At 49.5% G+C, this 524,686-nt stretch overlaps 11 protein-coding genes, 4 long non-coding RNA genes, 9 other non-coding genes and 2 pseudogenes across 47 annotated transcripts; 19 read left to right on the plus strand and 7 right to left on the minus strand.

Moving 5' to 3' along the window:
* Positions 1 to 11,271: 11,271 nt before the first annotated feature.
* Positions 11,272 to 11,343, plus strand: TRNAE-UUC (transfer RNA glutamic acid (anticodon UUC)). The gene has a single exon. It is a non-coding gene; the product is annotated as a tRNA-Glu (tRNA).
* Positions 11,344 to 20,799: 9,456 nt separating this feature from the next.
* On the plus strand, positions 20,800 to 20,873 carry TRNAN-GUU (transfer RNA asparagine (anticodon GUU)). The gene has a single exon. It is a non-coding gene; the product is annotated as a tRNA-Asn (tRNA).
* A 6,294-nt stretch (positions 20,874 to 27,167) lies between these two features.
* Positions 27,168 to 27,331, plus strand: LOC129022575 (U1 spliceosomal RNA). The gene has a single exon (XR_008496475.1). It is a non-coding gene; the product is annotated as a U1 spliceosomal RNA (small nuclear RNA).
* Positions 27,332 to 32,508: 5,177 nt separating this feature from the next.
* LOC129022586 (U1 spliceosomal RNA) lies at positions 32,509 to 32,672 on the plus strand. Its single transcript, XR_008496478.1, has one exon. It is a non-coding gene; the product is annotated as a U1 spliceosomal RNA (small nuclear RNA).
* Positions 32,673 to 43,422: 10,750 nt separating this feature from the next.
* On the plus strand, positions 43,423 to 56,080 carry LOC129006613 (uncharacterized). Of its 2 annotated transcripts, none has more exons than XM_063659116.1 (2): positions 43,423 to 46,784; positions 55,729 to 56,080. In XM_063659116.1, exon 1 carries the CDS (start codon positions 45,813 to 45,815, stop codon positions 46,614 to 46,616), a length of 804 nt encoding a protein of 267 aa, XP_063515186.1. In that variant the 5' UTR covers positions 43,423 to 45,812; the 3' UTR covers positions 46,617 to 46,784; positions 55,729 to 56,080. The 2 variants fall into 2 exon arrangements, with proteins under 2 accessions (XP_063515186.1, XP_063515187.1); XM_063659117.1 differs by lacking the exon at positions 55,729 to 56,080 and adding an exon at positions 52,471 to 52,746 and having other exon boundaries at positions 43,423 to 47,136.
* On the plus strand, positions 46,225 to 46,296 carry TRNAE-UUC (transfer RNA glutamic acid (anticodon UUC)). Its single transcript has one exon. It is a non-coding gene; the product is annotated as a tRNA-Glu (tRNA).
* Positions 56,081 to 57,878: 1,798 nt separating the features above from the next.
* LOC134738902 (uncharacterized) lies at positions 57,879 to 63,683 on the minus strand. The gene is made up of 3 exons (XR_010125158.1): positions 63,332 to 63,683; positions 58,891 to 58,946; positions 57,879 to 58,116 (listed from the first exon to the last, which is right to left on the minus strand). It is a non-coding gene; the product is annotated as an uncharacterized LOC134738902 (long non-coding RNA).
* On the plus strand, positions 59,020 to 59,093 carry TRNAN-GUU (transfer RNA asparagine (anticodon GUU)). The gene has a single exon. It is a non-coding gene; the product is annotated as a tRNA-Asn (tRNA).
* A 1,690-nt stretch (positions 63,684 to 65,373) lies between the features above and the next one.
* Positions 65,374 to 65,537, plus strand: LOC129022645 (U1 spliceosomal RNA). Its single transcript, XR_008496504.1, has one exon. It is a non-coding gene; the product is annotated as a U1 spliceosomal RNA (small nuclear RNA).
* Positions 65,538 to 70,283: 4,746 nt separating this feature from the next.
* On the minus strand, positions 70,284 to 76,219 carry LOC129006693 (uncharacterized). Its single transcript, XR_010125159.1, has 3 exons — positions 75,763 to 76,219; positions 71,296 to 71,351; positions 70,284 to 70,522 (listed from the first exon to the last, which is right to left on the minus strand). It is a non-coding gene; the product is annotated as an uncharacterized LOC129006693 (long non-coding RNA).
* Positions 71,425 to 71,498, plus strand: TRNAN-GUU (transfer RNA asparagine (anticodon GUU)). Its single transcript has one exon. It is a non-coding gene; the product is annotated as a tRNA-Asn (tRNA).
* Positions 76,220 to 81,409: 5,190 nt separating the features above from the next.
* LOC129022614 (U1 spliceosomal RNA) lies at positions 81,410 to 81,573 on the plus strand. The gene has a single exon (XR_008496491.1). It is a non-coding gene; the product is annotated as a U1 spliceosomal RNA (small nuclear RNA).
* Positions 81,574 to 89,729: 8,156 nt separating this feature from the next.
* LOC134737573 (rootletin-like) lies at positions 89,730 to 102,742 on the plus strand (the record flags this gene model as incomplete). The annotated part of the gene is made up of 5 exons (XM_063649445.1): positions 89,730 to 89,804; positions 98,154 to 98,237; positions 98,315 to 98,376; positions 98,458 to 98,551; positions 102,574 to 102,742. Coding segments are annotated over 5 exons (474 nt in total), but the record flags the coding sequence as incomplete, so codon positions are not given.
* Positions 102,735 to 120,532, plus strand: LOC129006682 (rootletin-like). Of its 2 annotated transcripts, XM_063659110.1 has the most exons (10): positions 102,791 to 103,351; positions 103,552 to 103,648; positions 104,310 to 104,393; positions 104,758 to 104,991; positions 105,734 to 105,933; positions 110,796 to 110,978; positions 112,151 to 112,295; positions 112,941 to 113,087; positions 113,431 to 113,661; positions 119,813 to 120,532. In XM_063659110.1, exons 1-9 carry the CDS (start codon positions 103,335 to 103,337, stop codon positions 113,455 to 113,457), a joined length of 1,134 nt encoding a protein of 377 aa, XP_063515180.1. In that variant the 5' UTR covers positions 102,791 to 103,334; the 3' UTR covers positions 113,458 to 113,661; positions 119,813 to 120,532. The 2 variants fall into 2 exon arrangements, with proteins under 2 accessions (XP_063515182.1, XP_063515180.1); XM_063659112.1 differs by lacking the exon at positions 104,310 to 104,393 and having other exon boundaries at positions 102,735 to 102,837.
* An 8,804-nt stretch (positions 120,533 to 129,336) lies between these two features.
* NECAP2 (NECAP endocytosis associated 2) lies at positions 129,337 to 148,603 on the minus strand. Of its 3 annotated transcripts, XM_054436494.2 has the most exons (8): positions 148,472 to 148,603; positions 145,592 to 145,692; positions 141,352 to 141,456; positions 141,184 to 141,265; positions 140,124 to 140,232; positions 137,364 to 137,541; positions 133,496 to 133,571; positions 129,337 to 130,560 (listed from the first exon to the last, which is right to left on the minus strand). In XM_054436494.2, exons 1-8 carry the CDS (start codon positions 148,561 to 148,563, stop codon positions 130,512 to 130,514), a joined length of 792 nt encoding a protein of 263 aa, XP_054292469.1. In that variant the 5' UTR covers positions 148,564 to 148,603; the 3' UTR covers positions 129,337 to 130,511. The 3 variants fall into 3 exon arrangements, with proteins under 3 accessions (XP_054292469.1, XP_054292480.1, XP_054292496.1); XM_054436505.2 differs by lacking the exon at positions 137,364 to 137,541; XM_054436521.2 differs by lacking the exon at positions 133,496 to 133,571.
* A 4-nt stretch (positions 148,604 to 148,607) lies between these two features.
* Positions 148,608 to 197,514, plus strand: SPATA21 (spermatogenesis associated 21). Of its 10 annotated transcripts, XM_054436340.1 has the most exons (16): positions 151,848 to 152,160; positions 156,349 to 156,482; positions 157,858 to 158,037; positions 161,244 to 161,395; positions 163,521 to 163,728; positions 164,042 to 164,134; positions 167,224 to 167,507; positions 167,864 to 167,912; positions 178,436 to 178,878; positions 179,276 to 179,361; positions 183,401 to 183,538; positions 184,460 to 184,531; positions 184,655 to 184,772; positions 195,270 to 195,445; positions 196,640 to 196,817; positions 197,336 to 197,514. In XM_054436340.1, the coding sequence occupies exons 3-16, from the start codon at positions 157,909 to 157,911 to the stop codon at positions 197,391 to 197,393; spliced, it is 2,184 nt and encodes a 727-aa protein (XP_054292315.1). In that variant the 5' UTR covers positions 151,848 to 152,160; positions 156,349 to 156,482; positions 157,858 to 157,908; the 3' UTR covers positions 197,394 to 197,514. The 10 variants fall into 10 exon arrangements, with proteins under 10 accessions (XP_054292358.1, XP_063515172.1, XP_054292329.1 ...); XM_054436354.1 differs by lacking the exon at positions 164,042 to 164,134 and having other exon boundaries at positions 151,840 to 152,160; XM_054436347.2 differs by lacking the exon at positions 156,349 to 156,482 and having other exon boundaries at positions 151,874 to 152,160.
* Positions 197,515 to 198,011: 497 nt separating this feature from the next.
* Positions 198,012 to 243,545, minus strand: SZRD1 (SUZ RNA binding domain containing 1). 9 transcript variants are annotated; one of them, XM_063659141.1, is made up of 6 exons: positions 243,277 to 243,545; positions 242,955 to 243,154; positions 242,675 to 242,798; positions 204,735 to 204,784; positions 202,675 to 202,929; positions 198,012 to 201,121 (listed from the first exon to the last, which is right to left on the minus strand). In XM_063659141.1, the coding sequence occupies exons 3-6, from the start codon at positions 242,732 to 242,734 to the stop codon at positions 201,019 to 201,021; spliced, it is 468 nt and encodes a 155-aa protein (XP_063515211.1). In that variant the 5' UTR covers positions 242,735 to 242,798; positions 242,955 to 243,154; positions 243,277 to 243,545; the 3' UTR covers positions 198,012 to 201,018. The 9 variants fall into 9 exon arrangements, with proteins under 9 accessions (XP_063515211.1, XP_063515201.1, XP_063515204.1 ...); XM_063659131.1 differs by lacking the exons at positions 242,675 to 242,798; positions 242,955 to 243,154; positions 243,277 to 243,545 and adding exons at positions 210,303 to 210,399; positions 228,818 to 228,907; XM_063659134.1 differs by lacking the exons at positions 242,675 to 242,798; positions 242,955 to 243,154; positions 243,277 to 243,545 and adding exons at positions 210,303 to 210,399; positions 228,818 to 228,901 and having other exon boundaries at positions 202,675 to 202,926.
* LOC129006672 (large ribosomal subunit protein eL22-like) lies at positions 226,599 to 226,979 on the plus strand (annotated as a pseudogene).
* A 20-nt stretch (positions 243,546 to 243,565) lies between the features above and the next one.
* FBXO42 (F-box protein 42) lies at positions 243,566 to 351,440 on the plus strand. The gene is made up of 10 exons (XM_054436448.2): positions 243,566 to 243,837; positions 281,533 to 281,799; positions 291,247 to 291,363; positions 302,234 to 302,368; positions 341,565 to 341,718; positions 342,502 to 342,612; positions 344,573 to 344,669; positions 345,152 to 345,208; positions 345,903 to 346,019; positions 346,524 to 351,440. The coding sequence occupies exons 2-10, from the start codon at positions 281,550 to 281,552 to the stop codon at positions 347,637 to 347,639; spliced, it is 2,154 nt and encodes a 717-aa protein (XP_054292423.1). The 5' UTR covers positions 243,566 to 243,837; positions 281,533 to 281,549; the 3' UTR covers positions 347,640 to 351,440.
* A 653-nt stretch (positions 351,441 to 352,093) lies between these two features.
* LOC129006687 (uncharacterized) lies at positions 352,094 to 371,178 on the minus strand. Its single transcript, XR_008492053.1, has 3 exons — positions 371,130 to 371,178; positions 353,233 to 353,410; positions 352,094 to 352,271 (listed from the first exon to the last, which is right to left on the minus strand). It is a non-coding gene; the product is annotated as an uncharacterized LOC129006687 (long non-coding RNA).
* LOC129006675 (metallothionein-1X-like) lies at positions 356,906 to 357,146 on the plus strand (annotated as a pseudogene).
* CPLANE2 (ciliogenesis and planar polarity effector complex subunit 2) lies at positions 361,102 to 366,638 on the plus strand. The gene is made up of 5 exons (XM_054436535.2): positions 361,102 to 361,677; positions 364,562 to 364,714; positions 365,311 to 365,435; positions 365,692 to 365,828; positions 366,041 to 366,638. Exons 1-5 carry the CDS (start codon positions 361,566 to 361,568, stop codon positions 366,288 to 366,290), a joined length of 777 nt encoding a protein of 258 aa, XP_054292510.1. The 5' UTR covers positions 361,102 to 361,565; the 3' UTR covers positions 366,291 to 366,638.
* A 9,621-nt stretch (positions 371,179 to 380,799) lies between the features above and the next one.
* Positions 380,800 to 399,986, plus strand: ARHGEF19 (Rho guanine nucleotide exchange factor 19). 2 transcript variants are annotated; one of them, XM_063659177.1, is made up of 17 exons: positions 380,800 to 381,104; positions 381,619 to 385,669; positions 389,091 to 389,531; positions 389,950 to 390,231; positions 390,406 to 390,514; positions 390,591 to 390,667; positions 390,975 to 391,237; positions 391,833 to 391,993; positions 392,090 to 392,242; positions 392,506 to 392,635; positions 392,750 to 392,824; positions 392,998 to 393,087; positions 393,255 to 393,415; positions 395,590 to 395,748; positions 396,250 to 396,329; positions 398,836 to 398,940; positions 399,346 to 399,986. In XM_063659177.1, exons 3-17 carry the CDS (start codon positions 389,120 to 389,122, stop codon positions 399,501 to 399,503), a joined length of 2,415 nt encoding a protein of 804 aa, XP_063515247.1. In that variant the 5' UTR covers positions 380,800 to 381,104; positions 381,619 to 385,669; positions 389,091 to 389,119; the 3' UTR covers positions 399,504 to 399,986. The 2 variants fall into 2 exon arrangements, with proteins under 2 accessions (XP_063515247.1, XP_054306506.1); XM_054450531.2 differs by lacking the exon at positions 381,619 to 385,669 and having other exon boundaries at positions 380,822 to 381,104.
* Positions 399,987 to 438,322: 38,336 nt separating this feature from the next.
* LOC134738903 (uncharacterized) lies at positions 438,323 to 442,978 on the minus strand. The gene is made up of 3 exons (XR_010125160.1): positions 442,351 to 442,978; positions 440,833 to 441,041; positions 438,323 to 438,789 (listed from the first exon to the last, which is right to left on the minus strand). It is a non-coding gene; the product is annotated as an uncharacterized LOC134738903 (long non-coding RNA).
* Positions 441,987 to 474,028, plus strand: EPHA2 (EPH receptor A2). Of its 2 annotated transcripts, none has more exons than XM_054436648.2 (17): positions 441,987 to 442,257; positions 447,125 to 447,192; positions 449,033 to 449,702; positions 459,678 to 459,833; positions 459,923 to 460,255; positions 462,223 to 462,338; positions 462,805 to 462,958; positions 463,427 to 463,526; positions 464,033 to 464,088; positions 464,343 to 464,468; positions 464,581 to 464,769; positions 465,933 to 465,994; positions 466,099 to 466,308; positions 466,503 to 466,652; positions 467,959 to 468,152; positions 468,773 to 468,928; positions 473,043 to 474,028. In XM_054436648.2, the coding sequence occupies exons 1-17, from the start codon at positions 442,002 to 442,004 to the stop codon at positions 473,146 to 473,148; spliced, it is 3,102 nt and encodes a 1,033-aa protein (XP_054292623.2). In that variant the 5' UTR covers positions 441,987 to 442,001; the 3' UTR covers positions 473,149 to 474,028. The 2 variants fall into 2 exon arrangements, with proteins under 2 accessions (XP_054292623.2, XP_063515253.1); XM_063659183.1 differs by having other exon boundaries at positions 442,032 to 442,257; positions 472,900 to 474,028.
* A 10,322-nt stretch (positions 474,029 to 484,350) lies between these two features.
* On the minus strand, positions 484,351 to 484,740 carry LOC129006754 (small nuclear ribonucleoprotein G-like). Its single transcript, XM_054436801.1, has one exon. It carries the CDS (start codon positions 484,718 to 484,720, stop codon positions 484,532 to 484,534), a length of 189 nt encoding a protein of 62 aa, XP_054292776.1. The 5' UTR covers positions 484,721 to 484,740; the 3' UTR covers positions 484,351 to 484,531.
* Positions 484,741 to 524,686: the final 39,946 nt, after the last annotated feature.

A 524,686-nucleotide genomic window follows, 5' to 3' on the forward strand; every position in this document is an offset into this window, starting at 1 on the left:
ATATGTATGGCTCTGAAGAAACCCAACGTTGGGCGAGTTCCCTCAAATTTTTCACTAGGCATGACCACTGCTCTATTTTAGATAGAGATTCTGTGGGGGCAAAACCTGAGAATTATGTGCCTGGCTATCAAGAAGATAGCTCCTTGCATTTTTTGGGGGAGAACACTTTTGCTTCAAGGGAGTGTTTCCCCCCGGGATTAGAAATCTTTCTGTAACCTCAGGAAACATTGCTGATGAAAACCAGGCATGGTGTGCTGCACAACTTGTAGTAATAAGGCAGAAGTTAAAAGGAAAAGACAAGTTTTCCTGTACTTGGCTGACTCCAAGACCTGCAATAGATAGAGCCCTAGCAGATTCTTAATTACACTATCTGAAAAGTCAGAGCCCCAAGGAATGAGTTCTGGAGACTCTCTCAACACAGTCCACCCCTAACAAGGATAAGAGGTAAAAACGACAAATCCCTTCACTACCTTCTCTTTCCCCCTTTCCATTTCTAATTATACAAGTTTTGTTAAGTTCCTGATTTCCCTTCAGTGCAGCTGCAAGGTCACCAGCTATACTTGCATTGCAAGACTTGTCACAGTTTGATTAGCTGCCTTTCTTCTGCTTCTGTAAGCCCTCTTGCCTGCCCCACGAGTTTCGTGCCATCAAATTTCTGCCGTGCCATTCAAACTAGCTGACACCCTTTCAGAAGTGTGTATAAAGTCAAGCCCTGTCTTTGTTCAGGGCTCAGCCTTTGGATTTTAATCTGCTGTGCCTGAGTGCAGTCAATAAATCCTCCTGTTCTACTTATTGGTCTCTCCGTTCTCCTGATTCCCACAACAGTAGTAGGGGACTGCGTTCACATTTTCCCCTGGTCTTTCATGGTATGAATAACAGATGGATTTTTTTTTTTTTTTTTTTTTTTTTTTTGCCTATAGTCGCAGGCGCCATCTCAGTGATTGTATGGTGTGGTCAGCTGTTTTTGTTTTTGTGAGACCTTGTTTTCTTGTTTCCTGTCCTGGGACAGATGTCTGTAGTCACTTGTTTCCTCAGGAGACAAATTTCAGTCTCTGTGGGGGAGTTCTCTCCTGTTATCTGTGGTGGTACTAGGCAGGCGGCGCTCAGGGATCTAGGCTTCCTTGCTTTGTAGATTGCTCAATGGTCCCCAAGGCCTAGTGGCTTTTAACAGCACTTGAAAACCTTAGTGTTTTTCCACTGTCCCCAGGGTCACCTCTTACACGGCCTCTTTTTTTGTTTGTTTGACTTTTTCTCTGAGAGACAGTCTTACTGTATCTCGTGGCATCTTGGTTGACGCGATCCTCCCACCTCAGCCTCTGGAGTAGCAGAGGCATGCGTCACCACAGCCAGCTAATTTCTGTTCTTGTTTTTGCTGTTGTGGTGGTTGTTTTGTTTTTTTAAGAGTTGAAGTTTCGCCATGTTCCCCAGGCAACGTGCTCCCCGCGAAGGAGGCCGCCCGCCTGGGGGAGGGCTGGAGCCACGTCCCCGGGCTAGGGGTGCTGTGGGCACTGCGGGTACCGTACCCACCGCTGCCCGGCGCTGGAGGCCAAGAGAGCATTCCCGACGGGTTCCGCGGATGCCCCGCCGAGTCCTGCGTCCCATCCTGCCCGGATTGTCGCGGGCCGGGGCATGACATGAGGCCGGGGCCTGCGCGGCCGCAGCGGCCTGCAGGGCGCAGCCGTCCCTCCGCCGGTCGGGGTCCCCTCGCTCAGTCTATGAGACAAATAAATAAATAAAGAAAGAAATAAAAGATGGAGTCTTGCTCTGTCGCCCGGGGTGGAGTGCAGTGGAGCGATCTCGGCTGACTTCAACCTCTGCCTCCCAAGTTCAAGAGATTCTCCTGCCTCAGCCTCTGGAGTAACTGGGATTACAGGGGCATGCCACCACACCCGGCTGATTTTTGGATTTTTATTTGAGATGGGATTTCATCATGTTGGCCAGGCTGGTCTCGAACCCCTGACTTCAAGTGATCCACCTGACTTGACCTCCCAAAGTGCTGGGATTACAGGCATGAGCCACTGCACCAGCCAGAAGGGGGCATTAATATGCAAGCACTGTATAGGGCAACATCTGTGTTCACCTCTTACAAATCTTAATGCCGTGCATATGAGTGGGTTCCTTCATGTTCCCCTGGGGATGTTTGAGGTTGCCTGTATGTGTTATGTGTGTGCATATCTTTAAGCTCAGATATGCATAGGTGGATTGACACCTCTGTTTGAATGTATTCCCATGAGCTCATGCCATTAATTCACCATGGCAAGAAATATTTACTGAGCGTGAGCCATGCCATTCCACAGCCACCATTCTAGTGCTAAGGCACAATGAGGAAGAAAAAATCGAGGCTTTCTGAGCTCACATTGGGATGGGGGCATGGTGGGGAGACCCAGGCATCAGTGTAATAAACAGAAACCATGGCAGGGCTAACTGTTCTGGAGGAGAGGTACATGGTGTACTGAGGACCCTGAGGTTGACCCAGGTGCACGTTTGAGCTTTGCCTGCATGGTTTGGGTTTTGTGGGCTCACCTGCATGTGTCCACACAGGCCCCATCTGCATGTCTGTGCATGGCTGCATCGCCTCATGCACACGTGCACTGCCCCTGGGCTTGCCCACATGTGCCTGCTCCCCAGGGTGCCAGGCTATCAGCCTACAAGGCATTGTGGGTCTGGGCCCAGCCTGCCACCCCCTACAGAGGCCTGAGCCTGCCTTCCCAGGAGGCCCAGGACTCTCACCCATGACCCTTCCCTGCAGCTGGAGCAGACTCTGTGGCTGGAATCTGGGGAGCTGGAGACGCAAGAGCGCAGGGGGCTGGTCCTGCAGAGCGTGGAATTGTGGAGGCAGCTACAGGAGGAGCAGGCCTCCTACCGGCGCAAGCTGCAGGCCTACCAGGAGGGCCAGCAGCGGCAGGCCCAGCTTGTGCAGCAGCTGCAGGGCAAGTTCAAGGCCACCCATTCCTGCTCTTTCCCTACCACGTGTTGACTTTGCCCTGCCCCCACCCCTGGGGCTCACCATCAGCTCCCAATCCCCAGATTCTCCAGTACGAGAAGAGGTTCTCGGAGCTGTAGCAGCTGTTGGAGAGATCCGGAGAGCTGGAGCAGCAGCGGCTGAGGGTGGGTGCCAGGGTGGGGTAGGGGCAGACCCTGTCCTCCACCTGCCCAGCCTGGTGCTTTAGCCTCCCTCCCACCCAGGACACAGAGCACAGCCAAGACATGGGGAGTGCCCTCATCTGGCTGGAGGAGGAACAGCAGGGAGGGCCAGGGCTGGCAGGATGGCCCGCTGGGCGAGCGCCTACTGATCCCCTGTGCCCCACTCAGGAGTGCCAGCCTGGTCCAGGTGAATGCCATGCTCCGAGAACAGCTGGACCAGGCAGGTTTGGCCAACCAGGCTCTGAGTGAGGAGATACGAAAGGTGACCAGTGACTGGACACGCAGCCGCAAGGAGCTGGAGCAGTGGGAGGCGGCATGGAGGTGCGAGGAGGAGGTGGGCATGGGGGTGCAGGGAGGCCAGCTGGACTCAAGAGGAAGTGGCACTGCAGAGGAGGGAGGACTCAGAAGCCTGGAGAGGGAGAGGGAGCACTGTCTAAGGGAGCATGTTAGCAGAAGTAAATAGACGTCATCACAATAGTTGGTCTTTATCAATGTGTAGCATGTACCATGTGTACCGTGTGAATTGACCTTTATTCCTCGTGATAACTGCGTGTGGTATGTGCTATCACCCTCCTCATTTTAAAGAGAGGTTAAGGCCGGTCACGGTGGCTCATGCCTGTAATCCCAGCACTTTGGGAGGCTGAGGCAGGCAGATCACCTGAGGTCAGGAGTTCGAGAGCAGTGTGGCCAACATGGTGAAACCTCATCTCTACTACAAATACAAAAATTAGCCTGGCGTGGTGGCACACACCTGTCGTCCTAGCTATTCGAGAGGCTGAGAGATCATGCCACTGCACTCCATCCTGGACAACAAAGCAAGACTCTGTCTTGAAATGAATAAATACATAAAGAGTGGTTGAGTAACCTTCCCACAGTCACGCAACTGGCTGCTGGGATGCAAAGCTAGGTCCCTTGCATTTTTGCCCTTCCTTGCTGCCTCTTGCAGCCAAAAGAGGACTTGAAACCCAGGTCCCTGTGCAGGAGGGAGCCATGAGGCTTGGGAAGCTGAGCGTGGCCGCTGCGACACAGCTCCATGTACAGGCCCACAGGAAGACCCACTCTCTGAACGACGGTGCCTCCTGGGATGGTCGGAGATGAGGGAAGCAGGGGGAGGGAGTAAACCCGCTCTCACACCAACCCTTCCCTCGGCATGTCTTCCCTCCAGTCCTTCAATGCCTACTTCAGCAACGAGCACAGTCACCTGCTCCTCCTCTGGAGGCAGGTGGTGGGGTTCTGGCGGTTGATCAGTGAGGTGAAGATGTTCACTGAGAGGTGAGGCCTGGCCGGGGATGGGGCAGCAGCTGAGAGACAGCCCTGCTCTTTCCATCCAGCTCAATTCAGTTGAATTTCAGTTCACCTCAATACACCTACTGTGTACAAGGGCCTGTGAGGACACAGAGGCCACTTGTAATAACCATTACCACAGTCGTGGCAGTCAGCATTTATTAGATGTTTACTCTGGGCTAGGCTCTTTGTATATTTCGTTTCAACTAATATTCATAGCTTCCCTGTGAGGTAGGAACTGTGTTCATTCCCATTTTATAGATGAGGACATTGAGGTGCAGAGAGGTTGAGTGATCTTCCTGAGGTCACTCAGTAATACATAAGTGGCTGAGTCGGAGTTTCAAGTTCCTGACTTTTTTTTTTTTTTTTTGACATGGAGTCTTGCTGTGTCACCAGGCTGGAATGCAGTGACACAATCGTGGATCACTGCAACCTCCACCTCCTGGGTTCAAGCAATTCTCCTGGCTCAGCCTCCCGAGTTGCTGGGATAACAGGTGCATGCTGCCATGCCTGGATAATTTTTTTTTGTATTTTAGTAGAGTCGGGGTTTCACCATGTTGCCCAGGCTGGTCTCGAACCCCTGAGCTCAGGCGGAGCCTTAGCCTCCCAAAGTGCTGGGATTATAGGCATGAGCCACCATGCCATGCCAAAGTTCCTGATTTTAATCCACTAGAATATTCAGCTTTGCTACCAAGGACCTCACAGCCTCTAGTGATGAAAAGATGTAGATCCCCAAAATTCTAGACTGAGGAAGTGAGTGGTTAGTGATATGTACGTGGGACAGAGGAAATGTCCTCGAGGCTCAGAAGGATGGGAGGGGTGGGGAGGTCAGAAAAACCGATTTGTGGAGATGGAATTTGCACTGAGCATCAAGGGATGGGTACGGTTGAAGCAGAGCAGCAGGCACTCCAAGCAGGAGCAAGGCATGAGCAAAGGCATGGAGATAGGAGCCCATGGCAGCCAGGGGTTTGCAACAAAAAGCTGGTACAGGGAAAGGAGAGCCTGCCTCAGCGGGGGAGCTTGGGCCTGCCTGATCTTTGAGCAGGGGTGTCTGATCGGTGTGAGCAGTCAGCTCAACAGTAGTGTTGGGGAGGCCGTGGAGACAGCCCCAAGGCAGGAGGCCAAGGTGTTTCATTCAGTGTGTTAAAAACATTTTAGCTAGTAATCTTTTCTTTTCCTTATGTCTCACTACAGCCTCAGCCTCCTGGTCTGAAGCAATCCTCCTACCTCAGGTCCTGTGCAGCTGGGACCACAGATGCATGCCACCAGGCTTGCCGATTTTTTTATTTCTTGTAGAGTCGAGGTCTCACTTTGTTGCCCAAGTTGGTCTTGAACTTCTGTGCCCAAGTGATCCTCCTGCCTTGGCCTCCCAAGGTGCTGGGATTACAGGCATGAGAAACTACACCTGGTTTAATAATCTTTTCTTAATATCATCAAATAGCCAGTGTCTACATTTTCCGTATGTCTCATAAATGTCACAGATAGGCAAGGTGCGGTGGCTCACGGCTATAATCCCAGTACTTCAGGAGGCCAAGGAGGGCAGATCATCTGAGGTCTAGAGTTCGAGACCAGCCTGGCCAACATGGTGAAACCCCCATCTCTACTAAAAATACAAAAATTATCCATGTGTGGTGACACACGCCTGTAATCCCAGCTACTGGGGAGGCTGAGGCACCAGACTCGCTTGAACCCAGGAGGCGGAGGTTTCAGTGAGTCGAGATCACACCACTGCACTCCAGCCTGGGTGACAGAGTGAAACTCTGTCTCTAAATAAATAAATGAATAAAAAGTCACAGATAGTCTTGCCTTAGTTTTTTCTTTACAATTTGTTTGAATCCGGATCCATAGACATTCACAAAATGTGAATGGTTGCTTTGTTTTTTGTTGTTGTTGTTGTTGTTGTTGTTTTGAGATGGAGTCTCACTTTGTTGCCCAGGCTGGAGTGCAGTGGCAGGATCTTGGCTCACTACAACCTCTGCCTCCTGGGTTCAGCAATTTATGGCTTCAGCCTCTTGAGTAGCTGGGATTACAGGAGTGCGCCACCACGCCCAGCTAACTTCTGTAGTTTTAGTAGAGATGGGGGCTTCACCATGTTGGCCAGGCTGGTCTTGACCTCAGGTGATCCACCTACCTTGGTCTCCCAAAGTGCTGGGATTAGAAGACTGAGCCACTGTGCCCAGACCATGTTTTGTCTTTTACGTCCCTTTTAACTTATTTGTTCAGGAAACTGGGCTAGTTGTCCTTGGAGATTCTCATGGTCTGGATTTTGCTGGTTGCATCTTTATGGTGTCAATTAACATGTTTCTTTATCCCATGTATTTCCTGTAAATTGGATGTTGGATCTAAAGCTAGGTCAGATTCAGGTTCTTCCAGTTGCTTTTTTTTTTTTTTTATCAAGAAACCATAAGTAGAATGTGTTCTAGCAGAATGCCCCTATGCCTGGTGTCTCTCTTTTCAAGATCCAACCCACTCATCAGAGGCTGCAAAAGTGAGCTTCTCATTTAGTCACTCCTGTGTATATTAATTAGATTTCTACAATGAGGTACTTTCCCTCCTTACTATTTGATAACCAGTGGTACATTTCCTTCAGGAAAGGAAAGGAAAGGATTTAACCTGTATTATGGACTTAAAATACGTTTTTTTTTTTTAGAAAGTCTCTCTCCGTCACCCAGGCTGGAGTGCAGTGGCACAATCACAACTCATGTTAGGCTTGATCTTCCAGGCTCAAGTGATCCTCCAACCTCAGCCTCCCAAGTAGCTGGGACTATAAGTGTTCACCACTATACCCATGTAATTTTTTTTTTTTTTTTTTTTGAGACAGGGTCTTGCTATGTCTCAAGAAATGGGCCACCACGCCTGGCCTTAAAATACATTAGAAATGTATTTTAAGGCCAGGCGTCATGGCTCATGCCTGTAATCCCAGCACTTTTGGAGGCTGAGGCGGGTGGATCACCTGAGGTCAGGAGTTCAAGACCAACGTGGCCAGCAGGGTGAAACCCCATCTCTTCTAAAAATACAAAAATTAGCTGGCTGTCGTGACGTGCATCTGTAATTCCAGCTACTTGGGAGGCTGAGGCAGGAGAATCGCTTGAACTGGAGAGGCGGAGGTTGCAGAGAGCTGAGATTGCACCAGTGCACTCCAGCCTGGGCAACAGAGCCAGACTCCATCTGAAAAACAAACAAACAAACAAAAAATTTTGTAAGTAGCATTTAAATTTTTATATTTTACTTTAGATTAAGTCACACGTTCACATTTCAAAAGGGTACACAGTAAAATGGCTCCCTCTCACCTCTGACCCCAGATATTCCCATTCCGTCCTTGGAGGCAAGCAACATTATCAGCTTCTTTTTCTTTTTATATATACAATGTTTTTCTTTCTTTTCTTTTTTTTTTTTTTTTTTTTTTTTTTTTTTTGTTGGCCACCAAGTTACCACGAGAAGCATTGTCAGTTTCTTTTTCTTTTTTCTTTACTTTTTTTTTTTTTTTGGAGATGGAGTCTCGCTCTGTCTCCCAGGCTGGAGGGCAGTGGCACGATCTTGGCTCACTGCAACCTCCGCCTCCTGGGTTCAAGCAATTCTCCCACCTCCGCCTCCCAAGTAGCTGTGATGACAGGCATGAGCCTCCACAGAAAATACTCCAGCAGGAACTGGGTGCAGCGTACCAGACCACTATAATTCTAATTACAGGGTGTGGAGGTCAGATACGTTTTGTGACTATTTTGTCTCTGTCGGTGGCTTGCTTGCCTTTTCACTTTCTTAGTGGTATCTTTTGATGAGAAGGTGTGGCTAATGTTGATGAAGTCTCATTTATCATGTCTTTCTTATACCTATATTTTTTCTGTGTCCTGCTTGTTGGTAGGGTAATCTTTGCCTACCAACAAGTCACAAAGTATCCTTGAAATGCTTTATATCTTTACCTTTTAAGTTTTGGTGTATAATGCACCTGAAAGTACTTTTGTGTGTAGTGTAAGGGAGAATAACATTGTTGGTCTCCCCACATCCATATACAAATCCATTAATTAAAATGATTTATTTTCTTTTATTGAACTGCTTTTATTGAAACCCCATTTATTGACCGTATAGCTGTGGTTCAGTTTCAAGTCTCTTAACTCAGTCTGTTTATCTATTTGTCACTCCTGATGCCTTGTCTATAATAGCTTATAGTAAGCCTTAAAGTCAGATAATACAAGTCCTTGTTATTTTTTACACATTGCAATAAATTTTGAAATAGGTAATCACTCATAAAACCATCACACACATCAGGATATGCTGTCACTTCATCTGTTTCTGATATGGTTTGGCCGTGCCCTCACCCAAATCTCAACTTGAATTGTACCTCCCAGAATTCCCATGTGTTGTGGGAGGGACCTAGGAGGAGGTCATTGAATCATAGGGGTGGGTCTTTCCTGTGCTATTCTCCTGATAGTGAATAAGTCTCACTATCTGATGGGTTTATCAGGGGTTTCTGCTTTTGCTTCTTCCTCATTTTCTCTTGCTGCTGCCATGTAAGAAGTGCCTTTTACCTCCCGCCATGATTCTGAGGCCTCCCCAGTCATATGGAAATGGAAGTCCAATTAAACCTCTTTTTCGTCCCGAACTCTGTTATGTATTTGGCAGCAGCGTGAATACGGACTAATATACTCTCATTTCTGAGTGGGACACATGCTCTCGCTCACATATGCTGGTTGCTGACTTGTGACTGAAGATTCTCTATTGTACCCTCTAGGGACAATACATCTCCAGTTGTCTGCGGAGAGGATGAACATGCAAAAAATCCACACCACTCAGTACAGAGTCTCGATTTAGTCCCATTAGTCTGAATGGGACTAATGCCCTTATAAAAGGGACCCCGGGGAGCTCTCTCGCGCTCTTTCAGCCCCCTGAGGGTACAATGAGAAGGTGGCAGTCTACAACCAGGACAAAATGCCCTCACCATAACCCTACCATGTCGGCACCGTGATCTCGGACTTCCAACCTCCAGAACTGTGAGAAATCAATTTCTGTTGTGAATCAGCCACCCAGTTGATGGTACAGTGTTACAGAAACCCGAACTAAGACAGAGATGGAATCCTATGGAGAGTCCCTAATTTGCTAAGCTGGTCATGAGGCGGGATGTTGCCAGTTAGAAACAGGAAGAGCTGACATTTTGTGTATATGAAAGAAGACAGTGGACAGGCCCATTGTGTCGGCTTTGTCCGCCTTGGCAAACTGGAGACGGAAACTCGATTCACCATCGCCAGCCACGGGAGGACCGGGAGGAACTCCAGAGGAGGTTAGGTCGACTTCATGGTAACTTTAGATCCTGAAACCTCCCAGGATTTTTCTTGTCTTCCCTTTGCTCTCTCTTCTGCCTACCCAACAGGACAGGACTCGCCGCCTTTCTTTCCCGGCAGAAAGCGGTCCGTTGTGGACAGGACCAAAGTGAGCAGCCGGTTTCCCCTACGTGTCCTTCCCGGCCTGGGCGTCTCGGGAGCTCAGGCTGACCCGAGACCTAACTCCCGGCGAGTGGAACCAGCAGGAGCCTGGAAGAGCGCGCGCACCGGGGTGGAGGTTGGGCGCCGGGGTAGAGAACCGCAGTCAAACCCTCTTCTTCCCGGGGCACTGCGCACCTGCCCCCGGGGATGCCAAAGGAAGTGGCCCATAAAGCTTCTCTGCAACCGAAAGAGGCCTGAAGCTCCAGGAGGGCCGAGAGGAGCCTCGTTGAGCGAACCCAGCCTCTGCCTGGCTGGCCCTGGTCAACAGGCTCGGAAGAGGCCGATTTGGAGGATAGAACGGAAGAAAACACCTAAAGGTTTCGAATCTCATGATGTAGAGATGTTAAAAGCCTCCAATCCTAAGGTCCGACTGTGCGGGGGAGCGAGGGGGTCTGAAGCTGGATCGACCCCTGAGCCTTCATCTGGAGAGTCTTCTGCACAAGCTCAGAGCACGACAAGGCGCATCAGTGGTTATCAAGAGGGGGCAACTTCACCCTTGCACGCCTCTCCCATCCCCGCTGGGACACTAGGTCACGACTAGGGGAAGCCGGGAGGGAGAATGTTAACCCCCTGGCATCTATCTAGTCAGCGGAGGCGACGGATGCTGCTAAACACCTTACAATCCACCGGAGGGCCCCTCCCCTACCCCGAAGTAGCCATTCCGCAGAGGTGGAGAGACTCGCGTGAAGCTCAATGCCCACGCACTTAGCAGACGGGAAATCATGAATTGATGACCCGTTGGCTCTTGGATCGGAGGAAAAAACTCCAGCGTCAGAGGGAACTCTGGAAGTTTTGTCCGGAGCAAACGGAAGGGTGGTGTTGCCATCGCCTAAGGTGGGAAAATGGCAGGTGTCACAGGTTGCAGGGGAAGGTCCGAGACCAGCTGAGGGCCCTGGAGCCTTCCTGGAAAGAGTTTCCCATCCAGCCCGTCTCGGTTCCGCATCCGTCTGATTCCTTATGATGTTGAGGGTGCTGGCGTCTGGGTCCTTTATGATGCAGCGGGTGCCCCCGTCTCACCCCGGGCGCCTCCCGTCTCCCGCCTCCTCCTGGCAACCTGGTGCGCGGCTCCGGACCTGGCGACCCACGACCGGCTGGTCACTTGCTGACGCCTCGCAAAGGCTCATCTCTAGTTCAGTGGTGAGCTGCGGCCGGGTCGCTGCAACTCGCTCCAGGACTCGGGATTCGGTGTCCCTCGCGGAGCCCTCGGTGTGTCGCCTGCAGGCTCTTTTATTGAAGGAAGCAGGGAGGGAACGGCCTTGTGAGAGACTCCAGGAGCAAAGAGCGACCCTCAAAAGGCCCAAGTCCTTCCAGAGCTCAGGGAAAGTGTCGCTTCTGGCCGAAGAAAGGAGAGAAAGCTCCTTCCCGTGTGTCCCTGGTGGTCTAGTGGCTAGGATTCGGCGCTTTCACCGCCGCGGCCCGGGTTCGATTCCCGGTCAGGGAATTGTTTTGCACTGGCCGCCCTCCCGCAGGAATCTTCCTTCACTAGGCTGTCAGCGGGCCTGCTCCAAGGGCCAGAGGCAGAACAGTCTCCACAGCGAGGGGCAAAGCCGGGCGAAGGAGGGCAAGTCCTGGTGGACCACCTCTCACCACACACCGCTCCTGTTTATCTCCGTGTCCCTCATCCGCGGAAGCGGCTTTAGAGAGCGAATGAGCGTCTCGCTCAGGTGTACACAGCCGTGCAGAGATGCCAGCCCCCGTGGAGCCGCACCCGATAAGCTCACCCTCTTTCCGTCGCCACTTCGGAGGAGCCTATCGGGCTGAGCTGCGAATAACTAAGAGAGAGGCCAAGTCGTGGCGTTTGTGCCAGCCCCGGACACGGGCACCGGCCAGTCAGCGGAGCCTCCTCACCTCCGTTGGCAGCTAACGCGCTCGTTAGGCCTTCGGAAGAGGCGACCGGAGGCGATGCCAGCGAATTTGTTAGGGGGTGAGCGGCGGGTGAGGTCCTCGAGGGCGGTCCCGTTTGCTGATTGAGCGGTAGAGGGAGGCGATGTTCGCTGACGCAACAAGGACAGCAGGTGGAGGAGGCACAGACGGAAAACTACTGCCGTGCCCTAAGCAGAAGGCAGGTGTAAAAATCAGCACTAAGACGTCAAAGCGATGGTACCACAGTGAAATCCCACGATGTCTACACTCAACCGAGCACTTGAGCACGCTCCCCCTTTTCCATTCAGTACTCCCAGGAGGGGTTCGGAAGAACCCCGAGTCCACTGTAAACTCAGGGGACAGCGGGAGCCAGGGAGGTGAAGTGCACAGAGGCAGCGGGCAGAACCGCGGGGGTGAGAGGGCGCGGTGGCTGCGGGGCGGGAGCCGCTGCTGAGAGGCGGCCTGGGTTGTCTTGTGGGGTGACCGTCGGTGGAATCTTTGGTGGAGAGTGGTTTGGAAGAATGGCGAGGGGCGGCAGTGGGGAGGGTGGTGACCCTGAGCGAGCGGCCAGGGCGAGGAGGCTGTGCTGTCCCTGCAGGCCATGTGCTCCTTTCCACTTACCTGGCAGGGGGAGACCGTGGTCACGAAGGGGGTTCTCCCAGAGTGAAGCTTCTTCATCGCACTCTAGAGTTGCTGATCCCTGTGATTTCCTCAATGTGGGAAATGGTGTTTGTGCTAGAAGAGGCTGTGCTCTTTACCTGACATAAGGGGGTTCAAGACTGACATCCCCTCACGCCCACCCGAAAACGTTTACATGGCTTCCTCGTCTCTTTTTTTTCTGTCCTAAAGTCGCCTCATCTTCACATCCCCTCATTTTTTCTTCCACACTCGAGAGTGTCTCTCTCTCTCATTAAAAGCTCCATCAAATATTTGAAATATCTCAACCAGAAAGACTGCAATAAATACATTATTTCATTCGTGGAAGCTACAGACCAGCTAGGTTGAGAGATGCTTGATATTTTCTGCTAAACGGTGAGGCATAGAGCACTTGGAAGGTTTCTCTTTGGGCCGTTGTTTGTGTACTCTTGGGTTTCCTTCTTTTCCCCAGACAGTATGGCGCTATGGGGCCAGCGGTAAACCCTGCTTTCCGGCTTTCTGGCTGCAGATAAAGGCTGCATCTGGTGCAGGAATGAAAAGCAAACCAAAAGACACGTGGGTTCGCCCCAGTGGGTCCAAGATAGAGTCTGACTGTACCAGGATTCGGATTAGAACAGGGATTGCTGCAGGCACAACGCAGACTACTAACCAGTACAGAATCCCAAGGCGCCCCACACCTACTGCCCATCGTTGTGCTTCCCCACCCCTCTTTTATTTATTTATATATATTTTTGAGAGACAGAATTTCGCTTTGTCGCCCAGGCTGGAGGGCAGTGGCACGATCTGGGCTCACTGCTACCTCCGCCTCTCAGGTTCAAGCGATCCTCCTGCCTCAGCCTCCTGAGTAGCTGAGACTACAAGCGTGCGCCACCAAGCCCAGCTAATTTTTGTATTTGTAGTAGAGACGGGCTTTCACCATGTTGGCCCGGCTGGTCTCGAACTCCTGACTTCAAGTGAGTGATCCACCCACCCCGGCCTCCCAAAGTGCTGGGATTACAGGCATGAGCCATCGCCCCTGGTCCCCCGATTTTTTTTATTAATGTAAAAACATTATGCGATTTTTACTTCTTTATTCTTGGGCGGCTACAGGTTCTTGTGATTTTCTCTCACATCTTCTCCCCGTTTCCCCCTCTCCATTCTGATACATGTCCCATCTTCTCTGCATCCAGCCGGTGCCCTCTGCACGGGCATCCTGGGCTGTCCCATTGTGTCGTCCTGGTCTCCCCTGCTTCTCCCTCCTCCTTTTCACGTTTTTCCTTTTGACTCCCCTGCCTCTTTCCCGCTCCCGCCCCACCGACCCCGTCTACTGAAGCCCAGTTGATTGGGGAGTTCGGCTTCCCTTGGGCCCTACTTGGCTCAGGCTGGGGTCGCAGATCCAGGCATTTCCAGGGGCAATGGCTTCTGAAGCAGGCGAGGGTCAACACAGGGTGAAGGCCGCCCTTCTGGCTTCAGAGTCACGCAATGCACGCGTTTCTAACGTGCAACAACACGATTAGTCGACTCCGCGTCTCCGGTTTTCTGAAGCTTTGTAGTCTGCACAGTTGTCCTGCAGAAAGCGAATGGCAACCCCTAGGGTTTAGTGATTGCTTAATCTATACAGAGATGAAAGCAAGCAATTGAGCTTCTCTCTATGGCGCAATCGGTTAGCGCGTTCTGCTGTTAACCGGAAGGTTGGTGGTTCCAGCCCACCCAGGGACGTGATTTTAAATGTTGATGGTTGTGGCCAGGTGCAGTGCCTCACGCCTGTTAATCCCAACACTTTGATAGGCCGACGTAGGGGAAGCCTCCACTGAGCTCAGAAGTTCAAGACCAGTGAGAATCCCATCTCATTAAAAACAAAAATTGCAGTTGTATCTCCTCAGACCTATCACTGTATTGAAAAGTGAAAATCTCTTCCCTTGTGTCTTGTGCATCCCATGAGGACAGAGAGAAGAAGGTCCTCCTCCAAGCTTCCTAGAAAATAAGATCTTTGCAGAACAAACTAGCTTGTATGTATGGGAAACTGAAAGTATTTGAAGAAACAAACTTCAAAAATTCTGCCTTGCTTTCCACAAAAATTAACCCATCACAGTCTGCCTTCAAGTGGCATCATACCTCTTCACATGACTCCTCTCCCTGCCTTTATGCTATTGTCATGCATTCTACTTTACACCTGTTATAAACCTTACAATCCATCTCTATTACTTTTGTTTCAAGAGTCAGGTGTGTTTTTGTTTGTTTGTTTGTTTTTGTGTTTTTTTTGTTGGTGGTGGTGTTTTTAAGATGAGTCTTACTCTATCAGACAGACTGGAGTGCAGTGGCACATTCTTGGCTCACTGCAACCTCTGGTTTCCGGGTTCGAGCGATTCTGCTGACTCAGACCCCTGAGTAGCAGAGATTACAGGCTTGGGCCACCACATCTGACTAATTTTTGAATTTTTAGTAGAGAGGAAGGTTCACCATATTGGCCAGGCTGGTCTCGAACCCCTGACCTCAAATGATCCGCCTTCCTTGGCCTCCCAAAGTGCCGGGATTACAAGCGTGAGCAATCATGCCCGGCTAAACAGTCAGAGGTTAAAATTATATATTTGTCTATGTAGATGTCATTTCTAGTGTCTTTTTCTTTTTCATCCAGATTTTCATCCGGTGTCAGTTTCCTTCTGCCTGGGGGACTCCTTTAACTTTTCTATTAGGTGTCTTAAACTTGCACTATCATTCACTGATGCTCTGTTCATTTAAAAAAAAAAAAAAATTGTTGGCCGGGTGCGGTGGCTCACGCCTGTAATCCCAGCACATTGGGAGGCCGAGGCGGGCAGATCAGGAGGTCAGGAGATCAAGACCGTCCTGGCTAACACGGTGAAACCCCATCTCTACTAAAAATACAAAAAATTAGCTGGCCGTGGTGGCGGGCGCCTGTAATCCCAGCGACTCAGCACGCTGAGACGGGAGAATGGTGTGAACCCAGGAGGTGGAGCTTGGAACCTGTCAAAAGGCATTCCTAGCCTTAAAAGAAAAGCCAGGGACATCCCTTGCCTCCAGACACTCGAACTTAGAAAAACCTTTCACCCTCTATGTGGATGAATAACAAGGGACAGCTTTGGATGTTCTAACTCAAAGGCTGAGGAATTACTTTGGACCAGTGGCTTATTTCTCTAAACAGCTAGACCAGGTGGCAGCTGGGTGACCAGGAAGCTTGAGATCAGTGGCTACGGTCACTCTATTGTTAGAAGAAACAAGTAAGTTTACCTTGGGACAACAATTAGATGTCATACCACCACACTCCCACCCCTGCCACCCCATAAAGTACAGTACAGAGGGTCCTAGAGGCAAAAGCACACCAAAGGCTAACAGGGGACCAGTTACTTAAATATCAGACCATTCTGCTTGACACCCCAGATGTTACCCTGAAAGTATGCTGATTTTTAAACCCTGCTACTCTGTTGCTGGACCTCGCGTCTCAAGAAACACATCCCCAACTCATTGACTCCTGTGTGGAAACCACGGAAGAGCTTTACTCTAGAAGGCCCAACCTTGAAGACAAGCTCTTGTCTAACCCCAATGTTGAGAGGTTTAGAGATGGAAATAGCTATATTCATGAGGGAGGAAGAAAGGAAGGTTAGCCAACAAGAAGTCATTGAGGCCAAGGGTTTACCTTCTCAGACTTCTTCTCAAAAAGCAGAATTAGCTGCTCTAATTACAGCCTTCCAACTAAGAAAAGAGTTAAGCTGGGCACGGTGGCTCACGCCTGTGATCCTAGCACTTTGGGAGGCCGAGGTGGGTGGATCACCTGAGGTTGGGAGTGCGAGACCGGCCTAGCCAACATGGCGAAAGCCCGTCTCTACCAAAAATACAAAAATTAGCCAAGTGTGGTGGTGGGTGCCTGTAATCCCAGCTACTCCAGAGGCTGGGGCATGAGAATCCCTTGAACCTGAGAGGCAGTGTTTGCAGTGAGCTGAGATCATGCCACTGCACTCCAGCCTGGGCGACAGAGCAAGACTCCGTTTCAAAAAAAGAAGAAAAAAAACCAAAAACCTCAAGAGTCAATGTGTTGACTGACTGTAAATATGGGTTCCTGGTGCTCCATGCTCATGCAGCCGTAGGGAAGGAAAGGGGACTATCAAGAGCCAAGGGATCCCCCATACAACTTTACTCAGATCTTGGAACTTTTAGATGCTGTCCAACTCCCAAAGAAATAACAATTATTCACTGCAGGGGACACCAGAAGGGAGACACTTTTATTATTAGAGGAAATTCCCTGGTGGAAAGAGCAGCTAAGGCCACAGCTAAGGAAACCCTGGTATTTCAAGCTGCTGTGCTACTACCAGGTACTCCATCCATGTCAGTGACACCATACTACACCCGTAAGGAAATTAAAGGAACTGAGTAAAAGGCTTCCAGTGAGACCCCGCTGGATGGTTGCTAGAAAAGAACAAACTCTATTCCTGAGGCTGACAAACGGGAAATTATTAAACATTTTCATGATTCCTCACATTTGGTACAGGATTTTCCATTCAAATTAGTTTCCTAAATATTCTTGGGGAAGGGACTGTTCCAAACTATAAAAAGGGTTACCACTCAGGAAGCCACCCCATATCCCAATCCCTGCTTAAACCTGTAAAACACCAAGGAACATACCGTGGCAAAGACTGGCAGACAGACTTAACCCACATGCCACCTTACAGGGGACTACAAGATTTGCTAGTATTTATAGACACTTCACCAGGTGGATAGAAGCTTTCCCCATGAGGACAGGAAAAGTATTGGAAGTGTCTAAATTCTCAAAGAAATCATTCCAAGATTTGGATTACCAAAAGGTTTACAAGGTGACAACTGACTTCCCTTCAATGCTAAGGCGACCCAGTGAGGTCATGCCTCAGCCTTACCTATCTTCACTCCTCATGGATATCTCAGTCTTCGAATAACATAGAAAGCCAATCACGACATTAGCAAAACTCTTTCAGGTTTGGGGCTTGCCTGCCCTGCGTCACAATCATTGTTTCCTCGGGTTTCCCAGGAATGTACATGTGTGAGACTGCCACCCGCTTATAGATCTGTTTCCCTGCAAGGATGCAGGAATATCTTGCCTGTGGCTTCCAGAGTTGGAGATACATGTTGTTGCACCACTGAGTGCTAACATTTGATTTTGGAATCAAGTGATGCATTCAGACTGGTTGCTTTCATTCTGTGGGATACATGTAGTGAACACATTCATGATTGAGTTTCCTGCTTTTAGCTGGAGCAAGAAAGATTTATAATTGTGATTTGTATGAAAAAATCATGGGCAAGGGAATGGGTGTAAAATAAACTTTATTGTCAGAGGTTTCTAAAGGCTCATGCTTCAAGGAAAACAGACATATGCTGAAGAGCTGATAAACTGTCTACAGCAGTGTTATTCTAACTTAATCTTGATTTCAAGTTCTTTCCATTTTCCTCCAGCTGCTGTTGACTCCAGTTATATATAGGATGGGGGAAAGGGGATTATCTATGAATCTAGGCATCACTGTCTCTTGGGCAGTTATCACATTCGCAGGCTGAAGGGATGTGATTTCTACAATCAAACTATACATTTGGAGTGCAAATCTGGAGTGGCTGTGAATCAGGAGTGCAAATCAGGAGTGCAAATCAGGAGTGGCCTGGCCAGGCCTGTCTTCAAGGCCCAGGGACAGGGCCAGGTCATCCCGACGCTTCTTGAAGCTTCTCCCGCCAGGTCGGCAGCCACCCTCCCCTTCCCTCTGACCTGCAGAGAAGCTTCAGGGGGCATTTATTCAATTTGCTAGGAGCCCACGGGCACAGGTGCGCGTGACTCTGTGGTTCCCACCGCACCCACAGCCCTCCTTGGTCCTCTCGCTGTCTGAAGCAGGCAGTAATGTTCTGGGTGAGTTTGGGTTCTGAAGACACCTAGTGAAGGAGGGACCGGTAGGGAAGGGCACTGGCCCCTTAGGTCCTTCGCAGCCAGGGATCCGAAAAAGGTCTTGAAGAAATAGAAAGGGAGAGTTGGAAGTAGATCAAAGGGAAAGAAAATCCTAGATTTCCTATCCGAAGGCACCATGAAGAGAAAGTCCGCCTCCTCTGGGCCGCGTCCTCACATCGCTGGTGAACCGAGTTCCGTTCTCCATTGGAGACCAAATCAGTTGACTTTGGCTTGACTCCTAGTGAAGAAGCCACGCTTGTCCTCCCCCGTTTAGCTCTTGATCCTGAAGCACTTGATGGTCTCTCCTGGGCTTTCGATGGATTTCAGGGATGCAACTGAGAAATTTGTTTTCAATGCACTTAATTGAAGTCAGAATATTTTAAAGTATTTTTGCAAAGAAAAACGTTTCCTTTTGTAATGAAGACATTCAGATGTGAGGAAAATCACTAGGCTCTCACAAACACAAATTCTACGTCAGCAGGTAGGTTTGACCCACAGGTTGGGCACATTTTTAGTGCACTGTTGGAACTTAAGATGAATCCAGGACATTCATGATTCATATTTTTAGTTTTTTAGTACAATTTAATATTTTAAATTTAAATACGCATTCTGAAAATTGTATAACCAGCACAAGAAACCGGCTTTATGCCATATTTACAAACATATGAAAGAAAGATGATACTTTAAATGACAATGCTTCATAAATGGCAACATTTATAAAGTACCTAGAGAAAAAAAGTTAGCCTAGAATTCTATGTAAAAATAAAATTTCAAAACTGTGAGTGAAATAAGGACATTGAAAAACATACAAAAGCTAAAAGAATTCACCAACCCACGCTACAAGAAATCTTAAGAGTCCTCCAGGCAGAAGCAAAAGGATACCAGATAAAAATGTGGACCTACACAGAGAAACGAATATTGGAAATGGCATTTAGAAATCATGTACTACACGTTTTCTTATAATTTAAATCTTTCAAAAAATATTTGACGTAATAAATAAAAGTAAGAATGAATCACAAAGCTTACAGTGCATAAAGTAAAAATACATAACACTAGGTTAAAGGCCAGAAAGGGGGGCATAATGACACTAGAAAGCAGAGTATGATAAATTAAAGATGTATCCCAGAAACCCTAAAGCAGCCTCTGAAATAAGAAAAGGGTTATAGCTAATAAAGCAACAAAGGAAAGAAAACGGAATGAAATAAAAGCTATGGAAACACTATGCTGGAACAACTACCCTCCAGGCTTCCACCCTATAGAAATACACCAGTGGCCAATGAGAGTGTACAAGAATGATGACTGCAGCATTATTTATACTCATAAAATAATAAAACCAACGTAATTTTGAAGGTATATGAAAAGGGTTTTATTTATTTAACAGACAAGACAATTGAACAAACAAACAATGGAGGCAAGTCCTTTGCCAAAAGGAACAGAGAAGGTCATGATGATGCTACTCCTGCAAGGATTTCAGGGTTCCCAGACGCCTAGTTTTCTGTCTGGTTCTTCTGGAAGATGTTATTCTTGGGAAGCAATAGGTCCTCGAGTTTGGGGCTCTTTCAGGTTCTCTCTCCATTTCCCCATTCTGCTACAATAAAAAAACAAACAAAAACAATTCCCACTTCCAGAAGATCCCGCCTGTGCCTCTGCATGCACATTTCAGGATGTCTGGATGTCTGGTCCACCGCTCCCCGTCTTCTTTCCCAGCTTTTGCTTTTCCCTTTACCTGCTCTCGCCCTACAGCCCCATGGCCGGACCACCGCCCAGCTGAGCCCCCGCGGCTCCACCGCGCACAAGGTGCGCCGGAGGCCCTGCCAGTTGCCCGCCCTGCGGGGTGCTGAGAAATCAACGCTTTGTAAAAGGAACTTCCCCATGGAAAAAAATCTGTTGATTTCCGCTCTCAGGGCTCTTCAAAGGACTAAAAGCTAAAGGCCACGATCAATTCATTCGACAAGTCCTAGTCGTGAGCCCTGGTGAGTACCAGACCCTGCTCCCCCCAGGGGACCCACGAGCGACCCTCACCACCATCCCTGCCCTGGTGGAGCCCCTGTGAGGAACACAAGATCAGAAGGTGGCAGCGGAAGCTCCTCAGCGGCCCCCACAGCGACTGGGCAGGGTGGGCACAGGCTCCTTCAATGGGTGAAGGCGGCGCAAAGAACGGGAAGAACCATCCCCGGAGCCCGCAGGGCGTTCAGCTTCCCTTGGGCCCCCAGGCGGCTCTGGCTGGGTCGCCCACATGGGAGTTTCTGGAAGCTTCTGAAGCAGGGGAGGGGCAGGGCGGGAGAAGGCAATTCGGCTGTTCTTCTGGCTCCAGAATCTCCTAACGCGCAGGTGTCCAACGTGACCGGCGCGACTCACCGCTCTAATCTCTCTGGTTTTCCAAGGCCTTGCTCAGTGGTCCTGCTGGGCGGGCCCTGAGAATAGACGGAACGGAGGAAGTTCAGTGAGTGCGCCCTTCCTATATGCCCAGTAGAGTCGGAAGCGCTTGTCTCTGTGGCGCAATCGGTTAGCGCGTTCGGCTGTTAACCGAAAGGTTGGTGGTTCAAGCCCACCCAGGGACGCTTATTGGAACTTCTGAAGCATTCACGCATTGTCAATCACTAGATAAATGGGGAAGATTTTATCTTCTCGAAGTCCCAAGCCACTAATTTCTGACAGATGCATGTCAAGAGCCCCCACCTTCCCGACCAGATTCTTAACCGGGTATCTCCTGAAATGCCGGGTTTACACCTGTGTAACTAAGGAATCCTGAAACAGAGACCTAGAAACCCACTTCTGGTGTAATAAAATTCTAATTCAGTCCCTTATACGCTTAAACGAGTAATTTACAAACCTCCATTTTTTCATATTTTAGTAGTAGGGGTCCACTATTACCTCCAGGATGAGCCTGGGTTTCCTGATTGCTCTATCAATAATGTGACCAGTGGAATCATTCATCACGATAGTGATCTTCTCCATCATTTTTGAAAACAGTATTTTTCCTCAGTTTATGCATGATTTATTTAACCCTTTTCAAAATGTTTTTGTTAGCCAGGTGTGGTGGCATGCACCTATAATCCCAGCTACTTGGGAGGCTGAGACAGGGGAATCGTATGAACTTGGCAGGTGGAGGCTGCAATGAGCTGAGATGGCACCACTACACTCCAGCCTGGGCATTACAGTGAGACTCCATCTCAAAAAAAAAAAAATGTTTTTGAGATGACGTTAGTTTCATGGTTTTAGGATCACAAAGAATGCTGCAGTCACCATTCTTGTACACATATCTTTGGTCATTGTGGAAATGTTTACACTGCAGACATTTCTGTATTGTAGAAAGCTGGATGCGCCATTGCTACATTATATTGCTTACATAATGCTTCTAATTTGAGTCCATTCTGCAAATGTATCTTTCATGGGAGCAGCACCAAATAATATTCCAATATAAATGTTTATAAGAGGAAAATGTGCAGATGTGCAGTTGAGCTGCGTGCCTCTCCATGGGGCCCATGTGCATAAAATGGTGGCATTAGCAATCATCTGAGAGTGGAGTTTGTGGCCCTCTGATGTCAAAAGCTGAGACAGAGGACATGAAAACCCTCGCTGTACGTCCTGTGTAGTCTGGCCAGAATTATTCCTAGGTCGGTGGTCTCTTATCAGGAGGGAATGCTGCTTGCTTGTTTTGTCAAAACCACAAAGGGAGGGAAAGCATCAGGCTGTTGGTTGATAACAGTAGTGAAGCAAATCTTTCCAAAGGCTAGGTTTGTTAACCCTTAGGAAAAACAATCCTAACTCTTACAAGATGGTGCCGTGCATTTCCAGGCTCTTGGTGTCCCAAAGAACTGTACATGACACACAAAGCAGCAAAGCAAAGCAAAAATTTATTAAGCACAGTAACACTCTCGGAGTGGGGAGAGTGGGCTGACCTCTGGGATGTGAGATCAGTATTAGTTTGGTGTACTTTGGGTCTTTCTATGTGTGGCTTTTTTTCTTCCCTTCACAAGGATGTCTAATCATTAGCCAGTGTTTGCCTTTTGATTGATAGGTGGGTTGTTTAGCTACTTTGGCCCTTGTGTGCTTGCACATTGCCTCCATCCCATAATTTTAAGTACATGCATGATATGCAGTCCATATGCATGAGTTTTAATGAGCTGATTATGATATGGAGTCATGTTAAGGATACTTTTTTTCTCTAATGCACATGCGTATCTCTGAGGAGCTGCCACTTTACTCGTTTGGATCTCGCTGGCCATGGCATCCTTGCTTGCTTTTTTTTTTTTTTTTTTTTGAGACAGAGTCTCATTATGTTGCCCAGGCTGGAGTGCAGTGGTGCAATCTCGGCTCACTGCAACCACTGCCTCCTGGGTTCAAGTGATGCTACTGTCTCAGCCTCCCAATTAGCTGGGAATACAGGAGTGCACCACCATGCCCAGCTAATTTTTTGTATTTTTAGTAGAGAAGGGGTTTCACCATGTTGGCCAGGCTGGTCTCAAATTCCTGACCTCAAGTTATCTGCCTGCCTTGGCCTCCCACAGTGCTGGGATTACAGGCATGAGCCACCATGCCCAGCCTTGCTTGCTTTTTTAAATCTTACCTTTTGTTTTGGCTGCTGAACTTCTGCCTTTTATCTTGCTTCTTGCTCTCTCACACCATCACCTTGCTTTTGTTTCTACTTTCACTCTCTCTGCCTTTTATCCAACTTCCAATTCCCTCTGCTGTTCTCCTGCCTTATAATGGCAGTTAGTGAGAGGAAGTTTTAAGGTGGCATGTCTAACCTCCTAGCCTGCCACATCCAGAAACCACTTTCGAGGTTTCTCTGCAGTCCTGTCAGCCAAGAGAGAGTCCATTCAGTTGGTTGTAGGGCCTAGGGCTTATTTTTATTTCTCAATCCTGACAAGATAAGGCTGGATTAATGCAGATTCTCTGCAGGTGTAAATTTCCCCTACAAAAGACAGTTTTGCAGAGTTACTTCTGTTTGCTGGCTCTCTGACAGCATCTTAAAATATGCCAAAGGAATATATTCTGGGGTAAAATATTTTTATTTCCTTCATCTATCCAGAGCTTCACCATGCTGACAGCCTCCAATCCAAGCATACCTGAAGCTTTTCTTTGTTTGTTTGTTTGTTTTTTTGAGACACAGTCTCACTCTGTCACCCAGGCTGGAGTGCAGTGGCATGATCTCGACTCACTGCAAGCTTCACCTCTCAGGTTCATGCCATTCTCCTGCCTCAGCCTCTGGAGTAGCTGGGACTCTAGGTGACTGCCACCATGCCTGGCTAATTGTTTGTAAATTTTTTAGAAGAGGTGGGGTTTCACCATGTTAGTCAGGATGGTCTTGATCTCCTGACCTTGTGACCACCCACCTGGGCCTCCCAAAGTGCTGAGATTACATGCGTGAGCCACTGTGCCCGGCCCCTGAAGCCTTTCTTTTTACAAAGCTTTCCCACCCTTGTGACTGCCTTCAAGTCTCTGCCAAAATGCAATTAACAGTGACTGACTCCCTGCTATAGCAAGCTCAGAATAAATAGCCTTTGCTTTTTTTCATTTGGTTGGTCTTTGTTTATTTGCAGAAGCTCCAATGTAGAGTTGACAAGGACTCCAATCTTTGACCAAACCTTAGTAGTTTCCTCTGAGCCCTTTTCTCTGTTACTTCTTCGCCTGCCAAGTCCAATTTTAGGAAACAATACTGTTGAGTCTAGTTTAGCAAGAGTCTTCGCAATCACCTTTGATAGCTAATCAAGTTCCTCTTAGTAATTTTCCATACACCGACTTTCTTATCTTGCCAATTGGCTATAATCTTCAACAACTCCTGCTGTATTTGAGGTTCAGCACAGTTCTCTGCTGGTCTCTCCTGCCTACTGTAGTACATACAATAAAATCTGTCTCATGTTTTTAACAAGTGTCCAGTGTAGTCACTCAGAAACTACCTTTGCAAAATTATGACAATAAGAGAAAGCTGACATGGCTGACTCCATCTTGGTTCTAGCCTCACTGGCTAGCTGTCTTTGCTCATTCCTATGCAATTACCTCCAAGCTAATTTTGGGAAAAATCGAGTTTATACTTTAAATCAGGGGTCCCCAACCTCCAGGGCCACAAGACAGGTACTGGCCCATGGCCGGTTAGGAACCCAGCCGAACAGCAGGAGGTGAGCTGCAGGCTTTCAAGCATTACCACCTGAGCTCTGCCTCTTGTCAGATCAGCATGAGCATTAGATGCTCATCAGAGCTCGTGCCCTATAGGCAACTGCTCATGTGAGTGATCCAGATTGTGCACTCCTTATGAGACTGTAACTAATGCCTGATGACCTGAGGTGGAAGAGTTTCATCTGGAAACCATCCACCACCCCCTTCCATGGAAAAAGTATCTTCCAAGAAACCAATCCCTGGTGACAAAATGGTTGGGGACAGCCAAAAAGGCTGGTTTCAATGATAACCTTCCCCAAAACTAAATTACCCCTGTAAAACTGATGAAAAATCACCAAGTTAGAAGGATGAAAGGGGCCTGATTCCTGCTAAGATGTATGCCTCGTTAAATAATTACCAGCCATTATTCCAGAAGTCACAAGATTCGCAACTTCCCCAATTACTGCTGTGAAGAACGTCACTATTGTAGAACCCAAGACTGGCCTCTTGACATGTCTTTTCAGGCTTTTGCATTTCTGACTATTGGATGGCACCATCTGGCCCGAAAATCAACCAGTCCCTTAGCCCCCACCCAGAAGCTGACTCCATGCAGAAGGGCGATTTTCCACACCCCTGTGATTTCATCCCCAACCATCAGCACCGCGCAAGCCCTAGCCCCCTCCCCAACAAACTATCTTTGAAAAACCCCTTACCTCCAAGCCTTCAGTGAGATTGGTTTGAGTAATAACTCTGTCTCCCACATGTCGTGGCTGGCCTGTGTCAATGAAACTGTTTCCTGCAGTGCCATGGTCTCCTTGAATTGATATTGTGTGTACATTGGGCAGGAAGAACCCATCAGGCAGTTACATCTGCAGGACGGTGCCAGTTCTTTCCACAAAGGCTAGTCAGATACCCAGAAAGTATTTCTCCACTACCACCTGGACAATGTGTCTCCCTGTCAATCTCCAGGGAATGGGGCCTGGATCAAGTATTTAGTATTCAGCAGTTACTACCCTGTCACCTAATCCCTCATTTTCAATATTTTGCCAAGCTTCCAGTGGCCTAACTGGCCACCACACCGCAGAATCTTCACTTTATGGTCTCCAAGGAGAACTCTCCACTCGATGTTTTGTGATTTGAGCAATGGAATAGAATCTGATACTGGTGGGCTGGGGGGGGTCCCCGGACACTGGTGGGATCTCGACCCCAGCAGTGGTGTCCAGGCTCTTGACACCATCTCGAGAACAAAGTCAAAGATGAGTCAGCAAATAGTGAAAGAAGAGATTTATTGCAAAGCAAAAAGTACACACTCAAGAAAGGGGAGCTCGGGCATACTCGAGAGAGAACAATGGGTTCTGGGGTTTCATCTTGATGGGTTTCTTTAACCAAGGAGTGGAATATTCATGAAAATTCCTGGGTAAAGGTGGAGATTTCTCGGAACCGTGGTGCCATCCATTTTTACAGCAAATATTGGTCTCAGAACTGTCATGGCACCGGTGGGTGTATGATTTAGTATGTTAATGAGCATATAATGAGGGCCTAGGTAAAACCTCCATCAAATCCAGCACCACATCGGGTCCACTCAGTCTTAGCCAGCTTGGTCCACACCCTGGATTTTCAGCGTCTTAACAGCCCATAGCCTCAAGTCATGTAAATCTGCTGCCTAGAATTTGTTATCCTGTGACCACCCGGTAGTATTCCTGTCTCAAATCTACTTGTAAATATTCAAATGGTCATTGACTTGGGCATTCCAACTTTGCTTACTTCACAGGGTTTCCTGCGTAATATATAAGAAAGGATGATCCAGACATTTGTTAAACTTCTCAAATAAGATGTATCCCAGGTATTTGTGTCAAATTTGGATGATTTTGGTTTTGTCTTTGCAGAATATAAAAAACTAACATGAGGTAAGCACTAAGGTGTGGAGATGGCTGTGCAAGAGATGACAAATTCCAACACCATGCTTGAGAGTGTCCAATCATCTCTTCTGGGGCAGCATATTTTTCTACAATACTGAATTTGGAAAAAAAAAAAAACCAACAACATCAAAAAAAAAAACAAACCTACAAGATTCATGAAACTGGACAACTGTCTTTATAAGATTACCAGTGATAAAACCAGTAAGGAAGGCTGGTTTGCAGTCATCTGAGCAGCCTCTTCACTTTCATAAATATGGTTTCTCTCTGATATTAAACGGCTTCCAATTGCAAGTGGAATGCTACATCACAAGGATAAGGATGCGAAGAGAACCGGTTTCTTCTGTAATCTGAAACACTCTAGTTTGAGAATTAATAAGCCATTCTTTGAAGAAGGGTGCCCCCCAGCTCCATGTGGCCTCCGAAAGGTTGCTTCTCAACACATGCTAAAGACCAGCTTCTTTGGGAGAGAGCAGATGCGGGGGAGAAAGAGAAAAAGGGAGAGGCAGACGTCATTTCCCCCTTGCCGGCTCTGGCAGCGGATTGGTCGGTTGAGTGGCAAAAAGGCAGACGGGGACTGGGCAAAGCACTGTCGGTGACATCACGGATAGGGCGACTTCTATGTAGATGAGGCAGCGCAGGGGCTGCTGCTTCGCCACTTGCTGCTTCGCCACGAAGGAGTTCCCGTGCCGTGGGAACGGGTTTAGGACCGCTGATCAGAACTGAGAATCCCAGCTATGTCTGAGGGCTGGCAAGGGCTCGGGAGTGCGCAGGGGAAGTGACCGTGTGTGTAAAGAGCGAGGCGTATGAGGCTGTGGCGGGGCAGAGGCAGAAGATCTCATACTTACCTGGCAGGGGAGATACCATGATCACGAAGGTGGTTTTCCCAGGGCGAGGCTTATCCATTGCACTCCGGATGTGCTGACCCCTGCGATTTCCCCAAATGTGGGAAACTCGACTGCATAATTTGTGGTAGTGGGGGACTGCGTTCGCGCTTTCCCCTGACTTTATATAGTTTGAAAAACAGACTGTACGTTCAGAGTGATTTTTTCTTTTGTTTGTACCTTGGTTAGCGTTTTAGACTTAAGCGTTAATCCTACAGTGGAAAGCAGGGGGATAGAAAGTAACAGGTATCCTATCCGCGATAGGATAAAAAGCTATCATCAGCCTTATTGGCGTTGTAACATAAGCTAACTAGGGTGAAGATCTCTCAGCTCTTCGCTTTCTTACCGGGGCTGCTTTTTGCGGGGATTGGTCCGCGTTCTCCAGTCTCTTCGTTTCTCACGCTCTGTGAAAATCTTCGTGTTTTTTCCTACCCCCCAAGTCACCTCTTACACAGCTTCTGCTTCCAAGTGCAGCCCCCACAGGGGATTGGTCCGCGTTCTCCAGTCTCTTGCTTTCTCACGCTCTGTGACAATCTTCGTGTTTTTTCCTACCCCCCAAGTCACCTCTTACACAGCTTCTGCTTCCAAGCACAGCCCCCACAGGAGATTGTAGGATTTCTGTGCTAGCGGGGAATGTGTTCTCACCTCTTAGAGCCAGGTAGAAACTATTCAGTAGGGCGCTGTTCTCTGGGAAGAAAGCAGGGCCTTTGGGGCTCTCAGTGTCCCCGTTGGGTTGTAGACATAACAGGTTTACTTTGCGTAGGGAAAAGGCTCTACCCGCCCCCAGGTGCCCTAGCGCATATTCCTCGAGGCCCGCACGTCAGAACCGCCGTCTGACCTGTCTTGGCCGAAATGCGCTGCGATCCTCCTTCAGATAGAAGGAGGGAAGTTTTATGAGGAGCCAGGTCCAGTTTCCCTACTTACTATCTCCTGCCGTTTACGTATCTAGTCTTTTTTCAGACTTTATTTAAGCGACAGCATCATGTTTGATGGCTCTCTCCCACATCCTACATCCATTACCAGGCAACTTTCTAGATAGCACCCCGACCCATCCTTCCCACCCCCAAGCAGCCCTTTCCTATTTCTGGGGCCAGTGTCCTCCCCCGTCCCTCTTTCTTCAGGCCCTCGCTTATCACCTTCATGGACAGAAAATACTCAGCTCTCTCATAACCTGTGGTTTATGCCTGACGCGCGTCAGTGCCCTGGCAAATTCCTTAATACCCCTTCTCAAATAGCACTGTAAATGCATCTCTTTTTAACTCCCAGAATTATCTAATTGGTTTTGTCCCTGAACTACATGAATACTAGTATTCCACTACAGAAGAAAACCCCAGGCCTAGCGATGGCGGTTCTGGGCGTTGTGCCAGCCTCTCCCAGGGTATGTTTTCTGACCTCACATACTTTTGATCAACTGAGGTCAGGAGTTCGAGACCAGCCTGACCAACATGGTGAAACTCTGTCTCTACTAAAAATACAAAAAAAAAAAAAAAAAAAAAAGAAAGAAATTGCGGGGCGCGGTGATGAGTGTCTGTAATCCCAACTACTCGGGAGGCTGAGGCAGGAGAATGGCTTGAACCCAGGAGCCGGAGGTTACAGTGAGCCGAGATCACGCCATTGCACCCCAGCCCGGGCAACAGAGCGAGACTCTGTCTCAAAAAAGGAAAAAAAATTAGTCCATCTGAGACATATTTTGGAGACAGTAGAATCCTGCGTCCAACAGGCACTTGGTGCAGATCTGCAGCCATTGAGCTATTGCCTCATGTTCCCTATGTTCTATTAAGTATCATGAGCAGAAATTGAGCTCTTTGGCTTTTACCCACTGAGTATGGCTATAGGACAGGTCGCTCTCTGTCTCTCTTTCTCTCTCATTATTTGCATGGTTATTTTTTGCCATCAGTGTGGGTTTTTGGTTTTGAGGTTATGAAGTGAATTTCTGGGGACAATCTCTGTTGGGTCGTGTTGACAAGGATCCAGTCCCTGTTTGGTGATACATGACAACTAATCTGGTCTGTGAGTCTTCTTTATTGTCTATTTATTGTCCTGAGATAATGGTATTTCGTGATATTTGAGACTGCAGCAATGATAGGTTGTTCAGATCTTGTCTTTCCAATGTTTGGTAAAAATTTTATGGCCCCAATAGTTGTCAATATCTGCAAGAGTGGCATCTCTATTACAAGAGTGATCTTACTACTCAATGTCCCCCCTCCCACCAAACTTCCTTCCATAGGAGCTCTTGGCTTTAACAAACTTAATATATCTAAAAGACATCTTAGTACAGGAAGAAAACTAAATCTGTAGCATGTAAGGAGCAGTTTTCTTTGACTGGTATATTCGGGTTTCTAACCAGCTGAAAAATTCAAATACATGTCCTTTAAGGATTAAGTTTAAACCACACTACAGAAAGGAGAGAAAAGATTTATATGATCACATATAAGCGATATCACCATCCATGGTCCTATAAATGTCTAACAGCATGGAATGATGAAGGGCAGTGTCTTTTAGGATTTTTGGTTATATCTATATGTATGGCTCTGAAGAAACCCAACGTTGGGCGAGTTCCCTCAAACTTTTCACTAGGCATGACCACTGCTCTATTTTAGCTCATTACCACCTGAGCTCTGCCTCTTGTCAGATCAGCACGAGCATTAGATGCTCATCAGAGCTCAGGCCCTATTGGGAACTGCTCACGTGAGTGATCCAGATTGTGCACTCCTTATGAGACTGTAACTAATGCCTGATGACCTGAGGTGGAACAGTTTCATCTGGAAACCATCCACCACCCCCTTCCATGGAAAAAGTATCTTCCACGAAACCAATCCCTGGTGACAAAATGGTTGGGGACAGCCAAAAAGGCTGGTTTAAATAATAACCTTCCCCAAAACTAAATTACCCCTGTAAAACTAATGAAAGATCACCAGGTTAGGACGATGAAAGGGGCCTGATTTCTGCTAAGATGTATGCCTCGTTAAATAATTACCAGCCATTATTCCAGAAGTCACAAGATTCACAGCTTCCCCAATTACTGCTGTGAAGAACATCACTATTGTAGAACCCAAGATTGGCCTCTTGAGATGGCTTTTCAGGCTTTTGCATTTCTGACTATTGGATGGCACCATCTGGCCCGAAAATCAACCAGTCCCTTAGCCCCCACCCAGAAGCTGACTCCATGCAGAAGGGCCATTTTCCACACACCTGTGATTTCATCCCCAACAATCAGCACCGCGCAAGCCCTAGCCCCCTCCCCAACAAACTATCTTTGAAAAACCCCTTACCTCCAAGCCTTCAGTGAGATTGGTTTGAGTAATAACTCTGTCTCCCACATGTCGTGGCTGGCCTGTGTCAATGAAACTGTTTCCTGCAGCGCCATGGTCTCCTTGAATTGATTTTGTGTGTACATTGGGCAGGAAGAGCCCATCAGGCAGTTACATCTGCATTACGGTGCCAGTTCTTTCCACAAAGGCTGGTCAGATACCCAGAAAGTATTTCTCCACTACCACCTGGACAATGTGTCTCCCTGTCAATCTCCAGGGAATGGGGCCTGGATCAAGTATTTAGTATTCAGCAGTTACTACCCTGTCACCTAATCCCTCATTTTCAATATTTTGCCAAGCTTCCAGTGGCCTAACTGGCCACCACACCGCAGAATCTTTACTTTATGGTCTCCAAGGAGAACTCTCCACTCGATGTTTTGTGATTTGAACAATGGAATAGAACGTGACACTGGTTGGCTGGGGGAGGTCCCCGGACACTGGTGGGATCTCGACCCCAGCAGTGGTGTCCAGGCTCTTGACACCATCTCGAGAACAAAGTCAAAGATGAGTCAGCAAATAGTGAAAGAAGAGATTTATTGCAAAGCAAAAAGTACACACTCAAGAAAGGGGAGCTCGGGCATACTCGAGAGAGAACAATGGGTTCTGGGGTTTCATCTTGATGGGTTTCTTTAACCAAGGAGTGGAATATTCATGAAAATTCCTGGGTAAAGGTGGAGATTTCTCGGAACCGTGGTGCCATCCATTTTTACAGCAAATATTGGTCTCAGAACTGTCATGGCACCGGTGGGTGTATGATTTAGTATGTTAATGAGCATATAATGAGGGCCTAGGTAAAACCTCCATCAAATCCAGCACCACATCGGGTCCACTCAGTCTTAGCCAGCTTGGTCCACACCCTGGTTTTTCAGCATCTTAACAGCCCATAGCCTCAAGTCATGTAAATCTGCTGCCTAGAATTAGTTATCCTGTGACCACCCGGTAGTATTCCTGTCTCAAATCTACTTGTAAATATTCAAATGGTCATTGACTTGAGCATTCCAACTTTGCTTACTTCACAGGGTTTTCTGCGTAATATATAAGAAAAGATGATCCAGACATTTGTTAAACTTCTCAAATAAGATGTATCCCAGGTATTTGTGTCAAATTTGGATGATTTTGGTTTTGTCTTTGCAGAATATAAAAAACTAACATGAGGTAAGCACTAAGGTGTGGAGATGGCTGTGCAAGAGATGACAAAGTCCAACACCATGCTTGAGAGTGTCCAATCATCTCTTCTGGGGCAGCATATTTTTCTACAATACTGAATTTGGAAAAAAAAAAAACCAACAACATCAAAAAAAAAAAACAAACCTACAAGATTGATGAAACTGGACAACTGTCTTTATAAGATTACCAGTGATAAAACCAGTAAGGAAGGCTGGTTTGCAGTCATCTGAGCAGCCTCTTTACTTTCATAAATATGGTTTGTCTCTGATATTAAACGGCTTCCAATTGCAAGTGGAATGCTACATCACAAGGATAAGGATGCGAAGAGAACCAGTTTCTTCTGTAATCTGAAACACTCTAGTTTGAGAATTAAAAGCCATTCTTTGAAGAAGGGTTCCCCCCAGCTCCATCTGTCCTCCAAAAAGTTGCTTCTCAACACATGCTAAAGACCAGCTTCTTTGGGAGAGAGCAGATGCAGGGGAGGGAGAGAAAAAGGGAGAGGCAGACGTCATTTCCCCTTGCCGGCTCTGGCAGCGGATTGGTCGGTTGAGTGGCAGAAAGGCAGACGGGGACTTGGCAAAGCACTGTCGGTGACATCACGGATAGGGCGACTTCTATGTAGATGAGGCAGCGCAGGGGCTGCTGCTTCGCCACGAAGGAGTTCCCGTGCCGTGGGAGCGGGTTTAGGACCGCCGATCAGAACTGAAAATCCCAGCTGTATGTGAGGGCTGGAAAGGGCTCGAGAGTGCGCAGGGAAGTGACCGTGTGTGTAAAGAGTGAGGCGTATGAGGCTGTGGCGGGGCAGAGGCAGAAGATCTCATACTTACCTGGCAGGGGAGATACCATGATCACGAAGGTGGTTTTCCCAGGGCGAGGCTTATCCATTGCACTCCGGATGTGCTGACCCCTGCGATTTCCCCAAATGTGGGAAACTCGACTGCATAATTTGTGGTAGTGGGGGACTGCGTTCGCGCTTTCCCCTGACTTTATATAGTTTGAAGAACAGACTGTACGTTCAGGGTAATTTTTTTTTTCTGTTTGTTTGTACCTTGGTTAGTGTTTTAGACTTAAGCGTTAATCCTACAGTGGAAAGCAGGGGAATGGAAAGTAACAGGTATCCTGTCCGCGGTAGGAGAAAAACTGAGCATCAACCTTATTGGCGTTGTAACACAAGCTAACAAGGGTGAAAATCGCTCAGCTCTTCCCTTTCTACCGGGGCTGCTTTTTGCGGGGATTGGTCCGCGTTCTCCAGTCTCTTGGTTTCTCACGCTCTCTGAAAATCTTCGTGTTTTTTCCTACCCCCCAAGTCACCTCCTACACAGCTTCTGCTTCCAAGCTCAGCCCCCACAGGAGATTGTAGGATTTCTGTGCTAGCGGGGAATGTGTTCTCACCTCTTAGAGCCAGGTAGAAACTACTCAGTAGGGCGCTGTTCTCTGGGAAGAAAGCAGGGCCTTTGGGGCTCTCAGTGTCCCCGTTGGGTTGTAGACATAACAGGCTTACTTTGGGTAGGGAAAAGGCTCTACGCGCCGCCAGGTGCCCTAGCGCATATTCCTCGAGGCCCGCACGTCAGAACCGCAGTCTAACCTGTCTTGGCCGAAATGCGCTGCGATCCTCCTTCAGATAGAAGGAGGGAAGTTTTATGAGGAGCCAGGTCCAGTTTCCCTACTTACTATCTCCTGCCGTTTACGTATCTAGTCTTTTTTCAGACTTTATTTAAGCGACAGCTTCATGTTTGATGTCTCGCTCCCACATCCTACATCCATTACCAGGCAACTTTCTAGATAGCACCCCGACCCATCCTTCCCACCCCCAAGCAGCCCTTTCCTATTTCTGGGGCCAGTGTCCTCCCCCGTCCCTCTTTCTTCAGGCCCTCGCTTATCACCTTCATGGACAGAAAATACTGAGCTCTCTCTTATCCTGTGGTTTATGCCTGACACGCGTCAGTGCCCTGGCAAATTCCTTAATACCCCTTCTCAAATAGCACTGTAAATGCATCTCTTTTTAAATCCCAGAATTATCTAATTGGTTTTGTCCCTGAACTACATGAATACTAGTATTCCACTACAGAAGAAAACCCGAGGCCTAGCGATGGCGGTTCTGGGCATTGTGCCAGCCTCTCCCAGGGTATGTTTTCTGACCTCACCTACTTTTGATCAACTGAGGTCAGGAGTTCGAGACCAGCCTGATCAACATGGTGAAACTCTGTCTCTACTAAAAATACAAAAAAAAAAAAAAGAAAGAAAGAAAGAAAGAAATTGCGGGGCGCGGTGATGAGTGTCTGTAATCCCAACTACTCGGGAGGCTGAGGCAGGAGAATCGCTTGAACCCGGGAGGCGGAGTTTACAGTGAGCCGAGATCGCGCCATTGCACCCCAGCCTGGGCAACAGAGCGAGACTCTGTCTCAAAAAAAGAAAAAAAATTAGTCCATCTGAGACATATTATTGGAGACAGTAGAATCCTGCGTCCAACAGGCACTTGGTGCAGATCTGCAGCCATTGAGCTATTGCCTCATGTTCCCTATGTTCTATTAAGTATCATGAGCAGAAATTGAGCTCTTTGGCTTTTACCCACTGAGTATGGCTATAGGACAGGTCGCTCTCTGTCTCTCTTTCTCTCTCATTATTTGCATGGTTATTTTTTGCCATCAGTGTGGGTTTTTGGTTTTGAGGTTATGAAGTGAATTTCTGGGGACAATCTCTGTTGGGTCGTGTTGACAAGGATCCAGTCCCTGTTTGGTGATACATGACAACTAATCTGGTCTGTGAGTCTTCTTTATTGTCTATTTATTGTCCTGAGATAATGGTATTTCGTGATATTTGAGACTGCAGCAATGATAGGTTGTTCAGATCTTGTCTTTCCAATGTTTGGTAAAAATTTTATGGCCCCAATAGTTGTCAATATCTGCAAGAGTGGCATCTCTATTACAAGAGTGATCTTACTACTCAATGTCCCCCCTCCCACCAAACTTCGTTCCATAGGAGCTCTTGGCTTTAACAAACTTACTATATCTAAAAGACATCTTAGTACAGGAAGAAAACTAAATCTGTAGCCTGTACGGAGCAGTTTTCTTTGACTGGTATATTCGGGTTTCTAACCAGCTGAAAAATTCAAATACATGTCCTTTAAGGATTAAGTTTAAACCACACTACAGAAAGGAGAGAAAATATTTATATGATCACATATAAGCGATATCACCATCCATGGTCCTATAAATGTCTAACAGCATGGAATGATGAAGGGCAGTGTCTTTTAGGATTTTTGGTTATATCTATATGTATGGCTCTGAAGAAACCCAACGTTGGGCGAGTTCCCTCAAATTTTTCACTAGGCATGACCACTGCTCTATTTTAGATAGAGATTCTGTGGGGCAAAACCTGAGAATTATGTGCCTGGCTATCAAGAAGATAGCTCCTTGCATTTTTTGGGGGAGAACACTTTTGCTTCAAGGGAGTGTTTCCCCCCGGGATTAGAAATCTTTCTGTAACCTCAGGAAACATTGCTGATGAAAACCAGGCATGGTGTGCTGCACAACTTGTAGTAATAAGGCAGAAGTTAAAAGGAAAAGACAAGTTTTCCTGTACTTGGCTGACTCCAAGACCTGCAATAGATAGAGCCCTAGCAGATTCTTAATTACACTATCTGAAAAGTCAGAGCCCCAAGGAATGAGTTCTGGAGACTCTCTCAACACAGTCCACCCCTAACAAGGATAAGAGGTAAAAACGACAAATCCCTTCACTACCTTCTCTTTCCCCCTTTCCATTTCTAATTATACAAGTTTTGTTAAGTTCCTGATTTCCCTTCAGTGCAGCTGCAAGGTCACCAGCTATACTTGCATTGCAAGACTTGTCACAGTTTGATTAGCTGCCTTTCTTCTGCTTCTGTAAGCCCTCTTGCCTGCCCCATGAGTTTCGTGCCATCAAATTTCTGCCGTGCCATTCAAACTAGCTGACCCCCTTTCAGAAGTGTGTATAAAGTCAAGCCCTGTCTTTGTTCAGGGCTCAGCCTTTGGATTTTAATCTGCTGTGCCTGAGTGCAGTCAATAAATCCTCCTGTTCTACTTATTGGTCTCTCCGTTCTCCTGATTCCCACAACAGTAGTAGGGGACTGCGTTCACATTTTCCCCTGGTCTTTCATGGTATGAATAACAGATGGATTTTTTTTTTTTTTTTTTTTTTTTTTTTGCCTATAGTCGCAGGCGCCGTCTCAGTGATTGTATGGTGTGGTCAGCTGTTTTTGTTTTTGTGAGACCTTGTTTTCTTGTTTCCTGTCCTGGGACAGATGTCTGTAGTCACTTGTTTCCTCAGGAGACAAATTTCAGTCTCTGTGGGGGAGGTCTCTCATGTTATCTGTGGTGGTACTAGGCAGGCGGCGCTCAGGGATCTAGGCTTCCTTGCTTTGTAGATTGCTCAATGGTCCCCAAGGCCTAGTGGCTTTTAACAGCACTTGAAAACCTTAGTGTTTTTCCACTGTCCCCAGGGTCACCTCTTACACGGCCTCTTTTTTTGTTTGTTTGACTTTTTCTCTGAGAGACAGTCTTACTGTATCTCGTGGCATCTTGGTTGACGCGATCCTCCCACCTCAGCCTCTGGAGTAGCAGAGGCATGCGTCACCACAGCCAGCTAATTTCTGTTCTTGTTTTTGCTGTTGTGGTGGTTGTTTTGTTTTTTTAAGAGTTGAAGTTTCGCCATGTTCCCCAGGCAACGTGCTCCCCGCGAAGGAGGCCGCCCGCCTGGGGGAGGGCTGGAGCCACGTCCCCGGGCTAGGGGTGCTGTGGGCACTGCGGGTACCGTACCCACCGCTGCCCGGCGCTGGAGGCCAAGAGAGCATTCCCGACGGGTTCCGCGGATGCCCCGCCGAGTCCTGCGTCCCATCCTGCCCGGATTGTCGCGGGCCGGGGCATGACATGAGGCCGGGGCCTGCACGGCCGCAGCGGCCTGCAGGGCGCAGCCGTCCCTCCGCCGGTCGGGGTCCCCTCGCTCAGTCTATGAGACAAATAAATAAATAAAAGATGGAGTCTTGCTCTGTCGCCCGGGGTGGAGTGCAATGGAGCGATCTCGGCTGACTTCAACCTCTGCCTCCCAAGTTCAAGAGATTCTCCTGCCTCAGCCTCCTGAGTAACTGGGATTACAGGTGCATGCCACCACACCCGGCTAATTTTTGGATTTTTAGTTGAGACGGGATTTCATCATGTTGGCCAGGCTTGTCTCGAACCCCTACTTCAAGTGATCCACCTGCCTTGACCTCCCAAAGTGCTGGGATTACAGGCATGAGCCACTGCACCAGCCAGAAGGGGGCATTAATATGCAAGCACTGTATAGGGCAACATCTGTGTTCACCTCTTACAAATCTTAATGCCGTGCATATGAGTGGGTTCCTTCCTGTTCCCCTGGGGATGTTTGAGGTTGCCTGTATGTGTTATGTGTGTGCATATCTTTAAGCTCATATATGCATAGGCGGATTGACATCTCTGTTTGAATGTATTCCCATGAGCTCATGCCATTAATTCACCATGGCAAGAATTATTTACTGAGCGTGAGCCATGCCATTCCACAGCCACCATTCTAGTGCTAAGGTACAATGAGGAAGAAAAAATCGAGGCTTTCTGAGCTCACATTGGGATGGGGGCATGGTGGGGAGACCCAGGCATCAGTGTAATAAAGAAACCATGACAGGGCTAAGTGTTCTGGAGGAGAGGTACATGGTGTACTGAGGACCCTGAGGTTGACCCAGGTGCACGTTTGAGCTTTGCCTGCATGGTTTGGGTTTTGTGGGCTCACCTGCATGTGTCCACACAGGCCCCATCTGCATGTCTGTGCATGGCTGCATCGCCTCATGCACACGTGCACTGCCCCTGGGCTTGCCCACATGTGCCTGCTCCCCAGGGTGCCAGGCTATCAGCCTACAAGGCATTGTGGGTCTGGGCCCAGCCTGCCACCCCCTACAGAGGCCTGAGCCTGCCTTCCCAGGAGGCCCAGGACTCTCACCCATGACCCTTCCCTGCAGCTGGAGCAGGCTCTGTGGCTGGAATCTGGGGAGCTGGAGACGCAAGAGCCCAGGGGGCTGGTCCTGCAGAGTGTGGAATTGCGGAGGCAGCTGCAGGAGGAGCAGGCCTCCTACCGGCGCAAGCTGCAGGCCTACCAGGAGGGCGAGCAGCGGCAGGCCCAGCTTGTACAGCAGCTGCAGGGCAAGTTCAGGGCCACCCATTCCTGCTCTTTCCCTACCACGTGTTGACTTTGCCCTGCCCCCACCCCTGGGGCTCACCATCAGCTCCCAATCCCCAGATTCTCCAGTACGAGAAGAGGTGCTCGGAGCTGTAGCAGCTGTTGGAGAGATCCGGAGAGCTGGAGCAGCAGCGGCTGAGGGTGGGTGCCAGGGTGGGGTAGGGGCAGACCCTGTCCTCCACCTGCCCAGCCTGGTGCTTTAACCTCCCTCCCACCCAGGACACAGAGCACAGCCAAGACATGGGGAGTGCCCTCATCTGGCTGGAGGAGGAGCAGCAGGGAGGGCCAGGGCTGGCAGGATGGCCCGCTGGGCGAGCGCCTACTGATCCCCTGTGCCCCACTCAGGAGTGCCAGCCTGGTCCAGGTGAATGCCATGCTCCGAGAACAGCTGGACCAGGCAGGTTTGGCCAACCAGGCTCTGAGTGAGGAGATACGAAAGGTGACCAGTGACTGGACACGCAGCCGCAAGGAGCTGGAGCAGTGGGAGGCGGCATGGAGGTGCGAGGAGGAGGTGGGCATGGGGGTGCAGGGAGGCCAGCTGGACTCAAGAGGAAGTGGCACTGCAGAGGAGGGAGGACTCAGAAGCCTGGAGAGGGAGAGGGAGCACTGTCTAAGGGAGCATGTTAGCAGAAGTAAATAGACGTCATCACAATAGCTGGTCTTTATCAATGTGTAGCATGTACCATGTGTACCGTGTGAATTGACCTTTATTCCTCGTGATAACTGCGTGTGGTATGTGCTATCACCCTCCTCATTTTAAAGAGAGGTTAAGGCCGGTCGCGGTGGCTCATGCCTGTAATCCCAGCACTTTGGGAGGCTGAGGCAGGCAGATCACCTGAGGTCAGGAGTTCGAGAGCAGTCTGGCCAACATGGTGAAAACTCATCTCTACTACAAACACAAAAATTAGCCTGGCGTGGTGGCACACACCTGTCGTCCTAGCTATTCGAGAGGCTGAGAGATCATGCCACTGCACTCCATCCTGGGCAACAAAGCAAGACTCTGTCTTGAAATGAATAAATACATAAAGAGTGGTTGAGTAACCTGCCCACAGTCATGCAACTGGCAGCTGGGATGCAAAGCTAGGTCCCTTGCATTTTTGCCCTTCCTTGCTGCCTCTTGCAGCCAAAAGAGGACTTGAAACCCAGGTCCCTGTGCAGGAGGGAGCCATGAGGCTTGGGAAGCTGAGCGTGGCCGCTGCGACACAGCTCCGTGTACAGGCCCACAGGAAGACCCACTCTCTGAATGACGGTGCCTCCTGGGATGGTCGGAGATGAGGGAAGCAGGGGGAGGGAGTAAACCCGCTCTCACACCAACCCTTCCCTCAGCATGTCTTCCCTCCAGTCCTTCAATGCCTACTTCAGCAACGAGCACAGTCACCTGCTCCTCCTCTGGAGGCAGGTGGTGGGGTTCTGGCGGTTGATCAGTGAGGTGAAGATGTTCACTGAGAGGTGAGGCCTGGCCGGGGATGGGGCAGCAGCTGAGAGACAGCCCTGCTCTTTCCATCCAGCTCAATTCAGTTGAATTTCAGTTCAACTCAATACACCTACTGTGTACAAGGGCCTGTGAGGACACAGAGGCCACTTGTAATAACCATTACCACAGTCGTGGCAGTCAGCATTTATTAGATGTTTACTCTGGGCTAGGCTCTTTGTATATTTCATTTCAACTAATATTCATAGCTTCCCTGTGAGGTAGGAACTGTGTTCATTCCCATTTTATAGATGAGGACATTGAGGTGCAGAGAGGTTGAGTGATCTTCCTGAGGTCACACGGTAGTACATAAGTGGCTGAGTCGGAGTTTCAAGTTCCTGACTTTTTTTTTTTTTTTTTTTTTGACATGGAGTCTTGCTCTGTCACCAGGCTGGAATGCAGTGACACAATCTTGAATCACTGCAACCACCACCTCCTGGGTTCAAGCAATTCTCCTGGCTCAGCCTCCCGAGTTGCTGGGATAACAGGCGCATGCTGCCATGCCTGGCTAATTTTTTTTTGTATTTTAGTAGAGACAGGATTTCACCATGTTGCCCAGGCTGGTCTCAAACCCCTGAGCTCAGGCGGAGCCTTAGCCTCCCAAAGTGCTGGGATTATAGGCATGAGCCACCATGCCATGCCAAAGTTCCTGATTTTAATCCACTAGAATATTCAGCTTTGCTACCAAGGACCTCACAGCCTCTAGTGATGAAAAGATGTAGATCCCCAAAATTCTAGACTGAGGAAGTGAGTGGTTAGTGATATGTACGTGGGACAGAGGAAATGTCCTCCAGGCACAGAAGGATGGGAGGGGTGGGGAGGTCAGAAAAACCGATTTGTGGAGATGGAATTTGCACTGAGCATCAAGGGATGGGTACGGTTGAAGCAGAGCAGCAGGCACTCCAAGCAGGAGCAAGGCATGAGCAAAAGCATGGAGATGGGAGCCCATGGCAGCCAGGGGTTTGCAACAAAAAGCTGGTACAGGGAAAGGAGAGCCTGCCTCAGCGGGGGAGCTTGGGCCTGCCTGATCTTTGAGCAGGGGTGTCTGATCGGTGTGAGCAGTCAGCTCAACAGTAGTGTTGGGGAGGCCGTGGAGACAGCCCCAAGGCAGGAGGCCAAGGTGTTTCATTCAGTGTGTTAAAAACATTTTAGCTAGTAATCTTTTCTTTTCCTTATGTCTCACTACAGCCTCAGCCTCCTGGTCTGAAGCAATCCTCCTACCTCAGGTCCTGTGCAGCTGGGACCACAGGTGCATGCCACCAGGCTTGCTGATTTTTTTATTTCTTGTAGAGTCGAGGTCTCACTTTGTTGCCCAGGCTGGTCTTGAACTTCTGTGCTCAAGTGATCCTCCTGCCTTGGCCTCCCAAGGTGCTGGGATTACAGGCATGAGAAACTACACCTGGTTTAATAATCTTTTCTTAATATCATCAAATAGCCAGTGTCTACATTTTCCATATGTCTCATAAATGTCACAGATAGGCAAGGTGCGGTGGCTCATGGCTATAATCCCAGTACTTCGGGAGGCCAAGGAGGGCAGATCATCTGAGGTCTAGAGTTCGAGACCAGCCTGGCCAACATGGTGAAACCCCCATCTCTACTAAAAATACAAAAATTATCCATGTGTGGTGACACACGCCTGTAATCCCAGCTACTGGGGAGGCTGAGGCACCAGACTCGTTTGAACCCAGGAGGCGGAGGTTTCAGTGAGTCGAGATCACACCACTGCACTCCAGCCTGGGTGACAGAGTGAAACTCTGTCTCTAAATAAATAAATGAATAAAAAGTCACAGATAGTCTTGCCTTAGTTTTTTCTTTACAATTTGTTTGAATCCAGATCCATAGACATTCACAAAATGTGAATGGTTGCTTTGTTTTTTGTTGTTGTTGTTGTTGTTGTTGTTGTTGTTGTTTTGAGATGGAGTCTCACTTTGTTGCCCAGGCTGGAGTGCAGTGGCAGGATCTTGGCTCACTACAACCTCTGCCTCCTGGGTTCAGCAATTCTATGGCTTCAGCCTCTTGAGTAGCTGGGATTACAGGAGTGCGCCACCACGCCCAGCTAACTTCTGTAGTTTTAGTAGAGATGGGGGCTTCACCATGTTGGCCAGGCTGGTCTTGACCTCAGGTGATCCACCTACCTTGGTCTCCCAAAGTGCTGAGATTAGAAGACTGAGCCACTGTGCCCAGACCATGTTTTGTCTTTTACGTCCCTTTTAACTTATTTGTTCAGGAAACTGGGCTAGTTGTCCTTGGAGATTCTCATGGTCTGGATTTTGCTGGTTGCATCTTTATGGTGTCAATTAACATCTTTCTTTATTCCATGTATTTCCTGTAAATTGGATGTTGGATCTAAAGCTAGGTCAGATTCAGGTTCTTCCACTTGCTTTTTTTTTTTTTATCAAGAAACCGTAAGTAGAATGTGTTCTAGCCGAATGCCCCTATGCCTGGTGTCTCTCTTTTCAAGATCCAACCCACTCATCAGAGGCTGCAAAAGTGAGCTTCTCATTTAGTCACTCCTGTGTATATTAATTAGAATTCTACAATGAGGTACTTTCCCTCCTTACTATTTGATAACCAGTGGTACATTTCCTTCAGGAAAGGAAAGGAAAGGATTTAACCTGTATTATGGACTTAAAATACGTTTTTTTTTTTTTTAGAAAGTCTCTCTCTGTCACCCAGGCTGGAGTGCAGTGGCACAATCACAACGCATGCTAGGCTTGATCTTCCAGGCTCAAGTGATCCTCCCACCTCAGCCTCCCCAGTAGCTGGGACTATAAGTGTTCATCACTATACACATATAATTTTTTTTTTTTTTTTGAGACAGGGTCTTGCTATGTCTCAAGAAATGGGCCACCACGCCTGGCCTTAAAATACATTAGAAATGTATTTTAAGGCCAGGCGTCATGGCTCATGCCTGTAATCCCAGCACGTTTGGAGGCTGAGGCGGGTGGATCACCTGAGGTCAGGAGTTCAAGACCAACGTGGCCAGCATGGTGAAACCCCATCTCTTCTAAAAATACAAAAATTAGCTGGGTGTCGTGACGTGCATCTGTAATTCCAGCTACTTGGGAGGCTGAGGCAGGAGAATCGCTTGAACTGGAGAGGCGGAGGTTGCAGAGAGCTGAGATTGCACCAGTGCACTCCAGCCTAGGCAACAGAGCCAGACTCCATCTGAAAAACAAACAAACAAACAAAAAATTTTGTAAGTAGCATTTAAATTTTTATATTTTACTTTTGATTAAGCCACACGTTCACATTTCAAAAGGGTACACTGTAAAATGGCTCCCTCTCACCTCTGACCCCAGATATTCCCATTCCATCCTTGGAGGCAAGCAACATTATCGGCTTATTTTTCTTTTTATATATACAATTTTTTTCTTTCTTTTCTTTTTTTTTTTTTTTTTTTTTTTTTTTTGTTGGCCACCAAGTTACCACGAGAAGCATTGTCAGTTTCTTTTTCTTTTTTCTTTACTTTTTTTTTTTTTTTTGGAGATGGAGTCTCGCTCTGTCTCCCAGGCTGGAGGGCAGTGGCACGATCTTGGCTCACTGCAACCTCTGCCTCCTGGGTTCAAGCAATTCTCCCACCTCCGCCTCCCAAGTAGCTGTGATGACAGGCATGAGCCTCCACAGGAAATACTCCAGCAGGAACTGGGTGCAGTGTACCAGACCACTATAATTCTAATTACAGGGTGTGGAGGTCAGATACGTTTTGTGACTATTTTGTCTCTGTCTGTGGCTTGCTTGCCTTTTCACTTTCTTAGTGGTATCTTTTGATGAGAAGGTGTGGCTAATGTTGATGAAGTCTCATTTATCATGTCTTTCTTATACCTATATTTTTTCTGTGTCCTGCTTGTTGGTAGGGTAATCTTTGCCTACCAACAAGTCACAAAGTATGCTTGAAATGCTTTATATCTTTACCTTTTAAGTTTTGGTGTATAATGCACCTGAAAGTACTTTTGTGTGTAGCGTGAGGGAGAATAACATTGTTGGTCTCCCCACATCCATATACAAATCCATTAATTGAAATGATTTATTTTCTCTTATTGAACTGCTTTTATTGAAAACCCATTTATTGACCATATAGCTGTGGTTCAGTTTCAAGTCTCTTAACTCAGTCTGTTTATCTATTTGTCACTCCTGATGCCTTGTCTATAATAGCTTATAGTAAGCCTTAAAGTCAGATAATACAAGTCCTTGTTCTTTTTTACACATTGCAATAAATTTTGAAATAGGTAATCACTCATAAAACCATCACACACATCAGGATATGCTGTCCCTTCATCCGTTTCTGATATGGTTTGGCCGTGCCCTCACCCAAATCTCAACTTGAATTGTACCTCCCACAATTCCCATGTGTTGTGGGAGGGACCTAGGAGAAGGTCATTGAATCATAGGGGTGGGTCTTTCCTGTGCTATTCTCCTGATAGTGAATAAGTCTCACTATCTGATGGGTTTATGAGGGATTTCTGCTTTTGCTTCTTCCTCATTTTCTCTTGCTGCTGCCATGTAAGAAGTGCCTTTTACCTCCCGCCATGATTCTGAGGCCTCCCCAGTCATACAGAAATGTAAGTCCAATTAAACCTCTTTTTCGTCCCGAACTCTGTTATGTATTTGGCAGCAGTGTGAAAATGGACTAATACACTCTCATTTCTGAGTGGGACACATCCTCTCACTCACATATGCTGGTTGCTGACTTGTGACTGAAGATTCCCTATTGTACCCTCTAGGGACAATACATCTCCAGTTGTCTGTGGGGAGGATGAACATGCAAAAAATCCACACCACTCAGTACAGAGTCTCGATTTAGTCCCATTAGTCTGAATGGGACTAATGCCCTTATAAATGGACCCCGGGGAGCTCTCTCACCCTCTTTCTACCCCCTGAGGGTACAATGAGAAGGTGGCAGTCTACAACCAGGACAAAAGGCCCTCACCATAACCCTACCATGTCAGCACCTTGATCTCGGACTTCCAACCTCCAGAACTGTGAGAAATCAATTTCTGTTGGGAATCAGCCACCCAGTTGATGGTACAGTGTTACAGAAGCCCAACTAAGACAGAGATGAAGTCCCATGGAGGGTCTCTAATTTGCTAAGCTGGTCATCAGGCATGATGTTCCCAGTTAGAAACAGGAAGAGCTGACATTTTGTGTATATGAAAGAAGACAGTGGACAGGCCCATTGTGTCGGCTTTGTCTGCCTTGGCAAACTGGAGAGGGAAACTCCATTCACCATCGCCAACCACGGGAGGACCAGGAGGAACTCCAGAGGAGGTTAGGTCGACTTCATGGTAACTTTAGATCCTGAAACCTCCCAGGATTTTTCTTGTCTTCCCTTTGCTCTCTCTTCTGCCTACCCAACAGGACAGGACTCGCCGCCTTTCTTTCCCGGCAGAAAGGGGTCCGTTGTGGACAGGACCAAAGTGAGCAGCCGGTTTCCCCTACGTGTCCTTCCGGGACTCGGCGTCTGGGGAGCTCAGGCTGACCCGAGACCTAACTCCCGGCGAGTGGGACCAGCAGGAGCCTGGAAGAGCGCGCGCACCGGGGTGGAGGTTGGGCGCCGGGGGGCGAGAACCGCAGTCAAACCGTCTTCTTCCCGGGGCACTGCGCACCTGCCCCCGGGGATGCCGAAGGAAGTGGCCCATAAAGCTTCTCTGCAACCGAAAGAGGCCTGAAGCTCCAGGAGGGCCGAGAGGAGCCCCCTTGAGCGAACCCAGCCTCTGCCTGGCTGGCCCTGGTCAACAGGCTCGGAAGAGTCCGATTTGGAGGACAGAGCGGAAGAAAAGACCTAAAGGTTTCCAATCTCATGATGTGGAGATGTTAAAAACCTCCAATCCTAAGGTCCGACTGTGCGGAGGAGCGAGGGGGTCTCAAGCTGGATCGACCCCTGAGCCTTCATCTGGAGAGTCCTCTCCACAAGCTCAGAGAGCAGGACAACGCGCATCAGTGGTTCTCAAAAGGGGGCAACTTCGCCCTTACACTCCTCTCCCATCCTTGCTGGGACACTAGGTCACGACTAGGGGAAGCGGGGAGGGAGAATGTTAACCCCCTGGCATCTATCTAGTCAGCGGAGGCGACGGATGCTGCTAAACGCCTTACAATCCACCGGAGGGCCCCTCCCCTACCCCGAAGTAGCCATTCCGCAGAGGTGGAGAGACTCGCGTGAAGCTCAATGCCCACGCACTTAGCAGACGGGAAATCACGAATTGATGACCAGTTGGCTCTTGGATCGGAGGAAAACACTCCAGCGTCAGACGGAACTCTGGAAGTTTTGCCCGGAGCAAACAGAAGGGTGGTGTTGCCATCGCCTAAGATGGGAAAATGGCAGGTGTCACAGGTGGCAGGGGAAGGTCAGAGACCAGCTGAGGGCCCCGGAGCCTTCCTGGAAAGAGTTTCCCATCCAGCCCGTCTCGGTTCCGCATCCGTCTGATTCCTTATGATGTTGAGGGTGCTGGCGTCTGGGTCCCTTGTGATGCAGAGGGTGCCCCCGTCTCACCCCGGGCGCCTCCCGTCTCCCGCCTCCTCCTGGCAACCTGGTGCGCGGCTCCGGACCTGGCGACCCACGACCGGCTGGTCACTTGCTGCCGCCTCGCAAAGGCGCATCTCTAGTTCAGTGGTGAGCTGCGGCCGGGTCGCTGCAACTCGCTCCAGGACTCGGGATTCGGTGTCCCTCACGGAGCCCTCGGTGTGTCGCCTGCAGGCTCTTTTTTTGAAGAAAGCAGGGAGGGAATGGCCTTGTGAGAGACTCCAGGAGCAAAGAGCGACCCTCAAAAGGCCCAAGTCCTTCCAGAGCTCAGGGAAAGTGTCGCTTCTGGCCGAAGAAAGGAGAGAAAGCTCCCTCCCGTGTGTCCCTGGTGGTCTAGTGGCTAGGATTCGGCGCTTTCACCGCCGCGGCCCGGGTTCGATTCCCGGTCAGGGAATTGTTTTGCACTGGCCGCCCTCCCGCAGGAATCTTCCTTCACTAGGCTGTCAGCCGGCCTGCTCCAAGGGCCAGAGGCAGAACAGTCTCCGCAGCGAGGGGCAAAGCCGGGCGAAGGAGGGCAAGTCCTGGTGGACCACCTCTCAGGACACACCGCTCCTGTTTATCTCCGTGTCCCTCATCCGCGGAAGCGGCTTTAGAGAACGACTGAGCGTCTCGCTCAGGTGTACACAGCCGTGCAGAGATGCCAGCCCCCGTGGAGCTGCACCCAAAAAGTTCACCCTCTTTCCGTCGCCACTTCGGAGGCGCCTATCGGGCTGAGCTGCGAATAACTAAGAGAGAGGCCAAGCCAAGTCATGGCGTTTGTGCCAGCCCCGGACACGGGCACCGGCTAGTCAGCGGAGCCTCCTCACCTCCGTTGGCAGCTAACGCGCTCGTTAGCCCTTCGGAAGAGGCGACCGGAGGCGATGCCAGCGAATTTGTTAGGGGGTGAGCGGCGGGTGAGGTCCTCGAGGGCGGTCCCGTTTGCTGATTGAGCGGTAGAGGGAGGCGATGTTCGCTGACACAACAAGGACAGCAGGTGGAGGAGGCACAGACGGAAAACTACTGCCGTGCCCTAAGCAGAAGGCAGGTGTAAAAATCAGCACTAAGACGTCAAAGCGATGGTACCACAGTGAAATCCCACGATGTCTACACTCAACCGAGCACTTGAGCACGCTCCCCCTTTTCCATTCAGTACTCCCAGGAGGGGTTCGGAAGAACCCCGAGTCCACTGTAAGCTCAGGGGACAGCGGGAGCCAGGGAGGTGAAGTGCACAGAGGCAGCGGGCAGAACCGCGGGGGTGAGAGGGCGCGGTGGCTGCGGGGCGGGAGCCGCTGCTGAGAGGCGGCCTGGGTTGTCTTGTGGGGTGACCGTCGGTGGAATCTTTGGTGGAGAGTGGTTTGGAAGAATGGCGTGGGGCGGCAGTGGGGAGGGTGGTGACCCTGAGCGACCTGCCAGGGCGAGGAGGCTGTGCTGTCCCTGCAGGCCATGTGCTCCTTTCCACTTACCTGGCAGGGGAGAGACCGTGGTCACGAAGGGGGTTCTCCCAGAGTGAAGCTTCTTCATCTCACTCTAGAGTTGCTGATCCCTGTGATTTCCTCAGTGTGGGAAACGGTGTTTGTGCTGGAAGAGGCTGCGCTCTTTACCTGACATAAGGGGGTTCAAGACTGACATCGCCTCACGCCCACCTGAAAACGTTTACATGGCTGCCTTGTCTCTTTTTTTTTTCTGTCCTAAAGTCGCCTCATCTTCACATCCCCTCATTTTTTCTTCCACACTCGAGAGTGTCTCTCTCTCATTAAAAGCTCCATCAAATATTTGAAATATCTCAACCAGAAAGACTGCAATAAATGCATTATTTCACTCGTGGAAGCTACAGGCCAGCTAGGTTGAGAGTTGCTTGATATTTTCTGCTAAACGGTGAGGCATAGAGCACTTGGAAAGTTTCTCTTTGGGACATTATTTGTGTTCTCTTGGGTTTCCTTGTTTTCCCCAGACAGTATGGCGCTGTGGGGCCAGTGGTAAACCCTGCTTTCCGGCTTTCTGGCTGCAGATAAAGGCCGCAACTGGTGCAGGAATGAAAAGCAAACCAAAAGACACGTGGGTTCGCCCCCCTTGGGTCCAAGATAGAGTCTGACTGTACCAGGATTCAGATTAGAACAGAGGTTGCTGCAGGCACAACGCAGACTACTAACCAGTATAGAATCCCAAGGCGCCCCACACCTACTGCCCATCGTTTTGCTTCCCCACCCCTCTTTTATTTATTTATATATATTTTTTGAGAGACAGAATTTCGCTTTGTCGCCCAGAATGGAGGGCAGTGGCACGATCTGGGCTCACTGCTACCTCCACCTCTCAGGTTCAAGCGATTCTCCTGCCTCAGCCTCCTGAGTAGCCGAGACTACAAGCATGCGCCACCACACCCAGCTAGTTTTTGTATTTGTAGTAGAGACGGGCTTTCACCATGTTTGCCCGGCTGGTCTCGAACTCCTGATTTCAAGTGAGTGATCCACCCACCTCGGCCTCCCAAAGTGCTGGGATTACAGGAGTGAGCCACCGCGCCTGGTCCCCCTATTTTTTTTATTAATGTAAAGACATTATGCGATTTTTATTTCATTCTCGGGCAGCTACAGGTTCTTGTGATTTTCTCTCACATCTTCTCCCGGTTTCCCCCTCTCCATTCTGATACATGTCCCATCTTCTCTGCATCCAGCCGGTGCCCTCTGCACGGGCATCCTGGGCTGTCCCATTGTGTCATCCTGGTCTCCCCTGCTTCTCCCTCCTCCTTTTCACGTTTTTCCTTTTGACTCCCCTGCCTCTTTCCCGCTCCCGCCCCACCGACCCCGTCTACTGAAGCCGAGTTGAGTGAAGGGAGAGCAAGCGGAGCAGATGATTGTTTGAAGGCGGCGCAAAAAAACAGAATGAGCTACCATGAGAGCCGTCGGGGAGTTCGGCTTCCCTTGCGCCCTACTTGGCTCAGGCTGGGGTCGCAGATCCAGGCATTTCCAGAGGCACTGGCTTCTGAAGCAGGCGAGGGTCAACGCAGGGTGAAGGACATTCGGCCGCCCTTCTGACTTCAGAGTCACGCAATGCACGCGTTTCTAACGAGCAACAACACGATTAGTCGACTCAGCCTCTCCGGTTTTCCGAAGCTTTGTAGTCTGCACAGTTGTCCTGCAGAAAGCGAATGGCAACCCCTAGGGTTTAGTGATTGCTTAATCTATATAGAGATGAGAGCAAGCAGTTGATGTTGTCTCTGTGGCGCAATTGGTTAGCGCGTTCTGCTGTTAACCAGAAGGTTGGTGGTTCGGGCCCACCCAGGGACGTGACTTTAAATGTCGGTGGTTGTGACCAGGCGCAGTGCCTCACGCCTATTAATCCTAACACTTTCATAGGCCGACGTAGGGGAAGTCTCCACTGAGCTCAGAAGTTCAAGACCAGTGACAATCCCATCTCATTAAAAACAAAAATTGCAGGTTTATCTATCTCTTCAGACCTATCACTGTATTGAAAAGTGAAACACTGTTCCCTAGTGTCTTGTGCATCCCATGAAGACACAAAGCAGAAGGTCCCCCTCCAAGCCTCCTAGAAAATAAGATCTCTGCATAACAAACTAGGTTGTGTGTGTGGGAAACTGAAAGTATTTGAAGAAACAAACTTCAAAAATTCTGCCTTGCTTTCCACAAAAATTAACCCATCACGGTCTGTCTTCAAGTGGCATCATACCTCTTCACATAACTCCACTCCCTGCCTTTATGCTATTGTCATGCATTCTACTTTACACCTGTTATAAACCTTACAATCCATCTCTATTACTTTTGTTTCAAGAGTCAGATGTGTTTTTGTTTGTATTTGGTTTTTTTTGTTGGTGGTGGTGGTGGTAATTTTAAGACGAGTCTTATTCTATCAGACAGGCTGGAGTGCAGTGGCTTAGTCTTGGCTCACTGCAACCTCTGCTTTCTGGGTTTGAGCGATTCTCCTGACTCAGACCCCTGAGTAGCAGAGATTACAGGCTTGGGCCACCACATCTGACTAATTTTTGAATTTTTAGTAGAGAGGAAGGTTCACCATATTGGCCAGGCTGGTCTCGAACTCCTGACCTCAAGTGATCCGCCTGCCTCGTCCTCCCAAAGTGTCACAATTACAGGCGTGCGCCATCGTGCCCGGCTAAACAGTCAGATGTTAAAATTATATATTTGCCTATGTAGATGTCATTTCTAGTGTCTTTTCTTTTTCATCCAGATTTTCATCCGGTGTCAGTTTCCTTCTGCCTGGAGGACTCCTTTAACTTGTCTATTAGGTGTCTTAAACTTGCACTATCATTCACTGATGCTCTGTTCATTTTAAAAAAAGAATTGTTGGCCAGGTGCGGTGGCTCACGCCTGTAATCCCAGCACTTTGGGAGGCTGAGGCGGGCGGATCAGGAGGTCAGGAGATCGAGATCATCCTGTCTAACACGGTGAAACCCCGTCTCCACTAAAAGTACAACAAAAAAAAAAATTAGCTGGGCATGGTGGTGGGTGCCTGTAGTCCCAGCAACTCAGGACGCTAAGGCAGGGGAATGGTGTGAACCCAGGAGGGCGGAGCTTGCGGTGAGTTGAGATCATGCCAATGCACTCCAGCCTGGGCAACAGAGGAAGACTCCATCTCAAAAAAAAAAAAAAAAAAACAAAACTGATCACAAATAATTGTATATTTCTCACTGCATCTTGTGGTCAGAAAAGGTTGAGAAACTGCTCTACACAGGCAAATTACAGGTTCAATCTCTCCATCTACCTCTTTATCTCTTCTCTATTTTCCATGCTATGCAGACAAGACCATGGAGAGACGAAGGCAAATTCCATCAATGGGTGGTGTTAAGCCTTTTCTATGAGGTAGCTGCACATTTGGGGCACTTCAATACTGGTTACTTCAGATTCTAGTATAGATTGTCCTTTTCATTTCTAGTCACATGGTAAAATTACTTGGGAGCTTTTTAAGACTACTAGTGGCTTCCACCCACCTGGAAGCATTTCAATCAGAATCTCTATGTGTAGAGTCCAAGCACTTGTGTTAGTTAAAACCTCACCAGGCTTTATAATATGACAGAGTGGTTTGAAGCTACTGAGTAGACCTACCCTATTTCCTACCTTCCTCTTTGTTTCTCTTTCACCACAGGCTTCTTTCCCATGAGAAAGTAAAGATTTTTGTCTCTGTTTTCAGATTCTCAAGTAAATCACTCTCTTTCTCAACTGGACTTCCAAGGCAAAGATTTCTTTCTATTTATCTGTCTGCATTTTTACAAAGTTGGTCTCTGGTTTCCCTTTTCCTAAAGCTAATTCACCACAAAGGTGCCCCTCAGGTCAAGGAGCTGGGCTTTCATGCACCTGCACCTGGCAATCATGGGTCAATATTTTGCAGGCAGGGTTGCTGGGTGCTGTGGAATTGACATAAACTCCCAGGTATTGCCAGCTCTGAGCCTCAGGAAAGCTTGTGACTAAGTGACTCCAGTAGTATGAGGATAGTCCTTACTCAGAAGGGTCTTCAGAAGCAAAAGCAAACATAGGCATGAGAGGGTAAAAAAAAAAAATCTCATGTCATCTTGGCTTATACCTAACAGAACTTGTGCAAGAATGGATATTAAGGTGGGTATTGTACACAGCAGAACTTAGTAAATACCAAGTCTGGAGTTTAAGGGATAGGCTGAAGAGATTTTGCAGATTTGTAAACATTTTTGCCAACTTGAACACACTTTTGTTTGGGTTTGGTTTTTCTCCTCAGTGGTAAGAGCTATGCACAATAGGGTAGCTAAGATATTATAATTTGAATCAATACATTTGTATTTTGCCAAGGACCAAGATGAACTATGATGATTTCAATTTTTTAGTGCTTTATTGTCATCAGTTTGAAAATTAGGACTTTTGCTCCTTTTTAGGCTTATGGCACCTTTTTGGTTTTCACATTTTCTCAAAGGCCAGTAACTTAGAATCTAAATTATGATTGCTTATTCTTTCAGTACTCTAGGGGAAAGTTGATTTAATCTTGACAAAATGTATTCAATTAAAATATTTGTTCTCTTAAATCTTTTCTTTCTGTCTTTCTTTTTTCTTTCTTTTTTCTTTTTCTTTTTTTTTTTTTTTGAGATGGAGTTTTTCTCTGTCACCCAGACTAGTGTGCAGTGGCACAATCTTGGCTCACTGCAACCTCCACCTCCTGGGTTCAAATGACTCTCCTGCCTCAGCCTCCCGAGTAGCTGGGCCTATAGGCACATGCCATCATGCCTGGCTAATTTTTGTATTTTTAGTAGAGATGGGATTTCCCCATGTTGTTCTCTTAAATCTTTTCACCTTTTACGTTTGTGCTTCTTTTCTCCAATTTGCAATAGTGGAGTGTGGCTTGCAGCTAAATAGTATATTTCTCAGAGCTACTTATTCCTGGAGCCTAGCAGTCTGCGGGCCTGGAGGGGGAGCATCTAGAAAGCAGCCCTCTCTAAGTTGAGAATAACTATGAGAATTGTGGGTTATAAGGCTTTGAGCAGCTCTGGCCTCCCCGTCCTCTTTTGTTTCTGCTGTGTGGTGTGACAAGAGAAGGAACTCATCTGAGAGTGACTTCATATTGTGGCCTTTCACTGCTTACCTCTGGAATTTTGATTCAGGCAAGCTGAGGGGAGTCTCTAGTATTCTTCTCTGAGAAGAAGAATTCATTATACAGCTGGACAATGAAATCTATGATCTGCCTGTAGAAGTTAGAGGTGCATCCTGTTCCAGGAAATAATTACAATTTAGGCAAGTTATATATGTTTGCTTAAGAGAATGCTTTCTGCACATTTCATGTTCTTCCTTTCTATCTTAGCCTAGGGAGAAAACCGTGGGGACTCAGGGCTGGAACTTTACTGTGATGGGGCAGAAGCTTAATTTTCACATGATTCTCAACAAATGGCAGCTCATCACATGTATTATCATGTCCAATGGCTGCAATGTGAAGGAGGCTTTTCCAGAATAATTTCTGCTTTGATAAAATATTAACTAGATGGATTCAAAGTCAAATTTGAAGAAAGCTGAGCAGGCAGAAGAAACAATCAGTGAACCTTTAGATAAGGCAATGGAAATCATCCAGTCTGAGGAACAGAATTAAAAAAAGATTGAAGAAAAGTGAACAGAGCCTAAGTGACCATCAAGTGGACCAACATATGCATTGTGGAATTTCTTTGTTGTTGTTGTTGTTTTGGGGGGATGGGAGGGGGGATGGAGTTTCATTTTTGCTGCCCAGACTGGAATGCAATGGCATGATCGCAGCTCACCGCAACCTCTGCCTCCTGGTTTCAAGCAATTCTCCCACCTCAGCTTCCCGAGTAGCTGGGATTGCAGGCATGCACCACCATGCCTGGCTAATTTTGTATTTTTAGTAGAGATGGGGTTTCTCCATGTTGTTCAGGCAGGTCTCAAACTCCTGACCTCAGGTGATCCTCCCACTTCAGCCTCCCAAAATGCTGGGATTACAGGCATGAGTTACCGCTCCCAGCCTCGCATTGTGGAATTTCTAAAGAAGAGGGAGAGAAGAACAAAAGAGAATATTTGAAGAAATAATGGCTGAAAACTTCCCAAATTTGATGAAAGACAAGAATACAAACACAGTAGCCTAACAAACTCCAAGTAAGATACACTTAAAGAGACCTACACCAAAACACATTATAATCAAACTTTCAAAAGTCAAAGACAGAGAATCTTTAAATTGGTAAGAGAAAAGCAACTGGTCACATGCAAGAAAACTTTAATAAGATTATCAACAGATTTCTCATCAGAAACCTTGGAAGCTGGAAGGACAGGAAATCAAAAGCTGCCAACAACCAGGAGGGGTGGCTCATATCTATAATCCCAACACTTTGGGTGACTGACGCAGGCAGATCACTTGAGGTCAGGAGCTCAAGATCAGCCTGGCCAACATGGCAAAACCCTGTCTCTATTAAAAATACAAAAATTAGCCAGGCGTGGTGGTGGGTGACTGTAATCCCAGCTACTTGAGAGACCGAGGTGGGAGAATCACTTGAACCTGGGAGGCAGAGGTTGCAGTAAGCCAAGATCTCACCACTGCACTCCAGCCTGGGTGATAGAGTGAGACTCTGTCTTCATAAACAAACAAACAAAAGCTGCCTGTGAAAGGGAAAAGGATCAATAAATGGGTATTCCAAAAAGTCCAAAGTCACAGAAATATCAAGCCAAAATAAACTGGGTTCCTGACTGGAAATGGAGCCCAGGCTATGGCAGCAAACCACAGAAGTTCAGTACCGAACTGCAAGGTGGAGCAGACTTTACTGGGAATCCTGGAAGGGATCCAGAGCAGGCAGTTTGAGCTTATGAAGAATTTTAACTTTGTTTTGGATCAAATTTTGCTCTTTAATTTAGTCAAGAGAAATTTTTTCCCTACACAACACACATAGTATTGTCAAGAGAATTTTTCAGGGTAGCCATGACACTACTATGTGTGTTTGTTTTAATTTGATCTTCCTATCAACTGTCAAAATAAGAGATCTCTAAAATCTTTTTTTTTAAATTCACGTGTCTAATTTAAGGGATTCATCTTCAGGCCATTGGCAATTAGAATTTCCAATGGTGTAATTATTGCAATAGCAATTCAACCAAATAGCTCCTTTGTGGAAAGCCCAGGATGTCATTTTCCAGGTTAACTTCCTGGGAAGGGCATAGAAGAGGCAATCCCAAAGATTCCCCTGCAAGAAAAAAGTTCAATGCAAAGAGTAGACCACAGATGGGTAAGGATGATGTTTGCCTCCAGTAACCCACAAATTTGTGGGGGCTTCCAGTCACAGACCTTGAATCTATAATACCATGTAGGCCATCTTGGGATTGAGCTTTCCTAGAACGAACCAGGCAACAAGAGTTGAGATGACAAAAGCCTCAAAGGGATGGGACTTCTTAAGACAAACCCCAAGATCTTGACATGGTCAGAATAAAAAGGGTGCTGGGGTTCCCAGCCATTTTCAGACAGGCCTCCTAGTATGACCTGAAAGTTACCACCTCTTTCCAGATAGTGGAAACCGAGAGAAAGCGCTCCCACTTGGTCACAAGTCAAGCTCTCAAGCACATAAAATAAGATGAGAAGGAACCTCAACCGGTACCCCCTTTTATGACAGAATAACACATAGAGACAAAGACAAAGGAACAGACAATTTCAGGGAAGAAAGGGATTAAACAATAAGAATTGGTACACAAAGTACCAAAAAGCACACCAGAGTCACTACACCCAAGACTAGTCACACAAATCCTTTTCTCCAATTAATCAAGATTTTGGAGAGGGAAAAGAAAGAAACAGTGATTTTTACTGTCCACTTGATGAGATTCCACACAGAGAAGGAGGCCGGGAGCCTGGCTGGTAAAAAAAAACTCTTACCCTTATGACAGCTGATCAGATTCTGGGTTCTTCACTGCAGCTTCCAGAAGAGCAGAGCTTTCCTATCCTGCTTACAGCTCCAAAACTGTAGGGGCCAATGGAAACCCTCCCTCATAACCCTCTGAAGTTTCACTCAAAAATCAAGTCACAAAAGGCAGATTAATTGGGGAAAAGGCATAAAATGTACCAACATGTGCATAGGGAGAGTCACAGAGTGATTACCCTCCCCTACCCACAATGGGATGCAGAAGCTTATATACCATCTCGAGGTAACAGAATGAATGATGGCTCAAAGCATGGCCAAAACCAGGTGCAACCAGAGTCAGAGGTATATCCAATTATTGTGGGCAAGACAAGTGATGGGAGGGAGAGAAAATGAGGCTCGGCTAGCGAAGGTGGTCTTAATATGTAAATGAAACCTTACAGGTAGCAACTCTCAGAAAGAATAAACCCTAAAAGTTTCTTTCAGACCTTTACAGGTGTCAGACTTTCTGTTAATCTTTCCTAGATCTGCGCAAGGAAAGACATGGCTGTATCAATGCAGATTCCCTACAGATGCAAATCTCCTCGACAAAAGACAACTTTGCAAGGCTACCTCTGCAGCTGGCTTTCTGAAGAGGCATCTCAAAACATGTCCAAGAAGTGTATTTTGGGGTAAAATATTTTTAATTCCTTCACATCTACAGCCTGATGCACCTGCCGTTTCAATGCACCATTGTTGGTGGCAACTCCATTCTTCCCTACACTCAAGCCAAAACACCAGGTTCTCCTTGTGGCTAGTCTTTTTCTCACAGCACACATCCAATTTGTCAGAAAACTTATGTTTCCTGTTTGGTTAATTACAGATTTTGATCTGCCCAAACTTTCTCTTTCTTGGTGTCTGAATTTTGGCAATGGAGTCTCCTGATACAGGCAGGATCGATTCTACTGATGATTCTCAAAACCGTCAGACATTTAAGAGCCTTAATCTCGGGGTCAGGGTCTGGGCCACACTTGAACCTTTTCTTTGGGCCTACCCGTCAAAATCAGCCTGGCCAGGCCTGTCTTCAAGGCCCAGGGACAGGGCCAGGTCATCCCGACGCTTCTTGAAGCTTCTCCCGCCAGGTCGGCAGCCACCCTCCCCTTCCCTCTGACCTGCAGAGAAGCTTCTGGGGGCATTTATTCAATTTGCTAGGAACCCACGAGCGCAGGCGCACGTGACTCTGTGGTTCCCACCCCACCCACAGCCCTCCTTGGTCCTCTCGCTGTCTGAAGCGGGCAGTAATGTTCTGGGTGAGTTTGGGTTCTGAAGACACCTAGTGAAGGAGGGACTGGTAGGGAAGGGCACTGGCCCCTTAGGTCCTTCGCAGCCAGGGATCCGAAAAAGGTCTTGAAGAAATAGAAAGGGAGAGTTGGAAGTTGATCAAAGGGAAAGAAAATTCTAGATTTCCTATCTGAAGGCACCATGAAGAGAAAGTCCGCCTCCTCTGGGCCGCGTCCTCACATCGCTGGTGAACCGAGTTCTGTTCTCCATTGGAGACCAAATCAGTTGACTTTGGCTTGACACCTAGTGAAGAAGCCTCACTTTGTCCTCCCCCGCTTAGCTCTTGATCCTGAAGCACTTGATTTTCTCTCCCGGGCTTTCGATGGATTTCAGGGATGCAACTGAGAAATTTGTTTTTAATGCACTTAATTGAAGTCAGAATATTGTAAAGTATTTTTGCAAAGAAAAACGTTTCCTTTTGCAATGAAGACATTCAGATGTGAGGAAAATCACTAGGCTCTCACAAACACAAATTCCACGTCAGCAGGTAGGTTTGACCCTCAGGTTGGGCATATTTTCAGTGCACTGTTGGAACTTAAGATGAATCTAGGACATTGATGATTCATGTTTTCAGGTTTTTAGTACAATTTAATATTTTAAATTTAAATACGCATTCTGAAAATTGTATAACCAGCACAAGAAACCGGCTTTACACCATATTTACAAACATAGGAAAGAAAGATGATATTTTAAATGACAATGCTTCCTAAATGGCAACATTTTTAAAGTACCTAGAGAAAAAAAGTTAACCTAGAATTCTATGCAAAAATAAAATTTCAAAACTGTGAGTGAAATAAGGACATTGAAAACATACAAAAGCTAAAAGAATTCACCAATCCACACTACAAGAAATCTTAAGAGTCCTCCGGGCAGAAGCAAAAGGATACCAGATAAAAATGTGGACCTACACAGAGAAACGAATATTGGAAATGGCATTTAGAAAGCATGTACTACACGTTTTCTTATAATTTAAATCTTTCAAAAAATATTTGACGTAATAAATAAAAGTAAGAATGAATCGCTTTTTAAAGCTTACAGTGCATAAAGTAAAAATACATAACACTAAGATAAAGGCCAGAAAGGGAGGCATAGTGATACTAGAAAGCAGACTATGATAAATTAAAGATGTATCCCAGAAACCCTAAAGCAGCCTCTGAAATAAGAAAAGGGTTATAGCTAATAAAGCAACAAAGGAAAGAAAACGGAATGAAATAAAAGCTATGGAAACACTATGCTGGAACAACTACCCTCCAGGCTTCCACCCTACAGAAATACACCAGTGGCCAATGAGAGTGTACAAGAATGATGACTGCAGCATTATTTATAATCATAAAATAATAAAACCAACATAATTTCAAAGATATATGAAAAGGGTTTTATTTATTTAACAGACAATTGAACAAACAAAAAATGGAGGCAAGTCCTTTGCCACAAGGAACACAGAGGGTCATGATGATGCTACTCCTGCAAGGATTTCAGGGTTCCCAGACGCCTAGTTTTCTGTCTGGTTCTTCTGGAAGATGTTATTCTTGGGAAGCAATAGGTCCTCGAGTTTGGGGCTCTTTCAGGTTCTCTCTCCATTTCCCCATTCTGCTACAATAAACAAACAAACAAAAACAATTCTCACTTCCAGAAGATCCCGCCTGTGCCTCTGCATGCGCATTTCAGGAGGTCTGGATGTCTGGTCCACCGCTCCCCGTCTTCTTTCCCAGCTTTTGCTTTTCCCTTTCTTTACCTGCTCTCGCCCTACAGCCCCACGGCCGGACCACCGCCCAGCTGAGCCCCCGCGGCTCCACCGCGCAGAAGGTGCGACGGAGGCCCTGCCAGTTGACCGCCTTGCGGGGTGCTGAGAAATCAACCCTTTGTAAAAGGAACTTCCCCATGGAAAAAAGTCTGTTGATTTCCGCTCTCAGGGCTCTTCAAAGGACTAAAAGCTAAAGGCCACGATCAATTCATTCGACAAGTCCTAGTAGTGAGCCCTGGTGAGTACCAGACCCTGCTCCCCCCAGGGGACCCACGAGCGACCCTCACCACCATCCCTGCCCTGGTGGAGCCCCTGTGAGGAACACAAGATCTGAAGATGGCAGCGGAAGCTCCTCAGCGGCCCCCACAGCGACTGGGCAGGGTGGGCACAGGCTCCTTCAATGGGTGAAGGCGGCGCGAAGAAGGGGAAGAACCATCCCCGGAGCCCGCAGGGCGTTCAGCTTCCCTTGGGCCCCCAGGCGGCTCTGGCTGGGTCGCCGACCGGGGGATTTCTGGAAGCTTCTGAAGCAGGGGAGGGGCAGGGCGGGCGAAGGCAATTCGGCTGTTCTTCTGGCTCCAGAATCTCCTAACGCGCAGGTGTCCAACGTGACCGGCGCGACTCACCGCTCTAATCTCTCTGGTTTTCCAAGGCCTTGCTCAGTGGTCCTGCCGGGCGGGCCCTGAGAATAGACGGAACGGAGGAAGTTCAGTGAGTGCGCCCTTCCTATATGCCCAGTAGAGTCGGAAGCGCTTGTCTCTGTGGCGCAATCGGTTAGCGCGTTCGGCTGTTAACCGAAAGGTTGGTGGTTCGAGCCCACCCAGGGACGCCTATTGGACCTTCTGAAGCATTCACGCATTGTCAATCACTAGATAAATGGGGAAGATTTTATCTTCCCGAAGTCCCAAGCCACTAATTTATGATTGATCCATGTCAAGAGCCCCCACCTTCCCGACCAGATTCTTAACCGGGTATCTCCTGAAATGCCGGGTTTACACCTGTGTAACTAAGGAATCCTGAAACAGAGACCTAGGAACCCACTTCTGGTGTGATAAAATTATAATTCAGTCCCTTATACGCTTAAACGAGTAATTTACAAACCTCCATTTTTTCATATTTTAGTAGTCGGGGTCCACTATTACCTCCAGGATGAGCCTGGGTTTCCTGATTGCTCTATCAATAACGTGACCAGTGGAATCATTCATCACGATAGTGATCTTCTCCATCATTTTTGAAAACAGTATTTTTCCTCAGTTTATGCATGATTTAACCCTTTTCAAAATGTTTTTGTTAGCCAGGTGTGGTGGCATGCACCTATAATCCCAGCTACTTGGGAGGCTGAGGCAGGGGAATGGTATGAACTTGGGAGGTGGAGGCTGCAATGAGCTGAGATGGCACCACTACGCTCCAGCCTGGGCATTACAGTGAGACTCCATCTCAAAAAAAAAAAAAATGTTTTTGAGATGACGTTAGTTTCATGGTTTTAGGATCACAAAAAACGCTGCAGTCACCATTCTTGTACAGATATCTTTGGTCATTGTGGAAATGTTTACACTGCAGACATTTCTGTAGTGTAGAAAGCTGGATGCGCCATTGCTACATTATATTGCTTACATAATGCTTCTAATTAGCGTCCATTCTGCAAATGTATCTTTCATGGGAGCAGCACCAAATAATATTCCAATATAAATGTTTATAAGAGGAAAATGTGCAGGTGTGCAGTTGAGTCCATGGGGCCCATGTGCATAAAATGGTGGCATTAGTAATCATCTGAGAGTGGAGTTTGTGGCCCTCTGATGTCAAAAGCTGAGGCAGAGGACATGAAAACCCTTGCTGTACGTCCTCTGTAGTCTGGCCAGAATTATTCCTAGGTCGGTGGTCTCTTATCAGGAGGGAATGCTGCTTGCTTGTTTTGTCAAAACCACAAAGGGAGGGAAAGCATCAGGCTGTTGGTTGATAACAGTAGTGAAGCAAATCTTTCCAAAGGCTAGGTTTGTTAACCCTTAGGAAAAACAATCCTAATTCTTACAAGATGGTGCCATGCATTTCCAGGCTCTTGGTGTCCCAAAGAACTGTACATGACACACGAAGCGGCAAAGCAAAGCAAAAATTTATTAAGCACAGTAACACTCTCGGAGTGGGGAGAGTGGGCTGACCTCTGGGATGTGAGATCAGTATTAGTTTGGTGTACTTTGGGTCTTTCTATGTGTGGCTTTTTTTCTTCCCTTCACAAGGATGTCTAATCATTAGCCAGTGTTTGCCTTTTGATTGATAGGTGGGTTGTTTAGTTACTTTGGCCCTTGTGTGCTTGCACATTGCCTCCATCCCATAATTTTAAGTACATGCATGATATGCAGTCCATATGCATGAGTTTTAATGAGCTGATTATGATATGGAGTCATGTTAAGGATGCTATTTTTCTCTAATGCACATGCGTATCTCTGAGGAGCTGCCCCTTTACTGGTTTGGATCTCGCCGGCCATGGGGTCCTTGCTTGCTTTTCCTTTTTTTTTTTTTTTGAGACAGAGTCTCATTATGTTGCCCAGGCTGGAGTGCAGTGGTGCAATCTCGGGTCACTGCAACCACCGCCTCCTGGGTTCAAGTGATGCTCCTGTCTCAGCCTCTCAATTAGCTGGGAGTACAGGAGTGCACCACCATGCCCAGCTAATTTTTTGTATTTTTAGTAGAGAAGGGATTTCACCATGTTGGCCAGGCTGGTCTCAAACTCCTGACCTCAAGTTATCTGCCTGCCTTGGCCTCCCAAAGTGCTGGGATTACAGGCATGAGCCACCGTTCCCAGCCTTGCTTGCTTTTTAAAATCTTACCTTTTGTTTTGGCTGCTCAACTTCTGCCTTTTATCTTGCTTCTTGCTCTCCCACACCGTCACCTTGCTTTTCTTTCTGCTTTCACTCACTCTGCCTTTTATCCAACTTCCAATTCCCTCTGCTGTTCTCCTGCCTCATAATGGCAGTTAGTGAGAGGAGGTTTTAAGGTGGCATGTCTAACCTCCTAGCCTGCCACATCCAGAAACCACTTTCGAGGTTTCTCTGCAGTCCTGTCAGCCAAGAGGGAGTCCATTCAGTTGGTTGTAGGTCCTAGGGCTTATTTTTATTTCTCAATCCTGACAAGATAAGGCTGGATTAATGCAGATTCTTTGCAGGTGTAAATTTCCCCTACAAAAGACACTTTTGCAGAGTTACTTCTGTTTGCTGGCTCTCTGACAGCATCTTAAAATATGCCAAAGAAGTATATTCTGGGGTAAAATATTTTCATTTTCTTCATCTATCCAGAGCTTCACCATGCTGACAGCCTCCAATCCAAGCATACCTGAAGCTTTTCTTTGTTAGTTTGTTTGTTTGTTTGAGACACAGTCTCGCTCTGTCACCCAGGCTGGAGTGCAGTGGCGTGATCTCGACTCACTGCAAGCTTCACCTCCCAGGTTCATGCCATTCTCCTGCCTCAGCCTCTGGAGTAGCTGGGACTATAGGTGACTGCCACCATGCCTGGCTAATTGTTTGCAAATTTTTTAGAAGAGATGGGGTTTCACCATGTTAGTCAGGATGGTCTTGATCTCCTGACCTTGTGACCACCCACCTGGGCCTCCCAAAGTGCTGAGATTACATGCATGAGCTACCGTGCCCAGCCCCTGAAGCCTTTCTTTTTAAAAAGCTTTCCCACCCTTATGACTGCCTTCAAGTCTCTGCCAAAACGCAAATAACAGTGACTGACTCCCTGCTATAGCAAGCTCAGAATAAAGAGCCTTTGCTTTTTTTCATTTGGGTGGTCTTTGTTTATTTGCAGAAGCTTCAATGTAGAGTTGACAAGGACTCCAATCTTTGACCAAACCTTAGTAGTTTCCTCTGAGCCCTTTTCTCTGTTACTTCTTCGCCTGCCAAGTCCAATTTTAGGAAACAATACTGTTGAGTCTAGTTTATCAAGAGTCTTCGCAACCACCTTTCATAGCTAATCAAGTTCCTCTTAGTAATTTTCCATCCACTGACTTTCTTATCTTGCCAATTGGCTATAATCTTCAACTCCTCCTGCTGTATTTGAGGTTGAGCCCAGTTCTCTGCTGGTCTCTCTTGCCTACTGTAGTACATACAATAAAATCTGTCTCATGTTTTTAACAAGTGTCCAGTGTAGACCCTCAGAAACTACCTTTACAAAATTATGACAATAAGAGAAAGCTGACATGGCTGACTCCATCTTCGTTCCAGCCTCACAGGCTAGCTGTCTTTGCTCATTCCTATGCAATTTCTCCCAAGCTATTTTTGGGAAAAATCGAGTTTATAGTTTAAATCAGGGGTCCCCAAACTTCAGGGCCACAAGACAGGTACTAGTCCATGGCCTGTCAGGAACCCAGCCGAACAGCAGGAGGTGAGCTGCAGGCTTTCAAGCATTGCCACCTGAGCTCCACCTCTTGTCAGAACAGCATGAGCGTTAGATGCTCATCAGAGCTCGGGCCCTATTGGGAACTGCTCATGTGAGTGATCCAGATTGTGCACTCCTTATGAGACTGTAACTAATGCCTGATGACCTGAGGTGGAACAGTTTCATCTGGAAACCATCCACCACCCCCTTCCATGGAAAAAGTATCTTCCACGAAACCAGTCCCTGGTGACAAAAAGGTTGGGGACAGCCAAAAAGGCTGGTTTCAATGATAACCTTCCCCAAAACTAAATAACCCCTGTAAAACTAATGAAAGATCACCAAGTTAGGACGATGAAAGGGGCCTGATTCCTGATAAGATGTATGACTCGTTAAATAATTACCAGCCATTATTCCAGAAGTCACAAGATTCACAGCTTCCCCAATTACTGCTGTGAAGAACATCACTATTGTAGAAGCTAAGATTGGCCTCTTGAGATGTCTTTTCAGGCTTTTGCATTTCTGACCATTGGATGGCACCATCTGGCCCGAAAATCAACCAGTCCCTTAGCCCTCACCCAGCAGCTGACTCCATGCAGGAGGGCCATTTTCCATGCCCCTGTGATTTCATCCCGAACAATCAGCACAGCGCAAGCCCTAGCCCCCTCCCCAACAAACTATCTTTGAAAAACCCCTTACCTCCAAGCCTTCAGTGAGATTGGTTTGAGTAATAACTCTGTCTCCCACATGTCGTGGCTGGCCTGTGTCAATGAAACTGTTTCCTGCAGTGCCATGGTCTCCTTGAATTGATTTTGTGTGTACATTGGGCAGGAAGAACCCATCAGGCAGTTACATCTGCAGGACGATGCCAGTTCTTTCCACAAAGGCTGGTCAGATACCCAGAAAGTATTTCTCCACTACCACCTGGACAATGTGTCTCCCTGTCAATCTCCAGGGAATGGGGCCTGGATCAAGTATTTAGTATTCAGCAGTTACTACCCTGTCACCTAATCCCTCATTTTCAATATTTGGCAAGCTTCCAGTGGCCTAACTGGCCACCATACCACAGAATCTTCACTTTATGGTCTCCAAGGAGAACTCTCCACTCGATGTTTTGTGATTTGAACAACGGAATAGAATCTGATACTGGTGGGCTGGGGGAGGTCCCCGGACACTGGTGGGATCTCGACCCCAGCCATGGCGTCCAGGCTCTTGACACCATCTCGAGAACAAAGTCAAAGATGAGTCAGCAAATAGTGAAAGAAGAGATTTATTGCAAAGCAAAAAGTACACACTCAAGAAAGGGGAGTTCGGGCATACTCAAGAGAGAACAATGGGTTCTGGGGTTTCATCTTGATGGGTTTCTTTAACCAAGGAGTGGAATATTCATGAAAATTCCTGGGTAAAGGTGGAGATTTCTCGGAACCGCGGTGCCGTCCATTTTTACATCAAATATTGGTCTCAGAACTGTCATGGGACCGGTGGGTGTGTGATTTAGTATGTTAATGAGCATATAATGAGGGCCTAAGTAAAACCTCCATCAAATCCAGCACCACAGTGGGTCCATTCAGTCTTAGCCAGCTTGGTCCACACCCTGGTTTTTCAGCGTCTTAACAGCCCATAGCCTCAAGTCATGTAAATCTGCTGCCTAGAATTTGTTATCCTGTGACCACCCGGTAGTATTCCTGTCTCAAATCTACTTGTAAATATTCAAATGGTCATTGACTTGGGCATTCCAACTTTGCTTACTTCACAGTGTTTCCTGCATAATATATAAGAAAAGATGATCCAGACATTTGTTAAACTTCTCAAATAAGATGTGTCCCAGGTATTTGTGTCAAATTTGGGTGATTTTGGTTTTGTCTTTGCAGAATATAAAAAACTAACATGAGGTAAGCACTAAGGTGTGGAGATGGCTGTGCAAGAGATGACAAAGTCCAACACCATGCTTGAGAGTGTCCAATCATCTCTTCTGGGGCAGCATATTTTTCTACAATACTGAATTTGGAAAAAAAAAAAAACCAACAACATCAAAAAAAGAAAAACAAACCTACAAGATTCATGAAACTGGACAACTGTCTTTATAACATTACCAGTGATAAAACCAGTAAGGAAGGCTGGTTTGCAGTCATCTGAGCAGCCTCTTTACTTTCATAAATATGGTTTCTCTCTGATATTAAACGGCTTCCAATTGCAAGTGGAATGCTACATCACAAGGATAAGGACGCGAAGAGAACCGGTTTCTTCTGTAATCTGAAACACTCTAGTTTGAGAATTAAAAGCCATTCTTTGAAGAACGGTGCCCCCCAGCTCCATCTGGCCTCCGAAAGGTTGCTTCTCAACACAGGCTAAAGACCAGCTTCTTTGGGAGAGAGCAGATGCAGGGGAGGGAGAGAAAAAGGGAGAGACAGACGTCACTTCCCCTTGCCGGCTCTGGCAGCGGATTGGTCGGTTGAGTGGCAAAAAGGCAGACCGGGACTTGGCAAGGCACTGTCGGTGACATCACGGATAGGGCGACTTCTATGTAGATGAGGCAGCGCAGGGGCTGCTGCTTCGCCACTTGCTGCTTCGCCACGAAGGAGTTCCCGTGCCGTGGGAGCGGGTTTAGGACCGCCGATCAGAACTGAAAATCCCAGCTGTGTGTGAGGGCTGGCAAGGTCTCGGGAGTGCGCAGGGGAAGTGACCGTGTGTGTAAAGAGTGAGGCGTATGAGGCTGTGGCGGGGCAGAGGCAGAAGATCTCATACTTACCTGGCAGGGGAGATACCATGATCACGAAGGTGGTTTTCCCAGGGCGAGGCTTATCCATTGCAGTCCGGATGTGCTGACCCCTGCGATTTCCCCAAATGTGAGAAACTCGACTGCATAATTTGTGGTAGTGGGGGACTGCGTTCGCGCTTTCCCCTGACTTTATATAGTCGGAAGAATAGGCTGTACATTACGGTTGTTTTTTTTTCTTTGTTTATTTGTGTTTTAGCCTTAAGTGTTAATCCTACAGTGGGAAACTGGGGAATAGAAAGTAACATGTAGCCTATCCGCGGTGGGAGAAAAAGTGAGCATCAGCCTTATTAGCGTTGTAACACAAGCTAACAAGGGTGAAGTCCGCCCAGCTCTTCTCTTTCTATCCTGGCTGCTTTTTGCGGGGATTGGTCCGTGTTCCCCAGTTTCTTGGTTTCTCACCCTATGTGAAAATCTTCGTGTTTTTTCCTACCCCCCAGTCACCTCTTACACAGCCTCTGCTTCCAAGCGCAGCCCCCACAGGAGTTGGTAGGATTTCTGTGCTAGCGTAGAAACTACGCAGTCTGACGCTGTTCTCTGGGAACGCTGTTCTCTGGGAAGAAAGCAGGCCTTTGGGGCTCTCAATCCCCAGATTCTCCAGTACGAGAAGAGGTTCTCGGAGCTGTAGCAGCTGTTGGAGAGATCCGGAGAGCTGGAGCAGCAGCGGCTGAGGGTGGGTGCCAGGGTGGGGTAGGGGCAGGCCCTGTCCTCCACCTGCCCAGCCTGGTGCTTTAACCTCTCTCTCACCCAGGGCACAGAACACAGTCGAGGCCTGGAGAGTGCCCTCATCTGGCTGGAGGAGGAGCAGCACGGAGGGCCAGGGCTGGCAGGATGGCCCCCTGGGCGAGCGCCTACTGATCCCCTGTGCCCCATTCAGGAGTGCCAGCCTGGCCCAGGTGAATGCCATGCTCCGAGAACAGCTGGACCAGGCAGGTTTGGCCAACCAGGCTCTGAGTGAGGAGATACGAAAGGTGACCAGTGACTGGACACGCAGCCGCAAGGAGCTGGAGCAGTGGGAGGCGGCATGGAGGTGCGAGGAGGAGGTGGGCATGGGGGTGCAGGGAGGCCAGCTGGACTCAAAAGGAAGTGGCACTGCAGAGGAGGGAGGACTCAGAAGCCTGGAGAGGGAGAGGGAGCACTGTCTAAGGGAGCATGTTAGCAGAAGTAAACAGATGTCATCACAATAGCTGGTCTTTATCAATGTGTAGCATGTACCATGTGGACCATGTGAATTGACCTTTATTCCTCGTGATAACTGCGTGTGGTATGTGCTATCATCCTCCTCATTTTACAGAGGTTAAGGCCAGTCGCGGTGGCTCATGCCTGTAATCCCAGCACTTTGGGAGGCTGAGGCAGGCAGATCACCTGAGGTCAGGAGTTCGAGAGCAGTGTGGCCAACATGGTGAAACCCCATCTCTACTACAAATACAAAAATTAGCCTGGTGTGGTGGCACACACCTGTCCTCCTAGCTATTCGAGAGGCTGAGAGATCATGCCACTGCACTCCATCCTGGACAACAAAGCAAGACTCTGTCTTGAAATGAATAAATACATAAAGAGTGGTTAAGTAACCTGCCCACAGTCATGCAACTGGCAGCTGGGATGCAAAGCTAGGTCCCTTGCATTTTTGCCCTTCCTTGCTGCCTCTTGCAGCCAAAAGAGGACTTGAAACCCAGGTCCCTGTGCAGGAGGGAGCCATGAGGCTTGGGAAGCTGAGCGTGGCCGCTGCAACACAGCTCCGTGTACAGGCCCACAGGAAGACCCACTCTCTGAACGACGGTGCCTCCTGGGATGGTCGGAGATGAGGGAAGCAGGGGGAGGGAGTAAACCCGCTCTCACACCAACCCTTCCCTCGGCATGTCTTCCCTCCAGTCCTTCAATGCCTACTTCAGCAACGAGCACAGTCACCTGCTCCTCCTCTGGAGGCAGGTGGTGGGGTTCTGGCGGTTGATCAGTGAGGTGAAGATGTTCACTGAGAGGTGAGGCCTGGCCGGGGATGGGGCAGCAGCTGAGAGACAGCCCTGCTCTTTCCATCCAGCTCAATTCAGTTGAATTTCAGTTCAACTCAATACACCTACTGTGTACAAGGGCCTGTGAGGACACAGAGGCCACTTGTAATAACCATTACCACAGTCGTGGCAGTCAGCATTTATTAGATGTTTACTCTGGGCTAGGCTCTTTGTATATTTCATTTCAACTAATATTCATAGCTTCCCTGTGAGGTAGGAACTGTGTTCATTCCCATTTTATAGATGAGGACATTGAAGTGCAGAGAGGTTGAGTGATCTTCCTGAGGTCACACGGTAGTACATAAGTGGCTGAGTCGGAGTTTCAAGTTCCTGACTTTTTTTTTTTTTTTTTTTTGACATGGAGTCTTGCTCTGTCACCAGGCTGGAATGCAGTGACACAATCTTGAATCACTGCAACCACCACCTCCTGGGTTCAAGCAATTCTCCTGGCTTAGCCTCCCGAGTTGCTGGGATAACAGGCGCATGCTGCCATGCCTGGCTAATTTTTTTTTGTATTTTAGTAGAGACAGGTTTTCACCATGTTGCCCGACATTAGCAAAACTCTTTCAGTTTTGGGGCTTGCCTGCCCTGCGTCACAATCATTGTTTCCTTGGGTTTCCCAGGAATGTACATGTGTGAGACTGCCACCCGCTTATAGATCTGTTTCCCTGCAAGGAAGCAGGAATACCTTGCCTGTGGCTTCCAGAGTTGGAGATACATATTGTTGCACCACTGAGTGCTAACATTTGATTTTGGAATCAAGTGATGCATTCAGACTGGTTGCTTTCATTCTGTGGGATACATGTAGTGAACACATTCATGATTGAGTTTCCTGCTTTTAGCTGGAGGAAGAAAGATTTATAATTGTGATTTGTATGAAAAAATCATAGGCAAGGGAATGGGTGTAAAATAAACTTTATTGTCAGAGGTTTCTAAAGGCTCATGCTTCAAGGAAAACAGACATATGCTGAAGAGCTGATAAACTGTCTACAGCAGTGTTATTCTAACTTAATCTTGATTTCAAGTTCTTTCCATTTTCCTCCAGCTGCTGTTGACTCCAGTTATATATAGGATGGGGGAAAGGGGATTATCTATGAATCTAGGCATCACTGTCTCTTGGGCAGTTATCACATTTGCAGGCTGAAGGGATGTGATTTCTACAATCAAACTATACATTTGGAGTGCAAATCTGGAGTGGCTGTGAATCAGGAGTGCAAATCAGGAGTGCAAATCAGGAGTGGCCTGGCCAGGCCTGTCTTCAAGGCCCAGGGACAGGGCCAGGTCATCCCGACGCTTCTTGAAGCTTCTCCCGCCAGGTCGGCAGCCACCCTCCCCTTCCCTCTGACCTGCAGAGAAGCTTCAGGGGGCATTTATTCAATTTGCTAGGAGCCCACGGGCACAGGTGCGCGTGACTCTGTGGTTCCCACCGCACCCACAGCCCTCCTTGGTCCTCTCGCTGTCTGAAGCGGGCAGTAATGTTCCGGGTGAGTTTGGGTTCTGAAGACACCTAGTGAAGGAGGGACCGGTAGGGAAGGGCACTGGCCCCTTAGGTCCTTCGCAGCCAGGGATCCGAAAAAGGTCTTGAAGAAATAGAAAGGGAGAGTTGGAAGTAGATCAAAGGGAAAGAAAATCCTAGATTTCCTATCCGAAGGCACCATGAAGAGAAAGTCCGCCTCCTCTGGGCCGCGTCCTCACATCGCTGGTGAACCGAGTTCCGTTCTCCATTGGAGACCAAATCAGTTGACTTTGGCTTGACTCCTAGTGAAGAAGCCCCGCTTGTCCTCCCCCGTTTAGCTCTTGATCCTGAAGCACTTGATGGTCTCTCCCGGGCTTTCGATGGATTTCAGGGATGCAACTGAGAAATTTGTTTTTAATGCACTTAATTGAAGTCAGAATATTGTAAAGTATTTTTGCAAAGAAAAACGTTTCCTTTTGTAATGAAGACATTCAGATGTGAGGAAAATCACTAGGCTCTCACAAACACAAATTCTACATCAGCAGGTAGGTTTGACCCTCAGGTTGGGCACATTTTTAGTGCACTGTTGGAACTTAAGATGAATCCAGGACATTCATGATTCATATTTTTAGTTTTTTAGTACAATTTAATATTTTAAATTTAAATACGCATTCTGAAAATTGTATAACCAACACAAGAAACCGGCTTTACGCCATATTTACAAACATATGAAAGAAAGATGATACTTTAAATAACAATGCTTCATAAATGGCAACATTTTTAAAGTACCTAGAGAAAAAAAGTTAGCCTAGAATTCTATGTAAAAATAAAATTTCAAAACTGTGAGTGAAATAAGGACATTGAAAAACATACAAAAGCTAAAAGAATTCACCAACCCACGCTACAAGAAATCTTAAGAGTCCTCCAGGCAGAAGCAAAAGGATACCAGATAAAAATGTGGACCTACACAGAGAAACGAATATTGGAAATGGCATTTAGAAATCATGTACTACACATTTTCTTATAATTTAAATCTTTCAAAAAATATTTGACGTAATAAATAAAAGTAAGAATGAATCACAAAGCTTACAGTGCATAAAGTAAAAATACGTAACACTAGGATAAAGGCCAGAAAGGGGGGCATAATGACACTAGAAAGCAGACTATGATAAATTAAAGATGTATCCCAGAAACCCTAAAGCAGCCTCTGAAATAAGAAAAGGGTTATAGCTAATAAAGCAACAAAGGAAAGAAAACGGAATGAAATAAAAGCTATGGAAACACTATGCTGGAACAACTACCCTCCAGGCTTCCACCCTACAGAAATACACCAGTGGCCAATGAGAGTGTACAAGAATGATGACTGCAGCATTATTTATAATCATAAAATAATAAAACCAACGTAATTTTGAAGGTATATGAAAAGGGTTTTATTTATTTAACAGACAAGACAATTGAACAAACAAACAATGGAGGCAAGTCCTTTGCCAAAAGGAACACAGAGGGTCATGATGATGCTACTCCTGCAAGGATTTCAGGGTTCCCAGACGCCTAGTTTTCTGTCTGGTTCTTCTGGAAGATGTTATTCTTGGGAAGCAATAGGTCCTCGAGTTTGGGGCTCTTTCAGGTTCTCTCTCCATTTCCCCATTCTGCTACAATAAACAAACAAACAAAAACAATTCTCACTTCCAGAAGATCCCGCCTGTGCCTCTGCATGCGCATTTCAGGAGGTCTGGATGTCTGGTCCACCGCTCCCCGTCTTCTTTCCCAGCTTTTGCTTTTCCCTTTACCTGCTCTCGCCCTACAGCCCCACGGCGGGACAACCGCCCAGCTGGGCCCCCGCGGCTCCACCGCGCAGAAGGTGCGACGGAGGCCCTGCCAGTTGCCCGCCCTGCGGGGTGCTGAGAAATCAACGCTTTGTAAAAGGAACTTCCCCATGGAAAAAAATCTGTTGATTTCCGCTCTCAGGGCTCTTCAAAGGACTAAAAGCTAAAGGCCACGATGAATTCATTCGACAAGTCCTAGTCGTGAGCCCTGGTGAGTACCAGACCCTGCTCCCCCCAGGGGACCCACGAGCGACCCTCACCACCATCCCTGCCCTGGTGGAGCCCCTGTGAGGAACACAAGATCTGAAGATGGCAGCGGAAGCTCCTCAGCGGCCCCCACAGCGACTGGGCAGGGTGGGCACAGGCTCCTTCAATGGGTGAAGGCGGCGCAAAGAACGGGAAGAACCATCCCCGGAGCCCGCAGGGCGTTCAGCTTCCCTTGGGGCCCCATGCAGCTCGGGCTGGGTCGCCCACCGGGGAGTTTCTGGAAGCTTCTGAAGCAGGGGAGGGGCAGGGCGGGCGAAGGCAATTCGGCTGTTCTTCTGGCTCCAGAATCTCCTAACGCGCAGGTGTCCAACGTGACCGGCGCGACTCACCGCTCTAATCTCTCTGGTTTCCCAAGGCCTTGCTCAGTGGTCCTGCCGGGCGGGCCCTGAGAATAGACGGAACGGAGGAAGTTCAGTGAGTGCGTCCTTCCTATATGCCCAGTAGAGTCGGAAGCGCTTGTCTCTGTGGCGCAATCGGTTAGCGCGTTCGGTTGTTAACCGAAAGGTTGGTGGTTCAAGCCCACCCAGGGACGCTTATTGGAACTTTTGAAGCATTCACACATTGTCAATCACTGGATAAATGGGGAAGATTTTATCTTCCCGAAGTCCCAAGCCACTAATTTCTGACAGATGCATGTCAAGGACCCCCACCTTCCCCACCAGATTCTTAACCGGGCATCTCCTGAAATGCCGGGTTTACACCTGTGTAACTAAGGAATCCTGAAACGGAGACCTAGGAACCCACTTCTGGTGTGATAAAATTCTAATTCAGTCCCTTATACGCTTAAACGAGTAATTTACATACCTCCATTTTTTCATATTTTAGTAGTGGGAGTCCACTATTACCTCCAGGATGAGCCTGGGTTTCCTGATTGCTCTATCAATAATGTGACCAGTGGAATCATTCATCACGATAGTGATCTTCTCCATCATTTTTGAAAACAGTATTTTTCCTCAGTTTATGCGTGATTTATTTAACCTTTTTCAAAATATTTTTGTTAGCCAGGTGTGGTGGCATATGCACCTGTAATCCCAGCTACTTGGGAGGCTGAGGCAGGAGAATCGTTTGAACTTGGGAGGTGGAGGCTGCAGTGAGCTGAGATGGCACCACTACACTCCAGCCTGGGCATTACAGTGAGACTCCATCTCAAAAAAAAAAAATGTTTTTGAGATGACGTTAGTTTCATGGTTTTAGGATTACAAAGAATGCTGCAGTCACCATTCTTGTACACATATCTTTGGTCATTGTGGAAATGTTTACACTGCAGACATTTCTATAGTGTAGAGAGCTGGATGCGACATTGCTACATTATAGTGCTTACATAATGCTTCTAATTTGAGTCCATTCTGCAAATGTATCTTTCATGGGAGCAGTACCAAATAATATTCCAATATAAATGTTTATAAGAGGAAAATGTGCAGGTGTGCAGTTGAGCTGCATGCCTCTCCATGGGGCCCATGTGCATAAAATGGTGGCATTAGCAATCATCTGAGAGTGGAGTTTGTGGCCCTCTGATGTCAAAAGCTGAGGCAGAGGACATGAAAACCCTTGCTGTACGTCCTCTGTAGTCTGGCCAGAATCATTCCTAGGTCGGTGGTCTCTCATCAGGAGGGAATGCTTCTTGCTTGTTTTGTCAAAACCACAAAGGGAGGGAAAGCATCAGGCTGTTGGTTGATAACAGTAGTGAAGCAAATCTTCCAAAGGCTTGGTTTGTTAAACCTTAGGAAAAAAAATCCTAACTCTTACAAGATGGTGCCATGCATTTCCAGGCTCTTGGTGTCCCAAAGAACTGTACATGACACACAAAGCAGCAAAGCAAAGCAAAAATTTATTAAGCACAGTAACACTCTCGGAGTGGGGAGAGTGGGCTGACCTCTGGGATGTGAGATCAGTATTAGTTTGGTGTACTTTGGGTCTTTGTATGTGTGGCTTTTTATCTTCTCTTCACAAGGATGTCTAATTGTTAGCCAGTGTTTGCCTTTTGATTGATAGGTGGGTTGCTTAGTTACTTTGGCCCTTGTGTGCTTGCACATTGCCTCCATCCCATAATTTTAAGTACATGCATGATATGCAGTCCATATGCATGAGTTTTAATGAGCTGATTATGATATGGAGTCATGTTAAGGATATATTTTTTCTCTAATGCACATGCCTATCTCTGAGGAGCTGCCCCTTTACTGGTTTGGATCTCGCCGGCCATGGGGTCCTTGCTTGCTTTTCTTTTCATTTTTTATTTTTTATTTTTTTTGAGACAGAGTCTCATTCTGTTGCCCAGGCTGGAGTGCAGTGGTGCAATCTTGGCTCACAGCAACCTCCGCCTCCTGGGTTCAAGCGATGCTCCTGTCTCAGCCTCCCAAGTAGCTGGGAGAACAGGAGTGCACCACCACGCCCAGCTAATTTTTTGTATTTTTAGTAGAGACAGGGTTTCACCATGTTGGCGAAGCTGGTCTCAAACTCCTGACCTCAGGTGATCTGCCTGCCTTGGCCTTCCAAAGTGCTGGGATTACAGACATGAGCCACCGTGCCCAGCCTTGCTTGCTTTTTTAAATCTTACCTTTTGTTTTGGCTGCTGAACTTCTGCCTTTTATCTTGCTTCTTGCTCTCCCACCCCATCACCTTGCTTTTGTTTCTGCTTTCACTCACTCTGCCTTTTTTCCAACTTCCAATTCCCTCTGCTGTTCTCCTGCCTCATAATGGCAATTAGTGAGGGGAGGTTTTAAGGTGGCATGTCTAACCTCCTAGCCTGCCACACCCAGAAACCACTTTCGAGGTTTCTCTGCAGTCCTGTCAGCCAAGAGGGAGTCCATTCAGTTGGTTGTAGGGCCTAGGGCTTATTTTTATTTCTCAATCCTGACAAGATAAGGCTGGATTAATGCAGATTCTCTGCAGGTGTAAATTTCCCCTACAAAAGACAGTTTTGCAGAGTTACTTCTGTTTGCTGGCTCTCTGACAGCATCTTAAAATATGCCAAAGGAATATATTCTGGGGTAAAATATTTTGATTTTCTTCATCTATCCAGAGCTTCACCATGCTGACAGCCTCCAATCCAAGCATACCTGAAGCTTTTCTTTGTTTGTTTGTTTGTTTGTTTGAGACACAGTCTCGCTCTGTCACCCAGGCTGGAGTGCAGTGGCATGATCTCGACTCACTGCAAGCTTCGCCTCTCAGGTTCATGCCATTCTCCTGCCTCAGCCTCTGGAGTAGCTGGGACTATAGGTGACTGCCACCATGCCTGGCTAATTGTTTGTAAATTTTTTAGAAGAGTTGGGGTTTCACCATGTTAGTCAAGATGGTCTTGATCTCCTGACCTCATGACCACCCACCTGGGCCTCCCAAAGTGCTGAGATTATATGCATGAGCCACCGTGCCCGGCCACTGAAGCCTTTCTTTTTAAAAAGCTTTCCCACCCTTATGACTGCCTTCAAGTCTCTGCCAAAATGCAAATAACAGTGACTGACTCCCTGCTATAGCAAGCTCAGAATAAAGAGCCTTTGCTTTTTTTCATTTGGTTGGTCTTTGTTTATTTGCAGAAGCTTCAATGTAGAGTTGACAAGGACTCCAATCTTTGACCAAACCTTAGTAGTTTCCTCTGAGCCCTTTTCTCTGTAACTTCTTCACCTGCCAAGTCCAATTTTAGGAAACAATACAGTTGAGTCTAGTTTAGCAAGAGTCTTCGCAACCACCTTTGATAGCTAATCAAGTTCCTCTTAGTAATTTTCCATCCACCGACTTTCTTATCTTGCCAATTGGCTATAATCTTCAACTCCTCCTGCTGTATTTGAGGTTGAGCCCAGTTCTCTGCTGGTCTCTCTTGCCTACTGTAGTACATACAATAAAATCTGTCTCATGTTTTTAACAAGTGTCCAGTGTAGTCCTTCAGAAACTACCTTTGCAAAATTATGACAATAAGAGAAAGCTGACATGGCTGACTCCATCTTGGTTCTAGCCTCACCGGCTAGCTGTCTTTGCTCATTCCTATGCAATTACTCCCAAGCTAATTTTGGGAAAAATCGAGTTTATAGTTTAAATCAGGGGTCCCCAACCTCCAGGGCCACAAGACAGATACTGGCCCATGGCTTGTTAGGAACCCAGCTGAACAGCAGGAGGTGAGCTGCAGGCTTTCAATCATTACCACCTGAGCTCTGCCTCTTGTTAGATCAGCATGAGCATTAGATGCTCATCAGAGCTCAGGCCCTATTGGGAACTGCTCATGTGAGTGATCCAGATTGTGCACTCCTTATGAGACTGTAACTAATGCCTGATGACCTGAGGTGGAACAGTTTCATCTGGAAACCATCCACCACCCCCTTCCATGGAAAAAGTATCTTCCACGAAACCAATCCCTGGTGACAAAATGGTTGGGGACAGCCAAAAAGGCTGGTTTAAATGATAACCTTCCCCAAAACTAAATTACCCCTGTAAAACTAATGAAAGATCGCCAAGTTAGGACGATGAAAGGGGCCTGATTCCTGCTAAGATGTATGCCTCGTTAAATAATTACCAGCCATTATTCCAGAAGTCACAAGATTCGCAGCTTCCCCAATTACTTCTGTGAAGAACATCACTATTGTAGAAGCTAAAATTGGCCTCTTGAGATGTCTTTTCAGGCTTTTGCATTTCTGACTATTGGATGGCACCATCTGGCCCGAAAATCAACCAGTCCCTTAGCCCCCACCCAGAAGCTGACTCCATGCAGGAGGGCCATTTTCCACACACCTGTGATTTCATCCCCAACAATCAGCACCGCGCAAGCCCTAGCCCCCGCCCCAACAAACTATCTTTGAAAAACCCCTTACCTCCAAGCCTTCAGTGAGATTGGTTTGAGTAGTAACTCTGTCTCCCACATGTCGTGGCTGGCCTGTGTCAATGAAACTGTTTCCTGCAGCGCCATGGTCTCCTTGAATTGATTTTGTGTGTACATTGGGCAGGAAGAACCCATCAGGCAGTTACATCTGCATTACGGTGCCAGTTCTTTCCACAAAGGCTGGTCAGATACCCAGAAAGTATTTCTCCATTACCACCTGGACAATGTGTCTCCCTGTCAATCTCCAGGGAATGGGGCCTGAATCAAGTATTTAGTATTCAGCAGTTACTACCCTGTCACCTAATCCCTCATTTTCAATATTTTGCCAAGCTTCCAGTGGCCTAACTGGCCACCACACCGCAGAATCTTTACTTTATGGTCTCCAAGGAGAACTCTCCACTCGATGTTTTGTGATTTGAACAATGGAATAGAACGTGATACTGGTGGGCTGGGGGAGGTCCCTGGACACTGGTGGGATCTCGACCCCAGCAGTGGTGTCCAGGCTCTTGACACCATCTCGAGAACAAAGTCAAAGATGAGTCAGCAAATAGTGAAAGAAGAGATTTATTGCAAAGCAAAAAGTACACACTCAAGAAAGGGGAGTTCGGGCATACTCGAGAGAGAACAATGGATTCTGGGGTTTCATCTTGATGGGTTTCTTTAACCAAGGAGTGGAATATTCATGAAAATTCCTGGGTAAAGGTGGAGATTTCTCGGAACTGTGGTGCCATCCATTTTTACATCAAATATTGGTCTCAGAACTGTCATGGCACTGGGTGGTGTGTGATTTAGTATGTTAATGAGCATATAATGAGGGCCTAGGTAAAACCTCCATCAAATCCAGCACCACATCAGGTCCACTCAGTCTTAGCCAGCTTGGTCCACACCCTGGTTTTTCAGCGTCTTAACAGCCCATAGCCTCAAGTCATGTAAATCTGCTGCCTAGAATTAGTTATCTTGTGACCACCCGGTAGTATTCCTGTCTCAAATCTACTTGTAAATATTCAAATGGTCATTGACTTGGGCATTCCAACTTTACTTACTTCACAGTGTTTCCTGCGTAATATATAAGAAAAGATGATCCAGACATTTGTTAAACTTCTCAAATAAGATGTATCCCAGGTATTTGTGTCAAATTTGGATGATTTTGGTTTTGTCTTTGCAGAATATAAAAAACTAACATGAGGTAAGCACTAAGGTGTGGAGATGGCTGTGCAAGAGATGACAAAGTCCAACACCATGCTTGAGAGTGTCCAATCATCTCTTCTGGGGCAGCATATTTTTCTACAATACTGAATTTGGCAAAAAAAAAAAAACCAACAACATCAAAAAAAGAAAAACAAACCTACAAGATTCATGAAACTGGATAACTGTCTTTATAACATTACCAGTGATAAAACCAGTAAGGAAGGCTGGTTTGCAGCCATCTGAGCAGCCTCATTACTTTCATAAATATGGTTTCTCTCTGATATTAAACGGCTTCCAATTGCAAGTGGAATGCTGCATCACAAGGATAAGAATGTGAAGAGAACCGGTTTCTTCTGTAATTCGAAATACTCTAGTTTGAGAATTAAAAGCCATTATTTGAAGAAGGGTGCCCCCCTGCTCCATCTGGCCTCGGAAAGGTTGCTCCTCAACACAGGCTAAGGACCAGCTTCTTTTTTTTTTTTTTTTTTTTTTTTTTCGGTCAGCAAAACGAATTTATTTTTCCATGTTGAAAAAGATAGACTCATAAGATAAGATCACCTACCTAATGATTCCAAAATCTGATTTGCGCGTTAAAATCACATGGGGAACCTATCGATGTATAATCAAATGCTAGCTAATTTGCCGTTAGTCCAAATTTCATTTTAGGGACCAATGACTTCATTTTACAGGCAGGGAAGTTGAAGGTAACACAATTTGTGGCAGAGTTGGCCAAGAGACCCCAAATCTCCTCCCAGCTTACAGTCCTGTTTTCATTCTACTGAACCTTCCCTTACATGCAACAACTTCCAGGATTAAAGAGATAAATATCTGTAAATGAAATTTTAAATGGATTTTTGGACATATCTCTTCTATTTGTTTCCCCTGAATTTCTACTCTCTATGAGTACATTGGATGTCACGTTCCTTAATAGCAAGAACCTTTATGAAAAGTGACCAACAGCACAAAATCCTATACTAAGTACTGGTCGGAACAAATTTCGAAGACCCAGTTTCATCCATTAGGAGCTTATTTACCCAGCATTTACTGAAGGCTCACTCGGTGCATACTCTCTGCTAGGCTCTCTGGGGATATAAGAATTTTAAATAGATGTGCTTCAAAGGAACATGCAGTCTCATCGAACAGAGAGGACCCAAACATACAAAAAGGTAACTTAACCAATTTGTGCAATAATAGCTCTTGTCTCTGGGTGTTTTAGTTAAAGTAGCTGCTGTAACCCAAAAACTCCCAAATGTGTAGTAGAAATTCCTGATGGGTGGGTAGTTTTCCTCCAGAGGGTGACTCAAGGCTCCAGTCTCTTTCCATCTTTTAGCTCTCTCATCTTCAACACGTGGTTCCCGGGGCCATTGTGTTTTTTTGTATCAAGTTGATAGAAGGGACACAGCAGTGGGGAATCCCCTTCTTTGGGAGGTGAACCATCTTCTTTCTTTTCTTTCACACTCTATTGGCACTGTTTCACACTTAACTGCAAAGGAGGTGAGAGTGCAATGTGCTGTTCTCCTCCCAGACGGGGCGGCCGGGCAGAGGCACTCACTTCCCAGAGGGGGCGGCCGGGCAGAGGCGCTCCTCACTTCCCAGACCGGGCGGCCGGGCAGAGGCGCTCCTCACTTCCCAGACGGGGCGGCCGGGCAGAGACGCTCCTCACTTCCTCCCAGACGGGGTGGCAGCCGGGCAGAGGCGCTCCTCACCTCCCAGACAGGGCGGCCGGGCAGAGGCGCTCCTCACTTCCCAGACTGGGCGGCCGGGCAGAGGCGCTCCTCACTTCCCAGACTGGGCGGCCGGGCAGAGGCGCTCCTCACCTCCTAGACGGGGTGGCCAGGCAGAGGCGCTCCTCACTTCCCAGACGGTGTGGCGGCTGGGCAGAGGCGCTCCTCCCTTCCCAGATGGGGCAGCCAGGCAGAGGCGCTCCTCACTTCCCAGAGGGGGCGGCCGGGCAGAGGCGCTCCTCACTTCCTCCCAGACGGGGTGGCGGCTGGGCAGAGGCACTCCTCACCTCCCAGACGGGGCGGCCGGGCAGAGGTGCTCCTCATCTCCCAGACGGGGCGGCCGGGCAGAGGTGCTCCTCACTTCCCCCCAGACGGGGTGACGGCCGGGCAGAGGCACTCCTCACCTCCCAGACGGGGCGGCCGGACAGAGGCGCTCCTCACTTCCCATACGGGGTGGCAGCCGGGCAGAGGCGCTCCTCACTTCCCAGATGGGGCAGCCGGGCAGAGGCGCTCCTCACTTCTCCCAGACGGGGTGGCGGCCGGGCAGAGGCGCTCCTCACTTCCCAGACGGGGCGGCCGGGCAGAGGTGCTCCTCACTTCCTCCCAGACGGGGTGGCGGCCGGGCAGAGGCGCTCCTCACCTCCCAGACGGGGTGGCCGGGCAGAGGCGCTCCTCCCTTCCCAGACGGAGTGGCCAGGCAGAGGCACTCCTCACCTCCCAGAGTGGGCGGCCAGGCAGAGGCGCTCCTCACTTCCCAGAGTGGGCGGCCGGGCAGAGGCGCTCCTCACTTCCCATAGGGGGTGGCAGCCAGGCAGAGGCGCTCCTCACCTCCCAGATGGGGCAGCTGGGCAGAGGTGCTCCTCACTTCCTCCCAGACGGGGTGGCGGCCAGGCAGAGGCGCTCCTCACCTCCCAGACGGGGCGGCCGGGCAGAGGCGCTCCTCACCTCCCAGACGGGGCAGCTGGGCAGAGGCGCTCCTCACCTCCCAGAAGGGGCGGCTGGGCAAAGGCGCTCCTCACTTCCCATATGGGGTGGCAGCCGGGCAGAGGCGCTCCTCACTTCCCAGACGGGGTGGCGGCCAGGCAGAGGCGCTCCTCACCTCCCAGATGGGGCAACCGGGCAGAGGCGCTCCTCACTTCCTCCCAGACGGGGTGGCGGCCAGGCAGAGGCGCTCCTCACCTCCCAGACGGGGCGGCCGGGCAGAGGTGCTCCTCATCTCCCAGACGGGGCAGCCGGGCAGAGGTGCTCCTCACTTCCTCCCAGACGGGGTGGCGGCCGGGCAGAGGCACTCCTCACCTCCCAGACGGGGCGGCCGGGCAGAGGCGCTCCTCACTTCCTCCCAGACGGGGTGGCGGCCGGGCAGAGGCGCTCCTCACCTCCCAGAAGGGGTGGCCAGGCAGAGGCGCTCCTCACCTCCCAGACGGGGTGGCCGGGCAGAGGTGCTCCTCATCTCCCAGACGGGGTGGCCAGGCAGAGGCGCTCCTCACCTCCCAGACGGGGTGGCCGGGCAGAGGTGCTCCTCATCTCCCAGACGGGGCAGCCGGGCAGAGGCGCTCCTCACTTCCTCCCAGACGGGGTGGCAGCCGGGCAGAGGCGCTCCTCACCTCCCAGAAGGGGTGGCCAGGCAGAGGCGCTCCTCACCTCCCAGACGGGGCGGCCGGGCAGAGGTGCTCCTCATCTCCCAGACGGGGCAGCCGGGCAGAGGCGCTCCTCCCTTCCTCCCAGACGGGGTGGCAGCCGGGCAGAGGCGCTCCTCACATCCCAGACGATGGGCGGCCGGGCAGAGGCGCTCCTCACTTCCCAGATAGGGCGGCCGGGCAGAGGGGCTCCTCACATCCCAGACGATGGGCGGCCAGGCAGAGATGCTCCTCACTTTCTAGACGGGGTGGCGGCGGGGCAGAGGCTGTAATCTTAGCACTTTAAGAGGCCAAGGCAGGAGGCTGGTAGGTGGAGGTTGCAGCGAGCCGAGATCACACCACTGCACTCCAGCCTGAGCACCATTGAGCATTGAGTTAGCGAGACTCCGTCTGCAATCCCAGCACCTCGGGAGGCCGAGGCAGGCAGATCACTCGAGGCCAGGAGCTGGAGACCAGCCCGGTCAACACGGCGAAACCCCGTCTCCACCAAAAATACAAAAACCATTCAGGCGTGGCGGCGCGCGCCTGCAATCCCAGGCACTCGGCAGGCCGAGGCAGGAGAGTCACCGGAGCCCGAGGCAGGGAGGTTGCAGCGAGCCGGATCATGGCAGTACAGTCCAGCTTCGGTAACAGCGGGAGACCGAAAAAAGGAGAGGGAGACCGAAGAAAAGGGAGGGGGAGGGGGAGGGGGAAGGGGAGGGGGACCAGCTTCTTTGGAAGAGAACAGATGCAGGAGCGGGAAGGAAAAAGAGAGAGGGAGACGTCACTTCCCCTTGCCGGCTCTGGCAGCGGATTGGTCGGTTGAGTGGCAGAAAGGCAGACAGGGACTTGGCAAGGCACTGTCGGTGACATCACGGATAGGGCGACTTCTATGTAGATGAGGTAGTGCAGGGGCTGCTGCTTCGCCACTTGCTGCTTCGCCACGAAGGAGTTCCCGTGCCGTGGGAACGGGTTTAGGACCGCTGATCGGAACTGAGAATCCCAGCTGTGTGTGAGGGCTGGCAAGGTCTCGGGAGTGCGCAGGGGAAGTGACCGTGTGTGTAAAGAGTGAGGCGTATGAGGCTGTGGCGGGGCAGAGGCAGAAGATCTCATACTTACCTGGCAGGGGAGATACTATGATCACGAAGGTGGTTTTCCCAGGGCGAGGCTTATCCATTGCACTCCGGATGTGCTGACCCCTGCGATTTCCCCAAATGTGGGAAACTCGACTGCATAATTTGTGGTAGTGGGGGACTGCGTTCGCGCTTTCCCCTGACTTTATATAGTTGGAATAATAGGCTGTACATTAAGGGTCTTTTTTTTTTCTCTTTGTTTGTGTCTTGGTTGGCGTTTTAGACTTAAGCGTTAATCCTACAGTGGAAAGCAGTGGAATAGGAAGTAACATGTCTCCTGTCCGCGGTAGGAGAAAAAGCGAGCATCAGCCTTATTGGCGTTGTAACACAAGCTAACTAGGGTGAAGATCGCTCAGCTCTTCCCTTTCAACCCGGGCTGCTTTTTGCGGGGATTGGTCCGTGTTCTCCAGTCTCTTGGGTTCTCACGCTCTGTGAAAGTCTTCCTACCCCCCAGTCACCTCCTACACAGCTTCTGCTTCCAAGCGCAGCCCCCACAGGAGTTGGTAGGATTTCTGTGCTAGCGGGGAATGTGTTCTCACCTCATAGAGCCAGGTAGAAACTACCCAGTCCGGCGCTGTTCTCTGGGAAGAAAGCAGGGCCTTTGGGGCTCTCAGTGTCCCCGTTGGGTTGTAGACATAACAGGCTTACTTTGCGTAGGCGAAAGGCTCTGCCCGCCCCCAGCCGCCCTAGCGCATATTCCTGGAGGCCCGCACGTCAGAACCGCAGTCTCACCTGTCTTGGCCGAAATGCGCTGTGATCCTCCTTGAGATAGAAGGAGGGAAGTTTTATGAGGAGCCAGGTCCAGTTTCCCTACTATCTCCTGCCGTTTACATATCTAGTCTTTCTTGAGACTTTATTTAAGCGACAGCTTCATGTTTGATGTCTCGCTCCCACATCCTACATCCATTACCAGGCAACTTTCTAGATAGCACCCCGACCCATCCTTCCCACCCCCAAGCAGCCCTTTCCTATTTCTGGGGCCAGTGTCCTCCCCCGTCCCTCTTTCTTCAGGCCCTCGCTTATCACCTTCATGGACAGAAAATACTTAGCTCTCTCTTAACCTGTGGTTTATGCCTGACACGCGTCAGTGCCCTGGCAAATTCCTTAATACCCCTTCTCAAATAGCACTGTAAATGCATCTCTTTTTAACCCCCAGAAGTATCTAATTGGTTTTGTCCCTGAACTACATGAATACTAGTATTCCACTACAGAAGAAAACCCCAGGCCTAGCGATGGTGGTTTTGGGCATTGTGCCAGCCTCTCCCAGGGTACATTTTCTGACCTTACCTACTTTTGATCAACTGAGGTCAGGAGTTCGAGACCAGCCTGACCAACTTGGCGAAACTCCGTCTCTACTAAAAATACAAAAAAAATAAAAAACTTGCCAGGTGTGGTGGTGTGTGTCTGTAATCCCAACTACTCAGGAGAATCGCTTGAACCCGGGAGGCGGAGGTTACAGTGAGCTGAGATCGCGCCATTGTACCCCAGCCTGGGCAACAGATCGAGACTCTGTTTCAAAAAAAAAAAAAGAAAAAGAAAAAATTAGTCCACCTGAGACATAATTATTGGAGACAGTAGAATCCTGCATCCAACAGGCACTTGGTGCAGATCGGCACCCATTGAGCTATTGGCTCATGTTCCCTATGTTCCATTAAGTATCGTGAGCAGAAATTGAGCTCTTTGGCTTTTACCCACTGAGTATGGCTATAGGACAGGTCTCTCTCTCTTTCTCTCTCATTATTTGCATCGTTATTTTTTGCCATCAGTGTGGGTTTTTGGTTTTGAGGTTATGAAGTGAATTTCTCGGGACAATCTCTGTTGGGTCGTGTTGACAAGGATCCAGTCCCTGTTTGGGGATACATGACAACTAATCTGGTCTGTGAGTCTTCTTTATTGTCTATTTATTGTCCTGAGATAATGGTATTTCGTGATATTTGAGACTGCCCCAGGGTGTGGTGCCACATGCCTGTAGTCCCAGCTACTTGGGAGGATTAGTAAGGAGCTTTGCTTGAATTCGAGAGGTCAAAGCAGAAGTAAACCCTGATCATGCCACTGCACTCCAGCCTGGGTGACAGTGAGACCTTGTCTCAAAAACAAACAAACAAACAAAAACCCACAAAACCAAACAACAACAAATTGTCACCTCACTATGAAATGACAGTGGCAAACATCACTTTGCTATTGGAAAATTAAAAGAAAAACACTCCCTCTTGCTGTCAACCTGGCCTCTTGCTCTAACATGTCTGACCCATGGTTTAAAATGCCCAAAAGCTGATGTACTGAAATTATGATACACTTACCTGTTCTGCACCAGCGTTTATTTTTGTCTGGAGGAGATCACCATCCATGGTCCTATAAATGTCTAACTGCATGGAATGATGAAGGGCAGTGTCTTTTAGGATTTTTGGTTTTATATATGTATATGGCTCTGAAGAAACTCAACGTTGGGGAGTTCCCTCAAACTTTTCACTAGGCATGACCACTGCTCTATTTTAGATAGAGATTCTGTGGGGCAAAACATGAGAATTATGTGCCTGGCTATCAAGAAGATAGCTCCTTGCATTTTTTTGGGGAGAACACTTTTGCTTCAAGGGAGTGTTTCCTCCCAGGATTAGAAATCTTTCTGTAACCTCAGGAAACATTGCTGATGAAAACCACGCATGGTGTGCTGCACAACTTGTAGTAATAAGGCAGAAGTTAAAAGGAAAAGACAAGTTTTCCTGTACTTGGCTGACTCTAAGACCTGCAATAGATAGAGCCCTAGCAGATCCTTGGTAACACTATCTGAAAAGTCAGAGCCCCAAGGAATAAGTTCCAGAGACTCTCTCAACACAGTCAGCCCCTAGCAAGGATAAGAGGCAAAAACAACAAATGCCTTTACTACCTTCTCTTTCCCCCTTTCCATTTCTAATCATTCAAGTTTTGTTAAGTTCCTGATTTCCCTTCAGTGCAGCTGCAAGGTCACCAGCTATACTTGCATTGCAAGACCTGTCACAGTTTGATTAGCTGCCTTTCTTCTGCCCTCTTGCCTGCCCCATGAGTTTCATGCCATCAAATTCCCACCGTGCCATTCAAACTAGCTGACCCCCTTTCAGAAGTGTGTATAAAGTCAAGCCCTGTCTTTGTTCAGGGCTCAGCCTTTGGATTTTAATCTGCTGTGCGTGAGTGCAGTCAATAAATCCTCCTATTCCACCTATTGGTCTCTCCATTCTCCTGATTCCCACAACAGTAGTAGGGGACTGCATTCACACTTTCCCCTGGTCTGTCATGGTATGAATAATAGATGGCTTTTTTTTTTGCCTATAGTTACAGGCTCAGTCTTAGTGATTGTATGCTGTGGTCAGCTGTTTTTGTTTTTGTGAGACCTTGTTTTCTTGTTTACTGTCCTGGGACAGATGTCTGTAGTCACTTGTTTCCTCGGGAGACAAATTTCAGTCTCTGTGGGGGAGGTCTCTCATGTTATCTGTGGTGGTACTCAGCAGGCGGAGCTCAGGGATCTAGGCTTCCCTGCTTTGTAGATTGCTCAATGGTCCCCAAGGACTACTGGCTTTTAACACCACTTGAAAACCTTAGTGTTTTTCCGCTGTCCCCAGAATCACCTCTTACACAGCCTCTTTTTTTGTTTGTTTGTTTGACTTTTTCCCTGAGACACAGTCTCACTGTATCTGGTGGCATCTTGGTTCAAGTGATCCTCCTACCTCAGCCTCTGGAGTAGCAGAGGCACGAGTCACCACAGCTGGCTAATTTCTGTTTTTTTGTAGTGGTGGTGGTTGTTTTGTTTTTTTAAGAGTTGAAGTTTCTCCATGTTGCCCAGGTTGGTCTCCAACTCCTGGACTCAAATGATCCGCCCTACCTTGGCCTTCTAAAGCACTGGGATTACAGGTGTGATCCATCATACCTGGCCAGCCCCTGCTTTTCACTATAGCATTCATGAGTGTTTCTAGGATTTCCATGCTGGGGGGAACGTGCACTCAGCTCATAGAGCCAAGTAGTAATTGTACTTGGAACTGGTGCCATGCTTCAGGGGGTGTTTATTCAATTTGCTAGGAGTCCACGAGGCACAGGTACATGGTGACTCTGTAGTTCTCACTGCACCCACCACCCTCCTTGGTCCTCTCACTGTCTCTGGCAGGCAGTAACTTGCTGCGTGAGCGCCAGTGCTGAAGACACCCAGGCAGGAAGGGGAGGGAAAGGCACCAGTCCCTTAGGTCCTGCACATTAGGGATCCAAGAAACGTCTTGAAGAAACAGAAAGGGAGCATTGGGAGTAGATCAAAGTGAAAGAAAGAAATCCTAGGAGATTTCCTATCTGAAGGCACCATGAAGAGAAAGTCTGCCTCCTCTGGGCTGCATCCTCCCTTTGCAGGTGAACCGAGTTCTGGTCTCCATTGGAAACCAAAGCAGATAACTTTGCCCTGACTCCTAGTTAGGAAGTCACGCTTTGTCCTCCCCTGTTTAATGCTTGCTCCTGTAGCACTTGATTGTCTCTCCTGGGCTTTCTATGGATTCCAGGGATGCAACTGAGAAGTTTATTTTTAATGCACTTTTCCTTGAAGTAAGAGTATTTTCGGCCAGGCACGGTGGCTCACGCCTGTAATCCCAACACTTTGGGAGCAGAGGTGGGCAGATTACTTGAGGTCAGGAGTTCGAGACCAGCCTGGCCAACATGGTGAAACTCTGTCTCTACTAAAAATACAAAAATTAGCTGGGTGTGTTGGCGCAGGACTGTAGTCTCGGCTACTCATGAGGCTGAGGCAGGAGAATCCTGTGAACATGGGAAGTGGAAGTTGCAGTGAGCTGATGTCAAAAAAAATTTTTTTACTTTATTTTATTTATTTATTTATTTATTTTGAGACAGGGTCTCACTCTGTTGCCCAGGCTGGAGTGCAATGGCACCATCTCAGCTCACTGCAGGCTCTGCCTCCTGGGTTCACGCCATTCTCCCACCTCAGCCTCCAGAGTAGCTGGGACTACAGGCGCCCGCCACCACACCCAGCTAATTTTGTTTTTGTATTTTTAGTAGAGTCGGGGTTTCACCATGTTAGCCAGGATGGTCTCGATCTCCTGACCTCATGATCCATCCACCTTGGCCTCCCAAAGTGCTGGAATTACAGGTGTGAGCCACCGCACCTGGCCTAAAGAAAAAAAAAAAGTATTTTAGAATCTTTTGGCAAAGGAAATGATTTCTGACTGACAGGTTTTGCACTTAAGACACTCAGGTGTGAGGAAAACACAAAAAACACTATGCTAGGGAAAGGAAATGCTGTTGAGAATGTCTCACAAACACAAACTACATGTCAGCAGGTAGGTTTGACCCTCAGGTTGGGCACATTTTACTTTAAGTGCACTGTTGGTGGAACTTACGATGAATCTAAGACATTCATGATGTGTGTGTGTGTGTGTGTGTGTGTGTGTGTGTGTGTGTATGAGAGACAGAGAGACAGGGTCTTGCAATCTCGCCCATACTGGTCTCCAACTCTGGTCCTCAAGCGATCCTCCTGTCTCCTCCTCCCAAAGTGCTGGGACTACAGGTGTGCACCACCTGGTCCAGCCCATTTTAATGTTTTTAACTTAAATACACATTCCAAAAATTATATAACAAGTACAGGAAGCCCACTTTATGCCAGTTTTACAAAAACAAAGTGACAACATCCTAAAGTACTGAAAGAAATAAAGTTTTCCTAGAATTCTATGTCAAAATGAAAAATCTTTCAAGAATGTGACTGAAATAAGGACATTTAAAGACATACAAAAAGTGAAAGAATTCAGCAACCCACACTACAAGAAATGCAAAAGGAGTCCTCCAGACCTAAAGATAAGGATACCAGACAGAAATCTGGATCTACACAAAGAAATGGAGACTACTGCAAATCGGTATGTACATAGTTAAATATATATGTTCTTATTATTTAAATCTTTTTAAAATAATTTGTTTATTTTAAATAATTTATTTATGATTTAAATCTTTTAATAATTAAAAAAGCAATAATAATGGATTCTGGGATTTATAACATGTCTGAAATCAAATTACATGACAACACTAGCATAATGGCCAGAAGAGGAGGTATAATGTCACTAGATGGCACTGATAAAGGTGTATTCTGGAAACCCTGAAGCCCTCACTGAAAAGGCAAAAGCAGGGAAAGAAGTCGGGGAGCAGTGGACCAGAAGAAAGAAAGAGTTACAGCTAATAAGCCAACAAAGGAAAGAAAATGGAATGATATAAAAACCATGTAATCACTATGCTGGAACAACTGCTCTCCATGCACTCCAGCCTGGGCGACAGTGAAACCCTGTCTCAAAAAAAAAAGCCCACCCCTAGGGCTGGCTGTGGTTCACAGCCAGCGCAGGCTGCCCGCAGGGTGCAGGTACTGTCACCAAGGGAGACCCAAGGTGCCCTGAAGGGAGAGGCAAGGACACAGGCCTGAGCCCAGCCCTGGTGATATGAACACTGGAGTGGGCTTCACAGGGACGGGCAGCATCAGAACTGGACTGGTGAGGTCATGAGCCCACCAAGGCCTGGGTAGGGACATAGCAAGTCTGGGGACTCCAGACAGGGTCACACAGACCTGGGCCATGCTGGGCATCCAGGGGCCGGCTGTGCATACTGGCAGATGTCAGTCAGCCCTCCTGCAGTTGGGCCAGGGACACCTCAGGGAAACTGTGCCCTTCCTTCCAATCTCGGTAACATCACCCTTCCACCCAAAACCCTGGGGAATGGCCCGAATCTCTCCTGACCAACAGCTCTCAGCCCTGGTCCAGGCCACAGTCTTGCTTGCACTGGGCCGGGTTTCAGAGTCCGAAGGGCACACTGGCAGCCTTTAGTGCAGTGTTTCAGATGTCACAAACAGGTTCCTCTTTGACGAAGATGGAACTTCCACTGCTTCCCTCCTACCACGCAGGAAACACAGAAGCAACCATCAGCCGCCGGCCTGCTGGCCATTCTTTCTGGGTACTGTGTTTGGAAAAAACACAAAATAATTAAATTAAACATGCTTTTTCAAACCAAACACATCCCTCTTTTAGCCCTGGAGATTCAGAGCTGCCTCTCCCTTTGAAAATGAATGATCTCGGCTGGGTGCTGTGGCTCAAGCCTGTAATCCCAGTACTTTGGGAAGCCAAGCCGGGTGGATCACGAGGTCAGGAGTTCGAGACCAGCTTGGCCAATATGGTGAAACCCCGTCTATACTAAAAATACAAAAATTTGGCCGGGCGCGGTGGCTCACGCTTGTAATCCCAGCACTTTGGGAGGCCGAGGCGGGCGGATCATGAGGTCAGGAGATCGAGACCACGGTGAAACCCCGTCTCTACTAAAAATACAAAAAATTAGCCGGGCGTGGTGGCGGGCGCCTGTAGTCCCAGCTACTCAGAGAGGCTGAGGCAGGAGAATGGCGGGAACCGGGGAGTCGGAGCTTGCAGTGAGCCGAGATCGCGCCACTGCACTCCAGCCTGGGTGACTCCGTCTCAAAAAAAAAAAAAAAAAAAATCAGCCGGGGGTGGCGGCGGGCGCCTGTAGTCCCAGCTACTCAGGAGGCTGAGGCAGGAGAATTTCTTGAACCTGGGAGGTGGAGGCTGCATTTAGCCGAGATCACACCACTGCCTGGGCAATAGAGCGAGACTGCCTCAAAAAAACAAAAAACAAACAAAAAAAAACAATGATTTCATCCCATGCCTTCAATAACAGAAGGAGGTTGAAGCCCAGTGAGGGGGTGAAACGAACATATTGTTACAGTAGAAAGGACACGAGACAGGCGCGCCGCCGGGTTGAGTCTCGCGAACAAAATGACGCCAGAGTGCCTTCCCCAGGACTGCACGTCAGTCAGGAAAACAAAGGCATTCTCTCTGACCGGTCAAACCACCGAAGCTTCGGGATCGTCGCTGGGGGCTGTGACGGGGCTGGCATGAAACGTCCCCTCGGTCTGGCTGGGCGATGGGTCAGTGCTCATGAGTTTCAGGCCTTTAAGGCCTGGCCAGACCGCAGGGGGACTCTGCAGCCGGGTCGGAGTTTCGATCCTGCGCTGCGGTCTTGCAACTGCGAGGACTTGGGGGTCGTGGTTCGTTCCCCTGGAATCCTCTTTCGTGCGTGCAGGAGGAGCCTGGCTTGCCCGGCGGTGCGAGGCGGCAAAAGGGAAGGCGCACCAGGCGTTTCCGCCCAGGGCGGCCCCTGTAAGTGCCGCAGACCCGCGAACCCCGGCGCCCGGCCCCGCCCCTGCCTCCGCCCCGGCCCCGCCTCCGCCCCGGCCTGCCCCTCTCCCGCGCGGCGCAGGCTCCACCCCCGGTTCTCCCAGTCTAGTGGCGGGGACGCCCCGCCCCGCGCCACCTGGTGCAGCCCGCTCGGCCTCGGCGACCCCGGCTGCGGAGAAGGCGCGCGAAGGTAGGAGGCCAGGGATGCGCGCGTGCGCGGGGGCTGGACGGAGGCGCTCCCGGCGAAGGAGGCCGCTCGCCTGCGGGCGTGGAGCCCTGTCCCGGGGCTAGGGGCGCTATGGGCGCCGCGCCCGCCGCGGCCCGGCACCGGATGCCAAGAGAGCGTTCCCGACGGGCTCCGCAGATGCCCCGCCGCGTCCTGGCGCCCATCCTGCCTGGATTGTCGCAGGCAGGGGGCGCGACAGGAGGCCAGGCCTGCCCGGGCGCAGCGGCCTGCAGGGCGCAGCCGTCCCTCCGCCGGTCGGGGTCCCCTCGCTCCGCGGGCGGCCGTGGGAGGCCCTCGCGACGGCCTCTGCCCCCCGCAGATGCCCTCTGCAGCTCCTGCGTGCGGGCCCCGCCCTGCACTGCCCTCCTGTGGGACCCGGTTTCGTCTTCATTGCAGCCCTGCCGAGTCGTAAGCATCTCCATTGTGCGGATGCGGAAACTGAGGCCCAGAGCGCGCAGTTGGGCTGGCCACGGAGGCAGGGCCGCCGGATGCTGTGCGGGGATGAGGCCCTGCACCCCTTGCGCTTCTCACCATGCGGCCTCAGGCCCCTGTGCCCGGCAGCGTCTCTGGAGTGGGCATTTTGAACGAGCTCCCTCCTAATTTTCACACAGACTTAAGCCTAACGACCGTGCTGGGGCGGATGTCTGCCCCTCTGGTGACCAGGTCACAGCTCCCTCGGGAAGACGATTGACTGGGGAATGGGGACCTGGGGAGGAGGCCTTCAGGGTGCCATCTGTCTGTTTACTCCAGAAAACAGAATTTCTGTTTTCTTTCGCTGGGCTCACAGCAGGTGCTTAATAAACAGATCTTGTGGCGGGAGCAGAGGACAGCGAGGTTCAGGCAAGACTCCAGGAGTCAACCCCTGGATCTCCGAGGCTCCCCACCCGTGCACATTTCCCTGACTTAACCCTCCCCTCCCCAGTCTTTCAGCCCTTGGAGGGGAGGCCCCCTTTCCACCCAGGTGGCCCCTCTGGGGGTCACTCCCTGGTTTTCACCCTGAACTTCTGGGATGCGGCAGATGCTGGATATGTGTTCGCTGCTGTCCTTCCGTGATCCCCATCTATGGCTGACACCATCCGTGACACAACATGACCGCAGCCAGAGCTAAGGGGAATCATTTCTTTTTCCATTTAACATCCTATATTATTACTTGGCTCTTAGCATTCATTAATTCATTCAGCAGCTCTTCATGGAGCTTTGGCCTTAGCCCAGGCACTGTGGAAGTGGCAGTGAACTAAGTCAACCTGGCACTTTGGGAGGCTGAGGTGGGAGGACCGCTTGAGCCCAGGAGTTGGAGACTAGCCTGGGCAACATCTCATCTCTACAACAAGTAAAAAATTAGCTAGACATGGTGGCACGCACTTGTGGTCCCAGCTACTCAGGAGGCTGAGGTGGGAGGATCCCTTAAGCCCAGGAGGTCAAGGCTGCAATGAGCCATGATTTTGCCCCTGCACTCCAGCCTGGACAACAGAGCAAGACCCTGTCTCAAAGAAAAAAGGAAAAAAGGAGGAGACAGACAACATACATGTTGGAGAAAACGGAACAGCCACTGGAGGGGCCTCTTTAGCTGAGAGTCAGGGGTAGGTCCCTCAGAAGGTGATAATTTTGAGCCAAAATCTGGCCGACAAGCGGGAGTGAGCTGTGCAAAAGGGGGAAGTGCGTCCCAGGCAGAGGAAATGGCAGCGCAAACGCCCAGAGGTGGGAGCATGCCTGGTGTTTGAGGAATCAAGAAGGCCGTGAGCAGCCGGGTGTGGTGGCTCACGCCTGTAATCCCAGCACTTTGGGAGGCCAAGGTGGGTGGATCACTTGAGGTCAGGAGTTTAAAACCAGCCTGGCCAATATGGTGAAACCTCATCTCTACTAAAAATACAAAAATTAGCTGGGCGTGGTGGTGCACGCCTGTAATCCCAGCTACTCGGGAGGCTGAGGTAGGAGAATTGCTTGAACCCAGGAGGCGGAGGTTGCGGTGAGCTGAGATCGTGCACCACTGCACTCCAGCTCAGGCCTGGGCAACAGAGCAAGACTCTGCCTCAAAAAACAAAAAACAAAACAAAAAAAAAAAAAAAAAAGGAGATGAGGTGGGAGAAGTGAAGTGGGGCCAGATCTGGTGGGCCCTGTGGGCCATGGAAGGACTTTGAACTTCATTTTAGGTGCGGTAAGGGCTAGTAGAGGGCCTTGGGTAGGGGAGGGGTATGACCTTTACTGTGTGAAACTTGAGTGGGTGAGGGGATGAGCAGGGAAGCAGAGAGACCCTCGAGGAGCCATCTCAGCAGTCCAGGCAGTGGCTTATATAATACACATCGGCATCCTGGGGTGGTGCCAGGCACACAGCAGGCGCTGCAGGATGGCAGTCATTGCTGTTACTGTTTTTGCTTATTTGAGACAGGGTCTTGCTCTGTCACCCAGGCTAGAGGGTAGTGACACAACCACAGCTCATTGCAGCCTCAACTTTTGAGGCTCAAGCAATCCTCCTGCCTCAGCCTCTCAAGGAACTGGGACTACAGGAGGTGCATGCCACCATGCCAGGCCAATTTTTTGTATTTATTTGGCAGAGATGGAGTCTCACTGTGTTGCCAGGGCTGGTCTCAAACTCCTGGGCCCAAGCAATCCTCCTACCTTGGCCTCCCAAAGTGTTGGGATCACAGGTGTGAGTCACTGCACCCGGCTTGCTGTTATTATTTAAAACTCTGGGCTGGGTGCGGTGGCTCATGCCTATAATCCCAGCACTTTGATAGGCCGAGGCGGGTAGATCACTTGAGGTCAGGAGTTTGAGACCAGCCTGGCCAACATGGTGAAACCCTGTCTCTACTAAAAATACAAAAATTAGCTGGGCGCGGTGGCGCATACCTGTAATCCCAGCTACTCAGGAGGCTGAGGCAGGAGAATTGCTTGAGCCCAGGAGACGGAGGTTGCAGTGAGCCGAGATCGTGCCATTGCACTCCAGACTGGGTGACAGAGCGAGACTCCATCTCAAAAACAAAACAAAACAAAAAACAAAAACCCTTTGGAATCAGGCACACCTAGGTTGCAGCTGTGACTGGAGCTCTTTGTGGCTGGGTGCATTGGAACCAATTATTTAACTTTGCTGAGACTTCACACTGTCATCTGTAAAGTGAGCAGGGTGGTGCCGGGAGTGTTAAAGCAGGTAAGGGACAGATGTAACGTTTTGGGCACAGAGCCTGGCTCATGGTTGGTTCAATATTTTTGTCATAATTTCTAGTCAGCAGCAGGAGGATAACGAAGGGGTAAGCGGATAAGAGCAGCTGCTATGTTTGAAGCAAGTAATCTTTGAGGGGCCTTTTGGCTAGTTCCTGCCGCTAGCCCTGGCAAAAGGCAGGTTTGGAGGGTGGTAGTGGGGAGGGAAGGGTACAAAGGGTGTCTCCTCTGTATTTGGTCACCAAATAATGGCTCAGCATCTAGAACAAGGCACAGGGTTCTAGCTTGGGTGCTAGAAAGAGCCAATAATACTCCTGATAGTAATGATAACAGTAGTAATAGCCAACACTCACCCGCTGTTCAACTGCAGGTAGTAATTAAGGTAACACTAGCTAATGTGATAGTGAAACCCTGAATTCTCAGAGGCTTAGCACAATAGAAGTTTATTTCTCATTCATGAAAAGTCCTGTTGGGTGTTTGGCAGGTGGCTTTCTATGTGGTGACCCAGGGACCGAGATCCCTTCTGTCTTGTGGTTGCAGCATCCCCTAGGACCTTGGAGTTATTGCCTTCTAGCTGATGGACCAGGAAGGAGAGAAATAATTTTATGGGCCAAGCCTAAAGTGGCACGCTTTCTTTCTGTCTTAATTCTGTGGACCAGAACTTGACCACATGGCCATATCTGACTGCAAAGGAGTCTGGGAAATGGCTTTTAGCCATATTCCTAAGAGGTATTGGAAATGCTTTGTGGTGGGCACATTGCAGTTTCTGCCACACCATATCCAGGCATATAGCTTAGCATGGAGTATTTTATTTAATGCTCATGCTAGAAACAGGCACCATTATTATCCCATTTTGCAGATGAGGAAACTGAGGCTCAGAGAAGTGAAGACACTGGTGCAGGGTCACACAGCTGGTGAGGGGCTGGTGAGCCAAGGCTGGAGTCCAGGTGGCCAGATGCTGAAGCTGTTAGCATCCAGATTTCTAAGAGGAATTCAGTCATTTTTTTTTTTGGAGAATTGGGTGGAAGCAGTGGACACATACTCGGGGTTCAGATATGACTTCCTGGGACCCACAGAACCCAGCAGGACTCTGGGGGAGAACTTTGGGGATGGAGCCAAGGGTGGGTGTCACCTGGTGCCAGGGCTGACATCCTGTCTCCTTCCCCCAACCGTTAGGGCTGTGGTCAGGAGAAGGCACAGAATAATTCAGTTCAGTCCCCCAAGGACATCTGGGGCCCCCTCTGCTGAGCTGGGCTTGCAGGGCTGGACATGCTGGTCCAGGGGTATTTGCGGCTTCCCCCCTGCTCTGGTGGGCAGGTGTGCAGCCTGTAGAGGGGATTTCTGGAGGCTGCCTAGAGGTAGAAGAGTGGGCGTCCCTGGGATTTGTAGTGGCAGCTCTCTGCCGCTGGCTGGATTAGTTTTTTTTTTTGTTTTTTGTTTTTTGTTTTTTGTTTTTAGAGTCTCTCTCTGTCACTCAGGCTGGAGTGCAGTGGTGCGATCTCAGCTCACCACAATCTCTACCTCCCAGTTTCAAGTGATCCTTGTGCCTCAGCTTCCCGAGTAGCTGGGACTACAGGCACCCACCACCATGCCCAGCTGATTTCTGTATTTTTAGTAGAGATGGGGTTTCACCACGTTGGCCAGGCTGGTCTAGAATTCCTGACCTCAAGCGATCCACCTGCCTCGGCCTCCCTGTGTTGGGATTACAGGCATGAGCCACCGCACCCGGCCAGTGGCTGGTTTGGTTTTGCCCAAATCTGGCTTGCTTGCCATTGCAGCTTGGCAACATTTATCTTTTCGGCCCTGTTTCTTGGTTTTCCGTTTGCAGGGCAGGTTCCTTAGTTGGGCATGAGCGGTCCAACCTGGACTGATGAGCATTTATACAGCACCGTGGCATTCTGGGTCTGACCTGGATATAGAATTAGAGCCTCAAAGTGCAAATGCCTTGGCCTTGCCCTTCGGTCACTTATTGGGAGGCTGCTGGTCTAAGTGGAATGAGCTTTGGGCTCACCACTTCCCTGAAGCATGTCGCCTTGAATAGGTGAGAGCCCAATCTCTCTGAGCCTCAGTTTTCTCATCTGGAAATGGGTTGAAGTAAGGATTTAATGAGATAATGTGAATATGCCCCCTTTGGGGCACAGCATGGAGCAGCGGGCACCCAGGGGCGGAGGGCTGAGACATAGCAGTGTAGCAGGACGAGCCGCAGGCAAAACTCCTCAGACACCAGGTTAAAGAAGGAAGGAGCTTTATTCAGCCGGGAACTTCAGACTTGCGTCTTAAAAGCCGAGCTCCTCAAGTGAGCAATTTCTGTCCTTTTTCAGGGCTTACAACTCTAAGGGCAGGAGCCCAGACACGTGATGCTAATGATGATAGGAACAGTGGCTACCATTGGCTAATAGCTTACCACCTGCCAGGTGTGGTAGGTATTATCAGTCTCATTTTTTTGTTGTTTTTGGTAGGACAGAGTCTCGCTATGTTGTCCAGGCCAGTCTCAAACTCCTGGGCTCAAGCGATTCTCCCGTTTTGGCCTCCCAAAGTGCTGGGGTTACAGACCTGAACCACCACACCCAGTCTAGTATCATTTTATTTTATTTTTTTGAGACAGAGTCTTGCTCTGTAACCCAGGCTGGAGTGCTGTGGCACAATCTTGGCTCACTGCAACCTCCTCCTCCTGGGTTCAAGTGATTCCCCTGCCTCAGCCTCCTAAGTAGCTGGGATTATATGCACATGCCACCACTCCCCAGCTAATTTTTTTATTTTTATTTATTTATTTTTTTGAGACAGAGTCTTACTCTGTCGCCAGGCTGGAGTGCAGTGGTGTGATCACGGCTCACTGCAGTGTGGCCTCTTGGGGCCTCCTCCGTGCCTCTGCTCGGTAACCACAGCCATCCTTCAGGGAACTGTGGGCATGGGTTGGTGACACTCAAAATGCGAGTGACAGAGAGGTGAACAAGGTAGGCCCTCCCACTACCGGGCTGGTATTCTGGGAACAACAGACAAGCTCACTGATGTCTTTAATGCCACAGTCAGCTTCAAGGTTCAAGTGATTCTCCTGACTCAGCCTCACAAGTAGCTGGGACTACAGGCATGCACCAACATGCCCTGCTAATTTTTGTATTTTTAGTAGAGACGGGGTTTCACTGTGTTAGCCAGGTTGGTCTCGATCTCCTGACCTCATGATCCACCCACTTTGGCCTCCCAAAATGCTGGGATTACAGGCTAATTTTTGTATTTTTAGTAGAGACGGGGTTTCACTGTGTTAGCCAGGTTGGTCTCGATCTCCTGACCTCATGATCTGCCCACTTTGGCCTCCCAAAATGCTGGGATTACAGGCTAATTTTTGTATTTTTAGTAGAGATGGGGTTTCACCATGTTGGCCAGGATGGTCTCAATCTCTTGACCTTGTGATCTGCCCACTTTGGCCTCCCAAAGTGCTGGGATTACAGGCTAATTTTTGTATTTTTAGTAGAGATGGGGTTTCACTATGTTGGCCAGGCTGGTCTCGAACTCCTGACATCAAGTGATCTGCCCGCCTCAGCCTCCCAAAGTGCTGGAATTACAGGCTTGAGCCACTGCACCTGTCCTGGTCTAGTCTCCTTTTAGAGATGAGAAAACTGAAGCTCAGGGAGGTAACCTGTTCAAGGTCACACTGTCTTGAACACCATAGTTGCAAGTGACAGAGCTGTCTCACATGCAACCTCAGACCTGATACTGACTCCAGAGCTGTGCGCCTAACCACTAGAGCACATAGCCTCCTTGCCCCAGGGAAAGAACAATGGGAGGTGGTGGGTGACCTCTGGGTTTCAGTCAGGGCCCTGGGATATAGGGACTGTGCTTTTTTTTTCTTTTTTTTGAGACAAAGTTTCGCTCTTGTTGCCCAGGCTGGAGTGCAATGGCATGATCTCAGCTCACTGCAACCTCCGCCTCCCAGGTTCAATTGATTCTCCTGCCTCAGCCTCCCAAGTAGCTAGCATTACAGGCATGTGCCACCACACCCAGCTAATTTTTGTATTTTTGGTAGAGATGGGGTTTCACCATATTGGTCAGGCTGGTCTCGAACTCCTCACCTCAGGTGATCCGCCTGCCTTGGCCTCCCAAAATGCTGAGATTACAGGTGTGAGTGCCCACGCCTGGCAGGGAGGGACTGTGCCTTTTGCATTTTCAAATGAATTAAATGAGTATTTCTTGAGTGTTGACCGTGTGACCCCTGGCACCCTGCCATGTGCTGGTTATGCACACACGATATTCTGTTTCATCCCCGGACAGCTCCGTGAGGTGAGTACCAATATTATCACATCTTACGTAAGAGGACATTGAGTCTCAGAGAGGTAAAGTCAGTGTCCCTGGTGCACCCAGCTAGTGGGGGCTGGGGTGGGTGTGAAGGGGCCAGAAGCTTCCCAGTAAGTGCCTGAAGGGCAAGGCTGGGGCATTTGGAGTTTGAGGCTCTACCACTGTGTCTAGGTCAGACCTAGGAATGCCACAGGTGTTGCATAAATGCTCATCAGTCCAGGCTGGACTGCTCATGCCCAACTAAGTGCCAAGCCTGGTCTGGGTGATCTCACAGCCTGCATTCTTTGCCCTACACCTGTTGTGGGAAAACATAAATCCTCTCATTCTTAGCTAACACTGTGACCCCATTCTGGGCCAGCAAAGATGATCCCGAATACTTAGGACTCTGGTCTTTCCGGCTGCCTGGCTACTGACCCCACCCCCTGGGCTTGGAGGGCTCTAGGACCCAACAACCTGCGGAGGGTGAAGAGTGTGTAAGGTCCTGACCTCCAGGTGCCTCCCCTCTTTTCCTACCCCGATTCCCTCTTCTCTCTCCTTCTCCCTTTCTCTCCCTTCTCCTCTCCTCTCTTCATCCTTCCTCTTCCTTTGGCTCCCCGCCTCTGCTTCTCTCCTCTCCTGTCTTTTCCCATCCCCTCCCCTCACAGCCCCCATCCCAGAGCCTGGAGTTGCGGAGGCAGCTACAGGAGGAGCAGGCCTCCTACCGGTGCAAGCTGCAGGCCTACCTGGAGGGCCAGCAGCGGCAGGCCCAGCTTGTGTGCAGCGGCTGCAGGGCAAGGTCAGGGCCACCCAATCCTGCTCCTGCCCTCCCACATGTTCATTTTGCCCTGCCCCCACCCATGGGGGTCACCATCAGCTCCCCATCCCCAGATTCTCCAGTACAAGAAGAGGTGCTCGGAGCCGGAGCAGCAGCTGCTGGAGAGATCTGGAGAGCTGGAGCAGCAGCTGCTAAGGGTAGGTGCCAGGGTGGGGCAGGGGCAGGCCTGCCCTCCACCTGCCCTGCCTGATGCTTTAACCTCTCTCCCACCCAGGACACAGAGCACAACCAAGACCTGGAGAGCGCCCTCATCCGGCTGGAGGAGGAGCAGCAGAGGTGAGGGCGCAGCAGGGAGGGCCAGGGCTGGCAGGATGGCCCCCTGCGTGAGTGCCTACTGATCACCTCTGCCCCATTCAGGAGTGCCAGCCTGGCCCAGGTGAATGCCATGCTCCGAGAACAGCTGGACCAGGCAGGCTCGGCCAACCAGGCTCTGAGTGAGGACATACGAAAGGTGACCAGCAATTGGACACGCAGCTGCAAGGAGCTAGAGCAGTGGGAGGCGGCATGGAGGCGCAAGGAGGAGGTGGGCATGGGGGTGCAGGGAGGCCAGCTTGACCCAAGGGGAAGGGGCACTGCAGAGGAGGGAGGACTCAGAAGCCTGGAGAGGGAGAGGGAGCACTGTCCAAGGGAGCATGTTAGCAGAAGTAAATAGACGTCATCACAATAGCTGGTCTTTATCAATGTGTAGCATATACCATGTGCACGGTGTGCATTGACCTTTATTCCTCTTGATAACTGCGTGTGGTAGGTGCTATCATCCTCCTAATTTTAAAGAGAGGTTAAGGCCGGTCGCAGTGGCTCAGCCTGTAATCCCAGCACTTTGGGAGGCTGAGGCAGGTGATCACTTGAGGTCAGGAGTTCGAGACCAGTCTGGCCAACATGGTGAAACCCCGTCTCTACTAAAAATACAAAAATTAGCCTGGCGTGGTGGTGCACACCTGTAATCCTAGCTATTTGGGAGGCTGAGAGATCACGCCACTGCACTCCATCCTGGGCAACAGAGCAAGACTCTGTCTCAAAATAAGTAAATACATAAAGAGTGGTTAAGTAACCTGCCCACAGTCATGCAACTGGCAGCTGGGATGCAAAGCTAGGTCCCTTGCATTTTTGCCCTTCCTTGCTGCCTCTTGCAGCCAAAAGAGGACTTGAAACCCAGGTCCCTGTGCAGGAGGGAGCCATGAGGCTTGGGAGGCTGAGCGTGGCTGCTGGGACACAACTCTCTGCACAGGCCCACAGGAAGACCCACTCCCTGAATGACGGTGCCTCCCGGGATGGTCAGAGATGAGGGAAGCAGGGGGAGGGAGTAAACTCGCTCTCACACCAACGCTTCCCTCGGCATGTCTTCCCTCCAGTCCTTCAATACCTACTTCAGCAACGAGCACAGTCACCTGCTCCTCCTCTGGAGGCAGGTGGTGGGGTTCTGGTGGCTGGTCAGCAAGGTGAAGATGTTCACCGAGAGGTGAGGCCTGGCCAGGGATGGGCAGTAGCTGAGAGCCAGCCCTGCTCTTTACATCCAACTCAACTCAGTTGAATTTCAGTTCAACTCAATACACCTACTGTGTACAAGGGCCTGTGAGGACACAGAGGCAACTTGAAATAACCATTACCACAGTTGTGGCAGTCAGCATTTATTAGATGTTTACTCTGGGCTAGGCTCTTTGTATATTTCATTTCAACTAATATTCACAGCTTCCCTGTGAGGTAGGAACTGCGTTCATTCCCATTTCACAGATGAGGATATTGAGGCGCAGAGAGGTTGAGTGATCTTCCTGAGGTCACAGTAGTACATAAGTGGCTGAGTCAGAGTTTGAAGTTCCTGATTTATTTATTTATTTATTTATTTATTTATTTTGAGACGGAGTCTCACTCTGTCACCAGACTGGAGTACAGTGGCACGATCTTGGATCACTGCAACTTCCACCTCCTTGGTTCAAGCAGTTCTCCTGCCTCAGCCTCCCGAGTTGTTGGGATAACAGGCGCATGCCACCACGACTGGCCAACTTTTTTTTGTAGTTTAGTAGAGACGGGATTTCACCATGTTGCCCAGGCTGGTCTTGAACTCCTGAGCTCAGGCAATCCGCCAGCCTCAGCCTCCCAAAGTGCTGTGATTATAGGCATGAGCCACCACGCCCGGCCAAAGTTCCTGATTTTAATCCACTAGAATATCCAGCTTTGCTACCAAGGACCTCACAGCCTCTAGTGATGAAAAGATGTAGATCCCCAAAATTCTAGACTGAGGAAGCGAGTGGTCAGTGATATGTACGTGGGACAGAGGGAAGGTCCTAGAGGCTCAGAAGGATGGGAGGGATGGGGAGGTTAGAAAAACCGATTTGTGGAGATGGAATTTGCTCAGAGCTTCAAGGGATGGGTGGGGTTGAAACAGAGCAGCAGGCACTCCAAGCAGGAGCAAGGCATGAGCAAAGGCATGGAGGTGGGAGCCCATGACAGTCAGGGGGGTTGCAAGGAAGAGCTGGTACAGGGAAAGGAGAGCCTGCCTCAGCGGGGGAGCTTGATCCTGCCTGATCTTTGAGCAGGGAGGGGTGTCTGATCGGTGTGAGTAGTCAGCTCAACAGTAGTGTCGGGGAGGCTGTGGAGAGAGCCCCAAGGCAGGAGGCCAAGGTGTTTCATTCAGTGCATTAAAAACATTTTAGTTAGTAATCTTTTCTTTTCTTTATGGCTCACTACAGCCTCGGCCTCCTGGTCTGAAGCAATCCTCCTACCTCCTACCTACAAGTTGGGACCACAGGTGCATGCCACCAGGCTTGCTGATTTTTTTATTTCTTGTAGAGTCGAGGTCTCACTTTGTTGCCTAGGCTGGTCTTGAACTCCTGAGCCCAAGTGATCCTACTGCCTTGACCTCCCGAAGTGCTGGGATTACAGGCGTGAGCAACCACACCTGGTTTAATAATCTTTTCTTAATATCATCAAATAGCCAGTGTCTACATTTTCCATATGTCTCATAAATGTCACAGGCCAGGTGCGGTGGCTTAAGCCTATAATCCCAGTACTTCAGGAGGCCGAGGCGGGCGGATCACCTGAGGTCAGGAGTTCGAGACCAGCCTGGCCAACATGGTGAAACCCCCATCTTTACTAAAACTACAAAAATTATCCAGGTGTGGTGACACATGCCTGTAATCCCAGCTACTGGGGAGGCTGAGGCACCAGACTCACTTGAACCCAGGAGGCGGAGGTTTCAGTGAGTCGAGATCACACCACTGTACTCCAGCCTGAGTGACAGAGTGAAACTCTGTCTCAAAAAAAAAAAAGTCACAGATAGTCTTGCTTTAGTTTTTTCTTTACAATTTGTTTGATTCCGGATCCATAGACATTCACAAAACGTGAATGGTTGCTTTGTCTTTTTTTTTTTTTTTTTTTTTTTTTTTTGAGATGGAGTCTCGCTTTGTTGCCCAGGCTGGAGTGCAATGGCAGGATCTTGGCTCACTACAACCTCTGCCTCCTGGGTTCAGCAATTTATGGCTTCAGCCTCTTGAGTAGCTGGGATTACAGGAATGTGCCACCACGCCCAGCTAACTTTTGTAGTTTTAGTAGAGATGGGGGCTTCACCATGTTGGCCAGGCTGGTCTTGACCTCAGGTGATCCACCTACCTTGGTCTCCCAAAGTGCTGGGATTACAAGAGTGAGCCACTGTGCCTGGCCCCTGCTTTGTCTTTTAAGTCCCTTTTAAATTATTTGTTCAGGAAACTGGGCCAATTGTCCTTGGAGATTCTCATGGTCTGTATTTTGCTGGTTGCATCCTTATGGTGTCAATTAACATGTTTCTTTATCCCATGTATTTCCTGTCAATTGGATGTTGGGTCTAAAGCTAGGTCAGATTCAGGTTCTTCTGCTTGGTTTTTTTTTTTTTTTTTTTCCTCAAGACTCCATAAGTAGAATGTATTCTTCCATCAGGATGCCTCTATGCCTGCTGTCTCTCTTTTCAAGATCCAACCCACTCATCAGAGGCTACAAAACTGTGAGCTTCTCATTTAGTCACTCCTGTGTATATTAATTAGAATTCTACAATGAGGCACTTGCCCTCCTTACTATTGGATAACCAGTGGTACAGTTCATTCAGGAAAGGAAAGGAAAGGATTTAACCTGTATTATGGACTTAAAATACTTTTTTTTTTTTTTGAGACAGTCTCTCTCTGTCACCCAGGCTGGAGTGCAGTGGCACAGTCACAACTCATGTTAGGCTTGACCTCCCAGGCTCAAGTGAGCCTCCCACTTCAGCCTCCCAAGTATCTGGGAATACAGGAGTGCACCAGCACGCCTGGCTAACTTTTTGTATTTTTAGTAGAGACGGGGTTCCCAGGCTGGTCTCGAACTCCTGATCTCAGGTAATCTGCCCACCTCGGCCTCCCAAAATGCTGGGATTATAGGTGTGAACCACCACGCCTGGCCTCAGCGTAGTTTTAATTTGTAGTTGGGAGCGAGCCCCATCCCATCCCCATCCTGTGCTCTCTTCCCAAGGGACCTGCAGCGGCTGGAAGGGGAGCTGTCCAGGAGGTGGGCCTGGGACTTAGCATGGGCCTACGGCTGGCAGAGAGCCGGGTGGAGGCAGCCCTGGAGAAGCAGGCCCTGCTGCAGGCCCAGCTGGAGGAGCAGCTGCGGGACAAAGTGCTCCACTAGAAGGACCTGGCCCAGCAGCAGATGCAAATCGACCTGGACAAGGCTGACCTCAGTGCCAGGTGGTTACCTGGTGGGTGCCGCACGAGGCAGGCGTCCCTGCAGAAGGTAAAACTGGAGAGTTGGGGAGAAGGGAGCATCTGTTCACTAGGGGCAGGGCCTTCCTCTGTGAGCTCAGCCAGTCTTCTCAGGCACCCCACTGAGTTTCCGAGGCACTTGCCCAGTGTATATCATAAACAGCTTAGCCTCCAGTGACAGAACTTGTGGCTGGGTGCGGTGGCTCACACCTGTAATCCCAGCACTTTGGGAGGCCAAGGTGGGGTATTACCTGAGGTCAGGAGCTCAAGACCAGCCTGCCCAACAGGTGAAACCCTGTCTCTACTAAAAATACAAAAATTAGCCATGTGTGGTGGTGCGTGCCTGTAATCCCAGCTACGAGGGAGGCTGAGACAGGAGAATCGCTTGAACCCAGGATGTGGAGGTTGCAGTGAGCCAAGATCACATCAGTGTATTCCAGTCTGGATGACAGAGCGAAACTCCGTCTCAAAAGAAAACAACAAAGAAAGAACTTGTGCCCCTTACTCCTGCCACCTGGACAAGTCCTCATGTGCTTTCCCATGAGGTAAAGCTGGTGGCAACCTCATTCCCATTTCACAGATGAGAAGTGTGAGGTCTGGAGAGGAGCCGGGACTTGCCTAAGGTCAGGGAGGTGGATGTTAGGGTCCCTGCCTTGGGTTTGGAGAAGCATGGTGGACACAGAGCTAGTGGATTTGAGAGGCAGGGGTGGTCGTCTATTCACCTCTGTTGCTCCCCCAACTCCAGAGTGACAGAGCTGGCCCTGGCAGTGGAGCGTCTTCAGAAGCAGAATCTGGAGAAGGATCAGGTCAACAAGGACCTCACCGAGAAGCTTGAGGCCCTGGTGAGCTGCAGCTGCCCCTGAGATGGGGCAGGGTGGGATGGGGTACCGGCCAGATCCATGGATGCAGGCTTAGGGCTGGGCTGCCTGGGCCACCCCCAGCATTCCACTCACCCTCAGGTTCAGCCCTCACAGGTGTGCAGTCTTCGTGGTAGGCACACTCACCTCCTCCATCCCATTTCTTCCTCCCAGCAGCCCTGTAGCATAATCCTCATGACACAGATGGGAAAACTGAGGCCCAAGAGGGGAAATGCTTGTCCAGTCTCAGAGCCAGTAAGCGGGAGAGTCGGGACTTGAACTCCCATCCGTGCTCTCCAGGTCAGATGCTGCCTCTGGAATCCCAGCTGCCCACCCCCACCAGTGGGACACTCACTCCCCCAGGGTACAGCCTGGTTTGGTCATCCCTCTGTGTGGTGCCTGGCCTGGGTTCTAGGTCCGGCTCTCCTCCAAAGGACTGTGTGAACTGGGGCAGGACACAGATGTTCTCTGTGCCTGGTCTGTTCATTGACGGCCTCGGGCCTGCTGTGGGGTCTACCAGGTGGCTGGCCTATGGACATAGCTTCAGAGGCCACCTGGTCAGTGTTGGACCAGGGAGGGAGGGGAAGGGGAGGTTTCAGATAAGACAGAACCTGGACCACCCTTCGTCTCCCTAACTACACTCCAGGAATCCCTGTGGCTACAGGAGCAGGCGGCCCTGGAGACAGAGGACAGAGAGGGGCTACAGCAGAGCCTAAGGGACCTGGCACAGGTGTGAGCCCAAAGAGGTAGGAAGACAGGGCACTGCCAGGCAGTCCTGGGCTCCCCTGCCACGCCTTTCGGTGGCCTGGGACCGAACTGCAAATGGGTGGGGGCCTGGGACCCAGGCTGTAGCTGCTCAGCACCCCCGGCCTCTGCCCTGGGGAGCCCCCAGACTTAGAGGGGAGGCATGGACCTTTCGGAGCCCACCTGTGAGCAGAGAACTGAGCTAGTGGAGGAGGTGAAATCAGGAAGGCTTCTTATAAGAGGAAGCATTTGGGATGAGCCGGTCCCCAGCCTCGCCTGGGCGTCTTTGCCAGCTAACACCGCGGTTCCTAACTCTGAGGCCTCCTTCTGCCTGCCTCCCCTACCCTCAGTCCGTCCTGTCGGACACTGAGAGCAGCGTCCAGCTGAGCGGCTCCGAGCGCACCGCGGATGCGTCCGAGGGCAGCCTGCGGGGGCTCTCGGGCCAGCTGACCCCGTCCCCACCGCGGCGCTCCACGCCGGGCCGAGGCCGTTCACCCCGCCGAGGCCCCTCCCCGGCCTGCTCAGACTCCTCCACGCTCGCCCTGATCCACTCCGCCCTGCACAAGCGCCAGCTGCAGGTCCAGGTAGGAAGGGGCTTGAGCGTTCTGGGCGCAGCCAGAGGCCCGGGGGAGGGGCTCGCGCCCTCTGGGTGGGGGCGGGGTGGGGGCGGGTCCGGGGGAGGAGTCTGAGCGCCCTGGGGTGCAGCCAGAGCCCTGAGAAAGTGTCTAAGGGTGTCAGGACCCCCAAGGAGGTGGCCGAGAGCTCTGCGGTGAAGCCGAGCCCAGAAGTGGGGGTGCTTGGGTAGCTGGGGGTGGGCGCTTGGGCAGCTGGTGGAGGGAGGAGGCTGCGGCAGTGTTAGGGTCCTGGTAGAGAGGGAGACAGGTCCCTGGTCATACAGAGCCAGGACCCAGGGAAAAGGTCTAACAAGGGGAATCAGAGCCTGGGATGAGAGCTTGGGAACGAGGGCAGAGCCAGGGTAGGGAGGATTGTGAGTGGAACCGGGATGCAAGGGGGGGGAGCCTGGGAGCCCTGGGGGTGGGGTCAGAACCCGGGAGACGAGTGTGCCTGGGGGTTTGTCTGGCATCCGGGGGGCTTTGATAGTTGTCCGGGACCCCAGGGAGGTGAGGGCTCAGAGGGTGGTGAGAGCACATAGGAGGGGAGCGGAAGCCTGGCTCTTAGGCCTAGGCCCCTATCCTGCCCCAGGCCAGGTCCAGGCCCTGGACCCCGCCTAGCGTAGGCTAGTGTGTATCCCTGGAACCAGAAGAGAGTAGGTGGCTCTGGAGGCCTCAAAGGACCCCCCTAGACTCTGTGATCCCCGCGCCCCAGGACATGCGTGGGCGCTATGAGGCAAGCCAGGACCTGCTGGGTACCCTGCGGAAGCAGCTTAGCGACAGCGAGAGTGAGCGGCGGGCCCTAGAGGAACAGCTGCAGCGCCTGCGGGACAAGACCGACGGCACCATGCAGGCCCACGAGGACGCCCAGCGCGAGGTGCAGCGGCTGCGGAGCGCCAACAAGCTCCTGAGAAGGTGCCGGGGAGGTCTGAGCTGGAGGGTGCTGAAGAATAAGTCGGCGGCTGGGCATAACACCAGTGGAGCCTTATGCGTGTGGCTCTGCACTAATATGGTCGCCACTAGCTGCATGTGCCTATTAACGTTTATTTATTTATTTATTTTTAAGATGCAGTCTCGCTGTGTCACCCAGGATGAAGTGCAGTGGCACGATCTCGGCTCACTGCAAGCTCCGCCTCCCAGGTTCACGCCATTCTCCTGCCTCAGCCTCCCTAGTAGCTGGGACTATAGGCCCCTGCTACCACGACCGGCTAATTTTTTTTTTTTTTTTTTTGAGACGGAGTTTCACTCTGTCACCCGGGCTGGAGTACTGTGACGCGATCTCAGCTCACTGCAACCTCCGCCTCTGAGCTGTAAGCATTTCTCACCTCAACCTCCCAAGTAGCTGGGATTACAGGTGCCCACTGCCACTCCCGGCTAATTTTTTTTTTTGTATTTTTAGTAGAGACTGGGTTTCACCATCTTGGCCAGGCTGATCTTGAACTCCTGACCTCGTGATCCACCCCCCTCCGTCTCTCAAAGTGCTGGGATTACAGGCATGAGCCACCGCGCCCGCCCAACATTTATTTTTTAGTATTCAGTTTTGTTTTGTTTTGCTTTGTTTTGAGTCACGCTCTTGCTCTGTTTCCCAGGCTGGGGCACAATTTGTCCCTTACAGCTCACTGTAGCCCAGAACTCCCAGACTCAAGCGGTCCTCCCACCTCTACCTCCCAACTGCCCCTAGTTGGGGGCCAGGGCCTGGGCCTGGTCTGGGGAAGGATATGGGACCGAAGCCTGAGAGTTAGGTTTCCACTCCCTTCCTCTGTGCCCTCACCACCCTCTGAGCCCTCACCTCCCTGGATTCCTGGGTAACTCTGATCTCAGCCCCGAGGATACTAGGCAAGCCCCCAACATTTCTAAATTTTTTGTAGAGATGGGGGTCTCACTATGTTGCTCATGCTGGTCTTGAACTCCTAGCTTCAAACACTCCTCCCACCTCAGCCTCCCAACTTGCTGGGATTACAGGCACAAGCCACTATACCTGGCTCTGTTAAAATTTAATTAAAAATTTGAAAAAGTGGAAATTCAGTCTGGGTGTGGTGGCTCACACCCAGCTGGCTGGCCAACATGGTGAAACCCTGTTTCTACTAAAAATACAAAAATTAACCAGGCATGGTGGTATGCTCCTGTAATCCCAGCTACTTGGGAGGCTGAGGTGGGAGAATCACTTGAACCCCGGAGGCGGAGGTTGCAATGAGCCAGGATCACACCACTGCACTCCAGGCTGGAAGACGTAGTGAGACTCCGTCTCAAAAACAAACAAACAAACAAACAAGGCTGGGTGCAGTGGCTCACACCTGTAATCCCAGCACTTGGGGAGGCCGAGGTGGGCGGATCACGACGTCAGGAGATTGAGACCATCCTGGCTAACATGGTGAAACCCCGTCTCTACTAAAAATACAAAAACAAAATTAGCCGGGCGTGGTGGCAGGCGCCTGTAGTCCCAGCTACTCGGGAGGCTGAGGCGGGACAATGGTGTGAACCTGGGAGGCGAAGCTTGCAGTGAGCTTGCAGATCGTGCCACTGTACTCCCGCCTGGGTGACAGATCGAGACTCCATCTCAAAAAAAAAAAAGAAAAAGAAAAAGAAAATTCAGTTCTTTAGTTGCCCTAGCCACATTTCAAGCACTCGTCAACCATATATGGCCATAGAACATTTCTGTCATCTCAGAGAGTTCTATCGACAGCACTATTCTGGACTGTATTTCTTGGAGTTTTTGTTTTTTTTTTTTTTTTTCAGAGATGGGGTCTTGCTGTGTTGCTCAGGATGGTCTCAAACTCCTGGCCTCAAGCAATTCCCCTGCCTCGGCCTCCCAAAATGCTGAGATTACAGACATAAGCCACCATGCCTAGCCTTGAAGATTTTTTTTTCTTTTAATTTGAGAGAGGGTCTCATTCTGTCACCCAGGCTGGAGTGTAGTGGTGCAATCTCAGTTCACTGCAACCTCCATCTCCTAGGCTTAAGTGATCCTCCCACCTCAGCCTCCTGAGTAGCTGGGACTACAGGCACACACCACCACGCCTGGCTAATTTTTCTGTTTTTTGTAGAGATGGCGTTTTGCCATGTTGCCCAGGCTGATCTCTAACTCCTGAGCTCAAATGATCACCCATCTCGGCCTCCCAAAGTACTGGGATTATGGGTGTGAGCCATCACGCCAGGCACCTTGAAGATTTTTAAGACAAGAAATTATCCACTTCTTTTTTTTTTTTTTCTGCAGTCTTGTTGCCCATGGCACGATCTTGGCTCACTGCAACCTCCGCCTCCCGGGTTCAAGCAATTCTCTTGCCTCAGCCTCCCTGGTAGCTGTGATTGCAGATGCTCACCAGCATGCCTGGCTAATTTTTATATTTTTAGTAGAGATGGGGTTCCACCATGTTGGCTAGGCAGGTGTCAAACTCCTGACCTCAGGTGATTCACCCACCTCAGCCTCCCAAAGTGCTGGATTACAGGCATGAGCCACCGTTCTTGGCACCTTGAAGGTTTTTAAGACAAGAAATTATCCACTTAGCTGCGAGGTTGTTTTTGATATTTTGTTGTTTGGTTTTTCTCTTCATAAATGTAACCATCTAATGAAAAATTTGAAAAATAGAAATAAAAAGACAGCACCTTCTCACAGCCGCATCTGCCCATCCTAATTCATTTAGGGCACTGGTTTTCCTTCCCATTGTGTTTCCTGGCAGTGAGATAGCAAACGTTTCCTGCACACCTACTGTGTGCCAGGCTCTTGGCCGAGTGTTTTTTATGTAGTCTGTGATTTAGTCTTCCTGTCAAACTCATGCAATTCGGAACTCTGTTGTTGTAAGCTTGAGAGACTTGCTCAGTCTCATACAGCATGTGTGGCTGGGGGTGGCAGGGTGGGAATTGGAATTCAGGTCCATGTGAGAGTAAACCAAGGCTTTCCACGCCTGGAAAGGAGAAGGTCTTTTTAAGTAGTTGTGTTCACAGCAAACATCCCATTTCGCATTCTGCAAAATGTAGAGATGGGGGTCTCACTATGTTGCCCACGCTGGTCTTGAACTCCTAGCTTCAAACACTCCTCCCACCTCAGCCTCCCAAATTGCTGGGATTACAGGCATAAGCCACTGTGCCTGGCTCTATTAAAATTTAATTAAAAATTTTAAAAAATGAAAATTCAGGCTGGGTGTGTTTTACTTAACAGCATGTTGTCAACTGGGCACGGTGTCTCACGCCTGTAATCCCAGCACTTTGGGAGACCAAGGCGGGTGGGTCACTTGAGGTCAAGAGTTTGAGCCCAGCCTGGCCAACATGGCGAAACCCCATCTGTACTAAACATTTAAAAAATTGGCCGGGCACAGTGGCTCACACCTGTAATCCCAGCACTTTGGGAGGCCGAGGCAGGAGGTCCACCTGAGTTCGGGAGTTCGAGACCAGCCTGACCAACATGGAGAAACCCTGTCTCTACTAAAAATACAAAATTAGCCATCCGTGGTGGTGCATGCCTGTAATCCCAGCTACTTGGGAGGCTGAGAAAGGAGAATTGCTTGAACATGGGAGGCAGAGTTTGGGGTGAACCGAGATCACGCCATTGCACTCCAGCCTGGGCAACAAGAGTGTCAAAAAAATAAATGAATAAAAATAAAAGTACAAAATAAAAAAATAAAAATAAAAAAATTAGGGCCGGGTGTGGAGGCTCACGCCTGTATTCCTAGCACTTTGGGATGCCGAGGCAGGCAGATCACTTGAGGTCAGGAGTTTGAGACCAGCCTGGCCGATATGGTGAAACCCTGCTTCTAACTAAAAATGCAAAAATTAGCTGCGCGTGGTGATAGCTGCCTGTAATCCCAGCTACTCGGGAGGCTGAGGCAGGAGAATCGCTTGCACTCTGGAGATGGAGGTTGCAGCAAGCCAAGATTGTGTCACTGCACTCCAGCCTGGACGACAGAGTAAGACTCTGTCTAAAAAAAAAAAAAAAAAAAAAAAAAAAATTGCTGGATGCGATGGCTCACACCTTTAATCCCAGCACTTTGGGAGGCCGAGGCGGGCAGATCACGAGGTCAGGAGATCAAGACCATCCTGGCTAACATGGTGAAAACCTGTCTCTACTAATAACACAAAAAATTAGCCGGGCGTGGTGGCAGGCGCCTGTAGTCCCAGCTACTCAGGAGGCTGAGGCAGGAGAATGGCGTGAACCTGGGAGGCGGAGCTTGCAGTGAGCCGAGATCACGCCTGGGTGACAGAGTGAGACTCCGTCTCAAAAAAAAAAAAAAAGAAAAAGAAAATCACGTCGTGAAGTTTTTTGCACCTACTGCCAGTGGGGAAAGTGGCAGCTCATGGCAAGTCTTTGGGTTCCCAGTGGTTGCCTTCTCCTCCCTCCCCTGCTGTGGACACCATGTGCCTGTGTAGCAGGAAGCTGTGGGATCTGCAGACTCAGCTCTATCAGGCTTCCCAGAATTGAGGGGCATGGGGTGTTCTAGGGGGCATTTCCTGGTCACATGACCTAGCAGAGCTGGTGGCAGAATTGCCCATGTGTCCCAGGAGCCTAGCCTGGCCTCTTCTACCTGGTAGGGTGCTTAGAGATCATGCCAGCACCTCCATCCACTCCAAGTGGGCGGGCTGGGGAGAAGGAAAGCCAGGTTCTTCTGCTGGCGGGTGTGAGTGAAATGAGTCAGCCATGGACAGGGTGGTCAGGGAAGGCTTCCTGGAGGCAGGTGCCTTGGAAGACTGGAGGATGTAGCTCATGCCTAGAGGAGCAGCCAGCCACCTTCCCTGGAGAGAGCAGCCCCAGCATCCCCTCTGCTCCCCCTCCCCTTGTCCTGAAGGGAGAAGAGCAACCTGGCCCACAGCCTGCAGGTGGCCCAGCAGCAGGCCGAGGACCTGCAGCAGGAGCGGGAGAAGCTGCAGGCTGCCCAGGAGGAGCTGCGGTGCCAGCAGGACCAGCCAGAGGAAGAGCAGGAGGACGCAGTGCAGGATGGTGTGCGGGTGCGCTGGGAGCTTGAGCACAGGTGAGCAGCATCTCGCCACCCTTCCAGGGCCCTTCAAATGTGCCTCAGGTCCCCTGACAGTGCCCCTGGGGGTTAGGGAGCACCCACTGGGTCCTGGGCCTCCTACCTTCTGGACACCTCTGATGTCGGGTTTTTTAACCAGACCCATTTCAGGAAACTGGGGCTCAGGGAGGTGTCGTCACTTACCTGGGGTTAGAGAACTAGTTAAAAGGTAGAACTTGGATGATAATAACAAGAATAATTAAAATAACAGTAATATTGATAGTATTTTTAAAATTGTTATGATCATAATATCCTTACTAATTTCACTAAGTGCCAGATACCATTTTAAGCAATTCAGTTCTCTCATTTAACTCCATGATAACTCTGTGATGTAGAAGCTGTTATCTCCATTTTGTGGATGGTAAACTGAGGCACAGAGAAGCCGTGTCGCTTGCCCCAGGTCACACAACTAGTTAGCAGAACAGCCAGGATTTGAACCCAGACATTCTGCCTTCAGAGTTAACCTCTTCACCACTGCGCTGCTTACCTCTCTGGGAGGTGATCGATGATGTTTAGTAGACCGTGGTGGAGCATATTATTCTTGTTTCTGAAGACCCTTGGGGAGATGTGTCAGGCACTATTTTAAGCGCATATGAAGTTTGTATCCTTAAAACAGGCTGGGCGCGGTGGCTCATGCCTGTAATCCCAGCACTTTGGGAGGCCAAGGCAGGCAAATCGCCTGAGGTCAGGAGTTCGAGACCAGCCGGGTCAACATGGGGAAACCTCATCTGTACTAAAACTACAAAAATTAGCCAGGTGTGGTGGTGCATGCCTGTAATCCCAGCTACTCAAGAGGCTGAGGCAGGAGAATGGTTTGAACCCAGGAGGCGGAGGTTGCAGTGATCGGAGATCACACCACAGTACTCCAGCCTGAGCGACAGAGCGAGACTCTGTCTCAAAAAAACAAAGAAACAATGTGACAAGTTAGGTGTTACCTCATTTTGCAGATGTGAAAACGGAGGCCCAGGGTCATGGAGCTAAGCCGTAGTGGGCTTGGTTGCCCTGTGGCTCAGGCTCTTTCTCTCCAAACTCCTGCCTCAGGCCTGGTCCCCAGCCCAGCGTCTCGCTGGCTACAGGAGGTTCAGGGCAGGAAAGTGACATGGGCCACTCACCCGCCCTCTGTCCCGCAGCCATAGACAACTAGAGCAGCTGGAAAGGAAGCACTCAGTCCTGGCCAAGGAGCTGGTGGAGGTGAGGGAGGCGCTGAGCCGCGCCATGCTGCAACGGGACATGCTACAGGCCGAGAAGGCCGAGGTGTCCGAGGCGCTGACCAAGGTGGGTCCCTGTTTGCTGCACAACCACAAACCTACCTCTGACCCCCAGCCCCAAGCCTTCTCACTCTGGCAGGGACTGGTCCTAGTGTCAGGCAGACTTCTGAGCCTGGTCACAGACTGACCCCTTCTTTCTGGATACAGGCTGTTCTTTGTCACAGGCCACAGAACTCTGGACCTCTGGTCCCAGCCATAAGTGGATTGACCTCTTTATGGTCATATCCCTGATGTTCTGGATGCTCCTGGGGGCAGTGCCTGTAGCTCAGGATCATCCAGTGCCTGAAACTTAGCTTCTGGGGTCTGAGAGTTGGGGCCACAGCCCAGAGAGTCCTTGGCAGGGTCCTGCCCTGTCCGCTGCAGACTGGGCTCTGAGCAGTGCTGTCCCTAGACCCTACTCAGGGGATCCTCTGAACTATGGCTCTGCCCTGCAGCTTGAGCTATTTTTGCACAGCCCTGCGATGCGTGGCTTTTAAATGGCTCCATAAGCAGCAGGCTTTCTGCGGTGATTTTTTTTTCCATCTCACACTCTGTCCCCTCCTTGTCTCCCCTCCCGTCTCCGAGGGTCCATCTCTCTGAGTCTCTTCTTGTGCCTCCTCGCCTCCTCCTGACCTTTCTCCCTTTCCTCATCTCTCGGGGCCTGACCCTGCAGGCTGAGGCTGGCCGCGTGGAGCTCAAGCTCTCCATGACCAAGCTGAGGGCAGAGAAGGCCTCCCTGCAGGACTCCCTGTCCAAGCTGAGCGCCCTCAACGAGAGCCTTGCTCAGGACAAGTTGGATCTGAACCGCCTTGTCGCCCAGGTACACTGTGCACCTGCGGGCCCACCTGCCTTGCCCACCTGTCCTCCCCACTCAGTGAGGAACCCCGGGCCCAGCCCTGCACCTGTCTTGGCCCCTGCCTCCCTTTCTGTCTCTGGTTCTCTGTCTGTCTCCGTCTGTCTATCCTCTCTAGGCATCAAATCACAGAAGTTCCATGGGCCCTCCTCATTTACCCCTCCCCAGTGTCCCACACACCAAAGGACACTGTCCCTCATTCCCTGGGAGCCTCCCCTGGGCTATTGTGGCTGGTAGGTGGGTGGAGGAGGAGTCCTGGTCCTGGGAGGGATGCCCTGCTCATGAGGCCCCACTCCTACCCGGCCCCCAGCTGGAGGAAGAAAAGGCTGCCCTGTAGGGCTGGCAGCGGCAGGTGGAGCAGGAGGCCACAGTGGTGCGGGAAGAGCAGGAGCGGCTGGAGGAGCTGCGGTTGGAGCAGGAGGTGGCGCGGCAGAGCCTGGAGGGCTCCCTACAAGTGGCGGAGCAGGCCCAGGAGGCGCTGGAGCAGTAGCTCCCCATGCTGCGCTGTGAGCGCAGCCAGCTGCAGGAGCAGCTAGCGCAGGTGAGCCAAGCTGTGTGTGGGGTGGTGTGGAGAGCATGTGGGGCAGGCCGGGCTCCCAGCCCCCTGCATCCAGTACTGGGTTAAGTCACAGGCACTGGAGCCTGCTTCTGGGTTAAATCCAGCCCCGCTTCTGCTAGCTGGGGACCTTGGACAAGCTGCCCAACCTCCCCATACCTCAGTTGCCCCATTTATAACATGGGGCTAGCTGGGCGCAGTGGCTCACGCCTATAATCCCAGCACTTTGGGAAGCCGAGGCGGGTGGATCACCTGAGGTCCGGAGATCAAGACCATCCTGGCTAACACGGTGAAACCCTATCTCTACAAAAAATTAGCTGGGCGTGGTGGCACGTGCCTGTAGTCCTAGCTACTCAGGAGGCTGAGGCAGGAGAATCACTTGAACCCGGGAGGCAGAGGTTGCAGTGAGCCAAGATCGTGCCACTGCACTCCAGCCTGAGCAACAGAGCGAGACTCCATCTCAAAAAAAATAATACTAATGATAAAGATTAATAATAGGTCAAGACTTTTTAGAATTGAAATCTTAGACTTTTGGGAACATCACATCTGGAAGAGACCTTAGGGTTTCAGGGATCCAGGGAACTTCATGCAGTGTCTATCCTGGAGTGCCTGGGTTTCCGGGAGGGGCCTCTAGAGGATGGGGCAGGGGGTGCAGGAAGCAGGGTGCAGGTCTCCACCTTGAGGCCTGCTGAGCAGCTGCACTTGGGTCTGTTTTATATATTCAGCTTCTCTGCTTAGGGTAATACAAGGGTTCTGTTACTCCCAAAGCTGAGTGAGGGCCCTCTTTTTTGTTGTTTTTTGTTGTTGTTGTTGTTGTTGTTTTTGAGACAGAGTCTTGCTCTGTTGCCCAGGCTGGAATGCAGTGGCACGATCTTGGCTCACTGCAACCTCCGCCTCTGTGGTTTAAGCTGTTCGCCTGCCTCAGCGTCCCAAGTAGCAGGGACTACAGGCATGCATCACCATGCCCGGCTAATTTTGTATTTTTAGTAGAGACAGAGTTTCACCACCTTGGCCAGGCTGGTTTTGAACTCGTGACCTCAAGTGACCCACCTGCCAAAGTGCTGGGATTATAGGCGTGCACCACCGTGTCTGGCCGGGCCCTCATTTTTGTACACACATGCATTGCAGATCTAGAGAAGGTCATGACTTGCCCAAGTACATATAGCACATCAGGGCAGACCCTGGGCTCGAACCCAGGCCTTGTGCCAGGACTGGGTTATGCCCAGAGTTGGGGTGCTGCACGATTAACAAGCTGGGGGATGCTGGGAATGCTGCTCAGTCTCTGGGTGGGGGCCAGCTCTCCCAGCAGCTGAGCGGGCGAGAGCAGGAGCTGGAGCAGGCCCGACGGGAGGCCCAGTGGCAGGTGGAGGCGCTGGAGCGTGCGGCCCATGGGGTATCCGGTTCCAGAACTACGTGCCTGTGTGCGGGATTCACCTGGCTTACACTCTCCCGGTCCCAGAAGGTGCAGCAGCCAGCGGGTTTTGAGAGTCCCAGGCACCCTGCGCTGCGCAGCAGTGTGGACGCCACCCCTCCAGGGCTGTGACCCCGCCTCAGGGCCTTTTCCCTGGCGCCGGCCATCAGGGCTCTTGGCATTGACAGGCGATCCACCCTTTGGCTCCTCCCAGGAGCCATGGGACCCTCCCTGCCTGCCCTTCACCCAAGTCGAGGGGCCTGATTCGCAGGCTCTTTCCTCTCAGGCCCTCCACTCAGGGTGTCAACAGAGATGGGTCAGATGAGAAACCTGGATTTCTACACACACCTGGCTACAATGAGATGGCACCACTCCCCTTCCCCTGCAGAAGCAGACTCAGAAAAAGGTAGTTAAAACAGAAGGTTTCAACAAAATTGACAGTCTGATAACATAATACCCAAAAGTCCAAGTTTCCATTGAAAATCATTCATCATACCAAGAACCAGGAAAATCTCATACTGAATGAAAATAGGCAGCAAGTACACACTGGCAATAAGGTGAGAGAAGTGCTGGGATTGTCTGACAAAGATCTTAAAGTAAGCAAGCCTGATAAAAATGATTTAGCAAGTAATTATGCGCACACTTGAAATAAATGGACAAGTAGAAAGTCTTAGCAAATAAATATAAGACTTAAAGGAGAACCACATGAAGTGTTAAAAGTGGAAAAATACAACAACCAAAATAAAAAGTCCGGCACATAGGCTCAACAGCAGAATGGATGGTGCAGAGCAAAGAAATCCATCCACTGCAGATGAAAAAGTAGAAATTACACAATCTTAACGGAAAAAATAGACTCGGGGAGAAAGTGAATAGAACCTCAGGGACCTGTGAAACTACCTCAAAAGGTCTCACTTTCATGTTGTCATCTATGTCTGGAAGGGGAAGAGGAAGAGGACAAGGCTGAAAAAAACATAAAGAAGTAAATGGCTAAAAGCTTCCCAGAGTTGGCAAGAGACATAAACCTATAGGCTTAAGAAGCTGTGAGGACCCCAAATAGGATAAAATCCGAAGAGGTCTATGGCAAGACACGTGAAAAAATAAAATGTTGGAAACTAAAGACAAAATATATTGAAAGCAACAGAGAAAGGTGACACCTTACCTAGAAAGGAAAAACAATTCCGATGATGATGGATTTCTCATCAGAAACCACGGAGGCAGAAGGTTGTGCAGTGCTTTTCAAGCCGTGAAATAAAATTGTCAGCCCAGACTCCTCTCTCCAGCAGAAACATCTTTCAGGGATTAAGGGGAAGATCAAAACAGTTTCAGATTAAGAAAAGCTAAGGACATCTCTGACCAGCAGTTCTACCCTAAAAGAAAGGCTAAGGGGAGTTCTCTAGACATAAAGGAAATGATTAAAGAAGGAACCTTGGGACATCGGAAAGAAAGAAAGAAAACAGAAAAATAGGGCTTCCTTCTCGTCTTGGGTTTTCTAAACTATGCTTGACGGTTTCAGAAAAAAATCATAGCACCATTCGATGAGGTTCTAACTTTCCATAAAAAAAAGTTTGAAACGGTTATAAACTGGGAGGGTAAAGAGACCTACAAGGGAGGTAACTCGTCTGTCATTCACTCAAATTGGTAAAACAATGACACCAGTATACTGTGTGGTAAGATATAGATGCACAGATATACAAATGTCTGGAAAAACCAAGAGGGCTATAGAAACAGATATACTCAAAAGCACTATGGATAAGGCAAAACACCATTCTCAAAGATGCTCAAGTCATGACAGGAAGGTAAGAAAAAGAAAGCATATCCAGAAAATGAAACCAGGGAGAACAAACAGAAAAGGAAAAATAAAATGGCAGACTTAAGCCCTACCATGTCAATCATCACATTAAATATCAGTGGCCTAAGTACACCAGTTGCAAGACACAGACTGGCAGAGTAGGTTAATGGACATGAACCAACTACATACTGGCTACAAAGAGACTAACTTCAAATATGATGATACAGGCAAGTTGAAATCAAAAGGATGGGAAAAGATATATCATGCTAACCTTAGCCAAAGGAAAGCAAGATTGGCTATATTAATGCCAGATATAGTATATTTCAGAACAAAGAAACTAATCAGTGACAGAGAGGGAGGTTATATAATGTGGAAAGGACCAATCCACCAACTCCTCCCCCGACAAATTCATAAATGTCTATGCAAGAACAACTGAAAGTACTTAACAGAGAACTAGACAAATCCACAAAAAGAGCTGTGTGCTTCAATGTCCCCCCCTTTCTCAACAATTTATACAACAACCAGACAGAAAATCAAGAATATAGAAGAACCCAACAACACGATCAACCAGTGGGACTTAAACTGGCAATTTTAGAACACCCAACCACACCAGAATACACAATGTTATGGGCTGCATTGCCCAGCCCCCCCAAATTCATATGTTGAAATCAGAACATTCTTAGCCACTGGTGATTTAGTAATTAAAACAATGAGAAATTGCTACATACCTATCAGAATGGCCAAAATAAAAGTGTGACCACATCAAGTGCTGTCAAGGATTCAGAGAAAGCTGGATCACTCATACATTGCTGGTGGGGATGTAAAAGACTACAGCCCACTCTGGAGAATATCTGTATAGTTTTTACTTTTAAAACTCTATGTACAACTACCATACCACCTCGGAATTGCATTCCCTGCATTTAACACAGAGAAATAGAATCTTATGTTCACACAAAACCCACGTACTTCAAGTTTATAGCAGCCTTGTTTTTAATAGCCAAAACCGGGGAAACAATGTATACACGACTTTCATGAGGTGAATGGTTAAACAAACTGTGGTATAGATCCACAGCATCAAATAGTCTTCAATAATTTTTTTTAAAAAAACAACAAACTATTGATACCCACAATGACCTGGATGAATCTCCACAGAATTATGGTGAGTGGACAAAGGGTAATCCCAAAGGTTACATGTAGGATTCCATTTAAGTAACATTCTTGAAATGAATAAATTATAGGAATGGGGAATAGATTAGTAGTTGCCAGAGGTTAAGGAGGGAAGGAGGAGCAGCACTGAATAGAAGGGGTGGTGACTATAAAAAGGCAACATGATGAATCCCAGTGTTGATGGAAATGTTCTGTACCTTGCTTGTATCAATGTCAGTCTCCTGGTACTGTGGCATTTGCAATACATTTGCAATATTTGCAAATTTTATTTATTTATACATTCATTTTTTTGAGACGGAGTCTTCCTCTGTTACCCAGGCTGGAGTGCAGTGGCGCGATCTTGGCTCACTGCAACCTCCATCTCCCAGGTTTGCACCATTCTCCTGCCTCAGCCTCCTGAGTAGCTGGGACTAGAGGTGCCCGCCACCACGCCCGGCTAATTTTTTATATTTTTAGTAGACATGGGGTTTCACTGTGTTAGCCAGGATGGTCTCAATCTCCTGACCTCATGATCTGCCCACTTCGGCTTCCCAAAGTGCTGGGATTACAGGCGTGAGCCACCATGCCCAGCCACTATTTGAAAATATTACCATTTTGGAAATATTACCAAGATGTTACCATTGGAGGAAACAGAGTAAGGCGTACAAGGGACCTCTCTTTTTCTGAGTTCTTAAGATTGTATATGAATTATTAAAACGTAAAAATTAACTTTAAAAAAGCTAAGTATATTTCTCCTGGATTGATCATGCCTTTGCTTAGAAAACATTAAGGCAACAATAATTTTCCAACACCCTTTATTTTCTTGAAGATAGTTTTAACAAAAGCTGTGCTTAGGGGTTTTCCTAGAAGTTTAAAACTTCTACTAATCCTTACTGTTCTTCTTTGAGAACCCTCCAGGGTTTTGTTTTATTTATTTATTTTACACCTTTCAAAAGCATAGAGACAAAAACCGGCAACTGGCATATAATACTATATTAGTCTGAGTTCTCCAGAGGACAAGATACACACACACACACACAGAGACACACACAGAAGCAGAGAAGCCCAAGTTCTACTCTGAGTAAGCTCTATACCTAGGAGAGTCGAATATAGTTCAAGACCAAGTCCAAGGCTTAAGGCAGAAGACTGATGTCCCAGCTCAAAGACAGTGGAGCAGAAACCTTTCTTAACCCATCATCTTATTCAAGCCATCCATGGGTTGGATGAGGCCCACTCACACTCGGGAGGGCAATCTGCTTCACTCAGTTGACTGATTCAAATGTCAATCTCTTCCAGAAACACCCTCAAAGACAGTGAGAAATAATATCTAACCAAATGTCTGGGCACCCCCAACCCAGGCAAATTGACACAAAAATTAATTTTCACAAATACTCTCAGTAGAAGTGACTAATAAATGTAGCATCATATCCTGCCTGTTTATCCCATGACAATTAGTATAGTCGAGCGTAACATTGGCTTCCGTTCCCTTACAGTAGCAACATGTAGGAGTTTCATTTAAAACGAGAATAATTTTGACCTTACAGAGTTTCTCCCTACCCCTATCTACCGTTGCCACTTGTGGACTGTCATTTTGCCATGACTTTCTTTTACAAAATATCAATAAGCTCTATACTTTGGTAATGTAAGTTTGAATTTCATCCTGGCTGCATAAGTCACTTTCCATTTTGACAAAGCCTAGAAATATTTTTGTCTATCTCTTTGAATATGGGTAATGGATACCTATTGTGGGGCCCCCTCTCAATCTCATGGTTTTCTTTATTTTCATTTAGGTCTCAATAGATATGCCTCGGCTGCTTGAAAGGCATTGAAAATGGCCTGTGGCCTTGTCCATCTAACAGAGTCCAGTAAAATCCTGACAATGGAATGGGGAGAGAGAGTGAGAACCACCAAACTCAGCACACAACGACCGAGTTTAAACCTCTGTGCTAAGGGATGATCAGAATCTATCATGGCTTCTAGTAGCATAAGACCATGTCTCACGAATGACCCTAGGCTCCCATGACAATGCCTACCTAGGAAAGCTCAAGGCTGCCTGGGGAACTTACTTTAGTCCAGCCAATACTTGCTGATGATGGTAGTTTCAGGATCTTTCTTTCTTATGGCACTTACTAAGAAGGGAATCCTTCCTCCATCCCTTTGATATATGTGTGTATCTCCTAGGGACTTCAGTGTGTCTTTGCCCAGGATCTGAAAGCCATTACTTTGAGGTGTAGTCCTCAGGAAGGACTGAGCCTCTGTCTTCCAGTCTCTGTGGGAGGTTAGAATCCTAACTTCTAATATTGCCAGCTGGCAGACACAGCTGTCCTGATGAGGCAGACATTTAAAATGAGCAATCTTTTGTAATGTTTCCCTTGTGCCCTGCCCCCTGCCCTCTCCCCTACCTCACTCTCCGATTAGAATGCCATCACCTCCACACAAAGGCAAACGGAACTCAGCCCCTTCCTCTACGGTCAGTAGTTACTGAATAAAATTGGTTTTCATCGATTTGACTAATGTCTGATTTATCTTTGACAAAATAAGTGTGAATGATTGTTTTTAGCGACATGGCAGCTGCAAAGAGAGGCACAGACATGGCAAGAGAGGGAGGGATCACCTGATCCTTCTCATTTCATAGGCATCTATTCCTGCCTGGTGTTTATGAGCCTGAGACTTGGCAGGGCTGTCCTGGTGTATAACTCCATGGCTCTGTGGCAAGACTTGAATAGGCTGGTGGTGACACTTGGTGTGACCACTGCCACCTTCAAAGATGCCATTAAGCGTTCACAAGAAAATGAAGGGAAACATAGAAAAACTGATTATGAAAGTTGTTGCCTCTCCCGCTTCTTCATATTGCTGTGTGATGTTAGTTAGACTGCAACTTAGCACAACAGCTGTTCTAATAATTGGCAGTTTCTCATTGAGTTAAGCCTACCTGATAAAGAAGCACGCTTACATTTATTGACTACCCCTGTAAAATGAACAATACATCCAACAAGGCTTCTACCAAAAATGTTCTTCTTAACCTCCTTTTTATACTAAGGAAAAACTGGGTACAACACAAATCTTCATCAACAGAAGAATACCGACTGTTACAGAGTCATAAAACAATCCCAGAGGTTCACTCCATAATATCAAAACCAGGAACCCACACTGATGCCCAATGGCAGAAAATCATGATACAAAAATGAGAGAAACGAGTGAGAGAAAATGTACTATAGTCATAGTAGTGGGTAAAAGCCAAAGAGCTCAGTTTCTACTCATGATATTCATTAGAAGAACCAAAGGAATATGAACCAATAGCTGTAAGGGTCCAGGTCTGCACAAGGTGCCTGTTGGGTGCAGGGTTCTGTTGGCTCCAGTGATGTATCTCAGGTGGGCTAATTTTTACGGACATAGCCACTTAAAAATCTATCAAACAATAATAAAGGGATAGCTATTTGCATGCTAATTTACCATTGTATAGAAGGGAGAACAGACATCAGATTGTTTTCGTCAAATAAAAGCAAAACCAAGATTTACGAAGAAAAGAGGAAAGAGGAAAAGAAAAAAATCACCTGGGACCTTTGTGATTTTGCTCCCCTTGGATAAGAGACTTGACAGAAAGCTTTCAAAGAGGTCACTGTGGCCTGTCTTCTCCAGACCCATGACACTTGGTCACCACGAAAAACAATTACAGATGTTGGACTTTAAAATATGCTAGAAGTTTAGCAGCTCATCCTATGCCACATAATCTCTGTGTGACATCCACCATGTCCTTCTGTTGTACATCCCTTCAGTTAAGCCAGGAGGGTGCCTCTCCCCACAGTGGAATATCATACATCAATGTGTAGAACGTTTGTTGTGCTGGCAAGCAAATGACAAAAGGGACATTGATAGAATTAGGAAACAAATTGGAATATGATCTGTTACCATTCCCGTGGAAGATAAATTTGCAGAATGTACTCAAATTAGAAGCATTAAATAAATGCTGTAATTAAATATGGCACATCCCATTCTCTACACTACAGAAATATCTGCAGGAGTGACCAAAGATATGCGTACAACTATGGTAGAGACTGCAGCATCAGTTATAATCCTAAAACTGAAACCCACCTTATTTCAAAAACATCTTGAAAAGGGTTAAATAAATCATGCACAAACTGAGGAAGAAATGCTGTTTTCACAAACAATGGTGAGGATCACCATGAGGATGACTGATTCCACTGTTCACATTTGATAGAGCAATCAGTTCACCTCCCGAGTTCAAGCGCTCCTCCTACCTCAGCCTTTCAAAGAGCTGGAACTACAGGCGGATGTCAACATGTTCGGATAACTTTTGCATTTTTTTGGTAGAGATGGGGTTTTGCCATGTTGGCCAGGCTGGTCTTGAACCCCTGGGCTCAAGCAGTCTACCCACCCCAGCCTCCCAAAGTGCTGGAATCACAGGTGTGAGCCACTGCGCCCAGCCAGATTTTATTTTTCTCTGAAAAGATGGTATATTTACATGGTTCAAAATTCAAATAGGGCCAGGCGTGAGCCCTGGAGTTCGAGACCAGCCTGGGCAAAAGAGAGCCCCGTCTCTATTTAAAAAAAAAAAAAAATAGTACAGAAAATTGTAAAGTTAAAATAGGCATCTCTTCCATTTCTGTCTCCCAGTCTCACCCTGTAGGCAATCTGTGGGATGCTGCTTCCTGTGAATCCTTCCAGGGATGTTTTAGATCAAGTCTTCCTCTTGTCACCCAGGCTGGAGTGCAATGGCATGATCTTGGCTCACTGCAACCTCCACCTCTCAAGTTCAAGTGATTCTCCTGCCTCAGCCTCCCAAACAGCTGTGATTACAGGTGCCCACCATCATGCCTGGCTAATTTTTGTATTTTTAGTAGAGACAGGGTTTCACCATGTTGGCCAGACTGGTCTAGAACTCCTGACCTCAGGTGATCTGCCCGCCTCAGCCTCCCAAAGTGCTGGGATTACAGGTGTGACCTCCACACTCGGCCTTTTTATTTTTTGAGATGGAATCTTGCTCTGTCACCCTTGCGGGAGTGCAGTGGCACAATCTCAGCTCACTGCAACCTCGGCCTCCCAGGTTCAAGCGATTCTTCTGCCTCAGCCTCCCGAGTAGCTAGGACCACAGGCGTGTGCCACCACACCCGGCCTCCCTTCCCATTTTTTTAATGCGAAAGAGAACATATTATATATACACTTTCTTCTGTACCTTGCTACCTGTCCTTGATAGTTTAGGGACTATCCCTTATTCCTTATAAATATATAAAGAGCTTCTTTTTCACTGTTTTCCCCAGAGATCTAGTATTCCACCAGATGTGCCTAAATTTATATAATCCATCCCTTACTGATGGGCCTTGTAGCAGGTAGACGTAGTGGGTGAACTGTGTCTCCCAAAAAAGTATGTTCAAGTCCTAACCCCCAATACCTGTGAATGTGACCTTATTTGGAAATAGGGCATTTGCAGATAATATCCTCCTGGATTTAGGGTGGGGCCTAAATCCAATGATGAGCATCCTAATAAGGAAAGGAGAGGACACACATGGAAACACAGGGAAGAGGCAGAGATGGGCGTGATGCTGCCACACACCAAGGAATGCTCGGGGCCACCAGAAGCCGGAAGTGGCAAGGATTCTGGCCTAGACCCTCTGGAAGGAACATGGCCCTACAGGCATCTTGATTTCAGATGTCCAGCCTCTAGAACTGGGAGAGAATAAATACATTCAGGTGGCTTAAACCACCCAGTGTGTGGTCACTTGCTACAGCAGCCCTAGCAAGCTAATACACGGGTAGACTTGTTTTGTTTTGAGACAAAGTCTTGCTTTGTTGCCAGGCTGGAGTGCAGTAGCATGATCTCAGCTCACTGCAACCTCTGCCTCCTGGGTTCAAGTGATTCTCCTGCCTCAGCCTCCCAAGTAGCTGGGACTACAGGCGCATGCCACCATACCCAGCTAATTTTTAGAAGAGACGGGGTTTCACCTTGTTGGCCCGGATGGTCTCCATCTGTTGACCTCGTGATCGGCCCACCTCAGCCTCTCAGAGTGCTGGGATTACAGGCATGAGCCACCGCACCCGGCCAGGTAGACTTCTAAGATGGCTCTCAATGATCCTTGCCTCCTGGTATCCACACCCTCCACTTAGTGTGGACACGACTTGTGACTTTTACTCAGAAGACCCAGCCAAGGGATGGGATCGTTTCTGGAATTAAAACTATGACTGCTATCTTGCCACAATCACGTTTGCTGGCTTCGATGAAGCAACTGCAAAGACGTGAACTATGCAGAGGCCTATGTAGAAAGAAAATGAGTGACCTCTGTCCAACAGCCACGAGGAACAGAATCATGCCCGAAACCACGTGAGCGAGCTTGGAAGCAAACCCTTTCCCTGCTGGGCCTTAAGATGACAGTGCGGCCTCGGCTGACACTTTGACTGCAGACTGTGAGAGGCCTGTGACCCAGCTGAGCTGCACCAGATTCCTGACCACAGAAGCAGAGATGACAAATGCAGGTCATTTTGGTTGGGTGTGGTGGCTCATGCCTGTAATCCCAGCACTTTGGGAGGCTGAGGTAGGCGGATCACCTGAGGTCAGGAGTTTGAGACCAGCCTGGCCAACAGGATGAAACCCAGTCTCTACTAAAAATATAAAAATTAGCCAGGCATGGTGGCGGGAGCCTGTAATCCCAGCTACTTGGGAGGCTGAGGCAGGAGAATCGCTTAAACCTGGGAGGTGGAGGTTGCAGTGAGCTGAGATTGCACCATTGCACTCTAGCCTGGGCAACAAGAGTGAAAATCTGTCTCAAAAAAAAATAAAAATGCAAATAAATAAAGTACTTACTTACAGGCTTTGTATGGTTGGCTAAAAAAAAAAACAACAGTATCTGTCAACATTTAAGCTGCAGTGAAGAAAAATTGGTCTTTTCCCTACTCCAGTCCACTCAGTCCACAGAGCATGGTATCTTTCTCACTCCCAGCTCATAGAAATCAACAACTATTAAGTACCTACTGTGTGCCCATGGTGCATTTCAGTAGCTTTCAATCACCAGTGAAATAAAGCCCCACCCTTCGCCTGTCATTCCTATTTGCTACGGCTTTCATAAGCCATGCGGAGGGAATGGGACTTTTCATATATTAAGGGGGTCTTATGTGCCAGGCTTTGCAGGGAGCACTGCTCCAAAGAAGTAGCCACCCTGACTAAAAGCATGGATGCTGGAGCCAGACTGCCTGGGTTCAAATCCCAGCTCTGCCACTTACCAACCATGTGACTTTGAACAAATTATATAATTTCTCTGCATTTCTCATTTTCAAAACAGGAATGAGTACTGCTATAAACATTTGTGTCCACCCCCACCTCCAAATTCATACTGAAACCTAATCCCTAGTATGATGGTATTTGGAGGTGAGGTCTTTGGAAGGTAATTATGTCATAAGCGTAGAGCCCTCACAAACAGTATTGCCCTTATAAGGAAGCCCTGGCCAGGTGTGGTGGCTCACACCTATAATCCCAGCACTCTGGGAGGCTGAGGCAGGCGGATCACGAGGTCAGGAATTCGAGACCAGCCTGGCCAATATGGTGAAACACCATCCTGACTAAAAATACAAAAATTAGCTGGGCGTGGTGGCGTGTGCCTGTAGTCCTAGCTACTTGGGAGGCTAAGGCAGGAGAACTGCTTGAACCCAACAGGCGGAGGTTGTAGTGAGCCAAGATCACACCATTACACTCCAGCCTGGGCAATAAGAGCAAAATTTTCTTTAAAAAAAAAAAAAGGCAGCGCCATCCCCATGTGGGGGCTCACGCCCAGCATTTTGGGTGGCCAAAGCAGGAGGATCACTTGAGGCCAGGAGTTTGAGATCAGCCTGGTCAATATAGCAAGACTCCATCTCTTTAAAAAAAAAAAAAAAAAAAAGTCCCCAGAGTACTCTATTGCCCCTTCTACCATGTGAGATTACAGCAAAAAGACAGCCTTACCAGACACCAAATCTGCTGGTGCCTTGGACTTCCCAGCCTCCAGAACTGTGAGCAAAAAATTTCTTCTGTTTATAAACTACCCAGGCTATGTTATTCTGTCATAGTCCCAAATAGACTAAAACAAGTACTTACTGGCCAGGTGCGGTGGCTCACACCTGTAATCCCAGCACTTTAGGAGGCCAAGGCAGGCTGATCACTTGAGGTCAGGAATTTGAGACCAGCCTGGCCAACAAGATGAAACCCCGTCTCTACTAAAAATCCAAAGAATTAGCCAGAACTACTACTGGCACACGTCTGTAATCACAGCTACTCGGAGGCTGAGGCAGAAGAACTGCTTGAACGCAGGAGGCAGAGGTTGCAGTGAGCCGAGATCATGCCACTGCATTCCAGCCTGGGCCACAGAGCGAGACTGTCTCAAAACACAAAACAACAAGTCCTTACCTCATAGGGTTGTAGAGATGACGCAATGAGTTTTATAAGTGCATAGAAAAGTGCCTAGCAGAGAGTTAAGCATTACTTTAGCAATAAACAATAAACATTACTTAAAGGCAACAGGAATGCCCAAAGGAGCATCGTAAGGGACCTCCCAAGGCCCTACAGCTATTAAGTCTATCCAGATTCTCTCTTTTCCACACTGATTCCCACCTCAAACACCCTTTGCTCACCTTTGTATTGGTTATCTATTGCTGCATAACCTTACCACAAACTTAGCGACTTAATAAAATGTATTATTTACCATCTGTTCCTATGGGACAGTCTGGGCACAGCTTAGCTGGTCCTCTGCAAGGCTGCAGTCAGTGTTGGTCAGGCCTGGGGTCTCACCTGAAGGCTTACCTGGGAGTGATCAGCCTCCAAGCTTGTGTGGTTGCTGGCAGCATTTGCTTTCTTGCAGACTGCTGGACTGAGCTTCAGTTTCTTGTTGGCTGTCAGACAGAGGCTACCCTCAGTTCCTGGCCACCTGACCCTCTCCCAAGGGCAGCTCACACAACATGACAGCTTCCTTCTTCAAAGCCAGCAAGAGAATTTCTCAGCAAGGCGGATGTTGCAGTCTTACATAACGTAACCATGAAAATAACATATTGTCACCTTTGTGGCACTCTACTGGTTAGCAGTCACAGGTCTAGGCCATCTTAAGGGGCAGGGAGTACACAAGGCTGTGAACAGCAGGTGGAGATCACAGTGACCACCTGGGAGTCTATCTGCCACACCTCTCAGTGCATCCAAATTCTGTTGCGCAGACGGCAAGTGAGGTCTAGCATACCCCCCAGAAAAGCAGCCATCTTCTACCATCCACCCACCAGTTTGTAAACTCCAGTCAGGGGTGTAATTGAAGTGATGCCTGGTTTGGGATTGAGTTTTCCTGGAGATTCTGGTCCTGTAATGAGTTTTTTCCAGCTGGGATTCCAGTTGGTGATGGACAGCACCAAGCTGTCCCTTGCTCCTGCCCCAGACCCCACAAGGTGCTTTTCAGGCTAGATTCCTGAGGGCTGTGTCATCAACTGTGCCACCTCCTCCTCCCTACCACGATGACCTGTTCTGGGTACTTACCTGACTCCAGAAAAGGTCATTAAGGGCAAACAATGCAATGTGCATCTGCTAGTGCCTCATCTGAGTGATGCTCAGGTGAACAACAGTCTGTGGCCACACGTCTAACCAGGGGATAGCCTAGATCCTAAGGCCAGGTCTGTCTCCACAATCCAAGTGCTCATCTTCAATGGTACATACTTTTTTTTTTTTCCTTTTGAGACAGTCTTGCTCTGTTGCCCAGGCTGGAGTACAGTGGCATGATCTCCGGTCACTGCAACCCCCACTTCCTGGAGGCAATTCTCATGCCTCAGCTTCTCAAGTAGCTGGGATTACAGGCATGTGCCAACATGCCTGGCTAATTTTTGTATTTTTAGTAGACAGGGTTTCACCATGTTCACCAGGCTGGTCTCGAACTCCTGACCTCAAGTGAGCCGCCCACTTCGGCCTCCCAAATTGCTGGGATTGTGGGCATGAGCCACCACGCCCAGCCATGGTACATACTTCTAATAAAGTTTCCTCTACATCTAAGCTTTCTGATTTCCACCCTCCAAGTACTTAAAACTGACTTGATGGGAAGTAATGCTATGTGAAATTGACACAAAAAAGTTACTGCTCCTGAGGATCCTTTAATGCAATCTCCTTACCCTTATTCAATGGGCAAGAGAATCTTCAATTTCCATTTTCTTTCTTTCTACAGTTTCTTAATCAGAGTGGCTATTTCCATAACAATAAAAACTGCTTCTTACAGAATCCTCAGGGAAAAGAAGTGTTGTGGCTTTTTTTCATTTTTAATTCTTTTAGAGCATTCTCTAGGGTCTCACTGTGCTGCCCAGACTGGAGTGCGAGGCCGTGATCACAGCTCACTGCAGCCTCAAACTCCTGGGCTCAAGCAATTCTCCCACCTCAGCCTCGCAAGTAGTTAGGATTCCAAGCAGGCACCACCATCACACCCAGCTTTTTTTTGTTTGTTTTTTTTTTAAGAAATAGGGTCTAACAGCCAGGTGCCGTGGCTCACGCCTATAATCCCAGCACTTTGGGAGGCCAAGGCACGCAGATAACTTGAGGTCAGGAGTTCGAGACCAGCCTGGCCAGCATGGTGAAACCCCATCTCTACTGAAAAAATACAAAAATTAGCCGGGTGTGGTAGCAGGTGCCTGTAATCTCAGCTACTGGAAAGGTTGAGGTAGGAGAATCACTTTAACCTGGGAGGCGGAGGTTGCAGTAACCAAGATTGCTCCACTGCACTCCAGGCAGGGCAACAGACTGAGACTGTGCCTCAAAAAAAAAAAAAAAAAAAGAGAAAGGAAAGAAATGGGTCTTACTATGTTGCCCAGGCTGGTCCCAAACCCCCAGCCTCAAATGATCCTGCCGTCTTGGCCTCTCAAAGTGCTGGGATTACAGGCGTGAGCCACTGCCCCCGGCCTCTTAATTTTACTTTTGATCTCTGGGTATCTGTACCCCTTTACTACTTAGGGAGATGCTCTGCGGGTAAGGTTTGGTGGAAGACAGAAAGCAAGGGGCCAGGCTCTCTAGAACGGCCTGTATCATGAGACTCCACAAGAGAATTAAGCCCCACACGAAGTGATTCAAGCAACTACTTTCACATCAACCAAAGGATAATGAAAAGACCATACTATCCTAGAGAACACAGGAGAGAAGGTACCAATTGCCTTAGACAACAGGGTTGCATTTCCTCACTTTGGCCAGCCTCATACCCCAGCCCTGAACTTTCAATCTGGACACTTGGTCAGTGGTGAGACATGACCATGAGTCTAGCTATGGCACCCTGAAGAGTTTAGCAGCCACGCGGCCAGAAACACATTCATCTTTCACGTACAATGACAGAAGTAAAAATATTTATTTTTATCTTAAAAATCTGGTCCCACAAAAAGGCCAACACTTTTTTCAGTTCACGGTCTTGACCTTTCAAAGAAGAAATCTTTCAACTGAGAGGTGAGTTAATAAAAGGAATTTCAGAGGTGCTTTCAGATTTCTTATAAACCAGTAAACCAAGCAACCCTGGACTTCTAGTTTACTGAGCTCCTTCTAGCCATTCACAGTTCCTGAAGGAGAAAAGTTGTTTGCAGATAAGGCACTTTAGAAACCACCAAAGAGAAAACCCACATCTGCCAGGAGCTGCACTGTGAACCTGTGAGCCGAGAGGGCCACCAGCAGACAGAGTGCCAACTCCCACAGCTCCATGACAACAGCTTCCACCTTCCTGCCCCAACACTGTTCTGTCTGGCTTCCAGCACCCACCTTGGCTCTGTGTTGCCTACATGGCCTAGAATACATGGAAACCAGACAACTGGCCAGAGATGAACACTGCTGCCTGAAGCTCAGGGCAGCTGCCCACAGTGAGGAATCCCTTCAGAGGCCCCTGCTGGGGCACACGGAGGGAGCAGTCCTTTTGCAAAGATGAGTTAGTGCGGATCAGCACATTAGCAAAGCAAAATATTTAAACATTTTTAAAAGCTGCTAATCCTTCCAATTTCCCTCCTGATTGTAGCTCAAGCTGCAGCCTCTAAACCTGCTAAAAATCAGGAAGAAACCCCTCCTCTGGAGGTCAGATGGACTGAAGTGGCTACAGCCAGTGTGGGTACGGAAAGCCTCCCGCTGAACTGTGATCATGTGACACCTGTAGACCCTGGGAAGGGCTGATCTGAATCCAGGCAGCAAACTCAACCTATTCTTTTGCTCTGGGGGCTTGTGTTTAATATGGGTCATTGCGATGGAAGAAGTCTCAGTCTCTCTCATGTCAAGAGGACAGATGGGGACAGGGATCCTGGAGCTTTTCTTCTGTGTTCTGGTTGCATACTTGAATCCCAGGAAACTGTGACACAGTGCCAATTTACTGCCAAACATGCCCGGTTTGTCAACAGAGCCAGACAAGGAGGAGAGGAGAGATTCATGCTCCAAACACAGGCCAGCTGAGGAGGGCTTCGTCCTCCTTCCTTCGGCCCAGACGAGGGAGCGCCTTCCCAGAAGTCACATGAGGAAAAACTGTGCTCAGGTCAGAACTGGACCCAGCCTGTGCCTGGCTGGGTCTGGCTGGAAGTTGATCTGTAAAGAAGACAGGGAAGGGTGGGGGAGTTCAGATCTTTGAAAATACAAAGCAGATAAAAGTTGGTTTCTCTCTGGACAGAAAAAGCTCTAAGAAGCCAGTTCCTAAATGTTCTAGAGCAGCAGTCAGCAAACTTTGCCACAGAGACCAAATCCTGGCCCTCGATTTTTTTTTTTAATAGTTAATGTAACTGTATTTATCAAAGTTTTTTGTTTGTGGTTCTGTTTTTTTTTTTGAGACAGGGTCTCAGTGTCGCCCAGGCTGGAATGCAGTGGCACACTCAAGGCTAACTGCAGCCTCAACCTCTTGAGCTCAAGCGATCCTCCTACCTCAGCCTCCCTAGTAGTTGGAACTACATGACCAGTTAATTTTTGTATTTCTTTTAGTAGAGACAGCGTTTTGCCATGTTGCCCAGGCTGGTCTCAAACTCCTGGCCTCAAGTGATCTGCCTGCTTTGGCCTCCCAAAGTGCTGGGATTACAGGCGTGAGCCAACATGCCTGGCCGAAGAGTCTTAACCCCTTTCCCATCTAGAAAAAAAAGAGTGCAGCTCACTGCCAGCCCTCATTTAATTTTACATAAACATGCTCTTTGAGGCTGAAGCAAATCTGACTGATTTTCAATGTGAAAATATAAAAACTGTTCTTGGAGTTATTTCAGAATCATCTGAATAATCAGAACTGTCTATTTTGGAAAAATCAGACTCCTCAAATGAATCTTAGGCTAAAAACTGTTCAAGAACGATGTTAACATCACATGTAAGACTGCTGCGTTTTCTAGGATTTGACTTTTTCAGTAATCAATAATTACTATATTTTGGGCCGGGCATGGTAGTTCACGCCTGTAATCCCAGCACTCTGGGAGGCTGAGGTAGGCGGACTGCTGGATTCCAGGAGTTCCAGACCAGCCTGGGCAACATAGCAAAACCCCACCTCTACTAAAAATACAAAAAATTAGCTGGGTGTGCTGGCAATTGCCTGTAGTCCCAGCTACTCAGGAGGCTGAGGGATAATCACCTAAGCCTGGAAGGTCAAGGATGCAGTGAGCCGACATCACGCCACTGCACTCCAGTCTAGGCAACCAGAGTGAAACCTTGTCTCAGAAAAACAAACAAAAAAAACCAGAATTACTATATTTTGTAAATGGAAATACCACTATTAAAAACAGAATGCTATAAATAGAATGTTGTCTTTTGTTCCAAAGCTGATATACTAGAGCAATGCAAAAATAATATAAAAGCAATACATTTTGTGGCAAAGTTATCTCAGGGTCAGCGCTGCAGTCTGAAGTGCCACTGGCAAGTTTTCTTAGGGCAAACAGGAAAAGGGTTACAGTCCTCATTTCATGCCTCTGTTTTTTTGTTTGTTTTTTGAGATGGAGTCTTGCTCTTGTCGCCCAGGCTGGACTACAGTGGCATCATCTCAGCTCACTGCAATCTCCCGGGTTCAAGCAATTCTCGTGCCTCAACCTCCCAAGTAGCTGGGATTACAGGCGCCGCCCCACCATGCCCAACTAATTTCTGTATATTTAGTAGAGATGGGGTTTGACCATGTTGGCCAGGCTGGTCTTGAACTCCTGACCTCAGGTGATCCGCCTGCCTGAGAATCCCAAAGTGCTGGGATTACAGGCATGAGCCATCACGCCCCGCCCATGCCTCTATTTTTGTAAATAAAATTTTACTGGCACACAGCCATGCTGATTCGTTTACATATTGTCTGTGGCTGCTTTTGTGCAACAAGAGCAGAACTGAGTAGCTAGAACGAAGACCACACGGCCTGAATATTCTAAACTATTTGCTATCTAGTCCTTTACAGAAAATGTGGCTGGGCACACTGGCTCGTGCCTATAATCCCAGCACTCTGGGAGGCCGAGGCAGGCAGATCGCTTGAGCCCAGGAGTTCAAGACCAGCCTGTGCAACATGGCAAAACCCCGTATCTATGAAAAAATACAAAAAATAGCTGGCAGGTGATGTGCACCTGTAGAGCCAGCTACGTGAGATAATGTGGTTGCAGTAAGCCGTGACAGTGCCACTGCACTCCAGCCTGGGTGACAGAGAGAGACCCTGTCTCAAAACAAGAAACAAAAAAAAATGTGTGCTGACCCCTGTCCTAGAATCGGTCCATGTAAATAATAGTGCAGTAGGAATTTAGTATCTTTTCACCCCGGCCCCAAGTAAAGTCTTGAGATCTTATGGAGTCAGAAAAGACAAGCCACCTTGCCTCAGGTGTTCTATAAGGATGGGCTGAGGCTGGAGCCTGGGTCTGAACTCTCAGTCCACTATTTTGGGGAAGCTGGGGGTGGGGGATGGGGTATAGAAGAAGGAGGTACTGGGGACAAGCCAAAGCACTTAGGAAGGTGGTTTAAAGGCCCAGATTTGCAAAGGGTTGCCCCGGGCTACATAACAGTGGAAAGCAGCAAAACCTCCATGGAAAGAAGTGTTCCACCCAAAGCAGGCACGCTGGGGCTCTGTCCTCTGGCTGGCTTGAAAACATCCAAATCAGGCCAGGTGCGGTGGCTCATGCCTAGAATCCCAGTACTTTGGGAGGCTGAGGCAGGTGGATTGCCTGAGGTCAGGAGTTTGAGACAACCCTGACCAACATGGTGAAACCCCGTCTCTACTAAAAATACAAAAAATTAGCCGGGCGTGGTGGCAGGTGCCTGTAATCCCAGCTACTCAGGAGGCTGAGGCAGGAGAATAGCTTGAACCTGGGAGGCAGAGGTTGCAGTGAGCCAAGATCATGCCATTGCACTCCAGCCTGGGCAACAAGAGCAAAACTCCATCTCAAAAAAAAAAAGAAAAGAAAAGAAAACATCCAAATTAAAACTGTTACTCCTAATCCTAACACCAGAAGGCAGGCATGGGGAACAATACCAGATTTGTAGTGCAACGGCCCTGGCCCCAGCCCCCACCCCAACAGAAAATGGCCCTCCTTACCCTGTAGATTTGGTAAAGTCTCCCCAGATGTCAGCAGTGGCAGGATTGGGCTGTGGCCAGGGTACAGGAGCACCTCCTATTGATGTTCCCAAGTCCGACCCATAGGAAGAGAAGGGGGAACAGGGGAGTCAGAGACCTCTCTTTCTGGTTGTTTCCATGACCAAATCATGAGACTCAGTGATCAGTCTCATGACACCAGGTAGCTGGGAAAGCCACACCAGACATGCTTTTGGGCAACAAAACACCATTGAGTTGCCACACTTCCAGCATCTTCTCACCAGCCCTTGAGGGCTCTGGAGAAAATGCAGAAAGGCACATACAAGGTGGAAGGAAGGGTGCCCGCGGGGTGGGTGGTTAGTCTCACGTCATCTATCACGCATACCTGAAGCTGACTTTGTTATCAACGATTTATTTGAAATCTATTTAAAATTTACTATAACCCGTCTCAGCTTCTTGAACAGAGAATGTCCACCAAAACCGCAAGATCATCTTCATATCAAGCCTGCACTACCATGTCTAGATCAACTAGCTGAGAATACTATGTGCCAGCCACATGCCAAGACCCAGGCCCCAAACTGGTTAGGGGTCAGGAAGAGCGTTCCAAAGAGCTCACACAGAAGCTCAATCCTATCTCTCCACCAAGGTAGGCGACACAATGGGGCTGCAATGCCTGCTTTTGTGCTTTTCAGGCACCTCCCCCAGTGCTGCCAACTGCCCTTCTGAAGGGCCTGTGTTTGCCACCCTCCACCTTCGCACTAATTTGCTATTTCTAATCTGCTCTGGGCCAGGAGAACAGATACAACTAGGGCCCTCAATGGTTTAGAGTTTTTCAGTTCACCAAGGGCTCAAGGCACATTATCTTCCGTGAACCTCGCCCCAGCCCCTAGGGAAAGACAGATCAGGACGAGCCACGTGACTGTGCAGGTCATTTCAGTTTCCATTCTCCTACCTCTAAAATGCTGAAAATAACAGGAACTAGTCCATAGGACTGGTGTGAGGATTAAATATCCACGGAATGCTCAGAACAGGTCCAGCATATAGTGGCAATAACGATATTAACAAAATGAGAGCTAACATTCAGTGAGCACTTAGAATGTTCCAAAAATTGTTCTAAGTGCTATACATAGATCAGCTTATTTGATCCTCACAAGAAACCTATATTTTAAGTATCATTACTTCCCCTATCCTACAGATGAGAAAAATGAGGCATGGAGAAGTGATTTTCTAAAGATCACAAAACTGGGCTGGGCACAGTGGCTCAGCCTGTAATCCCAGCACTTTGGGTGGCCGAAGCGGGTGGATCACCTGAGGTCAGGAGTTCGAGACCAGCCTGGCCAACATGGTGAAACCTCCATCTCTACTAAAAATATAAAAATTAGCCAGGCATGGTGGTACACGCCTGTAATGCCAGCTACTTGGGAGGCTGAGGCAGGAGAATTGCTTGAACCCAGGAGGCGGAGGTTGCTGTAAGCTGAGATCATGCCACTGCACTCCAGCCTGGGAGACAGAGTGAGACTCCATCTTAAAAATAAATAAGTAGGCCAGGCGCAGTGGCTCATGCCTGTAATCCCAGCACTTTGGGAGGCCAAGGCGGGAGGATCACCTGAGGTCGGAAGTTCAAGACCAGCCTGACCAACATGGAGAAACCCCGTCTCTACTAAAAATACAAAATTAGCCAGGCAAGGTGGCGCATGCCTATAATCCTAGCACTCAGGAGGCTGAGGCAGGAGAATCGCTTGAACCCAGGAAGCAGAGGTTGTGGTAAGCTGAGATTGTGCCATCACACTCCAGCCTGGGCAACAAGAGCAAAAAAAACTCCGTCTCAAAAATAAAAAATAAAAATAAATAAATAAAGATCACAAAGCTAGTAAGCTGAAATTTGAACCCAACCATATTGTTCATATAGTAAGTGCTTCATAAATGTTGATATTCATGACTTATTATCTGACACCATTTTGTTTGTAGACATGCCAACTGCCTGTCTCAGACACCAGAACACAAGCCCTTGAGAGCTGAAACTGGATGCTATACCTACCGGTGCCTAGAACTCTACCTGGCACACAGCAAGCGCACCATATTAACATTAAAATGCTGTTAAAAATGCATCAGCAAGGCCAGGCACGGTGGCTCACGCCTGTAATCCCAGCACTTTGGGAGGCTGAGGTGGGCAGATCACGAGGTCAGATCGAGACCATCCTGGCCAACACAGTGAAACCGTGTCTCTATTAAAAATACAAAACTTAGCTGGGTGTGGTGGTGCGTGCCTGTAATCTCAGCTACTCGGGAGGCTGAAGCAGAAGAATCGCTTGAACCCAGGAGGCGGAGGTTGCGGTGAGCCGAGAACATGCCACTGCTCTCCAGCCTGGGTGACAGAGCAAGACTCCATCTTAAATAAATAAATATCCATCAGCAACCAAGGGAAGGCCTAAGGTAGTAGCTCTCAGACTTTAGTCAACACACAAACAAGAAGAGACATAAGGGCCGGGTGCAGTGGCTCATGCCTGTAATCCTAGCACTTTGGGAGGCTGAGGCGGGCGGATCACCTGAGGTCGGGAGTTCAAGACCAGCCTGACCAACATGGAGAAACCCCATCTCTACTAAAATTACAAAATTAGCTGGGTGTGGAGGCACATGCCTGTAATCCCAGCTACTCGGGAGGCTGAGGCAGGAGAATCGCTTGAACCCAGGAGGCAGAGGTTGCGGTGAGCCGAGATCATGTCATTGCATTCCAGCCTAGGCAACAAGAGCAAAAAAACTCCATCTCAAAAAAAAAAAAAAATAGACAAAAGAATGCAGATTCTTGCCCCCATCCCCCAGCGATGCCAAGGCAAGTGGTCCTATGACCCCACTCTGAGAAATAACGCTCAAAGAACAGTTCTTGGTACCGGGCAGGGGCTCTCTGACTGCCCCTCCTGCCACTCTCCAGGTTGGAGTATTCCCCACAGGGCTGAAGTCTGAAGCTTGACCTCCAGATAGGGCAGCCGATGTTGGGGAGGCTTAGGAATCAGGAAAGCAGGAAGGCTTCCTGCCTGCAAGCTGGGGAGAGCTGTGTGCAGAAGGCAGGCTGTGGTGACAATCGCCCAGCCCGAGGAAGGCCAGGAGCATCAAGCTGGGCTGGGCAGGGTGAGGAGGTAGAGGCAAAGGGCTGGCACCCCAGCGTGGTCAGAGGCTGAGACTAGACACTCGCTTCCGGAATCCCGGGGTCTCCTAAGGCTCCTAAGCCCAAGCTGCCGGGGCAAATGCTCTCAGCTTCCCACACCCGAGGTGCTCACTCCAAACGAAATCTCATTTCCCACCACTCACCTTGGCACACATTACGCTGTACCCATCTCCCTAAATACACCAGGTGTCTAAAAGTCTGGGCCTCATTCGTGTTCTTCTCTCTGCCTGGAATGCCAACCACTCCCACTCTATCTCCTTCCTTCAAGGTCCAGATCAACGTCACCTCTTTCATGAAACCTCCCCAGATCACACCAGCCGATGGTGGGGGTCTAGGCCCTACACATTTGGGTCTCTGTGCTGTGACTCATCTCTCTCACTACACGTGAGCAGAGACTGTCTCCATTACCCACTCACTCAGTACCCACTGAGCAGACACTGGGAACCAGGAACCGACATGTTCATGATTTCGCAGTAACAAACAAGTCGCAGCCCCAGCCTCTCAGGGGAGGGCAGATGCCCTAAAGGCCAAGTAGGAGGAGCCCCTTACCCAGCGTGTGCAGAATCAGCTTTGGGTGCCTGCCTTCTTCTTTGACACGGACGGGTACTACATGACGAATCCGTGTAATGGGAAAACCATGGGGCCTGGCTGCCAGTGAGAAGAGGAGCCCGCAGGTACTGATCCAGCAGTCGCCCACTGAGCACTAACCTGAACTGGGAGCAACTGCTGGCTGGACGAGGGATCCCCCTACAGCCAACTGCTCCCCAGGGGGAGGGATCAGGGTGGAGGTTTTCCCCCCTGGGGGAGGGGGAAGAAGACTCAGCCCTCCTGTGCTGGCAGGCCGGGCTCGGGGATTCCCAGCTGCTCCTTCCTTCTTCTTCATGTTCTAAAGAGGGAAGAGGAATGCAAATCAGCCCATTCTGCTGGAGTCCCAATGCTACCAGAAAACCCCACAAGGAGGGCCAAGGTGACCCCAGACCCCCAACATCTGTGTAAACAAAAGATGGTCCTACCTAGCACCTCCATTGCTATGAGCTATACTTAGTGCATCATCATTCTGAATCTATCACAAATAAGGTCCATTTTAAAACCCAGCACCCCCACTTCATTCATCAGGGAAATGCAGATCAAAGCTATAATGATACACCACTACACACTCACCAGAATGGCTAAAATGTAGATTATCAAGTATTCACTATGATATGAAGTAACCATTCACGCGCTGCTGGTTGAAATGTAAACTGGTAAAACTACTTTGAAAAATTATTTGAAAGGTTCTATAAAGCTCAACATAGGAACTTAAACTTATGACTCAGCAATTCCACTCCTAGATATAAACCAACAGAAATCATACATATATGCACCAAAAGACAAGAACTCAAACATCTACAGCAGCACTATTTCTAATCGCCCCAAACTGGAAACTACCCAAATGTCCATCATCAGTAAAACATAAATAAATCGGGTGAATTCTCACAATGGCACATGCCACAACAATGAGAATGAACAAACTACACGCAACACCATGGATGACTCTCACAAAAATTACATTGAGTAAAAGAAAGAAATCATTCCAAAACAAGATTAGGTGTATGAGTCAATTCATGAAAGTTAAGAACAACAAAACCTAGGGTATGTGAAGTCAGGATGGGGTTACTCAGGGTAGTTACTGGGAGGGGCCAGGAGAGGTGTTTCCAGAGTGCTGACAATCTTTTGTATCTGGAGCAAAGTGCAAGTTTATAAATTGGGTTTTTTGTTTTGTTTTGTTTTGTTTTTTGAGCCAGAGTTTCGCTCTTGTTGCCCAGGCTGGAGTACAATGGCTCGATCTCAGCTCACTGCAACCTCCGCCTCCCAGGTTCAAGCAATTCTCCTGCCTCAGCCTCCCGAGTAGCTGGGATTACAGCCATGGGCCACCATGCCAGGCTAATTTTGTATTTTTAGTAGAGACGGGGTTTCTCCATGTTGGTCAGGCTGGTCTCGGACTCCCGACCTCAGGTGATCCACCCACCTCGGCCTCCCAAAGTGCTGGGATTACAGGCGTGAGCCACCACTCCCAGCCTATAAATTAGATTTTTAAAATTTCATTGAGTTCTGCATTTATGATTTGTACACTTTTTTACATGCATATTATACTTCAAGAAAATGCTTTAAAAAAAAAAACTGAGCACCAAGCATGAGCCAGAAACCAGCACAAGTTACACAGATGAAGATAATGTGTTCCCTACTTGTAAGGAAAGCAGCAGCTTAACAAAATAGTAAGTCCAGCCCTGAAGTCAAAAGACCTCAAAGACCTCAGTGTGAGTGCAGCTGTGCCAGTTATTTCTAGCTCTGTGACCCTGGGCAAGTCCCCAACCCTCCCTAAGCCTCCATTTCCTCATCTCATGGAGGAAAGGGAGAGGATGTTTAATTCACATGAGAAATGCCTAAAAACACTACCTGGCCCACAGCTGATGCTCATTAAATGTTAGTTTCCTCCAAGCGAGAGAAGGAATCACATCCCAACCAGTCCACTGGATTGGACTTGCATTTCTCTCTTAAGGGCCAGCTGGCCAACTTCAAGGATCCCAAATCATCACCAGCACGAAGCAGAAGAGAGGAGAAAGAGATGGTAAGTAAAGAGGAAAAGCATTATTTTAGAGTTACAAAGCTTCTTCAGAAAAACAAATCCATCTCAACAGTATTCCTAGCAAAAACAAAAACCAATCCACTTGGTCCTTGGGTCCCCGCAATCATGACTGACCTCATCTCCCCTCTCCAACCTTGCAGCCAGGTAAAGGCCAACTTTAGGCAACCCAGCCCAACCTGTTCCTATGAACAGGAGCTGACGGGGGGAAGCCAGAGGCAGAGCAGCTCAGAATGAAGACACAGGAGCCAGGACAACACCATCAGCAGAAGCTGCCCAGGACTCCCAGTGCCCACCTCAACGCCTTCCTGCCAGAACTCTCCCAAATCTTCCTTATTCAAGACAGCCTGGGATGAGCACACAGGTCCCTCCTGATGCACTCTAATAGCTAGGACAGAAACACCACCTCTGGCAGCAAATGACTGATGCTCCTTCTCAGTTCAGAGGCTTTGCACCTGCTGTCCCTCTGTGTGAACCACTCTTTGATCACTCTTCCCTTGCCTACAGGTCCCTTCTTCCAGGAAGCCTTCCTTGGTTCTCACAACTATGGGCTGCTCACCCTTCCTCTAGGAGCCCACGGCACGCAGGGCATCCCTTAGTCATGGAACCTTTCCTGCCATGTTGTAATCACATTTTTACCTGCCTGTCTCAGCTCAACTCTGAGCTCCATGAGAACAGAGGTCTCTCATTCACCCCTGATGCAGGACCTGGCACAAGGCAGATGCTCACTAAACATCTGCTGAACTGAAGGAGCTGAACCGTAAGAAGAGCGATGGGCTCTGGGCTGGGTGGCCACAAGTATCACGTGACCACAGCCACTACAGCCACGCAAGGGTAGAACTCACTGCGATGTTAAGCTTGATGGTCTGGCCCTCCTTGAAGCCCAGGTCCAGTTTAGGGCCTTGGTCTGGGTTCTGGGCTTGTTTTGCAAATTCACACTGCTGTTTCACCCACCTGGGGAGAGAACATGAGGAAAAAGGTGAGGAAGGAAGAGACCCGCTGCCCTGCAATCACTGTCTCACTTCACTACTGCCTGCCATCAGTCCAGGCTGAGCCTCGTAGTGAGACGGGGTGGTGGAAAGAGTGCAGGCTTGGGAGTGAGGCCTGAATTCAAATCCCGCTGTGACACTTAAGTAGCGGCATGCACATTGGTTTCCTCATCAGCAAAATATGCCCATAATTCTATAGGTCTTCAAGATGGCTACGAATGCAGTAAGATCACTTACATAGAGGGTCCTAACACTGTCTCTAGGACACAGGAGAGCCTGCCCTTCCCTCCACAGCATATGACATGAGAACTAATATGCGGTCTCTACACACCCTCAAACACTCAGAAGGTAGACGGGGGGACAAGACAGATACCCAGAAGTAGAGGGCAACACAAAGGTCCCCCACCCTCCATACCACACCACCCAGCAGCACCGGTAAGGGAAGAGCCAGAGGCGCCCACATGAGAGGCCGGGCACAGCCCATCCACTGGCAGCCTGAGTTCGAGCCCTGCAGATGGTGGAGGAGGACTTCCTGCCCTGTCTCTTAGCTTCAGAAAAGGACATCAGGGCATCTGCTGGGTGCCCTGGGAATCCAAGCGCCATTGATTACATGGAGGAGCAGGCCCAGAAAGGCCACAGGAGCCTGATGAGGACTCTGGCTGCTCAGGGGACTGGTAAGGAAAGACAGGTGGCAGGCCCGAAGGCTGGGATGGTAGAGACGGGCCTCAGGTAAAAGAGAAGGCTTTACAGCAGAGATGAGCATTGGCAGAGCAGAGAGGTGGCTTGCCCTGGGTTCTCCTGAGTCTCTGCTGCCAGACAAATCACACACAAACACTTGGGTATCCTAACCTGGGAGATCATTCTGTCCAGGGAAAGAAGGGAGGGGCATGAGCATGTGTCTCCCAGAACCACTCACTTGAAATGGTCCTGCAATGCAACATTGAAGTCAAAGGCATCACCTCGGTCCCCGAAGCCAATTCCAATAAACGCCCGTCGCCCTGGGGGACAACGCATGATCAATCCCACCTTCCAAAGGCAGAGAAAACCTTTCCCAAGAGGAGGAGGCACCAGGACCCATGCCTACCATTTCCATCTTCGATGCGGATCACGAAGTACCTGCTGGAATCCGTCACACTCTCCACAGCTGTGCCAGGAAACTGATCCACCGGGGCCTGAGCAAAGAGCTCCCCTGAAAGCACAGGTTAGGCTGAGTGCTGAGCCCTGAGCCCCCTTCCAGCCAAGTGTTTCTACCACACTACTGGGCCTTTTGCCCGCAAGGCATCTCTAACCAGCTGAGACAGATTGGCAAACCTTACTGTGGGATTCAAATCAAATCCATTCTTGCTAAAGGGAAGACACAGAAAATATAACCAAGGAAAGGCTTAAGTCAGAGAGCTTACAGGTCAAATCCAGCTCACAGTTTAGTATTCTGCCTGGCCTCTCTTAAAATTAAGCTTTATTAATGCTGAGCCTCCAAGTCCACTTGAGAATAAGCTGGAGCTGCTAACCCATCCATTCCATCTGCTTTACCCACTTACATTACCTGAACCCTGAGTGTCCTAGAACAGGTGAGCCTTGGCCTAGGTAATCACACCTGCTGAAGAGAAGAGGCCTAGTACCTGAGGCAGGACTATAAGAGGGGTCAGTGAGCCCCGAGGAAAGAAGGGAGGAAGTTTTCACACGCACAGGGAATCTGAAGCAGGCTGATTTAATTCAATCTAGCTTTAAAAGAAGCCCTTGAGAAACACATCACCTTGTCAACTATAGCACTCGACAGGTGCGGCGCAACATAAAATTTCCACGAGCATTTATTAACTGGCATCAGTTTTTCGCATGTGTTGACGTCTGTTGTTGCTTTTAGTATTTTTTGTTTTGTTTTTTAGAAACAGGGTCACGGAGTGGGTGTGGTCCCAGCACTTTGGGAGGCTGAAGTGGGGTGCGTTGCTTGAGCCCAGGAATTTGATTTATACCTTTTTTTTTTTCCTGAGATGGAGTCTCCCTCTGTCACCCAGGCTGGAGGTGCAGCGGCGCAATCTCAGCTCACTGCAACCTCCGCCTCCCAGGTTCAAGTGATTCTCCTGCCTCAGCCTCCCAAGTAGCTGGGATTACAGGCATGCACCACCACGCCCCACTAATTTTTGTACTTTTAGTAGAGACAGTGTTTCATCATGTTGGCCAGGCTGGTCTTGAATGCCTGACCTCAGGTGATCTGCCTGCCTCAGCCTCCCAAAGTGCTGGGATTACAGGCGTGAGCCACTGCACCCAGCCCAGCCCAGGAATTTTGAGACTAGCATGAGCAAGATGGTGAAACCTGGTCTCTACAAAAAATACAAAAATAAGCCAGGCATGGTGGCAGGCACATTTAGTTCCAGCTCCCTGGGAGGCTGAGGCAGGAGGATCCCTGACCCCAGGAGTTGGAGGCTGCAGTGAGCTAAGATTGTGCCACTGCACTCCAGCCAACGTGACAAGAATTAAAAAAAAAAAGAAACAGGGTCATGCTCTGTTGCCCAGATTGAAGTGCAGTGTGCAGTGCACCATAGCTCACTGCAGCCTCGAACTCCTGGGCTCAAGTAATCTTCCTGCTTCAGCCTCTCACGTAGCTGGGAATACAGGCACATGCCACCATGCCCATTCAATTTCTTTTGTTAGAGATAGGGTCTTGATATGTTGCCCAGGCTGGTCTCTAACTCCTGGTCTCAAGCGATCCTCCCACCTTGGCCTCCCAAAGCCCTGGGATTATAAGTGTGAGTCACCACACCTGGCTGGTGCTTTAAGTATTTAACCAAATATCTTCTACTGAATCCTGTGGTTTAGAGATAACTTTGTTTTTTGGGTTTTTTTTTTTTCCAAGACAGTTTCAATCTTGTTGCCCAGGTTGGAGTGCAATGGCACGATCTCGGCTCACTGCAACCTCCACCTCCCAGGTTCAAGCGATTCTCCTGCCTCAACCTCCCGAATAGCTGGGTTTACAGGCATGCACCACCACGCCCGGCTAATTTTGTATTTTTAGTAGAGGCGAGGTTTCTCCGTGTTGGTCAGGCTGATCTCAAACTCCCGACCTCAGGTGATCTGCCCGCACTGGCCTCCCAAAGTGCTGGGATTACAGGCGGTGAGGCACCATGCCCGGCCTTTTTTTTTTCTTTTTGTTTTCTTTTTGAGACAGTCTTTCTCTGTCACCCAGGCTGGAGTACCATGGCGCAATCTCGGCTCACTGCAATCTCCACCTCCTTGGTTCAAGTGATTCTTGTGCCTCAGCCTCCCAAGTAGCTGGGATCACAGGTATGCACTACCAAGCCTGGCTAATTTTTGTATTTTTATTAGAGACAGGGTTTTGCCATATTGCCCAGGCTGCTCTGGAATTCCTGGGCTCAAGTGATCCACCCGTCTTGGCCTCCTAAAGTGCTAGGATTACAGGCATGAGCTACCACGCCCAGGCAAGAGGTAATTTTGTAATCAAGGCTGAACTGATTCAAAACCAACAGCCCTAGAGTCTGCAGTTTCTTGTCAATTTATCTGCCTTGTGTTCCAACCTCACCAAGATTCCTTCAGCCTACAGCAGTAGTTCTCAATCAGGGGTGATTTTGCTCCCCTGTCCCCAAGAGACATCTGGCAATGTCTAGAGATAATTTTGATTGTCACAACTTGGGGGGTGCTACTGGCATCTGCTAGACAGAGGCCAAGAATGCTGTGAAATGTCCTCACTGGGCTCCACAGCTCTCCAAAACAAAGACTCGTCTGGCCCCAGGTGTCAACAGTGCTGAAGCTGAGAAAGCCTGGCCTAGAGTGATATGCTCATTACCTCATGGGAAAGTAAGACTAACATGACCCAGGCACGACCTTGAGCTAACAGCACCTTGGGGTGGGTCCCACAGGGGAGGCTCAGCCCTAGGCAGTGGCTGTTACATTAGGGAGTCATGTTAAAGTCACAGCTGGCCGAGGCACAGTGGCTCACACCTGAATCCCAACACTTTGGGAGGCCGAGGTGGGTGGATCACGAGGTCAGGAGTTCAAGAACAGCCTGGCCAAGATGGTGAAACCCTGTCTCTACTAAAAATACAAAAAAAATTATCTGGGCGTGGTGGTGGGTGCCTGTAATCCCAGCTACTCGAGAGGCTGAGGCAGAGAATTGCTTGAACCTGTGAGGCAGAGGTTGCGGTGAGCCGAGATCGTGCCACTGCACTACAGCCTGAGTGACAGAGCAAGACTCCATCTAAAAAAAAATGATTTTTAAAAATAAATAAAGTCGCAGTTACCAAATTCCCCAGAGGACAAGAGGTGTTGCCATTCTCTCACGACACTACCTGGGGCGTCCCAGCAATTCTCCAGCTTAAAGTCTCTGGTCTGGCCATGGCAGCTGCCTCTTCAAACTCCTCTGCCGCCAGTACCCAAGTTCCCAAAGAACACATCAATGCTTTGGGTTGCCTCGCAGTCCATAAAGCATTAGAGAAATATCTGCTCACTTCATGTTCTCCAACAATCTTATGAAGGAGGAACTAATACGATCCCCATTTCAACAAGGAGGCGGCCAAGGCCCCAGCGGTCACGTGGCTCACCCCACATCCAGCAGCTCAGGCAGAACATAGTTCTGAGAAGAGGCAGCCAGTTCTGTCTCTCAACTTTTGCACTTTCTCTTCTGCTCTACAAAGGAAAATCTCTACATATTAGAAAAAATAAATGACCGAATACTGTGGGACCTGACTGAGCAGACACTGTGTCCGACCCCACTCGGGGTCTCAGCTGGGGGATTCCAGGTGCACTGCCCTCCACAGCTCACCCAGAGGCACAGGTGGCCCAGGACTTGTGAAGTTTCCCCCAAGACGATCTTTGCCAGCTGACCCCAACACAACCCAGTTCGGCTTGTCCTCTCACTACAGAAAGAGCTGAGTAGGACAGTTTCCAGCTTCTTCAGTTAATGGGTGTGGTCAGCTCTGGGAGTTACCACTGCACTGATAAACAATTCCTCAGTAGGAAGCAGAACCCAGCGGCAGAGGGCTGTGCATCCCCCGCCTGTCTTCAAGGCCACTTCCAGGGCTTCCTACTTCCTATCAAGACCAAGCTGCGGTCTCCTCTCCTTGGCCTTCACATTTTCCTGAGGACTCCTAAAAGGAACTGGTGTTTGACATGAAATACTCGTTTTTACACCTGGAGACAGTACTTTCTACAACTAAGGTGGGGGAATGGTACAGCTTAAAGGTACACACACGTCTCTGGTTTTTCAGGACAGGTTCCCATGACCCCTAAGCAGCCTGGCCAGACCAGGCCACCTCTCCCTTCATAAAGTGGGGTGCGGCCCCTCAGCTCAGTGCAGCCTCCCTTGCGGTTACCTGACGTCCTGTCCTCCAACTTGATGTAGGCCATCTGTCCCTTTGCAGTGATCCTCAGCCGGCCACTCCATGATGGCTGGTCCAGCTGCCACTCCGCGGCCCTAAGGGTACAAACACCACTGAACCTCTGCCAGAGGCGCCTGCTGTGTGACCCCAATGCTGGGAATGGAAAGGGCTGCTTATTCTAGCCCAAGAGTTGGCAAACATTTTCTGTGAAGAGTCAGACAGTAAATATCTTTGGCTCTGCAGGTCACACAGCCTGTCACAACAAGGCAGCTCTGCTGCTGTAGGGTAAAAGCAGTATAGAACATGCACGTGGTGATGCTTTAGGTATCTTAACTGAGTATTTTCTACTGAGCACAGCTGTATTTCAATCAAAGCGTAGACACTGAAATCTGAAATTCATATAATGTTCCCAGTATGAAATACTCTCCTTTAAAAATTTTCCAAACCATTTAAAAAATGTAAAAACTATTCTTAGGTGTGAACCATACAAAAACACAGTGGGTTGTCACTTGGTGACCCCCTCTCTAGACCACTGTGTCCTCCTCCACGTAGGACTTCCTTCCAGTTTCCTTTCTATAGAAGCAGCAGCTGCAGGGGCCTGATTCTGTTTCTGACACTGCTTGACTGCAGCGGTCAGGGCGACCATTTGAGACCAGTGAGACTATCTTGAAAGAAAAAGACAGCATGGAGCAATCACCAGAAGAGAAAAGGAGAACAACAGTACATGTGAGAAAAGTGAATGGGTGCTTAGGAAGAAACCCAGGAAACCATGAACCTACAGCAATGCCTCTTTTGGCTCTAATTTGTTTGAGACGGGGTCTCACTCTGTCACACAGGCTGAAGTGCAGTGGCGCAACCACAGCTCACTGAAGCCTCAACCTCCTGAGCTCAAGAGATCCTCCCACCTCAGCCTCCTGAGTAGCTGGGACTACAGGTGTGTACCAACACACCAGGCCAATTAAAAAAAAATTATAGAGATAGGGTCTCACTATGTTGCCCAGGCTGGTCCTGAAGCCTTGGGCTCAAGGGATCCTTCCACCGAGGCTTCCCAAAGTATTGGGATTGCAGGCGTGAGCCACCACAGCCAGCTGTTTTGACTCTTTTAAAGCATTAACTTCACATTTTAGTTCTAAGAAAAGGTCAGTTAAATCCCCAAATTGCAAGAACCACAGGTGTTTCCAGGAGGCTTTTCTTAGAAGTCCCTATGCCAGTTCTCAAGAACCCTGGACGCGGCTGTCTTGAGGGCTGCACAAATGCAGATTCGCAATTCACAAATCAGCAGACTCAGTTCCTGTTCCTCTTACCAGGCCTGAGATTCAGGCTAAGGAGAGCTCCAAGACTTAAGTGCAGGCACTGGTAGTTTCCTCTAAGCTAAACCAGCCAGCCCTGACAATTCATAACCCTCGCTCTCTGGGGCACCAAGAGGAACCAAATCCATCCTACTAAAGACCCAATAGGGGGCCAGGCGCAGTGGCTCATGCCTGTAATCCCAGCACTTTGGGAGGCCAAGGCGAGTGGATCACCTGAGGTCGGGAGTTCGAGACCAGCCTGACCAACATGGAGAAACCTCGTCTCTATTAAAAACACAAAATTAGTCGGGTGTGGTGGTGTATGACCGTAATCCCAGCTACTCGGGAGACTGAGGCAGGAGAATCGCTTGAATCCGGGAGGCGGAGGTTGCAGTGAACCGAGATCGCACCATTGCACTCTAGCCTGGACAACAAGAGGGAAACTGTCTCAAAAAAAAGACCCAACAGGGGATGGGGCTAGACGACCATCAATGGTTTGATGGTCCAACTACAGTTTGATGACAGAAAACAAATATATTTTGGTTCCTGTTGTTTTTGTTTTTATACTATTTTAAAATATGTCATGAATGTAATGTTCACTAACACATCTTTTCACCTTAAGATCAGCTATAAGCCCACGGTAACACAACTGGAAGGTAACAAGAGGATATATGGACGCTCCATCATTCTTGGGGTGCAGGCCAATCCTGTATTTCCGAAAAACTTGGACAACCATCGCCTTCAAGAGCCACCCAGGTCCCCGCAAATACGAGCACTTCCCACCAACACTCAGTGGCACAAAACAGCCATAGGCCAGGTTGTCTGTATGAAGTTTATCTTTTTTTCTTTTAATATTTTTCGTCGTCTTGATAGATAACGCATACAAAGGGTAGTAAAATGCAAACAGCACAAAAGGGAAAGGAAGTCTCCTTCCAAGGGCGGTTCCCCTCCCCTAGGGCAGTTTCCTGTGTTCCCTTGCAGAGATACTCTGCATGTTTACAAGCGTGTGTGTTCATTCGTCTCAGGTAGAGATCAGAGAAATATAGATGGGGTCCTCCCAACTGCTCCAGGCTGTGATCAAGGGAGAAATTCGTGCGAAGGGATCTGGGTAGGAAGGGGTCCCTGGGCTTCGACCGTCAGCTTAAAGCTCCTCGGGACCGGTCCTTTCAGCAGGCTCTGGGCTCCCTCCCCTCCTCTAGGGAATTTCCGTCTGTGATAGGGCACCTCCCCGCTTAAGGCTTTTCCAGGATCCCTTCAAGGCCACCGGTTAACGCTAAAAGAGAAGCGTCTGTGACATGACCACCCCCGACCAAGTTTAGGGTACCCGGCAGCCCACCGGGGTCCCTAAGCGCTAGATACGACTTTAACGCCCTCCCCGCCGCCAGGAGTCCCGTGAGTCGTACTAAGACGGGCGAAACTATGGGTCCGCCTCCCTGCTCGGGCCTGGAGCTGGAAGAAGCAGCAGCATTAGCTCCCCCTCGCCCCAAAACTGGCCAGGGCTCTCCTCGGTTCCCGCAGTGGGTGTGTCCGGGTGGCGGAGAAAGAGTTAAATTGGAGCTAGCCTGGTCTGGCGGCGGGGAATCACCTGTAGCCACGGTTGGTAGCTCGCGGAGGGATGCGGTAGACGTGGACATCAGGCTTGACACACAGCACCGACTCGTACCCGCTCTCCTCCATCGCGACGCCTGGAGCCCACCGGACTTCCGGCTCCTTCCACCGTTCCTCTGTCCGACGGACGGAAGCGGTGCGACTCTGTAACCAGGTTTCGGCTAGAGCGGCAGCTCGTGGGCCTCAGCACCGCCTCGTTTGTGCGCCCTCTGCTGGAAACCCGGCTCAAGACACGCGGCGGGCGACCTCCGGAGGCTTCTCCCTCCCTCCAAAGGTTTCTCCCTCTCTCCAGACACCCTCGGACGCGGAGACAGCGCCCTGCGCCCGCCATGGGCGGACCCCTCCGTAACCCGTGGTCTGGGTGTGGATCATCCCCATCGCTTCGGTTCTTAGGCCTGGGGCCCAGTTGGCCGAGAGGTAAAGCTATAGCCCATCCTGTAGCATCTCTGTCCTCCAGCCTTTGCCTCGGCCCCTCCTCTGCCTGAATATCCTTCCCTCTCCTGACTGTAAGTCTCAGCTGGCACCTGACCTACCAGACTAAGTAGATGCCATTACCCTATCACCCTCCATGCTTCTCCTAGGGGAACCCACTTATGTGCTCAGGGCCCCGTGTGGCCAAACCTCAACAACAAGTTGTATTCAAAGAAGTAAATTTAGTAACACAAGTAATTTAAGAATTCCAGGCCAGGCTTGGTGGCTGACGCCTGTAATCCCAGCACTTTGGGAGGCTGAGGCGGGCGGATCACCTGAGGTCAGGAGTTCGAGACCAGCCTGGCCAACATGGTGAAACCCCGTCTCTACTAAAAATACAAAAATTAGCCGGGCTTGGTGGCGTGTGTCTGTAGTCTTAGCTACTTGGGAGGCTGAGGCACTAGAATTGCTTGAACCCGGGATGCGGAAGTTGCGGTGAGCTGAAATTGTGCCACTGCACCTCAGCCTGGGTGACAGAGCGGGACTCTTGTCTCAAAAAAAAAAAAAGAATTCCAGTCTTAACTTCGATTTCTCCCAGAATATTCTGGGAGATACAATGTCTACCGTTGCCAAATTCTCAAAATCCCTCCTTCTCTACCATTCTCTCATTCATTCTGCTAGTTGAGTGCCTGCAATGTGCCAGCCCCTGTGTGGGGTGCAGCTGATCCCAAATCTCTGACTCACTGAATACCCCAAACTTTCCCCACACCTTCTTTCCTTTTCTGTCTCACTCTCCTTCTCCTTTTTACTCTTTTTTTTTTTTTCAGACAAAGTCTCACTCTGTCGCCCAGGCTGGAGTGCAGTGGTGCAATCTCAGCTCACTGCAACCTCCACCTCCCGGGTTCAAGTGATTCTTCTGCCTCAGCCTCCCAAGTAGCTGGGATTACAGGCGCCCACCACCACGCCTGGCTAGTTTTTGTATGTTTTTGGTAGAGATGGGGGTTTCACCAGATTGGCCAAGCTGATCTTGAACTCCTGACCTCAAGTGATCCGCCCACTTCGGCCTCCCAAGTGCTGGGATTACAGGCGTGAGCCTCCGCGCCGAGCCATTTCTACTCATTTTTTATAAGCTCTTTATTATAGGATTGATCTAACCACTTACATTTTTATTGTAAAATATATATAAGATAAAATTTACCATTTTAAGTGTGTGGTGCTGTGAAATTAAGTACATTCACAATATTGTGCAACTATACCATGCTTTCCAGAACTTTTCATCATCCCAAACAGAAACTCCACACCCATTAGCAATAACTTCCCATTTCCTTCTGCTCCATCCCTTAGTAAACTCTGTTTTACTTTCTGTCTCTATGAATTTGCCTTTTCCAGATACCTAAGTGGAATCATGCAATAGTGGGCTTTTGTGTTTCTTATTTCACTTAGCATCAAGTTTTCAAGGTTCATTCATGTAGCATGGATCAGAATTTCATTCCTTTTAATGGAGGGATAATATTCCATTGCATGTATTTACCATATTTTGTTTATCCATTCATCTGTCAACAATTGGGATGTTATCACCTTTTGGTATTGGGAATCAGGCTACTATGAGCACTTGTGTTCAAACACTTGTTCAAGTCCTGTTTTCCATTCTCTTGAGTGTATACGTGGGAGTGAAACTGCTGAGTTATACAATAATGCTATGTTTAGTGGTTTTGTTTTGTTTTGTTTGAAACAGCATCTCACTCTGTTGCCCAGGCTAGAATGCACTGGCATGATCACGGCTCACCGCAGCCTCAACCTCCCAGGCTCAAATGATCCTCCCAACTCAGCCTCCCAAGTAGCTGGGACTACAGGTGTGAACCACCATGTCCGGCCCTGTTCACCTTTTTGAGGAGCCTCCAAACTGTCTTCCACAGCAGCAGCACCATTTACGTTCACAAGGGTTTCAATTTCTTCACATTTTTGCAAATATTGATTATTTTTCTTTTATTTTCTTTTTCTTTTTTTTTTTAGACAGGGTCTCTCTCTTTCTCTCTCTCTCTGTCACCCCACACTGGAGTGCAATGGTGCGATCATCACTCACTGCAGCCTCAAACTCCCGAGCTCAAGGGATCCTCCTGCCTCAACCTTTTGAGTAGCTGAGCCTACAGGCACACACCACCCTACCCTGCTAATTTTCTTACTTTTTGTAGAGACGGGGGTCTTGCTATGTTGCCCAGGCTGGTCTTGAATTCCTGTCTTCAAGAGATCCTCCTGCCTCAGCCTTCCAAAGTGCTAGGATTACAGGCATGAGCCACAATACGTGGCCTTATTTTCCAATTTTTTTTTTTTGAGACTAAGTCTCACTCTACCACCCAGGCTGGAAGGCAGTGGCATGATCTCGGCTCACTGCAACTTCTGCCTCCCAGATTCAAGCAGTTCTCGTGCCTCAGCCTCCCGAGTAGCTGGGATTACAGGCGTGCGCCACCATGCCTGGCTAATTTTTGTATTTTTAGTAGAGACGGGGTTTCACCATGTTGGCCGGGCTGGTCTAGAACTCCTGACCTCAAGTGATCCACCCACCTCAGCCTCCCAAAGTGCTGGGATTACAGGTGTGAGCCACTGCACCCGGCCATTCAGAGCACTTTCAGTTCTGTTCAGTCTAACAAAGACAGGCATCGAGCACATACCCTATGCCAGGTGCTGAGTACTGGGGTCACTGAGATGCGGCCAATCCAGCTCCTACCATCCTGGAGCTCACAGACTGGAGGAGACAGAGAGAAAAGCAGTCATTAGCAACACTGAATGAAAGGTACTATAATGAAGCAAATTCACAGGGGGCTGTGGGAGCAAAGAAAAAGAAACCCCACACAGTCTGGGAACAGTCAGGGAAGGCTTTCTGGGAGAGAGTACCCTGGCACAATAATCACTGTGAGGTTGGCAAGGCAACGATTGTTATCCTCATTGTGTAATGGGGGCCACTGAACCAGTGACAAGCTGGGGAAATGACACTGTCCAGTAGTTGGAGGTCACACAGCCCCTTGCCTTATTCTCAAAACCTAACCATATGGCTGGACATTCCTGAAATGCATTCCTAAACCTCTGCTGCTGAGAATAATTGGAGCTGCCATCTGTTCCCAGTTTAACTGCCCTGTATACCAAACAAATCCAATTCAAGCCAACAGGCAAAGTATAGGCTCAGACAGAGTCCATCCTGTGTGCGAGGCGGTGAGCAGGGGTGGAAAATCTCACTGTGACTCATCCAGCTGATTTCTGGTAGGTGCAGGGCCAAGGTGGGGTGTGAGGTGAACAAGCTTTCCCTGACAGCCTCCAGACATATATATGATACGTACTTATCTTTCTCTGCTGTATTTTCCTGCCATCATAGATATTTCCAAGAGAAATTCTCCCATTTTTCAGATGAGGAAAGCACTTATAAAAGGGGCACTCAATACCCAAAGAATTTTGAGAAAGAACAAAGTTGGAGGACTCACACTTCCTGATTTCAAAACTTTTTGTTTAGTTATTTATTTATTTTTTGGGGTACAGGTGGTATTTGGCTACATGACTAAGGTTTTTTTGTTTTGTTTTGTTTTGTTTTTGGTTACATTAGTAAATTTTTTTTTGAGACAGAGTCTTGCTCTGTTGCCCAGGCTGGCATGTAGTGGTGCAATCTCTGCTCACTGCAACCTCCATCTCCCGGGTTCAAGCGATTCTCCTGCCTCAGCCTCCTGAGTACCTGGAATTACAGGCATGCACCACCATGCCCAGCTAATTTTTGTATTTTTAGTAGAAACAGGGTTTCACCACGTTAGCCAGGGTGATCTCAAACTCCTGACCTCAAGTGATCTGCCCCCTTTGGCATCCCAAAGTGCTGGGATTACAGGCATGAGCCACCTTGCCCTGCATGAGTACGTTCTTTAGTGGTGATTTGTAAGACTTTGGTCCACCCATCACCTGAGCAGTATACACTGCACCCTATCTGTAGTCTTTTTTTTTTTTTTTTTTGAGACAGAGTCTTACCCTGTCATCTAGGCTGGAGTGCAATGGTGCGATCTCAGCTCACTGCAACCCTCCACCTCCCAGGTTCAAGCAATTCTGCCTCAGCCTCCTGAGTAGCTGGGATTACAGGCCTGTGCCAACATGCCTGGCTAATTTTGTATTTTTAGTAGAGATGGGGTTTCTCCATGTTGGTCAGGCTGGTCTCAAACTCCTGACCTCAGGTGATCTGCCCACCTCGGCCTCCCAAAGTGCTGGGATTACAGGCATGCACCACCACACCCGGCTAATTTTTTGTATCTTTAGTAGAGATGGGGTTTCACCTTGTTGGCCAGGCTGGTCTCAAACCCCTGACCTCATGATCCGCCTGCCTCAGCCTCCCATAATGCTAAGATTACAGGTGTGAGCCACTGCACCCAGCCAATAAATGGGACTTTTACAAAAATTTAAAACTTTTGTGCTTCAAAAGACAAAAAGGTGAAAGTGTAATCCACATAATGGGAGAAAATTTTTGCAAATCATATATATGATTCGGGACATGTATCTAGAATTTATAAAGAACATTTACCATGCAGTAATAAAAAGACAACCCAATATAAATGGACAGAGGCAGGCTGGGTGCTGTGACTCATGCCTGTAATCCCAGCACTTTGGGAGGCTGAAGTGGGAGGATCACCTGAGCCCAGGAGGTCAAGGCTATGGTGAGCCACATTCATGCTACTGCAGTCCAGCCTGTGGGCAGAGTAAGACCCTGTCTGAAAAAAAAAAAAAAAAGGGAAGCCAGGCATGGTGGCTCACACCTGTAATCCCAGCACTTTGGGAGGCTGAGGTGGGCAGATCACCTGAGGTCTGGGGTTTGAGACCAGCCTGGTCAACATGGCAAAACCGCATCTCACTAGAAATACAAAAATTAGTCTGGTGTGATGGCACACACCTGTAATCCCAGCTACTAGGGAGGCTGAGGTAAAAGAATTGCTTGGACACGGGAGGTGGAGGTTGCAGTGAGCTGGAACTAGGCCACTGCACTCCAGCCTGGGCGACAGAGCGAGACTCCATCTCAAAAAAAAAAGGATGAAGGCTCTGAATAAACATTTTTCCAAAGAAGATAGACAAATGGCCAATAAGCACATGAAGATGTCCAGCATTATTGGCCATTAGGGAAATGCAAATCAAAATCAGAATGAGATAACACTTTACATTCATATCCACTAGGATAGCTATGATAAAAAAGACAAGTAAGGTCAGGTACAGTGGCTCACACCTGTAATCCCAAAACACTGGGAGGCTGAGGCAGTAGGATCCCTTGAGCCCAGGAGTTCAAGACCAGCCTGGACAACATAGTGAGATTCCTATCTACAAAATATTTAAAAATTAGCAAGGTGTGGTGGTGTGCACTTGTAGTCTCAGCTACTCAGGAGGCTAAGGTGGGAGGATCCCTTGAACCCCAGAGTCGGAGGTTGCAGTGAGCTATGATCATACCACTGCACTCCATCCTGGGTGATAAAGGAAGACCCTGTCTCAAAAAATAAAGAAAGAAAGAAACAAGACAGATAATAACAAGTGTTGGAGAGGATGCAGAAAAATTAGAGCAGTCATATGCTGCTGGTAAGAAGGTAAAATGATGCAGCCACTTTGAGAAAGTCTGGAAATTACTCAAAAGCTAAACATGAGTTGACATGTGATTCAGCAATTCCGCTCCGGTATACATACCCAAGAGAAATGCAAATGTATGTTCATATAAAAACTTGTACATGAATGTTCATAGCAGCGTTATTCATAATAGGTAAAATGTGGAAACAGGCCAGGCATGGTGGCTCACACCTGTAATCCCAGCACTTTGGGAAGCCAAGGTGGGAGGACCACTTAAGCTCAGGACTTTGAGCAGCCTGGGCAACCTAGTGAGACCTCGCCTCTATTTAAAATTTAAAAAATTTTAAGACGAGTCAGGCATGGTGGCATGCATCTGTAGTCCCAGCCAGCCACTCAGAGGCTGAGGTGAGAGGATCCCTTGAGCCCAGGAGTTTGAGGCTATAGTAAGCTATGATTGCACTGCTGCACTCCAGCCTGAGTGATAGAGCAAAACCCTGTCTCAAAAAAAAAAAAAAAAAAAAAAGAAACAACCCCAATTTCTATCTACTGATGAATGGATAAACAAAATGGGGTCTAGCCATACAGTGAAATATTACTCAGCCATAAAAAGGAATGAAATTCTGATATGTGCTACAACATGGATGAACCTTGAAAACATGACATTAAGTGAAAGAAGCTACTCACCAAGGACCATATATTATATGATTCCATTTATATGGAATGTTCGGAATAGACAAATCCACTAAGACGGAAAGTAGAGTAGTGGTTACCTAGGGCTGGGTTTGGGGTGGGAAGATTGGGGATGATGGCCAAGGGGTGTGGGGTTTCTTTTTGGGGTGATAAAAATGTTCTAGAATTAGGGCGAGGGTGGCACAACTCTGTGAATATCCTAAAAGCCGTTGAATTGTACACTTTAAATGGGTGAACTGTATGATATGTGAGTTAAATTTCAATAAAGCTGTAAATAAAAAAGGGTCCCAAGTGATCTGAAAGGGTGACATAGTCGATATTTGTCAACTTCTCTCCCAGTTCTGCCCTTGGATTCCAAGCCCCTCTGCTAGGGCTGGGGCTTCCCCTCCTTGTCTAGATTCTCACAGTTAGCAAGCTCCAGATGTGGACAGATGGGGGCTGGAGCCCCTCTGGGGCTTCTGCCTCCATAAAACTTCAGTTTGTGGAATACTGGGGCCTGACAATTCCAAGGCTGAGCCTGCACATTCTCAGGCAGAGACAGTGGACAATAGGGGGTGTGTTTGAGGGGCATAGGGGGAGATTTTCTCTAGATGGTTCATCCACCCGAGACAGGAAGACTCAGAGGAAGCGGGAATGGTTAGGGGAACCCTAATGAGAAAGAGGCTGGGGAGGGGCAAGGAACTCCAAGGCAAGAGAGAAGGACTTGGCCACAGCCCTGACTTTTCTGCTCCAGGTGACAGCCTGGTCCTTTATGAGGCCAGAGCTGCACCAGGGGTGGGAGGTCACCCCACCAAACCAGCTGAGGTCTGGTTTGCATGGTAGGGGTGCAGCTGTAACTTCAGGAAGGATCTGGAGGGCAGGAAAAGGAAGTGTGGACTTGGGTCAGCAGCTATTAAGTGCGCCTCCTCTGTGTCCCTGGTAAACTGTGGGAACCGTCAGGACACCCAGTGTATCCCCCAAGGCCTGATGTTGTCCCTAGCACGGGCACGTGTCATTAAACGGTTATTGATTGCACAAGGAAATGAATGAATGACTTGAGCTTCTTTGTAGGCAAAATGATATGGTGAGATGAGTGGCCCTGGGAGTCAGACAGGCCTGGGTTTGAATCCGGTTCCTCTGCAGACTGGCCATGTGGTATCGGACAAAACATTGCTCAGAGCCTTAATTTCTCTATCTTTAAAACAGGGCTGAACCCACTGACTTCACAGGGCTGTTAGGAGAATACTGTTTACAAAGGTTTCCAGCACATAGAAGGTTCCTCCATGGATGCTGGCGGGCCTGCCATGATTTAAAGTGGAAGAAGCACCATCAAGATCAAGGTCTTATGGTCTCACTATGGGAGGAAGGGGCGTGGGGGTTAGGATTTACTCCTGGAAACTAGTTAACAGTGAAAGGGGGTCCATGTACCCGTAGAAATGGCGCTGATGTTGCCTCAAAGGAATTCAGTGGCTGGAGAGAGAGCTGAGACGGTTGGAAACTTGCAGAAGAGGGAGGAGCTTGAAGGATGGGTTGGGGGCTATCGGAAAGACAGAAAAAATGGGAGGGGGGCACAGAGACTGGGGTCTGTGGGACTAGGATTGCAGGAGCCTGCCTGGATTAAAACAGAAAGTTTGTGTAGGGGGTGGTGGCACAGCCGAATATGAGGTTGGATGAAGGAGGTGGAGGAGAGACGAAAGGCTTTAGAAATGGCCAGGTGCGGTGGCTCACACCTGTAATCCCAGCACTTTGGGAGGCCGAGGTGGGTGGATCACTTAAGGTCAGGAGTTCAAGACCAGCGTGGCCAACCTGGTGAAACCCCATCTCTACTAAAAATACAAAAATTAGCCGGGCATGGTGGCGGCCGCCTATAATCCCAACTACTAGGGAGGCTGAGGCAGGAGAATTGCTTGAGCCCAGGAGGCAGAGGTTACAGTGAGCCAAGATTGTACCACTGCACTCCAGCCTGGGCAACAGAGCAAGACTCTGTCTCAAAACAAACAAACAAACAAAAAAAAAACAAGAAGAAGAAGAAAAAAAGAAAAAGAAAAAGAAAAAGAAAGGATGTGTCCAGGGCAGGGTGTGGGTGCTTTGGTGAACTGCAGATTGCCGCTGGAGACCTTGGGGCCCTGAGACAGATGGACAGACGTCCCTAGTTCCTGTTCCTTAGCCCCATCTAAGAACGTGGAATTTTCATCTATAGCAGGAGAAGCTGTGACATTCTTGGACTCTCTTTAAAAGGCACATTAGTATTTTAAAAGCTCTGAGAAGTTGTACAGGAAAGACCCTGTATCATTTCGCTTATCACAGCACTTTCCAAAGGCATTTAGCCTTGGAATCCCTTGGAGCATCTCAAGGGACTAGTATGCCAAAGAATACCCTTTAGGAAATGTTGCAGTTGGGGAAAGTGCCTGGGTTTTGGGATTCAACAGGCCATGGTTCAAATCCTTGTCTGCGACCTAGCAGGTGTTAGATCTTGGGCAAGTCTTGTGCCTTCCAGAGCCCCTTTACCTCAGGGTCATTGTGAGAACTAGGAAAAGCGTGTGGGTAAATGGCATGTGGCTAGCTCTCTGGTTTTGCTACGTGCCTCTCCTTGCGAGGCCTGGCCCCGCCTCTTCCCTCGAGCCAGGCTGTCTACATTATAGGCTCCAAGTGGGCTCCTGAAGCAGTGGTTAGGTGATGGGCTTGGTGGGACGCTTGATTGGATTTCTCCTGTAGGAGCACACTAGCTGATGCCCCTCACTTGGCACCCGTGTTGGCCCTGGCATCATGGACAATAGAAACACCCAGATGTACACAGAGGGTAGAACCAAGGCTCCAGGGACGCAGCCAAGTCCTGGCCTGAGGATCACCATCAAGAGGGCTGGTGTTGAGCCCATCATACTGGGAGTCAGCAAGGTAGGGACCTGCACCCCATGTTCTGATCCATTCACTCCTAGCTTGCACCTTTCCCTTCCCCTGCCCAGGCTTCCTCCCCAGCTGCTTTAATTAAGACTCTGTTAAAAATGGACACAAAACCCAATTCAAACTTGATTCAGCAGAAAAGAGAATATATCAGTTTGGGTAACTGACACATACGTTCATAGACTTCAGGTATGGCTAGATCAAGGTGCTAAATGAGTATCTCTTGGCTCTATGTTCCTCTGTGTTGGATTCATTCTCAGGCAAGCTCTCCCTGCAAGACAGCAGGGATTGCCCTGGCCACTCCAGGATTACATCTTCCCATCTTACACCCTCTGGTTTAGCATTCCAACAGGAAGTGAGCCTCTTTGCAAAAGTTGAAACAAGTCTCTAGCATCACTGTCATTGGCCCAGATTGTGGTCAGATGCTCATCCTTGAACCAGTCACTATGGCGTGGGGAGTGGTCTGGATCTCTTGATACAATGGAGACAGAGGTGATATAGGTGGCTCCACTGAGCCCCATGGGCTGAATGGAGAAGAGAAGCTTCCCAAAAACAATGCTGGCTTCTGTAACGGAAAGAGCTGCAGGGTGAGCAAACCCAGAATTGCCTACTTCCTCTTCTAGGTGCCTTGCATGGCCTCCAAACTCCCCTCACAGCCTCCAGCCCAGCTTTATTCTCCTGAGAGCTACTCAGGGCTTCCCTCCATGCCCCTCCCCAGCGCCCAGCCTGCATCCTAAGCTTCCATCACACCTCTCAGCCTCTTTCCATCAAATATGTTTATTAGTTTGTTTGTTTGTTTATTTTTGAGACAGACTCTCACTCTCTCACCCAGGCTGGAGTGCAGTGGTGCAATCACGACTCACTGCAGCCTCGAACTCCCAGGCTTAAGCGATCCTCTTGCCTCAGCCTCCTGAGTAGCTGGAACTATAGGCGTGGCTTGTGCCACCATACCCAACTATTTTTTTTATTTTTTGTAGAGACAAGGCTTTATCATGTTGCCCAGGCTGGTCTTGAACTCATGGGCTCAAGTGATCTGCCTGCCTCAGCCTCCCAAAGTGTTGGGATTATAGGCATAAGCCTCCATGCCTGGCATCTTCTTTTTTTTTGAGATAGAGTCTTGCTGTCACCCAGGCTGGAGTGCAATGGTGTGATCATGGCTCACTGCAACCTCTGCCTCCTGGGTTCAAATGATTTCCGTCTAATTTTTTTGTATTTTTAGAAGAGATGGGATTTCACCATGTTGGACAGGCTGGTCTTGAACTCCTGACCCCAAGTGATCCGCCCACCTTGGCCTCCCAAAATGCTAGGATTACAGGCGTAAGCCACTGTGCCCCGCTGGCCTCTTTTTGAATGTGCCAAGTAGCATGAACTGAAGAGCATAAGGAAGCCCCTCCTCACCATCCAGTTTCCTCAGGGCCAAAGATATCGCCATTTATAAAGTCAGCCAGCCAGGCGCGGTGGCTCATGCCTGTAATCCCAGCACTTTGGGAGGCCGAGGCAGGTGGATCACCTGAGGTCGGGAGTTCAAGACCAGCCTGACCAACATGGAGAAACCCAGTCTCTACTAAAAATACAAAATTAGCCTGGCATGGTGGTGCATGCCTGTAATCCCAGCAACTTGGGAGGCTGAGGCAGTAGAATCGCTTGAACCTGGGAGGTGGAGGTTGCGGTGAGCGGAGATTGCACCATTGCACTCCAGCCTGGGCAACAAGAGTGAAACTCCGTCTCAAAAATAAATAAATAAACAAACAAATAAATAAAATACAATAAAATAAAATAAAAAGTCAGCCAGGTGCCATGGCTCACACCTGCAATCCCAACACTTTGGGAGGCAGAGGTGGGTGGATTGCTTGATCCCAGGAGTTAAAGACCAGCCTGGGCAACATGGTGAGACCCCATCTCAAAAAAAAAAAAAAGCCAGGCACGGTGGCTCACGCCTATGATCCCAGCTTTTAGGGAGGCAGAGGCGGGAGGATAGCTTGAGTCCAGGAGTTCGAGACCTGCCTGGGCAATATAGTGAGACCCCGTTCTCCACAAAAAGGAAAAGAAAAAAAAAAGACAAAAAATAAAATAAAAAGTCAACATGCCCTTGGGTATGTTCCCTGTAGCCTCCGTTATAAATCCTCACTTCCCCTGGGGCAGGGAGAGGGCCTGGAGGGGAGGAGGCTAGGAGAGAGACTAGAGGTGAACATTCAGGGCTTCCTTCATCCACCCATTTATTTTTTCAACAAGCATCGTCATGGGGTCCCAGTCCCACCACTTACCCAACTGTATGACGTTGGGCATGTCACTGCACCCCTTGCAGCCTCATTTGTTTTACAGTGTTGACTAAGGCACCTGGCACAGGCCCTGTCTCATAGTAGGTGCCTGTTAGTATTAGCTCACATCAGAATCTTTTATTATATCAATGTCAATTAGTTAATTAAGTCCATTTGTTTGGAGTTTGCTGACTCCGGTGAAGCTTGGAGCTGGGTCTCAGTCACTGGCTCCAGGTCACCCAGTTGGAGAGTGACAGACCACGATAGTGATCAAAACCCAGTTCAGTCCAGGTGCGGCGGCTCATGCCTGTAATCCCAGCACTTTGGGAGGCTGAGGCAGATGGATCACTTGAGGTCAGAAGTTCGGACCAACCTGGCCTACAAAAAAAATAAAATAAAAAAATTAGTTGGGCGTGGTGGCGCACACCTGTAATCCCACCTACTCGGGAAGCTTAGGCACAAGAATCGCTTGAACCTAGCAGGTGGAAGTTGCAGTGAGCCGAGACTGTGCCCCTGCACTCCAGCCTGGGCAATGGAGTGAAACTCTCTCTCAAAAAATGAAATAAAAACAGTTCAAACTACAACCTGTGTTTTGAAGGCATGGAAATTGTTGAAGGCCTCTCTTGGACCTTGTGAGAGTCTTGGGGTCCCCCAGGATGCTCTTTCAAGCTGTCCTTAAGGCAATCCGCTTGTCTCGGGTACTAATCTGGACTCCAGTTCATACCAGAGCCTTACATGCTGAGCAACAGCAACAGCAGGGCCGGGCCCTGCATCCCTGCCTCTCAGCTCCTGCTCACGCCTCTCCAACAGCTTCCCCAGTCAGGCACGGGATCTCCCTGTCCTTGAGGCCAAGAGAGTGCCCAGGGAGGAGGGGGAGGGGTCACTCCAGAACGGGTACTCAATGCCAGCCCTCAAGCCACTGCCATGGATATCTCTGTCCAGGTCATGTTTCCGGATGCTTTGGAAGTGGGCAGCAGGAAGCACCTCTCATCACCTTCAGGAGGGCCAGAGAAGGGGCCCAGACACAGAGATGCATTCAAGAAGGGGCCTTCAGAGCTCAGAACCCAGGAGCAGAGGCCTCCAGCAAGACCAGGGTGAGCTGAGGGGCTTTCCAGAGAACAGGACAGAACCCCCTGTAGCCCACCTGCGGGGGAGAGAGAGAGAATGGAGAACTCCCAGGCCAAGGCAGCTCCACCCACCACCACAGCACCTTGTCCTTCTCTTTCATTGCACCAGTTGCACTAAGGAGTTCGTGTTAACCTTTTGTCTGAACTCCCCCAACGAGACCACAAACATCTTTTATGTGTCTTGTTTGAGGAGCATCATATACCTGGTTCAGCCTCAAAGCCCTCATGCCTAGTACTATGCCTGACACATAGTAAATGTTCGATAAATATTGATTCACTGAATTAATAGAATAATGAACAAAAAAAGGTTAGGAGACACAGGAACACATAAAGATGTACGTGTAATTGTTTTCTAAATTTTGTGTTTTTTAAAAACTTTTCTACAGCAAGAATGTATTCAAAAAGAGAAAATCAAGAGCGAGCCAGATAGAGGCAAAGTGAAAGGCGTGGATAATAGAAATAGTAAAGACTAGCTGGCTTCGTTGGATTTGACTATAACCAGAAGCTCCTAAATAGCCTCCTCTAGAAGAAAAGTTAGGAGAGACAACTCAAGCCAGATCCGAGGCCCACTGAGACAACTACTGCCTACCATGCTGGTGGAAATAGAAACCATTTAAGCACACCTGTTTCATCAACGTGGCAATTTGTTTAAACTGCCTTGAAACTCCCTTTATCCTCACCCATTTCTGGAAATAGGTCATGAGGAAGTAATTGGTGATTCAAGCAGTTTTATGCACAAAGACTTTCACTGTCACATTATCTTAAATACTAAAAAATGAGAAACCCTTTAAGTGCCCACACAATAGGGAAATGGTTAATGATGGTTATCTTTAAAATATGGAATTTTATACATTTAATGAACATAAAAAACATATAAAGCATGTTTCTGAAGGATTTTTAGCATGGGAAAAACATAGGCTGTGATGTTAATTGAAAAAAGTAGATTAGGCCAGGTGCAGTGGCTCACACCTGTAATCCCAGCACTTTGGGAGGCCAAGGCAGGTGGATTACCTGAGGTCAGGGGTTTAAAACCGGCCTGGCCAACATGGCAAAACCCCATCTCTACCAAAAATATAAAATTAGCTGGGCGTGGTGGCACATGCCTGTAATGCCAGCTACTTGGGAGGCTGAGGCAGGAGAATCACTTGAACCCAGGAGGCAGAGGTTGCAGTGAGCCAAGATCACGCCACTGCACTCCAGCCTGGGCAACAAAAGCGAAATTCTGTCTCAAAAAAAATAAATAAATAAAATATATATATATAGCCAGGCACCATGGTTCATGCCTGTAATCTCAACACTTTGGGAAGTTGAGGTTGGCAGATCACTTAAGCCCAGGAGTTCAAGACCAACCTGGACAACATGGTGAAACCTCATCTCTACAAAAAATATGAAGATTGGCCAGGCATGGTGGCATATGCCTGTAGTCCCAGCTACTTGGGAGGCTAAGGCGGGAGGATTGCTTGAGCCCAGGAAGTGGAGGTTGCAGTGAGCTGAGATCATGCCACTACACTCCAACCTGGGTGACAGAGCAAGACTGTGTCTCAAATAAATAAATAAATAAATAAATAAGTATACATATGCATAGGAAGAAGCTTGGAGGAAATACTCCAGAATACTAAAGTGAGATCGGATAGACACAGCTTCAAATTTTGAACAGTTATCTTTAGCTTTATGACCTTAGGCTCAAATCTCTTGTCTTCTCTGCATCCCAGTTCTGATTTTTGTTTCATTTTTTTCCGAAAAACAGTTAAAAAATACTATAAAACTTAAATTCTAGGCTGGATGCAATGGCGTGTACCTCTAATCCCAGCACTTTGGGAGGCCGAGGTCGAAGATTGCTTGAGCCCAGGAGTTCAAGACCAGCCTGGGCAACATAGCGAGACCTTGTCTCTACAAATAATTGTGAAAGTTTAAATTTTAACTCCCCCAAACATTGACATCAAAGTGTCTATGATTTGGGGAATTCCTGTGAGTCCTTCATTGGTCCTTCCAGGCATTAGCTATGCACCTATGGTATGCCTACGCCTATAAAAATATGTAAAACTGTGCCCCAGTCTGGGAGCTGAAGTGTCACTTTGTCTATTTTCCCCAGGAAGAAACAGTCCTCTTGGGTCCCCCAGGAAGGGTCCCAGGAGCTGCAAGCAGGCCAGGATCAGAGTGAGCTGGGGTTGCTGCCTTCCTGGGTTCCTGAAGTACCTGAAGGGCTGCAGCAGCTGGGCTCCAGAAAGGAGATCAAGGGCCAGCAGGGGAGGCAACGAAACCGGGGAACCGGGGAGGATCAGCCTCCTGAGAGCTGCCAGGTAACCTAGGAGATCTGGGAAGAAGGGTATGGAATGACCTACCACAGAGGAGGTGAAAGACCCCCGCTCCTACCATGCACCCCATTCTGGTGCATGTACCTGTAGTCCCAGCTGCTTGGGAGGCTGAGGCAGGGGTGATCCCTTGAGCCCAGGAGGTCAAGGCTGCAATAAGCTATGTTCAGGCCACTGCACTGCAGCCTGGGTGACAGAGTGTTTGCTCCCCTCTGTGCCCTGAAGATGTCAAGCACTCAGTCTGTGGGTCATTGGGCTATTCCCCTAGCCTACATCACAAGCATTTAAGTCTTGTTTCCAGGCCGGGCATGGTGGCTCACGCCTGTTAATCCCAGCACTTTTGGAGGCCGAAGCAGGCAGATCACCTGAGGTCAAGACCAGCCTGGCCAACATGGTAAAACCCTGTCTCTACTAAAAATATAAAATTAGCCGGGTGTGGTGGCACATGCCTGTAATCCTAGCTACTCAGGAGGCCGAGGCAGGAGAATAGCTTGAACGGGGGAGGTGGAGGTTGAAGTGAGCTGAGATCGCGCCATTGCATTCCAACCTGGGCGATGAGAGCAAAACTGCGTCTCAAAAAAATAAAAATAAAATAAAAATAAGTCTTGTTTCCAGAGTGGCCCCACAGTATGTGAATGGGTGCAGGGGGGAGGGAGGAGGTGCCAGGTTCTGTATAGAGATAATATTGGGACGTGCTGAGTTGAACAAAGCTGAAACAGGTTTCTGTATGCTGGGATGTCCTGGAAGCAGTTTACTGGCTGCTGAGCCTTTGTAAGATCTTGCAAGGTATGATTAGAGGCCAGGTGCCGTGGCTCGTGCCTGTAATCCCAGCACTTTGGGAGGCTGAGGCGGGAGGACTGCTTGAGCCCAGCAGTTTGAGATCAGGGCAACATGGTGAAACCCCGTCCCTACAAAAAATACAAAACTTAGCTGGATGTGGTGGCACATGTCTGTGGCCCCAGCTACTCCAGATACTGAGATGGGAGGATCCCCTGAGCCTGGGGTCAAGGCTGCAGTGAGCCAAAATGATACCACTGTGCTCCAGCCTGGGTGACAGAGTGAAACCCTGTCTCAAAAAAATAAATAAATAAAAATAAAAAATAAATAAAAAATTTTAAAAAGATACGGTTAGAGTATATTGCCTTTCCCAGATTTATTTGACCACAAGATCTTTTTTTATTTATCTGTAAGATTTTTTTTTTTTTTTTTTTTTGAGAGTCTTGCTCTGTCGCCCAGGCTGGAGTGCAGTGGTGCAATCTTGGCTCACTGCAAGCTCCGCCTCCCAGGTTCATGCCATTCTCCTGCCTCAGCCTCCCCAGTAGCTGGGACTACAGGCACCTGCCACCAGGCCTGGCTAATTTTTTTGTATTTTTAGTAGAGATGGGGTTTCACCATGTTAGCCAGGATGGTCTCAATCTCCTGACCTTGTGATCTGCCCGCCTCGGCCTCCCAAAGTGCTGGGATTACAGGTGTGAGCCACCGCGCCCAGCCTGGTAAGATTTATTTTTAACAGCTTCAGTGAGGTATAATTGGCGTACACTTGCACATACTTTAAGTGTACAATTTAATGTTTTGACATATGTACACACCCACAAAACCATCCCCACAATCAAGAAAGCAAACATAGCCATCACCCCAACCATTTCCTCATGCCCTTTCTCATCCAACCATTTCCTCATGCCCTTTCTCATCCCCCCTCCCACTAGTCTATCCCCAGGCAACCACCACTATCACTATAGATTTGTTTGTATTTCGTGGAATTTTACACAAATGAAATTGTACAGTGTACATTCTTTCTGTCTGGCTTCGTTCACTCCACATGACTATTTGAGATTCATCTAGGTCAGGCGTGGTAGCTCAGCCTGTAATCCCAGCACTTTGGGAGGCTGAGGCGGGTGAATCACCTGAGATCAGGAGTTCGAGACCAGCTTTGCCAACCTGGTGAAACCCCGTCTCTACTAAAAATATAAACATTAGCCAGGCTTAGTGGTACGCACCTGTAATCCCAGCTACTTGGGAGGCTGAGGCAGGAGAATCACTTGAACCTGGGAGGCGGAGGTTGCAGTGAGCTGAGATCATGCCATTGCACTCCAGCCTGGAGAACAGAGTGAGACTCTGTCTCCAAAAAAAAAAAAAAAAAGGAGAAAGAGAAAGAAATTCATATATTGTGTGTATCAACATGTTGTTTTTTTGGTTGCTCAAGTAATATTTCCATTCTATGGATATACCATAATATACCACTTTTTTTTTTTTTTGACGTGGAGTCTCGCCCTGTTGCCCAGGCTGGAGTGCAGGGGTGTGATCTTGGGTCACTGCAACCTCCGCCTCCTGGGTTCAAGTGATCCTCCCACCTCAGCCTCCTGAGTGGCTGGGATTACAGGCACGCGCCACCACACCCAGCTAATTTTTGTATTTTTAGTAGAGACAGGGTTTCACCATGTTGGCCAGGCTAGTCCTGAACTCCTAATCTCATGTGATCCACCCACTTAGGCCTTTATTATTTTTTTTCAAGAGACAGAGTCTCACTCTGTTGCCCAGGCTGGAGTGCAGTGGTGTGATCATGGCTTACTGCAACCTCCGCCTCCCGAGTTCAAGTGATTCTCATACCTCAACCTCCCAAATAGCTGGGATTACAAACATGAGCCACCATGCCTAGCTAATTTTGTATTTTTAGCAGAGACAGAATTTCGCCACGTTGGCCAGGCTGGTCATGAATTCCTGACTTCAAGTGATCCACCTGCCCCTCAGCCTCCCAAAATTCTGGGATTGCAGGTATGAACCACCACACCTGGCTAAAACCTCTTTTTAAGGAGGCTCATGAAGGATTCTTGTTCTTTGAAATATCCCTTGGAAAATCCCATTAAGGCTGGGCATGGTGACTGATGCCTGTAATCCCAGCACTTTGGGAGGCTGAGGCAGGAGGAATGCTTGAGCCCAGGAGTTCAAGACCAGCCTGAGCAACATAGTGAGACCTCATCTCTACCAAAAATTAAAAAATACCAGCCAGGCGTGGTGACAGGTATTTGTAGTCCCACCTACTCAGGAGGCTGAAGCAGAGGGATCCCTTGAGCCCATGAAGTCAAGGCTGCAATGAACTGTGTTCTTGCCACTGCACTCCAGCCTGGGTGACAGAGTGAGACTTGTCTCAAAAAAATAAAAAATAAAAAATACACACACACACAAAGGAAAATCCTATTTAAAGGGGATCTTCTCAATTTTCCAGGCTCTCATTCCACTCCCATAGGGAAGTGTGGTTCTTTGGGTAGGCCACGCCTTCTCTGGGCTTCAATTTCCTCACCCCTCAAAATGTGGGAGTACCTGTGCTACCTTCTAGGGGCACTAGGAGAATTAAGTAAGATGATGCCTGAAGTGCTGGGACCCTAGTAAGTGTGTAATAACTGGTCTCCAGTTCACCTGGAGCATTGAGGTTCACCTGGGAACCAGGATGGAGCTCCTCAGCCGTGGTGTCCTTGTCCTTGACAGGGCTCCGGATATCAATCCACCCTCGGTCACCAGGCAGACATGGTGCAGCCAGCAGAGCCTTGCTGCCGCTTGGCCAGCCGTGGCCAGCCACTGGGAGGCAGGCACCCCAAGGAGGCAGGTGTCCCACACATCAGGCCACAGGAGGCTCCGCCAGAGCCCAGCCCAGGAGGACATGGGGACAGCTCTCAGGAAGCAATGCCCCCAATGTCCATCGTGGCTCCAGAGGAAAAGACAGCCAACCCCTTCCTGCCATCCACGCCTGGACCTAAAAAACCAAAAGGAGGGTAAGTCATCCTCCAGTGCCATCATCCCCTGCCCCCAACAAGGATGCTCTTCTGCTGAGTTTCAGGTGAGGTGAATTCTAGTCCAGACTGCTCCTGACCTGGTAGAGGACCTTGGGCAAGTCATGCTCCCCTGGGTCTCAATTTCCCCATCTGTGTAATGGCTGAAATACCAGAATTCTTGGTTCTGTGAGCCTGTATACATGAGGATGTGGGGAAATAAGGAGTCCCCTGAGATGAGAAGGCCAAGGGGATGAGGCTGGGGTGGAACTGAGTGTCCTGGGGGCTGAGAGGGGAGGGCAGGGAGGCAAACCTTCAGCTGAGTGCTTCCCCCACCTGGGGGTTTCTCTTCTATTCAGGAGTGAGGCTGTGGAGACCCACCCAGCACCGGGGCCTCTTCCTCCACCAGTAAGTAGGGCCATAGTGGGAATGGGGATGGGCTGTATAGGGGAAGGGCAGGGGGGATGAGGAGGAGGAAGAGGGCAGAGACAGATATGGCACATCAAACCCCTATTTGGAGTCAAACCAAGGAAGGTGTGTGTGGCTGTGTGTTAAAGTGCACATGGATGTGCACACGTGTGTGTATGTGTGTGCCTGTGCCTGTGTGTATGCATGTGTGTGTATTCTGGGTGGGCGTCAAGAATGCTCTTACACTCTGGAGCCCTTGGGTTCATCCCAGGTGGTGGCCTGTTCCACATCAGCATGGATTTCTTCCACCCATTTGCCCTCGGCCACAGCCACACAATCCAAAGCATCCCTGAACACCTGGGAGGCTTCCCCGACCCCTCCCAGCCACCCTTCCCTCCCCCAGCTCTGCCACTTCCTAGTTCTTTGACCTGACCGGGCAACCTGCAAATACACAGTCACTAGCATGCATGCCCTGCCAGCACCTGCCCTGTCTCATCCTGCTCTGTTCATTGGCAAAACCCCACCCTGGCTAAACCCACCCAGCCTTCTACCCATGTTGAGCAGCTCAATGCAATTGGAGAACATCCTGTCTTATTGATGGGTTTCACTTTCAAGCATTAACCACTCATGTCAGATGCTGCCTGCAAGTCTCACTTTTCCTTGGCCACACCGCCCTCCCCTCCGCTCCAGGTCATCATTTCACAACAGCATCCCCCACACCCCTCATGTCACTCATGTGTCACTGACAAACAGAAGCATCAGATGAGAAGAAGCATCCCCAAACCCACCACCCTCCCTGCCTTGATTTGGCTGCAATGGGAGCTGTGAAGATGGGCCCCTGCTCCCATGGCTGTCTCCCCATTTATTCATTAGCTCTTGTCCCCTCCCCCCACCACATGATCCCTCTCTGCGTTACTACAGGACGATTCCATCAGCATACAAACACGGCTTAGCCTCCACAATATCAAAAGCTGCCTTTCTTTCTTTTTTTCCTTTTTTTGAGACAGAGTCTCTGTTGCCCAGGCTGGAGTGCAGTGGTGTGATCACGGCTCACTGCAACCTCCACCTCCCGGGTTCAAGCTAGTCTCAGCCTCCCGAGTAGCTGGGACTACAGGCGTGCACAACCATACATGGCATCAAAAGCCGTCTTTCTTTGCTCCTCTTTGCAGCCCCATCCCTCAATAATTGTCCCCCTCACCTCCTCCGCTTGTCTTTTCTCAACACATCCCCATATAAGAGCTTTTATCGGGATCTCCATAATCTCCATCTGGCTTATCAAATGGAAGAGCTCTGTCCTTACAGAGCCCACCTCAAAACAGCAGAAGACACAGTGGCTCCCTCTCTCCTTCTCAATGCTGCCTTCTCCAGGCTCCGTGACAGCCCTACCTTGGTTCTCCTCCCATGTCACTAGCAACTCCTTCCCAGTCTCCCTCCCTAGTTCCTCCTCATCTTCTCCACCCTCGGGGCTCCACCCTCTGCTCTCCCATCTCCATTCTCTCCCTGGATGATCTCATTCAGTCCCTCTGATGATTCCCAAATCCATATCTTCAGGCGAGACTTTGCCTTTTTTTTTTTTCTTTTAAATTGGCAGAGTCTCTGTTGCCCAGGCTGAAGTGCAGTGGTACAATCTCAGCTCACTGCAACCTGTCTCTGAGGTTCAAGCAATTCTCTTGCCTCAGCCTCCCGAGTAGGTGGGATTACAGGCATGCACCACCTCACCCGGCTAATTTTTGTATTTTTAGTAAAGACGTGGTTTCACCATATTGGCCAGGCTGCTCGCGAACTCCTTACCTCAGGTGATCCGCCTGCCTCGGCCTCCCAAAGTGCTGGGATTACAGGTGTGAGCCACCGCACCCAACCATAGACCTTGCCTTTAAATTCCATGTTCATATATCCGATGGCCTACTTGAATTTCCTCTGGCTGGCTAATTCACTTCTCAAACATGACCACAGCAGTCTTCTTCAGCCCAGCAAACGACACTGCCTTTCTCACCCAAGGGGCTCATGCAACCCGGCTCAAAATCACCTCTGATTCCTCCTTTCCCTCTATAATCCTTTCACATGGAGACAAGCCCTGTTTAGTGCTACCTACAAAATAAATCCTGAATCCGTCCCTTCCTTCCACCCCCTCTTTCATTACCCTAGTCCAAGCCTCATCTTCTTAGAAGAAGATCCAAAATCTTCACCAAGAGCCATAAAGCCCTATGCCTAGCCACTCTGGTCTAACCTCCAGCCCTTGAATATGCTAAGCCTAGTCTCACCCCAGGGCCTTTGAATGTGCCTGTGCCTGAACTCCTCCCCACAGACAGTCTTACGGCTCTCTTGAGTCATTCACTTTCAATTTCGACATCAGTTTTTCCTCAAGGCCTTCCCTGGCCAGCCGATCTCAAGGAGCCTGTCAGCCACACTCATCCTATCACATTGCCCTGTTTTATTGTCTTTGTAGTACTTTCTCCCTCCAACATTATCTTTAAGTTGTCAACCTATTTATCATCTAGAACGCAAGCTCCCTGAGGGCAGCCTCGCTAGTTGACTTAATTCTCTATGCTTTGTGCCTCAAACAATGCCCAGCACGTGGTGGTAGGTACTCAACAGGAATGTGTTGAATAAATGAATGATGGGAATAAGACGAGGTACCTCTCTGGACTAGTGAGAAGTCAGATGAAAAATAAGAACTAGGCTGGGCGCAGTGGCTTATGCCTGTAATCCCAGCACTTTGGGAGGCCGAGGTAAGTGGATCACCTGAGGTCAGGGGTTCAAGACCAGCCTGGCCAAAATACAAAAATTAGCAGGGCATGGTGGCATGCACCTGTAGTCCCAGCTACTTGGGAGGCTGAGGCAGGAGAATCACTTGAACCCGTGAGGCAGAGGATGCAGTGAGCCAAGATAGCGCCACTGCACTTCAGCCTGAGCAACAGAGCAAGACTCTGTCTTGGGAAAAAAAAAAAAAGAGAGAGGGTATGGTGGCTTACGTTTGTAATCCCAGCACTTTGGGAGGCTGAGGCGGGTGGATCACCAGGTCAGGAGATCAAGACCATCCTGGCTAACAAGATGAAACCGTGTCTCTACTAAAAATACAAAAAAAATAGCCAGGCATGGTGTCGGGCACCTGTAGTCCCAGCTACTTGGCTGGCTGAGGCAGGAGAATGGTGCGAACCCAGGAGGCGGAGCTTGCAGTGAGCCGAGACTGCGCCACTGCACTCCAGCCTGGATGACAGAGTGAGACTCCGTCTCAAAAAGAAAAAAAAAAAAAAAAAAGCAAAGAAAAGAAAGGGCAGCCAGGCAGCAGGCAGCAGACCCATCACAAGGAAAGTTACACAGATGGGAAGGAAGGTGAATGAAGAGTGACGATGGAGAGGGCCATCATCTGGGCCTCGTGGGACAAGCATATTGGATATGATGGACAGAGCGGCTGAAAAGCTAGGCTGGCTGTGATATGAAGCCTCCAGGATGTGAGAGAGGCTCACCGTGTACTGGTTACCAACTTGTCTTGAGTCCAATGAGGCAGAATACCCACGCATACATGTTATATAAAGCGAGTTTATTACTAAAGATGGGCAGCAAAGGACAACAGAAGCCTAGGATCCACTGTGAGCCTGGCCCCCAAGGCTCAGGAAAGCTGTCTGGGGCAGAGGGAGTCTTGTCTGTGTGTGCCACACTTGCTGAGGGACCCCAGAAAGCAGCCCACCCTGGGTTTTATATGTCAAGGTGACGTGATTTGCTGGGCTAAAGCCTTGAAGGCCATCCTATTTCTAGAGCTCAGGGAGTGGAACAGATCCTGGGGTGTTCCAGCCAGCCCCTCCCTATCTTAGGATATTGCATTCCCACCACGTTCCTTTTTTTTTTTTTTTTTTTTTTTTGAGATGGAGTCTCTCTCTGTCGCCCAGGCTGGAGTGCTGTAGTGGTGGGATCTCAGCTCACTGCAACCTCTGCCTCCCAGGTTCAAGCAATTCTCCTGCTTCAGCCTCCCGAGTAGCTGAGATTACAGGCATATACCACCAGGTGTGGCTAATTTTTGTATTTTTAATAGAGACAGAGTTTCACCATGTTGGCCAGGCTGGTCTTGAACTCCTGACTTCAAATGATCCACCCACCTCAGCCTCCCAAAGTGCTGGGATTACAGGCATGAGCCACCGCACCCGGCCCCCACCACATTCTTTAACTGTATAATCTTCAGAACTACAAGTAAGAAATGAGAGAGAACTGGGTGGGTCCAAGGCCCACCTGCACCCGGAGACTCGTCCTGCACAGTCGTGGAGTGAAGCATTTGGCCTTAGCACTCCAATGACTCTCTTAACACCTTGCAAAAAGCTGGGCCTAGGAAGAAATACTAGACTAGAGCACCCCGAGGCTGGACACTAGGCACCCCTGTACCCACGTGACTGCACGTGTGGCAAAGATGGATGAAGGGATGGGTGTGACAGTCACAGGGAGCCCCTGCAGGCTCAGGGGTGGCAGAGCAGGGACACAAGAGCTGCACAGAGGTCAATGCAGTAGCTGGTTCAGGACACGTGGTGCCAGGTGGAAGGGGCTCAGAGAAGGCAGAAGGAGGAATCCAGGTGTGCGATGGTTGGAGAAGCTGGAGGGAAAGATGTCAGGGCCTTGGCACCATCGTTCACCCATAGGCTGAGCGCCTGCTGGGAGCAAAACTTGGTGCTGGATCCTGAAATAATAGGAGACATTTGGCCGGGTGCGGTGGCTCACACCTGTAATCCCAGAACTTTGGGAGGCCAAGGTGGGCGGATCACGAGGAGATCGAGACCATCCTGGCTAACATGGTGAAACCCCATCTCTACTAAAAATACAAAAATTAGCCGGGCATGGTGGCAGGCGCCTGTAGTCCCAGCTACTGGAGAGGCCGAGGCAGGAGAATGGTGTGAACCCGGGAGGCGGAGCTTGCAGTGAGCCGAGATCACGCCACCACACTCCAGCCTGGGCGACAGAGCGAGACTCCGTCTCTAAAAAAGAATAATAATAATAATAATAATAATAGGAGACATTCTGGGACAGACTTCTACCCACCTTGGGGCTCAGAGTCTGTATCTGCGACAGGGGCAGAGGCCCCGGACTTTGGAAGCCCTGTAGTCCCCAGAGGGCCATGGGGAGTCCCCGGAGGGCCATGATGACAGTGAGGCTGGATTCATGGCCACCATCTTGGGCCCCCAATATCACAATGGAGCAGAAGCCCCAGAACTGCTTTTTTTTTTTTTTTTTTTTTTTTGAGACAGGGTCACATTCTGCCGCCCAGAGTGCTAGAGTGCAGTGGCACAATCTTGGCTCACTGCAACCTCCGCCTCCTGGGCTCAAGTGATCCTCCCACCTTAGCCCCTTCAAGTAGCTGATAGTACAGGCACGAGCCATCATGGCTGGCTAATTTTTGTATTTTTTGTAGAGACAGGGTTCCACCATGTTGCCCAGGCTGTTCTCCAACTCCTGAGCTCAAGCGATCCACCTGCCTCAGCATCCCGAAGTGTTAGGATTACAGGCATGAGCCACCACGCCCGGCCCAGAACTGCTTTTAATTGCTCGTTTGTTTTAGGCTTGACAGAAATAGAGCATTTGCCCTTAATTCAGGAAAACAATTAAAGGAGTCTTCGGCATGGGAAAATTGGGTCTCTTTTCTAGGCTGTCAGAATACTCAACTAGAATTTTTTTTTTTTTTTTTTTGAGATGGGGTTTCGCTCTTGTTGCCCAGGCTGAAGTGCAATGGTGTGATCTCGGCTCACCTCAACCTCCGCCTTCCAGGTTTAAGCGATTCTCCTGCCTCAGCCTTCCCGAGTAGCTGGGATTACAGGCATGCAAACAACGCCCAGCTAATTTTGTATTTTTAGCAGAGATGGGGTTTCTCCATGTTGGTCAGGTTGGTCTCGAACTCCCTACCTCAGGTGATCTGCCTGCCTCAGCCTCCCAAAGTGCTGGGATTACAGGCGTGAGCCATCACCGCACCCGTCCAGCTATAATTATTTTCAACCATACTGTTTGCTGAGCGTTTACTCTGTCCAAGTGCTTCATTTACATTATCTTGCTTCTCAGACGTCACTGAGAAAACTGAAATAATCAGTGTTTAGTTAACATACATATTGAGGACGACATACCAAACACAGTTGTAAAACTGGGGACTTCATGGTGAATGGAGCTTGTGACCTAGTTGGCGGAAAGTCTAGACCATTAACATGTAAATAAATAAATACAGTTTAGGCCGGGGGTGGTGGCTCATGCCTGTAATCCCAACACTTTGAGTGGCTGAGGTGGGCAGATCACTTGAGGCCAGGAATTCAAGATCAGCCTAGGCAACATGGCAAAACCCCGTCTCCACTAAAAATACAAAAAAATTAGCCAGGCTGTGGTGGCGCACGTCTGTGATCCCACCTACTCGGGAGGCTGAGGCACGAGAATCACTTGAACCCAAGAGGCGGAGGTTGCAGTGAGCCGAGATTGCACCACTGCACTCCAGCCTGGGCGACAGAGCAAGACTCTGTCTCAAAAAAAGAAAAAAAAAAAAAAGAACTCTAGGCTCACACTCATCAGGGTGACTGCTATAAACAAGAAAAAAACAGAAAATAACAAGTGTTGACAAGGATGTGGAGAAACTGGAACATCTGTGTACTGCTGGTGGGAATGTAAAATGGTACAGCTACTGTGGTAAACAGTATGATAGGCTGGGTGCGGTGGCTCACGCCTGTAATCCCAGCACTTTGGGAGGCCGAGGCAGGCGGATTGCTTGAGGTCAAGAGTTCAAGACCAGCCTGGCCAATATAGCAAAACCCTCTCTCTATTAAAAATACAAAAATTAGCCAGGCATAGTGGCAGGCATCTGTAGTCCCAGCTACTCCAGAGGCTGAGGCAGGAGAATCGCTTGAACCTGGGAGGTGGAGGTTGCGGTGAGCCAAAATCGCGCCATTGTACTCCAGCCTGGGCAACAAGAGTGAAACTCTGTCTCAAAAAAGAAAAGAAAAAGAAGAGAAGAGAAAGATTGTAGTTCCTCAGAAAATTAAAGATAGAATTACTATATGATGCTGAAACTCCATTTCTGGGTATATACCCCAGAGAACTGAAAGCAGGGTCTCAAGGAGATCTTTGTACACCCATGTTCATAGCAGTATTATTCACAATGGATAACAGATGAAAGAAACTCAAGTGTCCAAGATGAATGGATATGCCAAATGTGGTCTGTACGTACAATAGACTATTATTCAGCCTTAAAAAGGGAGGAAATTCTGACACATGCTGCCACATGGATGAGCTTTGAGGATGTTATGCTAAGTGAAATAAGCCAGTCACAAAAAGACAAAGCGATTCCGCTTATATGAGATTCTTAGTCAAATCTGTAAAGACAGAAGGTGGAAATGGTAGTTGCCAGGGCCCGGGGGAGTGGTGATGGGAGGTTATTATTTAATGGATATGGAGTTTCTGTTCTACAAGATGAAAAGACCAGCCTAGGCAACAGAGCGGGACCCTGTCTCTAAAAAAAGAAAATCGTTGGCCGGGCGTGGTGGCTCACACCTATAATCCCAGCACTTTGGGAGGCCAAGGCGGGTGGATCATGAGGTCAGGAGATCGAGGCCATCCTGGCCAACATGGTGAAACCCTGTCTCTACTAAAATACAAAAAACTAGCCGGGTATGGTAGCGCGCACCTGTAGTCCCAGCTACTCAGGAGGCTGAGGCAGGGGAATTGCTTGAACCCTGCCTCGATCACACCAAGATCTGAGCCAAGATCACGCCACCACACTCCAGCCTGGCGACAGAGCAAGACTTCATCAAAAAAAAAAAAAGAAAGAAAGAAAGAAAGAAAATCGTTAAGATGGTAAATGTGGCTGAGTATGGTGGCTCATGCCTGTAATCCCAGCACTTTGGGAGGCTGAGGCAGGCAGATCACCTGAGGTCAGGAGTTCGAGACCAGTTTGGCCAACATGGTAAAATGCTGTCTCTACTAAAAATACACACCTGTGGTACACACCTGTGATCCCAGCTACTTGGGAGGCTGAGGCAGGAGAATTGCTTGAACACGGGAGGCAGAGGTTGCAGTGAACCAAGATCGTGCCACTGCCCTCCAGCCTGGGCAACAGAGTGAGACTCTGTCTCCAAACAAACAAACAAAGGTGGTAAATGTTATGTGTATGTTATCACAGAAAAAAAAAAAAGTTGGAAAAGAATAAAAGGACTCTAGGTCTGGGGCCTGAGCCACTGGTGGTGTCATGAAGTGAGACACGAGCCTGGGTAGCAGCAGATGAGAGGAACCTGAGGTCTCTGCTTTGGTCCTGTTCTAGACACCCAAGAAGAGATGTCAAGGAGGACATCTGGTATTAGGAAGGACAAAGAAATGTGAGGAAAATGGAGTCATGGGCAGGAGGATGACTTTTAGGGAGGGAGGGAGTCCAGAGCAGGGGAAGGACTGAGGACAAATCCCTGGGTCTCCGCAACACTGAGAAATGGAGCACGAGTGAGGAGGAGCCAGCACTGGAGGCAGGGGCAGAGCAGCCAGTGAGGGGCAGGAGTCTAGAGAAGGGAGTATTTCCAGAAGGACAGAGTGAATGGGCATCTGTGTCTAATGCTGCCAAGGGGTCAACTCAGATGAGGGCAGAGATCTGACCGTGGCATGGCGAGAGCAGCTTTGGAGAGTGCTGGGCAGAGCCTGATTGGAGATGGAAGTGGGGAGTCAGGACAGCCAATGCTTTCAAGGAATTTTGCAATAGAAGGGGAGCAGAGAACTGGGATGATCAGGGGTGGGGGTGGTATCAGGAGACTTTGTTTTGTTCTTTTTTTTTTTTTTTTTTTTTTTGAGACAGAGTCTTGCTCTGTTGCCCAGGCTGGAGTGCAATGGGGCGGTCTCGGCTCACTGCAACCTCTGCCTCCTGGGTTCATGCCATTCTCCTGCCTCAGCCTCCTAAGTAGCTGGAACTACAGGCACCCGCCACCACACCTGGCTGATTTTTTATATTTTTAGTAGAGACAGGGTTTCACTGTGTTAGCCAAGATGGTCTCGATCTCCTGACCTTGTGATCCGCCTGCCTCGGCCTCCCAAAGTGCTGGGATTACAGGCGGGAGCCACCACGCCCGGCCTGTTTTGTTCTTAAAGAAGGAAGATTAGCCAGTTTTGGTGACACACATCTGTAATCCCAGCACTTTGGGAGGCTGAGGTAGGAGGATCATTTGGGCCAAGGGTTTTGAGACCAGCCTGGGCAAGACAAGACCCTGTCTCTACAAAAGATTAAAATATTAGCCGGGCCTGGTGGTGAGCACCTGTAGTCCCAGCTACTTGGGAGGCTGAAGTGGGATTATCTCTTGAGTCCAGGAATTCAAGGTGGCAGTGAGCTGAGATCGTGTCACCGCATTCCAGCCTGGGCAACAAAACGAGACCCTATTTCTTTCAAAATAAAAGAGGGAAGATGATAATATATTTACATGCTGATAGGAGTAATCTGGTGGGGAAAGCGAAGTTGATAACTTAGGAAGAGAGAGTGTGTGGTAAGCACAGTGTCTTTGATTGGGAGAAAAGCCTGGCCTGGCAAGAGGCAGAATGGGGATAGCCAGTCCCTCTGAGGGGAGGGAACAGGGGCAAGAGAGCCTGGGGTTGCTGAGTGAATGAGAAGTGGGTATACAGGAATAAAAGAGGCATCCAAGATCCTGCCCTCATAATGCTTACCTTCTGGTCAGGAGGGCAGACAACAGGCATGAACAAAGCCAAGTGGTGGGACCAGGAGTAACTCACTCAAGACCATGGCTCAGCCGGGCGCAGTGGATCACGCTTGTCATCCCAGCACTTTGGGAGGCCAAGGCGGAGGATCACTTGAGGTCAGGAGTTCCAGACCAGCCTGGGCAACATGGTGAAACCCTGTCTCTACAAAAAATACAAAGATTGGGCCGGGTGCAGTGGCTCATGCCTGTAATCCCAGCACTTTGGGAGGCCAAGGCAGGCAGATCACCTGAGGTCAGGAGTTGGAGATCAGCCTGGCCAACGTGGCAAAACCCCATCTCTGCTAAAAATATAAAAATTAGCTGGGCGTGGTGGTGCACACCTGCAGTCCCAGCCACTCAGGAGGCTGAGGCAGGAGAATCGTTTGAACCTGGGAGGTGGAGGTTGCCGTGAGCCAAGATCACACCACTGCACTCCAGCCTGGGCAACAGAGCAAGACTTCGTCTCACAAAAAAAAAAAAAAAAGATTAGCTGGGCATGGCAGTGCACAGCTATAGTCCCAGCTACTCTGGAGGCTGAGGTGGGAGCCTGGAAGGTCAAGGTTACAATGAGCTGAGATCACACCACTGCACTCCAGCCTGAGTGACAGAGTAAAACCCTGTCTCAAAAAAAAAAAAATACAGCTCACTTGGAGGTGGCAAGTCAAGTGTTGGGGAGGACGTGGGGCAGGAGCACAGTGGGGTGTGTGTGAGATTTGGGGTACATCCTCCAAAGGCTCAGAGAGTAAGGGGCAGTCTGAGGATCTCTGGAGAGGGGATGGCAGGGAGGAGCTTTATGGGACACTCTGGCCCACTAGAGGCCTCCTGGATCCCCTCCCCTATCCCCAGGAGGTGAGGGACATTGGAGAGAAGCCAGAGCCAGGCCGTGTGCAGCAGCAGCCTCAGAAGCCTGCGGTGGCTGCAGGGACACAGAGCCTCGGGAACTTCCGGCAGGGCTTCATGAAGTGCTTGCTGGAGGTGGAGAAAATGGAGGCCTCCCATCGGAGAGCCTCAAAGGCCCGGTCCCAGACAGCCCAGAAGTCCCCCAGGACCCTGACCCCGGTGCCCACCTCAGCCCCAAGCCTGCCTCAGACCCCTGCCTCGGTCTCTGCCAGTGTCCCATCGTGGGCCCAGCTGCCAGCTCCTGGGCCAGAGCCTGCCCCCATGGGAGCCCCGGTCCCCACCTCCATGCCTTGCCCTGTCCTGCTGGGCCCTGCCCTGGACCTGGGCTGGAGAAGGATGGAACTCTTGCACCAGAGCAGCGAGAGAACCCTGAGCTACGCCAAGGCACGGTAGGAGCCCCTGCTGCTCACCCGCCCGCTCCTGAAAGGCCCCAAGATCAGAGCCTTGTCCCGGATGCAGGTCCCTGTCCCTGCACCTGCCTGTTCCCTCGTGTGTCCCCCTCTCTCCATTTCTCCTCATGTGTCTCCTCTCCGCATCTCCCATGTCTCTGCCTCCTCTCCCACTTCTGACCCCTTTTCTAACTCCCCCAAAGGGGTCTCCCTCTAGTCCCCTCTCCTGTGTCCCACTTCTCCTCTGGGTCTCCTTTTTCCTGCCATTCTTGATCTCTCCGGGCTCCCCAAAGCCTCCCCCACGACCTCCTCCTGCAGGCTCCCCCAACCCCTCCCCTAGCTATCGGCAGGGTGGGCGGCCGGATGTTGCCCTGGGTCGGGGTTCTGTCCTCTGCAGGCAGGAGCCGGAAGAGCAGAGCCTCCAAAAGCTTTATGAAAACCGGGAGAAGTCCGAGGAGCAACTGACCCTGAAGCAAGAGGAAGGTGAGGGCAAGGAGGTCAGGGAGGTCCCAGCACAGGCAGGACCCTTGGTCCTTGGGGGTTTATAGGCGCAGGGCGGACTGGGGTGTTTTCCAGATCACATGGCTGCCGCCATGCCCACCAGAGCCCTGTGTAGCAGACCCAGCAGGGGTTTTCTGCACTTGGCCTATGGGACAGGGCTGGGTGGGGGATGGGCTCCAGCTCACAAAGCTGCTGGGTTGGGGTGGCCAGAACTCATGCTGGGTCTTTTTTTTTTTTTTTTTTTTTTTTGAGGCAGAGTCTCGCTCTGTTGCCCAGGCTGGAGTGCAGTGGTGCGATCTCAGCTCACTGCAACATTTGCCTCCAGGGTTCAAGCGATTCTCCTACCTCAGCCTCCTGAATAGCTGAGATTACAGATGTGTGACACCACGCCCGACTAATTTTTGTATTTTTAGTAGAGACGGAGTTTCACCATGTTGGCCAGGCTGGTCTCGAACTCCTGAACTCAAGTGATCCACCCGCCTCAGCTTCCCAAAGTCTGGAATTACAGGCGTGAGCCACCACGCCCGGCCTCGTGCTAGGTCTTCTGACTTGAGGTCCAGCCCTCTCCCTGTGCCAGAGCTGCCTCTCTGAGAGAATGACAGATGCCCTGCACAGTGCTTTAGGTTTTGGAATAGTTTCTGCTTCCTTTAACCCAAGCCTGCTCTATTGGTCCTCTTCAGAGCACCCTGGATGGGAGACAGGGCTCCAGGAGCCCTGCCCATCCTAGACAGTCCCTCACCATTAAACAAGGCCATCAGCCTAAACATGTACCCCATTCCCACCGCATCTCACCTTCACCAAAAAGTTAAAAAAGTTCTGAACACCTACCCTGCTCTCTATTGTCCTCAGGATGGGGCCCTGTGACCCCACTCCCCCATCACCCTGGCCCTAGAAGAATGGATGTACATCCTCCTTCCATCCCCTACTCCTCCCCAAAGCCTGCAACCCTCTTGGCCAGAGCGGCCCCTTCCTTTGTCTTCCCTGGATGCTCTCACTAGCTCCCTGTGACCCCATCCTTGAAGTTCACCCCTTTTAGTATTAAAACCCTCTACCGTGGCTGGGCACAGTGGCTCATGCCTACAATCCCAGCGCTTTGGGAGCCTGAAGCAGGAGGATCGCTTGAGGCCAGGAGTTCAAGACTAGCCTAAGCAGCATAGTAAGACCCCCCATATCTACAAAAAATTTAAAAATTAGCCAGACATGGTGGCATGAGCCTGTAGTCCCAGCTACCCAGGAGACTGAGGTGGGAGGATCACTTGAGCTCAGGAGTTTGAGGTTATGGTGGGCTATGATGATGCCACTACACTCCAGCCTGGGCGACAGAGCAAGACCCTGTCTCTTAAAAATAAAATAATATACAACTCCAACCGGGAGCAGTGGTTCACACCTGTAATCCCAGCACTTTGGGAGGCTTAGGCGGGTGGATCACAAGGTCAGGAGTTCGAGACCAGCCTGACCAACATGGTGAAACCCTGTCTCTACTAAAAATACAAAAATTAGCCGGGTGTGGTGGCGGGCACCTGTAATCCCAGCTACTCAGGAGGCTGAGGCACGAGAATCGCTTCAACCTGGGAAGCGGAGGTTGCAGTGAGCCGAGATCGCGCTACTGCACTCCAGCCTGGGTGACAGAGAGAGACTCCATCTCAAAAATAATAATAATAATAATAGTAATAATAATAATGATATACAACTCCCTAGCCACCTTCCTAAGTGCAGCTCTCCCTGCCCCACCTCCTTGAGCAGTTCATGAACAACGTGCCACTTTGACTCAGAGACTCAAGGTCCCACAGCTCCCAATCCCTGTCTGGCAATTAAAGGGCCAACTGCCCTGCTCCAGTGGCTCAAACCACCAGGCATTCTGAGCGATCACACCTGCTTCTGAGAGTTGCTCTGGTTTTTCCTTCTGTGGAGTGCCTGCGCACGACAGGTCACCATGTGCCCCAACACCAATCCTAGCCCCACCTCTTCCCTCCCATTCAGCACTGTTTGTCAGAGACTTCCAGGCTAACAGAGGCTATTGTGTGCCAGCACTGAGTTCATAGAATACCTCCAAGAGGGTGCACTGTTGTCATGGCCATCATACAGATATGGAAATAGAGGTTCACATGAGTGCAGCAACTTGCCCATGCCCCCGTCCCAGTCAGCACGGGCTACCTTAACAAAGGACCGCAGGCTGGATGGTTGAAACAGCAGACATTTCTTTTGTCACAGGCTGGAAGTCCAAGATCAGGTTGCTTTCTTCTGTGGCCTCTCTGCTTGGCCTGCAGACAGCTGTCTTCTCATTGTCCTCACATGGTCTTTCATCCGTGAATGGGCAACCCTGGTATCTCTGTGTGTGCCCAAATTTGCGTTTATTATTTATTTATTTATTTATTTGAGACAGGGCCTTGCTCTGTCACCCAGGCTGGAGTGCAGTGATGTGATGCTACCTCACTGCAGCCTCCACCTTCAGGGTTCAAGTAATCCTTCCACCTCAGCCTCCTGAGTAGCTGGGACTACAGGCATGTGCCACTGTGGCTGGCTAATTTCTAAAATTTTTTGTAGAGATGGATGGAGTCTCTTATGTTGCCCAGGCTGGTCTCAGACTCCCGGACTCAAGTGATTCCACTGCCTCAGCTTCCCAAAGTGCTGGGTGGATGGTGTAAGCCATCGCACCTAGCCCAGATTTTCTTTTTGTAAGAGGACTCCAGTTGGATTGGATTAGGGCCCACCCTAAAGGCCTCTTTTTAACTTAATCACCTCTTTAAAGGCCCTATCTTCAAACACAGGCACATTTGGAAGTACTGGGAGTTAGGGCTTCAACATAAGAGCAATCCGGCTCATTGAATGGCAGAGCCAGGCCAGGCGCAGTGGCTCATGCCTGTAACTCCAGCACTTTGGGAGGCTGAGGCATGAGAATCACTTGAACCCAAGAGGCGGAGGTTGCAGTGTGCCGAGATTGCACCACTGTACTCCAGCCTGGGTGACAGAGTGAGATTCCGTCTCACCAAAAAAAAAAAAAGAAAAGAAAAAAGCGCTGTGGTCCCCTTGACTCACTCTGCTGTCTATTCCAAATCCAGGCCAAGGGTTTGGTTTGGGTGCCAACAGCTCAGCTAATTAGTGGCCTCCACTCAGCGCCAGTAGCCCACCCACTTTAGGGCACCCTACTATGTGCCAGACACTGGACTAGGCTCTTTATAGCCATGTTCTCAAAAGAGTAGAATGCTTATTCCTGTTGTAACAATGGGGAAACTGAGGCTCAGAGGTTAGATGACTGGACAGTTTTTCTGACTAAGTCTGTGCCCTAGACCTTGGTCACCTATCTGGATGGACAAGGTCACAAGGATCGCTGCATTGTGTGGACCAGAGCAGAGGATGGGAAGGGTCTGAGAACGTCCCAGAGCAGCACTGATACAAAGGCCGTGTACTAGTCAGATTGTGTGGTGTCAGGTTTCTCAGCCCCATGGCAAAATCTGGGCTGGAGTCAACAGAGGGTCTTACTCTGTTGATCCAGCTGGAGTGCAGTGGTGTGATCATGGCTCACTGCTTCCTGGATCTCCTGGGCTCAAGGGATCCTACTATCTGAGCCTCCCCAGTAGCTGGGACTACAGATGCGCACCACCATGCCCAGCTTTTTTTTTTTTTTTTTTTTTCATTTTTATTTTTAGTAGAGATGGGGTCTCCCTGTGTTGCCGAGGCTGGTCTTGAAATCCTAGGCTCAAGCAATCTTCCTGTCTCAGCCTAGCTGAGTGTTGTAGCTGGGACAGCAGGCATGCACCACCACGCCCAGCTAAGTTTTGTATTTTTAGTAGAGACAGGGTTTCACCATGTTGGCCAGGCTGGTCTTGAACTCCTGGCCTCAGGTGATCTGCCTGCCTCGGCCTCCCAAAATGTTGGGATTACAGGCGTGAGCCAACGCACCCAGCTCTTTTATTTTCACTTTTGATGGTGGAGGAGGCTGGCAGGAGGGTGGTTGGGGTGATGGGATGAATGAGGGAAACAAGAAATGCCCCCACCCCACATAACCCTGCCCTCCCCACAGCCTTCCGCAACTACTTTGAGATCTTCAATGGCCCTGGTGAGGTAGATGCACAGAGCCTGAAGAATATCCTGCTCCTAATGGGCTTCTCTGTGACGCCGGCCCAGGTGGAGGACGCCCTGATGAGTGCTGATGTCAATGGTGAGCGGCAGAGGTCTCCACTCTGCATCCCAGGCAGGGCCTGCTTCACTGGCTTGAAACCTGTACAGTTGCATGAGGCTCTGCACCTAAAGGATCCTGTGCTTGGTTTAATGCTCTACTGTCACAGTCTAGAAATGCCTTTGTTGTTCTTGTTGTTTGAGACGAGGTCTGGTTCTGTTGCTCAGGCTGAGTATAATGCTGTGATCCCTGCTCACCACGGCCTCGACCTCCTAGGCTCAAGCAATCCTGCCACCTCAGCCTCCTGAGTAACTGGGACTATAGGCGCACTACCGTGCCCAGCTAACTTTTTATTTTTTGTAGAGATGGGGTCTTTGTTGCCCAGGCTGGTCTCAAACTCCTGGACTCAAGGAATCCGCCTGCCTCAGCCTCTCAAAGTGCTGGGATTATAGGCATGAGCCACCACACCCAACATCATAGAAATTCTTAACAATTTTTCTTTTTTTGCTTTTGTTTTTTTTTTTTGTTTGTTTTTGCAACAGAGTCTTGCTCTGTCACCCAGGCTGGAGTGCAGTGGCACGATCTTGGCTCACTGCAGCCTCCACCTCCCAGGTTCAAGCGATTCTCCTGCCTCAGCCTCCCAAGTAGCTGGGATTACAGGTGTGCCAACACTCCTAGCTAATTTTTGTATTTTTAGTAGAGACGGGGTTTCACCATGTTGGCCAGGTAGGTCTCGAACTCCTGACCTCAGGTGATCCATGCACCTCAGCCTCCCAAAGTCCTGGGATTACAGGTCTGAGCACTTTCAGCTTGTACTTTCCTGTGTGCCCCATGTTTTCTGCATTGAGTATGCACTGCTTGATAATCAGACCCAGACAGTCCCTTCTAATAACCATGCCTGGGCTGCAACGCATGGACCTGCTCTGAAGGTCCCTGCCCACCCTGCTCCTCTGGCCTCCACAGGAGATGGTCATGTGGACTTCAAAGACTTCTTGGCTGTGATGACAGACACCAGGCGCTTCTTCTGCTCTGTGGGTGAGCAGGGATGAGCCCAGTGTAGTCAGAACTGGAGGAGGGGCTGGGAGGTTGGTTGTGGGGAGAGGAGAGGGCATTCAGGACTGCCCAGTGGTAATGGCAGCCACTATCCCATGTCTCCAGAACAGAACGCCCTGTCGGACATGGCTCCCCACAACCCCCACACTCTACTCTTTGAGATCCTGTCCCTGCTGGTAGAGATGCTGGCCTTACCAGAGGCAGTCTTAGAGGAAATCACAAAGTGAGTGGGGCTGGTTGTTGGGGGTGAAGGGTTGTGGACACAGAGGTGGCATCTAGCATTTTGGCACTGAGAACTTTTGGTAGTTACGACTTTTAGTCACAAGTGAAAGAAACTGGAGGCTGAGGCACGAGAATTGCTTGAACCCAGGAGGTGGAGGTTGCAGTGAGCTGAGATTGAGCCACTGCACTCCAGCCTGGGTGACAGAGTGAGACTCTGTCTCAAAAAAAAAAAAAGTGAAAAAAAAACTAGAATAAAACTGGCTTAAGCAAAAGGGGAATGTATGGCTCAAATCACTGGTTGGGGCCTCAGGACTATCGGGATCCCAGAGACCAAATGATACCAGTAAGTCTTTCTCTCTCCACGTATCCATGTCTGTGCGCATTGGCTTTGAGCTCAGCTAGGCTCTCCCTACAGAGGGAGGGATGGTAGCTGGCGGCCCCCATGCTCACACCCTCCTAGTGCAGCAAGAGGAATTCCTTCCTGCAGCACCCACTGAGCAGTCCCAGGAAAGGAATTTGATGGACCCCATCTGGGTCAGAAGACACAAAAGCCTCCATGTGTCTCCAGGGCAGGTGGGTGGGTAGGTAGTGGTTCATCTAAGGAAGAGACAGCCATAGGTGAAACAACATGAACATCCAGGGCTAGAAGCAAAGGGTGAAGGCAGAACAGTCCAGTTGATCTTCAAATAGCAATTTCAGGCCCTCATGCCTCAGAGGAGCCCGAGCCTCCATTTCCTGTCTTTGAAATGAACATGTTTTAATACTTGTTGCTCAATAAATGCTAGCTTTCAGCAGAGGTGGCTGAGTCTCGCTCTGTCGCCCAGGCTGGAGTGTAGTGATACAATCACGACTCACTGCAGCCTCAACCTCCTGGGCTCAATCGATCCTCCCACCTCAGTTTCCCTAGTAGCTGGGACTACAGGCGTGTGCCACCATGCCCGGCTTCCCAAAGAGCTGGGATTACAGGCCACCACATCCAGCCAAAAGGCACTTTGTTGCTGGGCAAGATGTTGTGTGCCTGTAGTCTAGCTACTCAGGAGGCTAAAGGGGAAGGGCTGCTTGAGCCCGGAAGTTCGAGGCTGCAGTGAGCTATGATGGCACCACTGCACTCCAGCCTCGGTGACAGAATGAAAGTCTATCCCTTAAGAAAAAGAAAAGAAAAGCCAGGCATGGTGGCTCATGCCTGTAATCCCAGCACTTTGGGAGGCCACAGTGGGTGGATCACAAGGTCAGGAGATGGAGACCATCCTGGCTAACACGGTGAAACCTCGTCTCTACTAAAAATACAAAAAATTAGCTGGGCGTGGTGGCGGGCACCTGTAATCCCAGCTACTCGGGAGGCTGAGGCAGGAGAATGGCGTGAACCCAGGAGGCAGAGGTTGCAGTGAGCTGAGATGCCACCACTGCACTCCAGCCTGGGTGACAGAGTGAGATTCAGTCTCAAAAAAAAAAAAAAAAAAAAAAAAGAAAAGGAAAAGAAAGAAAGAATTTGGAGTTCTGTCTGTGCCTCTTACTAGTTCTGCAGCCTTGGGCAAGTTGCTTTCTCTCAACATTCTGTTTCTTCATCTGTAAAATGAGGGCATATTTCCTCAACTTCAATGTGAGTGATGGAAGGATATGAGGACGGGAGCGCATCTCACAGAATTGAGCTTGTAGGAACCAGGCTCTCAGCCTGCTCGGGTCTCCTCTCAGTGAGTCACACAAAGGCTTGTCCTTGCCAATCAGTAAGTTGGACTAATTTTTTTCCTACCACAAACTAGGCCTTTTCTATATGGGCCAGGGAAAGGTGAACGAGCGCAGCCTGTTCCAGCAAGATCAATTTAGCAACTCCAAAGACAAGAGATCTTTTTTTCCGGCCAGGCGTGGTGGCTCACGCCTGTAATTCCAGCACTTTGGGAGGCTGAGGTGGGTAGATCACCTGAGGTCAGGAGTTTGAAACCAGCCTAGCCAAAATGGTGACACCCCGTCTCTACTACTAATACAAAAATTAGCCGGGCGTGGCAGTGGGCGCCTGTAATCTCAGCTACTCAGGAGACTGAGGCAGGAGAGAATCACTTGAACCCAGGAGGAGGAGGTTACAGTGAGCTGAGATCGTGCCAGTGCACTCCATCCTGGGCAACAAAAGCGAAACTCCGCCTCAAAATAAAATAAAATAAAATAACTAAAAGAGTATAACTGGATTGTTTGTAACATAAAGGATAAATGCCTCAGGGGATGTTTAGCCCTGAAGTCTTGCTCTATTGCCTAAGCTGGAGTATCCACTGTATGTGTGTGTGTATAATATATATATATATATATATATATTTTTTTTTTTTTTTTTTTTTTTTTTGAGACAGTCTCGCTGTGTCGCCCATGCAGGAGTGCAATGGTGCAATCTCAGCTCACTGCAAGCTCTGCCTCCCAGGTTCAAGCAATTACCCTGCTTCAGCCTCCCAAGTAGCTGGGATTACAGGCACCCGCCACCATGCCTGGCTAATTTTTGTATTTTTAGTAGAGATGGTATTTCTCCATGTTGGCCAGGCTGGTCTTGAACTCCTGACCTCAGGTGATCCACATGCCTTGGCCTCCCATAGTGCTGTGATTACAGGTGTGAGCCACCATACCTGGCCTCTTTTAGTTACTTTTAAATATACAATTAAATTATTATTGACTATAGTCACCCTGTTGTGCTATCTAATAGTTGATCTTATTCATTCTTTCTATTTCTTTGGCACCCACTCAGCTTTATTTTATTTATTTTATTTTATTTTATTTATTTTTGAGACAGAGTTTTGCTCTTGTTGCCCAGGCTGGAGTGCAATACCACAATCTTGGCTCACTGCAACCTCCATCTCCTGGGTTCAAGTAATTCTCCTGCCTCAGCCTCCCAAGTAGCTGGGATTACAGGCACGTGCCACCATGCCCGGCTAATTTTGTGTTTTTAGTAGAGATGGGGTTTCACCATGTTAGTCAGGCTGGTCTCAAACTCCTGACCTCAGGTGATCCGCCTGCCTTGGCCTCCCAAAGTGCTGGGATTACAGGTATGAGCCAACATGCCTGGCTTTTTTTTCTTTCTTTTTTTTTTTTTTTTTTTTTTGAGACGGAGTCTCGCTCTATTGCCCAGGCTGGAGTGCAGTGGCATGATCTCAGCTCACTGCAACTTCTGTCTCCCGGGTTCAAGCAATTCTCCTGCCTCAGCCTCTGAGTAGCTGGGATTACACGTGCGCACTATAACGCCTAGCTAATTTTTGTATTTTTAGTAGAGATGGGGTTTCACCATGTTGGTCAGGCTGGTGTCGAACTCCTGACCTCATGATCCGCCCACCTTGTCCTCCCAAAGTGCTGGGATTACAGGTGTGAGCCACCACGCCCGGCCTCAGCATATTTTTTATATTCATCCATGTTCATTCTTTCTTGTTTCTGAGTAGTATTTTATCATCTGAATATACCACAGTTTGTTCATCCATTCTTTTATTGATGGACTTCTGGGTGGCTTGTAGTGTTTGGGTTTTCTTGGTTCTTTTGGCTATAATGAATAAAGCTGCTTTTAACACCAAAGTGAGTGGATTGCTTGAGCCCAGGAGTTTGAGACCAGCCTGGGCAACATGGCAAAACCCCATCTCTACAAAGATACAAAAAAAAAAAAAAAATTAGCCAGGCATGGTGGCACACACCTGTAGTGCCAGCTACTCAAGAGGCTGAAGTGGGAGGATTACTTGAACTTGGGAGGTTAAGGCTGCAATAAGCCACGATCGCACCACTGCACTCCAGCCTGGGTGACAGAGTGAGACCCTGGCTCAAAAAAAAAAAAAAAAAAAAATTTATGAAAGTGTTTTTTTGTAGACATTTTTGTTTCTCTAGGGTAAATACCCAGGAGTGGAACTGCTGGGTCACAGGGTAGCTGTGTTTAGTTTCAGCAAAATGCCAGAAGTTTTTCCAAATGGTTGAGCCATTTTACACTCCCACCAACAATGTATGAGTGTTCCAGTTACTCCACATCTTGCTGAGATTTGGTACTGTCAATCTTATGTAGTCATTTTGGTGGATGTGTGGTGGTATTTTTTTTTCACTCACATTTGTTTGTATTCCAGAATACTTTTTTTTTTTTTTTTTTTTTTGAGACAGAGTCTTGCTCTGTTGCCCAGGCTGGAGTGCAGTGGCACAATCTTGGCTCACTGCAACCTCTGCCTCCCGGGTTCAAGCAATTCTCCTGCCTCAGCCTCTGGAGTAGCTGGGATACAAGGGCGCACCACCACGCCCGGCTAATTTTTGTATTTTTAGTAGAGATGGGGTTTCACCATGTTGACCAGGCTGGTCTCAAATTCCTGACATCAATCGATCTGCCCACCTCAGCCTCCCAAAGTTCTGGGGTTCACTTTTCTTCAATTATTTATTACTATTTTTTGAGACGGAGTCTCGCTGTGTCACTCAGGCTGGAATGCAATGGCGCGATCTCAGCACACTGCAACCTCCACCTCCGGGTTCAAGGGATTCTCCTGCCTCAGCCTCCAGAGTAGCTGGGATTACAGGCACCCACCACCATGCCCGGCTAATTTTTCTATTTTTAGTAGAAACAAGGTTTCACCATGTTGGCCAGGCTGGTCTTTATTTCCTGACCTCAGGTGATCCGCCCACCTCAGCTTCCCAAAGTGCTGGAATCACAGACGTGAGTCACGGCGCCCGGCCTCTTCAATTATTTTTTCATTCTCTTCCTCAGACTTGATTATTCCATTGTCCCATCTTCAAGTTCACAGATTCTTCTGCCTGCTCAAATCTACCTTGAATCCCTGTAGTAAAATTTTCATTTCAATAATTGTACTTTTCAACTCCACAATCTTTTCGGTTTCTCGTTTGGATTTTTTTTATCTCTTTTGTATTTCCATCTTGTTTATACATTGTTTTCTTTTCTCCAAGTCTTCCTTTAGTTCTCCGAGCATCTTTAAGAGAGTTGTTTTATAAAGATTTTGTCTAGAAGATCTGCTGTCAGGTACTTTTCAGGGACTGTTTCTGTTGATTTTTTTCCTTTAAATGGCCATGCTTTCTTGTTTCTTTGAATGACTATGATTTTTTGCTGAAAACTGGACATTTGAATCTAATAACGTGGTTACTATGAAAATAAGATTCTCTCCCTTCCTCAGTTTGCTGTTGTTATTGTTTGCTTATTTGTTTTTGTTGTTGTTGTTGTAGGCTGTCTCTGTGCCAAAGAGCAGTGTAAGGTATACACTTAAGGTCTTCTCAGGTCTTTTCTGAGCCTGTGCCTTTCCCTAGGAACTGGGGTTACTTTTCTAACTTTCCCCCACATATGCGGTTGCTTCTGAATGTCTTAGTCTTTAATGTCTGCCTCCGAAAAGGGTGAAAAGAGAGAAATGAAGTGGGGAAAAGGGCACTGGCCCTTTAAATTTCCTGGAAGTCACTTCAACTGGAAGGGTGCATGGCTTACCAAAAACAAAAAACACAGGGACAAGGGCTTGCAACAATGTGGGGAGGTGCAACAGCCCCTCTTTGCACCTTTGCAAAGCCCACCTCTTTGCACCTTTGTTTTCAGAAGCAGCCATTAGTGATCAGAGCACAATTCCCAGTATTTTGGAGGACAGGGTTCTTTTTGCCTACCCTGGCTCCAGCAAGCCAAGCTGCTCCTGGAACACATACACATCTGCCTCCCAGAGGCTGGAAATGGAAGATAAATAGCTGATATTGTGCTAAAAGCTTAACTTGACCAAAATTAACTGCAATTCGCCATCCAAACCTTCCCCTGGATGGTGCAAGACTCCAGAGTTCCAAAATAGTATATGACAGATTCTGCCAGTGCAATTGTTGTGTAGGTTTGAAGGCAGATTCCTGGTGCTTCCCACTCCACCATCTTCCCCTAATCATCTTAAATCCATCCAGTGGGCGGAGCCTGCAGTGAGCCGAGATCGTGCCACTGCACTCCAGCCTGGGCGAAAGAGCGAGACTCCGTCTCAAAAAATAAAAAAATAAAAAAATCCATCCAGTGAATTTTTCACTTTGGGTATTGTTGTTTTTGTTTTTGTTTTTTTTTTGTTTGTTTTTTGTTTTTTGTTTTTTTGAGACAGAGTCTCGTTCTGTCGCCCAGGCTGGAGTGCAGTGGCACGATCTTGGCTCACTGCAACCTCCACCTCCCGGGTTCACGCAATTCGCCTGCCTCAGCCTCCTGAGTAGCTGGGATTACAGGCGCACACCACCACACCTGGCTAATTTTTTGTGTATTTTTAGTAGAGACAGGGTTTCACTATGTTGGCCAGACTGGTCTCGAACTCCTGACCTCACGATACGCCTGCCTTGGCCTCCCAAAGTGCTGGGATTACAGGTGTGAGCCACCGCGCCCAGCCTGTTCTTGTATTTTTTTGAAGATACAGGGTTTTGCCACGTTGCCCAGGCTGGTCTTGAACTGGGCTCAAGCAATCCTCCTGCCTCAGCCTCCCAAAGTGCTAGGCTGAGAAGACCTGAGAAGACCTTAAGTTTATACCTTAGGCTGATCTTTGGCACAGATCAACAACAACAACAAAAATAAATAAATAAATAAACTAACAAAAAACAGCAAACTCTGAGGAAGCGGGAGAATCTTATATTCATAGTTACCACATTATTAGATTCAAATGTCCAGTTTTCAGGAAGAAAATCACAGTCATTCAAAGAAACAGTGAGCTACTGCACCTGGCCAGGTATTGTATTTTTCATGTTTAGAAATTTTATTTGACCGGGAGTGGTTTATGGCATTTGCACTGCCATCGTGGGATCTCTCATCATCATCTTCCTTTTCCTTCACCTCTCTCCTGCATTATATCTCCTGCTTTCTTTTTCTTTTCAGACCGAGTTTCGCTCTTGTTGCCCAGGCTGGAGTGCAGTGGCGCCATCTCGGCTCACTGCCACCTCCGCCTCCCAGGTTCAAGCGATTCTCCTGCCTCAGTCTGCCGAGTAGCTGGGATTACAGGCATGTGCCACTGTGCCCTGCTAATTTTTGTATTTTTAGTAGAGACAGGGGTTTCACCATGTTGGCCAGCCTGGTCTCAAACTCCTAACCTCAGCTGATCCTCCTGTCTCAGCCTCCCAAAGTGCTGGGATTATAGGTGTGAGCCACTGCGCCTGGCCAGGATCTCCCGCTTTCTGTAATCACATCTTTCTCTTTTTTGGTTTATGTTCTCACTTTAGAAGAACATGTCCTCCAGTAGCTTCTTGGGAAAGGATGCATAGGAGGTAATATTATCTATGTCTACAAATGTGTTTATTCTATCCTCACACTTACAGGACAGTTTAGCTGAGTATAGAATTTTAGGCTGGTGTCTTAGTTAAGAAATAGACCCCAATATACTGTAGTTCAAAAAGATAGGAGTTTACTGTCTTATACTGACAGTTTGGAGGAAGCAGGCAGGAAGACAAAGTTACCAAGGCACCGAGTTTGTTTCCAATTTATTGTTCCACTACTCCCTAGTCAATCCTAAACCAACTTATCAGCAACACACCTGAATTCAAGCCCACAAGAAGGGGAAAAGAGGAAGCAGAGAGCAAGGAATTTCCTCTGAAATTGTGACTGAGAAAGTTGCACACACTCTACTGTGTCCTGTTGGCTCCTGAGGGGTGAAGTTATTTTCTAGTCCATCTATTTCACTCAGAGTGTTGCCTTTTGAAACTTTCAGTTTTATACAAGGGATCTAGATCCAACCTCGCACCACGTGAGGGTCCTGGAATTAGTTTTCTATCTTCTGTGCATGAGGCCCATTAAAACCGCAAATCCTAGGCCCCAAAGATAGGCAGAGGCCCTAGCAGAGCCATCAGCTTAAGCCCTAAGGCTTCCCAACACTCTGAGTAGCATGCCCACCCCACATCACTGCCTACAAAGCCCCAGATGCCGTGGCCCTGCCATCTCACTGCCCGTATCTCTTCCTCTCCACCACTTACACATCAGGCTCCAACCTCTCCAGTCTCCTTGCTGTCCCGAGCTCTTTCCTGCACCTCCCAGCCTTTTCACAGGCCACTCCTCTGCCTGAAGACTCTTCCTCCAGATACCCATTCAGTTTGTTTCCTCCCCCATCCTGTTCAAATGTCACCTCTGAAAACTTTGCTTACCACCTTGAGCAAAATAGCCCCTTATCGCTACCTCCTACCCGTCTACGTTTCCTCAGGGCACCCAGCACTCCTAACATGGCACTTTTCTTGAGACAGGGTCTCGCTCTGTCATCGCCCAGGCCGCAGTACAGTGGCATGATGACGGCTCGCTGCATCCTTGACCTCCCAGCTCAAGCAATCCTCTCGCATGAGCCTCTTGCGTAGCTGGGACTACAGGCACATGTCACCATGCCCAGCTAGTTTTACAGTTTCTTGTAGGGGTGTCTCACTATGTTGCCCAGGCTGGTCTCAAACTCCTGGGTTTAAGTGATCCTCCCACCTTGGTCTCCCAAAGTGTTGGGATTACAAGCATGAGCCCCACCATGCCCGGCCTGTATTTTTATTTATTTGTTTATGGTCTGACTCTGCCAGTAGGCCTGTGTCCAGGTGGTTGATGTGGGAAATGATCCCAGGAGGCAGGAGTAAGGGAAGGGGTGTCACAAAGGAGGAGGAGCCAATTCAAGGATGTGTTACTGAGTCAAGCACCTCCCAGGATCTTCTGAGGAGACTAAGAATGGCAGCTCAGGGCCGGGTGCGGTGACTCACATCTGTAATCCCAGCACTTTGGGAGGCCAAGGCGGGTGGATCACAAGGTCAAGGGTTTGAGACCAGCCTGATCAACATGGTAAAACCCCGTCTAAACTAAAGATACAAAAAATTAGCTGGGCGTGGTGGCGCGCACTTGTAATCCTAGCTACTCAGGAGGCTGGGGCAGGAGAATCGCTTGAACCTGGGAGGCGGAGGTTGCAGTGAGCTGAGATCATGCCATTGCACTCCAACCTGGGCAACAGGTCGAGACTCCGTCTCAAAAGAAAAGACCAGCCTGGCCAACCTGATGAAACCCCGTCTATACTAAAAATACAAAAAATTAGCCGGGCGTGGTGGTGGATGCCTGTAATTCCAGCTACTTGGGAGGTTGAGGCAGGAGAATCACTTGAACCCAGGAGGCGGAGGTTGCTGTGAGCTGAGATTGCACCACTGCACTCCAGCCTGGGCAACAAGAGCAAAACTCCATCTCAAAAAAAAAAAAAAAAAAGAATGGCAGCTCAGAACTGCCAGGAGAAGATAGGGAAAAGCCTGTATAGCTCATCTACTAACACCTTTGGCAAGGGTGCCCCACAGGTGCTTCACTCCCCGGCACTTCTGAGTTGCACGTGTGTCAGAGAATCCCTGGGGCAGGAAGCAAGAGGCTTAGCCTGAGGTGAGACCCGTAGGGTTGCCCCTGTGCAAAGCTAGTTGAAGCCTGTGTGAAAGTGGCCACTGCGGCACCCTTGGCCCACGGTGTTAGTAGACGGCTGGAGTAAGAGGTGGGACTGAGGCTGTGATATAGGGACCCTGTGTGGATGTCTCTTTCACCACTCTTTTCCAATCACTTAGGAGAGTGGCCAGGACACAGTGAACATTCAGTGAATACTAAATGAATGATGATGTAGTCTAGCAGGGGAAAAGGCAAGCAGTGAGTTAAGAAAATCAAGTGGGTTGTGGGCTATAATTGGGTAACTGCAGGTTGCAGGGGGCCTCCAGCAGGAGCCTAGCTACTCTGTAGGGTAGGGGTGGGGATAGGACAGAGAAGATTTTCTGGAGCAGAGAGTCCTTAACTTGAAATCTGGAAGATGAGCAGGAGTTAATTGCACAGATAAGTACTTGCACATCTAACTAAATGTATCAGTGATAAAATCATAGGTAATCACAGGTAATGCGGTGGCTCACGCCTGTAATCCCAACACTTTGGGAGGCCAAAGTGTAAGGATTGCTTGAGGCAAGGAGTTTGTGACCAGCTTGGGCAACACAGCGAGACCACGTCTCTACACAAAATAAAAAAATCAGCTGGGCGTGGTGGTTGGTGCCTATGGTCCCAACTACTCGAGAGGCTAGGGCAGGAGGATCAGTTGAGCCCAGGAGTTTGAGACTGTAGTGAGGCCACGTTCATGCCACTGCACTCCTGCCTGGGCAACAGAGTGAGACTCTGTCTCCCCGCCACGCCCCTCCCCAAAATAATAGATAACATATACAAAGCATTTTCTGTGTGCCAGACACCATGCTGTGTGCTTGATGGGCCTTGTTAATTCATCCTTGTTATTTAATCCTACGGCATGTGAATTGTCTGATCTGTTTTACCCAACGGAAACTTGAAGCTCAGAGAAGTCAAGTCACTTGCATTGACAGGGTAGAGAGAACCCCTTCCCTCTATTTTACACAGGGCGACTGAGGCCCAGAGCAGGGCAGTGACTTGCTCATGGTCACAGAAAGGTAAGGGCTGAGCTGGGACTAGAATCCAGGTTTCCTGACTCCTAGGCTTGCGTTCCTGCTCCAGAGCTGGCTAGAGAGACAGGGGCTGAGGAGAAGGGTGAATTAAACACTGCCAGGCTGAGATGGGTGGGCACTGCCTCCCCAGCTACTACCAGAAAAAGCTGAAGGAAGGCACCTGCAAGGCCCAGGAGATGGAAGCGGCCATAGGCCGGCTGCGGTTGCAGAAGAAGCTTCCCCACAACCCCCAGCAAGAAGAGAACTCAGAAGTCCCAGAACGAAAGGTCCTCAGTATCCTGAGCCGGCTGAAGCAGCAGAACTATGGTGAGGGCTCTGGGCAGGATGGGATGGGCTAGGGTTGGGGCTTTGATCTCTTGCTCATCTGGTCTCCTTTCCTTGGGCCCTCAGGCAGCCAGGCCAAGGGAGCTGAGAGGCCAGTTTCCCACTTCGGGCTTAACTGTGTACATCAGAAAACAGGCTGATAATCACTATTTTCCATCCAGGCCTATGACAATGGCCTTCTGCATTGGACTACTCCCCTCCTGCCTTAGCCTGAGCACAGGTTGGTCCCATGAGCCAGGACTGAGAAAGAACAGCTATAGAGATTAGCAATCCCAGCTCACTGTTCGAGTGCCCACTGTGCTAGGCCCTTTGCAGATGCTCTAGAATACAGTACTCATAATCAGGTATTTACCCCATTTTACAGATTAGAAAAATGAAACTGACCCGGGCGTGGTGGCTCACACCTGTAATCCCAGCACTTTGGGAGGCCGAGGTGGGCGGATCACCTGAGGTCAGAAGTTCGAGACCATCCTGGCCAACATGGTGAAACCCCACCTCTAAAAAATTAGCCGGGCATGGTGGTGAGCACCTGTAATCCCAGCTACTCTGGAGGCTGAGGCTGGAGAATCACTTGAACCCGGGAGATGGAGGGTGCAGTGAGCTGAGATCACGCCATTGCACTCCAGCCTGGGCGACAAGAGCAAAACTCTGTCTCAAAAGAAAAAGAAAAATGAAACTGATATAGTTCAGCAATTTGCCCAATGCCCCTAGCTAGTGTTTTGGAAAGGGGAGTTTATATCCAGGTCTGACCCCAAAACCTATGCTCTTTCCACAGGGCAAGCCTGCCTCCCTTCCCCCAGGTACCATTTATTAAACTCCTACTGTGTGCCAAGTAACAGGACAGGAGCTTTGCAGTCTTTCTAGAGCATGCCTACTAGACTTTGCCAGCACCCATCGCGAAGTCCTCTGCTCCTTGTTAAGCTGTTACCAGCTCTTATTCTGTGTGCAGCACTGAGCTGAGTGCTTTGCATATATTTCTCCTTTAATCCTCATCATCAACTTTTGTGAGGTGGGTACCACTATCACCTCCAGCTCAGAAGCTTAGAGAGGTTAAGTGACTTGCCCCAAACCACTCAGCTCATTATGTAGCAAAGCCAGGATTTCACTTGAATCTGCCTGCCTCCCAAGGCTGGGCACGCTCTGAAGCATTCCCCCTTCTGCCTCCTTCTTCACCAGCTCCCAACCTGCAGAGCCCCTATGCCCAGGTGCCCTGCATCCCGCTCTGCTCACGGCTGGACAAGAAGATGGTCCGTAGGAAGCCAAGCAACCACTATGCACTAGACCAGTGCACACCCCCTGGCCTGGATCCTGACATCCATAGCCCCTTCTTCCAGTCAGGATCTCAAGGAAACAGGTGGGTGCCCAGATAAAGGGCCCCAGCCCAGGCCCTTCCAGACTCTTCCTTAAGAGGCCCCCTGGCCTAATGCCTGGGAATCCATCTTTCTAAGAGATCATACCTGAGAGGCTGCTTGCTCCAGGGAGGAGAAAGGGTGAAAGGCGAAGAAGACAAACCTTTGTTGAGGGCCTGTGTACCCAGCAGATTGTTCCACTGAAGCCAGAGTGCTTCTGCTTTCCTGTGTCCAGGATTCAGTGGCACCTGAGTGCTCTGAGTTCCCTATGGTTCCATATTAGGACTAGCAGACTGTGCACCTGGGCAGAGGGGAGCGTCTCCTGCAGCAGTCCCCCTCCAGGCTGCTGGGGAACGGAACTCTGGACTTGGAATCAGGCCCCTAAGCCCAACTGCTGGTTCCACCATTTCTGAGGGGAGGCCTCCTCTCTCCCCTCACTTGGGCACGCACAGATGGCTCATATACTGGCAGACAGGGAAAGGGCCACATGTCTCCCACCCTTCTCCCCCACTCCTCTTCCCAGGGAACACAACTCTGACAGCAGAAAGTGGCTCAGCTCTGTGCCGGCTCGAACCCACTGACCCTCTGGAGGCCTGACTCTAGGCAGCTGCTCAAGGCCTGCAGACAGATGGGCCACCAGGCAGGAGCTGCTGCTGGGATTTGTTTTGTGGCCTGGTGAGCTAATAAACACCAATAACTTCAGCCTCTGTGCCTCTTGCCAAGGAAGGCCCTCAAGTTGTCACCCAGCCACCACTGGGTTCTCAGAGTGCAGGGTTCCACCTCAAAGCCCTGCCCACGGTTGGGGTTTCTGCTACAGGTGCCCCTGCGTGCAGTCTTGACCTTCTGTGCCTTCTCAAAGCACAGGGCTAGGTCTCTCCTCAGGTGAGCACTTCCCCCTCTAGACTGGGAGCCCCACAGAAGCAGCCGTTCTCTCTCTCCACTGGCTCTAAGACAGGCCCTGTGGAAGAGCAGGAGGTGGCCTCTGCACGCTCCCCCAACAGAGCCCCAGGACCCAGGGCTCTCATTCTCTGGGAGCCCCAAGAGGGGTGGGTCCTTTCCCCTCAACCCACATACCACCCGGCCTCATGTTTTCCCAAAGACAGTCTTTCCCTGGGACTAGGCAGAGGGAAACCCCCCAGGGTTAAATAAGCAGCCACAGCAAGAGGTAGAGGGCAGGGACTGAAATGAGGACAAAGATCTGACAAGTTTAAAACATGTATTTAAAATACAATTTATAAAATGCTTAATCTGCCGACTCAGGAGCCCACGGTGCAGGGTGGGGTGGGAGTGGGCAGCTGCCCGCTACACCAGCAGAGTGAGACTGCAGGGGTGCGGCCCTCCCTCCCATGCCCTTCTGTTCAGACACCCGAGGGGCCCATGTGCACCCCTGGGATCACACGACCAGAAAACAGGACCCCAGAGGTTTCTTGAGTCTCTGCTTACCAGGGAGGCTGGGTACAGCCCTGCCAGCCCATCCCTGAGCAGGGCACCCCCAGATGGGGTAGAGCAGGGTATGGCTGGGCAGGGCAGGGCTGGGCGGGGCAGATGGGCTCTGGAAGGGGCTGATGGTAGCAGATAGGGTGTTGCCTCCTGCCTGCAGGTGGGGAGCACCCTGATTGAGTGGGCTGAGAAAGGTTGGTCACCAGGCCTGGACCCCCCAGCTCCTTTGGTTATAGGCTGACATCAGAGTAGTGGCTCATGGGAAGCGGTTAGCTGGAAGGTCTGAGGCCTGGCCCATGGGGTCAGGGAGGAGCTGGGGGAAGGGGACAGTACCGTGAAGGCAGATAAAAAGGCAGCAGCCTCAGGTTTCTGCCCCCCATCCCCCTGGGGTTTTCCAAGCCAAAGCCTGCAACTTACTTTAAAAAAGAAAAGGAAAAAAAGCACTTAGGAAAGTTACAGACAACTACCCCCAAAAAAATACCCTCCCACACACAAAATCCAAACCGTTTCCTCATTTCCCTCCCGCCTCCCCCGACACAATACAGTTTCCTGTTTTCTTTCTTTTTAAAAACGTTGCCTGCTACCTCTCCATTTGGGAAGCCCAGGGCATGACTGCTGGTGGGTGGTGACAGGCACACAGCGGGCAAAGCCCATCTTTGGCCAGAGGGAGGTGGGAGGACCAGTCCCTGCCACATCCTCAATCCAGACACCCACCAGCCAGCCTTTACTTTGGCCTCCCACTAGAGAGTAGTATGGCAAGAACAGGTGGTCCCAATGGCTGGGCAACCAGCACTTCTGGCCTTCCCACCTGGACTACCTCTACAGCCTTCTCCAATTAAAAGGAAAGTCTCACTTTGGGCGGGAAACCACTATTACATGAGGGATGGACACTACACATTTAGAATGTGGACACTTGGTTAGGGCAGTGGAACTATAAAGATAGCAGCCAATTTTCTTCCTTGCCTTCTCCTGAAGGTAATCCTCCCTCTTACTGACTGAAGCTCTGGTTCCAGCTCTGCTCATGGGCAATGCCTGGCTTTACAGTTATAAGGCTGTGCTATGGACTAGCTGCTGACTCAGCTGGCAGCTGGCCCTTCCTCCGGAGGAGAGGACGTGGTGGGGCATGGCTTGCTGGGCCTGCCCTACCATTCCCACAGGGAACCAACGGTGGAGTGAGCCTGTGAGACTCAGCTTGCCACCTTGGCCACCACGTGCTGCCCTCATCACAAAAACCACACCAACCACTCCGAAACGTATCTGCTGGTCAGGAGCAGGGAGGCTGTCTGGCTGGCTGAGGGATAAGGCGCAGTGCAACGGAAGGGATCAGGAAGCCTGAGAGGAGCCAGGTACACACAGAGCCGCTCTGGGCAGCTGCTCTCTTAGTCTCTTCCACCTCAAGGAGCCAAAGCAAACCCCAGGCTCCAGGGACAGAGGATAAACTGCCTTCATTCCAGGCCCTCGCTCTGGAAAAAGGGGTGACGGGTAGCCTAGGCCTCTGAGGAACCAGTCTGTCATCAATCTTTGCAAAGCAAAGCTGTTCTTTTTCCAACTTTATTCAGAATGTTCTGCCTTCAAGGTACTGATTGCACACAGGAAATGTACCAGGTATAGTTACTGAGCTGGGGCCATCAATGGAGATGGAGCACTGCAGACCCCTAAGAGTTCAAGCCATGCTGGAGTGGGAAGACCTATCCACCTTCTGAACATACGAGGCAGAAGGCTCAGAGTCCTGGAGGCAGACTCTCTCCTGGTTTTCCTTGTGCTGATGGCAAAATACTAAACAAGTCTTCTCTCCGTCACTTCTAAGCCCAGGGATGCAATCTCACTCCCTGGCACTCTGCTCTCTTCTAGAAGTAGTAAGCCTGGCTGGTAGGGAACCACCCTGAGGGGTATGGGAAGGGGAAGTCGGTTCACTTTCCCTATCTCCCAAAATACTAGAGGTGGGGTTGGCACCCTCCCCAGGCTCTCCGAGCCTACAGAGCTAGCCCAGTCTCCAGGCAAGGCCCAGATGCCGTGGGACTTAGCTCGGGGAGGGAGGTATAGGCATGGGGTGCTCATCTGTCCTGGCGGCTGCAGAGCCCTGCCCCTTTTCCGGGCAGCAGTAGGAATACAGAAGCTAAGCTCACCAAAATCCTATTGGTTAATGTTTCTAGTGAATTTCCCAGAAACATTTTTAAGTAGACTACCAAACTACCCTTTCTTAATTAAAAATTCATTAAACCACTAAAACCCCTCCCATGCACTTTTTCTTGCAAATCAGATATTTGTATAAACAAACAAAAATAGGAAGAAAAAAAAAAAGAAAGGATATTTTCAAATGGAACTTACTTTTTAAGTGATGGAGACATGCACTTGGGGGTGGGTGGGTGTGAGTTTTCATTTGTGTTTTGAAATCCCAAATTAATGAGCATGATAAACTGTTATTGCTGGCACTGGCTTTACCCCAAGTGGCCAAGTGGCACTGTCTGACTCTCTGAGTCCTTGCTGGGTCCCCCCAACCTTCCCCTAACCCCCACCCTTTCCCTTTCCATTGACTTGGGACAGCCCTTGTCGATGTGCCAATCACAGTGGGAAGGGGGAGAAGGGGGGAGGTCACAGTGCATGGGGTTCAAGGTCACAGTGGGCGGAGCAAGGGGGATCACAGTGCAAGTAAGTCAGGTCGTTCCCTCTGCTCAAGTCCAGCTGTCTGCCACGGCAGTGCAACCCGTGGCAGACGACCCAGGAGGCGGTGACGGCAGCAACGGCGGCATCTTTTCTTGCCTGCATTTATCTGCGCTGTTTGAAGCCTTGTGACCCATCAGGACCCAAAGGCTGTCTGATCACATTATTGGGCTGCCTGCTGTCTTCGGGTTGGGAGATCCTGGTTGGCCTGAAAGGAAGAAGAGCAGAGGAAGACCTGAAGAAGGATATAATAGATGTCCCCCATCATTTCTTTATTTTTTATTTATTTTTGAGACGGAGTCTCATTCTGTCACCTAGATTGGAGTGCAGCGGCACGATCTCCGCTCACTGCAACTCCACCTCCTGAGTTCAAGTGATCCTCCTACCTCAGCCTACCGAGTAGCTGGGACTACAGGCATACGCCACCACACCCAGCTAATTTTTGTAATTTTAGTAGAGATGAGGTTTCACCATGTCGGCCAGGCTGGTCTTCAACTCCTGACCTCAAGTGATCTGTCCACCTCGGCCTCTCAAAGTGCTGGGATTACTGCACCTGGCCTAGGTGTCCCCCATCTTAAAATCAACTGTCCTTATAGCTGGGGGCCAAGTCACTCTGGCTCCACAAGCCTGCTTCTTTGGGAAGCTGACTCAGGGCACCTCCAAGTTGAGGCCCCTGTGAGCAGGTAGGGTCGGTGGTGCACGTTCACCTCTAGCAGCTACAGCATCCTTTCCCCCGCTCAGCTGCCATCATGCACTTGTAGGCAGGGGGAGTGCTTGAGGGCCCACTCTGCCCAGAGGCAGTGACCATGGATAGCACATGCTCCGCAGAACCATTTGGAATCTCCAGAGTGTTAGGCCAAAGTAAAGAACTGGAATCAAGAGCTCAGCAGAGGGACACATCCCCCGCCCCCCAATTCTTCCCTCCCACTCCTCTCCAAACTCTGCGGTTAACGGTTGACTCGTATTACTATTTTTCCACCCTGGAAAGGTGAAGACTTAGAGGAGAAACAACGAAAAGAACAGGTATCTCTTCAAAATTATGAAGAGCTAGAAAGAAGGTACGCAGATTTTTTCTTCAAGTCCCAGAATACCAAACCATAGCAGTCCCTCAAAGTTAGAAGGAGGCCATCTTAATGAATACTGTTTGATTAGAAAGTGATAAACTTATATGATGCAACCTCTAATACTGCAGAGAAAAAAATGATAAAAGTAAAAAGGAATTTAGAAAATTCACAAAAACATCACAGTGGGCATACTGGAGACCCAGAAAATATCATCAAAGCACTTATCTGGGTACCTTCCACTCTGCCAGCCCAGGTTCTCCACATCCTATGCTCATTTACTCACTGAATTGCACAACACCTTGATAAGGTTGGTACTATTATTATCCCATTTTTTCAGATGAGAAAACTAAGGCCCAGAGAGGTCAAGTCATTCTAAAGAAGAGGTTAAGAGGCAGATTTTGACACAAGCTCATCCATGCCTTCACTCTCTACGCAACAGTGCCCCCTGGTGACTACCAACCGCAGAGGCAGCATGCCAGCAAACTGCCACCTCCTCCCTGGCAAGGCTTTCAGAGCCCTCTCCAGCCAATGCGGCACAGTGAACTAGCGCCAGCCGGCTGGGGTCAGCAGCTGGAGCTGCATGGTTCCTACCCGGACTCTGCTTGCTTCTCACTACTCTACATGCAGCCAGGATGCTCTCCTCTTCCCGGGTGGACTGGGACAGCCATCACTGGCTGGCCCTGCCAGCCACACTCACCTGTCGAGGATGGGTTTCTCCTGCTCCTCCTCGGGGCTGGCGCTGCCCAGGATCCGCTTCCGGGCCTCAGCGTACTCGGCCTCTCGCTGTGCTAGGGACTTGACTGGAAGGGTGGGCCTGCTGGTGGAGTTGGGGCTGCTGACCACACCGTTGCTGGTGGGCCTCTTGAGGATGCGGATCTGTGGAGGGGGCCCCGCGGGAAGGCTATCGTCCTGAATCACAATGGGCACTTTGGGAGGAGATTTGGATTTCCTGCTGACAAAGAGCAAACACAGCTTCATAAATCATGCTCCTGACTAAGGAGGCCCTGTCCATGTCCCACACCCACCTCTCATCACTTTCCTCTCCCTCCCTACTAATTCTACCCATGATTCTCTGGCCTCTGACCAGACAGCAAAATTTCCACTCCTCAAGAAGGGTGTCCCAAAAAATCAAGCTTGCGACCAGCTCTGGCAGGCCACAGAACTGCTCCTCAGCCCTAACCCCTGGCCACGGGGGCTGGAACACCACCTCATTCTGGCACTTCTATCCCCATGTTCACCACAGCCACATCAACCACCATTTGGCCCTGCAGCAAAACAGTTTATATCCAGAATCGAATGACGTCAGTTAAGATCCCAGCTTCCCTACACAGATCAGAGTAAGACTGGCTGGTGGGGTGGGAGCCTTTGAACTTGGGGGTCAGCAGTGTTCACTCTCAGCCAAATCTTCCAACACATGCTCAAACCAGACAAACACTACAAAGGAGCCCACTATGCCATCCCTGCCTGGCATCAAGATTTACCAAGCCACCTTCTAGTGAGAGTGACCTGTGCCTCCCAGAGACAAGCTACACCAGACAATTGAATCCTCTTCAAAAAGCTTCTGAACACAGAAACCTCCCTTGCCAGGGCTTCCTGGTCTTTTGGACAGCGGCGGGGCTGGAGTGGAGGATGCTCCTAGAAACAGTGCTCGGCAATGCTCAAAAGAAAAGCATTGTCCAAGGCTGGTGGACGCGTACATCAAGGCGATGTGTCCACAAGGAGAGGTGGAATGACAAAAAACAAAGAGGGACAACAACACAGGAAGGGAAAGAAACAAAAGCCACAGGAGGAGACAGGAACCCAGACAGGAATGACCACCCGACAACAGCCACCAGGACCCTCCCCAGAGCAGTCAACCAGCTTCTCTTCAGAACCAAACAAGCCTGCTTTCAGAGCCTTGGCTGTCAGGAGGAGTCGGGATTGGAGGAACTGAGCCAGGGTGAATGGAAACAAGTCTCGGGTAGGACACAAATGGTATGGAACGGGGACTGTAACCCAGGGTTAGTGTGGTTGCTGAGATGAGCAGACAGACAAGGAGCCAGCAATCTGATCAAAGAGGCAGGGAGCCAGGAAAACTAGTGGTCGGGCAGAGCACCCCAGAGTTTCCTGGGGAATGACTGTGCAGCCCCGTAAGCAAATCCAGAGAGGTCCTATCCTCTTTCCTGTCCCTTGTACCTATGGAAAACCAACAGGTTCCCTAAGCCCAAAAGCAGAAAGCCTAAGTCAACTTTCACCTACTCTGGAAACACCCTCCTCTGTCGTCTAGGTGGAGAACAAAGCTATTTTTAAAAGTTTTTTTCAAGAATTTCCTAGAATGTTTTCTTCCAGGATACCCTCATAATACCCTAAACCACCAAGTCACTGGGGACCCAGAGAAATCATCTGCCCACACTCCTCATGCCACAGAGAAAGAAACTGATATCCAGAGCAGGGAAACGACTTGCCCCAGACCTCAGAGCAACTGGGGCACTGCCAGGCCTAAAACTCAAGTCTTCCAACTTGTCACTTCCTCACATCGCATCAGATGACCTCACACAGGGAGCCCACGAAGGTCAGAGGCAGATGCAACACCCCAGCCTCAACCCTAAAGCCTCAAGCCACCACGTCCTGGTCTCCAATTTGGAGGGAAGGATTTGCTGCCCCAGAGCCTGACCTGCTAGGACCTGCTAATCCTAATGGACAGCTGGAGAACACCACTGACTGCCCAGCTCTCAAACCACAGAGAGCATGAGCCCTCAGACCAGACAGCAGCCTTACCTCTCTTTTTGTGTGATCTTCAGTTTTTTTTCCAACCGTCTGTCTATTTCCTAGAGGAAAAAAATGTATATAAAAAGAGGAAAAAAATCTCTCTCAAATAAAAACTTAGTCTTTATTTTTGGAGCTAAGGGCAGTGTCCTTTCTCTAGCCAGGGACATGACTATGTCCTTCAACATAACAAATGTGGACTAGATTTTGGGGTTTGGGGACCTGATACCCTCTGCAGGTCCATCTCCCTTCTAGCCCCATGGCCACCATGACAGTTCTAAACCTCATTGTTCAGCTGGGTTCTTTGCATAGCCTCCAACCAGTTTTCTGACCTGTAATCTGTCTTTCACAGAGCCACTCATATCAACTTCTAAACCTAAACTTAGGAACACTTACTCTATTTTACGAAATAAAGAGTTGGAAAAAAAATTAAACATAAATCTGATCATGTCACTTCCCTACTTTAAACCCTTCAACTGCTTGCAGACCTAGTCAAAGCTTCTGAGCATGTCTCACCCATACCTTCTTTCACCTTCTGTCTCTATTTTGCTATCACTAGCCCCCAGAACTCAGCATGCTGTTCCACCTGCCTGCAATGTCCTCTCCCCTTGCAAAGTCCCACTGATCCTGCACAACCCAGCCTGGATGTCTACTTCTCTTTTGTAAAGTCTCCTCTGATCCCACCAGCATGGGGCATCACCTGGTCCTCAGAATAAACTCTCCCTTTTACATTCCTTTATGGTCATATCTATCTAATATTTTAATAATCTATTTTTTCCTGTTACGGACTTGAACTCTCTGTGACTGGCACCTACCGAAAGGCTTAGAGTAAAACCTATGCCTTATGTTTGTGGCTTTGGAGGTCCATGCTCTACAAGTGAACATGGGGAACCTGAGGAAGAGACAAGACACCTGAGAGTGCAGCAAGGATTTCTCTCACAACCAGAGCCTGGCAGGTCTTGATTAAAACACCACCACCATTTTAGAGAAAAGCGGAGAGAAGAAAGAGGCTGAGAAGGAGGAGCAGGCGGGACTGCCTTCCAACACGCCCTGGCCTCATCTCTTCAAGCCCTGAGCGGGACATTGGGCTCATGGCAGTCTGAGCCCTCAGCCCATCAGCACCAGCATGCCTGTGACACCTCCACACACAGGTGTGAGCATCTATATCCAGGACAGGGGTGTGGAGAGGCTGTGCACAGAACAAAGACCAAACCCCCAGGCTGCTTGGCTGCCCTACGGCCTTTCTTAGAAAAAGTCCCACTCCCTCTCAGCCATCCTCAGTGAGGACAAGATCAACTAGCTCTAATGGAGTGGGAAGAAACTGTATGCAAAATTCTGTGTTTTTCTAGAGACAAGATCTCTAATGGTGGTTCTCAACCAGATAAGATTCTGTCCCTCAGGGGACACTGGACAATGTCAAGCCATTTTTGGTTGCCACTATCGGGGAGATGCTAAATGTCCTACAGTGTACAGGACAGCCCTACACAAAGAACTATTTAACCCCAAAAGTCAACACTGCCGAGTTTGGGCAACCTTAATTTATTAGAATGGGATTTTCAAAGGAGTCCATCACTTGCAAAATGTAAAGAACCACAGCCGTAGTGAGGAGACTTTGAAATTTGGTGAGATCTGCCCCATGGCTCAGCGTGTAGGCCATTTTCATGAGTGCTCTGTATGTTCTGAAAATAACTATTCTCGGCCCGGCGCGGTGGCTCACACCTATAATCCCAGCACTTTGGGAGGCCAAGGCGGGCGGATCACAAGGTCAGGAGATCGAGACCATCCTGGCTAACATGGTGAAACCCCATCTCTAATAAAAATACAAAAAATTGGCCGGGCATGGTGGCTCACGCCTGCAATCCCAGCACTTTGGGAGGCCGAGGCGGGCGGATCACGAGGTCAGGAGATCGAGACCATCCTGGCTAACACAGTGGAAACCCCATCTCTACTAAACATACAAAAAAAAAAAAAAAATTAGCCGGGCGTTGTGGCGGGCGCCTGTAGTCCCAGCTACTCGGAAGGCTGAGGCTGGAGAATGGCGTGAACCTGGGACGCGAAGCTTGCAGTGAGCCAAGATCGCGCCACTGCACTCTAGCCTGGGCGACAGAGCAAGACTCTGCCCCCACCCCACTCAAAAAAAAAAATACAAAAAATTAGCCGGGCATGGTGGCAGGTGCCTGTAGTCCCAGCTACTAGGGAGGCTGAGGCAGGAGGATGGCGTGAACCCGGGAGGCGGAGCTTGCAGTGAGCTGAGATCATGCCACTGCACTCCAGCCTGGGCGACAGAGCGAGACTCTGTCTCAAAAAAAAAAAAAAAAAAAAGGAAATAACTATTCTCTAGTTGATGGGTGCAGTTCAAGCTGGTTAGCTTAGCTATATTGTCCTAATCTTGTAAATTCTTACTGACTCATTTGATCTACTGACCAGGTAAAGAATTAAGAATTATTGGCCAGACACAGTGACAGTGGCTTATGCCTGTAATCCCAACACTTTGGGAGGCTGAGGCAGGCGGATCACTTGGGGTCAGGAGTTTGAGACCAGTTTGGCCAACAGGGTGAAAACCTGTTTCTATTAAAAAATTCAACAATTATCCAGGCGTGGTGGTGCGCACATGTAATCCCAGCTACTACGGAGGCTGCAGTGAGTTGAGATCACGCCACTGTGCTCCAGCCTGGGCGACAGGGCAAGACTCCGTCCCGAAAAAAAAAAAAAAAAAAACGATTTATTCTTTCTAGTAAGTTAAACAGTGTATCATTATGATGTGATCTTTTTTGCCTTATAATGTATTGTTTAATATTAATAAAGTTGGCCAGCTTTCTTTTGGTATTTCCTAGAACATATTTTTTCTCACCTTTCCATGTCCTTATTTACATCTCTTGTAAACAATATGAACTAGATTAACCATATGAAACTAGATTTAAATCTAGTCTAACACTGACACATATCCTGATTGGTACTAACTTGTGTTCAAAATATATTTGGCTGGGCATGGTAGCTTATGCCTACAATCCTAGCACTTTGACTTTGGGAGGCCGAGGTGGGTGAATCACTTGAGGTCAGGAGTTCGAGACCAGCCTGGTCAACAAGGTGAAACACCGTCTCTACTAAAAATACAAAAATTAGCTGGGCGTGGTATCCCAGCTACTCAGGAGGCTGAGGCAGGAGAATCTCTTGAACCTGGGAGATGGAGGTTGCAGTGAGCCAAGATTATGCCACTGCACTCCTGCTTTGGCAACAGAGCAAGACTCTGTCTCAAAAAAAAAAAAAATATATATATATATATAGATATAAAACTTATTGTATTCTGAGGCACCATCAAGTCTCTGGAGGGGCCAGAAAGGCACTAAAATGGAAACCTCTCACTCCAGCTTGGAACATAGTTGGTGCCAAAGAATGCTGAATGACTGAATGGAAAAGGTACACCAATAATAAGAGAACGACCTGGATGTTTTCTGTGAACTGACAAACACAGACACTCACACAGAACCTATGTCCACTGCGTACTCTGTCCTGAAAATGACTGTATTGGTGGAATTATATTAATTCTATTAATACCAGTGTTATTACCTGAGTAAGTACTACATCTCATATTAGTCTATTGCCTATTACCTTTTAAGGGCTTCTCACAAGTAACTTCTTGTTTTAAAGTTTCATACTGTATCATTTCGCTCCACTCTAAATACAAGACTGCCTATTCGAGTTTCTCCATCATAAACACAGCCTTGACAGCTGTAGAATTTAGATGCCTTTGAGGGTTGAGACCAAATGCCTTCATAGACCAGGCAAGCAGCCAAACTCCACTCGCAGGGAGCATACCTGGGGAAGTGAAGGGGCTGCAGGGCACCAAAGAGCACTTGCCCTGCCTAATGACGGCCAACAAGCCTTGGCAGACAGGGCCAGACCTAGCGCAGAAGAAACCAAATCAGTATTTTTATGGCAATGCACTGAATTTTCTAACTTCACTATGTGAACTTTCACTTCCATATCACTGCGAGAGCCAAATAAGGCAGAGAGAGAAATGGGCCTCACACATTAGAGTGAATTTGAGAAGTCCCATCCAGGTCTCCTCTGAGGAAAGCAAACTGCTTCCTTCTTCCTCTAGGGTTTAAGGAAGATGGATCATCTGCCCAGTTCCAGCACAAGGAGCCTGGGTGGAAGAAAAGCCCTTCAAGAGGACATCGTAGGCCATGTCTGAGTAAATGCGCCTCTGTCCCCAAACTAGAACATGACTAACATACTTGGCATGTAATATAATACTAATGGCTTTTAAAATAATACCTTATATCAATATAATGTATTATGGCTGTCAATATTCTTCCCCAGACATTCATTTTCTGCTCACACCAGCCCTGTTTGGCAGACAAAGTAGCTTTTATCCTTCTGTCAGATGAGGGTTAGGGAACTTACCCAAGGTCACAAGGTAGTAAACCACAGAGACAGCCCTAGAATTCGCCTTCTGAGGCCCCTATGCTGACATACCACCCTCCCCCGACAACTGCTCAAATCCCCTGGAAATGCCGGTATAAACCATTAGATACGGTCATCTCCCCCGATTCCACACTGCCCCCTGGCATGCCAAGAACTACAACTCTCATCCAACTCCACTGTGAAAGGCAGAAGAGCTTTATCAGAGCTGGAGAGGGATTCTTCCGTAAGATTACAGAATGGGATGGAAACCCAAGCAGCTTTGGTGGAAAGTGGATCCTGGTCATCTTTAGATGGCCAGCTGGATGCTAGCATGCTCAGAGGCGCCCAAGCAGGAGAGGGAGTGCTCTGTCAGCAGCTGGAGAGGGCATCGCATCTCCCTCTGGAGTCTGTCCAGGTATCATGAGTCAGTCCATTCTCTTCTCAGACAAGGCCTTGCAATCAATCTGCTCTCAGACTCATGCTCTGAAAAGCTGGACCAAGTCAAAACTTTCCTACAGGGTGCATTACAAGGAAAATGCGCATCTCCCCCAGAGATGCAATAGCCCAACGGAATTAAACAGGCCTCAGAATTTGTTTGGGGAAGCATCTAGATGCAGGCCTGAAATAAGGAATCGTATTACCTAAGGGAACCCTCTCTTTTGACAAGGATGCAGAGTCCTGCCCAAGGTCTAGGCTCCTGTGTTAGAGGCCTGACCTCCATCACTAGTGAAAGAAAACCATAAGCTTTGTGACTGCTGTGAGTGGGCACAAGGCAAGTGCTAGGGCACAAGCATACCACACAGGGCGGTGGCCAGGAAAGTGATCTCCTATGGCTCCTGCTCCTGGAAAGGCTCTTCAGCCAAGTAGCACCAAGCAGCCCACAGAAGGTGACATTCTGTGTTCTGGGTCCAAATCCTAAGCAAAAGATCTACTGTTGCCAAACCTTGATTATCACTTGTCCTATGGGGCTACACATCTACAGAAATGGGACACAAGCTTCTCGGTCTCAGAGAACAAGCAAAGCCAGAAGGAAAGAGTGGAGGCAGGAAATCATGAAGAAGCAGTGGGGAGGAAGGTGGTTCTCGACAGGGCTGGTCCTTTATGGGAGGTAAAGGAGAGCCACAACCACAAGGTGAATGGGATCAGATGTCAACATTTGCAATTTTAACTCACCAGAGGAGGAAGCTCAGCTTCACTGGCTGCTGATGCCCTTAACCTTGCTATGAATGTGCTTGTGTGAGCCTCTGGCTGAAAAGTTGGGGTATGGGACCTAGGAGTATAATGGGGATAAGATCATTCCCAAGGAGGAGAGCAGGGAAGGGGTCACCTCAAACAACCCAGTTTGTTACTGTCACAAGCTACAAAAGGAACAAAGGTGACAAAAGATAGGGATGTGTCTGCAAGGTGAAGCAGATTACAGTGGTAGGTTTACTCCTGTAACGTTAAGAGGTCGATGACAAAGGAAAAAAGAAAGGTGAGAAGGGGAGAGGAGAGGAAGAAAGGCAGAGGAGAAAAAGAAATAGGCTATTCTGGGTCTTAGTGTAAAGCACAGCAAGTATAAGCACCATTACAGTTATACTTTCTCAGGTACGAATGTTTACAAAACAGCCTGGGGTGATGACGCCCTGGGGGACTGATTCGAACTAGCCAAGCTCACAAGAGACAAAGTGAACAAACTCACACCTGTTACACTACAAGGGTCAGAGGGGGTATCTCACCCTTTCTGGTGCCTGATCTGCTCCTACCCACTCCCCAAGGCCAGCAGGCCTCCCCACTCTGTGCCTCAGTATACAAGCCAAAAGACTGTACTGTCCTACTCCATCACAGCATCCCTCTCTCTGAGAACCGGAATCCTCTGGTCTCCAGTGTCACCAACATGACTCCCAAGAAATAGAGCAATCTTGTATTGAACAGAGATCTAAGAGGGACCCTTGCTTTGGACTTTGAATTAGAAAATACTCTCTTATTGGCAACAAGGTTACCATTTAAGTAACTTTTCCCAAATGATTTGCCTTTCTCTGTTAGTTTTCATTTCAGAAGATGACATTTCCAACGTTTCTCTCAAATTCAAAGAATAACAACTGGCCTTTGAGCTCCCTATGAATCGCTGCCCCACAGGGTCCTCTGGTCTCATCCTGAATCGGCGTGCACAAGTCTACAAGTGGACCCGGGGAGATCTGAAGAAGAGACAGGAACCTGGAGAGCACAACAGGATTTCTCCCAGAATCAGGGTCCCACAGGCCCTGAGTAACACAAAAAGCAAAGGGCAAAGAAAAAAGCAAAGAGAAGAAAGAAGGGATAGCAGGCGAGACTACCTTCCAACCTGTTCCGGCCCTGAACTCCCACACAGCCGGCCAGGGCCCATGCTGGCCTTATGTCTTCAGGCCTTGGGAGGGACACTGGCGCCCAGGTCCCTGGGCTACAAGGTCTCCTGGTGGACCAGTCTCCCCAGCAAGGGGTCTTGTTTTCCATACCACAAATATGGATGGGATTCTGACTCCTTGGGTGTAGGCCCCAATTTCACTTGGGAATACAGCCAAAGAATTCACAGGTAGAAGCAATCTACAACAGCAAAATCTGGTCTAAAACTATCAGATAAAAATGTGTCCCACATCATTAGCCATTTCTTTTTCCCTTTTTTTTTTTTTTTTTTTTGGTGGAGACAAGGTCTTGCTATGTTCTCCAGGCTGCTCTTGAACTGTGGGCTCAAGTGATCCTCCCACCTCACTCTCCCAAAGTACTGGGATTATGTGTGAGCCACTGTGCCTGGCCACTAGCCATTTCAAGTTAAGATGTACAATCCATGGACTTCTCCAAACAACCTCCATGTTGATTTAATTCTCTTTCGTCTCTGCTTTGTTTCCCTGTCAGTAGCATAGCAGTGACAGTGTCCTGGCCTGGTAGGACTAGGACTGGCCACCTCCAATGCTCCTGTAATTATTCTACTTCCCCTGACTAACCCCAGAGAGGGACACACCCCAAGTCCTATCACCCCAGGTTTGATTTTACAGGAATGCTTCACATATTTTTAAACAATTCACGTATTTAAAAATAATAATCATGTTACAATTATACTATTTTGGACATACTGAGTTAAATTAAAAATATTAAAACTGGCCAGCTGCGGTGGCTCACGCCTGTAATCCCAGTACTTGGAGAGGCCTAGGCAGGCAGATCACGAAGTCAGGAGTTCCAGACCAGCCTGGCCAACATGGTGAAACCCTATCTCTACTAAAAATACAAAAATTAGCCAGGCATGGTGGCGCATGCCTGTAATCCCAGCTACTCAGGAGGCTGAGGCAGAAGAGTCGCTTGAACCTAGGAGGCGGAGGTTGCAGTGAGCCAAGATTGCACCACTGCACTCCAGCCTGGGCGACAGAGCAAGACTCCATCTAAAAAAAAAAAAAAAAAAAAAAAAAGGAAAAAAAGAAAGAAAAGAAAAAATTAAAATTAATTTCATCTGTTTCTTTGTACTTTTAAAATGTTTCTTCTAGAAAATATAAAATTAAGGCTGAGGCAGTGGCTCACGCCTATAATCCCAACACTTCGGGAGGCTGAAAGAGAACTGCTTGAAACCAGGAGTTCAAGACCAGCCTGGACAAGAAAGTAAGACCTCAACTCTACAAAAAATAAAAAATTAGCTGGGCATGGTGGCACACGCTTGTAGTCCCAGCTACTTGGGAGGCTGCTGAAGTGGGAGGATTGCTTAAGTCCAAGAGTTTGAGGCAACAGTGAGCTATGATTGTGCCATTGCACTCCAGTTGCATGACAGAGTGGGGCCCCACCTCGAAAGAAAAGAAAAAAAAAAGGAAAGAAGCAAGCAGGAAGGAAGGAAGGAGAGAAAGAAAGAAAGAAAAGAAAAAGAAAATATAAAATTATCCACGTGTCTTTGGGAGGCCGAGGTGGGTGGATCACCTGAGGTCAGGAGTTCGAGACCAGCCTGAGCAATATGGTGAAACCCTGTCCCTTCTAAAAATGCAAAAATTAGCCGGACGTGGTGGCAGGCTCCTGTAATTCCAGCTACTCAGGAGGCGGAGGCAGGAGAATCGCTAGAACCTGGGAGGCGGAGGTTGCAGTGAGCTGAGATTGCACCATTGTACTCTAGCATGGGGGAGAGTGAGACTCCGTCCAAAAAAAAAAAAAAAAATTATCCATGTGGCTCACATTGTACCTTCTGTTGGACAACACTGCTTTAGAGTCTAACCTTAGAAGAAGATGGGTCCCGACTGGGCACAGTGGCTCACTTCTGTAATCCCAGAACTCTGGGAGTGCCAAGGCTGGCGGATCACCTGAGGTCAGGAGTTTAAGACCGGCATAGCCAACATGGTGAAACCCCGTCTCTATTAAAAGTGCAAAAATTAGCCAGGTGTGATGGCGCATGCCTGTAATACCAGCTGCTTGGGAGGCTGAGGCAGGAGAATCGCTTGAACCCGGGAGGGGTAGGTTGCAGTGAGCCGAGATTGTGCCACTGCACGCCAGCCTGGGCGACAGAGCGAGACTCCATAAAAAAAAAAAAACATGTGGCCAGGCGCAGTGGTTCACGCCTGTAATCCCAGCACTTTGGGAGGCCAAGGTGGGCGGATCACCTGAGGTCAGGAGTTCCAGACCAGCCTGGCCAACATGGTGAAACCCTATCTCTACTAAAAACATAAAAATTAGCTGGGCATAGTGGCGTGCATCTGTAGGCCCAGCTACTCAGGGGGCTGAGGCTGCAGTGAGCTGAGATCGGGCCACTGCACTCCAGCCTGGGCGACAGACGAGACTCCATCTCAAAAAAGAAAAAAAAAAAACCCACCCATGCTAGCCCCTGCTCAGCACCCTCTCCTGGTGCTATTTCAAGGTGATATCCATCTTGGCCTACTAGTCTCCACTAAATCTGGCTGTCCACTACCTCTGACCTCATCTCCTACCACTCTCCCCTATCAAGCATGGCCACTACATTGGCCCCATTGTCCCTCAGACAAAACAATCATGCTCCAGCCTCTGGGCCTTAGCATTTGCTGTTCCCTCTGCCTAGAACGCACTTCAACCAGCTTCTTTCTTTTTGGTTTTGTTTTGAGATGGAGTCTTGCTCTGTCGCCCAGGCTGGAGTGCAGTGGCACGATCTCAGCTCACTGCAACCTCCACTTCCTGGATTCAAGCCTGCCTCAGCCTTCTAAGTAGCTGGGATTACAGGCGCCTGCCACCACACCCAGCTAATTTTTGTATTTTTAGTAGAGACAGAGTTTCACCATGTTGCCCAGGCTGGTCTTGAACTCCTGACCTAAGGTGATCCGCCTGCTTCAGCCTCCCAAAGTGCTGAGATTACATGGGTGAGCCACCGCACTCGGCCTTCAACCAGCTTCTAAGCAGCTTGTTGCTGCACTTCTTTCAAGTCTCTTTGCCTATCTTTAAGAGACCTTCTCTGATCTCTTTTTTTTTTTTTTGAGATGAAGTCTCGCTGTCGCCCAGGCTGGAGTGCAATGGCACGATCTCAGCTCACTGCAACCTCCACCTCAGGGGTTCAAGCGATTCCCCTGTCTCAGCCTCCCAAGTAGCTGGGATTACAGGCGTGTGCCACCACGCCTGGCTAATTTTTTTGTATTTCTGCAGAGATGGGGTTTCACCATGCTGGCCAGGCTGTCAAACTCCTGAACTCAAGTGATCCACCCACCTCGGCCTCCCAAAGTGCTGGGATTACAGGTGTGAGCCACCATGCCCAACATTATTTTTTATTTTTTTAAGAAACAAGTTCTTGCTCTGCTGCTCAAACTACAGTGCAATGGTGCAATCACAGCTCACTGCAGCCTCACACTCCTGGACTCAAGTGATCCTTCTGCCTCAGCCTCCTGAGCAGCTGGGATTATAGGCATGTGCCACCACACCTGGCTAGTTTTTTGTTTTTTGTTTTTTTTTTAATGAGCCAGGGTCTTGCTCTGTTGCCCAGGCTGGAGTGCAGTGATGCAATCATAGCTCACTGTAGCCTTGATTTCCTGGACTCAAGTGGTCTGCCTCAGCCTCCTGAGCAGCTGGGATTACAGGCACATGCCACTATGCCCGGCTACTTTTTTCTTTAAGAAAAAAAAAAAAAAAAAAAGATGAGGGGCTGGGTGCAGTGGCTCACATCTGTAATCTCAGCACTTTGGAAGGCCAAGACAGGTGGATTGCTTGAGCTCAGGAGTTCGAGACCAGCCTAGCCAAAATGGTAAAATCCCATCTCTACAAATACAAAAAATTATCAGGTGGCCAGGCACGGTGGCTCAAGTCTGTAATCCCAGCACTTTGGGAGCCCGAGGCAGGAAGATCACCTGAGGTCAGGAGTTCGAGACCAGCCTGACCAACACGAGAAACTCCGTCTCTACGGAAAATACAAAACTAGCCAGGCGTGATGGCACGTGCCTGTAATTCCAGCTACTTGGGAGGCTGAGGCAGGAGAATCGCTTGAACCCGGGAGGTGGAGGTTGTGGTGAACTGCGATCACACCATTGCACTCCAGCAGCCTGGGCAGCAAGAGCGAAACTCCATCTCAAAAAAAAAAAAAAATAAGCCAGGCATGGTGGCACATGCTTGTAACTCCAGCTGCTTGGGAGGCTGAGGCAGGAGGATTGCTTGAACCTGGGAGGATCTCAGCAGTGAGTTGAGATCATGCCACTGCACTCCAGCCTGGGTGACAGAGTGAGACTCCAGCTCAAAAATAAATAAAAGAGACAAGCGTCTCTCTATGTTGCTCAGGCTGGTCTCAAACTCCTGCCCTCAAGCGATCCTCCTGCCTCAGCCTCCCGAGTAGATGGGAATACAGCCGCGCACCACCTTGCCTGCCTCTGAGCATTTTTTGTAAGATGGCAATTCCACCACAGTCACTTTCTAAGACCCTTAATCTGTTTTACTTTTCTTTATTGAGTGGTATATAAAACACTTGCTGTTTATTGTCCATCTTTCCCCAGTAGAAAGTAAGCCTTATGAGAGCAGAAACTTCATTCACTGCATTTGTCCAATGTCTAAAATAGTACCCAACACACGAATTAAAGAACAATCACCAGCCTGGCCAACATGGTGAAACCCTGTCTCTACTAAAAATACAAAAAATTAGCGGGGTGTGGTGGCTGGCGCCTGTAATCCCACCTACTTGGGAGGCTGAGGCAGGAGAACTGCTTGAACCCGAGAGGCAAAGGTTGTAGTGAGCCAAGACTGTGCCACTGCACTCCAGCCTGGGCAACAGAGTGAGACTTCGTCTTAAAAAAAAAAAAAAAATCCTAAATCAACAGGATTTTATAGATATATCTTTATTTTACAAATGAAGAGGAATCAATTCAGATAGGTTATATAATTTGACCATGGTTCCACAGCTAGTATGAAGTGGAGCCAGAATTTAAACTGGATCTATCTGGAACCAGTTGACAAATGACACTATCCATATTCAAAATAAGAGCTAAGGCTGCCTTAGGCATTTCTTGGCAAAAAAAAACAGGTATTATGTCCTCCCTTTACCACCTCTAATCTTCGCTACAACCTGTGGAGCATCCAGCAGCCTTGCTGCATACCCAGAAGTTAAGTGATTTGCCTGTGACTGCACAACTATGCACAACTAGTAAGTGACAGAACTGAACCCTAAGGCAGGGCGTGGTGGCTCACGCCTGTAATCCCAGCATTTTGGGAGGTCGAGGCGGGCGGATCATGAGGTCAGGAGATCGAGACCATCCTGGCTAACACGGTGAAACCCCGTCTCTACTAAAAACAAAAAATTAGCCGGCCGTGGTGGTAGGCACATGTAGTCCCAGCTACTCGGGAGGCTGAGGCAGGAGAATGGCGTGAACCCCAGAGGTGGAGCTTGCAGTGAGCCAAGATCGTGCCACTGCACTCCAGCCTGGGCGACAGAGCGAGACTCCGTCTCAAAAACAAAACAAAACAGAACTGAACCCTAAATCTCAAGAAGGGGAAGCAAAAATGTTCAGGAGAGTGGCAGGCAGGTGGCATCAGGAACTAATAAAGTAGGATATAAGGAGGTCGGGCACAGTGGCTCACGCCTGTAACCCCAGCACTTTGGGAGGCCTAGGTGGGTGGATCCCCTGAGGTCAGGAGCTCAAGACCAGCCTGCTCAAAATGGCAAAACCTCCTCTCTACCAAAAATACAAAAATTAGCCAGGCGTGGTGGCATGTGCCTGTAATCCCAGCTACTCGGGAGGCTCAGGCAGCAGAATCACTTGAACCCGGAGGGTGGAGGTTGTAATGAGCCGAGATTGCGCCACTGCACTCCAGCCTCCAAGACTCCGTCTCAAAATAAATAAATAAATAAATAAAGTAGGATAAGGGCTGACAGATAACAACATCCCAGCCTGCTGCTACACCTCAGGCCAGGTCAGTGCAAGCCCAGGTTTCCTAAGGCCTATAGCAGTAACAGACAAAAAACAGCTGACTCCCAAGGCCCCGATCTTAAAGCTATAAAGAAGTTGCCAAAAGCACGGTGGCTCAAACCTGTAATCCCAACACTTTGTGAGGCCGATGTGGATGGATCACCTGAGGTCAAGAGTTCAAGACGAGACTGGCCAACATGGTGAAACCCCGCCTCTAATAAAAATACAAAAATTAGCCAGGTGTCACGGTGGCGGGTGCCTGTAATTCAGCTACTCGGGAGGCTGAGGCAGGAGAATTTGCTCAAACCTGGGAGGCGGAGGTTGCAGTGAGCTGATCACACTACTGCACTACAGCCTGGGCGACAGAGCAAGACTCCATCTCAAAAAAAAAAAAAAAAAAAAAAAAAAAGGTTGCCAAACAGAAATAATTCTTCAGCAGCAACCAGGCCTAGCAGTTTAGATGTATCCCAGGCTAGAAAGCCTCAAAAACTTTGTAGATGCTATCTTGAGACAATGTATTATTTTGAGTGCCTCTTCAAAGGGTCTCCATGCCGGTGGGATACACTCAGCCCTATACCTGAAAGTAACGGGATAGGCAGATGTGATGGTGAAGAGTCTTGCCCTGGAAATAAAATGGGGTCGAATCTAATGGGGCTCCTGCTTTCTCTGTGTTTCTGTAAATGCTTTTCCCTGTTGGTTTTCGTACAACACTAAGCAATACAACTCTCAGAAGAGAGTATATTAGTCCTCAGGAGCAGCAAGAAAGTGACCCTTCAGCCAGTCTTAGGAATCCTGAACCCAAACCGGATAGAGGCTACACTGTGAGCGGCTGGAGAGCCGGGAACAATGCCTTCAGACTCAGAGCAATGGCACTCTCGGCTCCCACATCCACTTGTGAATGACGCTTTACTAAGTGTTTTAACTCTCACTACCAGGCAAGGCAAATTCTATTAATTAAGTTTTACAAATTAGGAGAATGATGTGGAAAGAAGGGTAGGTAGTGATTTGCCCAAAAATCAGACCAGGCATTTAAATCCCAGTCTTCTGACCTATTGCCATTAATGGAGAAAAGTAGGCCGTTAACTGGCAGAGGGAACCTATCCTTTCTTGCTACTTTATTTTTTTTTTTGAGACAGAGTCTCGCTCTGTCGTGATCTTGGCTAACTGCAACCTCCACCTGCCTAGTTCAAGCAATTCCCCTGCCTCAGCCTCCTGAGCAGCTGGGATTACAGGCGCACACCACCACGTCCCGCTAATTTTTTTGTATTTTTAGTAGTGATGGGGTTTCACCATGTTGGCCAGACTGGTCTCGAACTCCTGACCTCAGGCAATCCACCCGCCTTGGCTTCCCAAAGTGCTGGGATTACAGGTGTGAGCCACTCTTGCTACCTTTTATAATGACTGCAAGGCTCCTCTCCCAAAGGAAATATCAGGCGTTAATGACTTTGGAGGATGAAACAAAGACACTATTAACCCTCATCCACCAGATTTCACTTTAACACCCAAGGGTGCCCTCATCAAATCCCAGTTAGAATCGCCAGCACTCAGCAGGGGTGGCAAACACAATGCCTCCAAGCCCAAATGGCTAAAGCAGGCAGAATGGAACACAAGAGGTAACAACAGGTAAAGGAGGATTGCAGGGGAGAGCAGAGGAGAGGACAGCAGAGAGCAGCCAACACCCAGTAAAGGCATTCAAGTTCAATATTTAAAAATCCTGCCGGCTGGGTGCAGTGGCTCACGTACCTGTACTCCGAGCTACTCAGGAGGAGGCTGAGGTGGGAGGATCACTTGAAGCGATCTGAGTTCAGATCAGTCTGGGTAACAAGGCAAGACCACCGCCCCCTCCATCTAAAAATCCTGAGCAACGTTTTTTTTGTTTTTTTTTGAGACAGAGTCTCGCTCTGTCACCCAGGCTGGAGTGTAGTGACACAATCTCAGCTCATTGCAACCTCCGCCTCCCAGGTTCAAGCGATTCTCCTGCCTCAGCCTCCCAGGTAGCTGGGGTTACAGGCACCTGCCACCACGCCTGGCGAATTTTTGTATTTTCAGTAGAGACAGGGTTTCACCATGTTGGCCAGGCTGATCTGGAACTCCTGACCTCAAGTGATCCGCCTGCCTCGGCCTCCCAAAGTGCTGGGATTACAGGCGTGACCCAACGCGCCCAGCCTAATAATTATTTATGTTATCTTTTTCCACTTGGCCAAATGTTAAAAAGTTATTTATCATTTATGATCAATATTTCGACCAGCATCTCACTTGTAGTCACTGTTCTTAGTATTATAACTGCCAGCAGGATTATCGCTTGGCTCTTCAGCACTGAGTTCAAATTTCTCAGGTGCAGTTTATGAGCTCATGCAGGCTACAGAGGCAGGAGGTCAATCCCAGGTGAAAACAAATGAAATGCTTCAAAGGAGCTAGTAACTAAGCATCCTAAAGCACTTAACTAGTTAATTATCTGGTGAGAAGCAAATGTAAACAAATTGCTCGGAAAAAGGTCCCTAAGAGTGTGGGCTCAGGCCTAACAGCCAGGGGTGGACCGACCACATGATTTCCTCCCCCGGACCAGGAATAATAGCACCTACACCTCACAAGGTCACTGATAATGACTGCAAAAATGCACTCCCCCTGGGCTGTAGGCAGCCGTACAACATATATCTTAGAAGCTCTTCCAAAAAGGGCCCGAGGGACTTGGGAGCTTCCCACAGACTCCGCAGTCGTCAGTGAGATGAACAACTGGATAGCCGAAACACTACTGACATATGGAAGGTCACAAATGTTTTTATAAGCTAGGAAGGGCTGGGCTGGGAACTGTTCTCAAGGTCAATGAAGAGTGGTGACAGTCCTGACCTTTCCAGACTCAAGTTATACTTTCCTTCTATACAATCTCATCTAATCACCATGGCCCCTGAAGAATGCAATTTTAGCTGTACATATTTATTATTCCTTTTAGAAAGGAATGACTGTTATTTCCTGTGTTCCTTTTATAAGGGAACGAGTTTGTTGAGGGGAGGGGCTGCCTTACTGTGATGGGCATTTTGAAGTGTCTCACCGTCAGGGACAAGATTCTCTGTCTCGGACCGGGCACGGTGGCTCATGCCTGTAATCCTAACACTGGGAGGCCGATGTGGGCAGACTGCCTGAGCTCAGGAGTTCCGGACCAGCTTGGGCAACATGGTGAACACATCTCTACTAAAATACAAAACATGAGTCGGGCATGGTGATATGAGCCTGTAGTCCTAGCTACTTGGGAGGGTGAGGCATGAGAATTGCTTGAACCAGGAAGGCAGAGGTTCAGTGAGCAGAAATTGTGCCACTGCACTCTAGCCAGGGTGACAGAGAGAAACTCCTTCTCAAAAAAAAGAAAAAAAAATTATCTGTCTCCATACAGACTATTGGGGTTTGTTGCTAATTTCTGTGGGGCATGGTTTTACCTTAATATCCTGCACAGAGCTAGATGTTACAGAGAAGGATGCTTGGTAGGAGCAAATAGTTTTAAGAAAAACACTCAAAGGCCAGGCGTGGTGGCTCACGCTTGTAATCCCAGCATTTTGGGAGGCCGAGGCAGGTGGATCACGAGGTCACGAGTTTGAGACCAGCCTGGCCAACACAGTGAAACCCCATCTCTACTAAAAATACAAAAATTGGCTGGGTGTAGTGGTGGGCACCTGTAATCCCAGCTACTTGGGAGGCTGAGGCAGGAGAATCGCTCGAACCCGGGAGGCAGAGGTTGCAGTGAGCCGAGATCGCACCACTGCACTCCAGCCTCGGCGACAGAGCTAGACTCCGTCTCAAAAAAAAACAAAAACAAAACAAAAAACAACAACAACAACAAAAACACTCAAGAAGAGAAATCTCTATGGATACTATATTAAAAAATTTTTTATTTTATACTTTGGCCACAGATTTAAGTAGCTAAACTCAACCTTCTCCTAGGAAACCAACAGGTCAGTAGTTTTCCTGACAGAACACAACTTGTAGAGGCGAGCTACCTGATACAGCCAGAAACTGATGCTAGCTGTTGGGGGCCAACAGCAGTAGAGAGGTGGAAACTGGAAAGGGCTGGCCCCTGGAATGTTTTCAGTCATCAGACCTAGACAACCGTGACTTTTCTCTGCAGAACTGTACCAACAGTTTTAGAAAGACGTGCTAAACCCTCTCCTGTAAAAACAAGAAGGCCTGTGATTGCTGGAATTTCTAGCCCACAGCAACCATGGCAGCTTTCTTGATACCCAGAGCACGCTGGGAACAGGCCCTCCCATGCAGCCAATGAAAAAAGGGCTGAGAAGTTACTAGTGAAAAGCTCATTATCCTCCTTTCTTTGAAGCCACAGTGAAACCAACCTTTTTCCAGAGTCCCAGGGACAGACTGCTCAGCAGAATCATGCCTAAACTGCCCAATTGCTTCACAGAAAGCCCTTTCTGAGGACATCACAGTCCGGAAGGCTCAGCCTTTCCAAAAAGACTAGCACCAGCTGAGAGGTGGCTCCTTTAGGCATGGTATATCTGGAACTGTGCTTTCTGTGATACCACAAATCTTAAACGCCTTCTTTTTACTGAAGGGACAGACATAAAGAAATCCCCACCAGATAGCCCCAAACTAATTGATCTCTTTTTTTCCCACTACCCATAGCCTTTTTTTGTTGTTTTGTTGTACATGTTCCAAAATGACAGCAGCTACAGGAAGCACTGGGGACCCCAGAGTGAAGTGGCAGTCACACTTTGGGGAGAATGGCCTCTTCTCCAAAGAAAGAGAAGAAAATCAAAGTTCTGATCTCCTGAATTTAATCTAACTATGGGCCGGGTGTGGTGGCTCACGCCTGTAATCCCAGCACACTGGGAGGCTGAAACGGGAGGATCGCTTATGTCCAGGCATTTGAGACCAACACAGGCAACATGGTGAGACCCCGTCTCTACAAAAAATAAAAAATAGTCAGGTGTGGTGGTGCACGCCTGTAGTCCCAGCTACTCGGGAGGTTGAGGTTGAAGTGGGAGGATCACTTGAGCCTGGGAGGTTGAGACTGCAGTAAGCCATCATCGCACCACTGCGCTCAGCCTGGGTGACAGAGTGAGATGGAGTTTCGCTCTCGTTGCCCAGGCTAGAGTGCAATGGTGTGATCTCGGCTCACCGCAACCTCCACCTCCCAGGTTCAAGTGATGCTCCTGCCTTGGCCTCCTGAGTAGCTGGGATTACAGGCATGCACCACCACACCTGGCTAATTTTGTATTTTTAGTAGTGACAGGGTTTCTCCATGTTGGTCAAGCTGGTCTCAAACTCCCGACCTCAGGTGATCCACCCGCCTCAGCCTCCCAAAGTGCTGGGATTACAGGCGTGAGCCACGGTGCCCAGCAAAAAATTTTAAAAATACATACATAAATCTAGCTGTATCACTCTTCTGCTTAAAAAAAAAAAAAAAAAAAGTTCAAAGCTCCTTGCACTTTCAGGACAAAGTTCAAGCTTCCAGAACCAAGTACAAGGAAGCCTTTCCCAATCTGGCCCCTACATACCTCTGTGGTCTCATCTCTTTCCACTCAACCTTGCCAACCCTCTCCCCTTCAGCCAGAAGGAAATACTTGTAGCCCTCCCAATGCTGCATATTTGTCTCTCGGCCTCCTCATCCATGCCTGCTTTGGCCCTATACTCTACCTGCCACTCCCAGACTTTCCACCGCTTAATTCAACTGATCTTTCAAATCTTAACTTAGGCATCGTATTCTCTACAAGACCTTCTCTGATCCAGCCATGGTACCCCACTTATGCCTCTTCCTGAAGGTGCTGCCAGACCTGTCTGACTTCCCCACTAAACCAGGCCTTCATGCCTGGTATGCAATAGTTATTTAATGTTTAATGACACCTTCCTATGGACTCATACACCATCCAGCATCACTGATGGGGCAATGTTTGGGTAACTGACTCATGGGGGTAGAAAGTAAACATAAATTTCAATTCTTAATCCAGAAGACCAGTCATCCTTTAACTTACTCAAGATGCATTTTCTTCCCACTAGCTGCATGCCTTGACCTTGAGAAAAAGAATAAAAGGAAACTTGCAAGATACAGGGAAATAAGAGAGGTTGCCAGTGCTTTATAATAACCACTGGTCCAATTACATTTTTATATCATCTGCTGCCTTCCCCTAGCTGGGTTAGCTCATTACCAACACTATGAACTCTTTTTTTTTGAGACAGAGTCTCACTCTGACACCCAGGCTGGAATGCAGTGGTGCGATCTCTGCTCACTGCAACCTCCGCCTCCCAGGTTCAAGAGATTCTCCTGCCTCGGCGTCCGGAGTAGCTGGGATTACAGGCACCCGCCACCATGCCAAGCTCATTTTTGTGTTTTTAATAGAGACAGGGTTTCGCCATGTTGGCCAGGCTGGTCTTGAACTCCTGACCTCAGGTGATCTGCCCACCTCGGCCTCCCAAAGTGCTGGGATTACAGGCGTGAGCCACCACGCCTGGCATATTTTATTGATTGTCTTAAACAATTGGGGATATAGGATGAAACCCTATATCAAAAAAATAAAAAATAAAAAAGAAGAAAAAGAAAAAGAAAAAAGTGTTTGCCATACTAACTAAAAGCAAAAAGCCTATTTACAGAATATGTGAGGGACTTCTCAAAGTCAGTCTTTCTCTAAATGACACAATAGGACTTGATACTAAGAATTCGGAAGCTATACAGGAAACAATGACCTCAGATGACTCACACACACAAAAATTCTTCCAGTCTGGGCAACATGGCAAGACCCTGTCTCTACAAAAAAATTTTTTTTTTAAATTAGCCAAGCACATAGTGGTACACGCCTGTGGTCCCAGCTACTCAGGAGGCTAAGGCTGCAGTGAGCTGTATTCCGACCACTGCACTCCAACCTTGACAACAGAGCAAGACCCTCTTGTCTTAAGAAAGGGGCCAGGCGCAGTGGCTCACGCCTGTAATCCCAGCACTTTGGGAGGCCGAGGCGGGCGGATCACGAGGTCAGGAGATCGAGACCATCCTGGCTAACACAGTGAAACCCCATCTCTACTAAAAATACAAAAAATTAGCCGGGCGTGGTGGTGGGTGCCTGTAGTCCCAGCTACTCCGGAGGCTGAGGCAGTAGAATGGTGTGAACCCGGGAGGTGGAGGTGGAGCTTGCAGTGAGCTGAGATCATGCCACTGCACTCCAGCCTGGGCGACAGAGCGAGACTCTGTCTCGGAAAAAAAAAAAGAAAAGGAAAGGAAAGGAGAGAGGGGAGCAGAGGGACAGGAGCAGAGGAAGGGGAGAAATTCTACATGATGTCAAAAAATTTTTGGCTGGGCATGGTGGCTCATGCCTGTAATCCCAGCACCTTGGGAGGCTGAGGCGGGTGGAGATTGCTTGAGGCGGAAATTGCCTGAGACTTCAGTGAGTGTTCTCCACTGCACCCCAGCCTGGGCAACAGAGCAAGACCCTGTCTCAAAGAAAAAAGACAAAAATTTTCTTGTGGTGTTGGAGGGCAGAGATCTCCAAAATCCTTTACTCTCAAGGATTAGAACTGCCCCTGGATTTTTGTGTAGTTTCAATATTCACATTTAGGTTATTAGTCTTCACCCAGTTTTTGTTGTTTTGGAGTAGGGTATTCAAAGCTTATTACCAGTAGGAAGAGGGGATAACCTGAAGCCAAGACTTTTACATACACAATTGCCTATATATGAAAGACATGTATAGCCTGCAGTCCATTGGTTTCCCAGTGATGTGGACATATCATCTCCCTGGCTCCCCTCTTTCAAAAGTGCATATTTACAAGAACCTTTGTGAAATTTGAAAAGGGAATCAAATTCAAGACAGTGTTCAAATATAAGCCCAGAAAAAGTATTAAAAATGAAAGCTGGCTGAGGGCAGTGGCTCATGCCTGTAATCCCAGAACTCTGGGAGGCTGAGGCAGGAGGACTGCTAGAGCCCAAGAATTCAAGGTTGCAGTAAGCTATGATTATGCCACTGCACTTCAGCCTGGGAAACCAAATAAGACCCTGTATCTAAAATAAATAAATATTTTTTTTTTTTTTTTTTTTTTTAGTGAAAGCTGCCAGGCATAGTGGCACATGCCTATAATCTATTGGGAGGCCCAGCCTGGGCAACCTCATCTGAAAAAAACAAAAACAAAAACAAAAAAAAGGCCAGGCGCAGTGGCTCATGCCTATAATCCCAGCACTTTGGGAGCCCAAGGCAGGAGGATCACTTGAGGCCAGGAGTTCGAGACCAGTGTGGCCAACATGGCGAAACCCGGTCTCTACTAAAAATACAAAAATTAGCTGGGTGTGGTAGCATGCGCCTTGTAATCCCAGCTACTTGGGAGGCTGAGGCACGAGAATCGCTTGAACCTGGGAGGTGGAGGTTGCAGTGAGATGAGATTGAGCCACTGCACTCCAGCCTGGGCAACGGAGTAAGACCTTCTCTCTCAAAAAAAAAAAAAAAAAAGGAAAAGAAAGAAGAAAGAACACCCAATTCCCAAATTTTCCACATGTCCCCAGGTAGAGAGGTAGCAGCAAAATGCTAGAGAAAAAAGCCCAGCCATGAGGTCAGACACGCTTGGGATCAAATCCCAGCTTCCCCCACTTACTATCTGTGTGATCTTGCGCGAAACAGGTTACTCTCGAAACCTCCGTTTCCTTGTCTATAAAAGGAGGACAATGCCTCAACAGGTTGTTTCAAGGATTCAATTAAATAAAATATATTAGAGAACCTGCATTTTGGCGAAGTGTTCATGATGCCAATAAGGCAAGGTTTGTGTTCCACCTCTGTAGTTTTTTTTTTTTTTTTTTTTTTGAGATGGAGTTTCACTCTTGTTGCCCAGGCTGGAGTGCAATGGCATGATCTCAGCTCACTGCAACCTCCGCCTCCTAGGTTCAAGCATTTCTCCTGCCTCAGCCTCCCAAGTAGCTGGGATTACAGGTATGTGCCATCAAGTCCGGCTAATTTTTGTATTTTTAGTAGAGATGGGGTTTCACCATGTTGGCCAGGCTGGTCTCGAACTCCTAACCTCAGGTGATCCACCCACCTCAGCCTTCCACAGTGCTGGGATTACAGGTGTGAGCCACAGCACCTGGCCGCAGTACATTTTTAAAGGATATTACTAAAGTAAGGGATAGCAGAAAGAACTCTGGCTTTCTGCCTCCACTGCTGCCATGGCTTCTGTGAAAAAGCCTGTGGCGAAGGGGGGCAAAAAAAAGAAGCAGGTTCTGAAGTTCACTCTTGAATAAACTCACCCCGTAGAAGATGGAATCATGGATGCTGCCAATTTTGAGCAGTTTTTGCAAGAAAGGATCAAAGTGAACGGAAAAGCTGAGAACCTTGGTGGAGAGATGGCGACCATTGAAAGGAGTAAGAGCAAGATCAACGTGACATCCGAGGTGCCTTTCTCCAAAAGGTATTTCAAATATCTCACCAAAAAATATTTGAAGAAGAATAATTTACATGATTGGTTGCTCCTAGTTGCTAACAGCAAAGATAGCTATAAATTATGTTATTTCCAGATTAAACAGGACAAAGAGGAAGATGAGAATTAAATTTCATTTATCTGGAATATTTTGTATAAGTTTTTGAATAAAACTTGGGAACCAAAAGAAAAAAGAAAGAACACGGGACAAGCATCAGAAAGACCTAAGTCTCTAAATCTCACATCTCTAGGCTTATTCAGCTGTTAAATGGGGGACTGTACTAGCTAATTTCTAATTGACTTACCCATTCTGAAAAACTAAAGTAAGCCCCAATTTCTGCTGAATCCTATTCATTTTTGTTCATTTGCCTCCAACTTCTCTAAAATGAGGGACTTATGACCCTTTGAAACAGGTGAGGAAAACCAAAAAATGGCCAAGATGCCCAAGAAACCTATCATTTGCATGATATTAAAATTGTAAGCCAAGCTTTTTTATAGGGATGTCTGGATGATTCACTCAGATTAGTGGTAGGCAATAAACACCTGTACCGAAAATGTTGCATTTTCTGGCACAAAGTCACTGGTAAGCACACTGCCTAGCATATAGCAGACACTCAAAAATGCTGGTTGAATGAACAAGGAGCCAACTGACACCTGTTACTCCCTATAAAATCTTTAACTTTCTTAAGCCAAAACTCAAGAAAGATGGTTGTCACATTAAGAACTCTACTAAATATCCTCTGAACGAACTAATCCTTCAAATTCTCAATTATGCTAACTGGAAAAACATAAACAACCGTTGAGAGAAATGCTGAACCAGCGGAAAAAAGTTCAAAGCCAAGTTTCAACATTCCCGTAGAGCTAGATACACCCACTGACTGCTGCCAGGGTCAATTTCCCGGCCTCTTCCAGAGCTCATAAGCACCCTCAAAAAGCGCTTAGGAAAAAAAACCCAGCGCCTACTCTACCCTGGTACGCTCGACTCCTCGCACACGTAAACCTTTAAGGTGGATGTCAGTGGAGCCAGCATTGAACAGACACGAACACGGGGAAACGAAAAGAGCATCTCCCCATATTCACAAGGGTCACCACAGACAAACTCTGAAAAGACCAAATTATTCACAAATCTAAGAGAACTGACAGATCCTCTTCGAGATAAACTATTTTCCTACAGTTTCTGGAGGCAAACAAGAACTCCAAAAACAAGTCGAACGGTCCATCTCCCCACTCCTCTCCCAGGAATGTGGCTGTTTTACATATCACACCCTGGACTCCGACAAGCGCACTTCTAGACCTTCCCGGGGCCTCGGATCGCTGAGTGGCAGAGGGGCTGCCCCGCAGAGCTTTCGGTTGCTTTGGCAGAGTCCCCGTGAGACCTCCCTGCCTGCCCACAAACTCTTCTTGGAGTAAAAGTGAAAGAGAAAAAAACCCCTACTCGTCCACCGTGACGGACGGTGGGGGATTTTAGCAGAGTTGAGTAGCCCAAAGAGGACTCAATTTCCCCCCGCCCTCGGCTGCCTCCTCCTGCTTTCCTGCGAAGCCAGACATGCTTCCCCGGTCCGCGCAAGCCCTCCCACCACCCACATGGTGTGTCCCTCCCCGTCAGAGCACATGAACTTTAAAATGGTGCTTGGGGCCACAAGGCTCGTCGGAGTCACAGAGGCCCAGGGCCAGAGAGCGGGCGCGGGGGGTCAGGAAAGGAGGCCCCGGGTGGCGGGTGGGGCGCCCCGGGTGACGCGCGCGTTAGTGGGCGGAGGGAGGCGCACCAGGCAAAGGAAAGGAGAGAAATGGATCGCGGCCCCTTTAAGAGGCCTTCACAGCGCTCAGGAACTAGGGGCCTCTCTTCCACCCCCAGCCCGGCGTATGGGGCCCTTCCTTGGGGAGAACTATCTCCAGACCCGCTCCCCGGAGGCTCCCCTCACGCCAGGTCTCGCCCGGCCCTGCCATGGGGCGGCGGCTCCTCCTTACCCCGCTGTCTGCCGCCTCTTCCCAGCTCTCAGCGACCTCCTCATCTTCCATCTTACTCGCCGCTTTCCCTCCTCCCCCACCCCCTCCCCGCGCCTGCGCTTTGAAGCGGGCCTCCGTCGCGGGCGCAGGCACGCAAAGCTTTACTCAATGGACCCCGCCCGCTGCCAAGCCCGGAAGAGGCGCCAGGCGAGCTCCCAAGAGTACATTGGGGCAGCCATCTTGGAAGGGGGCAGAGAAGGCGGAAAGATGCCATCTTTCTTAAAGGCCAACGCGTTATCTGTCTTACAGAATGGGAGTTCAAGGGAAGTCATCGTCTGAAGTACCGGAAGTGTGTTCTTTAGAACCATCTTTTCTAAGGGCAGGCAATTAAAGAAAACTTTTTTTCTTTTAAAGTGAGTCGTAGTTTTCCTAAACTACAGATAATGGTATCTTCAGAATTCTGAAAACATTTTTAAACACCAACAAATGATGAAAAATATCTGCTGATGCAGAAAACATTTTATTATTTCTGATAGGGTGAAAATGATTACAGTATTTCCTGCTCATAAAGCAGTATTCTAATCATTTATTAACACTATATCCGCTACCGTAAGGTAAAGACGGTAAAGATAATAGTGCACCTCAGCTGGGACAACCAGTGGGATTCCCAGCTACTAAAGTTCTCCTGGGTCTTTAATGGTAGATAAATACGTTAGTATTACCTCTAAAAATTATTGGCCAGGCGCGGTGGCTCACGCCTGTAATACCAGCACTTTGGGAGGCCGAGACAGGCGGATTACCTGAGGTCAGGAGTTCAAGACCTCCTGGCTAACATGGTGAAACCCCGTCTCTACTACAAATACAAAAATTAGCTGGGCATGGTGGCACACGCCTATAATCCCAGCTATTCCGGAGGCTGAGGCAGGAGAACTGCTTGAGCCAGGGAGGTGGAGGTTGCAGTGAGCCGAGATCATGCCACTGCACTCCAGCCTGGCCGACAGAGTGAGGCTCTGTCTCAAAAAAAAAAAGAATTATTTATGTCAGAGCAGGCGTAGTGGCTCATGCCTGTAATCCCACTTTGGGAGGCCAAGGTGGGCAGATCACCTGAGGTCAAGAGTTCGAGACCAGCCTGACCAACATGGAGAAACCCCGTCTCTACTTAAAATGCAAAATTAGCCGGGCGTGGTGGCACATGCCTGTAATCCCAGCTACTCGGGAGGCTGAGGCAGGAAGATCGCTTGAGCCTGGGAGGCGGAGGTTGCAGTGAGCCGAGATTGCGCCATTGCACTCCAGCCTGGACAAGAGCAAAACTCCATCTCAAAAAGAAGTTATTTATGTGGCCGGGCGTGGTGGCTCACGCCTATAATCCCAGCACTTTGGAAGGGTGAGGCGGGTGGATCGCTTGAGCCCTGCAGTTTGAGACCAGCCTGGGCAACAAGGCAAAAGCCCATCTCTAATAAAAAAAAAAAAAAAGCTGTGTGATCTTATGCAAGTACATAAGGATTCTATGTCTCAGTTCCCCAAGTGTATACATTAGAGATAGCTACTTCAAAAGTAGATTGTAAGAATTTAACCAGTTACTATGCTGAAATGCCTAGAACAGTGCCTGACCTGTAGTAAGAGTCCTAAGGGTTAGCTATTATCATTATGGGAGTGTCTTGTCTGCCCGAGGAAGATTTATAATTGTCACTTCTGTAATCATCCTTTCTTTCTTAAAATACAAGGACAGGGAAATGCCAGGCGCGGTGGCTCATGCCTGTAATCCCAACACTTTGGGAGGCTGAGGTGGGCGGATCAGTTGAGGTCTGGAGTTCAAGACCAGCCTGGTCAACGCGATGAAACCCCATCTCTACTAAAGATACAAAAATTAGCCGGATGTGGTGGCAGGCACCTGTAATCCCAGCTACTTGGGAAGCTGAGGCAGGAGAGTTGCTTGAACCCAGGAGGCGGAGGTTGCAGTGAGCCAAGATTGCGCCATTGCACTCCAGCCTGGGCAACAGAGCGAGACTCCGTCTCAAAAAAAAAAAAAAAAAAGGCAGGGAGATAAGCAAACACCATGTGTTTATATTCTTACTGACATGTTCCTGTTTTTCTCTCAGTTTTAAATACATGTCATTCAGTAGTGTTGCATTTGGCTGCTATAACTAAGTTATCTGACTTGGAATGTGTTTTTTCTTGTATTTTTAGTATGCCATTAATCTTTCTGAAGTAAAACCTTCCTATTGTGAAATTTCGTAATTTGTATTTTTTTTTTTTTTTTTTTTAGACAGTCTCACTGTCACCCAGGCTGGAGTGCAGTGGCACAATCTTGGCTCACTGCAGCCTCTGCCTCCTGGGTTCATGCGACTCTCCTGCCTCAGCCTCCCGAGTAGCTGAGATTATAGGTGCTTGCCACTATGCCCAGCTAATTTTTGTATTTTTAGTAGAGGCCAGGTTTCACCATGTTGGCCGGACTGGTCTGGAACCCCTAACCTCAGATGATCTGCCTGCCTCAATCTCCCAAAGTTTTGGGATTACAGGTGTGAACCACCCTGCCCGTCCTGTTATTTGTATTCTTAATGATTATTATCATAAACTGCAACCATGTGTTCAATGTTACTGGTCTTTATTTAGAAGCTTAAGTGACATGCTTACTAATTGTCTGGTTTCACAACTTCCTGACTCTGAAATATTGTTCATTTCCAGGGTCTGTCCTCAGTCCACTGTTCTTACCTAGATGCTCATGGTATAAGCCACCCACTGTATGCTGGACTGCCAAAGTTGACTTCTAGCTGTGAACTGACCTGGTGTTTCTGATTCCGATTTTTACAGTTAGGCTTCTTATTGCCATCTCCACATGGATATTCCACTAGCAGCTTTAAGTCTCTAAGTCTAAAACTCAAGTAATTCTCGGCCGGGCGCAGTGGCTCACGCCTGTAATCCCTGCACTTTGGAAGGCCAAGGCAGGCGGATCACGAGATCAGGAGTTCATAGACCAGCCTGACCAACATGGTGAAACCCCATCTCTACTAAAAATACAAAAATTAGCCAGGCGTGGTGACACATGCCTGTAATCCCAGCTACTGAGGAGGCAGAGGCAGGAGAGTCGCTTGAACCCAGGAGGTGGAGGTTCCAGTGAGCCGAGATCGTGCCACTGCACTCCAGCCTGGGTGACAGTGAGATTCTATCTCAAAAAACAAACAAACAAAAAAAACACACAAAAACTCAGTAATTCTGTTGAGTTCACCAATTTCATAGATTTTTGTCTTGTTCACTCTCTGAGATTATATTTACTTGGAATACATTCTCCTGTGAACCCATTCGTTGAAGTAAATTATCCTAACTGAGTCTTGGCAACAGCAAAGTGGTTGAAATTGTCAGATGGGGCTGGGCACGGTGGGCTCACACCTGTAATCCCAGCACTTTGGGAGGCCGAGGCGGGCAGATCACGAGGTCAGGAGATCGAGACCATCCTGGCTAACACGGTGAAACCCCGTCTCTACTAAAAATACAAAAAAAAAAAAAAAAAAAATTAGCCGGGTGTGGTGGTGGGTGCCTGTAGTCCCAGCTACTCGGGAGGCTGAGGCAGGAGAATGGTGTGAACCTGGGAGGCAGAGCGTGCAGTGAGCCGAGATTGCACCACTGCACTCCAGCCTGGGCAACAGAGCAAGAGTCTGTCTCAAAAAAAAAAAAAAAGTATACAGAAACTGTCAGACGTAACCTCGTTCTGGAGCAATAGTTTTTCCTAAATGCAAGTGACTCCTATATTTAAGCTTTGTCGTTATGCCATATTACCAGCAGAGGGAGATAGTTTCTTACAATTTAGCATATTGGGCAACGACCCTTAACAAAGGCATTAGTTGTGCATTTCTGGGACTGAATTTTGAAGGAGATAAGAAAGATAGAGACCTTGGAAATCATCTGAGAATGCTGCAAATGAAATCGTTTTTGTTCCACAAAATGGGTAACCAGGAGGTCAGTCTTAGTTAATTACATAGACCCCTTGTGACCTTGGGCAAGTCTCTTCTCTCTCAGTCTGATTCCTCATCCGTAAAATCAGGGATGGAACCAAATTAGCTCTAAAATTGAAAAAGTAGTGGCAGTTTCTTCTCCCAGGGAGAAGCCCAAAAAGTTGAGGCAGTGGCGGCCCGGCACGGTGACTCACGCCTGTAATCCCAGCACTTTGGGAGGCCGAGGCAGGTGGAAGACGAGGTCAAAAGATCAAGACCATCCTGAACATGGTGAAACCCCTTCTCTACTAAAAATTCAAAAATTAGCTGGGCATGGTGGCACGTGCCTGTAGTACCAGCTACTCGGGAGGCTGAGGCAGGAGAATCACTTGAACCTGGGAGGCGGAGGTTGCAGTGAGCCGAGATGATGCCATTGCACTCCACCCTGACCGATAGGGCGAGACTTTGTCTCAAAAAAAAAAAAAAAAAAAAATTTGAGGCACACAATACACAGGTATTGTCAGAGGCCCTAAAGCATGAGTCTTTCTCTTTCTATCTCTCTCTCTCTCACGCTTTCTGCTCTCACTTGGTCACCAGGCTGGATTACAGTGGCACAATCATGGCTCACTGCAACCTCCACCTTCCAAGCACAAGCGATCCTCCTGCTTCAGCCTCCTGAGTACTGAGTAGCTGCGACTATAGGTGTGTGCCACCACACCCAGCTAAGTTTTTGTGTGTTTTTTTTTTTTTTGGAGATGGAGTTTCTCTCTTGTCACCCAGGTTGGAGTGCAATGGCGTGATCTTGGCTCACTGTATCCTACGGATTCAAGTGATTCTCCTGCCTCAGCCTTCTAAGTAGCTGAGATTAGAGGCCTAGGCCACCACACCCGGCTAATTTTTTTTTTTTTTTTTTTTTTTTTTGACAGAATCTTGCTCTGTTGCCCAGGCTGGAGTGCAATGGTGTGATCTCAGCTCACTGCAACCTCTGCCTCCCGGGTTCAAGCGATTCTCCTGCCTCAGCTTCCCAAGTAGCTGGGATTACAGGCGCCAAGCCTGGCTAATTTTTGTATTTTTGGTAGACACGGGGTATCACCATGCTGGCCAGGCTGGTCTCAAATTCCTAACCTCAGGCGATCCACCCGCCTCGGCCTCCCAAAGTGCTGGGATTACAGGTTTGAGCCACCGTGCCCAGCCCGGTGTATTGTATTATTAGTGGAGACAGTTTCTCCATGTTGGCCAGGCTGGTCTCAAACTCCTGACGTCAGATGACTTTTCTTTTTTTCCTGAGACAGAGTCCACTTTTTTTTTTTTTTTTTGAGTCGGTGTCTTGTCTTGCTCTGTTGCCCAGGCTGGAGTGCAATGGCGCGATCTCAGCTCACTGCAACCTCTGCCTCCCAGGTTCAAGCAATTCTTCTGCCTCAGCCTCCTGAGTAGCTGGGACTACAGGCACGTGCCACCACGCCTGGCTAATTTTTGTATTTTTAGTAGAGACGGGATTTCACCATATTGGCCAGGCTGGTCTCAAAGTCCTGGCCTCGTGATCTGCCCGCCTCAGCCTCCCAAAGTGCTAGGATTATAGCCATGAGCCACTGCGCCCAACTTTTTTTTTTTTTTTTTTTTTTTTTACAGATTTTCACTCTTGTTGCCCAGGCTGGAGTGCAATGGCATGATCTCGGCTCACTGCAACCTCCACCTCGTGGGTTCAAGCGATTCTCCTGCCTCAGCCTCCCGAGTAGCTGGGATTACAGGCATGCGCCACCACACCCAGCTAATTTTGTATTTTTGGTAGAAATGGAGTTTCTCCATGTTGGTCAGGCTGGTCTCAAACTCCCGACCTCCTCAGGTGATCTGCCCGCCTTGGCCTCCTAAAGTGCTGGGATTACAGGCGTGAGCCACCGTGCCCAGCCGAGATAACTTTGTATCTGACGCACAAGCTGAAGCTAGGTAGATAGTTGTGATAAGTAAATGGCAACTTACCAATATTGAAAATGTGCAGGCTGGGCGTGGTGGCTCACGCCTGTAATCCCGGCACTTTGGGAGGCCAAGGCAGGTGGATCACCTGAGGTCAAGAGTTTGAGACCAGCCTGGCCAACATGGTGAAATCCCACCCCTACTAAAAATACAAAAATTAGGTCTGGTGCAGTGGCTCATGACTGTAATCCCAGCACTTTGGGAGGCTGAGGCAGGCAGATCATGAGGTCAGGAGTTCAAGATCAGCCTGGCCAGCATGGTGAAACCTCGTCTCTACTAAAAATACAAAAATTAGCCAGGCATGGTGATGCGCATCTGTAATCCCAGCTACTCAGGAGGCTGAGGCAGGAGAACTGCTTGAACCTGGGAGGTGGAGGTTGCAGTGAGCTGAGATCAAGCCACTGCACTAGCCTGGGTGACAGACTCCATCTCAAAAAATAAAAATAAAAAAATAAAAAATAAAAATATAAAAATAAGGCCGGGCGCGGTGGCTCATGCCTGTAATCCCAGCACTTTGGGAGGCGGAGGCGGGTGGATCACCTGAGGTCAGGAGTTGGTGACCAGCCTGGCCAACATAGTGAAACCCTATCTCTACTAAAAATACAAAAAATTAGCTGGGCGTGGTAACAGGCGCCTGTAACCCCAGCTACTCGGGAGGCTGGGGCAGGAGAATTGCTTGAACCCTGGAGGTAGAGGTTGCAGTGAGCCAAGATGGTGCCATTGCACTCCAGCCTGGGCAACAAGAGTGAAACTCCATCTCAAAAATAAATAAATAAATAAAAATAAAAATACAAAAATTAGCTGGGCGTGGTGGCACGCACCTGTAATCCCAGCTACACAGGAGGCCGAGGCAGGAGAATCGCGTAAAGCCTGGAGACAGAGGTTGCAGTGAGCCGAGATCATGCCACTGAATTCCAGCCCGGGTGATAGGGCCAGACTCAGTCTCAAAACAAACAAACAAAAAGAAAATGTGCATACCTAAGGATATCCATTGCTATTTTGTTTATAATCACAAAAGACTGGAAACAAATTAAATTTTCATTGCTAGGGAATTTGTTTTAAAAGACTATGGTACATTCCTATAAAGGAATAGAATGCAACTGTTAATAACATTTATATTGTCCTAAATGCACCGATATTGAGTGATCTCACATGAGAACTAAAAATAAAATCCTAAACCTTCCAACGGACTAAATGGACACCCTTTTGGTACAGGGGACCCCAGAGAAGCCATGATGGAACAGGAAGTCGACACACTTGGTTATACCCTATCCCTTTCTCAGTTTAGACACAACAGTTGACCAGCATTAATGCTAAAATAGAGATCATAAGACTGACACAACAAATGCTTTGTGGTAATAAGATGCTTTTTTTTTTTTTTTTTTGAGACACAGTCTCTCTCTGTCGCCCAGGCTGGAGTGCAGTGGCTCGATCTTGGCTCACTGCAACCTCCACTTCCCAGGTTCAAGAGATTCTCCTGCCTCAGCCTCCTGAGTAGTTGGGATTACAGGTGGGCAACACCATGCCCGGCTAATTTTTGTATTTTGAGTAGAGATGGGGTTTCACCATGTTGGCCATGATGGTCTCAAACTCCTGAGCTAGTGATTCTCCTGCCTCAGCCTCCCAAAGTGCTGGGATTACAGGCGTGAGCCACCGCGTGCGACCAAGATGCCAATTATAAACAGGACATAAGGTCATACCAAGCAAGGGTTAAGTCATGCACCCCAACCCTTTAAGAATAAACTATGTTCTGGCCAGGTGTGGTGGCTCATGCCTTTAATCCCAGCACTCTGGGAGGCCGAGGCAGGCAGATCACCTGATGTCAAGAGTTCGAGAACAGCCTGGCCAATGCGGTGAAACCCTGTCTCTACTAAAAATACAAAAATTAGCCAGGCGTGGTGGCACATACCTGTAAATCCCAGCTACTCGGAGGCTGAGGTAGGAGAATGGCTGGAACCTGGGAGGCTGAGGTTGCAGTGAGCCGAAATCGCGCCACTGCACTCTAGCCTGAAAGACAGAGCGAGACTCTGTCTCAAAAAAATAATAAATTGGGCTGGGCGCGGTGGCTCACGCCTGTAATCCTAGCACTTTGAGAGGCTGAGGTGGGCGGATCACGAGGTCAGGAGATCGAGACCATCCTGGCTAACATGGTGAAACCCCATCTCTACTAAAAATACAAAAACAGCCAGGCGTGGTGGCGCACACCTGTAGTCCCTCAGGAGGCTGAGGCAGGAGAATGGCATGAACCCAGGAGGCGGAGCTTGCAGTGAGCCGAGATCGTGCCACTGCACTCCAGCCTTGGCAACAGAGCGAGACTCTGTCTCAAAAAAAAAAAAAAAAAAAAAGAATAAATTATGTTCTGGGCTGTGCGCAGTGGCTCACACCTGTAATCCCAGCACAATTTCAGCACCTTGGGAGGCCAAGGCAAGGTGGGCGGATCACCTGAGGTCAGGAGTTCAAGACCAGCCTGGCCAACATGGCGAAACCCTGTCTTTACTAAAAATACAGTAATTGGCTGGGCGCGGTGGCTCACGCCTGTAATCCCAGCACTTTGGGAGGCTGAGGCGGGTGGATCACCTGAGGTCAGAAGTTGGAGATCAGCCTGACCAATGTGGTGAAACCCTGTCTCTACTAAAGATACAAAAAATTAGCTGGGTATGGTGATGCGTGCCTGTAACCCCAGCTACTTGGGAGGCTAAGGCAGTAGAATTGCTTGAACCCAGGAGGCGGAGGTTGCAGTGAGCCGAGATCGTGCCATTGCACTCCAGCCTGGCCGATAGGGCAAGACTCTGTCTCAAATAAATAAATAAATAAATTAAATAAAAAAACAAAAAATACAAAAAATTAGCTGGGCGTGGTGGCACGCACCTGTAATCCCAGCTACTTGGGAGGCTGAGGCAGGAGAATCACTTGAACCCAGGAGGCGGAGGTTGCAGTGAGCCAAGATCACGCCATTGCACTCCAGCATGGCAACAGAGCAAGACTCTGTCTCGAGAAAAACAAAACAAAACATATAGATAGAAAAGGTACAGTAAAAATATGGTATCATAATCTTATGTGACCACCATTGTACATGTGGTTTGTCATTGACCACTGTTATGTGGTGCCTGACTGTGATTGATTATTGGGACAGACTCTGGAGCAAAGTACCTTATTTAAATGTATTAGAGAGACTCCAGCCACCCCTTTCATTCTAGCCTTATCTGCTGTCTTTAATCATGTCCCAATCAGCCTTCACACCGCAGAGACTATTCTGAAAAACCATTTTAATTATAGATTATAACCTCCCTGTTCCCAGTTCTTCATGACCTATAACGTAATCTCCAGTCTTCCCCCGATATTCCAGCCACTATGTAGCTCAGTTTCATCATCTTTAAAATAGGCACAATAATGACGCCTACTTAGCAGAGTTCGGTACATAACAAATGTATACAATAAATAGCAATTGTGATTATTATTAGAGTTTAATACTTTTGTCCTTATCACAATTTATATTTCTATCTTGTCTACAGTCTTTTTTTATTGGTTATCTCTCTCAGTAGATAGTAGGGCCCTCCACGAGGGCAGAGACCTTATGTTTCATTAAAAAATATATATGATCACGGCTGGGCACAGTGGCTCATGCCTGTAATCCCAGCACTTTGAGAGGCCGAAGTGGGCGGATCACCTGAGGTCAGGAGTTCAAGACCAGCCAGGGCAACATGGTAAAACCCCATCTCTACTAAAAATACAAAAATTAGCCGGGTATGGTGGCATGCACCAGTAATCCCAGCTACGCAAGAGGCTAAGGCACGAGAATCACTTGAACCCAGGAAGCAGAGGTTGCAGTAAGCAGAGATTGTGCCACTGCACTCTAGCCTAGGCAACAGAAGCAAGACTCTGCCTCAAAAAAAAAAAAAAAAAAATTTATGGCCAGGCCCAGTGGCTCACGCCTGTAATCCCAGCACTTTGGGAGGCCAAGGTGGGTGGATCATGAGGTCAGGAGATCGAGACCATCCTGGCTAACGCGGTTAAACCATGTCTCTACTAAAAATACAAAAAATTAGCTGGGCGTGGTGGCAGGTGCCTGTAGTCCCAGCTACTCAGGAGGCTGAGGCAGGAGAATGGCGTGAACCCGGGAGGCGGAGCTTGCAGTGAGCCGAGATCACGCCACTGCACTCCAGCCTGGGTGACACAGCGAGACTCCGTCTCAAAAAAAAATAATAATAAATTTATATATATTTATAAATATATATATTAATATCATATATATATATGACCATACGTATCACACGGTCTGGCACATAGTAGGTGCTCACTAGATATTTGTTTCCCAAATGCCCTCTTAGTTGCCAAATTCCAAGTTCATTAATTCAACAAATATTTAGTGAGTCCCTAGTATGTGCATCTCTATGTCAGGTGCTGGTGGAAAACAGACAAAAATCCCTGCTGTCCTTGAGTAAGAAGATTCAGGGTGAAGTGATTCTGTATTTGAACGTATTCTAACATGGTCCAGCAGTTCCAACCCTGACCGGTCAACAGAATCCCTGAGGAGCTTTCAGAAAAGTCTGAGACCATTGTTTGAGGTGGGCCCTGGAACCTGCATTTTAATTTATTTTTGTAGAGATGGGGTCTTGCTATGTTGCTCAGGTTGATCTCAACTCCTGGCCTCAAGTCAGCCTCCCATGTCACCCTCTGAAAAGATTGGGATTACCAGTGTGCAACACTGCAACTGGCCATGGAACCTGCATTTTTACTTTTACTTTTTTTTTTTTTTTTTTTGGAGACAGAGTCTCACTCTGTCACCCAGGCTGGAGTGCAGTGGCATGATCTCAGCTCACTGCAACCTCCACCTTCCAGTTTCAAGTGATTTTTGTGCCTCAGCCTCCCGAGTAGCTGGGATTACAGGCGCATGCCACCATTCCTGGCTAATTTTTGTATTTTTAGTAGAGACGGGGTCTTACCATGTTGGCCAGGCTGGTCTTGAACGCCTGACCTCAAGTGATCCACCTGTCTTGGCCTACGAAAGTGCTGAGATTTTTTTTTTTTTCTTTACTTTTACTTTTTTTTGAGACAGAGTCTCGCTCTGTCACACCAGGCTGGAGTGGTGTGATTATAGCTCACTGCAACCTCGAACACCCTGGCTCAATCAATCCTCCTACCTCAGCCTCCCAAGTATCTGGGACTAGGCAAGCTACTTTGGAGGCTGAGGTGGAAGAATTGATTGAGCCCGGTTAGAAACTTCCTTCCTCAAAAGAAAAAAAAAAAAAAGTAGCATTTAACAGCTGGTCCAGTGTTTCCAATATTGAGCTCTACAGGATATTTCGAGGGGGAAGAGTGGCGTTGGTCACAAGTTCTAGTAATTTTTTTTTTTTTTTTTTTTTTTTGAGACAGTCTCGCTCCGTGGCCCAGGCTGGAGTGCAGTGGCACAATCTCAGCTCACTGCAACCTTCACCTCCTGGGTTCAAGCAATTCTCCTGCCTCCACCTCCAGAGTAGCTGGGATTACAGGTGTGTACCACCAAGCCTGGCTAATTTTTTGTACTTTAGTAGAGACAGGGTTTCAGCATGTTGCTCCCATGGTGGTCTTGAACTCCTGAGCTCAGACAATCTGCCTGCCTCGGCCTCCCAAAGTGCTAAGATTACAGGTGTGAGCCACTGTACCCGGCTCAGTTCTAGTAATTTTTAAGCTTGAGGTTTTTAATGACATGATTTAAAAACTAGATTTAAAAAACAGATTTAAAAATATTTCTTTTACCAGTTATAATTGCCCAATTTCTCTTTTGCAGTAAAATTTCCTAGTTGAAAGACTTGATTTTATCTTTTCTTTTTTTTTTTTTTTGAGAGGGAGTATTGCTCTTGTTGCCCAGGCTGGAGTGCATGGCGCGATCTCAGCTCACCACAACCTCCACCTCCCAGGTTCAAGCAATTCTCCTGCCTCAGCCTCCCGAGTAGCTGGGATTACAGGAATGTGCCACCACGCCTGGTTAATTTTGTATTTTTTTTAGTAAGGATGGGGTTTCTCAATGTTGGTCAGGCTGGTCTCGAACTCCCGACCTCAGGTGATCCGCCTGCCTCGGCCTCCCAAAGTGCTGGGATTATAGGCGTGAGCCACCGCGCCTGGCCAAGACATGATTTTCTTAAATCAATGTTTCTCCCACTGGGATTCCCTGAGTGTATCCCTAGGGGAGTTTGCATTATTCAGGTTTGAAGAACATAAGAACATACTGCTTTCTATTTATTTATTTGAGATGGGTTCTCTCTATCACCCAGGCTGGCGTGCAGTGAGGTGATGATAGCTCGCTGCAACCTCCAACTCTTGAGCTCAAGCAACCCTCTGCCTCTGTCTCCCAAGCAGCTAGAACTACAGGTACACGTGCCACCATGTCCAGCTAATTTTTCAACTTTTTGTAGGGATGGGGTCTTGCTGTGGTGCCCAGGATGGTTTTGCATTCCTGAGCTCAAGCGATCCTCCCCTCTTGGCTTCCCAAAGTGCTGGGCTGACAAGTGTGCACCACTGCCTCTGGCCCATACAGCTCTCTATGGGTAAGGGTGACCCAAGTCTGCTCAAAGAGGCCTTGCCCTCCAACTTGAGGGGAAACTTGGCTTCTGGCCCAGCCCTATGCCCCATGAGATTTCCTAGGAGGAAACTTTGTAAAATATTTGAAGAGATTTATTCTGAGCCAAATATGAGTGACCATGGCCCATGACACAGCCTTTGGGAGATCTTGAGAACATGTGCCCAAGGTGGTTGGGGAGCAGCTTGGTTTTATACATTTTAGAGAGACATGAGACATCAATCAAATACATTTAAGATATATTAATATAAGGCCAGGTGCAGGGGCTTATGCCTGTAATCCCAGCACTTTGGGAGGCCGAGGCGGGTGGATCAGCTGAGGCAGGAGTTCGAGACCCGCCTGGCCAACATGGTGAAACCCCGTCTTTACTAAAAATACAAAAATTAGCTGGGTGTGGTGGCACATGTCTGTAATCCCAGCTACTCAGGCGCATGAGGCACAAGAATCGTTTGGACCCGGGAGGCAGAGGTTGCAGTGAGTGGAGATCACACCACTGCACTCCAGCCTGGGCGAAGAGTGAGACCCTGTCTCAATAAATACATAAAAAGGTCAGGCGCCATGGCTCACACCTGTAATCCCAGAACTTTGGAAGGCCGAGGTGGGTGGATCACGAGGTCAGGAGTTTGAGACCAGCCTGTCCAAGATGGTGAAACCCCGTATTTTCTACTGAATTTTGTATTTTCAAAATTAGCCGGGCACGGTGGCGGGCGCCTGTAATCCCAGCTACTCAGGAGGCCGAGGCAGGAGAATTGGTTGAACCCAGGAGGCGGAAGTTGCAGTGAGCGGAGATGGTGCCACTGCACTCTAGTCTGGGCGACAGAGCAAGACTCTGTCTCAAAAAAAAAAAAATAAATAAATAAATAAAAATAAGTAAATAAATAAATAAAAACTACATTGGTTCGGTGCAGAAAGACCGGAAACTTGAAGTGGGGGCTTCCACGTTATAGGCAGATTTAAACATTTTCTGATTGGCAATGAGTTGAAATAGTTATTATCAATAGGCCTGGTGCGGTGGCACACGCCTGTAATCCCAGCATTTTGGGAGGCCGAGGCAAGTGGATTACTTGAGCTCAGGAGTTTGAGATGAGAGTGGGCAACATGGCGAAACCCTGTGTCTACAAAAAAATGGAAAAATTAGCCAGGTGTGGTGGTGCCCGCCTGTAGTCCCAGTTACTCAGGAGGCTAAGGTAGGAGGATAGCTAGAGCCTGAAAGGCAGAGGTTGCAGCGAACCAAGAACTCATCACTGGACTCCAGCCTGGGCAACAGAGTTAGACCCTGTCTCAAAAAAAAAAAGTTATTATCAATAGAAATGAATGTCTGGGTTATGATAAGGGATTGTGGACACCAAAGTTTTATCATGCACGTGAAGCATCCAAGTGGCAGGTGGGCTCCAGAGAGAATAGATTATAAATGTTTCTTACCAGTCTTAAGGTCTGCTGTGTTGATGTCAATGCTGGAGGGTGTAATGAGGCATGTCTCATGTCCTGCTTCCTGTCATGGCCTGAACCAGTCTCTCAGGTTGGTTACATTTTAGACTGCCCTGGCCTAGGAGGAAGTCCATTCAGATGGTTTGGGGGGGCCTTAGATTTTATTTATTTCTTTATTTTTTTGGCTTACAGAGTTTAGACTGAAGCCTTTGACTCTGTATCTGGCATTTCCTTAGACCACATGCTGTAGGGCTGGGCTCATGAAGGTTCTCACCTACACACCAGGTTGCTCCCTTGAGAAGGGAGACTTTGCTGGATCCTGGATCCTATCCCCTAGCCAGTAGGAAGTAAAGGAGCTTGGGAACCAGACACGCCTGAGTTTAAATCCTCTTTCCCGCGCTGCCCCACCTCCACTGATTACGTGTGTGACTCGGGGCAAATAACTGATCGTTTTCTGTGCCTCAGTTTCCTCATCTGAAAAGTAGAGATAGTAAGAACTCACACAGTGGTTGCTACGAGGCTAGGGTTAAGGGAGACTTCTCTTGCACACCTAAAGTACAGTTTCCCTCCCCTTGGCGATATCCAAGGGCACTTACATCGGCCACAGCCCTCTCTGCTCATCGGGCCCTCGGGGTAGGAGTTAGTTAATTCCTGGCTAAATGTTAGTCTCAAACCACCGAGAAAACCACCCAGTTGCCCCAGATAGTGCAGCGGAGGGCGGGTGCGGCTATGAAGTCGATGCTAGATACGCGGCGAAGGCGGGTGCGGGAGCCTCGCTCCCCCGAGCGCATTCCACCCTCCACAGAACCTCGGCTTGTGACCACGGCCCTTCTCAATATTGCACCGCCCCCTGGCCGCCCCTCGCCAGCCGGCCGCGCTGACGTGAGTGCGCGCGCGTCCTCCGCGCCCGCCCCGGCGCATGCGGGCGCTGCGCTGTCTTCTCCCGGCCTGAGCAGCAGTAGCTGCGGCGGCGGCGGCGGCGTTTGAGTGGAGGAAGATGGCGGCTCCGGGCGGCTCGGGGTCCCGCCGGCTGTGAGGAGCCCCGACCACGGCTGTCGCGGCCTGAGGCAGAGCGCCTCTGCTCTGACCCTGTCCCTGGCTCCCTCGTTACCGTCGCCAGCGGAGCGAACCCGAGAGCGTGGAGCGGGCTGGGCCAGGTGAGGCCTCTCCTCCTCCCCGGGCCGCGGTGGGGAGCCGGCGCCTTCTGCCCTTTATGCCCGGGACTGGCAAGGGGCAGCGGGCGCCCGGGGTCTGACGCAGGCCCCGTATCCCACGCGGGGGTCGGTCCTGGTTGGGCAGGGTGCCTTGCTATCGCCGTCTTCGAGTGAGGCGAGGAGGAGGAAAGCTCCTTTCCAGCCAGCCCTTGGGTTGGGAGCGAACCCACCCCCTCTCCTCAGCAGGGTGGTTCTCGTCCCGTCACCCTAGCAGTGAAGGGGTGTGTGGCCCGAGCAAGGATGGCTTTAGGGTGTCAGGTAATCTTTCATCGCTTCTCCGAACATTTCACCCCTTTGCGAGAGAGGAGCCGGGGGTCGGGTGCCCATCAAAATTGGGGCTGCGGCTGGGGGCCAGCGTCTCTGAACCTGCAGCTGCAAAGGGATAATTTTGGAATTGGTTTACGTTAAATAAAACACAAAAGGCCTTTCCTATCCCCTAGCTTGTTGAGTGTTCCCCTAGAGAAATGGGAACTGCGGATCTCCTTGCTTGAGACAGCAATCCATGCTGTGACTGTGGAAGGCTTCTCTTGGCGAGAATTGTGTGTGCAAAGGGAACGGTGGAGGGTGGGAACGAATTTGTAAGCGAAGAGAAAACGATTGTGAGATCTTGATGGTCGCTGCAGAGTAACTTCAGCGCTGCGTTCGTTTGAAACCTTCGGATTGTTAAGATTTGGAATAACCAATTGCTTTGTCTTAAATCTCCTGATTTCTATTAGGAAAATAAAAGCCTCATTTCTTAATTGCCAGAGTCTGGATTTTTCTGTGGTGGGATTCTGATCGATCTAGATGAAGATTCTGACACATTACCAGTTCTTACTTGCTGGCAGTTGCTGGCCCCGACATTGAAACTATGTTGTTCCTTTTTGAGAACAACTTTTGTTGTTGTTTAAATGCTAATTGGGAGACTTCGATTGTGTTTCTGTCATGTAGGGAAGTCGGTTTGAAGCCTTGTGGTCTCTTTCTTGAAGAATGATGGCTTCATTGGACTTGTGCTATGGGGAATTGTTGAGGAAATTGCTTTTGCTTGGACACACCAAAATATCTTTTGTAACAAATTGGCTTTACTTGTGCTTAAGAATGATGACATCATGGATTTAAAGAGGCAAGGAAAATTTGGGGGAAGTACCATCATTTAGAATTGAATATTTAGAATTAAGTCTGTAGCTCTTATGGCCATTAGTGATGCTGTGTTAAATTGCTAACTTTGAGCGTATTCATGTGTGTAATCTGATTGGGTGTCTTTTCTATTGTGTGTTGTCATTTTATACCCAGTAACTGTTTGCTTTTGACAAGCTAGTATAAATAGATGATTCAATCTACATTGATCCATAGGCATGTTGTGTATCTTAAAAAGCTTTTCATTGTTAAAATGACAACTGTTTAGGTTATTATTTGACCATTTTCTTTCTTTCTTTCTTTCTTTCTTTTTCTTTTTTTTTTTTTGGCAGTCTCTCACTCTGTCTGTCATCCAGGCTGGAGTGCGGTAGCACAGTCTCGGCTCTCTGCAATCTCCATCCCCTGGGTTTAAGCGATTCTCCTGCCTCAGCTTCCTGAGTAGCTGGGATTACAGGTGTGCGCCACCACGCCCGGCTAATTTTTTTTTTTATTGTAATTTTAGTAGAGACGGGGTTTCACCATGTTGCCCAGGCTGATCTCAAACTCCTGGTCTCAAGCGATACCCTGCCCCACCCCAGGCTTGAGCCACCGCGCCCAGCCTCCTTTTCTATTTTTAAATCGAAGACTTTTCCATAGAAATTTGTCGATTTTCTTAGTGTCTTTGCTAAAGATGTAAATCTGAACCAGCAGCTTCTGTGTGGTAGAAAATTGGAGATCTACTTTGCATATCAATTTGCTAATAGTCATGAAATTAATGCAGTAAAACATCCTGGTGGCTCATCATTATGCTTCTTGGCATAATATGTTGCACTGTTATGCTAAATCATCATCAGGTATTGATGCAACTTCATGACATCATTTGCTCTCCAGATTTTGACCTTTGCAATTCCTTACTTTAGTTACAAAAAGAACAGGATCAGAAAAAAAATAGCTTAGGATGCTTCTTCTTGTCTGATTTCTAGAAGGGTCTTTAATAACAGCTTTATGTGGTTTAAACCCTTAGTAAGATTCAGAGCAGGGTGAGTCCTACCTATTATGGAGAGCAAGCAAAGAAAATGCTAACAAAACATCTGAGTTTTATGAGAACACTGAGGTCCCAGGGAGAAGCTATCTCAAAGATGAACAAATATGTAATTATCTTTGTGATTTCAGAATTGTTTTAGTCATTGAATTAACTCTTTTTTGTTTGTTTGTTTTTTGAGACATAGTTTCGCTCTTGTTTCCCAGGCTGGAGTGCAATGATCTCGGCTCACTGCAACCTCCACCTCTTGGGTTCAAGCGATTCTCCTGCCTCAGCTTCCTGAGTAGCTGGGATTACAGGTGCCTGCCATCATGCCCAGCTAATTTTTTGTATTTTTAGTAGAGACGAGGTTTCGCTACGTTGGCCAGGCTGGTCTTGAACTCCTGACTTCAGGCAATCCACCTGCCTTGGCCTCCCAAAGTGCTGGGATTACAGGCTTGAGCCACTGCGCCCGGCCCTGAATTAACTATAAAACCAGAAGCCATTTGATTAAATAAAGCCGTTCCCACGATTGTTAATGTGGCTCAAAAAAGATAGTGTTCATGAAAGTGCTTTGTAAAATGTAAAATAAAAGGTAAATATAAAATTGATTATTCCTATTTATGAACCACCTACTGAGGGCCCTTCATATGGCAGGTGTTTTGGGAAGTAGCTATTAATTTAAGACAGCTTTTGGTCTGAAGTTGTATATAGTATGGCTGGGGAACCAGACAAGGAAACCCGTTAAGTGCTATGTAGTGTAAGAAGTGCACTGAATCCAACCAAGAGAGTCAAGGAAGGCTTCTCAGAGCAGGGATGGCTTTTCCCCAACCTTTCCTATTATTCTGCACAGTCTGCCTTTAGTGAGTGACTTGCTTTTTATAAAAACTTAAAAAAAAAATTCTGTCATGGGTTCTTTTCCCCTTTTATTCATTCACTGTCATGACACTTCCCACACAGTATGCTCCAGTTATGGCTTCTACGTTCTCAAAAATCCAGCAGTCTTGGGAAAACCTTTCTATATGAGTCATATACACAGGCAACAAACACAAACATTGCAGCTGCAATTAAAATATCTCAGATTACTAAGTGGTGACAACTTTAGAGTGATGATGCTTTTTTGTTTTTATTTTGTAAACTAGTACAAGAGGCACTGTGTTTTTAATTTGATGACAATACAGTAAATATTTGTTATTCCTTACAATGTTGATTGTAAGTGGTTAGTACTGTCTCCTTTTTCCCAACAATAAATAAAATGAGAAGATCTTAATTCCTTTTTGATTGAAGCTGACCGCTTAAGTGAGAATTACACTAAACTTTCTTTCTCTTTTTTATTTTTTTGAGACCAAGTCTTGCTCTATCGCTTAGGCTGGAGTGCAGTGGCACAATCTCTGCTCACTGCAACCTCTACCTCCCGGGTTCACACCATTCTCCTGCCTCAGCCTCCCAAGTAGCTGGGAGTACAGGCGCCCACCCCACGCCCAGCTAATTTTTGTAGTTTTTTTTAGTAGAGATGGGATTTCACCATATTGGCCAGGCTGGTCTCGAACTCCTGACCATGTGATCCGCCCACCTCTGCCTCCCAAAGTGCTGGGATTACAGGCTTCAGCCACCACTCCGGCGAATTACACTAAACTTTTATGGAATCTATGTGGATTGGTGTTGCTAGTAGCTTTGATATTGAACTTCTGTATCCCAGTACAAGTTATTCACCTTAGTGCTGTAGTTGTTGTACAATTGTTGTACAATTACTTTAGCGTGTTGTTGCCTATATTGCAAAAACTTCGAATTTTTGGATTGAGTGGAATTTTTATGTGGCACTGTATTATTGAACATATACCATCTGTATCTTAACTGAAAATGAGTGCTCTAAAGTTGCGGTTGATGGAAAAGTGAAGGTGATGTGTTCATTTTTCTATAATGTGACAGCTTGCTACATGTACAAGGATATGACTTACAGACAAGTCATTTAAAAATTGTCCAGCATTAAGCTTATAATACAACTTATGACTTATAGGCAAGTCTTTCTTTTCTTTTTTTCTTTTTTTTTTTTTTTTTTTTTAGACGGAGTCTTGCTCTGTCACCAGGCTGGAGTGCAGTGGCACTATCTCGGCTCACTGCAAGCTCCGCCTCCCCAGTTCATACCATTCTCCTGCCTCGGCCTCCCAAGTAGCTGGGACTACAGGTGCCCGCCACCACGGCCGGCTAATTTTTTCTATTTTTAGTAGAGACAGGGTTTCACTGTGTTAGCCAGGATTGTGTCGATTTCCAGACCTCGTGATCTGCCCGCCTCGGCCTCCCAAAGTGCGGGGATTACAGGCGTGAGCCACTGTGCCTGCCTAATTTTTGTATTTTTAGTAAAGATGGGGTTTCAACATGTTGGCCAAGCTGGTCTGGAACTCCTGATCTCAGGTGATCCGCTGGCCTTGGCCTCCCAAAGTGCTGGGATTACAGGCGTGAGCCACCGTGCCCTGCGTGAAATTTCTACTTTTTAATTTGTAAAGTTGTTTGTTTGTTTGTTTTGAGAGGATGTCTCTCTCTGTTGCCTAGGCTGGAGGGCAGTGGCGCCATCTTGGCTCACTACAACCTTTGCTCCTGGGTTCAAGTGATTCTCCTGCCTCAGCCTCCTGAGTAACTGGTATTACAGGTGCACACCACCATGCCTGGCTAATTTTGTATTTTTAGTAGACACGGGGTTTCACCATGTTGGCCAGTCTACTCTCGAACTCCTGTCTTCAAGTGATCCACCTGCCTCAGCCTCCCAAAGTGCTAGGATTACAGGCATGAGCTACTGTGCTGGCCTGTAAGGTTTTTTTCTGAGTTTTTAATTTTTTCCAGTGTTTTGCTTCAAAGGTGGATATATCTTGTGATGCTTTGATGCGTGCACACACACACAGATAAGTGTATTTATATATGTATACTATATAAATCTGATAAATGTAGTTACTATATATGGCAATAGTCAATTTTAAAATTGTACTATTCTTACAGGCTGGGTGCGGTGGCTCATACCTATAATCCCAGCACTGTGGGAGGCTGAGGTGGCTGGATCGCTTGAGGTCAGGAGTTCAAGACCAGCTTGGCCAACATGATGAAACCCCATCTCTACTACTAAAAATACAAAAATTAGCTGGGTGAGGTGTGGTGTGTGCCTGTAATCCCAGTTACCTGGGAGGCTGAGCCAGGAGAATCACTTGAACCCAGGAGGCAGAGGTTGCAGTGAGTTGATGTCCCTCCACTGCCCTCCAGCCTGGGCGACAGAGTGAGACTGTCTCCAAAAAAAAAAAAAAATTGTACTGTTCTGGACAGTAACTTAGCTTAGTAACTTATTTTCTCTTGTTTTCTTTTTTTTTTTTTTTTTTTTTTTTATTTCTCGAGACGGCGTCTGGCTCTGTCGCCCAGGCTGGAGTGCAGTGGCACAATCTTGGCTCACTGCAAGCTCTGCTTACCGGGTTCACACCATTCTCCTGCCTCAGCCTCCTCAGTAGCTGAGACTACAGGCGCCCACCACCACGCCCAGCTAATTTTTTGTATTTTTAGTGGAGACGGGGTTTCACTGTGTTAGCCAGGATGGTCTCGATCTCCTGACCTCATGATCCGCCCGCCTCGGCCTCCCAAAGTGCTGGGATTACAGGTGTGAGCCACCACGCCTCGCCCTCTTGTTTTCTAGTAATAAATAGATTTGAAGTAGTTCATTTAATTTCTATAAAGGCAAGCATGTTTTGGTTTTAGTTGGTAATGTTCCCTTAGAATATTTTCTATTTAGCTTACTTTCATTTCAGTTGTTTTAAGGAATTCACTGGTATGGGGGTAAATGCTCTTTCAAATGTTTCCTTTATTGATCTCTAATAAGGTAGGGTGTTTTTTTTTTGCTTTTCATTATAAATTTCTTAGTAAAGAATTGGTGCAGTGGTCACCTCAGTGGTAGCAAATAAGTTTCCTTGCTACTTTCTGTATCACTATATTGTACATGGATTTTAATTTATTCATTATTTTACACTTCATTCTCACCATTAGTCGTTCTGACACTGAAATTTGGCCAGCATAAGCCTCCTTAAGTTGGTGTTGTGTCCTTCTGACATGTCACCTTTGGTCTTGGAGTGCTTCCTTATTTTTTGTCACAACAAGCTATCCCGGATTCACCTTGTACTCTACCTGTCATTGAAGTGAAATTAGTCGTTTTTCTAAGAAGACCTGGTGTCTTTTTTTTTTTTTTTTTTTTGAGACAGAGTCTCGCTCTGTCCCCCAGGCTGGAGTGCAGTGGCTTGATCTCGGCTCACTGCAAGCTCTGCCTCCCGGGTTCATGCCATTCTCCTGCCTCAGCCTCCCGAGTAGCTGGGACTGCAGGCGCCCGCCACCACGCCCAGCTAATTTTTATGTTTTTAGTAGAGACAGGGTTTCACCTTGTTAGCCAGGATGGTCTCGATCTCCTGACCTCGTGATCTGCCTGCCTCAGCCTCCCAAAGTGCTGGGATTACAGGCGTGAGCCACCACGCCCGGCGACCCAGTGTCTTTTACAGGGAATGCCAGTAGAAACCAGGATCTCTGTGCTAGGAATGCTCCTTGCTACAGGGTCTTCATTGTTTCTAGGTCCTTTCAGTAGTCACAACTAGAAAATTTTATTTTATTTTGTTTTATTTTATTTTATTTTATTTTTAAGACAGGGTCTCAGTCCATCACCCAGGCTGGAGTGCAGTGGTGGGATCTCGGCTCACTGCAACCTCCGCCTCCTGGGTTCAAGCAATTCTCCTGCCTCAGCCTCCCAAATAGCTGGGATTACAGGTGTCCTCCACCACGCCCAGCTAATTTTTTGTATTTTTAGTAGAGACAGAATATCACCACGTTGGCCAGGCTGGTCTCGAACTCCTGGCCTCATGATCCGCCTGCCTTGGTCTCCCAAAGTGCTGGGATTACAGGCGTGAGCCACCACGCCCGGCGACCCAGTGTCTTTTACAGGGAATGCCAGTAGAAACCAGGATCTCTGTGCTAGGGATGCTCCTTGCTACAGGGTCTTGATTGTTTCTAGGTCCTTTCAGTAGTCACAACTAGAAAATTTTATTTTATTTTATTTTATTTTAGTTATGTTATTTTTTATGTTATGTTATGTTATGTTATGTTATGTTTAAGACAGTCTCACTCCATCACCCAGGCTGGAGTGCAGTGGCGGGATCTCGGCTCACTGCAACCTCCGCCTCCTGGGTTCAAGCAATTCTCCTGCCTCAGCCTCCCAAATAGCTGGGATTACAGGTGTCCTCCACCACGCCCAGCTAATTTTTTGTATTTTTAGTAGAGACGGGGTATCACCACGTTGGCCAGGCTGGTCTCGAACTCCTGGCCTCGTGATCCGCCTGCCTTGGTCTCCCAAAGTGGTGGGATTACAGGCATGAGCTGCTGCACCTGGCTCAGAAAATATAGATTTTTGTTGTTGTTGTTGTCGTTTTTTTGAGATGGAGTCTCACTCTGTCTCTCAGGCTGGAGTGCAATGGCATAATCTCGGGTCACTGTAACCTCCGCCTCCCAGGTTCAAGTGATTCTCCTGCCTCAGCCTCCGGAGTAGCTGGGATTACAGGCGCCCGCCACCACGCCCAGCCAATTTTTGTATTTTTAGTAGAGATGGGGTTTCACCAGGTTGGCCAGGCTGGTCTCAAACTCCTGACCTCAGGTGATCCACCCACCTTGGCCTCCCAAAGTGTTGGGATTACAGGTGTGAGCCACCACGCCCGGCCCAGAAAATATTTTTATTAGAAATCAGAACTTTATATTGATATTTACAACTGAATTTAACACATTTATGGGATTTTTTTCTTTTGATTTTATATTTGTCTCATACTGAAATATTTGGTTTTAATATTAACATTTATTTGCTTTATCCTATGTATGTATAAGAAGGTTTAAAAATACAACAACTGGATGGGTGCTGTGGCTCACACCTGTAATCCCAGCACTTTGGGAGGCTAAGGCGGGCAGATCACCTGAGGTTGGGAGTTTGACACCAGCCTGGCCAACATGGGGAAACCCCGTCTCTACTAAAAAATAAAAAAATAAAAAAAAGTTAGCTGGGTGTGGTGGTATGTGCCTGTAATCTCAACTACTTGGGAAGCTGAGGTGGGAGAATCGCTTCTACCCGGGAGGCCGAGGTTGCAGTGAGCTGAGATCGAGCCACTGTACTCCAGCTTGGGCGGTAGAGTCTCTGTCTCAAAAAAAAAAAAAAATTATATATATTCTATATTACTATTAATAAAATACCTGAAGCTAACTTAAGTAATCCCAGCACTTTGGGAGGCTGAGACGGGTGGATCACCTGAGGTCAGGAGTTCGAGACCAGCCTGACCAACAATGGAGAAATCCCGTCTCTACTAAAAATACAAAATCAGCTGGGTGTGGTGGCACATGCCTGTAATTCCAGCTACTCGGGAGGCTGAGGCAGGAGAATCGCTTGAACCTGGGAGGTGGAGGTTGCGGTGAGCCAAGATCACGCCATTGCACTCCAGCCTTGGCAACATGAGTGAAACTCTGTCTCAAAAAAAAAAAAAAAAAAAGATCCCTTTGCACTTTTCTTTTTTTGTTTTATTTTTGTTTTTTTTTTTTTTTGCCATGCTAAAGTGTAGTGGTGTGATTATGGCTCAATGCAGCCCCGATCTCCTGGCTCAAGCGATCCTCCTGCCTCAGCCTCCCGAGTAGCTAGAACTACAGGTGGGCACCACTACACTTGGCCAATTTTTTTTTTTTTTTTTGAGACGTAGTCTCTGTCACCCAGGCTGAAGTACAATGGCACAATCTGGGCTCACTGCAACCTCCACCTCCTGGGTTCAAGCGATTCTCCTGCCTCAGCCTCCCAAGTAGCTGGGATTATAGGCACCCACCACCACGCCTGACTAATTTTTTGTATTTTTAGTAGAGATGGGGTTTCACCATCTTGGTGAGGCTGGTCTTGAACTCCTGACCTCATGATGTACCTGCCTCGGCCTCCCAAAGTGCTGGGAATTTTTTTAATTTTTATTTTTTTAGACACAGGGTCTGGCTCTGTCACCTGGGCTGGAGTGCAGTGGTGCGATCTCTGCTTACTACAACCTCTCCCTCCCAGGCTCAAGTTACTGTCCCATCTCAGCCTCCTGAGTAGCTGGGACTACAGTCACATGCCACCATGCCGGGCTAATTTTTTTGTGTTTTTTGTAGAGATGGAGTTTTGCCATGTTGCCCACGCTGGTCTGGAATTCGTGTCTTCAAGCAGTCCTCCACCTCCCTTGACCTAAAGTGTTGGCATTGCAGGCGTGAGCCACTGCGCCTAGCCTGCAGTTCTTCTAAATCCTTAGAATTTTTTATCCATCAGGATCCAGCCAAAAACTGGAAAATATACTAAATATTTCAAACAGGAAATTTAATATAGGGAATTGGTTACATATGTGTTATAACACCAGAAGGGCAAAAGATGGTAGAGTAGGTGTCTTAGTCCATTTTGTGTTTCTGTAAAGAATACCTGAGACTAAGTAATTTATTATATAAAGAAAAGAGGTTTATTTAGCTCATGGTTCTACAGGCTAGGAAGTTCAAGGTCATGGCCCTGGCTTCTGGCAGGGCTTTCCAGCTGTATCACAGTGTGGCAGGAAAGGTCAAAAGGGAAGTTGACACGTGAATAGGGGAAACCTTGGGGATGGCCTGATTTACAACAACCTACTCTCCCAGGAACTAATCTAGTTTCAGAGAGCCAGAAGTCACTCACTACCAGGAGAACAGCACCAAGTCACTCATGAGAGATCTGCCCCCATTACCTAAACACCACCCAGTAGGTCCCACCTCCTAACACCACCACATTGGGGATCAAATTTCCACATGAGTTTTGATGGGGACAAACCTTATCTAAACCATAGCAGTAGGTAACTTAGAAATTAATTACTGTAGGGTGAAACTATTAAGGGTCAGGGGAACAAAAGGGAGGAGATGGTATTACTATAACTTTTTTTTTTTTTTTTTTTTGAGACGGGATCTCAATCTGCCTGTCAGACTGGAGTGCAGTGGGCGATCACGGCTTACTCCAGCGTTGACCTCCCCAGGCTCAGGTGACCCTCCTACACCAGCCTCCCTAGTAGCTGGGACTACAGGCAGGTGCCACTGTGTCCATTGTTTCTGTAGAGTTAGTTTTTTGTTTTTTTTTTTTTTTTTTTTGAGACAGAGTTTCGCTCTTGTTGCCCAGGCTGGAGTGCAATGGTGTGATCTCGGCTCACCGCAACCTCCGCCTCCCAGGTTCAAGCAATTCTCCTGCCTCAGCCTCCTGAGTAGCTGGGATTACAGGCATGTGCCACCACACCCTGCTAATTTTGTATTTTTAGTAGAGATGGGGTTTCTCCATGTTGGTCAAGCTGGTCTCGAACTCCCAGCTTCAGGTGATCTGCCCGTCTTGGCCTCCCAAAGTGCTGGGATTACAGGCGTGAGCCACTGTGCCTGGCCTGTAGAGTTAGGGTTTTGCCATGTTGTCCAGGGTGGTCCTGAACTCCTGGGCTCAGGTGATCCACCCACCTCAGACTCCCAAAGTGCTGGGATTACAGACATGAGCCACTGCACCTGGCCCAGAACTTTTTTTTTGAGACAGAATTTCTCTCTTGTTGCCCAGGCTTGAGTGCAATGATGCGATCTTGGCTCATCGCGACCTCCGCCTCCCAGGTTCAAGGGATTCTCTTGCCTCAGCCTCCCGAGTAGCTGGGATTACAGGCACACGCCACCATGCCTGGCTAATTTTGTGTTTTTAGTAGAGACGGAGTTTTCTCCATGTTGGTCAGGCTGGTCTCGAACTCCTGACCTCAGGTGATCCGCCTGCCTCGGCCTCCCAAAGTGCTGGGATTACAGGCGTGAGCCACTGCACCTGGCCCAGAACTTTTAAGAATATCAGATAGTAGGGACCACCACTCAAACTTACTGCCACTTTCTTTTTTTTTTTTTTCTTTTTTTAAAGATGCAGTCTCGCTTGGTTGCCCAGGCTAGAGCGCAGGGGTGCAATCTCGGCTCACTGCAACCTTTGCCTCCCCACCTCCCGGGTTCAAGCGATTCTCCTGCCTCAGCCTTCTGAGTAGCTGGGATTATAGGCGTGCACCACCACTCCCAAATAATTTTTGTATTTTCAGTAGAGACGGTGTTTTACCATGTTGGTCAGGCTGGTCTCGAACTCCTGACCTCGTGATCTGCCCGCCTCGGCCTCCCAAAGTGTTGGGATTACAGGCTTGAGCCACCGCTTCCAGTCTACTACCACTTTTATAGCTGGGACTTTGAGGAGGAATTGCCAAGGGTTGTCTCATGGTTGGTGCTTGAACCATTCTAATATTTATTTGGTTTTGGTTTATCCTTTAAGTGTTGGATTTTGCAATAATAAGCAAATATCTGCATATATTCTTTTTTCCTGTTATGCAAAAGGTTTTCCTACTATATACGCTGCTCAGCCTCTTGGTCTTTTCACCTAATATATTTTGGAGATCTTTCCATATTGGAACAGAAGTAGCCCTTATTCATTTCCACAGCTACACAGTGAGGATGTACCAGAGTTTGTTCAACTGGTCTGTTTTTGATGGACATTAGTAAATAATGCTTTACTGCTGATCTTTTACAAATAAATTTTGGTATGGTGCAATAGAAGAAGTGCTGGGCTGAAAGACAAAAGATAGAGTTTCTATTTTTGCTACTCATTAGCTGTATGACCTTAAAGCCAGTTAGGTTTTCTGACCTCACTTTCCTCATTTGTGAAATAAGGGTTCAATTGCTCTATAATCTAAGATCTACTCCTGCTTATACTATTTTGTATTTTTCTGCAAGTTTTATTAACTGTATTTTAAGCCTGTTGCTCAGTAAAGTGTATAAAGCATTATAAGAAAATTATAAATGAGAACTTAAGGTTAAGTTTTAGAAGTACTGCTGAGGGTTGGCCGGGCGCGATGGCTCATGCCTGTAATCCCAGCACTTTGGGAGGCTGAGGTGGGTGGATCACTTGAGGTCAGGAGTTTGAGACCATCCTGGCCAACATGGCGAAACCCCGTCTCTACTAAAAATACAAAAAATTAGCTGGGCGGGGTGGGCGCCTGTAATTCCAGCTACTCGGGAGGCTGAGGCGGGAGAATTGCATGAACTTGGGAGAGGTGGAGGTTGCAGTGAGCCGAGATCGCACCATTGCATTCTAGCCTAGGCAACAAGAGTGAAACTCCGTCTCAAAAAAAAAAGTACTACCAAAGGTTTTCTGGATTTGGATCTGTGGTCCTTGTTGATAGAATTAAGATTTCTGCTTTCATGCCTATTTTTCTGAAACAGTCTCCAGGAAATCTACCTGCTAGGTGATTTTTAATTTTTTTAATTTACTTTTTTTTTTTTTTTGAGACTGGAGTCTTGCTCTGTCGCCCAGGCTGGAGTGCAGTGGCACGATCATGGCTCAGTGCAAGTTCCACCTCCCGGGTTCACGCCATTCTTCCGCCTCAGCCTCCCAAGTAGCTGGGACTATAGGCGCCTGCCACCACACCCTGCTAATTTTTTGTATTTTTAGTAGAGACGGGGTTTCACTGTGTTAGCCAGGATGGTAATTTACTTTTTAAATTTTTTCTTGAGACAGGGTCTTGCTTTGTCCCCAGGCTGGAGCGCAGTGGTACAATTATGGCTCACTGCAGCCTGGATTTCCCAGGCTAAGTGATCCTCCACCTCAGACTCACAAGTAGCTGGGACTACAGGTGTGTGCCACCGTGCTTGGCCAGGTGATTTTTATGATCAGGTGAAGCAAAGATTTACTTCATGTGCATATACACCACTGTCCTTTAGGTTTCCTGGGGATAAGATGTAATCAAGACATTATCTACCTTTCATAAATTTATAATCTGTTCCAGCTGTGCAGATATTAACCAAAAATGTATAATCCGGTTATTGAGAAAATTTGCATAAAAACATAACTGTGGCTGGGTATGGTGGCTCATGCCTGTAATCCCAGCACTTTGGATGGCTGAGGCGGGCTGATGATGAGGTCAAGAGATCAAGACCATCCTGGCCAACATGGTGAAACCCTGTCTCTACTGAAAATACAAAAATTAGCTGGGCGTGGTGGCACACACCCGTAGTCCCAGCTACTCAGGAGGCTGAGGCAGGAGAATCACTTGAACCCAGGAGGCGGAGGTTGCAAGTGAGCCAAGAACATGCCACTGCATTCCAGCCTGGCAACACAGTAAGACTTCATGTCAAAAAAACAAAAACAAAAAAACTATAACAATATGAAATAGTGTGACATTGTGTCAATAAGTAATGGTGTAGATGGACTTCTGGAAATGATTAATGTGGAATGGAGTAGGAAATGACTTGTGATGGAAGGAGGTCCTCTCCTCTGCTCTAGAGAAGTGAGTAGAAGGCAGAAGCAGGAAGGCATTCCTTTGCCTTGACCACCCCTAGAAAAAAGATAAATGACCGCTGGGCAGGGTGGCTTATGCCTGTAATCCCAGCACTTTGGTAGGCTGAGACGGGCAGATCGCTTGAGGTTGGGAGTTTGAGACCACCTGGCCAACATGGTGAAACCCCATCTCTACTAAAAATACAAAAATTAGCCGGAGGTGATGATGCACACCTGTAATCCCAGCTACTCAGGAGGCTGAGGCAGCAGAATTGCTTGAACTTGGGAGGCGGAGGTTGCAGTGAGCCGCGATTGTGCCACTGCCCTCCAGCCTGGGGAAAAGGGCGAAACACCGTCTCAAAAAAAAAACAAAAAAAAGACAAATGGAAATAAAATGTTCCATTCCATCACAGCATCTTGTTAAAATGTATTATGTTCTTTGCAGAATATTTTTATCAGTGGGGAAGCTAGGTTTATATGCCACCCAAGAGATTTGATAGGAGCATTGTGCGATTGTAAAGTACTTTGAATTCCTCTTGAAACACTATTTTTACCATGCTTATGGTCTGCTCACATTTAGTGAATTCCTGGAGACTGCAGAATAATCTCTAGATTGATGAGGCAAAAGGCTAGAGTCAGAACAGTGAGGTAGGTGTCTACTATTTTGGTTCAAGTATGGATGACAATGACCAGCATCAAAGCAGGGGGATAACAATAAAAGGTAGCACATTTTGAAGAAATAGGTAATAGAGGAAAGTGAAAGTCTGTATCCAAGACAAGATGTCATGCAACATTGTTATTCTTTTTTTTTTTTGGAGATAGGGCCATGCTGTCCACAGCAGCCTCAACCTCAGTGCTCAAGCGATACTCCCTCCTTTTTTTTTTTTTTTGAGTTGGAGTCTCACTCTGTTGCCCAGGCTGGAGTGCAGTGGAGCGTGATCTCGGCTCACTGCAAGCTCCGCCTCCCAGGTTCACACCATTCTCCTGCCTCAGCCTCCCGAGTAGCTGGGACTACAGGCGCCTGCCACCACGCCTGGCTAATTTTTTGTATTTTTAGTGGAGACGGGGTTTTACTGTGTTAGCCAGGATGGTCTTGATCTCCTGACCTCGTGATCCACCTGCCTCAGCCTCCCAAAGTGCTGGGATTACAAGTGTGAGCCACTGTGCCTGGCCGATCCTCCCTCCTTGGCCTCCCAAAGTGTAGGCATGAGCCACTGTGTTTGGCCTATTCTTTTTTTTTTTTTTTGAGATGGAGTCTCGCTCTTTCTCCCCCCGGCTGGAGTACAGTGGCGCAGTCTCCGCTCACTGCAACCTCTGCCTCCTGGGTTCAAGCGATTCTTCTGCCTCAGCCTCCCGAGTAGCTGAAATTACAGGTGCCTGCCACCGTGCCCAGCTAATTTTTGTATTTTTTGTAGAGACGGGGGGGTTTCACCATGTTGGGCAGGCTGGTCTTGAACTCCTGACCTCAGGTGATCCACCCACCTTGGCCTCCCAAAGTGCTAGGATTACAGGCGTGAGCCACTGTGCCTGGCTTGGCCTATTATTCTTTTGAGGATGGTTTGAAGTTAATTTCAATGACGGTTTATAGTATCTGTTAAAAAGAATAAATGGAGTCCGATGATTGGGTTGAAATCTGGTTCTGTGTAATCATGGTCAAGTTAATTTATCTGAGCCTCAATTATCCTCATCTTAAAAAACAGAATTGATAATATGTTCCTCACAGAGATGAAGTAAAGATTAAATGAGATAAGGCACCTGGCACATGTTCTCAATACCTGTTGATTCCATTTTCTCATCTAGTGTTGATACCAGCTACATTTTAATGGTTACTGAAGACCTTGATACTCAAGGTCCCCAAACTGGCAGTGCTGGCGTCATCAAGGTGAGAATGCAGAGTGTCAAGTTCCACCCAAGGCTTACTGAATCTGAATCTATAAACTAGATTCACATTAAAATTTGAGAAGCATTGGAACCTTAGGAGATATTGAATGAGATTTCCTCTGAGTACCTAATGATTTGGTTGTTCTTTTATCTTTGGACAGTTGTTTTTGCTGTGCACTCTTAGCTGAAGCTATTTTAGATAAAATATGTGCACTTATGTTTGGAAAGACAGTCCAATTGCAGAGATGTTTATATTATTATTTTCGAGACAGGGTTTTGCTCTTATTGCCCAGGCTAGAGTGCAATGGCGTGATCTCTGCTCTCACCACAACCTCTGCCTCCTGGGTTCAGATGATTCTCCTGCCTCAGCCTCCCAAGTAGCTAGAATTATAGGCGTTTGCCACCACACCCAGCTATTTTTTGTATTTTTTAGTAGAGACAGGGTTTCACCATGTTTGCCAGGCTGGTCTTGAACTCCTGACCTTAGGTGATTCACCTGCCTTGGCCTCCCAAAGTGTTGGGATTACAGGCGTGAGCCACCGCGCCCAGCCCAGACATCTTTCTTCTATGAATATGTCCAAATAAGCCTTGGCACAGCTAGGGACAGTGGCTCATGCCTGTAATCCCAGCACTTTGGGAGGCCGAGGCAGGTGGAGTGCTTGAGGTCAGGAGTTCGAGACCAGCCTGGCCAACATGATGAAACCCCTCTCTACTAAAAATACAAAACTTAGCCAGGTGTGGTGGTGTGTGCCTGTAATCCCAGCTACTCAGGAGGCTGAGGCAAAAGAACTGCTTTAACCCAGGAGGTGGAGGTTGCAATGAGCCAAGATCACACCACTGCTCCCCAGCCTGGGTGACAGAGCTAGACTACATCTCAAAAAAAAAAAAAAAAAAAAAGGCAGCAAGAACAAAAGATCATAGAGGTGGGAAGAGACAATATTACGATCGTTTGGCTGAAGGAGAGAGGAATAGATCAGAGTGAGGAGAGGCACACAAAAAGTAAGATTAGGCCAGATGTGGTGGCTCATGCCTGTAATCCCAACACTTTGGGAGGCTGAGGCAGGCAGGTCACCTGAGGTCAGGAGTTCAAGATCAGCCTGGCCAACATGGTGAAACCCCATTTCTACTAAAAACAGAAAAATTAGCCGGGCATGGTGGCGGGCACCTGTAATCCCAGCTACTTGGGAGGCTGAGGCAGGAGAATCGCTTGAACCCAGGAGGTGTTCAGTGAGGTTGCAATGAGCTGAGATCGCGCCATTTTACTCCAGCCTGGGCAACAAGAGCGAAACTCCATCTCAAAAACAAAACAAAATTTAAAAACCTTGAATTTGAAAGAATAGGCATTAAAACAGTCAAAAGGTTTTTTTTTTTTTTTTTTTTTTGGCGCGATGGAGTCTCGCACTGTCACCCGGGCTGGAATGCAATGGCGTGATCTCAGCTCACTGCAACCTCTGCCTCCCAGGTTCAAGCGATTCTCCTGCCTCAGCCTCCGGAGTAGCTGGGATTACAGGTGCCCACCACCACGCCCAGCTAATGTTTTGTATTTTTAGTAGAGATGGGGTTTCACCATGCTGGCCAGGCTGGTCTCGAACTCCTGACCTCTGGTGATCCACCCGCCTCGGTCTCCCAAAGTGGTAGGATTAGAGGCCCCAGCCTCCCAAAGTGGTAGGGTTACAGGTATGAGCCACTGTGCCTGGCCCAGTCAAAAGTTTTTGATCCAGATTTGCATCATGAAGTTTAATACTACAGCAAAATAAAGAATAGATTGAAGAGGGAAGAAGGAAGGAAGTGGGAAACAAGCTAATTCTCTCTATTGTGGCAGATTAGTTAGGAAGTGATATGAGCTGGGGGCATGGTGTCTCACACCTGTAATTCCAGCACTTTTGGACACCAAGACAGGAGGATCACTTGAGCCCAGGAGTTTGAGACCAGCCTGGGCGATGCGGTGAAATCCTGGTTCTACAAAATAAAAAAATTAGCTGGTCTTGGTGGTGTGCACCTGGAATCCCAGCTTCTTGGGAGGTTGAGGCAGGAGGATCACCATGTTGCCCCAGCTGGACTCCTGGCCTCAAACAGTCCTCCCACCTCAGACTCCTGAGTCGCTGGGATTACAGACACAAGCCACCATGTTGGTAATTTTATTTATTTTCTTTTCTCTTTTTTTTGAGACAGAGCCACCAAGCCTGGCTAATTTTTTTTTTTTTTTTTTTTTGTACAGATGAGATTTTGCTGTGTTGCCAGGGCTGGTGTTGAACTCTTGGGCTCAAGCTATTCGCCCACCTTGGCTTCCCACAGTGCTGGGATTATAGGTGTGAACCACTGTGCATGGCCATTATTAAAATAGTTTTTTCTTCCTGATACTAAGGATCACTGTTTACCCTTCTAGAACTCCATTTAATTCGTATTTGCTTTAAGGAATTTCAATATTTAAGAATAAGAGAACTTTGAATGTTTTTGCATACCTGTTTGTCTGTATGAGTCATCTTCATGTACTCTCTATTTAGCATTTCTCCTATTTGGGGTTCTGATTTGTAGTTTACAGCATTAAGGAAGTAACAGAGAACTAGATAACTCATAACAACCTTGGTATTATCTTTTGTATGATAACGTTGTTGTGTTGTTGGGAATTCTGTTAAGTGTATGTCAGTTTAATTTTAGTTTGTAAACTGATACAGAATAGTAAACATGAAGCAGTGAAATTATGTTGTTAGTTGTGGGTTATTTTAAACATTATTGAAAAGTGGACTGTTTAAAATAGACCATATCATTGGCCTTTTGCTCCAAGTGTCAGGGAGGTGTTCTCAGGTCATTAGTCTTATCTGTAGAATCAGTCTGTTTTTTTGTTTTTTTTTTGAGGCGGAGTCTCGCTCTGTCGCCCAGGCTTGATCTCCGCTCACTGCAAGCTCCGCCTCCAGGGTTCACGCCATTCTCCTGCCTCAGCCTCCCGAGTAGCTGGGACTACAGGTGCCCGCCACCACGCCCGGCTAATTTTTTGTATTTTTAGTAGAGACGGGGTTTCACCGTGTTAGCCAGGATGGTCTCGATCTCCTGACCTCGTGATCCACCCACCTCGGCCTCCCAAAGTGCTGGGACTACAGACGTGAGCCACCGGGCCCGTCCTAGAATCAGTCTTAAATGAAGTGAACGCTTTTGTCTTCCCCATATTTCTGTCTGGTAGCCGAATTTCATATTATAAGCTATCTTTGAATATATTTGTATTCTGCACAGTCATCACTTATTTTCGTAGAAATGGTACAGAATATAGCCTTTTGAAGTTTCTGATGGATTATTATTTTTACCATACAGTTGATATGGTATGCAAAATCAGTTTTCCTGAGATCATAGCAAATTTATAGAAGGTCAGAGACGGAAATTAGTTTTCTGGATTCCATCCCTTTAAATGCTGACTGTTAAAATTGAACTAGTATTAACAGTTTTCAGCCATAACACTACCCATCTGAAATACAGTATGATTCAACACACATAAAAAGACAATTGGTATTGGCAATTTTCACATTTCTGGACACCACATCTTAAGGCATATTTTCCTTAAAGCAAACTCGTGGCTGTGCATTTTTGCATCTTGATTGCTTTAGTGCTCTTGCCTTGTCTTGACTTTATTGGATACCATAGCAATGAGAAGTAAAACGTGGATTTTATTTTTTCATATTTTAATTAATTTTTTTTTTTAAGAGATGGTCTTGCACTGTCACAGGCTGGAGTGCAGTGGTGCAATCATCAAGTAATCTTCCCACCTCAGCCTCCCACATAGCTGGGACTACAGGTGCACACCAGCATACCTAGCATTTTTTTTTTTCTTCTTGGAGATGGGGGTCTCACTATTTGCCCAGGCTGATCTCGAACTCCTGGCCTCAAGCGATCCTCTGGTGTCAGTCTCCTGAGTTGCTGTGATTATAGGCATGAGCCACCACTCCTGGCTGTTAATGTGGGTTTTAATTAGGCAAGTGGTTAATAAGCAAAATTGTAACTTATGAAGTGGTGAAAAGTAGAAACTATCTGTAGTATTTATCTAATGTTGGCTTATGTCTTGTAGGCCACCTCACTCAACAAATATTTATATAACTTTGAGATAATGAAGATACTGTACAAAATGAATAGAAGGTCAGACGAATACTTAATTGGCTGGAGGGGATAGCACCTCAAGAAGAGGTAACTCTTACGTGGCAGAGTAGGAATTTGTCCTACTGGCAAGTAGGAGTACAGTATTTCTGCAAGAGGGGTTGGCCAGCAAGAGCAGAGACTAGAAATGAGAAAGGAGTTTAAGGTATTTCACAAACAAGTACTTCAGATGACTGAATTGAAATCTGTTGGAAAAAGCCACTACTCTTCTCGTTGTTAAATTCATGACATGCTTTGGTCACTATTGCCTGATAATTTTATTCATTTTATCAAAAATATTCATTAGTCGAGGCCAGGCGCAGTGGCTCACACTTGTAATCCTAGCACTTTGGGAGGCCGAAGCAGGCAGATGACTTGAGGTCAGGAGTTCAAGACCAGACTGACCAACATGGTGAAACTGTATCTCTACTAAAAATACAAAAATTAGCTGGGCATGGTGGCACATGTCTATAATCCCAGCTATTCAGCAGGTTGAGGCAGGAGAATCACTTGAACTGTGGAGACGGGGGTTGTAGTGAGCTGAGGTTGTGCCACTGCACTCCAGCCTGGGCGACAGAACAACTCCATCTCAAAAAAAAAAAAAAAAAGGAAAAGAAATTCATTAGTTGAAACATTGTTGACAGGAGTAGTTAAACCAAGTAAGATTTATTTTCCAAGGTCCAGGAGGATAACTTTATTTGCTTACTAAATCACAATATAGCAATGTCATTTATTAAATCTTTTAATCAATTCCATAAGCATTTTTTTTTGGAGAATAATAGGTATATTTAATCTTCCTTCATTCAACTATAGCAATGGTAATAATAACAAATGTGCCTCCCTTCTGTGTTGGAGCAATTTTAAAATTTTAACCTATAAATTTACTATCATTTTTAAGTACAAGCAAAGCTCTCAGTGTGTGATTAAATTTATCGAAGGTGGCAAAGAGGGGATTACATTTTTATTTCACTTGTTTTTCGCTGTCCTAAATCTGTTATCCCAGAATGAACAAAAAATATGCTGTATCAGAAGTGACTAAATATTAAAGCTAATGAGATGTAACCAGCAACTGATATTATATACTTTTTCTTTTTCTTTTTTTTTTTTTTTTTTTTTGGAGATGGAGTTTTGCTCTTGTTGCCCAGACTGGAGTGCAGTTGCACGATCTTGGCTCAACACAACCTCCACCTCGCAGGTTCAAGCGATTCTCCTGCCTCAGCTTCCCGAGTGCCTGGGATTACAGGCATGTACCACCATGCCTGGCTAATTTTGTATTTTTAGTAGAGACAGGGTTTCTCCATGTTGGTCCGGCTGGTCTCAAACTTCCGACCTCAGGTGATCTGCACGCCTCAGCCTCCCAAAGTGCTGGGATTACAGGCATGAGCCACCGCGCCTGGCTGCATTTATTTTTTTTTTTTTTGAGACTGAGTCTTGCTCTGTTACCCAGTAGTGCGATCTCGGCTCACTGAAACCTCCGCCTCCCCAGTTCAAATGAAAATCCTGCCTCAGCCTCCTGAGTAGCTGGGATTATAGGTGCCCACCACCAGGCTGGGCTAATTTTTGTATTTTTAGTAGAGACAGGGTTTCACCATGTTGGCCAGGCTGGTCTCGAACCCCTGAGCTCAGGTGATCCACCTGCCTCGGCCTCCCAAAGTGCCGGGATTACAGGCATGAGCCACCGCACCCGACCGGTTTTTACTTTTTAATTAAATTATTATTATTATTATTATTATTATTTTTGAGACAGAGTCTCGCTCTGTCGCCCAGGCTGGAGTGCAGTGATGCGATCTCGGCTCACTGCGAGCCCCGCATCCCCCGGGTTCACGCCATTCTCCTGCCTCAGCCTCCTGAGTAGCTGGGACTACAGGCGCCCGCCACCATGCCCGGCTAATTTTTTGTATTTTTAGTAGAGACGGGGTTTCACCGTGTTAACCAGGATGGTCTTGAACTCCTGACCTCGTGATCCTCCCACCTCGGCCTCCCAAAGTGCTGGGATTACAGGCGTGAGCCACCACGCCCAGCCTATTATTTTTGAGATGGAGTTTTACTCTGTCACTAGGCCAGAGTATAGTGGCGTTGTCTCGGCTCACTGCAACCTCCGCCCCCCGGTTCAAGCGATTCTCCTGCCTCAGCCTCCCAAGTAGCTAGGGACTACAGGCACGTGCCACCATGCCCAGCTAATTTTTGTATTTTTTATTTTATTTTATTTTTGAGACAGAGTCTTGCTCTTGTTGCTCAGGCTGGAGTGCAATGGCAGGATCTCAGCTCACTGCAGCCTCCGCCTCCTGAATTCAAGTGATTCTACTGCCTCAGCCTCCTGAGTAGCTGGGATTACAGGTGCCCACCACCATGCCCAGCTAATTTTTTGTATATTTAATAGAGACAGAGTTTCACAATGTTGGACGGGCTGGTCTCGAACTCCTGACCTCAGGTGATTCACCCTCCTCTGTCTCCCAAAGTGCTGAGATTACAGGCATGAGCTACCTACCGCAGCAGCCAATTTTTGTATTTTTAGTAGAGACAGAGTTTCACCTTGTTGGCCAGGGTGGTCTCAATCTCTTGACCTTGTGATCTGCCTGCCTCGACCTCCCAAAGTGCTGGGATTACAGGTGTGAGCCACCGTGCCTGGCCAAATAAATTAATTTTTGTGGGGTACAGGATCTCACTCTGTCACACAGGCTGGAGTGCAGTGGTAAGACCATAGCTCCCTGCAGCCTCCACCTCTTGGGCTCAAGCCATCCTTCCACCCCAGCCCCCCAGGTAGCTGCCACCACACCCAGCTAATTTTTAAAATTTTTTTTGTAGAAACAGGGCCAGTCTGTGTTATCCCAGCTGGTCTTGAACTCCTGGGCTCAATTGATCCTCCCATCTTGGCCTCTCAAAAAGTGCTGGGATTACAGGCATGAGCCCCTGCACCCTGCCTACTTTAAATTTTTTAATCTTCATTTCCCCATTATGAATTTCCTGGCATAGATACACAGAAAGTTTTATTTGCCCAAGGTATGCAGGAATGAAATTACTTTCTGTCCATTGTAAAACTAGCTTAGTGTCTAGCTACATTGTGTGATAATAATATAGTAACTTCACCTAGGTGGAGACAAGTTAGGAAGGTAGGGGAAATTATGCTCTACTACTGTGAGAGGAAAACGTACATACACGAATTATTTGGAAATCTGCATGGGAGATTTCCCCCGTTTTTTCCCTCCGCCCCGAGATGGTGTCTTGCTCTGTTTCCCAGGCTGGAGTGCAATGGCGAGATCTTAGCTTACTCCAACCTCTGCCTCCTTGGTTCAAGTAATTCTCCTGCCTCAGCCTCCCGAGTAGCTGGGCTTACAGGTGTGCACCACCACGCCCAGCTATTTTTTTGTATTTTTAGTAGAGATGGGGTTTCACCATGTTGGCCAGGCTGGTCTCAAACTCCTGACCTCGTGATCTGCCTGCCTCGGTCTCCCAAAATGCTGGGTTTACTGGCATAAGCCACCGCACCCAGCCTTTTTTTTTCTTAATCAGTTATATCAATATGAATTTGTGGATATTCATTTTGTACTTTGGGATTGATTGATTGATTGATTTAGAGATGGAGTCTCGCTCTGTCTCCCAGGCTGGAGTGCAGTGGTGCGATCTCGGCTTACTGCAACCTCCGCCTCTTTGGTTCTAGCAGTTCTCTTGCCTCAGCCTTCCGAGTAGCTGGGACTACAGGTGCACACCGCCACGCCTGGCTAATTTTTTTATTTTAGTAGAAACGGGGTTTCACCCTGTTGCCCAGGCTGGTCTCGAACTCCTGAGTTCAGGCACTCCACCCGCCTCAGTCTCCCAAAGTGCTAGAATTACAGGCATGAACCACAGCACCTGGCCTGTACTTTGGGTTTTAATCCAATACCAATTTATTTTATGGCCCAGTTGTTTCAGTTTTGACCATCAGGAGCTCTTTCATCTGTCTCCTTTGCCCGTTTTACACAATCCCATCAATTTTCTTTTTTTTTTTTTTTGAGACAGAGTCTCGCTCTGTTGCCCAGGCTGGAGTGCAGTGGCACGATCTCAGCTCACTGCAACCTCCGCCTCCTGGGTTCAAGCAATTCTCCTGCCTCAGCCTCCTGAGTAGCTGGGATTGCAGGCACCCGCCACCACAGCCAGCTAATTTTTGTATTTTTAGTAGAGACAGGGTTTCACCATGTTGGTCAGGCTTGTCTCGAACCCCTGACCTCATGATCCACCCGCCTCAGCCTCCCAAAGTGCTGGGATTACAGGCGTGAGCCACCGCGCCCTGCCAATCCCATCAATTTTGTTTCGTTTTTAGGGCACTTCATTACTTTGTGGCAGTACTGGATTCTCCAGGCTCATCTTATATATTTCCTGTCCTCCTAGATTCTGCCATTTCACCAAGGAGCCCTGGTTTCTTTTATTGGAGAATGGTATTAGAAAGAACATCTGGGTTCTAGATATGCTTATTACTTGTAGGCCCTTGCAGTTAACAGAACAAGGTGGTAGATGAGTGTATACTAACACATGTATATATGTGTGTGTGTATGTATTATACACCAGTTGTAAATATTTCTATATGTAACCATCTGTATCTATTTAAACACGAGTTCATCCTGTCTCCCACTGTAATCCATTGTCACAGGATCATTCTATCCTCCTTCCTTGACTATTGGTAAATTCCCACTCCAGTAAGAAAATTGGGTCTAGCCATCTGCCAGCTATTTACTTAATCGTTCAATGCCAATATACATGTACAGCTAAATTAGTATTGTTAGCCTCTACTTTTGTGAGAAACAACTTTATCAAGTAGAGACTAGTGCTTATATGCAGTTTCTTTTGCCTTTAGTCTTATAGATGCCCCTTATTTCCAAAGTTACTTAGGTTACACCTTTTCCTCCACCCAAGGTGGTCTCATATATTTGTAATATAGTTGGATTATTTTATCATAATCTGGGATCCCCCAGCCTCCTAAATAAGTGTTTTTTAAGAAAATTTACATGTATTAAATTTCACTCTTTGATGCTGTGGGTTTTGACAAATGTGGGTTGTTAGCTTTGAGTCTTACCAGTTTTATAGAAAACCTTGGAATTTCTCATAGTGGCAGTTGTCAGTATAAGCTACGTGGCTTGGATATGTCTATCATTTTGATTGTTTTTTTTTTTTTTTGAGACAGAGTCTTGCTCTGTTGCCCAGGCCAGAGTGTACTGGTGCAGTCTCAGCTCACTGCAACTTCTGCCTCCCGGGTTCACGCCATTCTCCTGCCTCAGCCTCCCGGGTAGTTGGGACTACAGGCACCCACCACCATGCCCAGCTAATTTTTTGTATTTTTAGTAGAGACAGGGTTTCACCGTGTTAGCCAGGATGGTCTCGATCTCCTGACCTTGTGATCTGCCTGCCTCGGCCTCCCAAAGTGCTGGGATTACAGGCGTGAGCCACCGTGCCCGGCTATTTTGATTGTTTAAAACTGTCCCGGCTGGGCAAAGTGGGTCACATATGTAATCCCAGCACTTTGGGAGACCAAGGTGGGCGGATCACTTGAGGTCAGGAGTTTGAGACCAGCCTGGCCAACATGGTGAAACGCAGTCTCTACTGAAATATAAAAATTAGCTGGGTGTGATGGTGTGTGCCTGTAGTCCCAGCTACTTGGGAGGCAGAGGTGAGAGAATCGCTTGAACCTGGAGGCAGAGGTTGCAGTGAGCTGAGATTGTGCCATTGCACTCCAGCCTGGGCGACAGAGCGAGACTCCGTCTTAAAAAACAAAACAAAAACTTTCCCATCTTAAAATAAATGAGATTGTGTTTACTTTGCAGTAATTCATCGAGCTCTACTCTTAGGATGGTCACTCTTCAGTGTTACTTGGATTTTAAAATGCTTTAAAGAATTGAATGGTTTGGGCAAAATACTTTAGGCTCTATCTTTAACTCTGAATCTATTTATCTTTCTAATTTTGAACTCCTTTTAATGTTTTTCTTCTGGGACTTATCACAATTAAAAGTTAGCATTTTTGTTTTGTTTTGCTTTTTGGTTTTTCAGCTGGGCTCCTGACAGTATTGCGCATTTACATAAAGGTGTAATTATGCGTTTGCTTAAGATTTATTTTTATTTCAGTAAATTCATCAGTGAAGAAAAATACATTTTATGCTCTACTCCCAACTAAGATGAACTGTCTTACAGATGGCTTTGTGCTTTTGGTCATAAGCAAGGCCATGTGAAAGTATGGTTCAGTGAAGTCTTTCAACACTGAACACCTCAAGAGTATACTTTGCAACCATAAGTGAGTCATTAACATCCTTCGTCAGTAAGGGACTTTATGATCTTCATTCATCAAAAAAGTACCAATATTGATAAGGTGTCTACTAATGTGCCAGATGTACAAAGATAAATATGGCTTAGACTCTGTTCTCAAGTAGTGTACAGTCTAATGGGGAAAAAAGGAAGTTAAAATGACGTTTAGAAGTGGGTCATAGAGAGAGATGGTGAGAGAGAGATGGTGCTGTGTAAGTGAGCAGGCTTCCTGGTTGATACCTTTTGGGATTAGGAAGATTAAATGGTTCATAGTAAACTAAGCGTTTTCAGAGCAGACCTATCTTGTTTAAGGGCCTTAGCCATTACTTAGATGACATTTGTGTAGCTCATCTCCATGTTTTATTAGTTGTTTGTTTAAATTATGTGAGTAATGAAAGGTGTAGTTGATTCTGGCCTACGTGTTTTAGATGACTTATAAATCCTAGAAAAAACATCACCTATCAGAATTAACTCAAGAATAATTTTTTTCTTTTCTTTTTTTTTTTTTTTGAGACAGGGTTTGGTTCTGTTGCCCAGGTTGCAATACAGTGGTGTGATCTTGGCTCACTGCAACCTCTACCTCCTGGGCTCAAGTGATCCTCCCACTTTGGCCTCCTGAGTAGCTGAGACTACAAGTGTGCACCACCACACCCCACTAATTTTTGTATTTTTTGTAGAGATGGAGTTTCACCATGTTGCCCAGGCTGGTCTTGAACTCCTGAACTCAAGTGATCCACTTGCCTTGGCCTCCCAAAGTGCTGGGATTACAGGCGTGAACTACTGCACCTGGCCTCAAGAAGAAATTTTAAAACTCGAGTAGTTGTATTAACAATAAAGAGGCTGGACACAGTGGCTCATGCCTGTAATCCCAGCACTTTGGGAGTCCCAGGCGGATAGATCCCCTGAGGTCGGGAGTTTGAGACCAGCCTGATCAACATGCAGAAACCCCGTCTCTACTAAAAAATACAAAATTAGCCGGGCGTGGTGGTGCATGCCTGTAATCTCAGCTACTTGGGAGGCTGAGGCAGGAAAATCGCTTCAACTCAGGAGGTGGAGGTTGCAGTGAGCCGAGATCGTGCCATTGCACTCCAGCCTGGGCAACAAGAGTGAAACTCTGTCTCAAAAAAAAAAAAAAAAAAAAAAAAAAAAGTTATATATATATATATATATTTAAAAAAATAAAAATTTGGGCATTAAAATTCCATTTTACCTTTCTACCAAATAAAGCATTTTGCTGAATTTAAAATGTATGGTTCTCCATATGAAATTTTCGGCCAGGTGTGGTGGCTCACGCCTGTAATCCCAGCACTCCAGGAGGCCGAGGTGGGCAGATCACCTGAGGTCAGGAGTTTGAGACCAGCCTGGTCAGCATGGTGAAACCCTGTCTCTACTAAAAATACAAAAATTAGTTGGGCGTGGTGACGTATGCCTATGGATATCCCAGCTACTCTGGAGGCTGAGGTAGGAGAATTGCTTGAGTGAGTTCACTGCACTCCAGCCTAGGTGACAAAGCCAGACTCTGTCTCAAAAACAAAACAACAACAAAAATAAAGTATATTGATGGATAGTTTGTGGGAATACTTTATTTTTCCATTTTTAAATTTTTCTGTTTTATTAAGGGAATCTTAATTGGGTAACACACTAATGAGTTCACCATTTTTAAAAACTGCAGCTGGTATCTGTTATGAAATTTGGTATGCTTTATAAAATAGCTTCCTGAATTTGCTTGTCATAATAGCTCACAGTTTGCTAATAGCAACAATGGTTATGCCAAATTATTCTATTTCTAGGCTTTTTTTTGTCAAAACATAGACTGTCAATAATAAGGAGTCTCTAGATTATACGCTTCGTTAATGTAGAATTTAAAATATTAAACTGTACTTAAAAACAATTGGGTAAAAAATGTGTTTTTTAGTTCAGTTTAGGTTTGTTTTTTTTTTTTTTTGCCTTAAAGGTAATTCTGTTTTGTTGTTGTTGTTTTGGGACAGAGTCTTGCTCTGTTGCCCAAGCTGGAGTGCAGTGGCATGATCTTGGCTCACTGCAGCCTCCACCTCTCGGGCTCAGAGATCCTCCCACCTCAGCCTCCCAAGTAGCTGGGACAACAGGTTTGCACTACCATGCCTGGCTAACTTTTGTATTTTTTATAGAGACAGGGTCTCACTTTGTTGCTTTGGCTGGTCACGAACTCCTGGGCTCAAGCAATCTGCCTGTCTTGGCCTCTCAAAGTGTTGGGTTTACCGGTGTGAGCCACTGCACCCAACTCTAAAGGTAATTCTGTAAGTGGCAAAGGATATCAGTTTAAGTGACAATAATTTGACAATGTTTAATCCCTTCACCTTCCCCAGTTTTATTCTCTGAAATTCTACCTCTTCTTTATTTTTGTGGTTGTTTTTTGATTTTTTGAAACAGAGTCTTGCTGTGTCACTCAGGCTGTAGTGTAGTTGCGCGACCTTGGCTCACTGCAGCATCAACCTCCTGGGCTCAAGCGATCCTCGCACCTCGACCCCCTGTAGCTGGGACTACAGGTGTGCGCCACCATGGCCAAATAATTTTTGTATTTTTTGTACAGAAGGGTTTTGTCATGTTGCCCAGGCTGGTCTCAAACTCCTGGACTCAAGTTTTCTGCCTGCTTTGGCTTCCCAAAGTGCTTGGATTACAGGCATGAGTCACCACACCTGGCTTCTACCTAGTCTTTAAAGCTCAGCTGAAATGCTTGTCTGTGAACCTTCCTTATACTAGTTAGAAGCCATCTCTTTCTTTCTTGAACTGTTAAGGCTTCTTGTTTTGTCTGATAGGTCATTTATTATACAATGTTCTGTGTTGGTATTATTAATTTATGTGTCCTTGGCCCTTAGTGGGTCAATCTGTTTGAGAGCAAATAGTGACATATCTTCTTTTTGTACCTTGTGTGGGATCTAAGCATAATATATTTTTTCTTTTTGTGTTTTTAATATTTGATAGCAGTCAAGCTTGCAATAAGCACAGTATTTTTACATACAGCAAATGTTTCATTGATATTTGTTGAATTCATGGAGTAAGGTAGAATTTTTTATTTTATCCTTTTTCTACTTTCTATAACTTTTTCATTTGAGTTGATACAATGATAACGGTGGTATATTCATAAGAATGCTTATTGTCTTAGATTGAATCATTTTATGATCTTCTGTAAATCTCTCATTCAACAGTGTTTTATGTTTTCAAGAGTAGCATTTAGTACTTAGTCTACATTAGTGCTGCTAAGGTGGTTCACTTTATGAGTTCATAATGACATCTGTTCAGGGTTGCTGCTTTGTCCCTAAAGCCTCAGAAGCCCTCATGCTGTGGGATGACTGTGGGTGCCTCCATTCAGTCCAGTCCCTTTTTTTTTTTTTTTTTTGAGATGGAGCCTTGCTTTGCCACCTCACCCACCTTGGAGTGCAGTGGTACGATCTCGGCTCACTGCAGTCTCCGCCTGCTGGGTTCAAGCGATTCTCCTGCCACAGCCTCCTGAGTAGCTGGGATTACAGGTGCACACCACCATGCCTGGCTAATTTTTGTTTTTAGTAGGGATCTCACCATATTGGCCAGGCTGGTCTCGAACTCCTGACCTCAAATGATCCGCACATCTCAGCCTCCCAAAGTGCTGGGATTACAGGCGTGAGCTACTGCGCCCAGCCCTGTCCCTTATTTTTTAGTTAGGTCTCAGTCCTTTATTTTATTATCTATCAGTAAGAAGTTCCCTTAATTACTTTTTTTGTTTGTTTGTTTTTGAGACGGAGTCTCGCACTGTCTCCTGGGCTGGAGTACAGTGGCACGATCTCGGCTCACTGCAACCTCTGCCTCCCGGGTTCACGCGATTCTCTGGCCTCAGCCTCCCAAGTAGCTGGGATTACAGGTGCCCACCACCATGTGCAGCTAATTTTTTGTATTTTTAGTAGAGATGGGTTTCACCATGTTGGCCAGGCTGGTCTCAAACTCCTGACCTTGTGATTCCCCCGCCTTGGCCTCCCAAAGTGCTGGGATTACAGGCGTGAGCCACCGTGCCTGGCCAATTACATTTTTTAACCTTTTGAATTTGTGACAAATATGTTTGATTGCATTTTAAATGTTCAGCTTCCTTTTAGGTAAATGAAGTGTATTCCAACTTTAATAAAGATGTGTTGGCCAGGCGTGGTGGCTCACGCCTGTAATCCCAGCACTTTGGGAGGCCGAGGCGGGTGGATCACAAGGTCAGGAGTTCGAGACCAGCCTGGCCAAGATGGTGAAACCCCGTCTCTACTAAAAATAAAAAATTAGCTGGGCGTGGTGGCAGGCGCCTGTAGTCCCAGCTACTCGGGAGGCTGAGGCAGGAGAATTCCTTGAACCTGGGAGGTGGAGGTTGCAGTGAGCCGAGATCGTGCCACTGCACTCTAGCCTGGGTGACAGAGCGAGACTCCATCTCAAAAAAAAAAAAAAAAAAAGATGTGTTTACCACAAGAGGATTGTCAGATGTCTAGTTGGATAGAACCCAAAGGCAAAATACTAATCAAATATTGCCCTCAAATCTGGCAATGGCTTTTAAATGCATAGCAGTTTCATTCCCATGTTGAAATTCTTTTGAGTTGATTCTTTCTAGGTTACGGATTTTCTCCAATGAATTCAGAGTAGTTTCTTGATATCTACTATCTTTACAAAATCTTCCTGAAGTAAGTGGGGAACTTTCATTACTTAAGGAGGTTTTTGTTTCTTACTCTGTGTGACTTATGCTAGGTTTCACAGCATTAAAGCTAGAAACAGTGGCCACATCTTCCAGTCTCAAAATCTTAACCTTAATTTATACCTCAGAAGGGTAAGGCACTCGGACTTTAGAAACTGATTTGTATTTAGTTGGATGTAGCATAGGGTTTTTTTTTTTAATTTTTAAAAATTTTTTTATTTTTTGAGACAAGAGTCTCGCTCTGTTGCCCAGGCTGGAGTACAGTGGTGCGATCTCAGCTCACTGCAACCTCTGCCTCCCAGGTTCAAGCAATTCTCCTGCCTCAGCCTCCTGCTGGGATTACAGGCATGCGCCCCCATGCCCGGCTAATTTTTGTATTTTTAGTAGAGATGGGGTTTCCCCATGTTGGTCAGGCTGGTCTTGAACTCTTGACCTCGTGATCCACCTACCTCGGCCTCCCAAAGTGCTGGGATTACAGGCGTGAGCCATTGCGCCTAGCCTAGTATAGTAGTTTTTCAGAAGAAAAAGATACTACTGGGCCAAATAAGTAGTTTCCTCTCTGGCAGCAGACTCAGGCCAGTATATACACCTTAAAAGGTACGAAATTCCATAAACCAGAGATTTGTATTAATTCTGACCAATAAAATTTTTTGACAACATCTAGTAACATATAAAAGTAGGATCTACCATTTTCTGGATATACTAATGATGTAATTTTTTTTACATGTCCCAAGTAGCTGGGATTACAGGCGCCTGCCACCACGCCTGACTAATTTTTTGTATTTTTAGTAGAGACGGGGTTTTGCCATGTTGGCTAGGCTGGTCTCGAGCTCCTGTCCTCAGGTGATCCACCCACCTCGGACTCCCAGATTGCTGGGATTACAGGCGTGAGCCACCACGCCTGGCCTAATGATGTAATTTTTATTATAAAATAACGACTGGGCACAGTGATTTATACCTGTATTCCCAGCACTTTGGAACATTGGGACAGGAGGATCACTTGAGCCTAGGAGTTCAAGGCTGCAGTGAACTATAATTGTGCCACTGTACTCCAGCCTGGGCGACAGAGCAGAACCCTATCTTTAAAAAAAAAAAAAAAAAAAAAAAACCCTTGCGAGCTCAGCACAAAGGTATTCTGAGTAGACATGTCAATAAACCTTACACTCATTTGAATTTCTAGTGCTAAGAAGACAAAGATGCCTAGGCCAATGGTCCTGCCCCCAAGGAGTTCAGATTCCAGTACATTCATTCAGTCACGTTGGGGAAGCTGAGAAGGTCTAACACAAATGTGGAGGGTGAGAAGGACTTCTTTTAAACAGTTTCATGAAAACTACATTCATTGAGTTAGTATGCTTACATGTGAAAAGTTTGTAGGGCTTCTTTTGGCATGAAAACAAGAAAAACTCAGAGTTTCAAAATGCCTCTATATCCTTGGGGGAATATGAGTGATGATTTTATTACCTAATCATGGAAGTGAAAAAGAAGGGCTATGCAAATTGGTGTTGGGCATGTAATTACAGAGGAATTGCATCTGAGCTCACCCATGTGTGTTATCCTTGGCATCTGTGCCTAGGGCCAGGTTAGCAAACATGCCCTCAAAGGTATGGGGTTTGATGTTTTTGTGGAGGGTGTAACAGTTGAGTGGTGGAAATTGCTTAACATTGGCTATTACAGCAGTATAAGTCTCTTTATGTTGGCTTGCTATTGTATTTTAAGACAATTTGGAAAGAGTGAGTTGTTTTATTGAATCAAATTTATTCTGATTGGGAAAAATAGTAATGTAAATAAACTTTTGCAGCCTCCATTGATTCATTTTGTTCTGCAACAGACCTTAGGCTTATAGTCTGTCAAAATGTTGTTCAAGGGAGCAACTATTTAATTTAAATATCAACCATGCAGCCAAACTCAAGGAATCCATTTCTTTGGGCTCTTTTCCTTGGTGAATTTTAGAGCTGAGTGGAGGTTAAAAATATAAGAAAGTTAGGCTGGGCATGGTAGATTACTTGAGGTCAGGAGTTTGAGACCAGCCTGGCTAACATGGTGAAACCCTGTTTCTACCAAAAATACAAAAATTTGATCATGCCACTGCACTCCAGCCTGGGGCACAGAGCGAGACTCCCATCTCAAAAAAAAAAAAAAAAAAAAAAATTAGCTGGGCATGGTGGCGCGCGCCAGCTACTTGGTAGGCTGAGGTGGGAGAATCACTTGAACCTGGGAGACAGAGGTTGCAGTGAGCTGAGATCACGCCACTTCACTCCAGCCTGGGTGACAGAGTGAGACCCTATCTCAAAAAAATAATAATAAAACAAAAAATATATATGAAAGTTAATAAATCAGGGAAGTTAGCCAGTAGGAAATGATAATATACAAGGGAACAAGTAAGAGGGACCATGGGAAGTGATATTTTTTCCAGTAATAAAAGGCATGGTTTGATTTTTTTTTTTTTTTTTTTTTTTTTTTTTTTGAGATGGAGTTTGCTCTTGTTGCCCAGGCTAGAGTGCGGTGGCATGATTTCGGCTTACTGCAACCTCCACCTCTCCAGTTCAAGCGATTCTCCTGCCTCAGCCTCCCGAGTAGCTGGGATTACAGGCATGTGCCACCACGCCCAGCTAGTTTTTTGGAGACGGGGTTTCACCATGTTAGCCAGGCTGGTCTTGAACTCCTGACCTCAGGTGATCTGCTCACCTTGGCCTCCCAGAGTGCTGGGATTACAGGCGTGAGCCATCATGCTCGGCGACTGTACATTTTAGGATAGGAATTTGGGCTGGAAATGGAGGTCTCTGTTGTTTGAAAGGCCTCCCTCTAGTGAGTCAGTCATGTTGAAAAACACCTTACCCACATGAGCATGGAAAGAGGCCTAACTATCTAGGATCCTTTTTCTTTTTCTTTTTCTTTTTTTTTTTAAGATGGAGTCTCACTCTGTCGCCCAGGCTGGAGGGCAGTGGTGCAATCTTGGCTCACTGCATCCTCTGCCTCCCAGGTTCAAGTGATTCTCCCGCCTTAGCCTCCCGAGTAGCTGGGACTACAGGTGCACGGCACCATGCCCGGCTAATTTTTGTATTTTTAGTAGAGACAGGGTTTCACCATATTGGCCAGGCTGGTCTCGAACTCCTGAGCTCGTGATCCACCTGCCTCAGCTTCCCGAAGTGCTGGGATTACAGGTGTGAGCCACCATACCTGGCCTAGGATCCTTTTTCTAATACAATTTTCAGGAAACCCATTATAATACTCTTCTCTGCTTTTGGGGAATGAAGGGAATTGCTTCTTTCTCACTGTCACTGCCTTTCCCCCACACCACCAGGTGGACTTAAGCCACTCCCAGTCCTTCCAAGTAGCCACCAATTTGCTGATTATCACTAAGATTCTAATAGCCACTTTGCTAGGACACATTTGCAGTATCATAAGCTTTCAGCCAGTTTGGTAGGTAAATTACCTTGGAAGCAATTTTATGAGTTCATGTTTTCATTTTCCTTAATGTGATTCTTCCAGTTTTAAAAGATGTTACCCATAATTAGTGCCTGAATTACTGCAGTGGTAGAGATGAGGTAGGAGGTTTCTGTTCTCTGCTGTCCCCTCTGTGTCTCTTTTTGGAACATTTCAGATCTTTCTCAAAGCCCCAAAGTATATTTCGAGATTACTCTTCATTTCCTTCCCCACTCCCCGCAAATCCAGCTTTTCCCAATTTTGGGAAGAACTGGGAAGAGAAGACCGTTCTTATTCTTCCTTTCATCAGTGCTAGAGGGAATGCTGGAAATTTGTAAAGTGGGGTGGCATAGTAAATGGTCTGGGTAGAGTGTGTTCAGTAAGGGAAATAAATGTATTAAAAAATAATAAAATTAGCCCTTCAAAAGGACTTACTGTCCGTCTGTAAGGAGGCCAGCTGAAGCTGTTAGCTCCTTTAGGGTCTGCCTCAGCTTTGGAGCCTTCTGCCAGTGGTTGAGCGAAGCAGTGATTTAGAGCCTTGCCCTTTCTGCCCAGTACTAGATTCCCCTGAGTGGCCGTCTTTGCTCCCGAGCTCTCTGGACAGGCTTTGTCAGGTCTGCGTTGTGGTCTGATGGCTCCTCTTGCTCAATCCTGCTGCTTCTGCACTTCTTCCAGAAGTTACTTCCCATTAAACTTTTTTCATTCTGAATTCTGTCTAGCATCTGCTACCTGGAGAATCTAATCTGCAATACAGTTCTTACATAAAACACCCTATTTCTTTCATTTTACTGGTTTTACCTCAGACTTTGTGTATAATGTCATAGGAGTATAAATGAGATGCCTGCCTCTGTGTGTATGTTTTCTTTGTAGAAAATTTAGGAAATACAGATAAGCAGAAGCAAGACATTTTTATAATTATTAATAATATTCCCACTAGAAGTAACTGCTGATAATGGCTTATTTTGGCAAACTTTATTTATTTATTTAAGATGGAGTCTTGTTCTGTCGCCCAGGCTGGAGTGCAGTGGAGCGACCTCGGCTCACTGCAACCTCTGCCTCCTGGGTTCAAGCGATTCTCCTGCCTCAGCCTCCCGAGTAGCTGGGATTACAGACATGTGCCACCACACCCAACTAATTTTTGTGTTTTTAGTAGAGACAGGGTTTCACCATGCTGGCCATGCTGGTCTCGAACTCCTAACCTCAGGTGATCCACCCGCCTCGGCCTCCCAAAGTTCTGGGATTACAGGCATGAGCCACTGCACCCAGCCAGTATTTTGACAAACTTTAGAGAAGTGTGTGAGTATTCAGCTCAGTAAATTTTTCACAAACAAAAAACATCTGTGTAACCAGTACCCAATCAGGAAACAGAACTTTACTAGTACCTCAGATACCTCACTTTTAACAGCATAAATTTTGCCTCGTTTTGAACTTGATATAATTGTAATCGTATAGTATATATTCTTCTTCTTCTTTTTTTTTTTTTCTTCGAGACACGGTCTAACTCGGTTGCCCAGGCTGGAGTCCAGTGGTGTGGTCATGGCTTCCTGTAGCCTCAAACTCTTGGGCTCAAGTGATTCTCCTGCTCAGCCTCCTGGGTAGCTGGGACCACAGATGTGTGCCACTACACCCGGTTAATTATTTTTTTGTAGAGATGGTGTCTCACTTTGTTGCCCAGGCTGGTCTCAAATTCCTGACCTCAAATGATCCTCCTGTTTTGGCTTACTAAAGTGTTGGGATTATAGGCATGAGCCACTGTGCCTGCCCATTCTTCTGTCTTCTGTTTGTTTGTTTGTTTGTTTGTTTGAGATGGAGTCTCGTTGTATTGTCTAGGCTGGAGTGCAGTGGCCCAGTCTTGGCTAACTGCAACCTCTGCCTCCCAGGTTCAAGTGATTCTCCTGCCTCATCCTCCCAAGTAACTGGTATTACAGGCATGTGCATCACCAAGCCTGGCTAAGTTTTGGATTTTTGTTTGTTTGTTTGTTGAGACGATCTCACTCTATTGCCCAGGCTGGAGTGCAGTGGAGTGATCTCGGCTCACTGCAACCTCCGCCTCCCGGGTTCAAGTGATTCTCAACCTTCCTAGTAGCTGGGACTACAGGCATATGCAACCACGCCCAGCTAATTTTTGCATTTTTAGTAGAGATGGAGTTTCACCATGTTGGCCAGGCTGGTTTTGAACTCCTGACCTCAGGTGATCTGCCTGCCTCAGCCTCCCAAAGTGTTGGGATTACAGGCATGAGCCACCGCATCCGGCCTTCTATCTTCTTTTGCTTAACCTTATGTTTGAGAGATTTATTTATATGTATGTAACCTGTGGTTCTTTGCTCTATAATATTTCATGGCGAATGTACCACAATTTATTTGTTCTTTTGTTGATAGACATTCATGTTCTTCTAGTTTTTTACTGCCTGGATCTCTTAATGATTCATATTTTCTATTGTAAATACTGCCTTGTATTTGGTATTTTAGCAAGTGAAGCCTATTCTTGGAACGTTTACTATCTTCTTTTTTTTTTTTTTTTTTTTTTTTGAGAGTCTTTCTCTGTGGCCCAGGCTGGAGTGCAGTGGCACAATCTTGGCTCACTGCAACCTCTGTCTCCCAGGTTCAAGCGATTTTCCTGCCTCAGCCTCCTGAGTAGCTGGGATTACAGGCATGCGCCACTACACCTGGCTGATTTTTGTATTTTAGTAGAGATGGGGTTCCACCATGTTGCCCACGCTGGTCTCGAACTCCTGACGTAAGGTGATCTGCCGGCCTCAGAATCCCAAAGTGCTGGGACTACAGGTGTCAGCCACTGCACCCAACCAAGAATTACTATATTTTGTAAATGGAAATAACCACTATTAAAAACAGAATGCTATAAATAGAATGATGTCTTTTGTTTCTAAAGTTGATGTACTAGAGCAATGTGAAAACAATAACAAAAGAGATACATTGTGGCAAAGTTATCTCAGGGTAAACACTGCAGTCGCAGGCACTGCTGGCAAGTATTCTCCGGGCAAACAGGAAAAAGGTTAAGTGAATCGTCTTGCGTAAAAGCTTAGAAAAACTGTTCTTTCTTTTCTTTCTTTTTTTTTTTTTTGAGTTGGAGGTTTGCTCTTGTTGCCCAGGCTGGAGTGCAGTGGCACGATCTCGGCTCACCGCAACTCTGCCTCCCAGGTTCAAGTGATTCTCCTGCCTCAGCCTCCCAAGTAGCTGGGATTACAGGCATGTGCCACCATGCCCGGCTAATTTTCAGTTTTTAGTAGAGACGGGGTTTCTCCATGTTGGTCAGGCTGGTCTCAAACTCCCAACTTCAGGTGATCCGCCCACCTTGGTCTCCCAAAGTGCTGGGATTACAGGTTTGAGCCACCGTGCCTGGTCAAAAAACTGTTATTTCTTAACCCATATTCTCAGAATGTTATTACTCTTTGCAGGACCCAGAGTTAGTTTTTCCTTCAAAGTTTGAGGTCTTAGATCATTGTTACTGGCCAAGGAGGCTAGTTGCTCTTCCCTTTGCTGTCGGTCAGTCAGATCCTTGAGTTAGAGGAATTGTTGGAGAACAAGTTTTCTGGTTTATGGTTATACCAGAACTTGGCTGCCACTCTGGTTTTCAGTGAAGAGAAAAAATGTAATCAAAAGCTTTTGGGGATGGGCTTGGTATTTGAGGGGTACCTGTCGAATTAAGGTGGCTCACAAATGGTGTTGGAAAGTGCTGAAGAGCAGATTTCACACTGAGGGTGGAAATGAAATTATGAAGAGCTTGGATGTGCATGCCCGAATTGTTTTTGAGCTGCTTTCAGTGGAATACTGATATTTGTGTTTTACCTATTACAGCTGTTGAGTGGAATGTCATGGCCAGCTCCTCGGACAGTGAAGATGACAGTTTCATGGCTGTGGACCAGGAAGAAACTGTGCTGGAAGGGACAATGGAGCAAGATGAGGAGCCCCACCCAGTATTGGAGGCCGAGGAGACTAGACATAATAGGTCCATGTCGGAGCTGCCAGAAGAGGTTTTGGAGTATATCCTGTCCTTTCTCTCACCGTATCAGGAACACAAAACTGCGGCCCTTGTCTGCAAACAGTGGTATCGACTTATCAAAGGTACTGTGGATAGGAGAAAGGTTTATTTATTGATTTCAAATTTCACTGATTTATTTTTAGACTCCAAATTTAGTTTTTTTCCTCCCTTAAATGTATTATGGTTATAAAATCTAGCATTAGACCATACTACCTGGTTTTCTTTCTTACCCTGGTTAGTTTAATGAACAGCTTGAATACTAAAGTATCTAATCCCATTTGCTTTTTAAAATGAGGATTCTTTTTAAAAGCTTCATATTCTTAGAGTTGATCTGGTTAATTGTATTGTTCTTTTCTTTTTTTTTTTTTTCAGACGGAGTCTCACTCTGTCACCCAGGCTGGAGTGCAGTGGCCTCATCTCGGCTCACTGCAAGCTCTGCCTCCCGGGTTCACGCTATTCACCTGCCTCAGCCTCCAGAGTAGCTGGGACTACAGGTGCCTGCCACCACGCCTGGCTGATTTTTTGTATTTTTAGTAGAGACGGGGTTTCACTGTGTTAGCCAGAATAGTCTCGATCTCCTGACCTCGTGATCCATCCGCCTCGGCCTCCCAAGTGGATTAATTGTATTGTTCTTGAAAGGGCAAAATAGAAATGGATATGGGATAATAGTAATAGCCAACGTGAACATAGCTTTTATCACATGTCAAGCACTATTGTAACTGCTCTGCATTCTCACAGCAAACCCTGACTAGAACATCCTGCATTTTATAGATGACAGAACTGAGTGAAGCACAGTTAACTTATTTACACGGATAGTAAATGCAGGATTAAAGATTCACATTCAGGCGATCTGGCTTTAAAGTCCATGCTCTTATTAAGGCTACAGATTGTCTCTGAGTAGCTACTTTTAGCAACTGTCCTTTCTTGAAAACATTTGTCACTTGATTTTATCTCTAAACAGCAAAGACCCTATATACATCTTTTACTTTTTAAAATATGTTTCTTGGCCGGGTGCAGTGGCTCACGCCAGTAATCCCAGCACTTTGCAAGGCCAAGGCAGGTGGATCACCTGAGGTCAAGTTCGAGACCAGCCTGGCCAACATGGTGAAACCCTATCTCTACTAAAAATACAAAAATTAACCGGGTGTGGTGGTGGGCGCCTATAATCGCAGCTACTCAGGAGGCTGAGGCAAGAGAATTGCTTGAACCCAGGAGGCAGAGGTTGCAGTGAGCCAAGATCACACCACTGGACTCCAGCCTGGGCGACAGAGCAAGACTCTGGTCCTTTTTTCATCCTTTTCCTAATCAAGATTTCAACTTTTTGCTAAATGTTTAGGTGGCTAGACATGCTGTATTTTTAATTAGCAGAAAGCAGGCAGTGGCTTCATTGCAACTTAAGTGGAAAGGGCCCATTGTTTGTTTGTAGATGATCAATCAAGTGGAGTAATTTTTTATCAAGCGAGGGTTGTCTCGATGTATTCTTTCCTGGGGGAACAAGGCAGCCAGAGATATAACAGAGAACAATCTTTAGATCAAAATCAATCCGTTTTAAAATGTTTTCCTTGCATCAAGGTGGTTCTCATGGGGAAGGGAGTCCTTGTCAACTCCCAAAGTCCACCTAGAGGGCTAAGAACCAGCTGTATTGAAACTGCTCTGTGGGCCCTGTGCTCATTTGATTATAACTGCTAATACTGGCACACACAGCCTGCTTCTATATTCTGAGTTGATGGGCTCTTCAGGAGAGATTGGCTCCCTGCAATGTGGAAATACAAGGTTTCACTTCTCAAATAAAGGGAGGAAAACCACAGGTAGGGGACTGTGATTTAATCAAATATATGAATTTATCCTTAGGTTTTCTTTGGCAGTCTTATTTTGGTTTTGTTTCTTTTCTCTCGCCTTTCTTTCTTTCCTTCTTTCTTTTTCTCTTTCTTTCTTTCTCTCTCCCTCCCTCTCTCTCTCTTTCTTCTTTTCTTTCTTTTTTTATTTTTATTTAGAGAAGAACCCTACCCTAGTACTCACAGTCTCAGATCGATCTTTCTGGCAGAAGTCACTAACGAGATAGTTTTGTTTGTTTGTTTTTAATTTTAATAGACTTTTTTTTAAAGAGCACTTTTAGGTTCACAGCAAAATTGAGCAGGAGAAACAAATTCCTCTGAGCGGACACAGTGGAACACACCTGTAATGCCAGCACATTGGGAGGCCGACGTGGGCGGATCGCTTGAGGTCAGGAGTTCAAGACCAGCCTGGTCAACATGGTGAAACCTCATCTCTACTGAAAATACAAAAATTAGCCAGGCATGGTGGTGGGTGCCTGTAGTCCTAGCTACTCGGGAGGCTGAGGCAGGAGAAACGTTCAAACCTGGGAGGCAGAGGTTGCAGTGCGCCAAGATCGAGCCACTGCACTCGAGTCTGGATGACAGAGCGAGATTCCGTCTCAAAAAAAAAAAACAAAACAAAACCGATTTCTCATATATCCCCTACCCTGACACATGTATAGCCTCTCCCATTATCAACATCCCCTATCAGAGTGGTACATGTGTTACAATTGATGAACCTGTACTGAAACATTGTTATTATCCCAAATTCCATAGTTTACATTAATATTCATGCTTGGTGTTGTGCATTCTATGGGTTTGGATGAATGTATAATGACACATATCCACTGTTATAATATCATAATAGCTTCACTGCCCTAAAAATCCTATATACTCTCTCTGTTTATCCTTTCCTTCCACCAACCACTGGCAATCACTGATTTTTTTACTGTCTCCATAGTTTTGCCTTTTCTAGACGGTCATATAATTGGAATCATACAGTATATAGCCTTTTCCGATTGGTTTCTTTCACTTAGTAATATTTGCATTTACGTTTCCTCCTTATTTTTTGAGACAGGGTCATGCTCTGTTGCCCAGGCTGGAGTGCATTGGTGCGACTTTGGCTCACTGCAACCTCCGCCCCCCGGGCTCAAGTGATCTTCCCACCTCAGCCACCAGAATAGCTGGGACCACAGGTGTGCACCCCCATGCCTGTGTAATTTTTTAAAAAAATGTTTATAGAGACAGGATCTTGCTGTTACCTAGACTGGTGTCAAACTCCTAAGCTCAAATGATTTTCCTGCCTCAGCTTCCAAAAGTGCTGGGATTATAGGTGTGAGCCACCGTGCCTGGCTTCCTCCTTTCTTTTCATGATTTCTTAGCTCTTTTTTTTGTTAGTGCTGAGTAATATTTCATTGTCTAGATGCACCACAGTTTGTTTACCCACTCACTTACTGAAAGGGCATCTTGATTGCTTCCAAGATTTTACAGTTATTAATAAAGCTGGTGTAAGCATCCATGTGCAGGTTTTTCTGTGGACAAAAGTTTTCAGCTCCTTTGGGTAAATAAATACCAAGGTGCACAATTGCTGGATCGTATGGTAAGAGCATCGTTAGTTTTGTAAAGAACTGTCAAAATGTTTTAAGTGGCTAAACCATTTTGTACTCCCACTAGCAGTGAATGAGAGTTCCTTTTGCTCCACATTCTCACCAGCATTTGTAGTAGAAGTTGGGATTTTCATAATTCTCACAGATGTGTAGTGGTATCTCATTTTAATTTGCATTTCCCTGATGACAAATGATATGGAGCATATTTTCATGCGCTTATGTGTTATCCACATACCTTCTTCGGTGAAGTGTCTGTTTCAGGTCTTTGACCCATTTTTTATTTTATATATACGTGTATATATGATTTATATATAAATATATATTTTTATATATGATATTTATCTACTTATATATAATATTTATATATTATGTATAGATAAAATATACATAAATATATTAAAAATATATATTTTTTTGAGACAAGATGTTGCTCTGTCACCCATGTTGGAGCACAGTGGTATGATCATAGCTCATTGCGGCCTCGACTTCCTGGGCTCAAGCAATCCTCTCGCCTCAGCCTTCCAAGTAGCTGGGACTACAGGTGTATACCACCACACCCAGCTAATTTTTGTATTTATTTATTTATTTTAGTAGAGATGGGGTCTCACTGTGTTGCTCAGGCTGGTCCTGAACTCTTGGGCTCAAGCGATCTTACCACCTGGGCCTGCTAAAGTCCTGGGATTATGAGCCACCATGCCAGGCCTTTGACCCTTTTTTTTTTTTTTTTTTTTTTTTTTGTGAGACGGAGTCTCTCTCTGTCGCCCAGGCTGGAGTGCAGGGGCGCGATCTCGGCTCACTGCAAGCTCCGCCTCCTGCGTTCACGCCATTCTCCTGCCTCAGCCTCCCAAGTAGCTGGGACTACAGGCGCCTGCCACCATGCCCGGCTAATTTTTTGTATTTTTAGTAGAGACAGGGTTTCACCTTGTTAGCCAGGATGGTCTCGATCTCCTGACCTCATGATTCGCCCGCCTTGGCCTCCCAAAGTGTTGGGATTACAGGCGTGAGCCACCGCTCCCGGCCTTGACCCATTTTTTAATTGGGTTGTTTGTTTATTAATGTTGAGTTTTTTTGTTTGTTTGTTTGTTTGTTTTGAGATGGAGGCCCGCTCTGTTGCCCAGGCTGGAGTGTAGTGGCACGATATTGGCTCACTGCAACCTCCACCTTCTGGGTTCAAGCGATTTCCGGGTAATTTTTGTATTTTTAGCAGATACAGGGTTTCACTGTGTTGGCCAGGCTGGTCTGAAACTCCTGACGTCAAGTGATCCACCTGCCTCATCCTCCCAAAGTGCTGGGATTACAGATGTGAGCCACTGTGCCTGGCCCTAATATTGTTGAGTTTTAAGAGTTCTTTGGATATTCTATTTAACTGTCTTTTACCAGATATGTCTTTTGCAAATATTTTCTCTCAGTCTGGCTTATCTTCTCATTTCCTTGACAGTATTTTTCACAGAGCAGAAACTTTTAGTTTTAATGACTTCTGGCTTATCAGTTATTTTGGGGAGGGGATAAGGTCTTGCTTTGTCACCCACGCTGGAGTCTAGTGGTGTGATCAGGGCTCACTGCAGCCTCGATCTCCCAGGCTCAAGCAATCCTCCGATTTCAGCTTCCCAAGTAGCTGGCACTACAAGCACATGCCACCATACCCAGCTAATTTTTTTTTCTTTTTTTTTCAGATGGAATCTCACTCCATCACCCATCACCCAGGCTGGAGTGCAGTGGCTCAATCTCGGCCCATTGCAACCTCCACCTCCTGGGTTCAAGGAATGCTGCTTCCACCTCCCAAGTAGCTGGGATTACAGGTGCATGCTACTACGCCCGGCTAATTTTCTTTTTTTTTTTTTTTTTTTTTTTTGAGATGGAGTCTTGCTCTGTTGCCCAGGCTGGAGTGCAGTGGTGTGATCTCGGCTCACTGCAAGCTCCTGTCCCAGGTTCACGCCATTCTCCTGCCTCAGCCTCCCGAGTAGCTGGGACTACAGGCCTCCGCCACCACACCCAGCTAATTTTTTGAATTTTTAGTAGAGACGGGGTTTCACCATGTTAACCAGGATGGTCTCGATCTCCTGACCTTGTGATCTGCCCGCCTCGGCCTCCCAAAATGCTGGGATTACAGGCGTGAACCACTGCGCCCGGCCAATTTTTGTTTTTAGTAGGGACAAAACCTTTTTTAGTAGAGTAGGTTTTACCATGTTGACCAGGCTGGTCTCAAACTCCTGACTTCAACTGATCACCCACCTCGGCCTCCCAAAATGCTGGGATTACAGGTGTGAGCCACTGCACCCGGCCACACCCGGCTAATGTTTTAAAAAATACTTTGTTGAGACAGGGTCTCCCTGTGTTGCCCAGGCTGGTCTTGAACTCCTGGGCTCAAGTTATCTTCCCATCTTGGCCTCCCAAAGTGTTGGGATTACAGGCGTGAGCTACCACGCCTGGCCATTCTTACTTTCATGGATCATGCCTTTGGTGTTGTGTATAAAAAGTCATCCCCAAAGTCAAGGTCATCTAGATTTTCTCCTGTTGCCTTCAAGGAGTTTTATGTTTTACATTTAGGATTGTGATTGATTTTTAGTTCGTTTTCGTAAAAGATGTCTAGATTCGTTTTCTTGCATGTAGATTTTAATTTATTTCAGCATCATTTTTGGAAAAGGTTTTTTTTCTTAAAGAGATGGGGTTGGCCAGGCGTGGTGGCTCATGCCTATAATCCCAGCACTTTGGGAGGCCAAGGCAGGTGGATCATGAGGTCAAGAGATTGAGACCATCCTGGCCAACATGGTGAAACCCCATCTCTACTAAAAATACAAAAAAAAAAAAAAAAATTAGCTGGGCATGGTGGCGCGTGCCTGTAATCTCAGCTACTTGGAAGGCTGAGGCAGGAGAATCGCTTGAACCCGGGAGTTGGAGGTTGCAGTAAGCCAAGATTGCGCCACAGCACTCCAGCCTAGGTGACAGAGTGACACCCCGTCTCAAAAAAAAAATTAAAAAAAAAAAAAAAAAGAGATGGGGTCTCCTGGCCAGGCATGGTGGCTCACGCCTGTAATCCCAGCATTTTGGGCGGCCAAGGTGGGCAGATCACTTGAGATCAGGAGTTTGAGACCAGCCTGGCCAACATGGTGAAACCCCATCTCTACTGAAAATGCAAAATTAGCTAGGCATGGTGGCACATGCCTGTAATCTCAGCTACTTGGGAACCTGAGGCAGGGGAGTCATTTGAACCTGGGAGGTGGAGGTTGCAGTCAGCTGACATTGCGCCACTGCACTCCAGCCTGGGCAACAAAGTGAGACTCCTCAAAAAAAAAAAAAAAAACCAAAAAAAAAACAACAGAGATGGGGTCTCCCAGCCTGAGAACATGGCCAACCCCCATCTCTATGAAAACAAACAAACAAAAAAACAGAAATTAGCTGAGTGCGGTGGTGTGTGCCTGTAGTCTCAGCTACTCGGAGGCTGAGGTGGAAGGATCCCTTGTGCTCAGGAGGCAGAGATTGCGGTGAACAGAGATCGTGCCACTGCACTCCATCCTAGGTGACAGAGTGAGACCCAGTCTCAAGAAAAAAAAAAAAGAGAGAGAGAGAGATGGGGTCTTACTGTGTTTCCCAGGCTGAAATTCAATGGCTGTTCACAAGTGGGATCATTGTGCACTACAGCCTCGAACTACAGCCTTGAACTCCTGGGCTCAAGCAATCCTCCTGCCTTGCTTCTCGTGTAGCTAGGACCACAGGCATACACCACTGAGCCTGGCAAAAGGCTGTCTTTTCTGCATTGCATTACTTTTGCTTCTTTGTCAAAGATCAGTGAAGTCTGGACACAGTGGCTCACGCCTGTAATTCCAACACTTTGAGAGGCTGAGATGGGAGGAATGCTTGAGCTCAGGAGTTTGAGACCAGTCTGGACAATATAATGAGACCGCACCTCTATTTAAAAAAAATGAATGGACTGTATTTGTATGGGTCTATTTCTTGGCTCTCTATTCTGTTCCATTGATTTATTTGTCTATTATTTGCAAATACCACACTGTCTTGATTACTGTAGCTTTTATAGTAAGTCTTGAAGTCAGGTGCTATCAGTCTTCTGACTTTGTTCTTCTCCTTCCATGTTTTCTTGGCTATTCTGGGTCTTGTGCTTCTCCACATAAACTATAGAAACAGTTTGTCGATATTCACAAAATAATTTGCTGGGGTTTTGACTAGGATTGCATTGAATCTATAGATCAAGTTGGGAAGAACTGACATGTTGACAATATTGAGTCTTCTTATCCTATCCATGAACATGGACTGTCTCTTTATTTAGTTCTTTGATTTCTTTCATCATAATTTTGTGGGTTTCCTCATATAGATTTTGTATGTATTTTGTTATATTTCATTTTTTGGTGCGAATGTATATGGATTGTGTGTTTTAATTTCAAATTCTACTTGTTCATTGTTGTATGCTAATCTTGTATCCTGCAACCTTGCTTATTAGCTCTAGGACCAAGACAGGTTATGATTCCATAATCAATTCCTCTCCATTGTTATATGTTTGTCTTTTTTTTTTTGCTTGTTTTTTAAGACAGGGTCTCACTGTCTTGCCTAGGCCAGAGTGCAGTGGCATGGCATGATCATAGGCATGATCGCTGCTGCCTTGAACTCCTGGGCACAAGTGATCCTCCCTACTCTGCCTCCCAAGTAGCTAGGACTACAAGTGCAGACCACCATGCCTGGCTAATTTTTAAATTCTTTGCAGAGAAACGGGGTCTTGCTATGTTGCCCGGGCTGGTCTCAAACTCCTGGCTTCAAGCTATCCTGCCTTGGCTTCCTAAAGCACTGGGATTACAGGTGTGAGCCACTGCGCCTGGCCTCTCATCTTTTAAAAAACTTTTCCTGGTTGGGCACGGTAGCTCACACCTGTAATCCCAACACTTGGGAGGCTTAGGCTGGTGGATCACCTGAAGTGGGAAGTTCGAGACCAGCCTGGCCACCATGGTGAAACCCTGTCTCTACTAAAAATACAAAAATTAGCTGGGCGTGGTGATGCATGTCTGTAATCCCAGCTACTGAGGAGGCTGAGGCAGGAGAATCACTTGAACCCGGGAGGCAGAGGTTGCAGTGAGCCACTACACTCCAGCCTAGGCGACAGAGCGAGACTCTGTCTCAAAAAGAAAAAAAAAAAAAAAAAAAACTTTCCTGAGTTATATATTTCATAATCCATTTTAGCCAGGCATGGTGGTGTTTGCCTGTAGTCCCTGCTACCCAGGAGGCAGAGGTAGGAGTATTGCTTGAGCCTGGGAGGCAGAGGTTGCAGTGAGCTAAAGTCATGCATGCCACTGCAGCCTGTCTAAAGAAAAAAATAAATAAACAAAACATAATCAATTGTAAACTAATTATTATCTCCATATTTAAGACAGAGAATGCTTTATTATAGTTTCCAATTATAGATATTTACTGAACACCTGTTTTGTTCCAGACATTGTTTTATCATACTCTTTCATAAAGCTAAATTATCCCCCAACACCTTTGCTTTGGAGTAAATAATATCAGTGATCTTGATATGTTGCCTTATGAGATAACATAAAAGGGACTAGAGTTACAGTTGTGAGCTAATTTTGTAATTTTTAATGTCACTTAACCTCCCTGAACTTTGATAAAACGAAAGGATTGCCTTTCAGTTTTAAAATTGTATTTCCTTTCTTTGAATGAAAATCAGATAAATTTGGAATTCCTTAAAGAAACTTGTCTTATAGGCCGGGTGTGGTGGCTCATGCCTGTAATCCCAGCACTCTGGAAGGCCGAGGCGAGTGGATCATGAGGTCAGGAGTTCAAGACCAGCCTGGCCAAGATGGTGAAACCCCATCTCTACTAAAAATAAAATTAGCCGGACGTGGTGGCGGGTGCCTGTAATCCCAGCTACTCGGGAGGCTGAAGCAGGAGAATCACTTGAACCCGGGAGGCGGAGGTTGCAGTGGCCGAGATTGTGCCACTGCACTCCAGCCTGGGCGACAGAGTGAGACTGCATCTCAAAAAAGAAAAAAAAAAGAAACTTGTCTTATAAAAATGATAAAAACAGGTAATAGACACAGTTTTAATAATTTGATGGATAAGTTAAGTGTCTGGACTGAAGGATTTGCTTTTTCTTTCTTAGGTGTAGCCCATCAGTGTTATCATGGTTTCATGAAGGCTGTCCAGGAAGGAAACATTCAGTGGGAGAGCCGTACCTATCCTTATCCTGGAACCCCAATCACTCAGCGCTTCTCGCACAGTAAGTATTTACTGTGAAAACAGATTCCACCCTGCCTGTGGTCATATTTCCAGAAACTTCTTTGGAGGCATGTTTGTTTGTTTTTGAGACAAAGTCTCACTCTATCACCCAAGCTGGAGTGCAGTGGCATAATCACAGCTCACTGCAGCCTCCACCTCCCCAGGCTCAGGTGATCTTCCCACCTCAGCCTCCTGAGTATGAGGACTACAGGCGTGCCCCATCACACCTGGTTAACTTTTGTATTTTTTGTAGAGATGGAGTTTCACCATGTTGCTCAGGCTAGTCTTGAACTGAGCTCAAGCAATAGGCCTGCCTTGGCCTCCCAAAGTGCTGGGATTACATAACGTGAGCCACCACACCCAGCCAAGGCATGTATTTTATCTGACTTTTAATTATTTATTTATTTATTTTTTTGAAACGGAGTCTCACTCTATCACCCAGGCTGTGATATGGTGGCGTGATCATGGGTCCCTGCTGCCTCAACCTCCTGGGCTCAGGCAGTCCTTCTGCCTCAGCCTCCCGAGTAGCTGGGCCCACAGGTGCATGCCACCACACCTGGCTAAATTTTTAAAAATTATTTGTAGAGATGGGGTCTCACTGTATTGCCCAGGCTTGTCTTGAACTCCTAGGCTCAAGCGATCCTCCCACCTTGGCCTCCCAAAATGTTGGGATTACAAGTGTGAGCCACTGTGCCTGGTCGTTGTCTGACTTTTTAATGAACAGAATGTAAAATGAGAGTTTATATTAATTTTATAACCAGAATTAGGGAAAAGTGTCAGCCTAAATATATTGTAGGCAGTTTGTTAAGAATTTTATATTCTGCTTTTTCTTTTTTTTGAGACAGAGTCTCTGTTGTCCACGGTGGAGTGCAGTGGTGCAATCTTGGCTCACCGCAACCTCCACCTCTTGGGTTCAAGTGATTCTCCTGCCTCAGCCTCCTGAGTAGCTGGGACTACTGGCGTGTGCCACCACACCTGGCTAATTTTTGTATTTTTAGTAGAAATAGGGTTTTGCCATGTTGGCCAGGCTGGTCTCGAACTCCTGACCTCAGGTGATCCACCCACCTCGGCCTCCCAAAGTGCTGGGATTACAGGTGTGAGCCACCGCGCCCAGCCCTCTGCTTTTTCATTGGATTTTTCTCTACTCCAGAGTGGTCCAGGTGTTATGCTTAGCATTTTAAACATCTGACATTATCTAAGAGGAAAACAAAGGAAAGCTGTACATGAGGGTATTTCTAAGATCCTGCTTAGGGAGTAGTCAGATTTTAGTACTAGGTCATATAATGACTATTTTAACATAGTATATGGTCAGCAAACACAAAATTTAAATGGACTCCTACAAAAATTTTGAATGTGACAAGTATCGATTATAAAATACAAATTTGGGCTGGGCTCAGTGGCTCACACCTGTAATCCCAGCACTTTGGGAGGCTGAAGTGGGCAGATCACCTGAGGTCAGGAGTTTGAGACCAGCCTGGCCAACATGGTGGAACCCTGTCCACTAAAAATACAAAAAAAAATTAACCAGCCGTGGTGGCACGTGCCTGTAATCCCAGCTATTTGGGAGGCTGAGACAGGAAAACTGCTTGATCCTGGGAGGCGGAGGTTGCAGTGACCCCAGATTGCGAAACTCCGCAATCTGGGAAACTCCGTCTCAGGAAAAAAAAAATATATATCTATATATACAAATTTGGCCAGGCGCTGTGGCTCACGCCTCTAATCTCAGCACTTTGGGAGGCCAAGGCGTGCGGATCACCTGAGGTCAGGAGTTCGAGAACAGCATGGCCAACATGGTACAACCCCGTCTCTAGTAAAAATATGAACAATTCCATCTTGGCTAACACGGTGAAACCCCGTCTCTTTAAAAAAAAAAAAAAAAAAAAAAAATACACAGAATTACCCGGGCATGGTGGCGGGCGCCTGTAGTCCCAGCTACTCGGGAGGCTGAGGCAGGAGAATGGCGTGAACCCAGGGGGTGGAGCTGGCAGTGAGCTGAGATCACGCCCCTGCACTCTAGCCTGGGTGACGGAGTGAGACTCCGTCTCAAAAATAAATAAATAAAATAAAAACATAAACAATTAGCCAGGTGTGGTGGCAGGCACCTGTAATCCCAGCTACTCAGAAGGCTGAGGCAGGAGAATCACTTGAACCCGGGAGGCGGAGGTTGCAGTGAGTCAAGATAGTGCCACTGTACTCCAGCCTAGGCAAGAAGAGCGAAACTCTGTCTCAAAAAAAAAAAAAAAAATTCTTGCCTTTCTTCTCTCTTCATGTGAACCTGGACTAAAGACCATTAATAACCACCTCTAAAACTGGGGACAGTATCTCCTCCTCTGACATTCAGAAATCTGTAAGAAATCTGTAAAGTCATTGCTTAGTGTCTTCACTGAAAAGCAGTATAAGCATGAAGTAGGCAAGGGGCAGAGATGTGCAGCATCCTGCAGTGCATAGGACAGTCCTACAGATAAAAAATTATCCTGCCCCAAATGACAAGAGCTCCTGTTGGGAAATACTGCAAGTCTGAAACATGCAACTAGCCTTCCATTTTTCCACCAGCAAGCTTCAGCGTTAGTGTGCATGTGCATGTAGGAGTTTTCATTCTGCCTGCCTTTCAAGGACCTGGCTTGCCTTTTCAGCCTGACTCACTGCTGCATCCTTAGGTAGCCAGACTTCAGCCACATGAACCTCCTTGTTATGTCTTAAACTTCCCTATTTGCCCTTCCCTTTTTTTCTTTTTTTAATTAGTTTTTGAAATTTTTAATGGTGTTTTGCCATGTTGTCCTGACTGGTCTCAAACCCCTGAGCTCAAGCAGTCTGCCCGCCAGATATGGTTTGGCTCTGTGTCCCCACCCAAATCTCATCTCCTTCAGTGGTAATCCCCATGTGTCAAGGGAGTGACCTGGTGGGAGGAGACTGGATCATGGGGGCAGTTTCCTCCATGCTGTTCTTGTGATAGTGAAAGAATTTTCATGAGATCTGAACGTTTAAAAGTGGCGGTTTCAGCTGGGCGCAGTGGCTTACACCTGTAATCCCAGCACTTCGGGAGGCTGAGGAGGGCGGATCACTTGAGGTCAGGAGTTCGAAACCAGCCTGGCCAACATGGTGAAACCCCGTCTCTACTAAAAATAAAAAAATTAGCTGGGCCTGGTGGCGGGTGCCTATAGTCCCAGCTACTTGGGAGGCTGAGGCAAGAGAGTTGCTTGAACCCCTGTGGTGGAGGTTGCAGTGAGCTGAGATTGCACCACTGCACTACAGCCTGGGCAACAGAGCGAGACTCCGTTTCAAAAAAAAAAGGTGGCAGTTTCCCCTGTGCTCTTTCTCCTGCTACCTTGTAAGAAGGTGCTTGATTCTCCTTTGCCTTCTACCATAAATGTAAGTTTCCTGAGGCCTCTCCAGCCATGTGGAACTGTGAGTCAGTTAAACCTCTTTCCTTTATAAATTACCCAGTCTTAGATAGTTCTTTATAGCAGTGTGAAAATGGACTAATACACTACCTCAGTCTTGCTAAGTGCCTAGATTACAGGCGTTGAGCTACCACACCCAGCCTGCCCTTCTTAATGGACTGAAAGTGTCCTGTTCTCTAAAAGTCATCTCAAAGATAAAATCAAAAGCCACATTTTTTACCAACTTCTCTCAGATTCCTCACCGTAGATATTAAGCTCTTTTCTTCCTCTCTGCTTCCCTAATATACTGTTCATACCTTCTTCCATTATTTATTACCGTCTGTCTTTTGCCATTATTATCTGTGTGAGAGAGGCTGCATGCTAAAAAGGAAAGACCTTTGGATGTGGGAAGCAAGTTTCTTGGCTTGTCTGACCCACAGTTTCTTTGTCTGAAAAGTGGATATGACAAATTCTGTTTGTGCCGTAGATTGCTGAGAAATGCATTTAAGAAAACACTTGTAAAACTATGTTTTAAGGTTGAGGCAGGAGAATGACTTGAGCCCAGGTGTTTGAGACCAATTTGGGCAACATCTCTATTTAAAATTAAAATATATGTGTGTATTTTAAGCTGTAAAAAAGTAGGATGATGATGATGTCTCCCCCACAAGATTGTTGTCTACTTGAAGATAGACAGGCTCCATGTCTTAGACATTCTTGAACCATTTCTTTTCTTTTTTTTGAGATGGGGTCTCACTCTGTCACCCAAGCACCCAGGCTGGAGTGCAGTGGCGAGGTCTCGGCTCACTGCAGCCTCTGCCTCCCAGATTTAAGCTATTCTCTTGCCTCAGCCTCCCAAGTATTATCTGGGATTACAGGTGCCTGCCACCATGCGCAGCTAATTTTTGTAGTTTTAGTAGAGACTGGGTTTCGCCCTATTGCCCAGGCTGGTCTCAAACTCCTGGGCTCAAGCAATCTGCCCGTCTCAGCCTCCCAAAGTGCTAGGATTGCAGGTGTGAGCCACCGCACCCAGCCTTCTTGTACTGTTTCACAACACCTTGTTCATAGTTGATATCTAATAAATTTGGTATCAATACATTTTGATACCTAATAATTTTTGTGGACTTAAGTGCAACAAAGGTATGCACAATACAGTGTCTTTCCTATGGAAAAGTCTGGGACAAAAAAGGCAGGTGAAGTAAAAAGGCCAATTCTAGGGCCAGGTGCGGTGGCTCACCCCTGTAATCCCAACACTTTGGGAGGCAAAGGCAGGTGGATCACTTCAGGCCAGGAGCTGGAGACCAGCCTGGCCAACATTGTAAAACCCTATCTCCATTAAACATACAAAAATTAGCTGGGTGTGGTGGGTGCACGCCTGTAATCCCAGCTACTCAGGAGGCTGAGGCAGGAGAATCGCTTGAACCTGGGAGGCGGAGGTTGCAGTGAGCCGAGATTACGCCACTGCACTCCAGCCTGGGCGACAGAACAAGACTCCGTCTCAAAAAAAAGAAAAAAAAAAAAATTAAAGGCCCATTCTAGCTTTTTGGTGAATGTGTGCATAGCTAATCATGCAAGCTTTAATTAATGTAGAATGTCCTTTTCAGATTGATGTAGGGGTCTTCTGAGTCCCCAACATCATGCTTTGAAAAATGTTTCAGTGTTGTAGGTGTCACATATAGTCAGGTAGTTCCACACACAATGCTCATGCTCCTGCAGGAGCCAGCAGGCCCAGACTGGATAACCGCCCTTGCTTCTTCATAGTTACGTAATTAGAGACCTTATCAAATATGTTCTGGCTTGTAGGTGTGAGACACATGACAGCATAGTCTCTTTAAGCATGGGATAAATGCCTCAGGATCTTTCCCTGGAGACAGGTGAAGAAACAAAAGAGAATTTGACGTCTGAAAATGCAAAAGCATATCATTCATTTAGTGAGCATTTATTGAATGCTCCATACACCATGGAAAAGATGAAACTACTGGAAGATCTTGCACTTGAGATGATTATAGAACAGTGGAGAAGTATTCAGAACTGTGAAGAACTGTTTGCTTGCTCTGTGTGTAATTAAATTGTGACTATTTGACTTGTATTTTAATAGAGATGATTAGTATGTGTTGTAAACTAAGCCCATTTCAGAAAACTTGAAGAGATTTACCAGTTGGAATAGACATTCTCAGTATTATTTCTTAGCCCAGTATTCATACTGTACTGTGAGCTGTAACTGTATAGCACATTCCAGTGGTCTAGATGTTCTGAAAGGAAAATTTTCTATTTGGGTGGAGAACTTGTGAAAAGGGAAATTACTACTGGAGCACTGGGAGTTGCTCAAATTCTTTTTCCTAAAAGGTTCATTTGAACTTGTTGAGTCTTCCTCCCTGCCCCCACCCCCCTCAGATCAATCTATAGGTGTCTTAAATAAAAAGTAGGCAATAAGTAAAGTTCAGTAGGCTAGGGTGCTTACAATAGTTAAGCGTGACCGGGCGTGGTGGCTCACGCCTATAATCCCAGCACTTTGGGAGGCCAAGGCGGGTGGATCACCAGGTCAAGAGATTGAGACCATCCTGGCCAACATGGTGAAACTCCGTCTCTACCAAAAATACAAATATTAGCTGGGCATGGTAGCACGCACCTGTAGTCCCAGCTACTCAGGAGGCTGAGGCAGGAAAATCGCTTGAACCCAGGAGGCGGAGGTTGCAGTGAGCCGAGATTGTGCCACTGCACTCCAGCCTGGGCGACAGAGTGAGACTCCATCTCAAAAAAATAATAATAATAATTAAGCATATTATTGATAGTTATTTTCTCATTCCATTATATCTGAGTTCTAAATATAGCTGCCTAAATTGACTCCCTTTGTCTCCCAACTTTGTTGATTATTGACTGCTGGTCACTGAAAATACAGTAGTGTGTGAAACTTGCCATTTTAGTGCCATTAGCTTTGCATACTTTGGGCTGTGCCTTCCTCTTCCAGAAACCTTTGTTTGCTCAAGAGAAGCAGGAAAATGCCAATTGCCCTATTTTAGTATGGAATTAAAATACATGTGGTAAGGACCTCAGGGCCCCGCTGTTGGCTGGGTTTTCAGTCCAAATAGAGAAGAAAAATGTGGGCTGGGTGCAGTGGCTCGTGCCTGTAATCCCAGCACTTTGGGAGGCCAAGGCGGGTGGATCACGAGGTCAGGAGATCGAGACCAGCCTGGCCAACGTGGTGAAACCCTGTCTCTACTAAAAATACAAAAAATTAGCGAGGCATGGTGGCACACGCCTGTAATCCCAGCTACTCAGGAGGCTGAGGAGGAGAATCACTTGAACCTGGGAGGCAGAGGTTGCAGTGAGCCAAGATTGTGCCATTTCACTCCAGCCCGGGTGACAGAGCAAGACTCTGTCTCGAGGAAAAAAAAATAAAAAAGGAAAAATGTTTGCTACCTTTTTGAAAAATACAGGCACTGTGTTGTTTTGCTACACTAAGGAAGCAGCTGCCAAGAAGTTATCTGTGAGGAACTGGGAGACGTAACAAACCCTTGACTCTTTTAGTTATGAAATCATGGAATTGTTTTATTAAGCAATGTTATAATGGATACTAGTTAAGGTTTCAGAAGTCATAGGACATTGGCCAGGCACGGTGGCTTACGCCTATAATCTCAGCACTTTGGGAAGCCGAGGCGAGCGGATCACCTGAGGTCAGGAGTTCGAGACCAGCCTGGCCAACATAGTGGAACCCCATATCTACTAAAAATACAAAAACTAGCTGGGCGTGGTGGCGGGCGCCTGTAATCCCAGATACTTGGGAGGCTGAGGCAGGAGAATCGCTTGAACCTAGGAGGCGGAGGTTGCAGTGAGCCGAGATCATGCCACTGCACTCCAGCCTGGGTGACAGAGTTGAGACTCCTTCTCAGAAAATAAATAAATAAATAAAGAACTCATAGGACATTGCTAATTTCTTTTTCTGGAGGTCTGGAATATCAAGAGGAGAAGAATGTTCTTTTACTGACCCAACCTGGTACCAGTTGGCTCATTTCAAAATTGCCCCATTTTTTAGGATTACTAGGTCAAGATATGTCTAAGAGGACCAGGATATCTGGAGTTGAGCTCCTTTGGTGGAGATTAAAATGTGGCTCCAGTAATTGTCCTTTTTTTCGTCTAATGTTCTCTAACTTGATCCTTTGTTATTTGTAGTTCTTTGGGTTTTTTTTGTTTGTTTTTTGAGACAGAGTCTTGCTCTGTCACCCAGGCTGGAGTGCAGTGGCGCTATCTCAGCTCACTGCAACCTCCACCTCCCAGGTTCGAGCAGTTCTACTGCCTCAGCCTCCCCAGTAGCTGGGAATTACAGATGCATGCCACCATGCCAGACCAATTTTTGTATTTTTAGTAGAGAGGGGTTTCACCATGTTGGCCAGACTGGACTCGAACTCCTGACCTCAGGTGATCCACCCGCCTCAGCCTCCCAAAGTGCTGGGATTATAGGCATGAGCCACTGTGCCCAGCCTGTTATTTGTAGTTCTTAACAGATCTGACATGTGAGCCATGGATTCATTGGACTTGACTTTTTTTTTTTTTTTTTTTTTTTTGAGATGGAATCTCACTCTGTCGCCCAGGCTGGAGTGCAGTGGCGGGATCTTGGCTCACTGCAAGCTCCACCTCCCGGGTTCACGCCATTCTCCTGCCTCAGCCTCCCGAGTAGCTGGGACTACAGGTGCCTGCCACCACACCCGGCTAATTTTTTTTTTTGTATGTTTAGCAGAGATGGGGTTTCCACTGTGTTAGCCAGGATGGTCTCGATCTGCTGACCTTGTGATCCGCCCGCCTCAGGCTCCCAAAGTGCTGGGATTACTGGCGTGAGCCACCACGCCCGGCCTGGACTTGACTTCTTAGTAGAGTTCTGGGGATACAGTAAATATTTTGCAGGTGTGAGCCTATTGATGGCTAGATGGTATTTTATTTCTTCACATCTGTTTTCTCTAATTTCTTCGGTAATTTTAAAAGCCTGCAGCTGCATTATTCCACAGTATCAGAGGTCAGATAATTTGGATTTAACCCTTCCACTGACTGAGATTATGGGGTTTAAGGCACTAAACATACTGCTTTCATTACCTCTTAACTTGCTCAGTTTTCTGACTTGGCCTTCTTACTGTAGAGGGTCCCAGGGGTCTAACATGAGGGCTGAATTAAGGAAAAAAAAGAAGGTGGGGGGCTGGGCTCATTGGCTCTCACCTGTAATCCCAGCAGTTTGGGAGGCTGAGGCGGGTGGATCACTTGAGGTCAGGAGTTCGAGACTAGCTTGGCCAACACGGTGAAACCCTATCTCCACTAAAATACAAAAATTAACTGGGTGTGATGGTGTGTGCTTGTAATCCCAGTTACTCCTATTTGGGAGACTGAGGCAGGAGAATCGCTTGAAGCTGGCAGGTGGAGGTTGCAGTGAGCCAAGATTGTGGCACTGGACTCCAGCCTGGGCTACATAGCAAGACTCTGTCTCAAAAAAAAAAAAAAAAGCCGGGGCTGCGGGGGTGGGGGTGAGTTTATTCCCAGAGCTAGTATAGTGTATATCACAGAGGTGATTATAGTAGTAGCATTGGATGAGTCAACAGTAGTAGCATTTCCCTTTTTCTGAACTCAGGTAACTAGTGCCAGAGTTCAGAAGAGACCTTAAAAATATTGGTGTGCTAAACTAAATTAGACCTACAAATACGCTAGATGATCATTAAAGCCATGCACAGGGCAATGAATCTGTGAATTTCTTGTTGGTGTGTGGTTTTTTTTTTTTTTTTTTTTTTTGAGATGGAGTCTTGCTCTGTCGTCCAGGCTGGAGTGCAGTGGCGCAATCTCGGCTCACTGCAACCTCTGCCTCCCAGGTTCAAGCGATTCTCCTGCCTCAGCCTCCTGAGTAGCTGGGATTACAGGCGTGCACCACCACGCCTGGCTAATTTTTGTATTTTTAGTAGAGACAGGGTTTCACCATGTTGACCAGGCTGGTCTCAAACTCCTGACCTTGTGATCTGCCTGCCTCAGCCTCCCAAAGTGTTGGGATTACAGGCGTGAGCCACTGCACCAGGCCTGAATCTGTGGATTTCTTTTTCCTTTCCCCTTCCTTTTATATGACACTGAACCGTTAGTTTCACATGAACATTGAGAGGTCTTTTTTATTTATTTTATCTTATTTTATTTTATTTTTACCTCCTGTGTGCATGAAATGGATGGCAAGGAAAGCTTTGCTTGGGCCTCTTCCTGAAATCCAAGATGGCAAATGCAAGACTGTAAGGAATGTGATCATCATTTCCAAAGGATAGAGACCGCAAGGGGCAGAACCTAGCACTCATGCATCTTTTCTAGCCTCTGGCTTTGGTCTTTGTAGTTTTAGGGTAACAGCCCTTCTCATAATCATTGCCTCTTTTTCTTAGGAATGGCTGGTGATGTGTATACAATCATCTAATCAAAGAAGGCTTTTCTTAGAGATCCTGGTGTTTTTTAAATGTTACAGTTCTGTTTTCTAGTCGGCTCCAACCAGCATGCCTTGGTAGCTCTTGGATACATATTGGGACTTATTGATTTCCATGCGTTTTCAATCTGTTGCTTTGGGACTAGTCCAAGACCATACTACTATTGAGTTTCCCCCACTGGCCTTTGGAATTAATAAAAACTGTATTTCTTCAATCACATTGGACTTTATGTGTGGTTACTTCATGGTATTGATTAAAATCATTTCATTGTGTGTCATATAAAGATTCATTTATTGGCCGGGCATGGTGGCTCATGCCTGTAATCCCAGCACTTTGGGAGGCCGAGGTGGGTGGATCACCTGAGGTCAGGAGTTCGAGATTAGCCTGGCCAACATGCTGAAACTCCATCTCTACCAAAAATACAAAAAAATTAGCTGGGTGTGGTGGTGCACACCTGTAATCCCAGCTACTTGGGAGGCTGAGGCAGGAGAATTGCTTGCACCTGGGAGGCAGATGTTGCAGTGAGCCGAGATCGTGCCACTGCACTCCAGCCTGGCTGACAGAGGGAGACTCCATCTCGAAAGAAAGAAAGAAAAAAAAAGATTCATTTATTGATTTGTGCCTCAGGTTTAATTTGAAAACAAAAACAATAGGAGAATTGGAGGAAAGGAATGGGAGGACAGAGTACATGTGTTGGCATTATCTTTGCTTAGTTCTAGAGGATAATGATGCAGATTTAGATTATGTAGCTGTGCTGAAATTTCCCTCATTTGAGCACCTTTAATGTGAATTATTATGTGTTCTTGCTGGACTTACACTGTTACATCATTGTCAACTTGCTTAGTGTGCTCAGAAATAAAATTTTCATAGCTTTCCTCTGGACCTTGTTTTAAAGGGTAATATATTAATCCACTTGGAGACAAGAGGCTGGTAATAGAAATTTGGTACTTGGTAACAAAATTGCTGAATGTGTGAAATAAGCTTTGAAAAATAAATGTTATGGTTAAAATGTTGGAAGGGCCTCAGAATTTTCACAGCAGTTATTTGTGTATTTTCCTTCTAGGTGCATGCTATTATGATGCTAATCAGTCTATGTATGTGTTTGGAGGCTGTACCCAGAGCAGCTGCAATGCTGCTTTCAATGACCTCTGGAGACTTGACCTAAACAGCAAAGAGTGGATCCGACCTTTGGCTTCAGGTAAGAGATGAAATGCTGATCTTTGCCTCCTTACCAGGTGACTCCCTTGGCATGGAAACTCTACCTGATCTTTTTTGGCATTGGTCTCAAGGATAGGTTACTGGGACTCAGGTCCTTAAGTTTAATGTGCCATATAAATGATAATAGTAATATGCTTGTGTAAGTCTTTGTTTTTTGTTAAATTATACTTTATCATTAGTAATGGCCAAAATTGCTATACTGCTGTGTGAATTCATTTGCATGGTTTTCTCAAGTATACTCATACAGGTGTGATACATCATTTGGTAGGAGGTTGAAGTAAGAACAGAAACACAGAGTCGTGAGAACTGTAGTTGACTGACAGAAGCTATTGTCCTAGGGCTAAGGTCTCTGAATATCTTTTGTTGTTGCCAGCTCAGATATTTGGGGAGTGTATGGGACATGCCTCTGCTAGTTACTCTTAACAACCCAGGGGTGTGGGAAGATTCCACAGTAGGTACATTCCTGCCCAGTCCCACTATGCCAGAAATCTGGCAGAAAGAAACTAGATTATTTTCTTATTTTTGACCTAACCTCTCCTGGGGGAAAAAATAAAAACAGTGGTTTTTGCACTCATGAGGCAGGGCAATTTGAGGAGGCATAGATTGGAGGGGTTGGTGTGATGGAGAAATAGAGTCCACTGAGTATAAAGTATTCTGCTAGGTTTGTTGGCAAGCTTTTCTCAAAACATTCATTTGGCTTTTTAGTATTAGGACTCAGTCTTAGGACTAAGGACATTTGGGTTTCCGTTGGGCAAGTTCCTTATTTATTTAGGCCTTGCCTTACTACTTTGATTACCAGATAGGAGGCATCATTGTATATTAGAAAGGGCACTGGACTAAGAGTGAGGGTACATGAGTTTCATTTCCGGGCATAGTCACCAATTCTCCATGTAACTATAAATAAGTTACTGCACTTCTCTGAGAGAAATGTGGAGTAGTACTAAATGACTATTTTTAAATGGGCTGAAAAGGCTAGTTTATGTTTCCCTTTCCATAACCGCTACTGTGAATGTCTAGGCCAGGGGCTTAAACCCATTTATGAGAAGAAACTGCATTTTGCTTCCCTAAAACTTAAGTTCCTGTTCCTCCGCCTGCGTTAGGCAAATATAGGAGGAGCCTACTGAGTGGATACCATGGGTGGAGCTGGGCTTTGTGTAGATGAAGTTCTTTATTAAAATTATTGGCATTTGGAGGGTAGGAGGGTGGTGGTCCAGTCTGCAGATGGCCACTCCAGGAGCAGGAGCTATTATATCCCCTTCTCTTCCACTTCCTGTCACAACCAATAAAGGCTGTTTGTGCCATTCATAAAAAAAAAAACAAACCTACAGGCCAGGCCCACTGGCTCACGCCTGTAATCCCAGCACTTTGGGAGGCCAAGGCAGGCGGATCACCTGAGGTCAGGAGTTCGAGACCAGCCTGGTCAACATGATGAAACCCTGTCTCTCCTAAAAATACAAAAATTAGCTGGGCATGGTGATGGGTGCCTGAAATCCCACCTACTTGGGAGGCTGAGGCAGGAACCTCATGAACCCAGGAGGTGGAGGTTGCACTCCATCCTGGGCAACAGAGCAAATCTCCATCTAAAAAAAAAAAAAACCCACAAAAACTATTGGAATAATAAAGAAATGGTAATCGTATAAAAAGTTTGATAGCTAGAACTATTTCAGGGCCCTGGGAATTTTGTACTTTGGAGATTAACCTTTTCTAGCCCTTTATACCATATTGCACTTAGTGCAAATTGATTAATATTTGGAGTTACAGCTTCTGTTTTGTTTTGTATTGTTTTTTGAGACAGGATCTTGCTTTGCCACCCAGGCTGGAGTGCAGTGGCACAGTCACAGCTTACTGCAGTCTCAGCTGAGTTACGGATTCTAAAATGTAGAAGATCTTCTCAGCTTAAGCATGCTATTGCCACCATGCTTGGGATTTTTTACAGATCTTATTTCAGAGGAGCTTTGATAGTTTCAGTCACAAAATACTATTACTGTCTTTATTTTGTAACCAAGCTTTATGCCTTTGATAATTTAGCATGGGTGGTGCTCTTTCTTGTGAAAATGGAGCTCTGGTTTGGGGACCTTCATAGCCTCTGCCAACTACTGTGCTTATTTCTCCCTGTAATATGGAGTAAGACTTTTTTTTTTAAACCATCAAGTTTAAAGACTGCTTTGTGGCTAGGCGAAGTGGCTCACGCCTGTAACCCCAGCACGTTAGGAGGCCAAGGCAGGAGGATCCCTTGAGGCCAGGAGTTCGAGACTCACCTGGGCAACATGGCGAGACCCCCATCTCTACAAAAAATAAAAATAAAAAAATTAGACAGGCATGGTGGCATGCCTCCATAGTCCCAGATACTTGGGAGGGTGAGGCGGGAGGATTGCTTGAGCCCACAGATATAAGCCTAGACGCCTAGGTGAGAGTGAGACTGTGTCTCAAAAAAGAAAGAAAGAAAGAGAAAGAGAGGAAGGGAAGAAAAGAGGAAGGGAGGGAGGGAAGTCAAAGAAAAGGTTATGCTTTGAAATTCCCAAAGTAGAAATGCTGGAGAAATAACTGCTTCAATCATTTACATTCTCTATGGAATATGAATTTTTTAAAATAGAGCATTTGGAATATTCTCTTTGATAAAACATACAAACTCCTGAATGTTTAAAGTAATTTTCTAACAAAATATCTCAAAGAATGTAGCTACTCCCTCACCCTAATCTGCAATGAGAGGCTAATTTTAGAAGGAGGAAAACCTGAGCTTTTTGAAATGTCTACTTATAAAAAACAGTTGTTTAATAAAGAGTCCTGGCTGGGCACGGTGGCTCACTCCTGTAATCCCAGCACTTTAGGAGGCTGAGACAGGAGGATCTCTTGAGGCCAGGAATTTGAGACCAGCCTGGGTAACATAGTGAGACCCTGTCTCTACAAAACAATTAAAAATTAGCCAGGCATGATGGCATGTGCCTGTAGTCCTAGCTACTTGAGAGGTTGAGGTAGGAGGATTGCTTGAGCCTAGGAGTTCAAGGCTACAGTGAGTGGTGATTGCTCCACTGCACTCTAGCCTGAGTGAAAGAGGGAGACCCTGTCTCAAAAAATAGGCTGGACTTGGTGGCTCTCGCTTATAATCCTGGCACTTTGAGAGGCTGAGGTGAGAGGATCACTTGAGGCCAGGAGTTCCTGACCAGCCTGGCCAACATAGCGAAACCCCATCTCTACTAAAAAGACAAAAAATTAGCTGGGCATGGTGGCATGTGCCTGTAACCTCAGCCACTCAGGAGGCTGAAGCATGAGAATCACTTGAGCCCGGGAGGCAGAGGTTGCAGTGAGCCAAGATTGCGCCACTGCACCCCAGCCTGGGTGGCAGAGTGAGACTCTGTCTCAAAATAAAATAATAAATTTAAAAAAAAAAAAGTCCTATGAGGTTCTCATTTAGGCAAAAACCCCATGTAAGATGCCCTGAGACAATGTTTCTGTATGCTATCATGAGTCCTAATCAAAATCACTTCGTAACTGAAACATCAATTAGTCCTTCTGAATAAAACATAGTTGTTTATAAGTCTTGGTGTACCTGACTCACTCATTTTAGTGCATCGAGGTAGGTAGATTGGAGGGTGACTGAGGGGAGGGCACTGTCAGTTGTGAGGTTGTCTTCTAACAGAGTATGTACGGAAGGTAATAGTTGCTTTAACAGTGTTCAGACTTCAAAAGTGTAGCTGTTGGAGAAGTAAGAGCATCAAGCAAGGAGTGGAAAACTTTTGGTTGGGAGTAGAGAGTCTTGATAGAGAATACTGCTCCATCAGATGTCTTTTTACATGTGTATTTGGTTATGTGGTTATGAGATTAGAGCATTCTCCTATTGGTTGGTGTCTTAGTCAACTCAGGGTGCCATACAAAATACCATAGACTGGGCAGCTTAAACAACAGAAATGTATTTCTCATGGCTCTGAAGGCTGGAAATTCAAGATGAGAATCTGGCATGGTTGGCTTCTAGTGAGGATTCTCTTCCCAGCTCCTGGTTTGCAGACTGCCACCTTCTCAGTGTGTTTTCATGTGAGCTCTGGCATCTCTTGTGCTTCCTTTTTTTTTTTTTTTTGGTCACTCTGTCGCCCAGGCTGGAGTACAGTGGTGCGATCTTGGCTCACTGCAACCTCTGCCTCCTGGGTTGGAGCAATTCTCCCGCCTCAGCCTCCCAAGTAGCTGGAATTATAGGTGTGTGCCACCACGCCTGGCTAATTTTTGTATTTTTAGTAGAGACGGGCTTTCACCATGTTGGCCAGGCTGGTCTTGAACTCCTGACCTCAGGGGATCCACCCACCTCATGCTCCCAGAGTGCTGAGATTACAGGCATGAGCCACCGCGCCCGGCCTCTTGTGCTTCTTATAAGGGGATTTGTCTTACAAGGCCTACCCTCATGACCTCATCTAAACCTAATTGTCTTCCAAAGGCTTCATCTCCACCGTAGCATCACCTTGGTGTTAGGGCTTCAACATATGGATTTGGTGGAGGACACAATTCCATCTATACCAGTTGGAATTAATGTGATTTCCCAGTGAAATCTTGTCTTTAGTTCCTTTCAAAATGATAGAAGTGCTCCATCTGGAGGAAGAGTGGTATTGGAGTTAGAGTGGTGACAAGTGTTGGGATGACAGATCTTACACTAAAAGAGACACACAGCTAGTACTTCTCAGACATTTCCAATGAGGTAACACCTCTTCCCATTTACACCTGCTTTTGTGGCCCCTGCCCTCATGGAGCTTATATTGTAACAGGAAAGAAACAAAAAGCAAGTAAGCAAATTGTTATAAATTATGAAGGAAACAAACGGAATGAAGTATAGAATAAGAGGAGAGCTCCTTTTTTTTTTTTTTTTTTTTGAGACAAGGTCTCGCTCTGTCATCCAGGCTGGAGTGCAATGGCACAGTCACGGCTCACTGTAGCCTCGACCTCCTGCCTTAGCCTCCTGAGTAGCTGGGAATACAAACGTGCACCACCATGCCTGGCTAATTTTTGTACTGTTTTGTAGAGATGGGGTCTCACTATGTTGCCCATGCTATTGGGGAGACCTACTTTAAACAGGAGACTTTTTGTTTGTTTGTTTTTGTTGTTGTTGTTTGTTTGTTTTTGGCTGAGACCTAAAGAATGAATAGTGGAGGAGGGAAGTGAGAATGGCATATGCCTGGTGCAGCAAAGAAAAGGACATGTTAGAGGAGCTTAAAGCAGACCTTTGTGGATGTAGCCTAAGGAGCCAGGGGAGAGAGTGGCACAGGTGGAGTTGAGATAAAGACAGGAGCAAGCTTATTCACAGACTAAGGTGGGGACTCAGAAACCTTTGAGATTTTAACGAGAGGAATGTCATCATCTGGATTACTTTTTTTTTTTTTTTTAAGAGACAATCTTGCTCTGTTGCCAAAGCTGGAGTGCAGTGGCACAATCATAATTCATTGACTATAGCCTCAAACTCCTGGGTTCAAGTGATCCTCCCACCTCGGCCTCCTGCATAGCTGGAGCCACAGGTTTGCACCACCACGTCGGGAAATTTTCTTTTCTTTCTTTTTTTTTTTTTTGTAGAACTAGGGTGTCACTATGTTGCCTGGGCTGGTCTTCAACTCCTAGCCTCAAATGATCCTCCTGCCTTGGCTTCCCAAAGTGCTGGATTACAGGCATGAGCCACTGCCCTTCCCTGCCTCAATTTACATTTTAGAGCACATTTTGCTTCTATTTAGGAAATGAAGGAAGGCAAGAAAGTAAACCAGACTAGATAGAAGGCCATCAATATTACAAGACTCAGGACTCAGATGAGCATATATCAGTAAGAAACTGACAAGACTTTTTTTTTTTTTTTTTTTTTGAGACAGAGTCTTACTCTGTCACCCAGGCTGGAGTATGGTGGTGCAATCTCAGCTCACTGCAGCCTCTGCCTCCTGGGTTCAAGCAATTCTTGTGTTTCAGCCTCCCAAGCAGCTGGGATTACAGCAGTGTGCCACCACACCAGGCTAATTTTTGTATATTTAGTAGAGATGGGGTTTCACCATATTGCCCAGGCTGGTCTGGAACCCTTGACCTCAAGTGATCCGCCCACCTTGGCCTCCCAAAGTGCTGGGATTACAGGTGTGAGCCACTGCGCCCGGGCAAGACTTCTTAATGAATTAGATTTAGGAGCATGAGAAGGCCAATCAAGGGTGACTTATGTTTAGGTTTATACAGCTATGTAGATGGTGGGGCCATTTGCTGAAGTGGAAAGTAAATATTTGGGAGAGGTTTAGTTTTTGGTTCCTATTAAACATTTAAGTAGTAGTATCTAGTAATTCATTGCTATGAGAGTTTGACATTTGTTTATTATTATTATTATTATTTTTTTTTTTTTTGAGACACAGTCTCGCTCTGTCACCAGGCTGGAATGCAGTGGTGCAATCTGGGCTCACTGCAACCTCCACCTCCCGGGTTCAAGCGATTCTCCTGCCTCAGCCTCCCCAGTAGCTGGGATTACAGGCACGTGCCACCATGCCCAGCTAATTTTTGTATTTTTGGTAGAGATGGGGTTTCACCATGTTGGCCAGAATGGTCTCGATCTCTTGACCTCGTGATCCGCCTGCCTCGGCCTCCTGGGATTACACGCGTGAGCCACTGCGCCCGGCCTATTATTATTGTTTGTTTGAGACAGAGTTTCACTCTTGTTTGCCAGGCTGAGTGCAATGGCATGATCTCGGCTCACTCCATCTCCTGGGTTCAAGTGATTCTCCTGCTTCAGCCTCCCAAGTAGCTGAGATTACAGGCGCCCACCACCACACCCAGCTAATTTTTTGTGTTTTTAGTAGAGACAGGGTTTCATCACGTTGGCCAGGCTGATCTCAAACTCCTGACCTCAGGTGATCCACCCGCCTCGGCTTCCCAAAGTGCTGGGATTACAGGCATGAGCCACTGTGCCTGGCCGAGAGTTTGACACTGAAAACAAAGGGCCTGACTTCCCTTAAATGACAGCACAGGCCAGGCACAGTGGCTTACACCTGTAATCCTAGCACTTCAGGAGGCTGAGTGGGAGGATGGCTTGAGGCCAGGCCACTCTGAGGCCAGGATGGCTTGAGTTCAAGACCAGCCTGAGCAACATAGCAAGAGCCTGTCTCTACAAAAATAATAAAAAATAAATGACTCTACAGTCCTTCTGTTCAGTTAAATTCTTCTCTCATCCTTCACTTGTTCGTGTAACAAATATTCATGGATTGCCTACTATGTGCCTGGTATTGTTCTATATGCCAGGGACACATGAGTCAATAACTGACATCTCAGCCCTAATGAGACTACATTCAAATGAAGGAAGACAGATACTAAAAATGACAAATATATAACAGTATGTTAGAGGATGGAAAGTGCTATTGAGAAACTACAGTATGGCTAGGAGGATTATAACTAGGGGAATCAGAGAGAAGGCAACATTAGAACAAGGACTTGATGGGTACAAGAAGTGAGCCATGTGGGTATCTGAGGAACGAACGTTCCAAACAGAATAATCAGTGCAAAGACCCGGAGTTGGGAGTGTGCTTGATATAGTCAAGGGATACTGAGGAATCCACTGTGACTGGAGCAGAGTGAACAAAGGAGAGGAGGTTGGACAGAAAATGAAAGGGATATATCACATATGTGTGGCTTTCTGGCTGTTGTAAGGACATTGTCATATTCACTGAATGGAATGGCTAGTTTTTTAGGTTTCTGAGAAGAGGGCAAGTATGGAAGCAAGGAGACCAGTTAAAAGGTGGTAGCAATAATCTAGGCTGAAAATGGTAGGCACTTGGAGTAAAGTATTCACAAAAGGTAAGAACTGGGTGGATTTGATAGAGCCGAACGGATTTGCTCATATTTTGGATGTAGAGTAGGAAAGAGAAAGAGAGCAATCAAGATGACTCTTCAGGTTTTTAGCCTGGGCATTTGAAAGGGTGGAGTTTTCATTAACTGAGATGGGGAAGACTGGGTGATCAAGGTTGGCAAGGGGCAGGAGAGATGAGAAATTCCATGTGAAACGTATTGAGTTTGAGACACTTATTAGGACATCCAGGTGGAGATACATGTATATGGAGTTCAGGGGAGACACACAGGCTAGAGCTAGCCATGTAGGTCTCATTAGCCTTATTAGATAGTAATATAGTTTGGCCCTGTGTCCCCACCCAAATCTCACCTCAAATTGTAATCCTCATAATCCCCATGTGTCAAGGGCAGGACCAGGTGGAGGTAATTGGATCATGGGGGCGGTTCGCCCATGCTGTTCTCGTGATACCGAGTGAGTTATTGATGGTTATATAATCATCTGGCATTTCCCCTGCTTGCACTCACTTCGTCCTGCTGCCCTGGGAAGAAGGTGCCTGTTTCTCCTTTGGCTTCTGCCATGATTGTAATTTTCCTGAGGCCTCCCCAGCAATGCCGAACTGTGAGTCAATTAAACCTCTTTCGTTTATAAATTACTCAGTCTTGGGTATTTCTTCATAGCACTGTGAGAACAAACTAATCCAGATGGGTTTAAAGCTATGAGACTGCATGAGATTACCAAGGGACTGAGTGAAGACAGAGAATGGTACAAAGGCCAGGCGTGGTGGCTCACGCCTGTAAAATCAGCACTTTGGGAGGCTGAGGCAGGAGAATTGCTTCAGCCTAGGGGTTTGAGACCAGCCTGGCCATCTCCTCAAAAAATTAAAAAAAAAAAATTAGCTGGGCATGGTGTGAACCTATAGTCCCAGCTGCTTGGAAGGCTGATGCAGGCAGGCAGGGGTGAGGGGAGAGGATCACCTGAGTCCAGGAGGTTGAGGCTGCAGTGACCCATGTTTGCGCTACTGCACTGCAGTCTGGGCGACGGAGCAAGTCCTATCTCAAAAAGAACAACAAAAACAAAAAAGAGAATGGTGTAAGAATTGAGTCTGGGAGACTCCAGCATTTGGAAATCAGGGGACTCGAAAAGGAGCACCCAGTAAGGAAGGAAAACATCGGAGAATGTGGCATCTGGGAAGCCAGCATATGAGGAAAGCGTTTCCAGGAAAGGAGGGAATAATCAGCTGCATCAAATGCAGCGAAGAGGTCAAGTCATGTAAAGACTGAGAATTACCCTTAAATTTAGTAAAGAGAGTTTGTGGGGTGAGTGATAAGGATGGAAGCCAGTTTGTAATACATTTTAGAAAATTAGAAGACAAGCCGGCGCGGTGTCTCATGCCTGTAATCCCAGCACTTTGGGAGGCCAAGGCGGGCAGATCAGGAGGTCAGAAGTTCGAGACCAACCTGACCAACATGGTGAAACCCCGTCTCTACTAAAAATACAAAAATTAGCTAGGCATGGTGGCGCCTGCCTATAATCCCAGCTACTCAGGAGGCTGAGGCAGGAGAATCGCTTGAACCCAGGAGGCAGAGGTTGCAGTGAGCCGAGATTGCACCATTGTACTCTAGCCTGGGCGACAGAGCATGGGAAGACAGAAGTTAAAGGCATTGAGTATAAACAATACATTGATTTTTTTTTTCTTTTGAGGAATTTTGCTAAAGGAGAGCAAGGAGCTGAGGTGCTAAGTGGAGGTAGATGTAGAATTGAGACGTTCATTGTGGTTTTTTTTGTTTGTTTGTTTTTGAGATGAGTCTTGCAGTGGTGCGGGGCTGGAGTGCAATGGCGCGATCTCAGCTCACTGCAGCCTCCGCCACCCGGGTTCAAGCAGTTCTCCTGCCTCAGCCTCCTGAGTAGCTGGGATTATAGGCACGTGCCACCACGCCCGGCTAATTTTATTTTTGTTTTGTTTTGTTTTTTGAGACAGAGTTTCGCGCTTGTTGCCCAGGCTGGAGTTCAATGGCGCAATCTTTGGCTCACTGCAACCTCCACCTCCTGGGTTCAAGCGAATCTCCTGCCTCAGCCTCCCGAGTAGCTGGGATTACAGGCATGTACCACCACGCCCAGCTAATTTTGTATTTTTTAGTAGAGACAGGGTTTCTCCATGTTGGTCAGGCTGGTCTCGAACTCCCGACCTCAGGTGATCCTCCTGCCTTGGCATCCCAAAGTGCTGGAATTACAGGCATGAGTCACTGTGCCTGGCCTAATTTTTTTGTATTTTTAGTAGAGACGGGGTTTCACTGTCTTGGCCAGGCTGGTCTTGAACTCCTGACTTTGTGATCCGCCCACCTTGGCCTCCCAAAGTGCTGGGATTATGGGCATGAGCCGCCGCACCCAGCTGGTTTTTTTAAGATGACAGATTTTATAGCATATATGTATGCTGATGGGAATGATCTTCTTGAGGGGAGAAGTTGATGTGGATAGAGGGGGAGAATTGTTAGAGCAGTATCTTCAAGTAGTGAGAAACACTGAATCAAATGGAGACGTTGGCCTGAGATAAGAACATTGTGTGTCTGTATGCACAAAAGGTAATATGTGATTGCAGGTGCTGGTGAGTGGGTAGATGCGGTGGATCCTAGTGGAAGTTCTCTATTGATCACTTTATGACTCACGTAAAATAATTGAGGGTAGAACAGAAACCATTGGAAATCCTGGCCAGTAATTATGAATGTATAATTATGTACATTGTAGTCTTTGCCAAATGGTTCTAGAAAGTTGAATGTTTCACCTTCTAGTATTGTCTAAAGGTAACACCTTAATTCTTAATCAGATTTGTATGACTCAGCCTTTGTTCAATTCCCAAAACAAATGAGCAGTTCTTGGAACAGGTGCTTTGAAAGACTAATGTTTAAACCACTGTTTCTGAAATAAATTACCCTTTATTCAAACTCAGGCTGATTTTGGCATCTGTTTAATACAGAGTCAATGTAAGTCATACTGCCTTTTTCTGTTACTTTAAATCAAGATAGAAGTTTTCAAGTAGAAATTTTACATTTAAATTAAAATTGGAGTATTCTGATTTTCAAAACTACTTAGAGATTAACCCAAACCCATTTACAAAAAGGGAACAAATTTCAGTTTTAAAACTTGCCACAGGCCAGGCACGGTGGCTCATGCCTGTAATCCCAGCACTTTGGGAGGCTGAGGTGGGTGGATCACTAGGTCAGGAGTTCAAGCCTGGTCAAGATGGTGAAATCCCGTCTCTACTGAAAATACAAAAAGTAGCTGGGCATGGTGGCAGGTGCCTGTAATCCCAGCTACTCGGGAGGCTGAGGCAGGGAATTACTTGAACCCGGGAGGTGGCGGTTGCAGTGAGCCAAGATTGTGCCACAGCACTCCAGCCTGGACGACAGAGCGAGACTGTCTCAAAAAAAAAAAAAAAAAACTTGCTACAGTTAGAAGAGTCTATAAATGCCAGGTAAAGATTTAAAGCTCAGCCTGTCATTTTCACTAACTAGTACTGGAGCACAGTTGATTTTCCCACCACATTCTCCCCACAGAATTGTCTTTCCCAAGGATTTTCTTTTTCTTTGCAGTTTCCTCCCTTTCAGTCACACATGCAATTCCAGGTGATGGTTTGTGGGTCCAAGCCCTTTGTTTTAGAAAAATGCACTCAAAGATAGAGACATGTAACCTAGATGCCTGTTCTTGGCCTTGCTACTTCTCAGTTATTTGCTTCTGAATTTAATCATTTTTTGCATTCTCTGGGCCTCAATTTTCTTTCCTGTAAAAAGAAGAAGAGACAAAATTACTGTTCATAAAATTTGGATAACAGATCACCTTTATTCAGATCACCTGAGAAGCTTACCTAAACTATGGATTCCTTGGCCCCATAGCAGACTCACCTAATCTCAGGAGTTGGGGATAAGATGGTGGATCAGCACTTTTTTTTTTTTTTTTTTTTTTTTTTGATGAGTCTCGCTCTGTCACCCAGGCAGGCATGCAGTGGGTGGTGCAATCTCAGCTCACTGCATCCTCTGCCTCCTGGGTTCAAGCAGTTCTCCTGCCTCAGCCTCCTGAGTAGCTGGGATTACAGGCGCCCACCACCATGCCCGGCTAATTTTTGTATTTTTAGTAGAGACGGGGTTTCGCCATGTTGGCCAGGCTGGTCTTGAACTCCTGACCTCAGGTGATCTGCCCACCTTGGCCTCCCAAAGTGCTGGGATTACAGGCATGAGCCACTGCACCTGGCTGATCAGCATTTTTAAAAATGGAAATGGGGTCTTACTCTGTTGCCCAGGTTGGTCTTGAACTCCTGGCCTCAAACCATCCTCCTACCTTGGCCTCCCAAAGCGCTGGGATTTTAGGCATGAGCCACTGCACCTGGGCATGGATCAGCATTTTTTTAAAAGAGAAAATGGCCGAGCGCGGTGGCTCACACCTGTAATCCCAGCACTTTTGGAGGCCGAGGCGGGTGGATCACCTGAGATCAGGAGTTCGAGACCACCCTGGCCAACATGGCAAAACCCTGTCTCTGCTAAAAATACAAAAATTAGCTGGGCATGGTGGTGGGTGCCTGTAATCCCAGTTACTCGGGAGGCTGAGGCAGGAGAATCACTTGAACTCAGAAGGCAGAGGTTGCAGTGAGCTGAGATCGCGCCACTGCACTCCAGCCTGGGGGACAGAGTGAGACTCTGTCTCAAAAAAAAAAAAAAAAAGTCTTAGTTGATTCTAAACATAGCTAAATTTTGAAATCCTGGAGCCCTATGATATCTTCTTGCAGTCTTACTGTATAATATGTGAGCTCGCTCAGTGTTATTACAGTAAATTAGGTGAGTATGTGATGTGCTAAACTGGACTCCTCAACTATCGTTAGGAAGCAACATAGCCACTCCGTGCTCTCAGTGGCTGCTTTGTAGAAATTGCTAGCTTTGGCCAGGCATGGTGGCTCACACCTGTAATCCCAGCACTTTGGGAGTCGAGGATCACTTGAGGTCAAGTGACTCCACTTGGTGGATCACTTGAGGTCAGGAGGATCACTTGAGGTCAGGAGTTTGAGAACAGCCTGGCCAGCATGTGAAACCCTGTCTCTAACTAAAAAATAACAAAAATCAGCTGAATGTGGTGATGTGTGCCTGTAATCCCAGGTACTCAGGAGGCTGAGGCAGGAGAATCGCTTGAACCCGGGAGGTGGAGGTTACAGTAAGCCGAGATCGCCACTGCACTCCAGCCTGGGCAACAAAGTGAGACTCCGTCTCAAAAAAAAAAAAAAAGAAAAAAAGAAAATTAGCCAGGCGTAGTGATCCATACCTGTAGTCCAAGCTACTCGAGTCCGAGGCACAAGAATTGCTTGAACCTGGGAGGCAGAGGTCACAGTGAACCATGTTCATGCCACTGCACTACATCCTCGGTGACAGAGCGAGACTCCATCTCAAAAAAAAAAAAAAAAAAAAAAAGAAAAAGAAATAGCCACCTTTTACAAACCCAGTCAGTCATGAGTGGCCTACTGTCCCAGGAGATGTATGTGGACCTTGAGAGGGTGTTAGGGGTGAGATGTTGGTTCGCCCAGATTCTTTATGCATATTATCTAACCTTCATATCAACTCAATAGGATGATACTATAATTATCTCCATGTTACAAATGAGGAAACTGAGGCAGGGCATTGCGGCTCACGCCTGTAATCCCAGCACATTGGGAGGCCGAGGCGGATGGATCACCTGAGGTCAGGAGTTCGAGACCAGCGTGACCAACATGGAGAAACCCCGTCTCTACTAAAAATACAAAATTAGCCAGGTGTGATGGTGTATGCCTGTAATCCCAGCCACTCGGGAGGCTGAGGCAGGAGAATTGCTTGAATCTGGGAGGCAGAGGTTGCAGTGAGCTGAGAATCGTGTCATTGCACTCCAGCCTGGGCAATAAGAGTGAAACTGTCTCAAAAAAAAAAAAAAAAAAAGAACCAAAAACAAACACACACACACACACAAACAAGTGAGGAAACCAAAGCTCAGAATCACCTAGTAATTTACCTAAAATCACATAGCCAGTAAGTGATGGAGCAAGGATTGAAACCCAAGATTTTGTCTCTAAAGTTTGTGTTCTTTTTACTAAGCCATGCTGTGAGTAGTTTTCGTTTTTCTTTTCTTTTCTTTTTTTGTTTTTGTTTTTGTTTTGGAGACTGAGTTTCACTCTCTCTCCCAAGCTGGAGTGCAGTGGCGGATGTTGGCTCACTGCAGCCTTGACCTCTGGGGTTCAAGTGATCCTCTTGCCTCAGCCCCCAAAAAGCTGGGACTTCAGGTGCTAACATAGTGTTTTATTTTAGAATAGAACAGAGAGAGTTTCCATATATCCGACACCCAGTTTCCCTAATGTTAGCATCTTGTATTAGTATAGTACACTGTGACAATTATAGGTTGGTGCAAAAGTAATTGCAGTTTTTGCCATTGAAAGTAATGATAAACCAATATTGATATATTATTATTAACTAAAATGCATACATTATTCAGATTTTCTGATTTCTTTCTTTAACATAACATCCTTTTTCTGCTCTAAGATCCCATCCTTGATACATTACATTTAGGCTTTTTGTCTTCTTAGGCTCCTTTTGGCTGTGACAGTTTCTAAGACTTAACTTGTTTTTGATGATCTTGACAGTTTTGAGGAATACTGGTCAGGTATCTCATAGACCACTCTTCAACTTGGATGTTTATCTTATGGTTAGACTGGAGTTATGGCTTTTGGGAAGAAGACCATAGAGATATAATGCCATTCTCGTCACATCAGATCAAGAGTACATATTGTTGGCTGATGTGGTGGCTCACGCCTATAATCCCAGCACTTTGGGAGGTCAAGGCGGGTGGATCACTCGAGGCCAGGAGTTCAAGACCAGCCTGGCCAACATAGAGAAACCCTGTCTTTACTAAAAAATACAAAAATTAGCTAGGTGTGGTGACACAGGCCTGTAATCCCAGCTACCCAAGAGGCTGAGGCACAAGAATCAGTTGAGCCAGGGAGGCAGAGGTTGCAGTGAGCCGAGATTGCACCACTGCCCTCCAGTCTGGGCAGCAAAGCAAGACTCTGTCTCAAAAAAAAAAAAAAAAAAAAAAAAAAAAAAAAAAAAAAAAACCATTGTCAACATGATTTGTCACTGTTTCTATTAACCAGCATCACCTGGTTGAGATAGTATACATTTGATTTTCCACTGTAGAGTTACTCTTTTCTCTGCCTTGTAATTCTTTTTTATAGTCTATTGCTTTCTTTTCCTGTTATTCTCTTTTATCTATTTGTAATTGCCCTTGGTCCTCGATGTTCCATTGAATTTTAGGGGAATAACTAAGCTATTTGACTATTATGTTTATCATTAGAGTCAGGAAAGGGTAATGAGAAGAGGGTATATCATTTGAAGAAACTTTTTCACAGCTTAGAGAATTTTTAGATATCAACATGATTTGCTTTTAAAATTTTTTTGGTGAGGAGCAGGATGCTAGACAAGATGTAGACAAGATATCTCTTTCTGTTTGTTTGCTTTTCAAGAGATGGGGTCTCACTCTGTTGCCCAGGCTGGAGTGTAGTGACTCAGTCATAGGTCCTAGTTCACTGCAGCCTCAAACTCCTAGACTCAAGCAGTCATCCTGCCTCAGCCTCCCTTCTTTCAAGCTATCCAGAGTTAGAAGCTCCGTTGGAAATAGTTTTGTTTTTTTAGGGCTATTCTCTAAAAGAATATCTTCCAAAATCACTGAGTAATCTTGCAGAAAAGCTAATTTACTTTTGGAGGTGGGGGCAGGAAAAAGTATTGGTCATATCACATGTCAGTAGGAAGACCATAGGATATCCTTAAAAATTGGATAGGGAGGACAACCAGTGCTAGAACTGTTCAGAAATAACCGTCTAGGCTGGGCGTGGTGGCTCACGCCTGTAATCCCAGCACTTTGGGATGCCGACCTAGGCAGATCACCTGAGGTCAGGAGTTCGAGACCAGCCTGACCAACATGGAGAAACCCCATGTACTAAAAATACAAAATTAGCCAGGCATGGTGGCGCATGCCTGTAGTCCCAGCTGCTCGGGAGGCTGAGGTAGGAGAATCGCTTGAACCCAGAAGGCGGAGGTTGTGGTGAGCCGAGATTGCGCCATTACACTCCAGCCTCCAGCCTGAGCAGCAAGAGCGAAACTGTCTCAAGAAAAAGAAAAAAAGAGAAATAACTGTCTAGAAATAACTGTCCAGAGTATTACTGTTTCTCTTACAGTGTAAATGATACCTTAAAAAGATTACATATGGGGCTCTCAGTCCCGTTAATGAAGCTTATTGTCGTGTGTCTAGTGGAAAAGCTTAATCTTAGGTTATCTTCCCTGAGCCTGTGGTAATATCACCAGGAAATGTCTAAACAAGGGAGTCTGGGACTGATACCTGGTACCAGGTATAGCTAAAGCAGCTGACAGTAGAGTCTATTCTAACAAAAAACAAAACAAAATAAAAATAAAAAAGTAGAGTGTATTCTGGGAAAAGATTTCCCAGTCCATCCTTTGGCTTAGGTCCCAAACGTCAGTGCTAACATTGAAATAGCTGGATGTGGTTTGCTTTTGTTTTTTGTTTTTGAGACGGAGTTTCGCTCTTGTTGCCTAGGCTGGAGTGCAATGGCGTGATCTCCGGCTCACCGCAACCTCCACCTCCCGGGTTCAAGCGATTCTCCTGCCTCAGCCTCCCGAGTAGCTGGGATTACAGGCATGTGCCACCACACCCAGCTAATTTTGTATTTTTAGTAGAGATGGAGTTTCTCCATGTTGGTCAGGGTGGTCTCAAACTCCCAAACTCAGGTGATCCGCCCGACTCGGCCTCCCAAATTGCTGGGATTACAGGCATGAGCCACCACACCCGGCCTGGATATGGATTTTTAAAAATTATTTATTTTTTTAGACAGGGTGTCACTCCGTCACCCAGGCTGGAGTACAGTGGCATGAACATGGCTTACTGCAGCCTCGACCTCTTGGGCTCAAGTGATCCTCCTGCCTCAGCCTCCCTAGCAGCTGGGACTATAGACATATGCCACCAAGCCCAGCTAATTTTTTAAATTTTTTGTTGAGACAGGGTCTTGCCCTGTTGCCCAGGCTGGTCTCGAACTTCTAGGCTCAAGTTATCCTCCTGCCTCATCCTCCGAAAGTGCTGGGATTACAGGCCTGAGCCACCACGCCCAGCCTGGATGTGAAATTTTTAAATTTTTTTTTTGAGACAGAATCTCACTCTGTCACCCAGCCTGGAGTGCAGTGGTGAATTTTGGCTCATTGCAACCTCCGCCTCCTGGATTCAAGCAATTCTCCTGCCTCAGCCTCTTGAGTAGCTGGGATTACAGGCGCATACCACCACGCCCGGCTAGTTTTTGTATTTTTAGTAGAGATAGGGTTTCACCGTGTTGGCCAGGCTGGTCTCAAACTTCTGAGCTCAAGTGATCTGCTCGCCTCGGCCCCCCAAAATGCTGGGATTACAAGCATTAGCCACCATGCCCAGCCTGGATATGGAATTTTTAAAAATAATGTATTAGTAGTGGGGGCAGGGAGGAGAAAAAAGGAAAAAAAAGAATAATGTATTAATGTGCTCGACGCTGTTCGATTCTGCTTTTTAACATTGTTTTGTACTAAACACTTTATACATTTTTAAAATTATAATATGCAAATGTGTTAGGAGAATGCCAAATCTGTGGCAATGGGGAATAAGTGGATGATGATTAACTGCTGAATATCAGACAGTATAACAAGAGGACACACGTGCCTTTCAAATATACTCCTAGCTTCTATTCTGTCTTAAAAACAAGTGATTGATCTCATTGTTTTAATATTTTGTTTGTGAATGAGACAATCCAGTTCTACTCACAGATCTTTCCTTGATTACCAAATGTATTTATTACCAAAATGTATTAATATCTGTCCTTAGCTATTTCTCCTCCATGTTGAAAATCCTGCCTCCTTTAACTTGTAGTCATTGGGTCAAACTCATGAGCCTTTTCTATTCTTTCTTAAAACCATCTAAAATAAAACCCTCTTATTTTAGTAGTGTCAGTGAAAATAAGCAGTGACATTTCTTGGAATTCTCAGCTTTCAAATCTACATGCTATGATCCTGTCTGCCTACCATCTGGACAGTTTTTGTTTACTCTTGGGTTCCCCCATGGAGTAAAACTCTCAAATCATCTAGCATTGTTTCTCTTTATTCTGAGGTATCCATGTAATCTCCTCCTAACAGTACTTCATGTTTTATTACCACAATAAATTTCATTTCATATGATGCCTTATCCTTGTATATCTCCAATGCTATATAGATTAACTTTATGTCCTAAATGTAGTTATAAAAGGCTAATCCTAAATGGGAGAGGAACACAAGATACTATCCCTGAGTCATTTCTAACTTCTGCTTCCCAGGAATGACCCTCTTGGTTTCAAGGACACTCGGTAGTGCCATGGACCAATTCATGGCTCGTGCTCAATGTTTGGCTGTTTAGTTTCTATGTAATTAGGATCAAGCCAGTTTCTCAAGTTTTCCAGGTTTCTTTTTTTTTTTCTTTTTTTTGAGACAGAGTCTCGCTGTGTTGCCCGGGCTGGCGTGCAGTGGTGCGATCTCGGCTCACTGCAAGCTCTGTCTCCTGGGTTCACGCCATTCTCCTGCCTCAGCCTCCCGAGTAGCTGGGACTACAGGCACATGCCACCACGCCCGGCTAATTTTTTGTATTTTTAGTAAAGACAGGGTTTCACCGTGTTAGCCAGGATGGTCTCGATCTCCTGACCTCGTGATCCACCCGCCTTGGCCTCCCAAAGTGCTGGGATTACAGGTGTGAGCCACTGCGCCTTGCCAAGTTTTCCAGTTTTCATAACTGTGAGGAGATGTGCTGTTCCTAGGTGGGTAAGAGCTGTGATGGGTCATTTATTGACTTATAAATATCACCTTGAATTCTAGGAGGCTCCTTTGCCCTTTTTTGTTTATTTATTTTGAGACGGAGTCTCGCCCTGTTGCCAAGGCTGTGCAGTGGCGCAGTCTTGGCTCACTGAGATCTCTGCCTCCTGGGTTCAAGCAATTCTCCTCCCTCAGCCGCCCAAGTAGCTGGGATTACAAGCACGTAGCACCACCACGCCTGGCTAATTTTTTGTGTTTTTAGTAGAGATGGGGTTTTGCCATGTTGGCCAGGCTGGTCTCCAACTCCTGACCTCAGGTGATTCACCCGCCTCAGCGTCCCAAAGTGCTGGGATTACAGGCATGAGCAACCACTCCCGGCCTCCTTTGTCCTTTTAAAACTCAGAAGCTATTTCTCATTCCTCCTTGAGGAGATGAACTCTTGAACTATGGCTTTTTATTTTTATTTTTCCTTTTCTGTTTTTGGGTAAGAGACAGGGTCTAGCTTTTTGTCCCTGAGTGGAATACAGTGGCATGATCATAGGTCACTGCAGCCTCAAATTCCTGAGCTCAAGCGATCCTCCTGCTTCAGCCTGCCAAGTAGCAAGGACTACAGGCATGTACCACTATGCCCGGCTATTTTATTATTTGTAGAGACAGCATCTCACTATAATGCCCAGACTGGTCTTGTACTCCTAGCCTCAAGTGATCCCTCTGCCTTGGCCTCTCGAAGTGCTGAGATTACAGACATGAGCCATCGCACCTGGTGTACTATGCTTTAATTGATTCTACTTTTCAAATACATTGTGCCCCTGATAATTTCCTCTTTTCTATAGTTCTCTCTAGAAGTGATGATGGGTTGTGGGTTTTATATTTGATTTGTTGGCTTTTATGTTGTGTCCCTTTTTTGTCTTCTCTCCCATTTTAGTAAGCTTTCTGAAATCCCACTGCTGAATCTCAGAATGTTTCTTGCTATTGGATTTACATATGTGAGTTACAGGGTAGTTGCTTTTTATGTGATGAATGGGTTCTTAAAGACCTCATATAATGAATTTTAATTCTAATAATGGATTGCTGATATTTCTGCTTACTGGCTAAAGTAGTTGGTGGTGGCTTACTGGCTAAAGTAGTTGGTGGTGCCATGTGACACCGGTACGAACATGGTTTACGGTTTACTGTCAGCTTTTACATTAGCGATTCTTTTTTTAAAAACAATATTATTCTATTCAGACATAATTTGATAGCTGGCATGGTGGCTCACGCCTGTAATCGCAGCACTTTGGGAGGCTGAGGCGGGCAGATTACGAGATCAGGAGATCGAGACAATCCTGGCCAACATGATGAAACCCTGTCTCTACTGAAATACAAAAAATTAGCTGGGCGTGGTGGTGGGTGCCTGTAGTCCCAGCTACTTGGGAGGCTGAGGCAGGAGAATCGTTTGAACCCAGGAGATGGAGGTTGCAGTGAGCCAAGATCGTGCCACTGCACTCTAGCCTGGCAACAGAGCAAGACTCCCTCTCAAAAAAAAAAAAAAAGGGGGGGGTATAATTTGTATGGGGGGGAACATACATTACTTATAGTAAAATGAGCAAATCTTAAGTGCACAACTCAGAGATTTTGTTTTTTACATATGTATACAGTCATGTGATCATTACCTAGATCAAGATACAAAAACTTTCTTCACCTCAAAAAAGCTCCCTCATGCCCCTTTCCTGACTGTACAACCCCCATAGAGGTCAGCTCCTATTCTGACTTATAACACTGTGGCATTGTTCTGTTCTTTTTTCTTTTTTCTTTTTTTTTTTTTGTTTTTTTTGAGACAAAGTTTCATTCTGTCTCCCAGGCAGCAGTGCAATGGCATGCTTATCATAGCTCACTGCAGCTCCAGCTCTTGGGCTCAAGCAGTCCTCCTGCCTTAGCCTCCCAAGTAGCTGGGACTACAGATGCACACCACCATGCCTGACTAATTTAGTTTTTGTAGAGATGGGGTATTGCTGTGTCTCCCAGCCTGGTCTTGAATGCCTGGTCTCAAGCAATCCTCCTGCCTCAGATTCCCAAAGTATAGTTCTGTGTTCTTGAACTTCGTGTAAATGGAGGTCTGTGATAGGTAGTATTTTGTGTCTGGCTTCTTTCTTTGAACATGTTTTTGAGATTCATCTATGTGGTTGCATCTGTCAGTAGTTTATTCCCTTCCGTTACCATGAGTGCTTCTTAATATGAATATACCACTTTTTTTCTTGTTTGAGACAGTGTCTCGCTCTGTTGCCTAGGCTGGAGTGTGCAGTGGCACAATCTTGGCTCACTGCAGCCTCTACCTCTTGGGCTCAAGTGATCCTCCCACCTCAGCCTCCCAAGTAGCTGGGACTACAGGTGTGCACCACCACACCTGGTTAATTTTTGTATTTTTGTTGAGACAGGGTTTCATCATGTTGCCCAGGCTGGTCTTGAACTCCTGGGCTCAAGAGATCTGCCCACCTCAGCCTCCAAAGTGCTAGGATTACAGGCATGAGCCACCATGCCCAGCCCTCATTTTTTTTTTTACTTGTTCTCCTGTTGATGGATACTTGGGCTGTTTCTACTTTGAATATAGCTGCCATCAACATTGTTTGTACATTTCAGTGGATATATGCACTCACTTCCTACTTGTCAACTTTAAGAGATATTCTAGACATGGCAAGCGTCCCAGAGAGCTCTCCATTTCCTTAGTCCTGCTCCGTCTGAAAGATCCGATGATATAACTAAGTATTACAGAGGTTTGGAGAGGAAAGACCACTTGGCTAATAATAAAAGATACTAATTATTAGGGGCTAATGACCTAAAGTAATGTGAGGAAGATATTGTAGGAGAGAGGGAGGCTCGTTAGTAATACCATAAAAATGATGGGTTTTGTGCCAGGAGGCATACTTTTTCATTTGAGCCCTGTCACTTACTGGTTACCGGTTGTTTAACCCCAGTTGCCTTATCTTTAGGGTAGAGATGGTAATACCTACCTTTCATAGTTTTTGTTCGTATTACATACAATACAGTACTCAGTTGGAGGGGGTTTCTGGGAACCGATGATGAAGTTGACATCTTTATATACACTGAGATACTAGCTAAGGAGTAAGTTATCAGGGTTCTTTGGATGAGAGGTCAGGCAAACTGGCTTTGTCTCTAGGGAATCTGAAAGAAACGAAAAGAATTGAGACAAGAACTTTACATCCATTCAACAGGATTATTTTTGCAGTTGCATGTTCTGGGGACCCTGGTTGATATTTTCATAAAAATGAAATATTTGTAAGAATTCATCAAATGCTAGCCATTGTTCATGTAAAGGCTGGAAGTTATAACATCAGGAAAAGCTATGGATTTTTATGTACACAAATTTTGATGACTAACATGTCCTTTTACCCAAAGTATCCTACTTGCTGCCACCTTGGGTCTCAGGGATAAGAAAGGTAGTTAGGGATCAAAGTGTGGCTGACAAGATCCTGCATAATCTTCCCTTCTCCCCACCTCTACCTTTGTGCATACTCTTGCTCCTTCAGCCAAGCCTTTACCTACTAGAGAGTTGCAGTGACCCACCAGGCACGGTGGCTCACGCCTGTAATCCCAGCACTTTGGGAGGCCAAGGCAGGTAGATCACTTGAGGTCAGGAGTTCGAAACCAGCCTGACTAACATGGTGAAACCCGGTCTCTACTTAAAATACAAAATTAGCTGGGCATGGTGGTGCATGCCTGTAATCCCAGCTACTCAGGAGGCTGAGGCAGGAGAATCACTTGAACCCGGGAGGCGGGAGTTGCGGTGAGCCAAGATCATGCCATTGCACTCCAGCCTGGGTAAAAAGAGCGAAACTCTGTCTCAAAAAAAGAGAGTTGCAGTGACCCTTAGAGCTTGCGTCTCTGTGGACATCTGGCCAGACTTCATGCTGTTAGACATTAATAATTTCAGTCTACAGAGGACTTTTTTTTTTTTTTTTTTTTTGCAGGGGGGATGGAGTCTTGCTCTGTCCCCCAGGCTGGAGTGCAGTGGCACAATCTTGGCTCGCTGCAACCTCCGCCTCCCAGATTCACGCGATTCTCCTGCCTTAGCCTCTCGAGTAGCTGGACTATGGGCATGCACCACTATGCCCAGCTAATTTTTGTATTTTTTTTTTTTTTTTTTTTTTTTTGGTAGAAACGGGGTTTCACCATGTTGGCTAGGCTGGTCTCAAACTCCTGACCTCAGGTGATCCACCCGCCTCAGCCTCCCAGAGGGCTGAGATTACAAGTGTGAGCCACCACGCCCAGCCTACAGAGGACTATTGAGCATCCAATGACTATGCTAGGTATGCAGGTATAGTACTAAGTAACAGGAGTTCCTAATCCTAAGAGGTTCTCCATCTAGCAGAAGAAAACCGAACACTTATGTGGTAAAGGAAGAGGGCTATGGATGGCCATTGAAAAAAGGCTATGGATGGAGGTAAGAGAGTTTGGTATGTTCATGGACTTACAAATAGGTTGGTGTTCCTGAACCAGGATGTGTGAGGGGAGAGTGGTACAAGTGGGTATTAGAAAGGTAGTTAGCGGACAGGCACAGTGGCTCATGCATGTAATCCCAGCACTTTGGGAAGCTGAGGCGGGCAGATCATCTTGAGTTCAGGAGTTCGAGACCAGCCTGGCCAACATGGTGAAACCCCGTCTCTACTTAAAATACAAAAATTAGCCAGGTGTGGTGATGGGCGCCTGTAATCCCAGCTACTTGGGAGGCTGAGGCAGGAGAATGGCTTGAACCTGGGAGGCGAAGGTTGCAGTGAGCTGAGATCATGCCACTGCACTCCAGCCTGGGCAACAGAGCTAGATGCCAACACACACACACACACACACACACACACACGTTAGGGATCAAAGTATGGCCAAACAAGGTCCTGCACAATCATCCTGTTCCCTCATCTCTCTGACCTCATTGCCTGCTGCATTCCTGCCCCTCACTGTATTTTAGCCTCACACCTGGGCCTCTGCTCTTGCTGTTTCTGCCTGGAGCACTCTTCCTGCATGTCCTTGTGACTCTCTCCTTTACCTGCTTCACAGGTCTTTATTAATATGTCTCCCTCTGTGAGGCATTCCCTAACTACAGTTTGAAAGGACAACTTCCCTGACTCCTTTTCCTCTTGTTTTTTTTTCCCCCCTTGGCACTTATCACTGCCTTTCTTCCCCTCAGCAAGCTATACGCCTCCTGGGGCTGAGGGCTTTTTGTCTGTTTTACTCACTGCTGACTCTAGTACCTGGCACATAGTAGTTGCTCAAAGAATGGAATTTTATACGTGTGTGTGTGTGTGTATCATGGTAAGTAAGGGATTTGGAATTTATCTTTTCTTTCTTTCTCTTTCTCTTTTCTTTTTTCTTTTTTTTTTTTTTTTTTTGAGAGACAGAGTCTCTCTGTATTGCTCAGGCTGGTCTTGAATTCCTGGCCTCAAGTAATCTTCCCACCTCAGCCTCACAAAGTGCTGGGATTACAGGCGTGAGCCACTGCACCTGGCCTGGCCTTTATCTTGAAGGCTCTGGTGAATAAGTGAAGGATGATGAAAAGAAAGGGACATGATTATATTTATGAATTCATCCCCAATCTTCCCTTGGGAATTATTTTCTGGACAAATCCTAAGCACTTCAGCATCCAGTTGTTAGGCCTAATTAAATTGTTTTCTCCATTTACTGCTGCCTAACTCCATCTAGCAGAGACACTGGAAGTGATGGGGCTTGCCATGGTTTGAATGTTTGTTCCCTCTGAAACGTGTCGAAAGTTAATCCCCAATGTGGCAGTATTGAGAGGTGGGGTCTTTAAGAGGTGTTTGGGTCATGAGAGCAGAATGGATTAATTTGTTTCTGGATTAATAGGTTAAACTGGGAGTGGGGACTGGTGGCTTTATAAGAGAAAGAGGCTGGGCGTGGTGGCTCACGCCTGTAATCCCAGCACTTTGGGAGGCCTTGGCAGGCTGATCACTTGAGCTCAGGAGTTCCAGATGAACCTACGCAACATGATGAAACCCTGTCTATACCAAAAATACAAAAAATTAGCCAGGTGTGGTTTGCATGTCTGTGGTCCCATCTACTTGGAAGGCTGATGTGGGAAGATCACTTGAGCCTGGGAGGCGGAGGTTGCAGTGAGATTGAGCCACTGCACTCCAGCTTGGGCGACAGAGTGAAACTCCATCTCAAAGACAAAACAAAACAAAACAAAAAAAACAAAGAAAACATAAAGAATAGGCCAGGCATGGTGGCTCATGCCTGTAATCCCAGCACTTTGGGAGGCCGAGGTGGGCAGATCACCTGAGATTGGGAGTTTGAGACCAGCCTGACCAACATGGAGAAACCCTGTCTCTACTAAAAATACAAAATTAGCTGGGCATGGTGGCTCATGCCTGTAATCCCAGCTACTCGGGAGGCTGAGGCAGGAAAATCGCTTGAACTTGGGAGGCGGAGGTTACAGTGAGCCGAGATCACGCCATTGCACTCCAGCCTGGGCAACAAGAACAAAACTCTGTCTCAAATAAACAAAAATTTATAAGTAGCCAGGTCTGGTGGCACATATATAATTCTAGCTACTCAGGAGGCTGAGGCACGAGAGTCACTTGAACTGAGATCGTGCCACTGCACTCCGGCCTAGGGAACAGAGTGATACTCTGTCTAAAAAAAAAAAAAGGCTGGGTTCGGTGGTTTACACCTGTAATCCCAGCACTTTGGGAGGCCGAGGCAGGCAGATCACCTGAGGTCAAGAGTTTGAGACCAGCCTGGCCAGCATGACAAAACCTCATCTCTACTAAAAATATAGAAAAGTAGGCGGGTGTGATATCATGTGCCTGTAGTCCCAGCTACTTAGGAGGCTGAGGCAGGAGAATCGCTTGAACCCAGGAGCTGAAATTACACCACTGCACTCCAGTCTGGGTGACAGAGACAAACTGTCAAAAAAAAAAAAAAAAAAAAAAAAGCCAGGTGCAGTGGCTCATGCTGTAATCCCAGCACTTTGGAAGGCCGAGGTGGGTGGATCACGAGGTCAGGAGTTCGAGACCAGCCTGGCCAACATGGTGAAACACTCCCGTCTCTGCTAAAATACAAAAATTAACCGGGCATGGTGGTGCATGTCTGTAGTCCCAGCTACTCGGGTTGCTGAGACCGGAGAATCCCGGGTTCAAGTGATTCTCCTGTCTCAGCCTCCCACATTACAGGCATGTGCTACCACACCCAGCTCATTTTGTTTGTTTGTGTTTGTTTGTTTGTTTGTTTATTTTTAGTAGAGACGGGGTTTCTCCATGTTGGTCAGGCTGATCTTGAACTCTCGACCTCAGGTCATCTGCCTGCCTCGACCTCCCAAAGTGCTGGGATTACAGGCGTGAGCTGCTGTGCCCGGCCTGTTTGTTCTTATTAAAGTGATGTGCTTTTGATTAAGGAGGAGTTAAGATGTTATTTAAGGGAATGTTTTAAGTTATTAGTTCCTCCCTGACCCATGGACCTATTCCTGGTTAACCTTCTTCATGAGGTGGTGGTTCTTCCTTGTTTCCTCTAGGCCTTTGCAGTCCTGTAACAACCTGGACCTGTGATGGTCTCAGGACATGTGAATGAAAGCAGAGCCAGTAGGTTCCCTTAGAAAAGGAAGAAATCCTTCCTGTTTATTTAGAAAGTTCAGACCCTGGGATTTTTCCAGAATACATGCTTTTCTAAGGTGTATACACATTACTTCCTGCTAAAGAGAAGAGTGGGAAAATTTGCATAGCACAGATCTAGGTAATTTTTGGTCCTCCCAGGGAGAGAATAAGTAAGATTTTACCATATTTCAGTTTGGCTCACTCTCAGGGCTGACAAGGATTTTTCTGTTTTGACACCAGGCCAGAAACGTTATGACTGGTAACATTGTTTTCACTTCTTAAAGTCCCTACTTGAAAGAGTACCCCCCCGCCCCCCACCCCCATTAGAACTGCAATTAACAAATTATCAGATTAAACTGAGACTTTGGACCTCCTCTCCTCCCTCAGAAATTGAATCAAAAGACTACTTGAAATGGTAACAAGGAACTATTACTGGCTTTTGTGTTGTTAATTTTTAGCTGATAAGTGCTGCCCTATTCATCAAGTGGTCTTTCATATGGTTTTGTTAAGAAGTGAAAACAATGCCAATAGAGAATTTCCTTTAGTTCATGCCTGTGGCATAGTTAGACAAGATCTAAAAGTTTCTCATGCCCATTACAAAAGTTCCTGTTATTTGCATATTTCATAAATGACCCATAGAATGATGTTTTTAGAGATGGGGATATAGTTGTAATAATAATGTATACCCTGAATCCTGAGATCCAGACAAGTTTTGTCTAATACCAGTGAATGTTGATGTCAATCAGCAACTTTTCTGGCCTTTTTACAATTGAGGAGTAAAATAGGAGGAAAAAAAATGGAGTGGGTAGAGGGGGAGACCCAAAGAAATGTTTGGCTTTAACCCCACCCAAAGGTCGGCTGATGCCTCTAGGATATGTTATAATTAGCTGGAGCCAACCCTGATCTCAGCTCATGAGAGATCTGTAACCATTTGGCTTCCATAGATGGCTTCAATTCAGCAAACATTTTCATAAGAAATAGTCCCTGTCTTCTAGGATAGTATAGTCTTATTGGGGAGAATCTAAATGGATAATTTCAACACCCCTGATTAGAACTGCAATTAAAGAGCACTCCTGGGTAGAACCAAGTCTTAGGAAGCAGGAGTTTAGAGGTTCTGTAACTTTGTATTTACGTCCTATTTCTTTCTTTAAAGCATTATGTACTTGTATCTTCATGGGCATTTATATAAATGCAATGACTTGTAATTATTATTGGCCACATTGATGTTAAGTTGGAAATATTTTTATTACCAGAAGAGAAACTAGTATCTGTTCCAGATAGAACCCCCTTGGTCCTTGGGCTGCAGTATTTTGGAGACCATTCTGAATAGTTGTCTTCAAGGTGTTTATGGTCAAGACAGACTTTATACTCATGAATCTTGAAGTGTTTTTTTTTCGATTATCCTTTTGTCTGTCCCTCCTCAAACCACAGAAGAACCATGAAACATGCTTTTGTTGTTCCCCTTACGAAGTATTGCCTGTAAAATCAAAATAGTTTTGAGTAAGCAGTTAAATTATAACTCTAGCAGTTTTTCTTTAAGGAATCTGTTTCCTTCTAAGTTATATGTGCCAGGCTATCCTCTAGTGCCCTCTAGGTTTTCTGATTATGATGCTGATCTGGTATTCTGGGAAATATCTGTCCAAATTATCCTGATCTCTGAACTCCTGCTATCGAGGTCAGTCACTTCACACAATACCACGATGACAGCTTTACCAAGCCAGATGCTTAGTCAGAGCTTTCCAAGACCCAGCTTTGGTTTTATCAGCAAAATCCATCCTTCCCACCCCCAATACACAACGCCAGTTTGAGGCTCCTCACTACCACAAAACAAAACAAAAAACAGCATCTGTGGGGTAGGGTTTTAGTTAACTGGTCTATCTGGCATTACTTTGCCCTCAAGGCAAGTTTTGTGTGTGAAGGACTGGTATACTACCTGTGGAGCTGGAGTTGCAAGTGAATGCTTTATATTGGACCCACCCTGAGAAAGCGAGTCTGCACAGAGTGGTTAAGATAGGGAGACTTAACCTATCTTAAGGCAGGAGGTTAAGCCATCCTCCTTCCTCAGTCTCCTGAGTAGCTGGGGACTACAGATGCATGCCACTCTGCCTGGCTGTTAGCAAACTTATTTTAGCATGCCTCTTTTCCTCAAATTCTCCTTAAGACCTGAACCTCATACTTTATTCATCCCATTATTCTTTACTGTTCCTTTTGGCAGGTAACTATAAATTATTTATTTATTTATTTATTTTTATTTATTTTCTTTTTTTGAGACAGAGTTTTGCTCTTGTTGCCCAGGCTGGAGTGCAATGGCACGATCTCGGCCCACCACAACCTCCACCTCCCGGGTTCAAGCAATTCTCCTGCCCCAGCCTCCCGAGTAGCTGGGATTACAGGCATGTGCCCGGCTAATTTTGTATTTTTAGTAGAGACGGGGTTTCTCCATGTTGGTCAAGCTGGTCTCGAACTCCCGACCTCAGGTGATCTGCCTGGCTCAGCCTCCCAAAGTGCCGGGATTACAGGCGTGAGCAACTGCACCCAGCCGGGTTCTTTATATTCATACACAGAGTATATGCACAGAAAATAAGTCTGGAGAGGTTCAGTGTTAAGAAAAATCCAGAACTTGGAAATAAGGCAGAAGGATGACTAGATACCCTTTCATTGTCCTATTGGAGCATCATCTAACAGGCTCACCCAAGGATTATTAAACTCTCTAGAACATGGTTCTCAAAGTCTACTCCCCAAACCATCAGCATCACTTAAGAACTTGTTAGAAATGCCACTTCTCAGGCCCCACCCAAGACCTACTAAATAGGAAACTCAGAGGTGAGACCCAGCAATCTGTTTTAACAAGTCCTCCAGCTGCTTCTGATACAGCTAGTTTGAGAACTACCCTAGAGCAATGTACCTTTTTTTAACTTACTATTTATTATTAGTTAGGTCTTAGGCTTTGTGAAGTTACATGTTAATTGTAGATTTTTGCCTGTAAAAGATACAGATCATTTCTGTCAAATAGGAAAGATTAACCCAAAGGTTACAGTTTTACTGTCCCATGGATGTTAACTAGTTTTGTCCTTAACTTAGCAAACTTCTTTAAGAAATGGGGGGGTTTGCTGTATATTGCCTAGGCTAGACTGCAACTCCTGGGCTCCAGTGATCCTCCATTCCCAGCCTCCCAAATATGACCACAGGCACATACCATCACGCCTAGCTAATTTTTAAATATTTTGTAGAGACAGGATCTTACTGTGTTGCCCAAGCTGGTCTGGAACTCCTGGCCTCAAGCCATCCTCCCGCCTCAGTCTCCAGAGTAGCTGGGGACTACAGGTGCATGCAACTGTGCCTGGCTGTTAGCAAACTTATTTTAGCATGGCTCTTTTCCTCAAATTCTCCTTTGAATTAGCATTACTTCCTGCTTGCTCCCTTATTAATAAGTTAAATATATCCTAACACATGTTTACTCTATATATGTATGAAAGACATGTTTCTATTTTTTTAAAAAAACTATACTTTGAAAACAGCAATGAAAATAGCCATTTTCCATGGGGTAGAAAGGGTTCTGACTTTTTCTTTTAAAAGTTCTATCTTGTTTATTTTATTTGAAAGTGTTTTAAAGCACTTTCATTTTCTTAAAGAAATAAAAATAAGTAAGTCAGTTTCTCCCCCAAAAGTCTGAAGTGTGTAAGACTAGAGTAACAGTTCTATTTGTTGAGAATGTAAGTGATATTGAGAAAATGGTAGGATTTTATACCTGCTTCTCGTCTTGTGACATTTGGCTTATTATTGCCTAAGACACCTGTACTCAGAGCCAACAGTGTAGTATGCAGATCAGGGACCAAAAGGCTTTGTGAGCCATATAGAGCTCCTTTAGGAAGCCTTGAAGTGTCTTTTTTTTTTTTAAATAGGGACTCATCTGAACCTAAACTTCCAGGGACAAGGGATGAACTCTTCTTTCATTAAATAACCCTTTAGGTTGGATTTCTTGATTACTCGGAACATGGAATTTGCCTTTTTTTTTTTTTTTTTCTTTTTTAGTTTTCAGGAGGCATCTAGAACAGTACCTGGCTCAGTGTAAGCATTATGCATTAGCTTCAACTACCATTATTCATCTGTAAAATGAGGCTAGTAATAATACTTGCATTTTAAGGTTATAATGATTAAATTAGATAATAAATACAAAATTTGTAGCACTCAGTAGTTAGCACATAATAGGCCATCAAACAGTATTATTTATAACACCTTAACAATAAACTAATACTAAAAAATGATAATAGCATGGAGATATAAAAATATTTTTTAGGCCAGGCACAGTAGCTCATGCCTGTAATCCCAGCACTTAAGGGGGCCAAGACAGGCGGATCACCTGAGGTTGGGAGTTCGAGACCAGCCTGACCAACATGGAGAAACTCCGTCTTTACTAAAAATACGAAATTAGCCACTTGGTGGTGCATGCCTGTAATTCCAGCTACTCGGGAGGCTGAGGCAGGAGAATCCATTGAAACCGGGAGGCAGAGGCTGCGGTGAGCCGAGATCACGCCATTTCACTCCAGCCTGGGCAACAAGAGCAAAACTCCGTCTCAAAAAATATATGCATACATTTTTAAATCATGCATAAAATACAGGCTTCCCCAGTTAAAACAGGTGATTGTTTTATCTTGTTATCAAATAGTTGAGCTGCTCTATTTAGTCCTGGGTTCTGTGTAAATAGAAACTACAATTGTGGGAAAGTGGCATAGAAATCAAACTAGGATTTGGAACTGCTTTACTGTTTAACCAGCTTCTTTGCAAAGGTAAACAAGAATGCCGTGTAATTCTGCCACTTTCACATGTGAAATTTTCTTCTGATTTCATAGGAACCTTGGGAAACAGCTGAACCGATTAGCAGTTTTAGGGAATGTTAGTTCTGTCCTATAGGGTGTCTATCTGATTATCCAGTTTGCCACAGCTGCCTTTTGGGCTCATGTCTTGTTTTGAAATTTGTTCCATTGATCATATCTGCTGTGTGATTTAGGAGGCCTTTGATGTGTTTGGGGAATGAAGCCCATGAGGATGACTCCTGGCTCTAGGGGAAGAGGCTCAAGTAACATGTTCTTCTACGCTTGATGTGGGCACATTTGGTCCTGTCGTGCTTGATGGGAACTCAATGGGAACGACACCCTTCCTTTCTTCACTTTTGTGCAGTAATGGCACTTAGACTGAATTTAGAAGCCCAGTGGCTTCATTATTTTGAAGGCAGGCCAAGAAATGTCCTAATGAGTATAAAACCTTCATTTTATAAGTGTTCTTGCAGGAGAAGTATTTATTTCATCATATGTCACCATAGTGATTATGTGCCTTTTTAACTATCGAATGTCAGCTATTCCGAGCGTACTCCATGTTGTTCAAGATTTCCAGTTACTCCGGTGCTAGCGTGGCAGATATGTGTTTTAATAAAAATGTATTAAACCTATGTGCTATAACTGTAGCTGCTGTTTGGAATGAATTACATGCACATAGGGGCAGTTCTTCAAAGTCAGGACTTGACATTGTATCTACGACTACTCCATATAAAACTTATTGTTGGCCTGGCGCGGTGGCTCATGCCTGTAATCCCTGCACTTTGGGAGGCCGAGGCAGGTGGATCACCTGAGGCCAGGAGTTCGAGACCAGCCTGGCCAACATGGTGAAACCTCGTCTCTACTAATAATACAAAAATTAGCCAAGTGTGGTGGCACACACCTCTAATCCCAGCTACTTGGGAGGCTGAGCCAGGAGAATCGCTTGAACCTGGGAGGTGGAAGTTGCAGTGAGCCGAGATCGTGCCATTGCACTCCAGCCTAGGTGAAAAGAGCAAAACTCTGCCTCTAAAAAAAAAAAAAAAGTTATTGTTAATAATGTATGGCCGTGGGCTTTTTTGTTTGTTTGTTTGTTTTTCGTATTTTTTGTTTTTTCTTTGAGATGGAGTTTCGCTCTTGTTGCCCAGGCTGGAGTGCAACGGTGCAATCTTGGCTCACTGCAACCTCTGCCTCGCAGGTTCAAGCGTTTCTCCTGCCTCAGCCTCCCAAGAAGCTGGGATTACAGGTGTGCACCACCATGCCCGGCTAATTTTTTGTATTTTCAGTAGAGACGGGGCTTCACCATGTTGGTCAGGCTGGTCTGGAACTCCTGACCTTAGGTGATCCACCCGTCTTGGCCTCCCAAAGTGCTAGATAGGTGTGAGCCACCACACCTGGCCGGCCGTGTGTTTTTAAAGAAAGTTTATAGGTACTCTTTTTTTTTTTTTTGGAGACGGAGTCTCGCTCTGCCACCCAGGCTGGAGTGCAGTGGTGTGATCTTGGCTCAATGCAAGCTCTGCCTCCCGGGTTCACACCATTCTCCTGCCTCAGCCTCCCGAGTAGCTGGGACTACAAGGCACCCACCACCACACCCAAGCTAATTTTTTGTATTTTTCACCATGTTAGCCAGGATGGTCTCGATCTCCTGACCTTGTGATCTGCCCGCCTCGGCCCCCCAAAGTGCTGGGATTACAGGCGTGAGCCACCGTGCCTGGCTTAGGCACTCTTTAAATGGCTTGCTTTTCCTGGAACTTAAAAAAAAATGAATAAAGTTATGTAATTTGAATATGGCTTTTCATGTTTTTCTTGAAATTCAAGTAGAGACTTATTGTTTGTTTTCCAGAACTCCACTTTGGCTAAAGAGAATGCTGTTCTTTGATATAGAAATTACCAAAGTTGTGGTTCACGCCTGTAATCCTAGCACTTTGGGAGGCCGAGGCAGGCAGATTGCTTGAGTCCAGGAGTTTGAGACGAGCCTACACAACATGGTGAAATGCTGTCTCTACTAAAATTACAAAAAACTAGCCTGCCGTGGTGGCACGTGCCTGTAGTCCCAGCCACTTGGGAGGCTGAGGTGTGAGAATCACCTGAGCTCGAGAAGTCGGAGTTGCAGTGAGCTGAGATCGATCACGCCACTGCACTCCAGACTCTAGCCTGGACAACCGGAGTGAGACCCTGTCTCAAAAAGAAAAAGAAATTGCCAAAATTCATGGATCCCCATCATCTCTGACCTCACCATGTGTACTGGTGCACGGTCTGGGCTCACTGCAACCTCCACCTCCCAGGTTCAAGCAATTCTTGAACCTGGGACCACAGGCACACGCCACCACACCTGGCTAATTTTTGTATTTTTAGTAGAGACATGGTTTTGCCATGTTGCCCAGGCTGGTTTCAAACGCCTGGCCTCAAGTCATCCACCCGCCTTGACCTCCCAAAGTGCTAGGATTACAGGCTTGAGCCACCACACCCCACCTGATCTCACCATAAATTCATTTGATTTATAGATTTTGCTTTAAGATCATCGAGAGGGAATTAAGGACCATCTGCTTTAAACAAATTCAAAGTATGAAATATGAGCCAGGCATTTTGGTATACTCCTGTAGTCCCAGCTACTCGGGAGGCTGAGGCAAGAGGATTGCTTGAACTCAGGAGTTAAAGACCAGACTGGGCAGCATAGCAAGACCCCATCTCAAAATATATATACATATACACACACACATATGTATGAAATATGTAGATTTTTAGAAATAATGGAAGTAGGAGTTCCTTATAAAGGCTTCACAATATCAATTCTTAAAGTAGCAATAATTTAAAAGGATCCAATTTGCAATAAATATGCCAAATATTATGTGGGCACTCAGGGTCACATAAAATTTGATATGCCTGGGCCAGGCACGGTGGCTCATGCCTGTAATCCCAGCATTTGGGAGGCGAAGGCGGGTGGATCACGAGGTCAGGAGATCAAGACCATCCTGGCTAACACGGTGAAACCCTGCCTCTACTAAAAATACAACAACAACAAAAATTAGCTTGAGCATGGTGGGGGGTGCCTGTAGTCCCAGCTACTCGGGAGGCTGAGGCAGGAGAATCCCTTGAACCTGGGAGGCGGAGCTTGTAGTGAGCCGAGATCGCGCCACTGCACTCCAGCCTGGGCAACAGAGTGAGACGCATCTCAAAAAAAAAAAAAATTGATATACCTGTGTCCTTGACTTCTGGTTGCTGAACTCACTGTATAAAAGCTGTATGTTGATCTCTGCCCCATCATTTGTTCTTGTATGGTAAGTTTTTTTCCAGTTCACCCACAAATTTAGGTGGGGGTATACAATTGATTTAACTTTCCCCTACTTAGTTGAGATAATTAAGATGCTGAAATTAAGTTGAGGTATTTAAGATGCTCCTATTCTTTGTGACATAAAACAGGCCGTGGAGATGAGATAAATTCTAGATGGAGGAGTTCTCCTACTTCGTGGGATAAAAAGTAGAGGGAAAGATTTTGCCTTTCTAAAAGGTCAAGATATCTGAGGCGTCGTTTTGGAAAGCCCTTACCTAAGATAATCCTAGAGGATCTCTTATACTGATTTATCATTATCACTGGCCTCAGCTTACCTTTCCCTGGAGAGTTCAGAGAATAAGTAAATGGTCCTATATTAGAGGTAGAGTGTGTCCCAGAGCCTTGTAGAGAAAAAGAGGTTCTAAGAATAGCCTTCTGTTTAATTTACTTCTCTCTGACTAGATCTTTGGCTTTACCGGATTAAGATTTAAGAAAGAACTTCTTCTGCTTCGAAACACTAGACCTTTTAAGGCATCAGACTTGTTTGTGGCAACTATTCAGAAGGAATGTATCTGTATGCATGAAGTGCAGCATGATATATTCCGACTTTAAAGCTCATTCTTTTAAGGTGAGGTGGCTCATGCCTGTAATTCCAGCACTTTGGGAGGTGGCAGAGGTGGGAGAATCACTTGAGGCCAGGAGTTTAAGACTAGTCTGTGCAACATAGAGAAACCCCCATCTCTACCAAAAAAAAAAAAAAAAAAAATTAGCTGGATGTAGTGGCCTGTGACTATAGTCTTAGCTGCTTAGGAGGCTGAGGTAGAAAGATCCCTTGCACCCAGGAGGTCAGAAGTGCAGTGAGCCATGATCAGTCACACCACTGCACTCCAGCCTAGGTGCCAGAGTGAGACCTCGTCTCAAAAAAATAAAATTAAAAATTAAAATCCAGAATAAATGGATTAGAATCTTGGCTCTTCACTTATTGGTTCTATGACCTTGGACAAGTTATTTAAAGAGTTGTGCCCTCAGGTTTCTTATCTGTAAAATAGGAGTAAAACTTGGAATTTTAGAAGGATTAAATTAATTAATACATGCAAAGCACTTAAAAAGCTGCATAGTAATTGGGCCAGGCGCGGTGGCTCACACCTGTAATCCTAGCACTTTGGGAGGCCGAGGCTAGTGGATTGCCTGAGCTGAGGAGTTTGAGACCAGCCTGGGCAACACGGTGAAACCCCGTCTCTACTAAAATACAAAAAATTAGCCGGGCGTGGCAGTATGCACCTGTAATCCCAGCTACTTGGGAGGCTGAGACAGGAGAATCGTTTGAACCTGGGAGGCAGAGGTTGCAGTGAGCCGAGATCGTGCCATTACACTCCAGCCTGGGTGACAGAGCGAGATTCTGTCTCAAAAAAAAAGCTGCATAGTACATAATAGATGTAGATGCTCAATAAATATTAGTCATTACCATCAGTAGCAGTAGTAAGAGTTATAGTAACAATAATTGTCATTTCTCTTGGAGTTAAGTTATTCATCTATCCCTGCTACTTTCCCATAATCCCCAAACATAGGCACACTGTTGACAAAGTTAAAACCTTTTTCTAAAATACTGCTATTCAATAGAACTTTCTGCAATGATAGAAATGTCCTACATCTGTGCTCTTCAGTTTGATAACCACGGGCAACATGTGGCCAATGGTGACTTTGTTGGGCAGTACAGATCTAAAGTGTAGTCTTTCCTCTAGTTTCATTATGTTTTATGCTATATTTTATGAATACTTTAAAAAATTCTATGAATATGTCCCACCTTAAAAGGTGTATATTCTTTCTTTTTTTTTTTTTTTTGGAGACAGAGTCTTGCTCTTTCACCCAGGCCAGAGTGCAGTGGCTCAATCTCAGCTCACTGCAACCTCCGCCTCCTAGTTCCAAGCAATTCTTGTGCCTCAGCCTCCTGAGTAGCTGGAATTACAGGCGTGGGCTACCATGCCTGGCTAATTTTTTAATATTTTTAGTAGAGACAGGATCTCACCATGTTGGCCAGACTGGTCTCAAACTCCTGACCTTAAGTGATCTGCCTGCCTTGGCCTCCCAAAGTGCCAGGATCACAGGTGTGAGCCACTGTGCCTGGCAAGAGGTATATATTCTTATACTGCATTTATAATTTCTTTAAGCCCAGTATCTCAAATCCAAATCCACATTCTAGTCTAGAGAGTTTACATTACTACTTTGCTGAAGCCTGTGATGTGTTTATTTGTTTTTTCTTTTTTCTAACTGTTTCATAGTACTGATGATTTCCAAGTTAGAGGCAAGAACTTGGAAGCTTTGTCTGGTATTTCAACAAATTAAATTATTTTAGAGCAATAGTTGTGTTTTAACTAGACCATTATATTACTTAGGCTTTCTAATTGGGCTAGGAGATAGATCCCCTTGGGGAGGTAAACGTTTTTGACCAGGAACAGTAAGGCTATATGAAAGACAACAGCCTCCTTAGTCACTATTCTTTGTGGGATTTGAGGGTAGAGAATACCTCAGCACTTTCAGATTGATGTGATAACTCTTCCTAGAGAAGATTTCTGGCTGGGTGAGGTGGGTAATGCCTATAATCCCAGCACTTTGGGAGGCTGAGGTGGGAGGATCGCTTGAGGCCAGGAGTTCGTGGCCAGCCTGAGCAACATAGCAAGACCTGATCACAACAAAAAAGTTTTAAAAATTAGCTGGATATGGTATTACATGCCTGTAATCTCTGCTACTCGAGAGGCTGAGGCAAGAGGATTGCTTCAGCCTGAGGAAGTCGAGGCTGCAGTGAGCCATGATTGCATCACTGCACTCTAGCCTGGGTGACAAAGCTAGACCCTGTCTCAAGATTAATAAATAAATAAAGACTCATTTCTACAGTCAGTTCCTGTGGTCTGGATTAGTGTTGGTTTTATTTAGGAACGTATTCAAAATAGTTGGACACGGACAGGCACAGTGGCTCACACCTGTAATCCTAACACTTTGAAAGGCCAAGGCGGCAGGATTGCTTGAACCCATGAGTTTGAGACCAGCCTGGGCAATGCAGGGAGACCCCATCACTACAAAAAATTTAAAAATTAGTTGGGCGTGGTGGTGCTTGCCTGTATTCCTAGCTATTTGGGAGGTTAAAGTGGGAGGATCCCTTGAGCCCAGGAAGTCGAGGCTGCAGTGAGCCGTAATTGTGCCACTGCACGCCAGCCTGAGCAACAGCAAGACCCTGTCTCAAAAAAAAAAGGAAAAAGAAATGAAAAATAGCTGATGCCACATGGTGTTCTTAGATGCTCACCCTGTACTCTTCAGGACTGATGCCTTCTCAGTAAATCGTATTGTTCCCCTAAGTGAGATCACAAGAAAGACAGTCCTCTGCTCTACCTTCTCAACCTTGAGACTTTGTAAGTGACACCATTAAAGCGATCTGAGCAGGGCTTTTCAAACAGTGTTCCCGTAACGTGCTACTGAAAGAGGAAGCAAAGCTCTCCACCTAGATTGGAGCATCTCAACTGCTGTCAGGTTAATGTAGTGTTGGGATTTCTTCTGCTTAAGATATCCTTTGAAAAATGAGTCCTGCAGCTTTAACCAAAAAGAAAAAAAAAAAAAAAAAAGGGTTTTTTAAAAAAAAGTATTCTCGGCCAGGCATGGTGGCTCACACCTGTAATCCCAGCACTTTGGGAGGCCAAGGCGGGTAGATCACCTGAGGTCAGGAGTTTGAAACCAGCCTGGCCAACATGGTGAAACCCCGTCTCAACTAAAAATGCAACAGTTAGCTGGGCATGATAGCAGATGCCTGTAATCCCAGCTACTCAGGAGGCTAAGGCAGGAAAATCACTTGAACCCAGGAGGCGGAGGTTGCAGTGAGCCGAGATCGCATCATTGCACTCCAGCCTGGGTGGCAAAGCGAGACTCCGTCTCCAAAGGAAAAAAAAAAAAAAGTATTCTGATATTTACTGACACCTGGATATTGGGACAAGTTACTTTGGTCTTGAGGAAACTAAAGGTGACATATAGAGTAAGGGATGGGGAGAAATAGCAATTGTTATTTCAAAGATAATAGATTTTGAAAAATTATGCTCCTGTAAGACATTTGTTAACTCTAAAGTTTTCCAGCATGCGCCAAACTTTGTTTTTTTCAGAATTTGGTCAGTGTAGCCCAGAGCTCCAGTCTAGGTGGTGTTTGGTGTAAGACTCATGGTTTCATTTGGAATTCCTTCACACCAATCCTTGAAAGTCTGCCCCATTTGTGCTAGGCTGAGGCTGTCTGGTTATGTGAAGCCCATAGCTAGGGGCCTATGTTAAAATTTGACTCACAGGACAAATAAGAACTGCATCCTGCCTCCTTTTCTTGCCTGTGTTTTGTAACGAGTTATTTTTAAGTTGCATCCAGACATCCAGCCTCTATGTATACTTCTCCCTGGTCCTCTACATTCTTTCTTTTCTTTGTGACCTCTGTTAAGTTTGTTAAAGGGATGGGAAGGGGTGCTCACTTGTTAAGCACTTTCTATGTGCCAGGCATTATGTTAGGTGCTTTGAATATACTATTTAATACTCAAAACAGCCTTATGAGATAGGTACTCTCATCCCTAATTTTAGGTGAGCAAATTATAAACATGAGAGAGGCTAAGTAACTTTCCTGTAACTCATATTTCTCTGTTAATAATAAAAGACGTGTGAATTAGTGATGATTTTCTCTCAGACTCAAACCCAGTTTTCTTTCCACCTTTCCTCTACACTTTGTAGTATTAGTTCCCCTTTTGTTACTCTTCCAGGGAAAGGTCATCTATGGATAGCCTAACTACGGATTGTTGTGAGATCCTGAATGCTAACCATGGTGTTACTGACTTTCCCTAGGGTCCTATCCTTCCCCCAAAGCTGGAGCAACTCTCGTCGTGTACAAGGACTTGCTAGTGCTGTTTGGTGGCTGGACGCGGCCAAGCCCTTATCCCCTACACCAGCCAGAGAGATTCTTTGATGAAATACACACTTACTCACCCTCTAAAAATTGGTAAGTCACAAAGATAAACTCTTTAAATCTGGAAGAAAAGGCCTTATATCAGTGGATTCTTTGTTTTTTGTGTCAAGAGTCCCTTTGAGAATTAGATGGAAAGCTGTGGACTCTTTTCCCAGGAGGGGAAAAATGTACATATACACAGATTTTACCAACAATTTCAGAGAGTTTACAGGACTTCCTTAGAACCCTGCGTTTAGAACCCTTATTCTAAAGAGAAAAAATAGAAGAGATTTATTCCTCTTTCAAAAAAAATGAATGAGCCAGTTGAAGAACAGCGAGCCCTTCAGCTTTGGCTGCTAACACTTCAGGAGTGTTGTAGATCCAGATGATTCCTTACTCCTAACTGTGTCTCCAAGACTTACTCTGAATTGTTTTTCAAACATATATTTCTTAATGACAGCAACTGCTGTTTCTTGTAATGGAATACTTAGTACATGGCGCTTGTTAGCTGTTACTGATCAGGACCATAGGGAAAGGTAGCAGGTGGCAGGTGGTGCTCTGTCAGCAAACCAGGCCAAAGAAGCCATGATCTTGTCTCTTGTCATCATTTTCTCATCTCTCTCCCTCCAGACCATTTATATTCAGAACTTGAAAGAAGATAACTTTAAGCAAACTTGTAGGAAAGGCATAAATACATTATGCCACCCTCTACTTATTATCCCAACAAATCTCTGCTGAAGGTGATAGGATTATCATGTTAAATGGATGCCTACTTACTATTTTTACATAAAGTGTGTGGTGCTTACTTCTTGGCTTCCTCCTGTCTTTTTACATTAGGTGGAACTGCATTGTGACAACCCATGGGCCACCTCCCATGGCTGGCCACTCCTCCTGTGTGATAGATGATAAAATGATTGTCTTTGGTGGCTCTTTAGGATCCCGGCAAATGTAAGTACATTTGGTTTGCTCCATATGAGCCTGAAGGTAAATACTCCTGGGAATAACACGTTTAAAAGTGAATTAGGGACCAGGTGCCTAATTGACACCTGTAATCCCAGCATTTTGGGAGGCCAAGGTGGGTGGATCACCCGAGGTCAGGAGTTCGTGACCAGCATGGCGAACATGGCGAAGCCCCATCTCTACTAAAAATACAAAAATTAGCCTGGCATGATGGCACACACCTGTAGTACCAGTTACTTGGGAGACTAAGGAAGGAGAATCGCTTGAACCTGGGAAGTGGCGATTGCAGTGAGCCAAGATCGCGTATTGCATTCCAGCCTGGGCAAAAGATCGAGACTCTTAAGAGAAAAAAAAAGGTAGATTAGGGTCAGTATTCCTGAGCATGGCTCTAATTATCTCATCCTAGCATTCTGTTCTTTAATCCCTTAATCACAGACCAATAAATTGAAAAATTTGCTCTATAAAATCATAGTTAACATAGAATCTCTTTGACACATGGTTCTATTCAGTAGGATCAAATTCTGATGGAACCTCCACCTTGCCTGCTGTGCTGTGCCTGCAGAAGGCCAACTTTCGAGAAACATAGTGCTTTTACTTATTCTACTTTATTACCCAGCTCTTGCCCTTTTGGGCTTTAGAGGAGAAGAGGGGGAGATTGACAGGACAAGTGGAAATGGTGGGCCCTCCAAATGTGATAGGTTGGTTGAGCCACATGTAAAGGGCATGAAAAGAAAGAAAGAAGGAAAGAAAAGAAAAAAACAAATGGGATGGGTTGTGGATTGGGTAGGAGCAGGAAAACTGTGTCAGGCGTGACACTTCTGTGAGGTCATTGTCCCTACCTCCTGTCCTGTCTACTTCTGGCCATACTGGACAGCTCAAGCCATAGTCAGGAACCAGAGCATTCCATCTGTATCACTGATTCAGCGGTAGCAGCAGTTGTGGTCATTCCCCCTGTGCTCTGAAGTGGAAGTTGATGAGCTGTCAGCAGCAAGACTATCCCACACCTGTCCTCCCTTAGGGCATTTCCATCTTCATATTTTAAAACAGTTATGGAGAGAGATTATAGGAGCTACTCTCCCAATGAGAGAGTTTAGGATTTCAGATGTTGGAACTATTATTCCTGTGTTTTTGTGGGTGAATCAATGACCTTAAGTGACCATAAAAGAGAGACTGCCATCCAGAAGTCTGTCCTCGTCACATTGGTCCCTTGAGGGTTAGAGATGCCAGTCTGTCCTTGATAAAACTGCAGCTTTCATTAGTCATTGTGAAATTACTTTTTGTAGCCAGAATCGATAAAGCTTTTAACTCCTGGACAATGATGAAGCTGCCTTTTGAATCGTTTTTTCTCTTCTTTGTGGTTTCTGCTTTTGAAAACTATAGCTTGACCAGTGTCTATTTCCTGCTGTCACCAATTAACTATTTTTTTAATCATCTGCTTTTACTTCAGTTAATAGATGGTTTAAAAAAATCACCTCATCAGGTACTAGTGTCTGGCCACAGACGTGGCTCAGATGAGGCCTTGTGGAAAGAGCAGAGGGAAGGTCTCAGGATGACTGCTAGGGAAAGTAGGGGAAGAAAGATACAACGTAAGTGCTAAGTAGGAGCATAACACTTTGCTGCGCATCTTTATAAAGGTCCCTTCATTTTATATCAGCTCCTCAGAGAGTAGTAACAGTATTTTCATTTTAGAGATAAAGTCAGAGTTAGAGAAAATTAAGTGACTTGTTCAGGCTACAGAGCTGGGATTCAGCAACATGGTCTCTTTCTGGTTCAGAAGCCCCTGAACTCTGAGTAGGGCATCTCTAAAACCTGCTCCAGCCCACACAGTCTGTGAAAGTGAAAATGGTGCAAGTTTGCCAGATGGGCACAGGCATGTGGAACTCCCCAGCCGCCATTATGGTCCCTGGGAGCTCCTAACTACCTTTATCCTTCTGTCCTTAATTCACAGGAGCAATGATGTCTGGGTCCTTGACCTTGAGCAGTGGGCGTGGTCCAAGCCGAACATCTCCGGCCCCAGTCCTCATCCTCGAGGTGGCCAATCTCAGGTGCTCAGGAATTAAAATAACTATTCAGCAAACACTGTAGCATCTTTCAGTTAGGACGGGAGAGGGAGGAGGGAGTCAGGTAAGATGCCAATATGCACTAAGCCAAAGAAAATGTATCATTCTTTTTTACTGGTATTTATTTTTCAACTTCTAATGGGTCATATTATTTATAGTGGTTTTATATTATGCTCCTCCCCAAAACATTTACTTTGCTGTGTCATTTCTCAAGAGAATCCTGCATTTTATTTGGTTGACATTCATGTTAATATTTGATCAACAAAGAATGTATCCTTTCAGGTGAATTATCAGTAATTTGTTCACAGGGATCAGAATTGACATGTTTTTAGGAGAATGGAGAGGTTATGGTAACTAGAACATTCCCATTTGGGAGCTAGGTAGGCTATTCTCATATACCAGTGAAGTATAGAAAGTCAGAAACCTGTGTCTTTGTAGGTTTATTTTCAATGTCTTCCCCTCCTCAGATTGTCATAGATGATGCAACTATCTTAATCCTCGGAGGGTGTGGCGGTCCCAATGCTGTGAGTATTGCTTCTGTGGCATTCCCATGTGCATGCTGCTAAGTGTTCAAAACCTGTTTCCCCTGTCTTCTTTTCTAGGAGTATACAAGACTATTTCCATGGCATTTTATTTTAAGGAATGCTTTTTGGGTATAGCCTTTGTATTTTCTGGCCTTTGTTTCTGCTCTTTTTTAGGGTTGGGGGGGGATCCTTTTAATCATAGATATTTGTCTCTTGAATATTCATATCTATATTCTTCCTATTCCTATTTCCTTTTGAGGCTATAAAGTTTACTGCTATCATATTTTCAAAGGGGAGAGGGCAGTGGAACAAAAAAGCAGGTTGATAACTGTCAGAGTTCACACAGAATTTAAGAAAGCAGATTCAAAAAGTTGTGGATATGTATTATTTATCCTCTCCTTCAATCCCCAATACATACACATAAAATTATGGGCAAGTGTCAGAACCACTCACAGTTGATTCATGGGTCACAAGCACAATTCCATGTGCTAAGCCAGTGGTAATATATGAATGAATGAAAGCATAAGTGGATGCATGCACAACTGAATAATTAACTGAGGATTTTGCTGTCCTTCTGAAGAGTCCACATCCTTTCAAGACCAGACAGGACAGCTTTGAGACTGCAACTCTGTGTGTGTGTGTTTTGGAACGCATATCACACCTGAGTCTTGTTATTGGTTTTTTTCTCTTACAGCTATTCAAGGATGCTTGGTTGTTGCACATGCATTCTGGTCCTTGGGCCTGGCAGCCACTCAAGGTAGAAAACGAAGAGCATGGGGCCCCAGAACTGTGGTGCCATCCAGCTTGCCGGGTAAGCAGGGAGCTGACAGGCTAGCAGGAGGACAGGTCCTAAATTGTGGAAAACCACATTACTTTGTCAGGTTACAAAGAAATTTGTACAAAAATAGAAAACACCTTGGTGTCACAAAAGAGGTGAACATTAGCCATAGCTCCTTTGGCATTTCTCACTAAATGGGAAAATGTATAGGGGCCCTACTCATTCAGTAAGTCCCAACTTTAAGCATCTGTTTGTCTGTGAAACTTTCCCTTCTCCTTCTAACAAAAACTGATTGTTCCCTTTTCCCCACCCCTTCTCTACACATATCTCTAATGATAGCATATGTCACACAAAGCAGTGTTTGTTCCCATGTCTGACTTCTAGCCTAGAGGGCAGACTACATCATTTTCATCTTCATATCTCAGGTACCTACAAAATGTCTGGCACATGACAGATGCTCATGATAAAATGTTTGACAGTTGAATGAACAATCAGAATCATAGAAGAGTCTGTGAGCACTGGTCCTTTGTCTTCCAGGTGGGACAGTGTGTGGTGGTCTTCAGCCAGGCTCCTAGTGGGAGAGCCCCACTCAGCCCCAGTTTGAACTCTCGCCCATCACCTATCAGTGCCACTCCTCCAGCTCTCGTTCCTGAAACCCGAGAGTACCGCTCTCAGTCTCCAGTAAGAAGCATGGATGAAGCTCCTTGTGTTAACGGCCGCTGGGGAACACTGAGACCCAGGGCTCAACGGCAGACTCCTTCAGGTTCCCGGGAAGGGAGCCTTTCCCCAGCCAGAGGAGACGGCTCTCCTATCCTCAATGGTGGGAGTTTGTCTCCAGGAACGGCAGCTGTGGGTGGCTCTTCTTTGGACAGTCCTGTACAGGCCATATCTCCAAGTACTCCATCTGCTGCTGAAGGATACGACCTAAAAATAGGACTTTCTTTGGCCCCCCGACGAGGATCACTACCAGATCAGAAAGATCTGAGATTAGGATCCGTAGATCTGAATTGGGATCTGAAACCCGCTTCCAGTAGCAATCCCATGGATGGCATGGACAATAGAACAGTTGGGGGAAGTATGAGACACCCTCCTGAACAGACAAATGGTGTGCATACCCCACCTCATGTAGCCAGTGCCCTTGCAGGGGCCGTCTCCCCAGGTGCCCTGCGTCGGAGTCTGGAAGCCATCAAAGCAATGTCCTCCAAAGGCCCCTCAGCCTCTGCAGCACTAAGTCCTCCTCTTGGGTCTTCTCCAGGCTCTCCTGGGAGCCAGAGTTTGAGCAGTGGAGAAACAGTGCCCATCCCTCGCCCAGGGCCTGCCCAAGGAGATGGACATTCCTTACCTCCCATTGCCCGCCGCCTGGGCCACCACCCTCCACAGTCCCTAAATGTTGGCAAACCCCTATACCAGAGTATGAACTGCAAGCCCATGCAGATGTACGTGCTGGACATTAAAGACACCAAGGAGAAGGGGCGGGTCAAATGGAAAGTATTTAATAGCAGTTCTGTGGTTGGACCTCCTGAAACCAGCCTGCATACCGTGGTACAAGGCAGGGGTGAACTCATCATATTTGGAGGACTCATGGACAAGAAACAGAATGTGAAGTACTATCCAAAAACAAACGCCTTGTACTTTGTACGAGCAAAGAGATAATGTGTTCTAAACCCCTTTCCTTTTCTGTGGCTTTTAATTTGGAATTTTTCAGTGTGTAAGCATTTGGACTGAGAATTGGGAAAACAGAATTACTCCCAGAAGCCAAAACTCTTTAATTCCCAACTGAAGTCACTCCAGTCTGGGATCAAATCTCCATTAAGAAAAAAAAATTATATATAAATATATATATATTATATAGCCAACTCTGTTTACAAAAAAAGGGAGAGATCTCCATCCTGGTTCAGATAAAGTTGTTGCTGTGTTGTAACGGGCTGGGCTGCCTTTTTCTACCTTGCTGGTAACTAGACCAAGAAGTTAGAGAACAGACTAACATCAGTGATTTTCCAAAAGAAACTGAAGAGCCCCCTGTAAATCTTTATGTGGCCTTCTTGGAGTTAAAAAATGAAAGGGCATATGTAAGTTGCAAAGGTGGAGGTTTTTAGACTCTCGTGCTTCAGGTGCTGTCAGAGTAAAAGTAACTGTTCTTCCCCTTCTCCTCTTAAAACCACAGAGGACCTGTGACAGCTCTGTAGAAATGCCAGTGCCTGGACCCCTCTTGCCCTTTATGGCTGAGGAAAGTTACCCAACAAAGGATTTTATTCCACATTTGTGTGTCGGGTCATCGTGAAATAATGTTTATGCAGCCAACATCTGACCGCCTAGTGGTGTCCATTGGTCTTTGGAGTGCTTCTTGTGTGTCTCAGAAAACATTTTGTGTCTGATTGTGGAAATTTCTGACAATCAATCATATTTGGTTGCAAGTTGCCAAAAAACATATTTATTCTCCTCTTTCTTCCCTTAGAACATGGTACTTGGAAACTGCCTTTTCCATTCACTTACAGGCTGCTTTTTTCTTCTACCTTTTTTTCTTTTTTTTTGCATATGTAGATTTTTTTTGTAAGTCCTAAAACCTGTCTGACTTTCTGTTTCTTTTACAAAGCTCAGGTGCCTACAGAAATCAGAAGCTGCTTAGAAATACTTGTGGAACCCTTTCCCTGGTGTCACTAGGGGGCCAGTAGGGAATTCTAAGATGCCAATATTGTGACAAATCTTTGAAGCATCAAAAGATACTGTTTTTTCCCTATGGGCTGCTTTTTACTTCCAAAGCACATTGAGCACACTCATCCCATATTTGTAGAATGTGGAAATTGATTCTGGAAGGGAATTCCAATAACAGTTCTTTTTAGAAATGTTTTTTTCCTTGTGGTGACATGTATTCCTCTTCCTGGCTATTGGCAGGTGATGGAGTTGAGAATCATGTACTTGACTTCTTGACGCATGGCTGACCTCAGGAACAGCTCCATCCTTTGCACTTGTCTTCTTCCTGTGTCACCCAAATAGGGCTTGGGTTTTTACTTTCACTTCATTTCTGAGATTAAGGTGTAACCAAGTAGAGCATTTCTTTGCTTGATACAGAAAGTTACTAGTCTCAACCATGGCCTGGGCATAGGAGATGTCAAAATAAGTTTATTTCAAATGGCACCATTTAAATAGGGATTTTTGGTGATTTCTCATCAGTGGAAAGAGGATTTTTGTTTTGCCCTTAGGATTTAAATTTCAAAACATTACCTTCCCACCCTGACACTCCTCTTTTTATTATTAGCATTTCTCAGGCACAAAGCCTGCTGCAGCTGGCCCTGGGTCCTGGCTTTCAGCCAGCATCTGGCAGCATAAGTGTACTGATAAGTGTGTTTTCTCCTGTTACATCATGCTGAATCCTTTCCCTTAGCCATTAGCTTTTACGACGTGGTCTTGGTAGGAAAGCCACCCTGGTGCCAAGCCTAGCTTGTGGGGAGGGGTATGTGTTCCAGAAACTGCTTTCTGTGTTCCCTTCAATGAGGAAACAACATGTGTCTACTTATGTGGCATCCAACTGCTTGGAGCTCCACACTTCCCTTTCCCGACTCTGGAGCTCCAGTGCTGTTGCCAATCCTTGCTTGGCAAAGACTGTTCGATCATGTGGGGTCCTTATTTACAAGGGAAAGCTGGGCCAGAAGGTTAGCAATTCAGGTGTTACCGCTATTGCTGTACCTTGTGTTAGGACATTGTGTTTGTGCATGGACTGTGCCTCCAAACTCAGTAGTTCCTATCTAAATATAAAGTATATTAGAAACCTGAAAGTACAGAATCTTGACCTTACAGTCTTTCCCTTAGTCCTGTGACCTTCCTAAGCCAGCTGTTAACGTGTTGATTCCTTCCACTTCCCACAAGTAGGCAGGCAACAGAGATGTTGATTGTCTTAGAAAGTAATCTGGTTCCTCTGAACTCCATTGAATTCCAGTTTGACCTATACTGCCTGGAACCGGACTGTTTGCTTACAGCTTTTTAAGAAAAATCTGCCTTGTCTGCCCCCATTATTGTTGGTCTTGGTAGCTCCTGGGCACTGTGGGCGTGTACCGTGGGAAAGTGATTCAACACAGTGAAGGTGATTGTCTCCTCAGGCCTCCTGAAGCCACCTGTGCAGTGGGACTTCACGTGTCTCGGCCGAGGTGAGCATTTCCACAATGCCGTGGATGCTGCAGTCAGGCCAGATTGAACCATGACCCCATTTTTCACATGATACCAATTTTGTCTTAAAATTCACTGAGAAAAATGAGACTAAATTTTTTTTTAACCCTCAGGAGCACCTGAAGCAAATATTTATCAGTATTTATTGAAAATTCATTTTGTTTCTACTTGAAGCTTTAACCCCTTCCATTCCTGCAAGTGTGCCTTTTGAGAGCTCCCATGGCCTAGTGACTTCACTGGTCACCTTGTCCATCTTAGGTAAGAATTTTAGTCTCTCCCTACCCTCTTGGACGGAGCTTCCTGTTCTCTAATTTCACAGGTTATGCAGCAGAGAGGGTTTTGTGTTTTCGTTCGTATTCCACCCTTCACTTGGTTGGTGGACTCCACAGGCCCACCCTACGCCACACTTTGGGAGCACAAATTTGGTATTGAAACAAGCTTAAATTTCATTTTAGGGCATACTGGGCTTACTCTCCTCCCAGCTGTCTGTGGATTGATTTGATTTTAATGTTCGTTTTACAGCAACAGCTGAAAACCATGAACTATTCTAGGAACTGTGTTGGAACTCTTTAAAATAAAAGAGGAGGAGGAGGAAGAAAGAAAACCAACTTAAGAAGCCTTGACTTTGGAGGACAGAAAGCCACCAGCCAATGGAGAACAAAGAGATGTTTCCCTTTCCTTTCTTTCACCTTGTCATTCTGGGTTTCCTTCTGCTTCACTCTTTTCCTTCCCCCTCTTAAAAGTGGTATTCCTGGTTGGTCTGTCTGTCTGTCCTTGTGGTGATCCTGGCATGGTAATGTGCTTTGCTTTGCATTATCCATGGTCTCTTACCAGCGCACAAGTCAGTGGGGAGGATCTAACCACGCCTGGTGGTGAGGAAGCTGAACTTCCAGGCCTGCGTCCCATGTAGCCTCTCCATGAACTGCAGAAGGCATGCTCTGCATGGTTACCAGTAAGTGGCTCCCTCTCACCGTGTTCATTGTCAAATGAGAGCAAACTTTAGGTGTTGGCTCCATTGTACACTCTACTTGCTCTTCTCCCCTCCCTCCAACCAGGGTTCATGTCAGTGCACACCCCATGTGCCCTGGCGAAGCTGGTGCTGTGAGTGATGTTTCCCATACAACTCAGGGATGCCAGGTGGCTTACCCTGAGATAGTTATTTTAGGCACGTAACAGTGTAGGAATGAAACATGGATTTCATTGATATTTAAATCTGTCAATTTCATTTTTTGTTAATGTTTTCCCCTGATGACTTTTTAGCAATTTAACAAATAAAATAAAATGGACAATTGTCTTAACTGTTTTATTAGCAAAAAAAGAAAAAGAAAAGAGGTCTGGCCGGGCGCAGTGGCTCACGCTTGTAATCCCAGCACTTTGGGAGGCCGAGGCAGGCGGATCACAAGGTCAGGAGTTTGAGACCAGCCTGGCTAACACAGTGAAACCCTGTCTCTACTAAAAATAAAAAAATTAGCTGGGCATGGTGGCAGGCACCTGTAATCCCAGCTACTTGGGAGGCTGAGGCAGGAGAATTGCTCCAACCCAGGAGGCAGAGGTTGCAGTGAGCCAAGTTTGTGCCAGTGCACTCCAGCCTGGGCAACAGAGTTAGACTCTGTCTCAAAAAAAAAGAAAAGAGGCCAAGCACAGTGGCTCATGCCTGTAATCTCACCACTTTGGGAGGCTGAGGCAGGAGGATCACTTAGACCAGGAGTTTGAGACCAGCCTGGGCAATATAGTGAGATCCCGTCTCTACAAAAAAAAAAAATTTACCCAAGCATGGTGGTGTATGCTTGTGGTCCCAACTACTCAGGAAGCTGAATGGGAAGATCACACTTGAGCTAGGGAGGTCGAGACTGCAGTGAGCCATGATTGTGCCACTGCATGCCAGCCTGGGCGACAAAGTAAGACCCTGTTACAAAAGAAAAAAAAGAAAAATTGTCTTGATGGGAAACAATTGAGGTTGGAGATTGAAGGCACAGTAGTTGGAAAGAGATACCTTCTCTAGGGAGCTGTGTTTTCAGGGAGAGGTGGAGAGTTGCCACTCCTTGGGGACAATGCCATTTAATAATAAAGCAGCTCCCTCCATCACGCTTGAAGGGCTTGGTGTTTCAGAGCCTCAGTACCAGCCTGCAATGGAGATCCAAGAGTGGTCATGAGCTTGGAGCAGAGGCCCAGGGGCCAGGACGACATTTGCATCTTCCCTGGCCCCCTAAGCAAAGATGAAGACACAGGGCCCCAGGGGCATGAGGAGGCACAGCCGATGGTGGTTTGGAACACAGTCCTGAAGCTCCGAAGGCCTATGGCTTAATCCTGCCTTTCTCTACTTACTACTTAACCTTGGATACAAGTTTCCTCATCTGTAAATGTAGTTGCTTCTACCTTATAGGAGCCTGTGGGTTAATTGAAGTTGCATGTGAAAAGCGCCAGCGCAGTTCCCGGCACATAGTAAGTTGGCAGCTACTGCCTTCCACTGCAGGGCCAGCACAGCACTCCCCAGCCAGGGTTCTCACTTTTCTGGATACTAAAGGGCCAGTGGGCTGGGCATGGTGGCTTATGCCCGTAATCCCAATACTTTGGGAGCCCAAGGCAGGTGGATCCCTTGAGGTCAGGAGTTCGAGACCAGCCTAACCAACATGGCAAAACCCCTTCTCTACTACAGATACAAAAATTAGCCGGGCATGGTGGTGCACACCTGTAATCCTAGCTACTCAGGAGGCTGAGGCAGGAGAATCACTTGAACCCAGGCAGAGGCTGCATTGAGCCAAGATTGCGCCACTGCACTCCAGCCTGGGCAACAAAGCGAGACTCCATCTCCCAACAAATAAACAATAAAGGGCCAGAGGCCTATGAACATTCGGGTGTAAATTAAAAACCTGGCTGGGAAAGGGGAGACTGCAGGAATCAGCACCTCAGCCCAAGGTTTTGCCTTCATTACTCCTCCCGTGAGGCCTGAGAAAGGTTCCTGGAAGTGGTAGGCTTTGAGCAACCCCACGTCCAGGCAGGACAGGAAGCATCCACCAAAATTTTGCCCGTGAAAATCCTGCAGGCTGGCCTCTGCGTGGTGCTGCCGCACATGACTGGGGCTTACCTGTGCTCTGTGCCTTTTCACCTCCCAGGCCAAGGAGAGCCTCCCAGCTAAGTTCCACCTTCTGGTCTCAGTGGCCGTTACTACTTCTCTTCCCACAAACACTGCCAGCCTGTCAGTGGATGCTGTGTGAGGTGATGATTTGCCCACGGCTGGAAGTGTTCAAACAGGGTTTGACTACCTGCATGGGAGGAAATAACAGAGATGCATCAGATCAAGGTTGGAACCAAGGAAACGCTTGATGCCATTTCAATTTTTTGAAACATAGTTCTGTGGACTCAGAAGGGACTTAGAGGCAGTAGGACAGGGCAGACCTAGGTTCAGGAGCTGACTGTCACTTTGAGCTGGAGCAAGTCATCCTGCCTCACTGAGCCTCAATTTTATCAGTAAAATGGCAATGATTTGGCAGCCAGCCTCACAGGTTAGCAACTTAGCTGGAACCAGCCAAGAATCGTTTAATCCATTGGATGGGTGTGATTCCCCAAAAGGCCACCTGAGGGCACCCTGTGAAAGGCTTCTAGTGTGCTTGGGCGATCTGTCGGAGGCAGTCTTGACAAAGAAAGCAGATGGGCAGGAGGAAGAAAACGCTTGCCCGTTTCTCCCCTCCCTCTGTCAGTTAAGCCTGGGGGGCACCCCTCCCTGGCCCCTGCCTTGTTTCAAGTACCATCCCCCAGCTGGCCTACCTGCCTTCCCTTCCCCAGCCCTCAGCTGTGGGAAAATTACAGTCTTTCTCATGGGCCTGGGCTCTGGGTCCAGAGCCTGTCGGCATGAACAAAGCCAAGCCCATGTCTTAAGTAAATGCTGAAAAGTCCTAGCAGAGTGTGTTCTGCACCCACTAGGGAACCTGTCTGCCCACCTACAGCAAGGAAGAGAAGGAGGGCTCCTTTCCAGCAGAAGCCTGGGGAGAGGGAGGATGCTCCTGCCCGAGGACATGGGCTGTGGCCCGTTGACAAGGCCTAGAAAGCCTGGAACTGACTGGGAGACTATTCACTCTCAGCAAGCATTCCCTGAGCATCTGTGACCCCCGAGGCACTGGGACACACAGAAGACACAAAAGAGGCCCACCCCTGAAGGAGCTTACAGCCTAATCACAAACCAGGGAGGTGTCACATGGGCTAAACAAAAATGACAAATCCTGAGCTTCTAAGGTCAAAAGACAATCCAGGTATCATACTAAAAAGATACCAAAGGGGATGGAGTCAGTAGAACCATCTGCAACAGTGCAGCCACCCAGGGCTGGGACAGTTGTTCGGGAAGCCAGAAGCCAAGAAGTTAGCCTTCTCTTTGCTTTGGTGTCTTAGTTCCCTTGTGCTGCTATATATCACAGACTGAGTGATTTATAAGCAACAGAAATGTATTTCCCACACTTCTGGAGGCTTAGAAGTCCAAGCTCAAGGCACCATCAAGCTTGGTGTCTGGTGAGGGCCCAGTCTCCACTTCCAAGACATTGCCTTGTTGCTGCTCCATCGTGAAGGCTGTGTCTTCACACCGTGAATGGGACGAACTGGCCCCTCAAGCCTTTCCATAACGTCACTAATTCCATAGTGAGGGCTCTGCCCTCATGACTTAATCATTCCCTAAAGGCCCCACCTGTTAATACTGTCACAGTGGTGATTAAACTTCAACATGTGAATCTGGCGGGACGTTCAGATCATGGCACTTGGCCTCGTCCTGCTAACCTGTGGCAGGGGGGCAGATGAGGATAGAGCCTATTTGGGGCATCCCAGATGGGTGGGGTCTAGGCCTCGCTTCTGGCAGTCAGTAATGCAGGGTCTTGATAAGCCTATAAGCCGCAGCAGCCAGTGGTCAGGGCTGAGGACAAGGGAGGGTGACCCATGTGGACTTGATGACCAGAGGTCATCCCCTCAAATGTAATGGGAAAGGAGTTCCCGAGCGGAATCCATAGTGGGAAGAGAACACTTAGGACCGCATGGCTGGGGCCATGGCAGAGGCACAGAGCAGAGTACTCTCTGCAGCAGAAGGCCCACAAGAGATGGCGTCCAAGGAGTAGCATCGCTCCCCAGCCATGCTTCCCTGGGATTTGGGCAAGCCTCCCTGCACACCGAACATGAGCCTCAGGGTGGGCTGGAGGAGGGGATTTCCAGTTCCTCTGCCTCTCCTGGGTCTGACCTTGTGGTTGTCATTGCCCAGGTGGCATCCAAGGCTCTGCTGTCTGTCCACAGCATCCGGACCTCTCATCTGTCTACACCCATTGCTTCAGGCTTGGTCCCTCCCCCGTTGGTAATGTCCAGCTCCACTCAGGCCACTCACCTGCGCTTTACGTTCCAACATCTGCTGTGAGTGTGTCCTCTCTGGGCAGCCCCCCACCCTCCCTCACTCCCCAGGGGCTCCTCCTCTGACCCTGTGCGCTTCCTCCATGCTTCCCCCACAGTTAGGGGCACCACCATCCATCCAGTCACCTGGGAATAATCCCAGGGTCAGGTGATCTGAGGATGGAGAATTGACCACTGAGCTTGGCGGCGAGGCTGGTGCCCTTGACCTGACTTGATTAACTGGCTGTGGCTCCAGCTTGGAGAATGGCCTGAAGCTGGTGAGCCTGGCGGAAGGACTGCTAGGAGGCAGAGCAAGCATTCCAGGTGTGAGTGGAGCACTCCTGGTGCCAGGCCATGCTGAGGGAGGGGTGGGTGTTATTCTAGGTGCTGAGAGGATTTTAAGCCTGGTGTCCTAGCTGACCTCCCGCCCTCCACCCACCCAGGATCCTCAGGCAGGGCTCTCCATGCCTCATTCTCACCCCAGCTCAGCCTGTGTGTCTGCCCACCTGGGCCTCCCATCCACTCTGTCAAGTTGGTGACTGTGTCCCTGCCTTGTGGAGTTCTCTCAAGGTCTTGTGGGGCGGGGACCTTGTCCAAAAGGTTTTTAATAAATGTTTGTGGGGAAACCAAACCAAGAAGAAATGAGTGGATTAATATAATCACCGGGCTCTAGGCCGGGCGCGGTGGCTCACGCCTGTAATCCCAGCACTTTGGGAGGCCGAGGCGGGCAGATCACGAGGTCAGGAGATTGAGACCATCCTGGCCAACATGGTGAAACCTCATCTCTACTAAAAATACAAAAATTAGCCAGGCGTGGTGGCATGTGCCTGTAGTCCCAGCTACTTGGGAGGCTGAGGCAGGAGAACTGCTTGAACCCGGGAGGTAGAGGTTGCGGTGAGCCAAGATCGCGCCACTGCACTCCAGCCTGGCGACAGAGCAAGGCTCTGTCTCAAAAAAAAAAAAAAAAAAAAAAAAAAAAAATCAGAGGGTTCTAGACTAGAAGGGTCCTTAGGGAGATGTTCTACATGTTTTGCTTGAGGCCCTGAAGGGAGAAGCAGCTTAGGGGGACACAAAGTTTAGTGGTCAGAGGGGCACAGGAGAGCAGAACTCATAGACCAACATGGTCCACAAGCGTCCTTCTGAAACGCAGTTCTAACCATGTCACTTTCAGGTCCCAACAGTCAGCTGGCCTCCTTTGCCCAGCAGCAGTGTTTACGTGAGGTCTGTGGACCCTCATGTAAACTGTTATGGACTGAATTATGTCCCCCTCCACCCAAATCCATACATTGAAGCCCTAGCCCCCAATGTGGCTATATTTGGAAATAGGTCCTTTAAAGAGGTAATTAAGGCACGCTTTTCATCTGTCCCGCTGCGTGTTTGCCTCTTGATTGGGAACTCCTGCTTCTCCTTGCCTCTAAATGGACCCCAACTGCTCCTGCTCCTGCGCCTGTGCTGGCTCCTGCAAATGAAGAGAGTGCAAATGCACCTCCTGCAAGAAGAGCTGCTGCTCCTGCTGCCCTGCGGGCTGTGCCAAGTGTGCCCAGGGCTGCATCTGCAAAGGGACATTGGACAACTGCAGCTGCTGTGCCTGATGCCAGGACAGCCATGCTCTCAGATGTAAATAGAGCAACCTGTATAAACCTGGATTTTTTTTGTTTTTGTACAACCCTGACCCATTTGCTACATCTTTTTTTCTATGAAATATGTGAATGGCAATAAATTCATCTAGACTTAAAAAAAAAAAGTAATTAAGGGTGAGCGTGGTGGCTGATGACTGTAATCCCAGCACTTTCAGAGGCCAAGGCAGGCAGATCACTTGAGGCCAGGAGTTTGAGACCAGCCTAGGCAACATGGCAAAACCTTATCTCTAAAAAAATACAAAAGAAAAAGTCCGGGCACGGTGGCTCACGCCTGTAATCCCAGTACTTTGGGAGGCCAAGGCGGGTGGATCACCTGAGGTCAGGAGTTCAAGACCAGCCTGGCCAACATGGTAGAACCCCCTCTCTACTAAAAATACAAAAATTAGCTGGGTGTGGTGGCAGGCACCTGTAATCCCAGCTACTTGGGAGGCTGAGGCAGGAGAATCACTTGAACCCGGGAGATGGAGGTTGCAATGAGCAAAGATCGCGCCATTGCACTCCAGCCTGGGGCACAAGAGCGAGACTTTGTCTCAAACAAACAAACAAAAATACAAAAAAAAATTAGCCAGGTGTGCTGATGTGCACCTGTAGTCCTAGCTCCCCTCGGGGCTGAAGCAGGAGGATTGCTTGAGCCTGAGGAGGTCGTGGCTGCAGTGAGCTGAGATCACACCACTGCCCTCTAGCCTGGGTGACAGAGTGAGGCCCTGTCTCAAAAAATAAAAAGGTAATCAAGGTTAAATGAGACTATAAGCATGGAGCCCTAATCCAGTAGGACTAATGTCCTATTTATAACAGAGGAAGAGACACCAGGCATGTATAAGCACAGAGAAGAGGCCATCTGCAAGCCAGGAAGAGAGGCCCCACCCAGAAACCAACTCTGCTGGCACCTTGATCTTGGACTTCCAGCCTCTAGAACTATGAGAAAATAAATTTCTGTTGTTTAGAGTACCCAGACTATGGTACTTTTGTTACAGCAGCCTGGGCTGACTCATATAGACCCCAACTTCAGAATTGCCTAGTGCTTTTGTCAAATCTGCAGGCTCACAGACCTACCCAGCCCCTGACACAGAATGTCAGGGTTGGATGTGTGAACCCCAAATACCTGAGACAGGTCACAGTCAATTTAGAAAGTTTATTTTGCCAAGGTTAAGGATGTGCCCGTGACAGCCTCAGGAAATCCTGAGACATATACCCAAGGTGGTCGGGGTACAGTTTGCATTTATGTTTTAGGGAGACATGAGACCTCAATCAATATGTGTAAGATGTACATTGGTTTGGTCTGGTAAGACAGGACAACTTGAAGCAGGGGCTTCCAGGTTAGAAATACATAAGAGACAAGGCCAGGTGCGGTGGCTCATGCCTATAATCCCAGCACTTTGGAAGGCCGAGGCGGGCGGATCATGAGGTCAGGAGGTTGAGACCATCCTGGCCAACATGGTGAAACCCTGTCTCTACTAAAATACAACAACAAAAAAAATTAGCCAGTCATGGTGGGGCGTGCCTGTAGTCCCAGCTACTCAGGAGGCTGAGGCAGGGGACTCACTTGAACCTCAGAGGCAGAGGTTGCAGTGACCCAAGATCACGCCACTGCACTCCAGCCTGGGCGACAGAGTGAGACTGTCTCAAAAAAAAAAGTAGATAAGAGACAAAAGAGTGCATTCTTTTGACTCCTTGATCAGCCTTCCACTGAATACATAATTTATTTTGTTTATTTATTCAGCTCTGTCACCCAGGCTGGAGTGCAGTGATATGATTCTGCTCACTGCAACCTCCACCTCCCAGGTTCAAGCGATTCTTCTGCCTCAGCCTCCAGAGTAGCTGGGATTACAGGCGCCTGCCATCACAGCCAGATAATTTTTGTATTTTTAGTAGAGACAGGGTTCACCATGTTGGCCAGGCTGGTCTTGAACTCCTGACCTCAGGTGATCTGTCCACCTCGGCCTCCCAAAGTGCTGGGATTATAGGCGTGAGCCACCACGCCCAGCCATTTTTTGTATATTTTTAGAGATAAGGTTTTGCCATGTTACCCAGGCTGGTCTCAAACTCCTGACCTCAAGTGATCCACCAGCTTCAGCCTCCCAAAGTGCTGGGATTACAGGCGTGAGCCACCACACCTGGCCCCAAGAGGACTTTACATCTTCTCTGGGTTGCAGATTAACAGGCACGTTCATTCTGCCAAGTTGCTTCATTTTCTTACACGCTCACTGAGCCCTCCACGAGCCAAAGACGGATGGATGTGAAGTCTGGAAATCCAGAAATAATTCAGATCAGAGCCCTGCCACTGAGTCACTCCTGGCCCATGGAGAGAGCTCTGGACAGCTGTGAATCTCCCTGACTGGGCAGATGTGACAGCTGCAGGAATGGGAACCATGTGACCTGGGAGTATGGGCAAAGGATTCCAGCTGCAGAATCCTGTAGGAATGGTTATTCATCTTGTTTTTCTGCCTAGCCACAGCGTGAGCAAGTTGAGAGAAAGCACCTTGTCTTACACATCCTCATCCCCTCTCTTAGACATAATGGGCCTTAAAAATCTGTGAGTTCATGGTCCTCTGGCTGCTTTCTGCTTCCCTAGGAACAGCCCTCCTAGTGGCTAGGGGCAAAGTTTTAAAAACACAAAACCCAAACTGGCAGAACAGATAAGTACTTTAGAGTCAGGTAAGTGTGGGTTCTTTTTTTTTTTTTTTTTTTTTTTGACAGGGCCTGGCTCTGTCACTCAGGCTGAAGTGCAGTGGCATGATCCCGGCTCACTGCAACCTCCATTTCCCAGGCTCAAGCAATCGTCCTATCTCAGCCTCTGAGTAGCTGGGACTACAGGCATGCACTACTGTGCCCGGCTAATTTTTGTATTTTTTCTGGTAGAGACAGGGTCTTACTGTGTTGCCCAGGTTGGTCTCGAACTCCTGAGCTTAAGCAATCTGCCCGCCTCAGCTTCCCAAAGTGCTGGGATTGCAGGCATGAGCCACCACACCCAGCCAGCTGTGGGTTCTGAGTCGGTTTCACACTGACTAGCTGTGCGGTGTGACCTCAGACAGGTCATGTTATGTTTCTGAATGTCTTCGTCAGTACAAGAGGGTAATACTATTTACACAGGTTTGTTTACAGAATTAAATCAGGTGACCCCTGTAAAGTCCCCACTGTCTGGCACTTGGGTGGCCTTCGGTAAAGCTTAACTCCTAAATTATTCCTTTCAAAACAATGATTTGCCCTACTTGAAGGCATTGCGGGAAGATAATGGTAAAAATTAAATGTAATAGACAAACTCTCAGTAATGACCCACCTGCACTCTTTCCAACCAATGGGCATTTACTGAGCACCCACCTTCTGTGTAACAGGCCTGGTGTCCAGTGCTGGAACGGTGGAGAGGAGCTCAGAGTTTAAGAGCTGAAAAGTCAGCTCCAGGAGAGCAGGGACTTCTTGTTGGCCACTGTATTCCCAGCTAGGTGCTCAGTATTTGTTGAATGAATGAATGAATGAATGAAAAATACAATCCAACGGGACTCTGACTCATTTTTTAAAACTTGAGCCAAGTCCCTTGACCTCTCTGAGTTGGTGTGTGTCCCCATCAGTGAAGCCAGAGATGTTTAAGTCATCTAGAGGTCCTGCCAAGCAGGATTAATAGGGCAATAATATTAATAATAGCAACAATCATAACTAAACATATGGAGCACTGCTATGGAGGGAATAACATGTTACGTCCACGTTATAGAAGAGGAAACTGAGACAGAGAAGCATGAAAGTCTCCTGGAGTGGGGGTTTCATGATGTTTTGGAAGAAAGACTGGGGATCGGACGGAGTAGTAGAGAAGACGATCCACAACCCAGAGGAAAAGGCCTAATCCAGAGCCATCGCGTGGCGCAGGCTGCGGACGTTGTAGGAGGGACGAACTCCTCCCGGAACCCGCCCAACCCAACCTCCGGCGTCCCCATGGCAACAACCTCCGCACATGCGCCGCGAGCACCGGCGCCGGAGCTGCCAGCACGCGCAGAAGGCGGACGCAGGCGGGGCGGACGCAGGCGGGGCGGAAGCGGGCCCGGCGGGCTGGGGCGGCGGGAGTGCGGGTGGGCGTTTAAAGGGGCCTTCGGCACCCGGGTCGGTTCGCCGCCGGGACTGCTGACGGTGAGGGCTAGGTAGCCCCGGGAGTCGGCATCTAGAAGGTAGAGGAGAAGCGGGGCTGTCTGACCCCAGGAGGTGACAAGGGGAGAGGGGCTGTGTGAATACCCTCCATGGGCAGTAATGGGATGACTATCACCAGGAAGCACTGCGGAGGAGAGAGGCGGCTGAGGGACTGCACTTTCTGGGGCCCCCCGGGAGAGTCAGAGGGCAGTTAAGAGGGATCACAGGCCCGGCTTGGTACGGTCACCACCCTTCCCACTCCCTGCTCTCAGCATTCTGTCACCTCCCTACCCCGTCGCGGTGCCCAGCCATGGCCAGACCTCCCGTGCCCGGTTCGGTGGTTGTCCCAAACTGGCACGAGAGTGCCGAGGGCAAGGAGTACCTGGCTTGCATTCTGCGCAAGAACCGCCGGCGGGTGTTTGGTAAGTGCCTCCCCCTTTCCTCCAGCCTGCCACTTGTTGTTCCCTGGGGAGAAGAGTGTCACCTGTTGCTCCCTGAGGTGAGCAGAGAGGCAGGGCAGTGAGGGCCTGCTCCACTGCAGTCTTCAGCAGTCTTCAGCCTGGGGGACTGAAAGCCCTATCTCTGGGACCCCCACCCCTAAATCTCCTTAGAGCTAATTCCATCGTCAGAGCCAGGAACATGGAAACAGCAGAAACCCTGCCAGCAACCACTGTCACCAGAGATGCAGTTGATTGAGCCCTCCCCTGGTGCCAGGCCCTCTGTTGGGCACGTTACACAGTGCACCCCCATTTAACCTCTCAACGGCACATGGTACAGACTTGGCTAAGATCACACCCCAATAAATAGAGGTGAGCCTCTTCCATGTCCTGCTGTCTCTGGGATGAGACGCTGGTGTTCCCCATGGTGAAACTGACTCACCCAGGCAGGGCCCAGCTGTCAGGCCGGCAAAGGTGCCTGGAATTAGCTGTGGAGTCCAGCTCTGGCCAGGAGAAGCAAGGTGCCAGAAGACTTAAGACCAGAGAGTGAGATAGCTAGAACCAAAATTTGTGAATAAGTCAACTGTTTCTTTGTTTTTTTAAAAGAAATTATATTAAATTCAAAAAATGACCCTCTAGAAGGCCGGGCGCAGTGGCCTGTAATCCCAGCACTGGGAGGCCGAGGTGGGCAAATCACCTGAGGTCAGGAGTTCAAGACCAGCCTGGCCAACATGGCGAAACCCCGTTTTTACTAAAAATACAAAAATTAGCCGGGCGTGGTGGCGGGCGCCTGTAATCCCAGCTACTTGGGAGGCTGAGGCAGGAGAATCGCTTCAACACAGAAGGCAGAAGTTGCAGTGAACCTAGATCGAGCCATTGCATTCCATCCTGGGTGACAAGAGTGAAACTCTGTCTCAAAAAAAAAAAAAAAAAAAATGACCCTCTAATATGGCCACTGTCCCTCTGATCCCATGATGGCTGGCAACACTGTATTTGGGGTCACACATACACAGGCAAGTGACCCAGGCTCCACCACTGCTAGCTGTATGGCTGGGGATAAGTGAACTCTAGCCTCAAGTCCCACCTCTGTAAAATGGGGATAATCACAGTATTTACCCCATAGAGTTACTGTGGAAATTAATAAGGAGTGTGTTTGTAACATACCAAGCAGGTTCAGGCATGCAGTGGGTGTTCACTGAAGGTTGGCGGTTATTGTATTTATTTTGCATTTAGTTGTGTTGAGTGGAAGAGAATTGAGTGAAGGTCAAGCTGATTTTCTGGGAACATCATAGAATCCACTGACCATATTATCTATGCCACAGATAGGATCAAGCAGCCATAACTTAGAGGAATGGCAGTGATGGCTTTTAATTTTTGTGTTTTTACTTTAACCGCAGACATTTGGGTTTTTTTTTTTAACACCTGGGTTTATGCACCTGAATGTATCATTCAGTGGTTGTCATGCAGGCCCCACAACAAACGTTGAGAGCAGCTAGTAAATAAATATCAACAGACTGACTATAATCACTTAGGCCAGTCTTTGTATCCCAGACTTCTGTAAAATTGGGTTGAGTATTAAGAGCCATAGATGGGGCCCAGCGCGGTGGCTCACGCCTGTAATCCCAGCACTTTGGGAGGCCGAGGCAGGCAGATCACCTGAGGTTGGGAGTTCGAGACCAGCCTGACCAACATGGAGAAACCCCGTCTCTAAAAATACAAAATTAGCCAGGCATGGTGGTGCATGCCTGTAATCCCAGCTACTCGGGAGGCTGAGGCAGGAGAATCACTTGAACCCGGGAGGCGGAAGTTGCGGTGAGCCGAGATCACGCCATTGCACTCCAGCCTGGGCAACAAAAGCGAAACTCCGTCTCAAAAAAAAAAACAAAAAAGAACCACAGATGGTTGGTTAGCCCTGAAGAAGCCATTAGAAATGAGGTTGTCCTTGGCTGTGTGTGGTGGCTCATGCCTTGTAGCCCCAGCACTTTCAGAGGCCAAGGTGGGAGGATTGCTTGAGCCGAGGAGCTCAAGACAAGCCTGAGCAACATAGTGAGACCCCATCTGTATTAAAAATAGAAGGTAAAGAAAAAAAATAAAAATAAATAAATGAGATTGTCCAGCCCAGGATCTGATGGGGCAAGTGCAGGATTTACCCCCATCTTAGTCCATTTTATGCTGCTATAACAGAATACCACACTCTGAGTTATTTATTTATCTATATTTTTTTGAGACGAAGTCTTGCTCTGTCACCCAGGCTGAAGTGCAGTGGTGTGATCTCGGCTTAGCAACTTCCACCTCCCAGGTTCAAGCAATTCTCCTGCCTCAGCCTCCCAAGAAGCTAGGATTATAGGCACCCACCACCACACCCAGCTAATTTTTTGTATTTTTTTTGTAGAGATGGAGTGTCACCATGTTGGCCAGGCTGGTCTCGAACTCCCGACTCAGGTGATCTGCCCGCCTTGGCCTCCCAAAGTGCTGGGATTACAGGTGTGAGCCACCGCACCAGGCCTCCTCTGGGTAATTTATAATGAACAGAAGCTTATTTGGCTCATGGTTCTGGAGGCTGGGAAGTCTAAGAACATGGCAGCAGCATCTGGAAAGGGCCTTCATGCTGTGTCATCCCATGGCAGAAGGCAGAAGGGCAACAGCAAGACAGCAAGAGGCGCCCAAACTGGCTTTTATAACAAACGCACTCCCTCAATAACAACATTAATCCATTTATGAGAGCAGAACACTCGAGCTGATCAGCTCGTGTTAGGCCCCACTTCCTAACACTGCTGCATTGGCGATTAAGTTTCCAACACATGAACTTTGGGGGACACCTTCAAACCACAGCACCCCTTGACCCTGCCTGGCTCCCTCTTTGCCCTAGGGCTGCTTGAGCGGCCAGTGCTGCCGCCGCCTGTGTCCATTGACACTGCCAGCTACAAGATCTTTGTGTCCGGGAAGAGTGGTGTGGGCAAGACAGCACTGGTGGCCAAGCTGGCTGGCCTGGAGGTACCTGTGGTGCACCACGAGACCACTGGTGAGTGGGACCTCAATCCTTTGCCCATCCTGGGAGGCCCTCCTTGAGGGTGGAGGCAAGAACCTGGCCCTGGACTACCTCTTACTCTGTAGCCTTGGAAAGTCACTTCACCTCTCTGAGCCTACATGGGCTCCTTGGTCCCAAGGGGATAATAGTACCTACCCCACAGGGTTGTTGTGTGGTTGCCACTAGAGGTGGTGGTGGTAACATGCCTAGCATCAAGCTACGCTCAAGGTAGATGCTCAGGAAGTGCTAATCTTGCTTTCTTGTTTCTCACCACTGGGTGCTGATTGTTCCACCATGTTGAAACATCTCCCAGTGTCCTGGGCCCTTTGGGTCTCCCTGGACATACAAACGAAACTGCTTTGCCATAGCTAGGGCTGCATCTTCCTGGTGTACCAGAGTCTCCTCCAGGCCTGGTCTCTGTTTCTCCCATCAGACTGAGAATTCTCCCGGGTCAAGGACTGTGCCTCCCTCATCAAACTGGGGACCCATCAGGGCAGGGATGTATCTCTTCTTCCTGTTCCTTCCTGGCCGCCTATTCCTCCCATCTCCACCTCTCCCATGCTGAATGGCTGACCCTGGCTCCCCCTCAGGCATCCAGACCACCGTGGTATTTTGGCCAGCCAAGCTGCAGGCCAGCGGCCGTGTCATCATGTTTCGTTTTGAGTTCTGGGACTGTGGAGAGTCTGCACTCAAAAAGTTCGATCATATGCTGCCGGTGAGCAGGCATGTGGGCCTGGGTGGGCTCTGTCAGGGGCCGATTGGGTATTAATGAGCTCAAGGCACTGCTCAGAGACCTGAGCTGGCACTGGAGACTGAGTCCCAGCCCATGCTCATCCTAGGACCAGCCACTCCTTGCTCTGGGCCTCAGTTTCCCAATCTGTGAAAGGAGGGATTGATTATTCCTGATTCTTCTCAGGGCCCTGCAGCTGATGGGAGGTGATCCCAGTGATGGGATGCCTCTCCATCACTAGGCTTGCATGGAGAACACAGATGCCTTCCTCTTCCTCTTCTCCTTCACTGACCGTGCCTCCTTTGAAGACCTCCCTGGACAGCTGGCCCGCATAGCAGGTGAGGCCCCTGGTGTCATCAGGATGGTCATCGGCTCCAAGTATCCTTTGGCTACCCTTGGCAAGTCACGGAGCAAGGGGGTCAGGGGCCCAGCCTCTGCCCAGGCATGGAATTCAGCACCTGGGCTTTTACTTAAAGGGTACAGCATGGCTACCCCAGCTCCTGGGTGTGGGCTTCAGGGAGGAGGGAGAGGCAGGGTCTGATGGGGGGCTGTGCAGAGGCATCCAGTTAGGCTCCTTGACCCTCCTCCAGATTTGACCAGTACATGCACACGGACGTGCCCGAGCGGGACCTTACAGCCTTCCGGCAGGCCTGGGAGCTGCCCCTGCTACGGGTGAAGAGTGTGCCGGGGCGGCGGCTGGCTGATGGGCGCACGCTGGACGGGCGGGCTGGGCTGGCCGACGTTGCCCACATACTCAATGGCCTTGCTGAGCAGCTGTGGCACCAGGACCAGGTGGCGGCTGGCCTGCTTCCCAACCCCCCAGAGAGTGCTCCTGAATGAGTCACAAGTGGGTGCCTGTGATCCCACCCCCAACCCTCAGGTCTCGACATAGGGCCGGAGGCTGAGGCAGGAACATGGATCCTATCTGGAGGACTGGCCAGCATGGCCTGATCAGGGAGGATGTGGCCAGAGAAGGCCCACCCCCGAGCAGCGCTTTCCTTGCAGAATTCATGGCAGGGAGGTGGGGACCAAGGCCCTGAGCTCGAACATCTCCCGTGGCCTTTACCCCTTTGGCAGCACCCATGGAGGGTGACTGGGAGAGGGAGTGCCTCTCAAGTGACTTCAATCAAGAACCTGTATTGGTTGAGGTGACACCATCTGTTGTAACAGATAAACCCCGAAATCCCAGTGCTGAACTCCAGAGGCGTGTTCGTTCTTGCGTAGGCCTCAGCTCGGGAGGAGCTGACAGGGGGCATGGGGCTCTGCTCCAGGCACTCCTGCAGAGACCCAGCCCCAGAGACCCTGCCCTGCCCAGTTGCCCTAGGGTATCAGCACCCAGTCAGCAGCTAGGGAGTGAGTGCAGGCAGGAGGTGGCCCCCGGCTTTCTGTGGACCAGGCCCAGGGTGGCACCTCATTCTGCCCACATTCCAGAGGCCAGCACCCAGCAGTCATGTGGTCATGTGGCGCTGTGGGGGAGGCTGGGACATGGAGTCCACCTGTGAGTCCAGGAGTCGAGCCCGTCGCTCTGCAGGGCCTTTTTTTTTTTTTTTTTTTCCGGAGTCTTGCTCTGTGGCACAGGTTGGAGTGCAGTGGTGCGATCTCAGCTCACTACAACCTACACCTCCTGGGTTCAAGCGATTCTCCTGCCTCAGCCTCCCAAATAGCTGGGATTACAGGTGCCAACCACCATGCCTGGCTAATTTTTGTATTGTTAGTAGAGATGGTGTCTCACTATGTTGGCCAGGCTGGTCTCGAACTCCTGACCTCAAATAATCCGCTCGCCGCAGCCTCCCAAAATGCTGGGATTACAGGCACGAGCCACCGCGCCCGGCCTGCAATGCCTTTCTTGATCGTGGAGCTGTCAGGCCAGGCTTAGGATAGGAGCTTTGGCAGCCCAGGGGCACCCGAAAGCAGCACCATGCAGGGCCAAGGACCATCCCAGTGGGGGTCAGGGCATGAGCTGGCCTGAGAGGCAGCTTTGCCCCATGGGAGGCCATTGAGGACAGGAGCTGGGAGAGGAGTGAGTAGGCCCAGCCTTGTGTCTTGGCCCTGCCCCATAAGCCAGAGACACTGGTGGAAGTAGGCTAAGGAGGATGAGGGGAAGTCCCCAGGGAAACAGGCCTTTATACAATCCCCTCCAATAAGCCCCTGCCTGGCCCCATAGATGAACCCCTGGGCTGAGGCCTGGCCTGCGTCTGGCTCGAAGCAGAGTGTCCCCAAAGCCAGCTGACTCTCAGAACTCTGCAGCTGTGCCCAGGCCCCACTCACACAGCATGACCCGTGCTCACACACCTGCGCTAGGACGAAAGCACTTTCCACTCCTGCTGGCTGGCACACAGGAGGCCCACACTCACCTGTCCTGATGCCCGCGCCCAAGCACACTGCTCACATGCCCATGCACACTGCCAGCCTGTCCATGCTGGGTACTGCCACCTACGTTTGTCAACCCTTCCAGGGTCTGGGCCAGAGGAAGGACTGATTCCAGCACCTTCTCACCCCTGACTAAGGCTTAGAGCTCAGGCCCTGCACTTATCCCACACCCCAAGAAGGAATGTCCCTGGGCGGGACCCCCGCCGCAGAGCCTGCAGGCCTGCTCCCACTCCTGCAGCCCTCAGCCCTGCTTCCAGGTGGGCCTGTCCACGTCCCCCTCTGTCCTTAACTCCAGGAGACCTTAGTTCACGTGGACAGCAATGGAGTGGGGGGAAGGGCCCTGAAGGCAGCCCCAGGCCTGACTGTGGGCCTCCAGCTACCCCACATCCCAGCCGGTCATCTCTGGGCATAAACCCCCACCCCCCAGAAAGGAGGCTTCCTGTCCCTCTTGGGCACCAGCTCAGCGAAAAGCCAGAAAGCTGCTCTGGAGCATAACCTGACCCCCCGACGGCGAGGCAGGGCAGTCTTCTCCTGGCTGGCACTGCTCTGGTCATAGAATTGATCCCTCATCCACCTTTACCCCAAACAAGAGGTGTCTCCCTGGGTGAGGACAAAGTGGGGAGGGCAACAGGGCTGGGGCTTAGAGCCCCTCCACCAGCCATCCAAGGCTGCCTTCTCAGCTCCTCCCAGCGCAGCACCGGTGCCACTTTAGTATTTAGTAGGCCACCCCCAGGGCCTCCATCACCACAGTGCAGAACTGGAAGCCACAATGCTTTGAATAGTCGATGCCTGTGCCTCCTGGGAGGTCTCTGGGCAGCCCTGTGGAGATTGAGTGAGAGGAGAGTGTGTTCTTATATGCACATGTTCAGGCTGATGGCATGGGACTGTGACTTGTCTGGTCACACGGTCTCAAACTCCAAGGAGCCCCACACCTGGTTTAATGCTCTGCTGTTGCCCTCTTGCTGATGCCCTTCTTATTTTTTTAGAGACAGGGTCTTGCTCTGTCGCCCAGGCTGGAGTGCAGTGTCACAATCATCATTCACTGCAGCCTCAAACTCCTGGGCTCAAGTGATCCTCCCTGTTTCTCCCCAGCCTCGGAAGTAGCTCCCACCATACCCACCTAATTTTAAAACTTTTTGAGAGACAGGGTCTCACTATATTGCCCAAGCTGGTCTCAAACTCCTGGGCTCCACTGGGTGCAGTGGCTCATGCCTGTAATCCCAGCACTTTAGGAGGCCGAGGTGGGCATATCACCTGAGGTCAGGAGTTCGAGACCAGCCTGGCAAACATGGTGAAACCCCGTCTCTACTAAAAATACAAAAATTAGCTGGGTGTGGTGGCAAGTGCCTGTAATCCCAGCTACTCAGGAGGCTGAGGCACGATAATCGCTGAAACCCAGGAGGCGGAGGTTGCAGTGAGCCAAGATTATACCACTGCACTTCAGCCTGGGCAACAGAGTGAGACTGTCTCAAAAAAAAAAAAAAAAAAAAGCCAACAACAAAAAATGGGCTGGAGGAGTGGGTTGGAGGCCCTTCCGCCTCTGGAACACTGGTGGGTGGGGAGAAGCAGGGGAGCTGGTGTTCAGCTCTATTCTACAAAGAAGGGGTGGATCCTGAGAGTGGGACTGAGGCCTAGTTACAGGTGGTTGGGAAGGAGGTTGAAGGGGAACTGTGTGACCTTGGATGTCCTTTGTAATTATCTTATGCTTAGCTGACACATCTGTAAAATGGAGATAGCAGCACCCACTTCTTTGAGTTGTGAGAAGTAAATGCATGTGAAATGTTTAGCACGTGCTGGGCACCAAGTTAAGAGCCCAGTAAATGTTGGCTGTTATCATCGTCCTTGTTATTACAGTATCAGCGGCGGTTCTGGTCTGAGAGCAGGTGGAGGGGAGGAAGAAGCGTCTCAGATCGCGCTGAGAGCGCCTCTATTGTTACACTTCAAATTTAGTCAGGGGTGCGGGGAGGGAGGGGCAGCCCAACTGGGCCAATTGAGAAGCTTCTGGCACCTGCAACTGCGCCCCGTCCCCTCACCTTCACCCCATGCCTGCTGCACCCAGGACGGCGATGACGCCACCGACAGGAACCCGGACGACGACTGTATCTCGCGCCCTGTGGTGGCATTTATGTCCCGGACTCTAGGGGTAACATTTTCTGAGACGGGAAAACCTGCATTGGTGAGACTTGGGCCAGACAGGACTCTTGTCCCACCTCACCCGGAAGGCCCGAGTGGCCAGGCCACAGGCTCTCCCTTAAACCCCCTCTCCCCTCCCCGAGGAATCCCGCAGCGTCTCTTGTCTTTTTCTTGCAATGGGCAATTTCTTCCTCGAACTAACCCTAATACCTTTTGCTACAACTCAAATTTCCTTTAATTTTGGCCTTAGTGGGACTGATGGACTCAGATCCCCCTTTCCACCCAGATAAAAGTGGAACAGAGCGGGGTCAGACCGCTCCTAACTGTCCCCCTGACCCCGCGGTGGGGCAGACTTCGTGCTTGCCTGGGAGGAGACGCTGAGACCCCCGCGGCGGCGGGAGAGAGGCGACTCCGGCAGCGGCGCTGGCGCGAGAATTTTCAGCGGAACCTGGAGGAGGTGAGCGCGGAGCCGGCGGGCTGCGAGTTCCGAGGCCGAGCGCAGACGCCCCTGGCCAGCTCTGAGACCCGCACAAGAGCCTTCAGCAGCTCATCTGTCAAATGGATTTGGCCGTAGTGTCAGCCCCATGCAGGGGCTGTGACGATTACAGGACGAAGGGTGTAAAGCGCTCAGCCCAGGACCTGGCATATTGGAGGTGCCCAAGAAAGGGGCAAGATCAGTCGCTATACGACGCGGCCCACCCGGCGTCTGTCTCCGCGTTTGAAAAACGAAGGTGTTCGTTTTCCTCATTTGACATTTAAACGAGGAAACGCATGTCAAAGCGCTTTTGAAGGCGGAAAGGACCGACGCGAAAAATGGGATATGGCTGGGCGCGGTGGCTCACGCCTGTAATCCCAGCACTTTGGGAGGCCGAGGCGTCCGAATCACCTGAGGCCAGGAGTTCGAGACCAGCCTGGCCAATATGGTGAAATCCTGTCTCTACTAAAAATACAAAAATTAGCCGGGCGTGGTGGCGCATGCCTGTAGTCCCAGCTACTCGGGAGGCTGAGGCAGGAGAATCGCTTGAATCCGGGAGGCGGAGGTTGTGGTGAGCCGAGATCGCGCCACTGCACTCCAGCTTGGGCAACAGAGCGAGATTTTGTCTCAAAAAAAAAAAAAAAAAGGGATCTGTCACCTCCCGGCCGAGATCGTGAAGGGAGGGGCTTAGGGGTCCTTACCACTCCAACTGGGAGAGCAGCCCAGGAGAGCAGCCCCGCATAGCGCCGCACCCTTCGCCGAGCTGAGCGCGCCTGGGAGCCGCTGTGCTACGCCGAGGAACTGAGCCTGCGCGCGCCGCCGTAGGTGGAGGGGTGGGGCGGGGTCCGCCAGGGGCGGAGTCTCCTCAGGGGCCGTAACCCTGCCCTTGACCCCAGGCCCGGCCCAACCCCGACTCTGAGGGCTCCGCGGAGCCACGGCGACGCCTGCGCCTGCGCAACCCTCTGCAGCAGTAGGTGCCCAGCCGGCCGTAGGACACGTGCGCCTTCCGCGGCTCGGAGCCGGACAGGTGAGACCGGGCGGCCCCTTGGGTGGGCGGGGTCTGTCTGCGGAGGGGCCGAAGCCTGCAGAAGCCTTAGCCCAGCCAAGGCTGATTTGCCCCTCCTCGGAGTGCCTCAGAGGCAATTCCCGCCTTACTCGCTTTAGGTCTCTGACCCTGTCCTTTCCGCAAACTGGGGTCCCGGCCCTGCCCACCATCTCTGATTCCCACCTGTTCAATCCGCTCTGATGCACACCTGACTGGAACACACCCAGCCCAGGCTGCGCTCTGTGGGCAGAAGGGCTCTCTGGCAATGGCAGCTGGCATGTCTCACCTGCCTGTCTCCAACGGAGAGGCTCTGGACTGGTATTAGGTTTCAGATCGGGCGGAGGGCTGGGCTTCTGACTCCTGTTCCTCTCACAGATTCCTGGACAGAGATTCCCATGACTCCTACTTCTCTTACATGTGGAGGCACTGAGTGGTGAGATGGCTGCTTGGGGCGAGTCCAGCTGGGACCTTAAGCGGGCAGTTGACACCAGGACTCCTCTGGCAAGTGGCAGAAATCCTGGACCGCACAATCTCCAGGAAGAAGAAACATACGGAGATGGGCATCGCCCACCTGCTAGCAGAGGGAGCCTACACTGCGGCCTTCCCACTGCATGAGGAAGAGATGTCCCAAGCTCAGATCTCTCCCAGGCCTGACAGCATGGCAGCAGTGGCTGGGGCATCCGGAGAGCACTCTCAAACCTCCCTGCAGCTCTCCCTCCTTTTGTCCTCCTAGGGCCCCTTTGAACTGCCTGGGTACCAGGTACCCGGTTCAGATCTCAACTTTTGCCAATTGCTGTACCCATACTGGGCTTCCTGGGGATACTGGCACAAGTACCAGACCCTGGACAAAGTATGAGAGTACTTTGGGGAGAAGGTGGCCATCCACTTTGCCTGGCTAGATGAGTCTGGCGCTGGGGTGGGGTCTGGGAGTGGGGCTTGAGTGCAGAGATGGGGGTTCATGAGCTTTCTCTCACCCTTCAGGTTTCTACATAGCTTGTCTGCTGCCTGTGACCCTGGTGGGCACCCTGCTCTAGCCTTGTCACCGTGGGGACCAACACACCAGTGTGGGTAGCTGTGGAAGTGTTGGGGGATGGGCTGGGTGGGCTGGGTTGTCTGCCTGGTTAAGGATAGGCCCTCCCAGGATAGGCACCCTCTGCTCACAGACAGGAGATCTGTGCCAGTGGGGGTGCCACTCTGTGATACTTGTGCCACGTGGAATATTTCTGGGATCTGCCCCATGGCCAAGGTGAGCCAAGGAAAGGGGCAAAAAAAACAGGTAGGTATTTTGGACCCAACCTGGGCCTGGATGCTGGCCCTACCTTGTGCCCTCTCTCCCCTCCTCACAGCTGAGCTGCCTCTTTGACCACCCAGGAACCATGTTCTTCAGCATCTTCATGTCCTTCTGGGCCATGGCCTTCCTGGAGCACTGGAAGCAGGGAGTGCCACCTTGGCCCACCACTGGGACTGCAGCGACTTCCAGGACCAGGAGGTGATGCCCAGTTCAGCCCTCTAGGCCACAACCCCATTTCCCAGAGTTCTCAGAGGCCTTAAAGTGTGCTGGGAAGAGCTCAGACTTTGGAGTCCAACATCCTGGGATCCAAATCTGGCTTCTCCTCACACTTTTCCTGGGTCACTTTCCACCCTCCCCTGACATCAGGATGATACAGGCTTGGTGAGGTGAAACATTGAGAGTATTTATATAATAAGCTGGGCCTTGGAAAGAGACCCTCCCAAGAACCGAGAAGGAGAAAACATTCCACCTACCCACCCACCCATCCAGCTACCTACCTATCTATCCAAACATCTAATCATTGATCCTGAGTCTGTTCGCTTCTCCCTACCTCCTCTGCCACACCCCAGTTCTCCCTACTCCAGTCCAAGTCACCATTTCCTCTTTCCTGGACCACTGCAGTGACCTCTCAACAGGTCTCCTTGCCCCACTTAATTCATTCTCAGCTGCCAGGATGGTGACATCTGTGTTACCTTCCTCAAAGCCTTCCAGGGCAGCCTCATTTGAGACGTACCTGGGAAACCATCCAGACCCCTCACAGTGGCCTACAAGGCCCTGTGCCATCTGGCCTGTGTCTGGTTCTCCCCAGCTGGCTCCACCAGCTCCTTGAATAGGTCAAGTTCATTTCCACCCTGGAGCCTCGGCATTGGCTATATTGGCTATGCTCTGCCAGAATCCTCTTCCTTCAACATTTTTTTTTTTTTTGAGATGGAGTCTTGCCCTGTTGCCCAGGCTGGAGTGCAGTAGTGCAATCTCCGTTGACTGCAGCCTCTACCTCCCAGGTTCAAATTATTCTCCTGCCTCAGCCTCCCAAATAGCTGGGATTACAGGTGTGCGCCACCACACCCGGCTAATTTTTTTGTATTTTTAGTACAGATGGGGTTTCACCATGTTGGCCAGGCTGGTCTCGAACTCCTGACCTCAGGTGATCTGCCTGCCTTGGCCTTCCAAAGTGCTGGGATTACAGACAGACATGAGCCACCATGCCCAGCCCCTTCAGATTTTATGTGGCCTACTCTTTGTCATTCAAGTCTCAAATGTCTCCTTCCTAGAGAGGTCTTCCCTGATCACTAATCCAGAGAGGCTCCCTGTCACTGTTTTAACTTAATCACAGCATTCATCACTGTATTTTGTTTGTTTGTTTATTATCTGTCTTCTCCCACTGGCGTGTGAGCTGCATGAGAACAGAGACCTTGTGTGTGATGTTGGCTGCTGTACCCCAGTGCCCAGAATAGTCTCTAGCACATAGAAGATGCTCCATAAATGTTTGTTGAGTGAATCTGTGAATAATCTATCTTCTGCCTACCCATTTGTCCAGCCATCCATCACTTTATCCATTCAACAGGGTTATAAGAAGATAGAAAACCAAACAAGATATTTTAACAGAGATAATTTAATATAAGGTATTGGTTAAACAGGTGCTGGGGGACTGAAAAAGCAGAAAGGGAACACTGAGGCAACAAAGTAAATGTCAGTGGTACCCTTTGGATAGTGCAGTACATAACTCAGGTGACTTTAAAGAGTGGCCCTGGCCCGGGCACAGTGGCTCACACCTGTAATCCCAGCACTTTGGGTGGCTGAGGCAGGAGGATCACTTGAGCCCAGGAATTCAAGATCAGCCTCAGCAACATAGTGAGACTTTCTCTCTACTAAAAAATAAAAAATTAGCTGGGTGCAGTGGCATGTACCTGTAGTCCTAGCTACTCAGTAGGCTGAGGCAGGAGAATCACTTGGGCCAGGAGTTTGGGGCTGCTGTGAGCTATGATTGTGCCACTGCACTCCAGCCTGGGTGACAGAACAAGACCTTGTCTCTAAAAAATATATTAAAAATTAAATTAAAATTAAAATTGGCCATGCATGGTGGCTGATGCCTATAATCCCAGCACTTTGAGAGGCTGAAAATTGGCCATGCATGGTGGCTGATGCCTATAATCCCAGCACTTTGAGAGGCTGAAGCAAGCGGATCACTTGAGGCCAAGAGTTTAAGACCAGCCTGGCCAACATGGCAAAACTCCATCTCGACTAAAAATACAAAAATTAGCCCTGGCTGGGCGCGGTGGTTCACACCTGTAATCCCAGCACTTTGGGAGGCCAAGGTGGGCGGATCACGAGGTCAAGAGATTGAGACCATCTGGCCAACATGCTGAAACCCCATCTCAACTAAAAATACAAAAATTAGCTGGGCGTGGTGGCATGCGCCTCTGGTCCCAGCTACTCGAGAGGCTCAGGCAGGAGAATTGCTTGAACCCGGGAGGCGAAGGTTGCAGTGAGCCCAGCCTGGTGACAGAGCAAGGCTCCATCTCAAAATAAATAAATAAATAAATAAGCCCAGCATTGTGGCGTGTGCCTGTAATCCTAGCTACTTGGGAGGCTGAGACATGAGAATTGCTTAAACCCAGGAGGTGGAGGTTGCATTGAGCTGAGATCTCGCCACTGTACTCCAGCCTGGGCAACAGAGTGAGACTCTGTCTCAAAAAAAAAAAAAAATTAATTTAAAAAGAGCGGGCTGGGCACGGTAGTTTATGCCTGTAATCCCAGCACTTTGGGAGGCTGAGGCAGGCAGATTACTTGAGGGCAGGAGTTCAAGACCACCCTGGCCAACATGGCAAAACCCCATCTCTACTAAAAATACAAAACTTAGCGCCAGGCACAGTGGCTCATGCCTGTAATTCCAGAACTTTGGGAGGCTGAGGAGGGTGGATCACTTGAGGTCAGGAGTTCAAGACCAGCTTGGCCAACATAGAGAAACCCCATCTCTACTAAAAATATAAAAATTATCTGGGTGTGGTGGTGCACACCTGTAATCCCAGCTACTCGAGAGGCTGAGGCACAAGAATTGTTTGAATCTGGGAGGAGGAGGTTGTAATGTGCCAAGATCGTGCCACTGCACTCCAGCCTGGGGGACAGATTGAAACTGTCTCAAAAAAAAAAAAAAAAAAAAAAGAAAAAGAGTGGCCCTGCCTTTGCACCCACTGTTCCCTCCCCAGAAAGCTTCTCTCCACTGTCCCTTTAGCACCTTTTCACATTTTGGGTCATAGCTAAAGTGTCATTTCTTCAGAGTGACCATCCATGAAAAAGTTTTCCTTCATAGGACATACATATGTCTCTGTTCATTCATTTAACCTCTGTCTCGCAAACTAGTTTGTAAACTTCATTAGGGCATGGATCTTCTCCAGTTTGTTCACTATGGCATATTCAGTATCTATTGCAGAGTGGTACACAGTTAATAGTTATTGACTAAACTAGTAAATTTATCCATTTATCCACCCATGCACCCATCCCACTCATCCATTCATCCAAATATTCCCATGTTCGTCAACCATTCAAACAGACTTTCATCTGCTCATCCACCTAACCATCCATCCATCCTCATGTCCATCAGCCATCCCACCAGACTTTCATCTGCTCACCCACCTAATCATCCACCCATCCTCCATTCATCCATCCATTCATCCATTCATCAATCCTCAACCATCCGACCAGACTTTCATCGCTCACCTCCCTAGCTGTCTATCCTCCATTCATCCATCCATCCACCCATCCATCCATCTATCCATCCATCCTCATGTCCATCAACCATCCAACCAGACTTTCATCTGCCCACTCACCTAACCATCCATCATCCATCCATCCATCCATCCTCATGTCCATCAACCATCCCACTAGACTTTTATCTGCTCACTCACCTGGCCATCCATCCATCCCTCCACCCACCTGCCTGTCTACCCACTTACTTGTGAATAAACTATAGAGATTTACTGATTGCTTGCCCAGTTTACCCACCCGTTTGTCAGCCTACTGCCTGCTTACTCATCAGTCTATCTATCCCTTTTCCACATGTCCACTCATTTGCTGTTTATTTCTCCGTCTACCCACCCATCCATCTAGCCATCCATCTACATGCTTTTAACCATGTCCTGGGGAAAAAGGCCCTGCAAAACCAAAAATGAATTAGAACCCATTCCTGTACTTCCAGAGCTCCCTCTACAGTCAGAAAAAGGTGGGGGGCTTCCCCTATCCTAGGATCATGGTACCAGCCTCTTGGCCCTGGGATGCACATTTCTGTTGCCCCCTGTGATAGGAGTGCCCACATCTACAGTTTGCTACCCTGGCCCTGCAGATGACCCAGAACCCAGTGACAGGCTTGAAGGAGCCCTACTTCCAACCGCACAGCTGCCTTTCCCGCCTACTCACCAGCTCTGCAGCCATCCTCACTGTGGTGAGGGGACACTGGGCCTTTGCTCTGGAAGGACTGGCTCCTCCAGGGTGGGTGCACTGGAACCTTGGCAGTCCACTCTCCAGCTCTGACAGCCCTCTCTCCTGGCCCCCAGCTCTGTGTGGTGATGATTTTCCTGGTATCTGTCATAATTTACCATGGCATCATCAGCACTGCAATGTTCCACACTGGCAAGTCTGTGCTCATGACCCAAGCGAATGTCCTTTGGGGCAATGGAGGGTGAGAGCACTGTTCCAGGCTCCAGGCCTAATGTGGGCATCTTCAGGTTTTTTTCATCCCACCAATGGATGGGCTCCCGGTAATGGCCCACCACACCCGCCCAATTTTTGTATTTTTAGTAGAGACGGGGTTTCACCGTGTTGGTCAGGCTGGTCTCAAACTCCTGACCTCAAGTGATCCACCCATCTCGGCCTCCCAAAGTGCTGGGATTACAGATGTGAGCCACCGTGCCTGGCCTCGTCTTCCTCTAAAACCAGGTAATGCGTTGCAAGGCTATCTTTGCGTCATCTGGGAACTGGAGTCTGGTGTCTCCAGTCACCCTCAAGCGAGAGTGGCCAGGGACACATGGCTGGCATTAGGGGTTGGTAGGTTAAGGACAAGAGCATAGGGGCTGACCTGATGGGCTATGCCTGCCTCCTTGCGCCCAATAGAATTCTGACCAGCTCTGCCCTTTGTCCAGAGATGCATAGAATCCAGACCCTCCGTGAAAATGCCTTCATTTTCATTTTCAGTTTGTCAATTTCTATTCTTCTCCCTTCTACGTGGCATTCTTCAAAGGCAGGTGAGGACCACTCCCCAAACCCCAGCTTTAGGGCTGTTGCCTCCCAAGGAAGCAGCCCAGCAAAGCAGCAGCACCCTTTGGGCTCCAGATTTGTTCCTACCCAGGTCTTGTTATTGACCTTGAAGCTGGTTCTTGATTTCCCTGGGCTAGAGTCTTATCAACTGTAATTTATGGGCACATCATTGCACAGCTGTGAAAATCTGACACCTGCATTCAGTCTGTCCTACAGCCCTCACTGGGTGGCCCCAGGCCTGACAATGCCACCTCCCAATGCTGCAGTTTGAGTTTATCACCATCTTTTGGGGGCCTTCCTGCTGTGCACCGTTGGTTGGATGCTAGGGACACAGAAATGAATCAGAGCTGGTCCTTTTTCCTAGAAGCATTGAGTCTTTAATAAGATCTGGTTAGGAGTCATAAAGTGCTGGACTCTCAGGAGGTGCTGTTATTGTGTAATTGCCATTGTCATTTGATGGGTTGGGAGGGATGGTCACCAAAAGAGCCCACTGCCCAGCACAATGACGCCATCTTCCTGGGCCATAAATGCTGCATTAGCTGATCATGGGTTGAGCAGTAAGTAGATTTAGGCCATGGTCCCAGCAGACCCCTGGGGCCTAGTAGGGTAGGCAAGGTCCCATCAGCTCTGTCAGCAGGGTTAGCTGTCAATTCAGGGGGTGGCCAGAGGACCAGGAGCAGTGGGGAGAGGGGGTCAGCCTCAGCATGGAGTTTAGCTGCAGCCTGGCTCCAGAGAGGGAGAGCACATTACCCACAGATGCAGGGGGCCCTCAGGTTTGTGGGATACCCCGGTCAGTATGGCACATTGCTCGGCATGCAGAGTGAGCATGTGATTATGTACCCCTGGGTTGCTGGTTCTTAGGGGTTAGGGGGTAGTCATCACAACCTCAGGTCTGGCAGGGGTAGGATCTGCCTCTGGGGCCTCCAAAGTGGGTAGGAGGAGCAGGTGGCCAACTCTCTGCACCAGCAGGGAGGTAGGGTAACCCCTATGCAGCCCCTAAGCCCTGAGTAATGTGCTCTGTGTCTGCCAACAACAGTGCGGCCCTGGTGGCTGCCACATTCAGGTCACCCAGCAGCTCATCATCATCATGGTGGGCAAACAGCTGCTCAGCCACATGGAAGAATTTGTTGGGCTGCGAGTGTTGGGGGAAGAACGGGGGACAAGGCTGGGCCTAATCAGGCCTTTCAGAGGGCTTTTATAAGAGCAGAGCAGAAAACCCCTTTACTGGGACAGAAGATACAGGCACAAGTCCTAGCCCTGCTTCTTGTGAGCTGAATGGCTTTGTGTCTCTCTGAGCGTCAGTTTCTTCTCTGAGCGTCAGTTTCCTCATCTGTACAATGGGGACAATAATACCTCTCCAAGAGAGTTGAGGGGATTATGAGGCGTTCAACAGAAAAAAGCTTTGCAAATGGAGGGCTTTCTATTACTATTTTTTTCAGGGGCAGTGATATTCCAGAGACCAAGAATGACTAGGTGGGAAGCGCAGAGTTGAGAGCACTGGACTCGAGTCTAACAGATTGGATTTGAACACCGGCTCCACCACTTACAATTTGGGGAGCCTGGGGCAAGTTCTCCAGGTGTGTTTCCTCATCAATAAAGTGGAAATCATCATGGTGCCTGCCTCTAAGGGGTGCTGGTGATAGAAGTGGCAGTTCCTAGCACAAGGTCCTGTTATGATCATTATCTGGTTTCCCTGCCTCCTGCCCCCAGGAAGCTGAAGGCTTGGTGGCAGAAGTGGCAGCTGGCAGGGCAGAGGGACACCCAGATCAGGCAGGAGCTGCAGCACTGGGAGAAGGAAGGACTATGAGCTCGTCAAGTGCCAGGGCCTGTTTGATGAATACCCAGGGATGGAGGAGCAGTCGTTCAGCAGCGTGTGCCCTGGGCATGAGTGGGGCCCCTGGGGGCCTGGCACAGCAGGGGAGGTGGCCCCGGGCCTGACACTCCCTGCCTGCCAGAGCTGCAGTTTGGGTTCATCACCATCTTTGTGGGAGCCTTCCTGCTGGCACCCCTGTTTGCTCTGCTCAACAACTGGGTAGAGATCGGACTGGACGCCCACAAGTTCCTGTGCAAGTACCAGCGACCAGTGGCTGGGCGCGGCTGGACATCTGGATCTGACTGCTCCTGCTGGAGGCCGTGGTACACCTTGAGGTCACCGTGAATGGGAGTGAGGTAGATGAAGGGAATACAGGGGAAGGGGGCGGGGGAGATGGAGCTCAGAGACTGGGGAAGGGGGTTCAGGAATACGGAAATGTAGGGCTGGAGAAGGAAATCCGGGTCAGAGGTTGGGAAATAGGGGAGAGGAGGCCAGGATCCCGGGCCAAAGGCTCATCCTGCCACGGAAGGGGGTCTGGATCCGAGTTGGAGTGAGTTAGGGGGTTGGGCTCTGAAGGCCCTCTGGCTCTGCAGGCTTTCGTCTCGCTTTCATCTCGGACTTCCTGCCGCATATCCTGTAACAGTACGAACACCACACCCAGCTGCACGGATTTGTGAATTTCACGCTGGCACCCGCGCCCCCTGCCTACCTGGCCCAGAGCAAACATACTGCCCTTCAGGCTGGGGAGGAGGGGCGCGGCGGGAGGGGCGGGGCCCTGAGCTTTGGTGGGCGAGGCCTTCCTGGGAGGGGCGTGGCGCTGAGCCTTGGTGGGCGGGACGCTGAGGCTGGAGGGGCAGGGCTGTCTGGGAAGCACGGCGTTGACCCTTGGTGAGGGAGGCCGGCCTGGGAGGGGGCGGGTGCTGAGCCTTGGTGGGCGGGGCCAGTCTGGGAGGGGCAGGTGCTGAGGAGGGAGGGGCGGGGCCTGGCTGGGAAGCCGGGAGCCGAAACTGGACGGGTCGGGTGGGGCCTGGCTGGGGTGCAGTGAGCTGATTCTGCCCCGGACAGATGTGCGGAGCCGGCTAGGGTACTGGCTGAACGGGCAGGGCCAGATTCTAGGGAGGAGGAGGGAAGGAAATGCGGGGTTCGGAGTCGAGATCCGAGAGCCTCTCCAGACCCCGCAACCCAGATACAAGGCCCCTCGCGACGTGGGGGTGAACCTCGCCCTCTTCTACTGGAAGCTGCTGGCCGTGCATCTGGGCTTCATTATCGCCTTCGAGGTAGGCTCAGCCATCTGTCTTGGACAGACTTGGTTCCAAGTTCAGGCTCTGCCGCCGACCGGCTGGAAATCGGGATATATTATATAATAGGATCTACTTCATAGGGTCGTTATGAAGGTTCGGTGTCAAGCATTTGCACTGTGCCTGGCATGTTGTAGGTGCCCAACGAATTAATATCACAAATAATAATAATATTATCTCTTGGCAAGAGAAAGGAGAAAAAAGAGGAAGCACTCTCCCACCAGCTTTGCTCTTTTACAAGCCCTGCCCTGACGGGGTTCCTAGTGTTAAGGGGTTCGAATCATACCTCTATGTCTTTGGGCAAATGGCAACCCCTTTCTGCTTCTGTTTCTTCACTTGTGGAGTAGAAATTACCCCCAGCTCATAGAGTTGTGTGGATTAAATGAATTAATATCCGGAAAACCTTCAGATTAGGGTTTGGCGCAGGGTAAGCGCTCCATGAGTTAAGATCGCTAAGGCAATCATTCTCTCTTTTTGGCCCCCTTCTCCCCAGAATGTAGTGTTCTTCCTGTGCCCCAACGCCCAGCTCGTGCCCGATGTGCCAGCCCTGGCTACCAAGATAACCGCGCGAGCGCTACCTGGCCAAGCAGGCGGTGGCAGACAACCGGGAGATGCTGTTTCAGTCAGCAAGGCAGGCGGAGCCCGGCCCCGTCCGCACCATAATGACCATAATGACCACGCCCCTTGGCCTGCCCTCAAGCTTTAGCTCAGCCCTCTCAAGTTCAGCACTCTCTAGCCCCGCCCCCTTATTTGGCCTCGCCCATTGGAGGGATTGGCTGGACTCCCTGTAGTTTCCGCCTTTTCCCGCCCATCATTAAGCTCCGCCCCCGCCAAGCCCCCTTTTCTACTTTATCTGCAAGCTGGGGTTGGGGGCTCTGTTCTGGAGAGCCAGCCTGCTCAGCCTGACCAAGCTATGCTCTATGTCCGCAAAGGGGACGCAGGGGCGTCCAGGACGCAGGGGCGAGTGAGGCAGGGCTGCCCTTCCAGGACCCGAGGTTCACCAGGATGGGGTCCTCTGGCTTCCAGTTACGCGTCTGGGCAGTGTCCCAAGGCCGGTCCGGGAGTTGGATGAGAGGATTGGAGTTCCCTGGAGACCTCCAGACCTGCATTGCTACCCTTCCGTGTTCCTTGCCTCCTGGCCTCTGTGCAATGCTGACAATAAACCTGTCTCTGCGTCCCAGCCTGCCACCTCTCCACGGCCACCTGGTCCCCACCCACACGGTGCAGTGTCTCCTCACTATGTGGCAATGCTCTAGGGAGCCAAAGTGAACATGGGGGAGCAGAGGGACCCTAATCACTCTGAACTTAATGGCCGTCGGTTGGCAGCTAAGGAAAATACTCTGGGGCCGGGCGCGGTGGCTCACGCCTGTAATCCCAGCACTTTGGGAGGCCGAAGAGGGTGGCTCACCTGAGGTCAGGAGTTCGAGACCAGCCAAACCAACATGGAGAAACCCCGTCTCTACTAAAAATACAAAACTAGCCGGGCGTGGTGGCTCATGCCTATAATCCCAGCTACTCAGGAGGCTGAGGCAAGAGAATTGCTTGAACCCGGGAAGCGGAGATTAGGGTGCGCCGAGCCATTGCACTCTAGCCTGGGCAACAACAGCAAAACTCCGTCAAATAAATAAATAAATAAATACTCTGGGGGACTAGGACATGGGCCATGAAACCTCTGCTGTGTATTCCGAGCCTGTAGTGTATGAATAATAAGACCAATAAGAGTTTAGTTAGGTCAGCCGAGACACCCCGGATTACACTTTCACACACTTTTCACCACGAGACCCTCCTAAAAGCCTGGTGAGGCAGTACCAGGCAGTGGTGAAGGACTCAGGTTGGTGGTGGGGTCAGACAGACCTGGGTTTCTTTTCTTTTTTTTTTTTTTTTGAGATGGAGTCTCGCTCTGTCACCCAGGCCGGAGTGCAGTGGTGTGACCTCAACTCACTGCAGCCTCTGCCTCCCCACCTCCCTGGTTCAAGCGATTCTCCTGCCTCAGCCTTTCGAGTAGCTGGGATTACAGGTGTGCGCCACCACGCTCGGCTAATTTTTGTATTTTTAGTAGAGACAGAGTTTCACCATGTTGGCCAGGCTGGTCTCAAACTCCTGACCTCGTGATCCGCTGGCCTCAGACTCCCAAAGTGCTGGGATTACAGGTGTGAGCCACTGTGCCCAGACTATTTTTGTGTTTTTAGTAGAGACAGGTTTCACCATGTTAGCCAGGCTGGTCTAGAACTCCTGACCTTAGGGGATCCACCCACTTTGGCCTCCCAAAGTGCTGGGATTACAGGCGTGAGCCACTGTGCCCGGCCAGACCTGGGTTTCAATACTAGTCCTGCCCCTTATTAGCTGTGTGACCCTGGGCAAGTTATTTAATCTCTTAAACCTTAATGTCATCTGTAAAATAGGGACTTCATAGAACTGATGAGAGATTTCAAAGGGATAATGCTCATGCCTTAACTTGTTAGTTGGCCCCCCATATCCTCAGGTTCTGCATCCTTGGGTTCAACCAACAATGCATGGAAAATGAAAATAAAAACAAAAAAACCCAAAAATAATGACAATAAAAAATAATGCAAATTAAAAACATTACAGGATAACAACTATTTACATACCATTTACACTGTATTAAGGTGTTATAAGTAATCTAGAATTGATTTAAACTGTACTGGAGCGCCGGGCATGGTGGCTCATGTCTATAAATCCAGTACTTTGGGAGGCCAAGGCTGGTGGATCGCCTGAGCCCAGGAGTTTGAGACTAGGCTGGGCAACCTGGTGAGATCCCATCTCTACAAAAAATACAAAAATTACTCAGGTGTGGGGGTGCACACCAGTGGTTCCAGTTACTCAGGAGGCTTAGGTGGGAGAATCACCTGAGCCCAGGAGGTCGATGAGACTGCAAGTGAGCCCTGTAATTGCACCACTATACTCCAGCCTGGATGACAGAGTGAGACCCTCTCACTTGAGGACATTTTATTTTATTTATTTTTTGACAATAAATACATAAAATAGACTGGGTGCGGTGGCTCATGTCTGTAATCCCAGCACTTCGGGAGGTTGAGGCGGGTGGATCACTTAAGGTCAGGAGTTCAAAACCAGCCTGGCCAACATGGTGAAACCCTGTCTTGACCAGAAATAAAAAAAATTAGTAGGGTGTGGTGGCATGCGCCTGTAATCCCAGCTACTGGGGAGGTTGACACAGAAGAATTGCTTGAACCTGGGAGGCAAAGGTTGCAGTGAGCTGAGATCCCACCACTTGCTCCAGCCTGGGTGACAGAGCAAGACTCCATCTTAAAAATAAATAAATAAATAAATAAATAAAATAAAATAAAATAAAATTTACTGGAGGATGTACAAAGGTTATATCAAACACTATGACATTTTATACAAGGGACTTGAGCAACCATGGATTTTGGTATGGGAAGGTTCTAGAACCAATTCCCCACAGATTCTGGGTACCAAGGGACAACTGTACTCACCTGAGAAGTGGCAGCAGTATCTACCTGACAGGGTCATGGTGGAGATTAAATGAGTAAATACATGTGAAGTGCTCAGGACAGTGCCTGGCACCTAGTAGGTGAACAATAAGTTAGCTTCATGAGTATTAGTATGTGTACACATCTGCATATTAATATTAGGTGCCTGGCAATTGCTGGGAGCTCAAACAGATGGCAGGTCGAATTAGGGGAAAAATGCAGCTTCCCCTTCCACAGGGTTGGGAAGATTGCATGCCGGGCATAGAGCATGCCCTTCTTATTGGAGGCGGTTTGACTTGGCTATTTGACTTGGTTTATTGAGGGCTCAATTGGTATAGTCTGGGAAGGCTTCATGGTGGAGGCGGCCACTGGAGATGGTGGGGCAGGTCATTCCAGGCAGTGGGAAAGGATGGGGATTTGCAAGCAGTGGCTGTACTAGATGAGGAGAGGCCATCCAGGATGATGCCAGATGTCACATCGTCAACTTTCAGGATTGATGTCTGTCTCCCAATCATAGGGATAAGTGTTCCAATTTGATAGATGTAGTAATAGGATCAGAGAAGGTCATCAGGGTTCTCAGGGTGCCTGAGGAGTGCAGGGCTTGGGAGGCTCTCCGTGAAGCTCCCAGGATGCTCCCCAGCTCCAAGAAGTTCCCTGAGCATGCTCATGTTTGGGAAGCTCCAGAAGAGTGGTGACCTGTCTCCTAGGAGCAGAAGCACTGCCTCCCCCGTCTTTAGGACTTGGGTGTAGGGTCCTTTAGAGCCTCACTTGGGCATAGGACTCCCATTGTTCCAGCCCCCCTCTTGTACCCCAGACTAGCCAAACCGGTTCTGGGGAAGGGGGGTGGGGAGCAGGCACGTTGAGACAGCCGCCTGCCTCTCTCTGCAAGGTTCCCTCCTCCTTCACCTCCCCCTCCCTGCCCCGCACAATACCCAGGAGCTTGCCTTGCTCGGCTCTGGGGCCATGCTGACATGCTGACATCGCCCCCTGAGGACTTGGCTGCAACCCTAGAGCCCCCAGGGTGTCCCGGAGCCCTGGACCGTGCTGGCAGCTGGACGGAGCTCCCTGGCTGAGGTAGGGCCCCACCTGGGTGCCAGCAGTCCCATTCTCTTCCCGCCAGTTTTCCCCACTGAGTGAGCCCTTTGTGCTGCCTGCCTGGTCTCTGATCCTGGCCCTGACCCAGTATGGCCTTCTGGGGCTCAGTGAACCACTTGGCCTGGATCCCCTTTCCAGCCATGACTTCCCACCTGGCTTTATTCCTTAAAGGGCAGAGAGGCCCTGGCAGGGTACCAGCTCTCCTGGGCAGCAAGGCAAGGGGCACCCGGGAGGGGGCAGGGAAAAGCTAGGTACAGGAGGCCAGAAATGCTTTTTCTGATCACGGTAGTGTCCAGGGACTCTCTGGCAGCCTTGCTAAGTGGGCCCATCGTCTTCTGTAATTAGCAGCACCCACCAAGGGTACTTTCCTCGGCCCCTGCCCATCCTTCTTGGCCCAGAGACATTTATGATGAGACATGTTTCTTAGAGAGGGCATTAGGTGGTGGTGCAGTCCCTTAGGAGCCACTTTACAGATGGGAATACTGAGGCCAAGGGATGGGCTGTGAATTGCCTAAGGCCACACAGCTGGTCAGTGTCAACACTGGGCATCGAAGCTTGGGCGGAGGTTATTCTTTTTGGGCTCCAGAGTGGCCCTTGCCTAGTAGACACTAGAGTCTCTATCCTGTGATCGTGCCTTGGGAAGGTAATGTCCCTGCTGTCTGGGGCCAGTTCTCTTTCTGAGGTTTTTGTTTGTTTTTTCTAACAGAGATGAGCTACCACAATATGAACACAGCTTGTCCCTCTTAGCTCCCGAGCATTGAGGTTGGGTGGGCCAAACCCCTGGAGGGCCACAGGGCTGGCATCCCAGCTAGATGGGTCATTCTTATTACCCCTTGGCTTGAGCATAGGTGGAGGCTGACACACTCCTGAGTTCCCCGCTAGGGACCTGCCTCCAGCTTCATCTCCCCGGGAAGCCTTCTATGTCCCCTCTCCCCACATTCACCTAGCCTTCTCCTCTGCGGCCTTAACTGGGGGTGCTCCTGCTGCAAAGCCTCAATGTTTTGCCTACTTATCCCTGCGAATCATGGGAGAGAGGGTCCCTCCCTGCCCTCCAGAGGCTTCCAGAACCCAAGTGCTAGAATCTCCCAGCATACAAGGGGGCAGGGGGCATGTGTACATGCCTGCACATGTGTGCCCCCAGAAGCAAGCGGGACTTCTGTGTCGAGGACTCCTGATTCCTGCAGAGAAAGAGAACTGTCTGTGGGCAGAGGCCTCCTTCCGCACACTCCTGCAATATAATGTGTGTCTCAGCCTCGCTCCATCATCTTCCCCATCTGTGTGAAGGCCTGAGCCGCCTTCTCTCTAGAGAAAGACTGATGATAATAAAAATACTATCCTATTTGCCAGATGAGGAGACTGAGGCTTAGGGAGACTTGTTCAGATGGGCACTTTTCAGGCTAGAGGGACAGAGGCTGATGGTACAAGCCAGAGTGGCCACCGTAGAGAGGACCCCTTTGGAACAGCCAGTCCCCTTCTTCCCACCCTCCCAGACAGCGAGGTGAAGGGAGCAGGGGGAAGCAGTTGAGAAGCTGTGCAGAGAGACTGGGGCCTGCCATAGACCCAGCCATCTCTCACTGGGTCCTCTTCTCCCTCCCTGTCTCCAATAGTGACTGACACTGTCACTGTTCAGCCCAAGGCTCTCTCTCTAAGTGCACTAGGTATTTCAGCCATGGAGCAGTTACCTATTACCTCCTCTAGGAAGTCTTCCTGGAATACCCAGGTTGAGTTGAGCCCAGCACCCTCCTCTGATGGTTCCTCTGGCTTGGCTCTTGCCAACCTGGATTGTAACTGTTTTCGTTTTTGGCTCTCCCACTAGACTGGCAGCCCACGGGCATGAAATGTTTGTCCATCTGTCTCCCTGGGTTTTCTGGGCTTCATCTGTGTCTCTGAGGATCTCGTTGGCCTGAAATTGTCAGTGTCTCTGTCTCCATCTCTGGGTCCCTGAATGTCTCAGCATCTGTGGTTTTTCTGTTTTTGAATGTCTTGGGGTCTTGGTTTCTGAGTTACTGGCTAAGTGGTCTCTGTTTCTCTAGGTCTCTCTCAGTCTTCATTTCCTGGCTGTCCTGGTCCTGCCAGGCTGGGCACTGCCCCTTTGGCCTGAGGGGGCCTCTGGGGGGTCCTGGCTGCCCGGCCTGCCCACAGCGAGGCCAGGCTAGGGTAGGCCCCCGCCCAGCCCGCTGCCTGCTCCCTCCCTCCCTCCCGGCTTGCCTCACCACAGGGTTTGATGAATCAAACTCTTTGTCTGGGTGGGATCTCCCCCAGCCAGCTGGGCAGAGAGAGGGCTTCCCCTGCCGGAACAGCCAAACAGCATCAGCAGCGGGCCTGGGCCCAGAGAGGTGAGGGGCTGTAGGAGGGATGCTGGCAGAGGGCCACAGGGCAAGAGCTGCGGGGGCTTGGGCCTCTCAGATCATCAGGCCTGCCCCGATCGGAGGGCTGGCTCCCCAGGGATAACTTCCTGCCCAGAAAGGACCCATCCAGCCTGGCCCACCCAGGGGCTGGAAGCTGGGGTGGGGAACAGCCCCTCTTTCACTCCAAGCGGGGGGAGCTGGGGCACCTCCCTGAACTTCGGGAGGGCCCCTGCCTGATCTGGGTGGTGGCCTGCCTGTCAGTCCATGACCCTCCCAGCCAACTTGGCATGGGTGTGGGCACCACTCAGCGCCGAAGGCCGCAACTCTGGGCAAGGGTCAGGGGGATGGGGGGAGAAACATCAAAGCAAGGACCTGTGGGCTGGTGTGTGTCTGCATCCTGGGGTGTGCATGTGAAGGGAACAGGAGGGTGAGAAATCTCGGGTGCCTGTGTAAATATCGGACGGGTCAGCGTGTATGTGAGGAGTTGTCTGTGAATGTATGCGGTTGTGTAAAAATGTGTGTGTCTGTGACTGTGTGAGCCTGAGTTTGAAATGTCTGTATCTATGAAAGTGTACATGTCATTCTATACTTGGGAAAAAATGTAGTGTGGATGTATATGTTGGGACATGGATGTGTGTGACAATGTATGTATTTCCATGTCTGGTGACATGTCAGTGTGTTTTAGAGAAGTACAAGGTGGTTAAAATCATCAATTTCAAAGCTAGAACGGCCAGGTTAGAATCCTGGCTCCACCATTTACCAAATAACCTCTCTGTGCCTCACTTTCCTCACCTATAAAATGGGGATAATAAGAGCATTAACTCACAGGGTTTTTGTGAGGATTAAATGAGATAGTATGTGTAAAGTACTTGGCCTATCATTCAGGCAATGCCAAGCAAGTATCAGCTATTTCTATATAATTAAACGTGAGTGTGTTTGTGGAGATGTGTGCACACAAGTGTACACAGGGGTTTGTCCAGGCCTCCAGGGGTGGTGGCTTACTGGCCAGCCCCACTGTCCTCTGTCTAGGTCTGATATCTTCTCTTCTGCAGGGCCAGGTGGGTGGCAGAGCAAAAGAGGAATGGACTGTGGGCCACCTGCTACCCTCCAGCCCCACCTGACTGGGCCACCTGGCACTGCCCGCCGCCCTGTAGCAGTGTGCCAGCAGGAGAGCCTGTCCTTTGCAGAGCTGCCTGCCCTGAAGCCCCCGAGCCCAGTGTGTCTGGACCTTTTCCCTGTTGCCCCGGAGGAGCTTCGGGCTTCTGGCAGCCGCTGGTCCCTGGGGACCCCTGCCCCTCTCCAAGGGTTGCTATGGCCATCATCCCCAGGAGGCTCAGACACAGAGATCACCAGTGGGGGGATGCGACCCAGCAGGGCTGGCAGCTGGCCACACTGTCCTGGTGCCCAGCCCCCAGCTCTGGAGGGACCCTGGAGTCCCCAACACACACAGCCACAGCGCCGGGCCAGCCACGGCTCGGAGAAGAAGTCTGCCTGTGAGTCACCCTGGGGGAGGCGGGTGTGGGTGCCACAGTGGGGGGGATAGGGGAGGGGCTAGGCAGCTCCTTAACCTTTATGTCCCAAGGTTCCCCCAAAAGTCAGGACAAGTGGTAGATTAGTGATAAGGAAACTAGCGGGGCTCAGGGAAGGCAAGTGACTTGTCCAAGTTATGCAGTGAGTGAGTCACCATTCTGGGCAGCCTGATCCCTCTGCCTACTGCAGCCAGGCCCTGTGCTCTCCTTACCCCTCTCGGGGACCCCAGGGCTCTGGGGACCAGATGCTAGCAGAAACACAGGCCCTTCCCTTGGGCATGGTGCCTAAACCTCCCCAGGTGCTCAGGGCCAGGGGCAGCAGCAGGGAGGAGGTTGGGGGAGACCCCAGCCCGTGCTCTCACTCCTTGCCCCCCAACCCTAGGGCGCAAGATGCGGGTGTACCAGCGTGAAGAGGTCCCCGGCTGCCCCGAGGCCCACGCTGTCTTCCTAGAGCCTGGCCAGGTAGTGCAAGAGCAGGCCCTGAGCACAGAGGAGCCCAGGGTGGAGCTGTCTGGGTCCACCCGAGTGAGCCTCGAAGGTCCTGAGCGGAGGCGCTTCTCGGCCTCGGAGCTGATGACCCGGCTGCACTCTTCTCTGCGCCTGGGGCGGAATTCAGCAGCCCGGGCACCCATCTCTGGGTCAGGCACTGGAGCAGCCCGGGAAGGTACCAGCTCCTCCCATGGGCCCTGAGGGCAGCCAGATGCCGGGTGGGGGTGGGGGTGGGGGATGCCCACTCACCGGCCGCCTGAGGCCGTCAGGGTGCCCGGGCCGGGGACCAGGCCCCAGGCCCCAGGCCCACTCTCTGGACCCCCCCACCCTCAGTTCTCGCCCTCTCCAGGGAAAGCATCTGGAATGGAGGCTCGAAGCGTAGAGACGAGCGGGGACCGGGTGTCGCGGCCAGCCCCTGGTGACTCACGAGAGGACCATGGCGATTGGTCCGAGCCCAGGTACCACCTCCCGTTTGGGCTTGGGTCCGAGACAGGGTGCAGGCGAACAAGGGCCGTGACGCTCTCTCTTTCCTAGGCTAGACACACAGGAAGAGCCGCCTTTGGGGTCCAGGAGCACCAACGAGCGGCGCCAGTCTCGATTCCTCCTTAACTGTACGTGGGAGGGGGGTCCCTGGGAGGAGGTAATGGAGGAAGGGGCTGCGGTGTGGAAACGGGGAAAAGGGGGTTTGGAGAGTTGAGAGGTAGGGATCGAGTGAGAAACGGAGAATGGAACTGTCGGTATCTAGCACGCAGTAGGTGCTCAATTTGTTTATGGAATGAATGAATGAATGCATTCACTGTGTCCAGATATCCGAACCGCGGCAAAGGTTAAGTGACGCCGGCTCTTCAGGGAACCGGGGAAAAGCCGGGCAGGGGCTGGCGGGCGCCCCACGCTCTCGCCCGCCCGTCTTTCCCCCAGCCGTCCTCTATCAGGAATACAGCGACGTGGCCAGCGCCCGCGAACTGCGGCGGCAGCAGCGCGAGGAGGAGGGCCCGGGGGACGAGGCCGAGGGCGCAGAGGAGGGGCCGGGGCCGCCGCGCGCCAACCTCTCCCCCAGCAGCTCCTTCCGGGCGCAGCGCTCGGCGCGAGGCTCCACCTTCTCGCTGTGGCAGGATATCCCCGACGTACGCGGCAGCGGCGTCCTGGCCACGCTGAGCCTGCGGGACTGCAAGCTGCAGGAGGTGGGCGCGCGCGGGGACCCGGCGGGGCGGGGGCGGGCAGGGGAGTACGCGGTCCGGGGACTTAGCGGGAACCGGGCCATAGAGGGAGGGGGACACACAAAGGGGGTTGCTGGCGCGACTGTCCGCGCGGAAGGTTGGCTCTAGGACTCGACTACACGAGGACAGCAAGCCGCTGAGCGGGAGGCGAGGGTAGCCAGGCTTGGGTGCGGGACGAAGCCAGGCGGAGCCAGCGGGACGAAGCCTAGGATAGGACAGGGCCGGATGAAGGGCGGAGCCATTGGGAGTGCAAACGCCTGGTGGGCGCGGAACAAGGCGGGGCAAGGATCAGGGGCGGGACCTGGGGGTGGGCGTGGGCTCTGGGAAGAACGCGTCGGGGCGGGGCTTAGGGGAGGGGCGGGATCGAGGACAAGCGGGGCTTGCACAATTGCCCGCGGCGGGAGGTGGGTCGCCGGGCCCGCCCGGTGCCAGATTAGGAGTGGGGCTAGAGAAGGGGCGAGGGCGCGGGGTGTGGCGTACTGGGGTCCGGGGATGCGAGGCCAGGGCCTCCGAGGTGAACTGGCCCGGCCCTTTCGACCCCGTGTGCGTCCTCCCTCAGGCCAAGTTTGAGCTCATCACGTCCGAGGCCTCCTACATCCACAGCCTGTCGGTGGCTGTGGGCCACTTCTTAGGCTCTGCCGAGCTGAGCGAGTGTCTGGGGGCGCAGGACAAGCAGTGGCTGTTTTCCAAACTGCCCGAGGTCAAGAGCACCAGCGAGAGGTGAAGAAGTGGTCTGGCCTGGCCCGGGGTGGGGACCGAGCCTGTGGTTGGCCAGTTCCCAGATCTGGGGTCTCCATTCTGGCTCTGACTCCTCAGGTTCCTGCAGGACCTGGAGCAGCGGCTGGAGGCAGATGTGCTGCGCTTCAGCGTGTGCGACGTGGTGTTGGACCACTGCCCGGCCTTCCGCCGAGTCTACCTGCCCTATGTCACCAACCAGGCCTACCAGGAGCGCACCTACCAGCGCCTGCTGTAGGGCTGGGGACTCTGAAAGGGGCGGGGGCGTGGAGGGAGTCTCAGGCAGGTGTAGGCACTGAGGGCTGGGTGATGCAAGGTGACTCTGGGAGGGGAGGGGTCCCTGAAAAGATCTCTGTGACCAGGATAAGGTGAAATGCAACCCCAAAGGGCAGTAAGGATGTGCTGAGAAGCCCCCTGAGGACCCCGTGGATGGCCAGGGTTGTGGATCCCAGGAATTCCGGCCTACCTGTGATTCCAGAGCCCTCCCCATTTTCCAGCCTGGAGAACCCCAGGTTCCCTGGCATCCTGGCTCGCCTGGAGGAGTCTCCCGTGTGCCAGCGTCTGCCCCTTACCTCCTTCCTCATCCTGCCCTTCCAGAGGATCACCCGCCTCAAGATGTTGGTGGAGGTACCTCGAGGGGACAGGCCACAATGAGGGCTGGGCGAGGGAGATACACCTGTGGGCGGGCCGGGTCTCAGGGGAGTATGAGGCCTGCCTCATTGTGCTGATCCCACCTTCCAGAACATCCTGAAGCGGACAGCACAGGGCTCTGAAGACGAAGACATGGCCACCAAGGCCTTCAATGCGCTCAAGGAGGTGAGCTGGGCAGGGCAGGGGCTGCTTGGCTCCTGAGGCCCCCCTGGACCCCCAGCATGTCTCTAAAACAGCCCCCAGCTGTCAGAGTCTCCGGTCCCCAGGCAAGAGTCTGAGGCTGGGCTCTGGGAGCCAGAGCTGAGGGGCTGCAGGTGACCTCCCCACGGCTCCCCCAGCTGGTGCAGGAGTGCAATGCTAGCGTACAGTCCATGAAGAGGACAGAGGAACTCATCCACCTGAGCAAGAAGATCCACTTTGAGGGCAAGGTGTGTGTCTGCAGCCAGCAGAATGGGGACCCCAAGGGACAGCTCTTGTTTCTTCCTTGCCCTGGGGGCTTCAGGCCAGTTCATCACTGCCCACACCCTCCCATCTACCATCCTGTGCTCTCTGCCTGGTGCCCCTGGGCCTGACCCATCCTTCTCCATCCCTCTAGATTTTCCCGCTGATCTCTCAGGCCCGCTGGCTGGTTCGGCATGGGGAGTTGGTAGAGCTGGCACCACTGCCTGCAGCACCCCCTGCCAAGCTGAAGCTGTCCAGCAAGGCAGTCTACCTCCACCTCTTCAATGACTGCTTGCTGCTCTCTCGGCGGAAGGAGTGAGTCGGGGCAGTCAGGGGTGGGTAGGTAAACTGGAGCCAGGCTCTCTTCCTCCCCACCACTGGGCTTATGACCAGTCCATCCCTGGGCCTGGGAGCCCCTGCCTGTGCCAGGGTATGCTGCCAGGGCACCCTGAGATTTGGAGGCTCCTGAAGCAAAGGCAGAGATGTGAGACAAGTCCATGTTTCAGAAGGGAGAATCAAGGGATAGACTGTATGCCGAGGACTTGGAGATGCTGTGAGCTTCAGCCAGTAAAAGCAGAGACTAAGAGCATAGCCCTGGAGTCCCAACTCTGCCCTGAGTCACAGCTATGCCAGAAGCCAACATTTACTCAGTACCTACTCTGTGCAAGGCATGCTACATGAATTATTCCCTTTAATCCTCCAAATACCTCCCTGGGAAATAGGTTTCTCTGTTTCTCTCAGATCATGGAGCTAGTAGGTGGGGGAGCCAGGAGGATGCCAGCTCTGTCTGATGGCAGCACCGTGCCTGGCTCACAGTGAACACTTGCTCAGTATTAGCTGTGATTATTATGAGGAGTGAGGTAGAAGACTACCTGGATAAGGTGAATGGGATAAAGGATGGACATGTGGGCTGGGCACGGTGGCTCACACCTGTAACCCCAGCACTTTGGGAGGCCAAGGTAAGAGGATCACTTGAGTCCAGAAGTTCAAGACTAGCCTGGGCAACATAGTGAGACCCCATCTCTTAAAAAAAAAAAGGATGGACATGTTATGCTATAAGAAGAGTTCATTCCTGATTTGTTTGTTCATTTAGTAAACAGTCACTGAATCTCTATTCTGTAGCAGGCCAGTACTAGGGACATAAATATGAATGAGACTTGTTTTCTGCTCACAGGAGCTCTCAGACCAGTAAAAATACATCCTGATAACCATATCATCACGATTTTGATGGAAGGGTGTACTGCGGTAGTTCCTGGTATGGAGTGAGAATCAGTAAAGCTTCATAGAGGACAGGACATTTGAGCTGGGTTTTGAAGGATGAGTAGGAGTTTTCCAGGTAGACAGGTAGTTTGAGTGCAGGAGTACAGCAGAGTCATGGTAGTGTAGAAGAGCGGAATGTGTGTTTGGGAATGATGAAGCCTAATGTGGCTGGATTTGTAAAGGAGAAGGGCAGCAGAGGGAAGTTGAAGGTCATGGTGGAGAGGTTGGACTTTTTCTGAGGCAGCAGGGAGCATGGAGGGTTAAGCAGAGGGATGATATTTTGCTCCTGGCCAATTTGGAGGATGAACTGGAAGGGGAGAGGCCAGAGGGTCTTGCAGTTGCTCAGGAGAGGGCAGATGCTCCAGAAGTGGCAGGGTACTTCAGGATAAGTGGATTCAAGGGACAACAAGGAGGAAAGACAGGACATAGCTACAAGGTGGGTGTAGGGGGGATGGAAAGGGAAGAGGTGAGCATGATGTCTGAGTTTCCTCTTGGGCAAACTGGTGGGGTCTTTCACTGGAATTGAGAACAGTAAAGGGGATCTGGCTTGGAGTGGGAGAAGCTGAGTTTTTTTTGATGCCGAGTTTTGTTGAATGAGTTGACATCCACGGAACACCCTCCACCCATCCTGCCTCCAAGTACTTACTGAGCCCAAACTGTGGGTCAGGCAGTATCATCAGACACTGAGATACAGTGGCAAAGAGACGGGGCTCAGCCTTCGTGGGGCTTATGTACTGGAAGAGAGTTAGACACTCCTCAGGGGAGCTGTCCAGTTGGCTCTTCGGAACAGACACTTGGGAGGGAGGTTCGGAGAGAGGTCGTGAATCGCTTGAACCTGGGAGGCGGAGGTTGCAGTGAGCTGAGATCATGCCACTGCACTCCAGCCTGGGAGACAGAGCGAGACTCTGTCTTAAAACAAAACAAAACAAAAAATAAAAAAACAAACAAACAAACAAAAAAAAAGAGAGATAGAAAGGTCGAAAGCGTGTTTGGGGCTCAGGGACTGGTCTCCATCATCTCCAGCCTCCACCAGCAAGCCAGCGGGGAAGGAGCTCTTGGTTCCTTGTGGGGACTAGCAGCGCCCTATCCAGAAGCAGGACCCTGTGAGAACGCTGGCAGGGCAGGCAACCCCTTCTCCCCGCTTCCAGTCAGAACCCACCTGATCCCGAGGGTGGGTGCCTGGAGCCAGGGCCCAGGCCAGGCTGACCTCCCCTCCCCCGGTCCTCCAGGCTAGGGAAGTTTGCCGTTTTCGTCCATGCCAAGATGGCTGAGCTGCAGGTGCGGGACCTGAGCCTGAAGCTGCAGGGCATCCCTGGCCACGTGTTCCTCCTCCAGCTCCTCCACGGGCAGCACATGAAGCACCAATTCCTGCTGAGGGCCCGGACGGAGTGAGTGGGCCTGGGTATGGGGAGAGAGGAGGCTCCCCATCTCCATGACGGGCACCCCTGGGACATCCTGGCCTTGTTCCTCCCCGAGTGCTCAACTCTTCCCTGACTTGGGGAGGACACAGGGGCAGAGGGCAGGGCTGGAGGCCAGAGCAGGGGTGCCTGCCCCACAGGTGGTGTCGGGGGGCTGCCACCTCCTCCTCAGCCTCTGGGCATCTCTTGGATATAAACCTCCACACCCTGCTATCTCTGGCTTCAGGACTGTGGCATTAGGCAGGATGGGGGTAGGGCTGGCATCCATGGGGTTCTGGGTCTGTTATGCTCAGAGCTGGGTGGGGCACAGGCTTGGAAACAGGGTTGTGGGGTGGGCCCTGAGGTGGGGCAGACATGACCTGGGTCCTAGGCCTGGACATCATGTCTGGCTCCCCCAGCCTTGGTTTCAGCACCCTGCCCTGGGCAACTGCACTTTGCATGTTGTGACAACTCAGCCTCCCCCTTCCCTAGAAGTGAGAAGCAGCGATGGATCTCAGCCTTGTGCCCCCCCAGCCCCCAGGAGGACAAGGAGGCCATCAGTGAGGGAGAAGGTAGTAGCTCATCCCTGCTGCTTACATCCCGGGGCCGGACCCTCGCCCGCTCTCCTCCCCTCCCATCCTGGGTGCTGTGTTGCTGGCAGGGCTGTGGGGAGAGAGATCAGCTTCTGGGGCAGTCAGGGGTAGCTCTGAGGAACCTCGAAGGCTGGGCAGAACTTACATAGCACAGGTGGACTCTGTGTCCACAGGCAGCATCCTACAGATCACAAAGCCTTCATAGCCTCCCATTTCCCCCCTGTTTTACAAGTTAGAGGAGAGGTGCAGAGATAAATGGACTTGTGTAAGTTCACCCAGCCAGTAAGTAGCAGAGCCGAGACCAGAGCCCGGGTCTGTCTCCATCTTTGCGTCAGTTGCAAACAAGACAAGAAGCAGCCGGAACCAGGGTATGAGGGGTGGTGGGGGTGGTGGTGGCAGGTGAGGGATCTGCTCAGTTGGAATAAAAGTTTCTCCTTTGGGTGTGAAGTGAGGCTGGTAAGCCAGGGTGCGACCTAATCCTAGAGAGCCTTCCTATAGTGACCCTAGGGAGCTATTGAAGGTTTGTTTGGGGTTTTTTTGAGACAGGGTCTTGCTCTATTGCCCAGGCTGGAGTGCAGTGGCATGATCATGGATCACTGTAGTCTCAACCTCCTGGGCTCAAGTGATCCTCCTGCCTTAGCCTTTTGAGTAGTTGGGACCACAGGTATGCACTACCACACCTGGATACCACACCTTTATTTTTATTTTTTGTAGAGATAGGGTCTTGCTATGTTGCCCCGGCTGGCCTCAAACTCCTGGACTCCAGCAGTCCTTTCCCTTCTGCCTCCCAAAGTGCTGGGATTACAGGCATGAGCCATCGTGCCTGGCTTATTGGAGGCCTTTATTTATTTATTTTTTTGGAGACACAGTTTTACTCTGTACCCCAGGCTGGAGTGCAGTGGCACCATCTCGGCTCATTGCAACCTCCACCTCCCGGGTTCAAGTGATTCTTATGCCTTAGCCTCCCGAGTAGCTGGGATTACAGGCACTTGCCACCACGTCTGGCTTTTTTTTTTTTTTTTTTTTTTTTTTTTTTTTTTTTTTTGAGACAGAGTCTCACCCTGTCATCTGGGCTGGAGTGCAATGGCACAATGTCAGCTCACTGCAACCTCCACTTCCCAGGTTCAAACAATTCTCCTGCCTCAGCCTCCCAAGTAGCTGGGATTATAGGCGCCTGCCACCACGCCCAGCTAATTTTTGTATTTTTAGTAGAGGCAGGGTTTCACCATGTTGACCATGGCTGGTCTCGAACTCCTGGCCTCAAGTGATTCACCTGCCTCAGCCTCCCAAAGTGCTGGGATTACAGGTGTGAGCCACTGCACCCAGCCTTAATGGAGGCTTTTGAGCAGAGGAGTTAGGGCTGAGCTTTAGGTAGTGAAGGGAAAGAAAGGGCACTCATGCCCACTGAGCACCTGCCATAGGCCAGGCCCAGGGCTAGGGGCTTTGTATTTGCATTAAATCTAATTTAATCCTCATGGCAACCCTACTAGGTAGACATTTTTCATATCTGAGAAAACTGAGGCTCAGAAGGTGAAGTAAATTGGTCACACAGCCAGTAAGTGGCAGAACTGGGATTCAAGCCAGGTCTGGTCCCCCAGTCTGTGGCTTTGGATGCTACCAGCCCACCTGGTCTAATGAAAAGAGCTGAGGGCCAGGAAGGGGGTAGATGCTCTGGATTGAGCTAGGAGTCCCACCTGGGTGGGGGTAAGCTCCCTACTCCCAGATGGTCAGGGGAGGTCCCTGGGAATTAACATTTGACCCCTGAAGGATGAGAAGAGGTTGTCACGAAAAGATCTGGGGAAGAGCGTCTGGCAGAAGGAAGAGCCAGCACAAAGGCCTTGGGGCAGGAGGGAGCTTAGAGTGAGGAACAGCAGGGAGGCTGGTGTGGCTGGAGCTTTGTGAGCGAGTAGGGAGGGAAAGTGGAGGGGAGAAGACGAGGCTAGCAGGGGGCGATGCCAGACCATGAAGGGCCTTGTAGGGCTTAGGGAGGACTTTGGATTTTATTCTAAGAGGACTGGGAAGCCCTGGAGGGCTTTAAACAGGGGAGTGATGCAACTTGAATCCCAGTTGGGAAGGATGGGCCAAAGGGAGCACCAGAGCAATGTTAGGGGCACATTGCAGGGCCGTTACTGTTTTCTGTGGGGTATCTGGGGGCAGTTGGACGTTGGGGTCTGAAGGTCAAAAGCAAGATGTTGGCTTGAGCTGGGGAGGGGACAGCCCTTGGTATAGAGGCAGAAACTGAAGCTGGGAGGGACTGGATTAATCCTGCACTTGTGTTTAGGGTAGGAGAGGAGATCGGCCAGGGTGGGCAGAGGGTACACCTGCTTGAACGTGGGCCTGTGGCACGGGAGTGGCAGAGGAATAGAAGCCTCAATGGCCACCTTCCCACCCCCTTACTTCCTCCTACTCCCCTCCCTGCCCTACCCATGCTCCTGCCCCTGCCATCCTGCCCTTGGGACTCCCTGAGCTTCCCTTGGGCTGTCAGATTGCCCCCAGGTTCAATGTGTTAGGACATACAAGGCACTGCACCCAGATGAGCTGACCTTGGAGAAGACTGACATCCTGGCAGTGAGGATCTGGACCAGTGACGGTGAGGGGGCCTCCTGGGAAAGTCTCCCTGATGGGGCTCGGGTGGGCAGGAGGTAGCTAGATGACTAAGATATCACAGGGAAAGGTTCTGCAAGTGTTGATCTGCCACAGCATGTGGGAATCAGGTTAGACGAGAGGAGGAACTTCCTGCTTGTAAAGATATAGGATTGAGAGTGATGGGGAAGAGTGGGAAATACCCTTTCAGAGGATATCAGGAAAAACAGGTCAGAAGTTCATCTACAAGACAGCTTGAGACAGGGTCCTTCCTGGAGCTGAGAGATGCTGAGATGATGTCACCTTGGCCCCAAGGGTGCAGACAAAGCTTGCATCAGGGCTGAGGTGTTCCCTTCCAGGCCTGGCCCTGGTGCCCCTTTGATGCTGTTGTTCTTGGCCTGTGTGTCCCTAGGCTGGCTGGAAGGGGTCCGCCTGGCAGATGGTGAGAAGGGGTGGGTGCCCCAGGCCTACGTGGAAGAGATCAGCAGCCTCAGCGCCCGCCTTCGAAATCTCCGGGAGAATAAGCGAGTCACGACTGCCACCAGCAAACTGGGGGAGGCCCCTGTGTGATGGGCAGCCATGGCCTAGGACCCCACCTCCATGCCTGGCTCTTGGATGGTCCTGGAGGGGCCTGCAGTGTCTCCATGCCCCAAGCTGCTCCTGCTGGCACTTCGCTTCTGTAGCCTTGGCATTGAGGGCACAGGCTGGACACAGGAATGGGGGCGCCTCCAGTGGGTCTCTCCGTCCTCATGCTCCTCAGTGTCCACACATCAAGGCCAAGGGTAGTTTCTTCCTCCGACATGGGGACCATAACAGGTGATCACTGATACCTGGCAAAGACTGGGGCCCTCTCTTTTCTGTGTCCTCAATCCTGCCTGACTCTTGGTCCTTCTGGCAGGGACCTGGCTGGGGAATGTTCTGGTGCTGAAGGTGCTGGGACCTATATGTATATTTATATATATCTGGGGTCTTGTCTACCACCTCCCCTGGTCAGAGCCCAAGTGGGTGCTGGTTGCTGTGTCTTGTCTGTAAATAAACTCCTATCATGCCTTTGCTTGGAGTCTGTGATCCATCTGATGCTGCCCCCACCCCCGCAGTCCTATTTTCCCAGCTAAAGACCAGGAGAGTCTCTGGCTGGCTCCCAATTGGGGCTTTGCATTTCTCTAGAGTTCACCTCTCAGCTGTAAGGGTGACCGGGGGCAGGTGGACGATTGTGTATCAGCTAGGCTGCTTTCGGCTGCAAGTAACAAAATGTCAGACACAAGTAGGCTTAAACATTAAAGAGATTTGATTAGTTCTTTATTTGTTTCCTGTGGCTTCTATAACAAAATTACTACAAACTGAATGACTTAAAACAATGTTTTCTTCTCTCACAGTTCTGGAGGCCGAGTCCAAAATCAGCAGCACTGGGCCCACACCCAGGGGCTGTACTCCCTCCCGGGGCTCAAGGGGAGAGTGGTTCCTCACCTCTTCTCGCTGCTGGTGGCTGCCACGTTCCTTGACTTGCAGCCGTATCACTCTGATCTCTGCCTCCGTGGTCACATTGCCTTCTCTGTGTGTCTATACCAAATTTCCCTCTGCCTCCCTCTGATAAACAAGTGATTGCATTTCAGGCCCACCCAGATAATCTTCCCATCTCATAATCCTTAATTTAAATCACATCTGCAAAAACCCTCTGCGCTAACCCCCCCCCCCCCACTTTTTTGTCATATGAGGTAACATTCACGGGTTCCAAGGACTAGGGCATGGATATCTTTTGGGGGCCATTTTTCAGCCCAAGCTGGAGTGCAGTGGCGCAATCTTGGCTCACTGCAACCTCCGCCTGCTGGTTCAAGTGATTCTCCTGCCTCAGCCACCTGAGTAGCTGGGATTACAGGTGTCTGCCACCATGCCCGGCTAATTTTTATATTTTTAGTAGATATGGGGTTTCACTATGTTGGCCAGGCTGGTCTTGAACTCTTGGCTTCAAGTGATCCACCTGCCTCGGCCTCCCAAAGTTCCGGGATTATAGGCATGAACAACCATGCCCAGCCCCTCCCACAGTTCTTGTTGCTGAGAAGTATAGAACCAAGGCAGGCTTCAGGCAAGGCTTGATCCAGTGGCTCAATGATGTCACTGAGGACCCAGATCTTTCCATTTTCCTACTCTGTTGTCCTTGGTGTTGGCTTTATCCTAAGGCTTCCAGGGGCTTCTTCATTCACATCAAACATGGAATAAGAGAATTGTCCTTGTCTCAGCCTTCCCAGAGTCCTGGGATTCTCTGGTTGGATCAGCTTGGCTCACATGGCTACCTCTGGGCTGATCATTGCGGTGCGGATGGGCCTAGCCTAAGTCCTGTGCTCTATCCCTGGAGCCAGGCTGGGGAGTTGTCTTCCCTGGAATCCTGTGGATCCCCAAGTGGAACGTGGTGGCTGCTGCAAAGGAGGGGCGGGTGCTGGAGAGGCCAATGCTTATTACATCACCCAAAAGAGTAGAAGGGCCTGGGAATAATGAACTTGAAGATGTGAACACCTGTGGGGATGGGAGCATCCTTCAACCCTCCAAAGGAGGTCATGGGGCAAAGAAAACCGGTGAGTCAGGGTGATCCAGAGGAAAAATGTGGGACAGGTGGGGAGAAGCTCAGATCCATGAGGAAGTCTCTGGGAATGACTTTCTATCATGGTGTAGTATAGGGACGGAGGAGCATGTGGGCTTAGGAAGCAGACACATTGGAATTTTTTAAATTTTTTAATTTTATTTTTATTTTTTAGACAGGGTCTTGCTCTGTCGCCCAGGCTGGAGTGCAGTAGTGTGATCATGGCTCACTGCAGCCTCCCAGGCTCAAGCAATCCTCCCGCCTCAGCCTCCTGAGTAGAGGAAACTACAGGTGTGCACCTCCCTGCCGAGCTAATTAAATTTTTTTTTAAGATGAAATTTGGCCATGTGTTGCCCAGGCTGGTCTTGAACTCATGGGTTCAAGTGATCCTCCTGCCTCAGCCTCCCAAAGTGCTGGGAAAACAGGTGTGAGCCATCATGCCCAGCCTTGAATTTTTTTGTTTTTTGTTTTTTGTTTTTTTGTTTTTTGAGATGGAGTCTTGCTCTGTCACCCAGGCTGTAGTGCAGTGGTGCAATCTTGGCTCACTGCAAGCCCTGCCTCCCAGGTTCAAATGATTCTCCTGCCTCAGCCTCCCGAGTAGCTGGGATTACAGGCATGTGCCACCGTACCTGGCTAATTTTTGTATTTTTAGTAAAGACGGGGTTTCACCATGTTAGCCAAGCTGGTCTCGAACTCCTGACCTCAGGTGATCCACCCACCTTGGCCTCCCAAAGTGCTGGGATTACAGGCGTGAGCCACTGCACCCAGCCTGCAGCCTTGAATTTGAATTCTGCTTCTGACATCTATATCCCATGTGATTTTAAAAAATGAACTTTTTGTTTTGGAATACTTTCAGGTTTATAGAACAGTTGTAACAATGGTACAGAAAGTTCCATCCACCACTTTCACAACTTCCCCCATTGTTAGCGTCTTACGTGACTACAGTACAGTAGTCAAAACTAAGAAACCAACACTGGTACACTGCTATTAACTCAACTCCAGACTTGATTCGGATTTCACCAGTTTTCCCACTAATGTCCTTTTCTGTTCCAGGATCCAATCCAGGATCCCACATTGCGTTTAGTAGCCGTGTCTTAGTCTTCTCTGGTCTGTGACAGTTTCTCAGTGTTTCCTTGGTTTTCATGACCTTGACAATTTCAGAAGTTCTGGTCTGTGGACTGTCCCTCAATTTGGGTTTATCTGATGTTTTTCTCATGACTAGACAGGAGTTATGGGTTTGGGGGAGGAATACCACAGAGGTAAATAAAGTGCGCTTCTCATCACGTGATGCCAGGAGGCACACGATGTCCACGTGACTCGTCTCTGGCAATACTAGCCTTGATGACTTGGTGAAGGTGGTGTCTGCCAGGTTTTTCTTTTATGAAATTACTCTTTTTCCTCTCTTCTCTTCTCCTGTTTTTTTTTTTTTTTTTTTGACGGAGTCTTGCTCTGTTGCCCAGGCTGGAGTACAGTGGCACGATCTCGGCTCACTGCCTCGCGGGTTCACGCCATTCTCCTGCCTCAGCCTACCGAGTAGCTGGGACTACAGGTACTGCCACCACGCCCGGCTAATTTTTTGTATTTTTAGTAGAGATGGGGTTTCACTGTGTTAGCCAGGATGGTCTCGATCTCCTGACCTCGTGATCCGCCCGCCTCGGCCTCCCAAAGTGCTGGGATTACAGGCGGGAGCTACCACGTCCGGCTTCCTTCCTTCCTTCCTTCCTTCCCCTTCTTTCTTTCTTTCCTTTCTTCTTTTCTTTCTCCCTTTCCCTTTCCTTTTCCCTTTCCCTTTCTCCCTTTCTCCCTTTCTCTCTTTCTCTCTCTTTCTTTCTTTCTTTTTCTTCCCTTCCTTCTTTCTTTCTTCCCTTCATCCCTCCTTTCCTGCCTCTCTTTCTCTGTTTCTCTTGCTTTCTTTTTGAGACAGAGTCTGGCTCTATTGCCTAGGCTGGAGTCCAGTGGTACAATCGTGGCTCACTACAACCTCTGCCTCCCAGCCTCAAGCCATCCTCCCACCTCAGCCTCCCGAGTAGCTGGGACCAGAGGCACATGTCACCACACCTGGCTAAATTTTTTTTTTTTTTTTTTTTTTTTTTAGAGATGGGGTTTTGCCATGTTCCCCAGGCTCATCTTGAACTCCTGGGCTCAAGTGATCTGCCCGCCTTGGCCTCCAAAGTGATAGAATTACATGTGTGAGTCAATTTTTTTAATTTTAATTTTTTGTAGAGAAGAGGTCTTGTTATGTTGCCCAGGCTGGTCTTGAATTCCTGGTCTCAAACAATTCACCCTCCTCAGCCTCCCAAAGTGCTGAGATTGGCCAGGTGTGGTGGCTCATGCCAGTAATCCCAGCACTTTGGGAGGTTGAGGCGGGTGGATCACCTGTGTCATCCTGGGCAACATAGTGAGACTCTGTCTCAAAACAAAACCAAAACAAAAAAAAATCCAAAGTGTTGGGATTTCAGACATAAGCCACCATGCCTGGCCAACTATTTTCTTTTTATTTTTTGCAGAGACGGGGTGTCACTGTGTTGCCCAGGCTGGTCTTGAACTCCTGGGCTCAAGTGATCTACTCACCCCAGCTTCCCATGAGGTTGAGATGAGCCACCGTGCCCAGCCCCCTTTTCAAATTCTGTTCTTTGGAAGCAATTTGAGCCCACATTCAAGTTGGCAGGGGCAGATATACTTGGGGCCAATTATTTGGAATTCTTCTGTAAGGAAGTTTTATTCCTTTCCTTCCATTTATTTGGCTAGTCATTTACAGTCATGCATTGCTTAATGGTGGATACATTCAAAGAAAGCACTGTTAGGCAATTTGGTCATTGTGAGACCATCATAGAGTGCTGTAACATGCGCCTAGATGGAGGAGCCTGCTACACACTTAGGCTATGTGGTGTAGTCTACGGCTCCTGGTAACCTGTGCTGCATGTTACTGTACTGAACACTGCAGGCACGTTACTGTACTGTAACACAGATCACTAGGCAATAGGAATTCTTCAGCTCCGCTGTAACTTTATGGAACCACCATCATCTACGCAGTCCATTGTTGACTGGCAATGTAGAATGTCGTTATGCAGCATATGACTGCATTTCTATCAGCATGGACCTCTGCATTTATTATTTTATTTTATTTTATTTTACTTTTTGAGACAGAGTCTCACTCTGTCACCCAAGCTGGAGTACAGTGGCATGATCTCGGCTCACTGCAACCTCCGCCTCCCAGGTTCAAGTGATTCTTCTGCCTCAGCCCCAAGAGTAGATGAGATTACAAGAGCGCACCACCACGCCCGGCTAATTTTGGTATTTTTGGTAGAAATGGGCTTTCACCATGTTGGCCAGGCTGGTCTCGAACTCCTGACCTCAGGCAATCCACCCGCCTCTGCCCCCCAAAGTGCTGGGATCACAGGCATGAGGCACCGTGCCCAGACTGTTATTTTATTTTTCAGATGGTTCCAGCTTTGGCCATTAGGAGCTCTTTCAGATGAGCTCCTGTGTCTGTTTGACATGTCCCCATCTTTCTGTTTTTTGAGCATTTCCTTGCTTTCTTGCGCTGCAAGATGCTCTGGAATCATCTTGCATTTTTTCCTGCCTCAGTGCTAGAATCAGCCATTTCTCCAAGGAATGTGATCCTTTTATTTTAGAGACTGGATGTGCTTATTGCTGCTGAGGCGTCACTGCTTCTAGGCCCTCTCATCAGACGGAGGTGGGAAATACATATATATACACACACACACACACATACATATACAGACGTTTATATATGCGTATACATATAGACACACATATATGTCTATATGTACATATACATATATTTATATATGCGTATACATATAAACATATATAGTATATACATATATAAATATATGTATATAAATATACATGTATATATGTGTTAATATAATATATACTTACATATATAATATATGTATACATACATAATATATATGTGTGTGTGTGTGTGTATATGCACCATGTGATTTTTAGGCAAGACACCAAGTCTCTTTAAAGTCTCTTTAAGGCTCCAAGCCCCATCTGCAAAATGGGAACGGTGATAATGTTTCCTGCCTCATGCAGCCACCGTGAAACGAAGTATGTAAGTGGTTGACACAGTGTCTGGCCCATAATTAGTCACGAGAAGTGGTGGCTTTTATTGTGTCAGAGCTGCACAGCCAGAGCATGGGGGCCCTTTCGAGGTGGGGAGGCCCCTGTCCCTTGAGGATTGAAGGAACTCAGGCAGTCTGGGAATGGGATTCCTGTGCTGAGTAGAGACCAACGGGCCTGCGTGTTTCTTCCAGTGCTGAGTCTGCCTGAAGAGCGCCCAACTTGGCAGCAGCTTGGCAGAGCAGAGGAAACAGGCTCTCCTGCATTCAGCCTGCCCTGGCACATCTGGACTCTGGCTGACACCTGAGTCTGGGTTAGACTGCTGGGGGACAGGGGGCTGGCTTTGGGGCTGTGCTTCAGGCAAGGAGGCCAGGGCTGCTCACTGGGCCCACTTCCCTCATTCCCCACCTGCTCCCTGCCCACCTGCCCAGGGGGTAGATCCAGGCCAGGCATCTCGGGGAGCCCCTCTCTCAGTGGTGCCTGCCTCTGCCCATCATGCCCTGCCCTGGTAGGGCTTTGGCCAAGGACCCAGGGCCCTGCCCCTGCTTGCCGCAGAAGGAGGAGGAAGCTGGGGGGAGGTATCTGCAGGACAGGACCTGGAGATGGCGTCTGGGGCGGGAGTTTTGGTCCCTGAGGCTGTCTGCCCAGCCAGTCTCCAATCCTTCAGGAGCTCCTCCCCACCCAGTGCCCATGCCCTTCTCTGCAGCGACCCTGCTCTGCAGAGACTGCAGGGACCCTGCTACCCCTCCTCATTCCTCCTGGTCCCCAAACTCTGAGCCTATTGTTTAGAAGATTTTGTCCTGAAGTGAAGCTGTTGAGAAAGAAACTTATTTGATTGTTCATTTTCAGAGCACACTGAGGTTTCATGTGAACCAGTGAGCCCTGGCTTCAGCCTAGCAGGCACTTCAGCTCTGGGGCAGACAGTGTGGCTTGTTTCTTTGTTGATGTCCTCCCTCCCTCCCTCCCTTCCTTCCTTTCTTTCTTGCTTCCTTTCTTCCTTCTCCTTCCTTCCTTCCTTCTCCTTCCTTCTCCTTCCTTCCTCCCTCCCTCCCTCCCTTCCCCCCTTCCTTCCCTTCTTTTTTCTTGCTCTGTCACCCAGGCTGGAATGCAGTGGCATGATCTCAGTTCACTGCAACCTCCACCTCCTGGGTTCAAGTGATTCTTGTGCCTCAGCCTACCAAGTAGCTGGGACTACAGGCGTACACCACTACGCCCAGCTCTCTTTCCATCTTTCCAATCCCCTTCATTCTCCTCTCTGATTGTGTCACGTATGGACCAAGGGACATCAGCAGCATCCCCATCCTTGGTGACACTCCCTAATGGTGAGACAGACAAGTAAACAGGTGAAGTGTAGGGCCCCACACAGAGTGTTGTCAGGATGTGGGGCAGCAGGAATTCTACACTGTTGGTGGGGTGTGAATTGGCACAGCTCCTTTGGAAAACAGCTTGGCTGCATCTGCAAAAGCTGAACATGGCTACGCTATGACCCAGACATTCCACTGCCTTCTTTGGGTATACACCCAACAGAAATGGGTACATATGTGCCCAAAAAGACCTGAATTAGTATGTTTTTAGCAGTATTATCCATTAATAGCCAAAATGCTAGAAACTACCCAAATGCTCATCAACAGTAAAATGAAAATCCTGGTATATTCACACAGTGGAACACTGCACAGTCATGAGACTAAACCATCTACAACTACAAGTACTGTCTGTGTCTATATAGGCGAATCTAGACTGAACGTGAGAGAAGCCAGATGCCAAAAAAAAAAAAAAAACCCAACAAAACAAATTAGTTGATTTGCATAAAGTACAAAACCAGGCAGACTAATTGATGGATCGAGGTCAGGGTGGGGAGCGCCTGCAGCTGAAGTAGTGACTGCTTAGGGAGGGACTACCGATGTTGCTTCCACAGGGCTGTGCACTTTGGGGTAGTCCATCAGGCTGGGCACCTAAGATCTGTGTGCGTTTCTGCATGGGACTTGAATTTCAGCTGAAAGCTTACACAGTGCAAACTGTGGCGCTGTGGGGGCACAAATAAGGGAGCAGCCTGTCCTCACTGGCGGTCAGGGTGGGCTTCCTGGAGGTGGTGCCACTGAAGCTGCATCCTGAGAGCTGAAATGGAGGTGACAGGAGGGGGACAGTGCAGAGCCGAGTGGCCACTCTGGGATTCCTTGTTGATCCATGTGGTGTCCTGTTTTCTGTTGTCTCCCCCACTGGACCGTGAAATCCATGAAGAAAGGGCCTCTGGCTGTCTTCCCAGTGCCGTGGCCTCATTGCCAGCTGCCATGCCTGGAACCCAGGAGCAGCTCAGTGAATATTTGTTGCTGGGTCTGAGCCTGGCTCTGCATGAACCCTGAGCCCAAGCTCATAACCGCCCCTCAGACCCGCTCTGCTTCCAAGTTCCACCCCAGCTCTCTTCCCTCCTTTGAGCTACTTGGTGCCAGTGGGGTAGGGTGGAGGGTCTGGGTGCCTTCGGGCTGTGGGCGGGGCTGCCCCATCTGGGCTGAAACTGCCCTGGGCACCAGGAGACCCACTGGGCCGCTCTTTTTTTTTTTTTTTTTTAAGATGAAGTCTCACTCTGTTGCCCAGACTAGAGTGCAGTGGCACCATTCCGGGTCACTGCAACCTCTGCCTCCTGGGTTCAAGCGATTCTCCTTCCTCAGCCTCCTGAGTAGCTGGGATTACAGGCGCCCACCACAACGCCCAGCTTATTTTTGTATTTTTAGTAGACATGGGATTTCACCATGTTGGTCAGGCTGGTCTCAAACTTCTGACCTCAAGTGATCTGCCCTCCTCGGCCTCCCAAAGTGCTAAGATTACAGGTGTGAACCACTGCGCCTGGCCTCGCTTGGCCACTCTTGTCACCCTGACCGGGATTTGAACGTGGGTTCGCTCTCACTTCCTGTCCCCAAGTGTGCCTTCCCCTTCCCAGGATCCCACTCTCCTGGCATGTGTCTCCCCCAGATTGTATTTCCGATGCTACTGGGAGAAAGAACTAAAATAAATGGGCTGACATTGCAGCAGGAGGGACTCCGGTGGGACTTAAGGCAGAGTTTGCCAACTGTGGGAACTGTCTTAGACACCTGGGCGAGTGGAGGGAGTGGAGTTGGGGAATTTCTTCCCCTGAGCAGCGTGAAGAACAGGATGAACAGTCATCTGCTTGGGTGGGGCACAGGGGGGTGGAGAGGATGACCTTTGGAAGCCACTCTCAAGCTCTTGGCTCATGAGCTGCCCTGAGGGTTGGGAGCTGGACAGGAAGGAGGAAGGGGTGAGCTATTGGGTCTAGCGTTTCGGCTGCTGGAAGGGTGTGGGAGGAGGAGAAGAGGGGCACTGAAGGAGGCAGAAACCAGGCCTGCTTTACTTAAATGAGGCAATAGGATTCGGGGGATTGGAAGGTTCCTTAGAGTTTCCAAAGCAGGGTGTGGGAAAGTCCAGCACCGGGTTTGGAGGCAGGTGGACCTGGCTTGAGTCTTGCTTTAACTTACAAGCCACGATGCTCTAGGCAAGCTGCTTCCCCTCTCTGAGCCTCAGTTTCCTCATCTGGTAAACGGGCATGATAATGCAGCTGAAAGAAGGTGATGCCTTGGAAAAGGAATTTGGAAAAAGCCCTATGCAAAGGGGAGCTGATCTCCCAGGACAGACTGGCCAAGGATTAGTATGTAACAACAGCCATGTTATTCTCTCCAACCCAAGTGCCAGGTGTTAGGTCTTTTAATAGCCACCTAAATTCCAGAAGGGTATATTTTGGAGGCCAATTTAGTTCAATAGATGGTTTGTTGTTGTTGTTGTTGTTGTTATTTTTTGTTTTTGACAGAGTCTCGTTCTGTCGCCCAGGCTGGAGTGCAGCGGTGTGATCTAGGCTCACTGCAATCTCCACCTTCAAGCGATTCTCAAGTCTCGGCTTCCTGAGTAGCTGGGGTTACAGGCATGTGCCAACATGCTTGGCTATTTTTTGTATTTTTAGTGGAGGCGGGGTTTCACCATTTGCTCAGGCTGGTCTCAAACTCCTGAGCTCAAGCAGTCTTCCTACCTCGGCCTCCCAAAGTGCTGGGGTTACAGGCATGAGTCACCACGCCCGGCCAGGTGTTAGGTCTTTTAATCCTTACGACAACCCTATTTTTGTCACCCCGTTCCACAGATGAGGAGTCTGAGGCTCAAGGAAGTGACATGACTTGCCCAAGTTCACATAATCAGTTGGAACTTGACTAGGGACTTACATTCCCAACTGATTTCAGTCCAGAACCCTGCACTGTGTTTGGTGCAGCCTATGATTGACGGAGAAGGTACTTTGCAAACCATAAAGCAATGAATATCATCATCATCGTCATCATCGTCATCGCCATCATCGTCATCATCATGAGTAGCAGCAACAGCATTTTATTTTTTTAGGGCAATTGCGGTTCTACAAAGGCAGTAATGGGAGCAGTATCCTTCCCAGCCCAGCCACCAGAGGGCGGCAGAGCCCAGGGCTGGGATAGCGGGGTCCTCCGAGCGCAGCCTGCTCATTCCCCACATTGCTGTGGGTTGAGTCCTCCTGAGGCTCGGCTGTGTCTGTGGGCCAGGGGTAGGGAGTAGCGGCAGGGGCAGTGGGCTGGGTAGAGGGAAGGGAGGGCACAGAGCCCGGGAGACAGGAGCACATGGCCACTCCTGGCCTCAGCTGTGAGGGTTCCTAAGTCTGAAACATGCTCAGAGGCTCCAGAGACCACCCCCTTGGTCCTATGATGTCCCAGTCCTTCACGTCAAGTTCTTCTTCTTCTTTTTATTTTTCTTATATAAAAATATGAATCACAGAAATAGTTAGTGGTTGTATTTACAATTTGAACTTCATTATCACATGGCACAGTAACTCACATAATGTATCCATTCTTTATATTGGTGTAGTTTTTTTATACTTTAATTTCTGGGATACATGTGTAGAACATGGAGGTTTGTTACATAGGTATACACGTGCCATGGTGGTTTGCTGCACCCATCAACCCGTTATCTACATTAGGTATTTCTCCTAATGCTATCCCTTCCCTAGCCCCCCATGCCTCCCTTTTTTTTTTTTAAGAGTCTCGCTCTGTCACCCAGGCTGGAGTGCAGTGGCACAATCTCACCTCACTGCAACCTCCGCCTCCCAGGCTCAAGCGATTCTCTTGCCTGAGCCTCCTGAGTAGCTGGGATTACAGGCATGCACCACCATGCCAGGCTAATTTTTGTATTTTTAGCAGAGATGGGTTTTTGCCATGTTGGCCAGGCTGGTCTCGTACTCCTGACCTCAGGTGATCCACTTGCCTTGGCATTCCAGAGTGCTGGGATTACAGGCATGAGCCACTGCCCCTGGATACACCAAGTTCTTGACTGAATAAGGGGACAATAAAAATCACCTCCACTGTCCACTGAGTGTTGTTTACCACTCCATCGGCACCAATTATGCCCTTTAATCCCTGTAACTCCGCTAGGAGCAGGTTCTATTCAACTCAGCCAAACTTTACTAAGAAGGAAATGGAAGCTCAGAGAGGAGAAGTGACTTGCCTGAAGTCACATAGCAAGTAAAAGGCAGAGCTTCTTTGAAACCAGACCCACCAGACCTAGGCCTACTCCCTGATGCCCTTGACTATCAAAACTTCCCCGACCCCAGCTCTGCAGCGATTCCAGCTCAAAGTGTAAGCATGTTCCCTAGCCCTCAGGATTCTCACAGCATCTCGAAAGGCTGGAAGTGAAGACACGGAGGACATGCCAGTGCTGTACCCAAGCCCACTCAGACGGGCTCTCAGGAGGAGCTCTGCCCAGGCCGGGCACAGTGGCTCACACCTGTCATCCCAGCACTTCGGGAGGCTGAGGCAGAAGGATCACTGGAGCTCAGGAGTTTGAGACTAGCCTGGGCAACATAGTGAGACATCATCTCTAAAAAAATTTTTTTTGACCGGGCACGGTGGCTCATGCCTGTAATCCCAGCACTTTGGGAGGCTGAGGCAGGCGGATCATGAGGTCAGGAGATCGAGACCATCCTGGCTAACATGGTGAAACTCCGTCTCAACTAAAAATACAAAAAGTTAGCCGGGCATGGTGGCGGGCGCCTGTAGTCCCAGCTACTCGGGAGGCTGAGGCGGGAGAATGGCGTAAACCCGGGAGGCGGAGCTTGCAGTGAGCCGAGATCGCACCATTGCCCCCCAGCCTGGGCGACAGGGCGAGACTCTGTCTCAAAAAAAAAAAAAAATTTTTTTTTACTTAGCCAGGTGTGGTGATGAGTGCCTGTATCCTGGCTACTCAGGAGGCTGAGGTGGGAGGATCACTTGAGCTTGGGAGGTAGAGGCTGCAGTGAGCCATGATCACTCCACTGCACTCCAGCCTGGGTGACAGAGTGAGACCCTATCTCAAAAGAAAAAGAAAAAGAGGCCAGGCGCGGTGGCTCACACCTGTAATCCCAGCACTTTGGGAGGCCAAGGCAGGGGGATCATGAGGTCAGGAATTTGAGACCAGCCACAGTCAACATGGCGAAACCCCATCTCTACTAAAAATACAAAAAAATTGGCCGGGCACGGTGGCTCACGCCTGTAATCCCAGCACTTTGGGAGGCCGAGGCGGGTAGATCACGAGGTCAGGAGATTGACATCACGGTGAAATCCCGTCTCTACTAAAAATACAAAAACAGCCAGGCGCGGTGGCGGGTGCCTGTAGTCCCAGCTACTCGGGAGGCTGAGGCAGGAGAATGGCGTGAACCCGAGAGGCGGAGCTTGCAGTGAGCTGAGATCGCGCCACTGCACTCCAGCCTCAGTGACAGAGTGAGACTCCGTTTCAAAAATTTAAAAAATGTATATATATATACTAGCCAGGCATCATAGTGGGCACCTGTAATCCCAGCTACTCAGGAGGCCGAGGTAAGAGAATCGCTTGAACCCGGGAGTCGAAGGTTGCAGTGAGCTGAGATCGTGCCACTGCACTCCAGTCTGGGCGACAGAGCGGGACTTCATCTCAAAAAAAAAAAAAAAGAAAAAAAGAAAAGAAAAGAAAAAGACTAGCTCTTGCCAGCATTGCACTGGGAAATTCAGGCTGGTGCTGGAAGCGGCCACGGTGGGAGTGAATATTGCACCTTGAAATCAGCTCCCGCACCCCTGCCCTGGAGCCCGCTGAGGCCTGGATTGGGAAGAGATAGGACCGAGAGGCCCAGGGGCCCTCCCTGCTTCCCCACCAGGCTTCAGCCCCTCGGCCAGGCCCTGCTGATGCCTCTGTTCTCCCTTGCCTGGGTGTGGTGTGTGGTGATGAAATTGGTGGAGGCTGAGCCCCAGATCCTATTATCCCCTCCGGGGTGTGACAAGTGTCTGTGACAGGCCCTGCTGGGACCTCCCCCAACTGGAGTCTGAGGACAGGGGGTGCTGCTGAACCCATTCCCTATTCTTGACCCCCCTCTGGGCAGCAGGATCCTTCAGACTAGATTCCATGGAGGCCCTAAGCTGTGCCCCATGGCAGAGTGGCCCTGATACCTCCCAAAGAAGAGTGACAGCAAGTGATGTCACATAGACCTGCCTCGATGCTCATCTACACCTGCCCCTTCAGGGTGGGGCAAAACAAGGCTCTGCAGACAGCAAGTGGGGACGTGCCCTGAGAGGCTGTGCTGCTTGTCTGCAGTGGTAGCTGGCAGCACTGGTCATGCAGAGCCTTGGTGGCACCATGGACTCAGCCCACAGCTGGCTCGGACTCCTGGATCCGGTGGCTTCTGGGGTCTGGGCAGGTGGTGGGAGGTTCGGGGGGCACCTGGAGCTAAGTACCTGTGCACTGGCTGTGGGGAGCTGCAGGGCAGGACAGGGTTCCCACACACCCTTTTCCCAAACAGGTGCCTCCCTCCCTGACACCCGCACTGCGTCTACTGTTTTCCAGGAAAAGGCCGATGCACTCGTTGAGTCAGCAGATCAAGGCTGCTGTCACCCTGGCAGCTCCACAGGGTGAGCCTGTTGCTCGCAGGGCCCAGCAGGGCCTGCCCAGGAGCCCCAGAGCTGGCCGGGCTCCCGTTACCCGCCCCGTACCATTGTTCCTGCCTGGCGCTTGGCTCTGCCTCTCTGGCTCTCCTCTCCTTCCCCACCCTCTGGCCTAAACATCACCTTATGCCCAAACCCAGCCTCTCTCCAGTTCCACAAATGCCAAACTGGCTCATCCCTGGGTGTAGGAATCAACGTGAGAAGACCTGGATTTGAATTCCAGGACCACACTGACTGGCTGTGTGGCCTTGGGCAAGTCCCTTTACCTCTCTGAGCCTCCGTTTCTTCATCAATGAGAGGCAAGTTGTCCTCCCACCATGTCATGCTGTTGAAAGGAATCAAGTGCCCAGCGCAGTGCCCGGCCTGCAGGACGTGCTCAAGAAATGGCTTTTGCAGAACGCGACAGAATCTTCCCCAGCGGGACCTGTTCTCCCAGGGCCTGTGGGGAAGGAAGTGGCGGGATCTTCTGCTCAGCCATCTTACATTAATCAGCATGCAGTCATCATGTTCACACCAGCTCTAATTGTTCACTGGTGAAATGGGCTCGAGCTTTGGGGCTCTCACCTCAGCCAGCCCGGGGCTCCGGGCTTGGGCAGAGCTTGTGCATGGAGCAGGTCTGGGGCTCCTGGCATGAATGAAGCCTGAAATGTGGACAGGTGCGGTCAGGATGTGGGAGAACGCAGCCTTGGGCAAGTCCCTTTACCTTTACTCAAAGAGGGGAGTGGGTGAGGCTGCCCAGGGTGGGGGGCACTGGCCGGGCACCTGCAGGTGGGGAGGCCTGGCCATCTCTGGAGCAGCTCCGGTGATGAACTCTGGTCAAAGAGCTCATCCTAGAGGGTTTGTCCCACACCCTGCTTCTGGTCTTAGCACGTGGCCCCTGCTCCAGATAGGTCCTTCTTGTTTGTTTTGGGCTTGAGAGGAATTAATGAAATTGTTAGGGTAATTGGCAGCACGGCGGGCACCGTCCAAGACTGGCAAAGGGGGGCTGGGAGGACTGAGAGGAGAGAGCCTGGCACACGAGGATTGCTTAACAGATGACGGTGAAGAGGGAGGGGTGTGTAAGTGGCGGATGGCATGTAGGAGCGAATCAGTGAATGAACAGTAAGTGAGTGAGTGACTCAATGAACGCGTAAGCTAGAACCTCAGTAATAGCATTGGCCAACACTAGTGTAGTTCTCACTACATGTGCAACATCATTCTAAGCACTTCACTTGTAAAACTCATTCAGTCATCTCAAAAACCCTGTGAAGGAGGCACTATGATTACTTCTGTATTTTTTTTTTTTTTTTTGAGTCTCACTCTGTTGCCCAGGCTGGAGTGCAGTGGCGAGATGTCAGCTCACTGCAACCTCCGCCTCCCGGGTTCAAGCAATTCTCGTGCCTTAGCCTCCCGAGTAGCTGGGATTACAGGTGACTGCCCCCACACCCGGCTGATTTTTGTGTTTTTAGTAGAGACAGGGTTTCACCATGTTGGCCAGGCTGGTCTCGAACTCCTGACCTCAAGTGATCCGCCCGCCTTGGCCTCCCAAAGTGCTGGGATTACAGGCGTGAGCCACCGCGCCCGGCTGATGACTACACTTTACAGAGAAGGGACCAGAGGCACAGAGAAGTTAAGTAATTTGTCCAAAGTTACACAGCTGGGAAGTGACTGAGTTCAGACTAGAACCCCGGCAGGCTGGCTCCGTAGTCTCCAGGTACCAAGCACCTTCAGGATCATGAAAAGAGTTCAGAGCAGAGGGGATAGGAGGATGGACTCCTCTTTTGCAGTCTCGGCCTTGAGACTCCAGACTTCATGTCATTCAGTCTGTCATTCATTCATGCTGCATAGTCGCTGGTCAGCCGCTCACTCACTCATGCACTCACTGAGCGCCGGCTCTGGGAGTGTGAAGGGGGGAGATTCGTAAGATTCTGTCCTCCCCGGTCCTAGTTTACCTTTCAGGGCTCAGTTCAATGCCACCTCCTCCAGGAAGGCCACAGGGCTCTAGGCTTCCCCTGATCTGCCCAGCTAGGCAGTGCTTATGTTCTCAGTTCTTGGAATACCATGGGTGCTCAATAAATGCTTGAGGAGGCATCCTGTTGCCGCTGAGCCTTCTCCTGGGGTCTCGTGGCTTTCCCAGCTCTTTTTCCCTTCCTGTCCTCACCCCAGCCAGGATGCTCCAGTATCTGGACAGAGCCTGGATCCCCCCAAACCCCCATGACCTTCCCATCCCACCAGCGGAGTGGAAACTCCCCGAGCACTGGGTCCAGCCGGGGGCCGCGGTCAGCAGCGCTGGGATTCACCCCTGCCCTGAAAGGGAGGGACCTGGGCCCGCCCAGGCTCAGCAGCCAACAGCAGTCTTTTCCTTCCCTGGCGAAGTGTTTGTTTTCAAATTCCTGAGGCCTGCGTCACCCCCAACCCTGTGTCCGCTGGCCCCGGCTGCCTCTGCTTCCTTCCTCTGCTTGCCGGACCAGGCTGATCTGTGGGGTGGGGCGCCGGGCCAAGCCTCTCCCTCCCATTGCCCACCAGCTAGGGCCACAGCCTTGAGCTGGCTGACTGGAGAGCCCCAGAGGTTGGTAGGACATGGGATAAGGGAACTCAGGACCCCTCATCCCAGCCCCTCTGGATAGAGCAGGGAAATTCCAAGTCTTTTTGCTCTTCAGGGAACAGTGCAGGCTGGCGAAGAATCATGGGCTGGTAGCCAGAAGTAGCTATCTTCATCCCAGCTATCTTCTGGGTTAGCTGGGATGGGGAAGTTCTGAGCAGGGCACATGCCCCTAAGCAGGCCTGGTCTGGGCCCAGGAGGCCCGGCGCAGGTCAGACGTCATTCAAGCTCTCTTCCTGGCTGGGAGTCTTTTTTTTTTTTTGAGACGGAGTCCCGCTCTGTTACCCAGGCTGCAGTGCAGTGGCGCGATCTCAGCTCACTGCAACCTCCACCTCCTGGGATTACAGGTGTCCACCACCACACCTAGCTAATTTTTGTATTTTTAGTAGAGACGGGGTTTCACTATGTAGGCCCGGCTGGTCTCGAACTCCTGACCTCAAGTGATCTGCCCGCCTTGGCCTCCCAAAAGAGCTGGGATTACAGGCATAAGACTTTGCATCCAGCCAGTGCTGGGAGTCTTGAACAACTAGGGCAGTGGGGTGGGTTTCAAACTTGACCTCGTGTGCATCAGAATCACCTGGGGTGTGTGGTGAAAGGGCAGACTCCCAAGCCCAGGCCTCTGAGATTCTGATTCAGTGGGTCTGGGATCCCAGGGATCTGAAGTTTTGACTTCCCAGGTGATTCTGCTGCCAGAGGCCCAAACTGTGGAAAACCAACGCTCAAGAATGTGAATAACACACAGCCAGGCCCAGCTCTCGTACTCACATGCTGCTGACCTTTTAGAGCTGCACTGGCCAGTCCGGTGGGTACTGTTTAAATCTAGAGGCCAGGCGCAGTGGCTCATGCCTGTAATCCCAGCATTTGGGGATCCAAGGTGGGTGGATCTCCTGAGGTCAGGAGTTCGAGACCAGACTGGGCAACATGGTGAAACCCCATCTCTACAAAAAGCACAAAAAAAATTAACTGGGTATGGTGGCATACACCTGTAGTCCTAGTTACTCAGGAGGCTGAGGTAGGAGGCTGGCTTGAGCCCAGAAGGCAGAGGTTGCAGTGAGCTGTGATTGCGCCACTGTACTCCAGCCTGAGTGACAGAGCAAGACTCTATCTCAAATAAACAAATAATTAATTTAATTTATTTAAATGAAATAAAATTAAAGTCAGCTCTTCAGGTGCACCAGACGCATCTCAAGTGCTCAGTAGCCGTGTGCGGCCAGTGTGGAGCAGATGTAAAACGTTTATCTCCATCCATCATTCCATCCACAGCAAGTTCTTCTAGACTGCTGTTCTCCAATGTCAGTTCAGAGAGGCAGAGATCTTTGTCTGCTGTGTTCATTGCTATATCCACAGCATCTGACTCATGCCTAAAACACAGCAGTGGACCAGTAAATCTTTTTTTTTTTTTTTGAGACAGAGTCTCACTCTGTCACCCACTCAGGCTAGAATACAATGGCACAATCTCGGCTCACTGCAACCTCCACCTCCTGGGCTCAAGTGATTCTCCTGCCTTACCCTCCCGAGTAGCTGGGACTACAGGTGTGCAGCACCACGCCTGACTAACTTTTGTATTTTTAGTAGAGACGAGATTTCACCATGTTGGCCAGGCTGGTCTCAAACTCCTGACCTCAAGTTATCTGCCTGCCTCAGCCTCCCAAAGTGCTGGGATTATAGGTGTGAGCCACCATGTCCGGCCCCGTAAATCTTTTTCATTTGTGTTTTTATGGTGGTAACATATACGTAACATAAAATCGACCATGTTAAGCGTTTGGAAGTGTACAGGTCGGTGGCATTAAGTACATTCACATTGTTGTGCAACCATCGCCACCGTCCATCTGCAGAACTTTTTCATCATCCCAAACTGAAACTCTACTCAACAAAAGCTCCCCATCAATCAATGTTTTCTGAATAAACCTTGGCCGGGCGTGGTGGCTTACGCCTGTAATCACAGCACTTTGGGAGGCCGAGGAGGGCGGATCACCTGAGGTCACAAGTTTTAAACCACCCAGGCCAACATGTTGAAACCTTGTCTCTACTAAAAAAAAGTACAAAAATTAGCCAGGCGTAGTGGCGGCGCCTGTAATCTCAGCTACTCAGGAGGCTGAGGCAGGAGAATCACTTGAACCCAGAAGGTGGAGGTTGCAGTGAGCCAAGATTGCACCACTGCACCCCAGCCTAGGCGACAAGAGTGAGACTCTGTCTAAAAAAATAAAAAATAATAATAATAAAAAATAACCTTGGTCAAATCACTTCCACTCTCTGGGCTTCTGGGCTTCCGGTTCTTCATTTACAAAACGGGTAGCACATGCGTTCCCACCCGGCGAGTTCTTTGCAAGGATTAAATAAGATGAAGCATGTGTTTAGCACAAGCCCTGGCACACAGCAAGTGCTCATCAAATATTAGCTGTTCCTGCATTATTATTACCTCATCAGGAAGTCTTCCCTGAACATTCCACACCTCCTTGTTTTCTAAACTCTGCAAGACTAGAGCGCACCTCATTCAAGGCAACAGAAACAGAGTCCGCTGCCTCTGCCGGTGTGAATCACGTGGGCGTGTTCTGTCTCCAGGGCGTGAACTGTTGCTGGTCCTTTGTGTGTCAGCTAGCCTAGTTACTCAGCTAACCAAGGTTCCCCAGCCCCGATATCCCGCAACAACCCCCTGGGATGGGGAAAGGAGTTGGAAGGAACCCTTATGTGGGTGCCATTGTACAGATGGAAACGCTGAGGCCCATGGTACCGAGGAAGCCAGTGCCAGAGCCAGGATTCAAAGCAGGCATCCCGACTCCAGTATCCTTCAAAAACACCACCCGGCACAGCGGAGCCGCTAACTGAAGGAATGGGTGGATGGATGAATGAAAGTAGTCAGGCTGAAGGGCCCCATTTTGCAGCTTTGAAGAAACAGGCTCAGGGAGGTTAAGTGAGGCACTTGGTAAATATTTATGGAATTGATCATACATGGTCAGAGGGCAGGGCACGCTAGCCAGGGGCTCTGAACCTGTAGTACCTTTAATCCCTGCCCCCAAGGGACAATCAGGACAGTTTCTTGCCCTGGACAGGAAATTGTCATGATGGGGTAGAAAGAGACGCTAACTCTCGGCCTCGTGAGGGAAGGAAGGTATTTCTTTGGCTTTGGTGTCAGACAGGCTCAGATCCGTCACAGGTCCTGAGACACGGGAGGAGTCTTGCTAAGCTCTTAAACTTTCTAAGCTCCAGACCCTTCTGAGACGCTATAAATGCTGTGGCCTCCAGCCAGTGGTGAGCTGGTAAATGTTTAACAGCCTGCTCTCTGAAAGGAAAAGAGAAAAAAAAATGAAAAGGGTAAAAAGAAGGCCGGGTGTGGTGGCTCACACCTGTAATCCCAGCACTTCAGGAGGCTGAGGCAGGTGGATCACTTGAGGTCAGGAGTCCGAGACCAGACTGGCCAACATGGTGTAACCCCGTCTCTACTAAAAATAAAAGAAAATCAGTTGGGCATGGTGGCGGGCACCTGTAATCCCAGGTACTTGGGAGGCTGAGGCATGAGAATTGCTTGAACCTGGGAGGCTGAGGGTAAAGTGAGTCGAGATTGAACCACTGCACTCCAGCCTGGGCGACAGAGTGAGACTCTGTCTCAAAAAAAAAAAGGAAAAAGAAGAGTGTCACTGCTGATTGCTATGGTGTAAATACTCCCACTACAGTTGACTTCAAGCAACCAATGAAACTTGGCTTGCGAAATGCATGAAAATGGAACAATCTACTCTCCCTGAGCCTGCAAAAGCCAACTGGGCACACCACTCAGTGTAAACTCAGGCAAATGCTTCCTCTTTCTGTGCCTCATTTTCCCCATCTGTAAAGTGGGTGGTAATGGTTGCTGCCTTCAAGGCTCTTATAAGGAGTCATTTCCATGTTCCAAACTAGAGGTGGCAGGATCTTCAGGGACTGGTGAGGACAGGGGAAGGTCACATTTTGCAGCCCTTGGAGGTGCGTCAGGGGATGGCAGAAATAGGGCTGGTGCCTCACCCTTCATAGGCTCCTGGGAGCATGTCTTTCTTTCTCTATCAGCAGAGGTGACCATGTGGCTCCCTGCTCTTCTCTTTGGGCCACTTTCAGAAGCCAAGCAGTGGGGAGGTCGGAGTAGCCAGGTGCTGGTGACAGAGTTTGCCCAAATCTGGAAAGACAGGCTCCCCTGCCCCCACCTCACTAATCCCACACACTTACCCTGACTTTACTCCTGGGGCTGTGGCAGACGGGGGTGGAATGGGCCCCTGGCAACCAGGCAGCCCCTCCTATCCCTGCATGAATCCTGGCATGACCCCGGACTCCCAAGAAAGTGCACCTTTGACAATGGTGCACCAGGTCATGGTGGCACCGCTCCCCTTGGTGGTGGCATCTGGGGCCCTTGCACACAGGGGACAAGGAACCTGAAGTGAAGGGGAGTTGACCTATTGAGGCCACACTGAGGACAGTCCTTCTCACTTTGGGAGATGATATAGCACTCCTGGTCTGATGTTCCAGAATTCCTCTCCATGGAAGGAGAGGAGAACACCATAACATATTAGAGCAGAAAGGGGCTCCGTGGCAAAGGCAAGGCTTCTGTTACAAAGATGGGGAAACTGAGGCCAGCCAGGGGAAAAGTCATATTCACAGTCACACAAGGACTCAGAGGTCAAGTTAGGACCTGGGCCCAGTGCATGGGTGGCCAGTCTCTTCCGTGTCTCCTGACCTCGTGATCTGCCTGCCTCGGCCTCCCAAAGTGCTGGGATTACAGGCATGAGCCACTGTGCCTGCCAGTCTCTCTTCTCTCTTCTCTACTGCCTGGCAGAAGGGGCTGAAAGGTGGGGGCCCAAAAGTTTGTCTGTCCTGGGGGAGGGGTGACCAGCCAAGGCAGGACATTTTCCATGGGGACCCTTGTGCTGGGTGACCACCTTAGGGGAGGGCACATCACCTCCTAGGAAGCAGACCACCCTTCTGAAAGACACAGGGACCTGAGAAGTGTGGTGACTGTGTGTTTGGGGGTGTCAGTAATGTCACTTGGGAGTGGGGGACCTGAGAAGTGTGGTGACTGTGTGTTTGGGGGTGTCAGTAATGTCACTTGGGAGTGAGGGACCTGGGTCGGCCTGGCTTTGCCCCTAACCCTCTGTGCGGTGTTGAGCAAGACATGACCCCCTCCTTGGCGCCAGTCTCTGGCTGTAGATGGGTGGTTTGGGCTAGACCAGTGTTTTAAAACTTGTCTCAAGCTGCAGAATTATTTTCTAGATGCTTAGTAGAGAAAACAGACACAGGAAGGGCAGATGCAGGGGCAGTGGGAGCTTGGAGGAGGAGGACGGCAGAAGATGGAGCATTTGGGTTCTGGAGCCTCCGCTGCTAGACACCCCCTCCCTCCTCTGGAGCGCCAGACCCCCGACACAGGGCTGTGGCATGCCTGGGGACTTTACGGCAGGGGCCCAGGCCACACCCCGAGGGGGGAAGTCTGGTACCTCTCCTGACTCCTGAAAGCTGCGGAAAAAGAAATAGAGAAAGAGACAGAGAAATCAAGAGATAGGAAAACAAAGAAAGAATGAGAGAGAGAGAGAGAGAGAGGCAGAGACAGAGAGAAATAGAGGAAGACAGAGAGAAAAACAGAGAAAGGGAAGTACAAAAAAGAGAAATATTCCATGATGAGCTGGAAAGAGATAGGGAGAGAGGGAAGGGGGAGAAAAGAGAAACACATGTTTCCACTCAAAGTTCTTTTTTGTTTAAAATAAAACCAACCCAACAATCTCTGCTGCTGACGGTTGGCCGGAGCCCAGGCCCCAGGCGGAGCGTGACCGCGGGCCTCCTGGCGCCCGGCCTGGAAACTCAAGTCATCACCGCCTGGGCTTTGCTCTCCGCAGCCTCTGACACGGTGACTTGTCCCCAGACACTGGCTCAGGTCTGAGGGTCACAGGAGAGACCCCCGCACAGGCAGGGTCCCTGAAGCCTCTCCCAGGTCCTCCGAGGCTCCTACCCACTACGGGATCCTTTTGGCAATTCCAGGCTGGGAGCAACCAGCCACCATGAGGCCCGAAGCAGAGGGCCAGGCAGAGAACTGTGGCCAGGAGGAGGGCCTGCCTGAGCAGCGACAGGCGCAAGCTCGGCTTTAATTTGAGACCTAATCAGCAGAGGGCTGCTGGCATCCACCCCCCACCCAACCAGCTGCGGAGGCCCCTCCATTCCTGCTCTGGAGAGACACATCCCAGCCCCTACTGCCCCAGGCCCCGGGCCCCTGAGGTGGGGACTGTGGAGGGTGGGATGGGAGGAAGAGCAGGCCCATAGGAGTCATAGGCCTTGCCTCCCAGCACACCTGCCAGGCCCACACCAAGTCCCATCCCACCCCCTCCCACCCCCTCACATATATTTTACACTCAGTCCCAAGATTTGTTCTGGCCTGAGCCCCACATACCCAGGCAAGAAGGAAGCTGGTCTAATAGCAGCTACAATTGTAGAGCACGCAGGGCCCCAGGGCCTGCCACGTGCTGAGTGCATCATCTCATTCAAGCATCCCGCATCCCGAGCGACTCTAACGTCCACTTTACAGATCATGAAACTGAGGCTCCGAGGGCTTAAAACACTTGCCCAAGTCTCATGATGAGTAGAATGTGGGATCTGAACCCAGGTTTCCTCATCCACCATAGCTCCACACCTGGGGGTAGTGGGGAGCTTCTGGGGTATAGGGTCAGCCCCAGCACCCCAGGGCCCATGGAGGGAGTGTGGCCCACCCCTCATGCCCAGGCTTCCGTCCCTTCCGGAGCTGAGAGAGGCAGGCCTGAGAACAGCTGATCCCCCGGGTTTTGTTCTTGGCACAAAGGCGCCCGGATCCAGGCTTAGCGGTGAATGGCGAGGGGCCCGCAGCCCCCTCCCTCGGGCAGGCCTGGCAGGCTCAGCCCCTGCCTGCTTCCCCGCAGCCCATGAGCCCTCAGCTTCCTATTCAGAACCCCAGCTCAGCCACCCACAGGAGTATCAAAGGCTGGCAGATCTGTGGGGATTAAAGGAGGCAGTGAGGGGCTGAGAGCTGGGGGCACGCATATGGGACTCCCCTTTTCCGAGAACCTACTATGTGCTGGGTAGATGATAATGGGGAAAACCAGAGAGGGGAGGGGACTTGCCCAAGGTCACACAGCAAGTCAGACAGAATCAGGGTGCAAATCCAGATGGCCCTGCTCCCAGTCGAGGCCTGTTTTCATCAGACAAGTTTCTTCTATGCTTGGGACACCCCTGTCCTGTGGCCTCTTCCTGGGATGAAGACACAGAGAGAAAAAGACAAAGGCAGACAGAGAGGAGAACCTGGTAGGCCGACACGGAGGAAGGGAGGATTCCCTGGGGGAAGCTCCTGCCCTGACTGCCTGATGGGGGTGCTGAGGACCAGGGCTGGAAGGATGCAGGTCCTGGTCGCCCCCCTCCCTCCCCCACCCCCCAGGTAAATGCCTGGTTGGCTTGAGGGGCAGAGGACGGGCAGGGTTCCCCACTTGGATGGAGCTCCAGGAAGCGGGGAGAAGGAGCTCTGAGCAGAACTGTGGAGCCTCCTGCACCAGGTCTGGCCCTGGCTGGTGGGAGTAGGATCTGGGAGTCCTCACCGACCTGGGGTGCAGACTTGCCAGGGGATGGGGGAGTGCGGGTCTGGCTAGTGAGGCTCTGGGTGGATGGAGAGGAGGGCAGGCATGATGGGCACGCAGCCCCTGGGGCCTATACCTGCTGTGTGGCCTAGGGGAGGTGCAACTGCCTCTCTGGGCTTCAGCCCCACTCTAGGGCCCAGAGCCAGAAGACCCCCTGATTCTATTATAGGGGTGAGGGTCTGCTTCACGGAATCCTCAAGGTGAGGCAGGTTGATGCTGAGCCCCAGATGGGCGCACTCTCATTCAGTCCTCCCCATAAGCCCACCAGAAGGCTACTGCTATTCTCCCCTCACCTTACAGGTGAGGAAACTGAGGCTCAGAGAGGCCTTGTTCAAGTCACATGGCTGGTACAGATTTCAAAGCCTCACGACCTCACTCCATCCCCCTGCCCTCAGGACACTGGGCCCTGACTCCTGGCTCCCTTCTACCTGTGGCAAGGTAACAGAGGCAGGTGCCTACCTGCCCCCCACCGGCCCCCCAGTCACAGGCACGGTGCCACGGCACCCCCCAGGAATGTTGCTGCATTCCTGTGGCAGGGGTGTGGTTGCCGTGGCTCTGTTTGCCGGAGGCCTGGGCTGTTGCTAAAGCAAGCCCTATCCCCAGGCGCTGAGTCAGCAGGCTGGGCAGCTCTGGCACTCCCCGCAGAGCCCGACCCTCACCAGGAAGGTGGTGGCAGGACCAAAGGAGGAAGCTCCACTTGTCATGGAGGAGGGAGGGGTGCCTGGGGCAGGAGTGGGACAGAGGCTGGGAGTAGTGGGGGAAGTCAGGCCCAGGGGTCCAGGGAGGGGAAGGGAGATCCCCCAGAGAAGCTGGGGAGCTGAGTGAGGATTTCAGACCTGAAGGAAGGCGACTGCTTTGCTGAGCACTGTCTGTGTGCCAGGCCCTGTGTCGCTGCTTTGTCCGGCCGCCTTATCTCATATAATAAAACTGACTCACTCTCCTCAGCCTCTGTCTTTCATAAGGGGAACCTGAGGTGCGGTTAGTTCTTCCGCAAAAGAAGGACACAGACAGGTCTGTGACGCTCAGAAAGGCACTGTATGCCCCAGGTGGGAATGGAGGGGACGCGACTCCCTCACCCCTCCTCTGCCAGGCCGGCTCTATGAGCCTGGACTCCCGCTCTGGGCCTCAGTTTCCAAGCTTTGCTGGGGTTGGCCGAGAGGAAGAGGCCCCGTGAACTCCTCCTCAGGGCTGATACCTTCAAGTGACCTTGGCTGGCCTCACCCACTCTGGGCCAGACATTGATCGCCCAGCAATCTGAAGGTGGAGGGTGCCTCCATGCTCAGATTCCTTTTTCTTTTTTTTTTTTTTTGAGATGGAGTCTTGCTGTTGTTGGCCCCAGCTGGAGTGCAATGGTGCGATCTCGGCTCACTGCAACCTCCACCTCCCGGGTTCCAGCAATTCTCCTGCCTCAGCCTCCAGAGTAGCTGGGATTACAGACGCCCACCACCACGCCCAGCTAATTTTTGTGTTTTTAGTAGAGACGGGGTTTCACCATGTTGGCCAGGCTGCTCTCGATCTCCTGACCTCATGATCTGCCCGCCTTGGCCTCCCAAAGTGCTGAGATTACAGGGGTGAGCCACCCTGCCCAGCCAGATTCCTTTTTCATTATGGGCCATGCCTCTGGCCTGCCGCCCCCACTCCACTCCATCCCCTCACTCCACTCCATTCCCTGCCACTTAGAGATGCCGAGGCAGAAGGCAAAGAAAGGCACACCCCAGGAGAAACAGTAGGATGGAGGGCCCAGGGCCAGGAGGGGCTGGGGACCGAGGGGGCCTGGGTTGTTGGCCTCCTGGTGCCAGCTCTGCTCCCTTCTGGGTCTTCCCAGGAACGGAATTGGCAGGTTTGGGGCACTGGATGCCAGAGTGGGAAGACGGGTGGAGCTGGGTGGGGCATGGGGGTCAGGAGGCCAGGAGTTTCGATGGCGAGTTTTGGCAGTTTTTGATAAGAGAACCAAGGGGTGGTCAGAGTCCATGGGAGACAGGGCTGAACGGGGTGGGGTGGGAGCGGGCAGTGACCCGACTCCTGGCCAGCCAAGCGCTTGTGCCCCACTGTCCAGGGCCTCCACCCAAGTCTCAGGACCAGCTGCTCCCAGCCATGGCTGCCCTCGCAGGCTTAGAGTGGGGGAGACTCCAATAGATGACATGGGGACTCGGGGCTGAGAGAGGCAGTGTCTATTGTGCTGATGTCCCTCCCTCGGAGATATTCACCCTAGAGCTGCTGGACTGAGCTGAGGTCCCAGTCTGATGGGGGAAGGTCACCTCTGCCCCGGGAATATCCCACAGCCTCTGCCCTCAGGGAGCTCCTAGTCTGATAGCAGAGGCCTGGCCTCTGTCCTGCTGAAGCCTCCACTCTCATGGGGAAGCCACAGCCTCTGCCCTCTGAGGAGGGGACATATACTCCATTTCTGGAAGAGCCCTCCAATCTGCTAGAGGAGTCACCACCTCTTATCCTCTGGGAGTTTGTGATCTGAAGGCAGAGGCGGGCAGATGTAGCGCTGACTCGCAGGGCTGCCCAGGGCCAGGGCCCTTCACCTGCTGGGCCTGCTGAGGCCAACTTGGAGGTGAGGAAGGCAGGGCAGGGCAGGGCCTAGAAATCCCCACTCCTCCCAGGGATCAGCCTAGGGTCAGGCTTGGGCGAGGTCTGGCCCGGCTGCCCTGACTGGGGGGTGGTCTCTGCAGACGGGCCCTGAGGCACATTCTCAGGCTATGGCATGAGGCGGTTCTGCTGGGCAAAACAGTTATTACCACCCGTCGCTGGCGAGACAGGGAGGGTCTATTACAGGGTTGGAGCTGCAGGCAGCCCCCCCTTCACTCCACCCTACCCACCACGCACACACACCTGCACACACACACCCCCATGGGCAGACTCACTAGTTGCATGATTTTCAACGAATCTCTTCACTTCCCCATGCCTCAGTTTCTTCATCTGTAAAAGGAGGATAATAACATAGGCTTGCCTGGACACGTGACGCCTGTGTATGCCACAGCCTCCATCCCCTACCCGGTTCCATTGCTCAGGACATACACACTGTCAGACGTGGACACATATACGACCCTGAACATTCACCTGGGAACTCACATGCAATGTGCACACATGTCCTGGCTTGCACGCCTTCACCCAAGTGCACACACACCTGTATAAGAAGTTAGAGGGGCTGGGGGTGGTGGCTCATGCCTGTCATCCCACCACTTAGAGATGCCGAGGCAGAAGGATTGTTTGAGCCCAGGATTTCGAGACCAGCCTGGGCAATACAGGGAGACCCTGTCTCCACAAAAACAATTTTAAGATGAGCTGGGTGTGGTGGTGCACATCTATGGTCCAAACTACTCGGGAGACTGAGGTGGGATGTTCGCTTGAACCCAGGAGTTCAAGGCTGCAGTGAGCTGTGATGGTGCCATTGCACTCTAACCTGGGCAACAGAGTGAGACTCTGTCTCCAAAGGGAAAAAAAAAAGGGTGGAGGATTGGGGCAAAGACCGCAGGACCCCAAAGGGAGCTCTCATACCCCCTCCACCAGCAGCATTCTATCTCTGGGGCAGCCCCCCACATCTACAGGCTCAGTGCCCCCTCCTTGCCCCTCTCCCAGGGAAATGCCAGGTTAACAAAGGGAGTACGAGCATGTGAGAGCCACGTAGATCTCGCTTCAAATCCCAACTCTGCCCCTGAGTCTCAGTTTCCTCATTTGTAAAATGTGGAGATGAATAGTCTTTGGGAGATCATGAGGCAGCGGGTAGGGGTGGATTCCATGAGACGACCTATGTCAAGTGTGTTGCACATAAAGTGCCTAGGAAGTAGTAAGTGCTCACTAAATGCTTCTTGGATTGACTTGGGAAGGCAGGATCTCTCTGGAGTGTGGAAGAAAACAGATAATTACCAGGTGTCTTCGACAAATTTGTTATGTCCCAGGGCCTGAGCTGAATACTGGTCCTCAGATCAAAAACAAAGCAAAAGCAAACCAAGGCCTGCTCTGTCCCTTCCCTGAAGATGCTTGCCCAATACTGGAAACTTGGCAACAACCAGTGTCAAGTCAGCATGAAATATGTTGGGAGACACAGCAAGGCAGGAGGGCACAGGTCAAAGAATAGGGTTGCCACTTGCCAGGGGGTAATCTTAGTCAAGTGACTTTCCTTCTTTAAGCCTCGGTTTCCCTCTCCATATAATGGGCATGAAATAACTACCTCCCTGCACTGTTGTTCACGTTCACGAGGTTTTGGGCACATGGTCCGGCGTAGTGGCTCATGCTTGAAATCCCAGCACTTTGGGAGGCCGAGGCAGGCAGATCATTTGCGGTCAGGAGTTCGAGACCAGCCTGGCCAAAATGGCGAAAACCCAACTCTACTAAAAACACAAAAATCAGCTGGGCGTGGTGGCTCATGCCTGTAATCTCAGCTACTCAGGAGGCTGAGGCAGGAGAATCACTTGAACCCAGGAGACGGAGGTTGCAGTGAGCTGAGATCATGCCACTGCACTCCAGCCTGGGCGACAGAGTGACACTCTGTCTCAAAAAAAAAAAAAAAGGTTTTGGGCACATAGCCAAGATCACTAAATAGAAGGGATGATGATTGTGGTGTTGCTGCCCCGGAAGTTGTCTCTGGGCCCCTTTCTCCTCTTCTGAGCCAGTGCTGGAAGGGGTCTGAAAGTCTGGGATGAGGCTTTCTTTTTATGGCAGAGCTGGAGGTTTCCCCACCAAGAACCCAGTCCTGTAGACCTCAGATCTCAGGATCAGGACAAGGGACTGGGGCACCTTGGGGTGTGCTTGTGCTTGGAGAGACATGGTCAGCCTTCAGCCTGGATTTGGGCATTCCTAGTGACCACAGACCTGGGGGAGTGACAGAGGTGTCCTAACCCTTAGCAGTGTCCAGTCTGACAGGAGAGGCACAGCCCCTCACCCCCAGGAGCATCCGGTCAGAGGAGGGAGACAGCACAAGAAGTCACCCTCTCAATAAGCTAAGACTTCAGAATGGCAGAGCTGGCAGGCCCCTTAGAGATGTCTCTTGAGTCACTAGGAGCTTGGTCTGGAGAGATTCACTTAGGGTCCCAAGGGTGGGGACGCACTGGGGGACAGAGTGGGGGGTGTGACGCAGCAGGGCTGAGGTGAACTAGAGCATGCATATCCTGACTACAGGCCTTCAGAGTCAGAATGCCACACTCAGTCCCTGCTCAGACAAACCTGCGGTCTCATTCCCACCCTTGCGTGGTCACTCGGCAAGTGCCTGGTGCGAGCTTCCCTTTTTACAAATGGGAACACTGAGACTAGAATGAGGAGGGAATTTTCCAGGTGTGAGAACTTGAGCAGACCCCCTACCAGCTTTAGTTTTCTCATTTGTAAATATTGACAAAAGTGGCCTCTCCATACAGGGTTGGTATGAGGACAGAAGAAGATGGGGGTGAAGGAAGCACAGAGACAAAGCTCAGCCAAGCCTAGCCACGATGACAGTGATGATGAATTATTATTGTTATGAAGTGTCAGTGGTGCCACCGGGCATGGTGGTGGTGGCTGAAAGCTTCCTGAAGGAGGTGACTTTTAAAGGCAGGGGTGGCCGAGTGCAGTGGCTCATGCCTGTAATCCTAACACTTTTGGAGGCGGAGGTGGGCAGGTTGCTTGAGTCCAGGAGTTTAACACCAGCCTGGGCAACATGGCAAGATCCTGTCTCCATAAAATAATACAAAAATTGCCGGGCATTGCCAGGCATGGTGGCTCACGCCTGTAATCTCAGCACTTTGGGAGGCTGAGGCAGGCGGATCACGAGGTCAGGAGTTTGAGATCAGCCTGGTCAACATGGTGAAACCCCATCGCTACTAAAAATACCAAAAAAATTAGCCGGGTGTGGTGGCACGCGCCTGTAATCCCAGCTACTCAGGAGGCTAAGGCAGGAGAATTGCTTGAACCCGGGAGGCGGAGGTTGCAGTGAGCCAAGATCTGACCACGGCACTCCAGCCTGGGTGACAGAGCGAGACATCACCACACACACACATACACACACAAAATTAGCCAGGCGTGGTGGTGCACGTCTGTGGTCCCAGCTATTGGGAAACTGGGGTGGGAGGATCACCTGAGCCCGGGGAGATGGAAGGCTGCAGAGAGTCGTGATCGCACCACTGCACTCTGGCCTGGGTGACAGAGCGAGATCCTATTTGAAAAAAATAAATAAATACATTTTAAAATAAATTTAAGACAAATAAAGGCAAGGGTGATGGGTTTGGGGAGGAGGGGTGGAGAGAGAGGCGGGCCCAGCGAGGCTGGCGGGGCCCAAAGGGAGGAACCTGCAATGGTATGCAAAGTGCATGGGGCTCTCCGGGCCGCCGCCTCTCCCACCCCGTTTCCATGGAGACGGAGGCCGCCACCCTCCAGGCCCAGACCCCTTTTACGAGACGCAGAGGCTGTTCCTCGCCGCGGGGAAGGGGCTCTGGCTCCGCGGTAAACTGCGAGCGGCGGCCCTCAAAGGCGGCACCTGCGGAGCCGGAAGCTGGGGCGGACTGGGGTGCGAGACTTGGGGGAATGGGGGTGAGGCTGGGACAGGGGGGGTGAGGCTGGGACAGGGGCCGCCCCGCCCCGCCCCGCCCCGCCCCGCCCCGCCCCGCTTCCTCTCGCCTCTTGCGCTTTCTTCCACACAGCGCTTCCCACCCCGAGGCCCTGGCTTCCCCCGGACCCGCTCCCAGGGCAGGTGGGGCACCCCCGACCCACTCCCCGCCCGCCCTACGGGACCCGGAGTTCTACTGCGTGCCCCCCACCGCACCCGCGGCCCTCGTCCCTCCCCGCGTCTCCTCCGGTCCTGCTCCATTGTCCTAGGCAGCCTTGCTCTCTCTTGCCTCCTCCCACCTCCCTCTCCTCCACGTGGCCCGGGCTCCTTCCTGGGCTTTCCCGGGCGCCCAGCATTCTCCATCTGCCTCTGTGTCTCCGTCTCTCCAAGTCTCTTTCTGCTGGTCTCTCGTCTCTCAGCAGCAGGAAGAGGAGAGGGAGCGGTGGTGGGGAGTCAGAGCCCTTTGAGGGAGGAGACTGGATGACCCCAGGCAAGGGACTTCCAGGGCTGGGGGAGCCTGGGTCCCCAACCATGCTGGGCATTAGTCAGGCCCCTCTTAAGGAATCAGGAAGTAGGAATGGAAGCCGGGCACAGTGGCTCACGCCAGTAATCCCAGCATTTTGGGAGGCAGAGACAGGTGGATCAGCTGAGGTCAGGAGTTCGCGACCAGCCTGGCCAATATGGTGAAACCCCATCTCTGCTAAAAATACAAAAATTAACCGGGCGTGGTGGCGCGTGCCTGTAATACCAGCCACTCGGGAGGCTGAGGCAGGAGAATCACTTGAATCCGGGAGGCGGAGGTTGCAGTGAGCCAAGATCTGGCCATTGCACTCCAGCCTGGGTGACAGAGCAAGACTCCATCCCGGAAAAGAAAAAACAAAACCGAAAAACAAAAATTAGCCAGGCGTGGTGGCACAGGCCTGTAATCCCAGCAACTTGGGAGGCTGAGACAGGAGAACTGCTTGAACTCGGGAGGTGGAGGTTGCAGTGGGCTGAGATCGCGCCACTGCACTCCAGCCTGGGCGACAGAGCGAAACTCCGTCCGCACCCCCCACTCCCCCCGCCAAAAAAGAAAAAGAATGGAGATGGGAGAGTTTTCCAGTCGTATATTTATTTTTGAGCAGGCCGTTGATGCCTACGGTGTAACAGACCACAGAGAGAATACACAGGGAAGCTGCTGTGCCCCCCACCAAGAGGTTCCCAGTCTTCCTGTCCCCACCCCTCCCCAGCTCCTCGTCCAGGTCCCTTGCCCTCTGCTTAGCACAAGGCATGCTGGCGGCCACAGACATATCTACTGACATGAACACACACACCCCACCTACACTGCGCTGGCTGGGGGATACCACAGGGGCCCAACTAGGGAACATGTGAATGGTGGCAAGAATGGACAGGTGGCCTGTGGCATGACGGATGGGCTGGCAGACAGATGGATGGATGGGTTGGTAGACAGATAGACAGATGGATCTGCTAGGAGGTGACTACCTGGCCGGGGAGGGCTGTCTGGGAAGTGATGGATGGGATGCAGAGGGGGCTGAGAGGGGCTGGGCCAAGGTGGGACGGAAGGAAGGATGGATGGATGGATGGATGGATGGATGGATGGACAGATTGACAGATGAAGGACACAGCTGAAGGGGTGGGGGGATAGATGGGTGGGTTCTAGAGAAATGATGAGAGACCCTGCTGAGGACAGGGACAGGGTCTTAAAGGGGTGTTGTGATGGACAGGGCTGAGTAGGGATAGACTGCTCACTGCAGGGCTAGCTACAGGCAGGAGACAGACAGATGGACCCATGTGTGGACGGACGGATGGGCAGACAGATGGAGGGGGAACAGGGAGGGAGTGAGCAGGGGCCCACTGGGACTGGTTGATGAAGATGGATGGACAGACAGAGGGAAACAGGGCAGGAAGGGGAATGGGAATGGGGGAGGGAAGACCATGTCCTGTCCCGAGGTGGTCCCTACAGAGCCCCTGAGACCTGGCCATTAGGAAAGTGTAATGCGAGTTTGCCTGGACAGGTGTGTGTGTGTGTGTGCGCACAGGCATCTGTGAGTGCTCTGGTGTGGCTGTGTTCCTGGCACTTCCTGGTGTGTGTGTAGCCTTGTGAGGGCCCAAGCCTGGTGATGGGTGTGGAAATAGGGGCCTGGAGGAGTGTAAGCTCTCTCCTCTTCCCTCAGGGGCTGAGAGGGTCCTGGTGGGTTTATCCAGGGAGCGTGGCAGCCAGGGGGCCTGGGACAGATTTCTGGTGAATGGCGGACTTGTGTGTTAGTGCCTGCAGGGAGGGGAAGGGGCTAGAGTCAGACTGGGAGGTTCTCAGAGACAGAAAACAAACAGAGGGGCTTCCCTGACCCCTTCCTCCCTTCCTCCTTTCCTCCCTTCTTCCTTCCAAGCCTCCACCCAGGCCTGCAGCCAAACTGTCAGGACTCAGGAAGGGGGTGGCACCTGGCAGGTACTCTGCCAGGCTGGGGCCCCCAAATACGGTGTCAATGATAAAAACAATCCTAGCTGACATTTACGGAGTACTTGCCATGTGCCAGGCACGTTGCCAGGTTTTTCAGGCTCCCATGTCTTCCCACAAGGTGGGTATTGTTTTATTTTTATCCCCACTTGACCCAGAAGAAGAGCTCAGGGCAGTGAAGCACCTCATCCGAAACTCCCAGTAAGTGGTGGCTGTGGGAAGCCAGAAATTTTCCCTCGGCCCCTGGCCAACAACAGCTTGATCTTCCTCTGCACATCTGCCCAGGGGACACGGGTTGTCAGGCTGACCCTCAGAACACAGTGCAAGGAGGAGAGGAGGGTAGAGAAAAGATGGCAGTGATGTCCAGAGGCCACGTGGTTAGCTGAGTAGCATCAGGGCCTTTAGAGCCCAACGGCTTGGATTCAGAGCCTGACTTTGTCACTTCCTTGTGCAATGTCGAGCAGGTCACTTCACCTGTGTAAGCCTCAGTTTCCTTGTATGTGAAGTGGGGAGTGTGCTGCTCACAGAGGCTATTGGGAGGATAAAATAAGATAATATAGGAAAAGCACCTGGCAGGTTGGAAGGCCCCAGGGTCACAGAGGAGGATCCTGGGACTCAGGTAAGGGCACTTCCTGGGGGCCCCTGGGCACCAGTCGCCCCACCTTCTGCAGGAGCAGGAATCCCCCATTTGTCATTGTCTCTGGATTGTATCCTGGGCCTCTGGGCATGACGTCATGCTCTGTGCTTGGCAAATAGTAACTTCTGCCATCGTCATACTGCTCTAAGAGGCTGAGCTACTGTCATCTCTCAATGCACTGATGAGGAGAGGGAGGGAAAGACAGCAGTGACTAGCCTAGATCACACAGTGTAAGCTTTCATCACTGGTCAGCTGGGAAGCCACCATGTTTATTTGCTCATTCATTTAACAAATTTGTAGGACAGACTGGGGGGTGGGGATGGTTCACGACTCACAGAGCAGCAGCAACCCCAGCCCTTCTCCTGGAGCTCACACACGAATGGGGATGGTGGGTGCAGGGGGAGACAGACAATAGAGAAATGAACGGTAATCTCTGGAGTGTGGCAGCTGGTGGTGGTAATTGCTATGGAGAAAAATACAGCAAGGAAGGGGGACAGGGAGTCAAGGGGTAGAGTGGGGTGAGAGGCTGCTATTATTTTATTTTATTTATTTTATTTTATTTTGAGACAGAGTCGCTGGGATTACAGGCATGCGCCACCACGCCCAGCTAATTTTGTATTTTTAGTAGAGATGTGGTTTCTCCATGTTGGTCAGGCCGGTCTCGAACTCCCAACCTCAGGTGATCTGCCTGCTTCGGCCTCCCAAAGTGCTGGGATTACAGACGTGAGCCACTGCACCCGGCCTGAGGCTGCTATTTTAAGTACGGTGGTTAGGACATGTGGCAGACATGAGCTGAACTTCAGAGACCTGAAGGAGGCGAGGGAGCCAGCCCTGAAAATTTGGGGGCAGGGGCACAAAGTGATCCAGGCAGAGGGGACAGTAAGTGTAAGAGCACTGAGGCACGCCTGGCCTAGTTTTCAAAAAAATTTTTTTTTTTTTGAGATGGAGTTTCGCTCTTGTTGCCCAGGCTGGAGTGCAATGGTGCGATCTCGGCTCACTGGAGTGCAATGGCGTGATCTCAGCTCACGGCAACCTCTGCCTCCCAGGTTCAAGCTATTCTCCTGCCTCAGCCTCCTGAGTAGCTGGGATTACAGGTGCATGCCACCTCGCCTGGCTAATTATTTTTGGTAGAGACAGGATTTCACCATGTTGGCCAGACTGGTCTCGAGCTCCTAACTTCAGGTGATCTGCCCGCCTCAGCCTCCCAAAGTGCTGGGATTACAGGCATGAGCCACCGCGCCCAGCTGGCTATTTCTGTACTTCAAATTTACTTATCCCAAAGGTCGTGATGAAGCACCTTCCATTCAGCTGACAGCCTTTGGGGGGCTGCAATGGAGGAGCGATGGGCTCTCTTTTTCTTTTTCTTTTTTTTTTTTTTGAGATGGAGCTTCGCTCTTGTTATTGCCCAGGCAAGAGTGCAATGAGGCTATCTCGGCTCACTGCAACCTCCGCCTCCCAGGTTCAAGAGATTCCCCTGCCTCAGCCTCCAGAGTAGCTGGGATTACAAACATGCGCCACCATGCGCGGCTAATTTCGTATTTTCAGTAGAGACGGGGTTTCTCTAGTTTGGTCAAGCTGGTCTCGAACTCCCGACTGCAGGTGATCCGCCCGCCTAGGCCTCCCAAAGTGCTGGGATTACAGGCGTGACCTCCCGCGCCCGGCCCGCTTTTTCTTTATTTTATTTTTATTTTTTCACACACATCCCGTAGGATGAGATGCTTTTTGATTTTTTAAAAGACACCTAGTTGAAGACTGGCACTCAGAGGCCGGAGAAAAGCCTGTGGTTCCGATGGTCAGGGAAAGGCATTGGGGGTCGAAGCTGAGTTGGGAGAGAGGAGGATGTGGCCGAATGGGGAAGGCAAGGCCGAGCCGAATGAGGGGCGCCCTCAGGGAGTCGGAGATGTTGGAAGGGGGCTGTAAGTACAGGCGGGAGGTGGGCGGAACCCGCCCAAGCTACCGGGTGGCCGCCTCCCCAGTGCGGGCCCAGGCTGAGGCCCCGCCCTGCCCGGAGGCTCCGCCCGCATCCAGGCCCCGCGGGCAGGATTTACTGAGAAACCCACATCAAAGGCTCCCAGGAAGCAGGAGCGAGCCCCAAAGGAAGCGGCGCAGCCTCTAATCCAGCTCTGGGGGTGGGGGAAGCCCCGCAATTATTGGGGGGCTTCCTCCCGCGCTACCCCCTTTAAAACCCGGGAACCCACATTTAAGTCTCCCCACCCCCACCTCAAATTGCCTCCTTGTTGGGTGTGAGGCTGTGTTCAGCAAAACTTTTATTCAGACGAGTTTCACCCCAAAACCTCACCTGAAAAGCTGAACAGTCTCTCTTTGCGGCTGCACCTGGGGAGTGTGTTCTTTTGAAAAAGATGGGGCCCTAGTTACCGCATGTTTGTGCAACACACACGTTAACTGGGCACCACTGCATGCCCGGCACCATGGGGGATGGCAAGTTGGAATAAAACCGGGCCTCTGACCTTCAGGGAGCCCCCTGCCTAAAGAGGAGGGAGTGAGAGCTGCGGTTTGTCCCTGGAGGAATTATTTATTTGGCCTGGGGGAGCCCAGTCTGTTCTTCACAAGTGATTTTTGATCGATTGTGAAGGTAGCAATAGCTAAGATTCAATGCACATTCACTGTGTGCCCAGCACTGACCAAAGGGCATTAGATACATGATGATCTCACTGAGTCCCAGCAGCAGCCCTGAAGGGTGGAAACCAGGATTACTGCACCCACATGGCTCCACCAAGGCCACACAGTGGGTTACATGGAAGAATCCAGGTCTGCTGGACCCACTGTTCATTCATTCACCAAATCTGTGTTGGGTGCACACTATGGACTAGGCACTCTCCTACCCTTTGGCAATCCGTTCAGGGAAAAGCCAGGTGGAACACCCTTTTGCCACCACCTGACATACCACTCCTTTCCATAGGCCTCTGCTCACGTCACATGCTGCAGATGAGCGACACCCTGCCCTATGTATGCCAAGGCAGGTCTAGTAGGAGCTGCCCAGATGGAAGGGGCATCCGGGGAGAGGGCACAGCTGAGACAAAGGCATGAAAGCCCAGCATGTGTTCAAAAAAGAGCAGGTCTACGCGGCTCAGGGGGAGACACACTTAACTTTTTAGTTCCACCTCTGCCATGTACCAGCTGTGTAATTTTAGTCATTTCTTCTCTCTGAGCCTCACGTTGCTTCTGCAAAAATGGAGGCAATATTAGCTTTTCCTTCCAGGGCTAGAGAGGATTAAATGAGTTCACAGAGGTGAAGTGGCCTGACATAGAGCAGGCCTTCAAGAAATGTGGATTGAAATGAATGGAGGGGGCTGGGTGTAGTGGCTCACGCCTGTAATCCCAGCACTTTGGGAGGGTGATCGAGACCATCCTGGCCAACATGCTGAAACCCCGTCTCTATTAAAAATACAAAAATCTGGGCGTGGTGGCACGTGCCTGTAGTCCCAGCTACTCGGGAGGCTGAGGCAGGAGAATCACTTGAACCCAGGAGGTGGAGGTTGCAGTGAGCCAAGATCGAGCCACTGCACTCCAGCCTGGCAACAGAAGGAGACTCTGTCTAAAAAATAAATAAATAAAAAATAAAAAAAAAGAAATGAATGGAGGGGGCTGGGCATGCTGGCTCATGTCTGTAATCCCAGCACTTTGGGAGGCCGAGGCGGGAGGATCACTTGAGGTCAGAGGTTCAAGACCAGCCTGGCCAACATGGTGAAACCCCATCTCCAGTAAAAAATACAAAAATTAACTGGGCATAGTGGTGTGTGGCTGTAATCCCAGCAACTAGGGAGGCTGAGGCAGGAGAATCCCTTGAACCCGGGGGGATGGAGGTTGCAGTGAGCCAGGATTGCGCCACTGCATTCCAGCCTCGGTGACAGAGCAAGTCTCTGTCTAAAAAAAAAGGAAATGAATGGAGGAAACTAATTTAGAATGTCACCATCAAATGTGAGCATCTAAGGCTGGGCACAGTGGCTTACGCCTGTAATCCCAGCACTTTAGGAGGCTGAGGAGGGTGGATCACGAGGTCAGGAGTTCGAGACCAGCCTGACCAACATGGTGAAACCCCGTCTCTACTAAAAATACAAAAATTAGCTGGGCGTGGTGGCGTGCACCTGTAATCCCAGCTACTCGGGAGGCTGAGGCAGGAGAATCGCTTGAACCCGGGAGGTGGAGGTTGCAGTGAGCTGAGATTGCACCACTGCGCTCCAGCCTGGGCAACAGAGCAAGACTCTGTCTCAAAAAAAAAAAATTAGCATCTATTGAGCAGAATGTGTAGGGAACTGTTCTACCTGTTGTTGGATTCATACCCTGCCTCTGAGGGATTTACAGTCTAGTTGAGAAGACAGTTCAGAGGCTTTGAAAACAAAGAAGAGTTCAGTTGGCTGAGAGCAGGGTCCTGGTAGGCATGCAGCATGGAGGCCCCTGGGACTCTAGGGCGGGCCTGATCCCTGGGGGTTTCACCCAAGAGGTAGTAATTAGACTGACCTTAAAGATCCCAGCTGCAGAGAGTTGGCACATTCCAGGACGGGGGACTGCTCTCTGGGTTCAGTGGAATTCAGAGGCAATGGTTGAGACAGGTACCCATGAGGGTGTGCGCTGGATCTAGCCTGTTTGGGCCAGAATCCCAGCTCCAAATTTTACTTCCAAATTTGCTCTTCTGCAAAATGTGGACAGGAGCAGTGCCCACCTCGTTGAAAGTGTCATGAGAACTAAGTGCATCAGTATAGATAAGTGCCTAGAACTGGGCCCGGCACATAGTAGTGCTTTATAAGTATTGGCTACAATTTTTTTCTTTTCTTTTTAAAACAATTTTGTTTTGAGACAGGGTCTCACTTGATTGCCTAGGCTGGAGTGCAGTGGTGCAATCACAGCTCATTGCAGCCTTGACCTCCTAGGCTCAAGCAATCCTCCTGCCTCAGCCACCCAAGTAGCTGAGACCACGGGTGCTCACCACCATGCCCAGCTAATTTTTTTTCTTTTTTCTTTTGTAGAGATGCAGTCTCACTGTATTGCCCAGGCCGCATTATTTTTTTTCTGATGCTCTTGGCCAAAGGCAGGCACAGATCGAAGGTGGGGTAAGTGAGGCCATGGCTTCAGCATTCACCTTTGTCATCTCCTTGCCCCCAGTCCCCAGCCCCTGCTAAGTCCTAGCAAAGGTGGGCCCCTAAGCAGGCTGGTGGGCTGGAGGCAGGGATTGGCAGGACAGGCAGTCACACACAAACACACACTCACTCAGGCTCCACCTGCCTGGACAGGAGCCTTGTCTGCTGCAGTGGCGCTGAGGCCCTGAGGGCTCCTTGGGGCCTTTATGGGGTAATTCCATCTCCATTAGGGCTGATTATGTCACTATAAATACCACGTTTTGGTGCCGCTTTATAAGACTCGCTGAAGAACTTTCCTCCTTAGCACCTAGTCACCTAGAGCGGGAAAGACTCTGAGTCGGACAGGAAAAGAGGGAAGGGTGTGTCATTAGATGGGTGACTAAAAGCCAGGGAAAAGCCAGGTGGAACACCCTCTTGCCACCACCTGACATACCACTCCTTTCCATAGGCCTCTGCTCATGTCACATGCTACAGATGAGCGACACCCTGCCCTATTCTCTCAGCCCCCAACTTGTGCACATGCTGCCGGGCACACGCCCCACAGCCATCAGGGCCTGCCTGCACCCCTGCCACGTGCGTGTGCTTGGATCCAACCTTTTGAGGCCACACGTGGAAACCCACACTTGCCACCGGAAGGACCAACCAACACTACACACTGAGACTTTCACGCAACACTGTCATTCACTCATTAGTTCATTCATTCAGCGGAGGCTTGCTGAATATCTTGTGTGTATCAGGCACTGTCTGTTTTCTTTTTTTGTTTTTGACTCTGGCTCTGTCACCCAGGCTGGAGTGCAGTGCCGCGGTCTCGGCTCACTGCAACCTCCACCTCCTGGGTTCAAGCGACTTTCCTGCCTCCACCTCGAGTAGCTGGGATTACAGGCGTGCGCCACCATGCCCGGCTAATTTTTGTATTTTTAGTAGAGACGGGGTTTCACCATGATGACAAGCTTGGTCCCAAACTCCTGACCTCAAGTGATCTATCCGACTTGGCCTCCCAAAGTGCTGGGATTACAGGCGTGAGCCACCGCGCCTGGCCCAGGAACTGTCTGTTTTCTACAAACATCCCTGTCCTCCTGCAGTGTGTCCTCTAGTGACACATCTGACAGATGGAGCCTGCAAGTGGCATGTAACACACATGTACAAGCAGTGGCTTCCACACAACTCACATGGAGTCTTACACACACCAGTGTCCCTAGCCCAGAGGCTCCAATACAACATGCAAAACATTTATCCAAACCATGTACTACACACATGCTCACACTCATCCACACACCCCGTGTACCTGTCCACAGAGCCCTGGGCACAACACATGCCCTGCTCTCCACGGATGTGGCTTCCTGTTGCTGAACCGTGTGTAACCCAGTAACAGCTGAGATTTCATGCGTGCTTTCTGTAGTCCTGGCCCCTGTGGTTTACATGTATGACTTTATTTGATCTTTACAGTAACTCTCTGAAATAGGCTTTACATCTTCCCAGTGAGCAAACTGAGGCTCAGAAAAGTGAAATAATTTGTTCAGAAACTCACGGGCTGACTCCACAACTACTGTGAAGTATGGCACACTCACAAATACACGCATACACAAATCCACACTCACATGCACTCATACACAAATCTCTCACACCCACATGCACACTCATACACACATCTAGACACATCCACACAATCCACACATTCAAACACACACAGACACACACTCATACCCAAATCCTCTCATGCGCATGCACACACACTCATATACACTTATACCACACTTTTTTTTTTTTTTTTTGGAGACAGTGTCTTGCTGGCCCAGGCTGGAGTACAGTGGCGCAATCTCGGCTCACTGCAATCTCTGCCTCCAGGGTTCAAGTGATTCTCCTGCCTTAGCCTCCTTAGTAGATGGGATTACAGATGAGTGGCACCATGCCCAGCTAATTTTTTTGTATTTTTAGTAGAGACGGGGTTTCACCATGTTGGCCAGGCATGTCTCGAGCTCCTGAACTCAAAAGATCTGCCTGCCTCGGCCTCTCAAAGTGCTGGGATTACAGGTGTGAGCCACCGTGCCCAGTCACATACAACACTTATGTCCATACACACACTCACAGTCATACATACATCAGCACTCTCATGTCTACACACACGTATGCACATTCAACAAAATCTCACACCCTCATACACATGCACTTGTTCTCACAGGCACTTGCACACTCACAGGCTCTCAGAGGACCAAGGCTCTCTTCCATCCTCTTGGTCAAAGGCTTTAATTAACCCCAACCCCTGTAATTAACCCTTCCTCTCCTCCTTCAGGAGAGATGTCTGGACCCGCTTCCCAAAAGTAGGCACCAAGGCGAGAGGCCAAGATGTCCACATCCGGCAGAGAGGACCCAGGTACCTGGGTAGCAGGTCCCTGGCATCGAAGCGAGGATGGGGTCAGAGAGGAAGAGGTAGGCAAAGGGAGTCTGGGGCCTCCCAGGAAATCAGGCCTGCCACAGTTGCTCTTCCTGGACTGGTCAAATGGTGATTGGCCAACAGGCAGCCGTGGGTGGCTGGGCAGGCGGGCCAGAGCAAAATTCCCGTTTGTTTCACTCACACTAGCCGCTTCTGTCAGGAAGGGAGATGACCTCATGTCTGAGGAAGTTTTGTGAAGAGGCCTTATCAAGTGGCAGGTGGTAGGCAGGTGTCCTCCAAAGTGTCAAAACCTATCAACCCATTCTGTCATGCCAGGGTCGGGGGCTAGGGGTGCTCTGCACAGCAGCCCCTTGCCTCCTTCCCCAAAACGAAGCAGTGGTTCAAGCAGAGACCACCAGGATTCAAATCCTGCTTCTACTACCCGTGAGCTGTACACCCTTTGGGCATGTTGTTTCTGCTCTTGGAGCCTCAGTTTCCTCTTCTGTAACATGGGGATGATGACCCCTGCCTCCCAGATGAGAATTATTAATAAGTTATATTATTATAACTTATTAATATAAATATATTATAATGAAATATATATTATATTTATATTATATTATAAATAAGATAGTGCATGTCTGATCCATTCCCAGAGAAAATGAACCTAGTCTCAGATCATAGTAGGCTTAGAGGCTTCTGAACAGAGATACTCTTTTTGACCATCAGCAGCTTGGTATACTCTTCAAGGGTTTTAGGAAGGAGGGCATCCAGGTCTATTTCTGGGCCACTCTCCCAGGCCTGCTGCTTAGGAGGCAACTGCTTATTGGACCCCCAATTCATTTCAGCTCAGGCCTTCAGGCCAGCGTTGAGCTCAGTTGCATTGAGCTCAGTCTCAGAGGTGAAGGGCAGAATGGGTATGGCTCAGCGCAAAACCATTAAACGTTTGCACCGAGGATACCAGGCTCAGAGATCCCTGGGGGCTAACCCGTAGGGGCGCTGGCGCTTTGAGACGCTCAAACTCTGGAAGGCCTGCGGGGAGCCCGCGAGTCCAGAGGGCCCCAAGGTCCTCCTCCAAACCCCTCCGGACTTCCCCTCCCTCTCCTCCGGGTGCCAGCCCGGCCCCTTTAAAGACATTCCTGAGGGCGTGGCGTTGGTGACGTCACGCAGGGCATGAATGAACAGGAGTCGGTTCTCACCCAACTTCCATTAAGGACTCGGGGCAGGAGGGGCAGAAGTTGCGCGCGGGCCGGCGGGCGGGAGCGGACACCGAGGCCGGCGTGCAGGCGTGCGGGTGTGCGGGAGCCGGGCTCGGGGGATCGGACTGAGAGCGAGAAGCGCGGCATGGAGCTCCAGGCAGCCCGCGCCTGCTTCGCCCTGCTGTGGGGCTGTGCGCTGGCCGCGGCCGCGGCGGCACAGGGCAAGGAAGGTGAGTGCGCGCGGCGTCTGGACCCCTGGCCCCCGGGCCCCAGTGTCCCCCAGAGCCCGGAGCTCCTTGACGCGCACAACTTTGGAAACCGACCTGGTGCCTCCCAGTCCCGGCGAGCTGGAGTCCGGAGGGCGCACGGGCTGCGATCGAGGCGAGCCCTGGCCCCCACCCGGGGTCATAGGGGCTCCGGAGAATAAGGGGTTTCAGCTTGGTCGCACGGGCCTCGGAGGCTGCGGAGAAGAGGACGCGGCGCAGGCCACGCGGTTGCAGTCCAGGCGGCGACTTCGGGAACGCGTCCGGGCGGGGGGCGTGGGGAGTCCCCTAGAGAAGGGGGTGTTTGGGCGGCTTTCCGCGGGCTCAGCTTCTTAGTGACCTGAATTCACTAACCCGCTTGCTGGGGTTTTGCAGAGAAGGCATACTGTGCAGGCCTCGCATTTTGGGGAGGGGGCTCGGGCGGGCGGGAGCCCCCTGTCGAAGGCCCTGTTGCCTGAGATTTCCTCCACGCCCCCCTTCACCTCCAGTCCCGGGGGAGAGCGTGGAGGTAGTTTCGGGCCAATCCCTGCTCACACACTCCTTTCCCTCCTTCCCAAGCCGCACTCCCGGGCTCCCGGGGCAGGTTAGGGGCCGCGAGTGCGGACAGGAAGTCCCAAAGTCAAGCGTTCTGAGCAAGGGTGACTCAGAACGAGGAAATGCGGCAGGTGGGGGTGCGGCCTCCCAAGGTGTGGAGCTGTCAGCCCAGGGCCACCAAGGAGTCAGGACACCCGGGGGTGGGGGACTGAATCACCCACCCCCGCCCCAGTGTTCCCGGAGCCGCGCCGAGTGAGGGGCCGCAGACTTTGCTCATGGCGCGGCGGGTGTGTCGTGGGGGTGTTGTCCCTCCGCTAGGGTCGCGGCGAGGTTGGGGGCTCCTGCCCTGGCCGAGGACCTTCCTGTCCACCCAGCCCAGGCCAGCTTCAATTTCCAACAGTGAGGGCAAGGCTTCCCCTCCTGCCTGGGCAGAGCGAGGTTTCCGCAGGCTCCACAAGGGGGAAGCCGGGAGGAAACCTTGGGCCGGTGAGAAGTTTCCTTCTTTTTTTTTTTTGAGACGGAGTTTCGCACTTGTCGCCCAGACTGGAGTGCAATGGCGCAATCTCGGCTCACTGCAACCTCCGCCTCCCGGGTTCAAGCTATTCTCCTGTCTCAGCCTCCCTAGTAGCTGGGATTACAGGCGCCCGCCACCAGGCCCGGCTAATTTTTGCATTTTTTAGTAGAGACGAGGTTTCACCGTGTTGGCCAGGCTGATCCTGAACTCCTGACCTCAGATGATCCACCCTCCGCGGCCTCCCAAAGTGCTGGGATTACAGGCATAAGCCACCGCCCCCCGCCTGTTTCCTTCTTTTTCTGCCTCCCAAACTGGGTTTGGAGGTTTTGCTGTTTTGTGTTGGGAGGAAAAGAGGCTAGATCTGGAGCCGTTGGGCAGTGGCAGGTGTTGGGGGTGGCATCCTGTCTCAGTCTCTGGAGTGACAGGGCCCGGGTCTCAACCGGGACCTCTGGTTGCAGGAGGAGCTCATGGCAGGGATTTCTGCCACCCTCAATATCCGCCCCACCAACGTTTGGTCCTCCCCCTTCCTGGGGGACTGTGGTTGGAGAGAAGGGGAGAGACAGCTGGAATCACTATAGGCCTTTCTCCTCGGCTGCCCATGGGGGGTGGGGGATTAGGCGGGTGCTTTGCTGCTGCAGCCCCCAAGCTGGCCTGGAAGCCTGGAGCTGCCTTGTTCTTGTCCCCTGTGTCCACCTCTCTCCAGCCTGTGTGATTAAACCCCACCCCCACACCCCATGGGATGCAGGGGGAAAGGCTTGTGTATTTCACTGGGGTGGGGGTCCATTTTTGCTTCGACTCTGAGTCCCCGTGAAAGACTCCCTAGAGAAGTGTGCCTAGGTGGGGGTGGGCATGATGGCCTAGCTGGCAGCTGCTGGTTTCAGTTCCTGGGAATCAGGCTGTATGTGGTGGGTCTGCCTGGGGGTGGCTTAGGGGGCAGGCAGGAGGACACAGGTGCCTTTTTCACCTACCCCCAGGCTGCTTCAGACTTCTTTCTTGCCCCCTCACTCCTAGGCTGTACTTGGTTGCCCACGTGGCTCCGGTTAGCATCAACAGCCACTGAATCTGCCCTCTTTTTTACAAATGGGGAAACTGAGGGAGGCCTGAGCCCTTGCCAACCAGGGGCCTCTGGACAGAGGACCAGACCTGAGCATCCTGCTTCTCGGCTGCCAGAGCCAAGGCCCTGCCTGCCTTGTGGTTGGTGTCATGGTAGATTTTCCTGGGAAGCGGGCATAGCTGGTCAGGGGCCTGGGCAGGTGGCAGGGGGTGCTGAGCTGGGGTGCTGCTGATGGGAAGAGGGCTAAAGAGTGCCAGGAAGTCCTTGGTTTCTGGTTCTACTGGGGCCGAGTCTGCCCTCTGTCCCCTTCCCCTTTTCTTTCATGTTTTCCCCAGAGTCCACACCTCCCCACTTCCTTTAGGGATTAGCTAGTCTTGGTTAGAGAGGAATGGGGGAAGCGGGGAGGGAACCACAGCCTTGGAGGCTGTGGAGAAGGACCAGAGACCAGGAGTGGGTGGCAGTCCTGCATTTGTGGAAGAAGCTGTGGAGCAATGTGGACCCATAAAGATGGCACTTACGGTAGAACTCATGGCAAAGAAGGAGGTGTTTTTTGCTTTTTTTTTTTTTCCCCAGAAATGGGAAGGTAAGGGGATAGAGAGCTCACAGATAAGCCCTGCTTAGCCTAAACCTCTCCAGGAAGCCGTCTGGGTCAGCTGAGGGGCTCCCAGGCTCCCACCCTTTTCAGGGAAGCAGGAGCCTGTGTCCCTGGAAGAACCTGGGGAAAGAGCCGCGCCCGCGTCAGGGCGGAGGGACCCAGCGCTGGGCGCCTCCTGTTCCTGGTGGTTGGTTCGAGGGAATTTCCCTGGGAGGGGGCCGGGGGTTGGAAACCCCTGCAGGGGGGGCTCCTTCCTGTGTGAGGGCTTCTTTTCTTCTCCGATTGAGCCCTGTGCTACTTCTAGAGCCAGGCCTAGGCTGGAAAGGGAGGGCCCTCTATGCCAGGTTAACCCTTCAGAAGCCTGGTAGCGGTGAGCCCTCTCACTTGGGCACAGACCTCAGCCTCCTGTCAATCTGAGGGGGAGCTGCAGGACTGTGAGGAACCTTTGTCCTTCTACCCACCCAGCTGAAATCAGGAGCCTCCAGATTCCTTCCTGTGTAACTGGAACATTCCATTTGCTAGTGGGGTTAGTGAGTTTCAAAGCCCCGGCCCTGGGCATGTCTGAACAAATCCCTGCCGCTGCCCACCCCGCTGCCCCCAGCCACCCTCCCCTATCCCCACAGCCTCTGCCATGGGGCCGGTGTCACATCGGATTTCCTCTTGCCTGTCTGGGCTGCCTGACCCTTCCTAGAGAGGTTTGGCCCAGGTCAGTAGTGGGGGTGGCAGCATTTCACGCCCCAGCCTGGGGGCCTTCAGCCCAGGTAGGAGGGCCATGTCACTTCAGGAGGGGGTTTCCAAGACCACCCTCAGAGCCCAGCTCCCATCTCCCCAAACCGGGTCATCCCTGCTCCCAGCCTGCCTGGAGCTCTGTCCACCCTTTGAGTCCTTCTCTGGTCCTGGCCTTGAGGAATGGGGCTTCTGAGGCAGATTCTTCATGCTCCAGGGCCCAAAGGAAGCATTGACTTGGTTTCTTTACCCCCACCTTAGGGCTTTACCCTCTGAATCCATCTTGCATAGGTTCTATGCCTCAGTTTCTCCAATCTCCTTACCCTCTAGGGAGGGTAGCACTTATTGGCAGCTACCTGGACTTTATTTGGAAATAGAGTGGGGGCAGTACCTAGGGTCTTAGGTTTTGGCTATGGCCTCTGAGCCTGGCAGAGAACCTGGGGTGGATCAGTGGGAGGTGCCCAAGGGCAGGACTAGGTCTAGGGAAGACCCCGGGAGTGTATCCCTCCGCCAGGCTCCAGTTGCCTCTCTGGGAACAGGATGGTCCTGACACCTGGTCTCTGGGCCTCGAATGTCCCCTACAAGGGCTTTTATTCCTGATCCCCCAGGAACCTCTGGCACCCCTGGCAGGGCAGTTGTCAGGATGTGAGGGGCAGGGGTGGTGGGAGTGACTTTCCCAGGGAGGGGACCTCGCCAGCTGTGTGTATCTTTGGGCCCCTCTTAGGGGCCCTATGGGTTCAGGGCTTTATCCTGCCTGCTCTGTGGCTTTTGTGGTGAGAAGATCGGTTTCCAGATACCCGCTTCCCTCCTCCACCCTGGAGCTGTTCCCACCTGTTAACAGCACTCTCTTCTTGGAGTACCGCAAGATGCATGTGGACATATAGGTGCATATGTGTGTGCTACATGACCTGAGGGGGGTTGGTGTGTTTCCTGCTGGGGGGAATGTGGCAGAAGCAGACACCAGTGTCCCCAAGGCCCACATGCACGTGAAGTGCTGCCGAAGGGCCTTGTTCAAGGAAGCAGAGGGGGCGGTGTGGTGTCACTTAATACCCTGCTCAGCCCAGCTCTCTGCCCAGCTGCTGTTCTCCTGCCGGGCTGAGCGCCCTGGCCTGCTCTGCCCAGCTGGGGACTAACGGAGGGGGGCAGCATGGCTGGAATCCTGGCCTGGGAGACAAGAGGCCCAGTCCTGACCCCAGCCTGCTGTGTGCCTTCAGCCGGGTTCCATACTTTTTCTGGGCCTGTTTCCCTCATGAGTCGAGGGATGATTTTCTTGGATATGGTGACCCTGTGTGGTGGGGTCCCTCTTGCTCTGTCTCAGAGTTGGGGTTCCTGGAGGGATCCTCACCTTTCCTGCCATGGTCTGACTCCTGAAGACACCCCCGGCTCACCCCCTCTCCTTTCTCCCTTTCAGTGGTACTGCTGGACTTTGCTGCAGCTGGAGGGGAGCTCGGCTGGCTCACACACCCGTATGGCAAAGGGGTATGTAAGCCTTCGGGGTAGGGAGGGGTGTGAGAATGGGGCTGCTGGTCTCCTGTAGAGATGGAGAAACTGAGGCCCAGGGAGCGTGGGGCCTGGCTTCAATTCAGCAGCTTAGCCAGGTCTCAGGCTCGGGGTCCAGCTTCTCACACCAGGCTCAGAGTCAGCTGGTCCAGGCCAGGGCTGGATGGGCGTGGGAAGGTACGAGGGTGTGGGTGTAAGCCTGAGAGGTGGGGGGAACTGGGGAGACAGAGAAGGCCCTAGCGGAGCTGGGCCTTCCCTGTTCCAGAAGGGCTGACAGTCAGAGGGATCTCTGGCACCACCCATCCACCTCTTGGGAGGGAAGGGGTTAAAGATGCCCCCTGTCCTGAGGTCTCAGCCCAGGAGGTGAGGGGTGAAGAAGAGACAGGGAACAGGAAAACCTGATCAAGTTCCTTCCTGCCCGCCCCTTTCCCACCTCCAGCTGTTGCTTCCCCTTCCTGTGGGGGGCTGCATTTCTCTGCCTCATTCTCACCCAGGTCTTCCCCTCTATGCCGTCCTGATGTGACCAGGAATGGGGGCAGGGGCTGGGGTTCTTCCCCTGGCTGTGTGTGTCTGCTGTGTGATCTTGGGGAAGATGTGGCTCTCGGGGCCTCAGTTTCCCTCTCTATACAATGGGCCCTTGCTGAGTTTGTCCTGGGACCCTGAGCTGAGAAAGGGGGCTGTCTCCCAGGGGCTACTTGGAATAGTTCCCAGAGCTGGCCAGATCCACATGAGTCGAGTTCTTGTCCCTGGTCACCCTAGCTCTGGGCAGGCTTGGCTGGGGTGTAGCCCTGAGCAGGTTTCTAGGATCCTGGAAGTCTAGCTGGGAGGGAACACGGGTCACCTAATACAACCCAGTCATTATACAGAGTGGGAAACTGAGGCCCAAGGGCATGTAGGGCCTTGGCCAATGCCACACAGTATAGCCCGGGCCTGTGTCCTCCTCCCCTGTGCTTTCATTCATTCTTTTGTTTATTCATTCAACAAACGCGTCCCTGAGCACCTACTCTGTCTCAGGCAGGCTCTAGGGACACAGGTGAGTTAGATGCAGACCCTGGCTGAGGAGCTCAGAATCTCGTGTGGGAGCCCAGATGTGGATGTCCCCATGTGCCGTGCCAAGTGCACTTTGGGAAATGGCAAGGGGTACAGGGTAAAGGGAACATGGCAACTTTGGGAGTTGGGTGGCGGGGGGCACCTGGCCCTACTGTAGCCTAACCTGGGAATTCTTTCTGGAGAAGGCTGAGTTGTGATCCAGGGAGGGAGGAACATGTTGATCTGCTCCAAAGCCAAATTCTAAATGACAGAGATGATCATCCATTGTTTCTGACTTAATGCCACTCCTGCGTTTGTCAACACACATGGGTGCATGGTGAATAACACCAACAGTAACAATAATCATACTGGCTGCCCGTATGCCTATTACCTTGTGCCAAGCACTGTGTTCGGCCAGTGTAGACATTCTGTCCTTTATCCTCACAGCAATTCTGTGAGGTAGGGGGTCTTGCTCCCATTGCACAGATGAGGAAATTGCGGCTTAGAGAGCATAACCCACCTGAGGTCACATGGAGTCCCGGACTCCACCTGCGGGCTCACAATCTAATAGAGAGGTTCGGCTTCCAGACATGTGCCAGAAAGACCAGGGGCCAGATTCCAGCTCAGCCACTTATGGATGCATCCCCCACCCACCCCAGGCCTCAGTTTCCTTCACCGTAGAACCCGGAGAGCATGAACCGGAAAGCATCTTCCTAGTGCCCCACTCTGCCACCTGGGCCTCAGTTTCCCCAGGCACCTGCCCACACTAACCTGTATCTTCCCCCCACAGTGGGACCTGATGCAGAACATCATGAATGACATGCCGATCTACATGTACTCCGTGTGCAACGTGATGTCTGGTGACCAGGACAACTGGCTCCGCACCAACTGGGTGTACCGAGGAGAGGCTGAGCGTATCTTCATTGAGCTCAAGTTTACTGTACGTGACTGCAACAGCTTCCCTGGCGGCGCCAGCTCCTGCAAGGAGACTTTCAACCTCTACTATGCCGAGTCGGACCTGGACTATGGCACCAACTTCCAGAAGCGCCTGTTCACCAAGATTGACACCATTGCGCCCGATGAGATCACCGTCAGCAGCGACTTCGAGGCACGCCACGTGAAGCTGAACGTGGAGGAGCGCTCCGTGGGGCCGCTCACCCGCAAAGGCTTCTACCTGGCCTTCCAGGATATCGGTGCCTGTGTGGCGCTGCTCTCCGTCCGTGTCTACTACAAGAAGTGCCCCGAGCTGCTGCAGGGCCTGGCCCACTTCCCTGAGACCATCGCCGGCTCTGATGCACCCTCCCTGGCCACTGTGGCCGGCACCTGTGTGGACCATGCCGTGGTGCCACCGGGCGGTGAAGAGCCCCGTATGCACTGTGCAGTGGACGGCGAGTGGCTGGTGCCCATTGGGCAGTGCCTGTGCCAGGCAGGCTATGAGAAGGTGGAGGATGCCTGCCAGGGTGAGTGACGGTTCTGGGTGGCAGGGAAGTGGTTCTGGAGTGACAGGCCGCATTCCCAGGTTCTGGTCTTTAGCTTTGGAATCATGGAATCTTGGTAAGCTCATCCCTGCTTTGACACATATTAATTCTGTTAGTGGAAATTATAGATCCTTCCCAGACATCAGTTTGCTTATTAAGGCTGGATTAACTCATTCATTAAGAATGAATGAATTGTGGCTGGGCGCGGTGGCTCATGCCTGTAATCCCAGCACTTTGGGAGGCTGAGGTGAGTGGATCACTTGAGCCCAGGAGTTTGAGACCAGCCTGGGCAACATAATGAAATGCCGTCTCTACTAAAAACACAAAAATTAGCCGGGTGTGGTGGCATGCACCTGTAATCCCAGCTACTTGGGAGGCTGAAGCACGAGAATCAATTGCTTGAACCCGGGAGGTGGAGGATGCAGTGAGCAGAGATCGCACCACTGTACTCCAGCCTGGGGTGACAGAGTGAGACTCTTGTCTGAAAAAAAAAAAAAGAATGAATGAATTGAGAAACAGTAGAATGTGGAGTTTATGATTGATGACTCTAGAACAAGAATGCCTGTGTTCAAATCCCAGGTCTACATTTTTAGCTGTGTGGCTTTAGGCCATTTCCTTGACCTCTCTGTGCCTGGGTTTCCTTATCTGTAAAATGGAGAGGATCATAGCGTCTATCTCGTAGGGTGGCTGTGATAATCAAATGACTTAATAGTAAAGTGCTTAATTCAGTGCCTGCCACGTAAGTACTTTTAAATGTGGCTGTTATTTTTGATTCATCCCACGAATGTATACTGAGTAGCTCCTGTGCGGCAGCACTGTGGTCCCACGGTGGAGTATCAGGAGCGAGTTCCATGTCTGTTATCAACTCACTATGTGGTCTTAGGCAAGGTACTTAAACTCCCTGGGCCTCAAACTCCTCTTTTGTACATAGAAGCGACTGAGTTGGACCCGGGGTGCACATCCCCTGGCTGCATATCAGGATCACCCGCGGAGCTTTTGGGAAATGCTTTTGTTGAGGGAGAGGTTGGAGGGGGGCCAAGGGTCTGCCTTTCTTGTCTGAATGTCCCCAGGGCCACAAATTTCCCATTGGGGCCTCTATTGATTTTCCATTGGAGCCTCTATAGATGACACACTGGGCCCAGAAAAGGGCCAATTCAATCAGACTCTCCTTGGGGAATGAGGCTTGGGCATTAGTGAGTTCACATGGAGGAAGCTGTGGCGTGGGGTGGCCAGGGCCTGTGACAGTGGAAATCTCCGCAGCAATGTGGATTTTCAATGGGTGACTTTTTCTGGAAATGGCCATGAGGCAGAGCATTTGTGGAATGCAGGCGGACCTTTGGAGGGCTGGCTCATCCCCTCTCTCTGGCAGCTTCTTCGCTGAGATAAGCGGGATGTTAAGGAATTGGAGGTTTAGTGGCTGTGTTGCACGCACCTTGGCTAATTCCCCCCTCATCTCTGGCCTTGGGTTTCCTTTGAGTAAAATGAGAAAGTTCAACAGCACCAGCAGACTTTATGCTTGTTTTCTAGCCATGGATCCTGCAGCCCCTGGAGGGGGTTGAAGGGTTGGAGGACCCTGAAGCCCTTTGTGATGGGCCCCACTTGCCTCCCAAAGCAAGTCCTCAGAACCTTACTTAACACGGTCTGTAAACCCCCCGATGAGAAGTTCCCTACGAGCCTTTCTGGCCATAAGCCTGTGGTGTAGGCTCTGCTCCGGCCCATCCCATCGCCCCCTTGTCTTCCCAGCTCCCCTCTGCTGAGTGAGCCCCCCTTCCCCAGGCGGCCCCTGCTTTAGGTGACCTCGAATGCATACTCCCAGTTTCAGACAATGACTGCGGGTTGAGGGGGCCGGGACGAGGCAGCCCAGTGGGGCGAGCAGGCTCCTCCCACATGACATCCTCGCACAAGAATGCGGGGGTGAGGGTGAGGGGCAGCTGAAAACTTTCCACAAGCTGGTGAGGCAGGCCCCGCAGAGATAAGTGGACCGTTGGGGTGGGGGTGTCTCTCCAGGAAGGGGGGCAGCCTTCCCTCCTCTAGAGGTGGGGCGTCAGGGTTCCGGCAGATTTTGTTTGCAGAGAGCCGAGCAGCCCCCTGTTGGGAAGATCAGCCCAGCAGGAGGACAAGTTTCCAAGAGCGAAATTTCCGACTTAGTTCGTGGGACCCTGTCAATCGCTAGTCACCTACTGCCGGATTGTTCCTCCTCGGGATCCTCCCACGAAAATTCCTTTCAGTGTGGCTGGGTGCCGGTGCGCGAGATGCCAGGAACGCCCGGCTGGCTCCTCTTTATACCTCTAGACTTTTCTCAGCAGCCCCTGGCCATGCTGCTGCTGAAAGTGATGACAGTCGCTACCGTAGACAGGTGCCGTCCGAGGGGCAGGCGCTGAGCCAAGCAAGTGCTTTATCAGACATGCGAGCGGAATCAATGCCGCCTTTCTGCGTGGCAGGGACTGTGATCAATCCCATTTGATAGACCAGGAAACTGAGGTTCAGAGAGCTAAAGAGGCTTGCCTGAAGTCATACAGCTAGGATGTGGTTGCGTCAGGATCTGAATCCAGGCGGTGCAGCGGCGCCCAGGCTGCAGGATGGGTCAGGAAATGGGGCGGGAAGTGACCAGTTCCTTTGGAATCCCTGACTCAGCTCCTGGCCCTGGGGTAGGCTCTCTGGCCAGCCCTGGGGATGGCAGGGTCTGTTGCAGGGGCTTGGGGGCTCTGTTGGAGGCAGGGGTCCTGGAGAGGGCACTGCTGGATACATTGAGGGAGAACCAGAGGGAGGCACAGGGTCTGCCCTCCCTGCCGGACCCTTCCCAGGTCTGGAGACCCAGATTCTTTCACTGGGGCTCCTGCTGGTGACAAACCAGACCCAGAGAGAGGCGGGGCACCCTGAGGTCACCTGGCACCTTGTCTAGGTTATTCCCAGTTTGTCCGTTTCTCCTCAGGGTTCTTTCCCCAGGAAGCCTGGAGCTCAGGAAAGAGTTAAGTGGGCAGAGGAAGGGAGGCACCTCCCAGGTGCTGTGTGCGGCAGGTGGGCACGCTGCCCGGAGCACTCCTGTGAACTATGTCAGGAATGAGCCAGCTTCCCTTGGTTCCCCCGCCCCGCCCCCGGCCCTGCCTATGGGACAGTGGAGTCGCTCGGGCTGACCGCTGTCCCCCAGGGGCTGCTTTGTCTCCATGTCTCCGCTTCCTGTGCTGGCTTCAGCAGCTGGCGGGGCCCCTGCTGGCGCCTCAGCCCTGGGGACCGCTGGCCAGGTGAGCAGGTGGCCAGCAGCCTTGGCCAGCGGCTCAGCCGAACAGCTGGGAGGCCAGAGCTGGGGTTGTGGGGGGTTGGAGATTCCCTCCTGAGAGGCTCCTGCCCCCTCAAGGGGCCCAGCCCCTTGGGGATGTCCCCTCCCTACTGTAGTTTCACGATCCCCCAGTTCATAGGGACACCCCATTCCAGGCACCATGCTGGACATCTCATAAGCAGGGCTTTCTTCCATCTTCACACAGAACCCAGAGAGGATGAGGACTTGATCCCCATTTTACAAATGAGGAAACTGAGGTCCGGAGAGGAAGCAGTGAACAGTGACTAAAAGAATGGGGGCCTGGCACAAGAAGGCAGTTGCCCCTGGTGTGTGTCCTTCCACCCACAGGCTGTATGACCTTAGCAGGTCCCCTCGGGGTCCCACCCCCATCTGTAAAATGAGTGGGCTGGACCTGTGGCCCTGAAGGGCACCGTCAACCTGGTGATCCGAGCTTCCCTCCTGTAGTTTCCCACTGGGGCTCAGTCTGAATACCGGGGAAGCTGTTGACTGTGTGACTCAAGTGTGGTGAGGAGAGGTCCCACTGCTTGCAGCCCGAGTGGCCTAAAGTCCATGCTGACAGGGAGGAGTCCCCTGGCTAGGGTATGGCTGTGGTTAAGGTGGTCTTTAGACAGGGTGGTCTCGGGCCATGACAGGGGCTGCTGGCAGGACTCCTGTTTCATCAGGTCACAGTTGGTCCCCCAGGTGGAAGACTCTGGGAGCTGCTGGCTGTGGCTCGCAGGCTTTGTCCCCTGCTGGGAAGTCCCACCAGGCCTTATTTCTGTGATGTTTCTTCTGGCCTACAGGGGTGGGACCATGGTGGCAGCACCCCCAGCCCCCCATGGTGGCTCTCACCTCTGTGCCCTGTCTGCCCCACCCTCAGCTCACATTGGGGGCAAAGCTAGGCGCTGGCATCTCCGCTGGGCGGGCACCGGCTTCTCCCTCCCTCCCTCTCTCCCTCCTGGAGGTAAGTAGGTCCCCAGAACGGAAGGAAGGAGGTGAGGGAAAGCAAACAGAAGATGAAAGGCTGGAGGCAGGACGGGAGCGGTAGGCGGGGGCTGAGGTGGGGAGCGGTGCTTATCAATGGTGGAGGAATGTGCCTGCAGATAGCTCCCTAGGGTGTGTGTGAAAGGGACAGGGTGCTGGCAGCCGTCAGGTCCTGGGGGCAGCCCCCCTTCTGCAGGGACGACAGGGTCTGCTGGGAGCAAGAAGCCACCAGGGCCTAAGGTTGTCAGCTCCCTCATTTGCTGGGTCAGTAACCCATAGGTCACCATTTGCCGTCTCTCAGGGCCCAGAGACAAAGTCCAAGCTCCACATCCCTAGGCCAAGGTGGTTCCTGTGGTCACCTGCTGGGCCTGGCTTGGGCGGTGACTGGCCCTAGGTGAATTGCAGCCATGACCTCTTGACCTCACAACCTTGCCATTGCCAGCCAGGGAGGTGGCTGTGTCTTGGGAGGAGGGGCTCCATTGGGGGCTGGACTTGCGTCACGATAAGGGCGTCTGTCCCTGAGTCACCTCATGCTGCCACCTGAGGGGCGGGCATCAGGAACTGGAAAAACCAGGGTATAGCCGGAGGTGCAGCCGCTGTGCCCCAGTTCCCCTGCTCGGAGTGGCCCAGGCCTGCCAGACAACCGGGACCAGAACAGCTCTCCACAGGTGTGCCACAGGTGTGCCAAAGTTAGGCTTTTGTGTAAGGTAGGTAGGCATCCTGGTGGACCTTCTCCACAGTGTCTCTCTGGGCGCTGAAACACTGCTCACTTCTCTGGCCCTGGAGTGCACATTTCACGTGCACATGGTAGGTTTGCCACCCATTCTCTCTCCCACTCACTCTTCCATCCACGTGTCCACCCATCCACTCATCCATCCATCCACCCCTCCACCCATCCACCCCTCCACCCATCCACCCCTACATCCATCCATCCATTCATCCATCCATCCATCCATCCATCCATCCATCTATCCATCATCCATCCATTCACTCATCTACCCGCGAACCCACCAAACCACCCATCCACTTTTCCATTCATCTGTCCATCCATCCATCCACTCATACCCCCCTCTACTCATCCATCCGTCCACCCCTCCACCCAACCACCCACCTATCCATCCATCCATCCATCCATCCATCCATTCATCCCTCCACCCACCCACCCACCTATCCATCCCTAATCCATCCATCTACTCATTCACCCGTCCACCCACCAACCTACCCATCCACTTGTCCATTCATCTGTCCATCCTCCCCCCCATCCATCCATCTATCCACCCACCCACCCACCCACCCACCTATCCATCCCTCATCCATCCATCCACTCATCCACCTGTCCACCCACCAACCCACCCATCCACTTGTCCATTCATCTGTCCATCCTCCCCACCCATCCATCCATCCACTCACCCATCCATCCTTCCATCTACCCACCCACTCATCCATCCGTCCACCCACCAACCCACCCATCCATTTGTCCATTCATCTGTCCATTCATCCACCCACTCATACCCCCCTCCACCCATCCATCCATTCATCCACCCATCCATCCATCCATCCACACACTCATCTACCCATCCACCCACCAACCCACCCATCTATCCATCCATCCATCCGTCTGTCCATCCATTCAGCAAACATTAACTGAGCACCGCTGGGCCATGGGACACAGATAAATTGGTCTCCATTCCTGCTCCTCATGAGCTGCCAGTCTCACGGAAGCTCCGATACATGCAGGAATAATTTCAAATGGAGCATAAAAGCCAAGTTTTGAATTCCCCTGGAGCTGAAACGGTGTTTATCTGTCTCACCATCGTATCCTAGCACCCAGCATTGTGCCAGACACGTATGAAGTGCCCATTTCTATTTGGTAAACATAAGATTAATAGATGCCCTAGTGGGGGCCAGGGGGGCCAGGAATTGGGCAGTCTGGGAGGGCTGTGTAGAGGAGCTTAAGCTGGGTATTAAAGGATGCATAGGAGTTTGCTGGTTGGCTAAGGAACAGTAGGTATTTGGTGTATGTGGGTGTGTTTGAGTGTGCGTGACCCCTGTCCCCATTTGCCCGCCCAGAATGCCAGGAAATCCAACTAGATAAAGTCAGGAAGAACACAGGGGCTTGCTGGTGTCCTACTCATGAACTCTGGGACCCCTGAGCACTTGGAAACTCTGGCGGGGCCCTGGAGACAGCCCCTGGTAGTTCTGTGGTAGGAGGAGGGGAAGCACATCTCATCAGGCAGGCACATGCCCTGTTGACGCTGCCTCTCTGCTGTATTATCTGGCACATCCGCAGCGGAAATCTCTCCAAATTCCCTCTTTCCTGGCAGCAGCAGGCAGGCCACCCCCGGGCGCTGGGGCCAAAGAGCCCATCTCTTCCCCCACTTCCTCCTCTTGGCATAGGAGCAGCCTCACGGTGGGGAGTCAGGGCATTGTGACGGTTTGCAGGTGGCTAAAGCCTTCAATGAGTCCGAGCCTGGGCTGTGGGGGTTTATGGCCCCTGCCTGGCCTGAGGGCCTGGGCTGGGAACGCCCCGGAGCTTCCCAAGTCAGCTGGCCCTGGACCACCTGGAGCCAGCACTTAGCCAGGTGAAGTCTCCTCGGCAGACAAGTCAGGGCATTTGGAGGAATTGAAACCCCAGGATAAACATGGCCCAGCTTTCTGGAGTCTCAGTTTTACTCAAAGATCTGGTGGAGGAGAGAGCTATTTTTGTATCATGCAGATATGTTATGGGGAGGGATGCAATATACTCATGGGTTTCCAAATACAATAGGAGATTTGAAGACATTCGAGGCTTGAAGGAGACCACTTCAGCCACCCCAACCAACCCCCCTGGGCTGGAGTCTACACTTTTCTGCTCACAGACACAAAAGTGCCTAGTTTGAGAAGATCTGTGGTGGGGAATACCCTCCCCCTCCCCACAACACATAGACCCACAGCTGCTCTGAAATTCGTCGGGAGTTTCTGGCTTTTGAAGTGGGTCAGTCCTTATCTCCTCTCTCTTCAGGCTTGTTTCAGAATGTTGATTTATCTTTGCTCCAAAATGAAGTGTTCCTAAGAACAGAAGTGGGAAAGGAGGCCCGACGCAGTGGCTCACGCCTGTAATCCCAGCATTGTGGGAAGTCGAGGTGGGAGGATCACTTGAGGCCAGGAGGTCAAGAGACCAGCCTGGGCAACACAGACAGACCCCGTCTCTAAAAAATAAAATAGGCCAGACGTGGTGGCTCATGCCTGTAATCCCAGCACTTTGGGAGGCCGAGACGGGTGGATCACTTGAGGCCAGGAGTTCGAGACCAGCCTGCATCTCTACTAAAAATACAAAAGTTAGCCAGGCATGATGGCCGGTGCCTGTAGTTCTAGCTACTCAGGAGGCTGAGGCAGGAGAATTGCTTGAACCCAGGAGGCGGAGGTTGCAGTGAGCTGAGATCCCACCACTTCACTCCAGCCTGGGCAACAGAGCGAGACTCCATCTCAAAAACAGAAATAAATAAATAAATAAATAAATAAATAAATAAATAATGAAAAAGGAGTGGGAGAAGAGAGAGGCTGAAAATCAGGCATCCTAAGTTTGAGTTCTGGTTTCCTTCTTGGGAGCTTGGTGACCTTGGGCAAGTTTTTTTGTCGCTCCTCACCTCCAAAGTGGAACGAGCGCTAATAGTGCCTGTACATGGCAGGTCTATTGCGAGGACTAAATGAGTGTAAAGTGCTCAGCCCCAGCCCTGCGCACAGTAGGTACTGTCATTGGGACTCCAGGCTCTGTGCAGAGCAGGAGTCAGGTCCTGGGCCTCCTCTGTCCTGCTGCATGACCCGGGACAAGCCCCCTTCCCTGCTCTGTGTGCCTGAGCTCTCGCAGGGCCAATGCTGAGGGTCTGCAGAAGCAGGATGGACCAAGGGGGTGAGAGCAGCTGTTTGTGTGGTCCCTGGGCCAGGGTGGGGAGGGGACAGGGATGCAGCCTGGCTCTGAGAGCAGAGTCATCAGCAGGAAGTCACTATCTGGCACCTTACAGAGCTAGGTGTCCTTTGAGTCCTGTTCCCCTGACTCCTGGTCCGCCTCTCCACCTCTGCTCACAGAGGGGACTGGATGAAGCGAGTCTTCGCTCCAGATTCTGTCCCTGAGAGTTAGCAGGTCTGCTTGGGTCAGGGCACTTGAAATTGGCTTCCCTGGAGGGGGTTGTCCTTAGGCCATTAGGGGCCAGGCTGTCCCCAGGGTCTTGGACAAAAGCTGCCTCCAGGCACAGATTTTTCCTGACGGCAGGGGTCTGACTTCCCCCCATCAGACCTCCAGCGGCTTTCCATTGCCTCCAGGATAAAGTCCCAGCTTCTTGGCCTGGCATTGAAGGCCTTTCTCAACCGTTTTATTGCTTGCTGCTCCCCACATTTGTGCCCACAAACCCACTCATACCTTCCATATTAGTCATGCACTTTCTCACTCCTAACTCCCTCTCTCAACATCTATCACTCCCCTGCTAAACTCCTATGCAGCCTCTGAACCCCAGCCAAAATGTCCCCTCTGTGACTTCTCAGACTCCTGGCCAAGGTTTTTCCCCTTCTCCACCCCCTTAGCCCTTAGCTTGTTTCCTCCCTCTGTCTTGCAGACCTTGTCAGGTGCTTCTGCTCCCTGAGATCAGGGGTTTGTTTCCGTCCTCGTGCATATCCAGCACTGGGGGTGGGCCAGGCACAGAGCAGAGGATCATTGTGTGTGGTGAACATGGTGCTGAGGTTGGAGGTGTCTCAGGACCCTCTCATCAGAACAATCTGAAGGATTATAATTGTAGGGCTGTTGGGGGAGCTCCCTAGGGTGACCTCTACCCACCCTGGCCACTTCAGCAGCTGCCCAAGCCCTGGACAGCCCTGCACCGTGAGCCCTGTGTCTGGGCAGCTTCCTGCCTCTAGGGCCAGGAAGGGGCTTAGGGCAGGGGCGGGATAAGACAGGATAGGGCGGTGGGAGGAAGAAGCCCCCGGAGTCAGGTGCCTGAGCCCCCAGCCTGCTGGGCCAGGACAGGACTGGCCACTGGGGGAGGAAGAGACACTTCCTGGCTGTCCTTGTGAGTAGCGGATATGACTCGGTTCTGGAAGCAGAGCCAGAGAAAATGCCAGGGGGCTTGGCCTTTCCTGCTTCCTGGTCAGCCCCGGATGGAAAGGAGGGCAGGTCCTGGGCTGGAGGCAACACCTGCAGGGATGGCATCCTGAACTGATGAGGCTGGCCAGTGAGTCAGGCTGGTGGTGACAGTCAACAAACACACATAGTCAAGAAGAGGCAGTCATTGCCCTGGGCAGCTCTCAGCTACCCAGGTGGGGACCTGACAGGCTAGTCTGCACGGAGGAAAGGGGATGAGGCCGGTGGGCAGCGTGCTTGGTCAAGTGCTGAGCTAGGCTGTGATGGGATTCTTGGTTGGCTGAAAGGTGAGGCATGGCCTTGAATGCCAGGCTCAGGGGCGTGGTGCTTCTTGCAGGAGCCAGTGGGGAGTGAAGCAAAGGTTTGCAGCATGTGTGTGAAGCACTTCCTGGGTGCCTGGTACATGCTAGGCTCTTGCCACGCATTTTTCCATCACAAGACATTTTGCCGATGAGAAAACAGGTCCATAGAGATTTACTGACCTGCTTGCAGGGCAGGGGTCCCTGGTGAGGGAATGAGACAGTCACGTGGGGTGGAAGCAGATTGAACTGATGTCCTCGCTCTCTGTCTGTCCTGTGCCCACCAGCCTGCTCTCCTGGATTCTTTAAGTTTGAGGCATCTGAGAGCCCCTGCTTGGAGTGCCCTGAGCACACGCTGCCATCCCCTGAGGGTGCCACCTCCTGCGAGTGTGAGGAAGGCTTCTTCCGGGCACCTCAGGACCCAGCGTCGATGCCTTGCACACGTGAGTCTTGCAGTGGGTCAGGGTGGCGTGACTGAGGGTGACGTGTCCGCCTGGGTCCAGCACAGCACTGACTCCTCCTGTCTGTGCAGGACCCCCCTCCGCCCCACACTACCTCACGGCCGTGGGCATGGGTGCCAAGGTGGAGCTGCGCTGGACGCCCCCTCAGGACAGCGGAGGCCGCGAGGACATTGTCTACAGCGTCACCTGTGAACAGTGCTGGCCCGAGTCTGGGGAGTGCGGGCCGTGTGAGGCCAGTGTGCGCTACTCGGAGCCTCCGCACGGATTGACCCGAACCAGTGTGACAGTCAGCGACCTGGAGCCCCACATGAACTACACCTTTACCGTGGAGGCCCGCAATGGCGTCTCAGGCCTGGTGACCAGCCGCAGCTTCCGTACTGCCAGTGTCAGCATCAACCAGACAGGTGAGGTCCAGGGGTGGCAGCTGTGTCTTATGGGGTCTGCCGAGGTGGGGCTTAAGGAGGACGGCCACCTGGGGCTCGGGTGTGTTTAGAGAGAGGCAGCAGAGCAAGTGGTTAAAGGCACAGTGTCTAGAGCAAGCTTGTCCAACCCGTGGGCCACATGCGGCCCCAGCCGACATTGAATGCGGCCCAACACAAATTTGTAAATTTTCTTAAAACATTATGATATTATTTTTGCAATTTTTTTCCCCTTTTTTTTGAGACAGAGTCTCGCTCTGTTGCCCAGGCTGGAGTGCAGTGGCTCGATCTCAGCTCACTGCAACCTCCGCCTCCCGGGTTCAAGCAATTCTCCTGCCTCAGCCTCTGGAGTAGCTGGGATTACAGGCACGTGCCACCACACACAGCTAATTTTTTGTATTTTTAGTAGAGACGGGGTTTCATTATGTTGGCCAGGCTGGTCTTGATCTCCTGACCTCATGATCCACCCGCCTCGACCTCCCAAAGTGATGAGATTACAGGCGTAAGCCACTGCGCCTGGCCTGCAAATTTTTTTTTTTTTTTTTTTTTTTTTTTTTTTTTTTTTTTTAGCTCATCACCTGTTGTTAGTGTTGGTGTATTTTATGTGTGGCCCAAGACAATTCTTCCATTATGGCCCACAGAAGCTGAAAGATTGGACACTCCTGCCCTAGAGCCACTTCTGAGCTCTGTGACTGTGGGCAGATTACTTAACCTCTCTGAGCCTCAATGTTCTCACCTGTAAAGTGGGATAATAATTGAGAATTGAGACTGGGTGCGGTGGCTCACGCCTGTAATCCCAGCACTTTGGGAGTCTGAGGTGGGCAGATCACCTGAGGTCGAGAGTTCGAGACCAGCCTGACCAACATGGAGAAACCCCATCTCTACTAAAAATACAAAAAATTAGCTGGGCGTGGTGGCGCATGCCTGTAATCCTAGCTACTTGGGAGGCTGAGGCAGGAGAATCGCTTGAACCCGGGAGGCGGAGGTTGCGGTGAGCTGAGATCGTGCCATTGCACTCCAGCCTGGGCAACAAGAGCGAAACTCCGTCTCAAAAGAAAAAAAAAAAAAGCAAGCATTCGGGAAAAGTTAGTTCTTCTTCTTCTTCTTTTTTTTTTTTTGAGACAGAGTTTTGCTCTTGTTGCCCAGGCTGGAGTGCAATGGCACAATCTTGGCTCACCGCAACCTCTGCATCCCGGGTTCAAGCGATTCTCCTGCCTCAGCCTCCCGAGTAGCTGGGATTACAGGCATGCGCCACGACGCCCAGCTAATTTTGTATTTTTAGTAGAGATAGGGTTTCTCCATGTTGGTCAGGCTGGTCTCGAACTCCCAACCTCAGGTGATCCTCCCACCTCAGCCTCCCAAAGTGCTGGGATTACAGGCATGAGCCACCGCGCCTGGCCTTTTATTATTATTATTATTTATGCACTCGTAAATATGGGGCACCTCTGATGTGCCAGCCCCTGTGATGGGGCCAGGGTGGAGGCCTGGGGCTCGGGCCCTGTGCTCTGGAGCTGGAAGTTTAGGACCCTAGGTTGGGATCTAAAGAGCCTGGGGGCTGGGCGTGGTCACCACGCCCATAATCCCAGCATTTTGGGAGGTTGAGGCAGGAGGATTGCTTGAGCTCAGGCATTTGAGACCAGCATGGGCAACATAGGGAGACCCCATCTCTACAAAAAATACAAAAATTAGCCAGGTACAGTAGCACTTGTCTGTAGCCCCAGCTATTCAGGAAGCTGAGGCAGGAGGATCACTTGAGCACAGGAGTTCGAAGCCGTAGTGAGCCGAGATCGTGCCACTGCACTCGAGCCTGGGTGACAGAGCGAGATCCTGTCTCAAAAAAATGAAAGAATCTGGGCTGTGGAGGATCTGGCTCCACGTCCACTTGTCCCCCCAGACCCTGCCTGCTCGTAGGCAGCTTCTTACCCACTTCCCCCACTGCCTGTCCTGCCCAGAGCCCCCCAAGGTGAGGCTGGAGGGCCGCAGCACCACCTCTCTTAGCGTCTCCTGGAGCATCCCCCCGCCGCAGCAGAGCCGCGTGTGGAAGTACGAGGTCACCTACCGCAAGAAGGTAACTCCCAGAGGGGCGGGGCTGGCTCTAGCTGGGCCGAGAGCAGGGGACAGGCTGGTCACACAGATGCTCACCAAACCACCCAGCCATCTGAAGAAGCGCCCTTCTGCAGATGGGGAAACTGAGGCCTGGGGTCTGCCAGGGGGTTACATCTCCCAAGGCAGCACAGCAGAGATTTGTAGGAGAGAAGACATGGTGTCCTTGGAAGAGGCAGTCAGGGTGAGGACAGGGGCGGAATTTTGGGACCCCACACAGCTCGGTTTGAGTCCTGGTTCATGCATTTAGTGGTTCTGACCTTGAGTGAGTCACTTAATTCCGAGCCTCAGTTTCCTCCTCTGTAAGAAGAGCCTCAAGTTTGCTAATAAAGGCAAGCCACCTTGCTAGCTCGGGGTGGTCTCCAGCGGGCTGAGCCGAGGCCCCTGCCCTGCCCTCACTGCCTGCTCCTCCGCTGGCCACCCACCCACAGGGAGACTCCAACAGCTACAACGTGCGCCGCACTGAGGGTTTCTCCGTGACCCTGGATGACCTGGCTCCGGACACCACCTACCTGGTCCAGGTGCAGGCACTGACGCAGGAGGGCCAGGGGGCCGGCAGCAAGGTGCACGAATTCCAGACGCTGTGTGAGTTGGGGGACCCTGGGCATGGACCAGGTCAGGGCCCAGAACCAAGTAATTTAGTCATCTTGGGAAAGGAAGTGAATCAAATAACTTAGAAATGCCCCTTTCTCGGTCAGCGGGGGCCTGGGACAGCCCTTCAGGGACTGCCCCCAAGCCTGGGGAGGGGGAAGCATGGAAGGCTGAGGGGTGGAGGAGCCGGGATGTGGATTCACAACAGTGATGTGAGGAAGTTCAAATCCGCATCGCAGAAAGAGCCAGAGCTTTGAGCCCCACATACCTGCAATACCTCCTGTGAGACCTTTGGGAAGGCCTCCGCTTGACCATCTATGAAATGGGACTAAGTACCCTCTGGAGCCTTCCCAAGTGCAAGCACCCAGCACACAGTAGGGGCCCAGGTGTCTTGGGTGCAGCGCGGGTGTTGCTGTGATTTGTGGGGGAACTCCCTTGTCGTCAGCTGATTTCTTCCACCAGCCCCGGAGGGATCTGGCAACTTGGCGGTGATTAGCGGCGTGGCTGTCGGTGTGGTCCTGCTTCTGGTGCTGGCAGGAGTTGGCTTCTTTATCCACCGCAGGTTTGTCAGAGCCCATACCCTGGCTCCACGTGGGCTTGGGTGGGAAAATGGGGCAGGAACCTCCGTTTCCTCATCTGAACGATGGGGCCCACAGGACACTAGTCTAGTCTAATCCCTGCCTCCGGATGCTGCGAGGATATATGAGCTGGAGTGTGTAGCGAAGTGCCTGGCACGCGGCGGGGCCGGGACATGGGGGTCATTACCTCTGCTCTTGTTATTAATGATGTGTCCACACTTCCTCTGGACACGCAAGCAGGAATCCCCGAGTAGCTCTAATGGGAATGCCTTCATCACGACTGCTTAAGGGGCCATTCCTCCCCGTTCCTCCATCCGCCTTCTCCGCACCCTCGGCCCTGAGAGTGGAGCTTGGGCAGTGACAGCGGGGACTGGGCTGCGTTCTGAGCACCCCAGGTCCTCCTAGGACCAAAGTAGGGTCAGGAGGCTTCCCTGGCTGGAGCAGACCTCACTGACCTCCCTGCATTTGGTTCCCCGTGGGGCTCTTTCAGGAGGAAGAACCTGCGTGCCCGCCAGTCCCCAGAGGACGTTTACTTCTCCAAGTCAGGTGAGACGCAGCCCCTGCTCCAGGCCCAGCCCTGCCCGCACTGTCCCTAGCTCTGTGGGGGAGGTGGGATGCAGCCAGGGTGTTCCCAGGGCACTGGGGTGGGGCCACAGGCTTCTGTGGGTAGCTCTGAGGGGTCCGTCCCCCACAGCCTGGTCCAAGTCGCTGAAGATCACGTGACCTTCTCCTCTGACTCCAAGGCACCCCCCATGGGGCCCCTCCTGAGCTGCCTGTGACCCCACCCCTTCTCCTTCCAGAACAACTGAAGCCCCTGAAGACATACGTGGACCCCCACACATATGAGGACCCCAACCAGGCTGTGTTGAAGTTCACTACCGAGATCCATCCATCCTGTGTCACTCGGCAGAAGGTGATTGGAGCAGGTGAGGTCGGCCCCCTGCCGAGGGGCCCTGAGGAGGCAGCGGTGGTGACACAGGGTGGGAGCCCTCGTGCCGGGGCTGACTGGGGCACTCCCCTGACCCTGTCTGCCCACAGGAGAGTTTGGGGAGGTGTACAAGGGCACGCTGAAGACATCCTCGGGGAAGAAGGAGGTGCCGGTGGCCATCAAGACGCTGAAAGCCGGCTACACAGAAAAGCAGCGAGTGGACTTCCTTGGCGAGGCCGGCATCATGGGCCAGTTCAGCCACCACAACATCATTCGCCTGGAGGGCGTCGTCTCCAAATGTGAGGCTTGGGGCCTGCCCACGTTGGGTGGTGAGGGGCCACCTAGCAGGTGCTCTGTCTGTGACTGTGCCCTCCTCCCCTATAACTGTGCCCACCTTCCCCCCATACCTGCACCCACCTCCTCTACACCTGTGCCCACCTTTCCCCAATACCTGCACCCACCTCCTCTACACCTGTGCCCACCTCTCCCCATACTTGTACCCACCTCCTTACACCTGTGCCCACCTCTCCCCATACCTGCACCCACCTCCTCTACACCTGTGCCCACCTCTCCCCATACTTGTACCCACCTCCTTACACCTGTGCCCACCTCTCCCCCCATACCTGCACCCACCTCCTTACACCTGTGCCCACCTCTCCCCATACTTGTACCCACCTCCTGTACACCTGTGCCCACCTGTCCCCGATACCTGTACCCACCTCCTCTATACCTGTGCCCATCTCTCCCCATACTTGTACCCACCTCCTTACACCTGTGCCCACCTCTCCCCAATACTGTACCCACCTCCTTACACCTGTGCCCACCTTCCCCCCATACCTGCACCCACCTCCTTACACCTGTGCCCACCTCTCCCCTATACCTGCACCCACCTCCTTACACCTGTGCCCACCTCTCCCCAATACCTGTACCCACCTCCTCTACACCTGTGCCCACCTCTCCCCCCATACCTGCACCCGTCTCCTCTACACCTGTGCCCACCTCTCCCTGATACCTTTATCCACCTCCTCTATACCTGTGCCCACCTCTCCCCAATACCTGTACCCACCTCCTGTACACCTCTGCCCACCTCTCCCCAATACCTGTACCCACCTCCTCTACACCTGTGCCCACCTCTCCCCAATACCTGTACCCACCTCCTTACACCTGTGCCCACCTCTCCCCGATACTTGCACCTACCTCCTTACACCTGTGCCCACCTCTCCCCAATACCTGTGCCCTCCTCTCCAACACCTGAACCCACCTCTCCCCATACCTGTGCCCACTCCTCCACCTGTGCCCATCTTTCCCCACACTTGTTCCCTCCTCTCCCCATACCTGTACCCACCCTCCCCACGACTGTTCCACCTCTGCTACACCTGTGCCCCCCTTCCCCCATATCTGTGCCCACCTCTCCCATACGCCTGGGCCCACTTACCTTTCACCTGTGCCCACGCCTCTACAGACAAGCCCATGATGATCATCACTGAGTACATGGAGAATGGGGCCCTGGACAAGTTCCTTCGGGTAAGGATGTGGGTTGCGGGGGGCGGGGATGCCTGGCCATTGAGCCTGGGGCTGGCCTGGCAGGTTCAGGGCTGGCCTGCAGCTGAGCACCTGTGCTCCGGCAGGAGAAGGATGGTGAGTTCAGCGTGCTGCAGCTGGTGGGCATGCTGCGGGGCATTGCAGCTGGCATGAAGTACCTGGCCAACATGAACTATGTGCACCGTGACCTGGCTGCCCGCAACATCCTCGTCAACAGCAACCTGGTCTGCAAGGTGTCTGACTTTGGCCTGTCCCGCGTGCTGGAGGACGACCCCGAGGCCACCTACACCACCAGTGTGAGTTGGGGAAGGGGACCTCAAGGGAGAAGCGGCCTTCGCCCTGCCTGGTGTCCTCTTACCTGCAGACCTGGGCATGGGCTTCAGGAGGCAGAACACCTGTAGGAGTCCAGGGAGGGGTCGTGGGGCCTGGCTGCAATGGTCCTGGGGCCAGCCAGAGGGCACAGTGGTGACTGGGCCTGGGTTCCCTGCAGGGCGGCAAGATCCCCATCCGCTGGACCGCCCCAGAGGCCATTTCCTACCGCAAGTTCACCTCTGCCAGCGACGTGTGGAGCTTTGGCATTGTCATGTGGGAGGTGATGACCTACGGCGAGCGGCCCTACTGGGAGCTGTCCAACCACGAGGTGGGTGCCCTTGCCCTCCCCAGGCCTGCCTGGACCTGAACTCAAGCCCTTTACTCATCTCAAACTGCAGGGGCTGGGCAGAGGACAGTTTAGATGAACCTTCTTAGGTTTGCTCCATAAATGTTTATTTTTTTTTTTGGAGATGGAGTTTTGCTCTTGTTGCCCAGGCTGGAGTGCAATGGTGTGATCTCGGCTCACCGCAACCTCCACCTCCCAGGTTCAAGCAATTCTCCTGCCTCAGCCTCCCGAGTAGCTGGGATTACAGGCATGCGCCACCACATCCAGCTAATTTTTGTATTTTTAGTAGAGACGGGGTTTCACTATGTTGGCCAGGCTGGTCTCTAGCTCCTCGCTTCAGGTGATCCACCCGCCTCGGCCTCCCAAAGTGCTGGGATTACAGGGGTAAGCCACCGCACCCAGCCCCGTAAATATTTCTTGAGGATCTACTGCGTGCCAGGCCTTGTGCTGGGTTCCAGGAGCTGATTCAGAGAGTGCAGAGATGAAACAAGGAGTGGGGTGTACGTGTGTATCCGTGTGTCCATGCATGTGTGTGCATCCGTATGTGTGCACATGTGCATGCATGCATGTGTGTGTGTGTCTGTGCTTGGTGCCTCACTCAGCCTGGTGGCCTGGGAGGCTTCTCAGAAGAGGTCCCATCTCTGCCAAGACCAAGGGCACTGTAAGGCACCCAGATGAAGAGAAGTAGGGGAAGAGAGGTGGGAGGGAGGCTGGGCTGAGGGCACACAGTGTGGCTGCTGCCTGGTGCCCTGTGAGGGAGTAGGGTCCCTTCTAGCTGGGAGCAATGGCACATGCCTGTAATCCTAGCACTTTGGGAGGCTGAGGCAGGAGTATCACTTGAGCTGAAGAGTTCGAGACCAGCCTGGACAACATGACGAAACCCCATCTCTACAAAAAATTAAAAAATTAGCCAAGCGTGGTGGCACGTGCCTGTAGTCTCAGCTACTCAGGAGGCGGAGGTGGGAGGATCACTTGAGCACAGGAGGTTGAGGCTGCCGTGAGGTGTGACAGCGCCACTGCACTCTAGCCTGGGTGACAGACTGAGACCCTGTCTCAGTCAAAAAAAAAAAAAAAAAGTCCCTTCCAGTGAACTCTGGACACAGCCCCTTAGGCATTTGCCCTTTGGGCAGCTCTGAAGGTTGGGTGGCAGCTCAAGAAAGGCCCTTCCCATCTGTTTCTGGGATGTTCCTATTTCCCTTCCCTCCCCTACCCACCTCCATAGGCTGGAGGCTGCAGAGGGTTTCAGTGGCTTTCTGCAACAGCGCCCCTGACCTTCATGCCCCGCCAGGTGATGAAAGCCATCAATGATGGCTTCCGGCTCCCCACGCCCATGGACTGCCCCTCCGCCATCTACCAGCTCATGATGCAGTGCTGGCAGCAGGAGCGTGCCCGCCGCCCCAAGTTCGCTGACATCGTCAGCATCCTGGACAAGCTCATTCGTGCCCCTGACTCCCTCAAGACCCTGGCTGACTTCGACCCCCGGTGAGTTCTATGCCCTCTGCCTATGATGACCCTAATTTTCCTTCTGAAGACTCCTGAACCACTTCAGTAGAGTGGCCACTCAGGGGAAGTTGGTGGGGGGGTGCTGGGGGCTAAGGGGTTATGTGTGGACTTGACTTAGACTGGACACGATGGCCCAGGAAATCCTAATAGAAGCAACCAGCTTATGTGTCTGTGTGCAGGGCACTGCATGAGCACTTAATATGTTTTCATTCATTTAAACAAACTAAGAGATGAGTCGTCCAGTGATCCTCATTTTGTAGAAGAGGAAACTGAGACACAGAGCGATTGAATATCTTACATGGCTGGAAGTGTGACCTCAGGATCCGGAATCTCCGCTCGTAGCGTTTTATGATGTGGTAGTTATTGGTGGTGGTCCTGTTAGTAGGAGTGGAGGGGCAGCAGTAGTTACAGATGCTGAGCGCTCCCAACGTGCCAGGAGGTCTCATTGAATCCTACTTGACTGGGCTTCCCTGTTGCCCAGATAAGGAAACAGAGGCACGGGGCAGCCCAGTCAATCATCCAGGTTAGGGAGCAGCAGGTGCGGGGCCCAGGGTGGACTGGGTGCTGCAGCCCCTCACCTGCAGTGCTTCCTGTTGCAGGGTGTCTATCCGGCTCCCCAGCACGAGCGGCTCAGAGGGGGTGCCTTTCCGCACGGTGTCCGAGTGGCTGGAGTCCATCAAGATGCAGCAGTATACGGAGCACTTCATGGCGGCCGGCTACACTGCCATCGAGAAGGTGGTGCAGATGACCAACGAGTAAGTCAGGGCCCTTCCCGTCCCCCCTCACCTCCTGCCTCCCACTCCAGAGGCTGCCTCCACGCACCCCCAACCCTCTTCCCTGCCCCTCAATGCTCCTCTCTTTGTTCTTTCTCTTCTGGGAAGAAGCTCCTTGGAAGAGAAGGGCAGAACTTCGCCAGCAGCTGGCAGCGCTGGGCGCCCACTCTCAGCTCTCTCCTTTTCCTACATCCTTTACCAGAGTGGGGAAATAATAGTAACCGTAATCATAACAGTAGCTACTGTTTACTGAGGGCTATGTGCCGTCTCTGCTTGAGCACTTTTGTATGAGAACCCAGCAGGGTGAGTCCTGTTAACAGGTGAGAAACAGGTGCAGGTGAGAAACAGATGCAGAGAAGTGCAGTGACCTGCCCAGGGTCCCACAGCCACGAGGGGGAGAGCAGGATTCCACGCCCAGTCAGTCGGGGTCCCAGAGCGCAGGGATCGGAGAGGTCATTGGTAGAGAAACAGGCTAAGACGTTACCGGCTTGCCTGAGGTCACGTAGCCAGTTTGGGGCAGTCTTCTCCAAGATGCCCTGGCTGCTGCCCAGGAGAGAGAACCCCTGGCCTACCCCAGGCACCTCTCTCCACCTGGTTGGCTCTCAGCCTGCAGTCCCACCTGGCGAGAAGTGCCACTTACTCCCTGCTGGTCCTGAGTTTGCCCCTTTGTCGAGCTGCCCCTTGGGAGCTCTTCTCTCCTTCCCAACTCCAGCATTGAGACTTTTCCCGGCATGGCCTTGGCACAGACACCTCCTCCTGTCCCAGGAGGGGGAAGACCCTATCCTCTTAGCCTTTTGTGCCTCTAAAAATAGTGGCCGGTTTCAACAACCCAGCTTGTGCATGGTCCAAGGTCACGGCGAGAACAGACCGGGAGGCTGGGAGGTTTTGGGAACCGTATGGAGGGGATGACCTGAGCCTCCCATGGTTCTAGGTCACAGAAGTTCTGGGATTTAAGCCTGTTCATGAACATTCTCTAGGGCCTTTGGAAAGTGCTCAGCTGGGCTTCCAACCTGCTGGCCAAGGCCATAGCCCCCCTCAGGGAACAGTCGGTAATGGGAAGCAGGCAGGAACAGAGCCAACCAGAGGGGAGGCTGGGAGATGTAGGGAGGGGAGATGGATCACAGGATGTCTTTTGCTGCCGGCCAGCGCAGCAGGGCCACAGGCTTGGGTTCTGCACACATGCCTGGGTTCAAGTCCCGCATCTGCCGCTTCCTAGCGGGTGACCTTGATCAAGTTTGATGGGATTGCATGGGTGCAGTGCAGATGACACGACTGGTATACAGTAGGTGCTAAATCCTCATTGCTCTCCTCTTTTCCTCCACTCCCTTGCTTTCCTCCCCTAGCGCTGTGCAAATGCCCCCTCCTTTTCTCCTTTTCCCTGGGAACATCCACCAGACCCTTTGCCCCTCCAGGGGCTCCCACCAAGGACAACACAGCCTCTCTTCTGGGGACCAGAGCTGAGGGCACGGAGAAGTGCTTATAGGAAACACATGTTCTTAGAAGCATCCCTAAATAGCCCGGGGTGCTCCTTGCCAATTCCTTTCCCACAAGCAGGGACGGGGCGGTCTTGGATGGATGGAGGCTGTGTGTGTGTGTGTGTGTGTGCTGCGGTGCGTGTTGTTGTGAAAGGGCCTGGATAAAGGCAGGAAGTCATTCGGCGCCCCCCACCCCCCACCACCCGCTCCTCCCACCAGCCACTGATGCTCAGAGCTGGGGCCTGCATGTCTCCTCCTTCCCCTCTGCCTCTTTCCAAATAAATGGGGATCTCAAAGGACTTTTTAAAACCTGAAGCCTGGGTCTACACACGCCACAGGTCCCAATGGGAGGCTTGGAGCTGGTAGCAGGGGAATGCGTGCCTTTCCCAATGGGATCAGGATTTAGGCTTCAGTGTCCCACCTCCTCCCCTTCTCAGCCTCCTGCCTCCTTGACTCCCTCCCAGGGGACCAGCTGCCTGTTCCCCTGGGGTCCCACAGCCACTGTCTCTTCTCCATTTGTGCTATTTTGGAGTCAGTTGGGTTTCTAGCTAGACTAGTGGTCCCAGATGTTTTGTGAGCATCTGATGAAAGGGGTGGATGTTGCACCCCAGAAAAATAGCCCAACCCCAGGCTCTGTCTTGAGCTGGGACTACAGCATTTGCATCCTGTGTGGGGGTCGAGGGCACAGGCTGTAGATCTTAGGGTCTCCAGTGCCCTTGGCATAGGCTTGGCACTGAAGGAATGCTTGCTGAATGAATGAATGATCTGACACGTGAGGCTCCAAGAGCCATTTCTTAACTCCCGTCCCCCTGCACCCAGGGCCAGAACACAGTAGGAGCTCACCGAGTATATGGCCTTGGAGTTTTCTGTGCAGGGCCTCAAAAGCAAACTGTGCTCCCATCCTGTGAGATTAACCACTACCATTTGCAAGAGGGACCAGAGGTGGCCCAGCAACAGCCCAATCTCCGCTAAAGCATTCATTCACTCATTCATTCATGCAGCAGACTCTCCCTAGGGACCTACTATGTGCCAGGCCTATCCTGGACCCTGGGCAGGGGTGGGGGTGGGAGCAGGGGCTGTGGGGGTGATGGGCCCAGATGACGAGGTCTCAGCACTGACAAGTTCCGGTTCTTAAACCGGATGTCAGGTTTCTTCTGGGATTCAACCAAATGCAGACTCCTTGCCCCACCTGCGGAACTGCAAGTGAGTGAATCTGGGGTCAGGCCGGGGGTCCTGTCTCCTTCCCCGTGGTCTGAGCGCTTTTCTAGGGACCACAATTCTAGACCTTCAAGTGTGTGGAAAACTGCTGCTTTTTCAGCACCTCCAACTGTATAGGTTAGAGACGTCCTGTGCGGGTAGCATAGGAAGTTCTCCCAAATGTCCCAAATGTCCCAAATGTCCCGGCCTTCCTGCTGCTGTGGGAGCACCAGCCTCTGCGGGAAGTCCTGGAGTCCCCCCAACTCACCTGGGTCTGCCCTTCCCTGCTCTGCGCCTGTGCCAGGGCTCCCAGAGCCTGTGGGAAAGTCATGTCTGCAGAACTGCAACTAGGATCTTGCATCATATAATTAGCTCCCTTTACAGCCAAAAGACAGTCCATAAAAACTTGGGTGTTTTCATGGGTTTGGGCTAGTGGGTGAGGACGGTGGAGGAGAAAACTCCCAGAGTGAGTAATAAATGCCCTCCTCACAGGTTCCTGGGAGCATAAGTGATTTCATGAGGGGATGGAGGGGCATGGAAGGGGGCCCCAGCAGAGTGTGTACCCTGTGGGGGTGGGAAAGCAGGACTGTGGGCTCCTGGGCACATCTGTCCATCTGGTACTGATGCTGCCTTCCCCCTCGGCTGCTGGTTTTGAGGTCTCTCGCCCTCCAGATGGACAGTAGCTCCCATTTTACACGGGAGGAAACTGAGGTTCCCCCAAGAGAAGACATCTTCCTAGTCACTGGATCTGGTGACCCGCAAGCCTCATCCATGAAGACTCGCAGAGTTTAACCCTTCAAGTATTTCCCGAGTCCTTCCTTCATGATCAGCAGTGGGAACTTGGAAGGGGTGAGGGAGAAATGAGGCAGCAGATGGGAAGAGACCTTGGGCAGAGAGGCTTTGAGTGACATCCCTAGAGAGTTCCTGGGAAGGAGGCCTGAGCTGGGGGCACTGGGGACAGACTAGGGGTGAGGGGAGGGGAGGCATTTGTTCATAGCTGGTTTGATTCCCAGCTCTTCTACCTCCTAGCTGTATGACCTTGGGCAAGTCACTTCACCTGTCTGACGTCAGTTCTCTAATCTGCAAAATGGGGATGAAAAAGAGCACCTGCCTCACAGATAATTCAGAAGATTTGATTTATTTTTATTTTTTTAAAGCATCGTACGCAGTTGAGGCTTCTGTCGTTTTCCTAACTTTGTTGATGGTGGGCCACCTTGGCAAGCTTCTAGGCTGTGGCTCCTTCTCCCAGGCCTACCTAACTAGAGCTCTCTTGCCCTACAGGTCCCCAAGGCACCCTCTCCACCCTCCTCCTCTGCCTCCCTCCACTCCCCTCCCCAGCTGCCCACCGAGTCCTGTCCCCACCCAGCCCGGCCCCCTCCCCTGCTCCAGCCCCTAACTCTCCCTCTCTCCCTCCGGGCCCACAGCGACATCAAGAGGATTGGGGTGCGGCTGCCCGGCCACCAGAAGCGCATCGCCTACAGCCTGCTGGGACTCAAGGACCAGGTGAACACTGTGGGAATCCCCATCTGAGCCTCGAGAGGGCCTGGAGCCCCATCGGCCAAGAATACTTGAAGAAACAGAGTGGCCTCCCTGCTGTGCCATGCTGGGCCACTGGGGACCTTATTTATTTCTAGTTCTTTCCTCCCCCTGCAACTTCTGCTGAGGGGTCTCGGATGATACCCCGGCCTGAACTGAGGAGATGACCAGGGATGCTGGGCCGGGCCCTCTTTCCCTGCGAGACACACACAGTTGAGCACTTAGCAGGCACCGCCACGTCCCAGCATCCTTGGAGCAGGAGCCCCGCCACGGCCTTCGGACAGACATATAGGATATTCCCAAGCCGACCTCCCCTTCGTCTTCTCCCACATGAGGCCATCTCAGGAGATGGGGGGCTTGGCCCAGCGCCAAGTGAACAGGGTACCTCAAGCCGCATTTCCTCACACTAAGAGGGCAGACTGTGAACTTGACTGGACGAGACCCAAAGCGGTCCCCGTCCCTCTAGTGCCTTCTTTAGACCCTCGGGCCCCGTCCTCATCCCTGACTGGCCAAACCCTTGCTTTCCTGGGCCTTTGCAAGATGCTTGGTTGTGTTGAGGTTTTTAAATATATATTTTGTACTTTGTGGAGAGAATGTGTGTGTGTGGCAGGGGGCCCCGCCAGGGCTGGGGACAGAGGGTGTCAAACATTCCTGAGCTAGGCACCCGGGGGCCGGTGCTGCAGGAGTGTCCTGCCCATGCCCCAGTCTGCCCCATCTCTTATCCGTTTGGATAGCAACTTCTATTCTGTCAGTGTTAAGGATTTTGTTTTGTTGGAAATTTTTTTCAAATCTTAATTTATTATTTTTTTTATATTTATTGTTAGAAAATGACTTATTTCTGCTCTGGAATAAAGTTGCAGATGATTCAAACCGATCTTGGCTTTCGGTCTTAGGAAAAGCAGTGGGGTCCCAGAGCTTCCTGGGTGGGAGTTGAGGGGCTGAGGGTTCCCCCCAAGCCCCGAGTGTTTAAACAGAGATTCGTGCACAAGGCAGACACATCACTTAACCCTGGGAACAGGGGTGGGTGGGAGGTGGGCAGGGGGCCGGGAAGCAGGTTCTGCCGGGCCTGGCCTCCATGCCAGCAGGCCCCAATCACCTTTGATCTCCAGGCTGCTCAGAGTCTTCTGGAGGGCTGGGAGGTAGAAGAACAGCAAGAGCCGCCGTCAGCTTCCCTCCCACGGCTCCCCGGAGCTGTTGAAATAGATCCTTCAACCATCCACGTAGGGCTCTGAGGTTTACACAAGCTTTTCACAGGTTTCGGCTTGTCGGAACCTCAACACTTTGTTATGAGTTTTGTGGGCAGCCCCATTTTACAGAAAAGGAAAACCAAGCTGGAGCCCAGCAACTGGGTTTGCTCAAGGCCACACAGCAAGTTAGGGGCAGAGGCCAGAAGAGAAAGCAAGGTCAGAAACCTTAGTGGGATGCTTTTCTCATAGATGAGGAGATGGAGGCTCAGAGACATGCAGCGACTTGCCCAAAGTCACACAGCAGTCTCAAGAAAAGCCAGAGTTCTAATTTCTTTTTTTTTTTTTTCTTCTTTTTTGAGACAGAGTCTCACTCTGTCGCCAGGCTGGAGTGCAGTGGCGCGATCTTGGCTCACTGCAACCTCCGCCTCCCGGGTTCAAGCGATTCTCCTGTCTCAGCCTCCTGAGTAGCTGGGACTATAGGCACGCACCACCGCACCCAGCTAATTTTTGTATTTTTAGTAGAGATGGGGTTTCACCCTGTTGGCCAAGATGGTCTCGATCTCTTGACCTTGTGATCTGCCCACCTCTGCCTCCCAAAGTGCTGGGATTACAGGCTTGAGCCACCACGCCCAGCACCAGAGTTTTAATTTCAAACCTGTTCTAATTTCGAGCCTTCTCCACTCTACCGGGTTGCAGCCCTGCATGTCATAGGTCGTTCATAGTGGGGGTTAGGAAGATGTCAAACACAGGTCACCAGGAACGTAACCAGGGAGCACAGATGATCTGAGGCCCAGGAGGAAGACTTCCTGGAGGAGGTGGTCCCAGAGCTGAGACCTCAGGGACTGCTAGGAGTTAACCAGCGAAGCCAAGGGAGGGTGTTGCAGAGTGAGGTGCGGGGGCGTGAAACCACGTGGTTGTGCAAGGGAACCACAAGCAATTTGGTGTTATTAAGGCATGACGTGAGGTGCTGGAGAGGTCTCTAGGGCCTCTCAGTTGAGGGCAATAAGGAGTCATTGAAGGTTTCAAGCAGGGAGTGGCATGATTGTTGTCACTGGTAGAGGCAGGTCTGGAACCCAGAGCTCCTGACTCAGCCTGGAGCTTTGGGGAGATACAGGAGAGGCGCTGGCAAAAGTCGAGTGGGTGTTCGGCCTGCCCTGGGGTCTCAAAGCTGGCATGCTCTGCCCTGACCCCTGCTGCTGCAGGAGAGCTGCCTCCCTCTGGGTCCTGGCCCACTGGGCATCCATGAGACACCTGACTACCTGTGTCAGGTGCGGCTGGGGTCGGATGAGCTATGGGAGTGCAGGGAGCACCTGGCTGGGCCTTCCTCCCATTAGTGTTGGGCCATCTGAGTGTGCTGGGCATGATAGCTGAGTCAGGCCTTCCTGGTGCCTGACCCTGGCCTGGCCTAACCCAGGTGGCCACTGTAGCTCTGTGGCTGGGCTACGGCTACTGTCACTACCACTGACAAAGCTGTTGGCCCACAGGGAATAAGCCTGCAGCTTGCAAACCCACAGCAATCTGGGCTATGAGGGCACGTCAAGACCAGGCCTGAGTCCCATTCCCAAAGCAACTCAGCCATGGCCCTGCTGATGAGCAGGAATGAACGCAGTAAGTGGCTCAGCATTGGGGGAGGTGGCCTCGTGTGCTCTCTCCCTTGAAGTCCTGGACATAAGACCCTTCCAAGGGTATGTGAGAACGCATAAACCTGTGGGCCATGGACAGGTCCAATGGTCAAAACCCAGTGAGCAGCTGTCTGCAGTCTCCAATGGACCCTGCAATTGGCAAGAGGAGAAACTTTATTTTTAAATTAAAGCAAATCCAGATCTGTCTCCTAGAGGGCCTAGATGTAGGAACACCCCTGTAGCAATAAGAACACCCAGCCCGCAGATCTTGCTTCCTAAAAACCATTCTCCAATAAAAGGGACCAGGGCTCCTTAGAGAAATGGCTGATTCTGGGGCCGAAGCAGCAAAAATACAAGATGAGCTGGGAGCATCTTGGAGCATCAGAGAGTAAAGAAGTGCTCAAAAATAAACAGGTGGGGCTGTGCCAGAGAGACACAAGAGCCAGCCCTAAAGAACTCCCAAGGGCTAAACCTAGAACAAGCTGAGCAACAAAACGATGAGGTATTAGATTAAATCCGAAGTCAAAAATAAATATTCACGAGTCCATACTGACATAAATAAATGATTAAAGGCTGGGTGCAGTGGCTCACGCCTGTAATCCTAGAACTTTGAGAGGCCGAGGTGGGTGGATCGCTTGAGCTCAGGAGTTTGAGATCAGCCTGGCCAAGATGGCGAAACCCCGTCTCTATCAAAAATACAAAAAATTAACCAGGCATGGTGGCACGCGCCTATGGTCCCAGCTACTCAGGAGGCTGAAACGGGAGGCTCGCCTGAGCCTGGGAGGTGGAGGTTGCAGTGAGCCGAGATTGTGCCACTGCATTTCAGCCCGGGAGGTGGAGGTTGCAGTGAGCCGAGACTGTGCCACTGCACTTCAGCCTGGGCGACAGAGTGAGACCTCATCTCAAAAAATAAAAAAAAAAATGCTTGAATAAATAAATAAGTGGAGGGAGACTAGACAAATCTTCCTTACAGATGAATTTCAAAGGGGTGAATCCTTTTCCCTCCAGCGGGTAAAGCTTACTTCTCCACCGCCTGGACTGCGGACTGGACACCCTTCCAAAGAAAGGCAGTAGGGAGGTATAGAAAGGGTTAAAAAAATAAGAAAGAAAACGAAAAGTAACTTTAAGGTGGAGAAACCTGGCAAACACCACCGTAACCAAGTGATCAAAGTTAATATCATCAGAGAAAAAACAAACAAACCAACATTGAGCTTGAATTGAAGATCAGGTATCAGCAAACACTTACACAAGGCTTTCTGGGCACCACCCACTGTTCTAAGCACTTAGCCTGTGTTTACTTATTTCATTCTTCCAACAGTCCTTCAAGGTAGATGCTATTAATATCCCATTTTACAGATTTGAACACCGAGGGGAGAGAGGTTACATAACTGGCCAGAGCCACCCTCTCCCCTCTCTGCCATCATGGACACTTCCTTAGATAAGGTCTGAGAAGCACTGGTTCTGGGGAAACTGAGGCACCATAACCTGCCCATGGTCTCCAAATGCCACCACATCCCACACCCCAGGTATCCAGATGGTTTGCTGCTCTGTCCCTTCTCTCAGTGGCCATTTCCTGCTCTATGCCAAGCTGGACACAAGGTCCACAAAGATGGATAAGGGCCCTGTCTGCCCTCATGGGACTCTTAGTCTGGTGGGGGCAGCAATGGTAATAGAGTAGGACCCAGGCTAAGAAGTGGCAGAGCTGGGTGTTACAGGAGCCAGAGGTTGGGGCGGGGATAGGCGAGGGGCACCTGACCCAGCCTAGAAAGTCCAGGCAGGCTGCCTGGAGGAGGAGCCATCCAAGCTGAGATGGAGGTCAAGTGAGAGTCCACCAGGTGAGGGAAGAAGTGTCCCAGAAGAGCCTGGCTCTGACTCCAGACCTCTGTGGGTGGGGCTTGAGTCTCCCCTCCAACATCTGGGCCCCATTTGACCAAGACAAGACTCCTCCACCTGCTATGCCACCCTAACCCCTGGCTGTTGTGTCAGGAGCAGCCGTAGGACAGCAGCCCTGCCCTCATTCCCACCCCGAGCGGAACCTTCATCTCTGATTTTAGTCTTCCCTGCTGAGAAGTGGGCTTGCAGCCCTTTCTGGGTTCTGAGCTGCAGGGACCTTGGTGGGCCTTTGATGCATCCAGCAAAGCCCCAAAGGAGGTGAAGGCAGTGGTGACGGGGGCATTGGGTAGGGAGGTGCCTGCTTTCTCTGCCGCTCCCAGTCTGCATGGCAAGTTAAAACCGTGTCGCCAGGCACCAGCCTGAGATTTCCTAATTAATTAGCAAATTCTGGAGGGACAGGCAAGCTCTCTGCTCGCCTCCCCATTCACACCCTCTCAGCTCCAGCTGCAGTCCAGGGCCTGGGATGGGGCCTGGGGCACCAAAGATGCTGCTAGAACAGGGGGCAGATGAACGTGTGCGGGAAGTGCTTGAGTCCTTAGCTCAGGCCCTCTGCGCCTTCGCCCATTCTGTGCATCATGCCTGCATCGCCCCTCCCTGGAACTGTGTCTGGCACCCAGTAGGCCCTCAATAAACATTTCTTCAATAAACAAATGAACCGTGGGGGACAAGGGCTGGGTTTTTGAGATCCAAGGGCCCTGTGGAGCTGGATATGGGTTTTGGGAATGTGGTAAATGCTGTGCAATGGTCCTGGGCTCCCTCTGGCTGGCCGGGAGGGACCACAAAAGCTGGTAAGGAGAAGCAGTTGAGTGTTTCTGAACACCTATCATTGTAGGTGGTGGGTGTTCCTCTAGCATTGCCTGTTCCTAGAGGAGTTGCTAATTAATTAGGAAATCTAAGGCTGGTACCTGGTGACATGGTTTTAACTTGCCACGGTGCCAGTGAGTGTGCCATGCCAGTGATCATGCCCAGCCCAAGACCCACACCGTCTTATGCAAGGGTCACAACGACCCTGAGAGGCATACGTTTATCCCCATTTTGGTGAACCTGGGGCTCAGCGAGGTTATAGTAATCAGACCAAGTTCCCACAGCTAGGAGGTGACAAAGCGGCATAGGAGACAAGAGTCAGCTCATCCCACTGCCTGCTGCTCCGTGACATTTGGGGACCTTGGGGTTCTTTTTAGGAAACGGCAGGAAGACCCTTGGACTGGGAAGGGAAGACAGAGGTTCTGTTGGGCGCCTACTATCGACTTGGCTGTGGGCTCCTGGGCATATCCCTTGGTGTCACGAAGGCTCAGTTTGTCCGTCTGTAGTGAGGAAGGCTCCAGGAAGTCTGTCCTGGCTGAGATGAGGGGCCCCTGCCCCCACCACAGAGTTGCCCCCTCCCCACTCTTGGCACCCTCTCCCCAGGCAGCCTTGGGCAGCCCCAGGTAGCCCGGCCAGCAGGCCCCACTCCAGACCTCTGGGTCTGGCTTTCCAGTCCAAACCGTCAGCCAGTCTCTGTCGGCAGAACCAGACCCAGTTTCTGGGAAGCTGCAGCCACATCCCACCCCTGCCCGGGGTGGGGGCCCCCTTTCTCCCGCTGGGCCCAGGCCCCATTTCAGCAGCCTCATCACATTCCCCACGGCCTCAGCAGCCTGATGGATGGACGGATGCAGTTTCCACACTGGGCTGGCAGAGCAGGCGGCTACATGATCAGGTCTCCTGCTGGGTGGAGGGACCTTTCCCCCAGGACCAGGCCTCAAGAGCCCGGCCAACCAATCCCAGCATCTGGGCACAGGACACACTTCCCCAGACTCTGCACCCCTCCCCTGTACTCTAATGCGGTCCAGACTCCCGGACCTGCCCTCAGTTCCCCATGAGCCCTCGCCTACCCCCGCACACATCCCTCCCTATTTCTGTCTGTGGAAAATACACCCACCTTTCCAGGCTCAAATCAAATCACCCGTTTTCCAAGAGATCTTTGCAGGCCGGGTTTGGTGGCTCACGTCTATAATCCCAGCACTTTGGGAGGCCGAAGTGGGTGAATCTCCTGGGGTGGGGAGTTTGAGACCAGCCTGGCCAACATGGTGAAACATTGTCTCCACTAAAACTACAAAAGTTAGCTGGGTGTGGAGGCGCATGCCTGTAATTGTAGCTACTCAGGAGGCTGCGGTAAGAGAATCCCTCGAAACGTTTGAACCCAGGAGGTGGAGGTTGCAGTGGGCCAAGATCATGTCACTGCACTCCAGCCTGGGTGACAAGAGCGAGACTCTATTTCAAAAAAAGAAGAGAGAGAGACATTTGCAGAGCCCACTCTGCTTCCAAGCAATGAGGACACACCAACCCTGCCTCCCCCAGGCTCCTATCGTGGCCGGCTGTGGATCACAGAGGGCTTGAATGACACTCAGGTGTGTCTATCTGTCTGGCCCTCTCCTCTGAGCGTGTGTGTGTGTGTGTGTGTGTGTGTGTGTGTATGTAATAAAATGCTAATAGCTAATAATTATTAAGCGCATTGCATGTGCTGCCACTGTTCAAAGTGTTTCCCAAGGATTAACTCATTTAATCCTCCCAAAAACTCTGTGACCTAGTCCTACTACTGCCCCATGGGCTGGGGGCCATATCTCCCGTCTGTCCAGGACAGTCCTGGCTTTGGCCTGTCGTCCTGGTATAATTGGTTGTAATAGCTCCCCCTTTCGCCCTCTGTCTTTAATTGGACAATAATTGATCCAGTCACCCTACCATGAAGCGCAGAGAAGTCAAGGGTTTGCCCAGAGCTCCACAGCTAGCAAGTGGCAGCATCAGGATTTGAGCCCAGCCTCTTGCTGCAGGTCTTTGCTCTAAGCTATCAGTGAATTTCTCAGTGAGTGAGCCTAGGTCTCCTTGTGATTTTCTCTCGACCCTCCTTTTATTTTACAAGATTCTTTCTTTTTTTTTTTGTTTTTTTTTTTTTCCATTTTATCACATCTGACTCAGTCTCTACACAAGATTCTTGAGATCTGCTAAATGCCACCCACTGCCTGGAGCTCTTCCCCACATCCTCAGCACGATCTTACCAGCTCATGAGTAACACCCTGGAAGAGGGTGCCCCCATCACTCATTTTTCTTTTTTTTTTTTGAGAGGGAGTCTCACTCTATCGCCAGGCTAGAGTGCAGTGGCGCGATCTCGGCTCACTGCAACTTCTGCTTCCTGGGTTCAAGTGATTCTCCTGCCTCAGCCTCCTAGGTAGGGATTACAGGCGTGTGCCACCATGCCCAGCTAATTTTTGTATTTTTTAGTAGAGACGGGGTTTCACCATGTTGGTTGGGCTGGTCTCGAACTCCTGACCTCGTGATCCACCTGCCTGGGCCTCCCAAAGTGCTGGGATTACAGGCTTGAGCCACCGCATCCCTCCTCCCATCACCCATCTTAAAGGTGCATCCAACCTCTACCACATAGAGGCATGTTTCATCTGTGCCGCTTTTGACCTTGCTTCTGTGGCCCCACGTGGTGAGATACTTTTCCATCACTGACCCCTGCGTCCCACTCAGTGGCCAGCTCCATGAGGGTGGGGACAGGCCTGTTTTTCCCTTAGATCCCCAGACCTGACACCCGGTGGGTACCCCCACATATTTGATGAAGGAATCAATGGACTCAATGAATGCTGCTCCGTGCTGGGGAGACAGCGAGGGGTGGGGGAGCCCAGGCCGCACCGTCACAGAACTCCCAGTCTGCCGGAGGGAATACTCAAAAGATAAATGTTGTGATATGACCGGCGTGGGGGCTGTGGGACCCAGGAACTGAACAACATGCTCAGCCTGTGGAGAGTCAGAAAGGCTTCCTGGAGGAGGCGGTGTCCAAGCTGAGATTTGAAGGAAGAAACGGTAGGGAAGAATGAAGGATATTCCAAGGCTAGGGAACAGAAATTGTTCAGCTCAGAAGCTGAAGGAAGGCCAGTGTGGCTGAAGGCAGAGGGCAGGGGGCCGGGTGGCAGGTAGGGACAAGGCTGGAGGGGTGGGCGGGGTCTGAGCCTTGTTGCTGTGCTGAGGATTTGATTTTTATCCTAAGGGTGGGCACCAGGAAGCCGCTCAATGCCCTTTAACTGACAGGTGGTGGCGGTGAGCCAGGATAAAAGGCAAGAATATCTCAACTTTTACTTTTTTCAAAATGGCACTGTCCTCTTTTAAAAAAAATGGTCTAAGTGTTGACTCACACCAAAGAAAAGTCGATTTATTTGCCTGTCCTAGTGGCATTGCAGCCAATGCTGCCTGGCCCTGCCGGCCTGCTCTTCAGAACCGAGGACGCAGGTGTCCTGGCCCTGCCCCCCACGACCCCCGCCCCAGCCATCTGTCCCACCCCCAGTCTGGGCGGCTGGGAAGGTCCATTGTGGCGGCCTCTGACATCACAGCGGGGGGCAGCGTGATGTCACAGGGCCCCATTGTGGCTGCGCAGGAGGGTGTCCCCCGCCAGAGGCCTGCTCCCCACCCCCAGCCTCCAATCCTATTAAGCACGGGCTGGGGACAAAGGAAGGCACTTTGTGTTTTGCCCATGTCTGAGGGAGGGGACGGCAAGAGGTTGTGCATTCCAGAGCCCCCTCCCCCCGCCCCCACCAGCTGGGCCTCCAGGTCAGACTGGAGACCCTGCAGCCACCCCCGTGGCTGTCTCCATGCCCCAGCCCTCCTGCCCCCGAATCCCCCGCGAGGGAGACCACAGAGGTAAAGGAGCTCCAGGCCCCCTGCCTCCTGCCTGCGCCACTGTCAAATCTAGGGCCAGATCCTAGGCAGAGGAGGCTGCAAGCAGAACCTGTGGGGTGAGGAGGAGAGCCCTGGGGGGGCCTCCCAGCGGGAGGAGGAGGGGGCCAGGAGAAGGAGGCCACGAGTCTGCTGGAAAATAAGAAGACCCCAATCCCTGAAAGACAGGCCTGGGGGAAGCAACCTCAGGGCACAGGTGGGGGACAGAGGCCTAGAGAAAGACAGGGACTTGTCTGTCACCCAGGGCACCAGTGAGCACTTATTAAACATCTACTGAGAGCTACACCGGTCTGTGCGGGGGTCATTTAATCTCACAACCCTGGAAGGGAGTGGCTGGCACCAGCCCCAGGCCTGGCTGCTTTGTACAGGCACTTAGAGAGGGAAACCTCTCATGGGGACAGCTTGGGGACAACTTGGCAGCCCCCTCCTTCTCCCAGGTGTCCCTGAGTCTCCAAGGTTGGAGCTTTGAGGTCAGAGGACTGATTTGCAGATCCTCCTCTGCCACTAACTTGCGTGTCCTCCCTTTGCTGAGGCTCTGTTTACTCGTCTGTAAAATGGGCCTGACAGTACCTCCCTTATGGGGTGTGGGGGAGACCGGATGAGAGTGTGTGAGCATCCAGAGTGCTACTCACACCTCACCCCTCCCTCAGCTGGGGTGCAGGTATTTCCCTAATCCTGACACTCCAACCACTCCAACCTCTGTCTCTCCTCGGACTCTAGTCCCCAGCTAAGCCCCCTCCCAGGCTGGCATCGGCACCCTTTAATGGACCTGTCTGGGCCCTAGGCTGGGAGGAGGGAGCGACTGACCACGGGCGCCCAGGCCGGGGGAGGCCGAAGTTTCAGGAGAGGCCTGGGCACCCCCGCCTGTATAGTGTGAGCTTCTCTACCTTTGGCCGAGTGCCCGGGCATGCAAAGAGACCGGGGGCGGCTCAGTTTCGGGCAACAAAGCCCCCTTTCTCCCCAGCTGGAGGAATGCCTGGCACCCCTCCCGCCTCTGCCTTGTTCCATATCTGCTACCAGGACCCAGACCCCAGTGTTCACTCTGTGGAGCCCAGGCGGAGCCCGAGAGGCAGCCATGGCCCTTTATGGGGTGGGAGCACTACCACCCTCCTCAGCACTGTTCCCGCCACCTTCACATGCCCCACTACATACACGCACACGCGAAGGCATGCAGCCCTGGCTCCCCAAACAGCCCGGCCCTTGGGTTGGTCACAATCAAAGCAGTCTAGGGCAAAGGTGTCCCCAGCTGGCTGGGAACCGAGAGGGGCCCATGGAGAACCACGTGGGCAGTGCCCACCTACGCCTGTTCCTGATTATTATTATTATTATTATTATTATTATTATTATTATTATTATCATCATTGAGACGGAGTCTCGCTCTTTTGCCAGGCTGGAGTGCAGTGGCGTGATCTTGGCTCACTGCAACCTCCGCCTCCCGGATTCCAGCGATTCTCCTGCTTCAGCTTCCTGAGTAGCTGGGATTACAGGCGCCCGCCACCACGCCTGGTTAGTTTTTGTATTTTTAGTAGAGACGGGGTTTCACCAAGTTGGCCAGGGTGGTCTCGATCTCTTGACCTCGTGATCCACCCGCCTTGGCCTCCCAAAGTGCTGGGATTACATGTGTGAGCCACCACGCCCGGCCCTATTTTTTTTTTTTTTTTTCTTGAGATGGAATCTCACTCTCACCTTGGCTCATTGCAACCTTCACCTCCTGGATTCGGGCGATTCTCATGCCTCAGCCTCCAGAGTAGCTGGGACTATATGCGTGCACCACCACATCCAGTTAATTTTTTTTTTTTTTGACTATTACAAAAGTTTATTTAACAAAAAGTCTAATATGAAAATGTACATGACCTAATTTTTACATCATAGTAAAACAGGCCCTATGGAGAGAGGACATGGGTTTCTCTGCTGAACAGCCATTATTTATACTCGTTCCAAGGCTTCTAACATGATGATACTATTTCCTCATATTACCACCATTCCAATATTGTTCTGTTGTCCACTAGTCGCCATCTCCACACATTCATCGATCACAAGGTTCATGAAGGGATCAAATCCCCGCAATATTCCTTGGACATGTCTGCCACCATTTAATTTCAATGATAACTTCTTGTCCATAAATTTTTTCAACTCGGGAGGGTGAGCTTTGCTCATGGTGTATACTCCGCGGGCTCACAGATCAATTTTTGTATTTTTAGTAGAGATGGGGTTTCATCATGTTGGCCAGGCTGGTCTCAAACTCCTGGCCTCAAGTGATCCACCTGCCCCAGCCTCCCAAAGTGCTGGGATTATAGGCATGAGAAAACGCACCTGGCCTAGGCTAGATCTTTTTTTTTTCTTTCTTTTTTTTTTTTTTTGAGACGAGTCTCTCTCTATTACCGAGGCTGGAGGGCAGTGGCGCAATCTCAGCTCACTGCAACCTCCGCCTCAAGCAATTCTCCTGCCTCAGCCTCCCCAGTAGCTGGGATTACAGGCATGCACCACCACGCCCGGCTAATTTTTGTACTTTTAGTAGAGACGGGGTTTCACCATGTTGGCGAGGATGGTCTGGAACTCCTGACCTCAAGCGATCTGCCCACCTAGGCCTCCCAAAGTGTTGGGATTACAGGTGTGAGCCACTGTGCCCAGCCTGTCCCGGATTTTTTGGATCAGTATTGGCTCGAGAAATTCCGGAATGGGAGACCCTGACTCTGTCCAAGCCCCCCATTTTTACTAAGGAAGGTGTGGAGGCCCAGAGAGCAGGGGTTGCCCAAGGCCACAGAGTCTGACTGGGTGCGGACCAGAATCGGGGAAGGCTGGTGAAGGCCACCCAAGTGCTCTGGTGGGGCCGCACCCCCAGCTCAGCCCAGGGCAGGATGGAGAACTGGCCTCCCCCGTGATGGTGGTACCCTTTGTATAGATGAGAACACTGAGACTCCAAGAAGAGAGGCCCAGGGTCACCCAGAGGAGCAGGGTGAGAATTAAAGCTCCAGTCCATGGATGGGGAGGGAGACAGTGAGCCCCCAAGTCTCCCCCTGAGCACTACAGAGCCAGCACAGCCCCAGGCCTCAGCTGGAGACTGCTCGGTGCTCAGGCCCGGCTGCTGCCCTGGCCTTGACCCCTGAGTGGGGGAGCTGCCCCTCCTGCCACAGCCCTGCCGGACTCTGCCCAGACACCTCAGGAATGCAGGGGGAGGGGGACTCAGGGAAGAGGGACCTGGGATCCGGGGTGGACGGAACAAAGAAGCCGTGTATCTGGGCTCTCTCTGCACCCCCAGCTGGACCACAATTGGCAGAGGGAGGCCCCCAGGGGTGGCTCGGGCACGTGCCATCGTGTGCTGTGTGACCCTTGGGATGCAGCTGCCCATCTCTGGTTTCCTGGGATGCAAAGTGGAGTTCCAGAGCCTGGGCTCTAAGGCAGAGGAGCCTGTTGAAGCGCTGAGGTTGGGGCTTCTGGCAGAGGGAGGAAACAAGTGGGGGCCCAGCCCTGTGGCGGGCTCCTCTGCCTGCCTCCTCCTGCAGCCTCAGGAATCGCCTTAATTACAGCATCAGCCTTGCTGCGCTTCCTGCCATAAACCCAGGAATCTAAATTAGAAGGCAGGAGGTCGGCTCCCCCCTTCCCTCTGACCCCCCAAGTCTGCCGGGAAGTTCTCCTGGAGACAGGCTGCCAGCAGGAGCCAACCTCAGAGGGAGGCTAGGGAGGCCCGAGAGCCTAGAGAAGGGTGGGCGGCTGTCCACAGAATCTTCATACCTGTCACTGTCCAGTGCCCACTTTGTGCCAGCAATTCTGCAGAACTGATGTAGAGGTTCCTGTTGACAGAGGAAGAAACTGAGGCACGTGCCCAAGGTCTCCCAGAGTGATGGTGGCTGAGCTGGCTGGACCCGGGTCTCTGGATCTCTGGCCAGGGCTGGCTGCCTTTGCAGAAGGCAGACTAGCTTGTGGGGGCAGAGGAGATGGCCCGTCCACATGGGGCGGGGTGAGGGGACCCTGAGCCATGAGTAACCCCCAGCCCCAGGGGAAGATGGGAGGGAGGCTGGCAAGAGGGAGTGGGCCGAGTGTGTCTGAGCAGAGAGCTTGATTTCTGCAAGCCCTGCCTGGGCTCCCTGCTGTGGCTCTGCTCACTCCTCCCTGGAACCTGACTAGACGGGCCAAGCCTGCACGGAGGCCAACCGTGGGCAGGGCCACGTCAGATTCAGAGAAACCCAGCCAGGGACCCCTGTGCATGGGTCTGAGCATATAAGAGTGTGTGTTGGTGTCCCTGGGCGTGTGCACCTGTAAGTGTGTTTCCATGTGTATATGAGTGTATGTGTCACCGTGTCTTTGTGGGAGTGCATGCTTTTGTGTGGATTTGTGTGTGACAGTGAGTGTGTGTGTGTGTGTGTGCACGTGGTGGGGAATGAGGTCATCTGGGCGGAAGGGAGCTGAGCTTCTCCAAACCACTGGAGTCACTGAGGGAGAGAGACAGACTCGGGAAGGGGGGTAGTGGGTGATGAGGCTGGAGAGACCAAGACTGTGGCTGAGGGCGGGAAAGAGCTCAAGGCAGAGAGGACAGATGCAGCCAAGGACCGGGCAGGGGACGAGGTAGGGGTGAAGCAGACAGACAGACAGACAGACAGGTTGATGGAGGATAAGGGGGCAGATAAGGTGGGAGACAAGGAGAGGCTCAGAGAGAGCATGTTTGAGAGAGGGAGCGCCAGACACAGTGGCTCATGCCTGTAATCACAGCACTTTGGGAGGCTAAGGCGGGAGGATCGCTGGAGCACAGGAGTTCGAGACCAGCCTGGGTAACAGAGTAAGACCCTGTCTCTACCAAAAATAATTTTAAAGAGTACGTGCCTGCAGTCTCAGCTACTCTGGAGGCTGAGGTGGGAAGATTGCTTGAGCCTGGGAGTTCGAGGCTGCAGTGAGCTGTGATTCAGAATGAGACCCTGTCTCAAAAAATAAAAAGTTTGAGAAAGAGGGACCCAGAGACCCAGAGAGCTGAGAAGAGGGAAGATGGGCCCCCAGAGGGTAGGGCAGCTGTTCAGTCTAAGGGGCTTCCCGACTCCCCTACCCTGAGTGGGGGATGGAGGGAGGACCCTTTATGGTTATTTTTATTTCGGGTTGAGGGCAGTTTCTGGAGACCCTGATACCCGCATCCCAGGGGGGACCTACCTAGGGAGCAAAGGTTCAGTGGGGGCCAGGGGTGGCCCTTGGGTGGCCCCCCAGGCTCGGAGTGGATCGGGGAGGGAGCCCTGGGGGCACTTCAAAAGGAGCTGCAGTGGAGGGGAGGCCAGTACAGAGCCCCCATCTGGGCAGGGCTAGGGCAAGGGTGAGGTGTCCCTTTCTCCTCAGTCACATCCCTGACCCTCTTTGATCTTCCCATCTTCTGACCCCTGGAAGGGGCTTGCCAGGCCCCACTGGGCCTATGACCTGCCCACCTTACATCCATGCCCTCCCCAACCCTGTGGTCTTCAACCAGGGGCAATAACCCTCCCCACCACCCACCCAGGGGGACATTTGGCTCTATCCGGAGACACTTTTCTTTGTCACAGTTGGAGGGATGTCACTGCTGTTATCTGATGGGCAGAGGCCAGGGAAGCTATAATCGTTCTGCAACAAAGAATTCTCTGGCACACTCACCTTTCTTTTGTTCCTAGCACATGTCATGCATGGCACGTTCATTTCTGCCTCAGGGCCTTTGCACTTGCTGTTACCTTTGGCCGGAATGCCCTTCCACACAGATCACCACACAGCTGCTTCCTTCTTATTTTTTGAGAATCTGCTCAAAAGTCCCCTCCTCAGAGCGGTTTTCCTGATACCCCCAGCCTCCCTGCACTCTCCATCCCAAACCTCTGGTTCTTTCCTTCGCAGCACTCATCCCCAAATCGTGAGAATCTTGTTAATTCATTTATATCCTTATTTACAGTTTGTCTCCCCTACACTTGGCTCTGGGCTCCATGAGGGCCTGGGACTTTGGCTCTCAGCAGTACCTGCACACAGAGTATTGAGTGACAAGATTGAAACCTCACTTAGAACAGCCAGGAAGCTTTGCTCAGGAGACTTTGCTTGTTAACTCGTTTCAGTCCTGTGAGGCATGCACTGTAGTTGTGCCCATTTCACAGATGGGGAAACTGAGGTTCAGAGACAGCAAGTCATTTGCCCAAAGTGACATAGCTAGTCAATGCCTGAGGTGGGATTTATGCCCAGGCAAGCTGACTCCAGGTTCACTCCCTAACCACCACACAGCAGCCTCGTAGAGAGTTGAATGTATGTCTCACCACCAGAAAGCACGTCCTGCGACCCAGGCCCCTGTCCCTCCCTCTCCCTGGAAAAGCCTCCCCACTCTGGGCCTGAAGCTCTGTTCTCAGCAGAGCTGTGGCTTCCAGAAAGAAGGGGGGGGCCTCTTCACTCCAGATCAGCAGGGAGCTAAGGCTCTTGTTGGCAGGTCCCTACAGTGAGGAGACTTGGGGATCAAGATGTAGGGAGGGAGCCCCAGGTCTTAGTCACCTCAGTGGGGCTACAACCACTGAGTCACTGCTGACTCTCCCAGGCACTGGATACAGCAGCTTGTGACAGCCCTGCCCTCCTCCAGACCCAGAGCTGAGCAGGAGAGGCCTGGAAAGAAGCATGCCCCTTCCTCATGCCCCCTGGGTGGGGCAGGGTAGGCTGAGCACCGGAGTGAGTCTGAGGGCTGTACTGAGTCCTGCATGGGGACCCGGAGTAGCTAAGGAGGGCCCCACTCTCCCCAAGGCTAGCCTCAAACTCCTGGACTCAAGCAATCCTCCCATCTCAGCCTCCCAAAGCACTGGGATTACAGGAATGAGGCTCTATGTGCAGCCTCCCCAAAACTTCTTTCCCTGTCCTCGTCTTGCTGTCCTTTGAGGCCAGGAGTTCAAGGCTGCAGTGAGTTATGACCATGCCACTGCACTCCAGCCTGGGCAACAGAGCAAGACCTTGTCTCTAAAAAAAAAAAAAAAAAGTTTTGGGGAGACTGGGACAGGACTGTGTGGCTGGTGGGAGAGTCACAGAGATACCAATGCCTAGCAGAGGGGCAGAAGGGGATGAAAGGGGATAGTCAGTGGGCTCTGGGCCGGCAGAGGCCTCCTGGCTGGGAATGGGGTCAGCAAACAGCTCTGGGCCAACTTCTAAGCTCCTCCCCCATCTCAGAAAGCAAGGGCTGCCCAGTTTGCACCCACAGCTTCCTGGTGAGCACTTCCTGATGTCCCTACTGTGACCCCTCCCCCATTTTGGTTGCTGTTCTTTACTAGGGGCCACCATATTGGCCAGGCTGGTCTCAAACTCCTGGCCTCAAGTGATCTGCCTGCCTTGACCTCCCAAAGTGCTGGGATTACAGGCGTGAGCCACTGCACCCGGCCTGTGAGCCATTATTCTTATTAGCTAGCATCATCTCTGAGGATATTTATAAAATTGAGATATAATTCACGTTCCATAATATTCATCCTTTTAAAATATATACAACAGTGTTGGGAGTAGGCCCCCCAAAATCTGGCCATAAACTGGCCCCAAAACTGGCTATAAACAAAATCTCTGCAGCACCGTGACATGTTCACGATGGCCATAAAGCCCACGCTGGAATGTTGTGTGTTTACTGGAATGAGGGCAAGGAACACCTGGCCCACCCAGGGCAGAAAACTGCTTAAAGGCATTCTTAAGCCACAAACAATAGCATGAGTGATCTGTGCCTTAAGGACATGCTCCTGCTGCAGTTAACTAGCCCAACCTATTCCTTTAATGGCTCATCCCTTCGTTTCCCATAAGGGATATTTTTAGTTAATTTAGTATCTATAGAAACAATGCTAATGGCTGACTTGTGGTTAATAAATACATGGGTAAATCTGTGTTCAGGGCTCTCAGCTCTGAAGGCTGTGAGACCCCTGATATTCCAGTTCACACCTCTATATTTCTGTGTGTGTGTCTTTAATTCCTCTAGCGCCACTGGATTAGGGTCTCCCCAACCGAGCTGATCTCAGCAAGTGGTGCCCAACGTGGGGCTCGAATCCAGGTCTAAGGGTCGCCGGAGCGACGGTTGAAATGGAAAACTAACTGGAGGACACCCGAGTACTCTTAAAGCAATTCCCGTGGTGAGTAAGAGCGGGAGCTCGGAAGCGTCAGGGTAACAATGGGACAAGTGTGGGGTGTGGTTCATTCCACCTTGGAACTTTTTCACACTGATGATGAGGAGGAAGGAGAGTATGGCGAAGTAACAGAAAAGGTTACAGAGCATGTTTATGTACCAGCTAAAGCTAAATGGCAAAGGAAGGAGAGGTTCATCCCAACCCTCTTCCCCCGCCTCCTTATTATTCGAAAGAAAAAGACCCTCCAGATCTTTCTTTTCCGGAGGACACTGGGCAAAAAGTAGTTGCCCCAGTGACTGTTTGAGCAGCACCTCGAGCGACCACTCTTAGTTCGATTCAGGCAGGGATTCAGCAAGCTAGACAAGAGGGTGATTTAGAGGCTTGGCAGTTCTCTGTTAGAATACACCCCCCAGATCAACAGGGAAATATTATAGCTACATTTGAGCCTTTTCCTTTTAAATTACTCAAAAAACTTAAACAAGCTATAAATCAGTATGGACCAGGTTCTCCTTTTGTAATGGGGCTGTTAAAGAATGTTGCTGATTCCAGTCAGATGATTCCTACTGACTGGGATGCTCTTACTTGAGCTTGTCTAACTCCTGCTCAGTTCTTACAATTTAAAACTTGGTGGGCAGGTGAAGCTTCCATTCATGTTGCTTGCAATGCCCAGGCCCAACCTCAAATTAATATAACTACAGACCAACTTTTGGGGGTTGGCAGCTGGGCTGGTTTAGATGCACAACTGGTCATGTAGGATGATGCCATAGAACAGAACGGCTTAGAGGAGTGTGCATTAGAGCTTGGGAAAAAATCACTTCAGGTGGGGAACAATACCCTTCTTTTAGTGCTATAAAACAGGGACCAAGAGAACCATACGTTGATTTTATAGCTCGGTTACAGGAGTCTCTTAAAACGATGATTGCAGATTCAGCTGCTCAGGATATAGTGCTGCAGTTATTAGCTTTTGACCATGCTATCCCAATTGCCAGGCTGCTCTGCGACCTATTAGAGGGAAAGCACATTTAGTTGATTATATCAAGGCCTGTGATGGTATCAGAGGTAATCTGCATAAAGCTACTTTGTTGGCACAGGCAATGGCAGGACTGAGAGTGGATAAAGGAAATACTCCATTTCCTGGAGCTTATTTTAACTGTGGGAAGCATGGTCATACTAAAAAAGAATGTAGAAAAAATCAGTGAGTCAGGCTGCGAGATAGGGGAAAAACTTCTGATCCTGAAATATGCCCAAAATGTAAAAAAGGAAAACATTGGGTTAATCAGTGTCACTCTAAGTTTGATAAAGAAGGGAACCTGATTTCGGAAAACGCCATGAGGGGCCTGTCCCGGGCCCCATTCTAAACTGGGGCATTTCCAGCTCAGGCCATTCCCTCACCCCTGTACAATGTCTGTCCCCTGCCACAGCCAGTAGTGCCACAGTAGATTTATGCTGCACAAAAGCTGTGAGCCTTCTACCTGGGGAACCCTCACAAAAGGTCCTAACAGAAGTCTGTGGACCCTTGCCAGTGGGGACAATAGGATTACTTTTAGGAAGGTCTAGTTTAGGTTTAAAAGGTGTACAGATACATACAGGAGTCATTGATTCAGATTACACTGGGAAAATTCAAATTGTTATATCTACTTCTGTTCCCTGGAAAGCAGAGCCAGGAGAGCATATAGCACAGCTCCTGATTGTGTCGTATGTGGTAATGGGAAAAAGTGAAATTAAATGAATAGGAGGATTTGGAAGCACAAATAAACAAGGCAAAGCAGCTCACTGGGTGAGTCAAATTACTGATAAACATCCTACCTGTGAAATAACTATTCAGGGAAAGAAATTTAAAGGTTTGGTAGATACAGGAGTGGACTGTTCAATCATTTCTCTACAGCACTGGCCATCCACGTGACCAATTCAACCTGCTTAACTTAACATAGTTGGAGTTGGTAAAGCCCCTGAAGTATATCAAAGTAGTTATATTTTGCATCGTGAAGGGCCCAATGGACAACCTGGGACTATTCAACCAATTATAACTTCCGTACCTATAAATTTATGGGGAAGAGATTTATTAAAACAATGGGGAGCACAAGTTCTAATTCCAGAACAATTATATAGCTCTCAAAGTCAACATATGATGCATTGAAATGGGGTATGTCCCTGGTATGGGACTAGAAAAAATTTGCAAGGTTTGAAAGAACCGCTTCAAGCAGAAAGACAAAGTTCCCACCAAAGATTAGGATATCATTTTTAATGGAGGCCATTGTTAAGCCTCCAGAACCTATACCTTTAAAATGGTTAACAGATAAGCCAATTTGGATAGAACAATGGCCGCTAAGTAAAGAAAAACTGGAGGCTTTAGAGAAATTAGTTACTGAACAATTAGAAAATGGGCACATAGCTCCAACATTTTCCCCTTGGAATTCTCCGGTTTTCGTAATTAAGAAAAAATAAGGTAAATGGAGAATGTTAACTGACTTAAGAGCTATCAATTCAGTTATACAACCTATGGGAGCATTACAGCCAGGATTGCCTTATCCTGTTATAATTCCAAAAAATTGGACTTTAATAGTAATAGATTTAAAAGACTGTTTCTTTACTATCCCTTTAGCTGAGCAAGACTGTGAATGGTTTGCATTTACAGTTCCTGCAGTAAACAACCTGCAGCCTGCTAAGTGTTTCCATTGTTTTTACAGATGGGTCTAGTAATGGTAAAGCTTCTTTTTATTATTATTATTATCATACTTTAAGTTTTAGGGCACATGTGCACAATGTGCAGGTTAGTTACATATGTATACATGTGCCATGCTGATGTGCTGCACCCATTAACTCGTCATTTAGCATTAGGTATATCTCCTAATGCCATCCCTCCCTCCTCCCCCCACCCCACAACAGTCCCCAGAGTGTGATGTTCCCCTTCCTGTGTCCATGTGTTCTCATTGTTTAATTCCCACCTATGAGTGAGAATATGTGGTGTTTGGTTTTTTGTTCTTGTGATAGTTTACTGAGAATGATGATTTCCAGTTTCATCCATGTCCCTACAAAGGACATGAACTCATCATTTTTTATGGCTGCATAGTATTCCATGGTGTATATGTGCCACATTTTCTTAATCCAATCTATCATTGTTGGATATTTGGCTTGGTTCCAAGTCTTTGTTATTGTGAATAGTGCCGCAATAAACATACGTGTGCATGTGTCTTTATAGCAGCATGATTTATAGTCCTTTGGGTATATACCCAGTAATGGGATGGCTGGATCAAATGGTATTTCTAGTTCTAGATCCCTGAGGAATCGCCACACTGACTTCCACAATGGTTGAACTAGTTGACAGTCCCACCAACAGTGTAAAAGTGTTCCTATTTCTCCACATCCTCTCCAGCACCTGTTGTTTCCTGACTTTTTAATGATTGCCATTCTAACTGGTGTGAGATGGTATCTCATTGTGGTTTTGATTTGCATTTCTCTGATGGCCAGCAATGGTGAGCATTTTTTCATGTGTTTTTTGGCTGCATAAATGTCTTCTTTTGAGAAGTGTCTGTTCATGTCCTTCGCCCACTTTTTGATGGGGTTGTTTGTTTTTTTCTTGTAAATTTGTTGGAGTTCATTGTAGATTCTGGATATTAGCCCTTTGTCAGATGAGTAGGTTGTGAAAATTTTCTCCCATTTTGTAGGTTGCCTGTTCAATCTGATGGCAGTTTCTTTTGCTGTGCAGAAGCTCTTTAGTTTAATTAGATCCCATTTGTCAATTTTGGCTTTTGTTGCCATTGCTTTTGGTGTTTTAGACATGAAGTCCTTGCCCATGCCTATGTCCTGAATGACAATGCCTCGGTTTTCTTCTAGGGTTTTTACGGTTTTAGGTCTAACATTTAAGTCTTTAATCCATCTTGAATTAATTTTTGTATAAGGCGTAAGGAAGGGATCCAGTTTCAGCTTTCTACATATGGCTAGCCAGTTTTCCCAGCACAATTTATTAAATAGGGAATCCCTTCCCCATTGGGTAAGCCTTCTTATTCTGGATCAAAAGGTAAAGTTTTGCAGATGCCCTATACTTCAGCTCAAAAAGTGGCGCTTGTAGCTGTAATTGAGGTATTGACTGCTTTTGATATGACTATTAACGTGATTTCTGATTCTTCATACGTGGTTCATTCCACACAGTTAATTGAAAATGCTCAGTTATGATTTCATACAAATAAACAACTGATGACTTTATTTACCCAATTGCAAACAGCAGTTAGAAGTAGAATGCACCCTTTTTACATCACTCACATTAGGGCTCATACACCTCTTCCAGGACCTTTGACTGAAAGGAATCAAATGGCTGATCACCTAGCTGCTAATGCAATATCTAATGCTAGACAATTTCACAGTTTAACCCATGTTAATCCCTCTGGTCTCAAACGCAGATACAGCATTACCTGGAAAGAAGCTAAAGCTATTATCCAGCGATGCCCAACTTGCCAAGTGGTACATTCCTCATCTTTTACAGGAGGAGCTAATCCTCGAGGACTGGAATCTAACTCTCTTTAGCAAATGGACGTCACACATGTTCCCTCATTTGGGAGACTAGCTTATGTACATGTATGTGTGGACACTTTTTCTCACTTTGTCTGGGCTACATGCCAAACAGGAGAGTCTTCTGCTTGTGTTAAACTTCACCTTTTGCAGTGTTTTGCAGTGATGGGCATTCCAGCTTCTATTAAAACAGAGAATGCCCCAGGCTATACTAGCCAAGCTCTAGCTACATTTTTCTCTGTGTGGAATATTAGACACATTACTGGTATCCCATACAATTCTCAAGGACAAACCATAATGGAAAGAATGAATCTCTCCCTAAAACAGCAGTTGCAAAAGCAGAAAGGGGGGGACAGAGAGTATGGAACCCCACAAATGCAACTGAACCTAGCATTATTAACTTTAATTTTTTGAGCCTGCCCAAAGGCCAAATGTTATCAGCAGCTGAACAGCATCTACAGAAACCAGCCGCAAAGATAGAAGCAGAACAACTGATTTGGTGGAGAGATCCGATAACAAAAAGTTGGGAAATAGGTAAAATAATAACTTGGAGTAGAGGTTATGCTTGTGTTTCTCCAGGCCAAAATCAGCAGCCCATTTGGACACCATCAAAGCACCTGAAACCTTATCATGAGCCAGATGCCAAGGAAAGATTCCGGGAGGATCCCAAGGACCCCCTGGTTGCAGCCATGTCGAGACTGCCACTGAGGAGGACCCCAACTGTCATGAGCAACACCCGTCGAACACAGCCACCCACCTGGGGACAGATCAAGAAGCTGTCACAGATGGAAGAAGAAAACCTGAGGAAAGCGGGACAACCAGTCACAACAAGTAATTTAATGGTAGCTATGATAGCGGTTATCACCACTGCCATGACTATTCCTTCAATAAGGGCTGACACAGAGAACAATTATACTTATTGGGTATATTTATCAATCCTGGGTGGCAATAATGCAATCACTCTATAACACAGTTACACATGCTTTCTGATCTCAGTATTAACCATAATAAATCTGCTCCTATAATTGAGGCATACCGCCCTCAAAAACCTATTTGTAAACAAGATTGGACCTATTTGTAAACATAGAAAAAATGAGCGTACTTGTTTAGGAAGATTGCATTGCAGAACAGGCAGAGGTGCTGCACAATGATTCCTATAGAATCATTATTAATTGGTCCCCTAAGGGGATGTTTAGCTTGAATTGCACCTCTCAGTCTGTGTGCCACAGCCACATTATGTTCAGATGATCTGAACAAAATGGTCAGATGGTAGAAATGATAAGAAGTACGGCAAAAGTTCCTATTATCTGGAACCATGGCGGTATAGTGGCACCTCAACCTCAAATGATATGGCCCACTCTAGGAGCTTAACATAAGGATTTAAAATTAAAAGAACAAATATTTAAAGCATCCCAGGCACACCTGACATTAATGCCAGGAACTGGAGTGCTTAAAGGAGTTGAAAATGGATAAAAACACTTGGAAGTTCTGTGATTTCAATGACAATTGTGCTTTTAATCTGTGTTGTTTGTCTTTGTATAGCCTGCAGATGCGGATCCCAACTCCTGCGAGAAGTAGCTCACTGTGACAAAGCTGCCTTTGCGTTTATCGATTTGCAAATCAAAGAATGGGGACGTGTTGGGAGCAGGCCCCCCAAAATCTGGCCATAAACTGGCCCCAAAACTGGCCATAAACAAAATCTCTGCAGCACTGTGACATGTTCATGATGGACATAAAGCCCACGCTGGAAGGCTGTGGGTTTACCGGAATGAGGGCAAAGAACACCTGCCCCGCCAAGGGCAGAAAACCGCTTAAAGGCATTCTTAAGCCACAAACAATAGCATGAGCGATCTGTGCCTTAAGGACATGCTGCTGCTGCAGTTAACTAGCCCAACCTATTCCTTTAATTCGACCCATCCCTTCATTTCCCATAAGGGATACTTTTAGTTAATTTAATATCTATAGAAACAATGCTAATCGCTGGCTTGCAGTTAATAAATACATGGGTAAATCTCTGTTCGGGGCTCTCAGCTCTGAAGGCTGTGAGACCCCTGATTTCCCACTTCACACCTCTATATTTCTGTGTGTGTGTCTTTATTTCCTCTAGCGCCAATGGGTTAGCCTCTCCCCGACCGAGCTGGTCTCAGCACAACAGTGGTTTTTATTATAGTCACGAGGTTGCACAGCCATCACCATGGTCTCATTTCAGAACATTTTCATCACCCCAAAATGAAGCCTGTAAGCCACTCCCCATTTTCTGTCCCCCACCCCTGGCAACCACTAATCCATTTTCTGCCTCTAGGATTTGCCTATTCTGGGCATTTCATATAAATGGAATATACAGGCTGTGCGCGGTAGCTCATGCCTGTAATCCCAGCACCTTGGGAGGCTGAGGTGAGCGGATCGCTTGAGCTCAGGAGTCCAAGACCAGCCTGGGCAACATGGTGAAGCCCCATCTCTACTAAAAATACTAACATCAGCCAGGCGTGGTGCTGGCTTATGCCTGTAGTCCCAGTTACTTGGGAGGCTGAGGCAGGAGAATTGCTTGAACCTGGGAAGTGGAGGCTGCAGTGAGCCAAGATCCTGCCACTGCACTACAGCCTGGGCGACAGAGTGAGATTCCATCTCAAAAACAAAACAAAACAAAACCCAAAATTGGAATATACAGTATTAGCTGGGCGTATTGTCATGTGCCTGTAGTCTCAGCTATTCTGGAGGCTAAGGTGGGAGGATCTCTTGAGCCTTGGAGGTTGAGGCTGCAGTGAGCTGTGATCATGCCACAGTGCTGCAGTCTGGGTGATGGAGCAAGACCCTGTCTCAAAATAATGCTTTGTGATTGGCTTTTTTCACTTAGCCTAACGTTTTCAAGGTTCACACATGTAGCACGGATCATAATTTTATTCTTTTTTTTATGGCTGAATAATGTTCATGGCACGGATTGTTGATCAAAAAGTGAAATAATAGGTACTCAGTATAGATAGTATAGACCAAGAATGTGTCCAGAAGTAGGTTCTGTGAGGCACAGTATATAATTTTCTAACAGAGGGATATGCGTAGCACAGAAAGTGGGATAAGCAGTGTGAAGCAACGGCTGCATTCTTGCAATTCTGGTCTCAGTTCCGTGACGTTATTGTGTAAAATCAGATGAACATGCCGTCGAGCGGGTAGAGAGAAAGGTTAGGCGTCTTAGGGTCTGGCGGAGGGTCTGGTGGAGGGCAACTGATTCCATCTTGTCTTTGTTCTGCATCTGATAAACAGGTTTATAGCCAGCACCTTTCAGTGAAATATTTCACAAACTCTAGTCATGCAGGCAAGAGGTCAGCTTTAGATGATAGGTCTAGGTTTTATTACCCACGTGCCTGACTGCAGCCACCGTGGGCCACTATGAACATTTTCTTTTGATTGTCCTTTTTCTGAGAGGATGGACTTTATTTTATTTTATTTTGAGATGCAGTCTCACTCTATCACCCAGGCTGGAGTGCAGTGGCATGGTTTTGGCTCACTGCAACCTCTGCCTCCCGGGTTGAAGTGATTCTCCTGCCTCGACCTCCCAAGTATCTGGGATTACAAGCATGCACCACCATGCCCAGCTAACTTTTGTATTTTCAGTAGAGATGAGGTTTCGCCATGTTGGCCAGGCTGGTCTCGAACCCCTGACCTCAGGTGATTTGCCCGCCTCAGCCTCCCAAAGTGCTAGGATTACAGGCGAGAGCCACCGTGCCCAGCTGACCATATTTTATTTAGCACTCACCATTGTATGGGCTTTGGGGTTGCTCCCACTTTTAGGTTATCATGAACACTGCTGTTGTTAACATCACCTCTGTTTTTCCTTCTCTGGGGTATTCCTAGGAGTGGCATTGTTAGATCATATGGTAACTACTGATTTAGGTGGTTTTTTTGTTTGTTTGTTTGTTTTTGAGATGATGTTTTGCTCTGTCACCTAGGCTGGAGTGCAGTGGCATGATCTCGGCTCACTGAAACCTCTGCCTCCCTGATTCAAGCGATTCTCCCACTTCAGCTTCCTCAGTAGCTGGGACTACAGGTGCGCACCACCACATCCAGTTAATTTTTGTAGTTTTAGTAGAGTTGGGATTTCACCATGTTGGCCAAGCTGGTCTCGAACTCCTGACCTTAGGTGATCCACCCCTCTTGGCCTCCCAAAGTGCTGGGATTACTGGCGTGAGTCACTGTGCCCGGCCTCGTTTAGGTTTTTTTTTTTTTTTTTGAGAGGGAGTCTCACTCTGTCGCGCAGGCTGGAGTGCAGTGACACGATCTCAGCTCACTGCAAGCTCTGCCTCCTGGGTTCACGCCATTCTCCTGCCTCAGCATCCCGAGTACCTGGGACTACAGGTGCTCACCACCACGCCTGGCTAAATTTTTGTATTTTTAGTAGAGACAGGGTTTCACCGTGTTTGCCAGGATTGTCTCAATCTCCTGACCTCGTGATCCGCCCGCCTCGGCCTCCCAAAGTGCTGGGATTACAGGCTTGAGCCACTGTGCCTGGCCTCGTTTAGGTTTTTGAGGAACTACCAAACTGTTTTCCAAAGTGACTGCACCATTTTATATTCCCAGCAGCAATGTATAAGGGTTCCAATTTCTCTGCGTCCTCGACAGTGCTTGTTATTGTCTGTCTTTGGTTGTAGCCATCTTGGTGTGTGTGAAGGAGTGTCTCACTGTGGTTTTGATTTATATTTCCCTAATTGCTAATGATATTGTCTTAGTTCAGGCTACTATAACAAAAATACCATAGACTGGGTGGCTTAAACAGAAATCTATTCCTCACGAAGTCTGAGATCAAGGTGCAGCATGGTCAGGTTCTGGGGAGGGCTCTCTGCCTGTTTCATAGATGACTTCCTGCTGTATCTTCACAAGACAGACAGCAGAGCATAAGACAGAGAGCAGAAAGAGCAGAGAGCAGGCTGGACACAGTGGCTCACACCTGTAATCCTAGCACTTTGGGAGGCTGAGGCAGGAGGATCACTTGAGCCCAGGAGTTAAAGACCAGTCTGGCCAACATGGTAAAACTCCATCTCTACAAAAAATAAAAAATTAGCTGGGGTAATTGGCATGTGCCTGTAGTTCCAGCTATTCTGGAGGCTAAGGTGGGAGGATCTCTTGAGCCTTGGAGGTTGAGGCTGCAGTGAGCTGTGATCGAGCCACAGTGCTGCAGTCTGAGTGACAGAGCAAGACCCTGTCTCAAAATAAATAAATAAATAAGAAAATAAAAGAAAAAGGGAAGAGAGACAGAGAGAGCAAGCTCCTGTGTATCTTCTTCTAAGGGCACTAATCCCATTCCTGAGGGCTCCATCCTCATAACCTAATCATTTCCCAAAGGCCCCATCTCCTAACACCATCATATTGGGAGTTAGGATTTCAACCTATGAATTTGGCAGGGGGGACAAAAACATTAAGTCTATGATACTGTGAAACATGTATTTGTATTTTGATGAAGTGCAATTCACCTATGTTTTCTTTGCTTTTATTTATATGTCATGTATTTGGTCTCCAACTCCATTTCCTAGCACACATCTCCTAAAATGCTTAGGATCCCCAAAGTGACATCTTTGTGTATGTTAATAAGTGGACTAACAGCTAGCTGCTCCTCAGTAGCTTTAGGCTGGGGCTGGTCACCAGAAAGACTAAGGCATGATTAAGAGGTTAGTTCTTTCAGGCCCATCTCCCAACCTCTGGGAAGGAGAGAGGGACTGAAGGTTAAATTGCTCATCAATGGCAAATGTTTTAATCAATTATACCTACGTAACGAAGCCTCCATAAAAACCCAAAGGACCAGACCTGGAGAGCTTCCAGACAGATGAATAGGTGGAGGTTACTGGAGCGGGGCGCACCCAGGGAGGGCATGGAAGCTCTGTGCCCCATCCCCCACACCTTGCCCTTCGCCTCTCTTCCCCTCCTCTCTCCTCTTCTCCCTTCTCCTCTCCTCTTTTTAAAGACAGTCTGGCCAGGCGTGGTGGCTCACTCCTATAATCCCAGCTCTTTGGAAGGGCGAGGCAGGCTGATTACCTGAGGTCAGGAGTTTGAGAACAGTCTGGCTGGCCAACATGATGAAACCCTGTTTCTACTAAAAATACAAAAAAATTAGCCAGGTGTGGTGGTGTGTGCCTGTAATCCCAGCTACTCAGGAGGCTGAGGCAGGAGAATCGCTTGAACCCGGGAGGCAGAGGTTGCAGTGAGCCAAGATCGTGCCATTGCACTCCAGCCTGGGTGAAAGAGTGAGACTCCATCTCAAAAAAAAAAAAAAAATCCAGTTTTCTCAATATAATTTCTTGAAAACCACCTCCCCATTGAATTTTTTTTTTTTTTTTTTTTTTGAGACCGAGTCTCACTCTGTCACCCAGACTGGAGTGCAGTAGTGTGATCTCAGCTCACTGAAACCTCTGCCTCCCTGGTTCAAGCAATTCTCTGCCTTAGCCTCCCAAGTAGCTGGGACTACAGGCGCACACTACCACACCTGGCTGATTTTTGCATTTTCAGTAGAGATGGGGTTTCACCATGTTGGCCAGGCTGGTCTCGAACTCCTGACCTTAGGTGATCTGCCTGCCTCAGCCTCCCAAAGCGCTGGGATTACAGGTGTGAGCCACCATGCCCAGCCTGCTTGGTTATTTCTGACTGACCTGCTCATTGTATTTGAAAATTACTTGTGAGAATAATTTGAGACCTAGGATGATGACATCCAAATTGTCCCTTCAGACAAGTTTTTTGTTTGCTTCTACCAAGCACTTAGGGACAGTACTACAAATCCAAGGCCACTTCAATTCAAGTTCAAGGCTTTCATCTCATAATTCTTTTCTTTTTTCTTTCTTTTTTCTTTTTTGAGACAGGTTCTTGCTCAAGTGCACTGCAGTGATACCATCATAATTCACTGCAGCCTGGGCCTCCCCGGCTCAAGTGATCCTCCCACCTCAGCTTCCCAAATAGCTGGGACTGCAGGTGCACGCCACTAGGCCTGGCTAATGTTTTAATTTTTTGCAGAAATGGGGTTTCACCATGTTGCCCAGGCTGGTCTCAACTTCCTGGGCTCAAGTGATACTCCCGCCCTGGCCTCCCAAAGTGCTGGGATTACAGGTGTGAGTCATCGTGCCCGGTCTCAAGGCTTGCGTTTCTTGAATCACTCAAGATTTGGTTTTCATCTGGTTCATCCTTGTTCTGAGGATGTCTCAAAGGTATTGTGGGGTATCAGACTCCTCACCTCGGACAGAAGGCTGGGCTTGCCTTTTATCCTGCGCCTCTCAGCCCCCGTGAGGCCATCAAAGATACAGCTCAGTTTCAAAGCTGTTTCTTCCAGATTGGCAAATGCCCTCAGGGAAAATGTGGCTTTCTGCACTGGGCTTTCTTCTCTGGATTCTTACCTTCTCCTCTCCTAGATTTTTGGTAAGGGATTCTTTCTTTTTTCTTTTCTTTTTTTTAAGACAGCGTCTCACTCTGTCGTCCAGGCTAGAGTGCAGTGGCACAATCACTGCAGCCTCAGCCTCCCTGAGCTCAGATGATCCTCCTTCCCTCAAGCTCCAGAGTAGCTGGGACTACAGGTGCATGCCACCATGCCCAGGTAATTTTTGTATTTTTTGTAGAGATGGAGGTCTCTGTATGTTGGCCAGGCTGGTTTCGAACTCCTGGGCTCAGGCGATCTGCCCACCTTGGCCTCCCAGAGTGCTGGGATTATAGGTGTGAGCCATCTAGCCTGGCTGATAAGGGATTCTTACTGCCTTGTTAATTAAAACAATGACAACAACAACAACAACAAAACAAAACAAAACAAAACAAAAACCAAAAAAACCTTTTTTTTTGCAGAGATGGAGTTTCACCAAGTTGCCCAGGCTGGTCTCGACTTCCTGGACTCAAATGATCCTCCCGCCTCAGCTTCCTAAAATGTTGGCATTACAGGTGTGAGCCAGTGAGCCCAGCTGGAAGATGATTTTTAAGAAATTGGATCAAGGGAATTTAATTGTCCTCAGAAGGAGTGTTGGTTCAAATTACAGATCCCATCATGACTCAAAGCGGAAGCCCCTGCAAAGTTGTAATTTCCCACAGGCATCAGGCTGTGCCTAGCCCAGGATGAACCCTCTCTCTACCTGTCTCCTAATCTCAAAGCTCTGCACAGACCTTTGCCACCAGAAGCCACCCTAAGTCAAGGTCCCTGGCTCTCAACTCTGGTCCCTAGGGTGTACATCTCCATCACTGTGGTCACTCATCATCCAATATTTACGTGGCACCCACGGACGCCAGGCCCATCCCAGGCACTGAGGATTCAGCTGTGAACAGGACAGAGGCTGGTTCTTACTCTTGAGGAGGGGAATGACAGTAGGCGACAACCCAGTGTGATCAAGTTCGGGAGGGAGAAATAGAGCCATGGGGTGCATTGCAAAGAAGTCCAACCAGGAGAGGCTTCCTGGAGGAGGTAATATGTAAGCTGAGGCTTGAAGGATGTGTAGCAATTATCAGGCAAACAGAAATGTGGGAGCAAAGCGCGTTCCAAGCAGAGTGAAGGACATCCGTGAAGGTGCATAGCAGTGAATCAGAGTGGAGTGTGAGGGAGGAGGGGACTGACAGGTGAAGCAGGAGGTAGGTTCAGCACCCTTGTCGGGCTTTATGAATTCCCCTTTTCAGTTTTTTTGTTCGTTTGTTTGTTTTGTTTGTTTGTTTGTGATGGAGTCTCCCTCTGTTGCCCAAGCTGGAGCGCAGTGCCGCGATTTCGGCTCACTGCAACCTCCATCTCCCGGGTTCAAGCGTTTCTCCTGCCTCAGCCTCCTGAGCAGCTGGGACTACAGGCGCCCAACACCATGCCCGGCTAATTTTTGTATTTTTAGTAGAGATGAGGTTTCACCATGTTGGCCAGGCTCATCTCGAACTCCTGACCTCAAGTGATCCTCCCGCCTCGGCCTCCCAAAGTGCTCGGATTACAGGCATGAGCCACCGCACCCAGCATGAATTCCCCTTTTCCCTCTTTCCCTCCAAAAGATGGGGCTGGAAGCCTGGAGGACCCCACACTTGAGGGAAAGCAAACTCCCTGGATCATCTGTGTGAAATGATCCCTTTCTGGAAAGGTCACTGTCCTTGGCACACACTTCGGTCCTCAGCTTCTGCCACCTCTCTTTCTGCCCGGGGCAGAATGGAGGATGCCACATCCCCTTGGCGCAAGAGAGGTGGGATTTGGGGCTGAATGGAGCTACAGAGACTGTCTTCCTCAACTGCCTGCCAGCGTCCTCCTTATAAGCCCTGAGGCTCTGCCGGGACAGGACCTTCCTGTGGCACCTCCGGCTCTGTCCTGGCCATCCTGTTTGACTTGGATGTGGTCCCTGATCCAGGGAACGAGGAGGGATGGGAATGGAAGGGCATGGAGCCCTGACCTTGAACACTTGGAAATGGCCACAAGCAACACTTCTTCCTACCCGGCCAACAGTGTAGTGATTGGGGACACATGGGATCCCTGGACGTCACCTGCTCCTCAGGTCACCCCAACATCAAACCTGGAAGGAAAAGGCTGGGTTAACCCTCAGGGAACCACGGCTTGATAGAGGAGCCTAGAAGATTCCTGTCTTGACCACTCAAAGTTTGATAGAAGTGAGGTTTTTGTTTGTTTGTTTGTCTGTTTGAGACTGAGTCTCACTCTGTCACCCAGGCTGGAGTGCAGTGGTGTGATCTCGGCTCACTGCAACCTCTGCCTCCCAGGTTCAAGTGATTCTCCTGCCTCAGCCTCCCAAGTAGCTGGGATTACAGGCACATGCCACCATGCCCTGCTAATTTTTGTATTTTAATAGAGAAGGTGTTTCACCATATTGGCTAGGCTGGTTTGGAACTCCTGACCTCAGATGATCCGCCCGCCTCAGCCTTCCAAAGTGCTGGGATTACAGGCTTGCGCCACTGCACCTGGCCGATAGTAGGGAGTTGAGTGAGTAGTTTCAACTGGGGAAGGGTTCCCTTCAATCAGTTATCCCACTCGCCTCCATCCCACCACATTGTCCAGATGGATAAACTGAGGCTCGGTCACATGACAACTGAGAGGCAGAGGCAAGACTGAACCAGGATCTCCTGACTCCTGGCCCAGTGCTTGCCACCTTTTGCCATCCTCTCCACACAGACGCTTGATGGTGGTGATGATGGTGGTGGTGGTGATGGTGGTAGTGATGGTGATGGTGATGGTGGTGATGGTGGTGGTGGTGGTGGTGGGGTGGTGGCGGCGGCGGCAGTGATGGTGGCGGTGGCGGTGGCGGCGGTGGTGGTGATGGTGGTGGTGGTGGTGGCGGCGGTGGTGGTGGCGGTGGCAGCGGCGGTGATGGTGGTGGTGGTGATGGCGGCGGCGGCGGCAGTGGTGGTGGTGGTGATGGTGGTGGTGGTGATGGCGGCGGCGGCGGCAGTGGTGGTGGTGGTGGTGGTGGTGGTGATGGCGGCGGCGGCGGCGGTGGTGGTGGTGGTGATGGTGGTGATGGTGGTGGTGATGGTGGTGGTGGTGGTGGTGGTGGTGGTGATGGTGGTGATGGTGGTGGTGATGGTGGTGGTGGTGGTGGCGGTGGCGGCGGTGGTGGTGGCGGTGGTGGTGATGGCGGCGGCGGCGGCGGCGGTGGTGGTGGTGATGGTGGCGGTGGTGGTGGTGTGTGTGTCAAAGCTTACATTTGGGCTGTGGTGAATGGAGCTGCAGGGCCAGCAAGGAGTTAACCTTCTCCACCCAACAACCTGGAAATGCGGCCTCCTGGGAACAGCTGGAGATGACAAGGTCCTTTCTTACCTTGTCATGCTTCACTGGAGGCTGACATTTTCCTGGCCCCTGGCTCCAGAGGCATCAACAAAATGGGCTGAACAAAACACGTCTCGTTCAATTGTTCTAAGACCTTGTTAATGCCTTCTAGCCAAAGACCACCAGAAACACACCTGGACAAAGCTGGGTTTACTGCTCATTGATACGAAGAAAGACGCACACCTCAGGAAAGCGAGGGGGTGTCTAAGAGGGTGCAGGAAGGACTTAGAGGATTCGGGCTTGTGTTGGATGCTTTTGAGGAGGGTTCAGGGAAGTGGAGTTTGCTCTGAATTGTATGCTGTCACGAAGCGGGAGGTCATTCTGTGATTGGAGATCTGAGGAATTTTTATCTACAGAGTGAGAGGAGTAAACTGAAACCAAAGCTATAATTGGCAAAGAAGCCATTGTCATTTGTTTAGCCAGGAGAGGGGACGTTTGATCATTTTTGTGATTTGGGCCACCTTTTTTCCTTGTTGTCTATGTTCAGATATAATTGTGAAGTGGTCTTGTTTTTCATCTTGATCATCGTGGTCGTAGGGTGGCCTTGTGTAATGCTGGTGAGCTGTGAAATGGATTCTCTCTAACAGGATCACACCAAGGGCTAGCTGGGAGGGCCAGGCAGCTCCAGGTTGTCAGGGGGGCTGCTTCCCTGTTTCTTCATTTGAAAGCGAACAGCGTGGAGCCCCGGAAAGCTGGCCGCATCGCACAGGGTGCTCATGCGGGGCAAATGTCAGCCATGTGTCATTTGCGAGCCCTCAGGCTGCAGAGGAGGCTCTGCCGAGGTCAGGAAGCTGAAGAGCCTTTGGCAACAGATGGATCCTAATCTTGACTGCTCACGCTTTTGGTCACTTTGCAAGTCACTTTCCCCTTTGCAACTTCATTCTCTGAACAAATACTTAGTGAACAGCCACTGTATGCCAGGTTTTGGGGACCTTGGGCCAGTGCCTTAACTCCCTGGTACTCGGTTTATCCCTCTAGAAAATGAGACTATTCCAGCCTGGACAATAAAGCAAGATCCTGTCTCTACAAAAATAAAAATAAAAAAATTAGCCGGGTGTGGTGGTGCATGCCTGTGGTCCCAGCTACTCAGGAGGCTAAGGTGGGAGGATTGCCTAAGGCTAGGAGGTCAAGGCTGTAGGGAGCTGTGATCACGCCACTGCCCTCCAGCCTGGGCCACAGAGGGAGACCTTATCTCAAACAAAACAAAACAAAACAAAACACACACACGCGCACACACACAAAACAAAAATCAAAACAAAACAAACAAAAAACAGAAAAAAGAAAGAAAATAAGACTATTGCTGGTACCTAAAACAAATTAATGCCTTACTCCCAGGGTTGCCGTGAGGTCAAATGGAAAACTCAGTGTACAGGCTCAGGCACAGAGTCCAGTACATGCCACCTGGACCTCCTAGGGGCTCTCTGGGCCTCCTTAACCGCCTCTGCCTAGTGGGCCCTTTATTAGTAGAGAACCAGGGCCCATTCCAGGTTCAGCCTGCTCTGGAGAACAAGGCCCCCACCCCACAGGCCAGGGACCTGAGACCCCAGCTGGTCCCCAGGCAGATCTGAGAGTGCACAAAGCAGGAGGAGGAGATCCTGGGGTCTGGGCCTCCCTCTCCGGTCTACACTTTCAGCTGCTCTGGAGGCTGGACCACGTGACACAGTAGGGAGCTGGTCCTGCACCGTGGGATCACCTTGAAGGCAGCCGAGCCCCTTGCTCCCCCAACACTGCCCAGGTGTCAGCTCCACCTCCGCAGGCAGGGTGCTGCGTTCTTTGGGCTTGAGACTGACCCTCCATATGCTGGGGGGATGCCCTTCCAGAAGTGACGTTCTGTGACTCTCTGGCCTTCTCCGGAGCAGCGGTGGTGCCAGTGCAGCTGCTGGGCCTGGAGAGGCAGAGAAGGCACCAGGGCTGTGGGGGTGGAAGAGGGCATGTACCATCCTGCCTCTCAGGTGTGGAGGAGGGGGTGGTGACAAGGAGGGTGTGAGAACAGCACAGAAGGAAGTCTGTGTACCCACAGATTTCCAAAGACCACCAGAAACAGACCTGGACAAAGCTGGATTTACTGCTCATTGATACGAAGGAAGACGCACACCTCAGGAAAGGGAGGGGTGTCTAAGAGGGTGACTGGGAGGTGATGGTGGGAGGGCCCTTTACGTGGGCTTGAGTGGTGTGGGTGGGGGCTGTGTGCCTGGGTGCACCCACACGGGTGTAGATGTGTATATGTGTGTGAGCAGGACTCTTGACAGCGGGGTGGGTGCACGTTCGTGTGGGCAGGTGTGATGCCTCCACCTTGGTGGGTGGGTCTCAGAAGCAGCCTGAGTTTAGGGTTCAAACTGGCCTGAATTATCCCCAGTTGAGCTCCCTTCTGGCTGTGTGACCTTGGCCAGGTCACTTGCCCTCTCTGAACCCCATTCATCCCTTCCACAAGTACACCTTGAGATCTTGCTGTGTGCCGGGAGCAAACAAGGCAGAGAAGGTCCAAGCCTTCATGGAATTGGTGGTCTTGCCTCAGTTTCTCCATCTTTAAAGTGAGGGTGGCAGTATCTGTCTTCCAGGCAACGTCTGTCAAATGCAGGGCATCAGGGCCAAGTGCTCAGTGGAGGTCTGTTTTCGTTCTCCTTCTGGAAACCTGGAACTGCAAGCCTTCTTCCAAGGGACTCAGCTCTCAGCTGCTGCGTAGAGGGAGCCAAGCTCCCTCCACTTAAGGCACGACCTAGTTCCCAGACGGCCCTTGCTCTGTTGTGCTGGCTAGGGCCCTGGGAGGGAATGGCAAAGGCATCTGGGGTGGGTGGGTGAGACAGGGGCCTTGGCATTCCAAAGAGCTGGGCGCCTCCTGGACAGTGAGGGGCGCAGATCTGGAGGACAAAGATCCGTTGTGGGCCCCCATCAGAGTCCCCCCCCACACACCCAGTACAGGCACCAGGCACCGATGTGGGATGGAAACTCCTCCAGCAAGTTGGGACACCCTCTTTCTCTGGGTAGGCGGGGCTCACGGGGCAGGGACTGGGGATAGAGCAGAGGAGGTGGCTGCCAACCTCCCACTGGGCAGTTGTTTACACCCAAGTGATGAGCTGGCTCTTGGCTTCATCACCTGCTCACCTGGCCAGGTGTGCCAGGAGAGGCTGGCTGTTCCTGCCTGGCCCAGTTGGCATTCAAGGTTCTGGCTCCGCTGGGACAGGGCACGAGACTGAAGGGGTGACCAGAAGAGGATGACTGCAGGTCTTTGCTTAGAACCCGATGTCTGATTTCCTCTCTGCCTGATTTCCCTCACGTGCCCACAGCAGCCCTGGAGTGTGAGACGCTGCGGTTCCTTTTGCAGGGGAGGCTGGCAGAGATTTAGGGCACCCCTGGCCCAGAAAGGACGATGCCCCGCAAGAGGGGTTGGTGACCCCTCTTTTCCACATCAGTGAAGCGTTGGGGGTCTTGATAGAGGTGGCTGCCATCTGCCAGCCCAGCAGGCAGGTGGAGAGGAAGCAGTCTGTACCCAAAGTAGGAAGGACTCAGGTTAGACCCAAGAGAGTCATTGCAGCCCACGGAGGAGTTCTGGAGTCAGAAAGGGATGCTTCCTTGCAGGACCTGCCTTTGGTGGGGTTGGGAGGTGGAAGAGAGGCCAGGACAGACGGAGGAAGGGGTAGGTCCCCTCTCCCTCTTGCCAAGTGAAGAGCATGTGGAGCCTGCACCCACCTACCCACCCACCCATTTCCCTCCACGTTGCCAGCCAAGGGAACCCAGGCCTAGGAGTTGCACAGTTAGAATTGTAGGGACATCATGAGCCAGTTCCTTTAACTTCTCTGAGCCTCAGTTTTCCTCTTCTGTATGATGGGCAGCATGTGTTTGACTCTCAGGGCCTGGGTGAGACCAAACTGTGTACCAGGCACTTTGTATGCACCATGCACAGTGTACCAGGCACATCATATGTGACACTCACAGTGTACCAGGCACTTCGTATGTGCCACGCACAGTATACCAGGCATATCATATATGCCACGCACAGTGTACCAGGCACATCATATATGCCATGCACAGTGTACTGGGCACTTCATATGTGCCACACACCCTTGTACACAGTGCCCTTGGCTTCTTCGTCTGAGGCAGGCACCGTTATAGGCCCATTTTACAGATAAGGAGATTGGGGCTTAGAGTCCAAAGGAGACACTGGGTAGGGCAGGAGATGTCCATCCTGTGGGTCTCTCTGCTCTCCCAGAGAGCAGGCAAGTGAGGCAGGGTCTCGGATGGTGGCATGCAGGAATGGCTGACGGCTCAGCTTGGGCTTGCACTGGCTCTGGCTCGGGGGGTTCTTGTAATCTAGGCAGGGTGTTGTCTCCTGGTCACCTTCCAGAGTTTCATTTCTTGAAGCAATGCGTCACAGCTGCAGAGTTGGTCTCCCCTAATAAGGATGTGAGAGCACTGGCAAGCAGGTCCCTGTTCCTGCTTCCTTGCGTCTGTTTCTGGGTTCTGGGCATCCATGGCCCAGGGTGTTTGGTGCTATGGTGTCCAGAGAGAGAGAGACAGGAGGCTTTCTTTGTTCTGCCTCAGTTCCAGCCTTACTTTTGTTATGTTCAAAAGACAAGAGGGATGGACTTCACACACCATCAGGTACACAGTGGGCCACGCCACCAGGAAGAGGAGGGGCTGCCTGACCCCAGTGCCTGCACCTCCCTCCCTCCCTCCCTCCTTTCTTTCTTCCTTTCTTTCTTCCTTCCTTCCTTCCTCCCTTCCTTCCTTTCTTTCTTTCTCTTCTTTCTTTCCTTCTTTCCTTCCTTCCTTCTTTCTTTCCTTCTTTCCTTCTTTCCTTCTTCCTTTCTTTGACAGAGTCTTGCTTTGTCACCCAGGCTGGAGTGCAGTGGCGCGATCTTGGCTCACTGCAACCTCTGCCTCCTGGGTTCAAGCGATTCTTGTGCCTCGGCTTCCCAACGTGCTGGGAGCCACCACCCCCTCCTCCTCCTTTCCCCTCCCTTTCCCTTTCTTTTTTACTTTTTTGAGACAGAGTCTTGCTTTGTTACTCAGGCTGGAGTGCAGTGGTGCGATCTCAGCTTACTGCAGCCTCCACCTCCTGGGTTCAAGCGAGTCTTGTGCCTTGGCCTCCCAAAGTGCTGGGATGACAGGCGTGAGCCACTGTGTCCAGCCTTCAATTTCTTTATTTTCCTTTCCCCCGCCATCATTCACAGGCATCCATTAAACCTTATTCCCTCACCCCTCTTCTGTCATTTCACGGAGGTCCAAGCTGTGGCCTCGTGCTTTCAGCTGGACTCTACCCACCTCCCTCTAGCCTCCAGCCTGGCCCCTTCCTGCACCCTCATCTGATCACCTCCCGCGCTGGTGCTGAACCCTTCAACAGCTCCCCTTTGCTTCCTGATGAAGTCCTGACTAGTGGCTCTGGCATTCAGTGCCTGCCCTGCGGAAACTGGCCAAGCGGTGAACCACATGGGCCTGCGGGGCCTTCTCCTGACAGCCAGCGTCCAGGCGCTGAGTCAGCCCTGTGTGTGGAGGTGAGGGAGGCAACGGTTGCATGAGTCGCTGAGGGGAACTGAGGCCCCAAGAGGGGCCTCAAGTCCCATGCTCCAAGTCCCATGGTGGGGAAGCTCAGCAGAGGCTCTGCCCCTTTCCCCTGGGTCTTGCCCCTGCAGGCACTGGGCCCCTGGGAGCCAAGTGGCCCATGGGTAAGGCTGAACCCTCCTCCTGCCCTGTTGGCTTCTCGAATCCACATAAATCAGAGGTGAAGAGTGGGTGGCATTCTGCGCAAATCACCCTCAGTGCTGTGTGTGCCCATCGGCCCCGCTGCCCGCCTGCCCGCCTGCCCGCCTGCCCGCCTGCCCGCCTGCCCGCCTGCTGCTCCCCGGGGCCATGCATATCAGGGAAGTAACGAGCCCAGCTACCCCTCACAGGTAGGTTTGGGGCACAGGCCCCCAAGGACTCCTCCCAACTCTGTCCCAGGGGAAGCCCACAGCTCGGCCCACTTCCCCCTCTCCGGGCAGCGAGGTCTCCACCCTGGTGCCCACCGTCCTGGCCCTGCCCAGGCGGCCTCCAGCAGGTTGTTTTCCCGGCTGGGCCTGGCTCAGCCCCCAGGGCCTGCCGGTCACGTAGCCAAACTCGTTCCTCTTCTCCTACTGCCCAGGCTGCTGAGCACAGCAGTTTCCTGCTGGGGAGAGCACAATGGAGCCCGCCCCAAGGGACCCACCCCGGGGAGGCGCCAGCCCAGCCGTCTGGGAGCGCTGTGTGACCCAGGACTGGGCCCACGCCCTCTCTGAGCCTTGGTTTCCCTCCTGAGAAGTGAGGAGGTGAGGCGAGGCCATGGGAGGCCACTCTCCAGTAGTAACAGCCATCTTTCCCTGAGCACCAAGCCCACGCCAGGCCCAGCATCCCCACGTCCTCACCACCAGCCTGCGGGGCTGGGACAGAGTGAGGTTAACTCACTTGGCCACAGCCAAATCTCCCTTTTCTGTCCAACATCTTAGAGCTTCTTCCTGTCTCCTGTTTAGGAATCTGCTCTCCCTGTCCCCACCCCTGCCCTACCATTCCCCTCTTCCTCCCAGGAGGTGCCCAGCCTGGGCTGGGGTGGGAAAATAGGAGGAAGTGTTAGAAAGTACAAATTAGATCAGAGGGCACCTGGACCAAGGTGGTCCTGGTCTGCCTGCCCCAGCTGGCTGGCAGGAAGGAGAAGGTTTGGGAGCTGTGGGGAGAGAGACTGATGTGAGGAGGCACAGGGAGGAGGGAGAGGGACTAGGGAGGTTCAGAGGCTGAGAGTCAGTGGCCCTGCAGGGTTCCGTTCCTGCCTCCCTCCCCTCCTGCTTCCGCCCTCAGCCCCAACAACATCTTACTTCTCTTCCACCTAAAGCCTGGGACCTAGGGCCTCTCAGTGGTGGCAGAGGGGGGGGCTACCCTCCCCACAGTGACACCGCCCCAGGACGTATCAACAAGCAGCCATAGGCAGGGAGGACCCTCCAAGTTCTCACAACCTCATTGTGCCTCCCCAATTTAGAGTCATATTGATGGGCTTTAAATTCCATTCCCAAGTCCTGGGTCAAGCTGAATTAATCCCAAGTTGGAGCACTGGAAAACTCTTATTTGCAAATATTATTGTTACCATTTAGAAATATGTGCACAACCTGTTTTGTCTTTAGAGAAAACTATCCACCTATAAAAAACTACCTTGACAAAAACAATTCTGGTTTGACTGATCATTTTGTTTCTTTTTTTTTTTTTTCTTTTGAGATGGAGTCTCATTCTTGTTGCCCAGGCTGGAGTGCAGTGGCACGATCTCAGCTCACTGCAGCCTCTACCTCCCGGGTTCAAGTGATTCTCCTGCCTCAGCCTCCTGAGTAGCTGGGATTACTGGCACCGGACACCAGGCCCAGTTAGGTTTTTTTTTTTTGTATTTTTCATAGAGATAGGGTTTCACTATGTTGGCCAGGCTGGTCTCGAACTCTTGGCCTCAGGTGATACACCCACCTGGGTCTCCCAAAGTGCTGGGATTACAGGTGTGAGCCACTGTACCTGGCCCGTTTTGTTCCTTTTTTTTTGAGATGGAGTTTCATTCTTTTTGCCCAGGCTGGAGTGCAGTGGCATGATCTTGGCTCACTACAACCTCCGCCTCCCGGGTTCAAGCGATTCTCCCTGCCTCAGCCTCCTGAGTAGCTGGGATTACAGGTGTGAGCCACTGTACCTGGCCCGTTTTTGTTCCTTTTTTTTTTTTTTTTTTTTGAGATAGAGTTTCACTCTTTTTGCCCAGGCTGGAGTGCAGTGGCGTGATCTTGGCTCACTACAACCTCCACCTCCCGGGTTCAAGCGATTCTCCCTGCCTCAGCCTCCTGAGTAGCTGGGATTACAGGCATGCGCCATCATGCCTGGCTAATTTTGTATTTTTAGTAGAGATGGGGCTTTACCACGTTGGCCAGGCTGGTCTTGAACTCCTAACCTCAGGTGACCCACCCACCTCGGCCTCCCAAAGTGCTGGGATTACGGGCGTGAGCCACTGTGCCTGGCCTCCCATTTTGTTTCTTTAAGCGGTAAGTGTATGCAGTGTGGGTCCTGGGTGAGCCAACATTGCACTGTGGATACATTTCTACGTCCACATGCTATTCGAACAGAAGGCACCCTAAATAGAAATGTTGCTTTGAAGCAATATTTGCAGAACATGCAAACTTCTGTATTTGTATCTGGAAAAAATAAAACAGGTTCTTGTTGCTTAAGGAAAAAAAAAAAAAGAGCAAGGTGCCAGGCACAATCGCTTAGGCTTGTAATCTCAGTACTTTGGGAAGTTAAGGTGGGAGGACCACTTGAGCTCAGGAGTTCAAGACCAGCCTGGGCAATATAGCGAGCCCCATCTCTACAAAAAATTTAAAAAATTAGCCGGGCGTGGTGGCATTACTACTCAGGAGGCTGAGGTAGAAGGCTCGCTTGAGCATGGGAGATTAAGGCTGCAGTGAGCTGAGGTCAAGCCAAAAAACAAAGCAAGGCCAGGCGTGCTGGCTCACACCTGTAATCCCAGCACACTTTGGGAAGCTAATGTGGGAGAATGGCTGGAGTCCAGTAGTTTGTGACCAGCCTGGGCAATATGGTAAGACCCTGTCTCTATTAAAAAAAAAAAAAAGTGGCCAGGCGCGGTAGCTCATGCCTGTAATCCCAGTACGTTGGGAGGCTGAGGCTGGTGGATCACCTGAGGTCAGGAGTTCGAGATCAGCCTGACCAACATGGTGAAACCCCATCTCTACTAAAAATACAAAAATTAGCCAGGCATGGTAGCACGCTCCTGTAGTCCCAGCTACTTGGGAGGCTGAGGTAGCACTGCTTGAACCCGGGAGGCAGAGTTTGCAGTGAGCCGAGATTGCACCACTGCACTCTAGCCTGCGCGACAGAGCAAGACTCTGTCTCAAAAAAAAAAAAAAAAAAAGGCACAGCCCAGACTCTCCGCCTGACAGTGCCATGGTGTGTCCCCAGAAAAGTGGGTCCCCAAAGCGGGACTTCCTCAGAGCACTGCTGAGGTTTCTGGTGAGAACCAGGGACATGGGGAGGAGCAGTCCTTCCTTGGCAGGGCCTGGGAGGCTCCCTTGAAGGGAAGAGGAAGTGACTACTGTCCCCAGAGCCACATCTCTCCCCTCCTCAGTCCGAGGCCTGGCAAGCACGCCTGAAGCCCACCACCCCCAGCCCTCCAGGATCAGAAGGCTTGACCTTGCCTTCGCTCAGCCCTGACCTCCATCCTGGCCCAGCCAGGCCCTGGAAGTGTCAGCAGCAATTCAACCCTGAAGCCCGGGGTCCACAGAGGGACCAGCCCCAGCCCAGCTGACCCATGCTCTCCTCCTCCCCTCCTGTCTCCACCTCAAGATATGGAAACCTGTGCTCTGGATGCCCTCTCAGGCAATGGAATTTGGAATCCTAGCACTTGCATCTCAGAGCCTCAGTTTCCTTATCCGCACAACCATCCTTTAAATAATCCCACTTCCTCAGCTGGTCGTGAGGACGAAAAGGGACAATGTACATGAGGAGCCTCACCCAGCAGGTACAGAATCATATGAATGTTTATTTCTTTTTTCTTCTCTTTTTCTTTCTTTTTTTTTTTTTTTTCTGAGACAGACTTTCACTCTTGCTGCCCAGGCTGGAATGCAATGGCGCCATCTTGGCCCACTGCAACCTCCACCTCCCAGGTTCAAGCAATTCTCCTCCCTCAGCCTCCCGCATAGCTGGGATTACAGGCCTGCGCCACCACGCCTGGCTAATTTTTTTTTTTTTTTTAGATGGAATTTTGCTCTTGTTGCCCAGGCTGGAGTGCCATGGCACGATCTCCGCTCATCGCAACCTCCACCTCCCGGGTTCAAGCGATTCTCCTGCCTCAGCCTCCCAAGTAGCTGGGACTACAGGCATGTGCCACCATGCCCGGCTAATGTTGTATTTTTAGTAGAGACAGGGTTTCTCCATGTTTGTCAGGCTGGTCTCAAACTCCTGACCTCAGGTGATCCACCTGCCTTGGCCTCCCAGAGGGCTGGGATTATAGACATGAGCCACTGTGCACAGCCTAATTATTGTATTCTTAGTAGAGATGGGGTTTCACCACATTGGCCAGGCTGGTCTCGAACTCCTGACCTCAGGTCATCCACCCTCCTCGGCCTCCCAAAGTGCTGGGATTACAGGCGTGAGCCACCGCGCCTGGCCAGGAATGTTTATTTCTAATTGTCTCGCTCGCCCTCTGAGTCTCCCACCCATCCCCTTCTCTCCCGCACGTCTGGCTTTTTAATTTCCACTGTTGCCTCCTCTTTGGCCTCTAAGTCTGTGGAAGTTCCCCTTTCCTGACAAAGCGTGTCCTGGAGCCTGTTTCCTCTCACCCTTCCCCACCTGGCTTCTGCCCTTCCCAGCAGGTCTTAAGGCCCAGTTCAGGGAGCTGGGTGTGGCGGCGGGTGCCTGTAGTCCCAGCTACTCGGGAGGCTGAGGCAGGAAGATTGCTGGGGCCAGGAGTTCAGGCCTGCAGTGAGCTATGATTGTGCCACCGCACTCTAGACTGGGAGACAAAGCAAGACCTATCTTTAAAAAAAGTGGGAAGTTCGGGAAGAATTTTTTTTTTTGAGACAGAGTCTTGCTCTGTCGCCCAGGCTGGAGTGCAGTGGTGTGATCTCGGCTCACTGCAACCTCTGCCTCCTAGGTTCAAGAGATTCTCCTGCCTCAGCCTCCCGAGTAGCTGGGACTACAGGTGTGCGCCATCAGGCCCTGCTAATTTTTATATTTTTGTGGAGACGGAGTTTTATCATGTTGGCCAGGCTGGTCTCGATCTCCTAGGCTCAAGTGATCTGCCCGCCTCGGCCTCCCAAAGTGCTGGGATTACAGGCATGAGCCACCACTCCTGGCTGGAATTTTTTTAACAAGAAGGGAAAAAAGCCCCATTTAGGGACCTCCTACATCAGTCTTTTATTCCCCACCCCTGCAGGGAGCTCAAAGTTCCTACCAACTCAGGGAACCAGGACCTGGTGGCAAGGAGTAGGGGTGGCAGGACTGTAGAATCCGCACATTCAGTGAGCTTGCTGAGGGGCTTCTGCCCACTGCTCTTCCCCCAGGAAGGAACATCTCACAGGCAGGTGAGGCCTGGGGCCCACCCCTCAGCTGGCACCACCCCGACCTGGCCTTGTGCCCCCTCCATACCTCTGCTGGGAAAAACACTTTCCCACAATGTGAATTTCTCCACCCCCCGCCCACCCGCTTCTCAGAGTGGGAAGGCAGGAGTGGGCTGGGCAGGGCTGGGCAGGGCTGGGCAGGGGAGACCAGCTGGGCTGTGTTTGTTTTTGGGGTTTTCCTCTTAGACTGGTTCTCTAAACAAAAGGCCTGGATGGTTGTGGAGACAGATCCAGCCCCAGCCCGTCCTGGGGCCAAGGGGGTTCCAACAGAAGATTATGTGGGAGGGGGGGCATTTAGAGTCCCCCCAGGGCCATGTCGTCTTAGGGAACATTTGAAGCCCAGTGACACGGGTGCTATTTGCCTATTTTACAGAGGAGGAGACTGAGGTTCAGGGAGGCCCAGTGTTGTACTCACTGACAGCTGAGGAAGGGGCTGGCAGGGGGTGGCTCAGCAGGAGGGCTTATTTTGGGGTTGCACTGGGTGCTTGGCTACCCTCTCCTCCTTCAAACTCCCTCTCTCCCCTCATTGCACCCTCACCCCGAAGTCATGTTTCCTTCCCCAAATCTCCCAACCTGTGCCTCTTGCTCTTTCTTCTCCAGGCAGCTCCATCCTCAGCTTTGTCCTCATCAGTCTCCCCCAGGGTGGGCACAAGCCCCTGGTGGCAACATCCAAACCACTCTGGCACCAGGCCATAACAATGCCATTTCAGGAGTTTGCATGGGCCACGCTCTGTTCTAAAAGGTGTTACCAAGTTTAGCTGCTCAGTCCTCACAGCAGCTCTGCGAGGTGAGTACTCTTCTTATCCTTGCTTTGCAGGTGAGGAAGCTGAGGCCCAGAGAGGGGACGAAATTGACCATAGGTGGCAGAGCCCTATTCAAACCCAGGCAGCCTGGCCCCAGAGCCCACACATTTGCTTCTCCAGGTTGCCCTTCTGGCTCTCCAGCCTAGATGTCCGACCTGGGCTCTCCCAACTAAGGAGAGATGCGAGCTATGGTGGCAGAGGTGACCCGGGCACCATCCCTGCCTAGCCCCCACCATAGCTCCCATCTCACTCTGCATTAGGCCTGATTGCTCCATGACCCCACCCCACCCTCTTGGGTCCCATTCATTCATGGCCACATCCCCATGCCCAGCACAGCAGACGTGGTACACAGTAGGGCCTCAGCATGTGTTCTCAGAGGAACAAAGTGGATTCCAGTCCTAGATCCAGCCCCAGCTTCCCCAGAGTGCCCTCTGCTGGTCAGACCAGACACTGCCCCAAGGCCTCCAGGCCATCAGCCCTGCTTGATCCTGGATCATCTAATAAACCCCTGGGTTTATAGAGCTCCTTTCTCCCACCGAGCTCAAAGCACTTTCCCATCTGTGATCTCTCTGGCCTGGGACCTGCCTCAGAAGTGTGGGAGGGCCCAGTATTCATCTCCCCATTTTACAGAGACGAACCAAAGCCTGGAGAGTGATGGGACGAGCCCCAGCGTGCTGCTGGCAGCTGCAGAAAAGAACTTAGAGGTCCATTCATCCAGCCCTCTAGGGTACAGATGAACATACTGAGGCTCAGAGGGGAACAGACTTGCCCAGATGAGTCCTGGGCTAGAACCCTGGTGTCCTCAATGCCATCCAGGGCTTTCCCACGACATCAAGATCTCTGTCTGCAGAGCCAAGGAGTAAGGCCTTGGCCAAGTCATCAAACATAAGGAGCCTCTCTTGTCCAGTTGTACTTCCTGCTCCTGCCTTCCTCCCAGGGGATGACTGACGGGGGGTGCTCCTGACCCGCTGTGAAGGCCACGAGGCCAGGTGAGGCCAGGTGAGGTGGTAATGAGAACGTTGGCCCCTACTGCAGATTTGGGCGGGACCCTCACCCCTGCCTGGCATAAACACCAACCCAGGAGGAGGCCCCCGTCCAAAGCTTTGCTTTCAGAGGGGCCAGCACGCTGTCTGCTAGCCCACCCTGCCCTGGCTGACCTGGTGGGGGACCAAAGGTGAAAATAAACGGTCAAGCAGTGTGACCCTGAGCGTCAGTTCCTGCCCCCTGTTGTGCCCCTCCTGGCACTTCGGATTTGTCAACTTATTATTTATTCCAGGGACTTGTTGATATCGTCTCCTCTGCCACACTCTAAGCATCAGAGCTCACTGCAGCCTCAACCTTCTGGGTTCTATTGATACTCCCACTTCCGCCTCCAGAGTAGCTGGGACTACAGGCACATGCCACCATGTGTAGCTAATTAAAAAAAATTTTTTTTGTAAAGACAAGTACTCACTATATTGCCCAGGTTGGTCTCGAACTCCTGGGCTCAAGTGATCCTCCCACTTTGACCTCCCAAAGTGCTGAGATTATAGGTGTGAGCCACCAGGTCCAGCCTATTTTCAGCTTTGAGGGCCCTGCCATCTCTGTCTACACCACTCTGTCGGGGGAGGGTGAGGCAGCCAGAGACAAGAGGTAAACAAACGGGCATAGATATGTTTCAATAAAACTTTGTTTAGGCCAGGCGCGGTGGCTCATGCCTACAATTCCAGCACTTTGGGATGCTGAGGTGGACGGATCACCTGAGGTAAGGAGTTCCAAGACCAGCCTGGCCAACATGGCGAAACCCCCATCTCTACTAAAAATACAAAAATTAGCCGGGATTGGTGGCACATGCCTGTAGTCCAGTTACTCAGGAGGCTGAGACAGAATTGCTTGAACGAGGGAGGCAGGGGTTGCAGTGAGCCAAGATTATACCCCTGCACTCCAGGCTGGGTGACAAAGTGAGACTCCGTTTCAGATAAATAAATAAATAAATAAATAACATAAAATAAAACAAAACCTTGCTTACAAAAACAGACTGTTGGCCATATCTAGCCCACAGGACATAGTTTCCTGGCCCCTGCTCTTATCTCCAGGACAACTGGATCACCTCCAGACCATGGCTGTGGCCTGGGCTATTCCCTCTGCCTTGGAGGCGGAGCATGGCTGTTCACTGTCAGCTGTAACCCATTGTAGGTGCTGCTTCAATCAATATTTGATGAATAAAGGTGTGAACAGAGAGTGAAACAGGCCAGACCTCTGTGGGACTCGAAGGATGTGTGAGGTATGGACTGATTGTGACGGGGTGTGCAGCTTGTGGAAATGTCCAGAGGCAGGAATGGGGGAGATGCTCAGGCCCCAGGGGTTACCAGGCTCAGAATCGCCCCCAAGGTCAAGATAGAGGGGACTGCCAAGAGTCTAAGGGCTGCCCCAGCATGATGATGGCTTGGACCACCTTCTCCCTCTCCTAGAGTTACTGGGAGGGTGAAACAGGACAGGAGTGTAAGGGTCTCCAGACAGCTCCTGACACACAGAAAGGCCTCAGCTTCCATGATGATTATTGGTACTGTTTTTTGTTTGTTTGTTTTGTTTTGCTTTGTTTTTGTTTTTCTTTATTTTGAGATGGAGTTTTGCTCTTGTTGCCCAGGCTGGAGTGCAATGGCGCGATCTCGGCTCACCGCAACCTCCGCCTCCCGAGTTCAAGCGATTCTCCTGACTCAGCCTCCCGAGTAGCTGGGATTACAGGCATGTGCCACCATGCCCGGCTAATTTTGTATTTTTAGTAGAGATGGGTTTTCTCCATGTTCGTCAGGCTGGTCTTGAACTCCCAACCTCAGGTGATCTGCCCGCCTCAGCCTCCCAAAGTGCTGGGATTACAGGCATGAGCCACCTCACCCTGCCGATTATTGGTACTGTTAATAACCCAGACACCTGAAACTGCCCCTCAAGCTCTCACTAATGGCTTGACCTGGTCAGCAGGGCTCTCGCTGCACTGGGGCTGGGAGTAAACACCTGTTTACTTACCAGGCTAGGAACTTCCTAGGCGCAGGGACTGGATTCATCCGTGTTCCCAGTGCTCAGGACAGGGCCTGGCAGCATGGCTGTGTCTCCTGCATCAGACTTGGAATTCCCTAAGGGCTCTGTCTCTCCCATCAGACTAGGGACTTAACTTTCTGTCTCTGCCTATCCCACCTAGTCCAGCTGGTTGCCTGGGGAGGGCTCTGACCTGACATCCAATTCCATTCGGAGACTGGAAGTGAGAGTAGGCATATTCCAAGAATGCCCTGTGACTTTCTCAGGCTCCCCAAAAAGGCTCCAAGCCCCAGCCCCGGGGAACCCCTAGGCAGGGCCAGGACATCAGAAGTGACACCTAGCACCTGACTCCTCCAGACTGGAGCAGCGGGTCCTGCTGGCTGTGGTGTTCCAGTCCCAGCTGTGCTCCTAACTGGCCTTGGTTCCTTTCCTGGGGTTCAGTCTTCGCATCTGTACAATGGGGGTCAGGACCACGTGTCGTCTGACTTCAGGAGCCTGGCTAGGCTATTCAGAGACTTTGTGCAGATTTGTAAAAGGCCTTCCCTCTGAGTAGATGCACCCTGTGAGTGCACAGCTTAGAGGAGGTGACACCTTTGTGCTAGGAAAAAACCCGCCCTGTCCTGGGGCAGACACAGAGCTCTACGCAACCGTAGAGCTCAGGGCTCTGGGACCAGAGCATGGGCAGGTTTTGGTCCCCTCCCACTCAGCCAGGCACCTCTGTGCAGGGTGCAGCATTCACCACCCGGAGCCATGGCTGGGGCTGAGTTACCAGCGGGGTACTTTTTGGGTCAGCAGACCGCGGGAAGAAGGAAAAGGAAAGCAACAGAGAATGATGCTGTCTCAGGCTGCCCCCTGATGGCCAGCGGCTGCCTCACACTCACAGCTCTGGAAAAGCAACAGTTCTAGCAGGGGGGCTTCCTTCCACCTGCAGAGATCCTGAGATCTAGGAATTGGAGTACCAGCCCTCTGAACCTTGAGAAAGGGACCCTGTCACAAAGCAGCCACCATGGGCCAGGACAGGGCCGGGCATTTTAGAGATGAACTCAGGGCGCCTCTTTTTTTTTTTTTTTTTTTGAGACAGAGTCCCTCTCTGTCACCCAGGCTGGAGTGCAGTGGCATGATCTTGGCTCACTGCAACCTCCGCCTCCTGGGTTCAAGCGATTCTCTTGCCTCAGCCCCCAGAGTAGCTGGGATTACAGGCGCGTGCCACCACGCTGGCTTTTTTTTTTTTTTTTTGTATCTTTAGTAGAGACAGTTTTGCCATGTTGGCCAGGCTGGTCTCGAACTCCTGACCTCAGGTGATCCACCCGCCTCAGCCTCCTAAAGTGCTGGGATTACAGGCGTGAGCCACCGTGCCCAGCCCGGAACACCTCTTTACCCACCAGGCTGGAAGCTCCCAGGGAGGGGGCTGGTCTCACCCCAGTGTCCCCTTGCCCAGCACAGTGGCCATGTCTCTTCTGTCAGACTTGGAGCTCCCTGAGGGCTCTGTGTCCCCCATCAGACTGAGAGCTTACCCTTCTCTCTCTCTCCCTAGTCCAGCTGGTTTCCTGGGGGTGAGGCAAGGAGACGACCTGACACCCAACTCCAGCCAGCAGCCCCCAGTCCTGAGCCTGGAGCTGAAAGTGGGCCCATTCTGAGGTCAGCCTGTGGCCTTCTTTCTCAGTCTCCACCAAAATGCCCCAAGTCCGGGCCCCTGGAACCCTCAGGCAGGGCCAAACCTCCAGAGAAAGCAGGGAATTCTCCTGGAAACTCATGTGCACCTCCATCTCACCGAGAATGAATGGAGGGGGGTTTGGTTCACAGATGAGGAAACAAGAGATGTGCTTTGGACCAAGACCAGATTCCACTGTGAGGCCCTGCAGGAGCTGCCACCTCTATCCTCCTCCCGGGACCTGGTCCCTCCCTCCCACCTCCGGACCGTGGCTATGGCCCAGCCCCTCTGCCCAGCCCCTCTGCCTTGGAGGCCCTCCCCTCTCTCTGCCTAGCTAAATCCCACCCATCCATCAGCTGTGGGCTCCGTCACTGTCATTTCTCTGGATGTGCCCTTCATGCCTGGGACCAGATGAAGTCCTCTTCTCCACTCTCAAGGGCTCCTTTCTGAGCACTTCCAGGGCCGTGATTCTAAATGTATCTGGGTCATTATTGAATTAACACCTGCCTCCCCCACCAGAACCATAAGCTCCAATGAGCGGGGCCCTTGTCTGTCTCATTCATGCTGTAATCTCGGCACAGACTGCGCTTGTCACACAGCAGGTGCTCAGTGAGCAATTGCTGGATGAATGAAAGGTTGACTCAGTCCTGGCTGATTGAACCAGTCCCACGTTCTAGATGTGGGACCTTGGGCAAGTCTCACTTTCTTGCATTCATTCAGCAAATACTTACTGAGTATCGATCTACTGCATGTTGGTTTTGGCACAGGATTCAAACCCAGATCTGACTGGCTCCCGATGCTGTTCTCTTTCTGCTTTTCAAGCTCTCCCCTTCTTGCGATGTTTGGGGCCTGGGGAAGGGGTCCAACCCCACCCTCTCCCACTGGTCCCTGGATGTCATATATGCCATTCTGCTGCAGCCCCCTGCCTCCAAACCTTTGTGCACACAGAGCCTTCTACCACCAACAGCCCACTCGACCTTCAGAATCCGCTTCTAGGGTCACGATCGCCTGAAAGCCATCCCCACAGCCCTTGGCAGAAGTGACTCTCCTGTCACACACCTGGCTGGCATGGAGATGCAGCACTGTTCACCCTGACCCTGTGCTATTTATGCATGTGGCTCCTGCAGCGTCCCCGCCCCACCCCCAGGGCTGCCAGGGCAGGGCCTAGTCTGATTCATCGCTGTAATGGTTGGCTTTGATTAATCCTTCTCTGATCGAACCCTGCAGCAGCTCCTCTTCACGCTCCAGCGCCCAGCCAATCAGGGCCAGGCACTCAGGGCTGGTGCATGCTTGGAGCAAGGCCGCTGGAGTGGGGGTTCTGCCTGGATCCCCGAAATCATGGCAAGAGAATGGACTGCTAGGTGTGAAGGGCACAGCCTGGACACTCTCTCCTCCCCCCCTCTACCCCAGCAGCGGCATGGCAAAGAGGGCCCTGGGGGCGGGCAGTGGAAGGTCACAGGGCAGATGGGCTATGGGGTGAACTGGGAAAGGACAGTGTGGCCCCGGGGAGGACAACCACACAGCTCAGAGCTGTCTGGACATCGTCCACTTCAACAGAATTCCAAGGTGAATGTGAGCGTGCAAGGAGAGCCACCGGCCCTGCGTGGCCTGGTCGCAGGCTGGTGCCAGGGCTGGGCTGACAGGCAGGAGACCTGGGTTCTAGTCCCCACTCTACCACTGATTTGCTGTGTGACCTTGGGCAAGCTCCTGCCCCTCTCTGAGTGCCAATGTGTATAAGGAGAGGATTGAGTCAGTGTAGAACTGACCAGCATGAACACCAGAGGCTAGAGACACAGATCTCCAGCCCAGCCACATCTCTGAGTGGGTCAGCAAGGGACCCTAGGTGGGGCCACTGCCTAGCCCTGCCCTCCTGTCCCTGGCTTAGGCTAAAGGGGGCACAGTGGGGTGATCAGGCATCCTCTCCCCTGTGAACTGCCCTGTCCTCTTCTCAAGTGACCCTCTCCCTGTCCCATCTACCCCCAAAGCTGTCAGGCTGCCAGCAGGGAGCATCAGCTGCCATGACGGAGCATCCTGCGTCATAGTGAGTCAGAGCCCTCCTTCCAAGCCAGATCCAGTCACTCCGTGACAGGAAGAAGAGAAGGACACCACTGCCTTTCCAAGCCCAGGCCACATAGGATGGGACCCCAGAGCCTGGCACAGGCAGATCTGCCTTTCCTTCTCCACACAAGGGCAGGCACACACCTGGTACCAGGGCATCCAAGGTGATAGCAGGCTGTCCTTTCTG

This window comes from Pongo pygmaeus, chromosome 1 (assembly GCF_028885625.2).
Source record: "Pongo pygmaeus isolate AG05252 chromosome 1, NHGRI_mPonPyg2-v2.0_pri, whole genome shotgun sequence".
Classification (NCBI taxonomy): Eukaryota; Metazoa; Chordata; class Mammalia; order Primates; family Hominidae; genus Pongo; species Pongo pygmaeus.

What these genes read in the sequence shown, in the direction of transcription:
- CPLANE2 (XM_054436535.2), top strand. Translation starts at nt 361,566, where the DNA reads ATGGCCAGACCTCCCGTGCCCGGTTCGGTGGTTGTCCCAAACTGGCAC. An exon ending in AGTTCGATCATATGCTGCCG is followed by an intron (nt 365,436 to 365,691) that starts GTGAGCAGGCAT and finishes CTCCATCACTAG; the next exon opens with GCTTGCATGGAGAACACAGA. An exon ending in AGGATGGTCATCGGCTCCAA is followed by an intron (nt 365,829 to 366,040) that starts GTATCCTTTGGC and finishes ACCCTCCTCCAG; the next exon opens with ATTTGACCAGTACATGCACA.
- EPHA2 (XM_054436648.2), top strand. Translation starts at nt 442,002, where the DNA reads ATGAATGAACAGGAGTCGGTTCTCACCCAACTTCCATTAAGGACTCGG. An exon ending in GGCGGCACAGGGCAAGGAAG is followed by an intron (nt 442,258 to 447,124) that starts GTGAGTGCGCGC and finishes TCTCCCTTTCAG; the next exon opens with TGGTACTGCTGGACTTTGCT. An exon ending in AGGTCACCTACCGCAAGAAG is followed by an intron (nt 462,339 to 462,804) that starts GTAACTCCCAGA and finishes ACCCACCCACAG; the next exon opens with GGAGACTCCAACAGCTACAA.
- SZRD1 (XM_063659131.1), bottom strand. Translation starts at nt 228,861, where the DNA reads ATGAGGAGGTCGCTGAGAGCTGGGAAGAGGCGGCAGACAGCGGG. An exon ending in AAGAGGCGGCAGACAGCGGG is followed by an intron (nt 210,400 to 228,817) that starts GTAAGGAGGAGC and finishes TTATACTCCTAG; the next exon opens with GTCCCATACCCCAACTTTTC. An exon ending in AAGCTGAGCTTCCTCCTCTG is followed by an intron (nt 204,785 to 210,302) that starts GTGAGTTAAAAT and finishes TTTTTCCTCTAG; the next exon opens with GAAATAGACAGACGGTTGGA.
- NECAP2 (XM_054436521.2), bottom strand. Translation starts at nt 148,563, where the DNA reads ATGGAGGAGAGCGGGTACGAGTCGGTGCTGTGTGTCAAGCCTGATGTC. An exon ending in GCATTGCAGGACCATTTCAA is followed by an intron (nt 140,233 to 141,183) that starts GTGAGTGGTTCT and finishes TTCTCTCCCCAG; the next exon opens with GTGGGTGAAACAGCAGTGTG. An exon ending in CCATCAAGCTTAACATCGCA is followed by an intron (nt 137,542 to 140,123) that starts GTGAGTTCTACC and finishes TTCCCTCTTTAG; the next exon opens with AACATGAAGAAGAAGGAAGG.
- FBXO42 (XM_054436448.2), top strand. Translation starts at nt 281,550, where the DNA reads ATGGCCAGCTCCTCGGACAGTGAAGATGACAGTTTCATGGCTGTGGAC. An exon ending in CACTCAGCGCTTCTCGCACA is followed by an intron (nt 291,364 to 302,233) that starts GTAAGTATTTAC and finishes TTTTCCTTCTAG; the next exon opens with GTGCATGCTATTATGATGCT. An exon ending in GGTGTGGCGGTCCCAATGCT is followed by an intron (nt 345,209 to 345,902) that starts GTGAGTATTGCT and finishes TTTCTCTTACAG; the next exon opens with CTATTCAAGGATGCTTGGTT.
- LOC129006682 (XM_063659110.1), top strand. An exon ending in GCCTAAGGGACCTGGCACAG is followed by an intron (nt 104,394 to 104,757) that starts GTGTGAGCCCAA and finishes CCCTACCCTCAG; the next exon opens with TCCGTCCTGTCGGACACTGA. An exon ending in AGCGCCAGCTGCAGGTCCAG is followed by an intron (nt 104,992 to 105,733) that starts GTAGGAAGGGGC and finishes CCCGCGCCCCAG; the next exon opens with GACATGCGTGGGCGCTATGA.
- LOC129006754 (XM_054436801.1), bottom strand. Translation starts at nt 484,720, where the DNA reads ATGAGCAAAGCTCACCCTCCCGAGTTGAAAAAATTTATGGACAAGAAG.
- SPATA21 (XM_054436340.1), top strand. Translation starts at nt 157,909, where the DNA reads ATGGACAATAGAAACACCCAGATGTACACAGAGGGTAGAACCAAGGCT. An exon ending in AGCCTCCTGAGAGCTGCCAG is followed by an intron (nt 163,729 to 164,041) that starts GTAACCTAGGAG and finishes TCTTGTTTCCAG; the next exon opens with GCCGGGCATGGTGGCTCACG. An exon ending in CGGGGCCTCTTCCTCCACCA is followed by an intron (nt 167,913 to 178,435) that starts GTAAGTAGGGCC and finishes CCCTATCCCCAG; the next exon opens with GAGGTGAGGGACATTGGAGA.
- ARHGEF19 (XM_063659177.1), top strand. Translation starts at nt 389,120, where the DNA reads ATGGACTGTGGGCCACCTGCTACCCTCCAGCCCCACCTGACTGGGCCA. An exon ending in GGCGATTGGTCCGAGCCCAG is followed by an intron (nt 390,515 to 390,590) that starts GTACCACCTCCC and finishes TCTCTTTCCTAG; the next exon opens with GCTAGACACACAGGAAGAGC. An exon ending in GCCTCAAGATGTTGGTGGAG is followed by an intron (nt 392,636 to 392,749) that starts GTACCTCGAGGG and finishes CCCACCTTCCAG; the next exon opens with AACATCCTGAAGCGGACAGC.
- LOC129006613 (XM_063659116.1), top strand. Translation starts at nt 45,813, where the DNA reads ATGATGTTGAGGGTGCTGGCGTCTGGGTCCCTTGTGATGCAGAGGGTG.